This window comes from Lutra lutra, chromosome 5, assembly GCF_902655055.1.
Source record: "Lutra lutra chromosome 5, mLutLut1.2, whole genome shotgun sequence".
In the NCBI taxonomy this organism is placed as follows: domain Eukaryota; kingdom Metazoa; phylum Chordata; class Mammalia; order Carnivora; family Mustelidae; genus Lutra; species Lutra lutra.
The window spans coordinates 26888556-27465271 of NC_062282.1; the positions used below are offsets into that span (position 1 = coordinate 26888556).

General features: G+C 42.7%; 6 protein-coding genes and 1 pseudogene across 10 annotated transcripts; 2 read left to right on the plus strand and 5 right to left on the minus strand.

Annotated features, from left to right (window-relative positions):
* Positions 1-74670: 74670 nt before the first annotated feature.
* Positions 74671-100328, plus strand: TARS1 (threonyl-tRNA synthetase 1). The gene is made up of 19 exons (XM_047730705.1): positions 74671-74842; positions 79369-79449; positions 81214-81404; positions 84960-85083; positions 86654-86775; positions 87264-87381; positions 87636-87700; positions 87793-87871; positions 88538-88684; positions 89807-89905; positions 91015-91181; positions 92109-92271; positions 92363-92500; positions 93181-93258; positions 93440-93540; positions 93629-93733; positions 95333-95405; positions 98465-98579; positions 99791-100328. The coding sequence occupies exons 1-19, from the start codon at positions 74786-74788 to the stop codon at positions 99937-99939; spliced, it is 2172 nt and encodes a 723-aa protein (XP_047586661.1). The 5' UTR covers positions 74671-74785; the 3' UTR covers positions 99940-100328.
* Positions 100329-132654: 32326 nt separating this feature from the next.
* Positions 132655-419797, minus strand: ADAMTS12 (ADAM metallopeptidase with thrombospondin type 1 motif 12). 3 transcript variants are annotated; one of them, XM_047730727.1, is made up of 24 exons: positions 419362-419797; positions 411791-412155; positions 307288-307438; positions 259930-260126; positions 259128-259211; positions 248515-248639; positions 244754-244903; positions 234939-235082; positions 234125-234269; positions 227667-227759; positions 226083-226228; positions 221220-221389; positions 209040-209173; positions 202036-202156; positions 192287-192531; positions 190399-190537; positions 184723-184849; positions 177503-177713; positions 167746-168870; positions 161363-161515; positions 151891-152067; positions 148486-148629; positions 141965-142118; positions 132655-133917 (listed from the first exon to the last, which is right to left on the minus strand). In XM_047730727.1, exons 1-24 carry the CDS (start codon positions 419486-419488, stop codon positions 133739-133741), a joined length of 4806 nt encoding a protein of 1601 aa, XP_047586683.1. In that variant the 5' UTR covers positions 419489-419797; the 3' UTR covers positions 132655-133738. The 3 variants fall into 3 exon arrangements, 2 of the variants coding, with proteins under 2 accessions (XP_047586683.1, XP_047586685.1); XM_047730729.1 differs by lacking the exon at positions 411791-412155; XR_007127574.1 differs by lacking the exons at positions 132655-133917; positions 141965-142118; positions 148486-148629; ... (4 more) ...; positions 184723-184849; positions 190399-190537 and having other exon boundaries at positions 192394-192531; positions 209033-209173.
* On the minus strand, positions 234321-234490 carry LOC125101373 (uncharacterized; annotated as a pseudogene).
* Positions 419798-429784: 9987 nt separating the features above from the next.
* Positions 429785-432266, plus strand: RXFP3 (relaxin family peptide receptor 3). Its single transcript, XM_047729730.1, has one exon. The coding sequence runs from the start codon at positions 430077-430079 to the stop codon at positions 431454-431456; it is 1380 nt and encodes a 459-aa protein (XP_047585686.1). The 5' UTR covers positions 429785-430076; the 3' UTR covers positions 431457-432266.
* Positions 432267-434696: 2430 nt separating this feature from the next.
* Positions 434697-465935, minus strand: SLC45A2 (solute carrier family 45 member 2). Its single transcript, XM_047729728.1, has 7 exons — positions 464936-465935; positions 462903-463079; positions 447036-447361; positions 441527-441670; positions 440736-440859; positions 435365-435579; positions 434697-434946 (listed from the first exon to the last, which is right to left on the minus strand). Exons 1-7 carry the CDS (start codon positions 465462-465464, stop codon positions 434725-434727), a joined length of 1737 nt encoding a protein of 578 aa, XP_047585684.1. The 5' UTR covers positions 465465-465935; the 3' UTR covers positions 434697-434724.
* A 5617-nt stretch (positions 465936-471552) lies between these two features.
* AMACR (alpha-methylacyl-CoA racemase) lies at positions 471553-488978 on the minus strand. Its single transcript, XM_047729731.1, is given in 7 exon segments — positions 471553-472348; positions 472351-472520; positions 472523-472678; positions 482675-482861; positions 485111-485271; positions 486378-486521; positions 488643-488978. Coding segments are annotated over 7 exon segments (1146 nt in total). The 5' UTR covers positions 488890-488978; the 3' UTR covers positions 471553-472267.
* Positions 488979-491754: 2776 nt separating this feature from the next.
* C1QTNF3 (C1q and TNF related 3) lies at positions 491755-515192 on the minus strand. Of its 3 annotated transcripts, none has more exons than XM_047729734.1 (6): positions 515024-515192; positions 508716-508827; positions 505112-505266; positions 501653-501782; positions 497144-497243; positions 491755-493631 (listed from the first exon to the last, which is right to left on the minus strand). In XM_047729734.1, exons 1-6 carry the CDS (start codon positions 515105-515107, stop codon positions 493472-493474), a joined length of 741 nt encoding a protein of 246 aa, XP_047585690.1. In that variant the 5' UTR covers positions 515108-515192; the 3' UTR covers positions 491755-493471. The 3 variants fall into 3 exon arrangements, with proteins under 3 accessions (XP_047585690.1, XP_047585689.1, XP_047585688.1); XM_047729733.1 differs by having other exon boundaries at positions 514844-515192; XM_047729732.1 differs by having other exon boundaries at positions 514805-515192.
* Between the last annotated feature and the right edge of the window lie 61524 nt (positions 515193-576716).

Genomic DNA, 576716 nt, shown 5'->3' on the forward strand with positions numbered 1-576716 from the left:
GGCAGAGGCATAACCCACTGAGCCACCTAGGTGCCCCAAGATTTTATTAATTCTAATCAGCCAACATAATATTGTGTTCCCACATGAACTTGCTAAGGCAAGAAAACACTTAAACTTTCTTCAACAAACCCAGACCAAGACAACCTCTCTTTCTTCTTAACTTCTATAATATTGACCATACCTCAGCAGCCATTTGGCACATATAAAGGCCACCATCTCTACCCCACTCCCCTGTACAAAGATAGCACAAGACACATCAGTGAGACAGCCACCTCCAAAGTTTCAGAAAGGGAAAGTAGAGCACATGTCTCCTCTACTCTTGAATACCTGAGAAGAGAGAAGTGTTACCAGCCTCAACCCCACTGGGATGCTGAAAGCACAGCAAAGTCTACTGTGCTATGTCTAATTTTCCTCTTTCTGACTCCATTCTTCTGTCAATTCAAAAGATCTTTTACCCAGGGTGGAAACAGGCTGAAAACCTGTTTATTCTGTTGGCATCTCCTTCTTGAATAGTCTCTATCTTGCTCCATATGGAACCTTTTGAAGTTAGAAGCTATAAATTTGGCATGTGCTGTTTACAACACCACAGTAATAAGTGACCAAGCTGTAACTGCCAAATGGGGTATGACTGACAGCTAAACTAGGAGGATGAAAAAGAGCCCATTATTTAAACTCCACGTTCCATCATACCACAGATGATTGTATATTCATTGTCAACTGCAATGTCTTGAACACAGTAAATGCCAATGAAAGGCCAGTGATTCATGATTGATGAAAATATTTTGACATACTTTATATTAAAGTTCATAGTAGAGAGTTGTGATATCAATCTTCCCCAATAAAACACAGCTAACATCAGAAGTACATGGTAAGTTTCTACAGCAAGGAAAACAGTCCTTTAAAGACTTGTATTTTATTTGAATGATGAATACATATCCCAGTTTGACTTTTATGATAACCAGAAATATCAGCCCAAAGTAGATATTCTCGGAGTAAGCTAGCTGAGATGTGCCTATATCCTATTTCCAAAATGAAATCTCCATGTAGCCATCCCTTATGCCGAAATAATCAGGCCTCCTAGGATCTGAAAGGTGAATTGTCTCTCTCTATTAGTGCCATATCAAGATAAGCAATATCTTGATACCTTTAGCATATCAATTTCCAAAGTTCTAATCGTACATTCCTATTCCCCATAATCTAACAGAGACACTGAACCATATGTGTAACTATTTGATCAGCTCTTCATATGGGCAGAAAAATATTCACCAGCCCCCAAAAGATACAAATCAGCTTATCCTTTATAAATACAAAAATGATTGGAAACAACAGTGCTTTGATGGTTAGCCAAAGGAAAATACCTATCAAAGAACAATCTATTTCTATAGAACCTGGGTCAACCTTCTAAATCTAAATGCAGTTCAGCAATATAAAATTTCTTGTCTGCATCCATAGAAACTGGCATTCATCACTCACCAAAAGCCAATAGATAACATGTGGTAAACAGTTGAAAGAAACCGATGATTTCTTACCAGTCACATGGTAGACACTCAAAAAACTTTGTGTGAAGGGACTATTTTACTTTTAGCTCTTTCTCCACGAAGTGATATATGTTATAGATGATTTTTTTTCCTTTAAGTTAAATAAGACCCATGAAGCAGAAAATAAAGATTTCTGCAGAAAGAGAAAAAAAAGTGCTGTTAATTTGCATATATTTTCAGATATAATCATTTGCAGCATGGGCTAAGGCTCAGAATTGATATGAAGCATCCAAATTTATTATGCTTTATCATCTTGGGTGATTACTTTGTTCTAGCAGGACCCTTTTAGTGGCTACAGACAAGAAGAGCAAAAAAAAAAAAGCATACCAATCTTTGTCATTTTTACCTTTAAATCTAAAAATATGCATAATAAATGAGGGATTTTTATGGGCAAAATACCACCAATATTCTAACTAAATGACTTAGAGTGATAAACAGGACACATTTCTTCATTTCTAGATAGAAAAAAAAATTTCTCTCACATATGCATTACTACTTTTCAGATGTATTAAGATGCTATTGTAGGTAATAAAATAATAAAATATTCACTAAAAAGCTTTACTACAGTCACGAAAACTGTTTTCCACTATGGATTTTCTTAAATAACATAGAGTAAAAGTGAAACCAATATTATGTATGTGTTTCTGCATGTGTCCAGCAGGGAAGGGAGTGACATGACCTTTTTGACATTCAAAAATGGTTCTTTGGGGTGCCTGCCTGCCTCAGTCGGTAGAGCATATGACTCTTGATCTCAGGGTTGCAAGTTCAAGCTCCACACTGGGTATAGAGATTGCTTAAAAAATAAGATCTTCTTTTAAGAAATGGTCCTTATACTCAAAGAGATTTCAAATCATTGCTATGTGATGTGTGGCATAACTTCTTTGGGTACAACTTCTGTTGTGTAAGATGACATCATAAGCAGCATCGGCTATCTGCAACATGATTAACAACTAGCACATGAATAAGACAGCCAACAGAATATGAAAAGATGAGGTGTCTGGTGGCTCAGTCAGTTAAGTGCGTCTGTCTGCCTTTGGCTCAGGTCATGATCCCAGAATCCTGGGATCAAGCCCCGCACTGGGCTCTCTGCTCAGCAGCAAATCTGCTTCTCCCTCACCCTCTCCCTTTGCCCCTGGTTCTGCTCTCTCTCTCTCTCTCTCTCAGACACTCTTTCTCTAACAAGTAAATAAAATCTTTAAAAAAGAAAAAACAAATATGAAAAGGCTTCAACCTGAGCAAATATCAAAGCATACATTCACATTTAGAAGAGTGCTACCTGCTTTTCTTTTTAAATAGTCCATGGATTATAAGATTGTAAGAATAGACTAGTAAAGGACACTCTGACACAATCTCTTCCCTTGGAGATTCTAAGAGATTTAGTAAGAGAGTGAATGAGAGGCTAAGTTAGGTGGAGCACTGGGCAGTCATGCCTGGTGATTCTGAATGTGCTAGATGGTGTTTTAAAGTCACTTACCGCCAAAGGTCAGTAAAAACACATTAGTCATCTCTTATTCTTAATGGACTATTAGTTTCATACTGAACTCAGAAAATTTATTAAACTATATGTAAATTTCAAGTTAAGATTTTTATGAGCAACTTTTGATTTCTGAAAAAAAAAAAAAAAAAAAAACAAAACGAGTGTTATATTCATTCAAATAGTTCCAGAATGGAGAAAACACTGGCAAAGCAATTTCAAGGGCTTTTTGCCACTGACTATTCAAACCAAGAAGAGCCATCAGGTAACTTCTGAAGAGAAGGTTTGATTTGATGAACTAAAGTTTATTTCAGGGACATGTCATTCTCATGGGAAAGAGTCTGTAGTAATTAAAAAGCACTAACAAAACAAAATGAAAAATGGAATTTCCTTGTTCATATCTTGTATACATATAAGGTCTACAAATGTTGGCATATGGAAAAGGTATTAGACCCAGAAGAAAATGCTCCAGGTTTTCCTACTTGAATCCACGTCTTTCACTCCATCAATCCTTTCCCATTTACAAAAGCCCCAACAAAGCCCATCATGACAACTGCAATAGTTACTGCTACTCTCTAAACTCAGTCTTTTACTCTCATTATGGTGAGGTATGAGCCCAGCCTTCTTTGGTTAGAGGCAGAAGCCATCATGTTAAAAAAAGAGATTAGTACCCACTGGTTAATTTTCTTTCCTGTAGCAACTGGGAACTACATTTTGCTATAAACTGGGCTTAATGGAAATAACACACTGCTACAATAAAGAGATTTAAATAAAACCCTTAAAACACTTATTAAAAGGACATAAAAAGTGAAACATGAGTCATTTCTCTAGCGGTGTCTAGAGAAGAGGTTACCCAAGCCAGCCAACAGAATGTTTGTTATCTTCTATCAGTATAACATCAAAGTAATGGTTAACAACAATATATTCTAAATTCTTTATTCTGAGCAAGAAAAAAATGTTCAGAGAAGTTGGAAGAAACAAGCCTCCCTTATGGTAGTTAGCATGATATTCCTTTGCTAAGAGAGTCATAAGAGAATAAAAGTAATCAGACAATAATAGCTAACATTTATTAACATTTAACATTTATTAAGTGCTTACTCTGCTCCAGGCACTATACTAAACTGGCATGCATTATTTCATTTAATTCTCACACTAATAATATCATGTTGGTACCACTATTATCCAAATTTTACAGATAAAAAAACAGATTCATAGAGAACTTGCTCAAGTTCCTACTGCAAAGAAATAGCTAGCTCTGCCTACTTCCAAATTCAGTGCATCTAAGCATTAACTCAAAACTATTTCTATAGGATTTGCCAGGCATGCCAGTATTTCTTGTCAGTGGTATTACATAAACATAAAAATCATTCTCAGGTCCAGAGACTATAAAATGCATAGCTAAACAGCATATGTAAAATGAGGCTGAGAAAAAACTAAGTACATAATCAACAATCTTTCTTGGGTGCCGCTTACACGACGATAAAAAACCCACAAGTTTTTACAGTTCTTGGCCACATGTCTTTTAGAGACAGACTCTTTTAGCTACAGTCTTTGACTTCATCACTTAACAGTGTCTGGCATGTTGAATGAGTGCATATTCATCCATCTGCTTGCACTGATTTCAAGCCCTGTCCTAAAGATAAACTTGAAAACTATCTGAATGGTATCACTGCATATTACCGTATAGTTTTAGTGGAAAGCCAGGCACCAACAAATCAACCCTTGCACCATATTGCTTCTTTTCTAGATTTCTCATCTAATATACATTACAACATGATAGGGTTGAAATCTTGAAACAGGAAGCATAATCTTTTTTTTCAACTATCCAGTCGCCCTCCTAACGAAAATGGGAAAAACAAAGATGAGTTGCCTTTCTAACTTTTATTTTTCACATTTCTTTGATGTGAAGTTGAGACTTAAATATCCTCAGCCACCCAGGAAGTGAATATCAAGTTTGTTACTGAACTACAGTGTTCTGTGGTTTTGTTGTGTCTATGACAGGGCCATGCTGCAGTTAAAACTTCTGCTATAGCGATGGTTTAGCTTTCTGTGCTTGCATCATAACCAAGGTTTATTATTTTTGGCCTTAGTTGAAAAGAAGGAAAAAAACCTGAGAGCGTATAATCTGCAAAGGTTCATGTTATTTGAAGACTGGAGGCCAGGACACAAGAGTAACTTGATTATGAAAAACAAAGATTAAACAACTTTATTTATTTTTGCACATGTGAACCAAAAAAAATAGGGAAAAGTGCAGAATAACCATGCACTCATTACAAAATGCCTATGCATGTGACAATGAGCAGGACGGAGAGGGAGTGGGGGAAATACTAAAAGTACATGTTGCTACTAATGCAAATAGTGTTTATGACTCTATTCATAAGCCTTTAAAGACAGTTGTTAGCACTGGGCACCAAGTCAGGGCCAGGTAGTAGAATAACTCTAACAGTTAATAAAAAAATACAGTGAGAACAGGTTGTTAATTAATGCTCCTGAGAGTTACTGTATTCACAAAAGATCGTTTCAGCACAGTAATTTTTGGCTACCTTTCAGGAATGAAAATACCACAAAACTAGTCTGAAACAGGAATAAGGGCAATATACCACCTTATAGGTAAGAGACAAACATGGAGTCCTTTCTTGAGAAAGTAGAAGGGCCTTGAAAAAAACAGATTTTTTTTTAAGATTTTATTTATTTATTTATTTATTTTTATTATTATTATTTTTAGATTTTATTTATTTGAGATAGAGTGAGAGTGAGTGAGATAGCACAAGCCAGGGGTGGCGGGAGTGGAGGGGAGGGGTCAGAAGGAGAGTGAGAAGCAGGCTCTCCACTGAGTAGAGAGCCCGATGCAGGGCTTGATCCTAGGACCTTGGGATCATGACCTGAGCTGAAGGCAGACCCTTAATGGACTGAGCCACCAGGTGCCCCAAAACAGATTTCCTAAGAGCGCCCAAAGGCAATGTGAAAATGGAAGAGGTAAAAGAAGAAAGAGAGAAAGAAGAGAAAACAAAACAAAACAACACAACCCTTGTAGTTTTAGGCTGTCACATCCACAAAATGGATGAGAAAATTTTGCTCATTCATAAATGAGAAAAATCATAAACTCTTTCCTGTCTTCTTAGAGACTCTAGAGGTGAAAGAGAGGTCAAGAACCACAATTTTTTACATTTCCTTGAAGTGTATTCATTTCTGTGTGGATTTTGTCAGATATAATCCTAAAACCTCCTAAAATCCAGGGCTATTTACTAAAATGGTAAAAATAGCAAATGTTTCTGATACCATTTAGGATAATAAAATACAGAAATGCTACTCTCTAATGTCTTTAAAAATTCAAAGCAGATCACCTGGCAAGCATCACCTAAGCCCTAAAATGAGCTACTGCCCAGTCAACTGATGAGCACAAATTGAATTCCACCTTCCACCCAACACTGGGCTGAGCACCATAACTAGAGAAGCAGCTAGAAGCATTCATTGTGGTCTCCATCCTCAAAGAGCTTACAACAGGTGGAAATATACAAATAATTCATGCAAAATAATTTGGTATCCAAACAAGACAGTGAATAATTAAGTGCCAAAAGAAGGGTGCAGATTAAGGATTGTGAAATTCCAGAGGAAGCTGATTAAGACCTGGAACTAGGGGAAATTTTGTTGAAATAAAGATAAAAATGATAGTTAGAACTTATTAAATAAGCATTTATTGGATGCCAGGCCCTAATATGAACACATTTGTATCAACTCATTTAATCCTCACAACACTCACAAGGACAGTTATCATATTCCCTACAGGAAGAAACTGAGATATCTAGAGGCTAAGTACTGATCGCATTATTACTCTTGTCATAAGTCATTTAAGTGAGTCTGTTTTGGAATCCCTTCTCTTCTACTCATCAATTTATCCAACCTTGTACCAATGTCACAATGTTGTTATTATAATAACTTTGTTCAAGTTCATACGCCTATAAAACCTCAAAACCAAAACCAGGATTCAGGAGAAGATACCACCTCTCTGAATCAATTTACTATTTAGAATTTGAGGGAAAGAAAAATCTGAAAAGTAAAGGAAAAAGAGAAGGCCTTATAAGCAGACACTGTTTCTTCCAAGAAATCCTAGGACTAATCTGCCCTGCCTCCTTTCACTTCTATACTTGTAACTTCACTTGTAACTTCTGACCAATTTCTTTCTACTTCGGCCATCTGAGGAATACATAATTGTCTGTCAGTTTTACCACTAATGTTAGTTTTCAGAATTTTTCTTAACTGCTAATAAGCTAAAAATCAGGCTTTAATACAAAACAAAACAAAAAAATACAAAACCTTTACTATGTCCTCTCTCTTTTCTTTTTACTTAGACCCTGAAGGGAAAGACCAAGATATTTTAAGATCCCTTGGAGTCCATAAAAAGAAGACTAATCCAGGGCACGTGGGTGGCTCAGTTGGTTGGGCCTCTGCCTTTGGCTCAGGTCATGATTCCAGGGTCCTGGGATAGAGCCCCACGTCAGGCTCTCTGCTCAGCAGGGAGCCTGCTTCCTCCCCTCTCTCTCTGCCTGCTTGTGATCTCTCTCTCTTTCTCTCTCTCTCTGTCAAATAAATAAATAAAATATTTTTTTTTTAAAAAGAAGATTAATCCACTTACACAAAAAAGGTCCTTAAAACTTTTCTAAGAGTACTGAACTTTTGGGATTGAGGTGTGATTGGTGGATAGGGTAGGAATGTGGCCACAGCACTGGGCCTAGTGGCATCTCCTCTGAGTTTCTCACGTTATTATCCTTTGCAGTCACAATCCCTATAGCTTTCAGCTGTGCTCTGAATTAGCACGGAGGTCAGCAGAAGAGCAAAGATCTGAGATGAAAGATCCCAGGAAACAGAACTGGAGAGAAAAAAAGAGGGAAAAACCTCTTCCAATGTCCTAATTCAAAACTAAAAATTTGAAAAATGTAAATTAGTACTTCAAATTATGAGAGAAATTATTTCAAATCTAGAATTCTATAACTGAATATAAGCCTAGGATATATTTCTTGACATACTTTTTTTTTTCAGAATTTTACTTTGTACATACTCTCTCAGGCTACTAGAGGATGTAATTCAGCAAAACCAAAGGGAAATCAGAAAAAAAAAAAAAAAGAACACATGGGATCCAAGAAATAAGAGAATCAACACAGGAAGTCCTGGGAAGACAGTTGTGCAGCAATGCTAGAGGGCAATCAAATCTAGATTAGAACACGTGGATCTAGGAGGAAAAGCTCAACAAACACAGATTCTTAATCTCTTATTGAATTTCTAAGAGTTCACAAATAAATCTGGATGATAAATGAATATATATTGGGATGAATTCAAGACAAGTAGGTAGAAAAATAACCAAACCCCTCCCCGGCCTAAAAAAAGCATGCATTAACTCTGGAGGAAATAAAAAGTTGTGAAATGAAGGAAATAGACACACTATATGATTGACACAGAGACATATGGTTACTTTTAGGTAGATAAAGCTCTATGCCCAATGCAAGAGCTTAAACTTATGACCCCAAGATCAAGAGTCACATGCTGTACTGCCTGAGCCAGCCAGGCACCCCTTCCTTTCTAATTCTGATCCCTTTTATTTTTCTCTTACTTGCCTAATTGCTATAGCTAGGATTTCCATGTAACTATCTTGACTAAGAGTGGGGAGAATGGGCACATTTGTCTTCTTGATCTTAAAGGAAAAGCATTCAACCTTTCCCCCATTGAGTATGTTAGCTGTGGATTTGTCATATATGGCCTTCTGTCATGTCAAAATGCAATTTGTTAAGACTTTTTACCATGAGTAGCTATTGAATATTATCAAATTCTTTCCTTGCATCTAGGATTTGAGATGATTGTATGATTCTTTTCTTTCATTCTATTAAGGTGATATATCATATTGATTAATTTGCATATGTTGAACCATCTTTGCATTCCAGAGATGAATCCCATTTGATCATGGTATATGATCCTTTTAAAGTGCTGCTAGACTTGGTTTGCTAGTATTTTACTGAGAATTTTTACAACTTATTTACCAGCAATATTGGCCTGCAGTCTTCTTTTCTAATAGTGCATTCTTATTTTCACTTCAGAGCAATGCTGGCCTCATAAAATGAGTTTCAGAGTGTTCTTTAAATGGTTGGTAAAATTGACCAGTGAAGTCATCTGGTCCTGGGCTTTTCTTCATTGGGAGATTTTTAAGTACTGATTCAATCTCCTTACTAGTAATTGGTCTCTTCAGATTTTCTATTTCTTCTTGATTCAGTCTTGGTGAGTTGTATATTTCCAGAATTTTTCCATTTCTTCTAGGTTGTCCATTTTTTGGCATACAATTGTTCATAGTAGCCTCTTTTTTTTTTTAAAGATTTTATTTATTTATTTGACAGAGAGAAATCACAAGTAAGCAGAGAGGCAGGCAGAGAGAGAGGAGGAAGCAGGCTCCCTGCTGAGCAGAAAGCCTGATGCGGGGCTCGAACCCAGGACCTGGGATCATGACCTGAGCCGAAGGCAGCGGCTTAACCCACTGAGCCACCCAGGCGCCCCTCATAGTAGCCTCTTATGATCATTTGAATTTTGTGGTATCAGTTGTAATGTCTCCTTTTTCATTTTTAATCTTGTTGAGTCTTTTCTTTTTTTTCTTTGATTAGTCTAGCTAAGCATTTACCAGTTTTGTTTCTTTTCAAAGAACCAAATCTCAGTTTGGTTAATTTTTTCTATTGTTTTTTCTGTTCTCTGTTTCATTTATTTCTGCTCTATTTTTTTTTTCTTTTTAAGCAAGAGAGAGAGCAAGAGCAGGGCAGGAGGGATGTGCAAAGGGAAAGGGAAAGAGACAGAATCTTAAGCAATCTCCACACTCAGTGCAGAGCCCGATGCAAGGCTTGATCTCATAACCCTGAGATCATGACCTGAGCCAAAATCAAAAGTCAGAAGCTTAACCGACTGAACAACCTAGGCACCCCATAATTATTTTCTTTCTTCTGCTAACTTTGGACTCCGTTTTTCTTTTTCTAATTCTTAAGATGTAGAGTTAGATTGGTTGTATGTGATCTTCATTGCTTCATAACATAGGTATTTATTGCTATGATCTTCCCTCTTACAACTGCTTTTGCTTCACATACCACAACTTTTGGTATGTTTCCATTATCATGTGTCTCATAAAAAAAAACTATTTTTATTTCCCCTTTAATTTATTCTTTGATCCACTGGTTGTTCAGAAGAGTGTTATATAATTTCCATGTGTTCATGAATTTTCCAGGTTTCATCTTATTTTTGATTCCTGGTTTCATGCCACTGAAGTCAGAGAAGATACTTGGTATGACTTCAATGTTCTTGAATTTCCTAAGATTTTTTTGAGCTTAAAATAGGGGAGGTGAACCATGAGAGACTATGGACTCTGAAAAACAATCTGAGGGGTTTGAAGCGGCGGGGGGTGGGAGGTTGGGGGAACCAGGTGGTGGGTATTAGAGAGGGCACGGACTGCATGGAGCACTGGGTGTGGTGCAAAAACAAGGAATACTGTTATGCTGAAAATTAAAAAAAAAAAAAGCTAATAAAAAAAAAACCTAAAAAAAAAATATGGTCAATTCTAGAAAAAGTTCCATGTGCAGTTGAGGAGAATGTGTATTCTGACATTGTTGGATAGAATGTTCTCTATGTGTCGGTTAGGTCATCTCATCTATATATCATCACTATTTCATCTATAGAGTTGTTCAAATCCACTACTGATCTTCTGTCTGGATGATCAAGCCATTATTGACAATGGGATATTAAAGTCTCCAGCTATTATTGTATTACTGTTTATTTCTCCTTTTATCTCTACTAGTTTTTGTTTTAATTATTTATGTGTTCCAATGTTGGTTACATAAATATTTACAATTGTTACATGTACTTAATGTGCTGACCCCTTTATCATTATACAATCACCTTCCTTGTGTCTTTTTACCATTTTAACTTAAAGTCTATTTTTTAGCTTTTGGGGTTTTTTGGGTTTGTTTGTTGGTTAGTTATCATTTACTTGAAATGTCTTTTTTAATCCCTGCACTCTCAGTCTGTGTGTTTTTAAGGCTTAAGAGAGTCTCTTGTAAGCAGCATTATTGTTAGATCTTGGTTTTGTTTTTGTTTTTGTTTCCATTCAGCTATTCAGTGTCTTTTAATCGGAGAATTTTATCCATTTTTGTTCAAGCAGTTATTGGTAAGAACTTCCTATTACCATTTGTTCATTGTTCCTAGTTGTTTTGTAGATCCACTGTTCCTTGTTTTATCTCTTTATCTTTTTTTGTGTTTTGATGTCTTTTGGTATCAATATGCTTTAACTTTATCATGTTCTTTTGTGTAATTACTATAGGATTTTCTCTTGTGGTTGCCAAGAGGCTTATATAAAATATCTTAAACTTATAACACCCTATTCTAAACTGATAACTTCAATAGAATTTGTAAACTTTACACTTTTACTTCTCACATTTGAGGTTATTGCTGTTATAATTTCCATATTTTTATATTGTCTAATAAAGATTATTATAGTTATGGTTATTTTTACTGTATTCATTATTTAACTTTTAAACTAGAGGTTGTAAGTGAATTATACACTACTATTACCATATTTCAGAATTTAACCATGACTATAAATTTATCATTACCCATGAGATTTACACTACATTTTATGCTTTTATGATGTCAATTAGTGTTCTTTTTACTTCCACTCGAAAAACTTCCCTTGCATTTCTTGTAATGCAGGTCTGGTGGTAATGAACTCCCTCAACTTTTGTTTGTTCAGGAAAGTCCTTTTCCCTTCTTCATTTCTTTCTTTCTTTCTTTCTTTTTTAAGATTTTATTTATTTGACAGAGAGATAGAGAGAGAGCACAAGTAGGCAGAGCAGCAGGCAGAGGGAGAGGGAGAAGCAGGCTCTACACTGAGCAGGGAGCCCGATGAGGGGCTCAATCCCAGGACCTTGGGATCATGAACTGAGCTGAAGGCAGATGTTTAACCGACTGAGCCACCCAGTTTCATTGGTTATAGAATTCTTGGTTGACAGTTATTCTTTCTTTCAGTATTTTGAAAATGTCATCCCAGTCTCTTCTGCCTAAAAAGTTTCTGTTGAGAAATTTGCTTATAATCTTAAGGTGGGGGGGGGGGGTCCTAGTATATAACATCTCTCTTCTCTTGCTGCTCTTGAAATTCTTTGTCTTTGACTTTTGACAACTTAATTATAATGTGTCTTGGCATAGCCCTATTCATGTCCAACCTAGTTGGAGTCCTTTGGGCCTCATGGATCTAGATACCTATTTCTCTCCCCAGGTTCAGAAAGTTTTCAGCCATTATTGCTTTAAATATACTTTATGCCACATTCTTTCTCTTCTCTTTCTAAAATTCCCATAATGTAAATATTGGGTTGTTTTTTTGTTTGTTTTTCACTGTGTCTTTCTTATAATTGTTGTTGGTTTTCTTCACTCTTTTTCATTCTTTTTTCTTTTTACTCCTCTGGGTAATTTCCAATGTCCTATCCTCCAGGTCACTCATTCTTCTGCATGGTCAAGTCTACTTTTGAAATTCTCTATTGAATATAATTCTATTGTATTTTTCAACTCTAGGATTCTAGGGTTTTCTTGTTTTTGTTTTTGATGGCTACTATTTCCTGTCAAACTTCTTATTTTATTCATGCATTATTTTGCTAATTTCATTTTGTTGTCTGGCTGTGCTTTCCTGTAGTTCACTGAACTTCCTAGAAGGTTCATTCTGAATTCCTTGTCTGACAGTTCATAGATCTCAATTTCTTTAGGGTCAGTTATTGCAGCTTTACTAGATCCTTTGGTGTGTCATATTTACATGATTTTTCATGATCCCTGATTCCTTACATTGTTCTCTACACATTTGAGTAGTCAGATGCTACTTTGGCAGAGACAGTTCCTAAACCAGTCACCTCAGTTTGGGTTTCTGGGTATGTTTACTAGTAATGTACGTAGACAGGAGAAGCCCACTATTATGGTCTACTATTAAGTGAAGTAACTATTCAAGCTCTGAAGAAAGGGATGGGGGATATGCCATGGGCTGAGAACAGTTGAAAAAAACTGCTGGCTTGGGTCCCTACCTACATGAGGCTGTAGGATGAGTCTGACACTTGCCTGGATTCTCTGGTCAGGATTACTAGATGATAGAGATTGACTACTATATTCAGTAGTGGGTGGGGCTGTGAATTAACTTCCCTACCCTAGCAGGGTTTCAGGATGAGACCTGGAGCCTGATAACTTGTTGATGGGGATCTGAATCAAGCCAAAATGTGCACTAAATTCCCTGCTCTGGTGAGACAACTGATTTTGCTCTACAGATGGAGGAAGCCATGAACCGTGCTGTGTGTTCAAGTGCCACTGCGTGTATGGCTGCCACTTCCCATGTGCTGTGATTAGGTTCCCTGGTCAGATAAATAGGCTGTATTCTGTGATGAGCAGGGCTACAGATTTGATTCCCTGCCTGAGTGCAGTCAGAGTAGTAGTTCTACTTCTGGTAAAATTCTTTATTTATCATCTTATCTGAAACTGATCAAACACCAAGTTCCCTGACTGAACAGGGCCACTGGCTTTGTTCTGCAAACCTCTGGCTTTGCTTTCCCACATCTTGGCTCAAGTGCTGCTGGGCCACACAACTTCCAGGAGTTGTCTCCAGCCCTTCTAATGAGATGGGAACAAGAGATGCTCTTCACAGTAGTGGGTCTATGTCTCAGTTCCCTTGTCTGGGTGGGAGGTAGAGAAGCTGCTCCAGGCTACTCCCAATTTCCAAAATAGGTTCTGCCATTGGGAGTAGCTAGGAGCTACCCTCAGCCTTTGCTATGAATTAGTCCCCCTCATATGTGTAGCACAAGACACTCCATGCCTGGTAGTGGTTTTGTTCTACGGATGACCAGCTCTGCTTGCCCACCTCTCAGCTGGAGTGCCACTGGGCCATACTGTTTCCAGTAATTGTTGTCAGTCCTTCTGGTCAGATGGGGGCAGAAGACACTCTCCACAGTGGCTGGGGCTGTGATTCAGCTCCTTTCCTGGGCATGGGCAAACTAGGCTCTAGGATAGGCAAAACTCATTTGAGGATCAGACTCACGTAAATTTGCACCCTGCTTGAGTTCCTTGGTCACAGAGTGCCCCTGAGTGGATTCTGAAGATGAACAAACCACTGCTTGGGATTACTACTTGGGCACTGCAGGAATGAAACTGGTCTGCCAAGATCCATGTGCTGGTTGTTATAACCCACCCTCTTCCATCACACTCAGATTACCAGTAACTGAGTCCTAAAGATTCCCCTGCACTCCTCATGGTGGGAGATCAGAGTAAAGGCTCCTGTAAAGCAACACATAATGCTGAGAGATGGAACGGTGGTGCCCAATGGGTTCTCTTTTCCCACTGAAGGAACCAGATGCTCAACAGAGATCTCTCTGCATAATGCTGCACTGGCCTAGAGGAGGAGCAATGCAGTCAACATGTAGCTATTTCTCTTACCTTTCTAAGGCAATCTGTTGCCATCTGTCATGGTCTCTGTGGTTTAGGGGGTGCTTCAGCCTCACCCCTATGTTCTAGGATTCTCTTAGTGGTATCTTGTTCTTGAACAGTTACCAGTTGTTGTTCTTGTGAGGAGTGCAAAGTCAAGAACAACCTCTGTCACCATCTTGGTGACATCACTCTGACCAAAACCCAAATGCATTTTTTAAAATCTTTATTTTTTTAAATTCCAGTATAATTAACATAGAGTGTTATATTAATTTCAGGTGTACAATACAGTGATTCAACAATTCTATGCATTGCTTAGTGCTCATCACAGTAAGTGTACTCTTAATCCCCTTCATCAATTTCACCCATCTCCTACCATGCCCCCTGACAAGCACCACTTTGTACTCTATATTTAAGAGTATGTGTTTTTGTTTGTCTCTTTATTTCTTTGTTGATTTGTTTCTTAAATTCCACATCTGAGTCAAATCATATGGCATTTGTCTTTCTCTGACTGACTTGTTTCACTTAGCATTATACCCTCTAAAGACATATCCATGTTACTGCAAATAGCAAGGTTTCATTCTTTTTTGTGGATAAATAATACTCCAGTGCACACATATAGATAGTAGATAGATAGATAGATAGATAGATAGATAGATAGATAGATATACCACATCTTCTTTATTCATTTATCTATGAACAGACCCTTGGGTTGCTTCCATATCTATCTGGCTATTGCAAATAATGCTGCAATAAAGACAGGGGTGCATATAACTTTACAAATTTGTGTTTTTGTCTTCTAGGGGTAAATAATAGTGGAATTACTGAATCAAATGGTAATTCTATTTTTAATTGTTTGAGGAACCTCCATATTCCTTTCCACCATAGATTTCCCAGTTTGCATTCCCACTAACAGTGCATGAGGGTTCCTTTTTCTCCATATCCTCACCAACACTTGCTTATTCTAGTCATTCTGACAGATGTAAGGTGATACCTCATTGTGGTTTTGATTTGAATTTCCCTGATGATGAGTGATGTTGAACATCTTCTCATATGCCTGTTGCCTATCTGTATGTCTTCTTTGGAAAAATGTCTGTTCATGTCTTCTATTTCTTTAATTGTATTTTTTTTTTTTTTGGTGTTGAGTTGTAAATGTTCTTTATATATTTTGGATATTAGCCCCTTAGCAGATGTATCATTTGCAAATATCTTTTTCCCATTCCGTGGACTGTCTTTTTGTTTCATTGATGGTTTTCTTCAGGGTACAAAAGGTTTTTATTTTGATGCAGTCCCAACAGCAAAACCCAAACTTTTTTTTTTTTTTTAAGATTTTATTTATTTATTTGACAGAGAGAGATCACATGTAGACAGAGAGGCAGGCAGAAAGAGGAAGGGAAGCAGGCTCCCTGCTGAGCAGAGAGCCCGATGCAGGACTCGATCCCAGGACCCTGAGATCATGACCTGAGCCGAAGGCAGCGGCTTAACCCACTGAGCCACCCAGGCGCCCTGCAAAACCCAAACTTTTAAAACAAGCAATTAAAGCATTACAACTCTGAATATTTAGCCCCTCTAAAAAATTTCAAATAATAATATATTAAAAAAAGAACAGATTACCACAGTAACAGATGACAATAGCAAGTAAAACTTTCATAAAATTACTAACTAGAAATCAAACTGCCCATGTTATTTCTTAGTTTATACCAGTGATTCTTAATGTTTTATGGGATGTGGATTTATTAAGGAATCTGATGAACATTATGAACTAACCTCTACCCTCAAGAAAACACACACACAAAATTTTACAGGAATTTTACAGAAAACAGTAACACTGAGTTGTGAGCAATATTAAAACAAATAAATAAATTAAGATCTAGAAGTCTACCATTCATTTGATTAAGTTTGCAACTTAAAATGGGAATGCCCCATGGGAACAATTTAATAAAATGGCACTTAGAACCCCAAGAAAGGACACAATATCAATAAGTTATGTGAGTAAAATATAGTATACATAATTTTTTTAAATAATAAAGAACAATCCCTTCTAACTGGAATCAATTGATAATTATCTATTGGCATTTACTATATATGCAACTGGAGTGGGCATATCAGGTATACAAAAAAGTATAAGACTTGGTCATAACTCTTTAGATAGGGATTGCTGACTATCCCCCAATATCTTTTATTCTCTTCTACCTTAGTGAAGAGCCTTCAATTTTTGCCTGGCTTTAAGACAACGAGAATAAACACTGTTTGCCAGCCTCCTTTGAAGTCAAGTTCTAAGTTTTGGCCAACTGGATATAAGTCCAAGTGAACTGCTCTACTTTTGAGAAATGTCCTTAAAGGGAAGGAGCTTTTCCCTTCCTTGCCCTACCTCCTCCTGTTGCTACAATGTGGAAATCATGGATAGGGTTTTTGCCTTCATCTTAGACTGCATCATAACCTAAAATGGAAGACTCACTTGTCAGAGAAGCAAAATAGAAGGAACATCATGGAAAATCATGCCATACCCCCATTCAATTTATTCACAAGAGAGAAATAGTTTTTTTCTTGTTCAAGCAACTATTATTTTGGGTGTTTATCACTTGCACCCAAACCTAATCTTCCTTCAAAAAGCTTATAATGTCATTGAGTACAAAAATTATTCTATGTGAAACTATGTGAGTAAAACAGCACAGCCAATGTCAAATTAAAAACCAGTTCAGCTCCACCTGGATCAAAGTTTTCAGTTAAAATGGGATGTATTTTCCCATAAGACTAATTTAATAAAATGATGCTTAAGAGATTTAACATAGTTCACAAAAAGCAATAGCATAATGTGGTAAAAAACTGCTTAAATTTTTTAAACAGTAAAATAAGTAAATAAATAATATATTTGAGCTTACAGAATCTGTGGAAGAGTATTCAAAGAGGAACAACACAAGGCTTCCCAATAAACTACAATATTAAAACTGGGAGAGGGCGCCTGGGTGGCTCAGTGGGTTAAGCCGCTGCCTTCGGCTCAGGTCGTGATCTCGGGGTCCTGGGATCGAGTCCCGCATCGGGCTCTCTGCTCAGCCAAGAGCCTGCTTCCCTCTCTCTCTCTCTCTCTGTCTGCCTCTCTGCCTACTTGTGATCTCTGTCAAATAAATAAATAAAATATAAAAAAAAAAAAAACTGGGAGAAAAATAGTGAAAGATAATAAAATAAATATAAAAATTCATCATTAATGCTGGTGCATTTGGAATCATGTAATAAGCTTTTAAAAATACTGATTCCTGGAACCTACCCCAGACTAAATCAGAACCTGGGGGTTAGGGGTAAGGCCCAGTATCAATAGTTTACAAAGCTCCTACTAATTCTAATTCCATAGCTGGAAACCACTGCTAGAGAAAATTAAAAGGCCTGTGACATATCTAAGTGGTACTTTAAGGGCTTCAGCAAGTGATGCTATAATTTTTTTTTTTAATTTTGTCCAAGGTTTTACTGAAAAATAACTTGCCTTCAGGTGTTTTGTTGTTTTGGAATTGGGTTGGTTTTTTTTGTTGTTATTTTTTGTTGTTGTTGTTGTTTTTGACCCAGCTATTATCACACATCACCTCTTACTCAAAATTAAGTTCATTTGGGGTTATTTTTTTTTAATGTTTTATTTATTTATTTGACAGAGATCACAAGTAGGCAGAGAGGCAGGCAGAGAGAGATGGGGAGGCAGGCTCCCCGCCGAGCAGAGAGCCCGATGCGGGGCTCGATCCCAGGACCCTGGGATCATGACCCAAGCTGAAGGCAGAGGCCTAACCCACCGAGCCACCCAGGCGCCCCAAGTTCATTTGGGGTTATAAATGGACTAAACACTCTCTACTCTCAGTCTGAATATAACAATTTCTCAACAATTTCCTTAACCTAGTTCTATGGCTCCTATCTCTCTCAAGGTTTCTATCTCCAACTCTTTCCATGTTTCTCTCTCTACAGCCTTCAGGTTCTCCCCTCCTTCGAACTCCAGAAAAGATACGTCCCCTCATTCCTTCCATTGTCCAATCTCATGGGAAGGGCAAAGTCCATAAGGTTGGGGGTAGTCAGTTAACAGGTCAAAGCCAAAGATTGAGACCCAGAGAGCAGAAAAGCATCATCAACCAGCATTAGTGAGAACACAGTGGGGGTCTCCAGATACAAAGAGAGTTTGCCTGCTGAGAAAGATACGGTTAAAAAATATTTCTGAGGCAATCAGAGAAATTTGAATATTGACTGGGTGTTAAGTGATAAAAGGAATTTTCATTAATTCTGTTATTGATGACATTGTAATTATTAAAAAAAATCCTTATCAATTGGACATACTTAATGAACTATTTATATATGTATCACATAATATATGGAGATTTGCTTCAAAATACCCTGGCTAAAATTAAACAGGAGTGAGGAAGATAGGTGAAACAAAACTGACAAATGCTGATAATTGTTCAAGTTGGATAACTGATATGTGGATCCCATTATACTATTTTGACTGCTTTTATGTTTGAAACATTTGAAATTTCCCCTAATAAGGAAACTGGATTGAATACATGGTTCCGACTATAGCATTCATGGGGAAAATAATGAAAAAAAAGACTATGTAGAAAATGTTAGAAACTGCTCTCTTTATCTGGCACAGAGAATGTGTCAATCAGAAAATTACAGGAGACAGAGAGAAGTGGTATGGAAAGGTGAAAGATTTCATTGAGGAGGTAAAACTGGAACCAAAATTTAAGAAATCATAATTTAACACAATTAAAAACAAGGTAAGTAGCCTTTTGATTCTGAGAGGGATTTTCTTTAATAAAGATAAGAATGACACCAAACCCCAGATTGTAATGATTTAGGAGACCAAAATTAATTATTTTTTTGTGGAAAATATTAATAAAGGTATTAAAAGGGGCACCTGGGTGACTCAGTCTGTTAAGCGTCTGCCTTCGGCTTGGGTCATGATCTCAGGGTCCTATGATCAAGTCTCAAGTTGGGCTCCTTGCTTGGCTTCTTCTCTCTCTCTCTCTGTCTGAGTCTGTTTCTCTCTCTCTCTCTGTCTCTCTCCCTCTGCCCCTCTCCTCCAGCTCATGTTCTCTATCTCTCTCTCTCAAACAAATTAAATCTTTAAAAAAAAAATAAAGGCATTAAAAATAATAATAAAACAACTAGTGGCAATTGAGTGCTTACCACTTGCCCAGCAGTATGCAAAGCACTTTATATAAGTTTCTCATTTAAACCTCATAGCCAAAGTAGGCTATTTTTATTATCCAACCTCTGCTCTTTTAATATTTGAAGAAACTGAGCTCAGAGAGGTAATATGAGATTGCCCAACGTTACGTGCTAGTAAAGTCAGAGCTGGGACTTTAATCCTGGTCTGCTTGAATCCAAATCCCAGGTCTTTAATCATCTTGTTATTCTATTCCCTCATGTCATTGTAAATTTCTATCTATATAAGGAAATATAAGGGACATTTGGGGCTATGATTCCCGGCATTAGTAATTCACTATTGTTGCCTGGAGTGTTTGAGTAACAATCTAATAAAGAAATGTGGAGAATCCCTCAGGGAAAGGGTTACAACAAGGCAAGTACACCACATAAGAACAGAAGTACCACACCTCTGCCAAGTGCTCCCCTAAGAGGGAAAAAAGAGAAAAGAGAATCATACCTCTTTTATACATTCAGAAATGATAAAAAAAAAAAAACAAAAGGACCAGCTAGAGAAAAATTGAGAAGTATATATGCCAGGGTCACATCCTGCTCTTGGAATCAATTTGTACCCTAATAGCAACCCATCTATCTTTCCAATTATAGGTTCCCAGATTGTTCTGTGCTCTTCTCCATGAAACATTTCTCTCAGGCAACAAACTCCTATCTCGATATATCTATTGGGATGGAATAGGATAGCTGTCTAGCCTCCCCCAGATACTTATGTTTTAAGCCTCCAGCACCCCTTGTGGCACTCAAAACAATATGGAGCAGGAGGAAAGCATGTGTACTGGAAAGCCAAAAAACTATTTATTTCCTGGCCCCTGAAATGTGCATAGTGTGAATGACAGATTCCTCATGTTACGGTGTTCGGAACTGAGTACACATGAAAAACAGCACCCATCTGGGAGCTGGAGGACCTGTGCTTGTATTTCCCACTTCGGCTACTTGAGTATCTCTAGCAAGTCACTTCACCTCTCTCGGCTTCAGATTCCTTATTTGTAATGAGGGGGCGATAATAAAGAATTCTGTAACTTATTTCTCATTGCAGAATCCTTTTATCAAAAAATATCTTTCAGGGAAACTAGCAATATATGACAGACAAAATGTGAAACTACTCTGAGTGAAAGTCAAGGGGACACTTTCCCATGCCCCACTGAAATACATCATATTAAGGTGTTTTGCATTTTAAACATTCCATGATTATAAGTAAACTCCTTGTAGCCTGAGGAGAAAGCAGCGTCCCTTTGAGCAGCTGCACCAGAGAATCCTCTGGCCCCCAGATGGCTGCCCTCCTTTATCAGTGAGCCTCTTCCTAAAGCAAATAAGCAAAGAAAAAAATCCCACAGAAACAGAGTCCGACGTGAGGACTCAGGGAGCCAAAAGAATGCTCAACTCCATCCAGGCAAACTAAAACACATTCCAAGGAAGAGATAAGGTTTATGAAAAGGAAACTAACACAATCACTTAAAAGAATTTCAACATTAAACCTCTCAGGCCAGGCTGCCAGGCCACACGGAGGCTACAAAACTTCCAAGGTCAGCCCTAAAAAAAAAAGACTTCACAGGGACCCATGCCTTGATTTTCCTCTTTTGTTTCTCACTGCCCTGGGGTCAACTTCTTTCAGGTCCCCATGTGTGGGAAGTGGCAGTACATTGTACACAGCATACATTTCTTCTGGCACTGAGTCCTACAGGAACTCAGCATTTGGGGGAAAAGGATTCTAGGAAGAGTGACTACAGATTAATAAATCTGAACTTTTACACATATCAGAACAAAGTAGTCAACTCAATAGGGTCACCTGGTGAAAAACACAACACCCTGTTTTCTAATTTTAAACAGATTTCAGATAAATATGAATTTCAGATAAATAACAAACTTTTTAGTATAAGTATACCCCAAATATATTGCATTCTTAAAATGAAAGTATTGTTATTTACCTAAAATTCAAATAGAACTCAGCATCCCATATTTTTATTTGCTAAATCTAGCAATCTTAACCCTCAAGATGAAAACATATTCCAGCTATATTTCCAATATCCTGATCATTTTTTAAAAATCATATTTGGAAATGGCCTTTACACGATGAGGAACATTCCTTCCCCAACCCTCTATGGAGTTAAAGCCTCAGCCTTGAAGAGTGGATTAAATTTCTGAAAACTACCAAATGTTATTCTCAATTGTGTGAGTGAATGAGGAACAATCAACCAAGGGTACTCCACTTGGGGCCAAAACATGAGATGTGATTCTATGTTAATGAAACGTGTTGTCTTATGAAACCCACTACTCTTACTAAATCTCTACTGCCTATAGACTAAATTCTCAGTTTTGCAATATTGCATTCAAGGTACCCAGCCAAATCTACCTCTCCAGCTTCTGTCTTCACCCACTAGGACCACATAGGCTACCTGTTAATGGATCCTTCCATATTACTTCACATGTTATTGCCTTTATCAAGAAAGCCCTTTCTGGCCCTACCTACCTGATTGACACATGTCTTTCAAGACTCAGCCCAAATGTTACTTTTCCAAAGACACCTTAAATCTTTTCTGAAATATGTGGAAGGAAAGATGAATGGACAGATATATAGATGAACCAATAAAACTTCTTTATAAAGTTTTCTTACCTCTATTCTCAACTCTCAAGCACAAGTTAAAAACATAGGCTTTGGAGTTAGGCAGACCTGAAATCAAATCCCAATTGTGTTATTGAGTAGATAGATGATGGGGGCGGAGGGGGTTAACATCAATAAATTACAATCACCTTACCTATAAAACTGGGATAATACAGTTCATCCCACAAAGTGTTATGCGGATAATTAAATGAGATAGAATAAGAAAAAGCACCTGACATGGTGCTTAGCTCAGAATAAACAATTTCTAAATTGTAGTTATTTTCTTATTAGTATTACTGCTTTGTGTTCTTTTATAGAGTTCTCTATGGTAGAACTCAAACCACTTTACTGCATTTAACAATTTACATAGCTCTGGGACAAGGATCACTTTTTTTTTTTTTTTTTTTTTTAAGTATCAGCTCCTACCACACAGTTCCTAGCCATGTAAAAGAACAAGAGAACAGAAATGGAGGAATCTAATATTTATTGAATGTAACTATATATATATATATATAATGTACAAGACACTGTGCAGGACATTGTCAACATACTACTTAACCTCGGTACAAGATTTACAAAGTAGATAAAGTTATATCTGTTTAGGAGATGAAGAAACTAAATCCGAAATGTTCAGTGATTTACTAAGGATTCAAAGGTAGGTAATGACAGGAGCAGGATTTCCCTCCAAGCCTATCTGACGGTATGCCTGCCTGAACATACAACCCACACCACAGAGATCATTAGTTTCTTGACTTTCCCATTTCCAGTTCTTCTCAAGGTCGGAATGAGTAAAGTTTGTGGAAATCAGTGGAAAGTTTTGCTTAGAGGAGGTAAACTAGGGATTATGATAAGGAGCAGCGGGAAGCACAAAGGGAAAGATTTGTCAGGCATTTATAGTAAGACAAGGGGAAGGTTATCTTGTGCCAATTATCTCAATTTCTTTATTCTTCTTTCAAAACTGTTTCACATATGATTTAATAAGTCTTTAACTCATTATTTTTCAGTTATTATCTAAGAACATCAAATAGAAATAAATCATTCTAACTTTAAAACAAATCAAACATTATAGATAACAAAGTCCTCTTTGCCCACCTCTCCAATCCTGGGCCCATCCCTACTTCCTCCAAGCTAAAAGATACTAGGTTAGGTATGTTCTCTTTCAGACATTGACAAATGCATTTACATACAAAAATGTGTAGCCACATAAAATATATATTGCTTCAGGTTTAATTAATGAATAAGTTATTTTCACTGTCTACACAAACAAAAAAATAAAACCCTGATTTACCCAACTCCTACTCTATGTAGGCATTCTCTAACTCCAAAATGGGTCTTTCCATTATTTCAGATATTTCTGATAAAGAGATGAAGTAAATTTACTATTTAGTATTGGTATGGTCTACTCAAAACCGGATTCTAAGAGAGACATTATAAAAGAAGACCAAAATAAAGACTACTCCCAGAATTAAGAACTGACCTTTTTTTTTTCTTTAAGGATTTTGGGGTGGGGGGAGTTGTTTTTGTTTTTGTTTTTTACAGAGAGACAGGGGTGAGGAGTTGGTCACCAGTAGAGAAAGGGAGGAAACAGAATCTTAAGCAGGCTTCCCTCCCAGTGCAGAGCTCAATCCCACAATCCTGAGATCATGACCCGAGATCATGGCCTGAGCCAAAATTAAGACCTGTTAACTTAACTGAGCCAAAATCAAGAGTCATCACTTATCTGACGAAGCCACCAAGGCACCCCGGCCACATTTTTTAAAAAGTGAAATTTAAGCCAAATTTTTGCAGAATATTTAAAGTGTCTTTATGGATGGAGCCCTGTGGACCATAGTTTGAAAACACTTAACTTGATATTCTCTAGGCCTTTTCTAGGACTGTATTTCTATGATCAATAAAGTGTGTGCATATCGAAGCTAGACTCTGAAGAGGAAGGACTTGGTTCTTTGAAGGCCTACTCCAAATGTCAGAAATCATAGACCCGTGGGCCCCAGCCAGGTTGGAGCCAGTTGTGACCTTTAAGAGTCCCTCCCTGCAATGCAAACAGTCCCATGTTGTTTCCCCTTCCTGTACCCCCCCCCCAAAAAAAGGAAACATAGACATATCTTTAAGTGTCAATTTCCTTGTTGAGACCATATTATAATGGAAGGGTTTTGCTGAGAGCTATAAATAGTAATTTCCTTCAGTAGTGATATACTCTCTATTTCTGGTAAGAGCAAGGAAATCCAAGCTTCTTCCTGGCAACACTATACGACTTACATAAGAAAGTGAGTTACAGAAGCAGGATGGTCATATATAAGGTAAGAGAGTGGGTGAGGACCTAGGAAATGGATGAAGCAGGGGTGATTTTACTTTATTCTCCTGACACTCCATCACCCCATTTCTGCATATGAGGAAAAAGTAGAAAGGTATATCCATGGTCTCCCCCACCTTCAGAAAAAAAATACCTAAAGCTCCCCTCTTCAGGGCAGGAAGGATCTGAGATTAAAAGAGACTTAAAAGACATATAACCAAATAAAGTGAGCAGACCATTTTTTGGCTATAATTGGGGGAAAAAAAACAACAAAAACAAAAAACCAAGAAAGAAACGTTAAGCCAATCAGAGAAATCTGAACATGGACTTGGTATTAAATAACAAATATTCAGGGATTATTCTTCATTTTGTTAGGTGTGACAGGGCATTGCAGTCAAAATCTGTTCTTTTTTTTAGATGCATCCTGGAGTATTTAAGGGTGAAGTGTCATGCTGTCTACTTGTGAGGATACATTTTGAAATTTTTCTTGATAGTTTCAAAGAAGAGAGGTAAAGAGTATGGCATAACACTTACCATTGTTGAAACTAGGTGATGAGTTAATGGAGGTTTGCTGAACTCCTTATTTTTGTATATGTTTGGAAATTTCCATAATAAAAATTTTATTTTGAAACTTCTGAAATGTGACCCACTCCTTTACCTAACCACACACCCATTGCTCTTCATTTTCTCACCCACCCACTATATTGATTTATTACTCTAATGACTGGCAGCAGAGTTTAGTGGTTAAGTTGTAGGCTCTAGAACTACACTGTCTAGATCCTTGCCTGGGTCCTAGCATTGCCTACTTGGCCTTATGAAAGTTCATTAACCTCTACATCATCTCATCTGTAAAATGGGAGATGATAAAATTTGCTTTTTGGGCTGTTATGAAGATAAATGTGTTAATAAATGTATTTAGAATAGTGGCTGGTATATAATAAACACTCAATAAATCTTAGTCATTATCATTATTAAGTAACTTCTGAGAGTTAGGAAGGTACACAACAATTCTTTGTTTAAAAAAGAAAAACTTAGGGTCAAAATGTTTTTAAAAAAGAAAAAAAAAAACCTGCCTAAGGACACAAAGCTGGATAAAGGCAAAGCAGATTAGAGTTCAGCTTTCCTAGAATCCAGGTCAATGTCCTTATAATTTACTCACTCTAATACATACTTAACATTGAACTGAATCAGGATTTGCCATGCTCTCTGCTTAGTACTAAGTAAAAGATTAGATCTTTTCTTTTAATTCATATACCATCTCGTTGGAAAATAGTAATAATACTAGATTTTTTACAGTGTCTTTCACTTTTCAAAGTGCTCCTAACAAGCTCAAGGGCAGGAGAACTAATATCTAGTGACAGAAATTAGAGTAATGGTAGCTCTGGATGGGATAAAAAAGGGGCATTAGCGAACTGCCTAGGGTAATAGAAATAGCCAATATCCTGATTGGAGTGGAGTTAACTGTTAACTGGAGTGAAGTTAACTGGAGTTAACAGATACATAACAGCTCATCAAATTGTACACTTAAGACATATGCATTTCACTGTATATAAACAAATTTTACTGTAAGTTCTTAAAAATCCCTCACATAGGGGCACCTGGGTGGCTCAGTCGTTAAGCGTCTGCCTTCGGCTCAGGTCATGATCCCGGGGTTCTGGGATCGAGCCCCACATCGGGCTCCCGGCTTGGTGGGAAGCCTGCTTCTCCCTCTCTCACTCCCCCTGCTTGTGTTCCCTCTCTCGCTGTGTCTCTCTGTCAAATAAATAAATATTAAAAAAAAAAAAAATCCCTCACATACTTGTATTTTCCTGGCTTCTCAGCACTGTTAACTACAGCAAATAGATATTTCTTGAAAGCTGAGAAATGTGGAAGTTTTGAAAGGGCATGTTTAAGGACATACAGCAAAGCTAAAGCTAGAAGAAGCTCTCAATTCCTGGTCCAATATGACTTCAAATTCAAAAAGGAACTCAGACAACACAAGGTATTAGTATAAGTGGGAAAAGAGAGAAGAGGATGAAAGAATTGCTAGCCTTGTTTGGAAAAAATATGGAGAAGACAAGGATCAACACAGGACAGATTCATTAGGGAAGGCTCTATGGGTAAGATGGGGCTGCTCTGAGTCTGTCACAAATGTTCTAGTGCCATCTGCCCCTCTGTGTCACAGTGTCTCAGGCTCTTTGAGAGCAGAAATCATACTGCATGCAGTGGACTCCAGGCATGGATACTAAACCTCAGCTTATTCTCTGGGCGCTCTAATTCCCCATCATAACTCCTTTCCAGTGAACTCCCAGGACACTCTTCAATCCCCTCAAGATAAACACTGAGCCAAATGTCTTTACTTTTCCTAATGGCAAAGCCTTAACACCCAGAGTAGTAGAACAAAGCCCCAGACATTCTGTGGGATACAGTGAGTGTTTAGTGGTTAAAATATAAGTCCATTGTCCCTTATTCTTCCCTCCAGATTTTATCAACATGGAAAATAATGCCCTTCACGCAATGGCAAAGGAAAGTACAATGTGGACTCGAATCTGTTCTTCAGTGTTTATATGTGAGCCATTTGGCACCAAATAAGCAAACAGGGGTTCACTCAAGTGGGGGGAAAGTTGTCACTTTCACACAATGCATCCGAGCTAAGTGGTATGATGTAACTATTGTCTTAAAGTAGAACTACCCACTAAGTAGTTCTGCTCCTGCTGTCATTGGCTTCGATAGCCTGTGGTTTAACTGCACACAGCTGAAAGACTCAGGAGTTCACTGCTGTATACAGTCCTCATGATCTACAATGCGTTAGCCTTTAGAACTAGAAGTTTCCTTGAAGATCCAAGGATGTCGGCGGGAGGTGGGGTGCAAAAGGGGCAAGGGTGAGGAGTGGTCCAGTTACACAGAGCTGCCAGGTCTTGTGACCTGAAACTTCCTTGTGGATTTTAACTTGCAAAGATACTTGATTATTCCCAAGTCCTCTTAGTCTCTAATTACTCCGTCCTTGGTGGCTTTGCTTGCCTAATGACAAGAGTTCTGAGGGACGAAATTGGGTATATTCAGGGCGGTATGGCTGCTACCTTCTGCTGTCCTGCCAGGTTCTGAAAAGATCAGAAGAATAGTTGAAGTCTTGAGAGATGATATAATACAGGGCCTGGGAATTCCACTTTTAGAACAGGTGAATGATTTTTGGGAGAAGAGGACAAATTGGAGGGAGAGGTACGTTTACAGGAGCACATGGGTGAAAAATACATAACTTACAGTGTGAAAGCTTTGAAGTGTGTGAAATTTTTTGAAGAAAATGTAAATTTTTGAGAATCCTTAATCTGCCAGAACTGGAGACCTATTTTCAGAGGTCTTTGTCTTAAACAAAAACAGACCCCTAATAACGGCTGGAGGCCATTTGCCATCCTTATGTCTTATGAAGCAAGATATATGAAGCAAGAACAGAAGAAAGAAAACAACCTTTGGCTATCTTACTCTATTTGATGAGGAAAATCTGTTAGAAGACGTCTGTTTGGTTACTGTTTACTGAGCCTTAAACGACCAACTTTATATTTAGAACCTTATTTTTTTAAGGTACTAACTAGCTTGATTACAGGGCCATAAAGTTAGATTGGAAGTTCTATATTGTACTATAGTGATAAATGCAATAGGAGAAATAAATAATATGTCAGAGTGATACTAGTTGTCATTGTTAATAACTTTAGGTGGCAGTTGATAAATTATTTTTTTTAAAAAGTCAATTCATGAATCTGGGAGTAGATCTGAATATGAATATGAAGTTGTGTCAACTGTTTGAGCAACTGAATTCCCTTTTTACATATTGATGAATGTTTAACCTTTTATTTTCATTTAATATGAACCTCATTTACTGTATATAAGAATTGAGACTAAGAAATATTTTGGTTTTGTCAATCAATGTTTTTGTATACTGGTTTTTTTTAGAGTGATATTTTCATTAGCAAAAACATTTCTTAAACACTAACTCCCTTTCCAATTAACCAATTTGTAAGTGAAGTACAGCTCCTTTTAGTTATGTTGGACATAGTTAACTCCTGAAGTTTTATCTTCTTGTACATCACATTATTGGTTGTCTTTAATTGTATGACTCAATATCACATATTTTTAATTGTTTAATAAGGGGTAATTCCCATGTGGGAAATAAATAGTTTTTTATATAAGTAAAAAAAAAAAAAAGTTCTGAGGGAGAGACTATCATGGTGCTAGCTATAATCCTCACTCTACAAACAAGAAAACCAAGCTACCAAAGTAGGTAGTGGCAGAGCAATAATTTGACTTTATGTCTAACTATGAACCTGATGCACTTTTCATTTATCCACACTTAAGTCACTGAATTACCATGATAGGAAAACTTTCGTAGCTTCAATTACTTATATAACTTTAACTTCAGTGATTCCTTTCTCTTATATTAAACTTTTCAAGCTACCCTTTAGTGCTGTCTTAGAAATTCCTCTAGACAAGCAAGAGATGGAATTATCCCAAGGACCAATGGCTGGATATTTTTCATTTGTTCTGCCAGATCCATTTTCCACTCAGCTAACTTTATGCCCTGGGAAATAACCTTCATGCACTACATCATTTAGTTTCCAACTCTCTGGCTTTCAGCTGCGTTTACCCACTGAGAGCACAAAATGGAAGTTAAGAGAGAAGACAGTGATAATGATATTTTCCTTAATTCTGACATCACTGGACATGATAGAGGTCCTTCAGGTTGGATGGGTTTATCTACCACAGTCACAGTTCCTATCCTGTGGCTTTCTTCTAGACCCACACCTATTCTCTTTGGAACGAAACTTCTCCCTTCACTTGTCCATTCAGTTTAGGGGTACAGACTTCTCCCCACTGTTGCTAGCCCCAAGATGCTTCATCATCCCTTGTTACTTTCCCTTAAACCTATTTCACTTAGGGGCACCTGGGTGGCTCAGTGGGTTAAGCCTCTGCCTTCAGCTCAGGTCATGATCTCAGGGTCCTGGGATCGAGCCCTGCATCGGGCTCTCTGCTCAGCAAGGAGCCTGCTTCCTCAACCCCCCCTGCCTGCCTCTCTGCCTACTTATGATCTCTCTCTGTCAAATAAACAAATAAAAATCTAAAAAAAAAAAAAAGTCTATTTCACTTAAATAAATAGTTCCAAAATTAAATTTTCCTTAATTGCTCCATTTGAGGATCTCATGTATTTCTGCAGGTTTTCAAATTGATATAATGTGAGTTCTAGAATATTTGTAATGCTCTGGACCAACCAAAAAAATACAAAGTGCCTTTTCATGCATACATTTATGCATTCATTCCACAAATATTTATTGAGCACCTACTGTGTCCCAGGCACTGGATTTACAATGGTGACAAATGTAGTCACTGCTCTTCTACTTAATATATAGTAGATAGATTAAACAGATAATCACACACAAACTAGTAGAACACTATAATTGTGCCATGTACCATGGCCCAATGAGGGCTAGTGAGAGGAGTCAATCTGGTAGGGAGATCAATAAAGGCTTTCGTAAAAAAGTAAAACTTGAGCAAAAGACAAATAGGTATTTATTGGGCATAGAATAAAAGAAAGATCATTCCAGGCAAAAGCTAATGGCTGATAATAGCTGGTGTCACAGGAACAGAGAAAGCAGGAGATGCCTGAGAAAAGATAAAGCTGAACAGGCTTTATAGGCCATATTGAAAAATTGCCTTTATCTTCTAGTTACAGTGTGAAGATTATATTAGAAGGCCAAAGTAGATTGAGCATAGACCAGGTAGACAAGGTGAGAAGTAATCTAAATGGTGGTGGGGAAAATGGAGAAAATAGATTAATTTTATATGTAGATATAGAGAGAGAGATTAAAAAATAGATTTGCTCTTCCCTGGGAGATTTTGTGCCTGGTTCCTTATATACATTAATATAACTGTCTTAGGGCAATGACTGCTCAAGAAATGGAAAAATTCTACCTTCTCATTGTGAAATAGGAGTCAAGAAAGATTATTGTAGGTATAAGAAAAAGGATGAAACTCAGTAATGCAGTTATATACACAGGATCAGGTCATAAAAACTGTTCCCATTTTGACTTCCGGTCTTCCTGTCTTGACCTCTAACAATTCTCACTCCTTAGAAATTCAGTAAGAAGGAGAGCCTGATTTCTAGAGAGAGCTGAGAAGTCCAAAGAGAGGAAGCTACCATCTTGGCTCTCCCACTTACTGTGTTAACTGTGCAAGTTAATTTCTCTGATCTTCACATTCCTCTTCTGTAAAATTAAAATGATAAATATTTTGTAAGATTGTTATGAGGATTAAATTAGGTAATGGATGTGTACACATATGCTGTTCACTACTTCAAGTAACAGAAAATTGATTTGAATAGGACTTAAAGCAAACTTACCTAATGTATTGGAAAGTCTTAGGTATAACAGATTTCAAGGTTTATTAACTCAGCAGGTTAATCAATTTCTTTCTTTCTCCTTTGTCACCCTGGATGTGTTGTTGACTCTTGCACTGGCCCTCATGATATAAGTTAGAAGTATCACACTTGGGGGTGCCTGGATGGCTCAGTTGGTTAAGCATCTGCCTTCACCCTACTTATGCTCATTCTCTCTCTCTCTCTCTCTCAAATAAATAAATAAATAAGATCTTGAAAAAAAAAAAGAAGTATCCCATTTAAAGAGAAAGACATCTAAAACAGAAAGGAATATCTTTTTCACTATTCCCTACTTGAATGTGAAAAACATTAACCCAACAACAATAGACTTATATCTTATTAACTAGAACTCAAAGTAAAATACACAAAGGCAGGAATATTTGTCTGTTTTGTTTACTGATGTATCCCCAACATTCAAAACAGTGGTTAGGCGTTGAAAACCATTTATTGTCTGAATGGATTACATGCCTAATTTTAATCTAACCACTAGTAAGTGAAGTGGGATTACCATGTACCGGCACTTTTTCTGTAAAAAGCAAAATAAAAACAATTTTAGCTGTTTGGGGCTACATAGAACCTCTATAGCATATTCTTCTTTTTTTAACCCTATAAAAATATAAAAAATATTCTTAGCTCATAAGTCTTCCAAAAACAAACCAAGGAATGGATGGCCCATGGGCCATAGTTTGCTGCCCCTTGGCTTAGATTAATCATGTGGAGTGCAATGGAGGGACAGTTAAGCACCATGACTAGTAGAATATGTACAGCATTCAGCAGAATCCACCACATGTAAAAAGCACTCAATAAATATTAACTACCATTGTTTCTGATGATGTATTGTTTTCCTTGTTCTTGTTTTTCTAGGATAGCTAGACTCCAAAGACCTCTGTTCTGTGATAAACCTGCCATAGGTTGTGGATTGCCTCTGACTCTGGACCGAACCATGTGAGCCCGTGCACAGAAAAACATACCAAACAAAAAGAAGTAAAAGTAGAGAAAACAATAAGCTCAGGGTCAAAAACCAAGATTCACAAAATTAGAGAATGTGAGAAGTATAGTGTGGTGGAGAAAATTAATTGTACTCTCAAATATTAGAAAACTCAACTCCTGAATTTCTTTACTGTCTCAGAATCTTGAATAGGCTAATAGGTAATCAGTCTCACCAAGGTGAAAACATTCTATGCTATTTTCAGTACAACAGAATTATTTCTTCAGAGATCATTGGTATGACATTTTAAAGCACACTGCCTTTGAGGTTTATAGTTGGTACATCATCTTCATTGTTTTATACTATCTTCAGCAGCAGCCCACTGAATCTGGTGATTAATATCATTGGTGATATTAAAAATATTTAACAACCAGTATAGCTTGGGATCATAGCCCTGGAATGAGGTAGGTCCTTAATGCCCCCCTGCTGAGCACCATACCAATGCTTTTGTAACTAAATCATGAGGAGGTGGGTTGGAATTTTAAAGGAGGGAGTCAGTTAGAGTAGCTATTCATCAAACAGTACAGAAGGATTTCAGTATTTTAATAAGCAGTGTGGCTATACTAGGGTCTACCAGATGATTTTGAGCACTACATGCTTTTGCCAAACATAGAAGGGAAGGAAGAAGGAAATGGCTTTTCTAGGACTATAAACCAGTAAATGGCAAAGCTTGGATTCAAAATTAGTCTTCAATAATATACATCCTCTACTATTTGTTTTTCTGTTATCCACTTTCTTTACTTGTATGTTCTCTTTTACATCCTGTGAATTATCCTAGTTAATGACTCAGATCACAGAAAAGAACATCATATTTGGAGACAGAAGACTTATGTTTGGATCCTACTTCTGCTAATTATTAGTTGTGAGACCTTGGGCAATTCACCTGATCCTACAAAGACTGAGTTTCTTCACTGGGGAAACCACAGTAATTATGTTTGCATTGCAAGCAGCTGCAGAAAATCTTTTAAAATATTAAGTACTGTCCAGATGTCAGCCACTCACATTATGCACAAATTGGCAGTTTTCATCTTAAAAACCTGAATGTTAGAACTGGAATTCTTTTTCCAGATGAGAAAACTCAGACTTCTGAGAGATTAAATTACTTGCCCAAGGTCACACAACTAGTGATGATAGAGCCAGGAATGATTTCAAAGCTCTTGACTCCTAATTCGTGGCTTTAGCTTTTGGCAGCCTCCAAACTCACATCACAGGCTGCCTTCAAAGATGGAAATGTGAATGATCCTAACTTACAGTCAGAGCTATGTTGGCAGGCCTTTGTCATCAGCTCCTTCCAAGTCTGTAGGAAGAAGGCCTGTTTCTGGCCCAGCATGCATCTTCTATAATTCAGGGTGTTTCTAGCCAATTGCTAGGTCACTCCGGCAGCTGCGAGACTGGAATAGTAAAATTATGGTGTTAATGACAATATTTCTACTACAGATATGCAAGCAAATCATAGCATTGATGGGGACAGTTGCCTATCCAAGAGGGTATGACTTTCAAGCCCTCATCTGCCACAGGCCAAAGGGATCATGATTCGTAGTATGACAACTGAGAAGGAAGAGTTATTCTCAGCTTAGGAAGATTTAGCCTATGTTGCCTCAAAAAGATAACCCTCACTGATAAAAAACACAAAGTCAAATGATATGGATATCCCCAACCCCAGAACTCTAGGCAAAGTGAGTAAAGCAATGTGGTTTTGTAAAACCTGGTTTTGGAGTCAGATAATTTTTGGATTCGGAATCCAAGTCTTCCACTTACTACTAGGTCTGACAGTCATTTGTGCAGCCCCCCAGATTTCTTGCTCTGCCTTCCAGGCCTATGGTAGGGTTACACTTCCTAGCTTGCCTGTGATTAGGTGGAGTCCTATAACCAATTTTGGCAAATACAGTGTGAGAAAAAGGGATGTATGTCACTTCTAGGCCAAGCTTTTATTGCTGGAGTGACACTCTCTAGAGAGTCTTTTCCTCTGGTCCAGCAATATTTGTGAGGGTTGCTGTTCTGTAGCCTGGATACCTAACAACAATGAGGAGGGCCCTTCCGCTGACTCACTGTGAACACATGACACAAACAAAAAATAAAGCTTTGTGGGGAGCCTGGGTGGCTCAGTGGGTCAAAGCCTCTGCCTTCAGCTCAGGTCATGATCCCAAGGTCCTGGGATGGAGCCCTGCATCAGGCTCTCTGCTTGGCAGGGAAACTTCCCCCCCCTCTCTGCCTGCTTCTCTGCCTACTTGTGATCTCTGTTTGTCAAATAAATAAATAAAATCTTTTAAAAAAATAAAATAAACCTTTGTGTTTTAAGTCATTAAGATGTGGAGGTTATTTACTACGGCTGCATAATCTAGCCTGTCCAAATTTCATACATTAGCTATACGATTTATAGTAAGTTACTTAGCTACTCTGAGCGTGAGTTTCTGATATTTACTATTAAGGAGGCACATCTCTTTAGGATTGTGAGGATTACCAATAGTTTATGTAAAGCACCTCGCAGCTCCTAGCACATATTTGGTCCTCAAGCAATGTTATCTATTACTACTATAAAACAGTCAGGAGGGTGCCTGTGTGGCTCAGTCATGAAGTGTCTGCCTTTGGCTCAGGTCATGATCCCAGGGTCCCCCAGGGTCCTGGTGTTGGGTCCATGGTCAAAGGAACAAGACTGATAGAAAGCGAAGGTCAAGCAAAGCTTTATTTCGAGCCAAGCATCAAGAATCAAACCGACTGGCTGGGGCCATCTCTTACAAAGAGGTGACCCCTCTCTCCCTTACAGACTAGCTTTTAAGGGCAAAGGCCATGTGGTTGGGCCTGGACATGCACAGGTGGCCAATGAGATTGTAACACACAGAGAAAGCTGCACAATCATGCTAGGTCACACGCAAGTGACCAACTGAATTACAACTTACCCTATAATAGATATTTGAACTAGCCTATCACCTCGGTCAGAATTGGCGCCCAAAGGGCAGGGCCCATACTCCTTGGTAGCTAAGGAGACAGTATGCACCCCCACTGATTGGATACTTCCACCTGGCCTCACCCACCCTTGTATCTGGGTTTTGTTACCTGGGACTGGTTTCCCGGACTTGCTTTTAAGTAAGTTCCCTGAGGAGGCGGCAGGGTCAGTTGAAGTTTTACTGCATAAACAGCAAAATCACTGTTTAACCCGATGGAATCACTCTGGCTAAATAGGCCCTTACACTGGGATCAAGTCCTACATGGGCTCCAGCCCTACATGGGGCTCCCTGATCAGCAGGAAGCCTGCTTCTCCCTCTCCCACTCCCCCTGCTTGTGTTCCCTCTCTAGCTGTCTCCCCTCCCTCTCTCTCTGTCAAATAAATAAATCTTTAAAAATGAATAAATAAATAAATAAAACTGTCAGGGAGAAAAGCAGGTGGAAGCAGGATATCCTTAAGCAAACCCACAGCTCTACTTACCCAATCACCTGGACATAGGGCTGCAGCAGGCAGGAGGGCCTGATTGAAGGAGGCCCCTGAATGCCTCCAGTCACTTGTTCATGCTTTCATTTTGTAAACATATAGTGAGTACCTACTATGTGACAGACACCGTTTAGGCACTGGAAATATAAGACAAAGTCCCAGCACTCATGGTCTTTACCTATGCCACCTAATGCATTTGAATGGCTGTTTTTCGGATTACCTAATTGTACCCTCAGAGGAAACAAAGAGCACAGAATTTGATCCTTTGCATTTTAGGGATTTTTAATTCCTGTAATTGCCTATCAGTTCTCCCTGCCCTTTTGCAAACAGGCAAGGACATTACTATTGTATATATACTCACAGGTGAAGAAATTAAGGCTGGGAAAAATTATTTGGCTTTTATTAGCATCAGTGGCAGTGCCAGAAGTTAAGAAGTTGAATTGACCAAATATTGATTGGCTTTGAGAGTGAGTTTGTATTCACACAGATGTCATCATAATCACCGATGGACCCTGGGCTTCTTCAGTTGGCAAACCCATCATTCACGGCAACAAATCTGACACCTTTTCCTAAGCAGTGTGTGAAAGTCTGAGGTGCTCTCACTTCTATGTGTTAGACACACAGACACTCTGCGTGAACTGAACCATGAGGGCTCAGAAACGGGGCTTGCGGCATCTCCAGAGTGAAAAAACGACGACTCCTCTCCAGCAGCACTGACTCCAACTCACCAACGGGGCTTGGCTGCCACCACTTCACGTCCCATCTCCCTGGAAGCCTGTGGGGACAGGAGCTGTTGCTCTAAAGCAATTCGTTGTCACTAACCTGGCCAGACCTCCGTAGCGCCACACCTTTCGGTCAAACGGCCGCCATTTTGTCTGTCCCGCACCGGTTCCAAGCCACTTGCGTCCCACCCAGCCCAGCAAACGCCTCTCAGTCTCTCAGGCATCCAGCTCCCCCCTCCTCTACTACGCGCACGGTAATTTCCCCTTCCTCACTGCTCCCAGTTCCTCCCCGGCTACCCTTTGCTATCGCTTGTGAGGACAGCACCAGCCTTAACCACCCCTGGTTTTGCACGTTACCTATAATAGTAATCTTCAAACTTCTTATTCACTCCCGAAAGGTTGAAACTTAAGTACCGAGTCACACATTTTTACTTCTGTCTTTTAAAATTTCTCATCATAAATTTAAATAATTTCAAAGGGTGATATTTTCAGTGCATTGTAACATTTAAAAACAAAATAATTGCATCTCTTTATAAATCTGTCCAGTGAAATCCAAATGCCACAATGATTTGTTACCCATCCATTCGAAAATAAGTAAATGAACACTATTTTAACAACTGTTTTACACTGTACCTTTTTTTTTTTTTTCAATGAGAGCAAGGGGGAGGGGTGATGGGGAGTGGGTAGAGGAGAGCAGAGTAGAGGTAGAAAGAGAACCTTAGGCAGGCTCCATGCCAGACCTGAGATCATGACCTGAACAGAAACCAAGGGTGGTTGCTTAACCCACTGAGTCACCCAGGTGCCCACACTGTTGCTTTTTTCATCATCAAAGAGAATGCCCTCATGGAATTTTTCAGAGAAATATATCTCTATGCTTTATTGATCATCCTGTCCTAGTTCTCTACAACAAAAATATGTATGTTACTCAAATATGTATTTATGTTTTTAATTTCCTATATCCATAATTCTCTTATGTTTACAATTTCCTCTAGATTGAGTTAGCCATTAAAATTATTACTAGAACATGACTGTTCCAAAAAACACAAATATATTATAAAATTTTATAATTATTGAATTAAAAAGTAACATTTTACTAGTCATATTTTTAATAATATATAAACATGATATATGTTACATATTATATAGTCTACATATGTACATTACAAAATATATGTTATGTATTTTACAAAATACCTCATAGGAAATGTAGAGCTGAAGTTGCAACAGGAAGGCCATCAGAGAAATGACAGTCTTTTACGAGGTGAAGAGGTGCAGAAGGCAGTGGCAACCTCCTTGATTTCTACAAAGACTCTTCATTCCATATGGGAGAAAGCCCCAATTCCAGCCAGGGATTTGACAACCTCCCAAATGGAGCCTAAACTTCTCTTTCTAGATTTTTTTATTGCACTTTCCTTTACTAAATGCTCTCCTTTTCTGCCAACACATGTTTTTCTCATTTCTGTTTTTTTGCTTTATGTGAGAACCTCTCCCCAGACAATGCAGCATTCAGACTCAGTAAGATTCAGAAATGAGGGGAGGTATGTATTTCTTTGGTCGAGTGGTGGAAAGGTGATTGTAAAAGTTGCGAAAGAGAACTAGAATGACATCCAACTCAGGCTGATCAATTTTAGGGAAAAGTAAATGCAGAGTTTTAGGATTTAGAAACATATTCCCTAACTCTCTCTCATCCCACTCAACCCCTCCCAGGAGTTTCTATGCACCCAAGGGGGACAAGTAATCCACTTTGTTGACAGCTGATCTACATAGAATGCAGATATTTGGATTTCAAATGGCTCAACTGATAGGCATTTCCTGGCTAACAAAGTACAAATAAACAGGCATAAAAAGAGAAATAAGCCCTTATTGAGGCCAGACTTTTGAATCAGGCGCTGGGGTAGGTGCTTTCACAGACACTGATTTCAATCCTTGCATTAACTCTGACAGAAAAATGGAACGTATACGAGCTTCTTCCACAACACTGACATGCAAATATTATCACATGCTTTTAATTTTTTATTTCAAATCAGATTTGGCTTAGCCCCACCTGAGATAGCTAAAAATCAGCCACCACTTAATTTCCTTTTTCCTTTCCATAGCGATTTTTGATTTTCAAACAAAAATTCTGGATGGTGATGGACTTGTTAGAAGGGAATGCCCAACACACAAAGAAATTTAATTCCCTTAGGAATTAGGCTGCACAAAACTGAATATAAGGCATGTGGAATGTGCCAAAGAAAGGGAAAATTACTTTTTGAACCTTCCATCTTTCTATAACATTGAAACCAAACAAGATGGCAGCTAACATCTGAGTAAAAACTTCTAGTGGCGTAGTTACAATCATCCACATTTTAGAGGTGAGGTGAGAAAACTGAAATTCAAGGAGTTTAAGCAATTTGCCTAAGGCAGGCAGCCAGCAAAGGCTATTGATTTAGAATGGCCTTGCTCCAGTGTGAACTATCCCACTAATTAGATATGGGAAAGTTTGCTTTCCCCCCCTCATTCCACTGCAGCTGTCACACAGGAGTTTGGAAGGCAAGACAGGCCTTCTAAGTGGGTCTGTGTGGATATAGAACACAGAAGTGGGACACTGGAACCTTGGGGAGGTTTACTGCACAAAGACAAGACATAAATGAAATGCTTGTGTGCCAAGCACCCTCCACTTTTCTTGCTTCCTCCATGGCATCTGTGCTTTTGGTTGGCAGTAAAGTCACTTGATCCTACTAGGGTCATTCCATGGGAAAACTTAAAGCCAAGTGACAATCCATTCATTTCCTTTCTGATTCTGTCAGTGTTCATACCGTACAAACAACAAATGAACCACTACCAGGTACGCAGAGTCCCCACAGTCTGGCTCTGTGGTGTTCTTTGATCAGTCTCTCCTCCTCAAACCCCTAGTGAAAGATCTCTTGCCTTTCTACTCTTCACCTGAGTTTAGGGTGGATTCCTCAGACAATAATCCAGGTTCAATGTTGAGCTAATACTGATTGTCTTCTAAACAGCCCCCTCACCATGGTCAGAGGGAAATATTCTACAGCCACAGAATTCAATCAATTTTAAGACTTTCAATACATCATCCCTGAGAGAAAATCTCATCAGTTACCTCCTTTCTACTATTTCAATTCAAATGTATTTTTTTTTTTAAGAATTTCACAAGTAGGCAGAGAGACAGTCAGAGAGAGAGAGAGAGAGGAGGAAGCAGGCTCCCTGCCTAGCAGAGAGCCCGACGCAGGACTCGATCCCAGGACCCTGAGATCACGACCTGAGCCGAAGGCAGAGGCTTAACCCACTGAGCCACCCAGGCGCCCAATTCAAATGTATTTTTAAACTATATCTATCTGCTTGATGCCATAGGGTATATAAAAATAAAATGCTTGCAATAAAGCTGAGGATCTAAAATGTTTAAGAGGAAGCAACTTCAGTTTCTTAGTAGCAGAGATGGAGTTTTCACTGTAATCCTGTGTGTTGGCAGAAAAGGAGAGCATTTGGTAAGGGAAATTGTAATTTTAAAAAATCTAGAAAGGGAAGTTTAAGCCCTGGCTAAAGAGTTAGCCCTTTCTCCTATATATACTAAAGAGTCTTTGTAGAAAGCAGAGAGGTAGCTCCTGCCTCTGTTCCTTGTGAAAAACTGTCCTAACTCTGAGGGCCTTCCTAGTACAACTTCAGCCCTACATTTCCAATGAGGCATTTGGTAAAATATATAACAAGAAAACTCTGTCACTAAGACTAGGAGGCTGATTGGGTGTGTGTGTGTGTGTGTGTGTGTGTGTGTGTGTGTGTGTCTTTACCTGGGAAGGAAGCTTTGGACTTACTGCAAAAAAAAAAAAAAAAAAAAAAATCAGAAAATCCATATGCACAAACTGCACTATCTGTAAAATACATAAATAACATCTCACACATACAAGTATGACTACTTTCAAAATATACGTGATATAAATACTGTTGGGATTAATAAAATATAAATTAATCTAAATACATAGACTAACTTTGGAATAACTGCTATTATATACTTCCTCAGTCTGATACAGCTAATATTATGTAAGGTTTGGTTAGTACTTTGTTATTAAAAAGGAGTCTTCATCCTCTGGAATCTTGCTAATCACTGTGCCAAGGAAAATTCTTCAACCTGGAATCTGAAAAGTCATCATTACCCCAGAATATGAAAACACACATTGTAGGGAAACAAACTCCTCCTCTGAGATTGTCAGTGGGAGAATCTTCACAAGAAGATGTTGCCAGACCTATCAGCTGCAAATCTTGTAGCCCAGGATTCATTGTCTACTTAAGGAAGGTATGTAATTGAGTAGTATTGTAATAGCATTATATGGTGACAGATGGCAGATGACAGATGGATTTATAATAAGCATAACATAACATGTAGAGTTGTCAGATTACTATTTGTAAACTGAAGTTAACATTGTGTATCAACTATGCTACAATACAAAGAAAGAACAATTTGGCAACGATTCGATAATTATTTCACTTATTAATGGGAGACAGAGAAGTAAGAGGAGCATAAGCTCCATCACTATGGCAGGTTGATTGCATTAATAGCCCTGATTTTTCACCTGTCAGACCCTTAAAGGTGTGGTCATGTGACTTGTTTTGCCCAACAGTATACTGAAGACCACTTAGACGTTTTTGCTTAATGCTCTTGCCCTCCGGTATGCCACGAGATGGACATGCCTAGGCTAGAATGCTAAAAGATGAGCAAGAAGTGGAACAAAGAAAACTCTAAGTCATCCCAGCCAAGGTCATTTTCAACTAACCAATGACCAGCCAAACCCCAGGCATGTGAGCAAGCCTAGCCAAGATCAACAGAGACACACGGCCAACCCAGAGCTGGCCACAAGAGTGAGACCAGCTACAAGAAGCTAAATCCAGGGGCGCCTGGGTGGCTCCGTGGGTTGGGGCCTCTGCCTTCGGCTCGGGTCATGGTCTCAGGGTCCTGGGATAGGGCCCCACATCGGGCTCTCTGCTCGGCGGGGGGCCTGCTTCCCCCGCCCCTGCCTGCCTCTTTGTGTACTTGTGATCTCTCTCTCTCTCTCTCTGTGTCAAATAAATAAATAAAATCTTTAAAAAAAAAAAAGAAGCTAAATCCATATTAGATTAGCGGACCCCCACAGACTCACATGCAAAACAAAGGTTTACTATTACATGTCATTGAAGCTTTGAGGTTGTTTACTATGCAGCATTATGGTGACAATAGATAACTGAAACTACCACTTACCAGTTCTGTAACCTTCAGCTATAAAGTGAAGGTATAAAGGTACGGCATGAGCATTAATTGAGACAATATGCATGAAATTCATATAAGCATATTCATATATTGGCATATAGCCTGTACTCTAAAAGTTTAGTGGTATACTGGGAACAAGAAAGTAAAAGTGAGAATGAATGAGAGAAGGGATGTGGGAAGAGATACTGAGTTCCTGCTCACCACCTGACCTCAGGAGGTATTACTGGGTTTTGGCACAGATGGCATAACATTGCCAAGATCAATTTTAAGCATTTAAATAAAACTTTGCTGAAGTTCTCAGATCACAAAAGGGAATTAGAGCAAAATGAAGCAAAATAACGTCTTCCAGAATATCTTTAGCTGTGCCTTCCAAAATATCTTCTATGGGAGTGCTGCCTGGTATGCATGCTCTGCCTCCAGACAGAAGTAAGAATCTTTCCTCACCACTCAGTAAAGCCCCTGAACCCATATCTAAGGCCAGACTCATTGTGGCACCTGGGTGGCTCAGCTGGTTAAGCATCTGACCTTGGTCCAGGTCATGATTGTGGGGTCCTAGGATCAAGCCCCACATCAGGCTCCCCACTCAGCTGGAGTCTGTTTCTCCCTCTTCATGTCCTTCTCTCCTTCTCTTGCTTGTATTCCCTCTCTCTCTTTCTCTCTCTCTCAAATAAATAAAATCTTTAAAAACAAACGACAAAAAGTCTAGACTTAGAAGGAGGTAGACTTAAAAGAAGCAGATGTGGGGCGCCTGGGTGGCTCAGTGGGTTAAGCCGCTGCCTTCGGCTCAGGTCATGATCTCAGGGTCCTGGGATCGAGCCCCGCATTGGGCTCTCTGTTCAGCAGGGAGCCTGCTTCCTCCTCTCTCTCTCTGCCTGCCTCTCTGCCTGCTTGTGATCTCTCTGTCAAATAAATAAATAAATAAATAAATAAATCTTTGAAAAAAAAAAAAAAAAAAAAAAAGAAGCAGATGTTTTCTCCCTAAGCGTTGCCTCCACAAAATTAGGAGAATCAGTGTCCTGTCAGAAGCATGGTCCCTTCCACAGAGGATGTACTCTCTGAGTACATCCCCCCACCCCATAGAGGGGATCCCATTACTTAGTCATGATAGAGTAGCCTTAACAAAAAAAAACCATGTCAGAACACAATACAATAGTTTATATACCTATCCAAGGTGTGTGAACAGGCCAGGCACATTGGGGAGATGAGATCACAGTTAAAAGACAAAGCAATCCTCACAGAGCATTTGTCCGTCACATCTTCTACCTGCAATGGCAGGTCCCCTCTCTCCCTACTATCTTCAGTGTTCCAATTTCAGCTCATGCTTCAAAGCCATCGCATCTGGCATCTTCTCTGAAGTTTTCTCTGATCATCATTCCAGTTCAAACTCCTGCAGGCATTTGCCATAGAGCATCACATAGAAGAGTGGGGAAAATATAACTCTGACGGTCAGAATCCTAGCTATGCCACTCATCAGCAGTAGAATCTTGGGCAAGTTGTTTAATCTATCTAAGCCTCAGTCTCCTTATCTAAAAATAGAGAATGTAATAGCACCTGCTTTGAATAATGATAAAGTACTTAGTACAGCCTGGCATATGGTAGGTGTTCAAGAAATGTTAGATATTATTATTGTTATTGTTGAAATAATTATTTTGCAGTATGTGATGATATACTAGCAGAATATTTGCCACATAGCAGTGAAATACTTTATTATTATTAGTGATCACTTTATATTCTATATTTTGTACTTGTCCTTAAGAGATTCTTAATTCACACTAAGAACTTCTTTTGTAGTGAGTCACCCATTTATCCCCCTAGTGAGATTCTAAGTTCCTGAAGATACATTGTTCTGAAACATCTTATATGTGGAGGGTGGAGAAATTTGAGGTATTCAGAGTTTTAGTGATATTTGCTCTCTGGTCAGGAATTGCTAACCTCCCTACTAATGAAAGAAATACTACCCTTGAGTGCAAGTCCAGCTGTGCTGCTCTTCAGGCTAACTGTAGGGAGGATGCACAGTCTCTTTAGCCCTTAGCAACCAGGAAGAATTAAATTAATGTATCAGATCTCCAGCATTCCCTAGGCAGGCCAGACAGATAGACAGCCTAGAGAGGAATTGTATTTAAATTAAAATGGTGACTGGAAAAACAAGCTCTTTCTGCAGTGTTAATAAGTATGGCAAACCCCAGACAGCCTGGGTGCCTAGGTCCTGATCAGAATTTTGATTTAGGATTTCTTTTTCCCAGTGAGTCATAATCGTCATGGTCCTAACACCTGTCACCAGAAAAAGGCAAAATCAGTGTAATCACCAAAGCAGTTGCCTCAGGAATACATTCTTTTAGCAATTGGGTTGGAAGAAGTTCAAGAATGCAAGTAATGAGTTGATTTCAAATGTGAAGTGGCCAGAGTTGGCCTAAGTGCTGAGCTTTCTGAATTTAAGGGAGAAAGGAAAGGAGAGACACGTTATTTTATTAATAACAACAGCAGGAAATCAAGTTATTCAAGACTTGTCTAGTAATGCGTAAAATAATCTCTGATACCAACACTTCTAGTCCAGAAACTATGAAAAAAATTATTGGATTCCCCAACTAAGCAATTAGTGCTGGGGCTGGCCAGAAAAAAAGATGAGAATTGACAGCCAAAAGAATAATTATCTGGCATTACACCCAGATAATTTTAAAAATAAAATAAAACCAGATGAAAAAATGACAAAGAAGGGGAAGGGTCTTTAGATGGTAGGGTAAAGGTTACAGTAGACAGCATACTGCTGATAATATTATTTTCCTGTTGTCCATGTTATTAAATTCCTTAAAGGTCATAGAGTCCATCTAGATGAAATGAAAACCATAAACCAACGTAGTCATCTTGCTCCTAAACCATCAACTTTGAAATCCTGTTGTTGATCGTCCAATTTCCTTGAAATCATTTTAGCAAATCAAACTATAATAAAATCTGACTCCAGTTTTGATGTTTAATTTTTAACAACTTTTAAGCCTTACCTTTCCCTCTTCCCCTTGTATCCCACAACTGAGCAAGCCATAGGCCCAGATATTTTTCCCCTTGGCACCAGCAGAATATTCAAGCCATGCAAATAATGGCCAGAGGTTAACAGTTATCCTGGCCCCACCCCCAAATCCCAAGGTCACTTGCCTCTTCTGCCACACAAGCTTGAGTATCTGCCCTATTCTCCCTCAGGAAGAAAAAGAAAGAAGAAAACTTAAAACTTAAATCTTTATTTAAATATAGCACAACTTGGGGGCACCTGGGTGGCTCAGTGGATTAAGCCTCTGCCTTCAGCTCAGGTCATGATCCTGGGATCTAGCCCCCACATCGGGCTCTCTCCTCAGCAGGGAGCCCACTTCCCCCTCTCTCTCTGCCTGCCTCTCTGCCTACTTGTGATCTCTCTGTCTGTCAAATAAATAAATAAAAATTTTTAAAAAATTAATAATAAAATAAATAAATATAGCTCAACTTGGGCCACCTGGGGGCTCAGTTGTTAAGCATCTGCCTTTGGCTCTGGTCATGATCCCAGGGTTCTGGGATGGAGCCCACATAGGGCCCCCTGCTCAGTGGGGAGCCTGCTTCTCCCTCTCCCACTCTCCCTGCTTGTATTCCCTCTCTCACTGTCTTTCTCTGTCAAATAAATAAAATCTTTAAATAAATAAATAAATATAACACAACTTATAGGAAATCCTAAGAAATCTACCTAAGAGAAACCGTAACTAATATGTGAATTTAGCAAGTCTGCAGTTTATATGATCAATACTTTAAAAATCAATTGTATTTGTAACAAGTAGCAACAATTGGAAATGGAAATTTTTTAAATTATTCTTTAGGATAACATTAGACCTAACATTTTTAGGTATAAACTTAATAAATATATGCATGACCTGTACACAGAAAACTGTAAACCATAGCTAAAAAATATTAAAAGACACAAATAAATGGAGAGATATACTACGCTTATGGATCAGAATACTCAATATTATTAAGATGTCAATCTCTCCAAATTAATTTATAGATTCAATGAAATTCCAATCAAAAATCCTTACCTTTTAGAAACTGACCAGCTGATCCACAAATGTATATAGAAATACAAAGGAACTAAAATAGCCAAAATAATTTTGAAAAAAAGAATAAAGTTAATTTTAGGATTACTACAATGCTTCAGTAAGCAAGAAAGAATGGTATTGCATGAAGTTAAACATACAGATCAAAGGAACAGAATTAAAATTCTACAAATAAACCCTCATATAGGTAGCCAATTGATTTTCAACAAATGTTCCAAGGCAATTCAGTAAGGGAAAGGAAATCATTTTAACAAATGGTGCTGAAATAACTGAATACCCATATGCAAAAAAGAAAACTCTTTATGTTCTCTGACATGCAAAAATTAACTTGAAATGGATTGCAGAATCAAACATAGTTTTAACAAAAGCTAAAAACTACAAAATTTCCAAAAGAGATCAAGGAGAAAATCTTAGTAACCTTTGGTTAGGCAAATTTTTTTAAATTGGATACAAAAAGCATAAAATATTTAAAAATAGAAAGATTGGATTTTGTTAAAATGAAAAACGTTTGCCCTTCCAAAGACATTGTTAAGAAAATGAAAAGGCAAGGCACCAACTATTATATGAGCAGATATTTGCAAAACATATATCTCTAATGAAGGTCTTTTACTCAAATTATATTTTTAAAAATGCTTACAACTCATTAGGAAGAAAACAAGGACAAAAGGAACAAAGATTTTGCACAGACACTTTACCAAAGGAGATATATGAATGGCAAAAAATTCTCAACATCATTAGTCATCAGGGAAATGCAATTAAAATAATAATTGAGGGGTGCCTGGGTGGCTCAGTCAGTTAAGCATCTGACTCTTGGTTTGAGCTCAAGTTATGATCTCATGAGTCCTGAGTTTCAGTCCTGCAAGGACAGGCTCTGCACTCAACGGGGAAAATCTGCTTGAAAGATTCTCTCCCTTTGCCCCTCCCTGCCCCACATTCTCTGTCTCTGTCTGTCTCTCTCTCTCTCTATCTCTGTCTCTCTCTGCCTCTCTCTTTAAAATGAACAAATAAATCTTTAAAAATATAAATAAAACCATAATTGACTATACTATTCATACTCTAGAACTCCTAAAATCAAAAAGACTGATTGGAAGGGTTGGAAAGAAGGTAGGACAACTGAAATGCTCACAAATTTCGATTTCTTATAATGTTAAGCATACAAGTGACCCAGCACTAAGATTTTAAATATTTACTGAAGAAAAGTGAAAATATATGCTTACACGAAGACTTGTGCTCATATATTCATAGCAGCTTTACTCATAAAAGCTGAAAAGTGGAAGAAAATAATCACCAAATAATAAATGGAATACATATTTTGGGAGGTACTCATACAATAGAATATTACTCAAAAAGAAAATGACTACCAATAAACACACATTATGAATGAATCTCTAAAGGATTACGCTAAGTAACAGAAGTCAGACCAAAAAAAAAAAAAAAAAGAAGAAAGAAAGAAAGAAAGAGAGAAAGAAAAGAAAACTCTACATACTTGCATACTGCATGACCTCATTTACGTGAAATTCTAGAAACGGTGGAAGTATAGTGAAAGAAAGCAAGTCAGTGCTTAACGGATCCAGGGAATGGGGAGAGGAGATGGATTGCAAGTGACACAGGGAACTTTTTGTGGTGATAGAAAGGTCCTATATCATGGTTATGATGGTTGTTACACAACAGATTTGTCAGATTTCATCAAATTGTATATTTCATCACATGAATTCTATTCTAAAAATCTGTTCTAAGGAGGAATCTTTGATATGTGGAAAAAATAAGCTAAAGAGTATTTATTGCATTTTTTTTAAACAATGGAATAATGTCCAGCTGGGAATAACGTCCAATTGCAAGAAATTTAATAAAATAAATTATGGTATATCTACAAGATAGATTGCTATGAAATTACTTAAAAATGATGGTGTTGATATATGGGTACAGAGAGATATATGGGTACTTTTAGGTAGATAAAGTAGAATGCTTATAGTCCATTTTATTATCAATTTATGTGACTGTTTCATGTATATGTGAGCATGTGAATATGTATATATAATTATTTTTAGATTTCTATATATCATTAGAAGGTTATGCACCATCATTTTAACTGGTGGTTTCATTTTACTTATCCTTATTTCCCAAGTATCTGATAATAAACATGTATTTCTCCTTAAGTAAGAGAAAAAACAAGTTCCTATTTAAAAAAAATACATATCTGCTTTTAAGAGGTTTACAGCCTAGATAATAAAAAAGAAACATGTAAATACCAAAATACCTGATAGAATGAAATAAGTACCCATGGAAGGTGAGAGAGAATTGACTGGGTCAAGTATAGTTTCATACCAAAACTCGAACCACTGTACTCTCCAACATCCAGACCATGACCATGTTTTTTTTTTATCTGAGACACTGAACCCACTTTCATTACTCATGATCATTTTCCCTCAGAAGATCCATGATCCCTTACTGCCACTTTACCCCTCATCCCAGTGTATCAGACAAGTAAGTATATTGATATTTGAACTTCAGTTGTGGATTAAATTCAATTTTCCTTCCACAACCAGTCAAAAATATACCTGGATACCTGCAGGTCAAGGACAATCTCCTGAGGTCCTCTGGAAATTCCATGATAGAAGACAAAATGTTGAGGGGAAAGAGCACCACTAAAAGGCATTATATCCTCAGTGCATGAGACACAAAAGATGCTTAGCACTATTTGCTAATTGTTTACTGGATATACTGAGAATAAAAGCATTAGTTCAAGCTTGTTTTGGCTAGTTATTGCCCTAACTTAATCTGGGAGGACTTCCTGAAAGAGCTGGAATTCTCTGGTTTAAAAGCAACATCTGCACACTGCTTCCACCCTTGTTATTCTTATATTTGGAGTAATTCCAAGACAAAAATGTTTTCTGTTAGTCACTAGGATGCTTTCCATCTCACCAGCTGGGATATTTATACATTAAACTTATTTCCAATGTTTTCTAACAGACTTTCCTAGTAGCGCTGAGGAGGGCTGAGCAAGTCAAGCAATGAGTAGTTTGGTCTAAATTCTCCAACTCTTTCTCAATATTCTGGATTCACTAAAACCCCAAACATATTCCTACCTGGCAATTTTGTATGTTACTTTTCAAACACTGTGGATTTTCAACAAAACTGAATCCCTGTTGCAAATCTGTTTGTGTACTATTCCATCCATACTCAACTTTGCCAGAACCATCTAGTGTTTCTAATTAGAAGCCTCCAAAATCTTGTGTCTAAGGAAAGGATAGCAGGGAATCCTAATTTACACTTGAACAAACTAAGAGTTTAAAATCCAAGTGTGAATAGAGACTGTAGTACAATAAAATCCCAATGATAAATTTTAATTTATGGTGTAAAAAAATGAATATAGACCTAGGAGTAGGATATTGAGTCCAAAATCTGCCTTTATGGACTGTTTGATTAAGGCAGGTCACTTAAACTTTCTGAGAAACCTCAGTTTCCCCCATATTGTCTAAGAGAGCTGGTTTCTTTTATTTGGGTCTCCAAGTTCCTTTCAGCTCTAGTATTCTATGATTTTATAATGTTCCCTTACAGATGCTCAGGGGAGGCAGTCATTTGGCAAGATGCTTCCCCAATCCTTGCCTTGTGTCATTGTTTGTCAGTGTGTGCAACAGCAATAAATAACCCATTGGTTGCAAGAAAACTATGTGTTGGATCAAGCTGATATGTCTGCTCTCTGCCTTTTGAAGAGGAGGACAGAGGAGGCTTTAATGTCAGAATGGGGCCACATTTTGACCTCGAGACCCTTCAATTCGATGGCCTCCATTGCCAAATACATGAAATGACTATTTACAATTAAAGAAGCATTCTGCCACAGTTTTTTATTTTTTAAAAGATAAAACAAAGTATAATCCCAAAGGTTAAATCTCTTACCTGGAAAAGAAAGAAAAAGGTTGGTTGGGGGGACCTGGAACCTTCTCTTTATATACTGTTCCTGTTCAGTGGCAGGTAAGGGACAAGGTAAGTGATGTAGGCAGTCTGCATGCTAATAGGAAGTTAATCCAGATTTCTGGTTTATAATGAAGAAAACAGACATGAAACAGATATGTGCAACCCCAATATCTTGAGGCCTTTCTCTGCTCAACTCTGGTCTCCAGATCAACGTTTTCCTTGGGCTGAGACTTTATAGTGGCCCATGGGATTGGTGATGTACAAAATGCAGCACAATTCCTGTCACATGTCCTCTTCCCCAGTTGTGCTGTACAGATATCCAAAGGCCTGCCTTCTTCCACATTCAGTCAGTTCTTTCAGAGTAGAATGACATTTTCTGGAATGTGTCCTTTGGAACTCTAATCCTGACAAATAAAGTGACACATGTATTAAGAGGTTTGAGATGTGCTGCACAATCTTCTCTTGAGGCTCACTTGTAATATCACAGGCTCTAAGAATTTCCACACAAAAGAAATGGTGCTTTTGTTATTGGCCAGAAATGGCAAAGATTAGCGAGCACTTTATTTTTCTATAGATTGTCCATCTTTCCAGATCCCAAATTTCCTCTCTGGCTTATGTGCAGCCTCCCCCTACCACTCCCAGCAGTTGCAAATAATCCTCTGAACTAGATCTTCATTTGCATCTGTCTCATAAACTTTTTAATTTGTTTTTTATTTTATAGATATACATAGATATCTCTTACCTCTCCTGATTGCCTGTACACTGCTGGAGAATAGAGTCTTCATTCTTCAATCTTTATCTACCATAGAAGATCTTGTACATGTGGTCAACCTATACATACTTGGTTGGATGGATTAATCAATCTAGGAAATAGCATCTTCTAGGTATTTGCACCTTCAACTGGTAAATAACAATGGAATCTACACAAGTTCTCAAATAGTCAAAAAATATTATACTCAAAGTTAAAGTTGGAAAATGAAAATATTAACACTAAGGTCATAAACACCAAATGTCTCTTCTTTCTTTCTCTCTTCACTAATTCAATTACAGAAAAACTGGATATTATCACTCTTGCATCTTCAGATCTGGAAATGTGCTTCATAGTCATACAATTTAGGTACCATAAATTGATGTCAGAGGGAAATGTTGACTTCAGGGAATTCATTACAAAAAGATTATATTATTATTTGTAAATAACATTATGTAGGCCTAATATTCAGAGAACTACAGTGTTAAAGGCTTTGATATCACATCTTACTTGTTAGAATGGTGATTGTTCTAGTTAATTTTACATTCTAATTATTTAAAAATTACCAAATAAGAGATCCACATAAATGATCAATTACAAATCAATTTTAATTTTATAAAATGTACCTAATATTAAAACCAAACCAACAGAATTAGATAAATTTTTGGAGGATGTGAGTATTGATCTCTAGGGACAAATATGAATAAGATATAATCTCTACCCTTAATAGGTGTGTCATATAGTAGGGTATCTCAGCCTTGGCACTATTAACATTTTGGACCAAATAATTCTTCTTATAAGAGGCTGTTGTATATGTTGTAGAATATGTAATGGCATCCTGTGCCTCTTCCCATTAAATGCCAGCAGTACTTCTCTAATTTTGAGAATATAAAATGTCTGGTCATTGCTACATATATCTCCTAAGAAACAAAACTGCAGCAGGGGATAACTTTGTCATGCAGGAAGACATACTTAAAGTAGTATAGGGTTTCAGAGTCAACTCTGACCACCAATTCTCATTTTACAATCCTATTAGATAAAGGCAATGTAGAAAACCTTGGGCTAGAGACCAAATCCAAAACATGACAATAAACGTTTGATATTAGTTCCTCTATCTATAGAAGAATAGAATAAAAATTAAAACATTTGTACTTTCTGGGGGTTTGAGTGCACCACTAATCATTCATTTATTGAGTTCTTTGCATACAGCCGCCAGCTAAGGATAATGAAGATAGAAGGGTCTGATATGGTTCTATGTGCAATTAAGATCTATTGAACAACAGAAGTAACAGAAACTAAACAAATGGCATCTTAGACATGACCTACCTATTCCTCTGTTTTTTATATGAGAAAACTAAGATCTGGAAAAGTCGGGAAGGTGATATGACTTAAGGACATCTACCTAGTAAGTGCACTGGGCTAAAACATAAATGTCCTGATTCCAAGTCAATAACTTTGACCAATACAAAATATTAGCTAGCTGCTAAATAATGTAAGACAAATTACAAATTTGGGAGGTGATCAGAGTGAAAGGAAACTGAGTAAGGGTTGGAATAGTCAGAGAAGGCAACAAAGAAGAGGAGGGACTCAAGGCAGGCCTTGAAGTTCACAGGTGGCTTCAAGAAAGGGTTTGGGAGGGCTATGGTTGTTTTCCCATGGCTTTGGTGCCAAGTTGGGAATGACATGAGAGGAGACAGAGGCAGGAAAGCATTTGATATGAGCCAGGAACTGAGTTCATGTAGGGAAAGAATAAAAATAAGATTTGGGATGGTTTTCAAAATCATTCTGAGAAATCCCAGATTACCTTCTTTTCTGGATATTGTCCCCACTTTTGTTATTCAATCTTCAAGTGCAAAATACCTTACTGGCTCACAGAGGGTCTTGAGAACAGCTTTGCTAGGGGTGAAAGGTAACCCTAAGTTTTCAGACACCCTTGAAGCTGCCAGCTCCCAACCCATCATTCTTATGACTCAATTTATGAATTCAAAAAATTCTCACACATCAAAGTGCTAGGAACAAAAACAATTCTTGTGTTTCTAAAACTGAAAATTTCATCACTTCTTTCCCTTTAGTATTTGATCTTGAATATTTAATAGACTTGATTCCTTTTGTCTTGCACAAGCTAAATTTTCTGTGTGTATCAAGGGATGAGTCTGGCATCAGTGAATGGATTAAGTGAATCATAAGAAAAGTGAATTTGGTTGTATGGTTCAAAAAACTGAATTAAATAAATAAAAAACCCAAAACATGAAAATTTCATTAAAACCTGGAAAAACTCCACTGACAAGGGTTCTTCAGGAAAGAGCTGATGGAAGTCAACTTAGTAATATTGTGAGATTTTCAGAATAATTGCCTGGGAAAAAAAAGAAAGAGAGAAGCCATACTTCATCATATCAGTCTATTAAGAATGGAGGTGATCCAATGTGTGTGTGTGTATATATGTCTGGAGAGAGAGAATGAAATTGTGGGATGGAAGACTGGCCTAGAATGCAGAAGGAAAAAATGAAGAAAAATGTAGATGCTCTAGCTGAGGTTAAAAAAAAAAAATGCAGAGAGGCAAGTACAACTCTAATACAATACTTAATACCACTATCACAAAGTGATAGCCAAGGTAAATAAGACAGAATTGTCTCTCAGGCATTTCTCAGGCAAAACACACCCCTAAAGCATTGAGTTGATTTTGTCTACTGTTCAAGCCTTCTGAACAGATTTGCTGAGTACCAAATATGTAATTCCTTTTCTCTCTTATAATCAAACTTCACTTGTACAAAAATGTTTAGAGATGTAGGACACCAACTGGAGGAGACAGCATGGCGTCTATTTCAGATGTTAACCCCAACCCTGTCTCTGAGGCCAGTGAAGAGGGGGCTGCAGGTAGAAGCCAAAGGAAACATTTTCAAAGGGACTCCGTGAGCCATGGGGACCTGATGTTTTAGGTGACAAAGTATGGCACAAAGCTAGGAAGCAGGGCCTTCTCCACACCTCTGTGTGACGCAATTTTTCAGAACAGTGAGAACTTTAGGAAGAGCATGAGGAACTCCACGCTGAATAGGACGACACTTACTCAGAAAGAGTACCAGCAGCGGGGGCTCCGTCGGGACGTATCCCTCAGGGAGGCTTTTCATGTATTGAACACCTCAATAAAAGTTGATTGAACACATCTCTGTGCCAGTCATTCTTCTAGATTCTGAGGATTCCACAGTGAGCAAGAAGCAAGGCTAGAAAAATGTAATAAAAAAAAAAAATAGGACAGCACAAGAGAAACTATTTATATGCTCTTTGGGGACACTACACAGACTCCCAGAAATAACTGTGGTAAAGTGGAGCTAGATGGCTGTAGTTGGAGGCTGGACCTATGCAGATGAGGACAGACTATAGTTAAATTTTGGTTAATATTCTTACTGCAATCCCATGGACATATATGCACACTGTTGTATACATGTATGTAAAAGGGCTGGAAGAAAATATCAAAATGGTACCAGTGCTTATTGTGAGCAATAGAATTATGAATATTTTTATATAATTTCATATAATATTTCATATTTTCAGATGTTACAAGGTGAGTAGATGTTATTATTCCAAACAGAAAAAAATTTGATTAGGGAGGAGGTGGCATTAGTTCATTGTTACTTCACTTTGGGTAGTATAATTTTCTCGGGGAAACTGATTGTGCTGTTTATTTAGAAGAAAGATATTTCATGATAAACTTACCAAAACAATGGATTAAGATGAAATGTGTTTCTTAACAGCATTATAGAAAGAGGAGCTGACAAATTATCTGCTAATGGTTTGTAATTAAATGTCTAATCTTAATGCATCTTTTACTCATTCCAGCAAAGTAGATTTTACCAAAAATTTAAAAAAATGTGGGTAATTATCTCTCTCTAGCATGAAAATTATCTCTCTCTAGCTCATGAAAATGAGCTCTGTAACTTCCTAGAGATCAATTCTACATCAATAAGTAGATAATTGAACTCTCCAGACAGTTCAAGAATTAAAATATCACATCTTTGTCCTGATGTCTCTATAAAGAGATGCAATGGTTAACATGTGTTCTACATCCTGTTTTCATAAATGTGTACTTTCTACTTCATTTGTAAGGAGTTCCCCTTGAAACATTAGTCTTCAAAAGTTTAATGTTATGTCTAATGAAACCATGCACCTTAATGTTATACATATTAATCGCTCCTCCTAGAGAGCTATAATTCAAGCTAGTATTTGACTCAGCTGGTATTCCTTTGTTAGAAAAAAAAAAAAGCAACAAGAAATTTTATCTAGTTTCTCCCCTTCAGACTTAATAGCAATTAAAAAAATGGAAGATTAATTTTCCTAAAAACAATGTGTTTTATGCCAACATGAGCAACATGACTTTGCCAGAGTTGGAGAAATGAGTAAGATACAGAGATACATAGCAAGCCTGGAAAAGGCAGGTTTGGTTGGGGCATAAAAATGAGGGATCAGCATCAGGACCACAAAATGTAGAAATTCCTAGAAGTAAGAGACTCTGGAAAGATAGATGATGGCTTTGATATACCGTGTTGTCCCCAGATGGGTCACTTATTACTGCTTGATGATGATTTAGTGGCAACTATGCACCTTGCATCGCTACTACCACAAAATAAATTATAAACACTGATTTGGTTGCATGAGACCTTTAACAGAATTCATCTAAGACCTTCGAAGAATTTCCAGGGAGGTTTACTGTCCATAAAACATTCATAACTCCATTCAATCCAAACACCAAGGCAAGCTCATGGGGCTTCAGAAGCCAGAATGGCTTCATCGTAAAGGATGGTTCAGGTATCCCAGCCAGGACACACATGTATGTATATGTACTTTGTCCTGAAAGTCCAGACTTTAGGGTCTGTTTGTGCTCTTCTAGACCTCATTGGTTAAGAGGTAACCTTTGAAATGAAGTTCACCCTGCTTAGGTCAGGTTCATTGGGAATCTTTGAAGCATTACAGACCTTCTTTTAAGTTCATGTTCCCTTCAGAGGAGATAAGATCTCCTGGGAAATCTAAAAGAAGAGTTGTGAAGGGCATCACAGATCACAGTCAATCTATAGAAAATCCTGACAGCTAGTTCTTTCTACCACACTGAAGTGCAGGAACTCTCCAGTCAATACTCTACTGTTTTCTTATTTAGTCTCAGCCTGCCCTGGGAGCCAGACAGAGCCAGTTGGAAGACAGGAGACTGGGGGAGCTCTCCCCTGCCTGATGGAGATAAACCAAGTTGGATTCTCAATTTACTTCTAAGCCTTGCCAAATGAGCTATTCTGCCTGAGTAACAATCCAACAAACTTATTGTGAAAATGCATACACATTTCCACATTACAAATGCCGTACAGCTAAAAATGCAAGCCCTTCAGTGATTGTCAAATCACACAAGAGGATGGGAATGGCATTCATGTTGAATTATAATTCACCATCTCTATGGTACTTGCCAAGGCTTTCTCATTGCTTCCATTTTTTCTTCTCTTATGGAAGAAAAACAGATAAAATATGCTTTGAGTTTTTCCCAATTAAAAAGAAAAACACAGACCTAATAGTACATCGTAATCATTCTTCTCTTGCTTTCAAGGGAGAAAAACAAGTATAAAAAATATTAAATACATGAGTAGAGAAGGAGAATCCCTCCCCTTGAAGCTAAAATGTGGATGAAACAAGTATAGTCACATATCAGAAAAAATGAAAAAAAAGTTTTGACCCACATTACCAAGAAAAATTCCAAGAATCATTTGGAAAATATGTTTTGAGGTAAATTAATCTGACGCTATTTTTTTAAAAATTTTTAAACTTTTTTATTAACATAATCTGACGCTATTTTGTGGCACTCACTGGTTGGAGTTACTAAGATTTGGGTCATATTTCCTAGTCTACACTACAGGCTCTTCCATTATGGAAACTCTCTTAGGTAGGAAGGTAAGTCCGTCTAAAGAAAAGAGTAAGGATGAGGCAAGTGGACCTGATCCCAAAACTTAGCTCTGCCCTTTACTAGCATTGTGTCCTTGGGCAAGTGAATTAACGTCTCTGAGTTTTGGCTTCTTCACTGATAATTTGATGCCAATAACAGTACCCACCTCATTCAGTGTATTACTGTGTATAAAGCGGTTAACACTTGCCTGGCACAGAAGTCTGCAAGCATCACTTAAACCAGGAGTTGGCAGACTATGGCCTGCAAGCCTCCAGTTTTTGTAGATGAAGTTTGATAGAACATAGCCACACCCATTCATTTACATAGTGTCAATGGCTGCTTTCTAGCTGTAAGGACAGAGGTTGAGATCATGTGGTTTGTAAAGCCTATAATATTTGCTACCTGGCCCTTTTCAGAACAAAAGCTCCAATCCCTGCAAAACTATAAAAAAAAAAAATGATGATACCTTGCTTTTCTTTTTATTTCTTTCTTACTTTTTTAATGTAGAAAGACAGTGACTTTCAGAGAAGTATAGCAGCTTAGTGAAAATCACCCAGCAAGGTGGTTGCAAGACTTCTCATCCCCCTTTCCACCCCACACTCCTTACTGCACTTGCAGAACCGCAGATGAAGTTATTAGCATCAGGTCTCATAATACATCTGCTATTTTTTCAACTGACTGGCTTTCCAATGTAAAGTTCACTTCCTGAAACCAACTATTATTATTTATGGCTTTGAATGTGATTAACAGTTGTGCCTAGCTTAGTTCACCCCAAGAACCCTACCCCAAAATAGTCTGGATACGAATTTGGCTCAGATATCCCCACTGCGCTTACTATCTGGGCTCAGTTGGCTTTGAAGTTAGTGAGAGCACAAAACATCCCCAGAGGGGAGGTGTGCCTGACTAGAGCCCTCATCTCTAAAAGTAAGTTTTCAACAAAAGCCCCAGGGTCATCCAAGTCATCACTGAGACAGTGGGTTAAAAACTGAGAAGTACAAATAGGCAGTTAAAAATTAAGGTTTTCCAAAAGTTGGGTATTCATCCTTTCTGATGGGGGCATAATACTCCATTGTATATATGGACCATATCTTCCTTATCCATTCTTCCATTGAAGGGCATCTTGGTTCTTTCCACAGTTTGGCAACTGCTGCTGCTATGAACATTGGGGTACAGATGGCCCTTCTTTTTACTACATCTCTATCATTGGGGTAAATACCCAGTAGTGCAATTGCAGGGTCTTAGGGTAGCTCTATTTTTAATTTCTTAAGGAATCTCCACACTGTTTTCCAAAGTGGCTGCACCAACTTGCATTCCCACCAACAGTGTAAGAGGGTTCCCCTTTCTCCACATCCTCTCCAACACTTGTTGTTTCTGTCTTCTTGATTTTGGCCATTCTAACTGGTGTAAGGTGGTATCTCAGTGTGGACAGGACTGGAGGAGATTATGCTGAGTGAAATAAGTCAAGCAGAGAGAGTCAATTATCATATGGTTTCACTTACTTGTAGAGCATAAGGAATAACATGGAGGACATTGGGAGAAGGAGAGGAGAAGTGAGTTGAGGGAAATTGGAGGGGGAGACAAACCATGAGAGACTGGACTCTGAGAAACAAACTGAGCGTTTTGGAGGGGAGGGGCTGGGGGGTTGGGTGAGCCTGGTGGTGGGTATTAAGGAGGGCACGTATTGCATGGAGCACTGGGTGTGGTGCATAAACAATGAATTTTGGAACACACACACACACATACACACTTGAATTAAATTTAAAAAAAATTGAAGTTTTCCAGAGAGATGGTTCAACTGAAAAAGCATTTTACTTCCATAACATCCTGGCTCACTAAAAAGAGACCTTTTTTTAAAAAATAAAAATTTTATTTATTTATTTGACAGAGAGAGAGAGATCACAAGTAGGCAGGGAGGAAGGCAGAGAGAGGTGGGAGTAGGGGAAGCAGGCTCCCTGCTGAACAGAGAGCCCGATATGGGGCTTGATCCCAGGACCCTGGGATCATGAACTGAGCTGAAGGCAGAGGCTTAACCCACTGAGCCACCCAGGTTCCCCAAGAGATATTTTTATAAAGTGAATTTGATGTGCAGCTCTGTTCTGTTCACTTCTACCCCCAGAAGTTCCTTGCTATAAAATAAAAAGTAGAATTTGAACTAAAATTTTAAAATGGGAAAAAATATGCAAGTGATGTAAGAAAAAAGGCAATTGAAGCAGGATTTCTGTGGATTCATCCCTAAGGTTGAAGAAAGACAGCATCAGAACACACATGAATCGTTCCTCCAGGCCTTCATGTTGTCTGCCCTTCTACTGTGTGACCTTTACAAAATGACTTTGTTAAAAACAAGACATTTTTTAAAAATAGAATTATTTTTCTCATACACATGTTGACTTGGTTATTTGCAGAGATAAAATGTCCTTCTGTGATCTCAAAGTGAACTTTTGAAGTATAGTCAAAGTCAAACAAAATGAGAGAACAGACTGAATTCAAAAATTGCGCTTTAGGATTTGGAGTTGATGAAAAATAGCAACTAGATTTGAGCAATTGGAGGGTTGTACTGTTATTTAGATTCTTCAACATTTTATTCAATGTAAGATAATTTATTTTCATCTTTCCTAAATGGCTCTGGGATTGAGAGCAAGTCTCAGATGTGAGGCAGAATTTTATAGCCAAGTTGCAAAAGCCTGACAAAGTTTATTGTGGGAATGCTGATACAACCTTAACACAACAACAGGACTGGCACCACTATGATGTAACCAAAAGATTCAGGAAATAAATTCTTTGACAGTAAAAGACAAGAGGATATTAAAATATCACACTGAAATAGAGCACATTTCCTGGTTACTTACTGGATTCTGACATCATAACCATTTTGCATGACATGGGGTGACTTGAGAGAATATAGGAAATTCAATCAGCACATGCTTGAGAGAAGTGGACACATGTAATAGCCAACTTGTCTTGCCTCTTCATGAAAACAACTGGAATCTTCCTACAACAAGCAACTTTCATTTCTTAAGTATAAAATCATTAGGAGAATTTTTTTTTTAAAAGGGAGAAAAATACTGAAGTCTGACCAAAGAAAGTAGGAAAAACAGCAGATCACCCCAGCTGTCCAACCCAGGGCAGATATAAACTAAATCAAATAGCTTAAATGTGAGTCCTGGTGTGGTATTCCTTCAGGATGGAATGGAACAGAGAAAAATGAAAATACAGGAGCTGGTCCCTTAGATTTACAAAACTCCACTCCAGTTGGAGGGCCATAGTTTTACATGTGTTCATGAACAGATGGGTCATGTCTTGGTACTTGTATTGGTACAGAGTGTCCCCATTTTCCTATCCCTGGCAGAATCTCTCTGATCACTTTTTATGTTTTGAAAAGTAGATCAGACCTGCTACTTCACCACCAATAGAGAAGCTAACCCATGGCCTTCTGTTTTGTTCTTCTGTCTTTTTAAATTTTGAGTTCCTCGGCTTTTCTTGGGAGGGTGTATGCATTCACTTCTCCTTACTGTCATCATCTTGATAGCTTATAATTAATTATACAGCAGTTTCCACTTTCTATACTCTTTCAAACACCCATAACATCCCTCTGCAATAGTATTATTATTCCCAGTTTACTAAGGAAATGAAGCCAATATTAACAAACTTATTATTTATATACATGGTCCATTTCCATCCCCATCTTGAGGAAAGGATTTATTGTGACTTCACATTTATAAGCATTATATAAATGACTTTCCCATATAAGCAAAACTTCTTCTTTTTGGACACCAAACTTTATTTTAACCATTTTGCAGGAAATCCTTCTCAAAAGGCTTAAACGTCACAAAGGATAGGAAAAACTGGACAGCTACATGCAAAAGAATTAAACTACCATTTTCTTACCCCATACACAAAACTAACTCAAAATGGATTTAAGGCCTAAATGTGAGACCTGAAACCATAAACTTCTAGAAGAAAACATAGGCAAATATCTTTGGCATTAGCCATAGCAACATTTTTCTAGATCTATCTCCTCTGGCAAGGGAAACAAAAGCAAAAATAAACTATTAGGACTACACCAAAATAAAAGACCTTTTGCACAGCAAAGGAAACCATCAACAAAATGAAAAGACAACCTATTGAATGGGAGGAGATGTTTGCAAATGATACATCTGATAAGGGGTTAATATCCAAAATATATAAAGAACTCATAACTCAACACTAAACAAACAAAACCCAAAAAACCACTTTAAAAAGGGCAGAGGACCTGAATAGACATTTTTCCAAAGAAGACATCCAGATGACCAGCAGCTGCATGAAAAGATGTTCAACAGGGGCACCTGGGTCGTTCAGTGGGTTAAGCATCAGCCTTTGCTCAGGTCATTATTCCCGAGGTCCTGGGATGGAGCCCTGGCGGTGCCACCAGGCTCCCTGCTCTGTGGGGAGTCTGCTTTTCCCTTTGCTCCTCCCCCACTCCTGTTGCTCCTCTCTCACTTACTCTCTCTCTCAAATAAATAAATGAGATCTTAAAAAAAAAAAGACACACAACTTCACTAACTATCAGGGAAATACAAATCAAAATCACAATGAGATATCACCTTAAACCTGTCAGAATGCTAGGAAGAAAGAAAGAAAGAGAGAAGGAAGGAAGAAAGAAAGAAAAGGAAGGAAAGAAGGAAGGAAGGAAGGAAGGAAGAACGAATGAACGAACAATGTTGGCAAGGATGTGGAGAAAAAAGAACCCTCCTGTACTGTTGATGGGAATATATAATGGTGCAGCCACTGTGGAAAACTTTACCAATATTCCTCAAAAAATTAAACACAGAAATATCATATGATCTAGTAATTCCTCTAGTAGCTATTTACTCCCCAAAAAACTAAAACACTAATTTGAAAAAAATATATGCACCCCTGTGTTTATTACAACATTATTTATAATAGCCAAGATATAGAAGCAACCCAAGTGTCCATCAGTGGACGGATGGATAAAGAAGATGTGGTATACATATAAAATGGATTATTACTCAGCCATAAAAAAATGAGATCTTGCCATTTAAGACAACGTGGATGAACCTAGAGGGTGTTATGCTAAGCAAAATAAGTCAGAAGGGAAATCACCATATGATTTCACTTATATGTAGAATTTTAAAAGTGAAACAAAGTAGAAACTGACCCACAAATGCAGAGAACAAACTGGTGGTTGCCAGAGGGGAGGAGGGGGGATGGGCAACGCAGGTACGGAGAGCGGAAGATACAGATCTCCAGTTAGGGAATGAATAAGCCAGGGCAATGAAAGGTACGGCATAGGGAATATAGTCAGTGGTATTGTAATAGCGTTACATAGTGACAGATGCTAGCTATGCTTATGGGGAGCACAGCATAGCTTGTAGAGTCCTCAAATCACTATTTATACACCTGAATTTAATGTAACAGTGTGTCAACTATATTTCAATTTTTTAAAAAGAGCTCATATGTCACCAAGGATAACAATGTAATTAACAAGTCAGGAAATGACAGATGCTGGCGAGGATGCGGAGAAAGGGGAACCCTCCTACACTGTTGGTGGGAATGCAAGCTGGTGCAACCACTCTGGAAAACAGCATGGAGGTTCCTCAAAATGTTGAAAATTGCACTGCTGGGTATTTACCCTAAAGATACAAACGTAGTGATCCGAAGGGGCACGTGCACCCGAATGTTTATAGCAGCAATGTCTACAATAGCCAAACTATGGAAAGAACCTAGATGTCCATCTACAGACGAATGGATAAAGAAGATGTGGTATATATACACAATGGAATACTATGCAGCCATCAAAAGAAATGAAATCTTGCCATTTGCGACGACGTGGATGGAACTAGAGGGTATCATGCTTAGCGAAATAAGTCAATCGGAGAAAGACAACTATCATATGATCTCCCTGATATGAGGGAGAGGAGATGCAACATGGGGGGTTGAGGGGGTAGGAGAAGAGTAAGTAATTTAGCCTTTTCTTAAAGACCCAAGGTTGTCATTTGTATAGATCTTGTCATTTTATAATGATATATATATATATATATATATATATATATATAAAATACACTTTTGTGGCGTTTTTTGGAGTCCAACAATTTGTCCCCTTACAATCAGGCTATCTGCTGTGACTTCTTATTTTAGTGGGCCTACCTCTCACAGTTTCATTTCCGTTCCAAATCGTCCAGAGTCCTCTAAGCCAAGAATTAGATTACTGTGTTTATTAAGAATTGCATGTTTAGGTAAGGTTCAAAGGATGATATAGAAGTTAGCATTAATGGGTTTGATGCAGAGACCATAAAAAAACTGTTTCACTTTTCAAAGAAAGCCCTTTTCAACTTACTTTCCATTCAGGACCATATTAAGAAAGGAAAATCTGAGGTTGCTAAAGTCTAAACTTTAGCCAGGGGTTTGTGAATTTTGTGAATTTTGATTTCCATTTTTCACTCACACCTACTCAATTTCTTACATTCTCCTGTGAATTATATGCAAGCAGGTCTCAAGGCAGAAGAGTAATCTCTGAATAATGTTACTTTTTTTGGTCCAGTGTTATTGGTATAATCTTAAATCACAGACCCTTGAACAGTCTACCCAAGATACCCAAATTACTCAGAAATTAATTTGTTCAGGAAGAAAGCAGAACAAAAAAATATTATCAAAGTTGAGAACTGATGCAAAACATCATTTCCAAGCATTATTCAATTTAGAAAGAGGAAAGTCCACTGGACTAGACGTCAAGAAATCCGGTTTTAATGCTAACTAGCTACATGAATTCAGCTAAGTCATTTTATCTATCTAATCCAAATAGTCTGTTTTTGTTTTTAATTAATGGACATGATTGAACAGATAATGATTCTTAAGGTCCCACTCAGCTCCTAGATATCCTGGCATTTAAAATATGGTCTGACTAGCACAAAATCTGTGAGAGGGTGACATCTAGTGGCTTCTCAGTTTATATACATCCTGACTAACAATACGAACTAAGTCACCACCAATTCTTACAATCTTATACATTAAAATATTTAGAATTTTAAAACACAAAGGAATCGAGACAATAATCTAATTCAACCCACTCCCTTTACACTCATAAGAACTGAGAACCAAAGCAGTCATATCCTTGCTTAAGGACACACAGCTAGATGTTACCCAAAGTTTACTGAGTCTAAATCTGGTGTGTGTGGTTTTTACATTTTTATGTTCCCCACAAAAGCCAAAAAAAAGGCGAGATATAATATCACAAAAGACCAAGGAGGATTTTATTCCTTTGTGCAAGATCATTATCTGTTCATGGTTATCATATTGTTTTGTAATGTTTGTTTACATGTTTAACTAACCCCATTAGTCATGAGGTTTATGAGGCTAGGGAACCTCAGGTATCACTCATTTCTGCAGCCCCAGCACTCAGTCTCAAATCTATCTATCTATTATCTATTATCTAATCTATCTATCTATTATCTTTCATCAATCTACCTATCTATCATTCAAGGTTTAAGAACATATTGTCAATATATCCTTTTTAAATTTCAGTGAGGTGTGTGCAATTCTATAAGATAAGATTATAACTGTGTATTTTTAATGTAACTGTGTATTTTATGTGTAGCCAAAAATAAGACAAATTTATTGAACAATTTTTTCCCAACTTTCTGTTGGAAAACTACCTATCTCCATTCTGCATCACTTGGGTGGGGCCGACCTAGTCTTTCTCAGTGCCAAAAGTTCATGATGAAGGGCAGGCCTGTCCCTGTTTGTCTTCCCCTTAGCCAAAGTGACCCATTTGGGGACTTTTCTGCTGAAGGCACTGGGAAAAATGCCACCTTTTTGTCTGGAGTCATCTATATCATCTTGAGTAAAGATGATATAGACTTGGAATAGCCAGTGGGCATTTTTCCAGCTCTTCTAAAAATGTAGCTAGCACATGAAGGAAAGAAGAGAAAGAGACAGTGGCCTGGCATTATCAAAGGCCCTGAATCTGGCCACTGATTTTCTTTTTGCTTCAACTCTCTTGAATGGATTTCTGTCCCCTTGAAGACAAGTGCTGATAATACTAAGATATATGACTTTATGAACAATTTTTTGAGGACAAGTCTTTCAAATCCAGTAGCCAACTCTTTCCATGAAAAACAAGGCAACAGGATCTACTCAGTGTGAAACTAGAAAAGCATATCCTAGATATGAAATATGAATTATCTCTTCCTTTTCCTCCAGATGCCTAGAATGCATTATGATTCCATAACAGAATATTTACTGATAGTCTCTATGTTGAGATATTTTATTTCTTTAAGCATATTGTGAACTCCCAAAAGGTACAAATCACAGAATATCTTGGAACAAAGAAGCACTCAGTAAATATTTCTTAATGAGTATATAAGGTCTAAATCGTGTTTAGCTATTCAGTTATATGTAATACCCTCAGAAAACATTTTATGAGAATTATTTCAAATGAAGACAAAAGAAATTCCTAATCTAATTAAAGAAAACTTGCAATAAGGGAGAGACTTATTATGTAATTTGCAGAATTGTCTCCTAAGTGGCTGGTTTCATGTGGCAGTGGCTGCTAGTTTCCCACTAAAATCTGTTCTTCTCAACCATGACAGAAATTAAGCTAAGTACATGACTATCTAGGTAGAGACTATATTCCCCAGCCTACCCAGCAGCTATGCAACTAAGACCAGACCAGTGGGATATGAATAGAAGTGATGATGTGCCACTTCTGGGTCTGGGCCTTAACAAATTTGGCTTGAGCAATTTCATTATCTTTTTTCCTTTTTTTCTTTTTTTGGGGGGAGGGTGGTACATTGCAATACAGAAGTCCCAGTAACTCAAGTGCAACCATAAAGATGAGTCAGTAAACTACAGACCACAGACCAGCCACCTGCTTTTCTGTAAATAAGGTATTATTGGAACACAGCTAGCCCATTTGTTTACATAGTGTCTATAGCTGCTTTTGCGCTACAGTGACAGTGCTGAGTAGTTAGCTGCAATAAAGACTATATTGGCCTGCAAGCCTACAATATTTACTATGTGGCTCTTTCAGAAAAAGTTGCCATACATAAGGTATCACTATTGCTAGGGAAAGCATGGTTGTACTATCAAGGTCCTTTTGGTTCTGGGAAGGATGAACCAGCAGAACACTCCACTTAACCCTTGAAGCTGAGAAGAGCTCAGCTGACTATATTCCTCAAACTAGCCTAGTGGCTCAGATTGCAATCCCAATATCAACCCTGCCAAGTCAGTTTTTGGGAAGATAATTAAGGATTATCCAAAAAGTCGATGGGAAGATGTAATAGTTAATTTTCTGTATCAACTTGACTAGGCCGCAGGTTGCCCAGATACTGGTAAAACATTTTTGGGGGTATGTCTGTGAGCATGTTTCTAGGTAAGATAAACATTTGAATGAGTAGACTGAGTAAAGCAGATTACACCTCCCCAATGTGGGTGGATCTCATCTAATCAATTGAAGGCCTGAATAGAACAAAAATGTTGAGTTAGAGGGAACTCCTCTTGCCTGATTATTTGAGCTGGGACATCAGCCTTTTCCTGCCTTCCAACTCCAACTGAAAAATCAGCTCCTCTTGGGTCTCAAGCCTGCTGGCTTTCAGAGTTGAACTTATACCAGTGCTCTCCTGGATTTCCAGCTTGCTATCTGCATATGTTGGGATTTCTCAGCCTCCATAATTACATTACCAATTCCTTATAATAAATCAATCTCTCAATCCCTCTCTTTTTCTCTACATACACACCACACACACACACACACACACACACACACACACAAACATGCACATTCTATTGGCTCTGTTTCTCTGGAGAACCCTAATATAGGATATTTCAAATGCATATGTTAATCACCCATATATTCCTATGCAAAACAGGAACTGAAAATATATTTTTATTCATGATCACAAGTCATCATAACTGCATCAGTAGGTAATAAATGTTAGGGGAAAATATGGATGTATGAAGAATGTGTGTGTGTGTGGTATATGTGCAGATTTGTTTGAAAGAAAAATGATCTGGTCATGTAATTCAGTTAGAAAACCAGGTAGTCCTTTCCCAACAAACACTCAAAGTCCACAATTTTCAGAAGGACCTCCAAGTTACTGCCCTAATACAACGTTTTCCCTTTGGATTTGATAATGTCCAAAGACTGCATCGATGGACTTCATCCTTCTATGCTAGTGTTTTTAGTTGGGTGTGATTTGCTCCCACAGAACATCTGGTAATGACTGGAGGCATTTTGGTTAGCACAACTAGAAGAAGGGTCTTACTAGCATCTTGTCTGTTGGTGCCAGGGATACAGCTCAGCATCCTACAATGCATAAGATAGCCCCCCCACAAAAAAGGATTATTGAGCCCAAAATGTCAATATTGCTGAAGTTGAGAAAACCCTACCTAAGGCAAAAGATTGTGCTTTTTCAGGGAAAGAACATATCAAAGTCAAGCAGTCATTTATTTAGTGAAAATGAATTCAGAGCCTTTCCTGGAAACTGGTTTTCATAGAGAGAATTGGGTGTAGAAGAATGTGAGGTTCCTGAGTAACTTCAGGGAATGGCAGAGGTACCCCACAAAGAAATGAGAGGGGAGAAACACCGAAGTTAGATTGCACAAATTTACAAACTTATGACTTACTTTGGAGGAAAGCATGCCCTTTGGAAATGGGTCCAGAACCTCCAAAAAGCTGTTCAAATGTATTCTTAGGAGGTAGGGTCATATGGTAACTATGAGTTTGTTAAGCTTTTATCCTGGGCGTTGAGAGATGGCAAGATGTAGATGGATCTGAAGGGTGAGTACATGACTGAGAGAGCAAAGGCCAGGACACAGAAAAACAGTATGTCTGTTTTCTCCTGGGGTACACCTATTTCACTGGAAGCTGTGAGGGCAGAGAAGAAAGATAAACTGGGAAGTGATTAGGATCCAAGCTGTGAGGATCTTTTAGTGATAGGACAAAAACAACTATTGTTCTAAGCAATGAAAGACCGTTATTATAAAGTTCTCAGCAAAGAAGAGATAGGACAAAAGTGAATATCCGTTGAGGGGGATTTTCGGTATAGTTTCCAAAGAACCTAGAATAATCCTGAGAAGGTAATTAGCCAGAACATTCATTTCCCCAAACATAATTAACTTTTATAGACCTTTAGAGTTTGCAAAGTACTCTCATACATCTACTTTTATTTTACTCTCCCAACAAGTTCCAGAATCATGTGTTAAACCCGTTTTACAGCTGAAGAACACAAATATATCACCCACGATCCAAACAGGAAACAGATGGCAAACCTGAATTAGAGTAATTTGAAGTATTTACTTACAGTGTGTTATAAAGGGATACTGGACATGTAGGGAACCTGAGGCCAGTAATATTAGAAATCTGTAACCACTCCTAGGCCAGGAGGAGCAAGGAAAGCCAGCTGTACTGGAACCTACAAGGAAAGAGTGTTGTGTAGAAAGGATTGCCATGAGATGAACAGTGACCTTTGGCAGTGACACATCAGCAGGCCAAAGCTACCTCCTCTCAAGGAAATGCCAGGGGAACAAATACCATGATTTTGTTCTCTGCTTTCCCATCTCCTTTTAAGGGTACCGTTGGCTGGAAGCAACTAGAAGGTAATGGTCCAGGAATATGTTGATGCAGGCCATACTCCCCATCCACACCTTCTCAAGTCTTTCCTCCTCATGAAAAGTTCATGTCCTTAACATAAAAGACACATGAAGTCCCTTAAGATTGTGTGTCATCGTCAATAATATTCCCTCATGATACCTAAAGTGTTAGCTCCCTCTGGTGTTCTTCATGTGCGATGGAAGGAAAAGTTGAGGGAGGGAAGAAAAGAAAGAAGTGACGTAAAACATAACTGCTACAATCTATACTTCTTCCTGATCATGGGGGCGAAGTTGGTAATAACAGCACCAGGACCAGCTTGGCGGATGTACATTCCACGTGGCCACATGGAGCCCTAAACTTAGAAGTGACCTGTACTTAGTCAATACTCTCCTGTTGATATACGGAAGTTCTTGATAATATTTGAACAAGGGGCCCCACATATTTATTTTGCCCTGGTTTCTGCAAATTATGTAGCCAATCCTACAGAGCTTCCTTTTTGTAGCATCTATTCAAGCTACCCTTGCCTTTGTCAGACTTTGCAGACAGGGTTGTTTACCTAGTGGATGACTCAAACCTTCCTTCCTTGTCTTTACTGGATTTTCCAATAAGCAGAATATTAGGTAAGGCAGTACTAAAAAAGTGGCTCATTGACATTCGGGGTTCCTGACAAAATCCTCCTTTATGTAGCAGAAACCCATTTGCCCTCACGAATCGGGATCAACCATTCTGATCAGAACAGCAACCTCCAATTCTGCCAGTGGGTACCGCAGGCTGTAGAGCCCCAAAAGGCCAGGGGGCAGTCCCAACTAATTCGTCTGAATCATGACTGTACCTCCTTAGGGACTGGGACCTTCAAAATGAACTAGCCCAAAATTGTAAGAACTAGAAGCAGAAAGTCTTCAGATGAGGAGTGCCTGGGTGGCTCAGTGGGTTAAAACCTCTGCCTTCGGCTCAGGTCATGATCCCAGGGTCCTGGAATTGAGCCCTGCATCAGGCTCTCTTCTTGGCTCTTCTCTGCTCAGCAGGGAGCCTGCTTCCTTTCCTCTCTCTCTGCCTCCCTCTCTGCCTACTTGTGATCTCTGTCTGCCAAATGAATAAATAAAATCTTAAAAAAAAAATTCTTCAGTTGAGTTATTAAGAGTTAATAATGAGAAAGATCTCTCCTTGAATTCTGGACCTCAAATTAAAAGCCCCGTAATACTGGTAAAAGTTTAGGGCATATACCCAATGGTATACTGGTAAATGTTTAACAACCAGCTCTCTGGGAAAACAATAAGCCCTGATTTGTAGGATTTGCCAGTTTCTGAGGTATAAATATTCCCACCATGGCTGATTTCAAGCTACTAATATCTGAACTCTGAGTTAGGAACAGATATGCAGGATAAAGTATTTTACTAGACTGATAAAATAGATAAAAATGAGCTCAAGAATATAAATGATACTTCATGTAGTAAAATAATTAGCAAGTGGTAAGTTTTGAGTATTTATTACCTCTTAAAATAGGATTTATTTAATTATAAGTTTATATAATAACTATAAATTAAGTATATAAGCAATATATAAAATGTATATATGAGTATATGTGGCAAAAATATAAAGTTATTTCAGAATAAAAGCTTCTATTCTTTTTATCCTGAAATAACTTTATATTTACAGGAGAACTGCAAAGACAGCACAGAGTTCCCATATGCCCTTCACCCAGCCGCTTCTAATGTTATCATCTTCCATGACTGTGGTACATTTATGAAAGCTAAGAAATTAACACTAGTGCAATATACAAACTACATTACAGACTTCATTTGAATTTCACCAGTTTTTCCACTGATGTCCTTTCCCTGTACCAGAATCCAATAATCCAATCCAGGATACCACACTGCATTTAATATAATTTAACTTGTAACCATGATTATACTTAACAACTGACTTGCAAAATTTCTGAATGGGTTTTCAGCTGTTTGTATTGTGATCAGGAGCTGATTTTTTTCAGTAGTTTTAGTTTCCTTTAATCGCAGCAAGCCAGGCACCTGTCCTTACAAGCAGATTGTATGGACTGCCAAGAATGGCTGTGTCAGTGTTTCCTTGCACTGAACACTGGGCTTGGGTATTCTGTTAGGTATTGTTAAAGCAAACGAACAAACAATATTTGTTCTTTCACAGTATTTTTCAGCCAAAGTGCAGAACGACAAAGTACAAAGGTGACTAATATGCAAGGGCTATGGCGTAGTCTTTTTTTTTTTTTTAAGATTTTATTTTATTTATTTGACAGACAGAGATCACCAGCAGGCAGAGAGGCAGGCAGAGAGAGAGGAAGGGAAGCAGGCTCCCTGCGGAGCCGAGAGCCCAATGCAGGGCTCGACCCTGGAATTATGACCTAAGCTGAAGGCAGAGAACCCACCGAGCCACCCAGGCGTCCCTGGAGTAGTCTTATAATAGTGCTTGTACTAGTACTAGTTTTAGTATTTTAGTACTAGGTTTAGGTATCCAGAGCTAGATCACCTGCCCAAATCCATGCCTGTTTGCATGACTCTGGAACCATATTTAAAGGTAAAGGGAAAAGGCTGAAGAGATTAACGTTTTTTACTTTTGTGGTTTGTCCAGAGGTTTCACAAGCCACGTGGTCTTAAGTAGGTTCTTGAGAGTTAAGAAAATTAAAAAAAAAAAAAAAGGTAGGTGTTATTGGAAACAACAACAAAAGAACATGGGTCTTTATTATAAAGAGAATATGCTCTTCTGGGGGACTGAAGTAGAGAAAAAATTAAATTATTGTAAACCCAGCAGTGAAGAAAGTAATTAAATTTTTAAAAAGATAAAAGAAAGCAGGCTGATTATGCTGGAGGAAGACAGAGATTCCCTTAAAAAAATTACTATGTTAGAAGGAAAAAAGGAGAAATGGTATCTTTAAGAAAAAGATAAGTACATATAAAATGGAGTGACTTCGAAATGTAGTAGAGGAGTAAGGTGTTCTTCAAAAAGGTAATAGAAAGCAGGGATATTTTCTGCATTATTAGATCAAACAAACTCAGAGATCCACTGAAATCAAACAGAGGATGGAAAGCAAGGTCTCTAAACGAACTAGAATAACTCACTCATAAGAAACCAGGATTCAAATACCACAGAGAATGCCCTCTTCAAGTGATAGATAGACTCTCTATTTTGGAACGACCTATCAAACGTTGACACTCTCATGTGAAGTGCCCTAAAGACATTGGATAGACTTGAAAGGGAAACCAGAAACATTGGTGTAAAGTACTCAAAGAATTAGCAGGTGAGTTTCAACTTGGCAGTTACTATACCTGTGTCCTGAGTAAACACCAACTTCTAAAATTGCATCAGCATTATCTTCTCTGCTATTATTTATACAGATGTAATTTGTATGGTGTGAATGTGCATGGCGATTGGTATCATTTCTAATGACATTCACAATTTTAATCATGTTTTTTAGATTAATTGTAAAGAAATCAGAAGAAAAAAAATCCACATCAGCAAGAACCACATATCTAATAGCTCCAAATATTTTACACTAAAACATAAACCAAGATTTATTTGGAAAGCATTACATCACTCCAAGTGTGATTGGTGGATAATTTTATCATAAGGTATATACCTTATAAATGTAGTGTCACATTTCCTAAAGTGCATTCTTGAAACAACTATTTCTGTTAGATACTGTCAGAAGTTTCAGCATCCCTGACTCCCCTTCCAACAGAAAGCTCCCCCCAAACCTTTTTAAATGAAATAGCACTCAAATTGTTTATAGTGAAAATATTGCCAAATGAATCACAAACACATTTTGCCTTAGAGATATTACTCATAGCACCCATCATGCTCAGCCTCCCCTCTAAAGGGGCCCACACTCCATAATGAGGAAATCATCTGATCCCCGCAGCATACACCATATGACGAGCCCCTCAGCCACTGCTGAGTAGGCCAGGGGAGGCACCTGACCTGAAGGGACAACCAACCAATCCATAAGCTAGCCTGTGATCTATGATTATACAGCTTGGTAATTAGACAGCTACCTTCATTCTCCTCTTTGGAAATTTGAACCATGACATCTAAAGTAAATTGGTCGGCTGCTAATAGGAGGAGAAGCAATAGACAAGAGTAATGGAGTCATGTTAATAGTGAAGTTCTAGAGTTCAAATCACACCTTCTTGTTACTATAAAGGACCTTGGATTTTGACTAACCATCAAGCTACAGTCCCTGCAGCCTCCCATGAGGCCTAATTGTTCAGTTTTCCCTGCAGTGCCTGTGGCCTGGCTAGACAGATGAGATCCCTGTTTCCAATTCTACTTCATGTAGTCTTTTTTTTTTTTTTAAGATTTATTCATTTTAGAAAACGAGAGCATGAGAGAGACCACGAGTTGGGGGGAGGAGTAGAGGTAGAGAGTCTTTAAGCAGACTCCCCACCGAGCACGGAGCTGGAAGTGGAGCCCCCTCTCAAACCCCATGAGTTCATGACCTGAGCCGAAACCGAGAATGGGACACTCAACTGACTGGGTCACCCAGGCTGCCCCGACTTCATGAATAAATTCCTCATTTGTCAAAAATCACCAGACTCTCTATTTCTTACAACAAAAAGAGCACCCCTTCCCATTCTCCCTGTATTCAGATTCATACTTACCTGGCCATGTCCCAGCTGTGTGTTTTTCTGAGATGTACTAATATCAAAGCAGAACTTTCCATGCATATCTTCCATTGCTGCATACTATATTTCCTTTTTCTAAAAAAAAAAAAAAGTTTTTCCATGAATGAATACAAGATTATTATAAAGTTGAATCTCCTCTGATTCATATTTTTAAAAAGTTGATTATGTGTCATCTTCTATTATTTGTAACATTATTTGTTGTAGAGTTCATAAATGATTGTTCCACTTCTCAAGGCAGAGCTGTGGAGTCACTGCCCTAAAATGTACGTAGGTTAGAGGGCATCAGTTATAACATGATGTCAATCAACAGTTTTCTTGTGAGTAAATAGACAAAAGTAGAAAAACAGCTTGTTGTCCTCTGGATCTGGGATCTGTTGGAAGCTCTCATAATCTTTGCTTAACCCTAAATGCACATATGAAGGGGGAAAAAATTTCTTCCTAACACTAGAGGGCACTGTGCCTTTGGCATATCTCCCTGAGAGGTTTCCACACTAGCTGCTGATTTTGACAGCTTCGCCTGCCATTATCAGAGCACATTGAAACTTCGTAGAAGATTTTTGCTTTTTCTTTTTTGCCATCCGTAGACCAATACTGGTTCTGCGGTTGAATGAGAATAAGGGGTTAAGAGAAGCTGCTACAGGCCAAGTTGCATAGCAGTAGGAGTCTGCAATTTTTAGTCTATACTGTTCGTCTAGAAAACTCAGTAATCTCAATCTTTCTGGTCCTTGTTATCCTTATTAAAAAGTAGCATATTATTCAGGTACGTATATACTATGAACATAATTAAAATATTTTTTACATTGGGAAGTAAAACTAGATCTTGTTAACTCTCATTGTAATTCAAATATAAGTCAGATTGGTCTACTTGAGTCTATTAAAATTGTACAAAACTCCTGGAACTTCTTAAGGTGACCACCCGCCAAGTAGTACCAATAATCTACTCTTACTATAAGCCTTCGAGATATAGTAATTTAGGGAGTTTGGCTTCTTTCTTTGACAATACAAATTAAGAAGCAATTTTTCAAATAAGGTTTATCTCAAAACTTATTAACACCCTCAACATTTATTGAGCAACTTTGTGCCAGGTTTACATCTGCTAGATGCTGGCAAAAGATACACACGTTGCGCTTTCCTTAAGTTTTCGAAGTAGGAGACAGTAATTTTTTAAATTGTGAAATTGATCCGATGGTGCTACTCAGAGCTACCTGAAGCTCTCTGCAGATGTAACAGACTTGGTCCCTTCAGAAAGGGGGGTCAAGAAATGGCTCCCCTAACGAAATGACTCTTGAGATCTGACAGATAAGTAGGGGCTCAAGACGCAAAAAGTGGGGGGGGGGGGGCAGACAGAGATGAGAGGATGGGGAGAACAATCTAGGCACCGAAAAAAAACAAAACAAAACTGTGGGAGAACACATAAGGAAAATAGTTCCATTTCAGTGTACAGTGAAGGGGCGAGAGAACTGGGCAATCAGGGCCTTCAAAGCCGTGACTGTATTTATTCTAAGAGTAAACGAAAGCCACTTAAGAGTTTTGAGCAGAATGCTGCCGTGATCACATTTGTATTTGAAAAGACTATCCTGGTGCCGTGTGAAAAACGGAATGCCAGGTTAGAAAGCTGTTGTTCTTTGTGGAGGGGTGACTCTGAAGATGGCGGGTTGTCGAGGGCTGATGTTTAAAGTAAAATCCATACAACTCAGCGATGAAGTATATAAACTGTGAATGAGTTCAGTGCACTTCCGATTTCAAGTTAGTAATTGTTTTTGAATTGGCTAGTAAAATAAAAAATAGGCCCATTCGATTCCAAACACTGAGACTTCTGCGTGAGAACCCTGGGGTCAGAGTGTTTATTTCCTTAAGTCAAATTCTCATTGTATTTTCATGGCCCTTTGGAAATGCTCTCTGACGCGTTACAGATTAGCCGAAGCACGTATTAAGGAATATCAGAGGAAAGGCGCTCATCCCTGGATCATCAAAGCTTGGGTCTCGGGAAACCTGAACTGCTATTAGGAGAGCTCCATTCGCCGCTACAGAGGTCGCTGCGAAGGCCCCACAACTCGGCAGTCATTTCAGGTCAGGCAGGGCAGAAGCCGTAGGAAACTCTGGGCTCTGTCCCGGGATTCTTCGAAGCCAACAAGGACTGAGGCTTGAACCCAGCCCCTCCCACTCGCTATGGTGGCCGGAAAGGTCCTTGACTAATAGGCAGAGTACGCGTGGAAGAAGGCGCAAGCTGATTGAGGACTTCTAGGCTCAGGGAAGGGTTAAAACCTGCACCCGCGGATCCCTTTCCCAGACCTCCGCTCTCTGTTTTCCTACAGGGCTGTCACCCAACAAGCTTTTCCATTGGTTTAGAGGCAGAAGGACCCGCCTTCCCCCGTTGTCGATTGGCTGCCTGTTCTCCCAACGGATTGGGAGGCGGGGCTTGGACGCTTTCCGATTGCGTCAGCTGGTCCTTTCCGCGCCACGTGGCGCAAGCGCAGTGGTCTCGGGTCCCCAGCCCGCCTGTGACTGGCCTCAGCTCTCCTCTCTTCCAGAGCGTTACTTTTGTGTTCCGTCCTCCCTTCGTGGCTTGTTGATGTCGGAAGAGAAGGACAGGAGCCCTTCAGGGAAGATGGGAGGCGAGGAGAAGCCGGTGAGCGAACTGAGGGGGACCCCGAGGCAGGCTGGGGCTCTGCTTGGTGTCCACCGCGCCCAACCAGGCGGGAAGGAGGAAGCGGCCCGGGCCGAGTGGGTCGGAGGGACCCGAGGGGGACAGCGGAGCTCCTGGAGGAGTCAGAGCCTCTTTCGGGGAGAGATTGTCCATTTATAAAGTAGGGCGGGGCCTTGCAGGTCATCTCTAGGTCCATTCTCTTTTTGCAGATGAAGAAACTGAGATCCTGAGTGAGGGACTAGCTTAGAGCCAGACATCTAATTAGAAGCCGAGACAGAATTAGAATCTAGGACACGGGACTCCCAGAGTAATGCTTTTTACTCACCTTAGACGGGAAGAACACTGCAGAACCTTGTTTAATCCTAAAACCTCGTAGGGGTTCCCTTCACTTTAAGAAAGGGAAAACTGAGTCCCCGAGATCTGACCCAACTTACCCAGTTTGGGTGGTTTATAGTAAGTGGTAGAGGCCGGGTGTCTTAGAGAGGTTACACACTTCCCCTGCGTGGTGCTGTAGACATGCCTTACCACATTCATACCTGCTGATCATTTCAGCCTTGCGCTTTCACTTTGGTCTCATCTGCTTCTTAGGAACAACTCCCAGGTCACTTTCACACCACTAGAATGGTTGTTTTGTTTTGTTTTTTAAGTGATCAGCAAATGTCAGGTATTCATTCTGCCAGGCACTGCTGGAAGATGAAAGCAAGCAGGTGAAAAGGACCTAGTGCCCGATATCAAAGACTTCACAGCCTGGTGTGTGAGGCAGGAAAAAAATCATTGTGCAGTGTGATCAGCCGTGCGGGATTACAGAAAGAGAGAGCACCTAACTCTGCTTGGGCACAGCTCGTTTGAGTTCACTTGGGAAGTACGAGTCTTAAGTGCACCAGGTAAACCAGGCATGGCAACGCTTCCCAGGTAAAGGTAGCAAGGGCAGTAAAAACGGACACCCAGGAAGTGTCCTTAAGCTGCTTGCAAGGGATCAGCCTGTAGAGGGAGCCACAGCTCTTAGAAGGATTTCAGGAGATAGACGCTTGAAATTGTATCCTACAGGTGAAAGTTTTTAAATAGGAAAATGATAAGTGTGGATTGTAGTTTTAATTAACGATCATTAAGGCATTGGGATGCAAGGTGTGTTGGAAAGAGGTGAGGCCACAAGCCTAGTCCCAAGTGAGAAGTGGTGATGTCTCAAGCTAAAACAGCCTCAGCCCTAACTCTGAAAGGATAAATCGCATAGAAGCAACAATTTTCTCATCAGTAAAATAAAGATGTCCTCTAACTCAGGAATAGAATGTGGAAATTGCAGATGTGCATATTCTAAACTGCATAAATGAAATTTAAGGTGATAAATGGTGCCTATCCATAGAGTTTTCTCAATTTATATTTTTTACTTAAAAATGGTATCTTTATTGTTTTGTAACTTGTTTACTTTTTTTGCTTAATAGTCTATAGTCAACAACTTTCTATGTCCACAAATATTATTTTATGCCATTCTTAATTGGAGTTGATGTAGAGCTAACAGATAACATGATTTCTCTGCAATACTTAGTATTGAATGCTCACTGGGGGTCTGGTACTATATTATGCATTACATGCATTAACTCAGCATTTTCAATCCTTATCATAACTATGAATTGGGTTCTGTTATCCTCATTATACAGATGTGGAAACAGGCAAAGAACAAGTAAGTACCTTGCTCAAACCCAATATTCAGTAACCAATACTTACAGCTCTGGTGCCGTCTTACCTCCTGTCCCCTGCCTAGTAATGAGTCAGGGACAGATACTGAATCAAACTATTGGACTTCAGGACATACCCGAAGACCTGTCCCAGTCTCTGGGTTTGGATTTAATTACACCACAGTCTGTATAGGTACTTTTCCTTCAACTCCTAAATATCCCTGAGGAAGGTAATTCTGTAGCTTCCCTTCACAGTTCCAACTTTTGGATTGAAAATTTAGATTACTTGTACATAAATGCATGATGCATAAACTCAGATTTTTTTCCTGTTTTTGTTGGAAATAGAGAACAGTTGCCCAACGTCTTCCTTATTGTTGTAGTAAAGATGGACTGGAGCTCAGGGTTCTAGAGTAACCTGTTTTAAAGTCCTGGCTCTACTACTTACTAACTGTATACAAATAAGCAAAATACTTTATTCTCCTTGGGCCCATATTCTCATTTGTAAAAAAAGAGGTATTTAGACCACAAAAAACCTTTCTGTTAATTTTCTCCTTTTCCAGTACTCCTGTTCATTTGACAAATATCCATATGACTAAAACCAAAAACATACAATCAGAAAAGTAGAAGTATCTCATTATTTTTCCATTTTAAACCTGCACACCTGTGGTTCAATTTCATCCCTCTTCCTAGAAATACTTGACTAGTTGCATCATTTCTACAGTAGAGCAAAGGCATATAGAAAGTCTTATAACTTTATTGGTTAGTACTTATTGATTAGAATAGGTGTAAATTACATTCATTATTTATCTACTGACTATAAATGAACCTGAAAAGTTTGTGAAATCCAGAATCCCAGAGCGGGAAAAGTTTTAGCTCAGCTTGAAATTAGAAGTCATATTTTTTAATTTAGTTTATTTTTTAAATTATACAATTAATACATTTCAAAATGTCCAACTGTTAAATGGGTAAATAAACAGTGGAATATTTTTTGGCAATAAAAAAGAGTGACGTACTGATGTGTGTAACATGAGTGATCTTGAAATCATGCTGAGTGAAAGAAATCAGTCAAAAAGACCACATTTTATATGGTTCCATTTATATGAAGTGCCGGGAATAGGCAAATATATAGAAACAGTGGATTAGTGGTTGCCAGGGACTGGGGAGAAGAGAAAATGGAGTGGCTGCTAATGGGGACAGTGTTTCCTTTTGGGGTGATGAAAATGTTTTAAAACTGAACGTGGTGATAGTTGAATGAATACATTAAAAACCATTGAATTGTATACTTTATATGGATGAATTGTATGGTGTAGGAAAGTATCTCAATAAAACTGTCAGGAAATAAAATCAAAGACCACAAAAATACAGAAAACTATAGTAAAGCCCCCCCCCCTTCTTATTCCCAGTTCTACCCTCAAAACTCCTTCACTGCTGATGATCATTTTCCTCCTTAGAGTGGACCTCTGTCAGCATCTGGATGCGTATCTTTCCTGTGACTTAATGTGTGAATCTAGAAAAATCATCTAGCTTTTTCGGATTTAATTGTATGTGTAAAATAGGAACGATAATAATGTCAATCTCACAGGGTTGCTGAGTACTAGATGCAGATTGTTTGTGGGGAAACTTTGTACATTGTAAAACTTTGTAGTCCAATTTGCTTTAGGATGTTTCTGTCTGAGCACTGAAGTAAGGTGTTCATTTCTGTGAAGATACTTTTCACAGTATCCTATAATGCATGTCAGGGTTTCTTGACCTTGTGGACTGGATAATTCTGTGTTTGGGGAGGCTGACCTGTGCATTGTGGGATGTTTAATAACATCCTTTTCCTCTACCCACTGTATGACAGTTGCACCCCCCAGTTGTGACAACCAGTGTCAACTGACAATGCCAGGTAGCCACTAGGGGGCAAAATTTCTTCTGGTTGACAACCACCAGTATAGACCAACTCTACACTCTGTTGCCTTTTTACACAGGATTTACTGCTTTAAAACTTTCTATGACTTCACATACTTCTAATTATTCCTTACGGAAACCCCATAACCCCATAACCCAAGTGTTTGCTTCTATCTAAGCCCTTGTCTGTCTTAACTGACATGATTTCCCAAAACAGTCTGTTTTAGTTAGCCTGGTTTTGTCATTCTCTCTCTCTCTTTCTCTCATTTTTTTTTTCATTCTCTCTCTCAACATTTCCATCAATTTATTTCCTCCATTCTCAAAATCCAGCCTGTTAAAATATTTATCCATTAAATTCAGATGTCCTAAATTACTTAACATCTAATCATAATGCTGCGGCTGTGCTCTTTCCTCCTCTGGGAGTTTCTCACATGTGTGTGCCTCAGTTTCCCTGGAGAGATTAAGTTTGCACATTGTAGGGATTGGGTCTTATGTGTGCTTCTTTCTTAGGGTTTAACAAAATCCTATGAGCACAGTCTCTCAGTAATACTTGTAGAGTGGTTGGATATATATTAGATTCCATTTTGTTTTTCCTGCAAATACTATTACTGAATAAATTGCATGCCTTTTTGTGGCCATATACTGAGTATATGTCTAGGCAAACCTGAAGTGAGAATCACAGGACAAGCAAAATAAACAAAATTTGAGGACTTGACTATTATCAAGTAACTCCTTTCTACTTTTTTAAGACGTGCTTATTGTAAGTTGTCAATTTGTCTTTGTCAATGGTGAAATTTTTTAATCTTTTGAAATCACATTACTCATCCCCCCCCTTTTTTTAAAATACATGCTCAAATAATATCCTCAGAACTTTTCTGAGTGCAGCATGAAGGGGTGTCAGATTAGAGTAGGATATAAAATCTTATTTCCTCTTTGCTTATGCAGGTAGGTGCCGGGGAGGAGAAGCGAAAGGATGGAGGCAAGAAGAAGAACAAAGAAGGATCTGGAGACGGAGGTCGAGCAGAGGTGAGTGTTTCAGAGCCCTGTTGTCAAAGATTGACAGGTGACAGGTCTCACACTTAATCTGTCTAAGATTGTAGATGGTTTACATGGCAGTAGGTGGAAAACTCTGGGAAAAGAATTAGGAAAGGAAAGTCTGAGCGAGGGAAAAGATTCGCAGCTATTTATTATTGAAAAAGGAAAAGAATATTGAAGTAGGATTGAAAGATAATCTGGGGGATTAGATATAAAAATCAGAGAAAAAAAAGCTGGAAAGAAGGGGATTGGTAATTACTCAGTTGCCAGCTTGGATGCCAGCTGTCTGATTATTTCATTTCATAAGATACTGAGAGGTAGAGACTCGATGTTTAAGTTTACACTGAATGCAACAGATACCAAAGAGGACCCAATTTCTTGACCCGTCACACTGTTTCCAAAAGGACTTGCCACTAGGGTTTGGTTTTGAGCCAGATAGATCTCCTTGAGGCCTTGCCATTGTAAAGAAAATGTTTATAGTTCCTCCAGCTCTCACTGAGTGTAGGTGGCATTTCAAAAGTCAGCCTAGAATCAACCTGGTTTCTGGGTGTTCTGCTTATGAGGCAGTTAAGCTCGTCTTCCCACTTTATTTTTGAAGTTGAACTGCTGTGAACCATGTTTCAGTTTTTGCTTTAGTCATTGCATTTTATTAGAGACTCCTTAGAAAACCACCAGGATGTGGAAGCACAAAGGAGCAGGCGTTCTAGAAGTGTCCTGTAGGACAGTAAACCGGCTTTACAGAGCTGCTCTTACTAATGCCGCGTCACTCAAGCTGAAGGGTCAGTTGGTAGGTGATCAAGAACTAAGTGTTGCTTGGAGCCCCACCCAGCCATTTCTCTTAGGTTTTGTTCATTATAGTCCGCTGTAATTGTGGGGGAAGTTGTTGGTTGTGAATTTTAAAATTTGCAAGCAAATAGAAAAATACATATGTTTCCTCATCTGTTTTTCATGTTTTCAGTACAGTGGTATGTGTTAATTCCATCACAGCTTGAGAATTAGCCTGCAAAGAGGAAACAAAAGGTGCAATTAAAGGACCCTTCTGAAGAGAATATGTTGAGTACAAAATGGCCATATGTGTCTTAAATGATCTGTCTGGAAAAAAGTTCATAGTGAGCGGTTCAAGACCTTTCCTCCTCCTCCTCTGTGCGCCCATCACTTATGTACTGTACCCATCTTACCTCCCTTCCAGGGGCAAGGTACAGGTGTTATTCTTCTCTTTGAATTCGGAGAGAATTTTCTTGAATGGGAGCCCTTAAGTCAAATAAATTTATAGTTGGTTAGTTAAGAATTGTAAGTGAACTTATAGTCTGACCAGCTACACAGACTGTTCCTTGAACAAGATTGAAACAAAATGGAAAAGCCATTTTATTTCTAGTATTATTTATAACTATATGTGTCATTTAGATAGAAAAACCCTTCAGAGGACGTCTTAAAAGGAAAAAAATCACCTTACGCAAATAGCAAAGGGTAATAATTGTCCATTTAAGATACTGACAGCCCCGTGTCTATTGTTATTTATATTTTTTGTTTTTTAAAAAATTCTTATAGTAAAAATTATAAGGAAACAGCTTTTAATTCCTTTTCTTACCTTAATTTTAGGATAAGATTTAGCTGTGCTTCATGAGTCGGGCAATCCATTTACCATGTTGCATTAGTAATCATAATTTTTGTATTGTCTGTTTTTATTCTTTCTTTTTTCTAAAGAGGTAAGCAAGTATTTACTAGTCATTTATTTCCTCATTTCTTGTCTTGCAGTTGAGTCCTTGGCCTGAATATATTAACACACGTCTTGAGATGTATAATAAACTAAAAGCAGAACACGATTCCATTCTGGCTGAGAAGGCAGAAAAAGATAGCAAGCCAATTACAGTCACTCTGCCTGATGGTAAACAGGTCAATGCAGAATCCTGGAAAACTACACCATATCAAATTGCTTGTGGAATTAGGTAAAAGTTACACCTGTCTTGACCTGTTGTTTGTAACTAAACTCTTTTTTTTATTATCTTGCTACGTTTTATCTTCATAATATTTTTATGTTACTGTTTATGTTTTTAATGTTTAATTTATATTATTTGGGATTTTAAAAAATCAAAATGCGTGGAGCTCTATACTCAGGATTCAAAGTTAAGGGGCGCCTGGGTGGCTCAGTCTGTTAAGCGTCTGCCTTCGGCTCAGGTCATGATCACAGGGTCCTGGGATCGAGCCCTGCGTGGGGCTCCCTGCTTGGCAGGGAGCCTGCTTGTCCTTATCCCTCTGCCTACCACTCCCCCTGCTTGTGTGGACCTGTGCGCTCTCTCTGTCTTTCTCTCTCTGCCAAATAAATAAATAAAATCTTTTTTTAAAAAGTTACTTTAAAAAAAAGATTCAAAGTTAATTTTTGAGAGAGTCCACTTTGGTTCTTATGTAACAAAGGATTTTATATTATTAATTCTTCTCCTTCATAAATATCACAAAACCCAAGTAGACAGTGTTTCACCTATTTTGACTTAAATATCTCTTTTGAAGTTAAAAACGAAGGTAGAACATCTCACATGGGGCAGTTAAGAAGCTGATATATGATACATGAAAATAATGTACTATTTTTATAAATCCAAAGAAACATGTCTGATCTTAAAACTTGTATTGGGTTGGGAAGAAATAACAGAATTAGATGCAAATTTTATAGTACAGTTCAAGCTTTCTAACTCTGATATGATTGGGATGAATCATTGTTTATAGGAAATGATACAGATGGGAAAGCATGAATTAGATGCACCTACCTCATACCAGATGTGGGCAAACTGTGGTCATAGCCTACTTTTGTACAGCCCAGGAGCAGGCATGGTTCTTAAATGGTTTGAAAAAAACAAGAAAACTAAGATGTGAGAGACACCATGTGTGGCCCAGTCTGAGATATTTAGCTCTTTACAGAAAAAGTTCGCCAACTTCTTTCTTGAACATTCTAAATTTAAAACATATAATATATATTCACTATATCCTTCACCCTATATATGTAATTATTTCTATTTTTACTAATTCATTATATGTTGATTTCAACCACCTGCCATCACCACGTAATTGTTAAAAATGGTTTATTATCATTAGTTTCGTACTGTTGAACCTAAGGCCTAAAAGAACAAGTAGAGAAAGAGGTTTGGGAACCAACCTAGCCGATTAGTGGTAAGCCCATGATCATGATGCAGCTTAGAAGTGAGCCTAGAAGCGTGGAAGCAGTTAGACTATGAGCCATGAATCTTTATTGTGCCATGGACACTAAGTAGTACTTTTTACAAAGAAAATGGACTGTTTCTGTTAATTTGACCATTGCTTCTATCTAAAGTACGAAGAAAATTGTAATATTAAGTAGATTTCCATGTGAGATCATAAATAACTGGATAGACCTCTAAATATAAGTTCAGCCTTTCATTTTAGAGGTAACTAACAGCCTGAATTACACGGCTGTTCCTCCCTTGTTGAAGATTGTAGCGGTGTAATTCAGGCTCCTATTAGTCCAGGAACTTTTTCTCTACATTCTGCAATGTTGTCCTCCAGATTACATTGTAATTTTATCAAGTAACCAATTAGAAAATATTTTTTTTGAGAGCTGCAAAATTTTACATAAGGCAGACTGATCTGCAAATGAGGGTGTGTTATGACATTTTTACAAAAGTCCAGAATAAATTCTTGGCTGTTGTGTGCAGAATTGTAGCATGAGTAACAGACTGTTGAAAGGTTTGGATAATCAGTTGTGAATGCAAAAGGGAAGAAAGAAGGCATGCTCCATTTGCTTCAAAAGGTTTTTCTTTGAAGTTTTGTTTGTTTAAAATCTGAAAGTTTAAATACTTTATTCTTTCTTTGGAAAATTGAAAAAGATGATCTAATATGTTCTGTGCATATCTACATTTTCAAAGTAACTGCTGTTAACATCTCAAGGCACCATTTTGGGCCCTGAGATAAAAGCCATTTTCTCCCAAAGAATACAGAGACTATTAGTCACCTTTTGGTCAATTCTTTAATCTTCTGAAAACTTTTACACTGATATGATAAGATACATTTCTCTCTGCCAGATCTGTGTATGTATTATGAAATGTATATATGGTTTTCATTTTACTGGCTTTATATGAGTTCAGAAAGAAAGAAAACATTGGACGTAATCTGTGGGAAATTCAGTGAATTTGAAAATGGGGTAGGAATTTATAGTTTGCCTTCTCAAGGGGGGAGGTTGGATGTGCTTAGTTGTACTTATACAGAGTAAGGAGGGAACCATCCGGCTCTACAAGGCTTGTCAACTGAAGCTTTCAGGTGGTAGGTTTATTTAAGACTAACATTACAAAGACAGCAAACTTCTCCTTCACTGTGTGGAGTGTTGTCTGCTTGTGTCTAGGCTATGACAGACTATCATTTCTCTAGCTGCCCATTCAGACCTATCATCTGATTAATCTTACTCAATTCTCTAGCTACGCAGCTTCCTGAACCTTTCTTTTTTTTTTTTTTTTAAAGATTTTATTTATTTATTTGACAGACAGAGATCACAAGTAGGCAGAGAGGCAGGCAGAGAGAGGAGGAAGCAGACTCCCCACCGAGCAGAGAGCCCGATGCGGAGCTCGATCCCAGAACCCCGGGATCATGACCTGAGTTGAAGGCAGAGGCTTTAACCCGCTGAGCCACCCAGGCACCCCTTCCTGAACCTTTCTTAACTCACATCTTCCTCATCTAGAGTGCTGTCTCCTCTCCTTTTCTTCCTGTGCAGGCCCCAATCCTTCAGCCCCTTATTACTTAATTCTCAAAGCTTGTCCACACTAATCTGATTTCTGCTGCATTCCAGTCCTCAGAATTCCTGTGGTTCTTACACTTGGTGTGGTCTGATTGTGTGGTCTTAATCATTTGGTGATAATGTATAATGTGTACTCTGTGCTATGTGTGTGTAGATGACTTTTTAAATCCGTATTATAAACAAGTTTTATTGAATAGTCCTGTATTTTACCTATATGCTTGCTAGAAATCATACCCTCTTAGGCATTTACAGAATTTATTCTACCTTACAGAAAAGAGCTATTACAGATTTCAAGCAGGAGGAAGAGGAGAAGAGTTACTCAATAGCCCCTCTTTTTCTTTTTTGGAATCTAAATAGCTTGGTTTTGTGGAAAACTTTATTTGGAGAGATGAAAAGATTAATCAAACCACTGAAAATTGTTTGTTAATCACAGTTGTGTCTGCTTAAATAAGAGGCATTAAATGTAAAGTAATAGTGTTCTGGATTTGGGGGATCCTCTAGTTATACTTGGGTACATTTTGGGAGTTTGTTGTTTTTTTCCATTTTATTTCAGAAAGCTATAATACATATATGTAATATATGTAGTGTTAATATAGAATATATATAGTGCTTATTTTCCTGTTCTTATTCTCACATTAAGTGTTTCACTATAGAAGATTCTTTCTTACATTCTTTTGTGTGTGTGTGTGTATATATATATATAGATATATATGTATGTATATATATGCTTGTGTGTATATTTTTTAAGTCAAGGCCTGGCTGACAACACTGTGATCGCTAAAGTGAATCAGGTTGTCTGGGACCTAGACCGTCCTCTTGAGGAAGATTGTACCTTGGAGCTTCTCAAATTTGAGGATGAGGAAGCTCAGGCGGTAAGTTTTTATTTAGTAGTCACTGAATTGCAAGATAAAGGTTCACATATCCAGTCTCTTCCTGCTCCCACTGTCAGTGGGTTTAGAGTTTACTGGTATCTTATTATCATATTTGAAATCTTCATTATATCTTTCATTTAGGAAAGCAGCATGAAAGAGCATGCCTTGTGTATTTAAGAAGTGAACTTGAATAAATTTATTTTCATTACTGGATACTTCAGTGAGAAAAATGTTCTGGGATTTTTATTAAATTTTTATTAAAAATTGGCAAAGCAAATAAAAATTCCTTTACCCTGTCAGTCAACACTTAAGCAATATGTATAGATCTTACAAATAAAATTGAACACATCTTTAAACTACTGTCCCTATTGAATAATTAATTTCCATATTTTCCTCAAATGCAGATCTGCTTGAAAGCACTATAAAAATCAGCCTGCACTTGATGGCAAAGTTTTCTTCTTATTTCTCTGTGATGGTATACCTTATAAAGGAAAATAAAATATTTTGTTTTATTATGACAGCTTACTTAAATATGTGTTGTGGTGGTTTTCAGATGTATTCTGCGTTCCTTAAGTTTTTTATGAAAATTTAAAGAATCATTTCAGTACCTTCCAAATCTTAAAAATATAGCTTTGGATATATTCTGACTCATCTGACCACCTTAAAAAACCAAGTACAAATGACCCCTAAACAATATGAGTTTGAACTGATCTGCAGGTTTACTAATACACAGATTATTTTTCTATAAATAAATGTAAGTATTGTTTGATAAAATAGATGTATTTTCCATATGATTTGCTTAATAACTTTTTTTCTCCAGCTTACTTTATTGTAACAATACGGTATATAACGTGTATATACCCTGCAAAATATGTGTCAATTGACTATGTTATCACTAAGGCTTCGGGTCAGTAGTAGGCTGTTAGTAGTTAGGTTTCTGGAGAGTCATGAGTTATACTAAGGTTTTTGACTGCATGGAAGGTCAGCATCCCTAACCCCTACATTGTTCAAGGGTCAGCATTGCTGCTGTCAGATTTCAGTATCCATATTGTTTGTCCGTGTGTTTTATAAATGAGTTGTGGGGACAAGTTACAGCACCTTCGTTGTTTGTAGCCAATAAGGAAAAAGAGTGTTATTCTTAAAATGTCCCACATCTCAGTAAGAGCCACAGCATAACATGTGGGAGGTAGGATATAGGCTCATTGTCTCAAAAGACCCTGAGTCATTACCATCAATAAGACAGTCACTTTGTGAGTGGCAATTGTTTTCAGGGACCAGAGTCCATCCCTTTTAATTAATGATGCTAATTTGAATTTAATTTAATTAGTTTGGAAACAACTAAACCAGATGATCTCTAAGGTACAAATGCAACTTAGTAATTAAAACTCTCTTAAATTATTTGGCTCTGCATAGAATCACACCAAAGTTTATACATTTATAAATTTAGATTTTTTTCATGTCTTAGGTTTATTTGTAGTAAATTTTATATATCTCTTTTTTAAGGCAGGCATATTAATTTACAGCATACATGCTCAAACTTAGACAATCCCATTTTTCTTTGCGTTTTCAGGTATATTGGCATTCAAGTGCTCACATAATGGGTGAAGCCATGGAAAGAGTCTATGGTGGATGTTTATGTTATGGCCCACCAATAGAAAATGGATTCTATTACGACATGTACCTTGAAGAAGGGTAAGTTATGTAACTGAATAAAAAATAAGTTCAGAATTACTCAGAGTCCATACATTATTTTTAAAGAGCTCTCAATAAGGAAGGAATGATAATAAGCTTACTGCTTAATAGTCACCAAGTGTTTCCACTACCAAAACTTGAAGTGTTGTAGTAACTTATGAAGTACTAGTAACTTACAAGAGCTCTGTTGTAGATCAGTGGAGGTAGAGCCCTAAGGGAGGTTGGGAAATAAAATGAGGCCGATCATAGCGGTGGTGGAGGGAGGGTTCACTAGTGAGAACAGTCTCCATGATGACCAAGGTAGAAGCCACTGAAAATATAAAATACAAAAATAATAATAATACCTGGTTTAAAATTCTAATATATGATGCAAGGGTCTATTTTTTTATATTAAAACTCTTCACGTTTTTTTAAAGAAATATTTCACCAAGCTACTAGGTGAGTAGAATAGAGTGGAAAGAGATTAATTATACTTCCTCTTCCTTCAGGGGTGTGTCCAGCAATGATTTCTCTTCTTTGGAGGCTTTATGTAAAAAAATCATTAAAGAAAAGCAAGCTTTTGAAAGACTGGAAGTAAAGAAAGAAACTTTACTGGAAATGTTTAAGGTAAATTGAGCTGTAACATATGGCCTCCCCTTCTGTATTCCTCTGTAATGTTACTTGAAGTTGTCACACTTGGGTTTAGTATATTAAGTTGAAACATGTTCTTTAGAAAAATCTTAAGTGTTTTTAAAACATGAAGTATTGACATATTTGTTTTCCTGCAGTGCTTCGATAAGATGTATTTTGAGTTATATTTCAGCTATAGTATTTAGAGATAAAAATTGAGGGTTTTTAAACAAACAATTTTCCTATTTTAGTACAATAAGTTCAAGTGCCGGATACTGAATGAAAAAGTGACTACTCCAACTACCACAGTCTATAGGTGAGAATGTCAAATGTCATTAAATGTAACTAAAAGGTATATATGTCTTTTTAAGTCTTTCTTTTTAAAATTTCCCTTCTTTTTATCTCTAGGTGTGGCCCTTTAATAGACCTCTGTCGGGGTCCTCATGTCAGACATACTGGCAAAATTAAGACTTTGAAAATACACAAAGTAAGCAATGTAACTTTAGAGACTGTATGAATGTATTTGTCTAGTATAGGTTATGCGTTTCAACTTCTCTTGGTTTCTCTTTCTGCCTGATTTTCCGTTGCAAACTTAGGGATGGATTTTTTCCTCATCCTATTAATTGCTCAATGTCACTGGTCTTTTTTAACTGAAAAGTCTGAAATGGTGACTAACTCACCATTCATCACCGGAGCACATGGGGATGGAGCTTTAGGGAATTCCCAAAACTCACACGGTCATGGTTCTAAGAGCTTTGAAACTCACCATTAGTATGTGCTTTTGCCCTTTGTCTGAAGTAATGATTACTTTACTTGTGCTTTTTAACCAAACTTGTCCTGCCTGTTTTTGTCAGTTCATAAATATTTTGAGTGATTATTCAGTTGCACTTTGAATTATAAAACTAAACTGGGTCATTTCAAGATTTTTTGTTGTTGTTGGTTTACTTTACATTTTTGCTTAATCATATTGTGGCTTGCATCTCATGTTCGTGGGATTGTGCTTTGAGTGGGTAGTTGAGAGGGAGGTTTTTTCTTACCATAACGACTGCTATGAATTTGACTCAGAGACCAGTATAAGAAATAACTTCTAGTTCAAAGTAAGTGAGATATTAACAAATTTGAATATTGTTTCATGGTTAATCTTTGTTTTCAGAATTCCTCCACATATTGGGAAGGCAAAGCAGATATGGAGACTCTCCAGAGAATTTATGGCATTTCATTCCCAGATCCTAAAATGTTGAAAGAATGGGAGAAGTTCCAAGAGGAAGCTAAAAACCGAGATCATAGGAAAATTGGGAGGGTATGTTAAAAGAGAATAATCGTGTTTCTAGACTGAATTTTCTTTATTTTTATCTGTAACTCAGTTGTATTAAGTACTAGGAATTTCCTCTTAAAAAGATGCTGTGGCTTTCTAGTAGTTACTCTGCTGTACTCTGTATAATCCATAGATTACTTACTGATTATCTTATTGTTATCTTACTGTTTACTGTCCACATTATCTTTCTATGATGTACTCAGTACCACCCAAAGACTCATTTTAACTACTACTTTTATTGAGAACAAATGCTGATGACCTAGCTCACAATAAAAGAAGCATAGCAGTGTTTCATAGAGCTGAGAGAGAGATAACCTTGGACATTCCTGGTCTCACTGACTTATTTTAAAGACATGGAAACTGAATTCCCCTGAAATTAATCTACTTGTTGCCCAAGGTGACATAGCAAGTCACCAGGGGATACTGTGGTGTCATTTTCTTTATCCCTCTACCCCTTAAAGTTTTCTAAACTAGAAGTTAGGTTTGATAAAAACATGACATTTCTAAAATTGTATTCACTCTGTGCCATGTCCTACCCTGCTTTCTTGGTGGCCTAAAATAAATTCCAGTGGTAAGGAAGTACCAACAATTGGTGGGGCCCCTCCCTGAGAATTCTGGGTATTTGTTGGGGGAGTGGTCGCCAAGAAGGCTGGAGGTTATGCTGCTTTCACCAAGACCCAGAAGTCAGGCAACTTCATCAGCATCTTCTCTTTGATTATCGCTGTCATTTTCCTGGTCTCCTTCCTGCTGCTCTTACTTTGAAAAAAGAAACAATATTCACATCCCAGAGCTTTGAGGAATTAAAACTACGAGAGCTCCCACTGTGGATAATTGAAAAGAACTAAGACCCCTGCTCCAGGTCATTCTTGGGTAAACTTGACTGGATTCAGGAATGTAACAGGCAGAGAATGTACTTCATGCTAAGTTGCAAATCAACTGCGATTCTATGCTATTGAATTGCACCAGAAATGTTACGTTTTCTTTGATTTGGGAACGGCACACATTAGAATTGGAGATATCATGGTCATATTCTGAACTCAGGAACACTGAAGTTTATGTTGATGTTATGTGCATATAGAAACGTTCTTTTGCTTTTCTTTTACTCAGGACCAAGAACTATATTTCTTTCATGAACTCAGCCCTGGAAGCTGCTTTTTTCTGCCGAAGGGAGCATACATTTATAATACACTTATTGAATTCATCAGGGTAAACCATATTCATTATTTTCTTCTATAAATTTAGGATATAAGTTGATGAATTAAATAAGGTCTTCTGAAAGGAAAAGATAATCTTTTATTTGAGAAGAAACATTTAAAAGAATAAAAATACAAGTGTGAATTTCCATAAAATGTTTTAAAAATCCTTCCTCCTGGGGCACCTGGGTGGCTGTCTGTTAAGCGTCTGGACTCTTGATCTCAGCTCAGGTCTTAATCCTCAGGGTCATGAATTCGAGCCCCACATTGGGAGCCTACTTAAAAAACAAAACAAAACACAAAATTCCTTCCTCCTAATACATGACTTTGTCCTTATACATGTGTATGTATTCAACAGAGAAACTGGTGAACTTTAAGTGGGAACTCTGTGTGCTCTTTGACAATTTATATTTTCCTCAAAAAAACAAGTTAGTCATTACATTGCTTTTTTTACTCTTTACAAAATACGAAGTCTTTCAGGCTTATTCAGGTTTGTAGGGAATAATACCACTGCCGTCTTCATACTCAAACCTGATTTACCACACACGGCACGGGCTATTCTTGCTTCAGCTTTTTTAAGTAAAACAATACATACGGTGTAAAGGAAAAACTCCCTTTTAGGACCCCTTTTATTCATTTCCCTCCTTTACTAGAAGAAGCTACTATTTAAAGTTAGCATATATTCCTGCTATTTTATATCTACCCATATGTATGTACCCTAAATTATTTATGTGTTTGTGAAGTTCAGATTTACATACATGAAGTCTCATCGTGTATCAGTCTTCATAATGCAAAAAATCATAATATTTTTAAAATCCTGCTTATTTTCACTTGCTATTTTATTCTTTAACTACCCACACTAGGCCCATTCCTTATTGGTGGACACTGATGTGATCACTCATATTACTGAGTATACAGTAGTAGCGTTGTTTTGATAGGCCTCCTTATGTATGTGTGCAGGGGTTTCCTCTTTGGTATATACCTCCAAGTGGAATTACTGGATTGTAACATGTGTGCTTCTTGAATTTCCCTAGATAGCATAAAACTGCTTTTTAAATTTTACTCCCACCAGAAGTATGACGTTCTCTGTTCCCTGCATGTGTATCGTGTGTTTTCTAACAGAGTGAATATAGGAAACGGGGATTCCAGGAGGTGGTCACCCCAAACATCTACAACAGCCGACTGTGGATGACGTCGGGCCACTGGCAGCACTACAGTGACAACATGTTCTCCTTTGAGGTGGAGAAGGAGCTGTTTGCCCTGAAACCCATGAACTGTCCAGGACACTGGTATTTCGCAGCTTTGAGTTTCTAGCAAAGATTTTCCTTTACTGCAGTTGGTCCTGGATTACTCTCCTTCCTTTGAAAATATTTTTGTTTAAAACAAATAATGCAATCAGAAGAATATTTAAATGCAACATTATTATGATATTATAACATCTTTCATGCACAGTTAGATCCTCAGATATGTAGATATTCAAGAACGGCGGTGGGGTGATAGCGCGAACAGGCTGTGGATAAAATAGGGAGACTGAATGTGGGCGCAGCGAATTCTCTGGATGTTGTTTGATTTTTTTCTTTTTCTTAAACGTCTTCTTTTAAAACCTTGCTAATGAATCGCCTCCTTGGGAGATCTGCCTTGCTTTGCAGTTATTTTACTTTCTATCCTTGAAAGTTAGCTGAAGAGTGACTTCAGGGGAAGACTAGGGAGAGCTGTGGCTCTGGTCGCTCGGTGTCTGCAGCTCCCAGCAGGAAGGCCTGGGAGCTGAGGGCCAAGAGGACTGTGCATAAGGGAACTGGGTTGTAAATCAGGGAGCCAACTCGGTTTGTTCTTAGTTTCCCCAGATTCTCTAAAGTTGCTGAAACACCTTCAGACAGACAGAACTGAAGCAGTTTTGAGAGTGACAAGAAAGCAGTCTTCAGTTTCCAGTGTATTAAATGATTAGTAGGGAGCCAAGGTTTTTTTTTTTTAATACGAGCATTAAAAGCAGTCCTCAATTAATGGAACTATTGAGCACAAGGATTTGACTCCAGACCCATGGGAATCGGTTTTTATCTTCTGTTAATTGTGGATGGTTGTATTATAATGTATTTGCTGTTTTACTCATGCAAGTACTTACATTCTGGTATGAACTCCAGAATTTGAGAAATGTTGCTTGTATGTTTCATGCTTGTGAAATTAAATATCAGTGGGCTTTAATTTTCTTTTTTCTTCAGCCTTATGTTTGATCATCGGCCGAGATCCTGGCGGGAGTTGCCCCTGCGGATAGCAGATTTTGGGGTACTTCACAGGAATGAGTTGTCAGGAGCGCTTACAGGACTTACACGGGTACGAAGATTCCAGCAAGATGATGCTCACATATTCTGTGCCATGGAGCAGGTATTGTGAAATTCTGTGGGATAAAATAATTGAAAGAATTGTGAATAAAGTCAAGGAAAGTTACCACTTGTCTTTTCTTTTTTAATTTAAGATTGAGGATGAAATAAAGGGTTGTTTGGATTTTCTACGTATGGTATATAGTGTATTTGGATTTTCTTTTAAACTGAACCTGTCTACCCGTCCAGAAAAATTCCTTGGAGATGTTGAAGTATGGAATCAAGCTGAGAAAGTAAGTTTTGTTTTTCAGCATACTTGAATACTATTTGACGGAAATGAACTTGTTCCAAGAAACCCAAGCCTCTTTAAATGGCTGAAAGCAAGAGAAAGTTGAAATGGTTCCTAGGCTTGAGCAAGCTGGTTTTTTAATGTATGATTTTAGATTATAAATAGTTGATATTTTTTCAGTCAACAAGCTATAGTTTACAGAAGGGGGGAATTGGAGGAAGGTGGTCCAAAGATTAAAAACTTCAGTCATGAGAACAGCAGGTACCAGGGACATGATATGCATCGTGATGCCTGTAGCGAACACTGCTGTGTGGTACACAGGAAGGGTGGTCAGAGAGTAAATCCTGGGAGTTCTCGTCATGGGGAGATGTGTTCTTTTTTCTTCTCTTTTCTTTTTACTGTGTCTGTATGAGAAGATGGATGTTTACTGAATCTAACATGGTAAGCATTGTACAGTATATGTAAATCAAACCATTGTGGTGTACTTCTTGAATCTATACAGTGATGTGTGTCAGTTACTTCTCAGAAAAGGGGATTTGTATGTGAGTGTGGTCCGGTGGACGAAATTCTAACACCGAGCACAGGGACTCATGAAAGTAATTACTGTAGTTTTAGTCTTAGATCAGGCTGGAGGAAGGGAAGTTGTAGATGAACAAAATAAAAATCATTTTTCTTTATCCTTAGCAACTTGAAAACAGTCTGAATGAATTTGGTGAGAAGTGGGAGTTAAATCCTGGAGATGGAGCTTTTTATGGTCCAAAGGTCAGTATGAAAGTATATTTGAGTAATGTGATTTTTATTTTGGGGTGAAGAAGACCTACTTTAAGTTAAGAAAGAAAGAAAGAGAGAAAGCGAGAAAGAAAGCAGGCCAGTCCTGTTATAACTACTGAATTCAGCTTTAATATAGACAGCAACTTAAAATAACCCAATCTTTACTGTTTAGATTGATATACAGATTAAAGATGCGATTGGTCGGTACCACCAGTGTGCAACAATCCAGTTGGATTTTCAGTTGCCCATCAGATTTAATCTCACTTTTGTAAGGTGAGTTTCTGGTGTCCGCTCTGAGTATTCATCTTTAGGGGAATATAAAGGGATATGTAAAGTAAAACAAATTTTTTTTCCTATGTAGCCATGATGGTGATGATAAGAAAAGGCCAGTGATTGTCCATAGAGCCATCTTGGGGTCAGTGGAAAGAATGATTGCAATCCTCACTGAAAACTTTGGCGGCAAATGGTAATTCTTGTCATTGTTTTTGTCCAGACAATGTAAATTGACTAGAAGAAAAGTCTGCTGTACAGTTTAGTTATGCAGTAAAAAAGGAAAATGATCTGATTGGTCCCTTCTATTTAATGACAAGTGTTCACTAAGGAATCATAATCTAAACCATAATTTTTGCTTTAAGAATAATTATTAGTGATTTTATTTATTTCAGAACTTGATTTGTTTGAATGTTATATAATACTTTCTAATTAGGAGTTACTATACACTAAGAAGTGCATTTGGTGTTTTGGGATTAGTATGGTTTTGATGTTTTTGTCTGAGTAAACAAGAGTGGCTTTGGGCTCACCTCCCTGAGTATTGTTGATCATAATAAGCAAACAACTATTTTGACATCCTTTAGAAGCCAATTACTATTTTAATTGAAAGTACAGACTCCAAACTGATCAACACTTTTTGTCTTGTTTCTACAACATTATGCTTTTGCTGGCAGGAAATGAGCCCATGACTTTCATTTTATTTTTAAGCAGTTTTGTCTGGGCCCACAATTTGTAAAGGCAGTTGAAAGCCACACAAGGTTATAAATTACCCATTATGTAGAGTCTGCCATATTGATTGTATCGATGCAAAACTTTTGTAAAATGTAAATCTGTTTTATCTTACATGTTGTAGTCATTTCAATTTTATTTCTGATTTGGTTCGTTCAGTCTTTAAGGAGAGTTTGTCATAATTGTCAGTGAAATGAGATCATCTCTTTTTAGTTCTGTTTCACAAAACCAAATCGAATATAGAAAACATTCTCTCCATGGTTTCTAGAGAATAGGACGATCCTCAGCTGGTTGCTCCAGCCTGTTCTGGTAGAATTTAGTGCCTTATCCCTGCTGTAATAAAACAACTGAAACTAGAGGAGTAATGAAGAGAAACACTAGACCTAATGTCTGCAGCACAGAGAGGATTTGACACCTGAAATACTCCACAGGTAGAATTACAAATGCTCAGTTTTTTAAGAAGAAGTGAAAACATAGGAGAACATAGGGTTGTCAGGCTTGCAAGACTCCCAGACATAGACAGGGTGCTACAGGTGGCAGTCTGCCTTCCAAAAAAAAAAAAAAAAGTGAAAACACTCATTTTTATCAAATACCATCACCAGTTATTATCATTTACAATTTCCTGAATCCTGCGGCATGGATCTTGAATGACTGAAGGCACAGTCTGGTCCAAGTGCCCCGTGAAGAGTAGTTACTAAGAGAATGTTGAACAGTGACTCACTAAATGAACTTCTTTGTTAGCCCCGCTGGCCCCTGGTGCATGATGTTCTGTTTCCCTGAGAAACAGAACAGGTCGAAATATGAGGCGTAGTCCCTGCCCTCGATGTGCTTTGCCATCTGCCTAGTAAATCAAACCTTAGTTATGGATTTTCTTGCTTTAAGGTTCCCTCTCTGCCCCTCAATCTCCCTTTAATCTTTATTGGATATAAGGGGCAGGGGGGGAGTGTTTTGAATGTGGCTCTTGCATATTTCAGGAAAAGATACTGAAAAGTAAACTAAGAAATGTGCCGTCCTTTTTTAGGAAAGGGTTCCAATCCACATTAAATATTTTTAATTTCTTCTGAAGGCCCTTCTGGCTGTCTCCTCGTCAGGTAATGGTAGTTCCAGTGGGACCAACATGTGATGAATATGCCCAAAAGGTAATCCTTAAATACAGCTTTTCTTTCAATTTGCTGTCTGTCACTTGGCTTTTTAAATCTCATTACGATATACATATCCTTGGTACATCAAGCCACTTGTGGTATAAAGAAATGTTACTGTTTCTGAATAGATTACATTACCTCTTTTATACTTTTCCTGCATGGTTCATGATCGGAAGACGTAACTTGGATAGTGTTTTATATACTATTGTATATTTAGTGTTTAGTGAGGAAATAGTGAATGCCATATATTTCATATATGCAGTATGATATGTAATTTCAGATGCATAATGCAATTTAAGTTGCCCTTTGACTCAGAAAATAATTTTTCTTCATATTTGTAATGCATATTTCTTCAATTATTTGTAAATTTTTTTTAGGTTAATGGTGTGCCAGACCCATGTTTTGCCTTACCCACCAAAAAAAACGATCTTACTAATAGATTCGTAAATATCCATTCATACTTCACATCTTAAAGACTAAACAGTCTTTTCTGTTATAGGGACAATTCCATACCAAGGAATTTCAAATCATTAGAAGTTGTGTTATAAAAAAGCATTGTTTTATAATTGCAAGCTAAAGGTAATAAATTGACTGGTTAAAACAGATCTAAATATCAGAGAACAATATCGTAACCTCACAACCATCATGTTTCTGCGTCATCAGAAAAAATTACACCCAGGTCTTAACTGTCTTTAAAAAAAATTCATGAACATTAGACTACCTGAAAAGCAAACCATTCAGACATACTATATTTCTGTTACTGCAACAATAGTTTTAGTTGTAAACGATAAAAATCAGTTATGTCCAATAATAGTTTTAGCTATAAATGATAAAAATCAGTTATGTCCCGTGGTTAATTGATTATACTTTCTCTTATTTGCATTATGAAAGCTCACATGATAGGAGAAAGGTCTATAATTAAATAACTCATTTCTCAAGTGTTGCCAGTACTGACTTCTCCCATTCCATTGGTGGTGGGGGTGGCATTTGGAATTATGCAAACGTGGGGTTTTTGGTTATGTTGAGTGGACAGGGTTGAGGGAGCACTACTGCTGTTACTTAATGACTAGAAACCAGAGATACTAAACAGCCTGTGATTATCATTCCACTTCCCCGAGTAGTGCAGCTCGGGGAAGTGCATGTAAGGGCCCAGGTTAAGAAACTAAAACACTGGTGTTTTATTCTTTAAAATAGCTTACAGTTGAAAATATAGTCCTGTCCTGGCACTCTTAATAAACTGTGTAAGGATCCTTCTGAAATTTGTGTACTTAACAAAAATCCCTATTGGTTAATGATCATGTAGACATAACAGCCTAGTAATGAAGTAAAACTGGTTTATTCAAATCTTGTGTCCTGTTAGTGGTAATTGGTTATCAGGTAGATGGAAATTTTAATATAGTTTAATTTAATTTACAAATAGTAAAATTTAACATAGTGTTGAGTTTTTGTAGAAAGGAAAAATACTGAAAACATTGTTTACTATTTAATGTACAAAAACTTAAGACGGTTAAGCGGAACTGGTATTTTTTAGGGGAGAAAGAAAGGGCATGGAATAATAATCTCTAATGTAAATAGCCAACTTTAGATTCCTGGAAGCTTATTTCAGGAAATTCCAATTTGATCTTTTCCTGTGGCTCCTTAAGAAGGAACCTTAGGAAGGTTTCTTTTTGGGGCGCCTGGGTGGCTCAGTCAGTTAAACATCCAACTCTTTTTTTTTTTTTTTTTTTTTAAAGATTTTATTTATTTATTTGACAGAGAGAAATCACATGTAAGCAGAGAGGCAGGCAGAGAGAGAGGAGGAAGCAGGCTCCCTGCTGAGCAGAAAGCCCGATGTGGGGCTCGAACCCAGGACCTGGGATCATGACCTGAGCCGAAGGCAGCGGCTTAACCCACTGAACCACCCAGGCGCCCCAGCATCCAACTCTTGATTTTGGCTCAGGTCATGATCTCTGGTTCATCATATCGAGCCCCATGTCTAAGATTCTGTCTCTCCTTTTCCCTCTGTCCCTCCAACCCCCACCCCCACTTGCACACTCTCTTAAGAAAAAAAAAACAAAAAAACAAAAAAAAAAACTTTGTTTTAATCAAAAAGGAAGTACCTGGGGCGCCTGGGTGGCTCAGTGGGTTAAGCCTCTGCCTTCAGCTCAGGTCATGGTCTCAGGGTCCTGGGATTGAGCCCCACATCGGGCTTTCTGCTCAGTAGGGAGCCTGCTCACCACCACCCCCACCCTGCCACCTGCCTCTCTGCCTACTTGTGATCTCTCTCTCTCTGTCAAATAAATAAATAAAATCTTTAAAAAAAAAAAAAAAAGAAGTACTGTTCAGAAAGAAAAAAAACTGCTTTTTAGTATTTCTCAAACTTGTTCTTTTTTATTTTACATAAATTATTCTTGTAGAGTTCTATTTTTTTTTTTCCTTGTAGAGTTTTTTTTAGCTTAGGTCATATATACAAGGTTATTATTAAAGAAACAGTGTTAAAAGACAATTTATATGGCGATTTGTATTCCACTTTCTAGAAACAAAAGAAACTATTAAGATGATTTGGGCCTCTTGTTTGTGCTATCAACAATTTCTTTTAAAGTGTTGCACACACAAATGACAGCAACGACAGCAACGACTGAATTCCTCTTCCCACCTTGCTGCCTATTTGAGGGATTAGAGATACTACATTCTGTGTTAGACTGGATATCCATCATTATGTATTAATATAGAGACTAATAAGCAATTTATTTCTTGGTAATCATTAAGTGAATCTATGTTTGCAAAGGGATTTTTTTTTCTTTTGTAAAGAGAGCTGATTAAAGTTAGCTGATTGCCTGAGTTCTGATTTTTATGGATTTTCTAAAACAATTACCTCTCAAGAGCAAAATATATCATTTTATTTTTTGAAAATGTAGTCCTAAGTCACAAATTAATAATATATGCTTCAATGTATCTACTAGCACTCCTTTTTAAATATTTGCATGACTGTCCAAATCATACATTAAATAAAATCATTCAAGATCAAAATATAATTCTTATTTTAAATCTGAAGAATTCTGTATCTGTTTAAATAGGTACGGCAACAATTCCATGATGCTAAATTCATGGTGGACATTGATCTGGATCCAGGCTGTACGTTAAATAAGAAGATCAGAAACGCACAGTTAGCACAATATAACTTCATCCTAGGTAAGAAAGGAAACTTACCAAAGAAAACCTGCCAAACCTTAGGAAGACACTGAAATCTTGAGACTTAAGAGAATTGTGGTTGATAGTTTAATTCCCTCTAATCCAGATTCTTACACTATGAAGTTTTTTCATTTGTTATAACAAAGGGAAATTTTGGTGTAAAAAAGAATACTCTTTAAAAGTTTTTATAAAAATCTTCTTTCCTTTATCTCCTGTTTCTTTATATGGTAAGTTTTTATTAAGTTGGCTGGATTAAGTTACTCAGTAAGTATAGTGGTTTGAAACGTTGTAAAGTGATCTATTTTTTATTTATTTTTTTTTTTATTTTTTTTTTTTTAAAGATTTTATTTATTTATTTGACAGAGAGAGATCACAAGCAGGCAGAGAGGCAGGTAGAGAGAGAGGAGGAAGCAGGCTCCCTGCCGAGCAGAGAGCCCGATGCGGGCCCTGATCCCAGGACCCTGAGATCATGACCTGAGCCGAAGGCAGCGGCTTAACCCACTGAGCCACCCAGGCGCCCAAGTGATCTATTTTTTAAATGAAAAGATTCTTAAATTGGTCACCTAACTATCCATGGTCACCTGAACATTTTATTTTATTTTTTTCTTAAATAGATTTTATTTTTTAGAACACTTTAAGTTCATAGCAAAATTGAGTAGAAAGGACAAAGTTACCTGTGTACCTCTTGCCCAAAACCGACACAGCCCACCTCACTACCAACATCCTGCACCAAACTGGTATACTTCTTACAAAGTCCGCGGTTCACATAGGTGCTCGCTGTTAGTTTTGTCCATTCTATGGGTTTGGCCAAATATATAATGAGGTGTCCACCATTGTGGTTTCGCTGTCCCCCCCAGGTCCTCTGTGCTCCACATACAAAACACTCTCTTCCTAACCACAGATGACCCCTGAGGGTTTTTTGTTTTGTTTTGTTTTTTGTTTGTTTGTTTTACTAATTCCATGGTTTTGCCTTTTCCAGAATGTCATGTAGTTGGAATCATACAGTATGTAGCCTTTCTAGACTGGCTTCTTTCAGTGAGTGATCGGCATTTAAGTAAAATTCCTACGTGTCTTTTCATGGCTTGATAGCTCATTTGAACATTTTAAAAAATCAAAAGCTACATGGTGGCTTTTAGGTCCTAGGATCATTTCTGTTCAAATGTTCGAGAAGAATCCTTCCACCTAATAAAGCTTTATGTCTTTTGTTTTAGTTATCGGGGAAAAAGAGAAAGCCAGCGGCACCGTTAATATCCGTACAAGAGATAATAAGGTCCACGGAGAGCGTACGATTGCTGAGACCATCGAGCGGCTACAGCAGCTCAAGCGGTCCCGCAGCAAACAGGCAGAAGAAGAATTTTAATGAAGAACTTGACCCAGATTGGCTCAGTGGGAAAGGATGAACAGTGTTTCTGAAATATTAATTTTATACTCTAGAAAACATCAATTTATACCAGATTTGGAGTAGTTCAGTGGAGTCTGCATGGGTGACAGCAGGATCAACCTATTTTGTGACCTAGACAGGTTTTAGATAACGTGTATTTGAAGGAGATAATTAAAAGACATTAAATGATTTTATTTGTTAAATAAACACTGGAGCACTGGAAATAAAACATGAGGAATGCTTTAATGTAACGTGGGACAATGTTTTTTATAAATTTAATGAAGTTGAAAAACAAAAATTTTCAGATTTGATTAAAGTAAAAGACCAGAATTGGATTATGTTGTAAAAATAAAAACTTGAATTCATGTGAGTTTCAATGCTCTGTCCTTTGCATATATATATATACACCTGCCTGGAACAAATTGTGTGATTCAGTGTTTAATGTTTTCTAATATGATGTCTGTTGGGTGGGACTGCTCTTCTCAGAGTGGGGGATGGACTGGGTGCCTGCTTCTCCGGCCTAGGAGGCACCTTTTAGGAGTGTCACTTCTTTTCAGATGTCAACAGTTAAAACCAAATATGGATCTAATATAAAGTAGATTTGCACAAGGTTTTAAGATGAAGATGAGTTTTCAAAGAAATACAGGGGGCTGGGATACTGCTCTTCACCAAAGCACCTGGTTGTACAAATTCCCTATCCTCTCATAAGGAATAATTTTTGAATTTTCTATCAGTAAGTGATGATTGGGAGAGCGCCACAAAATAAGGAGTTCCTTGTGTGAACATATATTAATTCCTCTTTAATACTGTCATCTGGAAAAGGCAACAGCATGTCAGTTCTCTAATAACCCCAATAGCTTGTTTGGTAGGGTCACTTCAAAATGAAGTCACTTTGCATAGATTAATCCTCACTTTATTAAAGGAGATAAGACCTCTAATCAAAGGGATTTTTTAAAGAACTTTATAATTAAGCCTTGCTAGTAAACGTCTTAAGACTTAGCTTTTGACAGGTTTGTAATGAACTTTTTTATGTATCCTGAGAAAAACTAATTATATATTTGAAACAGAACTTTGCTTTCCTAAGTCATGACACCAAAATTTCTGATTCATTTGAAAATTGTATTTGATTTTTGTTTCTTTATAGTTCATATTATCTTAATTTGAATTTTTCTTCAGTATGAAAAAATTCATATCATAGAATCATTTTAAATGGCTTCCATAATAGTCCAAAACCAACTTTGGTTTAACTAGATTTCTTTCGGTACTTATTTTACACAGAGCAACAAATGGGTTATATAGTGGTTTCTTGAAATGTTTAGAGAAGCTTTATAAACCTCTCAGAACTTAAGATATAAAAGTATAATAAACTCATAGGTTAGTAGGACTGAGAAGCAAAGACTCCTCTTTGTAACTGACACCTTAGTCTCAGTCCTCTGTTCTAGTGGAAACATTAAGGCACAACCGTCTAAGAGCTCTTGGAACTGGGGGCTTATCCCATCAAAGCTCTTAAGTCTAGTTCTTCCATTGTGTTTTGGTTTGGGGTTTTTTGGGGTTTGTTTTTGTTCTGGAGTGCAGAGACGGTTCTATTCACTGTTTTATCCACCTGTTCTATTCTGGTATTTGACTTGAAGAATTGAAAGAGCTGAATTGCTGAACTTTGATCAGACATCTCGTCTATAGTTTTATGATCTCGGTAATCAAATATGCAGGAATAATTTTAGAGCAGTGACAGCACAGTTGAAACCAGCATGCAACTAAATCTGTAAAAACCCAATTTTGTGAAGTAAAATAGGTTCCAAAATCAAAATACGTTGCAAAATGTGTAAAACGGGTGCACCCCAACCAAAATCTGCGAAGACAGATTAAGTCAGGAGTCCTGAGGCAGGGTGGGGAGGTAAAGGGTAAAGGACCTAGAGCAGGGGCTGAGTTCTTATGAACCCTCTGCTGCTCCATGAGTCACCTGGCCTCACTTCACCTTTACTACAGCGAGGGACATAAAAGGCTTATGAAGAAACCAGCCTCTTAACCTTTTGACCCTCACCTATTCCCACTACCCCGGACAACCACTTTTAGCCATGATGGTGTATGCCCTGTTCCTGTTTCTAAAGTCGGCTGCTCTCTGGGTTCATCCCTTTCAGAAACCCTCTACTGACTTCAGTTTCAAAAGATGAGGATTTTTGTTCATACCCCTTCATCTTCTCACTCCATCCTTCCAATATCTCATCTTTTTGTTAAATCCATATTAGGTGTTATTTTTTACTATGTTTATAAATGCTATTGCTCTCATAAGCCAGAGTTTTCATGATCATTTTCTGGTGCAATTTTTTGTTTTATTGGCATTAATAATTACCTCTTTCAAAATATTTGTTTTAAGATTTTATTTATTTGACAGAGATCACAGAAGGCAGAGAGGCAGGCAGAGAGGGGGGTAGGCAGGTTCCCTGCTGAGCAGAGAGCCTGATGCGGGGGTTTGCTCCCAGGACCCCGAGATCATGACCTGAGCCGAAGGCAGAGGCTCAACCCACTGAGCTACCCAGGCGCCCCCAAAATATTTTCTTCGAATATCTGACTTGATCAGCTCTGTTTTATTCCTTTCACTCCAGTTTTCCCAAAAGTCCAATTTTTTTCCAGCTTTCTTGAGATATTATTGACATATAGGTGAGTTTAAGGAATATAATGCAATGATTCGACACACATATATATTGCAAAATGATTATCACAATAAGGTTAGTTAACACCTTCATCCCTTCACATAATTACGATCTAGAAGTCAAACTGGACAGATAATTCACTGGTTCCATTTATCTTGTGAAACAAACCCCCTCTAGATTCTTGTCTCCTGATCCAGTGCAGACTCATGGCAGTCCTCCTTGTGTCAGCCCCCATCTCTCTAGCATGTTCGGTCCTCTTCCTTGGATTCCATATTTTCCTTTTTCTGGGCTAACTACTTTCTATTGGCGGACAGGATTTTCCAGTTGCTTTTCTAAGAAAGATGCATAAGATTTTTGACTGAAAACAAATTTTTCTCTCAGAATTGAGAAAACCTTGTCCCATTTTCTTCTGCCATTTTGTGTTTCTACGAGGAATCCATTCTTATTCCCATTCCTTTGTATGTTCCCTGTCATTTTCTCTTAAAGGTTTAGATTTTTTTATTGAGCCTTATTGTTCTGAAATTTCATGGTGATGCTGTAGGTCTTTTGACTTCCAGTATAGTGAGCAGCCTTTCGTCCTGGAGAATTGTATCCTTCCATTCTGAGAAATGCTTTTTGTGTTGCCTTTGATGGTTTTCTCTACTATTTTCTGTTCTTAATGGAGCCTCTATTATTTAGGGGTTTGTTTGGTTTTAGTTTTCAAGAGTTCCTTCTTGTTCTTATGTTATTCCGTGTCTTACAGCATCCTATTCTTGTTCCTTGAAATCAATTTCTTTTCTTAGGGCATTTGTTAAAATTACATACAAGTTGTGTTTAGCACACTGTATTATCTCCACTGTCTTCTAAGTTTATATGTTAATGTTCTGGTCTCTTGTCAAATTGTAAGTATACCTAATTGCCAGAGATTCTTTTTGAACAGTGAAGCGCTAAAATATATATTAAAAGTGCATACGTGTGTGTGTGTGTGTGTGTGTGTGTGTGTGTGTGTGTGTGTGTTACAGAAGGTGGGTATAGGCTAGAGAACTCAAGGAGTTAATATCTGGTGGGCAAATTATTTTCTCATTCTGTTCTCTTCTTAGTGGAACTTCTATTATTTAAATGATCTACTTTCTTTTTTTTTCTTTTTTGTTAAAGATTTTATTTATTTATTTATTTGACAGAGAGAGAGAGAGAGAACAAAAACAGGGGGAGCCGGAGAGGGAGAAGCAGGCTTCCTGCTGAGCAGGGAGCCCGATGTGGGGCTCGATCCCAGGACCCCTGGGTCCTGGTCCTTGGATCATGACCTGAGCTGAAGGCAGACACCCAACGACTGAGCCACCCCTAGATGATCTGCTTTCTAAGAGTTCCTTAACCTTACTTTCCCCATTCATTCTACCGATTTTTTTAAAAAATACTTTGTCACTTTTTAAGCTGTCAAAGTTCTTCTTTGTTCTTATCCTGTTTTCTCATATTATAGCATCCCATAGGGGACATTAAGTTTCTTTAGAGAATTTTCTTCCAATTTTCCTAAGAGGTAAGTCTGTGGTTTTTTTGGTGTTGCATTTGGGAAGGGGGCTAGGGAAAGGAAGTCTAACAGCCAGTATGTAGACTTTCACTTACACTCCTAAGGCCAGAATAGTACCTCATCATAGCCCTCCCCTGACTCTGCTGTCCCTTCAGTCTCTCTGGTTCTCTAAAGAACAAATCCCACAGTCTTCTGGGAGGATAGGATGGAACAATCACGTGAGCTCGCAAGTAAAGAGGCAGACAGGTGTCTAACTGCTCTCTATTTACTTTCAAATAATGCTTTTAAATTTAGTTGCCTTTTCCCCCTGGTACCTGATCCTTTAATTCATGAATCCTTCTTGGTTCCTCAGGGCAAATAGCCTTGCTATTCTGAACCTTTTCTAGTGCTTAAACTTGACCTTCCTTTTCCCTGCTGCATCACTTTCCAAAGCCCCATTTACTTTCCATCTGCAGATGTTGTGGTTTTGGTTACAGATGTCTCCTCCTGGGGCAGCCTGTTAATTGCCTGTCCAACTTCTTACTTTCTGAACTCAGATCTTGTTGAGGAAGTCACTGTGCCCTCCTTAAGATGCTCAGCTTCCCAGAGATTTGTTTTTCCCCTGGGAGTATTCATGACATAGATCTGACCAATGAGATAAGAATGGTAGCCTTGGGTGGGAGTTCTTGGAAAGCCTGTTAAAAAGGACTTTTTTTTTTTTTTTTTTTTTTTGCCCTTTCACTACCCTTCTTGTCAATTCTTCTTCCTCTTTCTGCTTGGAAGGCAATTCGGCAGCAATCATGCACCCACAAGGTGACCATGAGAATGAAAGCCACGTGCTCATCACAAAGAATGGAATGATCGGAGGACCACAGCTCAATGGTGATGTTGTGGATATGCTAAACCTGCCCAGACTGTCAAACTCTGGATTTCTTCTATTAAAGAAATAAACACACATTTGATTAAATACCTATGGTCACAATACTGGTTCAGTATAGCCAAAGCAAACCCCAACTCATACACTTCCTTTCCTCAAAAACGGACATGTGTTTTGGTCTTTGTTTCAAGGTCATTATTTGAACTAACAGGACTGGAAGTCCTTTGTCTGCTTTAGGATCTCGCAAGAGTTTAGCCTTCCAGTTCCTTCTATTTTCCCCCCGCCCCAGGCCACCTTTTGCTTTTCTTCCTCACCAAGCCTTGATGTCATGGCTGATGACTTGAATTCCTTTTTCACTAACACTCTCAACTTTCAAGCATTGTTGCTCAGTTTGACCCATTGAACAAATACTCAACCTTTCTCCATTCCTACAGCCAAATGACTGGGCACTATTAGGAAAAAGTATAGAATTGTAAGAATTGGTGCCACTTTCAGTTCATGATCTCCAACTCAGATGCGCAATAATTTATCCTCATGAGTAGTTTCTTTATCCAGTCCCACAGTAACTATCACTAGTTTCTTCAAATTTGCTACATCTCTCTCAACTTACACCTATCTAAAAGCCTATGGAAATCATGTGACTTTATGTTTTCAAATGTCACTTCACACTTCATCTACCCCCTCACTCTCAGTTGACTACTGGCTCTCCTCCTACTTCACAGAATCTAGAAAACTCTATCAGTGCTTCCCTCCTTACCTCCAGTGAATGAGATCTTCTTCCTTCTTCTTTTAAGGCCAATCATTCTACTGGAGCTCTTGGTCCCGTGGGAGAAAATGTGGTCTAGAGGCAAAGGTATTGGCTTTGTAGCCAGACATTTGAGTTAATATCTGAACTCTGGTACTTACCAGTTAGGCAAGTTCATTTAATTTCTCTGAGCCTCTTTTATTATTTATAAAATGTAGATAATGCCCCTTTCATGAAATTGTTGTAGTCAGTAAGTTTTTTATGTAGTGTAAGAAAATAATGTTCTCATTTTCTCTAGTACTTTCCTACCATAGTTATCCCTGCTCTATCACCAACTTCTCCTCTAATTGTCTTCTACCTCTTAACCCCAAAGTACCATCTTTTCTGTTCTGCTGTAGTGTGTTATCTATTCTGACTTCAACTCCCTCCGCAACATTGAAGGGGTGCTTGCTGGAGACCAGAGATAGTCTGTGCTGCATTTGACCACTCTCTCTGGAGATATCCATGTGTTCAGGGGGGAAAATAACCCATTGGGATCCAACCATGGAAATGGGGTTTCATTAGGCAGTGATCAATGAGAAGATCCTTGTCTTCTTAAAGTTTATAGTCTAGCAGGAGAGGAAGAAATCAAATACTTACAGTCCTGATTTATATTGTGAAGGAGGAAGCATTGGGACAATGGAACCACCCATCGTCTGCAGAGGCATGGAAGGCAGATCAAGAACAAAGGGCTAAATTTGAAAGCAGGAGTGTGGAGAATGAGAGCAAGGGACATGCAAAAGATGCAAGAGATGCAAAAGCTATCAGGAAGTAAGTGACCGGCTTGGGAGGAGGTTGGAGAGAGAGAGAAGTAGTGGGGATAGGGGCCCGGGATTCTGTGGAATTGATTTAGATTTGCGATGGTTTGCTTAAAGTGACATTTATATAATGACTTTGAAACTATTATAAAGTTCTGTGCTTTCTCTAGGCTCTTAAAATATCAATCAGGGAGACTTAAGCAAGCCAATTTCTTCATGGCATGACTTCTCAAAGTGCATTAAAAATCCCCAGTGATGCTGGAACTCCTTTTATCAAAAGTGACTCTCCCCCAGCCACTAGTGTAAGGAATTCACTCTGGGAAATCCTCATCGAGGAATCTGTGGTCCTGAAAAAACGAGGCTATTTTAATTCCAGGCAGCAGAGGACAACCTTGCCCTCCTTATCCAGATTGATACAGGCTTCAGATAAGGTTAAAGTAAAATCAGCTAAAATCGCCTTAGAGCTAGTTCAAACTTCAAGGGGAGGTTCTTCTGTTTCCTCCATGGTTACCCCCAAGTTCATCTGCATTACTGTGGAAAATCAGCCATGAGAACTGTTGGAATAAGCTGTCTACTCAGGTATCAGAACAAACTCAGATGGAGACATCTTTCTGAGTGGTCCACTTACTGGAGAAGGGTACTGGAACCAAACAGCATCATTTGATTACACTTACATCTTAAAGTGGGACCTTTCTCTGGTCATTCTCAACTGCCCCTCATTATAACCATACAAGATTGTTTCACATTTGTATGTATTTATTATAAATTAAATGTAAGGTCATTTAGAAAAACTAGAAAACATGAATAAAGAATAAGACTCATGATTTCACAGCATAGATAATTACCATTATACTTTCCTGTATATCCATCCACACTTACCCATCCACATTTAGACTTATAAATAGGGTTATATATTATCAGTTTAACCACCTGATTTTCATTTTTGATTTATATCCTAAACATCATTTTCATGTCTACAGGGGGATCAATAAATGACTCTAATACATGAATTTAATAAAATTCCTACACTTGACCATTTAGCCTTCCAGACTTCTAAAATTATATATAGGAATTTTGAACCAACTTTTAATGCAATCTTCTGACTCATTTTTGTTGAAGTTAAAAAAACCTTTTTTTTTCATTATTTCCTATTCATATGCTACATTAACTACGGTTATGTTTCTCTCCATACCTCTCTCCAAGTTCATACAGTAATGTACAACCACCTATGCACTTACATAGGTTTTTTTAAATAAACAAAAAAATAAAATTATAGGATGTACATCTCGCTTTTCTTGCCTAACAGTGTACAGTGGCAAAACTTTCAGGTCTGTTGGTAGAGATCCAATTTATCCCTTAAAAAATCTGTACACAATCCTATTGTTAGACATAATCACTTACCTAACAGAGAAAGACAACTTTGCCGATCTGAAGAATAAAAAATGCTAACTCATTACTCAATGATTTCGTTTCTCCTAGTACTAGGATCTAAACTAAACCTATTGAATGAGAGATACATGCATTACTTCCAATTTGAAGACAAGAGATGGCAGAACCATGACTGTGCCTGGAGTTCGATGAAGTGTAAAATGAATTTGCCGTCAGGCAGAGTCACAGTCATAGTGATGCCCACTGTGTCCGTCCCAGCTGGCTGAGACGTCTAACTTCCCATCCTGCCAGCTTTGCCTCGGGCGGCTCCTTCCCCATGTCCTAACATGACCGGAAAGGGAGCAGTGCAGGCAAAGAGGCCCAGCAGATTTCTCAACTGTGGCCAGAAAATACGAAATGACACAAAACTTTATGATACATAGAGTTACTATTATAATAAGTGATTGGAAGGAAACACCTTTTTTTTTTACAGCATTATTCCCCAAAGAGGGTCAGTAAAGCTCTTTTGCTAAGAGACCTTGAAGGAACATTTTATCACGTTCATTTTAGTTAGATCAAGGATGTCACGCGATCAGTAGCTGGGGATTAGATACATGGGGAAGGAACTGGTGAGGGAGAGATACAAGAATATAAGGGTTTAAGGGTTTGAGAAAGAATCTCCCTTTCTCCCTCTCCTGGCCGTGAAACCAGTTGAGAAAGAGAGAGAAGGAAAGAGAGGGAAATTCTAACAGCTGGAGAGCCCATCATTACCTTTCTCACTGATAAACTGTTCCGAGTACACAGCCCCATGTCTGCCATTGAAGGAAATCTCTCCATCCAGTCCAGGCAAAGTTGCAAAACCCTCTTCTGATAAAACATGAGGCAGAGCATTTTCTGGACTAGAGGGCTCACAGCAGGAGGAAGGGGGACAGGACTAACAGGAGGCGGCTCTTCCTCCTACTCACCCACCAGCTAATGTGCCCCCTTGGTTGGGGAGTGGGAAATAAGGAGAGGCGAAGAGAGGAACCAGGGGATGGAGCCTAAACAGAAGGAGGGAATCAACATTCTATCAACAGCTGTGGCTCAGACTCTTACTCAGAGATGCTCCAGCCACCAAGAATGCCCAGGTAGGTTACAAAATGTCCATGCGGGTGTTTAGGCTACGAAAGTCAAAGCCTCAGACCATGTGAGACTCTAAATTTTTTTTTTTCTGTAGCCACTACTTTCAACAATACCTGCTGTTTAGAACCCTACCTGTTCACCACCAACTGCATAGGCAGAGGCCCAAGGGCTTTGTTTATGCAATCTGGAATGAATAGCAATACACCAGCAATTTTCAGCGGCTGCTCATCCATTTACAGAAAAAACAAAAAACAAAAACAAACAAACAAACAAACAAAAAACAGGGCTTCTGTGCTAAAATCTCCATCTGGGGCTGTCCCGGGCAGCTGGATGTGGGTAGGTGTGGCTGCCAGAGCCACAGGCTGGGGGTCTGGGATCCAAACTCCAGATCCGCGTAACTAGAAGGGGTTGCAACCCTCCTTCCTGTGGGCTTCAGTTCCATTTCCTACACAGAAGGAGGGGTTTGAATATGGTGGCAATCTTTCCCCCTTTACACAGATTCATTTTAGATATACGAAAGGAATCCTTGTTACTAATGATGCTTTTATGTTTGAAAGAAACTTGGGAAAGTGGATGTGATGACATTTCAGATAGAGAATAAATATTTCTCGATGACAGGATGGACAATTACTGTTCTCCACCAGGACTCTCAGCAGGAAACAACAGAACCCCCGCCAGCTTGTTCAAGTATTCAAGGATACTACTAAGCGGTACACAAAGCCTGCTCTAAGGAGGGAGTCTGACCTCACGTCTCCACGAGCAAGCGCTGCCTCGTAAAGCAGGGTGTCCCTCCCCATAATCCTCTTGCTCTCCTTTGCCAGTGGATTCTCATGGTGCTGCCTCCTTTCCCGTGAAAATTTTGCTCCTTGTGCTCTTGTTTCAAGGAGGGTTCATGGAGGGCTTCCACCATGAGGAGATAACACGCAGAAGGGCGGAAACTGTGCCGTGGTCATAGGAACAGAATTTAAAAAGTATTGAGTGACAAAAAAAACCACGACAAATGCACATGTCCACTGTTGCCAGTCCGCCCCACAGGCAGAAATCCTGGGCACAGAAATGTAATGCATCGCGATGCATTCGATTTGCATGTGTGCCCACATGTCAGGGAACCAGCGAACCAGCCTATATTAACTTGCAAACAGAGTTCTTATAATAAATACTTTCTTTAAAAAATAAATTCAGTTCTGGCAAGTGGAAATCATTACTGTGTTCATGGCTCTGAAAAATGACACATTACATTAAATTTGCTATTGATGATTGATTCAGTACACAGCTAGATGGAAAGGTTGAATACGCTGTCTTAAGGTGAATTTTTTTTAACCCTTCAATACATTTCACAATCACCCAGAGTCCTTGTTAAAACCCTAGGCTCATCCCTGAACGACTAAGTCAATATCTGAGAGGAAAGTCTGGAATATATTCGTTTAACAAGCTCCTTTGGCAATTTCTCCCATGCACCAAAGCTTGAGAATCTCTGCTTTGTGAGGCAAATATAGAGACCGTCGGGGAATAGTAATTAATACATTTAAAGTTAATTAATTAATAGATACAGCTGGGCATTGTTTATATTGTATTATTTCTTCTAGTCTTTGTTGACTTGGAGTAAAGTCTGCTACTTGTAGACCACAAGTTCTGGAGTGAAAATGTCTTACTTTTGTCAGTACATTTGAATTTTAATTGTCTAGTGTTTCCTGGCGGTCGTTAGCCCACATTTTCCTAAGTCCGTGGTCACAAACAGGGCACCACTGCTTCGTGAGGCCATTGGGTGGTCGTCTTCGATAGCAGAGCGAGTAATAGGGCTCTTTCCCCTCGCCCCAAACTGGGCTCTGAGGATTCCAAGTTTCCCACTAGTTAAACTTTTGAAGCCAGTGTTCCCCAGACTGAGGGCACATCAAAAAAATCTAGACGGTTTGTGCTCTGGGTCGGTCCCCAGGATGTGTGTGGTGTCTGCGCGCTGGGCCCTCACCCCCGTGCACACGGCTGCCGGAGCCACCCTTCCCGCTGCTTGGAGGGTCCAAGCATCCCAACTGTCTTTGTCCTTCCGCCATAATCACCAGGAGGGTCGATGAATTGTGTAAGAAGGCTTCTAATGGGTGTTTCTCAAGCTCATGAAGAATACAGACAAATGACGGGGAGGAGATCAGGGTGTTGCACTGAGCTGTCCCAGAATCCTGGAGCTGTACTCCTGCGTTGGAGGGACCCGCAGTGACGATGAAGTCCGATGAAGTCCTGTCTCCCAGCGCCTCGCTGGTCACCATCGTTTCTCACTGGTGGCCGTGCGTGCTGAGAGCAGCGAGACCAGCCCCTCCCACAGGGGTCTTTTAAGAGTTTACCTCTTCTGCTTATTCCTTATAACTCGGTGAGGAGGGTGTTACTATTCTCAGACCCGTTTAAAGAAACTGAAGGTCAGGGATCGGGCGGGAGACAAACCATAAGATACTCTTAATTTCACAAAACAAACTGAGGGTTGCTGCGGGGAGGGGGTAGGGAGATGGTGGTGGGGTTATGGACATTGGGGAGGGTATGTGCTATGGTGAGTGCTGTGAAGTGTGTAAACCTGGCAATTCATAGACCTGTACCCCTGGGGCTAATAATACATTATATGTTTATAAAAAAAAAAGAAAGAAACTGAAGGTCAAAGGGGTTGGCTTGCTGGAGAACATGGCCTGAAAGCCATTACCAATTCCCAGTGAGTGTCAAGGGAAAATTAAAGTCAACCTTAAAGTGGGTTTAGTAAAGTCTTATGCGTCGTCTTACTGAGGACAATAGCCCCAGAGACAGTCTTCCAGACTGCTGGAGAACAGCTCAGAGCTCATCAGTTTACAGGGAATTATACGTGAAAAACACATGAGGTTTATGCGCTTGCAAGCAGTTCTTCAAAGTATAACTCTGTGTCATGAGGTTTTTCTTCGGATGGAAAAGACGAAGGCTTGCTGATTGGTACATGCACCCATGAAAGACCCTTACCTCATCTTAATACATTATATTTCTTTCGTTTCTGATCTTTCAGAAATATTTCCTGCATGCCTCTGCTTCAAAGGTTTTCTGGTTCTTCCTGGTTTTGTTTTCTCCTTGAGGTCACTAGGGATGTCGCAGGAAGCCAACGGCAGTCACCTGCTGCACATGACAGTGGGTGGAACTCGTGCTTGGTTCTTAGGGAGCCTCGAACATCGCTCTGAGCTCTGGTGGTGGGTAGCAAAGCTCAGGGGAGAGCAACGGAGCTGTCAGTCAGGCCAGGGGTGGAGTTGTGGCATGGGACTGACACCCAACCCCTCATAACAAGGCACTTTCAGGTGTAAGAGGCGACCTGGGGTGAGGGAGCAGGAGGCCTGGCCTTTGGCACTGGAGGGGCTCAGGGAATAACCTGCCTTTCCGAATGGCACATTGCAGGACTTGAACCCCCTCCAAGAAGTGTTTTTCCCTGTGGGCTTACACAGAGCCTTTTCAGCCTCTAATTGTGATCTGCCAGGGATGCCATCTCAAGACCCTGCAAACACCCTTTCCCTCAGCACACAAGGAGACCCAGGAAGGTGCCCGGCCTGGAAGAGGTGGGCACGCACCCAGATGCCCAGCCATGAGCTTGTCTCCACGTAGTGTTAGGGCTAGAGCTGCAGGTGGCCATGAAACGGCAAAACTCGTGAATGAGAGTAAGAAAAGAAGTTGTAGCTGGGATCTCTGGAGTGCCTAAACCTCAAGCTAGGAGAGAACCAATTCCACGTATGCCAAGGCTGAAGCAGAAAGACCACAAAACCCTACAGAGAACATCTCAGTGAGTCTTCTCTTTCTCTCTCCCTTCCTTTCCTGGAAAACTTAACCCAAATACCATTAGGGGGATTGAGCCAAATAGGCACCTATTACAGGGGGCGAGGGGCAGAATTAGCACAGGGTGTCAGGGCCTAAATGGAGTCAGGAGAACATCTGTGTGGGCGAGCAGCAGGGCAGGGGCAGAGACCCCACTCCCCTGGGAGTCTGGACGGGGTGAAGAAAGAGGGCATTCCGGTAGGGGAGGTGGCAGTGGCCAGAACCAGAGGTGTGAACACAAGTGAGGTGAAGAGGGGTCTGTGGAGGGTGCGGGGGGGTGATGGGAGAAAATGAAGTTAGTAAATCCATGGAGGAGGATGGGAGCCGGGTTTCTCACAGTCCAAGAAGGGAGAAAACTCACAGAAGTCCTATGATACTCATTTGGAATTGGAGATATTAGCATGGATTCATGATATTCAGTAGATAGAACTAGGTATAAAAGTAAATATAGATATAAAAGTTTGTGTACACACACACACACACACACACACACACTCAGATACCACCTTAAAAACGTGATCAAGATGAACATTACTAGTGACGGGATGATTTGAATTTTTGAGCTGGCTGATAGGTTTCAGTGAGAACATAGCTCCGCTTCTGACATATTCCTGCCCAAAACTCTAACCCGAGTTTCATCATTAAAACAGCAGACCAGCCTGAACTCAGGGACAGTCTATAAAACACCAGGCCTGTAATCTTCAAACCCGCCAAGACTATAGAAGTCAAGGAAAGACGGAGGCGCAGTTCTGGAGAGAAGGAGAATACGATAACTAATGCAATGTGTCATTCTGGGTTTACCCTTTTTCTATAAAGGACATTATTGGAGCAACTGGTGAAACTTGAGTGGTGTCTGAGGATTGGAGGCTGGTTCGGTTCTGTGTAGATGTCTTGACTTTGATGGTAGTTTTGTGGTTGGAGAATGTCCTTATTTATAGGAAATACCTTGAAGTATTCCGGGGTCATGGGGCAGTGGGTCAGCAACTGATTCTCAAATGGGTTTAGGGAAAAAAGTTCTTTGTACTATTCTTGAAATGTTTCTGGAAGTTTAAAATCATTTTCAAAAAAATCTATTAAAAGATTTATAGATTTCCTTAAAATTGCTTTCAGGATTCAAGAAGTTACTTGGCCCACCCAGGTGGTTCAGTTGGTTAGGTGCCCGACTCTTGCTTTCAGCTCAGGTCATGACTCTGGGTCCTTGGATCGGGCTCCTCATCAGGCTCTGTACTCGGTGGGGAGTCTGCTTGGGATTCTCTTTCTCTCTCTCCCTCTGCCCCTCCATCCCCTACTCTCCCTCTGTCTAAGGAAGGAAGGAAGGAAGGAAGGAATCTTAATTGTGGATAACTTCTTTTAAAACTGTTCAGGTGGAGCCTGAGTCGCTCAGTGGGTTAAGCATCTGCCTTTGACTCAGGTCATGATTCCAGCGTCCTGGGATCGAGTCCTACATCAAGCTCCTTGCTCAGCGGGGAGCCTCCTTCTTGCTCTGCCTGCTGCCTCCCCTGCTTGTGCTCTCTCTCACTCCGACAATTAAATACATGAAATCTTAAAAAAATAAAATAAAGCTGTTCAGGAATTAGTTGGGCTTTCTGAAATGCTTTTATTTTATAGCTATGACTGTTACACTTTTCTTTCCAATATTTAGATATATAGCATATAATGCTAATCTGTGTTTGGCTTTTGAAAAGGTTAAAAATCTGACAATAAAACAAAGAGATAGGAAATAAGATCTTTCACTGAAGACAATGCTTGCTTTTCCTCTTACCTCCCATTAAGGTCTAGGCAGAGAGACGTGCTTCTGCCAGGAAAAGCCTCGTTAGTCCCAAGAAGCAGCCCTGCCCACCTGTCCCACTGTCTGCCCAGCTTTCATAGGCACTTTCCTCGAAGGGTCATGCTCCGCAGTCTTTGAAATACACCTACATGCTCCATGGTGGGTCACGGCACTTAACTTCCCTTGTCCTCACTTTTGGCTAATGGGTTGGGAAGCACGGTCTCATGCTTGCTCAGATGACGGAAGACACTTGCTGCTGTCTGCTGGGGTTCAGATCTCACTGGTGCTTGGAGGGAAAGAGTCAGAAGTGGATCACTGAGCACGGGAATCCTAGGTCTCTTTGTTCATTCTCTGCTTTCCCCTGATGTCCTTGTAGCAAGATAGAAATATTCAACTTCTGTCGCAACTCAGAGAGGCAGGGAAAAGGAGACTGTTTTCTCCTGAGCCCTCTTGTGTGCGATACTAGGTGAAAATCAAATACAACTTCACTCCAATCTAAGTGGGGTTCAGTTTCTTTTTTTCTTTTAAGCTTATGTTTTTTAGTAATCTCTACACCCAATGTGGGGCTCAAACTCAGGACTCTGAGATCAATTGTCATATGCTCTCTCACTGAGCCAGCCAGGCACGTCTTCCGTTTCTGGTAAGAGTGCTCAGTCTGGGGGGGCAGGGCTGGATGGCTCAGTCTGTTAAGCATCTGCAATTGGCTCAGGTCACGATCCTGGCGTCCTGGGATTGAGCCCCATGTCAAGTTTCCTGCTCAGAGGGGGAGCCTGCTTCTCCTTCTCCCTCTGCTCTCTCTCTCAAATAAATAATAAAATCTTAAAAAAAAAAAAAAAAAAAGAATGTTCAGTTCCTCAAATAGCATCTCTTCCTTTGTCTCTCTCCCTAAGATTATGTCTGATATTGAAGGATATAACTTACTTGTTCTTGTGGCTTTGGGGAGAAGTTGAGGTCCTACGGGGAACTCAAGACCCTTGGATCTCTTTTCTGGATGTTTTTTTGCCACCAAGCTACTAGGTACCTTGCTGGTCCCCTGCACCAACATCTGGGTGGTATTAGCTCGGGGTCATTACTATTCTTTGTGCAATGAGCCCAGAAGTGCTTTCTAGTCAATCTGATTTCACCTCAGTTACTGCTGGCTCCAACCAAGCTGAGATACCCATGGTCTCCAGCTTCTGCTTCTTGTCCTGCAGGACTTTCTGCTGGGCTCCCTTGTCCCAGTTAAGGCAATACCTGGCGATTTCCCCCAGGCAGACCTCCAGGTCCCAAGCATAGTGCCTCGGGTGGACCCGGGCCATGGACCTGGGGCCCAGGGTAAACTGCCGAACCTCTCTCTGCCTGCAGTTCTTCATCTATAAAATGGAACTCATGAGAGTTAATGTTGAAATAGAACATCACTATTTGTCTTTACACTGCGACGTGCCTGGTGGTTTCTTCAGAGCTCCTGTGTTTCTCAAACCAGGGACTGCTCTCTTCCTTTAATTTCCAGTTTGCCATAGATTAGTGTTTTGCAGAATACATAAAAACAAATTAGTGGAAAATGACATAGGAAGAAAGAGAAAAAACTGTAAAACTTGTGCATACTGTTCGTTGAAAGGCTATGTATGATTAATGTAGAGAATTATTATTATACTAGAAACTTGTTATTTCACAAATACAACTTTGCAAACAGTTATGAGTGAAATAACAAGTCCTTACACTAAGGTTCTTTATGCATACCTTGGATAAATACAATACACATCCATATTTAAAGTGTAATGTGACAAATGAGGGTTCTTTTGCCTTTTTAAACCCACTGATCCAATGAGATTTGCTTGACAAGTTTCAAAACGACTTCCACTATACTTCATATTGATCTGGTTGCAGACCAGGACCAAGCAATCTGTGGACTGTATTGCCTCATAACATATACTCTGAGTCGCATTTTGTACATGTTTCTACAGGCATGAACCGATTTAATTCTCACAATAACTCCATGAGGACGATATTATTATTATTACCCAACAAGTGAAAGCAACTGATAAGTGTCAGATCTTTGGGACCCAGGTTTTGAGACTCCAAGGCCATAGCATGTTGTGGAGGGAAGGAGAGATATGCCCAGGTTTTCCTTATCTTGGAGACCCCAGGTGCAGTGAGCTACTGATCAGCAGGCTGTAGAAAGGGCATGGGATGGATTTAAAGTGAGTTGGGGTGTCATGGAGGAATGGGTAAAATGGATGAAATGGATAATATCAAATGATTTTAGTAAAAAATAAATAACAGGTATGGGTAAAACCAAAGAACCTATGGTAGGGTCCCAGCCCCTAGTCCTGGGGGTGAAGGGAGGGCTGAGACCAGAGAGGCCCCTGTTGCTCAGTGTTGGATATGTTTCAGAAGATAAAGACTAAAACATGCAAAGGATCACCATTTGTTCTGTGAACCAAGTAGCTGATATGGATAGTCGATTGCAGCTAGCAGAACAGTGGTGCTAACTACCCACATGTCGTTGAAAGTGATGCTTAACCCAGTTCTCTGTCCTGCTGCCTATACCATTTAGAAGCGAGGTTTGGCTCCTAATGAATATTTCGAGAATGTTCTAGAAAGTTGCCCTTTCACAGTAATATTTTCATGAAAAGGGAATAAAATGTTCCTAACATTTTATCTTATTCTTTTTTTAATGATTTTTTTTTTAAAAAGTTTTTTTTAAAATTTATTTAAGAGAGAGAGTGAGAGACAGCATGAGAGGGGAGAAGGTCAGACTCCCCATGGACCTGGGAGCCTGATGCAGGACTCCATCCTGGGACTCTGGGATCGTGACCTGAGCCGAAGGCAGTCACTTAACCAACTGAGTCACCCAGGTACCCCATTTTATCTTATTCTTGGGACTTAAATAAGACCTTAGGGATTTGGGAACATCTTTTCTATGATAAATCAGATAAATAGGTGAAAGGGTATATTTCCTGAATTGTCTTACCGTAAAGGAGTCTTGTTTAGAAACAGGTGATACTATACAAGTTGTTCCTGCCAAATGCAGGGAAATGGAAAGAAACCAAGATAAGAGTAAGGTAGAGGAGTGTGTGTGTGTGGGTGTGTGGGGGCACATGCACATGCATGCACATTTCCTGACTTTGGATGGCAGCTCTCTGACTTCCTCAGTGATGTCCTCTCTAATCCAGCAGGGCTGCAGAGAGAGACAGAGGTGACTGTGGGCTAGCAGTAAGTAATGGCACTGTCTCAGCCAAAGTGGCCTCTCAGCGTATTAGGTGTAGACTTGCAGGTGAGGTTTGAGAACTGGGCTACAGGTGTCCATTGGAAGTACTGCATCTATAATTTTTCCTCCTCTGGTCCCTGGATGGGCCTTTCTCTAGGACCTAGCACAGCACCCAGGTCTGGAGCTCCTTTTGGTGGCTTTTTGTCCACATCCCCAACTACAGAGAAAAAGAGAATACAAGAGTTTAGCCCAAAACACAGTGTGATCACATTATTCATTTAAAACTCCCTTTAAATAACCTCCTTCTGTCCTTAGACTGAAGTAGAAAGTCCTTCACAAGATGGCAAGGTCCTTTCTAACCACGATGGTAGGTGAAATAATGGCCTGGCAAAGCTGTCTGTGTCCTGTGTGGGGAGGTTGGGCTCATGGCACAGGGGAATTCAGACTGCAGAGGACATTAAGGCTGTTCATCCACTGACACTAACACAGGGAGAGGATCCTCGATTATCTACGTGGGTCCAACAGGATCACAAGGGTCCCTGAAAGTCAAAGAAGGAGTCCAAAGAAGACCCAGAGGGACGCCATGTGAGCAGAACCTGACCAGCTGGTGCCGGCTGTGAAGACAGGAAGGGAACCATGAGCCAAGGATGCTGGAGGCCTGGCGGAGCTGGAAGAGGCAAGGAAGTAGGTTCCTCAGCACCTCGACTGTAACCCCATGAGCCCACAGTTGGACTTTCGACATACAGAAGTGTAAGATAAGAAACGTGTGATGTTTTAAGCCATCAGTTGGTGGTTGTTTGTTGGAGGACTCAAGCTCAGCTTCCAAGCAGGGAAGTCAGCAGCGTCTTTCTCTTTTCTCTCTCTGTTGTGTAGCTCGGGCTTCAGTTTCAGCTCTGTCATGCACGGTTACAAGAGAGAGACATCCTACGGTGTGTTCTTCCTTATACCAGCTGGGAGAGTTATCCTGAGAATTACTCGACAACGTAATTCGATTACGTAAAACGATTCTTTCCAGAACATCTCTGTCATACGCAGCAGACGCTGTAGACTAGAGGCCATTGTCCCCACTTAGATGGACTCACTGTACTGTACTACCTTAGGAATGACACGTCCTGGATGGGCATCCTGGCTTGAAATGCCTCATGTTGACTGTGGAACCGGGGACAAACTCAAGAATGTTTTTATGTTTTGTTTTTGCTCTCTCTCTCTCTCTTTTTTTTTTTAACACTCCAGAGACACAGCCTGGGTTCCTCAGGCCAGAGGAGTCTGTGGGTCTGAGGCCGTGGGAGTGCAGGCTGAGGACGTGACATCATAGCCCAGGCCCAAGGACAGCAGACAGAGTGTGGCTGTTCCTGCTGGAAGGTAGCCAGGCCAAAGCACCTAAGGGAAGTGTTAGGGCTCGTGGGCAAAACAGGTCCGCCAGATAACTGGGCTCCCCCCTTCCCTCCACCTAGCAGACGTGGTTTGGGCGAGTGTTTAGAACTTTAGAACTAGATTTTGAGTTGGAAATCTGAGGCACCAGGGAGGGGAACCTGCATGTCCTGAGCTCCTAGGGAGCTTGGCCAGGTCAGCGTCCATAGTGGACTTGAGATCAGCCCTGGGTCTGGACCGGCTTCTCAGGGGGCAGGACTGGCTCAGGGGTGGTTTGTGTAGCTGCTCTGTCACAAGGGAAGAGGACCGTGGGATGCTGGATGGAAAGCCAGGGTGGGCTGAGGATGTAGCTTGTTCCATAATCTCTAAGCTGAAGACATTTGGTATGTGGCTCTCCAGCTGGCCTCTCACTCCAGGCCCCACAGATACGAGAGGCAAGGCTAAAGCAAACACCTGTCAGGGCTCAGAACAGGCAGGGCAGGTGCCAACATTGGCCTGGTGGAAAAACCCTGGGCAGCTGTGGAGAAACTTGCACGGGCTCTCTCTGCGACCGGGACTGCAACAGACTGGGTCTGGGGCAGACAGGAGGAGGGTTCAGATCCCTGTGAGGGCCAGGAGGAAGTACCCATCCAGTCCCCTCTGAGAGGGCCCAGCATACTCTTGGTTTCCTGCCACGGTGGGCAAATAGGGCAGGACACTGTCTCTGTGGCTCAGTGTCTTGGTCACCCCACTCCTCAGCTGGTCACCTGGGGGCACTCCCCATCATGCCACTAAACTTTCCATCCCAGACAGGCAGCTTTCATGTCACAGAGCATGACCCCCCATGTCTTCTTACCTCTGCCTCCTTCCTCTCCTCCAGCCCTTAGGTTTGCTGCCTCCTCCTGCAAATTCCAACTTCTTGACCACACATCTCTCCAATGAATCCATGAACGAAAGAAGAGATGATTTTAACAAAAGCGATTAAATTCTTCCTCTGTGGCAGGCACTGCGCTGGATACGGAAATTCTCAGAACATACTGCTTCTGTCACTTGCTGAGTGAGATCACGGAAAGCAGAGGTTCAGAGGTCACAGTGGGCAGTCAGCTAGCTACTCAGGCCGAGCCTCAAAAGCTAGCATTTTGGGGGGGGGGGGCGGGGTGGCTCAATGCTAGTCTAAGTTCTGACTTGCAGCTTGGCAGCTTTGGAAACTGAATTTTATCTGAGGAATTGACTTATATCAGCCAAGCTCACAGAAAACTGATGTATAAACCAGAATGTCAATTTATCATATTACTTTATCAGTGGATGGTGATAGTGTTATAGGGTGGTGAATGACTTTCCTGTTTGGAAAGTGGTAGAAAAGCACTTGAAAATTTTTTTGCCTCCTGTAGGCGCTCAAGAGCAACTGACCGCTTTTCCCATATTTTCTCCTTAAACAGATCAGTTGTGTCCATTGTGCCTCAGCTGGCTTCCACAAGCTGGTGTAACTAGACGAGATTTACAATGTCAGCTCTTACTGCTTTGACTGGGAGTGGGGGGGGGGGGGGAGAATGACCACACACTTTGTTAGTGTTCCAGGAACTCACACCAAAGGTTAGATACCAGTGAGCCTTTCCCCATTAGAACTGAACAAGTGAAAGTAGGACATCTCATACATCTTCTTTCAACCATTTTTTCCTTGAATCACTGGTGCCTGCTATTCCTTCTTTGCAAGAAAAGGTTAGCAGAAGCCAAGACAAATGAATATGGAGCAAATGCTTAATAACAGATGATCCTTCGTCTTCATTCAGACACACGTGTGTATGATTTTTATAGCACATGTTGCAAAATGTGCATGGAATTGATTAACGTTCCGAAGCCCATTAAATAAGTATAAGTCAATGGAGGGGTGGTTTGGCTAGATCACAGCTCAAATGTTGGAGTGAAGTATTAATATCTCATGATATTGCTCTAAGAGGCATCACTGCCAGTGTCTTGTCTCCCTGGTCACCTCTGATGCTGCAAAGCCAGGGGCAACTTCTACGCATGGTGGCTTCCATTCATCTGGTGATTTAACTAGTAATGGGAACAAAGTCTTCATCAGTGCTGCTGTGCAACCTGTTCCCTATTCCACCCACCCTAAACTAACGGCCTGCTAGAGAGAATTTTTGTTTTGTTGTTGCCGGCCCAGTTTCTCTCCTGTGCTGACCCTCTAAGGAATGAACTGCCATTGGCACACCTGTTCCCGAGTTACAGGCTGCCAGTTGAACAGAGTGGTTACGTAGACTCTGGCCTAGAGAAGACAGACAAGTAGGGAAGGAGTGGGGCTTCCTGATAATTGTGGGAAGAATTAGGGTTTGAGAAAATGAGCCTCTCTAAATGTGGGACAACTAGAAGGGAGAAGAAAAAAGTTAGAGAAATACAAGTGTAGGTTTTGAAATGCATTCCTTCATGTTCTTCAGGAGAGGCTGGCAAAGTCTGGAAATACTTGCCACTTGCTTTTGGTTGTTAAGACTATTTCTTTCAGTGAGACACCGTTCTCAGATTGGGCTACTCAGATGAAACTTCTCCCTGTCAGTCATTTATCCAAACTCTGATAGCTGGTTATTCTGATTCCCTATGCACTAACTGTTCTCCTTTGTGGTGAGTTTTGGTTTATTCACTTTTACTGTATTTTGCTTCTGAATTTTTCTTTTTTTAAAATATGTATTTATTTATTTGAGAGAGACAGAGAGAGCAGAGGGAAAGAATCTCAAGCATTGGGCATGGAGTCTCACATGGGGCTCTAATCCAGGACCGTGAGATCACGACCTGAGCTGAAATCAGGAGTGAGATACTTAACAGACTGAGCCAGCCAGGCGCCCCTGAATTTTTTTTTTAAATGTTTGGGTTAGTGTTCTGCTGGAAGGCAAACTCCTTTAGGGTGGAGACTCGTCTTAATACTTCTTTGAATTGACCTAATTTAAAGCACAGTGTTCATTGCCCAATGGGCAGTCAATAAAATACTTAGTGAACAAGTGAATGCTGTCATAATGCTAACAGTAGGTTTCTACTCTTTTACCTACACAGCTTTTCATGGCAGGAGGACCAATGTGATTCGTCAAAGACCCTGGTCAAGATCGTGCCAAACGAGACAGGGCCCAGAGCCTTATCTACCAAGTGACCCACTGAGGAACCCCGGAAGTTCCTTCTTTCTTTACTTGGCTAGAGTGGATATTTTCTTCTACTTCCAACCTCAGAGGGCATGTACGATAGCCCAGCAAAGGCATCTTGGGGGAAGCTGGCTTTTGGAACTGTGTCATGAAAATGTATTAGGAATACTGTGGTACAGATGAATAGTCAGCAAGATTTCAGCTTGGCGAGCATCTTGGAAAAAAAAAATTCCCTACAGTGGAGCCCACAGCCCTACCACCTTCACTTCTGATCTCCCTGCTACCGGTAATCTGACATTTAATTTTAATGGACAACAATTTATTTTAATCTGACAACAATTTTCATTTAAAGTAACCCTATTGTCCCTGGGTGGTTACTCCCTAAGTAAGAAGAAGAGCAGAAACGTTTGTCAGCTTGCAACTTCCTTCCTCGTATTCTGAAGTTCAGATGCCCTTCTGATGGATTCAGAGGCCCATGTGTTCAAACACACATGAAGGAGTGTTTTCTTCATGTTTTGCCCTTTGGTAGATCATAAGGGCAATTAAGGGCAATTGGCTTCCCAGCAATATATAACTAATCCATTCCTCAATCCACAAGGGTCAAGGAGAGCTAATTGAATCTCATGCTTTATTAGCTTATTTGTTGTCTGAAATCAAAAACAGATGCAAAGACCATCAGCCCAACACCAACTGCCATTGTGTGCAGCCATAGATTGAAGCTGGTTCCCCAAGGCTCCGCCCATTGGACTCCATTCACAATTATTTCCACAGAATTGGAGAAAGGTGTCCCTGTTTATTAGCTGATGGGCGCCACCACTGTCCTCCACTCTAATTTCTCCTCACAAGGGGCTTGCTTTCCTGTTGAGACTCAGCATCGATTCCAAGTGGGATATACCAGCTTTGCGTGTTGGCCTGGTCGGTTGGCGCAGCTTTTCTATTCCCGAATAGAGCCACCAGGGGGGCAGCGCACGCCTGACTAAGCCCAGGTTTGTGCCAGAGGAAGTCAAGGAAGACCTGGGATGGACCATGGAAATGCAGGTCTGAGAAGAGGCCAACACTGGAAGAAGTCTGGCAGAGGGAGGCTATTAGGAGGCCAGGAGAACTCCCCTTGTCCGGGAGATGGCTAGAATCAGTCTCCAGAGATGCAGTGTGAAGAGGCTGTGTGGGAGTAGGGATGTGAGCTCCTTAGGCTGGCTGCCGGGACGTGGGAGACTGGAGGACACCCAAGGCTGGGCTTGCTGTCCCCAAATGCCTCCTCATTATGGCTAATAATGTTTCACTCCCTGGATTCCAGGGAGTTGTTGTTCTTGTTCCTGTGTATATTGATTGTGTCTGTGTTTAATATTTCGGGTCTGGAGGCTACAAATACGCCTCAGCACCCTCGTAGCCAGGCCTGGTCGTGCCTGGCTTCTGGTGACCTCAGTTTACTGCAGTGGGGCTTCACATATGTCATCATCCTTCTCTGTTCCATACATGCTGTTCTAACGTTTCTCCTGACAGACCAGGACCAGGCAAAGTGACCTAATTCTAAGGAAGCCTGATGAAGGGTGAGCATTAAATTTGTGATCAGAAGACTCTTGAGGGGCTCAGAGATCAGGCAGAACATCTGCGGAACTAGAGGTCAGAATCCAGGGAGTGTCCTGAGAAACAGGCATGACTGACCAGCAGGAGGAAAGGTGTTGGACAGTGAGCAACCTCTTCCCATCCCTGTGACATCGAGCCATGACCCTGGGTTCTGTCCCAACCAAGGCCAGACTGTGAGAGCGGAAAGATCTTTGTCTGCAGAAGAATTGAGTAAGCATTGGAGGTTCAGATGGGAACTGTGGAACACTAGATTTGACAAGGGTGTGGCACAGACAAAGCCATTGTCCACCATCTTTCTTTTCTACGGAAATGTCAGCTGCTGCCCTTGTGATCATATTCAGCTTTCATCTCCCAGTATACCCCCAGTTATCTTGTTTGGGTTCCCCCAGAGCCTGAGACAAGGACTTGGATGAAAATAGCTTATTTGGGGGAGTGAGTTCAGGAAACAGAAATAAGGGGGCTGGGAAGGAGAAAGTCAACCTCAGAGTGTGCTAAAGAGGTTGCTTCTATGGGCAATAATGCCAGCACCTCCTGCAAAGCGTACAGGATCCCCACATTCGTGCACCTAAAGGATGGGGTCCTTTGACCACAATGTCCACTCCCACTGGTTGAGAGTTGCCCCCAGCAGTCTTAACCCCTCTACCTTTCAGAGCTGCCTGTATAGAGGAGTTGTGTGGCACGGGCGTGAAGTGAGATGACTCCGGGCTCACACAGAACTGCAATGGGCCTTAGGAATGTGACCAGAGGTGTCTGCTATGTTAATCAAGCAAGGCTAGGTTAAAGCACTGGTTCTCAATGTGTGATGTCCAAGACTACCTTCTGGAAACCTATTAGAAATGCAAATTCTTGGTCCTGAGTCAGAAATTCTGGGTACAGAGCCCAACAATATTTCACATAGCCCTTTCTCGTCAAACCCTCCCCTGACTCATCCAGCCCCTAGAGGCAACTGCTGTTCTGATTTTTTCACTACGTATTGGTTTTGCCTCTTTTTAAATTTTATCTTAAAAAGATTATATAGTCTTCTTTTGGGTAAAGCTTCTTGTACTCAGCATATGTCCTGAGGTTCTGCATCTTGTTGCGTGTCTCTAGAGCTCATTCTTTTTTATTGCCAAGTAATAGTCCATGATACACATACATCGCAGTTGGCTTACTGTTCTTGCTGCTGATGGATACTGGAATGGTTTCCAGTGTTTTGACTATTTTGAATAAAGCTGTATCAGCACTTCAGATGGTAGCATAGTTCTTGCAAGGTAATGATAATTAATAACTGTTAGGATAAATAACGATAAAGTGTGAATAATTGATACCCTATGATGCTTTACCCTAACTCTCACGATTATGGAATGCCATGACCTGTGGAGGCCATTCTAACCCAATGTTCTCTCAGACTTTAGCCTGCCCGGCACAGCCTTCTCACACCTCAGCACCTGACAGACTTCAGCACTCTACTCAGAGGCCATTTTAACCAGTGAAATCAACAACAAAAAGCACTAAACTGTGAAAAATGTGGCACTAAATAGACTGAGAAGAACACTCATGTACTGTATGAGAGCGGAAACAAGAATGCAGAGTATGGCCTTGTTCAACCTCAGCTGGGAGCTTGTGTGCAGGTGACGCAAATTTTTTGCAGCTCTGTATGTACCAGGAGAGCATTGCTAGTACTTGTTCGGGAGTTACGACTACATTTTAACAAACAGGCCAATTTGCAATGATGGAATCTGTGACTGGTGGGGTTCTATTGCATACAGAACTTAAACTTGGTGCATGGGGTGGTTTCTAGTCAAAGCCCTAGTGATTTGGCTCTTGCTACAATGACAGAGGTGGCCCCATGTCCTGCCCCCTCGAATGTAGGAAGGGACCTCACTGTCGTGAGCTCAACTCCAGTTTGTGCAGAAGGGACTGGTGTTTTCATGGGAGAGGGAGCGAGAGGGGAGGGGGATTGGGCTGAGTAAGGAAATGAAAAATTACTAAAATTGGGTTAGAAGGTTGGTCAGTGTCAATGTGATTAGGTCACCTGTGATAAGGTGGGGCTTCTATCCTCCCACGGAGACTGGGAAATGGGTGCCCTAATCTTCCCGAGGATTATATTTCAAAGGAATGGCTCTCAGTCCTTGAGAAAGAGACTCCTGGGGTGTAGGAAGTACAAATACATCTCCAAGGGGTGGAGAGAGGATTTATAGTAAGTTTTTAATAAATATTCTAGGAAAAGGGAGGATGGGGGCCTACCCTCAGAGTTGGCTGGAACAAGTGCTAAATTTTTTCCGCACTGTTAAGCTTTTCCAGACGGAGACTCATCTGGGGTGGGGAGAGGGGGGACGGTGGGCTGTCCCAGGGACAAGGCCTCATGCTGCTAGAATCCATGCTAATATTTGGTCAAGTCTCTTAGTGCAGGGGTTTGGATGGAGTCATTCGTGCAAGCTTTTGCAGTGCTCAGCATCCCGGAGCAGACATGTTATCCCTCTGTGTGCCTGTGTGCTGAGCCTCTGACCTTTGGCATGTGGGAGCACAGTAAAGTGGTGGTTGTTTTCACACCACCAAGTTTGGGGGATGTTTGGGATGCAGCAATAGTAACCGGAACGTTGCAGCTCCTCTCCTCTGCCAGGAGCAGCCCGGGCCTTCTGCCTCTCCCCAGTGTAAATGAACCAGTCGGATCCAGAGCCTTGGATGGATTGCTCAGTCCATCCTCAGAGTCGTGGTGTGAAGAACACTCAGCAGCCCGCCGCTATGGGCTGACCCGGAAAGAGCACCGTTGTTTTACTTGGGATCCTGCCCATGATTGGCTCCAGGGCAGTGTAGGGTGATGGGCTGAGGGTTGGAGAGGAAAAAGCCCGTCAGCTGCCACCAAAGCTTTATTGACTGCCAGGAAAATTGGACTAGCAGGTAAAGAGCCTTGGTTGGGGGGGGCGGGTATTGTAGTGAGAAACTGTGTAGCAGGGGACGGACAGAGGGGCGATGTTCTGTGGGATTTTCATGGTGGCCAGAATGTAAGAAATCATCCTGTTACAGACTGTCGGAGCAGATTTGACTCAGAAAGCACTGGATTGGGCCTTGCACCTTCCCACCAAAGAGCCCCAAGGCAGGAGAGAGGCCAGGAGCTGGACTGCAGTGCCCCCACACAGGAGGAAGTGCCCTTGGAGTTTCCCGTTTTATTTTAAGGATTTATACTTCATATGCTACCATATGTATTTTATTTTATAAAATGCTTCCCTGCTCCCAACTTTGCATCACATCGATAGTTCAGAAGCATCATGCTTTTCCTGTGGTTTCAACAGCCCTCCGACACCCAGACTTAGGCCAACAGCCTTGTTGTACAGGAAGAGCTAGCCACGCAACCATTCCTTCCACTTTCCCAGGCATCCTCTCCGTGTCAGGCATGGCATTAAGAACTGGGGGGATAATGATGAATAAGAAGTGACTCTGCCATCAGGGAGCTGATCATACATTGGGAGACAGAAATGTAAGGGAACGATTGCCCAAGACTTGCCCAAAGTCTACAACCTGGTGGTAGAACAGAGATTTACATCCTGTTCTGCTCCTAGTGTAGTCTGTTTGCTTCCCACCACATTGCCTCCCCTTCAGACACTGGGAAGACCCCAGAAAGAGCATGGGCATCAGGTGTTAGTAAAGTGGAAACACTGGGCTCCTTAGTTTCAGCCCTTGGGTCCTGTGTGAGAGGGTAGTTCACAGGACACCCAAATATGTTCCCAAATACCATTCCTAAAAACGGCTTGAACACTTCAAGTGCCTATAATTAATTGTTGATTACTAGCTATAATGATTAGTTTAGCTCTCTGTGTTGTTTCTGAATGGATCACCAAGTTCAGCTTCCAGAATAATCTTTCACCTCTCAGTTGCTAAAAGACTTTCATGTGTCATCCCAGCTCCTTCACTTGGCATCAACACATTTTTATTGAACACATACTATGTGCTAGACGGTGAGCTAAGTTCCAGGAACCAAAATAAAAATATTCTCCTCCTCTTCAAATGGCTACATCTGGAGGAGAGGAGCATGTTCATAAAAGAATTGTTAAGCAGGTCCCTGGTGGTCTGGAATTAAGAATATAATTAGTGATGGTTTAAGAGTTAGTTTTCACCTGGATCTCTTCCTACATACCCTGTAAATTCCTGATAGTTCAGGAACAACAAGAGAATCCCTCCTGTGGACTATTTCTCCTAATGACTTTCTCCCACACTTCAGTGGTTTCTTATTGGCATTTAGGCAAGAGACGTCCTTTCCCCTATCGCCATCAGCTGGCTGATGCCTGAGCCCAGCTCCAGCTGGGCTGCTTTAGGAATCCCTTGATATGACCTTGACCCCAGGCACCATAGACCATCATTGCAGAGGCTGCAGGCACCACCACTGAGGATCCCCTGTCTGGGCAATGACCCACAAAGCTGGAAATGGAGGTGTTCCAGTCTGTACCAGTAAAGGATGGAGCCTGGCCTTGTCTTGGGAAGGCACGGGCAATGTTTGGTTGGAGAATGAGCATAGTCGCAGGACTACTCTCTCATTAACCTCTCTCTGGTCTTGTTTTTTACTATGCCTGCCACGTCTTATCTTTGTGATCTTTAAAAAAAAAGTCATATCCTCACTTATGATTTATGGAAAAGGAACATCTTTAGATATTGCCTTCTCTGTTCCCCTCACCCCCACATCTCTTACCTTCATGCTGCTCTTACCTCTCTTCCATAGAAACAAGAGGACTCAGTGTTGGTGGTATTGGGACATCCTTTTGGGACTTTTGTGATTCCCTTGTCCAGAGATCCTCCCAGTCGAAGAGGGAATGCTGACATTGGTGAACATTTAATGGCCATGGATACTTTTAACGGGTTAATGGGTTGACTGATCCATCTCTCCCTCTCTATCTCTCTGACCCCATCCTTCTTGAGCCTGAAACTTGGAGGTATAGAGAAGAATAGGAAAACACTTTTCTATCTGCATCCAAAGCACGGTCTCCAGGCCAGCCTCACCTTTAGTAAAGTAATTCACTAGTAATTCAGTAATACTTCAGTAATTTAGTAATACTTTAGTAAAGTATTTCGATATGACTTATGTCTGTTCAGTTTGGGTAGAATACTCAGTTGGAGGAGGAGGATTATTCCAAATCCTCAAGATGTCATTTTTCTATTTTATTTGCTTTTGGTTTATTGTCCCTGGCTCTAGGTTTGGACACCTGAGCCCCCAGGGGATGATTCAAGACTCTTCTGGAGCGATGGTCACTACTCTTTCTCTCCTGCAACATTGAGATGCTTTTTCGAGCAGATGTGCTTTGAATCCTGAAAAACATGTTTTCTTCTTCAGAGGTTTCCTGACCCACCTCATCAGTACTTTCATGAGTTCTGAATTTTAGGGCGAGCTCAGTTTCACTCAACCCAGAAATGCTGGTGAGCTCAGTTTCACTCAACCCAGAAATGCTGCTACTCAGTCCAGGGTGATAATTGTTTAAGTGTGGTTTTTCAACTTCAAACTATTGACATTTTGAACCAGATAATTCTGTTGGGGGTGGGGCTGCCACATATAATGTTTAGCAGTAATCTTGGCCTCTCCTCACTAGATTCCTCTAGCACACTCTCCCCAACCTCCTACCCCGCAAGCTGTCAAAATTAAAAATGTTTCCAGACATTGTCCAATGTTTCCTAGGGACAAAAATTACTCCTGATTAAGAACTGCTGTTCTAGAGAAAAATAGGGTGAGGGAGCAGACAAGTGTTTCGGGCTTTCTGGTGGGGTTAGTGTAGGTCTCGGGGGGTGGGCAGCATTTGAGCTGAGTTTTGTAGGATAGGAGTTACCTAGTCATCACAGAAATGAGTTTTTAAGGTACAAACAAGGAGGTGTTCATGGCCCTCTGTGAGGTCTTCTTGACCAAAAAATGACTCCTACCACTCCTGTGTATGCCTCTGAACATCCTAGGAACGGCCCGCAGCTGCTTGACTCTTGCCAGGCTCATTGTCACTTGTTCCAACTGAGTAAATTGCATGTCCTCATGGCCAAATTCGACCTTTGCTGACCATACTTGCTATGCTATTTACCATTTTGGGAAAAGGATTGGATTTCCAGAGCAAGATTCTCTAGAGGTGGGTTACTTTCTCTTATTAAGCGTTAGGCCTACAGGTTGGATAGATTGAGGAAGTAGGTTCTGCTGGGAGCTGCAAGTCTGATTACACTGAACCTGGTGCTGAGAATTCTGTGCATCAGTTCAGATCATCTTATGATGGATCATGTCTGTTGTATAATCATTCATGAGAAGAGACTTGCGTTCCACCTCACCTGGGATGTGACTCATCCGGGGACATAATGAGCTCGGGGTGGAAGAGGTAGGAATCCGCATGGAGTGTGGGAGGAAGAAATTGGCATCCTCCTCCTCCAGTTGCTGAATCCCACGTTAACACTGGTGGGTGGTGGGAGTCTCACGGCAGGAGTAAATGAATCACATGGAAACATCAATGAGTTTAGCCATTTATTAATGCCACTCAATGGCAGGCTATGATTACAATCAGGTTTTAAGTACTGAGGTCCCCACCAAGGGACCCCCCCTAAGGTGGGCCTGGCAAAGCAGCACAGCACAGAGATGCAGGGAGAGCAGATAGGTTGGGCCATACACATCATACAAGCACTTTGGAGGACAGTCAGAGAACTGAGCTCTGCCAATGATGTGGGTTTTTTTTTTAATATGACATAATTTAAAATACTACTACTAATAACAATAATATCTGAATTAGCCATACAACAAAACAGGAGTAGCATCAAACATGTTGGCTAAGTTATAGCACCAGGCAGTTCATGTCATGTGGTTTCTCCCCTGAAAGTGAATCGTTGTCACTGAGCACCAGATACTATCCCCTGGTTTCATCTGAAAGTCAGAGGGAGAAGAGCTGAGACCTGCAGTCTCTGGGGTAGCAATGTGTAGCTCTGAGTTTGAAGGATTTAAGCCAATTGATTGGGAAATGATGGTCTGAAACAATGCAAATCTCCCAAACTGGTTTCAGAAACTTGATGGAAGTTATCCAGAACATTCGCTAAACATCTGAAAGCACCACATTGGATTGCTTGCAACCGAGGAAAGCCATCATACAACAAGTCATTCCCACAACGAGGCAACTGTAGTATCCACAGAATGATTTCCCTTTCTAGAAAAGTATTCATTAGTCCCTTGAAATAAAATAACCCACAACTTTTCAGAGAACAGCGAACTCTACCAGGTGAAAGGCAGTGTAAACCAACCTGGGCTCAAGAACCTTGCTGTATCAAAGCACCAGACCCTGTGGTCGCCTCTTGGGTTCATGGCAGATGGGTGTCCAGTGTGTTTTGCTACACCTCTCACTTGCTTGTTCAAGGTGGGAAGAAGAGAGGACGTGTATTAAGTAAACCAATGATGTTGCTTTCGTGTTGTCCCCCATGAGCACTGAAGAAATGGTAAAGTCACTATCTAGGTTCTTGTCTTCAGAGTCTCCCCTCTCTGATTACAAGCATAGGGACCTGTCCGAACCCTGAGGATCCAAAGCTGAGTAACTGTCAAGGAAATGACTTGTCAGATGACTCTAACAGCAAGGCTATTTCTAGCCTGGAGTCCAGAATGACGGAGGCCACACAACGATCCCACAGCGTAGCCTCCACACAGGAAGGGAATGTGTGGGATGCATGATGAGGGGCTAATTTCTTGTCTTTGAGAAACTGGAGAAAGGCCTAGAATGGAGATTCTGGGCAGAACCTCCTCACACATCTATCATCTTCACCATGTGGGTCATAAATAACATGGTCCATTTTGTATATTGGGAAATATGGCCTAGTTGAGTTTGCTGAGAATCACTAGGGATCTGGGTTTGTTCCTGAGTTTTGAAAGGCTGGTCATATCCAGGTCTCCAATGACATGCATACGCCTCTGATAGCTAGTACAGTACCAGTGAAATAACTCAGGCCCGGGGCTGACACTCAGCGCCCCCCGAAAGCCCATACTCCACTCTAGGAACAGTCTTTGCAAACTGTGTCTTTAGAAAAAATTTCAGGTTCTCCCCCACCACTCACATCACTAACCATTTAAGCCTCTCCTCTCTAAAACCGTCATGTCATCAGAGACTGTCATCAGCCAGCAGTGTTTGCCTTTAAAGACAGAGAATACAAGAACCTCATCATTGGGAAATAAACTCCCTCGCTTCAGGTAAACATGGCTGTTTCTGTCCTGTTTCTCTTCTCTCTTAAGTTCCATCCCAACCTCAGTATTTTATTTTCCACAGGAGTTTACCAGAATAATACACATTAATGGCTTGAAAAAAAAAAAAGCACATCATATTAACAATGTTAAGTTTCTAGTGTCCAAGCAATATAACTGGCATTGGCTGGCAATACCGTTACATGTTTGACAGACGTGGATGGACTTGTCCACTTGTACATCCATCTGTGTGTTTCTATCAGTTCTGCCCCCTTCTAGATATTAGCACCGGTTTTCAATAGCACCATCCTGGTGAATGGATAGGTAATCCACGGGAGCCAGGGGACTCTGTGCTCCACGGGGAACAGTAAATGCAGTCTACCTGTGTATGAGCCTCAGCCAAGCTGCTTGTGACCTGAAGGCCCCATCCCCACCCCCCATCATCACTCTCTGGGTTCAGTTCCTGTAAATGCCTCCCTTGACAAACCAGGAAAGTTGCCTTGCATTTGAGACCACAGTTGCCTAATCAGTGGTGAGAACATCCAGAACAAGCATTTTCACTTTCATTTCACTTTTTTGGACTCTTCTGACTTGCCTGCTCCCCCTAAGGGACAGACCTTCAAAAGTTAACTACTGGGTATACTGGGGTCCTATTTAACCTCACTTGGAGCTATGGGTTTGTTTGTTTTTTCTCAAGACTGAAGTTTGTATTAAGTTCTTGTACTTAATACAGTTTACCTGGTTCTCTGAAATATTTTGATCTTGAGCCCCGTTTTCTGTCCTGGGGTCGGCAGGAGTGTCTTGGAACCATGGACTTGACTATGGCAGCTGTTGTGTGTGAACCCCCAGTAAGAGAAAGACAGTTGGACCTCTGAGTTGATGACTGAGGCAGGGAACATGCTGGAGAGGAAAGTCAGATGGGAAGACTCCTCTGCTCTTCCCCAAAGGCAAGGTATTTGACAGGAAAGTGGTAAGTATAAAGGTCTGTGTTTCTTTTCTTACACTGGCAAGAAATTAATTTCTGTTCATTTCCTTTTTAAGAATTTCCATAGAAATTATCCTTGAGTCAGAATGTCTTCCCTATAATTAAGCTAAATCCCTTACCTTTATTAAAGTCTATAGTTTCTGACCATTTCTTTTTTCCTCTTCTTCTCATGTCTCCAGGCCAGCATGGGAGTCTTAACAGCCCAGATGACGAGTCTACAGGGACTGAATGATACAGCCAGCACCTTCTCTCCCTTGCCCCCAGTTGTGTACTGACTAAAGAAAGTTGCCTTCGCCTGGATGAATTAAAGGAATATTCCTGAAAGCTCTTCCATTACATATTAAACAGCATCTTCCCCAAGTAGGGAGGAAAAAAAGAAGGATTTCACCAAGGTAATTATCAAGGACTGTTTCCTGGATGCATGTGGTTCTATTTCCAGATACTCCTGAGGCAGTCTGGGAAAAACCTGGGGTCTTTGTTTTTACTTTTAAGGGGAAAAAGACATCAGTCACTGACTTACCTAATTTGGCACCTTTCCCAAGAACCCGTCCAGGAGATGCCTGAACTTCCTGGATATCTCACTGGCCTATCAGGGAGTAGCAAGCCTGTCATCCATGCCTTCCGCAAAGCCATTCTGTGGTGAATAAAACACAGTGGATTTTGTTTTGAACCAAAGTTGAACCCGAAAAACTTCAATGAAGTGGTCCCTGGGGCTAGAACGCGGGAGAATCAATCAGCAGGCGGCTGTGGTCTGTGGTGGGGGGTGGCTTGCTTCTGGACTTAGAATGCTTTGGGGTTTTTGAACGACTGTGGCTTTCTTGGCCTTCGGGTGTGGACGACGTGTGTCTGGGAACATGTGAGGCAGCACTGAGCCCTCACGGTGGGTACAGAACATTTCTTCATGGTTTTCAGTGTCTGGCAGAAACTTGTTGATAAGTTGTCCTTGGTACAAAGTAAATCTGTGGAAGGAGAGAAAAATAAGAAAAACAACATAAAAAAAGAAAGATTATCCTTTGTAAGTGAATGAGCACAACTTCTATGAATGGAAGATGTTACAGGTCTACCCAGAAAGGCTTCGTAGTAATTCATAGTAATTGACACCCCCTGAATGGTGATTATGGAACAGACAAGGTACAAAGTGTTTGTGTTAAACTGAATTATCAGTCACAGTGCTTCACTCCTGTGCAACACAGCTCCATATACATTCCCACCCTTGCCATGGTGGCCTGGTGGGGGGTGAACACTTCACGGCTTGACTTTGGCTTCAGTCCAATACTTGCTTTGGACAATGTGGTATCAGTAGGGATGATCCCTATGGGGCCTTGGGAAGTGCAATGTGGTGAACCCATCCTGATGAACTTCTGCTGTTCCCAGGAGAAGGACCTGGTTCGTGCAGCTAGTGGACCGCGGAGGATGGGAGACACAGGGAGCAAACCTAGACAGAACCTTCAGCTTGCAGCCAAGGCCAACCAAGGCCAAGCTAGGTTAGCCGAAACTTAGCTGACCCACAGATGCTGAGCTAACCACCCATGATTGTAATTTTAAGGCCCTGGGTTTAGAGGTGTTTGGCTCTGCAGTATTTTCATGCGATCATTGAATGCAATGTTTCACAAGCACTGCTTTCCGTAATCTCCCCAGCAGGGCCATCAGGCCAACAGGAGTCTTTCCATTATTACAAATGAGCACGGTGAACCCTACAGAAGTTAAGGTCCTGCACAATGTTCCCCAGCTGGTAAGGGGCATAGCCAGAGCTAAACAGAGACAATGTTGACTCTAGAGCTTACGCTTTTCTCAGTCATATCATTCAAAGCACCAGATGATAACCCAGCTAGCTGACTAGCCAGTGGATTCTGAGCAGAGGATACAGATGTATGAAATGTGATCACTGCCCTCCAGAAATGGACCGTGTAGGTGAAAGAACAAAAACATATGTAGATAATTCCCACAACAAGCATCCAGTGAGCTACCTAAAGTGTAATCCTTGTTCTACTCTGACAGGTCTAAGCAAATAAGTCCCTAATTGTTTTTTCTCGCCCTTGGCCCTGATTTCTTTATCCCACGAGGCGGGGACTTTCTCAGGGACCACCAGCACACATATTCTGGGAGCAGTACTCAGACTGGACTAGTCCACGGACTCTTGAGCTGGAAGAAACTCACTAAGGCCCCGAAGAGCAGATTTTCCTTCTCTAAAGTGAAATTGTTTCAAAGTTTGCCTGAGTGCCTCTCCGAGCTCTGGTTGCCTTGCTTTTTCTTTTTTACAGAAGAGATTTGAATAGTTTTGAAGAAAAACTTTTTTCACAAATTAAAGTAATATCCTCTTTATCCAAAAACCATGAAGGTATTTTTTCCTCTTTATGGTTTTTTTTTGTGGTTTTTTTTTTTTTTTTTTTCACTCTCAGGTCATGAAGGCAAAAAAAAAAAAAAAAAGAGCTTTTAATTTCCTCGGACCTCATCATTCCCTTGACACCACCTTGTTTTTCTGTGAAGAAACAAAAACGTATTTGATTAGCTGTCAGAGTCCTATTTTGTTTGCAGGTTCGAACAGCAGTTGGGATTTGGTAACACACAGTGTTTGTAGAACCCAAAAGATTTTCACTATGGATTCTTTTATTCTTCAGGCCTCTTCTTTAAGCCTATTATGAAATCCAATTGCTCCTAAAATCCACAGGGAAGTTTCTTAGGTCCTCTGCTTCAGAAGGCGTACATGTTTCAGCCAATGATTCCTACCGTGACTTCTAGGCCAGGTATTGTGTGGGTTGCTGTTCAGAGTGATGTGAGAATTCCTTTCTAGGCTGCTGGCTTTGGAGCAGGACCAGCATGGGTGCCTGGTGGCACAGACCTGCTCCAATTTCTTAACCAACATCTCCTGAAGCCCTTGTGGGTGGTGGCTGGAGGAGAGTCAGGCGGCATAGCTTTCTGCCCCACAACTCCCTGACATGAGTATGGGAGTGCTCTGGGGCTACTTTAGGAGAGGAAGAAGACAGAGGCAGTGTCAAAGATCAGCCTGCCTTCCATCTCTTCATGAAGCTTCTTTTGGCCATGCTGGCCCACATGGATCCCTGCTATTTCAGTCTCCAAACTTGCATTATTATGTAATATTTGTTCAAACATGGTACTACAATCTATCTTGAACTGTTCTGTAAATGGTGGTATGAGCCTTTTCTGCTAGGCTCTAGTGTGATCTCTGGAGGCTGTCTACCATTCTAAAAAAGGCTTCTAGAGGTTCCCAAAGTTCTTACCTGTTGTGGGCTGAACCGCATCCTCCAAAGTTTAAGTGTCCCCCAAAGTGGCAGTGGCATATGTGAATGTGACCTTATGTGGAAATGTTTTTCTTTTTCTTTTTTTAAAGATTTTATTTATTTGACAGAGAGAGAGACAGTGAGAGAGGGAACACAAGCAGGGGGAGTGGGAGGGAGAAGTGGGCTTCCCACTGAGCAAGAAGTCTGATGTGGGGCTCAATCCCAGGAACCTGGGATCATGATTTGAGCTGAAGACAGATGCTTAACAACTGAGCCGCCTAGGGGCCCCACATGGAAACAGTTCTTTGAAGGTGTAATAATGATGTAAAATAAGATGAGTTCAGAATAGCGTGGGCCCTTAATCCTTAATAATGACTAGTGTCCTTATAAGAAGAGGAGGAGAGACCGGTACACACAGTGAAGAGAAAGCCACAGGAATACCCTGACCATCAGAGGGAAGCTGGCCCTGTGCAGACAGAGCGAGAGACTGAAGTGACCCCAACTACACGCCAAGGAAAGCCAGGGACCTGCCAGCAACGAAGAGAGGCCTAAGACAGAGAGCACGGCCCTATCCGAGACTTTGATTTCGAGAAGTGTGAGAACACATTTTTGTTGCTTTCAGCTTTGTAGCTCTTGGTAGCCGGGTACAGTAGCCCCAAGACAGTAATGCGCCTCTCCCCGTGACAATAATCATAACTGAAATACAACAGATTGTGCACTCACCCCACAGCAGGCCACATAATTCCTCTGTACTATTTCATTTGATCTACCTAGAAACGTACTTATAGGTATGGCTCTTCTTTTAAAAACTGAGGGTTCTGAAAAGGCTTAGTAACTGGCCCCATACTGCATAGCTGGTATGGAGTGTGACCGGGATCCGAATGTTGCTTCAGGGAAGGTTCCCAGGGTGCCACTAAGGGAATGAAGCTCTTGTACTGGCGATGGGGGATGGGGTGGGAAGGGGGCCACATGGACAGATCTTCCTTGAACACAGCCTCTTCCCTGGCTCCACACAGGCCCCCAGCTGTCAGGTTAGGTGACATGTCTGTGCGGGACAGACGGAGGCTCAACCATGCCTTGTGTTCTTGCCTGATCTTGCCTGAACCATGACAGAAGGAAGCCTGCTTTTCAATGGTCCTCAGAATCCTGGGAGCATGCTGGGTCCTGGGGTCCTCCTGCTCGAGAATGGGGCACTCGAAGGAAGAACGGATGTGGTGGCCTAAATGGGGAGCCTATGTTCCAGGCCCATGTTTAGCAGCTCATTTAGACAATGACGTGAGCCCAACATCGTGGCATGGCTTGACTGCACAGTTCTCTTTCTTATTATAAAACAATGAAGGCTTGTTGTGTTCATCAGCACACTGGATTCCAGCCGAAGCACACACAATGCTTATAATTAGGGGCAACTTGGAGAGGAGATCCCAATTTGGCTCTGCCGGTTCAACAGAAACCAAGCTTGGAAATTTAAAGGGACAGTTAAAAGCTTGTTTCTTTGTTGTCAGCTGTGTCTAGGCTGAAAGGATAATATTTGGCCCACAAAAGAAAGTTGAAAAACAATTTCAATATTGCTGACAAATACAGTTTCTGTAAGAGTTTGGGTTCCTTGAGGCCAGGAGCTGTATTTTACTTATTTCTGTTGCCTCAGTTTTTAAGCACTTGTCTAGGACATATCTTGTGATCCTTTATATTTGCTGAATAAATGAAACCATGAAATCCTATTCATCTGAAAGAATATTCCAGAATAGAAAGTTTGCCGACTCAAATGTTCATTTGTACCAACTCGGGGTCTATGTACTGTCCTTATTACTTTCCTTATTCTTTTTCTTGCCTTCTCTACCCCTCATTCCTTAAATTTAAAGCAAAACAAAAAAACAACAACCAACCTAGGAATAGTGGTGTGTGTATGAGTTTTGCTTTTGTTTTTTTAATCATTATGAATGTAATGCCTAGAATATACCTGATAGTAAATATTTCTGGATAAATTAAAAAATACCTTAACCTACTTAGGGTTTTACTATGTAGTCTCTACTATGGAAATGGTAGTTCTGATTTAGAATTTAAATCATTAACAACTTAGGTGGCATCTAAAGGAAATAAAATGGCCTGGAAGAAAGCAAACTTTATGTGGAATTCATATCTGATCTTGTAAGACGGACACAGGGCATATGTGTATTGTGCTGGCTGGCTGGCTGACAAGATTCCAGGCACTAAATGACTTATTTTCAAAGCATTTTAGAGGACATGAGGGTAAGGGTGGGTGGTGGGTTTTTAAAATCAAGGAATTTCTTGATGCTACTCTTCATGTTGTTTCTATATGAGTAAGCATGGCTCGACCTTCAAGAAAAGCTCATAATTAACTTTTGTTGCCCTGATAATTGTTGATGAGTGGAATTCATTGCTATTTATATCTGTTGCCAGCCAGCTGTTAGTCGTCATCTTCTCAGTGTGAGATTTCAAGAGAAGTCATACCAAGTATGCATTTGACCTGGTTCTGATTATTGAAGATTGCACTGTCCAGCAATCAAACAGTTAAAGACCATCTACTTAGGGTGCCTGGGTGGCTCAGTTGGTTGGGTGACTGCCTTCTGCTCAGGCTATGAACTTGGGAGTCCCAGGATCGAGTCCCTCATCAGGCTCTCTGCTTGGCAGGGAGTCTGCTTCTCTCTCTGACCCTCCCCCTTCTCATGCTCTTTCTCATTCTCTCTCAAATAAATAAATAAAATATTTTTTAAAAAAGACCATCTATGTAGAATTTAAAAATAAGAGCCCATAACACTGGATGTGGTCAACGAGGACTATATTGTGGCTTCAATTATGTAAAAATCAACACAACACTGATGGGTTCTATAACCTTAACATTTTAAAAACATGGTACAATAGAAGGTTATGAGATGACATGAAAGGAAGAGGGTCTCAAATTTGCCCTCTGTGGTGAGGCCTGAGATCCTGTGCATCTAACAAGCTCCCAGGTGAGGCCAAGGCAGCCAGTCCACAGACTACATTTTGAGTAGTAAGAATCTGGAAAGCTAAAAGTTAGTTACCTCTGAAAATAAGCCCTAGCAGCTTTTCTTAAGAGTTTCAAGTAAGGTCCATGATAGCCATTCTCAAATGTAATTTGGTCAGAAAGTAACTGCACATGATAATCACTTCTACAGCATTTTCTCCCTCAGTGTATTACATTCAGAATTTCCAGCTCAAAACTCCCTTGTGGTCTTCCCATCTGTGTAGGAAACCAATCACAAGGCACTCCTACCTAAATGATTCATGGGCCTACCAACAAACACATCCCAAACGGAACTCATTTCCTTTCTTCATTCCCAAACCCACTGTGGGCATAGGACGCCCAGAGAATGGTAGCCTCCTCTATTCAGTGGCCCACGTTGGAAATCTGGGCTCATCCTCCCTCTTCTTCCTCCAGGAACAGAGTCCTGCCACATCTCTCTGTCCATTGGCTCTTGAATCCACTTCCTTCTTTCCACCTGCACGTCTACTACCCCAGCTTATATCACATCTATCTCTGGCTTGGGGGACAGCTGCATCTACAGAGTAGTCTTCCTTGTCTACCTTCCAATGGCAGCCAACATGAAGTTCTCATCTCCACACCCTTGTCTAGAATATTCCAGTGCTCCTTTGCCCCTTCTGCCCTGAAGATAAAGTCCAAACTCATTGGCATGCTTCCTAAGCTCCAGCTTTCCCCTCCAGCCCTACCTTTTCTAACTTCCCTTGATCTTCAGGGAGCTTGAGTTAGGCTTCTGCACCATGACCTTGTATTCTTCCTCATTACTGAAGAAACCGAAAGCCTTTCCAGGAACCTCCTGCCTGACCTGTCTACTCATCCTTTACTTCCTCCACAGGCCTTCCCTGCTCTCCCCAGTTTGCAGTCAATGCCTTTCCAGGAACTCTTGTAACATCATTACTTCCCTTCTCAGAGTTGCTGGGTTGCGCTTTGTTTCTTGATTGACATTATGTTTACATGGAGTTGGTCAGGGTCTAGCAAATATGTGCTGAGGAAGAGCACGATTTGTCAACAAGCAACCTCTAGGGAAAATCTTCTCGGGTACGAACTCTAATGGTGGTCTCTGTGGAATACCAGCCCCCTCAGTCCTTGGAAGGAGACGAGGAATAGATTAACAGACCACAGCCTTCACTACCTCTCATCCTGAAGAATCTTCAGAACACGACTACCACTGGGGACCACCAACATGATGGTTTTCAAGAGTTTTTCTCTTAGCTGCTGCTGTCTAGTAGTCAGCTCTTGAACAAGGGGCAGAGTAAATTCAGCCTGACCCTCTAAATCCCGATCTCAGGACTACATCTATAAGAGGCATTCTCTACTTTGTAACGGATGTAACTATCAAAAAAATCCTCTCTCCCTACCTAAAACCTTCTCTCTAGGTTTTTAATTTAATTAAAAAAAACCCTCACATATCAGTGAAGCCTCAGACACCAATGGAATAGATATTAGAATTCATGCTCGGACCTATTCAGAAAACTGTTAGTCTATTGAAATGAAGTAAGGTGCCCGAGGGAGGTAATTGAACTGGTTTGTTGATGGAATTTTTTTCTTTTCAAACCCACTCAATACCTGCTATTTAAAATCTTTACAATACCTCTAGAAGGCCTATGTTATTATTCTCCTTAGAGCCAAAAAGAAACAGGCTCAGAGCATTACATAACTTGCCAAGGTCACAGAGATAGAAAGGGGCTGCTATGGGACCCACACCCATTGCTGTCTGATTCCAACACTGGATTCCTTCCACCCCTGAGAGGCCTGTGAAGAGAAGGCGACCTCGTCTGAGACTCCGGCTCTGCCATCAGCCCTCCATGTGCTCACGAACAGGCCTCTTAACCTTTCCAGGTTGGAGTTCAACACACTTAACATGACAAAGGTGACCACAGGTACATTCAACCTGGGAAGCTTTCTGAAGTGGAGGTTGGATATAGCAGACAACACGATGCTCCCCTGCCTCAGGTCTCCCTCCTCAGATTTGTTGGTCCACTTTCAGTGTCACCCCCTCACCCCCTTCCCCAGTGCCAGCATCCCTGTTCTTCAGCTGCTAATACCCAGAGACACTGGCTCTTTTGGAGGAGTGCCTGCAGTGTCTGCTGGAGCTCATTTGTCTCTCCATGTGGAGAGCTTTTAACCTGTGAATTCCCTTCCCCTGGGGTGGCCCTTGGCCGGTGGCTGAAAAGTGTGGGAGTGTGAAAGTCCAGCTCTGGGACCTCAGGAGCAGATGCACAACTTGCCCCCCGGAGCTCTCCTGTGGGACCAGGCTGAAGCAGCAGCCTGGCTGTGATTTCTCCCTCTTCTGTCCTGCTGCCCCTATTCCCCTCACGGTCTCCCTTGGGAGCTTTTCCAAAATGGATCCCTTGCACCGAATCTGCACCTCAGAGCTGTTTCTGTGGCACCTGAGCTAAGCCGTTAGTGCAGCATTGACAGAAAGGGCCGCTCGGCCCCTGGCCAGTTTCCTGAGAAGGACGGGCGTATCTCTCAGACATTTCTGACAAAGCAGAAGAGATTCTCATCTGTGTAGGATGACATCAGTCTGAGTGCTCTCTGAGGCAGGAAAATATAGGAGATAATCCCTAAAGGAGTTAGAGTCAAACCTCACCAAATTGATAGCTTGCTTTGAGTGGAGCTGGCTGGCCTCTTCAGCATGAAGATTCCTGGCGCCAAAGGGGACTAAAACCATCCACAATGAATTCACACGGGACACCTTATTTATGAAAAGCTCTCGCCCCGCCTGGCAGTCATTCATTCACCCACCATCACTCTTCTTGCAGGCCTCTTGGCTGCATTTTCGGAATTCTGGAGGTTTGGGCTCGTGATCACACAGGCATCGGTCTTCAGTCATATTGTCCTCTGAGGAGACACAATGGATGGTCCTCTTCTGAAAGCCACCCCCACAGGAAGCGGTGCACTGAAAGAGAGGGGCGCACGGAGAGTCACAAGTCTTCCCCACGGCACGACGGGATCTCTAACGCCACTGTGCTCAAGCAGGGGAAAGTCTCCATGACCAGGCATCGTCTTGAAGGAGTCAGGGAATAAAGCACTAGTCATCTGGAAATGTGAATTGAGGAGGAGTCTACACTACTGACTGTGGACTGAATTCGGCTTAATTTACTATGGGGTTCCCTGAAGAATGTGGACAAAGGTGGAACAGCAGGAAAAAACAGAACAAAATTTCGTGTCTAGGTCCTGGTGCCTCAGAAATCCAGCTTCTCTGCACTCGTTTTGATTTGGGGCTGGGAATCAGATGTGAGGAAAGAGAAATGAGAGAGGAAAACCATGGAGGGATGGAGAAAGAACGTGGAATGGGCCCAGCTCGATCTTGTTGTGGCCTCAAGCCACACAGGCAAGAGGGCACCACAGGGTTGTGAAGCAGCTGCCCACAAGCCGAAGGGAGTTCTCTGGACTGCATAAGTGGCCTGTGATTCCTGGGGCTGTGAGAATCTTTGTCTGTACTTAACACATATACTCTTGAAAAAAAAAAAAAAAAAGTCTTTTTATTGTGTATATCTGTAGAACATAAAATCCACTCTTTTAACTGTTTTTAAGTATAGCGTCCAGTGCCTTAAAAGCGCATTTTCACTGTTGTGCAATCATCACCTCTATCCATCTCTAGAACTTTCTCATCTTTCCAAATTGAAACACTGTTTCCATTAAATAAGAACTCCTCCATCTCCCAGCCCCAGCCTTAGCCCCTGGCAACCACCATTCTATTTTTTGTATCTATGAATTTGACCTTTGTAGATACCTCATCTAAGTGGGATCATATGATATTTGTTCTTTGGTCCTTGCTGATTTCAATTAGTGTAAAGTCTCCAAGATTCCTGTACATTATAGCAAGCGCCAGAATTTAAGGTGGAATGATATTCCATTGTCTGTTTATACCACACTTTGTTTATCCATTCATCTATCGATGGATACTTGAGTTGCTTCCACATTTTGGCTATTGTGGACCCCAGATACTCTAATGATTAACATCTATTTCACATTTTATTACTTTTAGCCTTTTCTTTCTTATATAATCAAAACCTCCCAGAGGGCAGAAACCAGTAAGAAACAACTACTGAGTTGATCCCGAGGAAATAGAAGTGTGCAACAGAGGCCAGTGGGAAGAACAAGGGAAGTTAATCAGCCAGAATCTGGCAAAGAGTCCTGGACCAGGATTCCAGAGATGGGCTTTTCCACTTACTTTACATTGTCCTGGATCATTTACTCAACTTCTCACTTTCTTTCTCTGTAAAATAATGCTGTTAGATAAAGTAAATGACTTCCTTTCCTGTTCTCTTCTCCTAAGGGTCTGATGGAACCAGGCTGGGCTGGTTCTGGGTGCTGAAGTGCTCTAGGCCATCTTGGGCCGGACAGATGAAGATGAAAAACTAATTTCAAGCCAAGCACAAAATAAGCAGATAGGTCTCCGTCCATGCATTTATTACTCAAAGAAAATGACTTGTGAGTAAAGAAGATGCATGAATTTATGTTGTACTTTATTGGAGGATTAAGCAGGAACCATGGTGGCTAATTTGGGTTTTGTTAATGGTAGTAATGCTGTGAGTTTGGGGTTTTAGAGAGAAGCTACACCTCTCTCCATGCTCAGTTCCGCTTCTTTGGAACCAGCAACAATAGGGAATCTTGGTACAGAACTGAGCATCCCAAAATAAGGATGGGGCTAACGCTGATTAGCTGTAACTCCATGCCTGTGGATGCCTATTCAATTAGAGCCCCGGGTTTCTCTTCAGCTTAAACTGGCCTGTTTGGAAATGTTGATTCCCAGGGTTCAGCAGGTGACTAGCAAAGATTCACCTGTGAGAAGCTATAAATCTCTGGTTCGCTACCACTCAGCCAACATGGATGGCATGGAGAACTATGAAGAGGAGGAACCACTAGATGTCTTAAAACTAATGCAAGCATCTTCACTGAATAATTTTCTTGCACTTACTACTAATACAGGGTAGGCCCAGTTCTAAGTGCACAGGAGATATCCTTGAGTTCAGTCATGGTAACAACCATGGAAAGTCAGATTTGTTTTCTGCTTCTGCTGATGTAGAAACAGGTCCTCCTCTCTCCTGACTTTCCTTTGTCTTGTAGCATTTAATGGGCATGGAGACCTATGTCTTCCAAATCTGAAAATATTCTTCTACTAATTCTTTGACCACCTCATTTCTATCTTATCTCCATTCTCCCTTTTTGGAATATTATTTCGATATTGTATCTCCTGGTCTGATCTTCTACTTTTCTTATCTTTCATCATATTTTCTTTCTATCTTTGTTCTCCTTTTCTTGAGAGATTTCTCCACATTATTTTCCCAATCCTTCTATTTACTTTTTTTTAACTTTTGCTACTCTAAAAAATTTTAAGTTTTTCTTATATTCTCTGAATACTCTTTTTATATAGCTGTACTAGGAAGCTAGGTCATGGATGTCATCTCTTGTTTCTCTGAAAAGATATAGTTTGTTGGGGGGAGAGAGGAGTTTGATGTTTCTTTCAAGGTCTCTGTTCCTTGGGGTTTCTTTTGTTCTGTTTTTTATTTTGTCCTTGGTGTGATAGATTTTTTTCAATGTCCAGTAATCCTAGGCTATTGACTTACGATGAGGTACCTGTGAGCTGACTGGAAGTTTCATGGGTGGCAGCACTTACTGAAAGGTAGCTTTATATAAGGCGATTGGGAAGAGATCTGTGTTGTATGGGTTTTTTTTCTCTCGAGGCTAACTCTGTCCCCTGCCTTTGTGGAGCTCTATCAAGGAAAGGAGGACAGTATATACTGTGTATATTTTCACTTAATCAATGGTGAGAGAAGTTCTTTTGTCCTCACCAATCATGACTGATTCCAAGGTCTCTCTTGGTTTACTTCTCCAGCAAGAAGACTTCTATGCTGTGGTCAGGAAAGATCTTAAGAGCCAAATGTCTCTCTTTACAAACTTTCAACCAACTCTCATCCCCCAACCCCCAATCCCCTCCCATGTCCCCCCCGCAACAGCTGCCTCAGAGAAAATCTCTACTATGTACAGTTCTTGGCTTTCTCTACCATGCTAAGTCAACTTTAAGTTTGGCTATCTGCTTCTAGCTTCCAAAATTTTATTGACTCCTGCGATATTGTGCCTGTTCTCTTGTCTTTGTGGATTTGTGGCACTTTTAATTTTCACCTCTTCTATTTAATGCAGTTTGGGGAACAGAGGCAAATGTATATGTTCAACTCATCTATATGTGTTACTTGCACTCTTACAATTTGTCTTTTTCACTTAATTATAGGTGCTGGAGGTCAAGAGCAATCCCAAAGCCTGGCTTGGTAGGTGTTGGCCACCCTTCAAGTCCCCTCATCTTTGACATGCACAAGTGATGACTTTCTGACCTATGGCTCTTCCAGGGAAACTTTAACTCATGTCCACTTCCAGGAGGCAGTTACCTCTAACTCGCTCTAAAGAAATTTTCAACTTCTGTTGTTAGAAAGTTTTACAACTCAGAAATACGGGTCTACCTCATTCTTAAAAGGGCTGAACTATAACAAATTAATAGACTGACCAGTTCTATCAGAGGATATTACGTTATTTTTAGGAATTGCTATTACAAACACTATGGCAATGAACATCTTTATTGTCACCTAGGATTACGTTTGATGGTATATTTGTGGGGAAAATTGTCACAGGTAGAACTGTTGGGTGAGTCTATGTATTTTAAGTTTTTCCATGATTTTAATGCTTTCTGCTCTAACTCCAGAAGATGATTATAATTGAAAAAATGTGCTGGAAATTGAAGAACAACAACTATACAAAACCTCATTTTACAACCTGGATGCTACCTAAGTGCCAAAATGAGAAGCAGACTGCATTCTTATAGGCAAAAGGGGCTGTTTTTGACAATTTCATCTTCTCAGTGAGTTCCCTAAGAGCAGGATATGCTTCACACATCATTACTGTAACATTTGCTGGGCTATCATTATCTTTCCTGCCAGAAAGGATATTGGTCAGCTTTCCTTTACAATGAACAATGAGGTACTAGAGCCTCAGGGAATTGACAGACTTACAAACGTCCATCTGTAGTTGTTAATCTTCTGTGGGATTTTGTGTTCCTGAAGGGGGCCCAAATTTTTAACATGTTCATGATAGTTCATGTTACATCAATTATCTTCTAAGGATCACATGTGATTTGGTTAGTGATCCTTATATTGTTATCCATGGTTCCAGGATATATATTTTTTTAATATTTTATTTATTTATTTGAGAGAGAGAGAGAGGGAGCACTACTCAGGGGATGGTCTGATGGAGAAGCAAACTCTCTGCTGAGGGGGGAGCCTGACGTAGGGCTCAATCCTGGGACTCTGGGATCATGACCTGAGCCAAAGGCAGAGGCTTAACAAACTGAGCCCTCCAGGCACTTCCCAGGGTATTTTTGAGGAGCCTAATCCTGCAACATGCATTTATTCATTAGGTATTATCTTCTCATGTTCTGAAATCAATGACGGATAAAGAAACTCGGTTTTGGAGTAACTGAATTTCTAGTGAAAAGGGAAATGAAGTCATTTTCCAAGGGAGATACTGTGAGATGCCCAAATATAAAGTGATTAAATTACATTTACATGAAAAAATTACAATTGCACGTGACACCAGTGTCTCTTTTGGTCATTCATCAGGAATCAGCATTAGATGCCAGTAGAAATAGGGAATTCACAGAAAGTGTGAATGTGCCCTGGCTATCTAATGAATTGGCTGGCATCATTCTTCTTTGCCTCCTGGGCATTTTTTCAAGCTACAAAAATAATAAACAGTGTATTTTTAAAATATTTTTGCAGGGTAAATGATTCATGTGCAATGTCCTGTTAGCAATAATGAATCATCTTGTTTTTCCTGGATTTGAGTGGGTGATATCCAGACACCAGCACAACCTTGAGTTGGATGTACCAGCAGAAGCCTTTTCCAAGATCACATGCCAGCATGTGAACTTTCAGTCATGGGCGTGCGGGAGCAACCACACCGCTCTGAACAATGCGGATCAATAAGGATATAGCAACTGCAAAATATCCGGGGGCATTATGTGCAGCAAAATACTACACTGGCCTGTGTCAGAATAATACACAAAATACAAGGCACTTTAAAAATATTAATGGTTGAGGGATTTGTATATCAGATCCTCTTGGCTCCCCATCTCCCAGCTGTTGGCCTTTGATCCGTACTCACTGAGGTGGTAACCGGCTTCATGAAAGCACAGCCCAACCCATTGGCCTGCACCTCCCATGTCCATGCTGTGTGCCTCTCACCTCCCGACTCTGGGCTTTTCTTGTTGAGACATGAGACACGGTAGGGTCTTCCCATTGCCCACACGTGAATAACCCAGGACAACAGGGGATATTAGTCATCTGAGAGGACACTTTTTACCAACAATCCCGAGAGATAGGAGCCACTAGGGTCATCTCCTCCCTTCCTGCCCCCAGTCAAACTACCCTAAGAGGCAGTAGTTCACACAGGTTTTAGAAGACCTTCTTTTAAGAGCACCCAGTTATCCCTGAACCCGAACAGCAGTCACTTAGGACAAGAGGTCAGTCTGGTAATGTACCACCTCATATTCAATTCCCCTCCTTTCCTGTCTCCTTCCCCTTTCCTATCACCCCCACTTCCTTGACATGGTATCAGATTTGGCCTTAAGACTGTATTTTCTAGAGAATCCAGGATATGACCCATCAGACTGATGGCAGAAACTGTCTATGGTAGAATTTTCTTTGTTTTCAGTGTCACGGATACAGTTATTTATATAACAACTAAACTTTGTGACAACAATAAATCTTTCCCCTATTTGCAGTTTAATTTTTTGTTTGTCTCTCCATCCAACAGGCCGGCTATCTGGCAAGCTGATCTGTGGTTTGACAAGATCTGAAACTCACAAAATCAGGCTAAGCCTCAAGCTGCAGGGCACATCCACTCTTGATTGCTTCAGGACAAGCCCCAGGATCCAAGGTGCTGGACCCAAAACCGTCCTTCCTTAGGCTTTGTGCCTCTGGGATAATATTGGTATTTGATCTGTTGTCTTCTGGTGGTATTTGAACTTTTCTCTCCTGAGTTCACGACATAAACATTGGCCACACATCAGCTAAGGATGAACTTCTAGCAGATTTAGAGGTATTAATGGCAGAGGAGTACCAGAACTAAAATGTACAGAAACCCTCTATAAACCAGTGGAGATGCTGAACATTGACAATGAATATATCCTACCTTTGAAATCAAAACAAAACAATGTTATTATTTTTTTTAAAAGACTGAAATAAATAGAAGGGAATGTAATTGACTCTTACCAGGTCCCAGTTCCCAGCGACCCAGTGACAACAAGGGTGGCTGTTGCAGGGGGCAGTGGGCGTGGGCCTTTTCTTCCAGTCACAGAGACCTCCCGGGCAAGTTACTGCTCTCTTCTGAACTCCGCCTCCACAGGACCTGGAACACTGATGTAGAAAAGGCACAAGTTTAGATAAAAATCACAGAGTGACCTTTTCAGTGATAAGGGAAGACCTTTTTATTATCATTTTTGTTGTCTACAGTGCCAATAAGAATATTAGTGTCTATTTGGAATCTGTGCAGGTTCCTTACAATGACTACATAACAGTGATGAATCAAAAATTAAAGAGAAAGAAGGAAATTAATAAAGGACATTCTGAGGATATGAAGAGGAGAAAAAATAATCAGAAGATGCCACATAGTTCAATGTAACACAGAACTGGAGGTCACACAGAAGGAATTCTTGGTAAAAACCTAAATGAGTGGTCCTTCCAGAATGGACATTATGTTATCTTCATTCTGCCTTCTGGAACAAGTATCTGGAAACCAAATTGTAAAATGTAGATGTCTTTATTATGATTAGCTCCAAAAGTGCAAACAGGTAGCACACATTTGCAGTACAGTTTTGTTCATCTCCTCTTGAAATGGGATTTTTTCCTCCTTTCCCACTACAAAATGCTTTAGAATTAAATTGGTCCATGGCTTTGAATAGGGGCCTGGATAGGTTTGCCCTGGGGTCTGATCCACCAACTGTCATGCTTGCAAAAGCAAATTTGAGATGACAAGCTGGATTCCTAAAGGGAGACAACTCCAAAACATGTCAGATTTTTGCCCACTAATATAATTACATAAGATCCATTGTCTCACTTTCCTAAGGCTTCTAGGAGGAAATTACATTATCCACCAAGAAGCTTTGAAAAGTACTTTGAAAAATCTTAATTATGGTATGGTAACAACAACAGCAACCACAAAGCGATTTACAGCTAGCAACATCTTGCCCATTACATTCAGGCACGACGTGAGTGGGTATTCTAGAACACCGGATCATCATATGCAATCAATGCTTTCTGCTCAATAAAAGAACTGATCTATTACATTCACGATAGTCCAACTTCAAGGGTCAACATGGTTTTTTCCCATTTATTCTGTAGGAGGAGAGAAGAGAAGGGATCCCCCATTTCAGATGGGGGAGGTGGGGAGGGTTGGGGACCAAACCTTCCATGTGTTCTGGAAAGGAATGTAGTAAATAAACCACAAGTGTAGGATGCAGAGTTAGCATCGAAGCTTACAGAAGAATGTCCCCCCTCCCCAAAGCCACTTCCCGTCTACATGCCAAGCAGCCATGTTGCCTCCTGAGGCTCTGGGTCAATACCTGTGATTTCTGGGGCAGCAGCCACCACTGTCCCTTCTTTCTCCTTACTGGCTCAGTTCTAGAATCTGTGCAGGTTCCTCACAACCTGCGCATGTGCATATACCTACATGTGTGCATATATTCAGAGTCATCTGGCCATGTCATGTACTAGAAAGGAGGTGAATAAAGTATACACCAGGGCTTCTCCAAGTGTGGTCTCCGGACCAGCAACTGTAGCATCTTCTGGGTACTTGCTAGAAATGCAAAATTGAGGCCCCACTCCAGACCTCCAAATTGGACACTCTGGGGGTGGGGTCCACCCATCTGTGTGTTGACAAACCCTCCAGGTGATTCTGAAGTGTGCTAAAGTGTGAGAAGCTCTCCGGCAGAGACATCCCCATAGAAGAAAGGCTTCTTCTGTGCTGGTCGTCTGGGCCGGCTGACATGTCCAAGGGGGCCTACAGTATTCTCAGGATGGCTGACTGTGAATGTGTACAGACAAAGCAGCCTCAGCGGTAGTCAGGGTAAAGCACAAGGGTGCCCAGACCTTCAAAGGCTCCAGAGCAACACTCAAAATGATTTTTGCATTTTCCATCTCTCTCAGAGGGAAGTCTTTCAATTGTGTGGCTGGCTTGAATGAGAGTACTAATTCAGAAAGGAGGGTGGCGGGAGCCCTTGAGGGAATAGCTCCTGACTGGGGCTTCCAGGATACATCTTCTTCATAACCAGAGGGCAGATCTGATTTCTCATCTTTAAAAACCTGCAGATGCACTCCTCTCACAAGGCCCCTCTGCAAATCCCTGGATTCTGAAAGCTGTCACCAGGCTCATCATATGAGGAGAACTTGGAGGTCCAGAGCATGAGAGGAACAGGCATTTTATATGCTCCAGAACTAAGCCGGTAAGAAGGAGAAAGAAGGGACAGCGGTGGCTGCTGCCCCGGAAATCACAGGTATTGGCCCAGAGCCTCAGGAATCAACATGGTTGCTTGACATGTAGACTGGAAGTGACTCTGGGGTGGGGTGGGGGACATTATTCTGTAAGCTTTGACGCTAACTCTGTGTCTCTCACTTGTGGCTCACCACTTTCCTTTCCAGAACCCATGGAAGGTTTGGTCTCCAACCCCCCGCTCCGCCCCCCATCTCCAGCAAATTGTCACTGGTTCACTCCTTCTCCTCAGTTTACTCTTTGTTCAATGCTTACTGGGCGGATTTCTGTGATAGAAAGAACACAGGTACTGGAGTCTGCCTTGTGCCGAAACTAATAACCCACCATTTATTTTCTAGTTGTGTGAACTCATGTAAATTTCTTAATCTCTGAGTCTCAATTTCTTCACCTGCACCATGGAAGTAATAAAGCCTACCATTCAGGTTGCTGTGAGTGTTACACCACGTATCACAGGCAAAACGCCTAGCCCACAGACATACTCCAAATATGCTGGGTTCCTTTTTTCTCTTCTTCTTACCATGCATGGATAAGGCTGGGAGCTGTCTGGAGCTGTCGTGGTATTTATCTACTAGCAAACGAATCATCATACTTCACGGAAGAGCAGTCACTTCACTTTCGTGTGCTGAAGTAGGACAAAGACCCAGAGGAACCTGGGCCCTCACAAAGCAGAGGGCACACACAGGCACAAATACACTTCCTTTTATTTGTGTGAACAGTGATCTGGGCATTGAACTGAGAGGTGGAACCCTAAAATACACTGTGTGTGGGAAGGAGCTGGCCATGACCCCCAGCTCAACCCCAGAGGCCTAGCAGAGGCATGGGAGGCTCTGCCCTCAGGGGCTCTCATCAGAGTGGTCTGTGAGCATCTCCTTGACACGGACCCCAGTTCTGTCCAGTATATCCACTGTGAGACTGGGTTGTGCTAAAACGCTGAATTGTCACAGCTGAAACCACACAATGTAGTCTTCAAGTTGACCTGTTCGGCCTCCTGTGTGGACAGTGTGGGGCCACTGACTGGAGGCTGGTCATTGTCACAAGACACATGCGGCCTCCCCTGACTTCTAGACTCGAAAGGTAACACAGAGACTGACGCTGGCCGGGGCTTGGAATGACGTATGTGGAGGCCGTACCTGGTTCCAGGGCTCCACCTGCCACTCTTCACAGGGCTCCACGTTGCAGCTCACGCTCAGTGGGGGACGAATGCCGGCCAGGAACTGGCAGTGAAACAGCCTCAGGCTGCGGCGGTCCAGGCTGTCCACACACTGAATCTCCCGGATCTGGAAGCCCCCGCTGCAGTTTCTGGAGCACTGCATGGAGGAGACAAGGGGGTTACGCAAGTCCCTGATGTCAGGCTTCCATTCCCCTGAATTCCAGGGGGCTTCTGCAGAGAACCATGAAGTTCCAGGCTTCCAGGTATGAAGAAGGGGCAAATCTAGCTCAAGTGACCTGCTTCCCTCACAGGCCTTGGAGAGGAAGTCACCCAAGCAGCTCCCAAACATGGGGCCACCCGTCTTAGAAAACACAGGCAGGGACTTATAGGAACTGAGTGGCAAGTTCTGTTCTGTCACTCACTTGTCATGAGCTGTTGGGCAAGTCTCAGAAACATTCTGAGCCTCAGGCGCCATACTTGGAAACCGGGATATAACTGTGTCTCCCAGGGCTGTGGTGAAGATCATGGACCCTGGGGTCGGGTGTGTACTGGCTCAGCGTCTGCCTCAGTGGGTGGCCCGACTCTCTCTGGTGTGGAGTCATCCTGGGTAAATGAGGCTGCCCAGGAGGGGACGACTCTGCCAAGCCATACCCACATCTCCCTCAGAATCCTGCCAAAAACCTGTTTGCTCTGTGACTCTGAAGGCAGGATGGGTCACCCTTGGTCATGTGAAAGGCCTGAATGAGGGAAATGACTGGAGTAACTGCCCAGTGGTTTTGCTCACAGGAGTGACCTTGTCTCTACTGCCATCCTTCCTCCCACAGCTGATACCCCCTGCCTTCTTCACTGAGCATTTGTTCGGCACAGGTTCACGGAAAGCCATCATGAGGCCCTCCTCACTGCCCCCCCCCCATAGGCCCACACCTTGCATGGCAGCCCCCATGGCCTGCTGTGTCTCAGGAAAGAGCACGGTTCACTGGCACGCTGCTGACTCTTTAACGTCATGGTAACACTGGCGCACTAGTGTCCCATCCCCTAAACCACAGCTGACACGGCCTCTTCAGAAGCAGACCTACTCCCTGACCTCTTGGATTCTGGAAGCTACTACATCCTCCACCTGCGTTATACTTGATCAGAACTCAAGCTTCCAAGACATGGTCTCTGGTGTCTTCAGAATATTAGTGTCTACTGATCCCTTCCATTCATCTTGCCCCCATCTTCTGGTCTCTCCTAGTCCTGTCTTTGCCTGGCCTGTCTTGTCACAGCCCACACTCAGTTGGGGACCCGAGGTAGGAGGGATGGAAACAGACCCCTGTGCTCCTCAGCGCTTTTCCCCCAGACTCTCTGTGGGTTAAGAGTACCTCCCTGGGGGCACCTGGGTGGCTCAGTGGGTTAAGCCTCTGCCTTCAGCTCAGGTCATGATCTCAAAGTCCTGGGATCGAGCCCCACATCAGGCTCTCTGCCCAGCAGGGAGCCTGCTTCCCCCTCGCTCTCTGTCTGCCTGTCTGCCTACTTGTGATCTCTCTCTCTCTGTCAAATAAATAAATAAAATCTTTATATAAAAAAAAAAAGAGTATATCCCTGTTGTCCTTATGTCCCAAATGTTCCTCCCTCTACCCTTCACATTATCTGCTACTGCTCTTCCTTTTAGGCCTCAGTTGAAATGTCCTCTCCTCAGAGAGGCTTCCTGGAAAGCCTTTATCCAAAGGAGACTCTCCCTCTTCTTATGTCTCTCAGCTCCTTATCTGTTTCTATCACAAGAACTTGAAATGTGGAACAATTTTTACTCACTCTGTGTGTCCTTTTTCTTACACTCTCACTGCCATGAAATTGGAACCCTATCTGCTCTGGTTACCACTGCGTCCTGAGCACCCGGCATGGGGCCAGGCATCGCACAGATGGTCCACACAGGCTTGCTGAACACATGCACGGATTTGGAGAAATGGGTAAACCGGGAGTTTCCAGGAGGCTAAAGAGACATGTGGTTGCTGTGGGGATGAAAAGTGTCTTTACCCTTCCCGTCCTCCCAGCTATGATCTCATTAGCAGTCTTGGCTGAGAGAATGTACCAGCAAGAAAGTGTGTCTGTTGCTCTAGGTACATTTGGCCCCTCTCTACATAGTGAATAATTATGCTCTTTCTGGCTATGGTGGAATAACCCTAATTGCAGGGTTTGGGATGGTGAAAGAAAAGTCCTCAAAACTTTCAGTACGGTTTTCCCTTCTGCCACCTGCACATTGTACCAAGTCACCTGACTTCAACCTTGGGCTGTCACATAGAAAGATGCTGGCCCATGTGACAAGGGACAGACTGATGCTCTAATGCTTCCATAAATCAAATGTTTAGCTTCTTAGAAATAATCAACACTTGCCAAATAATAACCCCCCCACACACAAATAAAATAAAATAAAAACTGTATTTTCTTGGTGCCTGGGTGGCTCAGACAGTTAAACATCTGCCTTCAGCTCAGGTCATGATCCCGGGGTCCTGGGATGGAGTCTCCTGGGATCGAGTCTCCTGCTGAGCAGGGAGAGCCTGCTTCTCCCTCTCCCTCTGCCCCTCCCCATCACTCATGAGCTTTCTCTCTCTCTCTTAAATAAATTAATATATTTTTTTTTAAAAACCCTCACTTTCCTGCCATGTAATAAGTACACAAAGGAAAAAGTAACTGCCAGTTTGAAATCAGCCACAGAACAAATGAGGAAACATGTTAATAATTTCCACACAAAGCAGCCCTTTTTTGACAAAACAGATTTCTGGGAAAGAACATGTAGTAAAGCAACAGGGATCTTTATTAGGACAGGGGAATTTTATAAGAGTTAAGTATGAAATGGGATTTTATTTTCCTTTTTTAATTTGCTGTTGCAATCTGTTATTCCAAAATTTAATTTTCAAATTAGCATTTCCCTTTTGTTATTCACAGTCAATGGGAAATGAACTTTATTAATATGCTGAAGTAAGTAACAAGGGAAGACCCTCACTAAATCTATGACTTTCATTCCATTTTCAAAACGGCTTCTTGTTCAGTTAGCAACAGAGAAGGGGCAGGATATTAAACCACTCCATTCCTAAAGCTGTTTTGCCATGTATGATGAATGCCAATTATTATGTTCATTTTCTTCTTGCCCTAGAGGAAGGCCATTTGGATTCATGGTTTCCTAACCTGGCGCCTGTGGACCAGACTGAGCACAAGAGTCAGACTAATGAAAACAAAACCTGGCCAGTGCCCTCCTTGGATCAAATGGTCCCATTTTCCGATTAGCACCTCAGCTCAACAGTGCGATCTGCAGACCAGATCAAGTTAGCGTGAAAAATACCCTTAGCTTACAGGGGCCACTGGCAGAGACAGAATGAAATCACGATTCTCCCTTGTGTTGCTATTTTTTTTTTTTAATTTTTTATTTATTTTCAGCGTAACAGTATTCATTGTTTTTTCACACACCCAGTGCTCCATGCAATCCGTGCCCTCTCTAATACCCACCACTTGGTTCCCCAACCTCCCACCCCCCGCCCCTTCAAAACCCTCAGATTGTTTTTCAGAGTCCATGGTCTCTCATGGTTCACCTACCCTTCCAATTTCCCTCAACTCCCTTCTTCTCTCCATCTCCCCTTGTCCTCCATGTTATTTGTTATGCTCCGCAAATAAGTGAAACCGTATGATAATTGACTCTCTCTGCTTGACTTATTTCACTCAGCATAATCTCTTCCAGTCCCGTCCATGTTGATACAAAAGTTGGGTATTCATCCTTTCTGATGGAGGCATAATACTCCATAGTGTATATGGACCACATCTTCCTTATCCATTCGTCTGTTGAAGGGCATCTTGGTTCTTTCCACAGTTTGGTGACCGTGGCCATTGCTGCTATAAACATTGGGGTACAGGTGGCCCTTCTTTTCACTACATTTGTATCTTTGGGGTAAATACCCAGTAGTGCAATTGCAGGGTCATAGGGAAGCTCTATTTTTAATTTCTTGAGGAATCTCCACACTGTTCTCCAAAGTGGCTGCACCAACTTGCATTCCCACCAACAGTGTAAGGGGCTTTCCCTTTCTCCACATCCTCTCCAACACATGTTGTTTCCTGTCCTGCTAATTTTGGCCATTCTAACTGTTGTAAGGTGGTATCTCAATGTAGTTTTAATTTGAATCTCCCTGATGGCTAGTGTTGTTTTTGATGTGTGAAGTCATCATGATACTCGTTCTGTGCTGGACTCACACAGAGTGCTCAGTCAGGAACCGTGAGATGCTGGAGCACAGGGCTGGGAGGTCGGAAGACTGCACTCAGGTGTGACCCTGACAGCAAGGGGCTACCTTAGTGTGGGTTAACCACTTCTCGTCTCTCAGCCTCTGTTTCTCCACTGGTGTGGAAAGGAGGATAGACGAGATGATTAGACTATCCCAACATTCTGGAGTGGTGTGAAGTATGGGGTCACTGCATTTGTATTCTGTTCTGATTTCAGAATACTTACTTGCTTTCCAAGTTGAACTAAATACTAAATTGGGATACCAAAAAAAAAAAAAATTCATTCCTGTTCCTTTCCTTATGCTGAACAGTTTCCTAAGACCCTTAAGATTAAATAGTTCATTCCAAAAATTCTAAGTGGAACAGCACCAAAATTCATCCTTCCTTCCATCTCTTCTCCCATGCCACCCCCATGTCTCTTCCAGTTATTGGGCATTTCTATGTTTCAGGCTCTATATTCCAATCCAACAGGAGGGGAGAGTGACATAAATGAGATGGAGGAATAAAGGCTCTATTTAATATAAATATCACATCATGAGTTGCTCACGATCTAGTGAGGGCACAATGGAGGAGGTGGGCAATTTCACCTGAAGAGGTCAGGAAAGGTCTAAATAAAGGAGCTGAAGTTGGAGCTGAAGCATATAGGATAAGTAGGCGCTCACTCAGCTGGCAAAAGAGGGTGGGGAACAATCAAATGGAGAGAATGGTATGTAAGGAGGCAGATTGCTATGAAACAAGGCTCACTTGGGATCGGCAAGCTGATCAGAATGCTAGGGCAAAGAGCCAGGATGGACAGAGATGGGCAGGGCCATCACGGAGAGCCCCATAGGGGTCTTGGGGTGGTCTTAGGCTCATGCTTCCTGTGCTCCTAAATGTTTCTAACTCATTCTCATTCCTCTATTTTTTAGGGATCCCTTAATCTAAAACCTTTGGCGGGGCTAAGAGAATGGAACGGCTCAGACATATAACAAATTATATCAAGACTAAAATAAAGGCAGCAATTCTTAGTATATAATGATCTTCCTGCTACTCAGTTTTTGCTTTCTGGGGACAGAGAATCCCTTATAACATGCAAGTCTAAGTTTTGACTTTTGCACATTGGACTGTAATATACATTCCTGTGAACATGATATATATCAAAGTTGGGGGTGGTCTGTATTTAGCAAGAAAGGGGCTCTTTCCCTACCAAATTTATTTCTAAAAATTCAGATCTAAAAAAATGTAGCAATGCCATTGACAATCTGTAAACTCTAATAAACACAAAGGCAAGAAGAAGAATGAGACAGGAATACTAGTGATAAAAAAATACATTAGCAAATATTTGAAACCCACAGCCACAGGGCACCTGGGTGGCTCAGTGGGTTAAAGCTGCTGCCTTCAGCTCAGGCCATGATCCTAGGGTCCTGGGATGGAGCCCTGCATCAGGCTCTCTGCTCAGCAGGGAGCCTGCTTCCTCCTCTCTCTCTGCCTGCTTCTCTGCTTGTGATCTCTGTCTGTCAAATAAATAAATGAAATCTTAAAAAAAAAAAAAATGAAACCCACGGCCATAAGGAAAGGCTCCCACTTTCTCTCATTTTCCAGCAAAAGCCAAAGGCTGCAAAAATAAAATGGCAACACTGCCGAGAAGGGAAAACAGAACATTCCAAGAAAAAAAATGTAAAAACGTTTCTGATTCATTTCAGAAATAATCAAGATCTGTTACAACTTAACTATGAAAAGGGAAGTGCTTGTTCTCAGAAAGCAAAGAAAAGGCCTGTCAAACCACCAGTTTACAAAACTTCAGAAGGGGCAGGCATCAAGATGTTCCACCAGGCAGTGAGTGGGGCGGTGGGTGATGCATCGCTTTGGGGTCAAACCCAATGGAAGCTTTTCAAACCCATTTTGTCACTTCCTAAATTTCCTGCACGATGACACTCTCTTTTGTTTCCTCCTACAAATTTTAATGCCCTGAAATTGGCATGCGTCTTACAACTGATGTACATATTTATTGTGTAGTGTTCCCCTTCTTTCTGAAAAGCTGTCATTAAATAGATGACGTGTCCCCCTGTTGATGGTTTCTTAAAACCGGGAGTGTTTGGTAACAGCTGTGTGATCAAGCGTTAGTGATTTAAACATCCCGAGCTTTCAGTTTCCTCGGTGGGAATTATAAAGAAAGTCCTGTGCTGGATGAAAATGGACTTGATTATCTAAAGCAGCTCTTGTGTAATGCTGGGCACATGATAGTATCCGGAGAGTGCTGGGGCCCAGGCTAGGTCAAGTTCTCCAAAGTTCACACACACTTTGAGCACCTTGTCTGCTTCATCCAGGGGAGTAAACACCTGCTCCAGCCAGTCCTTCTGTTGACAGAACTTTCTCTGCTGTCACCTGTCTATAAGCTTTCTGGCCCAAGTCCAGGAAGCCAGAGGTTAGGAAGCACCTAAGGGCCAGTCCTAACTTCCATCTGGAGCTCAAAGTTGGCCCAGGATTTCCCCTGAATAGTCTTCTGCCATTTACAAAGTTGTTTCACAAACGCTCTCTTTTCTGACCCTTGTAACAACTCTATGAGGTAAGTGGAGGCAATGGCATCCACTTTATTCCTCAGAGGTGAGAGAAGCACAGTTTCTAAGGTGAATACACTAGTCTCACATGCTGGTCATGACAGAGCGGGGCTGCCAACCCACACGGGTCTCGTCCACTGCCCAGCACCACTTTCAGGATGCAATTCTGCAGAACGGTCTTTCCAAGCATGCCTCTTGGAGAAACCCGAGAACTACGACTTGAACTTTGCTTCAGACAGACTGATGCATGAAGGGGAAGCAAGCCATGCTGAAAGACCACTTCTAGACATGTAAAGGCAGAGGGCTGAACATAGACTCCTACTCTGCTCCACACCCGGGGGAAGCCTGTCCCCAGCAGCTGTACCGGGCTTCATCAGGGAGCTGCACAGTGCTGGAGACAGAAGTCCATAAAACCACAACTCACACAGCCATCACAAAGCAAGGGGGGACTGCTGGTGAGTGACCCCGAGGCATCAGGGGCACAGTTCTATGAGAATTCAGTGTCTGTGGATGGGGGGATGGTGGAGACTTGGGGGATAATGCCAAAGATTCAAGGTAAAATTGGAATTCTTCCCTCTGAGAAAGCATCTGTGAAAAGGCAAACCATCAACAGGGCAGAATCTAAACCATCTGGACAATTAAAGGCAAAAAATGTACCTACGTTCCCTCTCTAGGTTTTGGAGATTTGCCTCTGAAAGAGTTTCAAAGTCCCAATAGAACAGTGAAATGAAGAAGCCCTCGAGTCTTTCCTAGTACATGATTTGGAATTCAGACCTCCATATGAACTGGTTAATAATGTGGTAGTTAAGAAGGAATTATACTTACTCCTCAAAATTTAAGATAAAATCTAAATCAACATGCCTGGGAAAAATGGAAGTCAGGTGTGTAAGACCCATAATAACAGAAACAAAGAAGTCAGGGCAATAGGCTGTCAGTAGTTAAGCCACGCTTGACAAGGTTTATCTAGTATCCGAGATCTCTCTCTCTAGTATCTCTTGAGTGGGAGGAATGGGGTAACTTGGAGGACCAATCCTGCATGTGGTAGTTATCACATTCTGGCAGGCTTGGTGATAATGAGAGAGCTCCCAGGAAAACACTAGAACCAACCGCACTGCAGGGGGTGTACATAGCCCCGCAGCCCTCCCGGCCATGACAGGGCACACCCAGGGACAGACAAGGGAGGTATGCGCTGGCAGAGCAGGGCTTTCCTCGGGAGATCTGAGCCCAGAGAAGGGCTTCTGGATCTCTCATTCAGGGTTTTTCACAAGCTAGAATTCCTGGTACTTTTCACTGGAGTGCCTTTTTGAAAGTGTGAGCAATTTCGCACATCTGTCCTTTCTTCAAGCCATGCAATTTCTGAGGGAAGGACTGTTCCCAGTAATAGCAAAGCGGGGCATTAGGACTGCTCAACATTTGGCCAGGTCAGGGATATAAAATGTCTTTTGGGATTGTGTTGGATGTGGAAGAGAAACTTTAGCAAAGCCTTTGGTCTTTGTTGGATCTTGAGTTTGTTATGAGTTAGAGGATAAAGAAGAAAGAACCAGCATGCCTTCTTGGAAGGAAAATGACATGAAAGCAGAAGAAAGGGAGGGTGGCAGGTATCAAAGGGATGTGTGGTAATCTTTGAAGGAGTAACCCTACTCTCCCTTTCTTCTCCAAAATTGGAGCCTCACTTTGCAAGAAGGGGCCTAAAGGAGATAAATGATGCTGCACACTCTAGTCTTCCAGATAAGTCCTCCAGAACCAGAGATGTCCTGCGAGACACCTGGTGGTCCTGCTTGTCTGGGAACAGGAGCTCAATACTGGATGATGGTGTTAACATTTACAAGGCTCACCAGCCTCTCCAGACTTCTGGGTAGCTCTTTCTTTCCCCTTCTGTGTCTCAGCTGTGTGGAGAAACTGGCTCCCCAGAGAGAAGATGGGGCCCATAGGACATGCTAGCATGGGGTGTGCTTGGCAAACAGAAGGTACGCGCCCAGCTCACACCTCTTCCCCTCCTCCGGCCGATCAGCTGTCAGCCCCACCACTGACAGGTGTCTCAGAGCCCGGGCATATCCTCCTGTGCCTGGCTCAGCCCCAGCCCGGGCTGGGCCTGGTTAATGCCCCAAAGCACCAAGGCCATAGAATCCCAAAGCCTGACGGTCTTTCACAAGGGACCATACAGACAGCACAGCAAAATGAGTAACCACAGCCAGATCAGCAGAGACAGTAAAACCACTCTTCAAAAAGATCTGTATGGGAAACACACTTTGAAAGACCGTTTTTTCTTTATGTCTCAGCTTTCTTCTCCTTTAGGGTCTCACAATGAAAGAGCACACTTGCTTTGTGAGCAGCTGCTGAGTCATGACGTCATGATACGTGGGATGCTGTCTAACTCTCATTAGAAGGCTACATGTGAGTCCTTGAGAAACAATGTGGCATACTGGACAAGCAATCCATGACACTAATTTAAGGTTTTATTCCAGTTTATCTGAGAAGGCAAAAGACAGGCAGGTGAAAACATGTGGGTTACTCAGAACTCTGTGCGTGTTCAAAGACTGTTGTGCAACTTCAAGGGGGCCTGTGGGGATGCCCAGGATTTACTCCTCCAAGTCCTATCAGAGAAAAGGGCAGAAGGGAGGAGACACACACCTAGGCTGTCCCTTCCAGAACACTGTGGGGCTGGTCACTCACCTTGCTCCAGTTCCCCACTCTCCAGCTGGCACAGGGACGGAGGTGGCACCTCTTAGCAGGGTCGGGCTTCTGGACAGCGGCACAGTCAGAGTCCCTCCCGGTGCTGCATTCCACGCTTCGCCAGTAGGCCCCCAGCCCACAGCTGGTGGAACACTGCGGCGGGGAGGGGGACAGAGAGGACAGAGGCTGAGGGTGTCTTTCTCAGACATGCCCCACCACACCCTGCAGTCAGGAGTTTTGTCTTGGAGGCTCACCTAGGTGCAGAACTTTTTACAAAAATACCGGTGCTGGGGGCCCGTCCTAGACAAATTAATGTGAATCACCCTGGGTAGGGTCTCGGCATCAGTGCAAAAAGAAATGCCCTGGCGTGGGGGGTGCTGGGTGGCCCAGTCCGTTAAATGTCTTCCTTCCACTCAGGTCATGATCCCAGCACCCTGGGATCGAGTCCCACATTGGGCTCCCTGCTTGTTGGGGAGCTTGCTTCTCCCTCAGCCTGCCACTCCCCCTGCTTGTGCTCGCTCTCTTTCTCTATCAAATAAATAAATAAAATCCTAAAAAATAAAAAAAAGAAAAGAAATGCCCCAGGTGATTCTAATAAAATAGGCTGGATGAGAATCCCTGATCAGCACAGGAGAAGAAAAGCTGATTGGAGGGGGAATTTGCTTCTCTTTAAAAATCATCCCAGCGGGACTGTCTAGGGGCTGCGGGCAGACTGCCCCCCACATATCACCCCGAGGATGTCCGTTCACAGAGGGTGTCCGATCTACCCAGCAGCCTAGTCGAACACCTCGGTGACCTTATGTCACTTCCTCTCTCCATGACAAATCCGTGGGTAGACAGGTATTGTCATGGTGCCCAAAAAGCCCCATGAAGCTCGAAGAGCTGGCTTGACGGAGGAGTGAGCCTAGGGCTCCCCACCTCCAAATTGCTGTACACCGTCTGTGAGAGCAGTTCCTCTGGGATGTCAGTGCGTGCATCACCTGGGCTCCTTGCTGAAGGTAGGCACTGAGTCAGCAGGGCTGGGTGGAGCTGGAGATTCTGCATCTCCAACCAGCTCCCAGGTGCTGCTGACACCGTGGGTCCTCAGATCGGGCTTGGGGGTCACAAAGATGTTACAGCCCGGTGCTTTTCACCACTTGCCTTCTGGTAATGTATGTACAGACTTTTCCTCAAATGATGTTGTTATTTATTCGTAATTCTTGAATACCTTAAGTTTAGCCTGGGGTCACCTTGAAAGCTATACCCCCCCTTTCCTTTATTCTGTGTGCTTATTCTTCAGTATACCTGACTTTTCTTGCATCCCTTCTCCCCTGTCCACTCTCAGAACAGGGGTGGGGCTCTCTGTACACGTGTAAAACACAGCTCTGGGCTTATTTAAAAAAAAAAAAAGTGTAGAAGTTCCATTTAGGACATCTTTGAAAGCTCCTTTTGATGAGCTGTAAATAAAAACCAGCCTTACTTTTCTCTTGCTGCTATTTCATCCTCCATATAATCTCGTGTGTCGCATTGGGCAGACTCTCTTGTTGGACGTATGTGTGACACGACACAGGCTCTGGGTAGACGACTCTACCACAGAATCACAGAGAGGGAAGAGGAGAACACAGCCTAGGGCATCATTTTTCCAACCGGCTCATTTATGGATGTAAGGTCTCCTCCAGCTTTAAGTTCTTTAGGATTTGGTACACACCTAAGTCCCTAACATCTTTGTTGTGCTGCATCACGCAGGTGTGTGATAGAGCCTGGACCACTGTCATGAGATGATGGCCCTGGTGGCCCACATGGGACTCTCTCTCTGCAACGGGACTTGGCAGCTCTTCTCATCAAGCAGTGGGATATAACCCCCCAGCTCTTGAATCGAGGAAGCTCTTGTGACTTTCTTTGGCCAATAAAAACCACCATATGACATACCAGTTCTCAAGAGGACATGCTAATTTCAGTTCTCTGTCTTGGATCTGTCTCTGCCATGAGAATGAAACCAGGCTCGCCTCCTGGAGGATGAGAGCTCATGTGAAACAGAACTGGTGACCCCACTGAGGCCACCTGAGACCAGCCCTCCTACAGCCCACCCTCGGGTGAAGCTGAGATTCCTGAGCTCAGGCCCAATCATCAGAACCTCCCAGCTGACCCACAGACTCATGAACACAACTCTGGGGTTTTGTGGTGATTTGTCACCTGGCATTATTGTAGTAATAGACACTGATACAACTATATAACAGGTACCTTTCCTACAATTTCTCTCGCCTTCTGAGACTCGGGGTACAATGAGAGCTCTGCAGTTAGCCAGTCGTGTGATCTGCTGCAGTTTCCTAACCCCCAGCCTGTAAAACTGGTGATAACATTAGGACCACAGACATTCATGCCCATGGTCAGGACCCTACAAATGTTACCTGTTAAACATAACACAGCTGCGAGGTCAAAATTGTTTAAGTCCACTTTCTGGATATCTGGGGCACAGAGATAGAAGCCACATTCAAGGCCACGTCACTGTTGTTAATTTCATATATGACAGAGAGAAAAATACATTTGCCCAAACCCAGGAAAGGGCCTAGAGAGACGGAATTCCCAGGGTAGTGAAAATGTGGTAAATCTCAAGTGATGTCTAGGATTCTTTGAACCATAATTGTGTGGCAAATAAATGCGTGTTGTCTCTGGGGCTCTGACATTAGTCCTGCCCATTTCTGATCCCAGGAACAGACACTGAATTCCTTTTTCACAGTTTCTACGGAGGCAGCCAACAACAGTGCAAAGCGAAAGCTGACGTGGGAAAATCGTGGAACACGGTAAAAGGGGGATGGGGCTCCATCAATGGTCACTTGTATTAGTTTCAAACTGGGAGTAGGGGAGTAGAAAAGAAAGGAGGACTGTGAGGAGGCAAGGGACTTCACTTTGTCCTGGAAACCTCCATCCTTGTTACAGCTAGTGGCCGTGTGGCCACTGATGTCCTAGGTCAAGGAGCAGGTTTCGGGATGTTCAGAGCTGGAACTAACAAGGAGGACTGCATTAGAATCATGTGAAAACTGCCATGAATGGTTCTGGAAAATCATTGTGTTGCATCGGTTTACACAACTGCACCGCTGACAAGTAACTGCCTGGCCCGGGGGATCTGACCGGACGATGGGGTGATTCAGTGGGACGTGATTTTCTGACCACGGAAGTGCCACACCACTCACACTGCAGAGTGGCTAGGTTTTCTGCTCTGTGAACAGATTCCAGAGCAAACACTGGCTGGGGGCTCCCTACGTGCCCCATACGCTCCCGAGTACCTTACACATAGTTAGTCCTCTTCCCCGCTAACGATCTTTGAGTTGGGCATTGTCACTATCCTCGTTACACAGAAGGGGAACCTGAGCATGTGAGGACATGGACAGTGAGTGGCCACGCCCGGATTCCAGCCCAGAAAGTCTGGTTTCAAACTATATGCCTGTTGACAGTGTTAACTGGGTTTTTATAACCATTCTTTAATTTTTAATGTCACCATCTGAGGAATGTGTTGTGTACAATGGGGAGCCCTTCCACTCAGGGCAGAAAGTGGGAGGACACGGTGAGAGCAATTTCGGATCAAATGATAAGGAACTTTAGAAATTACTGCCAATCTTAAGGATCAGGAGGGCCTTTTTGGAAGAAGCAGCTCAAAGTTTGGTCCTGAAGAAAGGGGGGAGGAATTTACAAGGGTAGAGGAAGAGGGGAAGGAAATTCAAGGCAGAGGGAAAAACAGAAACAGACTGAGCGGGCAGGAGGCTTAGAGGGGAACTGAACGGTTTTGATCTGCTGAAGCTGAAGATGGGGAGGCAGCGCGGAGTCAGTGAGGCTCAGAATGCTGGATTTTGTAATGCTGTAGAGACTGCTGGACTGTTGGAGTTGATTTATCAGAAGAACGAGGAGACAGGAAAGATCTGTGAGCAGGAGTTTGGAATGATTAGCAAATTCCTGCAGAAGATTGACTCGGCAGGCTTACGTCTCTTGTGATGATGTGTGGGAAGCACTGCTGAGGGAGAGACTGGGGGTGCGCAGACCAGCAAGGGGCCGGGAACAGTAACTGACGTTTGGGGCACTACTGGCATTCTGGACGGGGCATTCCTTCCTTATAAGAGACCTCCCTGAATGTCACAGGGTTTTACCATCTTTGGGTTTCAGATATTCACTGTGGGTAGTGGCCCCCTCCATCCATCACTGCAACAAACAGAAGCATCTCATCTTCTCCACGTGCCTCCTGCCATTAGATTAGAAACACCTGGCCCTGGAACTAACAGGAAATAAAGAGGAGATGACAGAGATGCTTAGGTGACACTGACTTGGAAAACTGTCTGGGTTTTTATAGGGGTTGGGGAATACTGATCTCAATGGGGGTAATTGAGAGGCCATCCTAAAAGAAATAGCTTCAGAAATGGACGGAATAGGGACACCTGGGTGGCTCAGTGGGTTAAGCCTCTGCCTTCTTCTCACGTCATGATCCCAGGGTCCTAGCATTGAGTCTCACATCAGGCTTGTAGCTCAGCAGGGAGCCTGCTTCTCCCTCTGCCTGCCACTCTCCCTGCTTGTGTGCACGCTCTCTCTAACAAATAAATAAAATCTTAAAAAAAAAAAAATGAGGTGGACAGAATAAAAAAGCCACAGGGAAAACCAAAGTTTTCATCCTGAGTCCTCATCCTCTCCGACAATTCTGTGTGTTAAAATATTTTGTCGGGCCGCCTGCGTGGCTCAGTTGTTAAGCATCTGCCTTCAGTTCAGGTCATGATCCCAGGGTCCTGGGATCGAGCCCCGCATCGGGCTCTCTGGTTGGTGGGAAGCCTGCTTCTCCCTCTCCCACTGACCTTGCTTGTCTTCACTCTCTTGCTATGTCTCTCTCTGTCAAATAAATAAAATATTTTTTAAAAATTTAAAAAAAATGGTCTCAAAAGATGTATAAAAGGGGCAGGCACCAAACCCTACCACAAAGAGAATTTCTGCCAAATGTTGAACTCTGTTCTTGTAATATCCTTTTGGAGCTCTGAAAAACTGCAGTGTGGACCAATACCCTTTTTCTAGCCAAACTACCTGGAATTAACAGCTCTCAGTTGCTTCACCACAGTTGCCAAATTTTTGGTGAGCTATGATGTATTCAGTAAGACAGTTTACTTCTGTCAAAGACAAATGATGACATTTGTGACAAGTCAAGTATAGATTGATTTATTATAATTAAAACATATCAGTTAAGTTCTGGCCTCCATGATTATTTGAGTTAATATATACTTTTATTTTGGTTTAATTTACAGGTACACCTCACTTTACTCAGAAATAATGTATTTTTTTTTTAACCAATGGAATAGAGTGGAATTAGAAGGTTCATCTTCCAATTGACAGCTGTGTCCTTAGACAAGTCACTTTATTTTCTCTATTGCAAATTGGCATAAATGAGACCTTACCTGCTCCTCAGGATTGTCAAAAGGAGAAAATAAGAGCTAGATATGAAAGTGGTTTGGAAATTAACATGCTTTACAAATTAAATGTACAGCGGTTATATTAGCAGCAAATACTTCATTTCTCTTTGGCCAGGGAGAGGAGCCATGAGTTGTGATAAAAATGCTGACTAATTTAAACATGCGATTATTTACCACAAAGTCCTCTTTTGAGTTGTCAAATTATTTTAACAAGCTCATAGCCTGTGCATTCAAAATTCAAATGGGCAAAAATGATTTTGGTGCTTCAAAGGACATTAATTAGTTCTAGAAATGGAAAAACAAGTATCCAGCCAAAATGCTTAAGCTTGAAAACAGGGGCCAACATTCTGTCGTCATATTTATTTTCTTCTTCTTCCATATTCTAATTCTTTTAACGAGCCAAAATGATTTGGTTTTCATGCAAGCAAACAGACCAACAAGAAAAGTAATCCCTTGATAACACTGAACTAGAGAACGCTTTTAAGGAATTTTACCTTCAATTCCCACCCCAATTAGGATTACCTAACAGATCTGGAGTCCCAGCATCAGCTTTCTGAGTGAAATGCCACCTGAGGTCCATTAAGGCGCTCCTCAGGTGTTCGCACCTGGGGGCGTGTTGCTCTTGGTCTACACCTGCACTGCCACAAAGCGGCTTCTGAAATGTGGACTGAGTTCTCTGCTCTTAACACGGCTAGCTTGCCCAGTCCTCCTGACTTAGTGCAGAGTTCTTTTCACTTCATCTCACTACATTTGTCCTCCTTCCCTGGAGAGTTTTTCTTCCCTCTCTCATTTTCGGAATTAGGGAGAAGGGAGGGAGAGAGGAAGGGCATGGATCCAATGGCTTCACATTTTCTTCTACATCGGGCTGTATCTTAAACAAGCCCATTGTGAAATCTGCACCAGAATGCCACAATCCTAGCTATTTCCCTACAGAGTCGGGCAGGGGGTGAGAAATGGAACTCCTACCTCACTCCAGTTTCCAGCAATCCAGTATGCTGGGCTCCCGCCTGTCGAGAGCTCCCTGTAGTCAGAAGCATTGAGCAAAAACCCCTCGGCAATCAGACTTGTTGCGTCTTCCTTGGTCAGGACTGGTCCGGAACCCTGCGTTAGATTCATGCTGCCTGGAAGTTCTGGAGGGTTATGGTGGACTGAATGTTCCGATGGTGCTGGCTGGTGGTCTCCTCCCAGAGGGAATGGAGTGTTTGCTGGCTTTTCAGTGATCATCACCTCTGCACCAGGTGTACCATTTTTGAGAGTAGCAGGCCTGTGGCTGGGCAGCAGACCTTCCATCACCGTGCTGAAGGGTGGCCACAAGGACGCCCCCCTGAGATAAGGTGTTGGTGGAGGTCCAAGGGGGATCTCTGTACTTCTCACCACTGAAGTATCCTTTCCAGCTACTCTGATTTTGGTCCATGTTACAGAGTTGTTGTCGTTTTTGATCTCAGACTGTTCACTGTCTTCCCCTGAGCCACTGTGTATCTCTATCCCTGGTTCTTTGGTCAAGGTATCGTAAAATGGTGTCACCTGCCACGTCACAGTCTTACCGGAAGATGGCAAATCAGAACCACTCATGGTTGTGGTGAAAAAGTCTCCCTCTGAGGTAGGACCAGGGTCTGAATTGGGAACATTCCCTTCATTTGGCTGGCTACTCAAAGACCAGGAAGTGGGGATGGGCTGGGAAGTACTTCCGGTGGAAAGGACATAATGGGAACCCGGTTCAGTTTGGTGTGAACTAGTCTGCCACCATTTGGCATCCATGTCTCCTTGTCCAGAGACTGTGGTCGGACTGGGGCTGCTGACAGCCCCAGCACTGGTGCTCATAGACTCAGGCACCGTGGACGTGCTCAGCATTCTGGGACTGGATGGAGTTGGAGGGATGGGCTGCGGGGGGTCTGGCTCAGATGTTGGGAGATTTCGCCCACTGGGAATTGGGCCTTTGTGGGGTTTCAGAACTCTTCGGCTCGATGGGCACTGCTGGAGGCCACAAAGAGCTCGGCTGTTGGGCTTCCTTGTCACATCGCAAGGCTCGTCATGGTTCTTGGCACACGTGACACTGCGGATCCGCACCCCCCCGCCGCAGGAGACAGAACACTGGAAAAGAGAGAAGGCTGTCAGATTAGTGGGAAAGATGCACCGGTTCTCAGGCTCAGGTTTACAGTGGGTGAGAACAGCCCTGATGAAACAGCTGTGCGGCCCGACTCATTTTCTTCCACTTTTACATTTGGTCTCTGAGCTCCTTTAGTTCTCCACGGAAATATGTGTCTCCTGGAGACCAGGTGGGGCTCGGGACCAACTGTTTACTCTTCACAAACTAAACATACAAACGTGACAGGGTAAAACTGAAGTCTGCCAGGATTCTGAAGGCGGGACAGTGAATTCACAGAAAATACGATGATACATGCGAGTCACCTGCTCTTTTTTTTTTTTTAAATTTATTTATTTGAGAGAGAGAGAGAGCATGAAAGAAGAGAGGTCAGCAGCAGAAGACGACTCCCTGCTGAGCAGGGAGCCTGATGGGGACTGGATCCTGGGACTCCAGGATCATGACCTGAGCTGAAGGCAGTACCGCTTAACCAAATGAGCCACCCAGGCGTCCCTCACCCGCTCTTTTTAAGAAATGGTAAAATTATCTTTCCTTGGGTTGTGATGCTGTTAAATTAACATAAACTGTTTACATATTTTCTGGAATCTATTAACAAACCTTCCCCTTTCATTAAGAAAACACCCAATGTAACTAAGAGAGTCTCACCCAGGCACACGGGCTACATTTCCACTTGACTCTGTCACGTGGAATCAGAGTAAGAGGTAGACAACCATCACACTCACACATGTACACAACATGTACACAGATCCAGGACTTATCCTGTGTAAGTAATCGAAGTAGAGAGAGAGCCTTTCCAAAGAGTGACTCCCACGGTATGGTGCCAATGTGAGGGGCCACGGCTGGTACCCGTACCCCGTGTCCCCTCCACGTTCAGTAGGGCACACCAAGCCACACGCAACTGGAGAAACTTTGGAGGAATCCTAACAGGAAAGTCTTTCCTCAGGACTCTTGGTAAAGAATCTTTATTTCCTCAGTCAGTCTCAGCCGCCGCAAACCACATACGTACTTGCTACATCACACTAAATTTCTAGGTGTTTGGAATAATCTCTACTTTCACCAGATAGTTCCATGTTTGCCTTTTCTTTCCAATTTTAAGTCGGCCAGCAAATATACTGCCATTGAATATGAACCACCCAGGGGCCTTCACAGGCTGTTTCACATGTGTCCGTCTTATATTCCTGACCTCAAAGTGGGTTTTTTTAGAGCATGGGGACTGCGTGATCCTTGGCAGATTTCAGCGGGTTCACAGCCACGAGGCTGTGTGATACTGACGACCGCCCTGTGAGATTTTCAAGGCAGGAATTAGGATTTCACGTTCCACAGGAGAACCTGAGACTCAGGGACTTGCTTGAAAGGTTGCCAGTCAGTGGCAGAGTAAGAGTCAGATCTGTTTCAAAGCCTCCATGGAGTCTAGCGCAGCATACCAGACAGGTACCCGTCCACTGATTTCATCTCTTGAATACAAACTCATTCTGAAAAGCTACTCAAAGGCAGGAACTATTTCTTATTCAGAACTGAATTCCAGATTAGTTCTTGGGACACATCGATCACTTAAAATATGTTAAGTGACTATTTCCTGTGGGGGGCGGGGGAGGCGGAATCAGGAATGGGAAAATTCTTCTGTGAGCTCAGGCATTTTTTAGCCTAAATTTCTTGCCTTCTCAAGTCCTATTTTCAGTTTCCTCTTTGTGGGAAAATAATATAGATACATGGAAATCCCCCTTTATTTTGTTCTAGTCAAGCATCATTTCCCCCTGATGTCTGCTAGCTCTGTGCAATCAGCTCCTTTGAAAAGCAGGACGTGCTTGTCAGCACAGGAGACCAGGCAGCCAGTGCTCAGCTGCGGATTTGGGGCTCACCCCACTGCGGAGTCTGGCAAGGGCAGGCCGGGGCCAGTTACTTTCCTGGTTTACTACAGTATTTCTGCCTTCTTCCGTGTGAAGGTGCTTTAAAGCTCTATCTGCTTCGACCTCCTCACTGCTTCTCCATTTGTTACATTCTAATCCAAACCCCTTGAGCTTTCAAATCTCCACCTTGGAAAATGATCTGGCCAATCAAACACTTTTCACGTGGTTCTGAACACATTTCTGCGCTGCTTGCCTTTGGCAGACTGGGTTTTGAGAGCTGATCCTTGAGAGAGGTCCCAGACGATGCCAATAGTCTTCGAGTGGCAGGTGTACCTCCCTTTGGATATTTTCTTTCCAAGAAACGTCAAAGTAGACAGCTACGTGGCGGGAAGCTCTCTGGCTTTTCTTTTCTTTCTCTTCATTCCTTTATTTTTTTTCTTTTGGTTTGTCTTGACTTGAAATGCTTATAAAGCACAGAGACACACAGCTGTCTGTGGGAAGCTAGGAGGTGAGCAGCTGCCTGGGTGAAGTACTTGTCGACATGTATCTAGAAGATATTGTGGCTACCCACACATCTCACTGGTTTATTGCTAGACTTTTTTAAGATTTAGATTTCCTAGGGTTAACAGATGGACAGATACATATTTTTTAGAATTTATAAATTACAAGTATTAAATAACCTTATTTACTACTGTGTAAATTTGTTCAATGTAAAAGAATAAAACAGGAGTGCATAAAAGCTAACTGGTTGTTTAGTTCAATACATTAAGTTTTTTAAAACTGAAGATTATTCTAGAACAGAGATCCAAAGTGGCAGCCTCAGGACCAAATTTGACCCACAGACATTAATTCTTTGGCCTGTTCAATCTTTTTTGTCTCTTTCTTTCTTTTTTTAAAAAAACGGTGGCAGGGAGAGGTGGAGGGGGAAGGAGAGAGAGAATTCCAAGTAGGCTCCATGCCCAGCACGGAGCCTGATGCGGGACTTGACCTCATGACCCTGAGATCATGATCTGAGCTAAAATCAAGAGTTGGATGCTTCAGCGACTGAGCTACCCAGGCACCCTGGCTTGCTCAATCTTAAACAAGCAAACAGATGAAATACAAACATTGAATTAGTAGCCAACACCTAAAAATTAGCAGATTGCATATTAAAATTCCAGATTTTTAGCTTCTCTCAAAAAAGCAGACGGTCTCCAACTACAGGCAGCTTTTCCAAATGGCGACTCACAACGTCCTTCACAGATCCCGGGGTCTGGGGAGCAGTTCTTATGTTCCCAGGCACACCTACCTTTTGTCCCCACCTGCTTTCCTCACCCACAGACCCAGAGGCTTCCAGGTAGCCCAGGGACGCCACTCTTTAGGCCTGGGGCATATCGTGCCCAGCAGGACAGTGTTAACCGTCTACCAAGTATAGTGGCCTAAAAAGGAAGTTGCCTTTTCTCATAGTCACGTGGGAACGCACAGCACTGTTTTGTACTCAGCCCCATGCTCCTTCCAAGACATCTTCCAGCTGTGATTATCTCCCTGGGAGCTGTCAAGCCCCCTGGATGAGATAAACACTGGGCACGCCGCCACCCGCAGAGCTCATCTCTCATCTCTACTGGTGGTTTCGGGACTCTCAAAGCCAGTATCTGCTGTGAAGACTTTGTGTCCTTACCTTGTCCGTACCTGCTGGCACGGGGCCAGCAGCTCATCAGTCTGTTACTGTCCTCCCTGGGGGTCATCGTGCTCTCACCTGTCACCTGTGGGGAGCCCACTGAGACAGAGGTCTGCTGCTTAAATGAGTCAAGCCACCCACCTAAGGCACCCTGTTGGGGAGGGGAGCTCACAAAGGACTGGGAGCTGCGGTGCTAACAGTTTATTCAAAAATACAGTCGGGGCTCATCACAGAGTTCCAGCTAAAGGGACGGGGAGAGAACTAGCTAGTGCTTTGGCATAAAGACATTTATTGTACAGTCTCGGGAATTTATAAATGAATGGTTGGATCTCATGCTAAAACCAGCTTTGAAAGTAAGCTGAAACACATAGGTGGCTATTATGGGTTGAACTGTGTTCCCCCCAAAGAGATATACTGGACTTCTAACCCCTGCCTAGCCGTTCCCCCGATACCTCAGAATGGAGACTTATATGGAGATGGTGCCTTTACAGAGGTAATCAAGTTAAAATGAGGTCCCCAGGTGGGTCCTTATCCAATACGACCACTGGGGAAATTCAGATACGGAGACACATAAATAGGGACAAAACCACTGAAGATGAAAACAGAGATCAGGATGTCAACATCTATAAGCCAAGGAAACCAAAGGCCACCAGAAGCTAGAAGGCATGGAACAGATTGTCCCTCACAGCCTCGAGAAGGAACCAATTCGGCCAGTACCTCAATCTTGGACTTCTGGCCTCCAGAGCTGTGAGACAATAAGTTTCTGTTGTCTAAACCACCCCATTTGTGGTTCTCTGTCATGAGAGCCCTAGCAAACTAATATAGTAACCTAACTTAAAAAAATACCAGACAGGAAGAGAATCAGCATGGTCCCCAACTGGTTTTCTGTGAATAGTTGAGTCAGAAGAGGTCACCTCTGTGTGTTTTCCAGGAAACCTGGCAAAACACAGGCTGCTGACATCTGAGAAGAACTGAGATGTTGGCACTTCCAGACATCCCTGCCACAAGAGGAGGTGGTCGAGGCTCTAATATCAGGCATCCAACACCACAAAAGTGCCTTGGACCTTAACTCATACTGGGGAGTACCACAGGTAAGCGACTCAGAGACATCTCCTCACCTTCCTGCTCCATCCTCCTTCAGTCTACAGGCATATCTGTGAGTCGCCACCCAAGAGTATTAATACCTATGGGAGTATTTAATACTAATACCAGTAAGTATCCAGTAAGTATCTGCCATTAATATGTAATTCAATATTGACTTATGATTTTGCTGTGTCCTTTATTTTTATACATACATTTGCCTCTTTGTTATGTGTCAAACATTTGTAGACCCTGGACCCAAGTCTTATACTTCTGCTGCTCCGTGTAGAAAATGGCCCTGAGCTTGAGGCAAGGGTCTAGATGAAAATGCAGAGGGGCAGAGACCAAATCTCTCCGGGTATCTGGGTGCCAGCGACTGAATAAGGCTTAGAGAATCAGGGTAGTGTAGAAGACAGACACTTGTCTTCTTGGCTTGAGAAGGAAGTTACCATTTAGCTAACACTCACTATTTGCGGACACCACGCAAAGAGCTTCTGTGGATTACCTTTAGCCTCACATTAACCCTGTCTTTATAAATGAGAAAAGGCTTGGGGGGTATGGTTAACACTAGCTCAGGCCCCACTATTTGGGATTGCCAGGGCTAGAAAACCTAGGAAAATTCCTCTCCCACTAAATCTATTAGCCTAACTATCAGGACTAACAGGGGAATTTACGAACAATATCAACCTTACGGAGTTATCTTTAGTGTTAGATGAGACAAACTGTATAATGTGAAAAACACTCAACAAATGATAGATGATGTTGTTATTCCAACCTATTTATTCTACTAGGAAATGAGTGCATCTACATCTTGCTATGTCCCAGGCACTGTTCTAGTAAGAAGTTTGGAACTATTAACTCACTCCCCATAGCTTCTCTCTTTTTTTTTTTTTAATTTGACAGAGAGAGAGAGAGAGAGAGAGAGATCACAAGTAGGCAGAGAGGCAGGCAGAGAGAGGAGGAAGCAGGCTCACTGCTGAGCAGAGAGCCCGATGCGGAGCTCGATCCCAGAACTCTGAGATCATGACCTGAGCCGAAGGCAGAGGCTTAACCCACTGAGGCACCCAGGTGCCCCTCCCCATAGCTTCTCTTAAGTCTAAGTACTGCTGTTAGTCCTGTCTCATGGATGGAGAAAACAAGCCACAGAAAACTAAAAAGAACCACAAAAAGATAAAGTCACACATCTAGTTAAGTGGCAGAGCCAGGATTTGAACCCAGGGACCCATTCCCCAAAACCATGCATGCCCTTTGCCCCCAGACAAGGCATGTCACTGAAGCAGTATACCTAACAAAAATGGGGGCCTCAGAAATTCTGATACTCTCTTTACAACAGATTGAGGCCCCTTCTTTACCCTCCAAGCCTAGAAAGTAGGCTGGGTGGAAACAGGGCAAGATTCTTGGTGAAATCTGAGATTGGGGGTAGGAGAGAGGGAGGGGCTGGTCACAGCGGCAGAAAAGCCCCCAGCTCTTGCTAAGTTCTAGCTCTCGCTGGGTCAGGGATGAGCATGGAGCCTGGCACAGCTGAGCTCACCCTTCTCCCATTGCTTGGCTTGGCAGAGGTGTCCTGGCAGGGAAGGGAAGTCGGCCCAGGGAGGAAGACTCTGCAGGAGCCTCACAGTTCTTAGATCTTTTAGCCCAGTTACCTCCTTGCTTCCAACACCCAGAGTGACCCAGACAGCCCAATGCAGACCAAATCATGAGGTATCACTTGGCGCATTATACCCTACATCAGTTAATGCCAATCTTAAGACAAGATCCGGATCATAAATACTATGATAGTAAGAAGACAGCCCTGCATCATCTCTCTCAAAAATGTATCTGTGGGGCGCCTGGGTGGCTCAGTGGGTTAAAGCCTCTGCCTTCAGCTCAGGTCATGATCTCGGGGTTCTGGGATTGAGCCCCGCATCGGGCTCTCTGCTCAGCAGGGAGCCTGCTTCCTCCTCTTTCTCTGCCTGCCTCTCTGCCTACTTGTGATCTTTGTCTGTCAAATAAATAGATAAAATCTAAAAAAAGAAAAAAGAAAATGTATCTGGCCCTAGTTAGAATGTCAAAGACATTTTCCTCATAGTCCAGGAAAGCTCACTAGGGGGCTCAGATGGACAGACATTAATGAGATAGCAGAGGGAAGAAAGGGAGATCTATTGGATGAGTATTTCGATGTTGATTTAACTAAAAACACCTCTCATGACAGCATCCCGGGGCTCAGCCTTTTGGCTCAACTCCATCCAGTGGAAGCCAGAAACTGAACCCCATGTCTGTTCATGGTACGCTACGCAACGGCCTGGATTTGGGACCACAGACCCAAGGACTTATCACATCCTGCCAACTTTTTGGTCCCTTGTTCTCCAGTTAAGGCATGTCACTTTGTTCCCCATACACAAGAGCACAATAAGAAGAACTTCTCAGCCAAATATGTAATTGTAGTCCTTTAAAAAAGCACGAAGAATCTGGCGGTTAGTAAATTCTACTTGACAAGAATTATGGACCGCTTCAGAAGAAGCCCAGACATTCCTGGTAAACAGATGTAATGGACCAGTCCCGATATCTCATCCAGGCTGATTTTGACAACACTGGGATTTACAGCAGTCCAGGCTGGCAGGGGCCTAACAGGCCAGGCCAGCCATAGGCTCTCACGGTCCCCTCCCAGGATCAGCTCCGTTGCTGATATGTGCACAGATTCATAGTACACTATTAGTTTGTAGGTATGTTTTCTTTGCATTTATTCATCTCTCTTTCTCTTCTTCCTTTTTTTCTTTCATTCATTTGTTTTTTGGTCCCATCTGTCCTATTTGGCAGAGAGTTCTTACAACACAAGAACCATACTTGCCATTTTCTTTTTCTTTTCACCTCGATGCCCAAGAGAGTATTCTGCAGCAGATTTAGAAGCTAAATAAACCCAAACTGTGACTGTGAGCTAATGAAATAAAGTTCTGGAAATAAGGTCATCACAGCGGCTGTATGCACATGAGTGTTTTCTGCTCTCAAACAACTTCAGAAATCGCACCTTTGCTCATACGAACATTCAGATTCTTCTTCACAGAATACTTCAGAGTACCTTTGTTAGTACAGAGAGTACTTCCTTCATTCTCCTGAATCAAGTATTTTCTATTTATTTGACGGTGAGTCCTAAGAGGAGTTCCTGCGACATTCTGGTCAGTGACTGCATTATTACCAAAAAGGACAGGGCTTTCCGAGGGAGCTCTGCAGAAGTCAGCAACCACCCATAAAGTCTGGACTGTTAGTTTAAAAAATCATGTATTTTTGTCATTCCTGAGGTCACTGAACTGCAGTGTGCACAGGGAAACAGAGCAAGGCCCTGGAGACTCCAGGACCTTTGGAGAAAAAAGGTCTCCACTTCTACTCCAGACTCTGGGAGCAACAGGCATGACAGGACCAGGTTCCATGGTGACCTAAAGAAAAATGAAGCCTGGGAGCTTTTCGTGACTTTCTAGCCCACTGATTTCTAAGTATACTTAGAGGATTTGATCAGATTAATTTTGGCAAAATGGAACAACACTGATTTGGAATTTATGCGGCAAATCACAGTATGTGCTCTAAACCTCGGTCAGGTCTGGCCTTGCCCCATGCTGAACAGACAGATGATTTGAGGGGCTTCTTCAAGTCTGTGGTACACCGCCTATCCCTCTATAATTAGAGCAACACTCCTCCAGTTTTAACTATCACAGTTTCAGGGAAACAGAAATGTAAGCGTTTAACAAACTAGCTCTTGGGGTGGGTGGGAGAGTCCCGATTTGCAACCAGTGGCTTAACAACGGGACTACAAAACCCCTGAAGATGTGCCAGTTAGCTGTTGTGAGCCTGTGCAAATGGGATCCAGCTCACCCCTGGCAGGTATCTGACTCCTGGACAAGAGAGAAGCAAATCCCGTAAGAAGAGAAAATAAACCAGATCAGATACAAGGCCCTGGGGAAATGCAGGGAACAGGCCAGAGGTGGCAGACACCGGCCACTGCTCAAGTTTCTCTAGAGCTGCTCTGGACTGGTTAATGAAGAGGCGGGGGGTGATGACACTCACCTCACTCCAGTTGCCTACCGTCCAGTCTGACGGACATAAGATGTCTCTGTTGCAGGAAATGAGGGTCTTGGGCTTCAGGAGGTGCTGGCAGTCTTTAGTCGGGAGAGCCTGCTCATCAGAGCCCGTGGTCTGGACACACAGCACTGTCCGCTTCTTCTCTCCGTGGGGCCCACACGTGGCTGAGCATGCTTCCCACTCCCCGGCCCACCACCTGCAGACACACAAGGACACCAAAAGCATTTAGACATATTCAGTCCAGCCTCTGGAAAGAGGAAGTGGGAGTGGAAATGCAGGTCACAGAGCTGGTGGGGATGGGTGGGGGGGTCCTTGGAGACATTCCAGCCAGCTAGAGGAGGAGACAGGGCCACAGCTGGCTCATCCAATCATGGCTCGAGTCCAGCAGAGCCCCTTGCAGGAGGAGATGCTACCTAAGAATGCCTCCGAATGGGGGAAAAAAAGCCCTCTCCTTTTGCAGTCAAAAACACTGAGGTCCAGTTTTCTATAGTAACATGTCAAGCAAGTTTAAGCCTTACTTTCCTCATCTGTTAAATGGGTACAACAATACAGAGTTTCTATGAGTGCTGCAGATGAAACAAAATACCAGACTTATACATAGTGCTCAGTACAGAGCCTGACAGGTAACAGAACCAGATCACCTGTAATTTACATGTTGTTATTTTGACGGTTGCTAGCGAGTAAAAGAATCTCATAGAATTTAGGTCCCCTGGCTCCTCACTGAATGTTTTTCTGTTCTGCTGTGAAGCCGGTAAAGAAACATCAGTGATTTTCAGTTACTCAGGAGACGGTCAATCAGAGGCACTGCCTTCATTCTCCCCATCACCGTCAGTGTACCTACTACTAGTAGCATTCGTATCAAAGGTCCCTTTGATAAGAAAGCAGGAGAAAAAGAAGAAACAAAATAATTTCTTACTTGTCAGCCATTCTTGACAAGTCAAAGTGCTGACACGGTTTGCTAAGTGAATACTCTGGATTCACTGTGGACAAACAGGAACGTGAGCTCCTTCTCTACCCCCTTATCCTGGATGACGTACTCCCGATTCTTTTTTTTTTTTTTTAAGATTTTTTATTTATTTATTTGACAGAGAGAAATCACAAGTAGATGGAGAGGCAGGCAGAGACAGAGAGAGAGGGAAGCAGGCTCCTGGCCGAGCAGAGAGCCCGATGCGGGACTCGATCCCAGGACCCTGAGATCATGACCTGAGCCGTAGGCAGTGGCTTAACCCACTGAGCCACCCAGGTGCCCCCGTACTCCCGATTCTAAGAGGCAGACTGTGTGGCTACACAGAAAGTGGCAGGGAGCCCTCTCTGTTTCCCCTTCTCCATCACTGTATAAATCTTCTCCAGCACAGAAGAGAGAACAAGTGTACTGATCCAGTGTGGTCTGGGTTCACCGCTGTTGCAACATATGGCCCACTTCTTTGGCTCTCCGTGCGGAATGCTTCTGTTTTTCATGGGACAATAGTATAGCACATGAAGTTGTTCATTCCTGAATTTGGGGAGGACTTCTGTCCTTGAGATAGTATGGAATTTTGAAGGAGACAAAAGTTTGTACTATGATTTACATTTAGTAAGTACTGGATTTGTCTGGGTAAAACTTGTTTTGAGTCTCACACTTTTAATCTCAGGTTAAAAATATTTTTTAAAAAAGTTATTCCTTGATTCTGTTATATTCTTTTTAAGTTATTTTAAAGTTATAAAGATTACTTATTTATTCTTCAGTGTTGAACATCTATAATTAAGTAATTAAGATGAGTTATTCATTTACTTAGTAAGTAATAACAACACATATGGTTACTCCCTTAGGCCCTGGTGTTTATCATCTGGCTATCTTGTGTGGGTAAAAAGCTGATTTTGGAACCACATGATGTGAGAGCAACAGAACACCCACTTCGGTAATTATGAATCTAGTCACTTCACTCTACTGCTGACATGTCCAGGGAAAGCCAGACACGTTACTAAATATAACATGTCATTCTGGAGGGCTTTAATAATCTGAGTGGACCAAAAAAGCATAATTTATTGAATTACTTGCTATCAGGCTTCCAGCTCTGTCATCACAAAGTGATAATGAACCTCCTTTTTTTCTTATTCTAGAATTTCCTCCACAGTCTCCTGGGCTGTGTTTGTCACTAGTTTAAAGTGAAAACAGACCCCCCCCCCCGCCCAATTTAAATATCAGCAAAGGTCTTCCAAGCCCAGGGCTCAGGAACTACTGTCAAGTTGTTTCCTGTCGTCCATCTCATTTTCTGATGTCTGCCATAATGCCAGATTTCTAGGAGATGTATAACAGAATACTGTTTTTATATTTATAGGACACAGGACAGAAGGCTGTTGAAATGCCCTGAGGGATTGGGGAGAAGGGCAACGTACTGCAAAGAACTCAGCAGGACAAAAGCCCAGCCCGTTCACTCACCCCAACAAGACAACTGCTCTGGCTTAGTTAGCACAGAATTAGCAATAACCTTACTGGATCTGTTCTGGTTTTGCTATTGATCTTTATCTTACCAAAATGCTGATGACACTCCCCCACACAACTGGGTAACTGATCTCGTATTGGTTTGCACTGTTCTTGAGACCCCCTATGGGAGTCAGTCTCAACATCCCAATGACAATGTATGAGTCCTATGGGGGCACGTGGGTGGCTCAGTCGGTTAAGCAGTTGATTTCAGCTCAGGTCATGATCTAGAGGTCCTGGAATGGAGCCCCATGTCTGGCTCCCTGCTCAGCGGGGAGTCTGCTTCTCCCTCTGCCATGGCCTCTCCCACCACCCCACCCCCAATCGTGCTCTCTTTCTCAAATAAGTAAATAAAATCTTTAAAAAAAAAAAGTCCTACAGACTGCAGACTGTGGATCTATCAACAATTGTCACCATAACAACACAGTGGGAGGCTTTAAGAAGCAAAAAATGCTACCAGTTGACAATGATTTAAAAAGATTTGTTCAATTGCTTAGGCTTCCCTCTCTGTAAGGATAATCTTCAAGTTGTTTGGAGGGAATTGCAGGAAATTGTTTCCAATATAAGAGCAGAAGTCGGGGAGCAGAATGGGCTATCTTCATCCCCTGAAGCTCCACAATGAGGAATGGCAGAAACCGCAGCTGCGAAACTGACACTCAGCTTGACGAGAGCATCTGGGCATACCTGTGCTGGCCAGGACTGTCCCTTGCCCACCTGCGGCCATGGCCACAGCCCTTCCTTTCTGACTGCCAGGGCTTCAGTGCTGATGGTGGGAGAGGCGGCTGAGTCAGGGGTCCATTTGAGAATTTTGCTCCGAATAAACAACCTGCATCCATCCTTCAGCTTAGGCAGCCTCCCGGGGTGAATGTATCACTTGCCTTGTTCCTACAATGCTGCTTTTAGAACGAAGAGATGAGGACATGTCTACTAACTATAAAGCCCCGAGGAGGGCAAGGACCATGGGGACAGTGGCCAGGAGGCATGGCTTTGGATGAGGGATCCTCAGGCCTGGCTGCTGGTCCCTCAACAGCTTGCCTCGCCCATGAAGATGCATCTGATTGCCTGCCTGGCGGCCAGCTTCCTCAGGAAGCGACCGACGAGGTGCGCCAATCCGTAAATTCCTTGGCCACGCCTTCCAGGAAGCCTCTAGGCGATGGTTTTCCCAGCTCTGCAAAGTCTATCACTGGGTGGGGGCATCTCTCCTCTTCCTTTGAGTTAAGCTGCCTGCATTAGTTTCCTAGGACTGCCGTGACAAATTACCATAAAACTGGGGGCTTAAAATGAAAATCTGGTTTCCTACAGTTCTAGAAGCCAAATCTGGTTTCTTAGAGTCCTAAAGTCAGCGGGATAAAATCAAGTTGCTAGTGGGGCTACGCTTCCCGCCGCCCCTGGGCTCTACAGAAGATCTGTTCTTTGCCTCTTTCAGTTTGTGGGGGTGCCGGTGGTCCTTGGCCAGGGGGACCATCCTGTCAGTGTCTAAGGCTAGTGTCTTCAAATCTATCTGTTCTCTCTTCTTATCACCGTGTGTGTGTGTGTGTGTGTGTGTGTGTGTGTGTGTGTGTGTGAAATTTCCCTCTGCCTCTTTCTTCTAAGGACCCTTGCAATGACATTTGGGGCCAAGTGGATAATTGCTGATAATATCCCCATTTCAAGACCTTTTAATTTAGCAACACCTGTGAAGACCCTTCTTTGGAATGAGGTCACATTTGCAGGCTGCGGGGACCCAGAGGGAGACGTCCTTCCAGCCTGTCCCATGACCGCACTGAGGGTCAGCTTCAAGTCCACAGAGCTCAGTGGCTATCATGTAAGAACTCCTTCATCAAGGCTCCTCTTCCATGTCCATGGGCTTCCCCCTCAGCTCAGCTCCTCCCCAAGAGTCCTTCAACCTCTGGACTCTTGCCCCAACCTCCTTCTCCCTCTCGCACCGGTAGCCCTTACTATAAAGTTACCTCCAACTAGAAATTCTTACAGCTGGAGTGTGGACACAGCTAAGATAATCCCACTTATGGAAAGTGGATTCTGAAAAGAGTGAGGCCAAGTTTTCAGCCACAGGGGAATAAGAAAATGTCAGCAACAGATTGGTGTCTGTTCTAAAACCAGAGCTGGTATCAGAATCTTCTTTGACAGTGTCGCTTTTACGTACAGAGCCCACGTCCCTGGAGCTCTACCTTGGCCTCAGCAGGTTAGTGTCTGCATCGAGAACTTCCCACCACACCTGGCACAGAGTTTGCTTTGCTTCAGACACAGCCTGGATGGGGGAGAGGGGGTATGGGGTATGTAACGGAGATGACGGGCTTAGAGCCGGACAGCCCTGGGTTCGAACCTCTGCTGTCTACTAGTTGCATGGTCCTGAGTAAGGTAAAGAAAATTTCTTTCTCCGTGAAACTGACATAATAATAATTATTTTTCTGAGTAGTTGAGAACAATAAAGAGAAGATATAAGGTATCTCTAAAACATCGTCATAAGTGAAGGCAGTGCTGAAAAACCCCACTGTTTCCACAGCGCCTTGGTGGCCCAGTCGGTACGCGTCTGACTCTCGATTTGGGCTCAGGTCACGATCTCAGGGTCGTGAGATAGAGCCTTGCATTGGGCTCTGGGCTGAGCCGGGAGCCTGCTTAAGATTCTCTCTCTCCTTCTCCCTCTTTCTGCCCCTCTACTGCTCTCTCTTTAAAAGAAACAAAACCCAAAAACCCACTGTTTTTTTCTACTCTACTTTCACATTACTTCTGTTTCAACTAATATGTGGGTTTTGCACACCAAGCAATTCTGACCCTCACTGTCTGGGGTTAGTGCAGACCGGGCAGGTCAAGGGCTCAGCCTCATGACACTGCCTTCATCGCCCGCTCTTCACGTCCAGGAGGTCACCTGTGACCTGTGCTTCTCACCAGCTGGCTATGAATCAGGGGTTCCCACAATCCCTGCCAAGGGCTTGATAATTTGCTAGAGTGGCTCACAGAACTCAAGAAAACCTTTTACTTACTAGAAAACTGGTTTATTATAAAAGGATACAACTCAGGACCAGCCAGATGGAAGAAACACAGAGGGCAGGGTCCAAGGGGAAAACTGGCAGAGCTTCCAGACCCTCTTGGGGGCATAGTACCGCCCCCCAGCACTCCCATGTATCTGGCCAGCAGGATGCTGTCCATTCCCCTCCAGTTAGGGCTTGTTTATGTTTTCGGTTTTTTTTTAATGGAGGCTTTACTGCACAGGCATGTTGGATGAAATCATTGGCCACTAGTGATTAACTCAACCTCCAGCCCCTGGCCATCCCCGGAGGTGGCGGGGGCGGGGATCTGCCAAGTTCAAACCCTCTAGTCACAGGTTCCCCAGGTGGCCAACTCTCTCACCCTGAGGCTGTGGTGGGGGGGGGGGTGAGCGGGGAGGGCAGCCACCTGGGCACTTGGTTCGCATATAACAAGACACAGCACTTGGGCAGTTCCAAAGGTTTTAAGAGCTCTGTGAGAAACCAGGGACGGAGATGGAATATCCAGCCTTCACCGACTCACAGTGTCTCAGCACTCAGTAAATGGTAATGGTTACATGCTTATAATCACCACTGTGCCCCTCGTGGGAAATAACAGAAGCCTAATAAATATTTGCTGGCAACAGTCAGGCCGAGGGAGAGTATGTAATACGATAAAAATGAGAATCTGAAAGCCAGGGACAAAATTAGAGTCTGGAAAGAAACAGCTGTGGTTTTAAGAGGGCATCTGAGGGTATCTAAGAGGGTTTTGAAAAGGGAGGCGAGGATCCCAGGCATGTGCGTCCCAGGAGCGCAAGAGGAATTTACTGGTAGAGGGTTGTTAACCTTGAGGGAGACGGAGTATGAGGCAGCATGCGAGCCCCACAGAGCAGCGGGCTAGCTACCTTCCAGGATCCCGGATCTAGAACCAATATGGCGCAGGGAACGCACAGCTCTAGAATGCTGGGTCTCTACCAAGGGTGCTTCTGTCCTCTACAAGACACTTGGCAATGTCGGAACCTATCACTGGTGGTGACAACCCGGAGGGAGGGGGGGTAGTTGTTACTAACATCTAAGCAGATACAGGCCAGGGGTGCAGCTGAATGCCCTCCCACGCACAGGACAGCCCCCCAACCAAGACTTACCAGCTCCGGATGTCCACAGTGCTGACGCCGGGAAAGCCTGCCCAGGAAGGCCACTCTTGCAGGCTGCCTTCCATGCAGATGGGCATGTGATCTGACAGGGGATGCTATCGAAGCCCCACATGGTGCTCTTGGGAAAGCTACACTGTTAGCTCAAGAACTTTTGGGGGACCCACATAGTATTCTCTTCAACAATGCTCTGAGACAGTCTTAACCAAATAAGTAGACACAGAGCACACCAGCTTTGTAAGGAATCTTGCTCAATGGGGAGAAGACGTTCTCACACACAGCTTGCCTAGGGCTTCAACAGCAAAGCCACAGGAACCTGAAGAGTTTTCCTATACTTATTCTAAGCACAGAGCCTCACAAGCCTTTACTATTAAATCAGATATCATGCTTTGTTTTTTGGGTTTTTGTTTTTGTTTTAGAGAGAGGGAAAGCACAAGTGGGGCAGGACAGAGGGAGAAAGAGAATCTTAAGCAAGCTCCATACCCACTGCAGAGCTGAACTTGGGGCTTGATCTCACGACTCTGAGATCATGACCTGAGCCAGGTGCTCAACCAAAGGAGCCACCCAGATGCCCCAATCAGACATCATTCTAGGCAGACACAGAGAGTCCTAATTCTTCTCAGTGCTTACCTGGGTGGACAATCCTTTTCATAGCACTTCTTCTGTCTCCCATTGGGCTGGGTTTCTGGGTCACAAAATGTAGCTTTCACCATCCCGTGGCCCTTCTTTACGCAATGGGCAGTCTGGCGGCGAACACCTGGGGGTCGGGCAGAAGGGTTCACACATATTAAATCCTGAGCCCACATGCTTAGGGTCAAGCGAAGTCCTGTGGTCATGTCAAGTGATCATGCTTATGGCTGATAGGAAAGCTGTCTGTAAGGTGTCTGGTTTTTAAAGTGTGCATGCAGAATGAGGTCTCTAACCCATCCACATGGCAGCTGGCTGTGGGTGGAAGAGGTTGTGCTTGAGAACGACTATAGATAATATAGGTAGAGTGATACATAATCTAATATATAGATTATAACCTAGCTGTGGAGAACAAGACAAGTGCATATATGCCAAATAAAAAATAAAGTGAGATTTAAATAACGAAAGCAGATATTATCACCAGGTGTTAGAACACGATTGTTCCTAGTATAATAAAGGAACGGAGATGGTAAGGAGCTTCTTTTGGAGAGATGGGCAACCTTTCAACTACTCAGTCTTTCTCAACTGATAGACTGTGTTATGCTTCTTTCATCATATAAATAAAAAGCTGTCAACAGCTGGACACGACATATAAAAGGAACTCTCATGGCACATGGAAGGAGTCTCTGGAAAGACAAGAGCACCTGTAGAGACATTTAGACAATGTGAGCAGAATGTAGGCTGACGTGGTTAAAGCCAGAGACACTGGTGTGTACCCACCACGGTAGAGCAGAGAAGAGAGAGACTTAGATACTTAGGAATTACATGAAAACTTTGGGTAGTTTGGCAAATTCTTAATGTCAAAACCTAAAATGAAAATGTCAGGTGACTCTCAGAGGTTGGAAACGTCATCCCAAAAGGCTTGTTTCTTCCCATGAGTAGCAAAGATAAGTGCCATGTTCAATGCTCCTGACTCCAGAAGTAGCAGGAGGTCGCAATTTATTATGTAAAATCCCTCTTGCTACGTTAACAGTATCCCATGGGACAGTGTGCTGGACCAGCAGCGAGCTGAACAGATGGACTGGCCAGGCAGATTATCATCACATGCAGAGGGCAAAGTTAATCCTGGTGTGTCAGTTTCTCCTTGGAATTAATGGTGTATATCACTATATATTACTTGTAATTTATCTGATAAATACTACATATTTATGTATATGATAAACTATATAAACCTCATTCCACAGCATATGCTTAAATCCATCTCAATAAACATCTCTATTATTTTTATGACGTCCTAAATATTAAAAAAATCTTGCAGGTACCGTTAGAGATCAATATCTTCACTGGGTTAACCCTACCTGACAATTATAGCAGATGAAGCCAGATGGACTCGTACCGAAATGAATGCTATTTTTAAATCGTCAAGGAAGTATCAGACTCTGATTTTCTGAAGAAGTGAGCTGTCTTCTCAGCATCACTGTATGGTCACACATCAGTGTCAGAGTGGAATGTGTGTCCCTATTTGTGATTCTCATGCTTTTTTTTTTTTTTTAAAGATTTTATTTATTTATTTGACAGAGTGTGAGACAGTATAAGCAGGGGGAGCTGCAGAGGGAGAGGGAGAAGCTGACTTCCCACTGAGCAGGGAGCCTGATGCAGGGCTCCATCCCAGGACCCTGGGATCATGACCTGAGCCAAAGGCAGAGGCTTAACCAACTGAGCCACCCAGGTGCCCTGTGATTCTCATGCTCTTCAGGGATATGTGCACCTATCTCAAATGTACATGGTTATTTTGAGCTTTCATGATATTGAGGAAAGGTGGTCATTATACCATTACAAAAATGTGTATAACTGCAAAACAGTGGAACATATAAATAACTGTGTATCTGCACAATGGGACATTTTGCAGCTATTCAAGTGAATGTACTAGAGCCACTTTCAATAGTATGGATTTAATCTCAAAAGCACAGTACTGAGTAAAACCAGCAAGACGATGACTGATATACAGAGTATGATACTATTTATAGAAAGTGTAAATGCCTGAGAAACAATATTTTTTAATGTATATGGCTATTCACGCGTATAATAAAAGTATTTAACAACATGTGTGGAAATAATATGTGCTGGTTTCATGACCCTAGTTAGCTCCGGGGGAAGAGGAAAGGGAGTGGAGTCAGGGAAGTTGGTCTTCACGTATATCTGTGCAATTTCTTTTCTTTAAACAGGAAGATTGAAATAAGCATGAGTAATGGTAAGAGCCAAGAAAGCTGAGTGGCTGGTATGCAGGAGTTTGTTGTTACGACTCCATTTTCCCAGGACATTCGTCATGCTTCTCAGTGACAAAGTGTAAAACTAAAATAATACAATAACAATACAAACAAAACAAAACAAAGTGATTGCTACTACCCGTTTGTAACTCTTTTGCTAGGGGAATCAATATGGTAGTAAGTTTCTTCATATTACCACAATATTTACACTCTTTGAACCTAGACATTTCAATGACAGATTAACACTAATGAAATCATTGTTTACAGGGAATTGGCTAAAGACATTTTGCTTCGTCTTGCCAGGGAAATATAAAAATGATCCATAACAATGATAGCTGTGAAGACCAAGTAGTGCTAGGAAAGGTTACCCACGTCATGACGTTCAGTGAAGGCGGGTGTGTACATATGTAAATACATCCACGTGCACACAACTAGAAACGTCCATGACTTGAAAAAAGGATACTGAAAGGCAACAAAGCAAAGCACAAACAGGCATGTGTCAAGGGGGTGACTTTTTCTATTTTTAATTTTCCAGTAAAGTATTTAACTTAAAGACGTTGAAAGTTTTCATTCAAAGAAAATAAAACTTTGTTGACTGATTTAGTGTTTCACACAGTCTTCCTCTCTATATTTAGCGATGTGTGTCCTAGGGGAATGTTAGCCTTTCGCCCTCTGTGTCTGATAGCATGAGAGTAGAAATGTTGTCTTTCTTCTCCATCACAGTAAGAGAGCTCACCGTCACTCAAACGGGCAGTGGGACCCAGATTGGGGTGAGCGCGTGGACATTGACGGCTCCCTGATAGTTTACATTAAGGTTTACCAACCAGGATGACATTCGTCCAAGCAGGCCAAGGGTCTGGCTGTGCCAACACTAAATGCCTGATTCACACCTGGTCAGGACATCAGGACATTTCATTTCCTAGCTAAGAGCAGCCTGCTTTCCAGTGACCGCACACATCAGCCATTTGTGTTGTATTCCTATGCTCTGAAATGCTGCATGTAGTGCAAAAAATTCATCACATGGAACATAAAGGGGGGATGTTCTCCTGTTTGTGGAGGGACCCCTGCCCAATCTGGACTGGCTCAGTTTTCAAACCTCCTTGGTGTCCCGGCACAAATGATTTAAGCCTACATCTAACCCTATACTTTACGGAAAGAAGAGATAAATGGGAATGAGATCTGGAAAAAGCATTAGTGAATCCAGTCCTCATGCCCTCATTTTCCTTGCAACTGCTCCTCAGGGAACTAGTTTTCACCAACTGATCTTCTGCTTACATTCCTTGAGCTCCTGGGCTAGCCCAGCCCCCGTCATGCAGTGGGGTGGGACATCTGGAAAGAAATGCTCACAGCAGCCCTGGGCTAACACCACTAACACAAACCCCACCAGTGACACCAATCCCACGGCCGGCTGCTGCCACACATCCCACCTTGGGCCCTAATGGTCTCCAGAGGTTTCGGATTTTTGAAACATCACACGTTTTGAAATGAACATGATCCCCCAGATTTCTGGAGGCAAACCCTTGGTTTCTGTACTGAAGGAGACAGAGAAAGAAGCTGGTGATAAAAACATTGTTTATTAGGTTGATGGTGGTGACTCAGTGTCTGTTGCCGGACCTCTTTCCAGGACTGCTTCCTGGGGCAGGGAGAGAGCAGGGGGATGACAGGTGTGGAGACACAGGACGTGAGTGAGAAGCCCATGGGGGAGTAGATTGGGTTCTTCTGAACTATTCACTCCTTCACTTTCACTGCCTTGGCTCCATTGCTGACTCAGGCCCAACTTTCTAGGCAGTAGTGACAGACTTGAGTCGGGAAGTTCCAGAACAGACTTGGACACGATCCAAAAGGAGAGACCAAGGCAGAGGCCTTCTCACCTGGTACTACAATTAAAGCCCCTCAAATGAGTAAAGAGCCCCACATACCTGACAGGCCTGGACCCTTCCCTCCCAGGCCTCAGAGAATTGCATCTAGCCTGCAGCAGAGAGAGCCGCACAGATGTCCCTGCGCTTGTCCACAGTTCCTGCCTTCTCTCTGCAGTTGCTGTAGCCAGAGGACTAAGGCCAACCAACAAAAGATGAACAGAAATCATCTGTGTCACCACCAGGCCAAAGCCCCTAATAAGAGCCAGTCTGGGACATCTGGGTGGCTCAGTTGGTTAAACATCCGCCTTCGGCCCAGGTCATGATCCTGGGGTCCTAGGATCGAGTCCCGCATCAGGCTCCCTGCTCAGTGGGGAGCCTGCTTCTCCCTCTCCCTCTGCCCCTCCTCCTGCTCATGCTCCCTCTCTCTCTTTCTCTCACAAATAGATAAATACAATCTTAAAAAAAAAAAAAAAGCCAGTCTGCCTCTTCCAATTCTTTCTTCTCCTGCAGGGCACACTGGCAACCACTCCTTTCAGATGTCTTAGCTCCGAGATGAAGCTGGGCCACCCAACCTGCACCAGACTTAGAATGGGTTAGAAATAAATCCACATTGTGTTGAATTCCTGAGATTTTGATTTCTTTGTTCTGGCAGCAGAAATCAGTCCATCCTGGGCTCCTGGGTGGCTCAGTTGGTTAAGCATCTGACTCTTGATTCCGCTCAGGTTGTGATCTCAGGGTGGTGAGATCAAGCCCCACCTTGTCTGTGCTCAATGGGGATCCTGCTTAAGATTCTCTCTCTCCCTCTCCCTCTGCCTGCCCCCCCCATAAATAAATAAATCTTTAAAAACAAAAACAAAAACAAAAAGAACTTATTCCATCCTGACATACTTAACAGCAAGGAATCTCTCCAATGCTTAATTTTATAAGAAAGCTACTCTCCTTATAGATACAAATACTTGGTAAACTGGAAGCAGAAAAAAGAGCAGTGGATGGGAGTCAGGAGAGCTTCTTACGGTTCAGGTTTGGCCATGTTTATAGGTCGCCTCTGGGTGGGGTGTTTGACTTTTGCAGAAATCAGGTCCTCGTCCAGGCTTTTCAATCTTTCTGTTTTGCTTTTTAGAACATACGTAATCCTGTGTTGTATATTTGAAAGTTGCTAAGACAGCAGATCTTAAACGTCCTCACCACACACAAAAAAGATAACTATGTGCGATGGTGGGCGTGGGACATTATCATGATAAACATTTCATAATATACACGTGTACCAAATCGTCCAGTGGTAAACCTTAAACTTACACAGTATCAGTGTTGCTTACAGCTCAATAAAGCTGAAAACAAGAGAAAACAAGACACATAACACTTTTTTCAAACAGAACCTTCCATGAAGGACAGTATAAAGGGAAAACTGCCTCTGTCCTTAGACCATGACCAGCATATTTGTTCCCACAGAGGCCCCTGGGCCATGTTTGTGGAACCCTACAGACCTCTGGGCACCCCTGGATGGCCCTTTGTAAAGAGGACAAGGACTTCCAGACACAGCAGCTGTCACCCACCTGTCCCACATGTCACACTGCACTCAGTCCAATGGCCATACTGCCAGAAGTACACCAGTTTTCCCACATCGTTGTCAAGGCCATCTTTCCGGATTGTGTACTCATACTTGATGCCGGGATTAGTCACCTGAAACAGAAGCTGAAAGGCAAAGGGGGGGGTGACATTCCTGTCATGACTTGATACTACAAAATGCAGTTTAGTGACAACACCACAGAATGCCCATCCTCTTAAAGTAGTGACGAAGGCATGCATTGGAGCAAATGCCAGTACATGAACATATCACCACCTCCCCCTCTACACCCATCGACACGTCTCTCTGTATCTATATCTATCTACGTCCATGTCTACATCTACCTATACCTCATCTCCACTTGATTATTTCTTGGCTGAATTCCCAGGGAGGTCTACTCTTAAACTGCTCGAGGGAATGGGGTGGCGCTTTTCCAACAACAGACTGGTGGGTCAACTTGCGCCCTCGTGAACTTACTAAATTGGTGATTACAGGTAAGTTACTTAATCTTTTTGTGCCTTAGTTTCCCCATTAACAAAGTGAGGATGATAACAGCATGACTGAAAGGGGTGTTGTGAGAGTTAAGTAAGTAAATAAATGTACAGTGATTCGCTATGAATAAAATAGTGCTCGTCAGGGAGCTAGTATTCTATAAACACTGACGCTCATCATTGTTGTTGCTGTTGTCTTATGACGCTCTTCTCCAGCTTTCAGGCTGGTTAGTTCCTTTAAAGCATATAGTTCTGGGGGTAAAAATGGTCATGGGCTTTAGCCAAGTCATACCACACTTGGGGTCTTCCCTCACTTCCCTCTCCCATAGGCAATCAACTTATCACGTTTATTTATTTCTTTTTAAAGCTTTTATTTATTTACTTATTTCAGAGAGAGAAAGAAATGAGCAAGCATGTGAGCCAGGCAAGGAGCAGAAGGAGAGGGAAAGAATCCCAGGCAGACTCCACGCTAAGCACAGAGCCCAATGTGGGACCCATCTCACGTCTCTGAGATCACAACCTGAGCAGAAGCCAAGGGTCAAACATTCAACTGACTGAGCCACGCAGGTGCCCCTTACCACACGTCTAAAATGGCTTCATCTTAAACTTACAGGTGATGGATTGGATGCTCCTTGGGATCAGGATTCCTGTATAGAAATCTTCACCACGCCTGTGGGTAAGATTCTGGTTTCTAGACATTTATGACTCATAGCTGTCAAGCCTTCATCTCTGGCTTTTGTGAATGCTCTGATCTCTGCCTCTGGAAACACCTCTCTCTTACTTCTGAATATGGTTAGATCTGATTCTCTCTTGGACCACTGGTCATCCCCAACCCTCCTTGTTTCTCCTGCTATGTCTCCTCTTTGTCTACAGCTCCTTGCCAACATGAAAGATGAATCACCCATGTCTTTAAGGTGCACATATTACCTTATGACCCCATTCTCCTCTAAGAGCTTCACAAAATCAAACCTCCTGCCTACAAACAACCACATGATAACATATGAAAAAACCATGTCAGTCCAACACCACTGCTGGAAAGCTACCTGGAAACTCATGCCAGATGGACATCAACTGGCAGCACCTTTTTTACACCCGAGAAACAATCACCCTCCAATAAACAGCCTATTTCAATCATACTGGAAGCCAAACTCCAAACTCCCAACTGATGACTTTCGGGGCCCCAGCACTTCATTTTCAGGGTTTCAGCAATTTCTAGGCAATAAAGGATTAACAGCACAAAGTAATGTCTTGCTTTCCTCCCTGCTCCTGGTTAAAGGAAGTTTTATAAGTTCTTAATTAGTGTCTTATAGCAAACACCTTGGAAAAGAAAATCAGAAAGACCCTAAGTGATATACCTATGAGCAGTTTCCTTTGCTTCCACATTACCTGGATCCACACCGACTCATTGGTAGGACCCGTGGCCATCAGCTTCTCCAGGTCTCCTTTCCTGTCGTATTGGAACGTGGTCCCCGCCAGCTTGTAGTTCCCATTCCACTGGATAATGAACCCTCCATTGAGGTAATATTTTTGGGGGTCTTCACTCCTGATGGCCAAAAAGTTTCCAGCTCCCTCAAGTTCCATTACCCGTATGTCCCTTGCTCCTTTTGGAATCAGTCCGATGTCAACATAACCTAAGGAGAAAAGACACAGTAATGAAAGCGGCACACTGGCTTAGCTGAACACTACTATTTCTGACCCATCATTCATCTCCATTGTTGAGCGTACTTGCATTCCTCCTGGGTGGTCACTGGAATGCGCAGATGCACTAGACACGGGGAATTTTAAAGAGCTTGGCTGGGAGCCGAATTCCCAGGAGTTCTGTGACTCGGTGTACACACGGTTTTGGGAGAAGAGGTGAAATAAAGGCAGACCTGACTCTAAAGGGTTTGTGGTTGATCCAGCATTGACTTTTCTGTGATTTTAAGTTGATAGTTCAAAAATATACAGCCTAACTAGCTTCCCATTAGCATTTCTACTTCCCCCATTTGTTGCGGCTATCAGATGAATCTTCTTGAACCCTGTATTGGCTATGCCCTTCTGCTCATGCATTCCCCACTGCCTGCAAATTAAAGATAGACTCTTAGAAATAATCTAATCATAGCTTAAATTCATTAAGAGAATCCCTGAGGGAATCTTGGATCATCTGCCACCTGGTGCTCTTGAATATAGCTACTGATGAGAAACTCCGCTCTGACCACAGCTTTTTGTATTGCTGGACAATTCTATTCATTAAACAGGTTTTTTTCTTATTTTTTATGTTTTGCTGAAATATGAACTTACATTCTACTTTCCTGACAAAGCACACAGGGTATCCATTTAAAGATGATGATCAAGTCGAGCTATTGTCCTACCCTCATTTACTGGATGTCACAGCAGGAGACATACTGGGGACAAAAGGAATGAATGCTCTCTTCCCTTTGGCAGACTCTGTGCTAAGCACTTCCGGCATTTATCCTATTTGTGCTTCTTAAGAACCATCACCTCATCAGTGCGATGGAATGGAAAAAAACACGGACTTTGGGGATGGCATGTGAACGTGCCAGGGCAAGGGGGTCAGAACATGTGAGCCCCAGTTTCTGCATCACCTTCAGCGAGCTCTATGGTGTTCACTGACTCATTTAACTTCTTTGAATGTCCCCTGCACCATGGAGGGGCTCCAGTGAGATGTCTAACATCCCTCACAACTCCTATATTCAATTATTTTTCTTTTCTAAGTGGAACATTCTTTGCTCTTTTAACCTTTCCATATAAATGTTGGCTTTAAGACCCTGATCATCCTGGTCATTTTGCACTGGAGACACACTAGGTTTTTCAGCCACAAGCAAACCTTCGTCTCTTGTCACCTGAAAGTGACTTGACTATTTCCTCTCCCTCAGACACTACAGTAACGGGGGGTGCTGGGAGCTCAGATCCTAAGGCTGGCCGGCAGGTACGATCGGCTCAGAAGTCAGGCGCCACATCCTCTGCTCTGTTTCTCAAACTGGCAGCTCCCATCCAGCAAGACCAAAATGCAGGTTTCGTAGTATTTGATTAAATTCCATGTGGCCCTCGCAATACTTGCCTGAGATGGCTGATTAAAACTACAAGTTTTTAAAATAATTTTATTTATTTATTTGAGAGAGAGAGAGAGAGAGAGAGAGAATGTGAGCAGGGAGGGGCAGAGGGAGAGGGAGAAAGAATCTGAAGCAGATTCTGAGCTGAGCGTGGAGCCCGATGCAAGACTCAATCTCACAACCCTGAGATCATGACCTGAGCTGAAACCAAGAGTCGGATGCTCAGCAAACTGTGCCACCCAAGTGCCCTAAAACTACAAATTTATTGAGCTCAGGGAAACTATTTGCACATGTCAGGAGGCTAATCCAATTTTCCGAAATGCTTTGGAGTGTTGTGACCTGCAACCGCTTTCTGACTTGGGATGTCCCCTGCCTTCTCATAGCAGAACTCATGCAAGAAGATCGGCTGGCATCACCTTTGTTTACAAACAGCAAAACAACCCCCCTCCCCCCCAAAAAACAATGAGAACTAAATGGAAAAAAATCCAAAGACTTTTGTTTTTTATCTCTCACTTAAGAGAGAAAATCCAAAATGAGAAATGTTTATCGTGGCAGATTCTCCCAAATTCGAAGTGGAGGTACATCAGATTAGATTAAAGATTTCAGTGAATCTAAGTGTTGCTTCTGAACAGTTTACAGACGGAAAATGTAAACTGAGGCAGATTTAGCCGTGACTAAAAGTAATGCACATTTGTAATACGTATTTATAATAGAATATCTAGGGGGAAGCAAAAAGATAAAATTATAGCAATTTGGAGTTAAAAAGAACCATGATGTACCACCAGACTCCTTTGCACATAATAAAAAACCCCACACTTGAGAAGAGTATAAGATGAAAAATAAAAATTTCAATTTTCCTTCCTTCCTGGTCCTATGTTCCAAAGACAATTACAGTTAATAGTTTATTGGATTGTTTTCTAAAATTTTTGCTTGTGTACATAAGGCACATATACATAATTTTTTAAACCAGTGGGATCGTGTTACATGAACTATTCCAAGGTACTGCTATTTGGATTTAATATACCTTACATATCTTTCCATATTTTTGGAGCATTTCAACAACTGCAAAAATAACATAAACCCATTTATTTAACCAATCTGCTATTAATGGGCATTTAATTGGAAACAAATGGCCACAAAGATTTTGCTTACTAAATGAGAAAACTGAGTTCCCAAGAGAGGAAGGTATCTACGCTACATCACATACCTAGGTGGAAAGTACATATACATATATCTAAGGTTTGCTAACCAATTCTTAAAATAGCGTTTTTAATAAAAAAATGTGGTTGGTAGAAAGAGATTTTAAAAATCCCCCTGAGTATCTTACCCTCAACAGTCTTCTTTATAGAAATGAGACTCCTATTAAAAAGTAAGGGTAGAAAGATGGGATACCTGGGTGGCTCATTGGGTTAAGACTCTGCCTTTGGCTCAGTTCATGGGCTCAGGGTCCTGGGGTCGAGCCCCACATCAGGCTCTCTGCTCAATGGTGAGCCTGCTTCCTCCTCTCTCTCTGCCTGCCTCTCTGCCTACTTGTGATCTCTCTCACTCTCTTTCAAATAAATGAATAAAATCTTAAAAAGATAAAAGTAAGGGTAGAAAGTTACTGAGACATTTATTCTGTGTCAAAAGAACGCTTTTCAGGGTTAGTAAGATTATATCCAATATGTTAAGAATGGTGCATTTTTCATTCAGAAAATCACTTCTTTCCCACTTTCCCTAGGAAACATTAGTCATTTGCACCAGCACAGGGGCAATACTGGGAAAACTGGGGCAAGTATGAAAATGTTAATCTTGACCTAAAAGAAGGAGTCTGGGCCCATGGAGACTCATGTGGAGAAAACATCCCATCACTGAGCCCCTTGAGTTGAAAGAATACTCAGGGCCTCCGGGGCCGGGGTAGAAGATTGGCCTCGCTTCAGAATTATCGTAAGAACTGGAATAGATTATTGGGGCTAAAGTGCATCCTATCCAGCTGTCCTTTCTAATTCACAAAAAAGGATTTGCCCAATAGCATATTTGGTTTCCAGTCACTTCTAATAAAAATGTGTTCACAAAGAGGTCATACTATTTACCCCAGACATCTTTTTAAAAAAGATTGATGCTGTCAGATCAGAGTGAACAAAACAATCCTCACTGCAGGGCCAAATCTCATGGTTTAATGTGAGGAGGCTCCTGGGAAAGGCCCATCTCTCCCCTGATGCTTGTCTTGACAGCAAAGACATGTCAATATCAAGTTCAGGTACGACACTACATTTGACCCCCTCCCAAATCAGAATGAGGAAGAACTACATACACATAAATGTGCCCAGTAGATCTTTTGAGAAGTCCAAGGGCCTTGTCCTAGATTGTGAGTTTTAGCTTCAATTATTTCAAAAAGCAAGTTGTAGGGGCACCGAAACCTTGGCACATACAATGAGCAACCACAACCCACCTGCTAGAGGCTGGAGGAAAGGAAACCTAGGAGAGGGAACAGATGTTGACAGGGACTTCCTGACCCTAGATGCTTCTGGGACAAAGGATGGCAGCCCTGAGGTCTCTTGATAGGAAAACTGTCCAGTAGAGTGCCTATGCCTCCCCTTCCCTTCCTGTTCCTTCCAGCCTAGGCTTTCCTAGAAAACCTGATCTAAGACAGTTTCCACGTGAGGTGATATTCCGGTTTCAAGGAAGCCACATCCCCTCTTCTTGTGATGCATTACCTTCTACCTCAGACTTCTTCTGAAATGTTTTCTTATGAGATTCTCATCCAATCTCTGTGGACTCATCTCCTAGCCCTCGGCTTCCCTGTCCCAGGCAGTTGTGTATGTTGTTGGCAAACCAGTCATCTATGACACTGACCTCCTCGTGTCATTCACCCATCTAAAATCACAGAGTGGGCCTTATTCTCTCTTAAGCCAACAGCAAACTTGAAACTGTTGTCAATTCCTAACTCTAGGTGAACCAAATCCAGCCAAGAAGATCAGAGGCAGAGACTAGGAAGTTACAGTTGGAAGAACAAAGGACGTAAACACACAGGCTTGGGAAGTGGGTGGGTATCTGGGTGGTCAGGTTGGAGCAGAATCCTAGGCAGTTGCTTTTCTCACACATTCCAGGAATCTCCTAAAGATGTGGATACTGGCAGCAGCACATTCTGCTTATGGTTGAATAAAGGGTATAGGAATCGAGGCTGGCAGTTTGGGCTGTGAGTTAAGTGATATAATCACCTATATTAGGGTTCCAGGGCACTCAGAGAATGGGAGCCCTTGTTCCCAGCAACAGAGGAAAGTAGCCAGTATGAGCAAGACCAGGACCTGGTTTAGTGATCACTGGGTCTAGCATTAGTCAAGTCTGGAGACACCAAGCAAGGCCAGAGGAGTCCAGAGTAGTAGTTTTAAGAAGTTGGTGAATTAGTTCAAGAGGCTAAAAACTGTCAGGTTTTAACATTTTAGACCAAGAGAGGTGAGTCATACAGAATCAAGGAAATTAGGCAATGGCGGGGGAGGGAACAAGGCTGAGGAACTGGACAACAATGGGTCAGTGTTCTAGGCCAAAAAGTGGGCTACAAGAGTTTGGGATGAAGGTCAAGGTATGGGTAACAAGCCCAGGGTGACTTTAAAAGAACACAGCTTACTGCTCTACCAACTTCCTTCTGAACAAGGCTCCTCATTTAAATTCTGCCTAAGGGTCACATGGCAGAATGGGGCCCAGGCCTGTTACCTTACCTGGTTGGAGTAAGGCAGGGAAGGCAGTGGAGGGAGTCCTTGTCTTATTTGTCATTCTATCCTCCATCCCAAGCACATAATAAGTACTCCATGTTTCTCAAATAATAGAGTGAATGGCTAAACGAATAAGTGATGATATCTATAAGTAGTTCACTGTATTCTGGACCTAAGTTCTTTAATTCCAGACACTTCTCCTCATGGTAACCATGGCACTATCCCAAGATGGCAATTCTTTTTTCTTTCTCCAAGAGAGGAAATGGAAGCTATCCTGGAGAGTCTGCAAGGAAGTAGGCCTTATGTTCCCCACGTGTGACACTAACTGAAAGGGGCGATGCTGTCATGTGGTGACCTGCACTGAGTCTACTGAATGAGGTCCTCTTCACAGGGTAGACAGGGACTGAGTAGTTGGGATAGCCCAAGGAGGCCATGGATAAAGACAGCTCTGGGAGACTCTGCCCAACCTCAACTTTTAGATATCAATAAACAAACGATCAGCCTTAGGGCTAAGGGTAGGAGGAAGATACAAAATATAAGACAGGGTTGAAAGGGGCCTCAGAAATGGAGGTCCAAAGGGGTGACTTCCCCATGGCCATTGGTAATCTGGATCAGCACCTGGTCTCTTGTCTCCCAGACTATTTTAATTCCACATCATTCATCATCCTCTCTGTTTCTTAGGAGCACTCACAAAAAAACCAAAACAGCAACAACAACATAGGGTCAAGAAAAAAGGTCTTGGCTAGTATTTCATACTTCCATCATCAAAGGCAGGAGCAGTCAGAGAGGAAGAGAATCTGGGTCTAACCACTACATGCATCTCTAATGCAGACTTACCACCTATACTCTTGTCTTCAACCCCTCTGTTAAAAGAAACTACAAGCCCAAGTCAACGGAAGGAAGGAGAACCCAAGCAGACACACGCAAGGTTTAAAAGAGTTTTAGATTCTTCTAGGTGACTGACTACATGACTACATGTTCCCATTATTTCCTAGTCACAGAAATGATCATGCCTCAAGTATTAATTGTATCTGTTGCCCAAGTTCATTGTTTTTCTGGTGTTGTCTGATGGTTGCCAACTTCTGGGCTTTCTCTCAAGGTCATGGCCATGATAACAAGGCTCTGGAGATCTGACGTGTAAGTACTGGGATAACAAAGCCATCTCTAACCAAGCCCCCATGTAACTGACCGCAAAATCATACTTGCTCTGGAAGAATCCTCCATCAGGGCTCACCACATGTCACAGATTCCCGAAGGCATATGCGGTGCCCTGACCAGGGAGACAAAGTGACAGTGTGAGCCATCTAAGCCAATCACCACCACCCACCAAAGAAACCATGGTTCTTCTTTTTTATTTATTTATTTTTTTAAAGAAACCACAGTTCTGGGTGGAGACACAAGGAAAAAAGAATACTTCAGAATATGTGTAAGAAGGGGAAAACTAAGCTTTATGTCTTTGGGCTACAATCAGCAAGTGACCAAAACCCAGTATTACAACATTGGGTTTACAATAATTATGATTATAATATTATGCCAGTTCATGTTAAAAAAGTAAAAAAAAAAAACCAAAAAAAAACCCAAAAAAAACAACCCCAGAACTATAATACTACAACAGTAGGACAACACAGAGGAAAAAATATCCAATATCCCATCAACATAGGTGTCATACAATTAATGACTGGTCTCCTTTATTGTCAAAGGGATATGGAAGCAACCATCAGAAAACCTTTTTCCATTTGACTTTATATGAGCGCTTACTGAATACCTCCTACAGACAGAAATCATGTTCGCTGACTTGGGGTGGGGCAGGGTGGTGACAAAAACCTAAAAGACAATTCAGCCCTCGGTTTAAAAGTGCACCAGAGAGAAAGAACACAATGTAAGAAGGAAGGCCACGGGTAAATACACACAGAAAACAACTAACTATGCCTTGGGTGTCTTCAGAAAGAGGATGTTAAGTCCCCTCTTTCGACTTTGGCCTTCGGGTTAATCAATCTGCCCAGAGCCATCTCACTCCATTTCCTGGAGTTTTGCATTACTTCTGGGTTTCATTCTCACCATGGAGTGGTGGCAGTCAGGGTCTTTGTTTTTTAAGGTTTTTTGTTTTTTTGGGTTTGGGGTTTTTTTGTTTGTTTTTGTTTTTCTTCTTCAGCCAGGGTCTATGTAATGTACCTGGCTTCATCAGGCACGCAGCAAAGGTGGGATCTTCCCAGCGGGTGAAAGGAACACAGATGCTCCTGCTGGGGGTTAATAGAGTCCAGAGTGAGATCTGGCTGGATTTCCTCACAGTGCTGGAGGCAGCATGGCTAGAGAGGCTTGAGGCTCTCTCAGGACACACAGGGTCTGAAGTTGACACCCCTCCCTGGGTACCAAGGGCCATCAGAAGCTCTCTGGGAAGCAAATGGGAGAAGGAGAACTGAAAACCAAAGGCACAAGGGAGCCCAGTGCTGGGCATGTGGACAGAAGCACAAGGTCTCTAAGGCAGTGGTGGGGGTGGAAGGGTGGCTCAAGATGCTTCTGGGCTTTTCCCTCCCAAGAAACCAGAGTAGAGTCAAGAATCCAGAACTAAAGCCCAGTTTCCTAAAGGCTTAGTTAATTAAAAGGTTAAGTGATGAAGATTCAAGAATGAAAAATTCTTTTCAAAGGAGTTACCATAATGTTAGGAGCATAGGGTATCTGAGGTCAGAGATGAACCCCCCCTTCCCCATTAACAAATACTACGGAGATCAAAGGTAGAAATGTGATTTTAAGGATGACTTTATAATCCAAGTAAATGAGGTCACGTTTAAATAACAAAATATTTACATATCAACTTTATAAATAAGATGGAATAAATATTAGCTATCAAAGGATGCTTGAGGAAACACTGGGTTATCATTCACATTCTAGGTAAGTAACACAAAGGGATACGTTTCATGCATACTAAGCCATCGAATAGGTAGACACAAAATACAATCCTTCAGTGATAATTAAGCATTTCACTTTACAGTTTAACCTTATCAATTCAATAGTCAAAGATCAAAAAATAGGGACAAAATTAAACAAATTCAGGTCATCCACTGTGATGTGTCCCAGGGACCAACAGGGCACCTAATCAATGAACACAATACTCGAGGACATACTTAGTAGCTTTGTCCTGGGTGGCAAGCATGACTAAAAGAAAGGCACTGCTTTGTTGGGACTGAGGAAAAGGGTGGCCCACTGTATCTGGGAGTCCCCGTCACTCCCGCCTTGGGTAACACTCCAGTGTAGACGAGGCTCCTCTCCTTGGGCCCTATCTGGGGAGTGCACAGTGGACTCCCTACTCCCAGCACCTGCATTTCTTTGGAATACGGAGAATTAACAACCTAACTGCCCCTCCCCGAAGCAGCCTCAAGCAGAGACCAGAGGGAGCTGGCATATCTGGTCTCAGCTCCTTCACCCCTTGGGTGGGAAAATTCCAATGTATGATGTCTACACTGGCTCCTGTATGATGGTCACTGGCTTCATGATGCACCCTTCCTTGGCTCTCCTCCTTCCCCATTTCACTTTTTGGATGTCCTACTGGTGTTTTCCAGGATCCCCCAACCCGCAAATAAGCTCCTGGTTCCTGAATTCTTGTTTTAGGGTATTTCTCGGGGAGCCTAAACTGTGATACTCTGAGTTATCTTCATCATCTCCGGGCCTCACTTGTCTTCCTCCCAAGACCCATCTGGCTACCAATCACTGCTGATGCCAAGGGACCAGCAGTTTTACCTGAAGACAAATATGCAGGGGTCACAGAAGATTCGGGGTGGGGAGTTATTTGTTCCAGAGGATTATTAGTAGCCCAGAGTTGCACAAAGAAGAAACCTTGCAGAAGGTCATCATGGGAAAGGAACAGCAGAGCATGGGTCAGGAGGGGACATCAGGTGGCAGTCGCCAGCTGGGGCACAATAGGGAGGGAGGGGTTGGGATGCCCTTACTGGGAGAGATGGGGAAGTAGAATGAGCCCAAGCCCCCTTGCCTTGCCTCTCCTTTGTCCCCGAAGGTTCACCCTGAGCCTTCTGCCTTGAAGCCCACCACCAGCTTCTCTGCCCTCTCCCTTAGAGCCCACCCTCTGTCGGTGCCCTTTGGGGCCAGCTTTTGATCTCTGTGTCCCCCAGTTCGAGGTCCATGCCTATGCCACTGGCTTTCAGTCCTGGATGACACTCATTCCCTTTCCCAGGGACAGCCCCCGTGCAGTGGGAGACTTTCTGTAAGTGCCGAGAGATCAGCCCCATCCCTAAAACTGTCCAGGAGCCCTTATCCCCTTGTCATGAAGGGTACATCCCTGAGGAGTTCTTCAAAAGTTACAATCTGCTTTAAAACACAACCATCCATCTTGCCCTCCATTCTCAGCTCCCTGCCACACCGAATATTTGTTTGTTACCAGATCCTTCTTTCTGTTTAAACATCTTCTTTACAGTCTGGCAGGCAGAGCCGTCCCCGAGGCACACACCGCAGCGATCCTCTGTGGCGTTGGAGCCGATCTCATAGTCACAGCCGACCATCTGTGGGGAAGAGAGGCTGCAGGTGACTGACACGGCGGGGGACACCACACCTCCCTTCTCCTTTTCCCCTTCGCTCTTGATGAGATCTGGGCTGGGGACAGATACAGAGACAAATGGTTCCTGTCCCTGGGGGCAGCCAGAGGAGGAAACACAGCGTCCACTGATAGTAAAGGAAACACCCCACTTGTTTAGAGGGGAAAGACAGACACACTGAGTGGGTTCCCAGTTTCTCCTGAGTCCCAGGCAGAACTGATCACAGTTCCAAACAGTTAACATGGAGAATGTCTTGGAATCAGAGTTGCTGGAACAGTAAATCCCCTTCTGATGTGCAAACCTCCTGTCCCTTCGTCTTCAGTGAGTTCCTGGGGATGATGCGAGTTCCTCTGCCTATAATACAGTGGTGGTTCAATCCCTCTACGGGCCTCACTAGGGCGCTCTCTGCTTCCTGTCCGAGCACAGCCGGCGACCCAGCAGCCACCGAGGAGTGAGCTCAATTCTGAGACTCCTTCAGTCCCATAAGGGATGACATCTCTGACCTGCAGACCATCATCAGATGCTTTGGAGCCCCCTAAGACCCCTTGGCACTTCACATGTACCTGAACCCCAGCCACCGTGAGCTTTCTCCTAGGAGCCGAGACTGACTTCACCCTGCTCTGGACCTGATCCCCTCCCAGGGCTCTGCCCATTTGCCCTTCTCCGTCACCTTCTTTCCCTTGCCATGAGCTCTTCTCCTCAGCCAAATCTTTCCTGCCTGAAAATCCCCAGGCTGGAAAAGGGGGGCAGTTAAGCTGGGGGTGTTCAGTAGCATCAGATACCAAAAAATCATGACACATAGACAGAAAGTCATGAAACATGCGAGCCTCTGCTGGAGGTCTTGGTTGCTTGCTCTCTGGCAACAGAGAGAGGGAACCTGGACCATATCCTACTAGTCAGACATCTCCTTGCGAAGAATTGTGCCTAGGCAGTTTTTTTTTTTTTCCTCCTTCAAACATAATTTCCTTCCTTGTTTTATTTTTTATATTTCTAAGTTTGTGTTTTCATTCCAGGAGAATTTCAGGTGTACACCATAGTGACTGGGCACCTCCACAGGGCAGCTGGTACCCATCACATTTCCTTTCTCGTTTTAGCGCCAATTCCAATCCGCTGAAAGGAAGAACAGTTTGAATTTTTAAATACACCCTCCCTTCACCAGCCGAACAGAGAATTAATGGCCAGTGACAGGAAATACCTCAATTCCTCAAACTAACTCTCTCTTCAGCTCCGAGGATTGTGCTACGTGACCCAGTTGGGAAAAATAAAGTGCTAAGGGATCAAAAAATTACTCATGCTAATCACAAGAGAGAGAAACTGTTGGGATGTGTACTCAGTGGTCACGAGTAAAATGTCAGCTCTTCACATGTGCTGTGTTTTCAGCAGGCTGGAGCATATGCTGATGAGCTGATCTGTACAGATCGTATACCCAGAGACCTTCATTCCTTCACCGATTTGGGATGAGCCAGGATATCAACCCTGAGACACAGGAACAGTAAAGTGTCTTTTCAAATCTCTACCAAAAGAGGATAGATACAAATGGGAAGAATAACATTAAGAAAGCCAGGAAAACAAACACGCTGGGCTCATCTCTCTTCTTCAGCAGCATCTGCCCGCATACTTGGGGATGGAGGTGGGGGCTGGGGGAGGGAGACCCCACAGAGAACGTCCCACAGTGTAGTCAAGGGGTTCTTGCAGAGACTGGAGACCCCACAGAGAATGTCCCATAGTGTAGTCAAGGGGTTCTTGCAGAGACTTCACTCCAACTGCTTCTCCCGTCATCGGCCTCCAGCCCAAGCAACACTGAGTTCAGTGTCTACCACGAGGCCTGGGAAGACATGAGCCAGTCATCCTTGCTGCACATAAAACATAAGGGCTCCCAGGGAAAAACGAATAGATGTCACTCAGCTTTTCGCATCCTATGCTCTGGCAAGAGGCCCATGACAGTATCGTCTTTCCACCTTCAGCAGAATCAGAGGTGGCTTTCCTGTTGCCACTGAATGTGGACAATGACTCCAGCTAGGATTTCCTCTGATGGGACTCCTCGTGTGCCCAACTGCCACTCCAGTGAGTAACATCAAAGGAGAAATCCTTTAACTTTCCCATTATATAATTTCTTTCTTTAACAAACAGCTATATTGGGGCACCTCAGTTGGTTAAGTTGGTTAAGCATCTGCCTTTGGCCCAGGTCATGATCCCGGGGGTCCTGGGGTCAAACCCCAGGTCCAGCTCTCTGCTCCGCGAGGGAACCTGCTTCTCCTTCTCCCTCTGCCTCCTCCTCACCCTGTTTGTGCTCTCTCTCTCTCTCTGTGTCAAATAAATAAATAAAATCTTTAAGAAAGAATACCTAAGGAACTCTTGTGAGTCCCAGTTTCATCTTTAAAAAAAATAAATAAAAATTAAAATTTAAAAATAAAGAACAGCTTGATTGAGGCATAGCAGATATAGAAAATACGGTACCAATTTAACATAAACAAGTTGATGAGTCTGGATTCACACAAGTAACTTTGAAACCAGCATCTGGCCAAGGTTACAGGCATATCCCACCCCCCAAATGTTTCCTTGTGACTCTTTCTGTGTGTGTGTGTGCTAAGAACTTCGAACAGGGGATCTACACTCTCAAACAATGTCTAGGTGCACAATACAGCGTGTTAACCGTTGGCACCACAGCCATGGGGATGCACAGGCCTTTGTGTCTTGCCTGACTGAAACTTTGTACCCACTGAACAATAACTCCCTGTGTTTCCCTCCCCTCAGCCCTTGGCAATCCCTGCTTTATTCTTAGCTTTTATGAGCCTGACTATTCTAGATTCTCGGGTAAATAGAATCCTGTGGAGTTCATTCTTCTGTGAGGGGCTTGTTCACTTAGCGTAACGTCCTCCAGGCTCAGCCCTGTTGTCACAAATGGCAGGATTTCCCTTTTCTCAAAAGCTGGGATGGAACAAAATTCTGTAGTATGGATACAACACGGTACAGACAACATTTTCTTTGTCCTTTCATCTGCTGATGGACGTTTGGGTTGTTTTAATTTCTTGGCTGTTGCAAATAATGCTGCAGTGAACGTGGGAGAACAGATATTTCTTCATTATCCTGATTTCAATTCTTTTGGATACACACCCAGAAATCCCACGTCTGGGTCTTCTGGTAGGTTCTATCTTTAATTTTTTGCGGGAACCTCCATATTGTTTTCTATAATGGCTGCACGATTGTGCGTTCCCACCAACAGTGAGTAGGGTCGCCCTTTCTCCACATCTTCAGCAACACCTATCTTTTGGTTTTTTGAAGACAGCCATCCCAACAGGTGTGAGTGGTATCTTATTGTGGATTTGATTAGTATTTCTGTGATGTTTAATACTGTTAAGCACCTTTCCACATACCATTTCTATGCTTTCTCTGGAGAAATCCCTATTCAGGTCCTCAGCTTGTTCTTTTAACCAGGTTATTTGTTTTCCTGCTCTTGAGTTGTTGGAGTTTCTTACACATTCTAAATATTAGCCCCTTGTCATATATTTGGTTTTCAAATATTTTCTTTCACTCTGTAGATTGACTTTTTACTCTGATGGTTATGTCCTCTCTGTCAGAAGTGTATCATCCATTCTTAACCCTGTCACTTGGCCTGAAGAGCACACTCTCTTGAATATTAGAGAATTCAGGTTCCAGGCTTTCATCCAGGCCCCTGGCTCTGTTAGTGAACACATACTATGTATTCTTAGCAATTCTCATCTTTTTCCTATGAGTTAACACTGTTTTACTTTGTAAATTCTCAAAGGACTGAGAAGAACTAAAACACCAACTGGGGCCAAGACCCACTCCACCTGAAATGTCGTCCCCGCTCTTCACAGCCCCTTGGCAGAGGTCGACAAGGGAAGTCTGCCTGGTTCTGAGTTGTGGCCTGTTCTTAGCTGGTGAAACTCCAGGTATAATGACGGGCAGAGTTACACTCACCTGAAAAGAACAGGTGAATGATACTGCCACTTGACAAAAAGGGATAGTAGCAATAATGCTGTCCTCGCTCTAACTTTGGGAGTTAGGATCTGGCATTCTGGAGGGAGCTGTGCCCCAGACAAACTGATATGAGGATGTTCAGCAAATCACTGAAATGGCCAAAACAGCCCAGAGAGAGCAAAGCAGGTTCGGGACAGTTTCTGAGAGAAACCAGAGAAGGGGGTGCACTTAGGACAGGGAGCAAGACTACCAGGCAAGGTGGAGGACTCCGTGGGGATTCACACAGTTAAATTTCTGTTCTAAGATGTATACAGTAGGTTGAGCATAAGAGCAAAAAAGGGTTGATTGGGTCTAGGATCCTGGGCTGAGAGACGGACAGAAGGCTAAGAGAAGTCTGGGGACAGCCGGTGTGAAAAATCAGGACATCTGGGCTGCTCGGGAAGAAGCTGAAGCCAGAGCCATGGGGACTGGGAGAAAAGGGGAGACAGAAGAACCTGGAATCAAGAGCTGGTTTTCAGGAGAAAGGAGTGGGGGTGGGCAGGCGTGGGACTACCTGCCCACAGGTTTGCAAGCTTACGCCATGCCATGCTTATGATCAAAAACAGGAGATAGCCTGAAAAGTCTAAGTTTAAATTCATATCTTTGATAAACAAACTTAAGAGTTTAATACAACTCTTTTAAAAAATGGGGAAGGGCATCAATAGACAGTCACCTCCTAGAACAAATTCTGTTCTGATCAAGGCCTGGTGACTCTCCTGACAACAGAATCTGCAAATCTAATGAGCCAAAATGATGGCAAATATCATCATTTCAAAATGGACTGTTGAGTATATGAATAAAAGCAAATTCAACGAATGTTTATGTGAAGGGAAGCAAACACATTTTCATATAAAGAAGGTCAATTAGATACTACCTTTTTTTTTTTCCTGATGACGTATCTTTTTATTTCAATATCTGATCAATGCCCTTTGAAAAAACTGTAGTAAATGAGTAAGACAACTAACAAAGCTGAAAGTAACCACAGCCTGGATCCTTGGAAGGTAAATTGAATTTAGGCTATTAAGGCAAATTTGACTTGACATAATGTTGAAGCTTAAAAACTTGCTCAGCGTGGTAAAGAGAGAAAGTGGGTAATTAAAGCTTCTAAAAAGCCCCAACTCGTTTCCAAAAAGAGAAAGTCAAACTGAGGGACTGCAGCTTTTTCTATTCAGCTCATTTAATTGGCCTCAAGAAAGGCACCCAAGATCCCTTAGGTTTTGTTCAAAACACGGTGTTCTCTGTCATCTGCTAAAGATACCATCGCTGTGCTTGTAAAGGTGTTCAGGTCTAACAAATCATTTTAGCATCACATTCATTTCGCAGTGATTAAGGTCCTCAGCCCTAGTTGCATATGGCAATTCCCTGGGAAGTCTTCACAATGTCAGTGTCCAGGCCCCGAATCCCAGAGGTTCTGAATCAACAGGTTTGAGATTGAGTCTGGACATCACCAGTCTTTAAAAGCTCTTTGGGTGATTCTAATAGGCAGCCAGGCCTGAGAATCTACTGTTCTAGATAGCGATGCTGCTGTTTTGGCCTGACTTAGCTAGATAAACCTCTTCCCACTCTGGAGAACAGATCTAACTTAAATACATATTAATTACTTTTGGCTCTTTATAACTACAGAGCTAATTGGTAAGGAGTCTGAACGAGAATTTCGTCTGAGTTCTTAGAAATGTAGAGTGTGATGAGGACTAGCTTTTAACTCACTCATTCCCAGGAATCATCACGTTGCCTCCTATATTTTGGTCACTACTGGAATAAGTCAATAGGCAACTTCAAGGTGATAAACATATCTTTTCAGGGTGCTGACCCTTATGGGCAGGAGCCTTCTTCCGTGGCAGGAATTTAATCCAGTGGGAAAAAAATTATAGTAAACACTTTTTGAAGGAACTAAAATGCATTAGAAACTTATTGTGTGCCAAGGACTCTGTTATGTTAGGGGCTTAACATACACATCTTTATTTAACCTATTTGACACTAACTAGGAAGATACATTAACATCCTAATTTTAAGAAAAAGAAACTGAGTCTCAGCAAAATGTCTTGAGTTATACGGTGGGTTCACAATGGCATCAAGTTCACATTCTAGAGCCTGAGACCTAACCACTGTACTTTCCTAAGAGCTAATTAGAACTTTCTAATTAACTTTTCCTTCATTGATTAAAAACACCTTTTCTTTAAACTGACATTTATGCCTGGGTGTTGGATCACAAAACTTGTTCATCAAGTCCTTGCAAACTAAACTGCGAGCACCAGAGAAGAGTTCTTCAATGGGCTGCACACATAAAAGCACTGACAAATCAGGTCTCTCTCATTTCCAAAAAGGCAGAGTTGATTAATGGAGTCAGTGTGGAAAAGTTAAACAGAAATCGCAAGATCTGGTTGAAAAGTTCCTATCATGTCATCTCTCTTCTTACAGTAGATCATGCTGGTAATCAAGGGAGAATTACATGTAAAAATGCTTTGCACAAAACACTACGCAAACTACCGTTAATTTCAGCTTTTCCTCAAGTTTAAGTACTCTGCTGGCAAGTAACCAATGAATAATTTAATACCACAAAAATAATCAGGGTCAACTCTTCCTAATAATTCTTCCTTTAAGTTGCTGCTTCTTCAACTTGACCTGTTCTATGCCTAAAATGATATCACAGAGCACGTCAGTAAGTCAAGAAAGACCACAGCAGGAGTGAAAGTTTTCAATTCCAAACTGTTGACTCTGATCAACACTGTCAAGTCTAGTCTCGCAGATCACATATTAAAAAAAGGACCATATGTCAAAGTCATATAAGAAAGCTTAGAACATCTGACTCCCTGAATTAATAAAAACCATGATTTAATGAAGTTGTAGATTAAGGAAACATACCCAATACCTTACATATGCCATTAATACAGACATTTCTGCTGTTGCCACCTTCAAAGCAAGGGGTACCATCAATGACAGCATCCAGCATTTTCTCGGAAAACTGGCCATCTATGGGTCGGCAGTATAGCTCACAAGGATGTGCTGGAGTGAAAAAGAGACAAATCCTTGCAAATTAGCTTTTTTAGCTCAGCACCCTTCCTACAGGATTCTTTTATACCCACTACCCCCCACGAATCGCTTATCTGGAGATTCCCATCTTTCACTCTCCCGTGACATATGTTGAAATGTAGGCTTTTTCTCTTTCTCCAGTTAAAGGGTTTTACAATGAATTAAATTGGGGAGATTGCTTTAAAATGCTATGCTCTTTGTTATAAACAATGCAACCTTTCAATCAAACATGGAACTGTGCTTATAAAATGAAGGTGTGGAGCCTCTGGGGCTAACCTAGAAAAGAAGTAATGGTAACCAGTGCTGCCAGACTCCAGACAAGCATGGCACCCACCCACCATCTGCTGCAAAGAAGCAGACCTCTAGGGAAGAGGCAGGCCCCTCCCACAGGGCCAGCTCTCTATAGCAACTGCCACCACGATCATGATCCCACCTCCAACGAGTATTTTCCTTTATTCTCCTCAAGTTCAACAAGTCCCTGGACACATATTTACAAACACAGAGAAATAGAAACCCTGATTTTTTGCTGAAGCTAAAGCCAACGAGCTTACCGTAATGGTTTATCCCACCATGCTATCTCCTACCATGAATACATTCTAGGGTTCAATTTTCTATTCCTTTGTGAATGAGGATAGGGTGATTTCCAGCACAGGAACTATTCTAAAGATTTACTTAATAGAATTAGAGTACCAGAAAAGATAGATAACTTTGAAAACATAAATTGCCTTAAAAATTTTAATAGGTTGTAGCAACATGGATGGGACTGGAAGAGATTATGCTGAGTGAAATAAGTCAAGCAGAGAGAGTCAATTATTATATGGTTTCACTTATTTGTGGAGCATAACAAATAACATGGAGGACAGGGGAGTTAGAGAGGAGAAGGGAGTTGGGGGAAATTGGAAGGGGAGGTGAACCATGAGAGACTATGGACTCTGAAAAACAATCTGAGGGGTTTGAAGCGGTGGGGGGTGGGAGGTTGGGGGAACCAGGTGGTGGGTATTAGAGACGGCACAGATTGCATGGAGCACTGGGTGTGGTGCAAAAAAAAAGTTATTTTCAAGCACCAAAAATAATATGCTCATATATTTGTTTATTTTTTATCATCTTTTTAAATAAACATATAATGTATTATTTAAAAAAAAATTTAACAGGTAAGAGCACCTGAGAGTCTCCATGGGTTAAAGCCTCTGCCTTTGGCTCAGGTCATGGTCTCAGGGTCAGGGTCCTGGGATCGAGCCCCGCATCGGGCTCTCTGCTCAGTGGGGAGTCTGCTTCCCCCTCCCTCTCTGCCTACTTGTGATCTCTCTCTGTCAAATGAATAAATAAAATCTTTTTAAAAAATTTAATAGGTAATACATGTATATGATAAGAAGAATTCAAATAATAATTTTCTTGTAAATGCTACATCTAATTTTTTTTAATTGAAAAACTTGAGAGGGGAGACTGGGTGGCTCAGTGGGTTAAAGCCTCTGCCCTCAGCCCAGGTCATGATCTCAGGGTCCTGGGATCGAGTGCCGCATCAGGCTCTCTGCTCAGCAGGGAGCCTGCTTCCTCCCTTCTCTCTCTCTGCCTGCCTCTCTGCCTACTTGTGATCTGTCTGTTAAATAAATAAATAAATAAATCTTTAAAAAACAACAACAACAACAACTTGAGAATGTCTTCTTCAGAAAGGTCCTTCTTGGGAGGAATCTCGTTTGGATCTGTTTATTGGGATTGAACTTGAGTTTCTGGCAGATGTGACCGGGTGAGGGTTCAATGAGACCAGCCTTCGGCCATGTGCCAAGGACCCACCCCGTGTGGATGCTGATACAAATACCCAGCTAACACAAAGCCTAGGTATGGTTCCTCAAGAGTACGATGATCCATTTGGTAAAGAAATAAAGGCATAAAACACAAGTATAACTAAGAGCAGAAGCTCGAGACAAACTTGAGACAGAGGTCAAGAACACCTTTTAAAGCTCAAAGGAGAAAGATAAAAGCAAAGAAAGAATACCGACTGATGTTATATAAAGAGCAATGGATAAGTTGTCTGAGAAAATGACAAAATCAAAATGAGTTGGAGAGATCACAGCACAAAGCACCAATGGAAAAGGGCCACAGGCCGGGGTGGGGGGAAAGGGGCAGGGACAAAACAAGACCTGGGATGACTGTGAACCTTTATTCCTGGCAGTGTGATTAGCTCTGTCGCTGCCTGAACTGGAGCAGAAGTACTTAGAGGGAGCCACCGAGGCTCAGCTCTGCTCTCTTGGAGATGGGCTCATCCATCCAGGTGGGCTGAGTCCGGAGATTCATTTCATGAAACCCTGGGCTATTAACTGGAAGGACAGAGGCAGGGAAAGCACTGTTAAATGAGAATTTGATTCGAGCTTTAGAATTTGGATTTGAGATATTGTGTTTGGACACATAAAGCAAAAAGAGAAAGCCGCTCTGAGTAATTCTGGAGCTTTTCTAAAGGAGTTATCTGTTCCAGCCTGCTGGGAAGGGCTGGGCCTCCAAGCGCCTAGGGTGCAAACTTAAGAAGGCTCACTCTCAGGGGTTGTAGAAATGGGTCCTCCTAGCAACTAAGTCCCCATCCAACGGCAGGCGTCGTACTGAACTCCAGAATGGTGAAGTTCCAGCGTTTGCCTTAGTTTTACTCCCTCTGGGCTTGTGCTGTTTGACTCACTCCCTGAAGGAAAAAACCATCCAGAGACTTTTGCTACTCTTGTTTATATGGTGAGTTAAGAGGAATTTTGCTTAATAAAAAAAAAGCCAACATAGCATTTGCACAGTCTCGCAGATCTTGCTGTGCTTCATAGCAGTTTCCTCTCATGTTAATTATCGCAACCACCCTGTGGTGTTAGTTCTTTTCTTAGCACCATTTCATAGATGAGACACTGAAAAATGAAGATTCCCGAGATCTCACAGTGTGAGTAGCAGAGCCAAATCTGGTGCCTTAGCTTAGAGCCCACTCTACTAAGCCCTAAGCGACAGGCACAGCATTTCCTTTAATAGAAGCTCTCTAACATCCACTCTGTATGTTACTAGGCAATGCATTTTTTACAGATCGTGTTGGTAGAATTCCAGTGGGACTCCATTTTAATATTCTCTCACAGGGCTTAAATATAGTGAGAACCACCAGCCTGTGGAGTCACAGATTTCTACAGACAGTGTATATAAAAGCTTCAGCTCATGAAAACCCAGTATTTCCTTGAGAAAGCAACTTAAGCTTTCTGTGACTCAGTTTCTTCATCTGAAAAACAGGGATAATAATTCCCACCTTGCAATGCAACTGGTGAGGGTTAAGACGGAGATCGAATGTGGAGCACTCGGCATGGGGTCTGGTCTACAGTAAGTGCTTGACACACAGCAGTCATGATCTCGGTTTTCACGTCTTTACCATGAACTCTCTGAATTCTAAAGGTCTCACAGTTGCTCCCCCATGCCATGCTTCTATTATGCCAGTCTTCTCCAAAGATACCTGTCTTGTAATGCTGATTCAGTTCTCCTTCCCACCCAGAAAAATCTTTCCTGAAAGACCCTCTTTGCCTTTAGATTATTCCGTTATGCTACTTCTAATCAGTTCTACAGTAAAGCTGGACTTTGTTTTACTATTTCTTAAACAATTTGTCTTGTCAGTTTATCATACAAAATTCTAGATCTTGGTAGGTCAGCAAGTGGTTCTGTGACTTTCCTTTACTGCCCCTCTGGACCGGGTTTGAAGCTGTTCTGCTCATACAGTTACCGCTAAGGTCCTTACTGCTCTACACTTCTGAGACCATGGACTGGACAAGCTCCTCGACCAAGCGGCGATGTCTGCAAGGGCCCTTTGGTCCTCTGTGCATTATTAACCGGCCATGGCTGGCCTGCTCAGTGTGTGAAGGAGAGGACAGAACATATGCCTGTTGAGGACCCCAGCACATGGAGGAGGTGAGAATAAGAACAGTCTGGGGGATTCTGCTTCACACGGCTTGGGCATCAGACCCCCAGCGATTCGGGTCTCAGCTCTGACTCCTACATCTCACCCAAGGCCTCCTCGGTCTCTAGTCTACTTGTCGGAGGGGCTTGTCGGAGAAGAGTATTAAAACCTCTCATGAGGCATCTGGCATAGAGCGGTGGTTTAAATATGGCAGTTACTACCATCAACATTTCCCAAGGAATACTAACAGGACCTTACTCCAGAAAAGGCTCTTAACGCACATTCACTAATTAACAGACATGACAGATGTCAACACTGTTAGGGAGAAAATTTTGGACCAAGTGGCAAAGAGACCATCTCAATCCTGAGAGATAATCTTCAACTCAGTCATAAAAATGAACCTTGACCTTAGTGATAGAAGTCAAGGTTGTTCGTTGCAGCAATTAAATGTTTATCCAGAGAGAGAAGGACAGATCCATGAAGGTGCACTTCCATTATGTCGTTTCGTATACTCACAGAGTCACTAAGCAGTCACTAGGGGGAATGAAGTAAGCCACAATGTCATGACATTCTGCTAATGAGCACAGCAAGTGGCAGGATTGGCCAGGCAGGATTTCTTCTGTGTCCCAGCTAAAACCTGCTGTTAACAACGGTGGCCTCTAAGGAATGAGTGAAGCAAGGCGGGATGAGAATTTATTTTATTTCACTCTATAACATACATGTGCATGTTTCTTAAGGAAACATACATTTCTTTTAAAAATAATGTCTTGGCCATCCAACAAGAACACTGGAAAGGTCTCCTTTCTTCTGTGATAAAACACATCTCCAAGAAGAGAGGCCCTCGTTTCAGGACTTCTTTTCATTTTGCTCATGTAATATGGGACTACTACGACCCAAGGTTAGACAGGCTAACTCTAGTCTACTTCATGGAAGAAACACACATTTCTACTGAATCTAAGCATAGTGGTCCATGGAGTCTTAAGAATAATCCAGTAAATAATCTTTGGGCAATAACAGCGCACAGACCTCCTGCTCCCACTCTTCCAGAACTCGCACACCTGTGACTCACAGGGGTGCCTAAGGCCAGAAAGAACCCTGTGCTTGAGAGCAGCAGCACCTTTGTGAATGGAAGGTGGAGGGTCATTTCAGCACTTTATAAGCCTGACCCTGAAGTCCCACTTCCCTGTCCTCTCCTCTGGCCTTTCTCTTCTATGGTGCTTCGGGTACATCATTGGGTTGCCCTAGAACATAGGCCTCTGTAGAAGGAGACAGGAGTAGCAACAGATGCTCTGAGTTCTCCACCATCATTATAGTATCATCAGAGTCTGTCCCAACCGCTTGGATTCCATAACATCCACAGAATTGAGTATTTTCACTGTCTCAGATTTATTCATCTGCCCTGACACTTCCCTTTGGATCACAAGATTTTCTTTTTCTCTACCTTTCAAGAGCTTTCAAACCCATTTATAATTCAGCTAAGGGAAGACTTTCAGGCTCATTTACTGGTGAACTCTCAGCCTCACTATGTCTAATTAATCCTCTCAAAGGAAGTGTAAGGAACTAAATGAACCTAATGAATCAAAGGTCGCATTTTCACTTCTGGTGAAACAGGATGCCTCAAGAGTTTTGGATAATGATTTTCAGAAGTGGTCATTAGAAGCCAAAGATAAAACTTGGTAAGAAGGATAAAAGTATTTCTTAGGTCAAGGAAAACTTTTGATGTATTTCATATTTTGTAAGTAGATTGCTAGTAGAGTTTCACCATTTAAACAAAAATCCAGTTTCTACACTCCATTTTTAGGCAGGGCTTCCCCAGTATGAACCCCAAAGCTGCTGGCCAAGACGTCACACTTGGTTGAATGCTCTACATCACTGTCTTGAAGCTCTTAAAATTTTTTTTTTTTTGAAAGAGAGAGAGTAGGAGCAGAGAGCAGAGGGAGAGGGAGAGAGAGAATCCCAAGCGGGCTCCATGCCCAGTGCCGAGCCTGACATGGGGCTGGATCTCACAACCCTGAGATCTTGAACTGAGCTAAAATCAAGAGTCGGACGCCTAACCCACTGAGCTACTCAGGCAGCCCTTGAAGGTCTTAATTTTATATTTGAACTTGTGTTTTCTAAGTGAGGTCTCATAGGACAATGAAGAGCCTGCATGAGCAGAACACATGGGTGATATGCACGTCTGCTGTTTCTTGCCAGATTTTAAGAAATACTAAACCTTAAGCAAAAGACACAACTTAAGATGTTTTATTCTTGTAACAAGTAATATTTAATGTAACAAAGAAACTCAGTTTAATAACAAGGCTCAGATCAGCTTGAAGGAAAAAACATATAAAGTTCTTACCAAAAACTCAACCAAAAATCAAATAATTGCTTAGACTCTAACTTTGGCAGGTCTAAACTGGTATATTCTTTTACTTTCTGATATGGAAATATTATAATCCCTAAATATATCAAAATATATATTAGTTAAACAGAAGAAGGCATTAAAATTAATACATTCTACAGTAACTGTGGAGCTATAAAAACAAGAACAGAGGTAATTTTTTCCAATAAATTAAACCTATTTCACTGATGTTTTAGGTGAGACTAAATGGAGTAATATTTTCCATTTGTTATATATTTTTATGTTCTGTCTTTTGATGAATATGTTTAAGAAATGTGATACTACCTTCAGAATTACAACTTAAATTATTTAAGAACAATTTTGTCATAATGCTTACATGTTTAGAAAAACCTGATTTTCAAGGATTCAAGATGGATCAGTTTAACAAAGCTGATATTTGTCACAATTTGTCACAATGCCAGTTGTTGGGGCTCTTCTCTCAGGACCAGAGTTCCTTGGCTGTGAGATCATCTGTTCCTAAAAATAGGAACATCATCTTAGGTAAAATTCAAAATGCAATGCGTGGATGTTAAGGACAGAGCCTTAGCCTAGTCTGTTTTCCTGGTTAGCACTGAGACTGCAGTCAGGCCTGGGCTAATTCCTCCTGGCTCTACGCTATAGTCTGCATTTAGGCAAGCCACTTAAATTCTCTTCATCTGAGAGCATGTCCAGAAAAACTGGGACAAACCCCTACATTTCCTCCTATTATTTTCTTGTGGAAAGAAAATCAGGAAAACACATATAACATGCTGGGTGGAGGGTCTGGCCCAGAGCAAAGCCTGACCTAAGTCTAATACAAGCTCTTCCCATTATCAGTTAGGAGTTAGTTTCACTGAAAGTAGCAGAAATTGTTGTTTCCTGGTCTGAAACAGACGGGATTTTATTTACCCCCCAAAGACAGGAGATCCACAGGCAGGAGCTTAAAGTCATCCTCCCTCCAGTCTTCCTGCTCAGCCACTCGACATGGGGTGTCCACTTTCTGGATGCACTGTGACTGCTCTACTCCCCGCAGGGTGAATAGCAGGAAGGTGACGGGGTGAGGATAGCTCCGTTAGTACCCGTTACAAACCCTTGCAGAGGCACCTGCACAGCTCAGTTGGTGAAGCGTCTGACTTTTGATTTTGGCTCAGGTCATGATCTCAGGGTCCTGAGAGGGAGCCCTGCGTCAGGCTCTGTGAGTACACTGGGCATGGAGTCTGCTTAAGATTCTCTCTCTCCCTTTGCGCTCCCCCCTCCCTCCAGAACAAAAACAAAACCAAAAACCCTCCCAAGCCTTACCCTGAAGGGCCTCCATCTTTACGTCTTTGGTCAGATTTGGATCTCCCAGGAATATGAGTTTGTGAGTCTTTTCATCTTCTTTTATTGTAGAGGAAAGTGAGGGCAAAGAGGGTTGGGACTGGCTTTGGGTTGTCTGCCAACAGCATCCATACTATTCCATCATCTCCTAATGATGGAAATGAAAGCCATAGATTCCTAATCTGTCAAATGAGAGGCTCTAGCCAGAAGATCTCCTAAGCTGTTCCTCATGCTTACATTCTCTTTAAAGGCTGTTCCTATCAAAAGCCCAAGTATTATTGCAATAAGCTCTGTGCACACCTCCCAGGCCGGGTGTGGGACTGAGCCCTCCCGCTTGTGGGACCCTCGACTGTCATCCTGGTGTAAGAAAGCTTCCTTATCCAAGGACTCTCACTCCTTCCCTAGGCAGACCACATCCAGTGACGGGTCCAGCTGGGGCATGAAGGACTGGCTCTCTCACCTCAGCCCGGCAACTCTGAAAGTCTCTGCCAGGTGCAGAGCTCCCCGTGGGGAGGGGTATGGCCTTTGCTGTGCGTGCCCTGCAGGCCAGTTTCTCCCCTGCATACTCACTCTGGCTTCCCTCTCCTTTTCTCCCACAGCTGCTGAACCTCCTGCCTGCTAGTGATGGTTTCCGAGTCCGTTTCCTGGGGAACCCTAACTGCAACGATTCCGGAAAGATGTTCCTGAAGGATCCTATTCCAGGAGGAGCAGATGGGGCCTGACTTCACATCAGAACCCTCCACCTTTGCTGGAAGCCTCACTGGCATAGAGCATTACTAGGGCTTAAATATCTGGAAGCAACAAGTTAAAAATTAGCCTAAATGAATTTGGGCTAAATTGGGTATTCTGAGAAAGATGAAAATCTAAAAAGAAAGAGAGATTCCAGGAAAGTGACAACACTGATAGCAGGCTCTGGTCATTTCCTAATAGAAGATGTAGGATAAACATTTCTATTAACACAGGCTAATAAAATCCCTGAGAATCTGTATAAATTCATTTAAATGTATATCATCTATCTCTCAGCTTCTTAGTCAGACTTATGCTTTAATTCCAGCTCTAATGTTTAAAATCCTATAACCTTGAATAAGTTATTTTCACCTCTGAGACTAAGCTTCTTTATCTGCAAGGCTGGGGAGGGGGTAAATGAGAAAACATAGAGTGAAACATAGAGTCACATGCTTATATAAATACTGGTCAGAAAATGCAGCTGATCAGGGCAGCTCTTCATGCTGGTGCCTACATGAAAGTGATCAAGGGGAGTGTGGATAGTTTTTTTTTGTCAGGAGTGCTGGAAAAGAAAATGTCTATCTTGGAAAGGAAGTTGATCTAGATTGATCTAGTAGTTTTCAAATCTTTTAAGCAGAATAATTACTTTTCTTTTTTCAAACAAGAACTTGCAACTAATGTAAAGTCAGGATTTTATGAAGCAAAATTTTGTAAGGTCAAGGATATAGTGGTTAAAAATAAGTCAGTGGGATCTAAAGAAATCATTAAGAGGAACAGAACATTTTGAAATCAAGCTTATGGATGGCAGTTACAGACTTACGTTGGCTGCAGCGTCTAATTATTTCCTTTGAGTTTTTTTGTTGCACAATATTGAAAAATCTCAACTTACAGGCAAACAGTTGCAAATAACAGTTTAGAGCAACTGAGCCTGCAATCTCAGGATATTTCTCAATTAAATTGTGTTGATGGGAGACTTTCATTCTAAGTTCTTCAAAAAGCCAAATTAATTTGACTATGTAAGTTAGTGCACCAGTGGTCTTTGGTATATTAAAGCTTGAAACATAATATTTTTGAGTGTAAGCATTGTTCTTCATTGCACTTTGATTTTTTTGACTTATTATGTTCAATTAGCCAGCATACACTACATCATTAGTTTTGATGTAGCGTCCAATGATTCATTAGTTGTGTCTAACACCCAGTGCTCAGCACATCACATGCACTTTTAAAGACTAGTTTAAAATTTTTTTAAAAAATGAAATTAGGGGCTCCTGGATGGTTAAGTGGGTTAAGCCTCTGCCTTCAGCTCAGGTCATGATCTCAGTGTCCTGAGACCGAGCCCTGAGTCAGGCTCTCTGCTCAGCAGGAAACCTGCTTCCCCTCTCTCTCTGCCTGCCTCTCTGCCTACTTGTGATCTCTGTCAAATAAATAAATAAAATCTTTTAAAACAATTAAATCAGAATCAAGCATTTTTGGAAGCCCTGGGGTTCCATGGAAAACTATAAAATTTGGTGGCGTTTCTATGCTTATTCCAAATTGCTTAAATCTATGATTCTTCTTCTGTCATTAGCTAGTTAGCCCATCTGCCCAAAGTCATTCACCAAGACACTTATCACTGTCCCCCACATGGGTTGAAAACCCTGCTGTGCATTTACTTTATCCTCTGGTGACTTCTGATGGTGAGGCTGGGAGGGTAAAGTGTTCAATGCCTGGCCCAGAAGAAATGCTCCATGCATGGTGGTGACATGAATGACTTACTTCTGGTCACCAACTAAACAAATAACAACTCTGTAGGGTAGAGTTTAGTGAGGGAAATAAATCAGTGCATTTGGTCAAGGTGGTAGCTACCTGGATTAGCAGCTAAGTCGCTGTGCTTCAGGAATGGTCCCAGAGCCTGCAGGACACCACCAGGATGGGGGAGGGAGGCTTCCAGCCCGAGTGGATAGTGAGTTCAGCAGATGGCCCTCAGCTGTGGTTTACACAGCCCCCCCCCCCCTGTGGTTTACACAGCATCAGTATCAGTGACAGATGCAAAATGATCCCTCCAAAGTGAGTGAAACTTATGTCCACTTTGATGACTTGTTTCTTTGGTACCTATTGTTCTGCTATGTGATAGGCATATGACAGATGCTTTGTAAATAAATGAAAAGCCAAGGCAAATCACATCTTCTTAGTCTAAGTCCAGCTACTGGAGCTGTCAGAGTTCAGCTCAAACCCCACTATGCATCAGGCAAGGAGGGGACCCCAAACTAAGCCCATGTCTCAACCCTGGGCCAGCTATGCTATTTTAGTTCTGGAAGGTTGCTCATTTGGGGTCTATAGTACTACTATCCCAAAGAGCTCCAACAAAATAGAGAATGTTCAAAATATAAATACAGATAGTTCTGTTTGGATGTACCTTTCATCATTAGTTGTGTGTGTGTGTTTGTATGTGTGTGTGAGAGCTCCTGTGCACACACGTGCATGTGTGTGTGTACATGTGTGTGTGTCCACATGACTATATACATGAGTTCTGCTATATTCAAGTGCCTGGATAAGGAAGCTGTAAAGTTGAATTAATAACCAAATGACTCACACCTGTAGAGCAAGAATGATGCCCAACAGTGTGGGGGCAAGGAGTAAATGTGGCCCATGACAACTAAACCCCATCGGGGTATTCCAGAGACCCCAAAACGACAAAGCACTATTGAGTCTTTCTTTCAAAAGCAATTGGATATATCATTTTTTAAATAGTCCAAATATGTAATTTTCATTCACATGATTCCTCTTGTGTTCTATCAAACTGAAATTACAGAAACTTAAAAAAAATCATCAAAAATTTTGTTTATTCTTTACTCCCTTGACTCAAATCTCCTTAGCTCAGGAAAATTTTCCCTCTTTCATTCTCTTCTTGAATAATAACACATTGCATGGATATTTTTGGATGCTAATCTGTACCTAATGGTTAATGAGTCTTCTTCAGTTTCAGGAGGGAAGATGTAACTGGTACTTACACAGGGGAAGCATTGTCAAAGCTTCTGGTTCATTCTGCAGCTCGGCTGTGTTCCCATCCCCTGATGAGCATCCTTTAGATGCTTGATTTTACTTTTTACACTTCTTATACTCTCCTGTACATACAAAATATTGATTTCTGGCCCAGAACTGGCTTGCATTTATTTCTGATGAATAATGATGAAGGAATGATGAAGGCATTCCTACCACCCTGGTTTTCTTGTGTTTTTCTCCTGTCAGCTGGAATGACTGATTCTATTTTGAATGCTTTCCCTTTTCCTTCTTCCAGTAGAAAGACCTCTCATGTTTAACAATCATCAACACTTCTTAGCAGTCTTCTGTGAAATGACTCCAAACCTACAACGACCTTCTCTGAATTTCCGCCAAAATTATAATCAGTTCACACACTCATCAAGGAGCACTTTCATCAGCAATCTAGTACCACACTCCTGCTTGCCCCACTGATGGCTTAGGGGCACCTCCCAGGTTCTGAAGTGAGCCGCCATGTTTGTTTGATAAGTATCTCTTTTATTTCCCACAGAACCCAGCACCAGATGGATATACTCAGCCTTCAACATGTACTGATCAACCTAACCAGGCCAGCATTTCCACTCTTTAAATATAAAACTCCTCCTGGTGTAATTCTCTCTCTGTGGAACTTTGCAGGGCATCCCAGATGCTCTGACATAGAAATGTTCCTACTGTCCTATACTGTCACAGCTCCTTACCTGGATTAGAAACTGGAAACCAGTGGTAGAGCTCATTCTTGTAGGGAACGGTGTCAAACTCACTGCACTGCATCTGCCGGAAGGTGGGCACGTCTGGGCGACAGGGGTGGACGTTGCACAAACGATAGCGTTTCCTCTCCCCGGTGCAGTACTTCCCGCCAAACTTGGGTCTACGCAAGAAACAGACAAGCTGTTCATTTGTTTCCTTAGAGGCTACCATTTTTCCTTTAACATCCCTTGGCATCTGGTCATGTCTGGTCTTGGCCAAACCATGCCCTGCTCTACCCTCAAAACTAACATTTTACCGAAATTCTTCCAATTTGATACATTTTTTGACTGTTGTTGTTGCCCAGGACCATTCAGTTCCAGGTCTGTAGTTGCCTAATTTGAAACAGTGAGTGTATCTTTTCTACTTGTATATGCCCCCAGCCTCCCAAACTCAAAATATACACTGAGAAGGGATGCATCATTCTCCCTCCAAAATCTGTTCCTCTAATTCCTGTTTAGCAAGTTAAAAGTGGTCAGATTGCAGAAGCCTCCAACCCCTGCCTTCCTTTGACCCCACCGTCCAGTCCATCAGCTGCCCAATATTCAATCATGTCTTTGTGTTTGTTTTCTCCTCTTTATTCCCACAATCACGGAACTAGTCTAATCCTTATCTCTCTTCCTGTCTCCCCTCTGCCCATCTTTGCCCTCGTTCAACCTACTGTACACATCTGGTTAATTTTTATGACTATTTTAATTACTTTAGTTTCTTGTTTAAAAACCTTTCGTGGCACCCAATGACCACAGAACCAAGTCCAGCCTCTTTAGCTTAACATTCAAGGCCCTCATGATCCTGACTTAATTCATCCTAACAACCACTTCTCACCCTCCCCTTCATTTCCATACTTTTCCAGTGACACAAGTTGACTTATTTACTATTTCTCTTCCATGCCCCTGGATAGACCTCCCCTATCTTAAATCTCTGTTTACCTGCTACCAAAGCTTTCAGGACCGAATAATGCTATACCTCCATCATAAACTCTTCCTGGATTTCTGCCAGAAGTAAACTCTTTCTCCTTTCACTGATGCCTGATTGTATCTACTGTATGCATTTACTCTACTTATCACTCCAAAACACAGTTCACTGATGATCTAATCCAAGCTCTATGTCATCTGTAATCTCTAAGTCATATTTTGAGTACAGAAGGCTCTTAATAAACATTCAGTGAAAAGATAAGTTCACCTTGTTTTAGAATAATCTTTCTCCACCCTTTTTTTTTCCTTTGCAATACACACAAGGGCAATAACAACCCTCCCATGAGGATCAATTATTCACTCAAAAAGGATCAATTATTCACTCAAAAAGAAGAAATACAGCAGACTGCTGTCACAGAAGAAGAGGAATTCTCTGTCCTTTAAGAAAGCTCCAGGCAGGGCACCTAGGTGGCTCAGTTGGTTAAGTGACTGCTTCAACTCAGGTCATGATCCTAGAGTCCCAGGATCAAGTCCCATATCGGGGTCTCTGATTAATGGGAAGTCTGCTTCTCCCTCTGACCCTCCCCTTTCTCATGCTCTCTCTCTCTCACTCTTTCTGTCTCAAATAAATAAATAAAATCTTTCTAAAAAATTAAAAAAAAAAGAAAGTTACAGGCAATCTATGTATGTCTTCTTGTCTCCACCTCACTGTGTCTGAAATTGGAAATTGTGTCTCCTTTTGCAGTGCAGCAGAATGGGGTCAAATAGCTTGGGGTTTGAACTCTGCTTTACTTTGTATTATTAATTAGATGATTTTGAACAAGTTATCTTATTTCTCTAGACCACAACTTTTTTTTCTCATTTGTGAAATGAGCATAATAGCTCTTATCTCACAAGATGGGAGGACTAAACGAGACAATGCACATAAAGATTTAGTAGAGTAGCTAATACAGGGTAAGAGCTCAGTAAATGATATCATTGTTGGATTATTGTAAGTAGTAATCAACAAGTATTTATACAATGTGTTCAACATCATTTCTAGGGAGGACAGAGTCCAAAAAAAAGGTCAACCCATGCCCTGTGTCTCCTAGAAGCTTATAATCTTGAGGAGGAAAAAAAAATCATCTGTGTAATAAATAGGAGAAAATTTAAGAGCAATTATGTATCCCTGACTGTAAGTACAGTGAGAGTTTGAGGAAGGGAGCAAACAGTGGAAGTCAGGCTGATTGGAAAGAACTCACAGAAGAGCTCTCCTGGAGAACAGCCTTAGAGGACGGATGGAAGTGGCTTCTCCGTGCTAAGACAGAAAGCATGCCAAGTGAGCAGCCTCGATGAAATCACATTCTAAAGGCACGGGGAAGTAGGATATCTTCCCAAAGTGCCCAACTGATAGTCAGAGAGCCAAGATTTAAGCCCTTATCTGCTTTAGTCCATAGCCAGAGTCCTAATCGACTGTTACACTGCCTGACCATGTGGTCTAGGGGAACAGAGACTTCAAACCCTGGCAGTGTTATTCATTTCTGGTCGCAGTTGTCTTCTCATGAGGTTCTGCTGTACTTTGCTCTCCTTGAGCACCCATGAGATTTCCTATACCTCCCTCCCAACCTTTCATTATGTGGCTTGAGTAGCCTTCTATTCCTTGAACATAAAAGAGCTTTGACCAAACCAGTTCACCTTCACTGACTCCATGTAGAAGGTAGTAAGAATTGTCCAATGTATCTGAGGTTAGATCTGTTTCCCATTCGTAATGACAGAGTGACACTTTATGACTTGGCTGCTCTCCAATCCATTTTCATCCAACAAACATTTCTGAAAGTCCTTTACAACATCTGCTGGCTTCTCACTAGACACTGATCAACATCAAGAGCAGAGTCTCAATGTCAGCTGACCACGCACTGGCCTGAATCCATAACCTGAGTCACACAACTGAATCTGAGGCTATGTTTCCATTGTCATTGTTCTCAACAAACTTAAGCAAACCAGCTACTGAGCTCAGACAGGGTCACTCACCTGAGGAAACTCTATGACACACTGTGGTCTCTAAGATGGGCGTTAGAACCATTTTTCCCATGAGGCCAAGTTAGAGATTCATCCTACAGTTCCTCAACAAAGTCGCTTTCTGACCACCACAGATCACTGACCACCCTCCTGAGAGGCTGTAGACAGTAGCGGCAGAATACAGAACACGGACAACAGGTCTCAGAGCAAACTGCCTACATTTCCTGATCTCTAAAATGGAAATCATATTTCTTATCACATTGAAATAACTCACAAAACGAAGATTTTCTGCAAAAATAAGAAATCCCTGGCTTCTAATTTTTGAAGTCACTGAAATCTTGTATTTAAACAAGAGCAACTTTTATTAAAGAGTAAAATTTAAAAACAATTTCATCCAAATTCCTCAAAGGTACACTTTTATGGGTGGTAAATGAGAAAAAAGATCATAATAACTACTGTAACACCTACCATTTATTGACAGTTTAATGTAGTAGGTTTTGTATTCAACTCTTCATATATATTAACTTAATTCTTAGGAGAAATTTATTATATATCTTTATTAAATACTCAGTGTATGTATACATACACACACATATATATACATAGAGTAATATATTTACTAATAAAAAGGAAAAGTGACATTTGGATACTGAGGAGACTATAATCACATTCACCATTTGCCTTTTTAAAAAAGGGACTCTTACTCTTCAGTGCAGATTAATGAAAATCTAGGCCAAAGGAGCTTAACATATTTTCTACTTTCCAGAGGCATCACATGTACACTTCTTAAAAATTTCCCAAGTGTACCAGGCAATAATGAAGTTAAGAATGCCATATATATTGGGGGGGGGCACCTGGGTGGCTCAGTCAGTTAAACATCTGCCTTCAGCTCAGATCATGGTCCCAGGGTCCTTGGATCAAGCCCCACATCAGGCTCTCTACTCTATAGGGAGTCTGCCGCTCCCTCTCCATCTGTCTCCCTTTCTCTCAAATAAATACATAAAATCTTTTTTTTAAATGTCACATATATTTGGAAAACAAGGGAATTTAAATTTAATTCACATAATAGTATCATTATGCAAATTTAAAATAATGAAAGACTTTAGCACCTTAATTAAAAAATTGAAAACTACTTTGTGTAATAACTTCTCTGGAACCTTTAATATGGTTAATATTAAAGCTTAAGGTTCATAAAATCCTTATCTAAAATTTTCAAAATAATTATGCTCAAAAATGTACTATTTATTAGTTAACTTAAGGGAAGAAAATTATTTTCATAAAATTAAGCATTCAATATGATTGAAAGAAAGCTACAGTCTTATTAGCAAAATTGAGTATAAGTAATCTTTCACTGACAGAGTGATGTTATCTAGAAGGATTTCCCTGCATAGTCTCCTAAGACCTTTCACATGGATTATACTCTTTTTTTTTAATAAACTGCAGTTTCTTTTTTTTTTTTTTTAAGATTTTATTTATTTATTTATTTGACAGACAGAGATCGCTAGCAGGCAGAGAGGCAGGTAGAGGAGGAAGCAGGCTCCTTGCCAAGCAGAGAGCCCGATGCGGGGCTCAATCCCAGGACCCTGAGATCATGACCTGAGCCGAAGGCAGAGGCTTTAACCCACTGAGCCACCCAGGAGCCCCAACAAATGGATTATACTCTCGAAAATTTACTTATTTCTCCAAATGATGGAATGAGCGTATTTATCCAAGTTCTAGTAACCATCCAGTGCGACACCAACATTAAACAAAACAGAACCACGTTTTGAAGAATCTTCTGGTTCTCTTTAGTTTTAGGAACCCACTGAACTTCTCCTAGGAGGATTAGGCTCACTGGCATCACGTTAGCCAAGACTGGTCTCCGGCGCTCGTGGAAGGAAGGGAAATAGTTTTGGCCAAACTTACTCAGGATTGTTGCAGAGCCTTTCTGCACTCTGGGCCCCAGCTCCACAGGTCCTGGAGCAGTGGGACCAGGGCGACCAGCGGCCCCAGCCACCAGGGATGCTCTCTGGTTTCTTCCCCACTGTGATGCACTTGCCAGCCATACACCACTGGAGAGGTAAGAGGCAGGAGACACATACATCATGAAAGTTCCCATAGCAAGCTGAGCCAAGAACCCTAGAAATCTAAACCCAATTCTCCCAGAGCAAGCAGGCTTCCGATGGTCACACAGCATATGGAGAACAAAGAAGGGCTTACAAAAAATGTCCCCCAAGAGTCTTGGGTTTTCCAATGAGACAATGTTAGGAACCAAAGGGAACTTTCTGCTGCCTTGTTGCAGTCAGCCAATTGGGGAATGTTCCTCTAAGTGCGGTTGGCAGATGGCATGGCAGAAGGTAAATCCACACACTGCTTCCTTCACTGGGAAAGTCCTGATCTGACACACCTGTCGGCTCAGTCTGCTTAGCAACACAGTTGTTTTATAATGTCATTGATTTACTTTTGGCTGCAAGCTCCTTACCTTGCTGTAGACCATAAACAAACATTTTGCAGACTGACACTGAGATAACATTTCTCCGTAGCCTCGGTAGGTATCTAATGTCAGCAGCAGACACCGCATCCTCTTGCAAAAAGTCACCCATGGCCGAAAAACACTAGTTGAAGTTCTAATAATGAGAACAATTTTTGCTTCCCTGTAACTCTATCCATTGTTTCTAGTTCTAGCTGTGACTCAGAAAAAAAAGGTGTCCTCTGTCTTCAAGGCAATCCTTCCACAGCTGTCAGCTTAGGAAGGTGAACATAAAAAAAAAAAAGAAAGAAAAGAAAATACAACTTGGTTGTTTGAGGGTTTGGGCATGCTTTCTCTGCTGGTGTCCTTTCCCTCATTATTTCTGGTCACTGTGCATTCTGACCAAGTTCTAGAATCTCGGTGATGGACCCAGCCACTCTCAGGCTGCATAAAGATGCCCAGGAAATGTCTGAATCTTAGGCTCAAAACAAACACAGCTGGTCTAGCTGAGCAGCACACGTGACCCTGCTCTCAAGCGGTCTGCAGGAATTCCATCCTCTGAATTCTTGGAGGTCTGGCTTTCCTCCTCAGTTAAATGGGCAGGATGTCAAGAAATGTAATCAGATCAGATGATGAGAATGAAGAGAACAAGTGGCTCAAGTCCAGCATCTTTGGAAGGCAGAAGCCACTGGCTTGCCTTTTCAGTTTTTAACAGGGAGTGGGGAAGAAGTCAAAATGAAGGGTGATAGTAAGCTCAGCAGATGTTATCAACCGTAAATTCTGCAGACGTTCATCCAGCAAAGTTGGGATGGATGTTTTGCAAGTGAGGTGTAGAACTGGGCCTCAGCCCTCTCTCCTTCACAGTTTCCAGGGAAGGCTCAAAAGGCATCATGGAAATAGAATCCTTTTCCCTGGCTAGTCTGACTGTGTGACCTCCATTCACCCAGACAGCTGCTCTCCAGGGCCCTCTCCCCGTTCTTCCCAAGAACCCTGTGCCCACCGCCCTCCCACCACCTTCCTTCCTCAGCCCGACACATCACCTTCTTCTCACCACACCGTGTCCCATCTGCGGCAGCGTCCAGCTTAGAGCGACAAAAGCCTTTCACTGAACACCAGAGGGTCTGGCAGACATTCTGGAAAACAAATGTGAAACTCTACTCTTTGGATTTTCAAAATTTGTACAAAAGCATTCTATAGTGATGGTGAAAGACGCACTTGGTCACCCACAGACTCACAATAATGCTGTTGTTACTAGTGAGCAAGAGTGATAAAAAGTGATCATTAGTGGGGCATCTGGGGGCTCAGTCAGTGAAGCGTCTGCCTTAGGCTTAGGTCATGATCCTAGTGTGCTAGGATTGAGGCCCATGTTGGGCTCCCTGTTCCATGGGGAGCCTGGTTCTCCCTCTCCCTCTGACCCTCCTCCACGTTTGTGCTCTCTTTTTCTGTCAAGTAAGTAAATAAAATCTCTAAAAAAAAAAAAAAGTAATTATTCAAGAACTCTTGATTCAAACTTAATTTGGGCTTTGTCATCACTCCTACACAGTGGTATGGTCTATAAGCAATAAGAAAACAGGAGATAAAACATATTTCCTAGCAGTTGAGGCCAGTTTCTAAATGGGTGACATGGTGTCACCTCAGGCAGGGTAACTGGGGACAGTAGCTATCAAAGGCCAATACAAACCATGCACAAAGGACTCTGATTACAAACAGTTGGGTGGTTATAACTTGAGCCTGTTCACTGAAGGAAATGGAAACTATTGCACTTAGCCAGCCCAAGCTTATTTACTTATGACCCAAAGTAGCCCCCTTGCTTTATCTGCCAGGGAGTGAAATGGGTTTTCCCTATTGTTTCTCTTCTTACAGTAAGAACAAGGGAAGGTTGACAAGAGCCTTACAGATCACCAGAAATGGCTCCACTGCTCCCATCCACCTTTTAATCTTTCTTCTATTCACCCATCAATCACCATTCCCTCTATTTAACTATGTTCTAGATTCAATGTTTTCTAAAATAAGATTTCACATTTTTACACAGTTTAGAAAATTCTCAGTCTTGATCTCTCTAAATTTTGCCTCTCCCTGATTACCACTATTCTCTCCTTCCCAGACTTCTAAACTGTTGATGAGCCTTGCCATTCTGTCCTTCACATCTCAACTTCACTTTTATATTTTCTCTCACTTTTCTTGTATATAAAAGTTGAAAAAGTCTGGATTTCTATCAGGAAAAGACCAGCCTCTCCATCATACAGCTCTGAGAAATACTCAAGAGAGATAGAAAGTAATTTTCTCAGCTCTAAATTCCAGCTGACTGATTTTCTTTTCAACTGTGTCAAATCTGCTGTTTAACCCAAACACCGAATTTAAAATCAATGACCATATTTTTCATTTCTAGAGGCTGTAACTGTATTTCATATCTACCTTACAAATATCTTCTGGTGTATTTTTCCTTTTTCTCAAATGTAACTCCTCTTTCATGTATTCATTTTATTATCCTTACCTAAAATATTCATTTATCCAAAGTCATTTGGATTTATTATCTTTCTTATTTATTATCTTTCTTATTTATCTTTCTTCACTTAGCTATAGATTGTCTTAAATTTTGAATTAGAAGCTAAATGATGAATTCACCTAATCAAAAGCTTTATCTATTAGAGATTTTTGTGCATTTTAGCTGAGCATTTGTTTTTCTAAGGCAGGTTTTTAATCTTTCTTTCTACCAGGCATCCCATTGCTTTACCAGGTCAGAAATATGTTTATTTGAAATTTTTTTGGCATAGAGTTTCTCTGTTTCAGGATTTCTTTTCCTTTAGTACCTGCAGTTGTTGGTCACACCACTTCAAACAATAAAAAGGCAGACCAGACGAAGTGTGGTGGGCAGCAAAGCCATATATTGGGGATAAACGCTCCCAAAGAGGGAGGGGACCCAAGAAGGTTGCCATTTTGGCATTTAAGTCTAGAGGTTTTTTTAAGATTGTTGGCTGGCTGTCTTCATCTGATTAACCCTCCATGCACCTGTCATCTAATCAGGTTTTTGTCCACACGCTTATCTACCTCTCAGGGAGCTGTTCACATGGGAAGGGGTAGAGGACTCCTTTCAGGGTGGTGGAGAATAACAGGATGGGGTCTTTTTCCTTTTAATAGTAGTTTCCTGGGGGATAGGAGTGGGCCTTGCCCCTGCCTGCCCTTCTTCTGACTAACCTCCATTACAACCATATGAGAGTATAAATTTGAACTCAAAATCAGTATTGACTGTGGTCAAGTATTTTCTAGGGAGAAAGTTATCCACCAGCACCCCTCCACCTCAAAACCCAAACTGAGGTAAAAGATGCTTCTCTGCCATCTACCTTTGTTGCCAATGTGCTCTTCTAGCCACCCCCACCCCCACTGAAACACAGCTCCTCAAGTCCCCTGGCTTCATGTAAGGGTCTCACTTCCAACTCCCTGCCTTGCTTCAGGGGTGCAGGTCATCATCTGTTGCCACTGGATGTTAAATTAAAATCAAGGCCCTCTGGTTTTCTCCCCATCTGCCTCAATGTGCTTATCACTCCCTTCTTTAGTTTTCTCCCCCTGAAGATGTTTTTTAACCTTTCTTATAAGTTCATTATGTATTTATAAAGATGATGTAGGTTTTTTGAGTTGTAAACTCTTTCAAGATAAAAAAAAGGTTTTAACAAAGAAAGTTGATATTGTGTTCTCTGGTAGTTTAAGTTTTTTGTTTTTTGCTTTTTTCTTTACTGAAAAGGATTAGGTTATCTTGGCTGAAATATGCAGGAGTCTGAAGTCTTCATTCATTTACCTCAAGTCTTCCTTCCATTATCTATTTATCTATGGGCAGACCCTGCTGACTGTGGGGAATAAAAGTTCCTTCATAGAGCTCACATAAAGTAGGGGAGGGCACAGAGAAGTAGAAAGCAACTCTAATATCATCTAATAAAGTCTTTGTCCTGGGGCACCTGGGTGGCTCAGAGGGTTAAGCCTCTGCCTTTGGCTCAGGTCATGATCTCAGGGTCCTGGGATTGAGCCTTGCATCAGGCCCTCTGCTCAGTGGGAAGCCTGCTTCCCTCTCTCTCTCTGCCTGCTGCTCTGCCTACTTTGTGATCTCTCTCTCTCTCTCTCTCTCTGTCAAATAAATAAATAAATAAATAAAGTCTTTGTCCAAGAAAACACAGGATAGAATGTGAAATGATGTCCAAGCTGAGCTCCAAAGAAGAGCAGAAGGGATGATGCAAAGGAACCAGCACATACAGAGCCCTGGAGGTGGTGGGGGACCCCCAGAACTTTTAGGGGTTGAGACTGTTCAGTATACGGATAAGCACAGAGCATGAACCAGTAACTGACCAGAGAGAGCCAGGGTGGTGTGTTTGCAGTAAACCGCAGGATTCCCTGGAAAATCCTTACCTTTGTACACATCTAAAATTGTGGATATAAATATTTTAAATGCATTCCTGAGTTGGCAAGAAAATAAGAGAAATCCTCAGAGGCTAAAAATGTTGCAAAAATTTTGGAGATCTAAACGTACAAACCTGGTCACTTAGACTTTTGTTTTAACAGTCACCTGAGTAGTAGAGACAATAACCTGGGCCTGCGTTGCCTGGGAAGTTGGACTGGAGACCTCACAAAGACCATAATCCCAAAAGACTAGCCCTTGTGTGAAAGGGTAAACTAGCCTTGTGTGAACCCAGGGACATAGATGGGACATGTGTCTGTTTTGATTTTAACTCTAAAAGTCGTGGTAAATGTTACCCCCGAGAGTTTGTACCCACATTGGCCCTCACACAACACTTGCAGTCAAACAACATCCAACCAATAATTTATTTTAGCTGAGTCCAAATTCTCTGTGGATGAATTTGCCAGCCATCTAAGCCTTAAAGAATAACCTGATAGGAAGTTTCATGACAAAGTGCTCACAATTAAAAACAAAAATCAAGACAAGGAAATAATCTCTAATAAGAGAGACCTAGGAAAAATTCCAAATAGGAGAAATAGTTCCACAAAGACTTTGGACACTGGAATTATACAACATAAATTATAAATGTCTCAAATATGATTAAAAAATAAAAGATCATTTTGAATGAGAAACTAGAAACCGTACATCAGAGAAAATTTAGAAAAATAGACTGTCATAAGTAAAAAAAAAATACTGTAAATGAGGTTAAAAAGTCAACAGATGGCTTACACAGAGGAGTAGATGTATCTGAAGAGAGACCTACACAAAATGCAGATAAATTACACAAAATGCAGAAATATAAAGGGCCAAAAAATATGAAGGCAAGGTCCCAAGATATGAAAGATTAGTAATAAAGACCAACATAGATGTGATTAGAATTCTGGGTTACAAACTGAGGATTTCAGAAGGCAGTGGGGTGGTGGGGTGGATGAGTCTGGTGATGGATATTGAGGGCACATATTGCACGGAGCACTGGGTATTGTACGCAAACAGTGAATCATGGAACACTACATCAAAAACTAATGATGTACTGTATAGTGACTAACATAACATAATAGGAAAGAAAAGAATAAAAAAAGAAAAGAAAGAATAGGAAGAAAAGAAAAGAATGGAAGGAAGAAAGAGAAAGAAAGAATGAATTCTGGATTACAGAATGGAGGATTAAAACAATATTTTAAGAGATAAGACCAGACAACAAGAGATGGGATGAATCCTGAGGCCTCTTTTAAGCCATTTTAGAGAATTTAAACTTTATCATCAGGAATACGGAGACTGAAATATTTTCATCAGAGAGGAACGAAATCCAATTTCCAGTTATAAAGGTCACTTTGGCTGCATTTTGGGAGACGGATCAGAGTTGAGAGAAGCAGTCAAATTCCAGGAAAGGAGAGCAGTGGGAGAACTACTGCAGTCACTTGGAGGAGTTAGATTTTTGAGATATTCAGGAGGTAGAATTGGCATAACTTGGGAACCAGTGAGGGGTGAGGGCTTTTTGCATCAACTTTACCTTCTCTATTAAGTCTTGTTCACTGTGTTTAAGCACAGTTACTTCCTCCTCGAAAGGTCTTTCTACATGTCTTTTTTTTTTTTAAATTTAATTTAGTTTTTCAGTGTTCCTAGATTCATTGTTTATGCACCACATCCAGTGTTCCATGCAATACGTGCCCTCCATAATATGCACCACCAGGCTCTCCCAACTCCCCACCCCCTCTCCTCTCCAAAACTCTGTTTCTCAGAATCCACAGTCTCTCATCTTTTGTCTCCCCCTCCAATTTACTCCAATTCACTCTTCCTTTCCTTCTCCTTATGTCCTCCATGTTATTCCTTATGCTCCACAAGTAAGTGGAACCATATAATTGACTCGCTCTGCTTGACTTATTTCACTCAGCATAATCTTTCTGTGTATTTATCTCACTATATTGAAATTATTCAGTCTGCCTCCTCCACAAGACCACAAGCTCCTCAAAGTCAGAGAACTTATCCTATTAATTACTGAGGGCTTCTCTTTTTCATCTCACTCAGTACCCAGCACCGAATCAGGGCGGGGTTCAAGCCTTGCCTCGCCCACGTCTATGTGTTAACACTGGCACCTTCACTCTGAAAGGGATGCATTCAGAAGATTGCCCAGTTTCAGATCACAAAGGAATGCCACACAAAGGAGTTGGGATTTATCCTGTGGTCAGTGGACCCTAAGATCAGAGCAGAGCTGTGGTTAGATCTGCATTGTTTTGAAATAACCTAAGCAACAATTTGAATGGGGAGGTGATTAGGTAGGAGGTAATTACAGTTGCCAGGAAAGAAAATGGAAGACTGAATCAAGACAGTAACAGTGGGATTGAAGATCACAGGGCAGAACCATAAACTCTTTAAGAGGCTAAATGTCAGGGCTTGACTTAACATTTGGATATTGAGGGGTGCCTGGGTGGCTCAGTCGGTTAGGCATTGGACTCTTGATTCCCGCTCAGACTGTGATCTCAGGGTGGTGGAATTGAGCCCCACATTGGGCTCCATGCTCAGCACAGAGTCTGCTTCTCTCTCCCTCTCTACTCCTCCCTGCTGCCCCCCCCCAACAGCCACTCTCTCTCTCTCTCTCTCAATCTCAAATAATAAATAGACAAAATCTTTAAAAAACACACATTTGGATATTAAAAATTAAGGAGGAGAATGAATTGGGATGAATCTTATTCCTCCCTTGGGATCTGAGGGTTCTCTACAACCAGATGGGAAATTCAGGAAAGGGAGCGACTCTAGGTTGCTATGGAGTCTACAGGAGTGAATCACTGTGATTCCTGAAAATCACTATAAAATGTTCTTCACCAGCACCCACTTGCAAAGGTTTGCTGTCTCCAAAGAATACCAAGAGGCAGGACCAAGGAATGTAAATGATTCCGACTTCATATATACTGCCTTACAAACGTCATACCATGAATAGGTTTCCATTTCTGTGTCGGGCTCTTTGGACTACCAGCTATTTCCCTGGGCCTTTCTTTAGCACGCTGGAGATCTCAAGCCCAGCGCCCACCCACCAGAGGCACCAAGATACCCAACACTTACTTCTACTTCCTGGCAGAAGGTGGCATTGGGGCCATATTGCAGCTGGCATTGATGGTGAACATCATAGATCACTCCAGGGGCAATGACTTTGGACTTCAAGCCTTTCTTTTGGGGGATGTCATCGAGACAAAACCCCCATCCCCGGCTGAAAACAAATTATCAAAAAGGAGAACAGTTGCTTATGATTTCCTTCGTCTTAGTCTTTTATTCAACAGAAACTTCTATCCCTGTGGTTTACCCTTTGTCCTTCAAGACAACTTTATTTCCACAAGGCACAGAACTCTCTTAGCAATAATTAGCAATAATCAGCAATAATCGCGCCTCGGATAAACCTCATTGGCTATGATACTGCCACTGCGCAAAGCTAGGCACAGAACTCTCTAGGCCCAAGATGGGAATGGCCTAACAGGAAATCAAAGCATACCCCACACTTTACTTCAGTCGTGAGCCAGGAAATACAAGCGGGAGAGCAAAATAAAATCATCAAAGGGGTTTCAGTGACCACTCGTAACATATGCCAGCTGTTCCTGCCAGTGTGGGGGACTTACACACTCAGATCTTAAAGTGCTTGCCCCGCCCACTGCAAGCAGGGCAAGCAGGGGGATGGGAAATTCACTGGGCTATGCTTGGAAGACAGAACCCACCTACAACTTGGGGGCAGAAAGCAAAAGCAAAATCCCCCCCTTTTGATGCCACCCTGATGCAATGATCTGGGAGAGGAACGGAGACTTTTCCAGGCCTCGGGTGAAACTCCAGGGGACTTCCGGTTTAAAGAGCACCAGGTCAGGCTGCCCCGAAACATGCTGCCACTTACTCCAGGAAGCGGGTGATGTACTCCTTGCTGCACTTGGACCAGGTCAGTGGGCTGGGATTGTACTGGAGCTGGCGGGACATGAGGTACGGGTGCCTGCCCACGGGCTCACAGTCATTCTCTTTCCCGTCATGCTGGATGCCAAAGCTGCAAGAAGGCAGAAGGCGCAGGAGTATTAGGAAGGCGGGTATGAAACAGGGCGACAACCCCAGTCCCTCCACCGAGAGCCACTTTGTACCAAATGCACCTGTTTACAAAGTGGGACTCCACCTGGACAGGGACAGCTGACTTTGAACTAAAAGGCACAGGAGATGCTTTCAGCTTCTACAACCAGGGGAACCATGTGGCTAATTCAAAAACCCGTGTTTGGCTGAGAGCTTCCAGTTCAGCTTTCCAGGAGTCTGGAGTAAGGATGGCAAATCCCGCCTCAAGCGGTCTTCCTCTTGCTTTAGCAGCTGAAGCACAAAACACCCAAACCTTCCTTCTCCCCTTTTCATTATCCTGTATGGAAGGGCACGAAAGGGAGAGCCTAGGAGAGACTTTGTCCGAGGCCACAAACTTTGAGTGACTGATTTTCTTTTGAGTATTGTCATGGGAGTCCTCCAGGATGTGAGATGTTAGGGAGGCCTCCCAGGTGGGGTCGGAGAAGGGGGTTCACAGAAAGATCATCTGGAAGGTGCCAGCTTTCCACTTCGTGATCTGGGAGTTCCTCCCCTGGAAAACGCAGAGGTCATCACGGCGTTGGGAGTCAGATCCGAATGGAAGAGTCTGAAAACTACTTAGCAAGGGCCTGGCATAGAATCAGGACTCAGGGACTCATGGAAGTCCTTTACTGCTGCCTTGATCCTTGTGGAGCTTCTCAAACATTGCACAGCTCGTGAGAAGTAAAACCAGGTCTTCCGCAGCATGTGCTGCTCCGTCAGTGTCCTTACCCACGTCCTGCTCCTCTGCTCCCGGCCTCCCGCTGCCATGGCTGAGCAGGTACAACAGCCCTGAATGCCCCGACAGAGCTCATTGGCCACGTGAAGGGGCGCCGGGGAAGGAAGCGGACCCAGAGTCTGTTTATAAGCTGAGTCCTCAGGATTGCCCCAAGACACCTGCAGAGGCTCCCCAAGAACTCTCTTCACTGGCGCACTTGCAACACGGCGAGGTTGGCTCAAATTTCCAAATCTGAACAGAGGGGAAGGGTGACCTCTGACTCCACTAGTGAAATTCAACCCCCCTGACAGGCAAGCTCACATGTGACTTTAATACAATCTCCCGATCCACATTAGCAACTCTCACAGAGAATGGTCTGGGGGAGATTTAGAGGTTTCTTGTATTTTGCTTAATGTGTTATGATGTTACCGACTTCCTTATGGACTTTGATCACATTCCAGAAAAATACAAAATTCACAAAGGAATCAGGGAATTAATCTACAGAACTGTTCTCACTCAGCCACTAATGAGACTCAGTGAAAGCTTTTATTGCAAAGCAGGTCTTCCCTACGCTCGCTCAAATCTATTCTTACCCCGCTCATGTGGGCCACAAGCTCACCTGCCCAATAATCAGTAAAACACTGAACTGTAAGCATGGTTTGAAAATATGCACGTATAGTGGTTTTTCTAGCATCAGATAGTCTAACTCCAGAACCACACAGCCATACCCTATACACTGGTTGGATTCAAACCTATGTTCAAAACATATCAGTTCCCTTAAAGCTCTTTTTGTTCTATCGAAAGGTTTTATTTCCTTTTTAAAGGATTAATTTATTTGAGCGAAAGCATACACACATGCAGAGGGGCGGCAGAGAGAGAGAGGGAGAGAGAGAATCTCAAGCAGACTCCCCACTGAGCACAGAGTCCAGTCTCACCACCCTGAGATCATGACCTGAGCCTAAATCAGGAGTCAGAAACTTAACCGACTGAGCCACCCAGGGGCCCCTGTTCTACCTCAAGTTTTTAATTCACTAAAGGATTTCCCCCTCCAGCTTTGTCACCTCTCTGTGCCCCCATGTTATGAGAAAAAAGCAGTGCCACTAACAAGTGTCCCTCTGGACTGTGTCTACTATGTCTAGATGTGTGGGGCACACCTGCCACATGAGCACAGTGGGCCAGTGATAAATGAAGGCCAAGGAAAGCACATGGGGTCATAGAATGTTTCCAGGAAGCGTCTTTCCAGCAGATGGTATGGACGCTGAAAAGCAGCTGGGAGTACGGAGCCCTCCCAAGTCTCCCACAACTTGCTGGGCTGTTGGATTCACCTGCTTCACCTCCTGTTAGATGAGTTTGCCGAATTACAGCTGTGAAATAGTAAGTTCATTGGCTGCGTTTCAGGGTTTCATTTGATGGCTATTCCTTGCCTTTTCTTCTTCTTCTTCTTTTTTTTTTTTATCTGAGTATAGGGGACACAATGGTATATTGGTTTCGGATGTACAACTTAGTGATTTGACAAGTTTATATATTAGGCTCGGTTCACTGTAAGTTTAGCTACTATCTGTCCAGTTACATCATTATTACAACATCCTGGACTGTATTCCTTATGTTTCTACCTTTTATTCCTGTGACTTGTGATTCATTTCATGGTGCAGAAGACAAAAACCATGATAAGCGTGATTGTGTGCTTTCCAAGCTGATTGAGGAAGTACCGATTTCCTGTATGTAACACGCAAAGGTCTCTAATGAAATCCAGAAGCAGGAGAGAAATACTGGGTGAATATTGGCTTTTAGGTGTGTATCTATATATTGTGATATTTTCATTACTTAAAAGAAAAGGATGCTAGGTCTCAGATAAGTTTTTAAATTTCCTCCTGGAATTCTACCTTCGTTTTTGGTAACATACCTAAGGAACCTAAGGAAGGTAGTAAGAGGACTCAGGTATAAATGACTGATATAATCCGGGGTCCTCATATACAGATTTTCAAAAAGTTTTCTCTCAAAAGGGAAATTATTCACATAAGGCCACAGCACAAGTTAGTTAATTTTACTTTCTATTTTGCATCACACATAATTGGTAATGAAACAAAGCATGTTTCCAAGAAACAATGGGGTATCTATGTTATTAAACTATAATGAGTGTCTTTGGGGATACTGGTTTATCACAGTTTTCATTTTTGTTTTTGAGCTGCCACAGGCCATTTCATTGAACTTTCCAGTTTCTCAGTTTGGTCCACAGATAATTAGAACTATATAACTAGAGAAAGAACTAAATACCTCAGAAGTATCACTGGCCAGAAGCAAAAGTTTCTTAGGAAGCTCTTAAAGTCTTCTCTGGTTTGGTTTTGTGTTTTACTAAAGCATTCTTTTTCCATCATTCAAACTCAAGCTTATGTGTTCTATACTTTTACCAGTGACCCTAAACTTTTTTTGCCAATTAAAAGACAGCATTTTAATGCAAATCAAAAGCACTGTGAGAGATCACCTCAGTCCAGTCAGAATGGCTAAAATTAAAAAAAAAAAATAACAAGTGTTGATGAGAATGTAGGGAAAAAGGAAGCCTCATGCAATGTTGGTGGGAACGTAAATCAGTACAGCCACTGTGGAAAACAGTATGGCGGTTCTTCAAAAACAGAAATACCACATGATCCAGTAATTCCACTACTGGGTATTTACCCAAAGGAAATGAAAACACCAATTCAAAAAGATATATGCCCCCCATGTTTACTGGAACATTATTTACCATAGCCAAGATATGGAAGCAACCTAAGTGTCCATCTATAGATGAATGGATGAAGAAGACATGGTGTGTGTATACATAGGAGGGACTGTTACTCAGGCATACAAAAGAATGAGATCTTAACATCTGCAACAACATGGATGGGCCTAGAGAACATTATGCTAAATGAAGTAAGTCAGACAAATACTGTATATTTCACTTATATGTGGGATCTAAAAAAGCAAATGAATAAACAAAAAGCAGAATCAGACGTGTAAATTCGGAGAACAAACTGGTGGTTGCCAGAAGAGAAGGGGTTGGGGGATGGGCAAAATGGGCAAAGGAGAGCAGCAGATACAGGCTTCCAGTGACGGAATGAGTAAGTCAGGAGAATAAATAGTACAACGCAGGGAATACAGCCAATGATAGTGTAGTAGGGTTGTGTGGTGACAGATACACTACATTTGTGCTGAGCAGAGCATAAAGTATAGAGAAGCTGAATCACTATATCATATACCTGGAAAATGTAACATTGTGTGTCAACTATACTCAAATGAAAAAATTTTAATTAAATAATAAATGACATTGTTTTATTTAGGTCATCTGTACATGGCCCAATGTCTTTTTTTTTTAATTAAACTTTTCATTTTGAGATAATTTTAAGTTCAGCAGCAGTTTTAAGAAATACAAATGAAGAGGTCCTCTGTACCCATCCCGCACTTTCCCCCCAATGATAACACACTGTAAAACCATAATCCACTAACACAACGAGGTACTGATGTTGATACCGTCAAGACACAGAACGATACCGTCAAGACACAGAGAGATACCGCAAGGATCTCTCCTGTTGCACTTACAGCCACACTCTCTTCCTTCCCACCCCCGTTCTGTCCTGAAGCCCTGGCAGCCACTAAAACCTTCTCCATTTCTATAATTTTGACATGTCAGTCATACATCACACAGTATGTAACTATGGGGATTGGCTTTCTTTCATGGAGTGTAACTCTTTGAAGATTCATCAGGTCACTACATGTATCACTGGTTCTTTCCTTTTAGGGCGTCTGTCCCAGTTTAGTAACCATTCACTCTGTTGGGTCAACACCACCGTTGGATGGTTTCCAATTCTGGGCTATTAAGGTTAAGCTTCTATAACCATTCATGTACAGTTTTTTTGTGCGACTGTAAGTCTTCATTTCTCCAGGATAAATGCTCAAGAGTACTGGATCATATGGTAGTCTCCTGTTTAAAACACTGACAACCTATAGTTCTCTATAGTGCCTAAACCATCTTACTTTCTAATCAGTAATGCATGAACGATCCAGTTCCTCTGCGACCTTTGCCAGCATTTGGTGTCACCACTCTATTTTTAGTCATTCTGATTGGTGTGTAGTGATATCTCATCATGGTCTTAATTTGCATTTCTCTGATAGCTAATGATGTTGAATATACTTTCAAGTGCTTATTTGCCATATATCCTTTTTGGTGAAATTTGGTAAAATGGTCTTTTGCCCATTTTCTAATTACTATTTGTCTTATTACTAGTGAGTTTTGATAGCTGCTTATGTATTTTATTATTTTATTTTTTATTTTTTTTTAAGATTTTATTTATTTATTTGACAGAGAGAGATCACAAGTAGATGGAGAGGCAGGCAGAGAGAGAGAGGGAAGCAGGATCTCCGCTGAGCAGAGAACCCAATGCAGGACTCGATCCCAGGACCCTGAGATCATGACCTGAGCCGAAGGCAGCGGCTTAACCCACTGAGCCACCCAGGCGCCTGCTGCTTATGTATTTTAGATGCTGGTCCTACTGATACATGGTGTATTCTTTTCCTAGCACTGCCATAAAAATTACTGTAAGCTGAGGGGCTTAAAAATAACAGGAACTTCGTCTCTCACAGTTATGGAGGATAGAAGTCTGAAATCAACAGGTCAGCAGTACTATGAACACTTCAAAGGCTCCAGGGGAGAATCTGCGCTTGCCTCTTCCAGCTCCTGCTCAGTGCAGGCTTCCTTGACTTCTGGGATCAAGACTTGAACTTCTGCCTCTGACTGTGCATGGTCTTCTTCTCTTTGATCTCTCTGTGTCCAAATCTCCCTTTCTAGTTACTGGGTTTAGGGCAAGCCTGAAACTAGTCTGATTACATCTCAAAATTTTTAACCAATAACATCTGCAAAGACCTTATTTCTAAAACAGGTTACATTTTGAAATTCCAAGTAGCCTTGGATTAGTGAAGAACACTGTTCAAGTCATTACAGGATTTGCAAGTATTTTCTCCTAGGCTGTGGCTTGTCTTTTCATCCTCTTAAAAGAGTCAGAAGTTTGTTGTTGTTTTTTTAATTTGAAGAGTCCAATTTTTAATGTTTCCATTTATGGAATGCATGTTTGATGTCAAGTTTAGAAACTCTTTGCCTAGCCCTGGATACTGAAAATTTTCTCCTCTTTAAGTCCTGAAAGTTTTTTAGTTGTACATTTTACATTTAAGTTTGTGTTCTACTTCAAGATAATTTTTGCAGATGGTGTGATACTTAAGTAGAGGTTCTTTTTATATTTTTTAAAATTTTGCCTATGGATGTTCAATTGCTTCAGGACCCTTTCTTGAACAGGCCACCTTTCCTCCATTGAACTGCTTTTATACCTTTGTCAAGAAATCAGTTATATTTGTTTTGCACTATTTTTGACTTCTCTGGTTGATTCCATTGATGTTTGTGTCTCTCCCTCTGCCCAAACCACACAATCTTAGTTACTGAAGTTGTATAATAATTTTTGAAATCTTGTAGACTGATTCCTCCCATTTTGTTATTCTTTTTCAAACTGTTTTGAAAACTTATTCTAGTTCCTTTGCCTTTCCACATACATTTTAGAATAATTTTCTATATTTAAAAAAAAATCTTGCTGCTGTTTTGGTAGAAATATCATTAAACATATATATTTATTTCAGGAGAATTCCATCTTTATCATGTTGAGTTTTCCAAATCATAAACAGAGTATGTGTCTCCATTTATTTAGATCTCTCATTCTTTCCTTGGTGTTATGTAGTTTTCAGCATACAAGTCCTGTACGTGTTTTGTAAGATTTAAAAGTATATAATCATGTATGTAAAAATTTCATACTTTTGAGTGACCATGAAGGTTACTACATTTTTAATTTCAGTATCTACCTATTCATGATCAGTATATAAAAATGTGATTTTTTATGACTGTATTGTACCCTGTGAACTTATTTTTCTAGTCTGTGTGTTTACATAGATTCTTTGGGGTTTTCTACAGATACAATTATATTATCTGCAAATAAAGCTAGTTATATATCTTCCCAACCTGTTGTCTTTTTTTTCTTGTCTTATTGCACTGGCTAAAACTGTACTCTTTTTTCTATCTGTTCTTCAGGCTTGATCATTTACATTGTCCTATTTTCAAGTTCGTTGGTGTTTATTCTGCCTACTCAAGCCTGCCAATGATTCCCTCTAGTTAATTTTTTATTACACTGATTGTACTTTTTGTTTTTTAGCTCCAAAATTTCATCTTGGTTTTCTTTTTAGATTTTCTATCTCTTTACTGATATTCTAATTTTGTTCATACATCATTTTCTTGGTTTTATCCACATCTTCCTTAGTTTTCTGAGCATCTTTAAGGCACTTGTTTTAAAATCTTTGTGTAATAAATCTGCCATCAGGAACAATTTCTATTGATTTATTTTTCCTTTGAATGGGCCGTACTTTCCTGGTTCTTTGCATGTTTTGGGATTTTTGTGTGTGGGGGAAAGTGGAGATTTGAATCTATTAATGTGGAAACTCTAAAAATCATGTTCTTCTTCCTTAGGGTTTGCTGTTTTTATTATTGTTATTATTACTATTATCATTATTATTTTTTTAAAAGATTTTATTTATTTATTTAACAGACAGAGATCACAAGTAGGCAGAGAAAGAGGAGGAAGCAGGCTCCCTGCTGAGCAGAGAGCCCGATGCGGAGCTCGATTCCAGAACCCTGGATCATGACCTGAGCCGAAGGGAGAGGTTTTAACCCACTGAGCCACCCAGGCACCCCAATCATTATTATCATTATTATTATTAACCATCATAGTTATAGGTTGTGTTTATGCCAAGGAGCAAACTGAGGTAAAAATTTAAGGTTTTCTCAGGTCTTTTCTGAATCTATCTGGGCATATGTGGTTACTTTCTAATTTTCCCCATATATGCAATTACTTTCAAAAGTCCTATTCTTTATTGTCTGGCTCCCAAAAGGGAAAAAGAAAGATGAATAGGGGAAGAAAAGGGTGCTGGTCCTTTAAGTCCTCCAGAAGACACTCCAGTTAAAGGCGGGGCGTGGAGGCTTGCAACAACATGGAGACATACAACAACAATGGCTGCCCACAACTTTGTTTTTACCTCTGTGAATCAGAAGCAGCCATGAGCAATCACAGCACAGATCCTTGACATGTAGAGGACAAATATCAAAATATTAAATCAATTCAGGTAGTGACCCAGTTCTATTCTGTTAGATAATCTACCACTTCTGATAACCAGTAAACATCTACAACTCTGTTTCCGAGAATTCAGGGAAATAGTGCTCAAGTAATGTTACTAAGAGGTTTTCACATTTATTGGAGAATTTCTAAAATCTGAAAGGATCATACTTGCCCTTGGCTTTATGGCCTTGGGTTTGTAGTCTTCCTCACAAAAATCATAGGTCCATGTCCAGATAATCATGCCAATGATTGTGTCAAAAATTGGAGCAAATCTGATTTTGTAGAATCTGCTTAGCTTATTTCTGAGGCCTTTTATACAGCCAGATTAAGTTGAACATTTAAGAAATTCATTCTTTGAACAGAAGTAATGAGCATTTGAGAGCACCTTTTATCAAGCAAGTCTTCTCAATTTTTCTTTATCTTGAGTATACCACTCTGGGAAGACCTTGAGCAGTCATTTCTCAGTTTGACCTCATTATATTCATTAGCATTACTTAGCCAGCAGATGCGACTGACACCAAAGACTTGACTGGAGGCTGCAGGGAATATATCCCTTCACGTATCAGGACGGAGGATGTCTATATGTTTCCACATGAGAATAGTTTTCATTTTGTCAAGTTTTATTATCAGCATGCCAACTACTACAGCCTAGTCTTTTCAACATCTAGCCTTCTGTCTCCAATCATTAATTACCTGTATAAGCAAGTCACTTAACCTCTCTGTCTTTAAATTTATGATGACTAAGGATACTAAAACATAACACATTTATCTCCCAAGGATTTTTGGTAATAATCTAAAAAATGACAATACCTAAGAAATGTCCTTGTTCAAACTACTCGCTTCACAGATGAGAGAGCAGGTGAGCAGAGGTGTTCGGAATTATCTAAGGTAATAATATTGGCTGATGGAAAGCCAGAGTAAGCACTCATTTTTCCCAACTCCCAAGCCGACACTCTAGTTTTGTCCTGCAGGTAAAAGTATTTTTGAAAACTTCCAGTATTACATGAGAAAAAAGATGAGAAAGCCCAAACCAGAGGCCAGGCCTAAAATATCCAAAATCCTCATTCTCTCTTCACTCAAAACATTCTGCAATCTGCCTTCTATGAATTCACCTAATCAAATTCACACATTATTGAGACAAATGTACATCCTGCTCACCGACGTTTGCTTGATGGTCTTTTCCAGTTGATGGCAGTTTTAAATCTCTGCTTTATTCAATGTGTTCCTTTAATGCATATGAGTAAAATGGGGTTAACAATAGTAGCTGTTTCATAAGGTTCTTGAGAGGATTCAATAACATAACACAAAGCATTTGACATAAAGTAAAGGTGAAAAATGTTAATGTTTGTAACTTTTCAGTGATATTAATATTATTACTATTTCATAAGAACTAAACAGGGATTGTTATTTCTGAATTAATCAAGTGAGTTAAAGCTTTTGTCCTTGTCTGTGCTCCACCCATTCTAATTTTAGAGAACTGTAATAGCCTCTTTGGTTCTGTGATGTAGAAAGGCACGAGTGGGCAGGGAATAAAAGACACAGAAATCTTTGAAGCACATGATGGTACCCACTTTACAGGTGAGGAAGCAGAAGTTTGGAGAGTGAGTCTCAAGACGCAACACAGCCCAACTCCCAATGACCCATTTAAGGGAAAGCCCCCTTCTCTCTACCGACATGGTACATGAACATGGCAAGGAGATCTCTGTTTCCTTGGCCCTTTACCTGTGTCCAAGTTCATGGGCAATTGTGAAAGCCAGAGGGAGTCCAGAGTCTTCATTGATGTTACAGCTCCTGTGAGGCTGGCACATTCCAGACAGGTGGGACAGACCCAAGGTCTCACAGGGGCGATTGACACCAGCACAGATGTCTTTTCTGAAAGCAGAGAACAAAGATGCATAAGCTCCCAAAGAAACATCTGAAAAAACCCTTCTGGAAAAAATCTGGGTATTAACTCACATTCAGTATAGTCTGGGAAGCATGATGAAAATTGTTTTTAAAAGTCCATACAAATATAGTGGGCGCAATTCTGCATTCACAAGATTACTCTGATTTCACTTCTTAATTTCTAAATCTCATTAACACCTTAAAAATGTAGGAAAATATGACAAATGTTTTATTTTGAGTTGCTTCTGCCCTTAATCCCAAGAGGCCAAATTACATTGTTTGGACCAAAAGAGAAGGATTTGATGGAAAATTTAAGATTATTTGAACTTTTATACAAAGGAAGGACAACCAGCAGTAGCTGAAGGTTTTCAAATATGAAACCCTTTGTTGTCTTTCTGAGATCTGTGCTCAAAATTCCCCTGAGAACTTCTGCTTATTCATGAAAAAAGGCAATTGGTCTTATCAATCTATCTGGAGCTCAAATCAGTTGTCTCTGCAGCCCCACTATCCTAACAACATGGCATATGGGAAGGAATGCCCATACAAATAAAAACTCCTTGTATCTCAAAAAAATACCGGTTATAGTCTTTAAATGTAAAAATGTGCTCCCATATGTTTGTGCACATTATTTCAGTCAAGGACAAGAGTTAAGTAGTCTTTTGGTTTTCTTCAATTCAAGAAGAGCTCTTTGCCGAGAATAATTAGCACAAATGCTAACAAGGCTCTGAACTTGTTAGTTACAGATCTTCAACTCACTGGGCTAGTGTGGGTACCATTTCTGGCAACAAATAGTCTGTTTTTTTTTGTTTCCAATGGGCCATGGAAAAGATGGATACTCTGAAAACTCCTATGAGTCCTCAGTTCCCCAGGAGACAACGGCTGATACAATGGGTTAGGACAGAGAGACAGCTCCCATCTCAGGGCACGCCAGCAGATCTGATCTCCACTCTCATAGCAATAGTTGTTGGGTGGTTTTGTGTTGGAGAGCTAGATTGAATGATACAGCCCAATCATTCTAACTAATTGCTGGGTCTGTGGGAGGATCGAGAAAACATTGTTCCACCCCTACAGCAAGATGTACTAGTCACTATTTCACTTTTTTCAAAAAGTCTAGGCCTGCATGGAGCTGCTGGGAAAAGATGGAGTCTATTGCTAACTCCCTGGCTTTCTCATTGTGATAAGACAGTTAGGTCCATTAAATAATTGTTCACTGTGTGCCTACTAAGTATCTAGCACTAAAGAGGAAACAAGGGGCATAATACTAGAAATGTAGGAATAGGAGTCTTCCAGGCCAGGAGCTTATGCTCCCCAAAGCACATAAGCTCTACCTCCCCCGCCACATACTGGGAGTAGTATAAGAGAAAAGATGGCTTGGCATACATCTTTTGGTATACTAGTCCCACTTCATGAGGTATGTTCAAGCCAAAATATGTTCAAGCAAATGTACCTTCTCCTCAATGCAACGCTATAGAGAACCCCCGTTGAAGTGGACCTCAGCCCGGTTCTCTGGAGGCAAGTCTCACACCTGCCTCCCTGGTGCTGCCTGTTTCTTCAGAACAGAGGTTCCCAGAAGGGGGTGCTTTGGCTCGCCCACCGACTCCTATAGGACATTAGGCAGTGTCTGGAGACAGTTTTGGTTGCCTCACTCAGAAGCGGGTGCTACTGGCATCTCATGGACAGGGGCCAGAGATGATGTCAAATATACTTCCATGCGTGGGACAGCCCTTCACAACAAAGAATTTACCAACCCAAAATGTTAGTGATGCCAAGAGTGAGAAATCCCGTTTTCGAATCTGAAATACTCTCCACTGTTTAGGAGCTGGTGAAGTTCAATATACATTGAAACCAGGCTTTTGTTCCAAAGAAGAAACATGATCATAATAAGAGAAAAATGGCCATAATAAGAGAGGAGATCCTTCATATCCTTATGGGTAATAGTTTAACTATTAGGGTACAACTGCCTGGATTCATGTCCCAGCTGTTCCTGTTAACAGCAATGAGATTTGGGGCAAGTGACATAACCAAACCTCAGTTTCCCGCTCTGTAAAATGGCAATGGCTAGTAGGAGTCAATGACCAGGGTTGCTGTGGAGATTAAATGGAATGCTGATTATTCTAAGAGATGTAGCACAGTGCTACATCAAACACTCCACAAATGCTAATCATCCTCAACTCACTCATTTCTTCATGCGAGAAGGAGAGAAAAAATAATTTCTACTTTAAGGGCAAGAAAAGAGGTGGAGCTGACCCAGCTTCCAATGGTGGTCCCAGATCCAGGATTCTTCTCTACAGAGAGGTCCTGCCTGGACTGAAGTCTTTCCATGGCTTCTCGCCCAGGTCCTCCATGTTTTCTGCCTGCTTGCTGGCTTCCCAGGGCCCCTGTGCTTACCTTCCCAACCCACATTAACCTACCCCCCAGGTGACCGACTGATGTCACAGGTCCCAATATGAACCTCTGGAAATTGTTTGCATTCAACCAATGTTTTGATACTTTCACTCAAAAGGGCGCTTCTGATGATTGGAGTGAAGGCTGCTTATCAACCTCTGCAGGCATCCCATGCACTGGGAGAGATGACAGGCCCAAGTGTTCGGGGGCAGCCTGTCCTCCCCAGGGAGAACATATACAAGGGCCTTCCCGTGCATGAGGTTCTTGGTGGCTGACAGGCCAGGCCGAGCACCCTCCCCCATGACACGTGCCTGGATTTCTTGGTGTCTCTGAATCTGCAGAGGGGTTCCCCCCAGGAGAACGTACCTCCCCATGAATGGAAGACCTTCATATGTCTAGATTAAAATAGTGTCTACTACACAGCAGGTATTCAACAAACATTTATTGAATCAATGAGTACAAATAGCCTTCAAGAGCCTGGGGTGATCGGAAGAGTTTCTTAGCCTTTCACAGCTAAGAATCCTAGAAGACTGATGGTTCTTCTTCGCACCAGAGGGGCTATGTGTGATCAGAACAAAATACCATCTTCATGGGGGTAAAGGGAGACATGTGTAGGCAAACAGTTCCGCCTATTCAGGCGAGGGAGACCTGATGCCTATATTCTGCCTTTAGCATCAGTCAGGGGTGGGTTACCAGAAGGACTGGTTTCTGTAGAGACAGTTGTATGTTTCTAAACCAGAGGGAAAGTTTTTAAAAATAAAACAAAGGATCAAAAACCCCATGCTGAACTTACAGGAGTCTTTAATGAGGATCTGCAAACAATCTTCCTGATTGCTTACGGAGCTGCATGAAAAAGTGCCCCCGAACACTTGGGCCTGTCATCTCTCCCAGTGCATGGGATGCCTGCAGAGGTTGATAAGCAGCCTTCACTCCAATCATGCAATTTTAAAGATGAAATCATCTTCAGGATAGGAAAAAGGCCTGCATTTTGCCAGCAGATGTAGTTTATTAAAAAGGAGAGTTTCCTGCACTGTTTGCCAACTGCCCCCTCGCTGGTATGGGTCTTGGGAGTCATGTGGATCACAGGACTGCCTTTAAAAATGACAGAGCAGCGAATAGTAGGAGACACGCATAAATTTGAAAACCAGGTAACTCTCCCACCCACCAGCCCCCCTGCTTTGCAGACCCTGGCCTCTGTGTAATCCCTGGGGTACCTGGTGAGGAGGACAGCCACATCATGATGGGCAGGGTTGAGGTCACTCTTCGGATTGATGCTCTTCTGCCACTTACAAAAGCTGGACAGTGTCTTCTCCGCATGGTGGGTGATTTTCAATCCTTGCTGGAGAAAGAAGAGGAAGAAACAGGCACAGCTGAGTTTCCTATGCTCAGGGCTCATCACACAAGTCCTTGGAAGCAGCCGAGTGGGCCAAGCTCTGGGTGGGAGCCTCAGACATCTTTTTGGCATGAGTTTGGCAAGGGCCAACTTCCTCCCTGCTCTCAACACCATTACCCTCATGACTTTTATTAAAAGAACATGAAGGACAGAAGTGCGGGACAGAAGTTATCACTAGAACAAGTAGCCCTTTTGTAAGACTTAGATACCAATCCATGAATGTTCATTTAAAGAAAAGGGAATGTTTACGAACTTCCACTCTCCCCAGTACCTGAGCCAAATTCAGGGTCTGCAAGGACACCTCTTCTTAATCCTGAGGAAAGCAGAGTCCTTTTCCAGATGTTGCAGCAGGAACTCTGCCTCCAGTTTTCCCATCATTACTAAGAGCCCATTTCCCTGAAGGGCCCTAGGTTTTATGCATCCAATCTTCTCACTTCAACAGTGAGGAAATCCAGGCCAGAGAAGGGCACCACCTTTAGCCAAGCTGCACAGCAGCCGTTGGCAGAGTTGGGCTTTCATTCCAGGTTTGCAGCTACGAGTCCAGGACGAGTGGCTTCCAAACTGTTGAAAACTTCTCTAAACTTACTGCTTGAATAACTGGAATGATTTATCAGTTAGCCAATGGATGACTCTGACTTTTTTCTATCCCCCGAGGTCACACTCCCACCTTGGGGAGGAGACAAACGCAGAAAGAAACCCTCCACTTCTGAGACCCCCAGCTCCTCATCCTCCTCCTGCCCTCTGACCACTTCTCAGGCCCCTCTACAGGCTCTTCTTCTTTTGCCTTCCTTGGGCTCACGGCTTAGTTCACTCCTGATCACAGTCAGGTTGGGGGAGATCATCTGTATGCCCCTGACTCTCCAATCTAGATTTCACCCCAAACCTCTCCTAGAGGGCAAACTCATGCACTCAAATCTCTTGATGGGCACCTTCTAGATGGCACCAGAGGACCCCCCAACTCAGCATCCCCAGAGTCCTCCCCCCACAATATTTACCTGCTCTTCTTCCTGCTTCCTCTCAGCTGAAACACCATGAGCTTAACAGCCTCATCTAGAAACCCCAACGTCCTCCTGTTAGTCTTCTCTCCCTCTGCATCCGGAGTCCCCATCTGTCCTCATGTGCTGCTAAGTCTACCTCGCCTCCTTCTTTACTCCTAGCTGCCTGAGCTGACACTCTCTTCATTTCATGCCTGGTCTTTGCTCATCATCTCATAACTCTTCTCCTTTCTTCCTTGTTCTTAAATCCATTCTCCAGGCTGGTGCCAGACCGATCTGGTCAAAACCAAAGTCTGCCCATATTATGACCCAGGACTCAAGACCTCTTGGAGTGTGACCTCCAGGAGGCTCTCCCTTCATCTGCAGCCTCACAGCATATGTTCTGGCAACATTCAAACAGTTGATATCCCCCCACCCCCGCCATGCCATATACCATGCTCTTTCTACCTTTCTTTATATATATATATATATATATATATATATATATATATATATATATATGTGTGTGTGTGTGTGTGTGTATGTATATATATATATATATATTTTTTAAGAGAGAGAGAGAGAAAGAGTGGGGAGAAGGGAAGAAGGGGAGGAAAAGAGGAAGGAAGAGAATCTCAAGCAGACTCCCTGCTGCACACAGAGCCCGATGTGGGGCTCCATCTCATGACCCTGGGATCGTGACCTAAGCTGAAACCAAGAGTCAAACCCTTAATCGATGAGTCACGCAGGCGCCCCTTTACCTTGCTTTCTTCAAGCCGCTTCTCTACCTAGAATGCCTTTCTCCCCTCTCTTACCCTTTCAACCTACCCAGCATCAGTCCTTTGAGACTCAATCTGAGCATTTCCAGGAAGCCTTCCCTGACCTCATTCTGGATTATGTTCGCACCCGTTCATCTCGTGCCCTGCTGGCTCACAGCACTTGCTGCCTGGGGTTAGAATGGTCAGACCGTGTGCCTGTTTTCCTCCTCAGTTCTTTCAGCACAAGGACTGAGGCTTATTTCCCTACTCGCCTCAGCCCTGCACAAGCCTGACACACAGCAGGTGTACACCCCACCCCGGGGCCACACACCACCCCCGCCAGGAATGGAGAAAAAGTGAAGAAGACGCCCACTGTGCTGGACAAAAGTGCAGCACCCACAGGGACAAGGCTTCGTGGTGAGTCAGTGAAGAGGCAAGATCTCCTGTGGCTTAGGGAGGCGGAAGGTAAGGGGTCAGAAGTATAAGAACAGAACAACGAACATCTGTCATAATAATCCTGGTGCCTGTGATAGGAACTGCTGGGCGACAGGTCCACAAGGCTCTCTCGTGTTTCTTCAAGTCATCTGAGCAAAGACACCGACAGCTTTTGTCTCTTTCCAAGGATGTTGTGTAGAAACAGACTTGGAGTACTCAGTCAGTGTTCCCCTCCAGGGAAGAGGGCAGATTTCTTCACTGTCCAGGATAATGGCTCCCACTAGGGCACAAGCTGACAGGCTTGCTCCCAGGCACCTCTGAAGGGGTGATGTTTCCTTGGGTTGGAACTCCTCAGCCGAGATGAAGCCCACTATGTGCCCAGCATCCACCTGGGCTGCCCGTGTCTCCACAGCAAGGGGACAAGAGGGGCAGCTGCAGACATGAAGCTCGAGCTTGTACTGTGTTGTGCTGTGCTGTGTCGTATTGTGAGGAGGAAAGTCCTCCATCCCTACCTGGAAGGCTCACACCATCTCCCAGCATCATATCCACGGAAGCATGGCTGGAGAGCTGGTGAGCCTCGCTCTAATCTAAGACCCTATATAACTCTTTATAACTCTTGACAGCAATAAGGATGAGAAGGGAGAACAGGGACCCAGGAGTCAGGGTCCCTGACTGAGGTTGAACTGTCTCCACACGGGCTGGGTCTGCGAGGTTGTCGAGATAACAAGCAGTGGGACCACTGGCGGAGGGTGGGAAGGAGAGGAGAAGGAGTGGAAATGTGGAAGGCAGCCACAGGGAGGATTCTTCCCCCATTCCATCACGCCTTTAAGAGCAATTCTGGAATAGCCTGGGGGTTAGTCACTGAAGAGAGGAATGAAATGTTAGGGCCTGAAGGCTCCTCTCAAAATTTTGCTGGCTTCCTCCCTAGTGCTTTTGTCAATTTTTGCTTTTTTTTTTTTTTTTTTTTTTTTACAAAGCTAGTGCACACTAGCTTTGTAATGATCAAATGATCAATGATCAAAGTCGTTGATCATTTGTGGCTGGGTACCTCGAACCTGTGTAGAACTTCCACCTGCAATATGTGGCATTTAACGCATTTTCAGTGACAAGGTCATCAGGATACCTTAATACTTTTCTACTAAATGTCATGATTCTGCAGGCAGGTTTTAAGTGAGTACAATTTTTCTCTGCCCCCTTGGCCTCTTAATCTCCAAGTGTTGTAAAAGCTAAGTCCAGGAAACACTTACCCTTTTAGTTTCTTGAATGCCCTTGAACACAGAAGCCTCAAGAGGCATTAATGAGCTCTGCCTCAATACCACATGCCCTGAGCATGTCCCTGTTGCAAAAGAACTGTAGGGGGGTCATGCTGGCTCGCCAAATTTGGAGAGACTTGGACTACACGTGTTTCGTGAAGCACCCGCGTAATTATTTGAGCTTATCAAGACAAACCCCCAACCACACTGATTTTGCCCCTGAAAAATAGCTTTCCCTTTTTGTTCTTTCACTGTTGGTTTTTTTTTTTTTTTCTCATCTCATTTTCTTAAGTGAGTCCAATTCACTCCCCACTTCCCCTTCCCTACTCATTTGGGTACGTGACACCGAAGGACAAATGATGGCAAGAAGATGTCAAGGAAATCAGCAACAGCTCACAGAAACAGCCCCAAATGGGAGAGAAGAAATGATTTTGCAAAATGTGGCTTTTACTATAAATTGTTCTCTCTGGGTAAGCTCCCTTTATAAAGAAAAAAAAAAATCTTGTATCAATTTCCTTGGGAATTGCCAGGAGCAACTTGGGATTCAATACATAAGGTGATTACTCTCTGCCAGCCAGGCTTAGGTTCCTCAGAAAAAAAGAGATGACGCAGAGAAGGGAAAACAGTACAAAGCTTTACATGAAAACTAAGGAATAACTCCTCTATCAGTGGAAAGGATTCTTTTTTTTTCTTTAAAGATTTTATTTACTCACTTGAGAGAGCGTGCGAGTACACAAGCAGTGGGAAGATGGAGAGGAAGAGGGAGAAGCAGGCTCCCAGGACACTGGGATCATGACCTGAGCCAAAGGCAGATGCTTAACCGACTGAGCCACCCACGTACCCTATCAGAGGGAAAGATTCTTGATTTAAAAAAGTGATGAGTGAGTTGGGGGAAATCAGAGGGGGAAACAAACCATGAGAGACTGTGGACTCTGAGAAACAAACTGAGGGTTTTGGAGGGGAGGGGGTTGGGGGGTTGGGTGAGCCTGGTGGTGGGTATTAAGGAGGACACATTTTGCATGGAGCACTGGGTGTGATGCATAAACAAAGAATCTTGGAACACTGAAAAGAAATAAAATAAAATAAAATAAAAAAAGATAAAGAAAAAAAATAACAATGCAGAAACTGAAAAAAAAAAGTGATGAGTATACAAATTCTCTGCCAGTATTTTTGACATTGATCCTGAAAGAGCTACGATTTTATAGGTCATTAGCGATCTAAAAATTCTCGAGGAGGGGGCAGGGGAAATCACCACCCTGAATTCCCAAAACTAACAGACTTTTTAACTCGAGTCTCACAAAAGGGAACCCAACCTTAAATCACTGCAAGACCAAGAGGAAAATTCATTCTCTGTGAAAACAGTCACCAACTCCCTGCCTATCAGCCCACCGGCTGCTAATCAAGCCAGCCTGCTGCCCTCAGGCTCTGTCCCAGATGGCATATCCGGCCTCACCCCAGTTCACTCCCATCCCTGTTTTCTCTCTAGCCTGTTCTTAAAAGAAGTCTCAAACTTCAGATCCTAATCTTGTCCTTCCAATTTTCTGTTTTCCTCCAACAATTCTGCACAATTCGGTGAAATGAGTGTACCAGCAACAAGTTTACGGGGTTGTGGTAGGACCTCAGAGGTGATGATGGGAAGTAATGTTTACCCACTGGTTTCTGGGAGCCAGATACTACGCTCACTAATGCGGGAATTCACATGTCTGGTTCTCACAGCAACCCTAGGAAGTAGATATGATTCTCCCCATTTTACAAAACAAAGAATGGAGGTTATATAACCTACCAAAGCTCCTACAGCTCGCAAGGGGAGGGACTAATGATAAATCGGAAACTCTCCCTGAAGTCAACTGCTCTCAGGAACTGGAAGGAGGGGAGTAATCCTATCCTTAACTCTGGCGCAAAAGGGGAACAGGGAGGCCATTGAATGAATTGGTCTAAAGCACAAAGGGCTTGAGGCCAAGTCTGTGTCCAAGTCTTTGAGGGAGAATGAAAAGTTCAAAGGATAGGATTAGGGTCCTAACAGGAAAATGAGCACTCGATTCAGGGCTGGAGGGAGGCAGGACAGGAATGAGAGCACACTGCCTCCCATCTGAAGCTACTCTTTGATTTCACGGCCCACAATGTCTCAGTATGCCTGACAGGTCTTTCCAGCACATGGTTTTGGGTACCTCAGTTTCCCCTGGTCTGAAATATGACCACCTAGTCTTTGAGGAAGTCTCTAGGATGCTCCAAATTGAGTATTATGTCTGATTATCCTGGCTTATTCTCAAAGTGTGATGACAATCCAGAGTGGTTTTTCCATAACCGTGACTGACAAACAAAAACTGTACTTTATTAACCAAAAATTCTCTTGAACCCACTGTAGGAAATGAAGTCCAAAATGATGTCTGCTGTCAGATGTGATTAGAATAAGAAAGACAGGAGTTGTAAGAAGGCATAATGGAGGAGGCCTGCCTCAGCATTGCCCACCTCATATCACTTTCCACAGAGCCCTAGAACCATCTCTCTAATACCTTTCTCTCCACATTATCCCTCAGTTTGGAACCACCCAGAGGCTCCCCTAGAATGAGAACCACATCCCCTTATATGGACTCTATCCCTTTACAAGACTTTTCATGAATGTGGCCATGGCTGACCCTCATCTTCGCCCGCTGACTGCTGACTTCACGTACTCACTTTCCCTTATGTATTATGTACCCATAGGACTAGGTGGTGAGCAACACCAAACCCAGCCTCGGCCTTCAGCCCTACATACTAATGAAAGGAGGCTATCAAACCAACCGTTGTGAAATTACAAGTGTGATATGTGCTATGGAGGAGAATTTCACAATCATATAATTGTGAAATTATATGATAGAATCTTGCTGGGCAGGAAGGGCAGGGAAGGCTTCCCCAGTGAACTGACTCTGGAGCTGCTATCTGAAGGATTAAGGTGTCAACTCAGCGAAGACAGTCCGGGCAACAAGACCATGGCAGGAGACACCATGAGGAGAAGACTACTGTTCTATCCCAAAGGCAAGAGGGGCGTGGTAAGGATGAGAGAGGGAATTAGAAAAGCACTAATTCTTTTAGTGATTTTCTAAAAGCACTTTAATCCAGGGATGGGGATTGGAGAATGGGTGCCAGGAAGAGGGTATATGACTGGATTACCATTTGGTTGCAATGAGAAAATGAGATTGAAAGGAATCCAAGTAGACCAAAGTAAACAAAACTGTAGCCCAAGAAAGAGAGGACTCCATCTTGAATTTAAGTGATAGAAATGCAGATGGTCAGACAAAATTGGCAATACCTACTGATGGACTGGATATGAGGGGTGGGAGAGGGAGGTGTCATGGATATTTCTGGATCTCTGGCTTCCACAACTGGAACGATGATGATGCCAGCAGAGAGATGCAGTGTGCAACAAGACCAGGTGTGCATGGAGCGGGGTAGATTGGGACCCACAGTCTTCTCTCCTGCCTCCTACATAGTCCACTGTCTCCTCTGCGCACAGCCAGGTGTACTCAGCCCCCCTTTTGGAGGTTCATTATCAGTGATGTGTACAGTGATAAATGTCCTCACATGTAAGATGCTAGTTTACATGCTCAAAAGGCACCACGCAGGTCCCTCTACTTGTAATATTCTTCCTCACAAGTTAATTCTTTCTCATCCTCTAAAACCCACCTTAGCCTTCCCTAGACTGGATGCGCTTTTTTTTTTTTTTTTTTTTTATACTCATGACAACTCAGTTTGAAATTTTCTATTTTGTGCTTTTGGGCATCAGAGTTGAAGCATCTCAAAATCAGGAAATGAGACTTATACTTGTATTTGTATCCTCAGAGGCCAACATAGTGTTTGACATACAGTTAATATACCACAATTCTCTTTTGAATTACAGATGGAGAAAAACGGTGTATGAGGCAATGATGTCACTTCTTCAGAGTGATCTTCTGGATGATTGTAAAGTGAGACTAGAATCAGGTCCCCTTGATCAAAGGAGGAGTCCCTCCCAATACTTCACACTGTACTTTCTGCCTCTGGCTGCTACCCTGATGTCAGTTAGGGCTGGAATCACAGTTGCTCGTTGTGGTTGGGGCTACTCGTTAGTCAAAGACGTGAAGAATAGCTTGAGTCATGATCTGGGAATCAAGAAAATGAGAACTGCAAATTGTAGCTCTTTGATGAGACAGCAATTCTCTTGTCCAATTATGGACCTTGTATCACATGGAGAGTCTATGTGAGCTTGGATGAGGAAGATATTTGGCAAGCAAAAGGAAGACAGTCATGGTTTTCATTTTTTTAGCAAATCTTTTTGTGCCTCTGTTCTTGCAAAATGAGAACAGGAAGAAGAAAAACAATATTACTGTGAGGGAGTCAGAGAGGTAGCTGCCAATCAAGTTCTTTCAAGGGATTCTGTTGAGATTGCTTCTAGGCAACAAACCTGAACAATGGAAACATACCTAAGGTAAAAGAACCTACAGCAACACCCCATCCCTCTAATGCAGACAGGCCCAGTAGGCGACCCATAAGCCCCAGCTGACCAATAGGTAACTGAACACAGACAAGGTTACCAAAAAAGGAAAATTTCTTATGTTCCCATTCCTCCTCAGCTTCCTCCTTGACTACAACCCCCCACACTGTCTCGTGTTGGACAGCCTCTCCCTTGCTGTCCTTCCTGCTGCTCCTTGACAGAGGATTCTGTACACTTCCATCTTTTTTGTTCTGTCCCAAGTGGATTCTTCCACGGCCCATGCTGCTGGCCTTCATCCAACTGGGCCGCCCAACATTTGGTGGCCCCCCCCCATCTGATCAGGAGACTTCCACAGTCTCCAAGTGGCATTGTTCCCTGGGGAGGGAGAGATGTGGAGTTCTCAGGGGCCTGATCAATGGAAGGCGCACTTTGACATCTGACTAGCACTACCACAGGGACTGCAGAGGGGAAAGGTTTTTTCCTTGGCTATTTTTTTTTTGTCTGAAAACCCTAAACTTCTACACATTCTGCAGTGAAGCATGCATATAGGAGAGACTATTACACAATAGTGGATATTTGTCTTCCAAAGTATCAAAGTATAACTTTTACAAAGCTAAAAAATATAATTCTCATAAAAAATATACAGTGAACATGGTAGGGATGTATTTAACTGATTAATAAGAAGATAGACAAGATGTCCAAGCTGGTTTAAAGGCAGATACAGGAAAGTGATGCCACTTTAGCGGGTGAAACTATAAAGAAAAAATGCTGGAATCAGATTGCTAAATTAGATACAAAATTAGTCAACAGGCCAATAAAACTACAACCTTCAGAGTTATCTTCTCTATTAGACACGAATTATTTTTACCTCTTCTAGACAAAAACCATTTGTACCCTGTCAGTTTTCTGCATGTTCATACCTAACTTTATTGTGTCTAGGACCTACTCAATAGCACATAATAATCAGGCAAAATTGCATTCCCGTAGAGTCAGACAGGTCATGTTAGACATTGAAAAGATACATAGCTTTTGTCTGGCTTGGTTTCTAAGTCTTAGAAAAATTTTCATAACAAAAGGTTCACAGGAAGGAAAATAATACACCTGTCAGTATTCCAAGATACCCAAGGTATGCCTTCAGTGATTCAGGAAGTGGGGCATAGAAAGGGAAAGAAAAAGGAAAATGGATCCAGACTCTGGATATTATTGTTTTTCAGTCTTCTGAGGATGAAGGGCCAGAAAACAGTAAATCCTGCCTGGAGCCTTCTGACCTCAGGTTTTTTGAGGAGGCAGACTTGAATGAGGCCATTCTTCACATGTTTCACTGCTGGGTAAGGTCAGTAGATTGCAAAGGCATTTCACCAGGTTGGAGGTTGGAGGTTCATGCCTTCATTGAATGCCACTTCATTTATTCATGTCCCAGGCACCGTGTTAGGTGCTGGGGATATAGCCAAGAATAAAGAAGGAATTTACATTGCGATGGTGGCTAAGACAGCCAAGAGAAGAGTAAACAAATACACAGAAGAGCAATGAACTGTGCAAGAAGTACAAATAAAGGAAGAAAACTTTATTCTGTGATGGAGAACAGCAAGTGGGGTTGGCTTTGAGTCAGATGGTCACTGAGACTTCTCTGGAGAAGCAGCATTTGAACAGAGGTCTGACAGGTGCCAGAGAACAGGCCAGCCATCAGCAGAGCCAAGGGACAGGTGTTTTGGGCATTGGGAACCATAAGTGCCTAAGCCATGAGGCTGAAGAGGGCCGTGTATGTTCCAGAACTTCTTGAAGGTAGCATTGCAGACCCTGCCGTTGAATGTGGAAGATAAGGAAAGGAGGATTTGAGAATGACTCCTAGGCCTGTACATGGTTACTGAGGTGGGTCACAGGGAGGGTTGGAGCCTGGGTGGTGGCAGAATTGAGATGATCTGGACAGGCTGCAATCAAGAATGCTGCTGTGGGCTGAGTTTGCAAGTTTGGGTGGGCTCTGACACACCCAGGGTGACATGGCAAGGAGGCAACAGGATGGGAGTCTGGAGTGAAAGTAAGGACGAGGTCTGGGTTTGAGGTAACAACCGAGTCTCACCATGTAGAAGACATGTGGGTCTCTGAGAACAGATGCCATTTCCAAGGGTAATCTTGGAGAGACAGAGAGACAAGACAGCCCAGAGTTGAGGGGTACATATTAATATGCAAGAGGCAACTAAACAGGATAAAGGGTTCAACATGTCCATGTCCCTTTTAACTTGTACTGAAACCACACAACCATTTCATGATTTAGTCTTATTCATTGTGGACATTCTAAGCCACTGCTGTAAATCTGATTTATGTGTTACTAGTCTAAACGACTGCCAGGAGAGTCCAATGATGTCTCTCTCAGAAATGTTTTCCATCTCCCACTTGACAGCACAAAACTCCCAAGAAAATAATATAGAAATATCACTGCCCTTCTCAATGGGCTTCTAAACAGCTTCCTGGTGTCCCCTTTCTTGTCCATCAAGAGCTGTCCTGAAAAAAGGAGGTAGGGAGTATAAGGATATAGGTCAGAAGAGTGGAGAGAAACTTCCCCTTACCTCTTCTTCTTCAAGTAGAATGAGCCGAACCACAACAATGTGAATGGCATTGCCGATGCTTGGGTTATGGAACAACCCAGTGACCTAGAGTCAGAAAGGGAAAACCATTAGCTCACATGAATAAATAAATGATAAATGCCAGAGGAGGGGGAAAACAGCATTGTGATACACTTCAAATAATGTCGCCTTAGAGGTCAGGAATTCTGGGGGGAGTACGACGAAGATTGAGAGATACCCCTGGCCCCATCCACATTGTGATATTGAAAGGCAACCTTTTTAAGGTGACAGAGCTGCTTTTTTTCCTTGACCCAGGTTCTTTCTCTCTTTTATTATCAGTTCTGGAGGAAAATACCTTTCCCCATCTTGACAGGACTAATACTCTCTCTGGGAAGGCAGAAACATCAAGAATGCAAAAGGGAGGTCGGAAATCAGGGGTCATTAACTTCACTCCAATTTTAACTAACTTGAGGAAATCACATTCTAATTCTTTGCCTGAGTTTACTTATCTGTGCACCCACATAAAGTGGTGAGATAAACTCAAACTAAAAGGATTGAGTCACTTGAGAAATACCTAGCAGAAAATGGGTGATAAATTCCAAATTTCCCTAGGATACACTTTTTTTTTTCTTTAGGATACACTTTTTTAAGAGACAGGACAAATAGGTCCTGAATTCCCAGCCTTCCTCACTTAGGCAGGGAATAGGTTCAGATATATATGGAAAGAATGAAACAGGTCTCTCTTATTTTTGGAGGGTGACACCTGTCCCCCGGCTGAGTCTCCCTACCCCACAGTCTGACTTACCATGTTCATGATGGTGAGGATGTAGGACTCGACACTGTCGCTCCCATGATACTCAATCATCTTCGTGTCAGCCACGACCAGCGTCTCCACCCAGCGCTCTTTGCTGATGGACCGCCGAGACAGGCTTCTCCTGGGCCACTGGCTCCTCTCCCACTCCTCTCGCTGTCGCTCCAGCTTCTGGGAGGTGGCAAGACCATCTAAACATTAAATAGGAGACAGTGGGCTAACACTGTGTATCTCACACATACTACCCACCTATGTTTTAAAGATGCAAGGCCGTAAGTTTAATTTATGTTCAACAATGTAGGAACGCAGTGTTCTCATATACACGTCTGAAATGGAGGAAGGGATTGAGTTGAATGATTAGGACCAAGATAATGGAAATCTGTACCTTATAGAGAGGTTCACAGTACTTCTTTGAAATAATTATTACCTATTTCATTAAACAGGTCCCTCACTATCAAAAAGGTGTTATGATAAAAATTGGAAACGTTTTCTTCTCCTCCTCCTCTAAATTATTCAGTGCCTACTATGCACAAAGCAATACAAGGTTTTAAAACACCAAGTTGTTTATCCTCACGAGCATTTGAGGGATGTACTTCTATCTCTGTTTGGCACATGGGAAAATTTATGTTCAAAATGCCTGGTTCAATAATTTCCCCAGAGTCACACAGCCCATAAGGTCCAGAAGATCCAAGGTTTTCTATGCCCTAAAATCATGCATTTTTCATGTACTCTACATTGTAGTCTCCCACCGAGGAAATGTGCATACAACTGGAGAACGTGTAAGCTGGAGAAGCAGCTGCATGTCCTTCAAGAAGGCAAAAGGTAGCGTGGATACACGGGTCTGCTCTGTAACCCTTTCTGCTTGCTCACTTTCACCGTCTGTGTGAGGTCAGAACACACGGAGTAGTAGTTACAAAAAAAAAAAAAGAAGAAGAAGAAGAAGAAAGAAAAGAGAGAGACATAATCATAAGATCCTCTTAGATTGATGGATCCTTATCATCTGAAGAAGCTTCAGCAGTCATTTAATCTGAGTTCCTTCCTGAGCCAGGAATCCCCTAAAAGCTGTATTTCCTAAGTGATGCAGCCTGGAACATTAGGTATTAATGAGAGCTCTGAAACTACAAGTCCTAAGATCAAGAGAGTTTGGAAAGAGTATACTGAATTCCCTGCTTACACTGCAGTATAGCTAGTTATTTATAAGCTGGCGGAATTCTAGATTCAACATGAAAATGTAACTGTGAAGGAATAAACTCTTTCTAAACACCTTCAGAAGTGGAGAACTCACCACCGAGGACCTAGAGGCTATGTAAGACGCCTTTCACGATGCCTTGGGTGAAGGATGAAAGCCCTCAGTTATTCACCATTTCCTTATTTAAGGTAAGGAAAGGCTGTCATTGGAGTCCTACCAATGTCTCAGCTTGCTGGGACTCATTATTCTGCTTGGTTGATTATTAAATTTTTGGGTTTTTTCCATCGTCTTTTGCCCCTAGCTGCCTCTTCCATGCTGGTCTTCATTGGGAGAAATGCATTAGCACATTTCTGTCGGAGGATGAAGAAGGGAAAGAAAGCGTGTGGGATTTATAACTGCTGAGTGACACAGATGACTGAGACACAGATCCAGGTCTCCCCTGTAAAGAAAGGCTTCCTCCTCAGAGGGATGCAGTCCAGACCAGCAGGATGACCCAGGCTGGAGATTAAATAAAACATAGAGGGGCACCTGGGTGGCTCAGTGGGTTAAGCCGCTGCCTTCAGCTCAGGTCATGATCTCAGGGTCCTGGGATCGAGCCCCGCATCGGGCTCTCTGCTCAGCAGGGAGCCTGCTTCCTCCTCTCTCTCTGCCTGCCTCTCTGCCTGCTTGTGATCTCTCTCTGTCAAATAAATAAATAAAATCTTAAAAAAAAAAGAAACATAGAGCTTTGAGCTAAGAGAATTAAGTAGTAAATCCATTTATTTGCTACATTTGAGAATAGTTAAAATCCTGCCTTTGGTTCACGACAATGGTAATATCATCGTGACCTCTACTAGAAAAAAGCAAATTGCAATCTCTCTTTTTGGCACTTGTCACAAAAGCAAAGTGGTCCATGACTGCAGCAGATATAATGTCCCCTGGGATTATAATTCATGTTTCCTGAGTTCTCCCTCCCTTGAATTACTTTGTCAAGAGTGTGATATCTGAGAGGGCTAAGGAAAAATGCTGTATTTAGTGCTTTCAGTGACTTTAGACTATTTAGGAACAGATACTTTTTTTTTTAAGATTTTTATTTATTTATTTGACAGAGAGAGAGATCACAAGTAGGCAGAGAGAGAGGGGAAGCAGGCTCTCCGCCGAGACTTGATCCCAGGACGCTGAGATCGTGACCTGAGCCGAAGGCAGTGGCTTAACCCACTGAGCCACCCAGGTGCCCCTAGGAAACAGATTCTTACAACGCATAGGGAGACTCTACACTCTGCAACATTTCCTATTTTACAAAAAACATTTTTGTAAGTTGAATACACTATTTTGTAAATATAGTAGGGCTGTAACTCAACACTCAGCACTGAGCCTGGTGTCTACTGAATGAGTATATGGATTTCTTCACTTAATATCTATTTGTGGGGCTAAAGGGTCATATAGGGCATTAAATAAAACAAAGAGAAGTATTCAGATTCTAGTGAGTCTAATCTAATCTTCACCATTCATTCATTCCAACTTCTATATTTTTCTCAACATATCTACCCACCTCCAACCCCTAATCCCCAAACCAGAATGTCAACAGCAATTGTGCACACATCAAAATCCAGCAAGTTTTGTTTGCCGAAGGAAATGTTATTCTGGAGGAAGGTGCTCTCTTGCCTCCAACAGATGAGGGAAGCCACAAAGTAATAAGGCCTTCCCATTTCAGCTCTCAGATTTCTCAGAAGTTCAGAACAGAAAATGTAATTTGGGGTAATTTTTTTCTTTTATCTGCTTTATTGTGTTTTCTATGTTACTTTTATAGTTAGAAAAATAAACTTTAAAAAATGTGATGAAGGCCCTTCACTTTTACTTTCCTCGCAATTTATAATTTAACAGCAGCATTTTTCTGAGTCTTTTCACCAGTTCTCTCATTAATATATGTCCTTTCAACCAGGTAGCCAAAAGTTATTCTCCCATCTATAATGCTGTATTTCTGTAATGCTGTATGCTGTATGCTGTAATGCTCCCATCTATAAAACCATCTATAATGCTTCCCTAGCAACAGCAATCACACAGTAAACGACATAATTAGTAAGAAAGATCTCACACAATGCGTCTATTCATTCATTTTCTGGCTCTTCAAAGGAAGACAAAGAGACCAGGATGGGGGAAGATAGAAAATTATGGAGGAAAAAAAGGAATTACTCCTTCTATGTAAGCAGCCAGCCATTCTTCTATGAAGGTATGTGGTGGCAAAGAGCTTCCAAAACAGGAAACAGCATTTCCATCACGGAACTAGAGATGCATGAAGTACAAAGGGAGACACTGAACTCAGCCAGACAGACACATTTCCTGGGATGCTGGAAAGAACATTACCATCCAGGGAAGCCCAGGACAATTCGTAGCCTACCAGCCACACGTGGTACTAGTGCACCTGAAATGTACTGTATGTGTCAAGTATACCCTGCATTTCTTTTTCTTTTTTATTTAAGTTCAAGTTAGCTAACATACAGAGTATTATTAGTTTCAGAGGTAGAATTTAGGGATTCATCAGTTGCATACAACACCCAGTGCCCTCCTTAATGCCCATCACCCAGTTCCCCATCCCCCCATCCCCCACCCCTCAGGTCTCTGATAATTTGCCTCTTTCTCTGATTTTATCTTATTTTATTTTTCCTTCCCTTCCCCTATGGTCATCAGCTTTGTTTCTTAAATTCCACATATGAGTGAAATCATATGGTACATGTCTTTCTCTGACTTATTTCACTTAGCATAATACTCTCTACTTCCATCCACATCATTGCAAATGGCAAGACTTCATTCTTTTTGATGACTGAGTAATATCCATTATATATATATATATATATATATATATATATACACACACACACACATATACATACACATACACACACACACACACACACACACACACACACATATATATATATATGTATATATATATATACCACTTCTTTTTTATCCATTCATCTTTTGATGGACATCTGGGCTCTTTCCATATTTGGCTACTATGGACATTGCTGCTTTAAACATTGAGGTGCACGTGCCCCTTTGGATCACTATTTTTATATCTTTTGGGTAAATACCCAGTAGTGTGATTGCTGGGTCATAGGGTAGCTCTATTTTTAACTTTTTGAGGAACCTCCATGCTGTTTTCCAGAGTGGCCGCACCAGCTTGCATTCCCACCAATAGTATAAGAGGGTTCCCCTTTTTCTACATCCTCTCCAACACCTGTTGTTTCTTGTATTGTTCATTTTAGCCATTCTGACTGGTGTGAGGCAGTATCTCACTGTAGTTTTGATTCAACACACTCTAGATTTCAAAGAATTAGTATAAAAAACATAAAGTATCACGTTAACAATTTACATTGATTATGTGTTGAAATAAATATTCTGATATCTTGGGTTAAGAAAATTATTAAAATTAACTTTACCTGTTTCTTTTATTATTATTATTATTCTTGGCTGCTACAAAATTGAGAATTATATGTATTGTACATTGGATTTTTATTGCATAGAATTGGTTTAGAGCTCTAGATACTTGGTTATTAATCCAGGGTCTCCTAATTATTTGTTTAAAGTCTGCCTCACAGAATTGCTGTAAGGAAAAAGTACCTTACGATGTGGGGGGAGCACCAAGCACATACCTGCCACAGGCCAGAGTGGTAACCAGTGTTATTTTGTTTTCCTTCAGCTTATTTGCAACTAAAGATATGATGCTTATTAATAGGTGAAAACCTTAGTTCCTCTTGTTTTCAGTTATGCTTATGTAATTTCACGACTGGGGAGAGCCATGATTTTAACCGGCCTGGCTGTCTCATCCCTGCCCTCACCTTACAAAATATCTTGGCTCCTCACACACTAGAGCAAAACAACAAGGAAGCATCATTCAGAAGCAAGTAATTTTACATAAGACTTTTTCCAATTTTTTAAAGGAGAGAGAGAGGACCAGATAGTACTAACACTTAGATTTATTCTAAAAAGTGACTTCCTGGGGCACCTGAGTGGCACAGTCAGCTCAGGTGGCGATCTCTAGGGTCGTGAGATCAAGCCCCACATCAGGCTCTGAACTCAGCACAGTCTATTTGAGTTTCTTGAGTGCTCTCTCTCTCTCTCTCTTCCTCTGCCCCCCACTTGTGCTCCCTCCCTCTTTAAAATAAACAAATAAATCTTGGCAAAGAAATAAAAAGTGACTTCCTGTCCTTGGAGAGATGAGCAGATAAACAAAATGCGGTGATACACCTACATAGGATGGAATGTTATTCAGCATCCTGACACCTGCTACATCAATGAAACTTGAGGACGTTATGCTAAGCGGAATAACCAGGCACCAGGGGACAAAGACTGTATGATTACACGTACCTGAGGCACCTGGAGTAGTCAGATTCACACAGATAACAGGATGGCAGTTGCCAAGGGTTGCCGGGTCGGGGGGGGGGGGGGCAGGTAGGAGGAGCTATTGCTTGACTGGCAGAGAGTTTCAGCTCAGAAAGACGACAGTTCCAGAGATGGACAGGGAGGGCTGGGGCCGCACAACAAAGCGAATGCACGTGAGGCCCCTGAAATGCACCCTTTGATAATGAAAATGGTACATTTCATTTTATATCAATTTTACCACAATTTAAAAAAAATTTTAAAATGGGTAACTTTCATGGTAGATGGTGGATGTTGAAGCAAACACAGACCAACTCAACATCTCACACTTTCTGTCACCACGTCAGCCAGCCCCAGAGTGACCTTTAGGTCCCTAAGGAGACTCACTCACCAATCACTGTTTCACAATCACTGAAGTGTGCTTATTCAGGCGTTAACATTTCAACAAGCAGAGCTGTCAAAGTAAGACATTTCTAAGTAAACTCACATTTTAGTTGGTCAGAAATCCCATTCTCCAGCACATTACAGTGAAACGCAGTCTGGCAGTAACATAGGTTAAAAGTTTTCCCTGAACCTTTCCAGGACTCTTGACTGCAGCCAGGCTGTTCCTGCCCCTTGTGACTTTGTCCCCCTGTTCTAGGCTACAGTCATCTATCAACGCAAGAGAAGCTGGTCTTGGCTAAACCTTTATGCCTCTGCTCACTTCTGCCCTCTTGAGGCTGTTTTCTAGGCAGCTCTTTCTGGCTTGATACTGTCAACCTGACATGTCCTCATAGATCCTCTTGCTTTGTTGGACTATCTTTCAAGCACATGATTTTCCCTCTCTAATCCTCCACCTAACTCCTTATTTGCCCAGGAAGGTGACTCTGTCGTGCATCTATCAAACGCAACTCCTCTCTCAGATGTTGCTTTGGCCTCCCAGCTTTACAAAGAGAAACTCTAGAATTTTCTCTTCTCAAAGATGGGGTAGTAAATTCAATATGTATACAGATATTCCTTGACATGCAATGGGGTGATGTCCCCATAAACCCACTGTAAGTTGCAAATATCATTTAGTCTAAAATATATTTGCTACACCTAGCCTACTAAACATCATGGCTTAGCCTAACCTACCTTAAACATGCTCAGAGCACTTATGCAAACCTACAGTTGGGCCAAATCATCTAACACAAAGTCTATTCTAGAATAAAGCATTGACTAGCTCATGTAATTTTACTGAATAATGTACTTAAAGTGAAGAACAGCGTAGTTGTATGGGGACAGAAGGTTGTAGGTGTATCCCTTGTTTCCCTCATGACGGTGTGGCTGACTGGGAGCTTTGCCTCCCTAATGTCCCCCATATTGAGACAAATAGAGAGAGAGGCAGAGAATCTTAGCCCAGGAAAAGATCAAAACTCAATACTTGAAGTACGGTTTCTAGTGAATGCACACTGCATTCACACTATCATAAAGTCAAAAAACTGTAAGCTGAACCATGGTAAGTCAGGAATGGCGCATCCTTCACTGTGATATTTCATCAGGCACAAGATATCGTGCGTGTATTCAAAACCTATCAGGCCTCCACTAGCCTCTCTGGGGAAAGATAAAGTAGAAACTATAGTTCTTGAGCTCAAGATGTTCTCTCATTTACTGGAGAAGGAAAAAAACCATCAGCCAGAAACAGAGAATCATATAAACAATAAATGATTAAAAGCTTATCAGAGTGCAGATAAGCCTTTGGAGGGAGAAAGAGACCAAGGAAAGCTGGATTCGATAAGCAGCTGTATTTTCCAGTCCCCGGACAGGCCCTGAGATTACAGATATGAATAAAATCAACTTTTCTTCCACTGAGGTGCTCTCTGTCTGGTGAGCAGATGGAACAGACGTCCTTCTGGAGGGAGAAGGTAGATTTTTCAGGGTGGGTAGAATGTAACTAGACGGAGGCGAGAGGAGAGCAGATGGGGTGATCAGGATGAACAAAGGTGCAGAGAGAATGAAGCTTTTCAAAAATTCACAATGGCCTGGAGAATTCCAAACTGCCTAATCTTAAATTATTTTAATTTGCCAAGTGATTAGGGGACATTAGCTCCCCTTCATGGCATGTGTTGCTTATTAAAATGAGGTTGTATTTCTAAACCAATACACAGGCTGGCAGGGTGAACTCAGAGAGCCTGTAAAAATGTTACAGATGGAAGCAAAATGTTAATTTTGCTGCAAAGACTCCAAAGGTGAAACTTTCCCATGTCTGCAGCTGAGTGGCAAGTCACCATGATTCCCAGCATATGAATATGAAAACTGAGTGATGCCAACTAGGCAAGCTTAAAGAATTTCAGAGGAATGAGTGAAACTTATTCTTCCCAATAAGAACATGTACCTTACACCATCATAGCTGCCTCTCTTGACAACCAAGCAGTAGAACAGCAGCTATTACTAACCCTGTTTTCCAGATACACCAATTTCATTTAAAAAGCCTTAAATTAGGAGGCATAAACACACAGATCAAGGGAGCAGAATAGAGAAACCAAAGGTAGACCCACATGAAGATACCTAAGTGACTTCCGGCAAAGGTGCAAAGCAATTTAATGGAGGAGACACTGGAAAAATTAGACATCCATAGGCAAAACAAACAAACGAAAACCTTGACCTAAGCTTCCCTTCTTATATAAAAATTTAAAATGCATGAACATAATAAAAACATATGAGTACATGGATTTAATCATAAAATGTAAAACTATAAAATTATTTTTAAAAATAGGAGGAAATCTTTGAGATCTAAGATAAGCATAGTGTTCTTAGACCATCCATAAAGGACAAACTAATGAATTAAACCTCATCAAAATTAAAACTTGTGTTCTGGAAAAGACAATGTGAAATACAGAGCTTCACTTTGGGGTGACAAAAATGTTCCAAAGTTGACTGTGGTGATAGCAGAACCACTCTGTGCATATACGAAAAGCCAATGAATTGTACACTTTTAAATGGGTCAATTCTATGTATTTGAATTATGTCTCAACAAAACTGTCTTAAAAAAATGTGAAGAGGATGGGAAAACAAGCTACAGATTGGCAAGAAATATATGCAAACACACATGTAACAAAAGTCTAGTATCAAGAATATATACAGAATTCTCAAAACTCAATGGTAACCAAAAAAATCAAATTAAAAATGAGCAAAAGATAGAAACAAACATTTCACTGAAAAAAATATACAGATGTCAAAAAAGCACATGAAAAGATGTCCAACATTACTTATTAGGGAAATGAAAGTTAATGAGCTATCACTACAAGGAGATATCACTGCGTATCTATCAAGAATGCTAAACTTAAAAATAGTGACAGTATCATTATTGTGATATCGGATATGGAGCAAATGGGTCACTTATCCACAGCTGGTGAGAGTGTAAAATGGTACAGCCATGCAACAGAACTACCCAGGCAGTTATCGCATGACCAGCAACTGTACTCTTGGGCAATTACCCTAGAGAAATGAGAACTTACATTCACCCAAAAACCAGTAAACAATGTTTAGTGCAACTTTCTTTCTAAGAACCAATAACTAGACACAGTCCAGCTGTCCTTTCGTAGGTGAATGGTTAAGCCAATTACGGTGCATACGTATCATAGAACACTACAGGGCACTAAAAGGGGCAAACCACTGAAACACACAACAAAGTAGAGGGATGTCTGGGGAATGTTGCTGAGTGAAAACAGCCAGTCCCAGAAGGCTATATACTGTATCCTTCAATGTACAGGACATTTCAAAATGAAAACATTTTAGAAAATATTTGGTGGTTGCCCAAGGTTAAGAATGAAGAATGGGGAGCATCAGGGCAAAGAGCAACATAAGGGATTCTCGGGGGGAAGGAACTATTCAGTATCCCAGCTATGTCAGCAGATACATGAAACCACAGGTGTAGCAAAACTGTGTCGTTTCACAATGCACCCCAATCCATACACATGAGTACAAGGATGTTAGGGAAATCTAAGTAAGATCACTGGGTAATGTCCGTGTCAATGGCCTGCTTGTGATATTGTACTATTGTTTGGTAAGATGTTACCATTGGGATAAAGTGGGTGGAGGGTAGGTAGGATCTCTTTCTATGGTATCTTACATCTGTATGTGAATCTACAATTATTTCATCAAAATAAAAGAAATTCTTTGTCTGAGCTCACACAGCAGTTGCAAAAGCAAAAACTAAACTTAAATCTCCCAATTCTTAGTCCTAGTCGATGACTCACCACCACTCCCTCTTGCTGGGGGTAGGGTAGGGAAAGGGAAATTGTCCATAGCAATAACAGCATGCATGATATAATTCCAGGAATGGAGATTAGAGAGGTATGCATAAGTAAATACAAACAAGTAAGACAAAGTAAATCAGATACAGTGAGCCTGCAAAAAGGTCCAGCTGGGCTGTCACTTGCTAGGGGAATTTCTCCAGATTTTGCTTCCCAACATCCAACCACCCTTAGAACCTTCATCCTTTTCTGGTTTCCCTCGAGGGGCAAAACCCCTGGTTGCTTGGTTACTCCTTTTATTAAGTGTGACCCAGTGAGCTGCGTCTACATGCATTATGGACCAAACAAGCCAGTGTCTACTTCTTTCCTTTGAGCTTCCCTTGAAACTCAAAAGGGAGTGGTAACCACCCCACCTGTCCCAGCACATTCCCTGGGAGCAGGTCTGAGTCAAGAAGTTACCCGAATATGGACGTCTAGAATTACTGAGGCGCTCTCCTCATATTTTGTATGTTCAAAATATAAAGTAAGATTAAACAAAATTAAAGAGCATATCCAGGCCATGGCAAAAGGTGCTTTGAGACTGCCATATAAAGTGGGAGCAAATCCACAGACTTGGCCTTCCAGTAACCATACTCAGAGTTGGCAATCGGGACAAGGACTCCTGTCTTGCAGGTCCTTTACCAACTGGAGACTTAATTTCTGGGGATAAAATTTGAAGATACACACTACCCAACCATAGGCACAACACCTTTCCCGTAGTCTGTCTGAAGCCATTTGAAATGAAGATGGGAAAACTCCCAAAGCCACAAAGCCCCAAACGTCTCTGTCATTTTTCTTTTTCAGGTTCCCTGTCACTGTCAACGTAAAGCATAGTGACAGCCACCAACAGCAAGCTTAAAAGAGTTTTTGTAGTTCATGCGCCAGATCCAGTGGATTTTCTGGGTACACACAGATGGCTAAGAACAGATTAAAGTCTCCCATAACCTATTCCACAGAAGAAGTGTCATTAATGCTACACTAAATGACTTTGTTCACAGAAACGTAACAAGCACAAAGTTCCATCTGAGATATACCTAGGACTTCATTATCCCCTCAGGCACTCTGAGTAATAAGGGCACTGATATCAATAATTTATATAAAGTAGCTTCCAGCACTGGTCCTAGAGGCAGCCTAGCTTCCCTACAGGATACTCTCTTTTGCTACAGTGTTATATGGCCTTGATGGTGATGGAGTCTGTGAAGACCTATACGTGCCTTCTCAATCATCAAAGAAATCCTTGTTCCCATCTGAGCTCCCCTATTGAATACTTTTATCATCTTCTGTGATTTTAAATGCTGAAGACACAGGGGGACATAGGTGAGAGTGTAAGTCAAACAGAGGGTGAAGTTTGCCTGAACCTTTCAGCGGCTAATGTTCTGGACAAAAGAGAGCTTCGAGTGAACTCACCCTATACAAAAACTGTTCTGGAAGTACCAAGTGGCAAATGGCGCTGAGTCTATTTTTTACCTCAGTCCCCCCAAACCTTCCTAGGTAAGAGCTGTTTTCTTTTATGAACCAACTATACTTTTCTACTGAAATCAGAGTTTCCCAAGGACCTTCTCATAGTATTCCTGAGATCTAGAAAAGTTGGGGGTTTTGGTGTTGAGTCACTACAACCAATAAGCTGAAATCTCTAGGTTTTCAATGATGTTGGCAAAGGACTTGAGTTTTCCATCTGTAAAGACCAACAACACCATCTACTTCACGGTTGTGTCCTCCACAGACCTTGGAATATAATAGTTTGGAAAGACGTAAATGGAAACTCTCTCCTCAAAACCATGAACTTCCCTCCTTCTGACACCACCTCATCTCTCTTTTCTCCTGCCTCCCTAATTCTCCAGCCTGTCCCCTCATGGAGCCCCTCCTTCTCAGCACTCCATCCCCACCAGCCTCACTCTGATTCTCGAATGTGTCCTGCTCTGTTAGGGCTTCCACATTTGGATGCTGTTTGTTCTGCCTGTCACTCTCTTTCCTTCCTCCTTCATCTCCCTCTCAGTCCTCCTTCAGATCTCAGCTCAAAAGTCCCTTCCTCATAGGCCTTTACCCAACCTCCCTACCTAGAATAAATCTTCCACAGACGCAGGGCTCTCATCCCATGACATACTCCCTCTCCAAGTACTGATCACACTTGCAATTTCAGATTTATCTGAGTGTTTATACATTAACAGCAATCTCCATCACTAGACTAGAAGTGCTTTGAAGGCAGAAACCACATTTAAAGGCAGGGACTTTATCCCCAACTCAGGACCCAGATAATGTCCTTCACATCCAAATCCCAGCCCAGTAAGTACCTCACTTGCCCTACTCAGATTATTGCCTGAACCATCCTCCACTTCTAGACTCACCCCACCTTTCCCATCCAAATTAACATGGAACTTTCCAAGGCACATTATTACTGATTCCTGCCAGGGGTGACAACCATTAGTAACCTGGCCCCATTGTTAGATATCATACAATTTGTACAGCCGACTTGCTGTTTGTGCTTTCTTTCCAATTATTATTTTGAAACACATGTGACATACTTTGGATCAGTCACACAAGTGGCTCAGGAAATTCTCAATTAAAGCCCTTGCAGAGTTGCAGCTGGGATGGCCAGGCCTCAGGGACCCAGGGTCCAGGCTACACAAACAGAGTCTGGAGCCCTTCCAAACACACAGCATGGCCTGAACACCACAGCCCCTCACCACTCTCGGAGAGAACGGACCAGGTCAACAGACACACAAGGGAACACTGTGCTACAGAGGCGAAATGGCAAACCCCTCAGGTGACAATCATGACGGCCTCCCCCCGTGCCCGGCCACTCTCCTCGCTGACCATGTCTATACGGCGATGACTGCTGTGCTAATTATCCTTGAAACCCAGGTATGATTACTACTCCCTACAGAGAACGAATGGAGCCTGGAGAGACGGAGGTCCCCAAGCATACAGGCAGAGCAGAGGTCTGTATCTTAATCTTCCTCCTGAGGTCAGAATGATGTTTAGGTGCAGGATCTCAAGGCCAAATCAGCACTGCTGCCTAGGAGCTCCGAATTGACTGTGAGTTACCTCCCTCGGCCTTACTTTCCTCATCTAGGAAAGGAATATACCAGAATTTATCTGATGGAATTATTACGAGCATTAAATGAGCTGATGCAGAAAACACCTCTAACAGTAGCAGACACACTGTAACAAATTTAATAAATGTTAACTATTACTGTTAAGAATTAATTCGATAAAAAAAATTGGCTACAAAAATCTAGTCATCGTCAATTAATAGCAAAAGTAGCCTCGGGGCTTTGGATGATAAGAGCATGTCTTAACGTATCGCTCAGATGCATGTACGAAGCCAGAGTTAAGCTGTCCAGTGCTCTTCAAAGGTAGGCCTCAAATACGGACAAAGGTGAAGGGGATGGAAAAGAACTGCATGCAGGAGGAAAAGCGGTTGCGAAAATGAAGTCACGGAACCCCCATCTTTGGAGTAGATCTGCCTCTTGCCGGTGTGGGACGAGTCTGCAGCTCAAAAGGGCATGGATTCAGCGGAGTATGAAGGGGAGTGAAATTTGCCATGGGTCTTAGGGATGCCAGAGGTGAGGAAAAGGGTCTGTGAGGCTTAACGAGGTAAAGGACAGACAGAGAGCCAAGTCCAAGATCAGTGAAGCAGACACGCTATGACTACTCATGTAATAAACCGGCAAAGACAAACTAGTTTGGCCTCTCGACTGAAACCCCATTCCTCTTGAACCTACTGGGAGCTCCACTTGTACAGAGAGACGGATCCAAATGAGATAAACTCATCTCCTCCTGAGGCTCACTGGGGCTTTGGCTCCCCCAACCCAACATCTGGTCTGGGGACTGCGGAGTCGCCTGTGGACCACTGGCTGGATCGTGGCCTGGACCCAACAGCAGTTCAGGTCACAGCAGAACACAGGGGTCTGGCTAGACTTCATGTAGCTTGGCCTCATTTTAAAATAAATTTGGAACTTGGTAGAGATCCCCATCTTGATTTTGAACAAATACTAGTCAAATACCCTAAATTCCACACTGGATTTGTACAGGGGGAAGGTCTGTAATCTGAGGCCTTACAGCCCTGAATTGATGTTTCTGAAACTAAGGAGATGCTTCCCACGCAGATCTTAGAGTTTGATTCATAGCATAAAACGCAACAAAGGGAAAAGTCAGTATTATAAAAAGGGCCAATCAGGGAGCTGCACTTAGCACACATTGTCTTACAAGATGTAGATGGCTGTGGGGGTGCCTGGGTGGCTCAGTGGATTAAAGCCTCTGCCTTCGGCTCAGGTCAGGATCCCAGGGTCCTGGGATCGAGCCCCACATCCGGCTCTCTGCTCAGCGGGGAGCCTGCTTTCTCCTCTCTCTCTCTCTGCCTGCCTTGCTGCCTACTTGTGATCTCTGTCAAATAAATAAATAAAATCTTTAAAAAAAAAAAAGATGTAGATGGCTGTGTCCGTCGGCTCATTGCTGAGAAGCCGAGCTCTAGGGAAGCCAGCAGAACAGAGTCAGCAGAAGCCCGCAACATACAAAATAATGTCCTTATCAGTTCTTACAAGAGCTTTTCGAAAGCACAGATTTAAAGCCAGAACATCCTTCTGATTCATTCTGAAGCACTTTTGATCTTCAAAACTACGAAAGGGCATCACAAACTGGCAGCTGAGAATGGACCCAGAATGGGTCTTTAATTCATATCTATACACACCCAGCTTTATTTCACAAAGGGGTTAATGTGGCTCCTGAAGGCAGACACTCTTTAGTTATCACCCAGTTAACTTAAGTCAGACAATAGCCACAAAAAAAAAAAAAAAAAAAGAATAAGTGGGAAAGGTAAAATGAGTGAAAAATAATGTGAAAAATAATTAGTTAACACTAATTAACAAATTGGTTATTATCTTCTATCTTTTTGGCTTTGGTTGGTCTACAAACTTAGCTATAGTTCCAGCTGTCACTAAAAATAAAAGAGAAACATGATTAGTTATTCAAGTCGGACAAATGCTGATATGACAAAAATCCACTGGTCAAGAGAAGCAAAACTAATTATGAGACCTGAAAAACAACAACAACAACAACAACAAAGTTAAGGCCTAGTTGCTCTGGTTACTATCATTCAGGGTGAGAGCCTGAAAGATCTACCTTGACATTGATCTCCTTTGCCAGGTGGCAGTGGGGTTGACTTGGTTGGACACCTGTCCTTAAGGCAGAGACCAGATTGTGAGCTTGATTGTGATACTACTTATTTGTATCTGAATGTCTGATAAAGTAATGGTCCATAGCTATTTCTGGGGAAAGACCTTTATAAAATGTAGCTATCTATTCTAGTCTCATAGTCTGTTGACTTGTGAGAGTTGTTTTTTTTTTTAACTCCAGACAGCAGTGGGTTGGTGGGTGGGTGGGTCTGATATGTATGTGTGTCTATATCTGCATTTGTGACCCAGTTGTGGAGCTGAAGCCACAAGCTACTGGCATGTGTATATAAAAGGGAGAGTGGTAGATTGTGTTATTTGTGTTTAAGAACTTTGCTCATGTCTGAAGGGGCTCATCTGTAACAGATGGTTCTTAAATATGACCTCCCAGTTTTCACTCTGAAATAGAAATTAGTAACTTCAGTTAAAAATTATAAATGAATATTTGAGATACACCAAGAAAAACAGTGCCCAACAAATGTGAGTATAAAAATGTGTGGGTGGCTGGGTGGGTACAAAATCATCAGATGTGTTTTTCTTTATCAATGAAAAAAGAAAGTAACTCAGTATCACAGTGAAACATCTGACTATACTAGATTGGTGGGGGGGGAACACGGGGGGTGGGGGAGAAGATTGGCAAATGCCAAAACCTGGGTGGGAACAGGATACAGAGGGTTCGAAGAAAAAGGAGCTTTATGTGCCTTTGTTTATAAAACCTACAAACTGAAGGCTGCAAAGAAACCTGTTACAAATGTTGACAGAGCTGGCTCAATTTTCATTAAAAAAAATGCTCACATGTTCTTTGCTATCAAATATGATATTAATCCAAAATTAGAGTGTGGTTTTCTTTTCATTAAAATGACAAATTGGCCCTGGAGTATTCAGTCTGCTTTTAGCAAGGGGAGTTCTTTATCTTCTACATCATTTGTCCAGATAACAGAGATTTTGCTTCTCCCTAGAATACTTTCTGTGTTGGGCGCTGACTCTGTAGGCACTTGATTTTAAAAAACAAAGAACAGGGCTCCTGGACGGCTCAGTGGATTAAGCCTCTGCCTTCGGCTCAGGTCATGGTCCCAGGGTCCTGGGATTGAGCCCCACATCAGGTTCTCTGCTCAGTGAGGAGCCTGCTTCTCCCTCTCCCTCTGTCTGCCCCTTCCCCCTGCTCGTGTACTTTCCCCCAAATAAGTAAATAAATCTTAAAAAAAAAAAAAAAACAAAGAACAGAGGGCTGAAAGGCCTGAAGTTCCTTAGGTCGTTCTTGACGTACTTATTGCTGAATATTGGATCACTGTTTTGGTAAACAGGTTATGAGGCAAAGCCCTTCACCACTGCTTGGCAGTTAGGCTTCTGTTTGAATAAGAACCTGCCCTCCTCTGACATCTCTTTTTCATGCTGCCCTTTCAAATTAAGACCCTAAATTCAGAAAAAAAAAAAAAGAAAGAAAGAAAGAAAGAAAAATGTCCTTGCCAAAGTGTTTTTAAGAGTCAAATCATCTTTGGCACTTGTTACATGACAAAAATGCCAACAACCCACTTTTTACCTTGACACCAATGCCATAACGCTCTTGTGGCAAGACCGTTGTACGCAGAGCTTTGTTAAAAATCTGTCTTTTCCTCTTGCGGAGGTATAATAGAACACACCGATTCCTGAACTCGGGCCACACCTGGAGCGTCATACCTGAGTTAAATCTCATTTCATCCAGTACGACAAGCGCACTATTAAGCAACAAAGGCTGGGTTTCATATTAGAACTAACACCTACAAAACCATTCCTGGAGGGGCGCCTGGGTGGCTCAGTCGGTTAGGTGTATGCCTTCAGCTCAGGTCACGATCTCAGGGTCCTGGGATCGAGCCCCACATCGGGCCCCATGCTCAGTGGGGAGTCTGCTTCTCCCTCTCTGCTCTCTCTCTCTCTCTCTCAAATAAATAAAATTTAAAAACACCACCATCGGCAACTGGCATGTATCTGTTCTGTGGCGTACTGGGTCCCAGGCTCACGGGCAGTAAGGAGGCTCAGCACTTTCAGCAGCCTATGGACTGTTGGGGGCGTGGCATGAGAAGAGAAGATTTCATGTGCAGTTGTAGGCACTGCAGATACAACCTGGATGGAGGTGAAGTTCTTCATTTTGTTTCTCTAGCTTTGGAATAAATAAGCTTCTGAGGGGAATTAAAAGAAACATGTGGGGTGGTGATCTCCGGAATAATAGAGGTTAACTGAGATGCAATCCTAGATTTTTTATGAAGTTTCCAGGCCAAAGCCACTGATTTCTCTGGCTTCTGCAGCTGCTTCGCTCCTCATGGTTGTACACATGCTGGCTGAACTGGTGGGGGGGTGGGGGGGAGGGTGTGTGGTTGTGGTATGTATGCAGCTTCTCTGTAAATGAAGACGGCACAGGACAAAACCACGATGAGACCAGCTTTCTCTTGTGATCAAAGACAATCTTAGGAGACTGTATAAGACCACACAGGGGACTAGTAAGAAAAAAATATCCAAATGTTGGAAGAAAAGGGAGATGATAACCGGCGATGGTTGTTATCATGCAGGAAGTTGTCTAACGAGCCCACCCAAGGTTCATCGGACTCTCCAGGTTCAGGGATGTGACTTTGTTTGACTTCCTATTTACTACTGATAAGGACCCAGGCATTTACAACTCTGTAAAGATAGATGTTAATTTGCAGAAAAATTACAAACTACAAATGCTTTTTGCCCAGTAGATAAGCTAACCCGGAGGTTATGGTTTTATTGGCCTATGGAGGAAACAAACCAGTTGTTTATCTAAATCAGGAATTTGATTGAGTTTTCTTCTTTATTGAAGTGTTCTTTTTGTTTTCCCTTTACTGGCTGCTTATAGGTTAGTTTTCCATGTTCTACGAATCGGCTTTGTCACCTGGTGGTCCTCTCATTCCTGTGCCAGTTAAAACTTGGCACACATTCACCAGAATTTGGATCAGAACTATGTTTGTTTTATTCATTGAAAATTATATTTTGATAGGAACCAAGAAACACAATTTAGCCACAAACAAAATAAACGTAAAATAACTTGAGTAATTTACTAGCCAGGATGAATCATGACAGTGACCATTAACCTCTTAAACTCCATCCCTCCGAAATTACCCCCAGAACTTCCTCCTCCAACCCAAGCCCAAGGGTTTCAGATTCTCTCCTCCACTTTCTCTGTCCTCCTAACTCTCCAGTATAAATGTCTCACCAACACTAGTCTAGCAAAACTAAGCCCTACTCAGAAGATAGTCACTGAGCTTGCCCAACAGAATCCTTATTTTTCTGGTTTAGGAAGGGGAAAATCTAGGGGCATGCACACAATTCATGGCTTCTCTCTCCTTGCTGAAGGCTTGTCAGGTGAGCCATGAAGAGAAAGAAAGAAGCATCCATGTTACACCAGCTGCAGCGTCCATCAAATAGGTGAAAAACTGAGGCTCGCGCAGGCAATATTTTTAAACAGATAAAATAAAATTTGCACCCCTCCCTTGCTACTTTCTTTTAGTACTATTTTGCCTATTTTTTCAGACAGAAAAGCCCAGTTGTATCAAGTAAACTGCCTTGCTGTGCATCCAAAGTTTGGTGGGTCTTACTCAGAGGGACTCTTCATCTTCTTGTTCAATGGAATAGTTAAGTGAGTTGAAGAAAGGGAAACAATGAACTAATAATGGTCCCAAACTAATAGCAATAGTCCTGCACAGAGATCCTATCCAAAGTGCCTTGCATATGTTAAGTATCTACACAACCCCCCCCCAGAGGTAAATACAACTATTACCCCCATTTAGAGATGACCTAAGTCCTTTACCAGATGTCACAGAGACAGTAAGGGGCAGAGCAGGGATTCAAACACAGGCAGTTTGGCTCCCTCCTCCCTCATGGGGCAGCCTGGACCAAGGGAAAGACCATGGTCACTGTGAAAAGCGTAATGGTCCCAATCTTGATATCGTCATCATTATACAGGTATTCCTCAACTTACCCAATTTATCAATGTAGTAAGTCATTATGAAATCAAAATTATACATAACTCCAAATCCCCAAATGGGAGTTTAACAATTCTCGCAGTCCACTTGGGTGTTCGTTCTTAGGTAGGAAGGTAGATGGGCTGAGCAGGTGGATGAAGGAGGTGGGTAGGTAAGTAAGCTGTGAAAATAGGCAAAATAGGAGCCATAAAGAAGAGATAGATGGATGCTGCAGAAATGCAAAGGAGGGCAGTAAAAGGAGGCTCTCAAGGGAAGCCAAGGGGAATTTGTTTTTGTGACACGTTTTAGGGGAGGTGATAAGAAAAACATATATTCTCATATAGTCCGGACCAAGTGAAAAGTGAGGCGACCCTCTGGACCACAATTTGGCAGTATCTCTAACATCCTTAAATATACTTACTCTCTGACCTAGCAATTCCATTTCTAGAAATCTAGCTACAAAATATTTGCGTATGTGATTAGCTCACTCTTCTAACCAGGGAGTGAGAAGCCCGGCGGCGCGGCTGTGTGAGGAGAATGGGGTAACTTCGGTGGCTTCGCAGCACTATCAGCTTCTGGGTCTGAAGCAGGTCCCTCATGCAAAACGACATCTAAAAGCCCTTCATGCCAAACATCCTACCCACAGGACAAACGCTCCTTAATACCCAGCCACTGGCTTTGGTCACCCTTACATGCTGGAATTAAGTTAACTTATAAGTAACAGGCACCATGAAAAGCAGCTATTTTACTAGTTCTCTCAAAAGCAGAGAAGTTACTATGTAAGATGAAGGCTATTTTTTTTTGTCTTTTGCCCAAAACCCAACAAAAAGGGGGAAAAAATCCTGTTAAACAATTATAGAAAAATACAAGTTAAAGAGAAATATTGGGTGAGGGCACGAAAAGTCAAACACTCGTTTATATCTCATTTAACTTTAAAAATGTCACTTATTGGTGTTTTATATGGTTTTACCCCCCCAAAATTTATCTAATTTTATCCATCTGTATCCACAACCTCAAGTCCAAAATCTTTATTAAAAATGTCTGCCAAACATTCCACAAGAAAATACACTGCTTGTAAAAACATCCAAACAAATACGCACAGTAGAAGTTATCCAGAGACTTCTAAAATTGTGAGCAACTCTTATGCAATTGGATGGTGGGATTAAAATGAATTCTTTAGTGAGAATGAAAGAGATTTCTGCTACCAATGTATCAAGCTTCTTAAACAGGTTCTTAATACTCCCCTCATTCCCCAAAATATGATTGCCAATTCCAGAAAGTAGTTTTCTCTTCCAACTCCAGTCTAAGTATTTTTCCTGGATTCAGGAATAGGCATTCCCAGTCCTCCCACCCTTCCTGTCATAAACAGGTCATGGAGATTTAGTCTTCTGACAGCAACCATGAATAAAAAGATGTTCGGCAGGATCATCAACAGTCTAAGGAAAACCAGAACCAAGGATCTGATCTGTGCTTCTATCATGAGGGACTTGATGATTGAAGGAAATGTGTCATCAGCCAGACAGCGAGCAGCTGAGGTAAGCAGGACCAATCCCAGCCCTACTTTGAAAAGAAGCTACACCTGCCTATTTGAAGCAGAATTGCATGTTCCCTGTTATACGTGCTTAGTCTGTGTGCAGGCTGTCATCCTAGCCTAGAATCTAGGGAAACGAAAGCTGAGTGGAGAGTAAATGGAACCCCCATCACCAAACTGGGACAACCCATCTGGTGAAACTGTAGGATCAAAGAAAGTTGACTGTAGGCATACTGTACAACCCAGCAATGCCTATGTGTGTGTATCACACACACACACACACACACCCCAAATGTGCACCACAGCATTCACCTGATGGGCCTCTCTCCAGCAGAGAATCATCTCCAACCACAGGAAATTTTATGGATGAATCTCACCAGTGTGATGCTGAGGGAGAAAAGCCAGGTACAAAGGAGTGTATACTGAGTTATTGCATTTTACAAAGTACCAAATGGGCAAAAGGGATCCATTCTGGTAGAAATCAGGGGAGAGCAAAGGCACAGGAAGGCTTCTAGAGGGCTGGTCAAGTTCTGGTCTTGATCTGGATGTTAGTTATGTGGGTGTGTTCAGTTTGCGAAAACTATAAACTGTGCACTTAAATTTGATAACTTTTTTAAGTTAAATAGATGAAAGAGTTAAAAAACAAAACAAAAAAACAGATCCAGTCCATCAGTTGGAATAGTGTTCAGATCAGGAGATGGGGTGGATCATGAAGGGATCCTTGTCTTTTCCTTTCCAGACAGTTCCGGCATGGCTGGAGCAAAGGGTTCATGACTTCCCAGGACAGAAGGGGTTCCTTTTCCCCAAATCTGGCTTTCCACCTGCAAAATGCTAAGTATTGGTAATTTAAAAGGCTTCACAGGCTTGAAGACTGGTAGTGACAAAAAAGTGGCCAGGACAGAGGTGCTGCTGAGACAGCAAACACTCAACCCAGCCATTCCTCAATGCCAGAGTAAATATTTTAATTCCGCATCCTGAGCTGGATTTATCTTAGCAATCCTGGGTCTATCACCGCCTCCCCCTTCACCACCTGCATGTTCCTTTGTTTGTTTTCAAGCAGAAAGCCTTGGCTGAGGGAGAAGCTCAGCAGCTCCGCCTGCCACCCCTGGACACAAGACTGCCCCTCCTGCGACAGTCCTCTCAGCCTCCGACTGCCTGGGCCAGGGGCTGTGGTCTCTGCTCATAGCAATCTGAGGCGGAGATTTCTCTACATAAACAAGCCACAGGATCAGTGTGTAAAAACTTCTTTTCATTCTGATGGCAGGATGACAAGATTTCCCCCTCATCCGGGCTTCAGTAGGACTTTCCTCCTCATAACTGGAGATAAAAGGACTCCGTGGGTCAGAGTATTGCCCGGGCAAGAGTGTAAGAGTGTAGTTAGACCAATGTGGCAACTGGGAAGATATGTTTTTATATTTCAACCTAAGGATATGGCCCACCATAATCATTTACTATTAGAATGCAGCAAAACAGCGTATAGACCTCTCACCAGACAAATAACAAAACCAATGTCACCACCGACCCTGTACTGTGTTGTGTGTTTACTAATAACAATGATGACAGCAGTTACACTGTTCATGGGGCACCTGGGTGGCTCAGTGGGTTAAGCCTCTGCCTTCGGCTCAGGTCATGATCTCAGGATCCTGGGATCGAGCCCCATATCGGGCTCTCTGCTCAGCAGGGATCCTGCTTCCCCCTCTCTCTCTGCCTGCCTCCCTGCCTGCTTGTGATCTCGGCCTGTCAAATAAATAAAATCTTCAAAAAAAAAAAAAAGAGAGACAGCAGTTACACTATTCTTATGACTGTTCCAAGGGCTCTAGACATATTGTCAAATTGTAATGCTCGGAAACACCAGGTGTGATAGAAATCACTGCTCTCCCTACTGCACAGATGAAGAATGAGCTAGGCAAAGGGATTAAGTACTCTGTGTAAAGGCTCAGAGTTCGGTAGGTGGGCCACTGGGTTTAAACCTAAGCAACCTCACTGTGTCCCCTGAGGCGGCTGGATCTTCTTGGCTTTTTCTCTTAGACCAAGTATCAAAATACGTTTGATTCCTTTCTGTGCATTTTAGCTACTGTGGGTAGGAGGACTGGCTAGAAGGATGGGGAGAGTCTAGAGAGACAACTACTCTACTAACTGGCTAGAGGGGTCAAGAGGAATTTGCTGAGAATGATCTGGAAGCAAGCGAGTGAAGGGCAGGTGATGAAGGCATCTCTAGGTCAGAACCGTAGTCCGGGGAGTGACGAGCAAGGTGTGATGGAAGCAGAACAGCAAACTGGCCTCCCCGGAGGCAGGGCACCCGAGGGAGCTGAGGACAAGTGTCCAACACACAGCAGAAGTGAGAGGAGAGGGAGAGCAGATCTTGTGCGCATGAGACAAGTCCGCGAGAGCAGTGCCAAGGAGGACGCTCCCACAGCCACGGATGGCTCAGGCTCTCCAGTCATGTACACTTGGGTCATCTAAGTCCCTGCTCGGTCCCTGCCCCGCTCAGCATGTGCAGACGGCCCCTCCCCTTACCCCTGTCATCTGTCATCGGAATCTCAAGTTTGTACATAGGCTTTGGAAGACAAACTCAATTCATCCCTATAGTCACTGTCTGTAAACTACTCTCAGATCCTCCCTTTTGCGTCAATCCCATCTGTGTCTGGTTGCTAATATGTGATCTGTGCTTTTCATCTTATTTTCGCACGAAGATCTTATTGGTCTTCCTTTCAACGTCCTACACCTGAACTCCTTGCACCCCTGTTCTTACCCCTTTGCTTCCGCAGCGCACAGAGCTGTCCCACCTCCCAGTGATCTGGCTTTGGCCCTCTCATCTGACCCACCTCTCTGTCCCTAACAGGAGAAGAGAGCGACAAGAGCACTAATCTTAAATCAGATCTGGACTCAAGTGCTGTCCACAGCAACCTACGTGACAGTGGCCAAGCGGCTCCTCCTTGCTGCTCTTGAATTTTCTCCTCTGGAACCTGGGGGATAAAAGCAGCACAAGATGGAGCATGTGTGCTCCCCCAAATCCTGGGTGAGGTAGAGGAAGTCAGTGCTCACCAAGCGTTCTGAGTGATCCCCTATGCTTCCAAGCCTCCCTTGCAGTCAGGTTGGGCCACGGCCTATGCACAGTCCCCACTGAGGGGACATGGAGTGTCAGCTGCTGGTCAGGGTCAGGGTGCCACCTCTTCCCCTCTCTTTCTTCCTCCACAGCACACTGGAGACCCCGTGCTCTGGGTGGTAATGATGGAAGGCTCAGGAAAGCTGCCTGACCCCTGTTGGTATCATTTATGATCATCCCAGGGGCATGGCAAATGGTGACACTGGAGTGAGCTGTGTGTCCTTGACCCTGACCCTCTTCTCTTCTATGAACCAGTGTGACTGAGGCCAGCTGCATCACCTTGCTGGGCCTCAATATTCTTTTCTAAATGGAGATTTTTAAAATATAGTTCTGGATTTTTAACCACTCTCAAAACATAAAGCCCTTTCTTTCAAAGGAATATGATGTAGAGACCCAAAGTGGAAAATAAGAAGATGTGGAGATGCCCTAAGTTGACTGAGAGGTGAGGGGAAGGGTGAGCATCCCACACAGTCACCAGCTCCCCATGGTCCCTGGGATCTGAGGCCAGTATAATTCCCTTTGTTTCTTTATGCTAAATGATGCTGGAAACACACATACTTTTTTGTTCTTACTGAAACAGTTTAGAGACCAAGCAAGAATATACAAGCTATTGGGACGCCTGGGTGGCTCAGTTGGTTGAACGACTGCCTTCGGCTCAGGTCGTGATCCCAGAGTCCCGGGATCGAGTCCCGCATCGGGCTCCCAGCTCCATGGGGAGTCTGCTTCTCCCTCTGACCTTCTCCTCGCTTATGCTCTCTCTCACTGTCTCTCTCTCAAATAAATAAATAAAATCTTAAAAAAAAAAAAAAGAATATACAAGCTACATGTTCTGGAAACCTGACGTTCCTTTTCTCTGGAGGGTAAAGAATCTCAACAGCCTACGTATGAACCAGCAGCTCGTGTATCAACGTCCACTTCGTGACACTCGCCCTGCTGAGCCCACCCATCCAAAGCTGTCATGTCGTAAGCCCTCCCAATCCCAACCATTTCTTCCCTTACAGGACCTGCTTTGACATCCCCCCACCCCAGGCCTGAAAACCCCATCAATGCCCCGCCCTGACTTCCCCACGGAGGGACCCCGCCAGGCCCTCCCTACTGCGGCACGTCTAACCAAACCAGCTAAGAGAGGGAAGTGTTTCTGGTGGTCTTTGAGGGCCAGACAATTGGCACCCTTGAAACGGCTCTCCCTATGGCTCTGCAGAAACACCAGCTTTTATAAACTACTGAGTTAAATGATCTCAAAAGCCCCCCCAGCTTTAGCATGCTGCTTCGGGCTCCAAACCTGATCTCCTCCCAGGGTGCCCTCCAGGCTTGTCTGGCTCTCCAGACATAGTTTCTCTTTATCTGATTCTGTGAGACCAAACATTAGGGGAAGGCATCCAGCACAAGAGCCAGCCCTTCCTTCCCTGCCTTATCATCTCGTCAGCCCTAAAAAGCAAGATTTTGCATTACCCATTCTTACGATATCAAATTCCCTTGCCGTCCCAGAGCTCAAAACTCTCCGATATATTTAAAACTCTTGTGTATATAAACTTCCCAAATTAGAGGAGGGAGGATAGGGGGCTGAGGTCAAGCATCTGAAAGTAGATCTCATGGACCAAAACACAGAGTCAGAGGCTGGGCACTCTTCAGGGCCCAAGGAAATAGGCACAGGAAGGTCAAGTGTGCCTGACCTTGCCAGCTAGGTCAGTGAGGAGGCCCCCCACCTTGTGAAGTTCTAGTCACAGCTGTGACTCAGCTTGAAGATGCCTTGGGGATGTCTCTTCTCACAGTGCACTCCCAGGACCAGCAACAGCAATATCCCCTGGGAACTTGTTAGAAATGCACATTCTTAGGCTCCACTCAAGCCCTACTGAACCAGAAACTCAAGAGAGCCACCCAGAAATCTGTGTTTTCACAACAAGGGGTTCTGCTGTGCAGTGGTTCGAGAACCACTGCTATCTCAGAAAATATATCCCTAACGCCTTCGTCTGTACCTGAGGAAGCAAAATAGAGGCCCAGAGAGGCTGATTCACTTGGCCCAGGTCATACAGCTCATGAGTGCCAGGGCCAGGCCGAGAAGCCAGTCCTGCTCTAGGTCACTTACTCCCTGGCCTGAGCAATAACCCCAGAAGACTCGGTGTCCATGGTGGTCACTGAAAAGGACTGTAAGGGGCTCAAGGCAGCAATCCGGTCAGAAGAAGGAGTGTCTGGGGGAGTAACGTGGAAGCTCTTGCAACGTGGAAGTACTTGGCGGGTATACTGATCTCTCCCCCACCGTACGCTTGTGTGAGGAGGTCTGGGCAGAGGGCTGCAGATGTGGGCTCCTGAAACAGTTCAGTGGCTGAGCTCCAAGTCTCTGGTCAGGTGATCTCCGAGCTATCACCAATATGTCTTCAGTTCAGTGCTAAAAATAATCCTTACGCTTTTTTGGTGTTCTCCACTTCCTACTCTGGAGCCACACGAATTCACCCTTTGGAAAGGTCCAGAAATCTGCTTATCGAGACGGTACTTCCTTGACTTCATCCTCAGCCAAGCTATCTGTGCTTAAGACCCTCATGCATTTTGTTCCCAGAACACACGTTTTCCTGGATGTTGAGTGGCTGGCCCCTTCTCCTTCCCTTCTCCCTAAGATCCTTGCAGACCCTCCTATCATTTTCTTGGTCCTCTGTTGCCTTATGCTGCCAATTCCATTTCTGGTATCTACTGGTTTGCATTTATTTTTATTTTTAGGATTTTATCTGTTTCTTTATCAGTCTTCCTATGAAACGGACTCCCTGACGTCCTGCTGCCTGTTGTGTTCACTCTCTACCCTCAGCATCTAGAATTCAGGCACTCCATCAGATGTATCTACAGATTCGGTGAAAGCACAAAGACTGGATCCCTTCATATCTTCTAAAGAAAACAGCAAACAAATTTAGCAGAAATTGGCTCAAACACCTGGTGTGTCATGAAATGCTCAGGTCTTGGACATCCCGTCCCCCTCCTGGGGCAGCCCTGAGAACCAGCCTCTTCCCCCAGGAGGAGGCCCCGTCTCTTTGTTTGCTGCCAGAGACCCTGGGACCAGAGGAAGTTACTCCACTTGGGATGTTTACTGAAATAATACATTTCAGCTGAAAATCCACATGCTAGAGAGAAGAGAGAGGGAGGAGCAGAGCCAAAGCACTGACGATGAAAAGGCCCCAAGGAGGACAGCCTGGGAACAGAGCCAGCTTACCCAGGCACTGCCTGCTTGGGATGGGATGCTCCCACCCCAGGACCTCGGTGACATGACCAGCCGTGGGCTGCCAGGTAGACAGAGTGAGTCTCTGGTGCCCACACCCTCCAATCCTTTCCTCTTCCCTCCCCAAAGCTGTGACCATTAGATTCACAGCCCTCTGTCTGGTGGCCCTCAGAGATTCTCAGTACGCAGTCCGATCACCAGCATTGGTGGGATCCGCTGTCCCCGGAACCTCTCTGATAAAGCCATTTGCTCTTTTTTTTTTTTTAAATTTTTATTTATTTATTTGACAGAGAGAGAGAGAGAGATCACAAGTAGGCAGAGAAGCAAGCAGAGAGAGAGGGGGAAGCAGGCTCCCCGCTGAGCAGGGAGCCCGATGTGGGGCTTGATCCCAGGACTCTGAGATCATGACCTGAGCCAAAGGCAGAGGCTTAACCCACTGAGCCACCCAGGTGCCCCAGCCATTTGCTCTTTAAGGCTGACTTCTCCTCACTGAAGGTAGGGCAGTGTCCACACTAACAAGGGTTCTCCCCATTACAGGTTCTTCCACAAACCCCAGGTGGGGAAAATCCACCTACCCGTGGAGAGCTCAGATGGCCTGCAGTGGAGGAAAGTCCAGTTAGAACAGGGATCAAGAGAAAGCATTTCTGGGATCAAATGACTATCCAAGAGTATCAGGTACGGCGGAACAAGTCATTTAACCTCTCGGTTGGGATTACGTCATTTATAAAGTATCCCATTACAAAGTAACACACATCGTGTGTGTACATGTGCACATGCATGTGTATACATGGACATGCGTGTGCACATATATGTATGGGTGCATAGGAAGACTGAGGCCCATGAAATATGACCCATGAATATCAGCCCCAGGTGTTGAAGGGTATACTGATAGTTCATATCTTTATATCCATATGAAATTTCCAAATGTTATATTGTGCAGACATAACTTACACAATCCGGAAAGCAGTTTAAGAGGAAAATAAGTTCGAGCCCACGGGTACGTTAGTAGTTACAAGATCCAATGGGATAATGCTTGAAAGTACTCTGAACTATCCGAGACGTTGCGCAAATGAACATCTGGGATTTTGGCAACTGGCAGGTCAGGCAGATTCTGCTTGTTAGCCGGTGGCAGAGTCTCCCCACATTTCCCTCCGAATGAAAAGAAGAGATGCTGGCACTGGTGAGATCCTTAACACCTAGTTTCTGGCAGCAGAGCAAAAGGGGTGTGTGTATTTTATAAATCACTAGTACAGAATGTGTAGCTTTTCAAATAGTACTTATTAAATACCCAACAGCTTAAAAATAATGAAGAGGGCCCTATGCAAAAAGTTCAATTCTGTAACTTGAAGCAAAAGTCAGAAAGTAGAAGGCTCCTCTCCTGCACCTTGGTGCTCGTAACCATGTCCTTCACCGTCCACCCAGGGTTATAAGGAAGGCCCTCCTAGCACAGGGTCAATCGAAATCTTTTCGAATGAAATGGGATTATACACAGTTTATGCCAAGAGTTGCAAAAAAAGCATTATCCGTGACATTCTGGAAGTATTAATATTGCACAAGGCCACAAGATGGCGATAGTATGCTGGTAAGTCTGTTAGTGTGTGTGTGTGTGTGTGTGTGTGTGTGTGTGTGTGTGTGTTGGGGTGTGTGTTGGGGTGTGTGTTGGGGTGTGTGTTGGTGTGTGTGTGTCTGTCTGTCTGTCTGTCTGTCTGTCTGTCTGGGTCCCGTATGAGTTAATCCTTTTTGGATGGGGTGGGTGGACAGAAGGGTGGGAGGGAGGAATGACCACAGAATCCCTTTCCTCCAGCTGCTCCCCTGTGCCTCCTGACCTTATACTAGCTCCTAAAATACAACTTGAATGCACATTTTTATTTCTCGTATAAAATTTTGATTATCTTAATCTCTAAGGGGCAGGATTAAAAATCTATAATCTTATTATTTTTCAGTAAGAGGAAAGTATATGAAAATCAGTCCGTGGTCTCCCAGAGGCCGATTCCCACCACTGATCTGCAGGAAGCAAGTGTCAAAAGACAGAAAGGTCCCTCTTCTACCTCATTCTACAGCAGGTCTGTTTCTTCATGAGCCTCCGCCTCATACAGTGTTTTCCACTGTGGTACGATACCGTTAGGTCCATCAATGCATTTGAACAAATTCCTAACTGTGGCCATGAAAGACAGGCAATTCTTTGCATGGCCCTTTCACTTGGCTCACTTAGGATAAGCTAATTATTTTGCTGAGGCTCTTTGGCAATGGTGGCCCTGCCTCAGCTGAGGCTGTGGAAGGGCAGAGCACAACGGTAAGTGGTGAAGGATCCAACAGGTCTGGACACGAATCCCAGTGGCAGCTCCACCCACATTTGCCACTTGGACGAGCTCCCACCTGCCTTGCTTTCTCACCCCTAAACAGGGACATTAAAAATGGCCTCAGCATCACTGTGAGAATGAGACATATGATACTGGCAGAGTATTTTGCTCAATATCGTACATGTAATAAATGGCAACTTATTTTTAATCACTTATTATGAATTACAGATTCATTTCCCTTCTGCCTGTGATCCCTCTTCCCCCTACAGTATAGCGCATACTGAAGACAATAGACATGCATACTGAACTCCTGCTGTCTGGTCACGCGTTCCTAAGCTTCACCCAGAAGCTCTGGTGATAGGGAGAAGGTGTTCTGTCCCAGCAGAGGCTGTCTAGGGGAAAGATGCCAGAAGTCTGCAGATGGCTTCTGACTCTGACCTAGAAATGGTAAGACTGTATCTTTTTAAATTGTGTGTGATGAGGAATTATTCCAAGTATACCAGATTTATAGGATACCTAGGATTTTACAACTACCCACACTTACTGTCTGTATCAGAGAATGTGCTCTTTAGTAGAGATGTCAAAGAGGTAATATTGCATGTTCCAACTCTAACCTGCTGGTAGTGGCTCAAGGGGCAGCTGCATTGAAAAATCCTCCCCAGGCTGGCTCCTGGCCGAGCCAGCTACGGTGCTGTGATAGATTAGTGATGTCTGCCTGGACACAAGGCAGATTCACGGTTGGTCAGAAGAACCACTGTGAGCCGGAGTTTCCTGAGAATCGTCATGGAGGCCATCTCCTATACCATCATCCCACACCGCAGCCAAGAAGTCTCATCGCTGAGACACAGCGGCTTCCAGGCCCCACAACAGAGGCCAGCACTCACTGAGCCCTTCATCCTCTCTGACTCACACAGAAATGTAACCGAGTAAGGACCATGTGCATTTTACAGATGAAAACAAGGAGGCTGAGCGAGGTCACAGAGCTGCTCCCTGACAAGATTCACCCCTAGATCCATGTGACATTGAAGCCTGGATTCTCCAACCACCACCATCAACACACACACGCACACACATACAGAGCTCTTAGCATCAGGATGCCTCTGGAAGATGGCCAAGCACTCAGGGCCCGGCCCTGAGCAGTGGCTAAGCCGTCAGAGGGAACAGAGAGGCTCCAGTCCCTGCCTCTCTCTCCTCCACCCCATAACCAAGGGATGTGCTTTCTGATGTTCCTGCTGCCAACTGGAGACCAAGCCCCTCGGCCTCTCCCATGGGTACCCATTTCTGTCACTGCTGGTGCTCCCCTTAGGCAAAGAGGGACTCCTCGGGCACTGCCTGAGCTGTTCAAAGCGCCCCCGGGTCAGAGGGGAGAACACAGATCTGCAGAGCTCATCCTCAGGACTCCCAGCGGAGGCGAGGCACAGGGCTCTGCCGGAAACAGAACATCCGCGAGAACCCTCAGCTGCCAGAAGAACAGTTTGAGACACAGTCACCACCGATTTCTAAGTAACAATTACAAACTTTTAAAAAATTTTAACGACAGCAGCTTACGGGTCTCACACGTTCAATTTCATGTCCTAAAACACATGCAGCTTTTCCCATTCCTTACAACAACCCTATGCCCTGAGCGTGGTTTTTATGAGCCCAATTTCCTGGTAGTGATTCACGAATAAATGATGTGTGCTCATGTTCAGGGTTAGTGAGGGTCTGGGATGCTTGATGTTCCGAAGGTTGAAAATCCCCAGAAGCCTGACGGGAAAGGCACTGGTGCCAAAAGCCAAAATCAGGGAAAACAGGTGGGTAGGGCACTGCCTTGGGAAAAAGACCAGCAGAGCACCTAGTCAGAGCTGCAGAGATGCCCAGTGGTCTGGCTGGAAGGGGACTCGTGGTTCACCCCAACAGGGTTTGTAGCCTTTAGCCCCCAATGTCTAGACCAGCATGTCTGATTTCCATCAGGGCACAGCTGCTACAAGGTACCCTGATGATTTCTGCTAAATTCTCAGGTGTCTGGTGGGTTCTCTTTGTTTTTAACTGACCTGAGACCTAATAAAATGGGTTTTAATAACAATAATAAATTTGAAATAACAACTGATAGGCATTAAGAATTTAATATGTTATATGTGTTTTAGCTTTTTTAATCCCCACCCCCAAACCCTTACTGATGAAAAACCCCAGGCACAGAGAGTTAAGTAATTTGCCCCAGGTCTTCTTTTTGTAATGGATAAATGACAAACTTGTGATGAAGGGCCACACTAACAGTCTATATTAGTGGTTCCCAAAGCTGTAGCCTGGATCAGAATCTTCCAGAGGGCCAGTTCGGACTCACATGCTGGGCCCCACTCCCAGAGTTTCTGAGGATCTGAATTTCTAACAAGTTCCCAGGTGATGTTGATGCTGCTGGTCTGGCAACCACACTTCTGAGAACCAGTGGTCTAGACAGGGGGTCAGCAAATTTGATGAAAGGGCCACAGCAGCAAATATTTTATGTTTTGTGGATCAAGAGGCAAAATCAAGGCTATTAAATAGGTGCTCATATAACCATTGTAAATGTAACCATTTAAAAATATAAAATCCATTCTTAGCTCTCAGGCCCTAATAAAACAGATGGCAGGCAAATATGCTGTGTGGTCGAGACTCTAATTTCTGGTGTTGGTCCCCCCTTCCCCCACACCTCACACAGTTTTCCTGTTTCTCTTGAGGTCCCAGCTGCCTAATGGCCAAGTCAGAAAAGTAGACCTTGACTTCTTTCGAGACATGTCTCCAAAGGTAAAGGAAACAAAAGCGAAAATGAACTTTTGGGACTTCATCAAGATCAAAAGCTTCTGCACAGCAAAGGAAACAACGGTCCACAAGACAAAGAGGCAAACCACAAAATGGAAGAAGATATTCGCAAATGACAATACAGACAAAGAACTGATACCCAAGATCCATAAAGAACTCCTCAAACTCAACACTCAAAAAACAGATAATCACATCAAAAAATGGGCAGAAGACATGAACAGACACTTCTCCAAAGAAGACATACAAATGGCTAACAGACACATGAAAAAATGTTCATCATCATTAGCCATCAGGGAGATTCAAATCAAAACCACATTGAGATACCACCTTACACCAGTTAAAATGACAAAAATTAACAAGACAGTAAACAACAAATGTTGAAGAGGATGCGGAGAAAGGGTAACCCTCTTACACTCTTACTGTTGGTGGGAATGCAAGTTAGTGTAGCCATTTTGGAAAACAGTGTGGAGATTCCTCAATAAATTAAAAATAGAGCTACCCTATGACCCTGCAATTGTACTACTGGGTATTTACCCCCAAAGATACAAATGTAGCAAAAAGAAGGGCCATCTGTACCCCAATGTTCATAGAAGCAATGGCCATAATCACCAAACTGTGGAAAGAGCCAAGATGCCCTTGGATGATGAATGGATAAAGAAGATGTGGTCTATATATACAATGGAGTATTATGCCTCCATCAGTAAGGATGAATACCCAACTTTTCTATCAACATGGATGGGACTGGAGATTATGCTAAGTGAAACAAGTCAAGCAGAGAGTCAATTACCATATGGTTTCACTTACTTGTGGACCATAAGGAATAACATGGAGGACATGGGGAGATGGAGAGAAGTGAGCTGGGGGAAATCGGAGGGGGAGACAAACCATGAGAGACTGTGGACTCTGAGAAACAAACTGAGGGTTTTGGAGGAGAGGAGGGTGGGAGGTTGGATCAGCCTGATGGTGGATATTATGGAGGGCACGTATTGCATGGAGTACTGGGTGTGGTGCATAAACAATGAATCCTGGAACACTGAAAAAATAAAATTAAATTAAAAAAAAAAAAAAAGAAAAGTGCACCTCAGCTTCAGCTGTTGAGTGTTTGACCAACATCCAGCACAGGCCAGAGAAGAGCAGTGACCGTGGGAGCAACATCATTAAGGGGAAAACTTCCTCTTCAGCTGGCCCTAAGCCTCAGACACTTATGGGCATCCTGGTCACCATGGATTTGGAATGTCCCATGTGGATGTCTGGAAACTGATCATTTGTTTGATTTTTCTAGGAACAGATGACATTGAAAATTCTCTATTTAGTGTCATTTTCTTTGGAAGTAGAGGATTCTCATAGCTTTTCGAAAACAGTACAATGATAAGAAAGACATCCACATTAGTGTCATCGGCTTTAAAAGTACATAATTCTTTGCATATTTTAGATAGCCCCAAAGTGAAAGATCTGGTCCTAAGGTTATTCTGTATTTATAAGGAGTTATCGGTCACAGGGTTTCATGTTCTGAATTATGTTCAGGGGGGGTTCCAATTTTTCAAGCATCCACTTTTGTCCCCAGTGATTTAAAAACAGGGCAAGAAAGCACAAGCCTCCTGCAGAGACCAACCTCTTCATTTGCCCCTAGGCTGTTCACAAAATGAGTGGTGTGCTGGAGATATTCCAGTCACAACGCTCAACCACTGTTGGGATTTCAATGATGACCCTGAGTGGTCCATGCACTCCCACAGCTCTCGGAGATGCATCAGGAATTCCCTGACTCATTCCAGTTATAGAAGACATGACTCAGAACCGGTCTCTACGCTGGGTCTGCTGGGAACAGCAATGTAAGCATTACTGCTTCTCATGGCATGCCTGGAGAGTTCTGCAAAATGCATAAATCCAGCTTTCAAGGTCTCCAGCAGGGTCTAAATAGGCTGGCGGCATGTTCCCCATAGTGCAGTCCATATGAAGATTTAAATGCGTTTTCACTGTGACAGCATCCTACACTGCGCTCCACGGCACAGAACTAAAAAGCTGACACCACACCCCACGCCAATGTGTGCCCCTCTACCTCCTGAAAAAAAAAAAAAAAAAAAAAAAAACAAAAAACACCCAAGATGGAGGCAACAACAGAGAAGGAGAGTATTAGTCACTGCATTCAAGCACCCATACTTTCTTTGCGATTAGTGAGAACCCAGCAGAGCTGGTTCTCAGTGTTTTGCAATCTGTCAAACATGGACTCCCGATGCTGGGAAGTGGGGAGCTGCAGTGGAAAGCTCCCTGGGGGATCAGAGGAACGGGCCTCTCCAGACGGTTCCACAGGGTGGTGACTACAAAATCCTGTCCATTCCTCTTGCCCAAGGGTCTATGATCCCTTATTCAAAACCCTTGGGGCCAGATGGGCTGGAATTCAAAATGTTGCCATTATAAACATAATCTGGAAAACAAAATGGCGGTTAGTTGGGGAGAGACAGAAGAGAGTAGCCGTTTAATGGGTGTAGAGTTTCCGTTTTACAAGATGAAGCATTCCAGACACTGGTTGCAGAGCACTGTGAGTATAAGTAACACTACTGGACCGTACACTCGGAAAAGGCCAAGACGGTATATTTTATGTTACATGTATTTTGCTGCAATTAAAAAATAATAACTTGGGTCACACACTCTGTATTAGTGGAATAACCCTATAGGGTCTAGGGGAGCACCCTGAAACAAAACACATGGATTCTTCCACAACAAACTGTACACCTAGTTTCACTAAGATTAATGCAAATTATAAGCAGCCTCATACCAATGTGGGTTGCATTGTGTCACCAAATGAAGTCGCTAACCATTAAACTACTTTTGGTTTTCCAGGGTCTCTGGAATTTGGACTAGTCACTCAGGAACTGTGAGCTTGTAGTTCTCACTGATTCCACCCTACCCCATCTTGGTATGAAATTTTTATTATCCACAATTTACACATGACAAAATAGAAATAAGAAGTCACAGAATAGGAAGAGTCCCCTGCCCAAGTCCCCTGCCAGCTAGTTGGGATTTTTTTTTTTTTAAGATTTTATTTATTTGACAGAGATCACAAGTAGACAGAGAGGCAGGCAGAGAGAGGAGGAAGCAGACTCCCCGCTGAGCAGAGAGCCCGATGCGGAGCTCGATCCCAGGACCCTGGGATCATGACCTGAGCCAAAGGCAGAGGCTTTATTTAACCCACTGAGCCACCCAGGCGCCCCCCTAGTTGGAATTTAATCGGCCTAATGCTACTGCTGAGCCTTCACCTTGACCCCTGGTTACCCCGGGCACAGATATGATCGACAAGTCACAGAATCCTAAAGAAGTCCCCTGAAATGTGAAGACAGAATCCCAGAGATCTCAGCCCAGTGTTGGTGCTAGTGGAAGGTGTGTGAGATGGAGCCTTCTGGGGGTTTCGATAATGGCCTTTCCCCCGGGACGGCCATGACTGTTCTCACAAGCCCCTGATTCATGTCATCCTCTGAGCCAGAATCACGAGCAGGAAAAACCACTGTTCTGTCCCCAGAGACAGTCCCTCAATTTTTTTTTTCATTACTGAAGTACAGAATATCCCCAATCAGTTGGCTTTTGTCCCCCCTTCCCCTCGACACTAATAGTCTGCCTTCAACTGGGACTACCACCAGAAACAGAAGGTGTGCAAATGAAAGTGTCTGATTCTCTCAGCCAGGCACATCTGCGTATTCCGTGGGGAAACAGCCCCATTGGGATCTGAAGCCTGACAGGACTGGCCAGATAAAAGGCCTTGGGCTCCCCTCCTCTTGGGTGTCTGAGGTCGGGGGCTCTATCTCTGGAGAGGAGCGGCTCTTAGCTGCCAATACTCTATGGATCTGTCTTCATACCAGACCCGCGTCCACAGCTGCCAGTCTCCCGCACACCGTCCGCAGCGCCCTGGGGAAGCCACTCTGAGTCAGGTGTCCTGTCAGGGCCCTGGCTGGCGGGGGGAGAACAGAGCCATCAGCAGGAACTTGGCACTCACGGATGCCCCCAGGAGAAACCTCTGGTGTCCCGGAGGAGCTGGTGGAGAGGGCTGACTTGGGCTAAAGGTCTCCTGAGGGGATGGAAGGGGCAGAGGGGGTTTCCTAGAACTCAGGCCCTCCTTCCCCTCCTGTGGAAACAGCGGCAGGATTCCCTCAGAAGCACAGGGCCGCAGTGCTGGGACTGGCTCTATTCTTAGCACAGGCTCTCAGCAAGGGGAAGCATTTTTCTGCGGGCGTGGACGCTCCCTCAGCTAAATTAAACAAAGAACTCCTCTGTTGACTAGGAGAATGCACTGGAATTTCAACTTGGTCTATTTAATGGGAATGGAAAGAACTTCCATAAAATCCTGAGTCATCGCAGCTGAGCAAGCTGTCTGCCTCCTGGAGCCAACAGTGTGCAACATGTGTGTTTAAACACACACCTACACACCACCCATCCACCCACATGTACACACATGTACACATCCCACACACACACACCACACATAAACACACACCTATACCACACATACACCATATATACTACACAAATACACAGCATACATACATACACACTTACACACCACACACACACCACACAAGTACACACATGTATACACATACTACACACACACACACACACACACACACACACACACACACCCCTCAGGTTAAATTTAGCTAAAACATGAAGTCCTGAACCTAGAATAACGATCCCACTGTTTCTGACATCACTTAAATATATGTGGAGTCTTTTTAATCAACCATCACATTTCAAGAGAAGTGTGTATGTGTGTATGTGTGGGTGTGTGTGTGAGAGAGAGAGAGAAAGAGAGAGAGAGACACAGAAGCTGGATAAGTAGGCTCTCTAATCTTACTACAACATCACATTCTCCCCTCTCTCCAAGACGTTAAGGATCTTGGGCCTGAATTCAGTTTCTGGACTGCCCCTTCCTCATGCTGACACGCCAGACGCATCCACTAAATCAGGGCCTTCAGCTTCAGAGCCCAGAAACAGCAGCCCCCACGGGCCTCCCTCAGCAGCAGCCTGTGCTCCAAAGCTTTAGGCTTGGCAGGTTGGGATGGGGCAAGTGTGTAAAGAAGGCAGAAGGCCCAGAAGGAGAGTGGCCCTTAGCAGACCTGCCCTGCAGACACTGGAGAAATGGGTCACTCTCACCAGTGTGAGACCCCAGTGTATACAAACCCACTTGATGGATTTTTTAAAAATGTTTTCTTATTATTTTTTTTCCTCTTTTTTAAATTATTTTTTAAATTAACATATAATGTATTATTTGTTTCAGGGGTACAGGTCTGTGATTCATCAGTCTTACACAACACACAGTTCTCACCACAACACATACACAGTGTATGTGTGTATGTGTGTGTGTGTGTGTGTGTGTGTGTGTGTGTGTGTGTGTACGCCACATCTTCCTTATCCATTCATCTGTTGATGGACATTTAGGCTATTTCCATAGTTTAGCAATTGTGGACACTGCTGCTATGAACATTGGGGTGCAGATGCCCTTTCAGATCACTACATTTGTATTTTTAGGGAAAATACCCAGGAGTGCAACTGCTAAGTTGTAGGGTAGCTCTATTTTCAACTTTTTGAGGAACCTCCATACTGTTTTCCAGAGTGGTCACACCAGCTTGCATTCCCACAAACAATGTTGGAGGGTTCCCCTTTCTCCACATCCTCTCCAACACCTGTCATTTCCTGACTTGTGAATTTTAGCCATTCTGACTGGTATGAGGTGAAATCTCATTGAGGTTTTGATTTGTATTTCCCTGATGATGAGTGATGTGGAGCACTTTCTCATGTGTCTGCTGGCCATCTGGATGTCTTCTTTGCAGAAATGTCTGTTCATGTCTTCTGCCCATTTCTTGATTGGATTATTTGTTCTTTGGGTGTTGAGTTTGATAAGTTCTTTATATATTTTGGATACTAGCCCTTTATCTGATATGTCATTTCAAATATCTTTTCCCATTATATTGGCTGTCTTTTGGTTTCATTGACTGTTTCCTTTGCTGTACAAATTCTGATCTTGATGAGTCCCCAAAATGAATGAAGTTCATTTTTGCTCTTGCTTCTCTTGTCTTTGACAATGTTTGTAGGAAGAATATGCTAAGGCTGAGGTAGAAGAAGGAGCTGCCTGTGTTCTCCTCAAGGATTTTGATGGATTCCTGTCTCACATTGAGGTCTTTCATCCATTTTGAGTCTATTTTTGTGTGTGGTATAAGGAAATGGTCCAGTTTTCATTCTTCTGCATGTGGCTGTCCAATTTCCCAACACCATTTGTTGAAGAGACTGTCTTTTTTCCATGAGACATTCTTTCCTGCTTTGTCAAAGATTAGTTGACCATAGCGTTGAGGGTCCAATTCTGGGCTCTCTATTCTGTTCCACTGTTTTTGTGCCAGGACCATACTGTCTTGATGATTAGAGCTCTGTAACAGAGCTTGAAGTCCAGAATTGTGATGCTGCCAACTTTATTTTTCTTTTTCAACGTTCCTCTGGCTATTTGGGGTATTTTCTTGTTCTGTACAAATTTTAGGATTATTTGTTCCATTTCTTTGAAAAAAATTGATGGTATTTTGATAGGGATTGCATTAAACGTGTAGATTGTTTTAGGTAGCATAGACATTTTCACAATATTTGTTCTTCCAATCCATGAGCACGGAACATTTTTCCATTTCTTTGTGTCTTCCTCAATTTCTTTCATGAGTACTTTATAGTTTTCTGAGTACAGATTCTTTGCCTCTTTGGTTAGGTTTATTCCTATGTATCTTATGGTTTTGGGTACAATTGTAAATGGGATTGGATCCTTAATTTTTCTTTCTTCTGTCTTGCTGTTGGTATATAGAAATGCAACTGATTTCTGTGCATTAATTTTATATCCTGACACTTTACTAAATTCCTGTGTGAGTTCTAGCAGTTTTATGATGGAGTCTTTTGAGTTTTCCATATAAAGTATCATATCCTCTGCAGCAGTCTTGGGCATAACATTAATATGTGTCAGATTCACTTTAATTTTTTGCCAGCAAGGCAACTGTAAACCGAGGGCCATGATTTGTATAGTGCAACACAAAAAGAAAATATAGGGCCCTGGGCAGGGGCAGAGAAGTCAGTCTTTCCTTTATAGCCCAGTCTTTCCTTTATAGTGACCTCAAGCTACCTGGGGAGATGACCCCATGGCATTACAAACACCACATCAGGAGAAGTTCAGTACCTGAATGGGAAGTGGATAAGCGTTCCCTTTCCGGTCATCTACCAAATGCCAGCTTAGGATGGCTTCTCTTCTATACACTCTTATGGCATTTGTCACAATGCTCATGTGTACTATTTTTACAATTTTTGTTAAATTCTCCTCCTCCAAACTTGTAAGTCCATGAGGGCAGGGTCCAACCTGCCATGTTCAGAGCTGTGTCACTTAGTATCCGGCCCATAGAAAATAGCAAATTAATATATCCTGAAGGGAGAAAGGTCAACCAATGACACACACACTCATGTAAATTAAATTCTGGAACTTTCTAAGCTTTGGCTTATTGGCCCAGAAAATACCCTAGGGATCCACTTTTCTGCCTTTGGAGGAGAGGATTTGAAGCTTAAAATGCACTCATAATTTCCTCAAATATTTGATTTCAAATCTAACAAGTAAACTTCCTTCCCCATAGAGAAAATTTCATGGTTATTTATGAGACTTCCAGCTGCTACACAGAAATGGGGCTATGTGGGGGTGGGAATGTTTGTTTTCCCAAACACTGACATTAATCAAGCTGTGGGACAAATACATGGTTAACATTAGCTGCTTCCCAGGGAACACATTTGCCTTCCCTCAGTGACTCAGAGCACTCTTGGTATGCTTGGACCCCCCAGCCCTGGTGAGGTTAAATGTCCGCTCACACCTGCAGGACCCTTTTGGAAGTATACATCATTCACGCATTCAGTGGACAAACATTTATCAACAAACTATGAGGATCAGACACTGGGCTCAATATTTAGGATACAAGTATCCTTGGTACAAAGATGAGTCTAGTGGTGGAAACGGACTACAAGTTCAACAGGATTATCATGAATGAAGCTATGATTCATTCGTTTACTCACTCATTCACTCAACATTTACTAGGTGCTTACTATGGCAGGCTCTGTGCAGGGCAGTGGAGATACATCAGAGAACAAAAGTGAAGTAGTGTGTGCCTTCAGGGTGCCTACATTCTAGTTGGGGGAAGAAAGACAATAACAAATACATAGGTGAGTGACATCAAGTGGTGACAAATGCTCTGAAAATAGAGAAAGCAGGATAAAGAGTTTACATGGTGACGGAAAGACTCCTATGTTAGATGGTGATCAGAAAATCTTCTCTGATTGTGTGAATCTGAGCAGTGACCTGAGCAATGGAAGAGAATAAGCCATGAAGAAATGGCGGGGACAAGGGAGAAAGGGTGCGTGTTCCAGTAGAGGGAACAGTAAGTGCATAAGCCCGGAGGTGAGCCCATCTGAAGGAACATATACGAGGCAGGGAAGGAGAGGGAGGTGGGGAGGCAGGAAGGTAGAAGACTCCAGGGACCACATCAAAATGCAGGGTGACATTTTGGGACTCATCAGTCCTCCTAGAGCCAACCATGTAGTGGGAGAAGACTCACAAGGAAGCAGCTGTTGAAACAAGACTGAAAGGATACCTGAAATCTGCCTCCTGGAGCAGCTGAGAATTGTCCTCCCAACTCTCCACAGGAAGCTGAAAATCGGTGTGTGTCGCAGGTTCAGAGGCCTGCGCTTGGGATGCTAATGACCACTCAGCCCTCTTATCTTCCAAGGCACTTGCTCTTCTGTGCCTCTCCCTGGAGAGCACCCCTCTCCTGCCTGCCTTTGGCTCCCATGCCTCTCTGTCTCTGTATTCCTGCCTCGGTCTGTGATCTGTTCGCCCCTGCATCCCCAGTTCCTAGAACAGTGCCTGGTGGAGCTTGCTGAGGGGATGAACGTCACTTGCTTTCTCTTACCCATCCACCCTCTTTTTTTTCTAAAATCAAAATCTGAAGTAGTCACTTTCAGCTACAACCTTGGGCCAAGAGTCCCAACCACAGCCACGTTTTGTCTTATGCAAACTTCTCTTCAATGTGCAGGCATCAGTGTGTCTACTCAATTCCTTCAGGCAAGTCTGGGTATTCTCAGAGGTTAAATGTGATCCATATAGCTAAATGCAAGTTCGTTTTAAGCTGCCAAATGCATCAGAGACGGGCCAGAAACTCAGTACTTCCAAGTTCATCCTTTCTGATTCCTTCCCTGGTTGGGAACTCTCTAAGATCTTGGAGACAAGCTTGTGAATGAGCAGACATGATTCTCAGCCCCGTTAAGCTTCCAGTGCAGAGAAGGACACAGACAGATTTTCATCATATGATAGAGCCTGATGTAGGGGAAGGAGCTGGTGTTAAGAGTCAGAGGAGAGGGGTACCGGGGTGACTCAGTGGGTTAAAGCCTCATCTTCCACTCAGGTCATGATCTCAGGGTCCTGGGATGGAGCCCCACACCTGGCTCTCTGCTCAGCAGGGAGCCTGCTTCCCTTCCTCTCTCTCTGCCTGCCTCTCTGCCTACTTGTGATCTCTGTCAGATGAATAAATAAAATCTTTAAAAAAAAAAAAAAAAGTCAGAGGAGAGACATTCTAATGCAGATTGAGCCAAGAAGGTTTTCTAAAGGAAGCCATGCATAAGTCCTAAAAAACAAAACAAAACAAAAAAAAGAAATAAGAAACAAAAAAAAACAGAAGTAATTCAGTAAAGCTTCTGGGGAAAACAGGTTTCAGGCAGAAGGAACCTAAACACAAGGGCTAAGGAAAAGCAAGGCTTTTTTGAGGAATAAAAACTAGTTCAGAAAGGCAAATGCTATGTTTGGAATGATAAGTTCCAAATAGATATGATATGTTCGGAAAGTGGGAGCCTATGGCCCTGAAATGATGATGGAACAAGGCAAAGAACAGTCAAGTAGTGAGGAAATGCAAGGCGGGGAGTACGTGGTGAGGCCTGGCTCATGAGGAAAGGCTTCTCACCGGATCCAGGAGTCTCTCAGAGCTCCAAGTTACTGCAGCACGGAGACAACGGGTGCTTTGAGTTCCTATGGTCTTGGTCTTAGATTTTACTAAGCAAACAAAAGAAACGGGTTGCCAATTTCTCTTTCTGCACATTTACCCATTATGTATTTCCCCAAATTCTCCCCAACAGTCCTCTCATCCCTCTCATGGGTAAAAGCTTGAACCGCTTCACCCATCTTCCCACCAGTTCTGAAAGCCGATAATCAAAATCAACAGGCCATCTCACTAAGAGAAAAGGACAGAATAACAATTAAAATGTTAACCACCTCACAGCAAAGTCAGGTATGGATCACTGTGGAGTGGCTATAATCATAAGGCAATCAGGTAATCTAGAATTTCACAACAAGTCTCAGGCAGGCTCTATTCAGAAAGTTTGCTGTTGGGGCGCCTGGGTAGCTCAGTGGGTTAAGCATCTATCTTCGGCTCAGGTCATAATCTCAGGGTTCTGGGATCGAGTCCCACATGGGGCTCTCTGCTCAGCGGGGAGCCTGCTTCCCCCTCCCCCTCTCCCTGCCTGCCTGTCTGCCTCCTTGTGATCTCTCTCTGTCAGATAAATAAATAAAGTCTTTAAAAAAAAAAAAAGAAAGTTTGCTGTTAGCCAAAACAACAAACAAACAACTTGTGTGCTTTAGAACCAGTATAGAGTGTAGCAGTGATTTAGAATTAACTAAGTGGATTTCCATAAAATCAGAACCATTCACCCTGCACATACTACATTGATTAGTAACCTAATATGCTAATTATTCTTTTTTTTTTAATTTAAATTTTATTTTTTTTTAAACATATATTTTTATCCCCAGGGGTACAGGTCTGTGGATCGCCAGGTTTACACATTTCACTGATATGCTAATTATTCTAATGAGCTATTGTTAATGTTATAAAATTTATAACATTTGTTAGTATTTGTTAATGTCTCTGCATGCCATTTAAAAGGCAACTCACAAATTTCCAAATGACTTCCATAAGAAATCTTACTCAAGACTGATTTATCCGTGTTAAGCCCCGAATAAGCATCAAAAAAGGGAAGAAATCTTCAGAGTCCAAAAATAGAAAAAAGAAAAACAAATATAAGTAAGCAGAAATTTGGTGAGAAAAGCAAAAGATGGACCGTGCTGATCTTTTCTAGGTGTCCCCTTGGCTAGGCTGCTGTCCCCAGTACTCCATCAAACACTGATCTGGGTGTTGCTGTGAAAAGGTGTCTCACAGATGTAAATTAAAGTCCTTTATCTGTTGACTTTAGTAAAGCCAAAGTAAAGAGAATTATTCTCGATAATCTGTAGGCCTGATTTAATCAAGTAAAAGACCTTAAGAATAGAGCTGAGACATCCTAGGAAAACTCTGACTTGGACAGCTGCTTTAGACCAGGCCTGACACCTGCAGCCTGCCTTTCCGGATGGCCTGCCCTGGATTTGGGGTTTGCTAGCCAGCCCCCACTACTGTGGTAACCAATTTCTTGCAACAAATTTCCTCATATAGATCTCCTACTGGTTCTGCTTCTCTAGCTGAACCCTGATTGATACACACGGCTAGTTGCAGACATGAGATATCTGCGGCTCGCTTTTGCTCTGGAGGAAAAAAAGACAAGCTGAAAAGTCAGATCAGAGACTAAGTGAAAAAGTGAACCAGAAAATGAAGAAACGAGTAAGCAAACCTAAAGCTGGTTCTCTGGGCTTCCACTCTAGGTAGAACTATTCATGGAGAATCTATAGCCACAAGCCATAGATCTGAGGCTCAACTCCCTAACAAAGAGGTTGAAGTTCAACATTAAGCACAGAACGGTAGCACTTCATGTCCACTAGAGCGGCCAAATTTAAAAGTGAGGACAGCCAAGTATTGGACAGAATATGAAACAGTGGGAACTCTCACTCACTGCACTTGAACATCAACTTTGGAAAATAAGTGGCATCATCCAGTCAAGCCAGATGTATATATCCTAGGAGATATGCATTCCACTACTTGGTATATATGTGGGAAAACCCTATGGACTTGAATCCTAAGAAACATTTTCAAGAACGGTCTTTACAACATAATATATAATAGCTCCAAACTGGAAGCACTACAGATCTACTCACAGGAGGTTGGACAAGTGGAAAAGTCACATAATGGAATACAATTACAGCAGGGAAAATGAATGAATTACAGCTACTTGTCCTTGGACAAACATAAGGCAGAGTGACAAAAAGCCCAATACATGCCTTAAGATTTCATCTCCCTTCATGGTCTTATCGTATACTGATAAAATGTGGACCAGATCCCTACTTACCTATGTCCTATATCAAGGCTGTCAGCTCTGAAGACCAAGAATTTTATCATATTCACATATGAACCCATAAAACCTAGGAGAGCACCAGCCATAAAGAATATACCCAATAGATAATTGCTAGATGAATAAATTTTGAACTCAAAAATGCATGTCAGGAACCATATCCCATGTTCCTAGCCTAGAGTCCTAATGTACGAAATCTCAAACTCTGATCTTACCTGCCTAGACCCCTTTCTGCCATAGACAACCCTGTAGCCAGTTAGCATCTGATCTGACTGGTGTTAATTCCCCCTCCCTAGCTTCCTAAAACCGTTGTTCCCCTTGATACTTCCATCTAATAGCCACTCAAGTCCCAGTCTATGTTCTTGACAAAAAAAACCTGAGATAAAGGAAATTGTCAATGTCAATAAAATGAATTTCTTGAGAGTTTAATCAAATGAACTTTCAGACCATAATGATAAGGGACCCACTGTGAAACTCCTGGACACCTTTCTATATGGGAGATCAACATAAGTAAAGGGACACATTTTAGAGGAAAGTAATTGACACATTTTCCTTCCTGAACAACTAGAGCTTTCTTAAAGGACATCTTTTTTCAATACCAAAGGTGTTCCAGCTTTAAACATAACAAAGACAGAACATTTTACACAAGAAATAGGATCTTTCTTGATGTAATCACAGTAATTCAACTTTGAAACACCAACTGACCTAAGTATAAAATGCACCTTAATGCTGGCTAATGACATGGACACTGTCAGTTAATTCCATTGTTTCTGCAGGGTAACATGGTCTAATAACACAATTACCTTGTTTAGCAAGACCAAGTCCATTTCAATATACCAAGATTTGTAAAATCCAAAGGTCACGTATATTTTAAGAATATTCACAAGCACATTAGATTATTCTTGAATCTATCATTTAGGTATTAAATCATGTTTATTGTCCATGGAATAGAGATGGTCACAAACAACAGACACTTGTCAACTTCTAGAAAATGCACACTTCTTTTTTCTTTCTATCAATGTTATATAGAGGAGAGGCTAGTATACTCTAGTCTTCTCTATTTGGCTATGAATCACTCTTCATTTCATTCCGGTGATTTACTAAACTTCTCCTTTGCACATTACACTACAATACATACTATTTGGGGAGGGAATTCCTACCTTAATGGGGCTTTCAAGACAGCTGATAAAATAATATTTATATATTCAAAGAAGACATAAAGATAACCATGAGGGAGTATAAAGCCCAAGATATAATAGAACCTTGACATCTAAGCTTCACCATATTCTGAACACCTCCCACCTTCATGGTTTTGAAAGTTCACTCCCTTCTCTGAGTCACACTTGCTTCTTTGGTGAAAAAAAAAAATGGGCTGCATTATGGCACCTTAAGTGTCCTTCCAATAGAGCTATCTATCCAATTCTGATATAGTGAAGATTTAAGCAAGTTTAAGACAGGATTTTTTAGAAGATATGTGTAGAGAAATTCACAATGCAAAGACTGTTCCAAATGGAATTAATCAGAGAAGGTTCCAAAGTAATGGTAAATGTTAGGGTTGGTGGAGAATGAATAAAGAAATGGTATGACAAGCACTAAGGCTGAGGTATGGTATGTGACCTAATGGGGACATGACATTTGTAAACCCTACTTCTTTCCTACCCATCTCTTTTGCCTTTATGATGAAATATATGCCATTCTCAGTTCATTATTAATCAAGTCTACCTCAAAGAGAAGGTGTTCAAGTTGAGTACATGAGGAATAACCTAATTCATTCCATAGCACAACTGTGGCTAGGGAAGCAATTCTCTGGCCAAGTTCACTCACTGCCCTAGTAACTTGCTCTGCCATACTGATGACCCAGTGATCTCAAAAAGAGTGAATCACACAAAGTGTTATCCCATCATCCAATGTGTAACAGGAATTGGGAAATTCTTCAAGTGATTAGATCAGAGCCCTAAAATTTCACATAGAGACTAAGTTATCTGGATTGGTAACTTAATCAATCAGACCACCCAGAAGAAGAATCTCTTCTCTTCTCTTAGCTTTTGCTATAAGGAGAATTAGACAGTCTGTTATCTAATTCAGGATGAAATTGGAACAGCTTTCTAAAGTTAAGGAATGTAATCAGCTGTCCATTTTTGTGTACAGGAAACATTACAGACTCAAAATTTCTTCTTGTTTACATACTCTGCTAAGATCACAGAAGAAACTCCCAGGAAAGTTACCATCTATCCCAGGGTCTGGGTGAAGTCTATAAAGAAATGACTTGTACCCTTGTTCTCTCCTTCTCCTGCTTGCAAAATTCTGAATCCTCTCAAATCTTTATTAGAATCCATCTAGATTAGCAAATCTATTTTCCCACTGAGGTCCATGAAACTCAAATCCTTAAGACATAGAAATAATATTATGGATTCCTTTTGTTAACTGTCCCCCAGCCTATTATTTTTTTCCTCTGAAGAAAGGAGAAACTGTACCATATTTAAGAAAATATCTCAATTTCCAGTGGTCCTTTATGCATAGATTATTATAGCATATGAATCAAAGAGAATATGGGAATTGCAAGGAAACAACTTGGGTCAATTCACCTCTGAAAACTACCTGAAACTATTTGGTACAAGGCAGACCTCTCTGCGATTCAGTTCGGATCACTCTTGAGCCGAGGGGCAGGGAACATATGTCAGTGAACTACAAACAAAAGGCAGCCAAAAGAAGCTTTGCTGAATTCATCACCTGATAAAGTGTTGATAATTCTTTCAGTTTCTCTTCACACATCAGCATCAGCATCATCACACATTGAAATCTGCCTTCCATGTGCAGATATGACAAGCAGTTTGGTAATAGTCCACACTAAAGTATTATAACTTTGCTAATAGTGAAACTCATTGTCTTTAGTTTAGACTATCATCCTCTAAGGAATTCACAGAGTTTAAAAAACAAACAATTCATCACGATGAATATCATGTGAATATCATCAATTAATGTGGTAAAGATGTGGGTGATGCCTTTTCCCCTTCCCATTAAGAACATGAAGAGACTGGCATATAGAAATTATTCCTACAGGGGCACATACTCTGTGGCAACAGAAAGGGGGAAGAGATAACAGATGTAGGTAAGAACACGTCATGTTGTAGCAGAACAATAATGGAACAAAACAGAATGTACAACGAGGTGAGGAGATTCAAGTCACAATACCCTTTAATCCACAGGTTGGTTCCTCCTTCTCTGGAGGTCTCTGCCTCGGCTTCCTGTAAATGATGTGTGGGTGGTACTCTCCTTCAGCCAGTGGATGCTTTTTGACAGGCTCAATGAAGAAGTCTCCATGGGGTAGATGGAAAAACCCAGTCTGTAAATATACATAATACAAAGGTCTACTTGAATCCATTCCGTATCTATGCAGAGAAAATTAGTAAAGTGCAAAGTACCTAGATCGTGATAATCCCTTAAAACCCATAGTACCAGTGCTTTCAGAATCTGCCATCTTATCTCACAGAAAAGCTACACATAAATAAGTTAACGAGATGTCTTTGTAGTCACAGTTATTCAGTGTTTGGGGGTCACGGATTCCACTGAGACTCCAATGAAAAAAGGGTACCTATACACATGTATCCAAAACATGGCATGCAATGTTGCAAGTTCATTGCCCTGCCCTTAAAACCCACTGCTGTGAATCTTAAATTAAAAACCAATGCTTCCCAGTTGCCCTATTATGGAGTTGGTATCTATAAGCCATATTCCATGGACAACTTTGGGGAACATTTACCTGTATGGGGGTAGTCCAGCTACACGTTCACCCAACTGCTTGAAGTGTTTTTGCCACAGTGCTCTCATGGAAACAAAGAAACAAAGAAATCTGGGACTAGGCTTCCAGGAGTCCACAGTGCGTTGTCCTCTATCAGTTTCCAGGGGGCATTCTCATTCACAGATATGGGAATCAGTGAAGGGCTAGAAAAAGTCCATTGATGAATCACTCTTTCTGGAGGTCAGGTCTAGAAATGCTATTGCTACAACTCTCTGTTCTCTTCAAGAAAATTTCTTAAGGCCCATTTGAGATGTTTAGAGAACTCCTTTGCCAATGATCTCCTTGGCAGGACTTAAGGCTCAGGATCTGAATTTTGTATTAACGAAAAAAAGAAATAGCCCTAGAAGACCTGCTGATCAGGAGCTCAGACAATGGACTTCAACAAGATTCAATCCTAGCTCCCCCAGTTATGAGCACTGTGACCTTGGGCAAGTGAAAAATGGGGGTAATCAAGGCTTGTTATGAAAACCAAATGAGTTAATAATACATGCGAAGCTCTTAGAAAAGGCTCATAGTCTTAATTACCATTAGTTTCTTTCTAAATTTTATGTCATGTCGTTGTATTAGAGTCAAGATAGCCATTCAGTGAATAATACATTTGCAAAAGCAAATCTGGAAACACCAGGGGCTCAGGGAAACTGTGAAGGCTTCCAAGTTCAAGCCCCCTCACCACACCAGGGTGACCACACCAGCAAGCCAGGGCTGCCCTGCTCTGCAGATTGAGTCCGAAGACTAGATGAGCAGCCCCCACACTCAAAAGGTAAGAGGGGCTCCATGAAAGGAGACCGCTCTCTCTGGACAGTCCCTGACTCCAATGTCTTTCCAAAATGTTTGCTTCATCAGACCAGTAACATAACCAGATCTTAACATAAATCTCACAACTGGCTTCCTGTTTTGATTACTGATGTTGAAATACCTTTAATAACACAGGGAACAGGGGGAAAAGGCAGGAGGGGGCACACTTACTGGAGGTTGTAAGAACAGCTGTGTGACTTGGAGGAGGTCATCCAACCTCAGAGGAGTGATGCCTACTACTTCCCAGGGCTGCTTGAGGAATCAAAGGAGCTAAGGCTTATAAAAGTGCCATGCAAAGTACTTGACAAACATAGGGTGGTAATGTTTTCTCCGAGGAATCCCATGGGACACAAAGAGCTGACAAGATCCAGACTGTAATAAAATAGCTGTGAACAGCCTTGCACGGTGCTGGGATTTGGTTCAGTTTCTGCTCTGAGACAAAGAGCAGGGACATGAGGAGAATGTAAGCCTGTGGCTGAAAAAGCTCATTTGTTCCATAGAAACAAGGAGAACTCAAAGACTCCTCAGGGAAGCCTGGTGAGGGTATCCCTTTGTGCAACTGCTATCAACCCAATACGGATGAAGAAAAAACATTCACCGACAAGAATTTATTGGCATTTCTTTCAACTCAAATTTTGGACCCAGGTGGTACAGAAGAAACAGACAGGGCTCTGGCTGAAGACATAATAACTATTTATGGTCAACCTGAATGAGAATGCCTCAAAGCCAAACAAGCATTTTCCTACAGGCTTACTTTCATCTGCTTTCCTCCACGAGGCCAGCCTGGCACCTAGAAATCACCTAAATGTCCAGTCTAAATATTTCTCAGAAGCTGGACGGTGACACCTTGGGGAGCGGGCTGACTCTCCAGCGGGAGGGGAAGCAGGACACCCGCTCACACGCATGGACCCCATGTGGGTGTCACACAGAAGGAGAGGGAATGAAGAGACAGCCACTGGTCTGGAGGAGAGTGAAGGGAGAAGATTTCCTGGCAGAGCTCTACACCTCTTCTCTGCCTCAAAATAGAGACACAGAGCTTTTGACAGCGAGTATCCAGGTGGCCGTAGTTTATTGGTCTTTTCTCACCTAACCAGAGCCAGGTCATGCTGGAAGAACTCATCTATGGTTTGCCTTCCAAATGAGGGACCAGCTCTCTGCTTTCCTGATGCGAACTGTCCCCGAGAATCACCATCTCCTATTACCAGGTTTGGAAGAGGCACTCTTCATTCCAATCTTCTCTATAACCTGCTTACCTTTCTGACATCTTTGAAGAACAGGGGATGGACTAAAAAAAATAAAATAAATAAATAAAAGTATCCAATTCATCAGGAGCTTGTACTCTGTTCCCAGACGTGCCAGGGCAGAATGAACCCCAGGCAGAAGCTCAAGAAGGGCAAATCTGCCCTTTCTCTCTATGGTCATCTACTCCTCTGTGTCAGGCTCCAGTACTCCCAGCACTGTGCTGACTCCCTTTCAGAAAGAAACTCCTGTCCTTACTTTAACTAAGTTATAAATATCTGTGAATGCTTCCTGAGGCCATCTTTGAAGAACTGTTTTAGTTTTTTTAAAGATTTTTTTTTTATTTGACAGAGAGTGAGAGAGAGAGAAAGAGGGAGCACAAGTAGGCAGAGCAGCAGGCAGAGAGAGAGGGAGAAGCAGGCTCTCTCCTGAGCAGGGAGCCTGATACAGGACTCGATCCCAGGACCTTGGGATCATGACCTGAGCTGAAGGCAGCTGCTTAACCGACTGAGCCACCCAGGAACCCCAAGAATTGTTTTAAATAAACTTTATTTTGAAGATTCATAAGCATACAAAAGGATATACAAATCATAACTGTAAAGTCCCATAAATCTTCCATAGGTGAACATCTAAATAGAGAAACAGAACATTCGCAGCAGCTGAGAAGTTCCCCATCCCCCTCCCAGTGGATACCATCCCCACCCCCACAAAGGTAACCATTATTCTGATTTCTAACACTAATATATTAACTTGAAGTCCATCTTTAATTTTTATAGGAAGCATTATTTGACACACACACACAAAATGTCTAATAGTTCATTTCAAGTGTTAGGGATGGATGGAAAAGATTTTAAGGCAGGTGGATTTCTTTCTTTTTTTTTTAAGATTTTATTTATTTATTTGACAGACAGTAGTCGCAATTAGGCAGAGAGACAGGCAGAGAGAGAGGAAGGGAAGCAGGCTCCCTGCCGAGCAGAGAGCCCAATGCGGGGCTCAATCCCAGGACCCTGAGATCATGACCTGAGCTCAAGGTAAAGGCTTAATGCACTGAGCCACCCAGGGGCCCCGACAGGTGGATTTCTTAAAGTCCATTAAATCAGACTCTTCAGATTGCTTTCTACTCGTCAGACAAGCCCAACTAGGTAAGCATGAGACAAAGAGCTGAGCCACCTTGGTGTGAGGCAGTGACATTGAACCTCTACTGCTCTCTGCTAAGGAAAGTGGGGGAAGGACTTTCACAGACCCCTCAGAACCAACTTATTTTCCCCAGTCTCGGATTAAGAATAGTCACCTACAACCTCTTCTCCACCTCCCATCAAAGTTATCTTGATGTAACTGACATTATACTTCCATCAGTGTGATGATTTGGGGTCCAATGGGAAACTGGCAGTGTCTAATAAGGAACTTGTGAATAGTGTTCTACAATCACACAGCCTAGAGACCCTGAAGAGTCATCTAACCTATGCTGACATGCCTTCCAGTTTTACCACAAATAACACCTAGCAGACTGAAGGGTACCAACAATAGTATTGGAAAAGGCATAAGAAAGAATTACTAAATCAGTTCCAACACTCAGAGCCCTGGGTTATGCAGCTCAAGGGGCTGCTGTTCACATAAGAAAAAGCTGTGAGTGGCACCCCCTGGAGTTGTACAATGGAACAGTGCTGCCAAAACTCATCAGCCTGTCCTGGAAAGAAATTCCTTTTCATTTGAAAATTTCCAAAGTTACCAGATCAACTTTTCCTTCTCATAGTGACAAAGACAACATGAGCAACATATTGGTTTGGGATAGAGATAGCCAAGGTACTCAGTCACAGTGCATGAATCACTGGAAAAGATACTACCTGTTGCTCATTACAATACACAGGAAAGAGGGTAAAATACACCCCCCCACAATCATCCTTATTATCAATCTGTATCTATCACTTGGCCAGACCTATGCTAAGAACTCTAAGAGGGGTATATCAACCTCAAGGTTTATAATGCAGCCAGGAAGACAAGATTTGATATTCAGAACCCCTGAGCAATGTGTATATCTGGGGGGGGGGGGGGGAGGGGTGGGGCGCACCTCCCTAAGTGCTACAGATTCCAGTGCTATGGTTTAGGGAAGATTAAGACCAGTGAGGGTGAGTGCTCCTGGAGGGCAGACACAGAAGACTACGCTTCTTTGGTCTCCAAAACACTTGGCATAGTCCTAAAGCCAGGCCAGCCTCCCAGAATCAACTTTTTCTGCTGGTCTGTAGCATTTTATCATTCAATATGTAACCAGGACCCTAAACCAGGACCAGAGATTAAGACATGATAGAAGCCTCAGAATATAGATGGAAGAACACTAGAAAGATTCCCCCAGGAATACCACACCCCCTGATGTGATCCCAGGAGCTCCCTGACTGGCCCACATTAAGCCAATGGGGAGAGTGATGGGTAATCTCATAGATTCATGAAGATTTTCCATATTAGACTTAGTGCTAGTAATTCATAGGGTGTAGGAGGTAAAGCTCAAGCCAAGAAGACATCCTCTGGTGCCTCCACCCAGTAGTTAACCATATGTAGGGCAGATACTGTAATAGTACAGACCTGGTCCCTATCTTCTAGACCAGTGCTGCCCAATAAAACTTCCTGTGATGATGGAGACATTTTACATCTGCACCATCCGATTTCATAGCCACAAGCCACATGTTGTTATTGAGCATTTAAGATGTGGCTAATGTAACAGCAGAACCGAAGTTTTAATTTCACTTAATTTTATTTTTAAAAATGTTTGAGTATAGTCGAGAGGTATACAACATAGGGAGTCAAGAAGTCTATACGATATGCTATGCTTACTATAAGTATGGTCATCATCTAAGCCTATTACAATATCCGTGACCATATTCCCTAGGCTGTGCCTTTTATTCCCGTGAGTTATTCATTTCATAACTGGAAGCATGTATCTCCCGCTCCCCTTCACCATTATTCCCATTCCCCCAGCCCCAGCCCCTCTGGCAATCATCAGTTCTGTCCTCTGTATTCAAAGGTCTGATTCTGCTTTTTGTTTGTCTTATTGTTTTATTCATTTGTTTTGTTGTCAGTTTCTACAGATGAGTGAAATCACACGGCATTTCTCTTCCTCAGTCCAGCTTATTTCACTTAGCAGCATATCCTCTAGGTCCATCCATGTTGTCACAAATGGCAAGATCTCATCCTTTTTTATAGCTGAGTAATATTCTCTGTGTGTGAGTGTGTATGTGTGTGTGTGTGCACGCATGCGCACACACACACACACACATCTTCTTTATCCATTCCTCTATCAATAGACATTTAGATTGCTTGCATATCTTAGCTACCATGCTACCATTAATAATGCTGTAATAAACAGAGGAGTACATCTATCATTTTTGAATTTGTGTTTTCATTCTTTTGGGTAAATACCCAATAGTAGAATTATAGAGAATATATGCAGAACCATAGAACAAAGCTGGAGGTAACACAATTCCAGATTTTAAGACATGTTACAAAGATGGATTAATCAAAACAGTATGGTACCAGCACACAAATGAACACCTAAATCAATGGAATAGAATAGAATGCCCAGAAACAAACTCTTGCTCATATGGTAAATCAATCTATGACAAAGGAGGCAAGAATATACAGTGGGGAAAGACAGAATCTTCAATAAATGGTGTTAGGAAAACTGGGAGACCACATGCAAAAGAATGAAACTGGTGTAAGGTGGTATCTCAGTGTGGTTTTGATTTGAATCTCCCTGATGGCTAGTGATGATGAACATTTTTTCATGTGTCTGATAGCCATTTGTATGTCTTCATTGGAGAAGTGTCTGTTCATATCTTCTGCCCATTTTTTGATATGATTGTCTGTTTTGTGTGTGTTGAGTTTCAGGAGTTCTTTATAGATCCTGGATATCAACCTTTTGTCTGTACTGTCATTTGCAAATATCTTCTCCCATTCCATGGGTTGCCTCTTTGTTTTGTTGACTGTTTCCTTTGCTGTGCAGAAGTTTTTGATCTTGATGAAGTCCCAAAAATTTATCTTTGTTTTTGTTTTCTTTGCCTTTGGAGACATATCTTGAAAGAAGTTGCTGTGGCTGATATCGAAGAGGTTACTGCCTATGTTCTCCTCTAGGATTCTGATGGATTCCTATCTCACGTTGAGGTCTTTTATCCATTTTGAGTTTATCTTTGTGTACGGTGTAAGAGAATGGTGGAGGAAACAACATGTGTTGGAGGGGATGTGGAGAAAGGGGAACCCTCTTACACTGTTGGTGGGAATGCAAGTTGGTGCAGCCACGTTGGAAAACAGTGTGGAGATTCCTCAAGAAATTAAAAATAGAGCTTCCCTATGACCCTGCAATTGCACTACTGGGTATTCACCCCAAAGATACAGATGTAGTGAAAAGAAGGGCCATCTGTACCCCAATGTTTATAGCAGCAATGGCCACGGTCGCCAAACTGTGGAAAGAACCAAGATGCCCTTCAATGGACGAATGGATAAGGAAGATGTGGTCCATATACACTATGGAGTATTATGCCCCCATCAGAAAGGATGAATATCCAACTATTGTAGCAACATGGATGGGACTGGAAGAGATTATGCTGAGTGAAATAAGTCAAGCAGAGAGAGTCAATTATCATATGGTTTCACTTATTTGTGGAGCATAACAAATAGCATGGAGGACATGGGGAGATGGAGAGGAGAAGAGAGTTGAGGGAAATTGGAAGGGGAGGTGAACCATGAGAGACTATGGACTCTGAAAAACAATCTGAGGGTTTTGAAGGGGCGGGGGGTGGGAGGCTGGGGGAACCAGGTGGTGGGTATTAGAGAGGGCACAGATTGCATGGAGCACTGGGTGTGGTGCAAAAACAATGAATACTGTTACGCTGAAAAAAAAAAAAAAGAATGAAACTGAACCACTTTCTGATACCACACACAAAAATAAACTCAAAAGGGATTAAAGACCTAAATGTGATACCTGAAACCATGAAAATCCTAGAAGAGAACACAAGCAATAATTTCTTTGACATCAGCTATAGCAAAATTTTTCTAGCTATGTCTCCTCAGATAAGGAAAACAAAAGGAAAAGTAAACTATTGGAACTACTTCAAAATAAAAAGCTTCTGCGCAGTGAAGGAAACCATCAACAAAACAAAAGGCCTTAGGATCAGGTCATGACCTCCAGGTCCTGGGATCAAGTACCACATTGGGCTTTGTTTAAGCAGGGAGTCTGGTTCTCCCTCTGCTCCTCCCCCTGCTTGTGCTCTATCTCTCTCTCTCTGACAAATAAATAAATAAAATCATAAAAAATAAAAAAATAAAAATTGACCTTAAAAAAATGATATACTCATTAAGGGTTTAGTATCCAAAATATATAAAAAAAAAACTTCTACAGCTCAACGCTAAAAAAATATGATTACAAAATGCGGAGAGAACCTGAAGACACATTTTTTTCTTTTTTTTTTTTAAGATTTTATTCATTTATTTGACAGAGATCACAAGTAGCAGAGAGGCAGGCAGAGAGAAAGAGAGAGAGGAGGAAGCAGGCTCCCCGACAGGCAGAGAGCCCATTGTGGGGCTTGATCCCAGGACCCTGAGTTCATGACCTGAGCTGAAAGCAGAGACTTTAACCCACTGAGCTACCCAGGCGCCCCCTGAAGACACATTTTTCCAAAGACATACAGATGGCAACAGACACACAAGAAGATGCTCAACAAGACTCATCATCAGGGAAATGCAAATCAAAACCACAGTGAGGTAATATTATCTTAAACCCATCAGAATGGCTACTATCAAAAAGATAAGAAATAGCAAGTGTTGGTGGAGGTGGAGAAAAAGGAATCCTCGTGCACTGTGGGTGGGAATGAAAACTGATGCAGCCACACTAGAAAACAGTATGGAGGTTCCTCAAAAAAATTAAAAATAGAAATACCCTATTACCCAATTTCATTTAACTTTAATTATTAACCTGAATTAAAAGAGCCACAGGTCCTCAATGGCTACACTGGACCGCGTATTTCTAGAGACCTGCTGATGACAGAAAGAGAGCCATAGCACAGGCATCACACAGTGACAAGAACTGTAATCAAGGCAAATTTGAAGACCTGCCATAAAAGAAAAAAAAACTGCAAAAGTGACATTTCACTGTAACAGTCTGTTTTTTAAAATCAAGTCAACCAGGAGCCAGCTTGGGAACACCGATTTACTGATACAGACTTCAGAGAAATTAGAGAGATAAGTAGCTATAAACAATCCAACATTTGCCAGAATTAAAATGAAACATTTGGAAGGACAAGGGCTACATGAGGGGCCTGCCATTGCCGAGACCAAAATGGAAGGGCCAGAATTGTGATTGTATAGATGGGAAGCCAGGTTCCACTTCTAGAAGGCGTTGTCTCCCTGAGAGCCCTGAAATGTCAACCTACATGTCCTCATACCCTTGCCATGCTCTTCAGAGAAGCCCACCACAACCCTTACACACATGAGACCACATCCCACTCTCTGGCTGGCACATCAGAGTTTAGATAGTAGAAAATAGTAGAAAAACAAGAAAACAAAACAAAAACAAAAAAACTGATGGAATGAATGAATTCCAAAAAATTTATAAGCTCAAGAAGTTATGAGAGGGTTTACTAGAAATAGCTTGAGCTGTGTGATCTTGGTCAAATGAGTCAACACAGTGAGTCACAGTTTTCTCATCTGTAAAATGGGGCATCACTTATCTTAATTTGCAGGGTAGTAACTCTCAGAGCCATTGTAGGTAAAATGCCTAGCAGAAGGTTTTACCACATTTCTTGGCACTTAATAAATGCACAGTAGCTCACGTGATCAGAGCATCACCCACTGTGAACGCAATACAAAGGGTGGTGACAAAATTTAAGTCTCCCAAGTCCATCTGCTCGACTCATCTCTTAGCTACACGTCACTTAACTTCTCCGGGCCTCAATTCCTTCACCTGAAAAATACAAATAGTGATAGTAACTTGCTACCTAACTTATTAAAGTTGTCATGTGTATTAAATGAGCCAGCGTAAGGCACGTAGATGAACATTAGCGCCTAATAAGTGTCTCATAAGAGTATGCTATTAGCTATTGTGATCGTCTAAGGAAACATTTCCTCCCAATGCCTGATGTGATGGTGAACTTCATGGGCCACCTCGACTGGCCATGGAATGTCCTGTTCAATATGACTTCTGTGTGTCTGTGAGGGTGTTTCCATATGACCTTAGCATTTGAAGTCATTGGGACACTGTAAAGGAGAACACCATCCCTAGCATGGACATCCTCCTGGAGAGTCAGATCTGGGATTTATACACAGATTGGGATCTGTATCCCATCAGCTCCCCTGCTTCTCAGGCCTTCAGACTCAGATTAAAGTATTCCATGCTTCGCTTGGTTCTCCCCCTTGCAGATGGCAGATCGTGGGTGTTCTCAGCTTCCATAAACATGCTAGCCAATTTCTGACAATAAACCTCCTGTATATACATATATGCTCCACTAACTAGGGGAGAATCAGTGACAACCGGGTGTACACTGAGTGGTCTGGAAAAATTTGAGCGGAGACAGAATTAACTGGTTTCTCTTTCTTCCTTTAATAATCTGAGTGCTCCAAGTGAAGGTGGAGGCCTTCTGATCAAACCTCCACACATCACAGGCATCTCCTCAGCCTGGAGGGCCAATTTTCTCGGCTTCTCTCAGGCAGAATCAAGCTTAACTCCCCAGCTGGGATTTCCTCAAATGAATGAAGGCTGAAATCTTCAATAAACTTAATTTCAAGTCGCTAGGTCAACCATGAATGCCAAGTCCTGGCCTCCTTGTTCCCTGAAAACAGAACCAGCAGCACAGTCTTTCTGCCTCTAATGGGAAAAGCCAGACTTTGGAGACAAGGCTGAGTTGCCAGTCAATTCCAGCACTAACAAGCACCGTAGCTTTGCACTAGTAATTCGGTCTCTCTGGGCCTGTTTCCTCATCTGTTGCATGGTGACGACAGTATGTTCTTTGCTGAGGAGCTCTGGTAAGAACTGAATAGGACAATACATAAAATTACTCCAGACAGAGCCGGGCCTTCAGTAAATGTTTCCATCCCTTATGGATTTTTTCAAGGTGATGGTATTTGGACTCTTCTCTGAATTAAATCATTTCTTCATCTTACAGCATGGCGAGCATTGTTGTTTATCTCTAAAAGTACTCAGGTTTTGATAAACTATCTAGCTGGTCTCCTGCTACCTGACATCATCTCAGCCTGCTACTCCTCCGCCATCTTGACTCCTCCTCTCTGAAAGGACTCAGGTTTTGGTTCCAAAAGAAAACTTTCTGCTCACGTAAGGATAGAAAAGCTGTCTCTCAATTCATTGTTCTCACCAGATAACACTTGGAACTAAGTATTCCATTCTAATTCCCAAGAGCTGTTCACATAGATTCACTGACTTTTGTTCTTATTAGGGAAGAAAGACTAAGTCCCTGACAGTAGAACAGCCACTCAGCCCACTAAAGTGGATCTTTAGAAATAAGAACACAATGACCAAAGAGAACAAGGCATCGTATGGTCCGCTTATTTCTAATTTTAATGTGCAAAGGAATCATGGAAAGCTTACTAAAAAGGCATGTGCCCAGGAGCCTTGCGCAAAGATTCTCATCAGTACATCTATTGTGTACCTAGGAATCTGCATGTTAGCAAGTACTCTGGGGTTTTTGATACAGATAATCCACGTGTCCTACTTTGGAAAACATGACACTATTCCTTTAGATGGTGCTTGGTTATTTCTATCCTCTTCTCCCATCAACACTAAAGATATGGAGAGTTACTAGCAATGACCCTAATTAAACACTTAGTTCATCTCCACCAAAAGAAGTTTCAGCTATAACAACTGTTGACTACAGCTTATGGAGAAAGTTTCCCTGAATCTCAGGTTCACAGAAAATGCCCATAACATCTTAACAGATCAGGGCACTACAAGATGCCAAAAAAGTGTAAAACATTCTAGGAAGTAGATTCTCTAACTGAGTAAATGTTCTGGGTTTGAAATGTGGAATCATTTGACATTAAGAAGATGGGACATCTGGGACACTGGGGAGGGTATGTGCTATGGTGAGTGCTGTGAGTTGTGTAAGACTAATGAATCACAGACCTATACCCCTGAAACAAATAATACATTATATGTTAATTAAAATAAAAGAAGATACGGCATCTAAAAGAGCTAGCTTGACACAAATGCTGAGGAACCCCACCAAACCTATTATTCCTGAAAATTAAAAAAGGAATTTCATTACTTCTCAAATCATGCATTCTTAGATAAGCTAACAAAATCAAGGAGCGTCAGCTAAGATACACTGTAGCAACCAAAAACTCATCAGAACTTCTCTCTCCCACAGTCTTCAGGGACAGGGAGGGAGCCTCCTGGATGACAGTGTCTTACCAAATGGTCTTTCCAGTCCTGAGCAAAAGGAGGAATTGTCAGAGACTTAAGTCATTTCTGACTACTTCTCCTTCTCTCAATAATCTTCTATCAGAAAAATATTGTTCCTGAGAATTTCTCTATGGCTTTGCCATTGTGGGGGAGCAGCTCTATGTAGCAAGCCATGTTTGTCATCACCAGAAAACTGGAAGTCCAACTAAAAGAAGGGGGGGCGGTAAGTGGCAGCACATCGGAAGCCCAGGAAACATGTTATTAGGAAGAACAATGGGAGAGAAGCAGCTCTGCAGAAGTGAAAGCACTTTCTCCCACGGGGAGAAGAAAACCATTATGGCGGACTGAGCCAAGATACAGCACTATTTTTTCATGATGCCCCAGCAGGTCATCATTCTCAGTCCAGAAACCATCCTTCACTGTAAGGACACAAAGCCCTCACTGGGCTGTGGAGTAGGGCCCTGGCTCTGCTTCTCCCAGCACGATGGGCAACAATTCCTGGTTGGGAGTGCTCCCGCATGGGCAGGAAAGAGCACAGCAGCCAGCCAAGACTGTTGCTGTGGCTGCCAAAGTGATTCTGGCCTGAAACACAACATTCCAGGGATTTTTACCAGTGATTTCTGGCCAAAGGTAAATGTCTTCTCTAGTGGCCTAATGATGGGAGAAAGTAAACCAAAAGGAAATTTGACAGATGTCAGCTTCCCTAAGTGCCACAGCAGAAAAAGGGTAAAAACAAAAACAAAAACTGAAAGGAAAAGGAAAAGGAGGTCTAGTATGAGATATTAAAGACATGAATGTGAACACTGATGCTTATAACCTCATTACATCTCTAGAATGAACAAGATTAAAAAAAAAAAAAAAAAAAAAAAAAAAAAAAAGATGTGCCTTCCCAAGGGCTCTTTCTTTAAAAAATAGGTCTGTACTCACTGTCTTTACTTTCCAAACTCCCCTGAAGTCCCAACTATCGCAGAACAAATGTTAGTTATTTGTAATTCCCTACTGTCCTGTCAGAACAGGCCTGGGTAACTAGTATTTTTGGCCAAAAACAAACAAAATCTTCCTCAGCAGAACAAACTTTCCTATGCTTGAAGACAACATTGAAGTGGTAAGGAGAAGGTAAAGAGAAGCTCAGAGAGCCCTAAATGACTATGTTTAAGAAAGAAGAAAGAAGTTGAAAGTCCCGGAGATAAGCCAGGTATAGACAAAGCAGCCCCTGGAGATGCAGAGGCCGGAAGGGAAAGGATCTACAGAGGAACTGAGACACACCAGCCAGCAGTCAAAGTGAAAGCTTTGCAAAAAGAAAGTGCAGATTTTTACCTGAAGCACAATAGGAAATTACAGTATAAACTCCATTACCATTTTGCCTGTGAAATTCTCAGTAAAATAAATATTTTTTCTATTACTTTGATGGGACTAGAAGAGCTGTATTCTTCTCCACAGATGGCCTGGGCAGAAAAAGAGAGGAGAGTCACTGAGTCAATACATAGAGGGAACCTCTTTTTCTCTTTCAGCAGAGGTGAGAATGCCCCCTTATGGCAAGTAGGGAGGACAGCTGGGAAACTGCTCTCAGGTTTGGGAGAAGACACCATCACTTTATGGAGCCCAGCTGAATGCTCAGCTGACACCGGGCCACTGAAAACCCAGTCAAAGGAAATGACAAATTAGGCAAATGCAGGAGAAGTTGTGGTCAGAGAAGGGAATATTAACATTTGAGCATTCAGATGTGATGAAGTTAAAGATCTTGAAATGGGGAGATTGTTGACCCAATATAATGACAAAGGTCCTTACAAGAGGGAAGTGAGAGGGTCAGAGTGAGTAGCAGAAGAAGGGGTGACTGAAGCAGAGACTGGAGGGGGGGCGGGCACAGGCCAAGGAGCACAGGGGCTTCTAGAAACTGAAAATGGCAAGAGAACAGATTGTTCTATGAAGTCTCCAGAAGGAATGTAGCCCTAATGATGCTCAATTTTTGACCTCAGATCTCCACTCCAGAACTATAAGAGAATAAATCTGTGTTGTTTTAAGCTACTATGATTGTGGTGATTTCTTACAGGAGTCCCAGGAATCTCATATATCTGAGCAGTGGTCACCAAAGTTAACCCAGTCGCAGAAGTCTAGGGAAAGGAAATCAAGAAGGTTAAGGGTCCATGAGGTTAAGGTGTTGGCCTTGACACAATAGAAAATACATTTCACATCAAGACTCTAGTACATTACCAAACCAACGTTTCAGCGAATAACGCTTCCCTCCTTTCCTATGTAGGAGGCATTCTGATATTTTGTTTAGTTTAAATTCTGGTTCCAACACATGAAGTCAATTTCATATCCATGTAATGGATTACAATCTGCAGATTCAAAAACATTGATATGGTGCTTGGACTTTATTGCTTGATCTGGATCTGAGTTCTTATCCTCAGTCTGTGCTCTCTTCCTGCGTGACCTTGGTCAAATTGGTTGATTGAGGAGTCTCAGGCTCTTTGCATGAGCAATGGGGAGTGCCTACTTGATAATGGCATTATGATGAATAAAGGAACTGTTATCAAGAAACACCTATCACACACAAAAAAAAAAAGAAAGAAAAAAAAGAAAGAAACACCTGTCACAGTGGCTGGCACACAGTATTAATTCAGAAATAATAATGGCTTTCTCTAATATCAGGGAAGCTTATCATCATAAGACCCTTCAAGGGTTCAATTTTGCAGATGATGGTGGGACTACATCCTCAACTCCACACATTCACACCTCAAGTGCCCTTCTACCAACACATGACAATTTCTCAAGGTATCCACTGTTGCTAAACTATTTTAATCATGATAAATTCCTTCCCTTTGTGGAGTTAAAAATCTTTCTCCCTATCACTTCCACTCATTGTCTTAGTTCTGTCTTCTGGAGTTATACCAGAATACGTCTAGTATCTTTGGCACACAATATTTACTTAGTATATTGGACAACATTTATGAGGCACCACTAAGATTTCTCTTCAGGATAAATATTTCCATTTCCTTCAACCCTTTTTTATTTCCTATTAGGCTCAACCACCAGCACTCTGGTTAATCTCTCTGAAGCCACACTACAGCTTGTCCATATTTCTCTTAAAAATGACACCAGAATTGAGTGCTGGGAGTCTAGCACTCCAATGCCATCAACCTCAGAGAAATAAAATAGTGGGAAAAGTATAGTTTTTTCCTCCACCAGAATCAAATACTGCAGGGAGCAAATCAGTAAGGCAAAAATCTGGTCTAATAAGGACTTACTTCTTGTACTAGGGATTAACAAAAAGATTGTTTTCTCCATGGTATTTCATGGGGTTCAGGCAATGAGGTCTAGGATTGAGAAAAATACATCGTGACAACACTGAAGGCAGAAAGTCTCAGGGACCACTGAGGTTTAATGATTATTTTTTTCTTAATTATTTAATGATTATTTTTTTCTTAAACAGGCCCTGAACGGGCCAGACATTCCTACGTTAGAGTTTGAATTCCCCACTATTTGGACCATTCCCTCAGCACCCTAATGGAAATGGCCCCTTAACAATTTATGGTGGTGCTGTTTGGGGTATGAACACACACACCAAACTCTGCAAACAGTCCCAGTCTCTACAAAATAAGTAGACAGTACCTGCCTCGATATCACATTTCAGGGGAGAAGTTGATTTCCGAGTACATGTGAATGATGTTTCTTTTCCCAATGTTTCATTTCAAAAAATTTCTGAAGTACAGAGAATTTAAGGAATAGTATAATAAACACCCATATGCCACCAACCTAGATTCGACAAATATTAGTATATTTCCACCTCTGAATTGAACATGCTGCCCTATTTGAAGATAATCTGCAGACACTGTGGGAGTCCCGCATTAAATACTTCAGCATGCTTGTCCTAAGAAGCAGACATTCTCATAGATAACCTCAGTTCCATTACCTCACCTAAGAAAATTAGTAATAATTCCACAACACAACCTAATTTTCATTCCATGTTCAAATTTCCTGTATTTTCCCCAACATTTCTTGTAGAGTTATTGTTTGTTTGTTTGTAACTGGAATCTAATGATGTTTAATACAATGCATTTAGTTGTTATATAATAAATTGTTTTAAAAAATTAATTCATATTACCTCAAGGACATAGTTTAATTAAGTGGAATATTTCTTAAAAGCCTGTTATGAAGAGCAGTAATCTCTTGCTCCACCTCACCCAATTCTCAGAAGTAATGACTTGTGGCTTTTTTAACCCTATTCTTCTGGAAGCTATCTCCATATTTTTAAATAACACGCTGGATTTTTTGTTTGTTTATTTTAATCAGGTTTAGACCTCATCTGAAGTACTGTGTTAAATATTCCTGAACACTGTAATAAGTGGGATCCTGTTTTCCTATAAGGAACATTTGAACCAAATAAATTATAGCTAAAAAATCACAGTATGCTATAAACCAGTATTTTAAGCATTTTATGTTTTTATATATTTATACATTTTTATACTACATATATATTTATATATCTATGTAAGTATTTTATTGATATTTGACTTGCCAAGATACTAGTTTTTACTGTATTTAAATGATGAAGTCAAAACCGTACTGTGCTAGCTATATTATTTTCGGTACTTGAACAAGCAATATGGAATTACTGGACAGAACACATTTATCTTTGCTTTGCAGGGCTTATGGCTTAATATCATTAATCTAATTTTAAAAGTTTTTAATGCCTGTACCTTTTATTTTATAGCATACTGTGAGTTTAAGTTGTAATTGATTTGGTTCAAGTGTTCCTTATAGGAAAACAAGATCCCACTTATTACAGTGTTCAGGAATACTTACCAACATGACAAACTATCCAATTTGGAGGTTTGGGGTTTTTTTTTAAAGGTTTATTTATTTATTTGAGAGAGAGAAAATGGGGGGCCAGGGGTGGGAGGGAGAGAGAATCTTCAAGCAGACTTCCCAGTGAGCAGGGAGTCCAACTCAAGGCTCGATCTCATGACCCTGAGATTATGACTGAATCAAAATCAAGTGTCAGACACTCAACCAACTGAGCCACATAGGTGCCCCTACCCAAAATGTTGTATACTAATATGTGCACTATTAAAAGGAGACAACTAGAAAACAAAATCATATATATGTGGTAGGCAAAATAAAGCCCCAAAGATAACCATGTCCTAATTCCCAGAAATTGTGAAAAAGTGAGATAACATGGCAAAGAGAAATAAAGAATGCCACCAGAATTAAGGTTGCTAATCAGAGATGGGAGATTTGCCTGGATCATTGTGGGGAGGGGTGCTGTCATCCACAGGATTCTTATAAATGGAAGATGGAACTAGCGAGACCTAGAGAGATGGCAGTGTGAAAAAGACTTGGCCCAACCTTGCTGGGTTTGACAATGGAGAAATAAGAATGTAAGCCTGTAAGCCATGAAAGGGACTTCTAGAGCTAGAAAAAGCAAGGAAAGGGTTTATCCTCAAGTCTGCAGAAGGAAGGCAGCCCTGCTGACACCTTGCTTTGGCTCGCTAAGACCCATGTCCAACCACCCACCTCCAGAACTGTGAGATAATAAATCTGTATTGTTTGAAACCACACAACTTTTGGTAATTTGTTAACACAGCAAAAGAAAATTCACACACTATGCTTACATACATCGAGTGTAGAAGGTGAGACGGTACCAGCTAGAATTGGAGTGCTAGCTCTAAATCAAAGAAGATGACCTAAATTTAGATGAAAGTTAGTATCCAGCCCTAGGGTTGATGGAAAGGGCAAATTTTGTTCCCTGGAAATTGTAGCTACTTGGTTCAGGCTAAAGAGTTTGAAAGAACTTTTTAAAAAAGAGGTCACGGTGTTCACCTTAAGTCAGTTACAGTGGTAGGAGCTCATCTCAGCCCCGGGAGTTTCTGCCAGATCAACACAAAGAAAATCTCAAGTTTCTTAGGGTTGAAATACAGTATTCTTCCCACTGAGAAGAAAAATTAGAAACAGAAGGCGCTGAGATATGTGGTTGTCTTTCTGGATGTCTTAACAGAGGGTCTGGGACTCTGAGGTACAAGGCACAGAGTAAAATGGAATAACATAAGGCAATCGGAAGAGGCGGAGTCTTACCCTGGAATGTGACCTTAAACTTTATGCAGTCACTGAATCTCTTGGACCTAAGGCTTTTCAGATGAAAAATGAAAATTATAATACTTGCCCTGTCTTCTTCCCATAGTGAAAGGCAAATAAAACTATATACACGAATCTGCAACTAATACATGTACACATTCCTCTATCATTTTCAGCTGAAAAATCCCAATGACTTATTTTGCTGCAAATCATAATTCTACTTCGTGAATAATTTCCTTTCAAATTAACTCATGCCTGGGATGGTAGATGACTATTTTCTTTTAATAATGTGACAGTCCATCAGAAAACGTCTCATCCGTGGAAAGCATGAGCTCATGGTTTAAAACACATTTTCATTCCAAAGGTTCCAAAGAGACCTTCCCAGAACAGTCTGTGTGACCTCAACAGCATTAAGGAGGAAATGGTCTTATGCACTGGAACGAAGCTGTTTCCAATAATGAACTGAATATAAGAAAATATGAAATCTATAGGGAACAAGAGATCCCATTCGGATCAAGTTTCAACCTTTCCGGAGTCCCCTGGGAAACTGCAGGGACATTGCTGAATCCTTTCTCATTATTTGTAACTTGTACACTGTTGTACGTGGTTGGGGGAAGGGGAGTCTTCAACTGTCTCTGACTCAGCTTCTCCCAGGACATATGAGGAACTCCAAAGAATCCAGCTCTCACTGATTTTATTTCCCCAGCTTTATCTGGGATTTTGGAGGAGCAATATAAAAATATTTTAAAAGGTGCTTCTCAAATCTGACTGAAATACATTCAGAAAAACTCAGGCATTTAAGCAGAGAGTCCACTTTGAATCACTGAAATCGGGTTTTGTTTTTTCAGGGTCCCTGCTTTCTCATCCCCTTCCTCCAGACACACGTATATTTCTCATGTCATCTTCTAGAAAGTACTTCCTCACCATGCAAACAAAAATATAAATAGGGCCCACCCTAACCCTCCCCATCCACCTTCATCCTTTATTTTTCTTTATAGCACTTATTTCATACTATATATTGGCATTTATTTACCAGTGTAATCTCGTCTAGTGTCACTCTCCACACTACTGTGTTAGTTCCATGAGGGGAGGAGCTTTTGTCTATTTCATTCAATGCTGTATCACCACCATTACTTAGCATCTGGCCCAACACCTGGTAGGTGCTCAACATGTCTCTGTTCAGTGACAAATGTTGAATAACGGATGCTTAAAGTCCATAATTAGATCATTATTCCTTTGGCTTAAAGTGAATAAAGAATTTGTTTCCTGAAATTAATTAAAATAACTTTGGAAGAAGTATCTTAAAAAGTTTTCAATCTGTCTGAATGAGCTGATCTCAGTCCTTGGGAGGTGATCCTGATAAATCACAGGAAACCAAGATCAGAGCCTCAGCGATTAAGTGGAGAAGTATTCTCCAAGACACTGAGTCCCATTCTGCATGATATTTTCCCCTTTTTTATTTTCTTGTATATCCTAAACCTCCTAAAGTAATTAGTTTTTATTACTAAAATTTTAAACTAAAGAATTAATATCCATCCAGCAAAAATGGGTACAGAGGAGGTTTCTAGTTTCCCAATATGCATATAAGGAACTAGGTAGTCACCATTCCATTCTAACAAGCAAAAACCTCAACAGACTGAAAAATCAACTCTTCTTAGATGCATAAAAGAGAGGAGTACACAGGGCAAACTGCTACTCCCAGGACTGGGGAGACAGACTGGTCATTACAAGAGCAGCAGCCTACCAAAACAGACTCACTAGAGGAAACCACCATGGAAGCCAGAACTGGAAAAACCTGAACTATAATTTTCACACAGTCCTGGAGGCTCAGCATAGACACAACTCTGAGAATTAACACTAAGGGAACTCATTTATAAGGGGCCCCTACAAAATGGTGAAACTTGGCCAAATCCACACAATAAATATCAGGAAAAAAAAAATCCCACCATTCTTCTGGCAGAAGGAGAGCAGAAGGAGCCATTGTGAAATACTCCAGAACACTGTGTTCTTCACAAAGCCTGCCTTCAGAAGAAACCAGTTAACCAGAGCCTAACTTGCTCAGGTATTATCAGAGTCTGACTCACCTTAGGGAAAGGAAATACCCAACTTTAAATAGCTCTAGCCTTCTACATGGAAAAAAGGAAATACCCAACTCCAGTCCACTCAAACCCACCTTGTCCCATCTAAAGAGGAGGAAAAACCTGAGAACCACCTCTAAGTTCACGGCCCAGAAACGAGACTCACTAAAACACTGACACCTAATCCTAGGACTACAAAACACTTCCCCTTCCCCTAAACCTCACCACCACATTACAAAAAGTCTATTTATAGCAGTTTCTTTTATTTGGTATGTCACCTATCAAGAAAAATTATCCCCCAAAATGGCAACTATGTGAGAAGATGGATGTTAATTAGCTTGACTATAGTAATCATTTCACTATGTATATCAAAACAGCATGTATAAACATATAGAAATTTTCTTTAAAAAATGACAAAGCAGGGGAGCCTGGGTGGCTCAGTGGGTTAAGCCTTTGCCTTCAGCTCCGGTCATGATCTCAGGGTCCTGGGATCGAGTTCCGCATCAGGCTCTCTGCTCAGAAGGGAGCCTGCTTCCCTCTCTTTCTGCCTGCCTCTCTGCCTACTTGTGATCTCTCTCTGTCAGATAAATAAATAAAATTTAAAAAAAATGACAAAGCATACCAAAAGGCAAAAAATACAATTTGAAGAGACAGAGCAAGCATCAGAACCAGACATGGCAGGGATGTTGAAATTATCAGACCAGGAATTTAGAACAAATATGATTAATGTGCTAAGAGCTCTATTAGATAATATAGACAGCATGCAAGAACATATGGGAAATGTAAGCTGAGAGTTGGAAATCCTAAGAATGAACCAAAAAATATGCTAGAGATCAAAACCACTATAACAGCAATAAAGAATGCCTTTGATGGGCTTATTAGCAGATTGGTCAGACCTGAGAAAAGAATCTTTGAGCTTGAGAATATACCAATAGAAACCTCTAAAACTGAAAATCAAAGAAAACAAAGGCTGAAAAAAAAAAAAGAAGAAGAAGAACAGATAATTCAAGAACTGTCGGGGCAACTATAAAAGGTGTAACTTACCCATAATGGAAATACCAGAAGAAGAAGAAAGAAAGACAAGAAGAAATACTTGAAATAAAAAATGACTGAGAATTTCCCCCAAATTAATGCCAGAAACCAAACCACAGGTCCAGGGAGCTCAGATAACACCATGTAGGATAAATGCCAAAAATACTATACCTCAGCATACCAGCAAAAACAAAAAACCTGATAAAAATATCTATTAAAAACCATACAACTGGGGTGCCTGGGTGGCTCAGTGGGTTAAAGCCTCTGCCTTTGGCTCAGGTCATGATCTCAGGGTCCTGAGATTGAGCCTGGCATCGGGCTCTCTGCTCAGCGGGGAGCCCGCTTCCCCCCCGGCCCCCGCCCTCTGCCTGCCTCTCTGCCTACTTGTGATCTCTCTCTCTCTGTCAAATAAATAAATAAAATAAAATAAAATAAAAAACTAACATCATACTTAATAATGAGAAACTTGAAACTTTCCCACTAAGATCAAGTACAAGGCAGGTATGTATGTCCTATCTTACCACTGCTTTTCAACATTGTACAGGAAGTTCTAACTAATGCAAAAAGGCCCCCCCCCCCAAAAAAAAAAAGTAAAGAAAGATCACAAGGGAGGGAGGAAGAAGTAAAAGGTACACAGACTGAGAAGGAAGCCATATTATTGTCTTTGTTTACAGAGAACATTGTTGTGTACATAGAAAATACAAAAGAGGGACTCCTGAGTGGCTCAGTCAGTTAAGCGTCTGCTTTCAGCTCAGGTCATGATCCCAGAGTCCTGGAATCAAGTCCCGCATCAGGCTCCTCCTTGCTGAATGTGGAACCTTTTTCTCCCTCTGTCTGCCACTCCCTCTGCTTGTGCACTCTCTCCCTCACTCTGATAGATAAACAAATAAAATCTTGGGAAAATAAAAAAAGAAAATACAAAGGAATGAACAAAAAAACCTCCTGGAACTAATAAAGTTTATAGCAAAGTTGTAGGATACAGGTTAATACACAAAAGTTAATCACTTTCTTATATACCAGCAGTGAACAAATGAAATTTGAAATTGAAAACACAATACCATTTGTATTAGCACCCCCAAAATGAAATATTTAGGTATAAACCAAAAGAAAAATATGTAAAAATCTATATGGGAAAAATTATAAAACTCTGATGAAGGAAATCAAAGAACTAAATAATTGAAGAGATGGTCCATGTTCACAGATAGGAAGACTCAGTATTGTCAAGATGTCTGTTCTTCCAAACTTGACCTATATATTCAATGCAATCCCAATCAAAATCCCAGCAAATTATTTTGTGGATATCAACAAATCAATTCTATACTTTACAAGGAGAGGCAAAAAACAAACAAACAAGAATAATAATCAATATAATATTGGAGAAGAACAAAGAGGACTAACACTACCCAACTTGAAGATTTTATTATAAAACTGGTTGGCTCAATCAGCAAAACATCTACCTGTTGCTCAGGTCATGATTCCAGGGTCCTGGGATCGAGCCCCATGTCAGGCTCCGTGCTCAGCAGCGACTGTGCTTCTCCCTCTCCCTCTGCTCCTATCCCTACTTGGCACTCTTTCTCTTTCTCCCTCACTTGCTTTCTCTCAAATAAACAAATAAAATCTTGTTTAAAAAATAAAATCAAATATTTTTTTTAAAGCTACAGTAATCAAGACAGTACAGTATTGGCCAGAGAATGAACAGATTAACAGAACAATACAGAGAGTCCCGAAACAAACCCACATAAGTACAGTCTACTGATTCTTGACAAAAGAGCAAAGGTAATAAAACAGAGCAAAGATAGTCTTTCCAACAAATAGTGATGGAACAATTGGCATCCAAATGCAAAAAAAAAAAAAAAAAGAGAGAGAATTAATCTAGATACAGACATTACACATTTCACAAAATTTAACTCAAAATGCATCACTGACCTATATATAAAACACAAAAGTATAAAATTCCTAGAAGATAACATCGAAGAAAACCTAGATCACCTTGGGTATGACCATGACTTTTAAGATATAATATAAAGGCATGATCCAGGAAATAAACAATTGATTATTTGGACGTCATTAAAATTAAAAATTTATGTTCTGCAAAAGACAACATCAAGAAAATGAGAAGACAAGCCACTGACTGAAGAAAATATTCACAGGAGATACATCCGGTAAAGGACTGTTGCTCAAAATATAACAAGAACTCTTAAATTCAACAATAAGGAAACAAACAATCTGATTAAAAATGGGCCAAAGACCTTAACACACATCTCATCAAAAAAGATACACAGATGACAAATAAAAATATGAAAAGATGCACCACACCACATATCATTAGGGAAATGCATATTTAAAGAACAAGAAGTTACCACTGTACACCTATCAGAATAGTCCAAGTCTAGAACACTGCCAGCATCAAATGCTGCTGAGTGAGAATGTGGAGCAGCAGGAACTCTCACTCATTGCTGGTGGGAATGCAAAACGGTACAGCCACTTTGGAAGGCAATTTGGTGGTTTCTTACAAAACTAGCCATACTCTTACCATACAATCCAGCATTCGAGCTCCTTGGTATTTACCCAAAGGAGTTGAAAACTTACATCCACACAAAACCTGCACTACAGCAGCTTTATTCATAATTGCCAAAACTTGGAAGCAAACAAAGCGTCCCTCAGTGGATGAAGAGATGGATTAGCTGTGGTCCATCCAGACACTGGAATATTATTCAGCACTAAAAAGAAGTCAGCTATCAAGCCATGAAAGACTTAAATGCATATTACTAAGTGAAGGAAGCCAGTCTGAAAAGGCTGCGTACTGTATGATTCCAATGATCTGGTTTTCTGGAAAAGCAAAACCATGCAGACAGCAATAAAACCAATGGATCCCAGGGACTGGTCGTGGGGAAGGGGCAAATAAGCAGAGCACAAGGGTCTTTAGAGCACTGAAAATTAGTATAATAATATACTAATGGACACACATCATCATACATTTGTCTGAACCCTCTTGTTCAAGACCAAGAGTGAACCTTAATGTCACCATGGACTTTGGGTGAATGTGATGTGTTAATACTGGCTCATCAGTTGTAATAAACGTACCACTCCAGCAGGGACTGTCAATAATGGGGGAGAGGCTGCGTACACATACGTGCAGGGAACATATGGGAAATCTCTATACTTTTTCTTAATTGTGCTGTGAACCCAAAACTTCCCTTAAAAGGTAAAATCTTAAAAAATAAAGTTTGTTTAATATTATAGAGTTTTAATTTTTGCAAGATGAAAGGAGTTCTGCTAGATCTATAATGTTAATATATTTAATTCCACAGAACTGTACATGTAGAGATGATTAAAACAGTAAATTTCATATTATGTGTATTTTACCATGATATAAACAAAAACTGCAAAAAAAAAGAGAAAAAAATACCCATGTCCTTAAAATGATAACACTGTCAAGGAAAATTATGGTGCCAACTAGACCCTTTGGGGTTCCTTTCAATAAATAAATTCTATGTAATTTTAATTTTAGATTCGTAGCAGCCTTTTTCTTGCACGGAGCTGTTATAATTCAACTACACCAGAGACGGCAAAAAAACATGCTCCACAACGCTGTCACCTGCCTCACCTATGTGGCCCTATACTGTGCTCAGCAGACACTGCTATTCCTTTCTAGCACACGCTCATCTTCTACCCATCACAGATCCTCTCAACAAGCTCTCGAGGCGTACTTGACCCATTAGTAAAACTTGACATTGTGAAATGAAACTTATTTGCTATTGTGATCTAGATATAACTTTTCCTAAGATGTTCTATTACTCATTTAGGAAATATATGGGATATCAGGACATTGAACAAAAATCATGGCAGAATATATATGTATTTTATACATATACATATATAGAAAATACATATACAGGAAAAATATATGTATTTTAGGAAAAGAGATGGAGACAGGTCCCATTTGTGACCGCACATGTACATAGTAAAGTAAATATGTGAATGGAAATTGAGAACCTTTTTCTCCAGGGTTCTTGGAAAGAAGCCAGTAGGCTATGCTTCACCCCCCGTGCACAATGAGAGTTCTGTCTTAAAGACAGGTCTGCCTTACTCTTCAGAGCTGAGCTAGTATGCACTGGATAAATTCGATTTATGTTGAGCTCCTACTATTTGAAGTCCATTAAGCACCACCACATGTGATATACATATGAATAAGGCTTGTATTTTGCCTTCTAGATACAGGCATGAATAAGAAATACCAAAGCAAGAGATACCACACTGTGGAGGTATAAAGAAAAAGAAATTAATTCCATCTGGGAAGTTTCATAAAGGGGATGTTTATGATCTGAGCCTTCTAGGAGTAATACTTCATAGCTTGGGAGTAGAATCTTTTAGACAGCTGAAAGACTCTGTGCAAAGGCCAGACAGGAAAGGTATAAGGGATAGCCAGGATCCCAGAAAATGTGAGCTGTTCTTGATTGAAGCCTCTGTTCCAATTCTTCTTTGTCCTTTTTCTTGCTCATCTCTTTGTTCAATCATGTCTCAGGCTCCAGGGCCTGTCTATTCTTGAATTGAGCCTCAACACAGTCACTCTTCGGCCAGCTTCTTAATAATCAGTTTACTCGATGCTAAGGAAAGGTCATGTTCTTGACCTTTGCATCTACTCCAGGTATATATGTGTGTCAACTACACAGCCTACATCATGGCTTGTCACAGCTACACCATTGTGGCCATCAGTGTGATAAACTAGGGTCTGTTTTTCTATGTGAATTCTTAGTAACTGGACTCACAATTCCCCCAACTCCCTTTAGTAGCATAAACCTAACTACATGCACAAAACTGTGAAGAATAAAGATCCTATCTATGTCTTCTTGGTCTACCCTACACCTTGTATCCCGTTTAACCCCAAGCAGGTCCTGATGATGGTGAATGCCTTCTTTCCAGGAGCCTAGCACAGAACCACACACATGGAGCTACTAAAAAAATAGCTTTTGAAGGATATTGATGATGACTGATTTTTTTTTTTTAAGAAGCCTATAACCTTCAATCCTTTATGCTGAAGGGGACAAAAGGGGCTGAGCTGGCCCTGCATCCAGAGAAACACTGTAAAGAAGTCGCTGACCATCAAGCACTGGCCCAGGAAAGCAGCTGGCTGGGTCTCCTCTGCATCCGCCATATTGGATTTTTCACTTCACCCCAACAAGGCTGGAGATCACCACTTTCATGCACCCAATCAAGAAGCATGTGTTAGGTGCTTCCTATGCACCAGCCTCTCCTTCAAAACCCTGAAAATACAGCAGTGAACGAACTAGATGCTCCAGCCCTTAGGGAACTCACACTCCACGGAGGAAACTCAGAGAACTAAACAAGCAATGAAAACCTTTTGTAATAAAAGTTCTAACAAGGAAAGTGTAGGATTCTGTAAAAACACACAAGAACCTAGGAGTTCCAGGAAAGACTCCCCAGAGGAAATGACACTTAAGCTAATTTGGCACCAAGTAACACGTTTTGGGGTTGCTTGTATGGAGATGAACTGAGCTTGTTTTTTCTAAGCATGGTTGTACACATTGTAAGAAATTATCAAAAATTTTGAAATAAGGCAAAAGGATGGCAGCATTTCCCTTTGACTTCATACCAGCACACTATCAGGCCCACTAAAAGGCTGTCATTCTCCAGAGGAATGTGCTCTTATTTAACAGTTTACTATTTTTTTAAGATTTTGTTTTTTTTATTTTTAAGTAATCTTTACACCCAATATGACCCAAACTCATGACCTTGAGATCAAGACTCACATGCTCCACCAAACTGAGCCAGCCCAGCGTCCCAAGGTGCTCTTTACCTTCAATGAGAGTCCAGACTCTCTGACGTTAGGGTTAACTTGCACAAGACTGAAAAGTTGAAAATGATGTTGTCCAGTAGAAACGCAAAGGGTTACCGTCCAGGAGAGAATCTAAGCCTGACGGTTAGTTGGTATGGCCCTGAACGACAGGAACCCATTCTGCATGGGGCCTGGCCTTCTTATCCCAGCACACTTACTTCCTGTGACTTGTGTTCTGCTTTTACCAGCGTTACTAGGCTCCTGGTTCCTCCTAATGAGTTAAACTTTCGTGTGTGTGTATGTGTGTGTGTGTGTGTGTGTGTGTGTATGAAAATTATGTTTTTAACTCTTTGAAAGTCATCAAGAAGAGAAAAGAGAGGAATGCTGTAAAAATACAGATTCTAAGTCTCCAGCTCAACTGAATCAGAATCTCTGGGGGACAGGGCCTGAGAATCTGCCCTTTTCCCAGCTCCCCAGGTGACAGATGCTGAGAAGTCAGTGTGATGTTGTTTGGGAACCACTGGAGGAAAAGCACCCAGAATGTCCCCATGCCCAGAGAAGTCATCCTTGGCACAAGCCTAAATCCCATCAACAGAACCTCTCCTCTCTATCTCAGGGCTTTGAGCCCCTGAAGATATAAACCCCTCTTAAAGATGAATAATTAAATCTTTCATTAGCCATTTGTACTTTGGGGTTGTGGAGGGACAGGGCTGCAAATGGAGGAATATGAGAGAATAGGATTTCCAAGGTGGATAAAGAGCCCAAGGAGAAAAAGGAATAAAAGCTCCAAGTGGGAGGGGTGCCTGGGTGGCTCAGTGGGTTAAAGCCTCTGCCTTCGGCTCAGGTCACGATACCAGGGTCCTGGGATCGAGCCCCACACCGGGCTCTCTGCTCAGCAGGGAGCCTATTTCCGCCTCTCTCTCTCTCTCTGCCTGCCTCTCAGCCTACTTGTGATCTCTGTCTGTCAAATAAATAAAATCTTTTTTAAAAAAAGCTCCTACTGGGGTGGGGTGGGGAGGCTCGTGAGCACCAACAGGGACAACAGCATCATTACCATCACTACTTGGTTTACAGTCCTGGACAGAACATGACCACTTTTAAAAATAACAAACTTGAGGGGCACCTGGGTGGCTCAGTGGGTTAAGCCTCTTGCCTTAGGCTTGGGTCATGATCCCAGGGTCCTGGGATCGAGGCCCACATCGGGCTCTCTGCTCAGTTGGGAGCCTGCTTCCCCTTCTCTCTCTCTGCCTGCCTCTCTGCCTACTTGTGATCTCTCTGTGTCAAATAAATAAGTAAAATCTTTAAAAAATAATAAGAAGAATAATAATAAATTTGAAAGTATATACTCCTGGCTGCCAAACATATGCAAGTTACTTTCTAGAAAAAGATACACACAAAAGGTTTAAGACAGAGGTCGCAAATTAAATCCATGAGGAAGGGTAAAATTCAAGTACCTGCACCATGGAGGCCGAAATGGAGCCTCATTGCAATTAAAAATTAAATCTGCCCTGAGCTTTACAGTCAGCCAGTTTTGAAGGAGATCAGATGTCTTATGTGATTCTCGTTCCCCAAAAGGACATTTGAAGTAACAAAATGTTCCTTCTGACACTAGAAATCGGACCCACTCAGGCTGGGTACAGGGAGATGCTTAAGAGGTATTGGTTCAATGACAGGCTTACAGACAAAAACCACAAGAAATTGTCACATGGCCGCTTTCTTTCTTCCAGCTCTCAATAAAAACTCAGGGTGTCTCATTAAGGTGAGGTTTTGACAGGAATTGGAAAAGCTGAGAGAAGAGTAAGCTAAGGTGATTCACGTAGATTGATGAGAAAAGAAAAAGACTGGAGACTTTCCTATGTAAAGATCTTCTATAAGCATCTGAATTTTCATTTATACTACCAAATATGAATTCTTCATCAGTATTCAGGATGTCATCAGGCTAATGGTGTACTCAAAATGTTTTCTAGGGGTGCCTGGGTGGCTCAATCAGTTAAGTGTCTGCTTTTGGCTCAGGTCATCATCTCAAGGTCCTGGGATCGAGCCCCATATCAGACTCCACACTCAGTAGGGAGTCTGCTTGTCCCTCTGCTCTCTGCCCCTGTTCATGCTCCTTCACTCTCTCTCTCTCTCAAATAAATAAATACATAGTCTTTAAAAATTGTTTTCTAAAATCGCATTGCTTCAAAAGGTGAAGAGCTAACTTCATCCCACTGGGTCAGACATCTTTTGCTGCCCAGCTGACTTCTGTGTTCTTGAAGCTCTCTTCTGAGCTGAGTCTAATAAACGTGGATATGGTCTTTCCCCTTCCCATTGCCAGCAGCGTTTCAGGAGCTACTGGAAGTCACACAACAGAAGTAACGTCAGAGAATCTCAGTGGCAGGACAGCAGAAGTTTCCAGGTAAAACTCTGAAGTTTCCAGGTAAAAACTGACAAACACCCTCTTCCCTTTTCTTCTTTTTTACTTTCCCCAAGAATACTGTGGTGGCTGGTACAGAATATGTGCTGAGATAATCCATGAGGAACACCAAGTAGTTTTCCAGGGTTACATCGACAACGCAGCCGTGGACACAGATGTTTAGCCTCTCAGACTTTATGCTCTGAGATTACAAGATGGACAGTCTTGATTCATACATGCAACTGATAAAATTCTTTTAAAATCTGAATTAGTAGTTAAAAATTTCCCACAAAGCAAAGTTTAGACTCAACGTCTTCACTGGTAAATTCTATTAAGTATTTAAGGAAGAAATAATACCAATCCTATGCAAACCCTTTCAGAAAGCAGAATAGAAGGTAAAACCTCCAACCTTTTCTGAAGCCAGTATTACCAGGACATTAAAGTTCACAAACACAATCAAGGAGAATAGAATAATTACAAGTCAATTTTTAAATATATGGGCAATATTTATACCTTGAAATCTATAAAACATCACTGAGATTAATTAAATAATTTCTAAATAGTTGAAGAGACATACCATGTTCAAGGACTAAAAACAGTTTTGAGAAATTCTTCCCAGAATGACCTATGGATTCAACACAATCCCTATCAAAATTCTGGATGCCTTTTTTTTGGGGGGGGGGGGTAGAAAATAATCAGATGATCCTAAAATTTATATTGAAATGAAAAGTACCTAGAATAGCCAAAATAACTTTTATAAAGAAGAACAAGTTTGGAAATTCACTACCTAATTCCAAAGCTCACTGTAAAGCTACCATAATCAAGACAGCATGGTGTTAGAGAAGATAAGTACATCAATGGAAGAGAACGGAGAGCTCAGAAATTAACCCTTACTCTTAAGTCAATTAATTTTTCATGAAGTAGCTAAGGCAGTTTAATGGGGACAGGACAGGCAAAATGGGAAAGGAAATGGCAGTGAGACAAGTGGATATCCACATGGAAATGAATGAAGATGGTACTTACCTTATGCCATATACAAAAATTAACTCAAAATGGATCATAAGCCTAAATGCAAAGACTAAAACTATATGAGGAGAAAATCACTATGATCTTGGATAAGGCAAAAAAAAATATGATTACATATGATACCAAAAGTACACCACCTGAGAAAAAAAATTAGTAAACTGAACTCAACAAAACTAAATTTTGGTTTTCCTCCTCAAAAGATCTTTTAGAAAGAGAAAATATTTGCAAAACACGTATCTGAAAAAGACTTGTATTCAGTACATTCTTACAGCTCAGTAAGAAGACAGACCAATTAGAAATGGGCAAAATATTTAAATGAACACTTAAATATAAAGATATAACTTGGAGCCCTGCTTGGTGTGGTCGCTTAAGCATCTCACCTTTGGTTTCAGCTCAGGTCATGATCTTGAGATGAGCCCCGAGTCAGGCTCCACGCTCTGCACAGAGACCACTAAGATTTCTCTGCTCGCTTTCTCTCTCTCTCAAATAAATACATAAATCTTAAAAAAAAAAAAAAAAGATATGCCTTGCCCCTAAGGTTACAAAAAGATGTTCGACACTATTAATTATTAGGGGAATGCAAATTAAAACCCTAATTACATAACATTACATACCTATTTGAAGAATGGTTATGATCTAAAAGACTGGCAATGCCAAGTGTTGGCTAAGATTTGGAGAAATGACAGCTCTCATGTATTGCTGGTGGGAATGTAAAATAGCGTAGTTATTTTGGAAACAAGATGTTTCAAAACAGTGTGGCAGTTTTTCAAAAGACTACACATATACTCTTCATATAACCAAACAATTCCACTTCCAGGTGTCTACCCAAGAGACGTGCAAGCACGCTGTCACACAGGACTCGGAGGCAGCATTCACAGCAGCCTCATTTAAAATAGCCGAAAGCTGGACACAGTCCAAACGTGCACCGGCTGGTGAATGGATAACCAAAGTCTATCAATACAACAGTCACTGTTCGGCAACAAAAAGAATGAGTCACCTATATAGGCAACAACAGGGATGAACCCCAAAGGTGTTATGCTAAGTGAAAGACGCCAGACACAAAAGACTACATCCTGCATGATTCCATTACATGAAATTTCTTTAAAATGCAAAGCTTGAGAGGCAGAGAATGTTGTCTGCCTGGGGCTGGTCTGGGAATGGGAACTGCCTGCAAATAGGCATGAGTGAACTTTTTGGGAGTGACAGAAATATTTTAAAAATGTATTGTGGTGATGAGTCCACAATTGCTGTTTACTCAAAAATCCCTGCACTGTACAATTAACAGTGGGTGAAATGTGATAACATGCAGATGTTACCTTGATAAAGCTATTGAAAAACATTTCCTTAAAAAAAAAAAAAAAAAAAGTCCATTCTTCTGGGTTCATGGTTCTCCAGTGAGGATGGGTGATGGGGAAGGGGAGCAAGACAGGAGGCTGCATATTACCCCCGACGAAGGTTTTTTTAAACACACGTATTTGTTCCTCTGTGCAGTGTAATACCAGACATCAAAGAATATCGTCATCCATTATGGGGAGACTTACACAGTTTGCAAGCGATTCTGACGATTCCAGGTGATTCTGATACACATTAGCTGACACACATATACTCCTGAGAGTCTCCTCTTGATCAGACTAGGTCCCAGGAGTCCATGTTTTCAATAAGCAAAATGGCTGATTCTTGTGATGAGAGGAGTTTAAGACACACGGCCCATGGTCTCCAATGCCAGAAACCTTCCGCCCGGTGGCAGGGCACAGTGGGATCAACAGACTCTGGGAAGACCCATTTCCTGACCCTCTTTCATTCATATCTATGCTGTCCACCTCCAGTGCTAGATCTGAGAACAGAAAGCACCTGTCCGATCCTAATGAATTAAACCAACAACTACAATTCCTGATCCTTCCACCTTTGTGGGGATTCCGGTTCACTGAAAGTGATCCCTCTGAGCTCAGTACCAAAAAGGCCGACAATTTCATTATGATTATAACTAATCACATCCATTACACATGTTAGCCATGAAATAATTCACTAAATTTATGCCTTGGTGTGGTTCTCTATGGATGAAACGTGCTTTAGGCCTTTCCAATTCGGTGATTATAAGATTATACTTCCCCTTTTAAAAGTAATGTCTTTTTCTCTGAAACAACTTGTCATTCCTTAGTCAGGTGGAGTCTCCCATCCTTGGAAGAACATAGGAAACATTTAAAAATTACCATTTGCAGGGGCACCTGGGTGGCTCAATGGGTTAAGGCCTCTGCCTTTAGCTCAGATCGTGATCCCAGGGTTCTAGGATCGAGCCCCATGTCGGGCTCTCTGCTCAGCGGGGAGCCTGCTTCTCCCTCTCTCTCTCTCTGCCTGCCTCTCTGCCTACTTGTGATCTCTGCCTGTCAAAAAAAAAAAACTAAAAAAAAAAAAATTACCATTTGCAGTCACCTCTTACTGTTTTATTTTGCTGCCAAGTTTACAAAAAAAAAAAAAAAAAAAACAAAACAGGTGGCTACAGGAAAAGGCTAAAAGTTCCTATTTTTTAGAAAAAGGATAGATTTATAGGGAGGGAACACGGGGTCTTCAATAAAATTAAGATGACCATCTATGGAAGTGTCCCCAGCAGCTCTATGCATTTCAGCAAGGTTTCTAAACCTATCTAGCCAATTGCCTGAAACTCCTACCATCACTAGCATTTGTGAACAAAACATGACGCATTCCCATGAAGGTTCGTTCATAGCAAGAACACATTTCTTAAGAGAAAAACTATGGGTATCTGAGTGACCCACATATTTGAGAGGGTACAGCAGTGACATCTGTCATCAGAACCAGCCCAAAGTCTTCAAGAATTGAATGGCATCAAATCCACAGGCTCCCCTGGACTGTGACCCATCTTTCAGGAGGCCTATCTCCTGGTTTCCATCCAAGCTGCCCATAATCTCGACCCTTCCACGTCCCTGTCCTTGGGGGACCCTCAGACACGACTGCTCCTAGGAATCATTACTGCATCATTGTGTGGGGTTACAGAAGAGTCTCCCCTATATAGAAGAGAGTGACTTTTCTCTAAGATATTTAAAGGCACGGGAAAGCAGGGCAGGAAAAAGAGCTCTTTTCTCCTGACTCTTCTGTAGGAATTAAACAGACACTAAATGCCTACCACGTGCAAGGGAGTGTTTCTGTACCAAACAGCTGAAGATGAAGGACCTCCCAGCCTCCCTCAACGAGAGGGGAAAGGTGACGCTGAGTCACCCTGAATCAAGATGATCTCATAAGGATGCCAAGTAATTCCAGAACCGATGGGCACCCCTGTCCCTGCCTTGATCACCAGCTAATGGTTGTGGAGCACACCCAGAACTCCGCACTGCAGTCTGTTCTGGAAAAGATGCCTGCTTACAAGTGGCTCTCCCTGCCACCGTGATTCCTACCACTTAACAGAATTAGCGGACCTCATAATAATGTGCACCCGGCTGGAACAAACAAGCACCTCTGGGAAAGGTCTGGAGATCTCTCTCTCTCTCTCAATCTAGCCAATAAATAAGTACACATCCAAGGTAATAAATGTTATTAGATTTGACAATGACTCACTGAAATGGTATGAAAATGTACCCACAAGGGAGGAAGAGGGTGGGAAAGACTGAAAGGAAGGGAGGGAGGAAGGGAGGGAAGGGAGGAAGGAAGGAAGAGGGGGACTATAAAATACAGCCAGCAGAGGTGCACACGAAACGCAAACGTCCTTCTCTACTTGACAGTTCATGGGGTTTCATTTTCCATGGCATCCAGATGATTTGGGGAGAGGGAAGAGTGGGGCACGATTCAGAGAAAAACCCGAAGCAGGTGTACCAGGCAGCTATTCTGAATTTCTCCATTTGTGAGAGGATCCTTCCATTATAGCCTTGAAGGAAGGGAAAGGCTATTTAAGAGAGGCATGTGTCTCTCGCCATAAACAAACCAAAACAAGAAAGCCCCCGTTAACTGCAGAACTCTTCATAATTTCCAAAGCACCTCTGCACACATCCTCCTCCATTCCCCAGGAACCCTGGGAGAGAGACAGGACAGGTGTCACCCCTGTCCCTCCTACAGATGCACCAACCCAGTTTTCTCCAAATCCTCTGTTTCCACAGCGCTCTGCAGGACATCCTTCACTCCTGAGAGCCTGGAAAGTCCTGTCTCTCAAAGAGTGAAATCCCAGCTCACTGAAAATGTGATTCAGGGCCCAGAAATATCTCTCTCTCTCTCTCTCTCACACACACACACACACACACACACACTCAGGATCACACAGATCCTGTAAACAGAAGCATGGTTTTGCTCTATAAGTAAACAATCAGGGTCTATGGGAATGTGGGGGGTATAAAAGGTTGTGGACATTGTGAGTTCCCTCCAGGACAGAAGGGCCACACATGCTGAGCAAGGGGACAGCCTGATAGTGTTGGTGTCTTGGGCACAGGGCCTCAGATCCCCAGAGAACCAGATGCTGACCCATTGTGGGCGTGGGGAAATGTGGACACAGACCTATCTGTTAACTCAGCAGCAGATGGCACGGCCACACTCTGTCCCCCAGGCTGAGACCAGGCCATACCACGAGGGGAGTGAGGGACAGAATAGCCTCTGTCACTCAGTGTCCCTGTCTGCCAACCAGCTCGCTCTCACCATCTCACCTTTATTCTACCAGAAAAAGCCACAGGAGGTTTCTGTGGCTGCCCCCACTGGCCTCTCACGCAGGAAAGAAGAAACTAGTAATGGCGTCCACTGAGGAGGGAGACTGCTGGTGGCCAAGAGCAGCACATCAGCCTCGCTCTCAGTGAGTCTGAAAAGAAATGGTGAGCATGTTAGCAATCAGGCTCCTGACATCCTGTCACTGGCATTTCAGAACTACGGTTTGCTTTTCCTTTATTTTGAAATTACTTCATGTTCCTCAGCAAAGGGAACAGTTGACAAAACCAAAAGACAACCAGTATAATGGGTGAGGATATTTGCAAATGACATATCAGATAAAGGGATAGTATCCAAAATCTATGAAGAACTTATCAAACACCCAAAGAACAAATAATCCAATCAAAAAATGGGCAGAAGACATGAACAGACATTTCTGCAAAAAAGACATCCAGATGGCCAAGAGACACATGAAAAAGTGCTCCACATCACTCATCGTCAGGGAAATACAAATCAAGACCACAATGAGATACCACCTCACACCAGTCAGAATGGCTAAAATTAACAAGTCAGGAAACAATAGATGCTGGTGAGGATGTGGAGAAAGGGGAACCCTCCTATACTGTTGGCAGGAATGCAAGCTGGTGCAGCCATTGTGGAAAACAACATGGAGTTTCCTCAAAAAGTTGAAAATAGATCTACCCTATGACCCAGCAATCACACTACTGGGTAATTTACCCCAAAGATACAAATACAGTGATCCAAAGGGGCATCCACACCCCAATGTTTATAGCAGCAATGTCCACAGTAGCCAAACTATGGAAAGAACCTAGATGTCCATCAACAGATGAATGAATAAAGAAGATGTGGTGTATATATACAATGGAATACTATGCAGCCATCAAAAACCTGAAATCTTGCCATTTGCAAGGACATGGATGGAACTAGAGGGTATTACACTAAGCCAATAAGTCAATCAGAGAAAGACAATTATCATATGATCTTAAGGATATGTGGAATTTAAGAAACAAGGCAGAAGATCACAGGGGAAGGGAGGGAAAAATGAAACAAAATGAAACCAGAGAGGGAGAAAAACCATAAGTGACTCTTAATCATAGGAAACAAACTGAGGGTTACTGGAGTGAAGGGGGTAGGGGTATGGGGTAACTAAGTGATGGACACTGGGAAGGGTATGTGTTGTAATGAGCACCAGGCCTTATATAAGACTGATGAATCACACACCTGTACCCTGAAACAAATGATACATCATATCCTAATTAATTGAATTTAAAAATTAAATGGGTCAGTCAAGATGGCGAAGAAGTAGCAGGCTGAGACTACTTCGGGTAGCAGGAGATCAGCTAAATAGCTTATCTAAAGATTGCAAACACCTACAAATCCAACGGGAGATTGAAGAGAAGAAGAACAGCAATTACAGAAACAGAAAATCAACCACTTTCTGCAAGGTAGGACTGGCGGAAAAGTGAATCCAAAGGGACAGGAAGATAGACCGCGGGGGGAGGGGCCGGCTCCCGGCGAGCGGCAGAGCAACGGAGCAAAATCAGGACTTTTAAAAGTCTGTTCCGCTGAGGGACATCGCTCCAGAGGCTTAACTGGGGTGAAGCCCAGGCGGGGTCAGCGCGGCCTCAGCTTCCGCAGGGTCGCAGAAGGATGGGGGTGTCTGAGTGTCGCAGAGCTTACCAGTATTAGAACGGGGAAGCCGGCTGCAGAGACAGAGCCGAGGAGTGACTCTCAGCTCGGGGTCGCCTTGAACCGGTCGCAGGCTCGGTCAGCTCGGAGCGCGGCCCGAGGCCAGGGTGGCGGGAGTCGTTGGGCGTGTTCTCTGAGGGTGCACTGAGGAGTGGGGCCCCGGGCTCTTGGCTCCTCCGGGCCAGAGACCGGGAGGCCGCCATCTTTATTCCCGTCCTCCGGACTCTACCGAAAGCGCTCAGGGAACAAAAGCTCCCGAAAGCAAACCCAGCAAACAGGAGCGGATTACTCAGCGCGGCCCCGGGTAAGGGCGGTGCAACACCGCCTGGGGCAAAGACGCTTGAGAATCACTACAACAGGCCCCTCCCCCAGAAGATCAATGGGAAACCCAGCCAGGACCAAGTTCACCTACCAAGGAGAGGGGCGGAATTCCAGAGGAGAAGAAAACAAAGCACGGAACTCATGGCTATCTCCCCATGATTTTTTAGCCTTGCAGTTAATTTAATTTTTTTTCTCTTTTTCAATTTTTTTTTCTTTTTCTCTTCTTCTGCTAAATTTTTTTAACTTTTACCGTTTTCTTTTTTTAACGTTTTTTAAATAGTTTATCTAATATATATATATTTTTTCCTCTTTTTATATTTTTTCTTTATCGGCTTTCTTTTTTTTAATAGTTTCTTTTTTTTTTTCTTTTTTTTTCTTTTTTTTTTTTTTTTCTTTCTTTCTTTCTGAACCCCTTTTTATCCCCTTTCTCCCCCATCACAATTCGGGATCTCTTCTGATTTGGTTAAAGCATATTTTCCTGGGGTTGTTGCCACCCTTTTAGTATTTTACTTGCTCCTTCATAAACTCCTATCTGGACAAAATGACAAGGCGGAAAAATTCACAACAAAAAAAAGAACAAGAGGCAGTACCAAAGGCTAGGGACCTAATCAATACAGACATTGGTAATATGTCAGATATAGAGTTCAGAATGACGATTCTCAAGGTTCTAGCCGGGCTTGAAAAAGGCATGGAAGATATTAAAGCAACCCTCTCGGGAGATATAAAAGCCCTTTCTGGAGAAATAAAAGAACTAAAATCTAACCAAGTTGAAATCAAAAAAGCTATTAATGAGGTGCAATCAAAAATGGAGGCTCTCACTGCTAGGATAAATGAGGCAGAAGAAAGAATTAGCGATATAGAAGACCAAATGACAGAGAATAAAGAAGCTGAGCAAAAGAGGGACAAACAGCTACCGGACCACGAGGGGAGAATTCGAGAGATAAGTGACACCATAAGACAAAACAACATTAGAATAATTGGGATTCCAGAAGAAGAGGAAACAGAGAGGGGAGCAGAAGGTATATTGGAGAGAATCATTGGAGAGAATTTCCCCAATATGGCAAAGAGAACAAGCATCAAAATTCAGGAGGTTCAGAGAACCCCCCTCAAAATCAATAAGAATAGGTCCACACCCCGTCACCTAATAGTAAAATTTACAAGTCTTAGTGACAAAGAAAAGATCCTGAAGGCAGCCCGGGAAAAGAAGTCTGTAACATACAATGGTAAAAATATTAGATTGGCAGCAGACTTATCCACAGAGACCTGGCAGGCCAGAAAAAGCTGGCATGATATATTCAGAGTACTAAATGAGAAAAACATGCAGCCAAGAATACTATATCCAGCTAGGCTATCATTGAAAATAGAAGGAGAGATTAAAAGCTTCCAGGACAAACAAAAACTGAAAGAATTTGCAAATACCAAACCAGCTCTACAGGAAATATTGAAAGGGGTCCTCTAAGCAAAGAGAGACCCTAAAAGTAGTAGATCAGAAAGAAACAGAGACAATATACAATAACAGTCACCTTACAGGCAATACGATGGCACTAAATTCATATCTCTCAATACTTACCCTGAATGTTAATGGGCTAAATGCCCCAATCAAAAGACACAGGGTATCAGAATAGATAAAAAAACAAAACCCATCTATATGTTGCCTACAAGAAACTCATCTTAAACCCGAAGACACCTCCAGGTTTAAAGTGAGGGGGTGGAAAAGAATTTACCATGCTAATGGACATCAGAAGAAAGCAGGAGTGGCAATCCTTATATCAGATCAATTAGATTTTAAGCCAAAGACTATAATAAGAGATGAGGAAGGACACTATATCATACTCAAAGGAACTGTCCAACAAGAAGATCTAACAATTTTAAATATCTATGCCCCTAACGTGGGAGCAGCCAACTATATAAACCAATTAATAACAAAATCAAAGAAACACATCGACAAGAATACAATAATAGTAGGGGATTTTAACACTTCCCTCACTGAAATGGACAGATCATCCAAGCAAAAGATCAACAAGGAAATCAAGGCCTTAAATGACACACTGGACCAGATGGACATCACAGATGTATTCAGAACATTTCATCCCAAAGCAACAGAATACACATTCTTCTCTAGTGCACATGGAACATTCTCCAGAATAGATCACATTCTTGGTCCTAAATCAAGTCTCAACCGGTATCAAAAGATTGGGATCATTCCCTGCATATTTTCAGACCACAATGCTCTAAAGCTAGAACTCAATCACAAGAGGAAATTTGGAAAGAACCCAAATACATGGAGACTAAACAGCATCCTTCTAAAGAATGAATGGGTCAACCAGGAAATTAAAGAAGAATTGAAAAAATTTATGGAAACAAATGATAATGAAAACACAACGGTTCAGAATCTGTGGGACACAACAAAGGCAGTCCTGAGAGGAAAATATATAGCGGTACAAGCCTTTCTCAAGAAACAAGAAAGGTCTCAGGTACACGACCTAACCCTACACCTAAAGGAGCTGGAGAAAGAACAAGAAAGAAACCCTAAACCCAGCAGGAGAAGAGAAATCATAAAGATCAGAGCAGAAATCAATGAAATAGAAACCAAAAAAACAATAGAACAAATCAACGAAACTAGGAGCTGGTTCTTTGAAAGAATTAATAAGATAGATAAACCCCTGGCCAGACTTATCAAAAAGAAAAGAGAAAGGACCCAAATCAATAAAATCATGAATGAAAGAGGAGAGATCACAACGAACACCAAAGAAATACAGACAATTATAAGAACATACTATGAGCAACTCTACGCCAACAAATTTGACAATCTGGAAGAAATGGATGCATTCCTAGAGACATATAAACTACCACAACTGAACCAGGAAGAAATAGAAAGCCTGAACAGACCCATAACCAGTAAGGAGATTGAAACAGTCATCAAAAATCTCCAAACAAACAAAAGCCCAGGGCCAGACGGCTTCCCGGGGGAATTCTACCAAACATTTAAAGAAGAACTAATTCCTATTCTCCTGAAACTGTTCCAAAAAATAGAAATAGAAGGAAAACTTCCAAACTCATTTTATGAGGCCAGCATCACCTTGATCCCAAAACCAGACAAGGATCCCAACAAAAAAGAGAACTACAGACCAATATCCTTGATGAACACAGATGCAAAAATTCTCGCCAAAATACTAGCCAATAGGATTCAACAGTACATTAAAAGGGTTATTCACCACGACCAAGTGGGATTTATTCCAGGGCTGCAAGGTTGGTTCAACATCCGCAAATCAATCAATGTGATACAACACATTAATAAAAGAAAGAACAAGAACCATATGATACTCTCTATAGATGCTGAAAAAGCATTTGACAAAGTACAGCATCCCTTCCTGATCAAAACTCTTCAAAGTGTAGGGATAGACGGCACATACCTCAATATTATCAAAGCCATCTATGAAAAACCCACCGCAAATATCATTCTCAATGGAGAAAATCTGAAAGCTTTTCCGCTAAGGTCAGGAACACGGCAGGGATGTCCGTTATCACCACTGCTATTCAACATAGTACTAGAAGTTCTAGCCTCAGCAATCAGACAACAAAAGGAAATTAAAGGCATCCAAATCGGCAAAGAAGAAGTCAAACTATCACTCTTTGCAGATGATATGATACTATATGTGGAAAACCCAAAAGACTCCACTCCAAAACTGCTAGAACTTGTACAGGAATTCAGTAAAGTGTCAGGATATAAAATCAATGCACAGAAATCAGTTGCATTTCTCTACACCAACAACAAGACAGAAGAAAGAGAAATTAAAGAGTCCATCCCATTTACAATTGCACCCAAAACTATAAGATACCTAGGAATAAACCTAACCAAAGAGACTAAGAATCTATACTCAGAAAACTATAAAGTACTCATGAAAGAAATTGAGGAAGACACAAAGAAATGGAAAAATGTTCCATGCTCCTGGATTGGAAGAATAAATATTGTGAAAATGTCTATGCTACCTAAAGCAATCTACACATTTAATGCAATTCCTATCAAAGTACCATCCATTTTTTTCAAAGAAATGGAACAAATCATCCTAAAATTTATATGGAACCAGAAAAGACCTCGAATAGCCAAAGGAATATTGAAAAAGAAAGCCAAAGTTGGTGGCATCACAATTCCGGACTTCAAGCTCTATTACAAAGCTGTCATCATCAAGACAGCATGGTACTGGCACAAAAACAGACACATAGATCAATGGAACAGAATAGAGAGCCCAGAAATGGACCCTCAACTCTATGGTCAACTCATCTTCGACAAAGCAGGAAAGAATGTCCAGTGGAAAAAAGACAGCCTCTTCAATAAATGGTGTTGGGAAAATTGGACAGCCACATGCAGAAAAATGAAATTGGATCATTTCCTTACACCACACATGAAAATAGACTCAAAATGGATGAAGGATCTCAATGTGAGAAAGGAATCCATCAAAATCCTCGAGGAGAACACAGGCAGCAACCTCTTCGACCTCAGCCACAGCAACATCTTCCTAGGAACATCACCAAAGGCAAGGGAAGCAAGGGCAAAAATGAACTTTTGGGATTTTATCAAGATCAAAAGCTTTTGCACAGCAAAGGAAACAGTGAACAAAACCAAAAGACAACTGACAGAATGGGAGAAGATATTTGCAAATGACATATCAGATAAAGGGCTAGTGTCCAAAATCTATAAAGAACTTAGCAAACTCAACACCCAAAGAACAAATAATCCAATCAAAAAATGGGCAGAGGACATGAACAGACATTTCTGCAAAGAAGACATCCAGATGGCCAACAGACACATGAAAAAGTGCTCCATATCACTCGGCATCAGGGAAATACAAATCAAAACCACCATGAGATATCACCTCACACCAGTCAGAATGGCTAAAATTAACAAGTCAGGAAATGACAGATGCTGGCGAGGATGCGGAGAAAGGGGAACCCTCCTACACTGTTGGTGGGAATGCAAGCTGGTGCAACCACTCTGGAAAACAGCATGGAGGTTCCTCAAAATGTTGAAAATAGAACTACCCTATGACCCTGCAATTGCACTGCTGGGTATTTACCCTAAAGATACAAACGTAGTGATCCGAAGGGGCACGTGCACCCGAATGTTTATAGCAGCAATGTCTACAATAGCCAAACTATGGAAAGAACCTAGATGTCCATCTACAGACGAATCGATAAAGAAGATGTGGTATATATACACAATGGAATACTATGCAGCCATCAAAAGAAATGAAATCTTGCCATTTGCGACGACGTGGATGGAACTAGAGGGTATCATGCTTAGCGAAATAAGTCAATCGGAGAAAGACAACTATCATATGATCTCCCTGATATGAGGGAGAGGAGATGCAACATGGGGGGTTGAGGGGGTAGGAGAAGAGTAAATGAAACAAGATGGGATTGGGAGGGAGACAAACCATAAGTGACTCTTAATCTCACAAAACAAACTGAGGGTTGATGGGGGGAGGGGGTTGGGAAAGGGGGTGGGGTTATGGATATTGGGGAGGGTATGTGCTATGGTGAGTGTTGTGAAGTGTGTAAACCTGGCGATTCGCAGACCTGTACCCCTAGGGATAAAAATATATGTTTATAAAGCTGTAAAAAAAAAAAAAAAGAAAAAAGAAAGGATGAATACCCAAGTTTTGTAGCAACATGGACGGGACTGGAAGAGATTATGCTGAGTGAAATAAGTCAAACAGAGAGAGTCAATTATCATATGGTTTCACTTATTTGTGGAGCATAACAAATAGCATGGAGGACAAGGGGAGATGGAGAGGAGAAGGGAGTTGAGGGAAATTGGAAGGGGAGGTGAACCATGAGAGACTATGGACTCTGAAAAACGATCTGAGAATTTTGAAGGGGTGGGGGGTGGGAGGTTGGGGGCACCAGGTGGTGGGTATTGTAGAGGGCACGGATTGCATGGAGCACTGGGTGTGGTGCAAAAATAATGAATATTGTTATGCTGAAAAAAATAAAAATTAAAAATTAAATGGGAAAAAATGAAATTACTTGGTGTTCCTGAGGAAGTGACTAACTCTGGGGCAAGTGCATTCTCCTGCAGCATTCCTGACCCAGCTCTCAGCACAGGAACACTAGGCTGCCTGTGCAGCCTCCTCCCTCTGACTGGCCACCTTAGCCAGCCTCGTGCCTCCTCTCCAGCTCCCAGTAGGTCCGTGCTGGTCGCTGCAGTATTTTCAAGCAAATCTCAGCACCACATCATTTCACACCAAAACTACACTATGAATCTTTTAAAACTGTGGCCATTTAATGGACGAATGGATAAGGAAGATGTGGTCCATATACACTATGGAGTATTATGCCTCCATCAGAAAGGATGAATACCCAACTTTTGTAGCAACATGGATGGGACTGGAAGAGATTATGCTGAGTGAAATAAGTCAAGCAGAAAGAGTCAATTATCATATGGTTTCACTTATTTGTGGAGCATAACAAATAGCATGGAGGACAAGGGGAGTTAGAGAGGAGAAGGGAGTTGGGGGAAATTGGAAGGGGAGGTGAACCATGAGAGACTATGGACTCTGAAAAACAATCTGAGGGGCTTGAAGGGGTGGGAGGTTGGGGGAACCAGGTGGTGGGTATTAGAGAGGGCACGCATTGCATGGAGCCCTGGGTGTGGTGCAAAAATAATGAATACTGTTATGCTGAAAATAAAAAAATAAGAAAAAAGAATCAATTAGAGGAAAAAAATTTAAAAAATAAAATTAAAAAAAATAAAAACAAACAAAAAAAAAACTGTGGCCATTTTCAAGAGTAATTATTATGCCTTTATCACACCTAACAGGGTAAAAAAATAATCCCTCGATTTTTGACAAAATGGCAATTTTTTGACAAAATGGCGTGGAGAAGTTCCACACTCAGCATCTGGTCGTTTTGCCTCTCGCTTCTGTTTTATTCTGGAACAAGCCCACCCACCTTTCCCCCCTGCCATTGGTGGGTGCAGAAACCAGGTCTGTTGTCCTGGAAAATGTCCCACATTCCGAATCTGTTTGCTTCCCTGCGGCTTTCTTTATCCCTGCTCTCTGTAAACTGGTAAACTAGAAGCTTGATTTGATTCAGGTGTGTGGCATGCCTGTGTGTGCATACGTATGTGCAAGTGTGTATATGTATAAACATATGTATACACATGGATCTGGATAAAATCAAGTTTCTAGCTCCATATACAGAATATATATTGATATATATATATATATACATATCTATGGATAAGCGGTAGATATCAGCTACCTCTCTATATATACGCATACGTTCATATGAAAGAATTATTCCTAGAGACAGGAATACTTCATAGGTTGGGCTATGTTCTTTCTTTAAGGATTTTATTTATTTATCTGAGAGAGAGAGAAATTGTACACAAGTGGAGGGAGGTGCAGAGGGAGATGCATACTCCCCGCTGAGCAAGGAGTCCCGATATGGGACTCAATCCCAGGACCCTGGGATCATGACCTGAGCAGGAGGCAGATGCTTCATTGACTAAGCCACCCAGGTCCCCCATAGGCTGTGCTGCGTTCTTCCTGCTGCGTCATACATGAGGGAGGCCTGACATCTGGCTCTGCTTCAAGTAGCGATATTAACATTTATTAGAGGGTTACCTGGTGATTTCAATCCCTCCACTATAAAGTGTGGGGTCAGCTTCTCAGGATGATAGCACGCCATGCCCAGATCAGAAAGTATGTCAGGAGACAGAGGCCAGTGGCTCTGGCTTAAGCTCTGTCCCTGATGTCCTGCCCCACATGCTCACAGCATCTGATGCGTATGGCAGCATGGCTGACACAGGGTCTCTGGTTTCCTGCACAAATTAGCTTTCTACAAGTTGGTTGTAGAAATACTGGGTTGAAATAACCCACAGGAGTGATCAGGAGTTTTAAAATCTTAAACTACACAAAGAAAGGGGTCTGGTCAGCATAGACCACTGAAAAGTTTGGGATCCAAAAGCTAATCCTGATGTCTACAACTCAGCTTATTATTATATATATGATATTTTCAAACTGGACCCTTTTCTAAATGAATCTCAAAGTCTGGTACTCTTAGCAAGATAATACCAACAATAATAACTTATTACATGATCCTGGGTTCTACTATAGAGGGAGCAAATACAAGCTTGACCTCTAAGACTGGTGGAGAAAAAAAACACCTACAAAAACTGACCAATTATGGAGTGCTACATTATTCATCATCGGTAATGTTCATATGCAATGAGATCAGCAACGTAAGTCTCTTGGGGCAGGATGGGTAGGGATGAAATCCAGAAGGAGCCTTGAAGGAAGGACAGAATTTTAAAAGTGGGAAAGGAGAATAGGAAACAAAAGAATCAACTGGACTGAAGGCCCAGAGAAAGAAATGGCAGAGAAGAATAAGTATTTGGGGTGGGATTGAAGGAGAAGGGACAGTCACAGGAGTGAAAGATTTGTGTGGGAAAAGGTTACTATGTAATCAGCCTTAGTTAGCTTCAATAAACTCAATACACATAGTCAGAGGGAAGAGTTGACCAGATGACCCTTCAGCCAAGCACAGTGGTTCTCTAGCCCAATGTACAATGCACTTGCTTTCCCTCCGAGCATGCCTCTAACTTCAGGAGCCACGGCCAATGGTCTGGCAGGCAGTGGAGGAACCCACAAACCTGAGCATCATCCTCAGAGTCGACAAGGGGTCGGTGGGAGAAATGTCAGACCCCAGAGCTGGAGGGAAGAACAAGGAGATAGGGCATCTTCCAACTCTACAAATGGCATCTTGAGCTGTCACCTGTAGGAAAGTCAGCTCTCCAAATAGCCCCACTTGCAACTTGAAATATTCTTAAAAGGACAGCCATCCTTTTCCTCCCAGCAACGCCATTATTTACATCTCTTTTAGTAATTACAAAGTTCTAAACATTCGGAAAAGACACTTGAAAGGTGTGGTACTTTCAAGCAGCTGTCAAAAAAACAGACTTTCATGTAGAGCAAAGTCTGGGTCTTATCTGGGAACTCTGAGTGCACAGCTCAGGAAAGTTGGGAAGAATGTTCTCCATGTTTATGCTCCTAAGGCAGGCACCATATGCCCAGACTCCTAAAGCTCCTCACTGCTACTTCTGGTGGAGAGGTGGGGAGCTAAGATGGTGGCAGGGGGTTCCCGGGGAATGCACAATGTCCTCCCGCCGGGTCAATAAGAGCCCTTCAGGGGCGCCTGGGTGGCTCAGTCATTAGGTGTCTGCCTTCGGCTCAGGTCATTATCCCAGGGTCCTGGGATCAAGCCCTGCATTGGGCTCTCTACTCAGAGAGAGAGAGCTTCTTCCTCTCTCTTTCTGCTTCCTCCTCTCTCTCTCTCTGCCTACCCCTCTGCCTACTTGTGATCTCTGTCAAATAAATAAATAAATAAAATCTTAAAAAAAAAAAGGGCCCTTCAGCCCAAATGTGGAGGGCTCTAAAATTTGCCACCCTTTCCCCCACTGATCAAGGTGAAGGCTGAAGAGAATGAAGGAACCCAGAACCTTAGGCCGACTGCCTCCATAACAATGCAATGTTGGAGTTCGCAGAGGAACAACAACAACCAAGCCCAGGAAAAACACCTAGAAACTTCACTTGGAGAACCTCCCTCTAGACTAGAGTCCCGCTTATACCTCTGTTAGGACAAACAGAACCTTTCTGGGCACATGGAGAACCTCCAGGATTCACAGCTTACTCTCCGTGGCTGATGCAAGAGAAAAACTTACAAGTGCCCAAAGGCGTAGTAACAATGACATCGCCTACAGCATTACTGGTAACACCTAAGTGACCCATCAGTGAGGACATCAATGGGACAACAGACTACGGTGCATACGGGGCATATGCTACATGCTAGCTGCACAGGACATTCCAGTAAGACAAGGCAGCCACGTCCGTTTCACTCACTTCTGCACCCAGCACATAGCCTGGCAGAGCGCAGACACTGGATTCATGAAAAAGTGAATGGAATGCACACACTACTGCACCAACTTCAGAAGAAACAAGACTTTAATAGACATGGAAAGATGTCAAGGTATGTTGCCCCATGAAAAGCACGAAATTCTTGAGCAGTAGGGCTCCATTTTTATATTAGGGATGCATATGCATTTCTTTATTTTTCATCTTAAAATTATGTGTGTTCATGTAGATAAAGACTATTTATATGCACCTGTAGGACCTATAATGGTGTTGCTCACTGCTATCCAGTACTCCTCTCTTTCCAGGCACATAGAAAGCTGAATTTCCCAGCCCTCTTGGTGCTCAGTGGGGTCACAGGTCTAGTTACGGCCAAGGAGCTGTGAGTATAAGTGACATATGTCACTTGCAGGACACAACATTACATACCAGTATGTGCCTCAGGAGCAATCTACCCTCTCCCAAGTTTTCTTGAAAGTATTTGTTGAGATCAAGCTTCTGGCAACTTGGAGCAGCTCCCCTAGTCAATATCATATAATATGGGATTGAGAAATAAACTTCTGTTGTGTTCCCCTGGGTTTGGGGTTGTTTGTTAGCCCAACATAATCTAACCTATTTCTGACAACTACAAAACACACACACACAGGCTGTACATGCAGGTGTACAAATATGTGTATTTATGAATACATACACGCAAATATCAGCATGTGTAAGAAATCTGTAAAAAGAAACAATCAGATAAGGTGGGATGAAAGTGGAATTAAGAAGGGGGCTTTCAGTATGTATTTTATGTCATTCTCTATTTTAAAAATTGTTTTACACTGAACATGACTGCTTTTGTAATTAGTAATTCTGACTGCTACCTGCTCTTGACCTGTCCATGAGTAAGGCTAAATCAGCCAAAAGGAGACCTCAAGCTCTTGCAGTTTCTGAGGCCTTCACACCTCCTGGCATCAGGTGGTGTACGATCCCTGGGAATCATTCAACTGAGTGGGTTAAAAGGGAAGGACACTCTCTCATTGAAACAATCTAGGCAAACGTGAGATATGAGAAGCCTGTCTTTCCTTTGGTTAGCTGTCTCTTCTGTACCCTTCCTCTTCTCTGTTCTCTCTTTTCTTACCAGTCTATCATCCCTACTTCTAAGGCACCCAAGTATACTAGGCTTCTCCTCCAGCCCCCTCAAAGTCACCAACAGCATCTTGCTCTATGCTACCGATTCTCAATCTTGGCTGTACTTGGGAGGCACCTGGGGGGTCTTAAAACCTCCCAGCGTCCAAGCTACATCTCAACCAGATGAACCCAAATTCCTGGTGGTGGGACAGAGAAGCACTGTAGTTTCCATTGCTTCCCAAGGGCTTGTAACATGCAACCAAGGTTGCAAGATTACCAAGGCTTAGAGAAGGGAGCTGACAGGGAACCACTACTCCAAACTGGTAACAGCATGAGCAGTTTTGTGACCCCTCCAAGTAGGAAGTAAACGTGTCTGAACAGAGATCAAGTCCTTAAGTCAAAAGACTGAAGCTCAATGGGATAACACAAAACAGAACCCCCCGCCCCATCCCAGCCCCAAAGCCTCCAGAAATCAAAGTCTGTCTCTCTCATCTCTCCTTAAAAATAGAGAAGGGGAAAATGGGAAGAACTTCAAGAGCAACTGTTATTTCATAATACTTATCTGACCATAAAGAGGCATCCCAGTGAGCCAAACTTTGCCTGCTACAAACTGGAATCCCTTTTATTTTACATCATTAAGCCGGTCAGTTCCAACTTGGTGACTGCTAATATCACGAGCGCTACTTGCCATTTCAATTCTGTGACAAAGCTGTGGCACAAAGGGCAAGTCCAAAAGCCAACCCACAGACTGAATCTCATTTATCTCACATTATCATTTCCCTTAAAAGGCCAAAACCAGAGAGTGGGCGGAATGGGCAAAGCAGGTTAAAAGGTACAAACTTCCAGTTATAAAACAAATAAGTCATAAGGCTGTAACATCCAGCATGGTGCTACATGTTAGTAACCAGCATGGTTACAGTTAGTAACAACATACTGCATATCTGAAAGTTGCTAAAAGAAACGATCTGAAAAGTCCTCATCACAAGAAAAACAATCTTGTAACTATGCATGGTGACAGATATTAAGTAGACTTATTCTGGTGATCAGTACACAATAACATACAAATCTCCAATCATTATGTTGTACACCTGAAGCTAATACAATGTTAGCTGTCGATCATGTTGCAATAAAAATAAATGTGTAAACAAACAAATAAATAAATATCAAAATTATACGATTTCAAATCAGTACTTTTGGACTACTGAAGGCCAGAAATTTCTTCAAGGCAGGTTCCTTCTTTCCAACTGAAACAGGATCAGATCGGGTCCAAGATGAAGGACAAAACACTCACAGAAGGCAGGGTTGAAAAAAGCTATGAAGTCTTCTATAAAGGTACCTCTAAAGTCAAGCAAGAGAAGGTAGCATCCTGCCAATAAGAGTGTAAACAAGCAATCCTTTAGCTCATATGATATCAGCAACTTTAAATACTTAGCTTTCCACAATCCCAGTACTAGTTGTTAGACAGGGAGAACCTACTAGCCTGCACTGCTATACTCTAATGATGGTCAGTGGTCTGTGATCTTCCTGGCCACACCCGTTGAGGAAGACTCCCGCCCTATAAAACTCAAGGCAAAGACATTCCTGTTGTAATCTATTTAAATGCTAGCTCCTGGAAATTCACACACCTGTTAGGTGTAGCCCCTAATGCCTCACACCTGTTAGAAAAGACTATTATTAAAAAGACAAGAGATAACAAGTTTTGCAGGGGATATGGAGAAAATGGAAACCTTGTGTACTTTTAGTAGGAATGTAAGTTGGTGCAGCCACTATGGAAAACAGCATAAAGGGTCCTCAAGACACAAAACACAGAAATACCATATGATCCAGCAATCCCATTTCTGGTTATAATCCAGAAAGTCATTATCTCAAAAACTTAACTGCACCTCTATGTTCCTTGAAGAATTATTCACAATTGCTGAAGTACAAGATGATCTATGTGTCCACTGATCGACAAGTGTAACATAAAATGTAGACACATATACATAAATATATATATGTGTGTGTGTGTGTGTATACATACACACACACACACACACACACACACACACACACACACACCTACCCACACATACAATGGAATATCAGTCAGTTTTTAAGAAAGAAGGAAATCTTGACATTTGTAATGACATAGATGAACCTGAAAGGCATTATGCTACATGAAATAAGCCAGACCCCACCCTCCCCCCCCCCAAAATACTGCATGTTATCACTTATATGAGGAATCTAAAAATAAAGTTACACAGTAGAAAAGTGGTTGTCGGGGCTGGGAGGTAACCACTTTTCTACTGTTTAACTTTTCTATTGAACACAGAACCAAACCACTATCTCCCAGCAAAGCTCAGCTGGGCTAAGCAGAGAACTGGATTCTAAGCACAGGCAGGTAGCATCTGTCACACAAAAGGAGCCCCCCCGCATGGGGTCACCATGGGGATGGTGTTCATCATCAAAGATGCCTCGCTGGCACCAATGCTATGATAACGGCGCCAAGCAAACCCCAGCTCTGATGGCCACCTGGGTCCCCATTCTCCACATCTTTTCCTATTACTCGTCACGAATGTCCTTGCTGAGTGCTCTGCTTCAAGTTCAGAGAAGATCTTAGGCAACCTCCTCTGGTGGCATGTGAATGTATCATCCAGGAGTAGCTTACAGAAAACCATCTAGTGTTTCCTTTTTAAGATACTGCATCTCTAAATCCTTCTCTGTTCTTCTCTGTCTAAACCAAAAACTGCCCCCCAAATATCCATTATTTTTGTCCAGAGCCTGTGGTAGATTAGCTCGTTCTACCTCCCTACCTAAGGAATACAGTTGTCCGCTCCCTGACTTTGGGCCTGTCCACACAACATCTTTTAGTGAAAAGGATGTTAGTACAACTGAATGTGGGAACCAAGTTTGCCCAGTGGCACTCACCATCCTCATCTCTGTCACAGCTCTGGGAAGAGCTTCCACCAACACCTGCCAGCCTCAGAAGGACAGTTCCTGGAGCAGACCTGAGCTCAAACCTGCATGGAGAGCCCAGGCCAGCCCACTCCAAGCTGGCCTGTAGATGTACAGGCAAGACGAAATGACTGCTGAGACTTCGCTTTCCACCTCAGACTAAGAGATCCTGGGAAAATAACAGCACTCTAGAAACCATTTCAAGAAAATGTAGCTCCTAAGTGAAAAGAAGAATGCTTTGTCTGAAAGGCAGTATCGGCCTAAGGCATTTGAGTGGGGAGACGAAGCATCAGAACCACTTGGAACCTGCAGATGACCCCATCAGACCTGCTCATCTCCCCAACTTCGGCGAGATTTACCAGCCTAGGAGTGGGGGTTTGGGGAGGGCCAGACACTGAACTCCAGGGAGTCATACAAAGTATGGGATAGGGAATACAGAAATATCTGGAAGCCAATGCGAACTGGCATAGCCAAGATGAAGTCCCCATTCATTATATGTACTTTTTTCCCACAAACACACAAACAGTGTCTGACTAGTGCCAGGTAGTCACAAGAGCAGTTCGATGAAGGCTGTAATTTTTTTAAAAGATTTTATTTATTTATTTGACAGAGAGAGACACACAGGGAGGACACACAAGCATGAGGAGTGAGAGAGGGAGAAGCAGGCTTCCCACCAAGCAGGGACCCGACATGGGGCTCGGTCCCAGTACCCTGGGATCCTGACCTGAGCCAAAGGCAGATGCTTAATGACTGAGCCACCCAGGTGCCCCTGAAGGCTGTAATTTACTGTAAAATAGCAGTCTAGTCAGTATGGTATTACACATGCACTAAAGTTTAAATTCTAAGACTGGCCAGACTAACAGTGTGCCTGATGCACAGCCCAAGAGTAGTCATCCAACGTTGAAATAAAAAGAGGCGTGCTCCCCAAGCGGCTCCCCCAAATCCTACCATTTGCATCAACATCAACAGTCTACACCTTGCTACTTAGCACAGTTTATATAAAAATACACTAATGAAAGCCGTGTTTTGTTAATTACATACTGAATATCAGAAATGTGTTCTCACTGGAGAAATGGAAGATGTTCAAGGTATATAAACCGATAAGACAGCTGAGAACACTCTCCATTCCTATATGAACAAAGTATAAGAATCCAGCAAGGCTAGAAACCTGTACAGGGCATCCCAGCCTGAACCCTCTGTCAGAGCCATATCTAACCACTGACTGCACAGCACAGGAGAGTAGCTATGTCTGTCTCAAATAAGCTGTTCCATACCAGGGGCCAGAGCACCAAGAGGAGAGACAGGAGGGTTTCACCCAGCTTACAGAATGGATCTGCACAATGTTCTGTGCCTGCCTTCTTAACGAATGCTTGTCCCACAAACGTCTTTATGTGCGATGGAAGAAAGAGGTTAGGAGGTTTATGCCACGAAAGAAAAAAAGCCTTTTTCTAATTTGGCAAAATAACTTTGTAAAAAATAGAAATTGTAGAACACTTAAAAATAAATTATATATCATCATGTTCAATTGGAAGCCACTGCAGCCTAAGGAATAAGTATTTGATGCTAAATGTCTAGTATTAGATGCTAAGGATTTCCTACAAACACAGAGGTCGTACACACCTTAAAGGAGTGTTGGATCAAATGAGATAATGCATTATAATTATTAGAGTACTGAGTACTTACAGCAGATTTGGAACATAGGAAGAAACACTGTGCCATTTTCAGAAGGTGTTGGCGCTCTCTGTCCCCTCCCCTCCAATACCCAGAAGTCACTGAAGAACCTAGAAATGTCTTCGGTCTACACACGGGAAGTACCGACGCTGGGGACTGTGAAGAGCGATTTTTAAGGTGGAATCAGTGGAACATGCAGACTCACTGGCTGCGGGGGTCACAGCAGAGAAGGTCAGGAGGGGTAACGGGATTCTGGCTTTGTGCCACCGGGTGATACTGGTGCCCTTTAGTGAGACAGGGATGCCGGCACAAAAAGGACTAGAAAGGAAAATAAGTATAGTGTTGGACAAGCCGAGCTTCATGACATCCACATGGAGATGGTCCGTAAGCATTTAGAGTTCAAGACAAAGACGCAAGGGAAAAAGCCAAAGTGCACCAGCTGTCTCGTGCAGGTGAAATGGGGGAAGACGAGATCCACAGCGGGACACAGAGATGAAAGTTAGGAATGAAGCTCTGAGAAGAGCAAACCCAGTAAGAAGGAGAGAGAGGAGGTGATCTGAGTAATGATGAAGCCAATTAGGGAAGTGAGAATTCAGGAGAAAGGCAGGGGAAGAGCCAGGTGACAAGAGCACTTGGTGGGGAGTTCCAGCTGGAGTTAAGCACCGGACTGTGTCCACCGAATCCAACGGTCTCGCAGGCGCTGGGGACCTTGATAAGAGCCGCTCTGATACGCACACGGGTGTGGAAGGCAGAGGGCAGCTGGCTGATGGGGGCTGGTGTTGGAGAGGGGGTAGCAGACATCTCTGTTCACTCAGAAAGTGTCACTATGAAAGAGGGAGGAGTGGGTTGTTTCCTCCAGTGATTAAGGCTCAGTGAAACTGAGTAAAGGACAAGCGGGGCTAGGTAGGAAGAGATAGTTAGGGGCCTCCGGCATCAGGCTCGCAGAAATCCCAAAAATGCGGAGGTGTAAGGAAACCAGAGATAAGGGACCAAACCAGACCACCCCTCCCAGCTGTCAGAGGTGGGGTCTTTTCTAACAGTCACTTGTGACCAAAAAAGAATTACCAGACCTTCAAAAGGAAGTAAGCTTTTAAAGTTGTTATCACCAGTCCTTACTCAGTGGTGCTATCCGTAGACATGATAAAGATTCAATAAAAGACCAACCCTAAAAGCCCTCATGGGCAACCCTGTCCAGACCTCTTTCACTCCTGAAAGCTGCTTTATTTTCTGTTCCCCTCCTTAGCAGAAACTCTTCCCGCTTTACTCACTCTCCTTTGTCCATGGGATTCATTCTTGGACTCAGCGAGACAAAAACCTCGCACTCCCCACTTCCAAATGCCCATGGTTGTGGAGACAAAGGGAGCTACAGAGAGAGCAAGGTGAGGTGCAGGGCAGAAAGGTGACGGCTGGTTCTACAATGTTCCCAAAGAGTCAGGATGACAGGATCCAGAGCTTAAGAGGAGAAGCATGAACTTTAGGCAGGAGGAAGGACACCTCTTCTTGTAGAACCCGAAGAAATTAGAAAAATGTATATGTCGGGGCACCTGGGTGACTCAGTGGGTTAAGCCTCTGCCTTCGGCTCAGGTCATGATCTCAGGGTCATTGGATCAAGCCCCACATCGGGCTCTCTGCTCAGTGGGGAGCCTGCTTCCTCCTCTCTCTCTGCCTGCCTCTCTGCCTACTTGTGATCTCTCTGTGTCAAATAAATAAAATCTTAAAAAAAAAAAAAAGAAAGAAAAAGAAAAGAAAAAGAAAAATGTACATGTCTTCACGGACCCAAGTGTTGTTCTCTGCGATGGCTTGCAGGACCACCAAAAAGCCAGGTCTGGGAAAAGCGATTTCCATGAACAGAGATGTTTTCGGCATGGGGGAAGTCTCTGTCAGTAGGGGTTCTCCCACTGGACGAAGCTATAGACTCCCTGAGAAGCTTTTAAAAATCCTGACCTCAGGTGATACCACTTACCAATTAAATCAGTATCTCTGAGGTGGAGTTCAAGGTTCAGTGATTAGGAAACAACGACCCAAGAGATCCTACCTGCAGTCAAGTTTCAGAACCAGGTATCTAGAAAGAGGATATAATTTAATATTTACCTTTAAGAATTAGCTACATATGGGGGCAACTGGGTGGCTCAGTGGATTAAGCCTCTGCCTTCGGCTCGGGTCATGGTCTCAGGGTCCTGGGATCCAGCCCCACATCAGGCTCTCTGCTCAGTGGGGAGCCTGCTTCCCCCCCTCTCTCTGCCTGCTGTTCTGCCTACTTGTGATCTCTCTCTCTCTCTGTCAAATAAATAAATAAAATCTTTAAAAGAAGATTTTTTAAAAAGAATGCTGCTAAAAAAAAAAAAAAGGAATTAGCTACATATGATTAGAACCAAAAAGAACTTTAGAGAGCCTTTGGTTTGAAGTCACAACAGCTAGGACTTCTAGTACTATGTTGAATAGCAGTGGTGACAGTGGACAGCCCTGCCATGTTCCTGACCTTAGGGGAGAAGCTCTCTGTTTTTCCCCATTGAGAATGATATCTGCTGTGGGTTCTTCATAGGTGGCTTTTATGACATTGAGGTATGTTCCCTCTATCCCTACATTGTAAAGAGTTTTGATCAACAAAGGATGCTGTACTTTGTCAAATGCTTTTTTCAGCATCTATTGAGAATATCATATAGTTCTTGTTCTTTCTTCTATTAATATATTATCACATTGATAGATTTGCAGATATTGAACCAACCTTGCAGCCTAGGGTTAAATCCTACCTGGTCGAGGTGAATAATTCTTTTAATGTACTGTTGGATTCTATTGGCTAGTATTTTGGTAAGAATTTTTACAACCATGTTCATCAGGGATATTGGTCTAGAATTCTTTTTGGTGGGGTCTTTGGTTTGGGGATCAAGGCAATACTGGCCTCATAAAATGTGTTTGGAAGTTTTCCTTCCATTTCTATTTTTTGGAACAGTTTCAGGAGAATAGGTATTATTTTTTTGAACAGTTTCAGGAGAATAGGTATTAATTCTTTAAATGTTTGGTAGAATTCCCCTGTGAAGCTGTCTGGCCCTGGGCTCTTGTTTGTTGGGAGATTTTTGATGACTGCTTCAATCTCCTCACTGGTTATGGGTCTGTTCAGGTTTTCTATTTCTTCCTGGTTCAGTTTTGGTAGTTTATGTGTCTTTAGGAATGCATCCATTTCTTCCCGATTGTAAAATTTGCTGGTGTATAAACTGCTCATAATATGTTCTTATAATTGTTTGTATTTCTTTGGTGTTGGTTGTGATCTATCCTCTTTCGTTCATGAGTTTATTAATTTTGGTCCTTTCTCTTTTCTCTTCTATAAGTCTGGCCAGGGGTTTAATCAATCTTACTAATTCTTTCAAAGAACCAGCTCCTAGTTTTGTTGATCTGTTCTACTGTTCTTTCAGTTTCTAATCCATTGATTTCCACCATTTGCAAAGTGGATGGAACTAGAGGGTATTATGCTAAGTGAAATAAGTCAATCAGAGAAAGACAATTATTGTATGATCTCATTGATATGAGGAGTTTGAGAAATAAGACAGAGGATCATGGGGAAGAGGGGGAGAAATGAAACAAGATGAGACCAGGGAGGGAGACAAACCATAAGAGACTCTTAATCTCAGGAAACAACCTGAGGGTCACTGGAGGGGAGGGAGTGGGAAGGATGCGGTTGCTGGGTGATAGACATTGGGGAGGGTATGTGTTACAGTGTATGCTGTGAATTGTGTAAGGCTGATGATGAATCACAGACTTATAGCCCTGAAATAAATAATACATTATATGTTAGTTAAAAAATAATAAAATTTAAAAAAAATAAAGCACAGCAGCAAATTTATCAAGGAAAAATAATAGAAAATATCCAGGTGTACTGCACTTACAAAGGGCAAGCATCATTCTGATAAACATTCATTTCCTTGCATAGATGCCTATGAATGAATGGGGTCAAGAGAAATGTACCTCTTATTGTGGGCCAGCTTCAAAACAGTCTGAAAACCAGTGACCTAAATAAACTCCTTTTGCAGATGACAAAATTGAGGATTAGAGAGATTCAAAGTCTCCTTGAAAGTCAGACACAGACACACACACACTAGCGAATTCCAGACTAGAACTTAGAGTTCCTGACGACTTGCAGAGCACAGGTGACCTTCTGTCTCCTGTGCGTGCTAGCTCCCTCGCTCAGCACGCTGTCGTAAACTCCCCAAGGGCAAGGATTCTGGCTTCCACTCTTTAGGTTTACCGACATTCGCAGCTTTGAAAATATTGTAGGCCTAGCACTGAGGGAGTACATAAGAAGTGGAAGACGTTTCAATCCTTAAGAAGATGAAATTTAACTGGGAAGCTCAGGCTGGAGGCACCAAAGAACATGATATAACAGAAAATGCTTAAGTGTGGGTTGCTATGAGGGCTTGGAGCAGCACAAGATCCTCACCACACAAATCTCTCCTCCTGAAACCCCTCCCCAAGCATCCTTCGTTTTCATCTCTAGAGAACACTACCAGAGAAATAGAACACTCATCTTGTAGCAGAAAAAAATGTTTTAAAATAGGTTTGTAAAAATAAAAATCCACTCATGAATTCCATGTCCCTTAAATAGGATTGGTGTGGTGGGTTCCTCTTAAGACAATCATCGCCTTAAAAATTCCAAGTGCCTATAACCAAATATTGAGCATGTTTTAATCAGGCAGTAACTGTTACTTCTCATTTTCCCTTCAGCTTGCAGGGTGATGAAAACCAAATGTTCCAATCATGGTATATTCACTAGCGAACTTTTTTTGGCTCATTACATCCTCTGGTCCCCACATAGGCTATTTATCTTTTATGTTTATGCTGTGGGTCTTACTAAGTTGTGACCTATCTCAAATCTATTTAGAAGGAAAGCTGAAGAATGAGAGCGGGTTCTCATGTGAATCCTACAGCGTATCTGAGAGCCCGGAAAGGTCTGCAGGCACCAGCAACACAAGGAGCATAACCTCATCATCCAGAAACTTTGCCCTGAAATAGGGCTCTGGTCACTAAAGGATCTGTCTTCCTCCAGCTCCACTTTTGGCCTCTGGACACAGAGTAAAGCCAGGACTGTCCTTACTTGACTCCACAACAGCCTCTGGGGACAGCGGGGGTGAGTTATCTCTTAGCCAGGCTCTGTCATTTTGATGTCCATACACCCAACACACATGTCTTGCTTCATAAGTAAATTAAATCCCCGTCACTCTCTCTGCTCTCTGGCCCACCTCTTCCCTGGGCTTTCTCCAGGGCCCCCTCTGCCATTTAGTTATAGCTGTTTGCCCCTAGGGGTGACCGGGGATGGCAGAAAGAACAGTGGCCTTGAAGTCAGCTCTGGATCTTGGCCCTGCCTCTTCCTAGCCCCTGACCTTGTTCTCCCAGACTTCGTTGCCTCATCTGTGAAAACAACAAAAGGCTAGGGGCTAACTGTACACGTTCTGTCAACTCCCAGGGTAAAACCCAACTCAAACACGGGATATAAAAACACTCTGCAATCAGGACCACCAAAACTAGAGCTTCCCAAACTTCAAGCTACTTCAAAATTCCTCAGGGAGTTTGTGGAGAGGGGGGAAGACAAATGACGTGCATAATAAATAAGGAAAATATATAGTTTGTTAAAAGTAGTAAGTACAATGGTGAAATTCAAAGCAGGGCAGGAGAGTGCAAGTAAAGAGTGATTTTAGTTTTAGTTTTGGGAGGGGGGTTAAATTTTTTACTTAAATTCAATTTAATTAACATATAATGATGTATTATTTGTTTCAGAGGTGGAGTTCAGTGATTCATCGGTTGCATATAATACCCAGTGCGCATCACATCACCCAGCTATCCCATCCCCCCACCTCCCCTCCAGCAACCCTCAGTTTTTTCCTATAGTTAAGAGTCTCTTACGGTTTGCCTCCCCCTCTGTTTTCCTCTTATTTATTTTTTTTAAAGATTTATTTATCACAAGTAGGCAGAGAGGCAGGCAGAGAGAAAGGAGGAAGCAGGCTCCCTGCCGAGAAGAGAGCCCCACGCAGGGCTCAATCCCAAGACCCTGAGATCATGACCTGAGCCAAAGGCAGAGGTTTAACCCACTGAGCCACCAGGCGCCCCTCTTATTTTATTTTTTCCGGAAGGGTGATTTTAAATAGGGAGGTCAGAGTAAGTCTTGTTGAGAAGGTGACATCTGAGAAAAGACTTAAAAGAGGTAATGACCATGGAGCTGGGATAGGTGGGGGAGGAGTGATCAAGAAGGGCAAAGACCCTGTGGGGAGGGCAGTATGTGCAGGTTGTGTCCAAGGAACAGCAAGGAGACCGGAATGGCTGGAGGTGAAAGGAAGCAAGAAAATCAGAGAAGAGTTGAGGTCCTATTGCTCCAGACCCTGTAAGCTGCATTAAGGCCTTTGGCTTTGACTCTGAGTGAGGAGAAGTGCTGAGAACAGCCTGTACAAGGGTGATGGTGGAAGCGGACTAGTTAGGAGGCTTTGGCAATAACCGGGGAGCACACAATGTGTCCTGGATCAGGACGATTCCAGAGGAGGAAGAGGAGGGTGGGTGGAAGCCAGATGTATGCTGAAGGCTCTCCCACCAGATAGGCAGATGAATCTGATGGGTGAAAGGAAGAGTGAAGTCAGAGACAACTCAAAGGACAGGGAGGCCACCAGGTCAGATGGGAAGACTGTGAGTCATGCAGGTTTGGGGAGCAGGTGAGAAGTTCCAGTTCTGACAAGTTAGTTTCTCTGGCTCACAGAAACCTGCAGAAAGATGCACGCATCTTAACTTCGGACACAAGGAACACACCTAGGTAATCACGACCAGGATCAAGAGATGGACTATTTTTGGCAACAGGGAAGGCCTTCTTCATGTCCCCCCTAGTCACCACTCACCCCCAAAGATAACTTATTCTGACATCCATCACCACAGATTGGTTTTGCCTGCTTTTAAACTCCATATAAATGGCATCACACAGTATGAACTCTTGTGCCTATTTTTTCTCCTTTGATATTAACTGGTGAGAAGCATCTACACGTAAAGCATAACAAGGGCTCATATCGTTTTCACTGCTGTATGTTATTCCATCGTTTGAATATACTACAATTCATACAGCCACTCACTGTTGACGGATATTAGCTTTGTTTCACTGGTGATATAATTTGCCATTACATAGCAGAATCAATTACTTTTGGAGGCTTGCATCTCTACTTGCAGCCTCAGGATCCTGGGGAGATTAACACAGAGGTAAGGGAAGTTCTGGGGGGCTCATGGCAACAAGCTTAGCTGGGGCATCAATGTTGAAGATCTTGCACAATGAGGGAGTCAGACCAAATGGAGGAGACAAGAAGGGCTGATCCTGAAAGGTAGGAAAGACAAGATTTACTGAGATCCATAAATGTTTCTAGGACAAGTCCCAGTTCTAATTTCCTCTGAGTATCCAGAAAGGATTCATCTAAATTGTTATGATATTACCAAAGACCACTCTTTCTTCTCTTTCCTTTTATAGTTGCTGTGGACCAGTCAGTACTCCCCACTTTATAGACCAACAGGGCATCAAGAGACAAGCAGCCAGGACCCTCTCAAAGATACTCCTGAACTCTGTCTGCAGACTCCTCGGCACGTTGTCATCCCGTAAGTAATAAGTAGTGTGATACTCTAGTAAGACCATGAGCGCCCCGGGCGGAGTTCCGGTCTGGTTCTACCACTTGTCACTTTGAGCAAGTCAGTGGACCTCCCTGGTTTCAATATTCTCAAGTGAAAAGCAGACTGAGAACTGCCTCTAGGGTCTACTCCCATCTTCTGACTCTGTTTCCCTCATCTTCAGGATTGCATCATTCCACATTCCTCCAGGGACCTGTTATCCAACATACCCAATCAAAAAAAAAAAAAAAAAAGACTATGAAACGCTTATGTGCTCAGTGCAGTGCTAAGACACAATAAAGCAATGTGGATGACAGGCGAGTGGGAGGATTCCAACAAGAACACAAACCCAGCAGAAATGCTAGGCTGGGGGGAAACCCAGGGCTTCCTGGGAGCACTTTGGGTGAAGCTGAGGAAATGGAGAGCAGATGAGGAATGAGTGAGTAGGATTCTTCTGGATCTGATTTACCTTAGCTGCCTCCTTGTTCATCTCTGCCTCAGCTACCTATACCTCTAGGGATCTTTGTCAATAGCGAAACCTACCCCCACGGAACATTGTCTAATGCCCAAGTCTTTCAGACATGAGATAGGGTTTCTGAGCAACATAAACCTACTTTTCCTAAGTGTCTGTGTGGTTTTCAGAGCTCCCTTCTCATGGTTATGAGTCAAAAATGAGAAACAAACAGCCACTAAGTCGACAAGCTGATCACAGTATGTGCCGTGTTAGCCAACTCAAGCTGTGCTCTTTAAAAATGCTCGATTTCTACAGAAAACAGCTGCTTAGAGGACAAAAGGAAGGATACAATTCTGCCATTTCAAAAAGGAGATGGGATCATAAATTCATGCAGCCACAATGAAAAACAGCACAGATTTTAATTTTGCAAAAATTAAAAATAGAACTACCATATGATCCAGCAACTCCATATCTGGGTATTTATTCAAAGGAAACAAACCCACTATCTCAAAAAGATATCTGCACCCCCATATTCATTGCAGCATTATTTATAACAGTCAAGATATGGGAACAACCTAAGTGTCCACCGGTGGATGGATGGATAAAGAAGTTGTGGCATATGCAGAACAGAATATTATCCAGCCATAAAAAGGAGGGAAATCTGTCATTTGTGAGAACATGGATGGACTTCGAGGGAATTATGCTAAATAAAATAAATTAACAGAAGAAGACAAATACTGTATAATCTCACTTAGATATGGAATACTTTTTTTTAAAAAAAATCACAGATCCAGGGACCAGACTGGTGGTTACCAGAGTGGAGGTGTAGAGAGTGGGCAAAAAGAGTGAAGATGGTCAGAAGATACAAACATTAAAGAGAAAAAAAAAAAAGGAAGGAAGGAAGGAAAGGAAAGAAAGAAAGAAGGAAGGGAGGAAGGAAGGAAAAGAAAGAAAGGAGGGAGGGAGGAAGCTTGTCACAATGCCAGTTTGAAACATGTAGAACTCAGGAGGGAACCCGGACTACAAAGCACAATGTCAAATAAATAAGTAAAAAGCAAAACAAACAAAAAAACCTAATCTGAAACCTGTAAGTGACAACGAGTTCATGTCTTACAGGAGGCACTAACTTGAACTTCTCTGGAAACTGCCCTGCACCAGAACCAGAAGAATCAGGTTTGGTTATTCATTCATTCACACCTGCGAGCTATCATTTTGTCAGGAAAGGTTGATGACCCTGCAGGGTGGTATGCCCCTCACCTAGCCCAGTGCCCCTCTCTAAGCCCTGAGTACTCAAGCTAGAGCTCCTTGCTTTTCCCACTGCAGATCCTAATAGGAGTTCCTCCACTTTTTCTGATGGAATACAGTCAACTTTACAAAAACAGAAAAATTTAGGGGGTGCCTGGGTGGCTCAGTCAGTTAAGCATCTGCCTTGGGCTCAGGTCATGATATCCGGGTCCTGGGATGGAGCCCCACATCAGGCTCTCTGCTCAGCAGGGAGTTGCTTCTCCCTCTCTCTCTCCCTCTGTGATCTCCCTCTCTCACTAATAACTAAATTTAAAAATGTTAAAAATTTAACAAACCTCCACACACTTACCACCCACTTCCAACACTTACCGATTTGTAGACAATCATGTCCCAAATTACTCTGTGGGAAACCAGACATCAGTCAAGTTCATCAATAAATATTTTAGTATACATCTCCAAATATACAGATTCTTTTAAAAAAATATATGCTATTACCACTCCTAAACAAATGAGCCATAATTCTTTAATTTTATCAAAATATCCCATGTTTAGCTATCCCTCATTGTCTCATTAACTTTTTAAATGTGACTTTTTTCTCCTCCCTTTTTTTAAATTTAACATGACATTATGAAAATCATTCCATGGTATGATACACATTTTTAAAAAGCTATTTAATATAATAAAGCATGAGGCTTTCCCATATGAAAAGAAAGCTGCATTAACCAGATAAGGATTTATTTGTCCATAAATGCTTCTCTAAGAGACCTAAAGGGGTCCTCCACCAGGCGGCAAGGGCTCATCCCACAATGGGGTCATCAGTGATGTCATTCCTACCCTTGACCTAGATAGGAAGGGCAGAAGGGCAGAAAAGAGAAAGGAAGACCAGAGAGAGACGCTCTCAAGAATCATATAAAGCTAAAAGTTGACCCCTTGGAAAGGGAAAAAGGAGCATTCACCATTCTCTGGCTGCCGTCTTGTATTTGTGATTATCTAACAGGAATTTCACAAATCCTTTCTGTTGGTAGGCTCATGCAGGCCCCTCAAGATACTGTTCACATAGTCAGATGACATTTATTTAAGCATCTCTGGCACTGACTGTGACCTTGGGGAGATCACTGAATTTTTCCAGGTCTCAGTTGTATCACTGGTAAATTTTGACACTAAGTTTTATACTCAAATATTCCTTTAAACTCTAACATTGTTTCCTTTAAAAAAAATGAAATAAAGTAACTGAAATCACCAGAATTGTGATATTTAGAGCAAAAAATGTATCAGGGCTTCACTCTTTACAGAGGGAGTTCAGTCTTTGAACTCAAGAGCAGATTTTTTTTTTAAGATTCTATTTATTTATTTGACAGAGAGAGAGAGCAAGAGAGGGAACACAAGCAGGGGGAGCAGGAGATGGAAAAGCAGACTCCCTGCTGACCAGGGAGCCCAACGCAGGATTCAATCCCAAGACCCTGGGATCATGACCTGAGCAAAGGCAGACACTTAATGACTGAGCCACCCAGGTGCCCGGATCAAGAGCAGATTTAAATTAAGCACAGAGCAGCCTGCTAACAACAATCCAGTTGTCATCATGTTGGAATACTGAAGGAACCCCATGAATTTTTTAATTCTAAGAAAGATGTGTGGCATGTCCGGGATCTCCTGGAGAAGAATTTGCACAAAGCTGTAAAAATAGGGTTGCCTGGGTAGCTCAGTCAGTCAAGCCTCTGACTTTGGCTCAGGTCATGATCTCAGGGTCCTGGGATGAGCCCCATGTCAAGCCCCATGACAACCCCATGTCAAGCCCCACATCAGGCTCCACGATCAGCAGGAAGTCTGCTTCTCCCTCGCCCTTTGTCCCTCCCCTGACTAGTGCTCATTCTTTCTTTCTCTCTTGCTCTCAAATAAATTAATAAAATATTTTTTAAAGTATGTTTGGTAGATCACACATCGCATCTACACAAGATGTTAAGATAAATGCAAAGTAGTTCATGGGCTAAGGACATGGTTCTGCAGTCAGTAGAACTGAGGCCAGTTTCAGCTGAGACAGGAAATCTGTTTGATTATGGGGTTGGGCTTTTTATTACTAAATGATAACTTGTTATTGCTAAAGTATAAAAAGAGTTTGGAAAATAGAGATTAGGAAAATATTACCAGGTGATTAGTAACGCCAGTAACAGCCACTGATGACATTCTCATAGCTTTACTAATATCTGTAATCTTTATTTTTTATAGTAGTTTTGTTAAAGATTTTATTTATTTGACAGAGAGAGAGACAGAGAGAGAACACAAATAGGCAGAGTGGCAGGGAGAGGGAGAAGCAGGCTCCCTGATGAGCAAGGAGCCTGATGTGAGGCTTGATCCCAGGACCCCAGGATCATGACCTAAGCTGAAGGCAGATGCCCAGCTGACTGAGCCACCCAGGTGCCCCAGTAATATCTATAATCTTTATAATTTAAAATTGTGACTCGTGTTCTTTTCACATTTAACAACACTATGAATTCTCTTCTTTATCATCAAATAACCTTCCAAAATATTGAGAATGGCTACACAAATTTTCATTATATGAAGATATTCTGATTGAACATTTCCAGATTGTTGGGTGGGCATTCAGTTTGTTTCCAATTTATGTTTTTCATTATTATGGCCAATGCTTCTGTAAACATCCTGGTATCCGAATGCCAGAGAGCATACTGGAAGTAAAATTCTAGAAATGGAATCTTTAGGTCATACATCATGCAAATTTTTGTTTTGATCTGTATCAACACACTGCCCTCTGAACATACTTGTGCCCCAATCCATCCCAACCAGCAGAATGTGAGCGTGCCCCCACCCTTACCACAGTCAGTACTTGCTAACTCTCATGTAATTAAAAGCTGATAGGCAACAAATGTATTTTTCTGAGCATTAAAAAAAAGAAAGAAAAAGAAAAAGAAAGACTCATTCCTGTGGCTCAGCTACTCTAAGCTATACTTTTTTCAAATCCATCGAAGTTCTCCCTTCCTTTCTCTAGCTCTGAACTTGTTCTGCAGATCCCTATTACCCACCTTCACTCCTTCAATCTCTTCACTGAAGAGTTTTCAATAAAATAATGGATCTCTGCCAAGCAAGTCATCGATGACTAAATTCCGGCTCTACAGTTGAAATTGCTGAATTTTAGATTTGCTACAACTGTTTACTTTCTGTCTAGACTGAAATAGTAAAACTTATTATTCCAAGTGTATCTGATGAAGATTTAGGAGCCCTCAAGTCATGTCCCATTTTGTTTCTACAGATGTTTCTTCATGACACTGCTTACAAAGAATAACTATTATATTTTTTCATCTCTTATCCCCTCTCTATTCTTGGAATCTCTACTATTTATCATCATGGAAAATTCCACTTCCACAACTATAGACCTACCATTTCCGTCCTTCACAGCATGTCTTAAACCTTGATTACTTTGATTTTAATGCCTGGAAAGTGAAAAGCCACATGAAGCTCGGTATGGTCTCTGAGCCCGCTCTCCAAGTGCCAAAGCTCTTCCTGGGGGCATCCAACTGCCTGTGTGAATAGCCAGAACACAGACGCACTGGGAGGCAGATGTGAGCACTAGCTTTGGTTGTGTGATCACACTTACTCTTTCTCTGGGCCTCAGTTTCCCTTATCTGAAAATGAGGGAATTGTGTTACATTCTCTGGGAGAATAATACAAAGCCCTCCTTCAGAATGCCCATAACATTTGTTGTCCTATCTCTTCTACCACTTCCTTATATTTGATCTCCCCAGGTAGCAAGCACACAGCTGCCTTCAGGGGCCGAACTGGTAGCAGAAGTGGGTGAAGCAAGTGGGTTTTTATTCTTTGGAAATTGGCATGTGCTTTATTCTCCGACACGCAGACAGCCTTCACTTTAAAGGGTTATGGTTTCTCCCATTTTCCCGATACATTTAACACCATGGATTTATCTTTTGTTTCTCTCTTGTATATAGTTATTCATGGGAAAAACAGTATCGCTCAACAATGAGAAAACAAAAGCACATAAACAATGATAACGGACGACGGCTCCATGGCAGCCTTGTGTCAATGAGACGCTGGGAGTGGTGAGGGTTGCCATGAACTTGATAGGACCCACCAATCCTGGTGGGAGGAAGACTCGGCCCAGAGTGACTCTGGCCCCACCAGCATGCAGGTCTATGGTTGTAAGATCTGCTTTTTGAGGAACAGGATCTTCACATTTTTAGGTAAAAACTCCTGATATTTTAGCTGCCAGCTACAGTTTATGTATATATTTCGGAAGCTGAATAAACTATGTCTGTGTACAGTCAGTGTGGGATCTACCCTGTTGAAAAAAAATGAGACACAACCATCTGATGAGACAAAGGTCTCATTTTGGAATCAAAAAGTAAGGGTGAATGGGGGAAGAAAGGGAGAAGCATGAAGGAAAGCAACCTCCAAGGTTTGAAATCATTAAAGATTCTGGAGCATATCCTGGTCATGAGCCACTTCACCCACCGAAGAGGCTCCTTCCTTCTCAATACTAACAGATAATAATACCAAGAACTAAGATATACTGAGAACATTCCAGATTCTGTGCGAGGGCTTCACAGAGTTCATGGCATCAAAATCGAAAGATCCCACAACTTCAAGGGTCTCTCCCAGGATTCAAACCCAAGACCATGCTATTAACCTCTACGCTCTACCCTACAAAGCCACTGGCTTGAGGAACTGCAAAGAAAATGAAAAGAGAAAGAATGAAAGAAAGAGAGAAAGAAAGAAAGAGAAAGAAAGAAAGAAAGAAAGAAAGAAAGAAAGAAAGAAAGAAAGAAAGAGAAAATGAACTGCGCACTTGTAGCAGCGTCCCCGAAAAAGGCTATGAGCCTCACGTGCCCTTGAAGTAGTCTCCCTTCTACTACACAAGACCATCTGTCAGTTCATCTTAGCAGAGAAAGCTGCCCCCAAGTTTACATTTTGGCAAGCTTCAATGGGGCAATTTAGTCAATACAAAAATTTTAAAATGAACAATAATAATATAAACATGCCTGAAAACGTCAATTCTCCCACTCTAAGTCACTCAGTCTTTATCCAGAGCAGAGGGAGAGCAGGAAAGGGCCCTGCTTTTTGCCCAAGAAGAGGAGCTAGTCAGCTAACGTCTGTAAAATTCAACAAGGAAGCCACTAGACCAAGGCGGGCCAAATGCCCTAGCAGCCTCCATGACTAAATCAAAGTCTAAGCCTCTACATGCCTCACGGTTACAAAATCGAAACCTCAGGACAACCAAACAAACAGCCAACGAGGCTGTAAGCTGTAGCCTATCAAATATTTTATTTGCTTCCACACCTTTCCCTGGTTCCTGTTGGCCAGACACTCCTAAACCCTTCTGGTTTGGCACTGCTTGATTCCAATCAACTTTTGCTCAAATAAACTCTTCCAAATTTTAATATGCCTCAGAGTACCTTTTCACACCCTGAAGAATGGCTGTCCAGGGGCAGGCCATCAGTTCGGGAATACAAATGAGGAAGAAATGCCCTGGAATGGGATTTGTGGCTGAACCTGTCTAGCTATTCACTAATCCCATTTCTTCTTTCCGGGCACACAAGACCACCTCGCTTCCCAGCATCCCTTGCTCCATAAAGTTATGCAGTCACAGTTCGGATGGCACCTCATGGCCTCGAAAAACTCCTAGGAGAACCACAGCTCACACCTTGATCGCTTTCAGCAGCAGTCGGGGAGTGAGAGGCTCCAACACTACAGAACCACAGGATGAAGGAGTCTGGATTCCTGAGTCACCCCTGGAAGGGGAGCCATTTCTTGGAGCAGAGCCATCCAGAAGAACCATCCAGAAGAGATGCTGACCCAGACTGGACTATGATGCGAATGAGAAACAAAATTTCTCGTGGTTGGCCACTAAGATTTGGGAGTTATGTGTTAAAACAGCTAGCAAGCGTATCCTAATAAGAGTTCCCAAAAAAACCAGAGTCCTTTCCTCTATGCTTAACCAAGTGTCCAGTTTGCACAACCAATTCTGCCCTTCAAATAGTCGAAGAGCTTACTATTAAGGTAATTCCCAGAGATCACCCCACAAAACCTACTGAAAATCTCCTTAGCTCTGTGAAAAGTCAAGTCATCTAACTGCAACTCTAGAGAAGACCTCTTGGCTCAATGTGAGAACAGAGATTCTTAAAAAAAAAAAAAAAAAAAAAAAAAAAAAAAAAACAGCCGATAGCCAGGAGTCTAGTGATACCCATGGATGAGTTCAGAGAAACTGAACTGGACAAACCATTTCACTGGACAGGAGTCTTAACCAGTGGTCAAACTTTCAGCTGATAGACAAACACAGCAATGAATGTGGCAGAAGCTCCCGCCAAGAGAAAAATCTGTACACCCAAGATTTGTGTTTCAAATACCACACAAAACCAAAGGGAGTACTCTGCTTTTTTTAAGCATCCAAATCTCTTCCCTCCAGAGTAGTATGAAATTATCTGACCAATATGTCGGGCTTGAAGATTTTCATGTAATCAGAGTGGCTTTTGTTTTTATAAAGAAAGATCAGATGATTTCCAATGGATAATTCTAAAATGTACAGGTTCTGTTCAGCAAATTGTGACTGAGGTAGAAGCAATAATTGATTACATGAAAGTTCTCTGGAAATGGGAAAGAAAGCTAGACCTAAATGCAAGCAGTTCTTCCCTGGTAGTCCTTCCTTGACTCTTCCCAGGAGAAACCACAGGCAGCATTCTGTCCCACAGGTCCTATATCAGGTAACCCGAAGAGTGAGTCCAAACTATCATCAGGCCTAGAGGGTGTGGCGGAGCCGGATCATCTCTGTAAATTGGATTTAGAAACCACACATGAACATATCCTTCCCTTGCCACAGCTGAACGAGTTGGACAAATCATTCAACTCACTTCTTGAACTGCAGGTGGCGGGTGGGGGCCGGAGGGTAGGTATTTAAAAAAAAAAGCTCTCTCTTAAAAAGAAGATGAAATACATGGTATTTTCACCTGTATATTCCTAGATTATTTGTTGGTGATAAGAGTAAGAGACATTTCTATGGGAAGTCAATAGATAAATTGGTTTTTCTACCTCCTCTCTTCTAAAAGTTTATATTCAATTTATACCTCTTGATAAGATCCATGATAGTGCATTTAGGGGGAAAAAAAGTTTTTCTCCCAGAGGCATGGATCCGAAACTTTTTTTTAAAGGCCATCTACTCAGTGGGAACAGAAGATTCACAGTTCACCTAAGTCATCTATTTTCATCAAATTCTAATGGAAAAAAAATAGTGGGTACAGTACTAGCAAATCTCTGGAAGATTACCAGCAAAGGTTAGAGCAACAGGATGTGGGTAATTCAGTTTGCATCTCAATATATACATCCCTAGACATGCGCATATATGCATATATATGATTTATAGTCTGTTTGAAAAGCTATGTCAACTACAGAGAACCGATGGTCACCGGAAGGCAGGTGGGTGGGGGATGGGTCAAACAGGTGATGGGGGTGAAGGAGAGCACTTGTTATGATGACCAGAGGTGATGTACAGAAGTGCTGAATGACTACACTGTACACCTAAAACTAATATTACACTAACTCATATTAACTAATATTACCTAAATTAATATTAACTAACTGGAATCTAAATAAAAACTTAAAAAAAATTTTTTTTGACCCAAATGGGTACCACTACACAGTATTTGGTAAACCTAAGTGACAAATTAAATTAAGAATAGTAAGTATAATTTGTAACTAAAAACCAAGAATAATAACAAATAAAAACACAGCTAAATACCACCCTGATGGTAGACCAGGAAGAAGCTTCTGGCCAAAACCTGCACAGCAGCAGCCACCCACACGTTTGGATAGCAGTGGGCCTTCTGCTAGGCATTACCGGGCAACTGGGCTTGCTAGTAAAATACCAAATTAGAGCCCATAATAAGCTCCAGTAATGCACTAATTTTAGTTTATGAATAATAAAATGTGAAAACCCTTAACAACTCACATAACTGATTGTCATTAAATAGCTCTTAGTCATCCATGGAAATTAAGGTCTTTGGAACAGGGCATGCATCATTCCCCTGGTAAAGAACTGGCCCTTTTCTCAACCCTTCGGGAGGCCCTAAAATCCACACACGTTCTTCTGCACGACTGTTGGCAATATCAACACTGAGCCACTGTTCTGTGTCCAGGGCTTTGCATTCTGTTACTTACAAATATTAACTTGTGAATTCTTAGGAGCTATGAAACAACAGAGAACAGTTAAAAATGAAAACTGGATTCTGGCACCAGGTCCTCAGAACACTCGGTTTCAAAGAAAAGTCACCTAGATGTATAAACATAACACAGTTTCGAAAAAGAGCTGCATTGATTGAAGCCATGGTGCGAGGCCTAGAAAAATACAACATCACACATACATAGCTATGTAGATGTTCCTCAAAACCTGGGGAAATTAACTGGAAACAGGAAGTCCAAAGTCTGAATGCTAGAAGGCTTTTTCTTTGATTCTCGCATGCATTTTTTATTCTCCTCTACTATTCTAGAAAGGCACAAAAGTAATTAGCAGCAAGAGCTGTTAGGTATCCAAACCCCTGATACCCCTCCTAGAATAAATGAAGATAAACAGATAGGTTTCTCAAGGCACTCTGGCTGAATAAAGTCTTATCCCCACCTCATATTTTTTCTCTATGCATTTCCAAAGGGACAACTCTGCAGAAAAAGAGATGGACAGATGTTAAGCTTGCTCAGTAACTCTTGAGAGCAGACTCCAAGGGAAACCTTGACATCTCCGGCACCATCTTTCTTCTGCATGATCAGAAGGCTGCACTTCTGATACCAAGGCTATCAAGCAGAGGATAATGCACACCAAGGCTGGGCAACAGAATGCCAGAAAAAAGAGCCCCAAGCTAGAAGGACCCAGAGAATGTAACCAAAAATCTATTTTTCAAAGCCATTAATGAACAACATCAACCCGATCTTGGGGTAATGTGCCCACTATCCTTGGCAGGCTGTTGGAAACAGATGAGGCAGCCTGACCAAGTTCCTCACAGGAATATGGTAGTGTTGTGGGGTCTGGAACAGTGACTTCAGCTCAACAAGCCTAAGGTGACTTCCTGCATAGCAAGAATGCATGTGACTCATTACATTCATGGCAATATTGGGTTCCTCACGGTGTCTTCTATGATATGTTTACTCCCAGGTCAAGTCAAGATTGAAGACGAGGATGTCTTGGCAGGCTAGGAACACTAACTGAAGAAACTATGAACAAATAAACATGAAACTCTTTCCTAGAGATCAGGGACTGTGACAGGGAAAATATCTGATTCTGTCAGTGTGGTAGGCACACTTCCAAGAAGGCCCCAGTCCCTGCTGTGAAAACAGCTTCTCCAAGTTATTCAATGGAACACTGCTCTAGGTGCTGCTGTGAAGGGATTTCACTGACATAGTTAAGATCCCAAGTCAACTGGTCTTAAAACACAGAGATTATGATAGTGGCAGTGATCTAATCACACAAGCCCTTGAAAAGCGGGGTTTTCTCTGTCTCCCCACTGGAAAAGAATTAGAGGTTGGAAACATGAGAGAATTTGTTGTGTCACTGCTGACTTGAAGATGGGGGCTAGGGCATGTAGCAAGGAATGCAGGTAGCTCCTAGAAGCTGGCAGTCTCCCTGGAAGCTTTCTTAGAATGAGAAAGAAAACAGACTTCAGTCCTAAAACCACAAGGAACTCAGCTTAGAGACAGATTTTTCCCCAGAGCCTCCAGACAAAAACTCGGGCAACCTATCACTTTGATTTCAGTCACACACTACCCTCGGCAGAGAACCCAGCCATGCTGTGGCAGATTTCTCTCCTGCAGAACTGTGAGCTAATAAACCAGTGTTGTTGAAAGGCGCTAAATTTGTCATAATCTGATTTAGCGATAGAAAACAAGTATCTCAGCACGTTTCCTTTCTCATTCCCCTTTACCCATAAAAAATACCTGCTGTTTGTAACCTTGAGTTTGTATAGGTCCTGGAAAATATATACTTTTGTTTTGTGTATGTAGTTTGGTTGACATCAATGGCATTGTGCCATACCTGCCATGCTGTTTGGGTGTTTTGGTGTTTTTTTGTTTTTTGGGTTTTTCTACTTTTGGGGGTTTTTTTATTCAGGTCCACCTTGTCAAGATCTATCCATTTGCCATGGGTATATCTAGGATTCCCTTCTAATTACTGCAACATATGCCATAATACGTATCCACTATGTTTTTATTAATGCATTTTTCTAAGTTGGTCTTCAATTCCCTGCTACCAACCTATGCTGTGATAAGCATCTCTCACAGAAATTTCCTCAGAATCCTAAGAATCCCTGTAGAGTGTACACTCACCAATAGGATAGATAGGTCACAGAATATGTTAATACTTACTTTAACCATATGCTATCAGATCATTCTCTCAAACTGGTCAGAACCAGCTCCTCCCCTAGCAGTGCACAGGATCCTGTTTTCTAGCTCTTCCAAGATATGTTACTGACTTCCTAATCTTTGCCAGTCTCCTGAGTATAAAGTGTTACCTAGTTATTTCGATTTGCATTTGACTCAATGACTCTGAGTGTTGCTTCATGTAATTATTAGCCACTTGGATTTCCCCATCTGTGAACTGCCTGCTCCTATACTTTGCCAATTTTTCTACTATGTTTCCCACCTTCTCCTAGATTTGATTTGATTCTAGATATTGACCTCTAGACAGTCCTCACATCTGTTGGATACCAGACTCTTCCGGTATCTTCCAATGTAATATTTTTTCAGTAAATGCAGAAATCCATAATTTTGTATAACCACATTCATCAATGCTTGCTTTGTAATTTATACTTTATTGGAATCTTTATTAAGAAATAGGTCTCACCACTAACTCACTAACATATTATCCAGTATTGTCTTTACTTGGTTGCATATTTTTACCTTTCCTGTCTCAGTCCTTAATCCACCAAGGGTCCAGATTTGTATGACGACGTAGTTTTACTTTTCTCCATATTGTAAGCCAATTTTCCTAACACCATCTGCTCAACAATCCACCCTGTATAGAAGTAACTTGAGAAATATGGATATGTGTTGGGCTGGGAAGCCAAAGTGATCCCACCATTCTCTGCAGGAGGGCAAGATGTAGTCACTGAAGACGTTGGTGGCAGGAAGAGGTAAGGGGAAAGATCTGTCTCAGTAGATACTGTTCTGAACAGCCTCTTTGGCCCAGGTGTTTTAATTTCCAATCTTTGATTTATCTGCTTTCTTTGAAAACCAGAGTTCCTTTCCACTTGGGAGGGTGGCAGAGAAAAGGTCATGCTGGCATACATGTGAGCCCTGGGGACATCAGCAGTTGGCATTAACCACACTGAGCTGGATGTATTCTAGTCCAACACATGCTCATCCTACCTTAAAATCTTTTTCATCGCAAAACTGATAGGGTCCAATGAGATAAACAAATGCTACAGTTTGTTAGACCAATGACGGAAGAAGAACCCATGACATGCTCATGAGCTGTGCCTCCCCAAGCTGGCACACCCTGAGCACAGCATGAGGGAGGACTCTTGGTCCTGCTGTAGGACTTGGTCTCAGACATGTGGAACCTTGACATATCATTAGCAAGACCTTCCCTAGGTAGCAACTTCTGTTATATACTTTAAATTCACTGCTTATTTTAACGCTTTGAGGGAAAGTTTTCCACTCCTCTTCTCTTCTCATTCAGCCAGGACCCTCCCTCCCCACCTTTCCAAAGCAGTACAAAACTAACTTTCTGCTATACTCACTCCCCTCTGCTTCTCCTTCAGTCTCGAAGTTCAGAAGTGATTTCCCAGGAACTGCATGGAAGGAGAATCTGATCTCTGACCTCCAGAATGCCCCTGCCTTCTTTAACCCCCATGGGTCTTAGTAATTAATTCCTCCCGGGGCCTCTCTGTTTCCTTGAACTCACTCCCTGGAAACAATTCCACTATGCAGCTGTGAGCGGTCCACGGAACTAAGCAACTATGATAAGTACAAAGCCTCCCTTAAGAGGGCCCTTTCCAGTACCGCTCTAATGTCAACCAGCTTTCCTCAGTTCTTAAAGAATTCAGCCTCCCTTTACTGAGGAATCCATTTGGCACCAGAGATGGAAAGTCCCTACACTCACAGGAAGGGTGTTAGAATATGGAGCCCCAGGCTCCTCAGCAGCAGCTCCTTCCTCAGCAAATTCCCCAGGACCTTCTCTGTCATCCTGTACCTCTGACTCAAAATGGTTAACGTCCTGAAACCTGATGTACGAAAGAAGGTAGGTAAGATCCCAGAATGGAAAGAGGCTTGGGTCATTGAGTATGAATCAAAATCAGGAAGAAGATAAGGCAGCCATTCCTGGCCAGCCCATAGGAATGGGGTTCTGATGGATCAGAGGAGAAGGAGTGGAAACAAGTGTGGGGTGAAGATCAAGGATCTATGAGCAAGGCAGACTGGAGTGAAATGGCCCAACCAAGGCTCCTGAGAGCCACAGTTGTGGCTCTGACTCCCTTGGAGGGCCGAAGGCGGGAGTGACTTAAAGGGATGGGTGGCAAGGGAGCCAGGGCAACTGGAGCAACGTGACAAATGTGATCTGTGGCACAATCTGGCCTAAGGTCAACACAACTACATGATTATATTCATTTAAAAAAGAGATGATAATCAGCAAACGGTCTGCCCACTAAGAAAGCAGCTGGATAACAAAGAACAAAATGAAAGTCTGGGGTATGGAGGGGCCTAACAACTGTAAAGCCACCTATTAAAGAAATCTACCTTTTCTTCAGCTTCTTCAAAAAAAGCTCATACTATAACTGTTGGCAGTTGCTGATTTGATGCCTCTGATTCCTGGTTTCATTCCATTTTCGAAATGATTTCCATTGTGTCCATGCTACACACTCTTACCTTATGAAGTACATACACACAGATACACACCACTCAGGACACACCCATTAACACAGTGCAAAAAAACCTAACCGCACTAATAGGAAAAAATAAATAATACTATGTTAGAGTCACTCTTTTAGCACACAACATACATGAACTCATTGAGTCCCATAAAGTAGCAACTATTTCTATCCCCATAGATTGGGCTCTGTAGTAACTGAGTATCTTCTCCAAGATCATACAATGAGACAGGGACAGAGCTGGAATCCCAATTTGTGCACCCTGGCTCCAGAACCCATCACTAAAACCACTGTGCCACCCCCACCTCCTAAATGATGGGGACGTATCTACCCAACAAAAATAAACAGTGACCTTAAGTTGAGCTTTCCTGTGAATGAGCTGAGCTAATTCCTGTGAATTAGCCCAGAAAGCAGTACAACAGCTAAAGACAAATATTTTGCTTTGACACTGCCTTTTAAGTAACTAATTGCAAGAGGCACATGGTTGGGTCCAACCAAAGGGCCCCAGTTCCATCGTCTGGTTGGTCCCCAGCCTGGGTAACTTCTCACTCCTCGAATCACGCGGGAGATAGCACTCCAAAGCCAAGAGCTTGCCTCCATGCCATTTACTGTGCTGCTTAATCAGTAACAGAATGGCAGCTGCAAATGAAGCTGACCCCATCATTATCTCCTTTTTATTCTGGACACTCATCACAATTACTACCCAACCTGCTTCCCCAGGAAACAAACTATATTGCCATGGCAAATGATTAGCTCCCCAAGAGTAAAAGTCCAGGTGGCAGAGAATGACAAAAGCCCTGTCCCACAGCCAAGGCCACTGTAGGAGCCAGAAGTAGCAGGTCCTCTCAAGCACCTCCCAACACCCAGTGTGAGTCCTGCCAGAAATGAAAGAACAAGGGGTGCTCCCCATTAAGAGACAGGGGTTTATAGAATCCCTGGGATTAGCTGGTACCAAGCACCATTCCTTTCCTCCAGATGAATGTAACACTTACCAAGGGCTGCATATTCATAGTTCAGGTGATCCCCAAGACCTTCATTTGGGACTTTTGCTGAAATTATCTAGAAAGGTCCAAATAGAAGATGGGGGAACAGTATCTGCAATTTGCTTTCTAAAGGAAAAATCCTGGATTCTGTGGGTTGAAGACCTTAAATAAGATCTTTTATTCGTTTCTGAGATGTGTGCTCCTGACTCATTGTGGAGCGTTATCAAAATCTAGAAACTTACCATGCCTCAGTTTCCTCATGTGCACTATTTGACAGGTTCCTACATGACCATGAGCTTTGCAAAGACAGTGACCTGCTAATGAACATCTGGTGATGGAAGAAGAAAAACCTTTTGGCCTGGGCACTGTACATCTATTTAAAATCATAATACGAAAGCCAAAATAATCAGTGTAGTTGGAATTTTCTCAAGCACAAAATATAACCTTTCCAGTTTAAACAGAATTCCACTCAACTTCTGTCCAGACAACTGGGTTATACACTAAAACCCCCTCAACACACCTAATGTGTCCAATTTCCACCACTCTTATAACACAGGCTCAGAACGAAAGTTTCCACTCAGCACTGGAGGGTGGTAGTGTTCTCCCTTGGTATGTTTTGATTCAGAGACAATGATACATTTGAAATGATGGTTTACAAAAGGGCTGGATTTCCCCTTCTTTAAACATAACCCATACTTTGCCTCCATTTATATCAACATAAATAGAAGGTTCACTCCTTCTAACTCTCACACAATCACCAGAGACAACCATGGGAGGCAGAGACCAGACAGAAAAACTGGCCTGACATCAAAAATTTAAGGGAATGGGGTGCCTGGGTGCTCAGTGGGTTAAGCCTCTGCCTTCAGTTCAGGTCATAATCTCAGGGTCCTGGAATCGAGCCCCACATCAGGCTCTCTGCTCAGCAGAGAGCCTGCTTCCCCCCCTCTCTCTGCCTGCCTCTCTGCCTACTTGTGATCTCTGTCAAATAAATAAATAAATAAAATCTTAAAAAAACATTTAAGGGAAGTACAAACTTCCAGTTATAAAATAAAATACAGAACTCTTAGGTACAGCTTTGGAGAACTATAGTTAATCATACTGCATTGGATATTTGAAATTTGGTAAGAGACTAGATCTTAAAAGTTCTCATCACAAAAAGAAAAAAGAAATATTTGTATCTACGTGTGGTGATGGATGTTAATTAGATTTATTGTAGTGATCATTTTGCAATATATACAAATATCAAATCATTATGCTGTACACCTGAAACTAATGGATTGATATACGTAAATTGTATCTCCACTTTTTAAAAAGTGAAAGGAAAAAGGTCACTTGATATTTCTTCATCTTTTGGTCAACCTTTTCTTCTTCCTTTTTTAAAAAGTCAGTCACTAGTGTACTCTTATTGTTTTTTCCTAATAATTTTTTTCATTTTGTTTTTTCTCATCATATTGATAAGTGTACTCTTTAATCCCCTCCCACCTCTCCTCTGTAACCATCAGTTTGTTCTCTACAGCTAAGAGTCTGTTCCTTGGCGTCTCTCTCTCTCTCTTTCTCTTTTTCCTTTGCTCATTTGTTTTGTTTTCTAAATTCCACACATGAGTGAAATCACATGGTTTTTGTCTATCTCTGACTTATTGGCATAATACTCTCTAGCTCCATCCATATCATTGTAAATGGCATGATTTCATTCTTTTTGATGGCTGAGTAATATTCCATTGTAGATCTATACCACATCTTCTATACCCATTCATCAGTTGACAGACACCAGGGCCGCTTCCACAGTCTGGCTGTTGTACCTAGAGCCCTCTTATCAGCTTATTCAGGAACAAACTGACTTCTCTCTAATCCTAGATCTTTCAGAAGCCCGATAGCTATGAATAAAAGTAAAAGATCTAAGTCACTGCCCCCCTAATTTTATAAAAACACACAGAAGTTAGCATGAGATGATGAAGGTGAACAACTAGATGGGGGTGTGATGGGGAGAAGAGAAAATAAAATTTCTGTTCACAGAAACTTTGTTCCATTAAGTTCCAAGTGCGCCTCAGGCCGCACAGCACCACTTGCATTTTTACTCTGAAGGCGGCTACACAAATTGGCTTCACTGGGCTTCAGCTCAACATATGTGGTGGGATGAGGACTGAATTTAATTTTTCTCTTGGTAATTTTTATGAGTGTTTCAAATGTTCCACAATAAGATGTGTTGCTTTTATATTTAGAAAAAATAATAAAGGTTATTTTTAAAACAAGTTCTTAGCATTCTTAAGAAATACAGAAAGGCCTTCCTGCAATGCTACATACTTCACAACGAGCTAAGTGCCAGGTATGTGTCAGCGAATGACTTACTCCTCACTCAGGAACCCCTGTCTATAAACTTTTGGCTTACATTATAGGGACCAGGGCCCTGCCCTTGTCCATAAAACCGCACTGGAGGAGTCAGAAGGGTCAAGCCCATCTTCCAAAGTCAGATTAACCCCGTTAATCAGCCCCTCACACACACAGATTTCACCCAAGTTTCCTGGGCAGACAGGAATTTAGGACAGATGTCACCAGTGCTCTAGAGGATTAGGACACTGTGTTCTGACCTTGCATACACACAGGCTGCTTTGGCCAAGAATGCTTCTTTCAAATGCTTGCTTGAAAATACATATTTAGGTCACAAGTCAAAGGCTTGCAATTCTCACTGATCACAGGAAGACTAGTGATTCCAACTCCCCTGACATCCTTGGGAGCAGTTCAGTCCCAAGTGGCACCCAGGAGGAAGTGGGGGGGCAAGAAAAAAGTAGAGAAAATCACCTACCCTGTGACAACACCTGGCAGAGAACTGGCAATGGAAGCAAGGATTAGGCACTGTCTCCTCAGAACTCCCGTAACCTGTGAGAGGGGTTGCGCCCTTTTCATTTACTATCCCTCTAATTCTCAGCACAACCTCTGAAGTCCATCCTGTTTCTCACAAATGAGGAAGCTAAGACTCAGAGAAGTTACTCAGCCAAGGCTGCCCAGTGAGTATGTGGCGAAGCCAGGACTGAACCCAGACCCATCTCCGGAGCCCCCGTTCCCAAGCACTCAGCTCCATACCTCCACAAAGGCAGGACAATGGCTTACTATATCCCCAGCAGGGTCCCCTGGCAGGATTCACTGAATAAGGAAAGAAGACCATACAACTTGCCCCCCCAAATTACCTTCATTATAAGAGAATTGCCATTGACTAATAAGGCCTGGTCAAGCATTATCCTCAGTCCTTATGCTACCTTTGCAAAATCAGAACTACAATCCCCATTTTAGAGTTGTGGTAACAGGGCCTTAAAGCCATGAGGACTGGAAAATATAGAGCAGGAGAAGAACTCCCCCACCCCGCACCTGCAAAGCATTTATAATCAAACTGAGGGTGTCATCCATGCATGATATATCTAGCTCAGCGGTTTATGCAGAGACCAAATGAGACATGCATGCTGCAGCTCAGTACACTGGTAAACTTTCCTGGTTTTATGTTTTCTGGGAGGTCTACACCCTCAGTGCAGTACATTTTCCCAAAGCATTCGCCCAGATGGGAAAGCTGAAGGAATGTGAGCACTGAATCCTGAAACCGTGCATCCATGCCCGCTGTGATCTGGTCGGGTCGGAGGAGAAGAGTGTACATGAGCTGCAAGGAGACTCCTCCAGCTAGAGGAGCAGGTGGAGACAATTTGGAATGTCTTCAATGCAGCCCTACAAATCGTCCCTCCCCTAAACCTTGACGTTCTCAATGGGTGACTCGCTCCCTCTGTTCGTGCCAGCCTTCTCCAAAAATCTTCCTTCAACATGCAAACACCCAGACAGAGTGGCATGTTACATTTCTGGGAGGAGAGGATAGTCAGCTGGACAACCTAGGAGGCTAGAAACAACTCCATTCGACAAACTTTATTTCATAGTCACCAGATATTAAGGACATAACGCACAGTAAGAGTGAACAAGACGAAGGATCTTCTGCCGTTGGGTGAACTTTCATTCTAGGGGAGGCCACGTGGGTTTAAGGCAAAGAAGAAGCACAAATTAAAGCACTGTGGGGGGAGGGAGGATGGGGACACAGAATGGAAAATGATAAAGTGGGGCAGACACTGACTTCGAGAGCTCAGCTGACTCTCAGAGGATGTCATAAGTAAGCAAAGACCCCAAGGACACAAGGAACCAGATGCCAGTAACGAATGTTCTAGCCGAAAACAGCAGCACTTGCACAGGTGAGAAAGAAAGAGCTCAAGGCATCCAAAAACATCAAAAGGAGGTTAGGGTAGCTGAGTATTGAGGACCAGCTGATGCACTGGGGAGAGAGAGGTCATGTCCCGCCCCTACAGCAGTCTAGGTTTTAGCCTACGAACAATAGGTAACCACTGGATGGGCTTAAGTGTGTCAGACAAGACCCAACTTATGTTCTTAAAAGGTGACTCGAGCTGTTCCGTATAGAATGAATCATACAGCAGTAAGAAAAACAGCAATGAGAGCACATAAGAGATGGGGGGCTTGGACTAGACTGGCAGAGTGGACATGGAGGAAAGAGAAGGACTTGAACTACACTTTGGAGACAGAATCAGCAGGACTATGGATGGACCTAGATGTGGCAATAGGCAGGAGGAGGGGAGAACACATGTCCCCAGCATTAGGACAAAAATATATTGTAAGAAACTCATCCTGAAAGCTCTGCTCACTACACCCACATGAACAAACAAATTCTTCCAATGAAGGACCAATGGGTACACCAGGAAACTTTTGAAAAGCATCCATTTCTTGTAAGAATCTGACCCTGTAGGGCAGGGAATGCCTTTGTTTCCAGCTGAATGGAATGCCTGGGCTTGGGAATAGCTCTTCCTATGACCTCCTGTCCCTCCAGCATCTGCCATGGCTTTCCTGCTTGATACTTCTTGGAGGGTAGGGTTATTCTGTAAAAGAAAGTTTAAAAGAATGTGCAGAACAGGATAATAATGCAACCAAGGAGACAGGTCAATGGCAGTGAATATCTGGATTTAATAACAGCCTTACTCAGTCAACACTTCCTACAATCAGAACACTGCTGAGAATTAATTATTGAAAGAAACCTCACTTGTAAATTTTTACCAGGGAAACAGATTTCCTATAGATGAGGGCCTGCCTTTCAGAAAACTTAGTTTTAAGAAATTTAGAAGTTGTGGAGTTCCTGAGTGGCTCAGTCAATTCAACATCCAGCTCTGGATCTCAGCTCAGGTCTTGATCCCAGGGTTGTGAGTTCAAGCCCCGTGTTGGGCTTCACGCTGGGCATAGAATGTATTTAAGAAAAATGTAAAAGTTGTATATAATATGAATACATTATGAAAACTAGAACTAAGAACATTAAAATGTCACAATAAAATTAGATCAGTATTTGTGGTTATGCCTAACATCTCTCCCATTTTTTTTTAAAGTAAGGACTATCTTAAGGAACTACATTGCATTGTGATTACCCTCCATAACATCATCACAGAAAGGCTTACAGAGACCTTCCCCCAATGCCTCATGTGGACTTATGTGGGTGTGTAGACTTCCAGGATGAGCAAAGACCATACAAATTTAGAAAATATGAAGCAACAAGGTCATCTTTCAAGAGTGTAAAGAACCAAAGATGTTCCATCACAAGAACCACATCAATTACAATTTCTTAGATCCCAACAGCTGAACTCATTGCAGTCAAAATATACAAAAGAAAAAATTAAAAATAGAAATGACAGTATTAGAAGAAAAGATGAGAAAAGATAAGGGAAGCTAGAGGCAGACAAAGAGAATTGTAGGACATAAAAGTACTAGAGAAACAGAAGTAATAGGGGTGAGGGGAGACCCAGAAAGAACCAGTGTGGGAAAGATGGAGAGAGAGAAAGGGATTAGGGAGGGGATGAAGAGACAGAGCGTAGGAGGGGGAAAAAAAAAAATAGAGGGAAGAGCTCACCACAGGATACAGTTGGTCATTTCCTAAAAGAAAATGTGCTTTGAGGTTAGACAATTGACTAAAACACTTGGAAATGATAGCATGGTCATCATAATTTCCTCTTCTGACTGAAAAACAACTGGTCTCAGAATGTTCCAGCTCTGAAATTAATCTGAGATGCTATTTCAGCTCTCAGTTAAACCTCCCTGGATGGCAGGTTCCTCATCATTTACCAAATGCAGAACCGTGAGCAACTCACTTAACTTCCCTGTGCCTTAGTTTCTTCTTCTGAAGAGTGGACATCACAACAGGACCACCTCATAAAACTGGGTTGAAGGTTAAATAAAATCCAAAAGTAAAGCACCTAATATAATGCCTGGCACACACCTGAAAGCTCAATGTAGTAATAGCCCTGGCATAGTACCAACGGTAGGCTCTCTTCCCAAGGTCCCTAGAGCACAACAGGCTAACTACAGCCTTGGTCTTCCATCACTTGATGGGTGTGGCCACCCAGCCACTGGTAGAAGTGGCCACCAAGGCCAACCAGCAAGGGTAGGAACAATCTTCAGCCTGCAGACTCGGCCTCTGCTCAGTTTCTGATCTAGCCAGGTTGTCAGCCTCAGGCTCCCAGCTACCAAGGCCCATGGTCTAATGCAGAGGTTCATGAGCCTAGAACCTTCCAGGTCTGCTAAGTTGAGCTGCCTCCATGACCAGTCCTGTGGTGTTCACCTGGTCTTCGTGGCTAACCTTCAGTACCATCTCTTGGTTCATACACTAGCCCTGGATTTTCACCCTGAACTCCAGACTACCCAGCCAAGGGATGCTACCCACAGCCCTTAGCAGTTCTGGCCAGGGTTCCAAGACTCCTGATACTGCTAGAGTTGCCTTCACGTCTTGTTCCCCAATCTCACATTTCTCTTCCTCTCTGCCCACTTCAAGTCCATCCTTGTATCTGCGAAAGGGATCCAGCCCCATAGCCAGGCTGTACTGTAAGCCCTTATTCTGAAAACCACCTACCTGCTCCTGGATATCCTGGCACCCAAGCTTGGCCCCGCATCCTGGCATCCAAGCTTGGCCCCGCGAGCACGCAGCAATACAGAGCCTATGAGAAGCAGCAGCGGCCAGCCTCGCGGGCACCATGAGCCGGGCACACACACCCACGGGAGGCATGTCCACAGGCTGGAGCGGAACACCCAGGGGCTTTAATGCTTTCCAAAGTGGCTCACCCACAATCGCCTCACCTACCAGCCCAAGCAGTTCACTGTCCTGGAGATCCTAGTGAAGGAGATGCAGTGGGCAGTGCCCGTGGCTGGGGACAGCCCCGAGGTGGACACGTGTTTCCCGGGGGTGGAGGATCCGCTGGGAAGAAAGGCGTGCAGCCACCCACTTGGAACAGCCAGGAGCAGCAGCTGGCGGCGTATTAAAGAGCATGACTGAGGGATTTCTTCCTCCAAAGGGTCTTCAGGAAAGCAGCAGCCACAAGTGCAGAGAACGTGGCCACCAGGACAGACCAGGCAGAGTAGCACAGGGAGCTGCAGTGGGCAGGTGTGACATCCAGTTTGCTTTCCAGGAAGGGGCCTCCAACACCATGCTGTGTGGCTTGTGCATCAGGGACCTGCACTAGCCCGAGCCCCAGATCCACGCCAGATACCCCAACCATGCCACAGGTAGCAGAACCACGCCTGACACTGCAGAACCATGCCCGATGCTCCGGAGCCACAGCAGACATTCCCGAACCAGGCCTGATGCTCCGGAACCAGTTCTGACACTCCGGAACCAGGCCTGATGCTCTAGAACTACGCCTGCCACTCGGGAACCATCCTGATGCTCTGGGGCCACAGCAGACGCTCCAGACCCAGGCCTGCAGCTCCGGAACCATGCCTGATGCTCCTGAACCAGGCCTCCCACTCCAGAACGATGCCAGACACTCTGGAACCACACCTTACACTCTGGAACCATGCCTGCCGCTCCAGAACCACACCAGATGCCCTGGATCCACCCCAGATGCCCCGGAGTCCACGTTCAGATACAAACACCCCCATCAATGCTGGTTGCCGCAGAACCACGCCGGAAGCACTCATCCACACTGGATGCCCCTGATCCACGGCAGATACCCAAGACCTAACCTGGACACCCCAGGACCACTCCAGATCCTCCAGATCCACATCAGACACCCTGGAGCCACCCCATAAGTCCTCAAACCACGACAGACACTCCAGGATCCATGCTGAACACCCCAGATTCATGGAGTACACTCTGGGGTTCAGGCCCGAGGCTTCAGATCCACATGGGACACCCCTGATCCACATCGGAACCCCACATCTGTGCACACCCCGGGGCTTCCACTGGATGCCGTGGCCTTGCTTTCTCTCTGCTAGAAGCTGTACAGAAGTGCAGAAGCCCTCAAAAAGTCTTCATGAAAGTCACACCTTTCCAAAAACTTCCTATCCATGACAGTCTTCTTACTGTGCCCTGGGTCTTTGACATTCTTATTTCCTCAGGGTCCTTGTTTGAATAACTCTCCTCTCTCTGTGCGATTAACCTCTGGTTCCCCATGGCTCTTCTCAAGTTGTTCCCAACTTCAAAAAAGAAAAAGTCAGTTCATACGTAATCTTGTTTCTCCTTATTCATTGACCTGTAACTATCTTTCCTTCAGAAAAAACTGACCACATTTTGAACTTCATTTCCTTCTCTGTCCTCTTCCATGTAATAGGTTATGGTTTCTGCCCACCCCACACCACTGTTCATCATGATTGCCAGGATATGGCAGACCCTAACACCTGTTTTCCTCTTACACCACCCCCTTTCTGACTCCATGATCTCTAACCCCTACATACCTGAATGTATGGTATTAACAACACCCATGCATCAGATAAGACTCTCTTTCCTCCTTAACTATGTCTCAGCACCACCTTCTCAGTCTCCAGAACACAAAGATTATGATTTTAAGTTGCTGGGACATCTACATATATAAGCCCAACAGGTAACTGGAAATGTTTACCTACGACTTAGGAGATAGAAAATACTTGGTAATCCTATGTACAAAAGTGAAATGTGTTCTCCTGGTGCCTTTTCAATCATGCCTCTGCTCCTTTTGCTGATTCATGACTTTCTTTCCAATGCTTACATAAATTTAAAAGATGCTTTACTTAGAAATGGATTTCAAATTATACAGCCGAATCAATGGTAAAACAGCATGGACTTGGGGGCTGATTTCTCTGTAAATAAACTTAAGGAGCTGTGCCTATCCACAAAGGGAGGGTTAACAAAAGTGTAAGTCAGTCTCTTAAAAGCCTTTTAGAGCAAAAGGAATTCAAAACAGAAGTCATCCGCACTACAACCCTTAAACAGATCTTTTTACACTGAAACTAGCATAAAGTTGACTTAATATCTACAATGTTCCATAAAGAACTATTGAGAACACTCCACAGGCAGCTGGAAAAACACAGGGAAATAAGAAGCGGGCCTGCTGCGAAGGACTAGGGCAGCCTCTGAGCTAAGCCCTCTGATGGTTAGGGCAGAGGCCCTGCAGGTAACTCAGACAAGGACAGAAGACTCCAGGACAGCAGCAAAGTGGGCATTACGTCCAAAGCTAGGGTAGCAGGTATGAACACAAAGGCCGGAAGCAAAAGCAAGGACAGCTGCCAAAGGCAGAGCCAGACTCGGTGGGCACAGAGGAACTACCAAGGCTGGGCTGAGAATCTGTCATCAGCCCTGGTGGAATCACAGAATACCTGACCTGGAAAGGCATTTGGTGATCCCCAGACACACGTGGTCAAATTACGGACAAGGTGTCCTTGCCCCTCCCTACTCTCCTCTCTTCCTCAACAATTCAGTTCTAAAGCCCTTAAGTAGTCAGGAGGCAGAAGGCATCTGTATGGGGTTGGAGTAGGGAGGTCGGGGTCCAGGGATCACTGAGGTAGACCAGAGCAGCACATCAGCACCTGAATAGAGTGAAAAGATCTCTGCAGGGGGGGGATGTGGGACGCAGGGGAACAGACCTCAGAATGCAAACAAGGCGAAAGCAATGCTGGGTTTCCATGCTAACTTCTGAGCCCTCACAACCCCACAGGGCAACAGCCTAGCTAGAGAATCAGAGCCCGTGGCCCGGCATGAGGGCCAGACTCTAAGCGAGATGAGGAGAGCAGTCACGTGAGGCTTCTGCAGGGGTGAACAAGAAGCCCATTTGAGGTGAGAAGGGCATCCACCCAAGAGAGGAGCAGCTGCAGGGCGCACGGGGCACAGACCAGGGGTGTGATCCAGTGAGAAAATACACCAAGAGTAACAGGAGCCAGTGGTAGTTGTCAGAGAAGCTATTTCGACAAATTTGGCAAGAGAGAAAACCAGAATGAATCCTGTGGTATTGATCTGGAATTGAAGGTATTGGTATAAATTCATGAGTTCCTACATAGGTACAGAGACTATAGACTGTAGGTGGACTTGTGTGTCTTGATTACGTGTAGGTACTCACGTCTATGCGTTCCACAGAGCCCGGAGCGGCAACACCCAGTAACGAGGAGCACATCTAGTGCCCAGATCTTCACTTAAATACCACTCTTCTGGCGGGGGAGTGGTCATCGCAGAGGGAAAGTTCCCTGAAGAAGTGACTGATTCAGGGCACCTGCTGGTTCAGTGGGTTAAGCCTCTGCCTCTGGCTCAGGTCATAGTCTCAGGGTCCTGGGATCAAGCCCTACATCTGCTCTCTGCTCAGCAGGGAGCCTACTTCCTCCTCTCTCTCTGCCTGCCTTTCTGTCTAATTGTGACCTCTCTCTCTGTCAAATAAATAAATTAAAAAAAAAAAAGAAGTGACTGATTCTAGGGCTGGGAAGGTACAAGGTGAACTTAGAACATCTTACTGTACTGAAAACAACAGAGTGCTCAGACAAGGATGAGACAAGTCAGAAGGACACAGAAACCAGATGGAAGGGCCCCCACTGCCCAAACTGAGGTCACTGAGCATTGCAGTAAATAATGGCACATCACATTAAATGATAATGTATTAGTATGGACATACTACCATAAATAAGGGAATGAGTAAATTGAAAACCTGTGAGATAGAGAGTGCTCACTGCCCACAGCACCTTCTTGCTGTTCCTCCAAGAGGCTCTCTTTGCCCTTCTTGCTCCAGGGCCCAGAAGCGTGTTCCAGAAATTCTCTCTTCCAGTCTTTTCTCTTGTTTGTCCTCCAAGCTCAGATCAAAAACTATCCTCTCAAAAAAGCCTCCCAAATCCCAGACACCACTGGGTCCTTCTTTTATAGGGTCCTATAGCATTCACAGTGCTTGCCAACACCCCAGTTCTATGTCTGTGGTTAGCCGTCTAAGAGTTCATTCCAACAGTGTGGCACAATGACCACGTCTGATATTGTGGACGCTTAGTAAAGGCAGCCGTCAGGTGCTGGGATTTCTCTTCCTGTGTAAGCTCTTGCTGGGGAATATTACCAAGGTGGACATTAACAAAACACACGGAGGACCTATGGGGAGTCATTCATTGCACCTAGCTGTCAAAACTAACTCCCTGAATGAAGTCATGGGAGGCCTTGGAGCGCAGATCTTCTGGCTCTGTGCTCAGAGATTTGTCCTATCATGCCACCAGGCTCCACCTCTGGTCTGGAAATTCCAGGTGACAGTCATAATTTCTGTTCTCCACATAGACACTAAAATTTTTAAGGTCTACACTAAAAATTTCCTTCCAATTTAAGACTCAGTAATTAATTAGAAAGAAGAGATTATTATATATCCTCAATCTATATTATCATGTAATAGTGATCTATTATCTAGATTATTAATGATCTATATTATTCAGCCTCAGAAAGGAAAATACAAATGGCCAACAGGTCTATGAAAAGATATTCAACATCAGCAGTCATCAAGGAAATGCAAATCAAAACCAAAATGAGCTATCACTTCATACCTGTTGGGATAGCTATGATTTAAAAAATTAAAAGCTAGGAATTGCTGGGGAGGATGTGTAGAAATTGGAACCCTCATACTCTGTTAGGGAATATAAATATTAGTGCAACCGCTTTGGAAAATAATATGGAGATTCCGAAAAAAAAAAAATTAAGTATAGAACTATCATGTCATCCAGCAATCCCACTTCTAGGAATATATCTGAAAGAATTGAAATCAGAATCTCAAAGAGATATCTGTACTCCCATGTCGATTGCAACATTACTCATAAAACCTGAAAGATGAAAATAACCCAAAGTCCATCAATAGATGAATGGATAAAGAAAATGTGGTATACCGTGGAATATTACACAGCCTTTAAAAAGGAGGAAATTCCACTATCATGACAACAGGGATGGGGCTGGAAGACATTATGCTCAGTGACGTGATTCCATCATAAAACGAAGGCTGTATAAAAGAAGCATCAAAAATAGTCAAAGGCATAAAGTGGAGACTAGAAGGGTGGTTATCGGAGGGTGGGGGAGAAGGATATGGGGAACTGTTCAATGGGTATAAAAGTCACCGTTGTACAAGGGGAGTGAGTGGCAGAGATCTGCTATACATGAGAGCCTATAGTTAACAATAAGGTGTTGTATACTGAAAAATGTCAGAGGAAGAACCTCATGTCAAGTGTTCTTACCACAAAAAAAGAAAAGGAAAAGAAAGAAAGAAAAAGAGACACAAGGAAACTTTTGGACATGATGGGTATGTTTATTACCTGGGTTGTGTTAACAGTAAAATAAGTACATACATAACTCCAAACGTACTACTCTGGATATATTAATTTTGTGTCATTTTTCTGCATACCAAGTATACCTCAGTAAAACCGTGGCGGGTGGGGGGAGAAGCACGTGCCACAACATGGTTGAACCCTGAAGATATTATGCTAATTGAAAGAAGCCAGTCACAAAAGAACAAATACAGTATGAGTCCATTTCTTTGAGGTCCCTAGAGTAGTCACATTTATGGAGACATAAAGTAAAACGGGGGTTGCCAGGAGCTGAGGGGAAGACTTGGATGGGGAGTTGTAGTTTAATGGGTACGGGATTTGGGAAGCTGAGAAAGTTCTGGGGTTGTGCAAGAATGCAAATGTCCTTCATGCCGTTGAACTTCAGACATTAAAGTGGTTAGTTTCTGTTATGTGTATTTTACTATACACAAAAATAGTCTAGAATAATACCTCTTGAAGGCTAGGCAGAGTAGTTCTGGGAAGTCCCTGGGAGGCAGAGGTAGGTGACAGTCACAAGCTGCTTCATAAGTCTTTTTGTATTTTTTAAATGTTGCAGCTCATGAATGTATTACCTGCTTAAAAAAAAACAAAACAAAACATTATAACTGGAGAGGAAAATCTGGAGCCTTCTCCTGGAGTGATTTGTACTCTAGATTATTTTTTCTTCCTCTGGATCAGTAATAAAAGGTGAAGACGGGCAGAAGGAGAGTAAAAACTTTAAGTGCCCAAGCTTAAGGTAGAAAAATGTATTTGAGGAAAAAGAAATAATTGAAAATGTGAACTTTCTTGTCCAAAAGACTAAATGATGAATAATAAAGTATATGTTAATCCCAGGGCACTGCAAATAAATGGGAATAAATAATTTGAATTTGAATAAATAACTTGAATTAAATAAATGGGAATAAATACTTGAACATTAGAAAAGCCATTTTCTAGAGAACTGAATCTTCTAGTTATTCTACGATTGTAACAGTAACATGAAAAATAATAGTAGCAATAATAGTAATGGCTACAGTTTCTCAAACCTTTGCTCCGTGAAAGACAGTGTTACATAATTAATATTTCATTTAATCCTTACAGGCAACCAATAAAAAAGGTGTTATTAGATTAGCCACATATTACAATCTCAAAGATCGTTTGCCCCAATTTACAGAGCTAAAGACCAAAATCTATCTAACTCAAGAGTCTGCCAGGCTCTAAACACTAGACGCCTCTCATTGAAGTGATCTTAGGAAATTTCCAGGGAAAATTATCACCGGGAAAGTTCTCACATCAGCATCCTCCTTCTGCCAGCCATCCAATTCCACAGCACAGAAAATGTCAGTACCCACCCCTGGCACCCCCCAGCCTAGAACACAATTTCTCACTCTCACATTTTTGACTTTAATTTTTCAGATTTAATTGTCAAGGAGAGGCTTTCAGCTGCCCATGAATCATCACCTTCCTTTCACAGACCAGAAACCTAGGACCCCAGGTGTGAAGGGATGTGCCTTAGTGCTTCTGCGAGCCAGGAATGTCAGACACAAAGCACAGGTCCCTCAACTCCAGGTCCGATGTTTTTGATTAATAAAAGCCTAAATCTCAGGGGACTGGCCTAGAGATTAGAGTAAAAAGGAAGAAAAGCCTGCTTACCAAACTTGCATCTCTCTATTAAAACAGTTTAATGTAAATAGAATTAACTAATGAAAGAGCAAATCCTTTCCAGAGAAAGGATGTAAAGCATTTATCACTGGATCTCAAAATCCTTTCCTGGTCATTTGCCAGGGCTACTGCCATCACAACCTTCCAGAGAAAAAAGAAAACTCACCCCGAAGGGAAACTGGATGGTTGTCCCTCAGTCATCATCCAAGCTCAGATGTACCCTCCGGTCCAATGTAATTTCAAATTAATGAGGGTCAAGGTTGTTTTTACACACTTAACTATACCTGTAACTATAAATTAACTGTACTTAACTAACTTAATTATAACTGTAACTATAACTATAACTGTGATTTCAGCCATTTCTCCTGCAACATAGCTTTAGATAAAAACCTCTTTCGGTGGACTTATTCTGCATTAGGTTGTGCCCTCCTCTCATACCTAACACACACACACACACACACACACACCCAGAGTCTGCTTCTCTACTTCCAATAAACTCCATCTTATCCGGAAGCTCTGCTAGAACAGCCTATTTCCATTGTTCTTTCTCTATCAAGCTACACAGAGATTGGAAAGGAGATAAGAAAATTTTTTTAAGTTAATGTATTTATTTATTTTTAAGTGATCTCTACACCTAACATGGGACTCAAACTCATGACTCCAAGATCAAGAGTTGCATGGTCTTCCAACTAAGCCAGCCTGGTGACCCAAGATTAAAAATATAATTGGGGCATCTGGATGTCTCAGTCAATTAACCATTTGACTCTCCATTTTGGCTCAGGTCATGATCTCAGGGTCCTGAGATCCAGCCCTGCATTGGGCTTCACTCTGGGCATGGAGCCTGTTTAAGATTTTCTCTCTCCCTCTGTACAACCCCCCTCTGGCTCATTCTAGTGTGTATTTTCTCTCTCTCAAAAAAAAAAAAAAAAAAGAAATATAATTTAATAAATGATATACAAGAGGTATAACTTAATGTGATTAATTTAATTAATATATACTATTATATATAACTGATGTAAATTACTTGAAGAATTTATAAGTAATATATAACATATAATATAAAACATATATTATAAAATATGTAGCATATAAAGTTATATAAGTTAAATATACCTGTTTTGGAAGTTAAAACTTATATAAGTTAAATAAGCCTCGATTTAGCTAACTGCTCAACTTCATGTGTTCCAGTTACAGATCTGCTAAAAAAACAAAAGATAGGAAAAATACCTAAAACACAGCAAGAGTAAGAAAAAGGAAGGAAAGCCAAAGAGAAAGCCGAGAAAACCCGCAACTTGTGGGGGAGGGGGAGGATCAGTCATCAGAGCTAAGCTGAGAATGTTGGAGAATCAGAAAGAGAAAAATTCAGTTGCAAACTTAAGAAAAAAGAAAGAACAAAACAAAAACTAAAACTTGCAGGAAGAAAGGAAGCCTGCTTGGAATAAAGCTGTGATAGCTGATGACCCAGTCAGACTCTGGAAGCTGTGCATTTTTACAGTGTGTGACTCATTCCTTAAAGCCAAAGCAGAATCAAGTGAGGAAAAAACTGCCAGAGAAAAACATATCAGCAGGGTGGCAGTGGTGCGGGGAGGGTGGCTTTGTGACGAGGGAAATCGGTAACACCAAAACGTACCATTTAGTATGAAATCGTATCATTCTGACAAATCTTTCTCAGAATAACTTATTGCCCTCCTAGTTTCACTGCTGAAATTTCACTGCTGAAACCTGAAGGAATGTGTAAGTGGAAATGAGGCTGAGTTAGAGACAGTGGGTCTGGTATGAAAGTCATTCTGTGTAATGTATTGTATTGTACCGTATTGTATTTTGAGACAGAGAGAGAGAGAGGGAAAATCTCAAGCAGAAAATCCCCACCCAGTGTGGAGCCTAAAGTAGGGCTCCATCTCACGACCCTGAGATCATGACCCGAGCCAAAATTAAGAGTGGGATGCTTAACTGACTAAGCCACAGAGGCCCGCCAAAATCACTGTTAAAATGAGTGCCTGAAATGTCTCAAGGAGAAAAATAAGCAAATCCAAAACATACACCCTTAGGAAATCTCAGATCATTTTTTTTTTTTAATGTGATTGTTTAGAGGAATATTTTCAGTGTTTGACCATCTTAAAAGCAAACAACTGAGTATAGTCAATGAAGAAGGCAGACAGGACAACCGAAAAATGGTTTATGGGGCCCATCTTCCCTCAAATCCTCACGTATTTAGTCAAGGATACAGAACTTCATGGACGTAAGCAGAGGCTGTGTCCCCCGACCCTGTTTTCTATGGGGAGCACTGTCATAAGTGGCCCTCTCTGCAAGAACATCCTCCCAGAACTGAGGGGAAAGCCTCATTCTTGCTTTGCCATTGCCCTTTTATTCCTAGACTTTCCTGAACATCCTGGAAAACTCCACACTTACAATCTCTTAAGGGAATATTTATAAACATCAAGGTTTCCTCGTTGTTGACCCAAACTTAGCATCAGCAAGACTCCATCCTCTTGGGAGCAGGAATGAAAGTCTAAACAGTATCAGTTGTAAGGGTCTCTCCTAGTCTTTGGAAGGCCAGGAAAGCCTATCTGTTCTCAACAGCTTAGATGAAGACCCCAAAACAAAAGATAATTGTTTTGCATACTCATCAGGGAAGAGATTAAACAACTTGAGAACAACGGGAAGTTGTCCTGGTAAGAGCTCTCCATGCCAGGGCCAAGGGTTCTAACATAACAAAATGCCATGGAGGAGAGAAGAGAAGCAAAGGATGACAGAGAGCACCCCTGGCCAGCATAGCTCTTCTTATTTGGCTCCCAAGTTCTCATGTATCTTTTCAGTCTTTTTTTTTTTTTTGAATCACATTATCTATACTCCTCTTCCAACCTTCTATCCATCAACATCCACTAGGACAGTAGCATCCCCCCTACTGCTCTGAAGCTTCATGAGACATTCAGGCCAACAATTTGCCACAAGGTTGCAATATGTAGAAAGGTGAACTCAACCAGAATTAGTGTCTCTGGGTGCAGTGGACCAATGCCTGTCAAATGGTAATGCACATACAAATTACCCGAGGATCTTGTTAAAATACAGGTTCTGATTCAGGAAATCATGGTAGGGCCTGAGAATCTGCATTAGTAACAAGCTCCTAAGTGATGTTCATGCCAGTGGTCCAAGGGCCACACATTTCACAGCAGGGACCCAATCCACTCAAATAACAGACCCCAAAAGGCAAAAGGTCTCAACGAAGATCACACGGTTAGTTAACTAACAGAGCTAGGATTGAGCCCAGGACCTCTGACTCCCAAATCCAGTGGGATTTCTCTGTATGAAAAATATGCCAAGTCTCCACAGACCTGGTTCCGTGTCCCTCTGACATAGGTTGTCTGATAAAAAATAAATCAGTTAGGTCACACTGAAAGATCATCTCCGACAACCAAGCGAAACACTTTTTTCAGTTATAAAACCTAAAACCCAGGCCTCCTGTTTTCTCATTTTTCAAAGCTCTTATTAATATCTGTTAGTCAAAGGAGACATTTGTGAAAGGAACTAGAGCTTTCTGAAAGCTAATATTTAAGCTCCCTGGACCTATGATTCATACTCCATCAAAAAAGAAGAGGAATGTTAATACAGGAACATCAAGTGGGAAACTCTGGACATTTTGTCTTCAGTCTCTGTAATGAAAACAGAAATGAGATTCAAAATAAAGTCTTCAACTATCATATGATCTCCCTGATATGAGGGAGAGGAGATGCAACATGGGGGGTTAAGGGGGTAGGAGAAGAGTAAATGAAACAAGATGGGATTGGGAGGGAGACAAACCATAAATGACTCTTAATCTCACAAAACAAACTGAGGGTTGCTGGGGGGAGGGGGGTTTGGGGGGGGGTGGGATTATGGACATTGGGGAGGGTATGTGCTATGGTGAGTGTTGTAAAGTGAGTAAACCTGGCGATTCACAGACCTGTACCCCTGGGGATAAAAATATATTATATGTTTATAAAAAATAAAATTAAAAAAAAAATAAAGTCTTCAGAGAAGAGAGACAGAGGAGGAGGGAGTAACATCTCTAGCTGAATTTGTGTGAACCCATAAGCCATAATTAACCAGTAACAACAGAGCACCTGGCCTCTCAGCTCCCGTAAGATGAAGGTCATTCCTGCTCCCGACCTGTGCTTGGTCCACAGAGAAGGCCCTTAACTCAAAACCCAGTAAAAGAAAGAAAATAATGTTGCTTCTTGAAATTCAGGTTCTTCGGTTCTCTCACTTCCTGTCCGTCATGCTGGGAACTCACAAGATGAACTGAAAAGGAAGCAGAAAGACGAAAAAGAAGAGGGGCGGGGGAAAACTCATGTTTCTGAGCCTCTAACACAAAGCACTGATGGTGAGGAGAGGACTCCCCCGCCAGCCAGAGGACCTGTTCCCAAGTCTCACGTCAGAGTAAGCATGGGTCTGACCGGGCAACCCCCAAAGGTCAGGGGTCACAAGGAATTCCTCAGCCTGGGAGCAGGGTTAGAGGATTTCTTTCCTTCCCTCCTGCCGAGGAACAACAAACCCTGACCCAGAGGCATCCCACAACTCAAAACGACTGTTTTCTGCAAACAAGCCACAGAGTTCCAGATCAGGAAGCAAGGCAAGAAGCCATGCTGGGGAAGTTTTCCCACACAGCTCTGCCAGTGCATTTCATTCCTTGGCTACATCACCCCTTCAGCCAGAGTTCAAGAACAAGAGGGCAGAAATGGTTACAGTCTTTGATCGTATGGAAAAAGAACACGCAGACCTTTCCATCTGGGTCAAGAACTAACCCACACTAAGGGACTCATGTGGTATGAAGCCCACCCCTCTGTCAATGGAGGCACCATCATTGAGCTTAGGGGTTTACATGTCACTCATGTCACTGACAGCATTTGCACAGCAAAACACAGAGAACACTTAATTCTTGCATTTATGGAAATTAGAACCTAATGAAGTTTCCAGAGTTACAATGCTATAACAGCATGTGGTAGCAAAAACTGAGGTCTTGGTAGTGAGAGGCTGGAAGACCACTCCAAGGCTTCATAGTGGCCCACATCCTAGAATTAAATCTCTTTTTTGAGCACATCTTCCATTTGTTCTGGTGACATAAATCAAAATTCTCTTCACCTCAATGTAAAGCTGACTAATCAAGGAAACAGGGATGCCTTCAAACATGGGTATTGGGTGGAAATGTGTTTCTCTGACATGTCGGTAGGATCTGAGCATTTATGTAACTGTCTCTTCTTGAGAAAACCTCCTCCCTCGTTCCAGCTCAAGCAGTTGTTCACTGGAGAGCCGAAGCCAAGAACCCAATAGTCTCGGGAAATAGACACAGACTTGTTCTTCACCTTGAATTGAAGAAGATGTTGGGAAAAACTTTTGGTCAAGACTTTCGGGAGGTCAATGGAAAAGGATTCCCTGGGGTGCCTGGGTGGCTCAGTCAGTTAAGCACCTGCCTTTGGCTCAGGTCATGATCCCAGGGCCCTGGGATGGACCCCTACATCGGGCTCCCTATTCAGTGGGGAACCTGACTCTCCCCTTCACTCTGTCTGCCACTCCCTTGCTTGTGTGCACTCTCTCTGTCAAATGAATAAATAAAATATTCAGAAAAAAACAAAAAAGGAAAAGGATCTGCTCTTAATGCCCATACAAAGCCCAACTCTCCATACTGCTATATGAAACTGAGCACCTCAGTTTCTCAGTGACTGTCACCTGGGGGCCACAGAGCCAGACCAAATCCTGTGGGTAAGAGGCTCCGGGGTTATTCTAATAGCACACACTTGGGCAAATTGCAAGAAGGTGTGCAAGAGAGACAGATGAAATTATGAAATGAAAGGTGTCCCTTTCAGACAGATGAATTTTAAAAGGCACCTGTCTAAGTTGACAAACAACAAAAAGATCCTCCACTTTGGGCAAAGGGATTATAAAAACCTTCTTTTCCTCCTGAAGCTAGGATTTGGTTCCATTAGCAGCATAAGAGCTGGATTTCAGCCCTCACTGGTCCCTGTGATGGGGTACTTTTGTGGGGTTGGCAAAGCACAAACCACCCTGGGGGGCCCAGCCACTTTCGGTTGGGGATTCCCCTGAAGCGAGTATCTATTCCTTACAAGAAACACCTGGAAAGAAGAAGTAGAAACTAAGATGGGCCTGAGTCTGGGGTGGAGATATTCTCCTCCCTTCTCAGAAGCCTTGTGATTGGGCCCAGGACTCAGGAGACAATTATGCTTCTGGGTACCCCTCAGCAGGGGGATTAACAGTGGGGCGACCCTTGCTACAGATCAAAAGCCCAGCACTTGGTTAGAGACCCTCTTGGAGCTCAGCCTAGACCCAGCACAGCTAAAGCGAAGAGAAGTTTCAGGTCATTATTTGTATTGTCCTTCCTTCCTTTTAATGCAAACTTTCTAAAAGAGTCTTACTAAAAATTACACTTTGAAGAAGAAGAAAAGGCCTGACCCAAGCCCAGAATAGAATAGCAGAGTTGACAGCAGTGTCCCCTTCCCAAACTCAACATGATGGTGGCAGTCCCAGCATTCTTAGAGCGATGAACCCAGGAGGGCCACAAAGCAGAGTGACATCACACCACCATCACAAGGACCCAGTGCCCTGGGAACCCACCCAAAGTGACTCAGGGACCATTTCAGCAGACTGTGTTCTAGAAGTCAATAGATGGCTTTCCAGCCCTGGTTTGGGTCGTTGAGAAACCATAATCTCACTGTGAAGCCACAGCCAGGGAGGGTCTGCAGAAACATGGGGCAGGAGAAGGCTAACGGCTGAAATAAATACGTCCATCCCTTCAACCACGATCTACTGAAGGTTTACTACGGAACACAGCTAAACACACATGAACAAGACAGGGTGAGGGAAAGAAGAGTTAGGCAAAAAGGAGAAGAAAATATGAGGTATTGTCGGTTCTTTTTTAAAATAAAACAGGCAATGCGATGAAACTCTGGAGGCATCTCTGTAGACTGAACGGCCAGGGAAGATCATGAGCGGGGATCTGAGAGACAAGAAGGGGCGTCCCCATGGAAGTCTGAGGGAAGAGCATTCTAGACAGAGTGAACATGAACGCAAAGGCGATGAGGCCGGAGTATGCTTGATACATCTGAACAACAGAAAGAAGGTCAGTGTGACTGCAGAGCCAGGCAGGAGGCCAAGGGGATGGGGCAGGAGGGCAGCAAGGTAGGCCAGGAGCAGATCAGAGGGACCCTGGCAGCCAGGACAAGACATTTGGATTTTATCCTGCTGTGGTGGGAAATAAACAGAGGTTTTAAGCAGCAGAGTGCACCGCTCTATACATGTGTTCAAAAGTCCAGTGTACCGCTGTGAGAAATGACTTGCAGGGGATTAACACAGGAAGTGGGGGACCACTTGGGAGGTCAATGCTGTGGTCCAGGAGAGACAGGATGGTGACTAGAACTAGGGGAGAGTTTCTCCACCTAGAAACGATTGATATTTTATACCATATAATCCTTTGCTGTGGAGGGCCGTTCTGTGCACTGTAGAAAGTTTCCAACATCTCTCACTAGAATCCAGAAGCAATCTCCCCCTTCCCAGGTATGACAACCAAAAATATCTCTAGACATCCCCAAATGTCCCCTCTAGGGCAAAACTACTCTTGCTGAGAACGAGTGGACTACGGTGTTAGCTGTGAAGTGACACAAGTAGTAGATTCTGCATACACTGGGATGGAAGAGCTGACAGGATTTGACAGGAATAAATACAGAGTGTGAGAGAAGTAGATGAGTCAATGATAATTCCATGAGTTTTGGCCTGGGTAACTAGAAGAACAGAGTTGACAAATACAGCGATAGGGAAGATGGCAGGAGGAGGGAATAGAGAGTATTGCTTGGGGATGCCTGGGTGGCTCAGTCAGTTAAATGTCTGCCTTCAACTCAGGTCATGATCTCAGGGTCCTGGGATGGAGCCCTGCATTGGGCTCCCACCTCAGTAGGGAGCCTGCTTCTTCTTCTCCCTCTGCCTGCCACTTTGAGGGCTTGTGCTCGTTCTCTCCCTCTCTCTGTCAAATAAATAAATCAAATCCTAAGGGGAAAAAAAAAAAATCGCTTCTCGGCCTTTTGGCTAAGATCAAGTGAAGGGAAAAAAAAAGAATATTTCTTTTAACATGTCAAATTTAAGATTCATATTAGGCATACATATAAGATGGCCAAAAGCTGGAGTTATAAGGAAATATCAAATAAATAAATAAATTTAGTAGTTATTCACATAAGTATACAGAGATAGAGAAAGATGATACGATGACAGATAGATGAGTGATAGACAGGTAGACACAAAAGGCAAACATAACTGTACAAATAGATGATTAGGTAGACGATAGATAATAATGATAGATGATGAATGAACAGATGGACAGACAGAGAAGTTGATAGCATTTGGGGCTGGTCAGGATCACCTAATAAGAGGGTCAAGTGAGAGAAGAGGGAGCCACAGACCAAAGCCCTGGGACACTCTATTAATTAAAAAATGCAGAAAGGAGCAAAGGAGGTTGAGACGGAACTCTCAGAGTGGTGGGTAGGAGTAAAACCATAATAATGTGGTGTCACTTAAGCCAAGAGAAAAAAATACTTAAAAATAGGAATTGTGTCACATGGTGCTGAAACACAAGTCCAAGGAAATCAGAAAGGCACCGATGGGCAACATGACCTTCACTGTTGACTTGACAAGAACAGTTTTAATGAGGCGTCCCAACACTGTCAGTGAAGAGATTCAACTCCTCCTACTCAGCCAACAAGAGTACGCCAACAAGAGACAAAAGGTCAGGATATTTTTCTCAAGTATTTGAAGCTGTTATCTACAGCGTGTGAGATAAGCAGGGCTGACTAATGGGATTATCCATTTTTTTCAGGCAGGAATAGTTTGCAAGGGGCCTATGAGGGTTAAGGCAGTCACAGAAATGAAGGCTCTTGCCACAGCTTTCGAGACAAGCTGCACACTTAAAAACCTTTCAAAAGGGAAAAGGGCACTGGAATTCTTCAGACTGAAAAGAAATAGTAAATCATACTAACGAGCCATAGAAACTTGGGTTCCATCAGAGCAGACTCTTCTCCAAATCTACTTTGAATGGATGAGCTAAGTCTCCCCGGGAATAAAATGCCGTCATCCCACCAGCTGCCATCTTTGAGCAGCAGGGGAGACAGTGAGGCTCCGCGCAGAAGAAATTATTATCGTTCTACCAGACTAATTTAGAATCAGAAAACTCTCCAAAATAGAATACTTCAAGAATAAATATGAGTGAACAAACCAAGGGAACAAATTTGCAAAAAAAGTTTTCACTAAGTTTTCCCCAAATAAATTCTCTGATCCGGAAAAGTGAATTAGGAAAAAAAAAAAAAAAAAATACAAGGCAATTACTGATTGCACTTAACAGCCTCATTCTCTAATCACACGAACTACCTGACAGGTGGTATGGGCCTGCCCTTGGTAAGGACAGCCCACTTAATGGCTGGGAGATTTCCTGGTGAGAAATGCCATCAGAGTGAGATTTAGAAGGGAGGGCCCATGGAGCTGCAAAATTCTCACCTTGGGAAGGAGGGACAACCTAGTATTTTGGACGTTTTCAGTCCCACCAGTCAACCTGGATAAGTTTCATGAGAAGAATTGGAAGAGACCTACTGTGTTCATGGATTGGACTAAACATAACACATGTTAATTCCCCAAATCTATATATATATATAGGCTTAATGTAATTCCTACCGAAATCTCAGTAAATTTTTGTGGTCCGATTATTCTAAAATGTACAGGGAAAGGCAAAGGAACAAGAATTACTAAAGCAGGTTTGAAAAAATGTAACATGGTAGGAATCAATCTACTTGATTTCCAGACTAATTATATAGCTACTACAGTAATAAAGATTCTACTGGTGGAATAGAACATAAAACTCAGAAATAGACTCACAAAAATAAGCCTCAGAAAGCCTTCCCAAATGCCACTTCTGTCCTTAGGTTTGGGGGGTGGGGGGCTTAAAACTGAATATATCCTAAGCTCAAATCCTGTGGATTTGAGTATAGTGTCATGTTTGGATGAAAGGAAAATAAATATCACAGAAGTCAAATTCCCAGATAAGTGATCAGGAGAAATCAGACACAAGTCCAATCACTATCCTTTTGATGAGGGACACTGGGTCTTTTTTTTTTTTTTAAGATTTTATTTATTTATTTGATAGATCGCAGTAGGCAGAGAGGCAGGCAGAAAGAGAGAAGGGAGGAAGCAGGCTCCCAGCTGAGCAGAGAGCCCAATGCAGGGCTCGATTCCAGGACCCTGAGACCATGACCCGAGCCAAAGGCTGAGGCTTTAACCCACTGAGCCACCCAGGAGCACTGGGCCTTAATCACAAATGAACTTGAAGCTGGCCAGCTTGTATGCTCACAGAAAGGGAAAAAAAAGTCATTTGGATTTTAGTGCCTATTTTATAACTGTCCATTAACTGCTCAATTATGGGTGAAGGGCTCCAAGGCAATGCAAGTGGACTGGCTCTTCTGGCAAAAAAATCATTCAGCAGTTTGAATCTAAAATTTTCCATCATCTTGGCTACCACATTAGTCCATTAGTTCATATTTGCTTCTTTGTGCCCGTGTACTCAGTATGAATCTGGAATCTGAAAATGAAAACGCCCAGATGGTTGTCTTCATGGCTCCCTGGGGCCATGTGAAATTGAAAAGATCCCAATATTCTGTTTCTGAGCCTGGAATAATGCTAAACAGTGTGCAACCTCCCTTACAAAACACAGGGTGAAAAGAGGGGCCAACTGAGAACTGCGGTTCTCAACCCTGGCTGCACACTAGCATTACTGGGGAGAGCTGCTACTGTAGAGTCATATTAGCTAATGCTGTTAATTAATCCCCACTCACGCCAATCCATTGGCCAGCAACACTGACCGCGTGTTAGAGTTTCCTAGGGAGCTTTAAAGAATTACAGATGTCTGAGCTCCCCTCTCAGACCCATCAAATCAGAACATCGGGGAGGACAGGTGGGCAATGGGTACTTTTGAAAAGCCCCCCAGCATCATTTACCGAAGAGACTGGGTTTTTTCCACTGTATATTTTTTCTTGTTTTGTCAAACAGTATTTGACCATGGAGTTGCGGGTCCATATCTGGGCTCTCTCCTCGTTCCACTGGTCTGTGTGTCTGTTTTTGTACCAGTACCATGCTGTCTTGGTGATCACAGCTTTGTAGTAAAGCTTGAAATCAAGCAACGTGATGCCCCCAGCATTGTTTCTCTTTTTCAACATTTCCTTGGCGATTCTGGGTCTCTTCTGGTTCCATACAAATTTTAGGATTGTTTGTGCCAGCACTTTGAAAAATGCTGTTGGTATTTTGATCGGGATGGCGTTGAAAGTATAGATTGCTCTGGGCAGCGTACACAATTTAACAATGTTTATTCTTCCAATCCATGAGCATGAAATGTTTTTCCATCTTTTTCTGTCTTCTTCAATTTCTTTCACGAGTGTTCTGTAGTTCCTCAAGTATAGATCATTTACCTCTTTGGTTGGGTTTATTCCAAGGTATCTTACGGGTTTTGGCGCTATTGTAAATGGAATCGATTCTTTAATTTCCCTTTCTACGGTTTCATTGTTAGTGTATAAGAAAGCAACTGATTTCTGTGCATTGATTTTGTCTTCTGCCACATTACTGAATTGCTGTATGAGTGCTAGAAATTTGGTGGTTGAGTCTTTTGGGTTTTCCACATAAAGTATCAGGTCATCTGTGAAGAAAGAGAGTTTGACTTCTTCTTTGCTAATTTGAATACCTTTTATTTCTTTTTGTTGTATGATTGCTTCAACAAAGCAGGAAAAAATATCCAGTGGGAAAAAGACAGTTTCTTCAATAAATGGTGCTGGGAAAATGGGACAGTTAAATACAGAAGAATGAAACTCAACCGTTCTCTTACACCATACACAAAGATAAACTCAAAATGGATGAAAGACCTCAATGTGAGACAGAAATCCATCAAAATCTTAGAGGAGAACGTAGGCTGTAACCTCTTAAACATCGGCCATAGCAACTTCTTTCAAGACATGTCTCCAAAGGCAAAGGATACAAAAGCGAAAATGAACTTTTGGGACTTCATCAAGATCAAAAGCTTCTGCACAGCAAAGGAAACAGTCAACAAAATAAAGAGGCAACCCACGGAATGGGAGAAGATATTTGCAAATGACACTACAGACAAAGGGCTGATAGTCAAGATCTATAAAGATCTCCTCAAACTCAACACACACAAAACGGATAATCATGTCAAAAAATGGGCAGAAGACATGAATAGACACTTCTCCAATGAAGACATACAAACGGCTAACAGACACATGAAAAAATGTTCATCATCACTAGCCATCAGGGAGATTCAAATCAAAACCACATTGAGATACCACCTTACACCAGTTAGAATGGCAAAGATTAAAAAGTCAGGAAATAGCAAATGTTGGAGAGAACATGGAGAAAGGGGAACCCTCTTAAACTGTTGGTGGGAATGCAAGTTGGTGCAGCCACTTTGGAAAACAGTGTGGAGATTCCTCAAAAAAATTAAAAATAGAGCTACCCTATGACTCTGCAATTGCACTACTGGGTATTTACCCCAAAGACACAGATGTAGTGAACAGAAGGGCCACATGCACCCCAGTGTTCATAGCAGCAATGTCCACAATAGCCAAACTGTGAAAAGTGCCGAGATGCCCTTCAACAGATGAATGGATAAAGAAGATGTGGTCCATATATACAATGGAATATTACTCAGCCATCAGAAAGAATGAGTACCCAACTTTTGCATCAACATGGACGGGACTGGAAGAGATTATGCTGAGTAAAATAAGTCAAGCCGAGAAAGTCAATTATCATATAGTTTCACTTACTTGTGGAACATAAGGAACAGCATGGAGAACATTAGGAGAAGGAAGGGAAAAATGAAGGGGGGGAATCAGAGGAGGAGACAAACCATGAGACTGTGGACTCCAAGAAACAAACTGAGGGTTTTGGAGAGGAGGGGGTAGTGGGGTGGGTTAGCCCAGTGGTGGGTATTGAGGAGGGCACATACTGCATGGAGCACTGAGTGTTATACGTAAACAATGAATCCTAGAAAACTACATCAAAAACTAATGACGTACTGTATGGTGACTAACATAACATAATAAAAATTTTTTTAAATTTTTAAAAAAAACTCCCCGTGGATCCTAATATTCAAACAGGGTTATGAGTGACTATTGTAGTCCGGTGCCTGTTAGACTTCAGTGAGCACCAGAATCTCCTGGAGGACTCATTAAAACAAAGGCTTCAAATAGGCAGATAACAGAGACAGAAAGTAGATTCATGGTTCCCCAAAACTAGGGAAGATGAGGGGATCAGAGTGCAACTGGTAGAAAGACTCGGGCTCAAATGAACTGTGCAGTAAATTTATTCAACATCTCCAAGCTTCATCATCTACTCAATATAACCAAGATGGGGGGCTAGAGAGCAGAAGAGAAGAACATATTGAAACTACCTCATATGCCACACATTTTAGTACCTGGTATGTTGGAAACATAAAAAATTGATAATAGCAGCCAACACCCATTGAGTGCGTATTGTTTATAAGCACTCTTCTAAGGTGTTTATATATATTAATTCATTTAATTTCCACAATATTCTACAGGGATCAGCAAATTTTTTTTCTATAAAAGCCAGATAGCAATTTTGGGGCCTCATGGGCCATACAGTCCTGATCCCAACTACTCATCTGCTGTTGTAGTCCGAAAGCAACCTTAGACAATGTAAACATGTGGGCTTATCTGTGTTCCAATAAAACTTTATTTATAAAAACAAGAGGTATACAGATTTGGTCTGCGGACCGTAAGCCAAGCCCTAGTATAGGAGATGGGTACTGTCACTATCTCCATCTCATAGATAAGAAAACGAAGGCATGAAGGGATAAACTGACCACCTAAGTTTCTGTATGAAGTCTGATGACGAAGTCCACACAGTCAACTATAGACCGCAAAAGCTGCTGACAACACCGTCATCACCAGTGAGCCTCTCACTCAGTCCAAATCCAGGTTTTCCAAATTCAAAAGGGGCTGGCCAGCCAGTCAGGCACAACACCCTCAGAAAGGCCTCAGAGGCTGAAGACCCAGCTCCACTCCTCCCTTGCTCCCATGCGATCCCTGGTTGAAGTTCTCCCTGCTCTGAGTCCTCAGCGCCTTTCCTCTCCATATCTCCCAGATCTGTCAACTTTTTCTTTTATGCATTTCTTCCCCAACCCATTTGGTGGCCAGGACCACGCACATCACAAGTGTTCAGTTTGCACGCACTGGAGGTGTGTGTGAACCCATGGGTACTGGGTGGGTAAGCCGAGAGGACAGGAGCCTGGGGGCAGAGAAGGGAGGGAGGGACCCAGGCACTCACCAGTCCCTGGCAGGCACTGAGGGCGGCGGTCCCGATCCTGACACCCTGTTGCAGCACTGTGCCCCTGAGATGGCAGGGGGGTGCTGAGGAAGCCACCATCTTCACGTGGGAAAGGTTCCCGTACCTCCTCTCCAGGATATAGCTTTTGGAAAGAAATCCCTGATTGACCGACAAGTTAAAGAACAGGTCCTTCTCCTCGTGTGAAATTCTGTAGTACACCCGGTCCTCTGAGCCATCCACATCTCTCTTCCTCCTGCTGTTGCTGGTGACAGGATGGTGCAAGCCATAGGACAGAAAGTGCCCCCTGGCATCTACTCGGACTGGGGCCACCACGTGGTATTCGGGCAGGGCCTTGAGAAAATGCTCTGAAAGAAGAGAAGACAAAGAATGAGACGGCGAGCACTCTCGGCGGAGTCAACAGCAAGATCAACGCTCCGCCACTTGGAACTTAGCGTGTTGAGGGCAAAATACCGCCACTGGCCTGAAGTCTGCAGGTCCCATCTACTGCACAAACACTGCCAACAGTAAATTCCCGGAACAACTCAAATCCACTCAGGGCCCCTCCTTGAGGACACGTGGCAGTCTGAGCCAACACCCAGGCACAACTCTGGAGGGCAGATGTTTTCCCAGAGTCAAATTAAGATGAATTCATTCATGAGGCGTCCTGTTAGCAAAGGGGCAAGGTCAGCGTAAGGAATGTTTCAAGCCTCAAGAGTTCTTGAATACAAATCACAGAGCTCCACTGTTTATTTGAAGGAGCTTAAATGCCTCGGGAACTTCCCATTAACTTGGGTCCGAGGAAAAATAAAAACAGCTAACTGGTCGGTCGTATACATGCCAACAAACTTCACACCAGTCACGGCGTTCGCGTTCCGTGCCACGAAACAGGTCCTTAAAAAAACAAACTCGGATTTTCTTTCTGTGTTTACAAAGTATACAAAATAAAATGGCAAGATGAAAACTACCGCTTGAAAAACGCAAGACAGGAACCCTTGTCCTTTCCACACGCGAGAACATACACACGCCTTTTGGCTTGCTCACGCTTAAATTCCCACCCCTTCCTCCTCAGCCTGATGTTTGAGAAGAACAAGGAATCTAACAGGAGAGAATCATCACTCAGGATTACAGACTACTTCAGGCAAACCATGAGCCACTTAGTAAAATAACCAACACTTGCATTAAGGGGGAAAAAAAAAAGCAGGCAGGGAGGAAGCAAGAGAGAGAGAGGAGAAAACAAGTGCCACCTCCCGCCTCCCAGCTATATTCCGCCTTCCAGCTTCTGCTGTTTTGCCTGTTACTTCCCGCTATCCTGTCTGTTGCACTGATAGCCCATCTATGCTCGATTAGGTTTGAATGTCCCAACTCCAACCCCCCTTCTTTCTCCTAATGTTCCTGGCTGAAGTTCTCTCAGGTCCTTACTTTCCGTACCTCCCAGAATACCTCATTTTACCGTGCTTTTTGTTAATGAGACTTTATTCCCGAAGCCTCTGGGGGCCAGAATCTTGCACGTCACAGGTGCCTGGCGCGTAATGTGTCAATCAGTGAGCACATTTGTAGCTGGTTAATTAAAAGAACCGGACTTAATGGGGGTACATTTATAAAACATCCTCTTTTCCCAGATAACTGCCTTCCAACACACTTCGTGAAATCGTTCGTTTCTGCCTTGGATGAAATTTGGGGCCGAGCACAGAGTTTTCACTCTTAGGTACTAACGAACAGTCTCAGTTTTTTAAGCGCAAAAAAAAAATCCAGAACTATTGCTTCTGATTGCAGCAGTTCGGAGCAAGAGATCACACAGCAACATGGATAAATCTTTAAAAACAATGTTGAGTGAAAAAGAAGAAACAAAACAAGTTAAAACAGAGCCACTGACATCAATGGAAAATACATGCACACCAAAACAATAATACAAAGTCAGCCAGAACATATGTAAATGAAAAATACATATGGAACCCATTAAAATGATTTTCCATGAGAAGGAATGGGTGTAGGGATAAAAGTGCAGAGAAAAAAAATAAAAGAAAAGGGTTTTGCCTGAATCAGTGACACTAACTTGCCATGAACTCGGAGTCAAATGGACTAGGTCTCCATACTGCCTACTCCCCAAGGAATATCTATATATTTAGTATCAGAGTTTCACTGACCTTCCAAGTTCAGAGCTCAGGAGAGGAAAGGGGAGGATGGGTCAGAACAGGGTGGATACAATTGGCTTCCCTGGTATTCTTCTCAGGTTACTCTTTTATTCTACTACTCACAGTGATGTCTCTGGCTTCTCCAGGGTGAGCAGTGGATGGAAGTTACGGGCAGAAAAGCCTTACTCAAGTGGATAGCCATCACCTTGCAGTGGGCCCAGCTCTGCGTGGTCATTGCCCAGATGCTCTCAGGGAACGCTCCTCTGTGCCTTACAGGGCCTGTCTCTGTAGTTGCATCTCAAAGAATTAAACACGATTTTTCAAAGTATAAAATGAAAGCTAAAGCTTGCCTAAGCCCCAGCACCTACTCCTCAAAGAACAAAAAAGCAAACAAATTTAGACCTCTTGACCCAGTTGCTTCTCATCTAGTGGGTTTGGAAGAGAAGCAGCGTAAGTTGGCTCTACAATAACACGACGATAACAACCACAGTCACCATTTAACAAGCACTTTCGAGGAGCCAGGGACCATCAGTCCCTTCTCACTCAGTCATCTCAACCTGTGCCACAGATCAGGGAATTCCCATTTCATAGATAAAGACACCGAGCCTAAGAGAGGCCCCAGAGCCAACAGGCAGCATCCCTTATACTGAAATCCCATGCTTCCTATTTCAAAACGATCTTCCTAGCCACTGCCCTTCACGTACAGAAGCTGCTGCACTTGGCAGAGAGTGTAACAGATCAGAAGCTACACCACTGCCCTAGGGAGATAATCTGACAAGAAGAGGGTGGCTTAACTTCTTTAAGAGGCTTTTGCTCAGCAATAAAGAGAGATAACAATAGCCTGTTTAGCAGGTAGAGTAACAAGAGGTTAAGACTAGTTTTGCCTCTTAATTTGATTACAAACAAAGCAGCAAGCCGTGTCAGCCCATAGGTGTGGACAGAAATAGGAGGCCACAGGAGTCTGACTTAAGTCATCATCCGTAGCCCACCTGCTGTTGCCTATACAAAGGCGTCACAATATGAGTTTCTACCTCCCAGGTGGCTGTGAGAATCCCATGTACTTATAAATGTAATAGAGGTCGAACAGTGCTTGACCAAGAGCACTCAGTGGCTATGACAGAAACTTGGCCATCAAGGATCACTGCACCATAAAGAGATAACCTCCAAGCAGAGACAGGGGAGAAGCCCACGCTCACCTTGGCTTCCTCTCAGTGCGTATTTAGTTTGGAAGATGAGGTAGCTATAACCTTGGTCAACAGAAAGCTGAGCTCAGAGGGGATATGACAGGAATGGAGAAAGCACAAATCGGGAAATAATTGTTACAATTTCTGTGGTCAAGCCCAGCATTTAGAGTATACTAACCTGGTTTTGTCTAATCCGTACTGTTCTCTGGGACAGATATTAGTAACCATGTCCCTCAGCTTAGCCCTCATTCCCATCCTGGTAAAAAGACAACGAAGAGGGGTGAGGATTCATTCTGGGGTGATCTGACCCTGGAGCCCACCCTTCTAACTGCTGCCCTTGCTGCTTCTCAAGGATCTACTGCTGAGAACCAGACATCAAGATGGTGCGTCGACAAGGCTGTGGGTGGGGGGAACTGAGGCACACTGTAATCCCATCACAGTCTGCCCCTTTATGGAAATACATTATCAGCCCTGAATACCTTGATTTGCCTTCTTTAAAATTAGCCTCCAAACCCTCAGTCACAAACACTAACGATACCTCATGGGAAACTTTGAGTGAAGCCTGCTGGCACAAGTGCTTTTTTTTTTTTTTAAGATTTTATTTATTTATTTGACAGAGATCACAAGCAGGCAGAGAGAGAGGAGGAGGGAAGCAGGCTCCCAGCTGAGCAGAGAGCCGGATGCGGGGCTCGATCCCAGACTCTGAGACCATGACCCAAGCCTAAGGCAGAGGCTTTAACCCACTGAGCCACCCAGGCGCCCCAGCACAAGTGCTTTTGAAAATTCACAACACCAGGTGATCTTTTACCCTCTGCTTAGGAAGAAAGGAAAGAGCTGAGAGAATATTTTACCTGCCAGATTTTATAGTTTAGGTTAAATCTATATTTAACTCTTGATATGGCGTATTTCTCTCTTAGAGAGCAGTAAATTTCTAAGACTCTTCACTAAAAAGGGCAATGAAATTCTCTAAGAGTCAGAAGTTCATTTTCAGAATTCTCTTCCATGGGATGTTGCAACTTTTCAAATACATTTTTATCGTAGAAAACTACACGTGTCAGGATGTGGAGTATCGTATCGGTCCCCCATGTTGTACGACAGGCCCCAGGATTTCAGATTGGCTCACCAACCCTACGACCACTAACCTCCAGACCATCATTGCTTAGGATAACAGATGCAAATAAAATACCAAAACTGTGAAGTGTCTCCTTACATAAAGAAAATAAATGAGATCATTTCCATCCTTTTTTTTTCCCCCCAATAGCAGAAATACATGATTAGACCATTTGTCTTGAAGTGCACTCGAAACTTCTGTCTGGAAACACTCCCTCTGTTCTTGCAGAAACCTGAGCAGCCGAAAGCACATCTCTACCCTGGGATGAAATGCCGGCACTGTTGATTTCCGATCTGGGGATCACGGAGATCATGGAAATAGCCGGTGACTTGCAGACAGTACAAGGAATAAGGAACCCCGGGGGCTATATCATGGCTGTGGCAGAAAGGCAGTATGTTGTGCACAAGACTGATGTTTCCTATTGTTCTGATACTTGGTTGGGAACCAGGAAAGCTTGGGGAAGTCCCTGCATGTTTTGGTATCATAGGCGAGCGCTGTGGAAAGAATACTGGCAGGAGTGTCAAATCTGCCTTTTCTGGTCCGAGAAAAGATTGAATGTACCTCTGTGTTCTTCCCAGGGCTAAAAGCCTGCCTCTGCTCTCTGCCCCATAGAACTAGAAAGAATGTTAAGGATTATGCAGGATCAGAATGTTTCCAACCATGGGACCTTGTGCACTCCCCTCCACCCCTGGGCTGAAGTAGCACTTCCTAGGTGCTCCCTGAATTCATGCTGACTAACAGACTCACCTCCCAGGCCCCTCACCACCTCCAGAAAAATAAGGATGGCAGAGATGATATCTGAAGTCTTTTGCGAGTTTAAACATGCAGCATTTGGGTGCAATTAAAAAATGTCAGAGTAGAAATGGAAATCTAGGGACATTGGTTCTTTGTGAAATGATGGGCTGGCCATTTGGGGCAAAATTCAGGTCATCTTAGTCCCAAGAAGCCCTAGAATTTTCTCGTCCCTTCTCTCCATCTCTCTGTCTCTCTCTCAGTTGTTTTCTTTCTCTCTCCACTCAGTTCTAAAGGAAGCCTGCTCAGAAATTTCTCTGTTGGACCAAAGGTGGATTACTTGTAAATCCACTGGTAAGTTTATTAAGAACAAATATTGTGGAGAAAAGACTTTTAGGAATGAAAATTCTTTTTAAAACCTAAATAGCTGGGCATCGCTGATAAACTCGGAGCACTCTACAGCTCTTTGTCAATATCAAATAATTTCAGCACTGTAACCCCAGCGGTGACCAAGCAAAAGAACCATCTCTCACCTCCCAGAAAGGAGAGAGCAAGGCCCAGGGGAGTCTGCTCCACACTAAGCTGAATTCACTTACAAAGATGTGGAGCAAGGAGACCTAAAAAGCAACCAACCCACGAGAATGTGTGTCTTTGAACCAGATCATCTCCAAATGCCCTGGGAAGTGCTCACAGGCTCTGTCTGTGCTGTCAGAAGAGAGACTTTTCACAAAGGGGCTGTTTTTCAAAGAAAAACAAACACTGCTATTTTAAACTTGGGGGTGGGAGATGGTATCTGGAACGTTTACACAAGCAAGTGCTGGCTGGCTGACATCTAACCCGGGTGCTCAGCTCCAGCGTCCAAGGAAAGCAAAAGGGACTTGCTCTTGATGGTTCTTGAAGTCACAGTAGATGAGCTCTCAGCGGTGTTGGAACTTTGCAACGTAGGCAGAACCCTGCGTGGAAAGCCTCAACAAAGACAGGCTCGTGATCTCTGCCACCCAAGTGGTCTTGGGAATTAAGAGGGTCAGAATGCTAGGCAAGCTTCTCAACGCCTGAGCACAGTCAGCAAAACACTGGACTTAATGTCTGCTAAAGCAGTGCTGTGGGTGTGTGGGTGTGTCTGTGCATTTGTGTGTCTGTATGTCTGTGTGTGTGTATTGTCCCTACCTTATTATTGCTAAGAGGCCAGCCTCTGGAGCAAGGCTACCTGGGTTCAAAACCCTCACTCTGCCATGAACTGGGCCCATGAACTCATCATGCTTCCCCAGCTTTAAAACAGAGACAGTAACAATGGTCCCTGCACCCCAGAAGGCTGTGGACAGTGGTTGCTGAGCTGACACAGGCAGAGTGCTTCAGCAGTCTTGGTGCATGGAACTTTCTCCAGCCAGGTGGGCCATTGCTGCCGCTCTATCTTCTCCCAGAAGCACATGGAACTCCCCACAAAACACAGGAGTGTCTCTGACCCTCCCAAGTCCAATAAAAAAGCAGAGGCAGTTGGGGCGCCTGGGTGGCTCAGTTGGTTAAAGCCTCGCCTTCGGCTCGGATCATGATTCCAGGGTCCTGGGATCGAGCCCCACATCAGGCTCTCTGCTCGGCGGGGAGCCTGCTTCCTCCTCTCTCTCTCTCTCTCTCTCTCTGCCTGCCTCTCTGCCTACTTGTGATCTCTGTCAAATTAATAAAATCTTAAAAAAAAAAATAAATGAAAAAAAAAAAAAAGCAGAGGCAGCAGTGCCCTCTGCTCCAGCTGTTAGGTTTAAAGAGCAAGTTGTCCTCACACCCCCTCCAGCATTTTCAACCGCACTGTATGCTTCATGACATTCACAAGGAGATGCAGCCAGATGCCATCAGAAGGCAAGTTGGGGAAAGGTGAGCCCCTACAGTGGTCAATTTCCCCCCAAAAGAACTGTTATTTTTAAAACACAGCCCTAAATCTTTCCAGGAAACCAAAACACAGCCAAACTCACTCAGCAGGGGGCCGGAATCACATTTCCCCTCCCCTGTCCAGAGCTGAAACTAACTAGAAACACCCCCAGTGGCCAGTTGGAACTTAAAAAAAAAAAAAAAAAAAAAATCATTTTCTGTATTCAGAACTTGAAAAATAGAGGATTGAAACAGTGCAGCATTCAAAGAGGAGACAAAAGGGGGGGGGGCGTTACCAGTTACCACTTGGGTCTTTTCTGCCTCAGCATAGTGTGTAAGAGACGGGATTCACAACCTTTCCGTAAGAATTAAGGAATCATCACTCAACACTGAATTCTGAGACACCCTATGGTACTGAGCTCCCAGCCCAGATTTCCTTACGACTCAGCCAAACGGTTTTGCAGAGTTCAGCCAGTGGGGGAGGGGGAGCAACCAACTTTCCACGCGTCTCCCCACCACGGTTTTTAAAGGAAATAAAGAAAAGCCACTAACCTTGCCTTCTGTCCGGGAAGTGCACAGGGCCTGGCTGAGCTTGGCTCCCATAGCAAAGGGCCCCAAAGTTAAGGAGGTAGGCTACAACGGAGAGGTTTGCAAGCCAGCTCCTCTGGGCACATGGCATGATTCAGTTGTTGGGGAGAAGAAAAGTCAACAAAGTTTAGCTCTCAGCTCAAGAAATCAAGTCCTCGCCTGTGGCCGAGCAGAAAGATGCAGAGGTGCATGGTCCAGGAGTGGGACGGAGCGGCTGCAAAGCTGCCCAAGATCTCCCTTTGCTTTCTGACGCAAAAAGGGGTTAGTTACCTTTATCCCCCTTCCCTCCTGAAAGGGGAATGATTCAACTGGCAGCGCCTGCTTTCCGCGGGGTGTGGATCGGGTCAGAGCGGGAGGGGGGCAGCCCACCCAAGATCCCCACCCCTCTGCCTTCCGCGCCGCCCGGCCTCGCAGCCAGCTCCGCGCATCTTCCTCCGGCCTCCCACCCCCACGCTCCTCCGGCCCCGCCCAGAGCCCTGCCGAGCCGGCCAAATAGGGGAGACCCGGGAGAGCCACCCTGGGCGGGACTGCGGAAAGAGAGGCCCCCAGGCCAGCCCTTCCTGGCCAAAATACAGGCCGAAAGTGCTGAGCGCAGAGGTGGGGCAATGGGGACCCCACTCCTCCACGCCCCGGCTCAGTGCTGCCCCCTTGGCTGCCTTTCTCCTCCCAGTTCCGAACTTTTCCTAACATCGCTCTATGGAGACCCCTCAGTCTTCTCTGGGACTCTCTTCCAAGGCGAGATAGGATTTGCATTTTAAAAAGAAATGGGCAGTTTCTCTCTTGGCCAAGTCCTGCAGAGGGAAAAGGCCTGAGCTAGTCTTCTGGTTCAACCCTGAACAAGTCTCTTCGTGGCCGCCAAGAGGTGATGAGACCAAATGATTATGAGCCGCGCTGGGTCTGCTGGTCCCCCTGGTGCCTTTCTACTTCTATTGCCCCACCTTTCCTAGCCCACCCCACTCGCCCACAAGCAAACCAAGACAGTGGAGGAAGTAAGCCCAAGAACATGCGAAGGTATTTCTCCAATTCTCCTGCTCAGGCTGCTTGTGGAGGAGGCAACCGTGGGGCTGGAGCTTTCCATTACTGAGAGAACACTGCAAACCAGGGAGCTTTGCCAAGCATCCTGAGAATTGACTGGATAATCCAGCCAAGATTTCACACCTCTGGGCTGAAACAGGCTTCCTTACTCCATTCAGGAAGAATTTGGCCCCATACTGGTCCTCCATGCCTTCCAGCCAATGAGGCGTGCAGGAAGGCCACTCGTTCAACCCTGTGCAGGCCTGGGCAGCCCCAGTAAAGCAGTGATCCAAGGGCAAGGTGGTCCCCTCAGGCTTGGGGTGGGTCGGAATCCTTCGGACTGGATACATACGTGCCACCGTATTTCCAGGGGTATGAACTAGTTTCCTATTACCGGCATTAGACATTCCCATAAAGCTGGCGACTTAAAACAGCATAGATTTAGTATCATACAGCTCTGGAGGTCACAAGTCTGAGAGGGGTCTACCTGGACTAAAATCCAGGTGTGGACAAAGCTGCATTCCTTTCTGGAGGCTGTGGGGAAACGTTTTCGTGCTTTTTTCATCTTCTAAGGGGCTACCCACACTCCTCAGTCCCTTGCCCTCAGCCCCTGATTTCAAAGTCAGCAATGGCCAGTGAGTCTCCTATATGGCATCATCATGACACTATCTCTTTTCCCTCCCTTTTCCCTTTATAAGGACTCTTGTGATGACATTGGGCCCACTCAGATCATCCAGAATAATCTCTTGATCTTACGATTAGGCCATTAGCCCATTAGCGACCTTAACTCCATCGGCAACCTTTAACCCCCCGTCCTGTAACATAGCAAAACAAAACAAAACAAACAAGGAGTTCTGGTTCAAAGTGGTTCTTTGGAGTTCAGAAGAGGTTCGGATTGGGGTTATGCGTTTAGAAGTCAGCGTGGGTATTTGGATAATATTAACAGCCTTGAAATGGAAGGAGAACACCTACTGTGTGAACGTAGCGGGGAAGAAAAAAGACATGAGGCTTGTACTCCGGGTGCTATGGACTAAATATCTGTGTCTCCCCTTGCCCCTACCCCTACACACAAACAAAACTCCTATGTTGAAATCCTAAACCCCAGAGTGATGGCATGGGAAGGTGGGATCTTTGAGAGGTGATTAGGTCATGGGAGTGGAAGCCTTATGAATGGGGTTCGTGCCCTTATAAAAGACAGCCCAGAGAGCTCCCTCACCCTTTCCACTGTGTGAGGACACGCAAGCAGACAGCCGTCTGTGAACCAGGAAGCAGGCTCTCACCAGGCACTGACTCTGCTAGTGCCTTGATCTGGGACTTCTCAGCCCCCACAATCGTGAGGAATGAATTTCTGCTGTTTATAAGTCACCCAGTCTTTGACATCTTTATTATATCAGCCCAAACAGGCTAAGACACTGGGAGTGCTCCACTATTTAGAGTTCCGGGAAATAAAGAGAAATCATTACAGGAAATAAGAGAAAACCAAGTGGAAAGCATTTCAAGGAGGACTAATTCACTAGCTCAGACTGGAATAAGGACAGGGGAGAAGTCCAGGCTTTACGGTCTCTGGGCCCAGAAGAAGAAAAAAATGGAGAAGAAAGGTTGAGTTTGATTGGTTAAGAAACAATAACTCCACCTGCTAGTACATACAGCTCATCAACGTCCTTGGAATCTGACCAATCAGAAATTCTCCCATGGAAAGCAGTGTCAGGAAGGTATGAAAGTACCGAGGAAGGTGCACAATCCTAGTTTACCCCACCTTTAATGTTCTTTTAACCTACTGAGCTCAAAAAGAGCCTATGAGTAGCCTGGGCTGGCATTCTCCTCCTCAGTGGAGAGCTCCTGCCCTGGCCCCAGAGGGACTCCCCAGCTACTCATTGCTGCTTTCCATGAGCCTCTTGGGGTCATTGAGAGCAGATCAGCTCTGCTCCCAAGAAACTTGGAAACGAGTCAATGAGATTAGCTCAGGTGGCAATAAAGATATACCATAATAGTACCCCCAATTTTTTGCCTTATTGAAGTACAACTGACATGCAGTAAACTGCATATGTTTAAAGTATACAATTTTCTGTGTTTGCACATCTACGCAGACACACCTGTGAAATCATGGACACAGTAAGCTTTGACATATATATGTATATGTGCATGTGTGTGTGTGCTAGTGTGCATGAGTCAAACAAGAAATTTCCTCCTGCTCCTTGGAAGTCCCCTCCTCCTGCCCCTCCTTGAATGACCCCACAACCACAGGTAGCCACTCCCCTGCGGACATGGAAATTCATTAGCCATTTCTTGAATTTCACGTAAAGGGACTCATACGGTATAAACTGACTTTTTTCTACCTTCTTTCACTCAGCATCCTTATTTGGGTATTTTGTGTCCCAATCCTCTGCTCCTTTTTATTTCTGCACAGTGTTCCACTGTAGGGATCTGCTGCTGTGGACCTGTTCATTTATCTTGTCACTGATTTATCTGCTGGCCAGGGAAGACTGACGGAGCGAAACTTGGTCAACTGCACCTAGCCTAATCAGGCAGACGCATGCCTTCTACTAATTCCTGTTAAAGATATTGCCCTAAGGGCACCTGGGTGGCTCAGTCATTAAGCTTCTACCTTTGGCTCAGGTCATGATCCCAGGGTCCTAGGATTGAGCCCCGCATTGGACTCCCTGCTCAGCAGGAAGCCTGCTTCTCCCTCTCCCACTCCCCCTGCTTTGTTCCCTCTCTCGATGTGTCTCTCTCTGTCAAATAAATAAATGAAATCTAAAACAAAACAAAAAAGATATTTCCTTGAAACTTACGAAACAAGGCCCCTAAGTCCTCCAACAATCTCATTTCAATGAACAGTATATGTTTCTCCTCCGGATAAAGTGACTTGAAAAGAAGCAGATGAAAACTATGACAAACAGGCTTTGAAGTTAACCCTGGATTAAGATAAAGCTTCTCTTGACGGTTTTGTAGAGTTTCAGCATAGACGGTCCTCTCTGCCAGACAGAGGTGTGGCTTCTCTCTACCCCGACGAGATGGGTATCTGCGGCCCTTTGATCTTCAGAGCACCGAAAGCCAGGCTCTGTGCTCTCGGATACCCTTTCATGGGGCCCAGGGGACAGCTGGCTGAGACCTAGATGCTTCTGTGAACACCTTTCTCTACCGCGGCCACACTCTCCACATGGCGTCCCCCAGGATCGCCTCCTTGGCAACAAGAAGGCCTGTTCTGTTGCTTCACAGTCCGTCTGAGTGTGGCAGATAGCATTGGCTCGCACTGTTAATTGACTGTTTGCTGTCCTGGGAAATCTGCCCCCCCCCACCCCCACCCCCGGCTCCTGAGCAGCCTCCAGGAGCAAAGGGCACTATCCTTCCAGCCACCGTTCCCTGCAGTAAAGCAGTGGCTGCGATCCGATGAACACTGCGATCAGTGAGAGGACTGATGTGTGTGTGGCTATCCTGCTGGAGTCCTTGAAACCCAGTGTGAGAAGATGGGGTACACAGGATATGTTTATTGGATACAGGGGCTAGTACGTAAGGCACAGAGAAGTCTGTGAAAGACTCATAGAACGGATGTTGTCAAGCAATGAATTAGAGAGCAGGCAGAATTTCATACAGTGAAACTCAAGTTTATGAATCTCACAACTCCTTACCATTGATTTTCCCCTTGATTATAAACTATAGATACAAGGACTATGTTTATTTATTACCGCATTTCCCTCAAAGGTAAAAATGATAAACAAATATTTGATCTAAGGGTAGGTGGCTGGAAGACTGGATGGGGAATGTTCTGGAAAGGACGTGCTTTGAGACCCATGGACACGCCTCTCCATTAAAGAGTTGGTTTCCTCTTCTAACTACCACCTGGAGTCAGGAAACAGATTCTGGTTTTAGTATTTAGACTATTCATTTCTCTCTTTTTCCCCAGAAATAAATATTGTCCTTTGTGTTTATGCTGAAAGCCCCCTGAGTAACTGCACCTAGGGCTGCTCTGGTCTTCTCTTGAGACCTCCTCTACCCACTCTCTCTGAATCAGCAGCTAGAAGGTTAATCCCTGGCGTAGCAGGGGCTGTCCGGATACTCTGCTCTTATCTTCCATATTCCCATGTTGCTTCTTTGGAATTAAAGAATCTTGTCTTCCTCTAGGATTTTGAGTTGGAAGCTTAGATTATTGAGGTGTAACCTCTTTTCTTTTTAAAAAGATACACTTGTAGCTATAAATTTCCCTCTAAGCACTGTTTCGATTGCATCTCAAAATTTGATGCGATGTTTTAATATGATTTACTTCAAAATATTCTATATTTTATAACATTTTACATTTTAGTTCTTTAATCAGGGTTATTTAAAATGTGTGGCTTCATTTGAAACATTCGAGGACTTGCAGTAATCATCCTTTTGTTGAATCTAGTTTAAGTCCACTGTGCTCAAAATACACATGTTCTGTATGATTTCAGTCCTTCGAAATTTGTTGAAACTTGATTTAGTCCCATGAAGTAGCCTATCTTGGTGAATGTTTTATGTGTATTTGAAGAAACTGGGTATTTTCTGGATGTTGAGAATAGAGTGTAGAACTTACCCTTAGGGTGTGCCTCTTTTGGGGTCTGAACTGAAAGCCTAGACTGTTTACTTAGTCCCCTCCACTTTACTAGACTTGAATGTCAGTCTTTATTGTCCCAGCACTGCATAGCTCTGGAGATAGCTACTCAGTTAAGTGGGCCTTCAACTCCTGTTTCCTGCTGGGTGTTGTGATAACCTGTCCTATGGTGGTGGTCAGCTTTCAAGATGCCTCCTAGTAATCATATTCCTGTATAATTCCCCTCTTCTTGAGTGAGGGCTGGACTTTTTTTTTTTTTAAGATTTTATTTATTTACTTGACAGGGAGAAGGAGCACAAGTGGAGGGAGTGGGAGAGGAAGAAGTAGGCTCCCCACTGAGTAGGGAGCCCAATGCTTCCAGAACCCAGGGATCATGACCTGAGCCTAAGGCAGATGCTGATTGAGCCACCCAGGTACCCCTGGACTTATTGACTGGCCTCTGAAGAACAGAATAGGGAAGAAGTTGTGGGAGTGTCACTTTTACTAGATTATAAAACACTATAGCTTTTATGCCAATTCCTCTCTCTCTCTTCTCTCTCTCATCACTCACCCTGCTGGAAACCAGCTGCCATATTATGAAGCAACCGTGTGGAGAACCCTACAGAGTGAAGATCAAGGACTGCCAACAACTTTTTGAATGGACTTAAAGGCAACCCTCCCCCCCCACCACCACTACATCTATTAAGTAAACCCGCAGCCCCAGATGATAGCTTGCCTGCCACCTTGTGATAGACCTGGAGCCAATGACGCTACACTGACCTACACAAATGGTGAGAGGATATGTGTTGTTTTAAGCCGTAAAGTTTTAACATAAATTATTATTCGTGAAGAGATGAAATGGAGAGAATATGGAATGAGAGAAATGGAAAAATAGAAAGAAGTAGATAGATTCAGAAATTTGGGGGGAGTTGTTTTGTTCTTACTCTTGAGAACATCCAACAAGACCTTCTAGATCAAGTTAAATTGGTGTAAGGGAAAATGAGAGATAAAGAATTACTCTTGGACTTTTGGTTCAAACAGTTATATGAATAGTAATGCCTTTGACTAAGACTGAGAAATCTGAAGGAAATCAGCAACCATGTAGAAGTGGCAAGTAACAGCTGGATATGCAGCTCTGGGAATTAAAGGCTAGAAATCAGATTTGGGATGATAGTAGTACCAACCTCACTGGTTTTCAGTACTAGGTGAGAAAATGCTGATAAAGCCCTTTGCACAGTGCACACAGTTGTTACCTGCAGTGGGTACAATTGCTTCCCCTCAAAGGATGTGCTTAAGTCCTAGTCCCTGGTACCTGTGGATGTGGCCTTGTTTGGAAATATAAATATACATTCTTTGCAGATATAATTCGTTAGGATGAGGTCACATGGATTAGAGTAGACCCTAATTCAATGACTAGTATCCTTATAGAGAGAAAACAGAGACACAAAGATATACAATGAAAGGAGAATGCCATTTAAAGACAAAGACAGAGATGATAGTGATATAGTTACAAACCAAGGAAACAACATAGACCCACCAGAAGTTAGGCAAGGAATGTTTTCTCTCTGAGTCTCCAAGGAACCCACTCTGCCTACACCTTGATTTCTGACTTCTAATCTTGAGGATTTTGAGATAATATATTTCTGTCATTTTAAACCACTGTTTTGCTGTTATTTGTTACAGCAACCCTAGAAAAATAATACAGTGTCCAAATAAATGTGGAGTATGAGTAGTTAATCATGGTTTCTATTATTATCATTCATGTTGTGCCATTGTTGTTTTTGTTGTATATCCAAACACCTAACACATTGCTTTGCATTATTAGGAACTCAATTCATAATTATGGTAAAATAAAAATCTGTGATATCTGCAGGCTGAAAAGAAGTAATGCACAGTGAGGGGTAACTACACATATTCCAAAAGAATGTTGAAATAATAGGTTTTATCTGAAAATCCACTTTGCTTTATAGAATCCCAGAATTACGATTCTGTGTCTCCTCTCTAACCTGACTCCTGTAGTTTCCTGTCTCCTCATTTAGATTGAGCTTAAGTTCTTCCATTTTGCTACAGTCTACCCAGAACAAACAATCCACATGATAACAGGTTCCCCCAAACTCACACCCTAACTCTTACTTACCTATTTGTTATATTTTACATTATTTGGATTATGATCTTATATGCCTAAATGATATTTGACCACAACTAATGTTTCTCTCCTTCAATTTTTTAAATGATGTTTGAGAAAAGCATGGCTCATGCTTTTAAGTAAATGGTCTAAAATATCTTTAGTTCATATTGGAAAATTTCATTTCATATTTGAAAGTGGATTTTTGCTTCCATAAAAAAGGCAGAGTTAAGTGATACCACAAATTCTCGAACATGATCTCTGGTTCATTTTCAGAGAGCAGATTTGAAAATGAAGAACATTCTAGGCTCAGAAGCATCTGACAGCATTCTCGGAGAGTAGCACTTGGGACCAGCCAAGGCCTGGTGTACCTCAAGGCCTGGTGTGCCTCAAGAGCACATGCCCCCTCAAGTCCCACAATGAAGAAAATGTCATGGTTGGGCCCTAAAATGTGATTTTAGGAAAACTTGCCAAGACCTCCTTCTTTTCCTTTGCTTCCAGTCCTAGTGTGTGATAAAGTTTGGGGAACTTAATTTTTTTTTACATGGAAAATCAGAAAAGAAATAAGTCCAGATGTTCCCAAACTTGGGAAAAAATTAGTATCATCTGGATGAAGGCTTTTAAAATGTAGAGTCTTGAGCCCTTTTCAAATCTACTGAGAATCAGTCTTTGGGTCAACGTGGGGCTGAGGGGAGAGTTGTAATTTATATTTTTAGCAAGTTGCCTACCTCACTCTGACGTCACCTGCTTAGTACCAAGTCTCAGAATATTTGAAATTATAATTCCTTTCATTTACAGACATGAAAACCAAGGCAAAGGGCTGTCAGGGTATGCCCTAGTCTTCCTTGTTTTTCAACAGGACCTTGAAATTTTTTTTTTCTACTTTTTTTTAAAGAAAGGAGAGATAAAAATTTGATGGAGAAAGAATGGTAAAACATGAAATCAAAAGTGAGCTCGAAGGTGAGACTAGTAAAAAATACAGAGATAAGAGGTGTCCCCAAAGGCACCCCGTGGATTGGGAGCAATAGTCCCAGCAGCGCTGAGCTTCTCTAGATTAGAACTGTTTGAAAGGGGGTTTGGTTTTAGTTCATTCCTTCACTGAAGTCCTGACGCCCTCTAGCGGACAAGTGGATAAATCCAGAGTCTGTAGTGAAGCGTGTTCTGGGCTTGGAACTGGGTCCTCGCTTTGGAATCCAGCCAGACTGTTTCGGTTTCCCCTGAAATGTTTTGGGTATCACATTTCTTTTTTAACTAGTAGCTTAATCTCTCCTCTGCTTTAAAGTCACATCCTCTTGAGATCTGTAAGTAAAGTTGTGGATTCTGCAGGAGAGAGGAGAGCCATGCTTAAGATTTTTTTAATCTCAGTTTCATGGGGGATAGCGAAGAAAACATTTCAAATTTCTTAAGTTCACCCTTAAAAAGTGCAATTTACACTAGAGCAGTTGAACTGGCATTTAAACAAACTGCGTCTGAGAAGTAATTCAAATGGCTTACACCGGTTCCCCTTGCCCAAAGTAACTTAGAAGATTCCTTAGCATTTACTTCCATTGGTCTGAAAAACACCTGCTAAAGAGTTCTGGTCATAACAGTTGTCAGAGTAAGGGGCTGGTAGTCCAAAAATAGCCTTATGGAATCCTCTATTCCAATTCATCAAGGTAAAGAGAGTCATGTGGATAAACAATTTGTGGAAGAGCTTTGGGCTCAGAGCTGGTCAGGTGGTACCTAATGTCTATGAAGTCTACTCACCAATGATATATTCTCTGCTTAGCCTCAGTTCTAAGAATATACCAAAGGCAGAGGGCAACACGTGAACCCAGAGTTTTGCTATACGAGGATGCTTTGAAAATCCCAACAGCCACAGGCACCAAGTAGAAAGAGAAGTGTAGCTTGTGTTCTTGTGTATCCGGTTAAAGCCCATCATCTGACTTAAGGTCTGGGCTTGAAAAGAGGTTACTCATTGCTTTCAAAAATAGAAATGGGCAACAGAGCGTGAAGTTTTAGAAACCCCTTTCATCGAATGGGATAATTTCAAAGATAAAGTGGGAGTAAGGGAGAAAGAAAAAATTTCTAATACCTGTTTACGTTTGGGAATAAGAAAGAAAAAGGGATCGCAAATCAAAGCCGACTTTCTCCAGCAACGTGGGAAAATAAAGGGTTACAACTATCTCCTGAAACTTTGAAGTGGAAAGGGGGAATCAGCTGGTGGGCTCTGCCAGCTACCCTCCTCTTCCTCCTCCCCGAGGCGGGAGTGGCGAAGTTCAGCACCTCGGAAAGCGCCCCCCTCATGCCCGCGCGGGGGTTACGCATGCTCCATGGGAGCCCGCAGCCGGAGCTTTGGGGGTGCAAATATAACTCGGTTGGCGACCGCTGACAACTCACTGGGAGCTGACAACAGCGGAGAGATGAAGGCGCGAGCCAGCGAGGTCGACATCGAAAGACCTCCAGGGGATCAGAGCAAGGTAGACGGAATTCTCCTATCTCTCTCTTTCTTCTCAAGGGACAGAAACCTCGTCCAAGCAGCAGCAGAGAAACCGACAAAGGTTTGAAAGAGAAGGAGGGAGCCCCCTGTAGCGGTCCGGAGCGGCAGGGTGGGTATAAGCTAGTGCCCAAAAAAGGCAGTGGGGGGAACGTCTGGATTGTACAGCAAGGATCGGAGACTCCGACCTTGGCCAGAGAACCCTTGGATGCCCACAGCTCGCCTCAGGAGCAGCGTTGCTCAGTTCTAGATCTCCCCTCCAGAACAAACGCCAAGCACAACTCTGGCCCCCAAGGCTGTGTACTCCGCGCGGGGAGAGCCTTTGGCACCCAGTTCCCGGGGGCTATCTACAGATGCGGCTTTGAAAGCTCCCACGCACGCCCTGCGCCCTCGCCGGGACAGAACCCCTAGCGAGTTGGACTCGCTTTGGTCTTCACTTCTGCCCTCCGCCCTCCCCGAACATGACCTAGAGGCACCTGCGCTTGGAGGCAGTCGCCGCAGCCACGACAGTCACCATGAATAAGGAGGCTGGCGGAGAGGAGCTCGCAGAACTCTTCGGTCTGATCCCGTCCCTTCTACAGGCGGCCAACAACAGCGGCAACAAGTCGTCGCTGCAGCTCCAGGACTTGTGGTGGGAGCTGGGGCTGGAGTTTACTGACGGCGCGGCGCCCGGGCATCCCCCGGGCACCGGCGGGGCAGAAAGTGCGGACACCGAGTCCCGGGTGCGGATCCTCATCAGCGCGGTGTACTGGGTGGTTTGCGCGTTGGGGCTGACTGGCAACCTGCTGGTGCTCTACCTGATGAAGAGTAAGCAGGGATGGCGCAAGTCCTCCATCAACCTCTTTGTGACCAACCTGGCGCTGACAGACTTTCAATTCGTACTCACCCTGCCCTTCTGGGCGGTGGAAAACGCTCTCGACTTCAAATGGCCCTTCGGCAAGGCCATGTGTAAGATCGTATCCATAGTGACATCCATGAACATGTACGCCAGCGTCTTCTTCCTCACCTCCATGAGCGTGGCGCGCTACCACTCGGTGGCGTCCGCTCTTAAGAGCCACCAGACCCGAGGGCATGGCCGGGGCGAATGCTGCGGCCAAAGCCTGGGGGACAGCTGCTGCTTCTCAGCCAAAGCACTGTGCGTATTGATCTGGGCCTCCGCCGCGCTGGCCTCGTTGCCCAACGCGGTCTTCTCCACCACCATCAAGGTGATGGGCGAGGAGCTGTGCCTGGTGCGCTTCCCAGACAAGTTGCTGGGCAGAGACAGACAGTTCTGGCTGGGCCTCTACCACTTGCAGAAGGTGCTGCTAGGCTTCGTGCTTCCGTTGTGCATCACCAGCCTGTGCTATCTTCTGCTGGTGCGCTTCATCTCCGACCGCCGTGTGGCTGGGACCGAAGGAGGAGCCTCAGCCGCCCGGGGCGGCCTGGCCGCAGCCAGCACCCGGAGACGGTCGAAGGTCACCAAATCTGTGACCATCGTGGTCCTATCCTTCTTCCTGTGTTGGTTGCCCAATCAGGCTCTCACCACCTGGAGCATCCTCATCAAGTTCAACGCCGTGCCCTTCAGCCAAGAGTATTTCCTGTGCCAGGTATACGCGTTCCCGGTGAGCGTGTGCCTGGCTCACTCCAACAGCTGTCTCAACCCCATCCTCTACTGCCTGGTGCGCCGCGAGTTCCGCAAAGCGCTCAAGAGTCTACTGTGGCGCATCGCGTCCCCTTCTCTGACCAGCATGCGCCCTTTCACGGCCACCACCAAGCCAGAGCCCGAGGAGCAGGGACTGCAGGCCCTGGCACCTCTCCACCGGACCGCGGAGCCTGACCTGGTCTACTACCCGCCTGGCGTGGTGGTCTACAGCGGGGGGCGCTACGACCTGCTGCCCAGCAGCTCCGCCTACTGACTGGGGGGCGGGGACGCAGTCACTGCAAAGTGGCCTTCCCCGGGTCGGGAAAGAAGAAAGCGGATAAGCGATGCTGGGGGCCCATCGGATGAGAGGTAGGAGGGACCAAGACAGGGAAAAGCCTAGAGGAAATGTGAAATGGCGGGGGAGGGGACGCCGTCTGCGGAGAGGGAAGGCTTCAAACCAGCTGGAGAGAGGACGCTGGCAAAGGTCAGACTCACAAGAACAAGCCGCCAGCCTGCGTCCCCTTCTCCCCACATAGACTTCTTCCTCCCCTTAAGCTCTCAACACTGGGCTGGGTGAGGGCGCCCGGAAGCGGAGAAAGGAATCAGGAATGAAGAGAAATTGGGCGCAAGGAAGTGGGGCTCAGCCAGAGATGCGCCGACAACTGAGCGCATTTACTCCAGCGACTTTTATGAAGCTCTTGAAGGGGTCTTCAAAGTGCATCCAACCGGGGGAGCCGCGCACCAAACCTTTCCTTTGCGCCTTGCGCGCGAGACGGCCACAGCGCCATCTGACTTGCAGCATGGTTGCGCAGGGGACCAGTTTGGGAATAAGAAACTTTTTCGGAGTCGCCAGAAAGTACTGACAATCCCGATCCGCCCTCTAGAGAAAGGCACCGCGAGAGGGGTACCTCCCATGGAGCCATTGTATAGTTAATCATCCTCGACAGAGCCGGTGGGTGCGCGGGAGCCGGACCGCGACTCTGTGCTTAGGTGTCACCGAGGCAAAATACTTGTCTCCAACGCGCACTAGAGATTCGCGGGGGAGTGGCGTCACTGCGGGAAGAAGCCCTTGCAGAGAGGTGAGAGGGGCTGAATAGAGACTTCATCGAACCACGGCCTTTATAGGGAAAGTGGAGCTGACGTGCTCACTTGGTGACCGAGCAGGAAGTGAGTGCGACAGGCGCTGGCAGCGGGGACGTCCGGGTTCCCGGAGAGCGGAGCGGGTCTCCTGGAAACGCAGCGCGCTCCAGTGTGCGCGGTGCAGGCGAGCTGTGCCCTGGAGCAACTTGACAAGGTCTGAGTAGACCGGTCGGCGGGTGGGGACTTTTCTGCAGCACTCCCCTCCCCGCCCCCACTCTTCGCAAATCCGGCATTTGATAGAGGCTCGGGACCAATCAGTAGAGGGATGGCTCCGCCAGGGTTTTTGTAGGCTTAGACAGAAACTAAGATTATGACTTCCATCTACCACAAAGACAAATAAATAAATAAATAAATAAACAAACAAACTAGGAAATGGCCACATTTATTTTATGTTTTTGAGTGCCAGTTGTGTGCCAAGCCCTGTACTGGCTGCTGAGATGACATATACAAGGTAGACACATTAATGATTTTAACATCTAGAAGGAAACACAAGTCATGTCCACAAGGCAACTAAGTCACTGAACGAAGAGCTGAATGTCATAACAATGGCTACGAGAAAGTGAGTCCATGGGGATGGAAAGCTTAGCTCTGCTGGGGGTTCAGAGACTTCTTCACCAAAACAGTACTTGAGATGGACCTAGAAATATGGGTACAATTTAGATGGGCAGGAATGGCGATTTAGACCGGCAGCAGGGACATAGAGAGGACATTTGAAACTGAAGAAAAGCAATGATTAAAGGTTGGAGATTGGCCTGTCAACTGCATGGGGGGAGGGAGCAGGAAATAAAGCAGTTTGGCTTCCTTTTCTTCTACAGAATTTCCTGGGATTTCTGTTCAGAATTTAGATGTCCCTGTATTTGTTTTGTTTGTCTGAGAATAGAACATTTTTGTCCCAGACAGAACATGTCATTGGTAACCTCAGAACAAATACTTGAGTTCCCAAAAGTGGTTAAAGACTTTTAAAATTTACTTCTATCCTCTCATTCAAACCTCAGTGGAGTTGAGTTAAAAGAGCAGAGTGTTTATTTGAATATTTGAGTGAGTGTGCATGCATATGTAAAAGGGGGATGGGGTGGGTAGATAAGATGCCCCAGGGTGGGTGCTCTGGCTCCTTTCTTCATGCCAGCAGCCCATCCAGTGCTCTAGCTGAAAAGATCTTCACTCGTAATAAAGATCATACCCTGTGTTTGGCCAGAGATGACAACTCTTAACTTCTTGGGGTCCAGGTAAGAGGGTCCTCTGCTGCAGGTCACCCTCCTAGCTCACCCATTCATTGATTTCAAAATATTCAATCACCAGAACAGTCTTTGGAGAAATGATCAGGAAATAAACATTGAAGTCTGCAAATAATTCCATTTTAAAACCTTACAGAGGTCAAAGACAGGTGGGTAAAGCAAGAGGGGTAGCTTGGTGCTGTCTCTTTTAATAAATGTAGGGTACCAAGTCATGTGGGGTCCTCTGGGCAACGGCACATTATCATCCCACACTATGGGGAAGGGAGCAGGGATTGATTGTCCCTGACCATTCCTCTAACTCAGTCATGACCTTGCAGCTCTAGGATAGTTAATGTGAAGGAGATGGAGGAGGGAAGACTGGAAGACAGACTGGTTTTGAGGGTTGATTATCTCGTGTAATTTATTGAATACTGTATTGAAAGTGAAAAAAATCAACGTAGCCCTATGGGGACAGAATGGTTGTCAATGTACCAGATGTTCACCTTTGTGATCGTGAGGCTGACTGGGAGCTATGGCTGCCACTGCCTGGCATCAAGAGAGAGGGTCATACGGCATATCACCTAGGAAAGATCAAAATTCAAAATTCGAAGTATGGGTTTCTACTGAATGCGCATTGCTGTCCAACTATCATAAAGTAAAAAAAAAATTTTTTTTTGTTAAGTCCAACTATTGTTAAGTCAGGGACTATCTGTCTGTATGAGTGAATTAAATATGAATAAATTAATATCATAAAATAAATCATCAGCAATATTTTGAGTATTGGTGAATTAACGAAAAATACGACCCTCTGACAAAATACGGACCTCTAATTAGAAAAAACACAACACATGATAGAATAAACCCAATTGTCGTGTGTAGAACTAGTCTGCTTCTCAAGTTTGGTCAAGGCCAGAAATACCCTGAGATGGAGGCGCTCTCTCCCACACTCAGCTTTTGCCCCAGTGAATGGAGGCCGATCCCAGTCTTTTCTAAGATGAATAATGCCTGAAATCTGGAAACTGTTGTGCAGAGAGCTGGCAGAAAGTGAGGTGTGGGCAGACCACTGACGCTGAAGTCATAACACAGGGCATCCAACCGGCAGACCCCAAAACTGTAGAGCCAAAGAAAGAGATTGATTTCCTGCCATGGACTTCCCAGTGTCTGAGGGTAGGGACAATGTTTATTGACCTAGTCCACGTATTTAACAAAGAGAGCCACAAAACAGCAGCCGATCAGCGACACTGCAGAGGCCGTGATTACCACGATGACGCTCCCAGCCTTGTTGACCAGGAAGCCCAGGCCACCTCCGACTAGGATCTGAGCCAGCTGCACCATGCAGGTGAGGACAGCGCAATCCAGGCCCTGCCCTCTCCCATCGCTGTCCAGGCTCCATCCTGGGGCCTGCTGTCTCTGCAAGGGAAATGCAGGAACACACTTACTCTACATGAACCATCCTTCAGGGCAGCCATTGGGATGGGGGGCCCAGAAATATTGCAGCTGCAGGGGATGCTGGGGCAATTGTCAGAATCCCCAGGTTCCCCTTTCCTCTTCTCTGTGGAGGTGGGGTGGTTTCTCAGCATTCCTGAGCCCCCTTTTCCTAATCAGATAACAGAGGGCAATGGTACCTGTTCTGCTGCTCTCCGGGGGCACAGGGCTTCCAAGTAAGGAGTAGGGTGCAGGCTGGGAAGTTGGTCATGCTTTGGCCAGACCATCATTACATTTGGCTGGGCATTTTAGAGTTGCAGTTTCAAGATCCTTATTCTCCGGCTGGGCCCTCCACTTTCCTCCCACATCCCCCCTGGCCTTCCGGTGAGGTTCATAGACATACCTTCTCATCCTGCTCCTCACGGTGGTACTTGGCAATGAGGCTGAAGGGCACAGTGTACAGAGTGCTGGACATCACACCAAACAAGGTACACATAGTCAGGGTGGAGTAGACGTTCGGGAAAAGTCCAATCAATCCTGTCCCCAGGCCAAATAGAAAATACCCCAGGAAGTAAAGACCTTTTAACCCTACGTAGGATCCCAAAGGTCTCTGAAGGTCTGTGGGGAGAAGAAAGAAAGAAATTACGGTGAGCAGTTCCTCATAATATTTTGTAATTTCAGAGAATCTTTTCTTTTCAAATTCACTTTTTTTCTAAGGAGCTTTCCTTTGATACTGAATATGGAACAAAAGAACCTCCTTATCTGTGCTTAAAGACAGCTGGCTTTGGAATCAGTTTTAAATCCTGTGCACACAGAGGGCTGGAAATTGCCTCCCGAGGTTGATTTTCTCTTTCCACAAGTAAGGACCAGGCAGCTGAATAGCGCCAGGATGCAAAGAGATGGTGGGAAAGGCCACCTTGGCTATGGGACTGTGGGCGTGACAGGGGTGCCAGATGTGGGAGGAGAGTGGGTCCTTCTGATTCAGAGTTTGGCCTAATAGGACACAAACAACAATCCAGGCCTACCTTGGCCCCATGGCCCAAAGTTAGGTTGGAGGAAACTGAAAGCACCAGATTTTAAGAATGATGCAAGTTATCTCGTTCCCTGACCACCCCCCCACTCCCCCACACACCCACTCCCACCCCACCCCCCCACCCCCGCCCCGCATTTGAATGTCATCTGCATGCCTAAGAAGGAAGCCAAAGAATGCTCTCTGTCTATGGACAGGCAGGTTGCCTGACTTGCCAACACTTCCCCATTGGGGAGGGGCCCTTTCTGTACCCAGTGCCACCCCATTGTAGGCTCCCTCCCCATCAGTCCATTCCCTTCACTTGTCTAAACCTCAACTTCCTCATCCAAAAGAAACCTAAAAAGACAAAGGAACAAACAAATGGGACTAGTAAAACCCTTCTTTGTGGTTGTTGTCAGGATCAAGTGAGATCCAAAGCTTGCGACATCGCTGAGCCCAGCGACATCACTGAGCCCAGCACCCAGCACACATAGACCATCCGGTTAATGATTAATGGTGGGTATTGTTATTTCAACAAATACAGGCATGCAAGATGGTTATCTCTTAAGGAGGTTCCCCTCCCAGCAAGTAAATTTGGCTTGCTCCTAAAAGTACTGTAGTAGAGTTCATTCCTAAAAATTGAAAATTTTTTGCTTTAAAATGTTTCATTCTGTGTTCCACCATGGTAGGAAAATTCCCTAAAAAACCCTCCAGTCTCTCTGTTTTAAGTGGCTGTTTCTTTCTTTTTTTTTTTTTTAAAGATTTTATTTATTCATTTGAGAGAGAGACAGTGAGAGAGAGCATGAGCAAGGAGAAGGTCAGAGGGAGAAGCAGACTCCCCATGGAGCTGGGAGCCCGATGCGGGACTGATCCCGGGACTCCGGGATCACGACCTGAGCCGAAGGCAGTCGTCCAACCAACTGAACCACCCAGCCGTCCCTAAGTGGCTGTTTCTCATCCATAGGCTCCCTATCTTTCTCCTGGCCATCCTACTGGAACATATGAACCCAGGGGATGACTGACAAAGACCTGGAGTGTGTCTATTCAAGAATGAAATTCTCCCTCTCTAACCAAATAACTGTTGGACTCGCATCACAAAGACAGGAAACCTAATCTGTATTACACTTGATTCAATTATGAAACTAAACACTGTTTCAGATCATCCCATGGAAGTCAGAGCTTGACAAGTGGACACCATTGCTTCCTCTACTAAGTTCATATCATCCCTAGAGGGCTGTTGTCAAGGTGGAGAGAAAAAGCCATCTAGAGCTAGGTCAGTTTTTGTTTGCTTAATGATTACATTTATACAAAAAATGTAATCTAGATGTCTCAATACCCAAAAGACATCATCAGTATTCACTGGAGAAATGCTCTCATCCAGTATGTTGGCCAGCCAAGAGGAGGGCAAAGAAGCATAAAGAGCTATTGGGAAAAATAAGCAACTTCAGAACAAAGACTGGAAGCCAAGCAAAGAATCTTTTATCCATAAGGAGAAATCAGTCAGTGTAAGCGTAAAGCTGACTTGCCTTCCACTGGGTCTAATACCGAGTCACGGTATGTCCTCACAGTGTGTCTCTCGTTACAACTGGCGGTAAATGACGTATTTAAGCATCGGCTGTGAGTAGGAGTGTTGGATATGAAAAATTGGCTACATTCCAGTACTTAATACTGCTATTTTCATGGATCTAAGTATGCCCGCTATGCAAAAGGAACTTGAAAATACCATCCCTCACCCTCCACCCCAGCAGCCAGATTGCCCTGCCAAACTCCATCTGGATAGAAATTCTAGATCTGCATCTGATGTTATGTGATGAGTCCAAGATAGCGGGTGCGCTCTGGAACTGAAGGACCTGATTGATTTTGCTCAGGGTGGGCTGGAGTGCAGGGGGAGAGAACTTGAAAGATTTAACAGACAAGGTCCACTGGACCTGAGTCTAAAAGCACAATTAGCAGTTGTCTAGATGTGGAATTAGAGAGAGCATCTGGAGAAGGAGAAACCAAAAGCAGTAGGAAATACACAGAGCTGAGAAAGTCTGTGTAATGAGACCTCAGGGGCAGTGAATCTGAATGGGGAGTGAGAGGTCAAAGTGTGACGGGGACCCAAACTGAGAATCTTGGAACACCAGGTTCAGGACTTCGACTTTGGTCACTGAGAGTCCCTGAAGATCCTTAAGGGCTGGCTGGCAATTTATAAATAAAGTTTAGTTCTAATTCAAGTGAAAGGGATCCCATAGATTGATACATTAATATAACTTTGGGAAACTATTCAAATAATAATTTATTGTACACAGGGCTTTTAACTCGAAAGGGCCTAAAAATAACATGCATTTTAATCTTCAAATGCCATGCAATTCATACAGGAACTAAGACTAGACTAAGGGAATGTCCCTAATAGGGATTCTTTGAGAAAAAAAGTATTGACACAGGGGCGCCTGGGTGGCTCAGTAGGATAAGCCTCTGCCTTTGGCTTAGGTCATGTTCGCAGGGTCCTGGAATGGAGCCCCGCATCCGGCTCTCTGCTCAGCAGGGAGCCTGCTTTCCCCTCTCTGTGTCTGCCTGCCTCTGCTTACTTGTGCTCTGTCATATAATTAAATAAAATCTTAAAAAAAAAAAAAAGCATTGACACAAAACTAAAATGCGTATTACTTGTGGAAAATTGGGCTCCTCTTACAAGAACAAGGGTGGTAGTAAATAGTCTCTCCACATCTTGAAAGCACAAAAGGACTGAGAGGAATGATGAGACCCTTTTAGTCTATTACTCTCTGATTCTATTTTAAGTACTTGAAACCCTCCTCCTGTGATTTTCTTCGTTCATGCCCCCTGGGAGTGGGAGGTAAGGAGTGGGGAGGGGAAATATAAGTTATAAGCCACTATTATTTTGTTATTATAAATTTTAAAATAATAAAGTTTACTGTTTCATGATTACTGGGCTCATGAATTCCTTACATGTTTTTCCCAATTGCACTTTTCTCAATTGTGCTATATTTTGAAGAGATTTTTTGACCCTGAAGCAGGTTTCCTGCTGTGCTGTGGCTAGTTGGAAGTCAGACAAGGGGACACTATAAGCATTCCCTCTCTTGCCCCCACCCAAGAAGCACACTTCAATGGCAGAATGAATGCCCCTGAAAATGGTAACAGGGATCACGCTCCAATACTTACCCCTCTCCCACATGGGCCATAACCCTGCTGTTCCTTGGGCCTGCCCAAAGCTTAGAGCTCTGTGTTGGGGGCCAGCTATCTCCCCACAACTAGGAGGAGTTTCCATTATTATTAGAAGTCCAATTTCCATCCCAAAGCGGGGACCTGATTACATTTTATAGGCTAGATTATTTCACTTAATTCAATGCATACAGATCTTGGAGATGTCCATATACATTGGCAAGCACCAAATGAGACTAAGGTTATATAGTACATTAGTTTGGGATTGTTTTTTTAAAGATTTTTTTTTTTTATTTGTCAGAAAGAGAGAGAGAGAGCGAGCACAGGCAGACAGAGTGGCAGGCAGAGGCAGAGGGAGAAGCAGGCTCCCCACAGAACAAGGAGCCCGATGTGGGACTCGATCCCAGGACGCTGGGATCATGACCTGAGCCGAAGGCAGCTGCTTAACCAACTGAACCACCCAGGCATCCCAGTTTGGGATTGTTTAAAACCAATCACAGGGGTGCCTGGGTGGCTCAGTCTGTTGAGCGACAGACTCTTGATTTCAGCTCTGGTCATCTGAGGGGTCTTGGAGTTGAGCTCTGCATCAGGGTCTGTGTTCAGCTTGGAGTCCGCTTATCTCTCTTCCTCTGCTCCTTCCCCAATGCTCTCTCTCTCTCTCTCTCAAATAAATTAGATAAATAAAATCTTTTTTAAAAACACAATAAATAAATAAATAAATAAAACCAATCACAGGAATCTCTTTGTGTGCAGTGTCTTTACAAATGAAATGTGGCTAAGTGGGGGTTAATGGACTCAGTCCCCATGGAAAGCTGGTACCTGGGAAAGAAAGTTGTCATCCTTAGTCCTGGAACAGTGCTCCTGTGACATACCTTCCTCCCCACCTGAGCTAAGGTCATTTTGCATGTTAGTTCTGTCACCTAGCATATTAACCATCCCTCTTATGTTCTGTCATCTACAGATCTAATAAGCTATATTTGTGTATATGTGAAACTCCACCAGTGACCTTACTCCAATAGAACACAGACCTGATGCTAATCAGTACTCAGTGCTGGGACCCTAGCCCTTGTGTATCTCACAGTTCGCCATCTGGTTTCCAAGATTTCCTTTTATTTTCCAGGGAACTTTGATCAAGAACCCATGAACTCCAAGGAAAAAGTAATCAATGAGGAAAGTAACATAGACTTCAGTATGGAAAGAGAATACATCTTGTGGTCCTTTCTAAGGGAAGAGTTTTTTCTGATCTCCATATAATTATCAAGAATCTGGTATTGTATTTTATTATTTTATTTTATTTTATTTTATTTCATAGATTTATTTATTGGAAAGAGAGAGAGCAAGCATGAGTGTGAGGGCCAGAGGGAGAAGGAGGGAAATCCCAAGCAGACCCCACACTGAAGAAGGAGACTGACATGGGGTTCAATCTCACGACCCTAGGATTATGACCTATGCCAAACCAAGAGTCAGATGCCTAACTGCCTATGCCACCCAGGGAACCCAAGGATCTGGTATTTTAAAAAGCAGAAAATAAATATAAAAATATAAAATCCAAAATTCTGCTAGACCAGAGCCCTCTAGAAGATACTTTCAGGAGGAAGAGACTTACAAGAATAAAGTGAGGAAAACACGGCATTGATGCACAAGCCCCAACATCCAACCTCGACCCCTCTTTCGTAGATGAGAAACTCTGTGGAGTTGTGTGCACTGTAGGGATCCCCGTGGTACACAATCTGAAAGAGAGATTTGGGAACATTGAGATAAAAATGCACTGTGGTAGGGACTCCCTTTTATGTGCTCTGTTTCTCCGTCCCTGTACAGCTTCCCAGGACACAGAGCTCACTCTCCCATGACCATATCACCCCTCTCTTCCTCTTACACTTCTACTCAAGGACCTTCAGGAAGTCCTAATGCCATCAAGTCTAAGCACCATTTCCCCGGATCATTAACACCCTTCCTTCCGCCTAACACCTGGCTCCTGCCTGACTTAGGCAACCCTGCCACCCTTCTTCGGGTACAGCCAGCAGGCTTCTGACTCATCTCCACACGTGCCATTCCTATTCCTGCTTAGAATGTTTTCTCCCTCTTCTCTGTCTAGCTCATATTCACCTTTCAAGGCCTGGGTCATACTGAACCTCCTTTGTTGAGCCTGCCATGACAGCTGCAGCTCACACTGATTCTTCCCTGTCTGCTGTATTTGATCAAGTGCTGGTCCCATAGAGATGTCTTGGGTGCAGTAAATTGTCTCCAGCTCCTGTCTGTAAGACAGCTCTTTGAAGGTACTCTTTCTTATACTCTCACTGTGCCCATCCTAGGAGTGAGCCGAGAAGAAACTCGACAGGTGCTGAACAAGGGAGTGATGTGCAAGTCAGTGAGTCTTTGCACAAACATGTTTATTACCTGGCCCATGAAATCTGTGAAGAAGAGCATGTTAGATAGGAAGGCAGTCCATCCAATGAAGTGGCTGATGCAAAGGCAGTGGTACTGGGGAGGCATGTTCACCAGCGCCCTCAGCAGTGACTTCATGGTCATCGCTTTCCTAGACTGGAATAAAACATGAAACTGGTGTGAACTTCAGGGCAGACGTGCAGCCAGCTGTGTGAGCCAGAGCACACAGCCGTGTTTCACATCTGTCAGTCGATTACCCCGACAGAATCACACTTTCTGGGCACAGCACCAAGATTTCCATAGAGAGGTCTTATAGGAGGTGTTCTGTTAAGTATGTGTGGATACTGAGCAATTTCAGGCCCTGAATAAAGCTTTGGAGACTTAAGGGCAAAGGGACTGCAAATGGAACTTGCTTTGGGCCAAGGTGGAACAAATATCTAACATCCTGTCTTTGAATGACAAAACCACTACATAAGGACAGAGCTCACAGATCTAAGCTTGCCCTTGGATGATTATAATTCTTAGATTTCTTGAGTCTGAAAGTGTGTTAGACTGAATTCTAAGATGGCCCCATGAACTCTGTCCCCTGGTGTTACCCCATAATTATGTTATGTTACATGGAAGAGGGATTTTGCAGATATAATTAAGGTTACTAATTTCTTGACTTTGAGTTAATCAAAAGGGAGATTAGCTGGGTACTCTAACCGGATCACATGAGTCCTTTAAAAAGTAGAGAATTTTCTGTAGGTGAGAGCAGAAGAGGAAGTTAGAGAATTTCAAAGCACAAGGGTTACTCGCTTTAAAGGTGGAAGAGACCCAATGGAAGGGACCTTAGAGTAAACTTCAGGAGATGAAAGTGACTCCTGGCCATCAGCCAGCAAAAAAAAAAGGAGCATCTCAGTCCTACAACCACAAGGAGCTGGGTTCTACTTGAATGAGCTCAGAAGCCCATTCTTCCCCAGTTGAGCCTCCAGATGAGAATGCACTTCCATTCACAACTTGATTTCAGTCTTGTGACACCCTAAGCAGAGAACCCGGTTGAGCCCACCCAGAACTCTGACCTATAGGACTGTGACATAATAAATATGCTTTTAAGCTCCTTGAGGTAATTTTCTAGGTAATTTGCTAGGTAGCAACAGAAAACTAATACAAAGAGCCAAGCAGCTCCCTGCTCTTGCTCAGGTCCCTCTTTCCAGTTTATTTTTTTCTGGTTCCTGCCATGAGCCAGCACATGTAAATGATCCCTATATGGAGTCAGAGGCGAAGACAATATAAAATACACACACACACATATACACACACAATGAATACACATATCCACATTCTTTAATTTAGACTTAAATTGTGTTGAAACCAAAGGCTACACTGTTTTTGTTCTTGTTTTTGTTTTTTGCCTCAGAAACCTTGAGAAAATGAGAAATCTTGAACTATTGACACAACTGTTTTGAAATAAAAAGAATAAAAGAGCTTTTGGCATCTTGTTTTATAACAGAAGAAAGAAACGTTGGGAATATTAAGACACTGAGACTATAAACTTCAATCATGGTGGGGGATTAGGTCTTTCTTGTCAGATCTTTATTTATTCTGAGTCTTGACATAATGAAATTGAGTCCTGGCTAGTTTATTTATAAGGTGGTCTCCTGGGAATTTCTATTTTAACTATAACAACATATTGTTTTATAACTCTTAACTTTATATAACAATGCCTTTCCCTTCAATATTTATTGTGGAAAAATACATTTACTTATTGTAGATTTGTTACATAAATTGATTTTTTAATTTGTCAATTTTTTTTAGTATTTAACCTACTGGCGTAGTCTGCCTATAGGTTAAATAAATAAATGATCTTACACAGTCTTTCCCACTCATATCCATGGGGAATACCTTCCAAGACCCCCACTGGATGCCTGAAACAGCCTATAGTATAAAACCCTAGATAGACTATGTTTTTTTGTATGTATACATACTAATGATAAGGTTTAATTTATAAATTAGACACAGTCAGAGATTAACAACAATAACTAATAGCAAAATAGAACAATTACAACAATATACTATAATAAAAGTTGTGAGTGTGATCTCTCCCTCCTAAAATACATCATTGTATTGTACCAACTGTTCTTAATCTTCTTCCTGTGATGACATGAGATGATAGAAGGCTTTTTTTTTTTTTAAGATTTTTTATTTATTTATTTGACAGAGAGAAATCACAAGTAGGCAGAGAAGCAGGCAGAGAGAGAGGAGGAAGCAGGCTCCCTGCTGAGCAGAAAGCCCGATGTGGGGCTCGAACCCAGGACCTGGGATCATGACCTGAGCTGAAGGCAGCGGCTTAACCCACTGAGCCACCCAGGCGCCCCCTTTTTTTTTTTTTTAAAGATTTTTTATTTATTTATTTGACAGAGAGAAATCACAAGTAGGCAGAGAAGCAGGCAGAGAGAGAGGAGGAAAGAGATGATAGAAGGCTTTTATGGAATGAGATGAAATGAGGTGGATGACATACCATTAGGCTATTATTACTGACCTTTTTTTTTAAGATTTTATTTATTTGACAGAGGGAGAGAGAGAAAGAGATCAACAGTAAGGCTGAGCAGCAGGCAGAGAGAGGGGGGAAGCAAGCTCCCCACTGAGCAGAGAGCCCGATGCGGGGCTCGATCCCATGACCCTGAGATCATGACCTGAGCCAAAGGCAGAGGCTTAACCCACTGAGCCACCCAGGCATCCCCACTATTGACCTTCTGATGATAAATCAAAAGGGTCATCTGCTTCCAGATGGCGGTTGACCACAGGCAACTGAAATTTGGAAAGTGAAGCTTCAGATAACTGGGGACAACCGTACCTAGTCAGTATTTAAAAAGCATAGACATTCCTTTGGAATTAGGAAAAATAACTTTTTGAACGTAAAATATAGTAACTGTCAAAATAAATGTTGACTGAAAAAGAAACTCAATGCAGGATTGTTACTTTTTATTTGACCATAGGAAGAAGCTAAGGATAGAGAACCAAAAACAGGGGTTCCTGGCTGGTGCAGTTGGTAAAGCACACAACTCTTGTTCTCAGGGTTGTAGGTTTAAGCCTTGTGCTGGGTGTAAAGAAATAAAATCTTTAAACAGCAATAGCTTAAGTTTCATGCCTTTCTTTCTTTTCATTCCAGAAATGCAAAATTCTAAAAAGTGAATGTGGCCAGCAAGTATTCATCCTCTTTCCAAATCCTAATTTATGCTCTGCCTTAGACATAATTTTCATCCTACTTTCATTGTTAATCTAACTTTCCCTTTCATCCAAAAACAAATATGAGCTTTCAAATTGTGTCTAGTGTTTCTGCAAAAGCTGGGATTGTAAATATTCAAACACTTTGGGCATTTCCACTCAGAAGGAACATTCAGAAGGCATCTTATTCTGGGACTCATCAGTTCCCTTGGAGAAGCCCTCTCCATGGCCTAGGGCCCTTGGGAGTTGCTCTACTGCATGTATCCTGTACCTTTGTCAACTGGAGGTTGAGTGGTGGTGGGTTTATATGTGAAAAATGCACAGAGCCAAGAGCGGGGAGGAGAACTTCATGAGAGTGCACTCAAAAGGAGACCACTGAAAGGTTGAAGTAAGCAATGATAGCATGGAGGAACTGCAGATGAATTTTATAGGATCTAGTCTGAATCCTGAAATAATTCAGGCTTCCTCTTGCCATTGAAAAAAAGTTAGTCCTAGTTCTCCAACTGCATCACCATCATCATTTTGGGAAGTGTTATATTCCACCTTGGAATGTAAGTAATGGTATAAATGGCTTATTATGCCCCCTGTTAGGGCTGTAAGTCTTTGAGCATAGGGAGCAGATTAGTCAATTTTATGATCCCTAAATACCTAGTAATGCTCTGTACATACTTGGTACCCAAAGTAGTGTGTTGACTAAATAATGACTATAATGTTTTCATAGTCATATAAAGCTTAAAAAGCACTTTACATGCTTTATCTTAGTTGAACAACCCAATAATCCTGGAAATAGGCCAACCCATCAAGAGACGTTGAACTCACAGAGACTCACTGAGCTTGTATGAAAGTTCTGTTGGAGCACAGATTAAGTCTATTCCCTGTTGGTGTGTGAGGGGCTCAGCATTCTGCTTGGCTCATAATAGGCACTTGTAGCTAACACCTTACTATGTGGTAGGAACCAACCTAAGTAAGTTTTGCATGGCTTATGTCATAGAATCAGCACAAAACGCTTGTAGGTAAATAGAATAACTTTCTCATTTTACAGAAATGTAAACGCTCAAGGTCTTGCATTCCAGAAGTGGTAGAGGCAGGATTTGAACACCTATGCTCTTAATATTTTAATTTTTTTTTTAAGAGAGTGCCTGCAAGAATGGGGGTGGGGCAGAGGGAGAGGGAGAGAGAGACTCTTAAGCAGGAGCCATGCTCAGTGCAGAGCCTGATGCCAATGAGGGGCTTGATCTCACCAACCTGAGATCATGAACTAAGCCCAAACCAAGAATTGGACACTTAACTGACTGGGCCACCGAGGTGACCATACCCTCTTAATCTTTAGGCTCTTTACAGTAAGTGCCTGGTAGTTGTTGAATGAATAACACAGGCCAGTCAGCTAGAGGAATCAAGATTTAAACCTAGGTCTTCTACAACCTCTTTGCCAGTCAGGGCATCCTTTGTGCTTATATAGCTAACGTAGTGCCATTAAACTCAGCTCGAAAGAGGAAGCAGCTGTACATCAGTCTTGTCCAACAGAACTTTCTACGGTGATGAAAATGTCCTATATCTGCACTGTCCTGGACTGTAGTTCCTAGCCCCAAGGGGTTCTTAAGCATTTGAAATGTGGCTAACACAACTAAGGACCTGACATTTTAATTTATTCCATTTTAATTAATTTAAACTTAAATAGCTGTATGGGTCAAGAAGCCAATGTATTGGTCAGCATAGTTCTAGCCTCTTCTCTCTGACAATTTCCCCTTAATCTAGTTCCATTTCTCTGTAATTTAGTAGATTTTTTTTTTAATTTTTAAACTAATTAATTCACTGACCAGTTCACTGAAAATGGCCTAAAAGAAATATTTAATCAACTCATGAAATACAAATTCAACATGCCCAACCCAGTTACCAACCCAGGGATGCATTCATTTGGAGGGACAAATTTATAGTCTCAATCTAAGAAGTCAAGCTATTTCCTGAGGCCTAAAGATGGTTCCAGGCTTCTCTCATGGTCTAACATTTTGGAACTGGCTTTATCATCTTCCCTACCTTGATGCACTGAAAAGAGTCAGAGGAAGACCAGAGGAAAAAGCACACATTTTTAAAGTTTTGATTCAAAGGGATAAGAGCTATAGGGGATTGGAGGATTCGGTTAGACTTCGCATCAAACTTTTCACATCAAATAAGCAAACAACACAAAGAATGGTTAAAAAAGAAGAAGAAGGAGGAGGAGGAGGAGGAGGAGGAGGAGGGGAGAAAGAGGAGGAGGAGGAGGAGCTAGACCAAGGATATTTTTCCTGAGTAAAGAAAAAAAGAATTTGTCTCTTACCTGTCCAGCAGAATTTTTGGTTTTGTCTCCCTGCAATGCCAGTTCTGGGTTTACAGAACCATTTTTTACTTTCTCAATAGACCCATACTGGTACATTTTGTCTGATGACAATGCAAAGTCCTGGGGGGCTTGCTGTGGGGATATGTCCCTTGTAACATCTCTAAGTGGGGCTTCAGGGATACTGCAGAGATGAATAATAAAACACAGAGTGAGCACCAAGGCGGAGAAGAAGAACATGACCTGGAATTCTGTGCCCAGTGCTCTTCCTGTCTCCAGATGAGCCCAGTCGATGCCACCCAAAAGGTAACCCAGGGCACCTCCAAAACCTAGAAAGCAAGAAAAAGCTGTGTTAGCATAGTTAGCAAACCATCTTCTCTTTCCATGGTGTCTGGCGACCCCCCCCCCGCCCTTCGGTGGGAAAGCTCCCTGAGGACAGCAGAGGCACCTGGTTATGATAGAGTTAACACAGCAGGAGGCCAAGACATCTGCAACCACAAAATGTGGGTTCAAGATCAGTTCTGGCATGTGCTTGCTGTGCCCTTGGCCTTCCTCACTCATAACGTGGGGGTAATGATAGAAGAGCCACACTTGGTTGTGATTCAGAGGGCTGTTCTGGGACTTGTGGTGCCGCAGGATCTTTATCAGACAATGACTCTCTTTATCTCATCATGGAGATGCCCAGGGTGTTCCAGGTCTTGGGCTGAGCTGAGCAATCAACCAATAAAGATGTACTAAATTCCCAGCACTATTTGAGGGTCTATCTAAATCAGGACTGATTGGAAAATGGACTAGTGCCAGACACAACCATTGCCACCATCAGAAACCCTGTGGCCTTTCTAAACTGCACACTCTAAACTGCTCCAGAACTAAAAGTCCTGCCCTTAAAGAGCCCTAGGGAAAACCAACCTCTGACTGCAGTAAAATTATTTGTATTGGCATTTATCTGTTAATAAGCTTCCTAGTGTGGCGCAGGTTTGCCAAGATCAAACATCTTTGTTTGAATTCTTTCTCTATTTGAAATTCTTTCCTCTATTTGAAAATAAAGGAACTTTTTTTCCAGTGGATAACAAAAGGCGAAATATGAATTTAAAAAATCTTATTGTCTTCTCATAGGATGGGATTTTGACTTGAAGTCTTTCCATTGCTCATTTTACCTGCTTTTGCTAAAGACAGTGTGATTTAAGGAACAGTGAGGAAGGACTTCCCCAAATCAATCCTGCCCTCTAATGGTCTAATATTTGAAATCCTATTAGTAGTGATTCATTCTTTCTGGATTTTGAAACACAAGAGCCCCTGACCCAGGCAAGACACTGTATTACCCAGCGCCAAAGTAGTTAAGTGCTCTTCAGATGGTGGCAAGTGTCAGTGGTTCTAAAAAACGTGAGGTGGGGGGCACTTCTGGGGGTGGGAGGGTGCCAGGGGAAGTAAGGAGATGGATGCCAGACACACCGCCTACCTGTGTCACAAACTTATGTAGGGCCGATCACCCTGTTAACCTTTCCACTTCAACTGCCCATCATGCCTTCCCAAACACAGAGAGCCACCTGGACAGAAAAGCTTTGTTTTTGTCTTTATTTTTCTTATGCCAGTGAAGTCTCCATCTTATTTCCCAGATAAAGATAGTACCCTCACAAGCCAGGGAATCAAGGAAGAAAAGGGAACTTAAGGGATTCTCTAATTCTAACCCTAAATACCCAACATAAACCTTGACCCCAGGAACACAAATGTCAATGTCAAATACCATGACTCCTAATTTATCTTGAATGGTGGAAGAATGGGCGATTCTGGTCACGCTACATTCTGGTTAGTTGCAATTTACACAGAGGATATTTACAGGCGACCAACTATTTAACTGTTAACCAATGGATTTCAAAAATAAAGCATCGTTGTCCTGCCCTAAGTGCCAAGGCATTATAAGACAGAACTATGGGAGACAGTGGCAGACTGGGTGCAATGAGGTCAAAAATACATGTCTTCTGCCAACAGGAATATATGGTCTAACTATGGATGATGGTCATATCCATAAACAGATAAGACACGTGTGGGTCCCAGGCTGTGAGAGGAAGGAGGGGCCACTGAGCCAGCCACTCCCGGCTGTGATTTGGAGGGCCTCTCTGGGACTTGTGGTGCCTCACAGTCATTATCAGACAATGATTCTCTTTATCTCGTGGTGGAGACGCCCAGGGTATCAGAGGTCCTGGGCTGAGCAGAGCAATCAACCAATTAAAATGTCCTAAATTCCCAGCACTATTTGAGGGTCTATCTAAATCAGGATTTCCCAATTTCAGCACCCCGGACCTTGGGGGCTGAAGGATTCTTGGTTGTGAAGGGCTGTTCTGTGCACTACAGGGTGGCCCACCCAGGGGCCCCTAAACAGCTACTTTAAAAAAAAAAAACAACTGGGGGCCTGGGTGGCTCAGTGGGTTAAGCCTCTGCCTTCAGCTCAGGTCATGATTCCAGGATCCTGGGATCAAGCCCCACATCGAGCTCTCTGCTCAGTGGGGAGCATGTCCCCCCCACTCTTTCTGCCTGCCCCTCTTCCTACTTGTGATCTTTCTCTCTGTCAAATAAATAAATAAAATCTTTAAAGGAAAAAAAACTGTAATAAATGACGCTAGAGGAGCACCTGGGTGGCTCAGTTGGTTACGTGTCTGCTTTTGGCTCAGGTCATGATCTCAGGATCCTGGGATCGAGCCCCACATTGGGCTCCATGCTCAGTGGAAAGTCTGCTTCTCCCTCTCCCTCTGCCCCTCCCCCTGTTCCTGTTCTCTCTCTCTCTGAAATAAAGAAAATCTTAAAAAAATAAAAGAAAATGATGCTAAAAACTATGACCTGGGTACTCAGAGTATAGAGGAGTTCTGAAGAATTTAGTTGTTTCTGGCACCTAGTTAATAGTACCAAAATGATGTTGATTATTAATAGTTATTATAGGATTCCTCTTGATTAGCAATGAAGTTCATAAGAGTTCAGTATATCAAAGATATTAGAGGTAGAAGGCTGTTCTGAACTCGTCTGGTTGAATTCGATCTGAAAGCCAATGGTTTACAGTGGTTAAGTGACAGGGGACAGCATGGAAAGAAGGGATTTGGAATTTTCCCTGATTTCAACCGCCCCCCCCCCCACCACCGTGTGCTTTCTGGGGGTGGTTGAAACTCCCTCGCATGAGTTGTGTGACTGCTAACACGACAATGCACATACCTCGTCGGCACAGATGGTGGCAGAACCAGGACCCAAACCGAGGGCCCTCTAGACTTGTTCCAGAAACCCTGACTCCAAAGTCTTCCCCAGAAGTGGGAGAGTACTATTGCATCAGGGGGACAATCTGCCCAGTGATTAGAATCCAGGGAGGGATCTTTCTGGGGGATGAGCTGGGCCTACCACTGACCAAGCAGGGCAAGTGGGAAGTAGAATGGAAGGAAAATGTATCCCAAACCTGGAAAGTGCCTGATTTAACAACGGTAAGTGCCTGATTTAAAAAAAAAATCAGTCTAGAGCAGTGCTTCTTAAACCTTAATGTGCGCGTGGATCATATGGACATCTTCTTAAAATGCAGAGTGCCTTGGTCTGTTTAGGTTTATGCAACAAGAATGCCATAAGCCGGGTGGCTTCTAAACAACAAAGAGTTATTTCTCCCAGTTGTGTTGGCTGGGTAGTGGCGACTGCGGAGTCAGCAGACAGGGTACCCGGTGAGGCGCGCTAATCCCACTCAGGAGGCCTCGTGACCTAACCACCTGCTACAGGCGCCACCTCCTGACCCCATCACATTGCGGCTTAGGGGGCTCACGTATACATTTTGAGGGCAAACACTGAATTTATAGCACAGATTCTGGTTTTAAAGATTCAGGGTATGGTCTTTCCAAGCTCCCCAGGGATGCCAGTGTGGCCAATCTGAACATCACTCTGCATAAGCGGGTAAGAGAGCAGTTTCTTTCTTTCTTTCTTTCTTTCTTTCTTTCTTTCTTTCTTTCTTTCTTTCTTTCTTTTTTTTTTTTAGTTTTTATTTATTTATTTGTCAGAGAGAGAGAACGAGAGAGCGAGCGAGCGAGCACAAAGCAGGGGGAGCAGCAGGAAGAAAAAGCAGGCTCCCTTCTGAGCAGAGAGCCTGATGCTGGGCTCGATCCCAGGACCCTGAGACCATGACCTAAGCTGAAGGCAGACGCTTAAGGACTGAGCCAGCCAGGCACCCCCAGGGAGCAGGTTCTAATCAACTCTGCTCCACCCTTACCTGACGTTCTCAGGGAATGGGACTTTGTCGTCAGAGGATATTTGACCAGCAGTGCAAAACTGACCAAGTACAATGATGGGCAGTTGTGTAAAATTGAGATTAATTTGCAGACATTATTAGGGTGCTACAATTTGATTATGTTTTTGTAGCCTGATAGAGGAATTACCCCAAAAAACATGACAGGGGAGTTATAGGTTTACTGCCCTGTAGAAAGTTAACCAGATTTATATCTAACCTAACACTTTTTCTTTTGCTAATCACACACACACACACACACACAAAAAAAAAAACCTGCAGGAACGTGGGGAAACCATTCTTTATGTCTTCCCTGTCAGTTCCCTCAATAATTTGTTGAGCAAAATTCAGACACCTGCTTCCAGTAATTTAGAGAATTTCGGATCCTCTCTTTTCTTAGGGAGGGGGGAAAAAACAAAACAGGCAAAACTGTTTCGTTTGTTCCAAAGCTATTGTAGGATGTAGCTAAATGTTACAACAAAACATGTCCTGAAGGAAGAGTGGGCCATTGGGGTAATTACTCCATAGGCACCACATTAAAACTCTGGATAGAAACACCTTCAGATATGACGAAGGCCAGCACAGGGCTGTAAGGATTCACTGAAAGCTTTCCTTTCTGCTGCCTCTGCTTAAGCTAAGGATTTTATCTTCAAAGACAGTCTCCAAGACAAAGCCAAGTCAGCTGCAACAAAGGCCAATACCGACTCCCACATCGGCATCCAGACAACGTTTCTCTCTCTGCCAGCGTCAGTCTCATTGGGGCCTCTGGGATTAATCACCAGGTTATTGGCCAAACCCAAACCGTAAGCTGGAACATCTAGAGGACATCAGCCAATGTCCGATGAGGAGCCTTTATAGTGGTCCAGCTGGCTCCTTCGCAGAACCAGGCCGCGCTGTCACACGCAGACCACAGCCAGCCTCAGAAGAATGAACGGCTTGACAGACAGATGTTACATTTCATAATTAACAACACGCTTGAACAAGGCTCATCCTGGAAGAAGTCCAAGCATATGGAAACAGGGTTCTTTCTCTTTAGCTCACAACTATACTAGGTAAAATGGGCAACTGGGGAGTTTCCGGACCAAGGAATCTAAAAAGTCTGTCTGTGTCGATCTCTGTGTCTACAACGTACCTGGAATTTCCCCTCCACTTCGGACATGTGGCTTAACAATCCACGATCTGACGGCAAAATAGCCCGAGTCAAGAGAGCTAACGGTGTTCGGCCGGCTACTTCACCTCAACAAGAGATCAGACTAAAAATCCCCCAAATTCCTATGGAGCTCATGAGAGAGTGATTCTGACGCTATTCTACGTGCTAAGAAAATAACAACGGAAGTATTCAGTTAGGTGTATGGTTCCTAGCTTCCCCCAACATATACACACCCATCCTGGAGAGTTAACAAATAGGTATTAGCTACTGTGTGTGTGTGTGTGTGTGTGTGTGTGTGTGTGTGTCTGTGTCTGTGTCCTTGGGCCCAGTTATCAATAGAAATTGATGGAGCATCCACTCTCCAATAACTGTGGGAGGCCCTGGGGACACAGCAATGATTAAGACAGACATGACCTGTCCTCTTGGAGGCTGAGAGTAAAGGAAAATCAACCAAGAAGACATATGTACTCTGGTCAAAGACAGGAAACAGGAGTAGTTGGACATTTCTTCAGATTTACAAGGCAACTTTTCTCCCAAGGCATGGGGAGATAATATATTTAAAGTGTTGGCCATTGTTTTCATTGCCCCCACCCCTCCCTGTGGTTTCGTGGTATTTCCTTATGTCTTTGTCCCTCTGGGCTCTTCCTTTACATTCAAGCTGAGCCAAGATTCATCATTGTTATAGGGGAAGGACATGAAAGTAGAAAGCAGGGAAACAAGAATGTGTCTTCTTGCTTTGGAGTTTCAAAAGCCCTTAGGCTCCAAAAGCACAGAAGGAAGATTTGGTAGAAAATGTGTCAAATAAATAAATAAAATCTTAAAAAAAAAATGTGATCCAAGAGCAAGGCATTGTTGATGGGTGCACATGTACTGGTGAATCCCTCAGGCAGTGGTGGTTCTGCCTCCTGCTCTTAGGGCCTAGCTGGTACTGTGGGAGAGGAGAGGGGAACAGAACCACCCCCAAGTAGCTTGCGGGGGATCCCCAAATAGAAGGGACCAATGCCTCGTTTCCTGGGCAGACCCCAAGGAGACAATAAGACCTCGAGGAAGAAATGGTTTGGTGTGGTTAAGGATAGATGAGCTGATGGTGTGTGTCAGGCTCTGTTCTAAGTGCTTGACATCTATTGACTCACACAATCCTCACAACAACACTTGAGGAGGGTACTGCGGTAGATTGCTGTTGTTACTGGCAGTTGTATCCTCAAGTCACCCCAAGCACTGATTTAGTAAGTAGCAAACAACTGTTCTGAGGGGATATATGGGGCTAAGTCACTGTGAACATTTTCATCAACTCATCAACACAGTGCTTTTATGTGTGTTTCATGTTGAAGATATTTAATAGATAATGTTGCTTCATAGCGTTGAGCCCGTGGGCAACAGTGCTGTAAATAATGCCCGAACAAAACTTAACCCCTGTATCTTCATCACACTGTTCTGGTGCTTCTGAGCCCCAGACAGCCCTTCAATGCTGCATTTGGGACCATTTAAAATGCTGAAATCACACACACACACATACACACACACACAAACACACACACACACATACAAAAGACAAATATGCAAATGATTTGGCACAAATACACCATGAAAAGGACACTTGTTTACAATATGAAAGCCAAACAGGAAGTCAGAAATCAGACAGGAAGTCAGAGGTCACCTTGACCAACCTCAACAGGGAATGACTCAAACTGCCCCTCTTCACTCCCGCACTTGTTCACCCAGGACGGCGAATGAGCTACCTGCTTTGCTTTGGATGTGACACAGAAGTTTTGTTGAGTGAATTTGCAAATAGAAACCCATGAATAATCGATCAACTCGATGTTCTCTCTGTCTTACAGATGCAGAAAGCAAGAAGCACAGAGCCCTTTGCAGCTCACGAAGTTCCGCTCACCTTGGTGTGGGGAGGGATGAGCAGAATGGCAGGGAGGGAGCCCTGAAGCCCGCGGTTCTACAGGGGCCTCACAGAGGAGAATAAGGCATAACTAACTCATTTGTGACCCTTTCACCTTGAGCGCGGAAATGCGGTGGGACAGTAGACATCCCGGTAAATGCCAGCTCGAGCAGAAGACCTCCAAACCCAGGAACTCACTGCCCCAAACCCTTGCACTTTAAATCCCCAGAATTTAGAAGCCACCTTGGAGAAAGCGATGTGAGAACATACTTTTTTTTTATTTTTTAAAGATTTTATTATTTTATTTATTTATTTGAGAGAGAGGGAGAGGGAGAAGCAGACTTCCCACTGAGCAAGGAGCCTGACTTGGGACTCGATCCCAGGACCCTGTGATTATGACCTGAGCTGAAGGCAGACACTAAACTGACTGAGCCGTCCAGGCGCCCTGGGAGAACATTCTAAACAGAGACTAAATTTTCACCATCCTGGGACAATGGGGCTCAACACAGGAGCGATTAAGTTAATTTAATTTTGGGGTCTGGGATTCACACCCATTTCAGACATAAAGATTTACCCAACGCTTTGCATTACTGAGCATTAGCTATGCTGTAGGCAAAAAAAAAATTAAAAAAAAAAAAGTGCAGTAAGGCAATGCTGAAATCTTATTGTTCTCCATCATTAATGTCGTTAAAGACATAAATGCAGAGAATTGGAGTAGGGTATTTGCCAGAGGTCAAATGCACTGAATTTGTAATTTGTGTTCCTGTCAAAAGTTGCTAACATGTGCTAGTATGTCTAATGCAATAATGGTTCCCATAAAAGTATTCACTTAATTATCCCCCCAAAGGCAATTTTCTCGATTTGAATATAAGCATTAACTATTGCTACCCTAATTCAGATAAGATTCCTGAAACTTCTCATCCCCTGACAAGGCACATAAAACCTGACTCTTGTTTCTTTTCTTAAGGATTAGAAATGACTGCAAGGTCAGGTAATTAGTTGGCCTGGTTCTGGAGCCATTTGTGATTACCTTGGGTTTTCTTTAACTCTGCAGAATTAACATTTTAGCTCTGGGTTACAACAGCTCAGTTCACTGTAAGGTTAATCGCTGAGCACTTTGCAAAATGCTTTAACTCTTCTAGTGGCGACTGAGTAGCACGAAGCACCTAGGCTAAGAGAGAAAAGGCTCGGGATTGGAAGTCACATACTGGCTAGGACAGCCCTTGTGCGATTCAGCAGGTCCCCTCAGCACCCCAGCCCCTCCTCCAACAGCTGCTGCAGGGACCGGTTGTAAGCCAGCTTTGGCCACCTTGGCTCAGGTGCATCTGGACAGCGCCTTGCCTGAGGGAACCCACACTCAGGCTGGGGTCAGCACTCACACAAGTGAGGTTAACGCCCATGGGACCACCCTTGGCCAGTGGACATGGGAGCCCATAGATTAATCCCCCTTCTTGATCCCTCAAATAGAAAGTTCTGAGACGAACTTCATTAGGCTCCCCAGAGGGCCCTGGAGAGAATGGAGGATGGTCACCTAGAGCAAAGGCCAACTCTACAGTGCTTCTTGTGTTGGTTGGTCTGCTCTGCTCCACCCTTCCCTCACCCCCACACTCCGAAATCCTTTCCCGAATAAACTATGCATACAATCTTTCTCTGGAGCTCAGGTTTTAGGGGAATCTGGACAAAAGTATGAACCATGCCTTTGGTTGGCTGGCTGTCTGGTTGGTTAGTTGGTTGGTAGGTTCGTCGGGTTTTGCCCCTAGTCCAGCCTACTGCTACCCAGCTGTGTGACCTTGGGCTCATCACTTTACCTCTCAGTAACAACAGCTTCCTCAGAGGTACAGTGGGGATGCTAAAATAGAATATTTGCCCCATCAATACTTCTTGAGCACATTCCAGGACTATTCGAAGTCCGGGTGCTAAAGCAACAAATAGGAAAGATAATGTTGCTGCCCTCAGGAAGCTTATATGTTGCTTAGAGAGGCAGAAAATAAGCAACATACAAATAAATAAAATAGTCAGATAATGATTTTAAATACCTCACAGAGGAGGGCCTATGTGACCCCAGAGGGTCACAAAGCGAGACCCAAACCAGGGTGATTTGGTATCTGTGGGAAGAGCTTTCAAGCAGGGGATGAAGCCAAGGAGACGTCCTCTAGCCCGCCTCGGAGATCCTGGGAGAGGTGCGCTGCTTGGCTTGAACAGAATTTGGAGACAAAGCAATCTGGAGACATGAATTGCTTTGCTCTAAGTCACCCATGTTGCCTACAAAACTGGCATTCCTGTGTCCTTGCCTTGTGCTCTGGCCACATCCTTTCCGAGCTAAGTGACTGAGGAGATGTGAAAGTTCACCAGGGACGGAAACTTCAAAGGGAACCCAGCTGACGAGAACACCACTCAGGCGACAGTTACTCATGAGGGAGACAGCGCTCAGACTCTAACACGAAACGCAGCAGCTTTTCCACCCGCGTGCAAGGTTCACTCACAGGAGCCCGTGCCTAAACTTCATTTTTAAGACTCTTTCCTTAGCTTTTAATTAACTCTAATCAGATCATTTGTAACCTGAGCATTTGTATGCATACTTTGGGATATTAAAAAAAACAGAAAAGTTGAAAGAGGTTGTACTCCACAAGTTCCTTGGACATGGGGCAAGTTGCTCTCTGAGTTACCACAAATAAAACTTTGATGGGTTTTAGAAGCCCAGTGGGAACAGAGGAAATGAACTAAATATAGACATTTGGTGTTTGAACCTTTTAAACGATCTCTCGCTCTGGGCACTTGACAGCATCTTAATTAACATTGTGGGGGCGCCTGAGTGGCTCCGTGGGTTAAGCTTCTGCCTTCGGCTCAGGTCATGATCTCAGGGTCCTGGGATTGGGCTCTCTGCTCAGCGGGGAGTCCGTTTCCTCCTTCTTCCTCTGCCCCTCCCCCTGCTTGTCCTCTCTTGCTCTATCAAATACATTCTTAAAACAAAACAAATCAAAACAAACCATTGTGCAAGCATCCCTGTGAGGAAACAAGAGTTCAGAAATACTTCAGTTAAGAAGAGGGGCCGGGATTTGAATCAGGACAACTTTTCCCATCATGTTTCATGCCAGCCACCCACCACAGGATAGAGCCAACTGCTGAAGATAATAAGGTGGTGGGTTCAGCTTAGCAGATATATGCTCAGTTCGAAGAATTCTGACACAATAAGGAATTCTCTACTAGTGAACCTGGGTACCACAGACCCACGTGCCCCTAGAGGTGGAGGCAGGACAAGGGTGGATCCACCAAACCCACCACACGTGTCAGCGATGGTGGGAGGCTTGAGTTAGTTACCTTTAAATGTAAGAGACAGAAGCCAGGGAACAAAAGTGTCCCCGGGGAACACTGGAGTCTCTTTAAAAAAAAAAAAAAAGAAAGAAAGAGAAGTGAGAAATATGCTGGGAAATATTTTGGCAACAAAGCCTTTGACACTTATGTGCAAAGCATTTGGAATTGTTAGGCCTGGACTACAATAGAATAAATAGCTCTGAAATAAATAAGAAGAATTTCCATTTATTCAGATGACAGGATTCCTCGGGTGACCAATGTCTTGTTGAGGCTGAAAATCAAAACGGGCTTGATGAGGGTGCAGAAGGCTAGCGAAGGACAAAGCACAAGCTGACACCCTGGAACAGTCCCTCCCTCCCCCCACTTTCCACCCCAACCTCCACCATGGGATTTGTGTGATATTCTTCCAGGAATCTCCCAACTGTCTTCATGTTAATGCCTTACTAGAGGGGAAAACGACCTGAACTTGAGGATGGCAAAGGCCTCAGGTATCCTGTGGGTCCTCTTTAGCATATGAAAGTTCTTTTGGAAACCTCTCTTTTTCCCTAACCCCAACTCCCAAGTACATAACCAACCATCCCTCACATCCCAGGTACCGCAGCTCTTTCTGTCCATGGGTTCTGTCCTCCCCTCCTGCTTGACTAAAACCACCATTTTGTATCAAAGACGTCTCGAGAATTCTTTCTTGGTTGTCAACTCTGGACCTCACCCCACCAAAACACATCTACATTCCGAAATTACAACAGGCTCTGACCCCGAACGTGCCTTTATCATAAATGCTTGAGTTACACAGAATGCTATAGACGTCTCTTTGTCAAGTTCATGCAAATGAACTGAGGTCTGGCCTATAATATGCAAAGACAGAGCAGTATGATAATGCATTGCTGGTTATTTTTCACTCCATTTTTCAATGTGGTCTTCCATTCAGAGCAGGAACACTATGGTGGGGTCACACATGTTTAACTGGATAGAGTTCAACTATTAACACTTTGAACAGAAGGGGGGACAGAGAGAGAGAGTAACATTTTAAATAATACAGGTGACCCTATCTTCTGTCCCATTCATCGAGCCATGTTCAGCAGTAAACATTAAAGAGGAGATGTTTCTGCAGATATTTTTATATCTACCCATCACCATGCAGGTCTGTGCCCACAAAACAAGGCACACTGTATTTTATGTGTGACCTGAGAGATATTTATGAATAATATAGACTCTATGCTTATCAATAATCCTGCCTAAGTGATAAGGTTTAGAATCTAAGCTTTAAACAAGGTGAGAATTCACTGTACTGTTTTAGAAGGGGAAGATGTTTTATTTTTTTCTAATAGGAGAAAAAAAAGAAAAAGAAAAACTTGCTTTGAACTATCCAAACACCCTCAGGGGTCCCCCCTATAACCAGAGACAGTTGGCTGGGATTCAGAGTTCAGTGTTAAGTCAGAGACAAAATAAGGTACTAAATGAACATACCTGATTGGTCCAATTTGCCATCAACTTGATGGAAAACTGCAGGAAATATAAGCTGGGGTATGAAACCAAGAGTCTCCTTTTATGCAACTAACATTTCTAAGTACCTGCTGTCAACAAGGCAATGGGTTAGATGCTGTGCAAAGTAAACCCTCATGTTTTTATAAATAATGTAGTTTACAAAATCTTGTAAAAGAGAAAGATAAATACACACTGAATTAGAATATACGGGAGGTTGTGAACAATCCTAAAATAAATTTGATCAGGTAACATTGTGAACTGGAGCATCATTTTAAAATACAATTACGTCTCAATTATTCACTAATAGACTGGGCTTTGAAAGTTCTTTCTTGTAAGTCTTGGCCTTTAATTGCTCTCTTTAGGGTAACACTCCATTGTGTTTGTAGTCTATGGGATAGCTGCCGGCTTTGACCCATTCCATAATAATTACCCCTTCCTCCTGGCTAACAGAACTAAAATTTGGTTTAGGGATTTGCCTCTCCCACCTCCCCCCAAAGCCTCACTTTTCCAACCTCCCGGGCCCCTGGGTGCTCATGTGGCCTAATTCTGCCCAGTGAGAAACAAGCAGAAGTCTGTGGGAGTTGCTTTCTTTCTTTTTTCTTGTTTGTTTTAGATTTTTAAAATTTATTTATTTGACAGACAGAGATCACAAGCAGGCAGAGAGGCAGGCAGAGAGAGAGAGAGAGGGAGAAGCAGGCTCCCTGCTGAGCAGAGAGCCCAATGTGGGGCTCGATCCCAAGACCCTGAGACCATGACAAGAGCTGAAGGCAGAGGCTTAACCCACTGAGCCACCCAGGCGCCCCACTTTCTTTAAAAGAGACATATGTTGAGGGGCGCCTAGGTGACTCAATTGGTTAAGGCACTGCCTTCAGCTCAGGTCATGGTCCCAGCATCCTGGGCTCAGATCCCAGGAGTCCCACATCGGGCTCCTTGCTCAGTAGGAAGCCTGCTTTTCTCTCTACCTGCTGCTCCCCTGCTTGTGCTCTCTGACAAATAAAATCTTAAAAGAGAGAGAGAGAAACATGTTGAAGCCCCAATGTGATTACATTTGGAGATTAAGCCTTTAAGGAGGTAATTAAGGTTAAATGAGATCATAAGGTTGGGGCCATAACCCATAGGACGTTTGTTTGTTTGTTTGTTTGTTTGTTTGTTTTAAGATTTTATTTACTTATTTGAGAGAGAGAAAGAGCACACAAGTGGGGGGCAGAGGGAGAGAGAGAAGTGGACTCCCCACGGAGTAGGCAGCCTGACACAGGGCTCAATCCCAGGACCCCAGGATCATGACCTGAGCCAAAGGCAGATGCTTAATCAACTGAACCACCCAGGCGCCCCAGGACTGGCATCTTTGTAAGTGGAGGAAGAGTCACCAGGAACGTATGTACTGAGGAAAGGCCATGTGAGGTCAGAGATGGCCCGGTAAAGACCAAGAAGGGCGGTCTCACCAGAAACCAAGCCTGCAGTCACCTTGATCTTGCACTTCCAGCCTTCAAAGGCGTGAGAACGTAATTTCTATTGTGTAAGCACCTCGTCTGTGGCATTCTGTTTTGGGAGCCTGAGCAGATGTCACAGGGCCAAGGGCAGTGAAATTTAGGGTATGTGTGAGAGGAACTGTAGCCTCCGCCATCTTTTCCTGCTGGACTTATCCATCTTGTCCATACCTCTGTGTTCATCTACTTGATAAACTTCTGCTTTGATCACTGAATGGGTAGAGTCCCTGACCAAATTTTTTGCCTGCAATTTAGAAGAAAGGGGGTCATCTCCCCAGAAAGTGGGTGGAAATTTTCCAAGCAACTTTGATTTCCAAAGGGAGAAAGGGGGAAGGGAATTTGAAGTTCAAACAGAAAAGGGCAGGCTCTTTTGTTTTTTTTTTTTCATTAGTATTTATTTTGAGCACATATGATATGCCAGGCTGGGCTGTGCTGAAGGGGTAAGGGATGCAGTGAGTAAAACAGACCTCTGCCTCTGCCCCAAGGAATATGCTGGAAATTGTTCAGAGCACAGAAAATGTGGAGGGAGTGATGGGAAGTAAAGCTTGAAGAGTAGGATGGGAACATTAGGGGGAGTCTTGAACCCTGTCTAGGAATTTGTTCTTTATCCAGTAGGCAAATGGGGACCACTGCAGGTGAATGAATGGGAGAGTGGCCTGGTCGTAGTTGTCTTTAAGGAATATGAATCTGAAAGCTGTGTGTTGATTCCAATGAAATAGGAAGAGATTAGAGACTGGAGAGACAGTTAAGGGAAAAGTACTAAAGCTCAAACAAGATGTAGTGAAAGTCTGAACCAAGGTAATGTGAAAATTATGCCATGTTTGCTGAGACCGCCATACACTAATATCAACAGAAAACCTTAAGATATTTTCTCAGACTCATTGAAATATTACTATGTGTTAGTCTTTGAAAAGTTCCCCAAATACCGTATTCAATCTTTTAATACTAGGGGCAAAAAAGGAGAGACTGGCCAGGACTAACACTGACATGAGCTGGGGAAAGGGTGGCCACATTGCCCAAAGTACTTTAGAGCAAAAAAACTCTCAATGTGTCAGGTCCAAAAGCCAAAAAATCTGATGTCGATGGGATGATGAAGGAGCATGGGATTTAAGTCAGAAGAATGCAGCTCAGATCTCTATTCTAAGACCCTTAGCTGCAGACAGGCTAGTCAGGGGCCACAGACAGATGGGCTGGACTCCTGCTCCTCCATCTTCCCTAAAGCAAGGAAGAACCACTGTCTTTGCTGGGCAGCCCCCTTCTTCCAAAGGTCACCATTCCAGTGTTGGCGGAAACGACCAGTATTGACCCAACGGCTGCCATGTACAGGCACTGCTCTTGGCTGTGGAAACATAAACTGAGCCAAACTCAAGATCCTGCTTCTCATGGGACCTACCCGGCCATTAATGGAGACAGAACATATCAAAACATAAAATAAATATATTGGCTGGGCCACAAAGATATCAAATAGGATGGACTGATAGAGTACTTCCCTCAACTGGATATGAAAACCCTCCCAGGCCAGGATCATGCTGTAATCTAATGTGTAAACCCCCTCCCCAGGGTCCTAGCATAGTCCCGACTGGTGCTCTATAAATGCATATTGAACATTGCTAGCCTTGTTCTAAATGAATGACCCAACAGCAACCCAAGGAGGCTGACAAGAACTAAAGAGAGCCCCTCACTGTCCTTCTGGCATGGCCTTTCTCAAACCAGGAGGTTGAGGAAATGCCAACTCTTTATATAACTAAGAAATCTCTAGAACATGTGGGTTTCTTTTTCTTCTTCTTCTTTTTTTAAAATTTCCTTGGTTTGTTTCTATTTTTATTTTTAAATTGTGGTTCTTAGCACACTTGCCACAGAATCATCCAGGATAATCATTTAAAATTCAGACTTCTGAACCCCATCTCAAACCCACTGAATCAAAATAATTGGAGGAGAGGCCAGGAAGCTGCATTTTTAACAAGCCCCCAAGTAATGCTGCTGCTACATTACTGATTAAAAAAAAAGAAGAAAAAGAAAAAGTAAAGTGCACAAGGGCCCCTTTTCATTGCAGTTGAAAATGTCTCCACAAATGGTTCTTCAGAAAGCTCTTCTGTAAACTTCCTTTGCAAAACCTCCAGAGCCCAGTCACAAGCTGATTTGTTCAGAGAAACTTACTGAAAGACAGAGCCCGCGTGATGGGAACATTCCATCAACAGATCCATTCATTCAAAAACTGACATGTAGAGACACGAAATGGCTTCCGTGGAAGTGCCTCCCTGTCTGGGGAGCTTAAGGAGAGACTTTCTGGAATATTCCCTACCTGTGAAGAGGGCATGGTAGTGGAGGCCCCTCTCCTTATCCTCCTGGGAGCAGACATCAAATAAGTAGGCTTTAATGGGCCCATCAATGAAGTCAGCAGCAAAATCAAAGACAACTACACCTATCATGGTGATGGTTATGGCCCAAATCCGCTTCCTTCTTGGATCAGCAATCAAAGCTAAAAAGAAAATAAATATACATCACCTAAATCCTGCTTTGGAATGATTTGCATTTTTATTTCCACCAAAATGTCCTGTCATTAAATTTTCTCCCTTTGCTTTCATTTTGCTTTGCTTTTCTAAATAAAAATGGCTTTGTTATTTTTTTTAGGTTATAAAATTATACATGTGAATGCCAGAAAAGGTAGATCTATAGAGACAGGAAGTAGATTGAAGGGTTATTTAGGCCTGGTGGGGAGGAGAGAATGGGGGCGGGTGGCTGCTAATGGCTACTAGTTTTCTTTTTGGGGTCATAAAATACGGTGGAATCAGATAGTGGTGATGGGGGGTATAGCTCAGTGGTAGAGCATTTGACTGCAGATAGTGGTGATGGTTAGACCACCTTGGGATATACTAAAAGGCACCAAGTTGTATGAATTTTATAACATATCTCATTTTTAAAAGTTGTTTAAAAAAATTATACACGCTTATTGTAAACCATTCCAATAATGTAGAGAAGCTGGGGGAAATGGTTCATCCCAGCTCCCACCGATGGTCATCCTTCAGATCTCCCTTTATGTACTTACACACATACAGAAAAAGGTATATTCCTGTGCCCTAAGGCAGTGCCTCTCAAACCGCATCCTTAATCATCACTTGGACAGCTTGGACAGATTACTGGGCTCTGTTTCCCGTGATTCTCTATGATTCTCCCTGAGTCTCTAGTAGAACTGAGTTGGGGCTGGGCATCTGCATCTCTACAGCCCCCGGGGATGCTGATGCCCTAAGTCTGAGGACCATCTTGGAGGAGCACTGACTAATGGGATCAGGCTGGACACACTCATCTATAACCAACTCTCCTCATACCTTTGCATTTCAGTTAATGGAGAACAGCTGCACAGATGCACAGCTGCACAGATACTCTCTCTGTGGACATGCCATGTCTCTCACCTCTCACCCCATCTCCTATTGTCTTCAGTGTCACTTAGGAATAATGTGTAATATATGCACATTTTTTAAGATTACAGTATAACGATAAGTAAAAAATAAGCCTATTCTCCACTTTTTACTTCCGAAATCCTTTAGTAGTCCCCCCTAGAAGCAACTATTCTTATCAGGGGTTTTTGTGAATATTTTACAGAAACAACCTACATTCGTGTGCTGATGCCCTCTTTTAAATATGTACAAATGATAGCTGATTATCCGCCTCATTATCAAATCCATTCTGCTAGCCTGAGACTTCATGGTCTTGAAATGTGTGCTATTTTTAAGTTCAACAATTCTTTTTTCAATGCAACTTTTTATGTACTATCCCCAGTTACTGATTAATTGGTGGCTGATTAATGTCAAGAAAAAGTGTTCACCATCAGGTTTGTTTTTGTCCAGAATTTGCAGTGCAAAAATATCTTCTAGAGCTGACGAGCTGATGCTCTGCCCCATTGAAAGACTCTCCATAAAGCTATGAACAGAATTAGCTCTTACTTAGACACATAGGTAATTTACTATAAGTATTCATGGAGTCATTTGGCAGATGCTTAATTTCACAAAATACTAACTAAAGCAAAACCTCAAAGAACACTGCAATTAATAAACATGTAAAAATATTTCTTTTGAGAAAAGAGATAAAAAATGATTCCTATTTTTAAATCCTCGCAACAATTAAACAACAGCAATGCATACTGATGTCTCTAAAAGTAAGATCTCCCAAGCCATGGAATTTGGGCCATTCCAAGGTGGAAGTACCTTGTAACCTAGGAGAGAATCAGTTCTAATCAATTTCTAAGGAAGCGTCTCATAAAGAAATCGGACTTCTCCTCCCCTTGAGTTGCTTAATGCGCCCGTTGCCCCTGCCTGCCCACCGGTGCGGTGCACTGACCTGTCACCACGGCGTCCCCGTTGAGGTACAGAGCCATGCCCAAGAGCATCATGACACCCAGGGTGAGGATGTAAGGTCTCCGACGGCCCCAGCTGGCCTGGCAGTGGTCGCTGGCTAATCCCACCACGGGCTGCAGCAGGAAGCCTAGGACGGGGCTGAGCAGCCACACCATACTGTACAAACTCTTGGGCAGCCCCACGCTGAGCAGGACTGGGGTCACATAGGCCGCCTCCACCGCGTAGCAGAACTCCCGGCCCAGCATGGCCATGCTATGCATGATGAGGTTGCCTGTGGGTCTCTTGGGTGGCTCCACGGGGTCAAAGGGTTTATCCTTGGCCCGGGACTCACAGGTCTGAATGCCAAGCTGTCCCATGTTGCCACCCATGGCCACAGGGTGAGGAACCTGCCTGCAAGTCCAGCACCTTCTGTGTGGCCCTCTGGCTTCTGGCCCAGGCTGGGTTTGACATGGAGCCCGGCGGAGAGGCCCACAGAAATGGTCGAGCTGGGGGAGGGGCTCAAATTCTTTCATGCCTCTAAGATCACAAGTTATGATGAGAGGGAAGGGGGCGGGGTCAGGCAAGCATGAAGGAGATTAGCTGCTGTGAGCCCGCTGGCTCCTTAGAATGCTTGTCTAAAGGAATCTTTCTTTGTGCTGTTCTCTTTCTCCCTCTCTGTCTCTGTCACATACACACATATACGTACCTTCTATTACAAACAATCACATACATAGCTTTGAGATGATGGAGCTGCATGACGCAGGTGTCAAGTCAAAACAGGAATGCATCACTATCTCCTTCTAAACTTTTTCTAAATACAAATATTCTGTTTCCCTGAACACAAGTTTCTACACATGCATCTCAAGGTTAATTAGACTTAAAACCGTGGGAGCTCGTGTCCTTTCTCCAGTCTCTAGCTGTCTTACAGCACTGTGACATTTCCCTTCATTGCACTTAACACACTTTATAATTAGTTCTGTGTTTATTCTATTTCTCCTGTGTTAGTCTATGATCCCTTTAAGAGCAGTGATCAGGTTTATTTTGGTCATTATGGTATCCCCAGCATCTCGCATGATCTCTGATACCTACTAGGTCCTCAGTAAGTATTTGCTAAGGCAAATATTGAGTGAACAAAGTGTATACACTACATTTTGTAGTATCAGTCAACTACCTGTTTGCTCAGGTCCATTCTGAGCTCCTCCTCACATTCTCTATATCTTTAGAGACCACATTTCCCAGGCTCCCTTGCTCTTTGGCTTCTAGGTAGATTGGGCCAATGGAAGGCATTGGTGGGAAGACTGGAGCAGGAGGGAAATCATGTTATTTTCCTCCTTCTCTTTCTTCTTCCTGAATTCTCCATGGCAGTGGGTGCATCTCCACCGTGGGTCCAGCTTCCCAAAGGCAACCTTACCTCCTTAGTCCTGGTCACACTACCTTTCGCATCAACCCCTGCAGACATAGGAGTGGCCCTAGCTTCCCTGTTGTGGCTCACATCTGGATTGCCTGTCTGTCCCTGGCTTCTCAGCTCTTTCATCATCCGTGTAATTCTCTATATTACATCTGACTGACTGACTGATTGATTGATATTTCACCCATCCCCCACCTGCCCCCTTCTGGCAACCACCAATTTGTTCTCTGTATTTAAGGGTCTGTTTTTTGTTCTTCTTTTTTCTTTGCTTTGTTTCTTAAATTCCATATATGAGTGAAATCATGGCATTTGTCTTTCTCTGATTTTTTCACTTAATCTTATACCCTTTAGGTCCATCCATGTGGTCACATATGGTAAGAGTTCATCTTTTTTTTATGAGTAATAGTCCATTGTATATATATACCACATCTTCTTATCCATTCCTTATCAGTGGACAGTTGGATTGCTTCCTTATCTTGGCTATCATAAATGTTGCTACAAGAATTATAGGGATGCATGTATCATTTCAAATTAGTGTTTTTGTTTTCTTTGGGCAAATACCCAGTAGTGGAATTAACTGGACCATAAGGTAATTTTATTTTTCATTTTTTGAGGAACCTCCATACTGTTTCCCCAGTGGCTACATCAGCTTGCATTCCCAGCAAAAGTGCAGGAGGATTCCTTTTTCTCCACATACTTGCCAATACTTATTTTTTCTTCTGTTTTTGATTTTAGTCATTCTGACAGCCATAAGGTGATTATCTCATTGTGGTTTTGATTTGTATTTCCCTGATGATTAGTGATGTTAAGGATTTTTCATGTGTCTGTTGGCCATCTGTATGTCTTCTTTGGAAAAATGTCTATTCAGGTCCTCTGCCCATTTTTAATTGAATTATTATTATTATTATTATTATTTTGGTGTTGAATTGTATAAATTCTTTACTTATTTTGGGTATTAACCCCTTATCAGATATGTCATTTGCAAATATCTTCTTCCATTCAATTGGTTGTCCTTTTGTTCTGTTGGTGGTTTCCTTTATTGTTGAAAAGCTTTTTATTTTGTTGTAGTTCCAATAGTTTAATTTTGTTTTTGTTTTCCTTGCCAGAGGATACATATCTAGAAAAACGTTTCTACAGCCGATGCCAAAGAAATTACTACCTATGTTTTCTCCTAGGAATTTTATGGTTATAGCTTTCGCACGTAGGTCTTTAATCCATTTTGAGTTTATTTTTGTTTATGGTGTAATAATAAATTTCCTCTGTTTTAAGACTCTGAGTGGGTCATATTTTCTCTGCTGGACCATGAGTTCCAGTGAAAAGTCTCTGGCGCAAGAGGAACACAATCTTAAGAGGAGGACCCTAAAATGGTTCAAGAGCAAGACTAAGAGTCAGAATATTAAAATTTAAATTCTGGTTCTGCCTCTTCTTAGCAGTATCTTCTTGGGCAAATCACTTAAACTGGCAGTTCCCAAACTGTGTGCCTAGATGCCCCAGGACACCACACTGAACTCAAAGGGGAGCCTCAGGGGACGCCTGGGTGGCTCAGTTGGTTGGACGACTGCCTTCGGCTCAGGTCATGATCCTGGAGTCCCGGGATCGAGTCCCGCATCGGGCTCCCAGCTCCACGGGGAGTCTGCTTCTCTCTCTGACCTTCTCCTAGCTCATGCTCTCTCTCACTGTCTCTCTCTCAAATGAATAAATAAAATCTTTGAAAAAAAAAAGGGGGAGCCTCAGGATATTTAAAATTTTGAAGATAGTAAACAGAGTGAAACTCAACATCTGTCAGACACCCCTTGAACTATCAGTGAAATAGTTCACACTTTCAACATAAGATTGCACTCTAATCCTTTCAAAGAAGCCAACAGTATATGAAGACAAATGTGGAACAGAAAATGGGGGTAGTAGTGTCCAGTCTGATTTTGAGGCATGAGAAGCTGTACAATGTCCAACACATATATGAGCCATAAGTGTGTTAAAAATGCTTTCTCTCAATTTATGTGTATTATTTATTTTTACAAACAGCAAATTAGCTGTTAGGGCATAAATACTGAAGTTGTTGGGACCTAACTGTTTATAAACTGAATGGTTAGATATTTCTTTTGACCTAGGGGAACCACGAAAAAGTTATTCAGGCCCAAAGGAAGACGTGAACAAAGAAGGTTTAAGACCATGTGAGCCTTGCATTCTCATCTATACAATGAAATCTGCCCCCATCTACCCCTGTGATTGTTGAACAGAGACTGGGATACGATATATAATGAATGTTTTGGCCTGTCTACCCAACATCCTTTCTCCACTCTTTCTATCCTGATGGGACCTGGATTAGATTTCAGAATCCACCCCTTCCTCACACACCCACATTCTTCCAGCTAGCTGAGTCCAGGGGAGGTCCAGGAGCAGGTTGGTTTTATCTAAGGACAACCCTACCTTCTCTGATAAAGACTGGTGTAGGACCGACCATCAAAAGAGACATAAGACAAGATTTGCTGATGGTTTCTGAGACCATCTCTTCTTCTGGATGTCCTTGTGTATGGTATGAGATCTAGAACTTGTTACCAGGCTGAGGATAAAGTGAACATAAGGAGGTTGGCAAGTTGGCAGAGCCAAAAGAATGTAGGGAAGTAGGGTCTGGGTGACCAGATTCAGACAACTCTAAAATCTTTTTGGATTCGAGGTATATGAGCCAAAACATTTCATATTTTGGATATTGTTACTGCCAGCTAAAGGCATCCTGATGTGACATAGGGAAGAGTATATTGCAAGTTATAAAGTGAAATGTAATTGTAACGGAAGTCAAGAATGTGCTTGGAGGAGTGATGTGAATACAAAGAGGCCTGGATGCAGTCAGTCGTCTTGTTCCATGGGATTTATTTATCACAGTTTGTATCACTTCCTACATTGTAGGATCAAGAGAAAAGTGCAAATCAGTGTATATCAAACTATACATTCAAGAATAAAATTTCTATGTATTCAAGAATATAATCTGTCCTTCATTAGAATTTGCCATCTTCAATTTCCTGCTTCCCCTCCATCCTTCTTACAGCCTCCTACATTCTTCTCACCTGCCCCCTTGCCTATTCCTAAGTCTATACTTTGTCAAAAGATCAACAAAAGAGAAAGTGTAGCAGTTTCTGCACAAGGTCTTAGACTCTTCAGAAGCAAAGTATGGGTCACTAACAAAAGCTATGATTGGGTGCCTGGGTGGCTCAGTTGGTTAAGCAGCTACCTTCAGCTCGGGTCATGATTCTGGAGTCCTGCTTCGGGCTCCCTGCTCAGCGGGGAGTCTGCTTCTCTCTCTGATCCTCCCCCCTTTCATACTCTCATTCTCTCTCTCTCTCAAATAAATAAATAAAATCTTTAAAAAAAACTATTATTAACTTTATTTATATACCTGTATTTTTAAAAAGTTTATACTCTACAAAATATAATTTTTCATTCAAACATTTGATATGAAGTCAATTAATCACAGAAATCAACATTTTGAGCTAACCCATCTGTTTATTTACAGATTTTTGTCAACTAGCTTTTATTCTTCCCCTCATCAGCCCTTCAGCAGATACTTTTTGAGCACCTATTATGATAGTAACAAAGGGGAAAAGACTTGGTTCATATCCATTAGGACAGTGCCACTCAAAGTGTGGGCTTTGAACCAGCAGTATGATAATCAGCTGGAAGCTTGGCAAAATTGCAGATTCATGGGTCTAGCCCTAGACATAGTGCATGAGAATCTCTAGGGGTGGGCCTAGAAACCCATATTTTAATAGTATCTCCAGATGATTATTCTGTGTGCTAAAGCAACTACTCTAGGAGCTTATCACTCATGAAGAGTTATGTAAACTACATTAAAAGCAATGACTATCTTTGGATAAATGTATTAAGTGCAACGGAAACATAGAAAGGGCCCCCCTAAGAATAGAACTAAAAATTACTGAGCACCTAGGATGTTACAGGCACATCGTAGGTCTTGTCTTAGACACCAGAGTGACTGAGTGATATTTGAACCCAAGACATTTCTGACTCCAAATTTCACAACCACTGTATGAAACCACCCTAGGGCTGAGAAACACAGGAAGGTTCACAAAGAAGGCTGTGTTTCAGCCAAGTCTCAGTTTGCTAAATCAGCAACATGGAGGAAAAGGGACTGACTAGGAGTATTGTTAGTGCTGCTTTAACACTACAGAATATGGAAAGGAATGGAAGCAAGAGAGAGTGCCACATAATTAGGAACTTAAGGCAGTGCCTTGTAAAGTGCTGGGGAGCAGGGTGTGCAGGTGGGACTAGACAGCTAGGGAGAAGTCTTGTTATAAATAAAGAGTTGATACGCTATATAAATGGATTTATATTTTGTTATACAGGAAAAAGAGAGGACCATTGAAGAATTTTACAGGACTGAAAGACCAGTTAGGGAGGATAAAGATTACCAGTAGAGTAAACATGATACAAAAATAAATGAAGGCAGTCATACTGGAGGTCAGAAGTCAGGTAGGCAAGCTGAGCAGTAGGCCAAGGCAGAGATGACAGGGGCCTGAATGAAGGCACAAAAGCTTTTGGACAGAAAGGACTGGTCCAGAGCTATGAAGATGGAACTGATAGCACTTCACTGAGATGTACTTTTTTATTAAAGCTTAACGAAGTTTCCACTATGGGCTAGGTGCTGTTCTTGGAACTGGGGATTTAGCAGTGACCAAAACCCACAAAGTCCTCATAAAGCTTTCATTCTAGGGTGCCTTGGTTAAGAGGCAGTTGGTTAAGAGGGCTGGGGCTATTCAGTATAATGTCATTAATGATATATGACATGAAGGAAAACAAAATGGGTGAGGAGAGAGTGAATGATGAAGTGGCTGCCATTCTAGGGAGGGGTCAGGAAAAGGTGCTCCTTAAGGTGACATTTGGGCAGGGGGCCTGAAGGTGAACTGAGGGGTAAGTCATGGGTCTACTGGGGCAGAGGCGGACATGGTGGGCATGGAGGCTGGAGACTGGTAAGAAGAGGAAGAGTCTAGAAGGACTTCCAAATGGATGGTAATTTACTGAGAAAGAGACATGGGTGGGTGATGCTAAGAGGCAGCCACACAGAGGAGCCAGACTCTCAGTATGGTGGTCTAGATGGAGAGTGGGGATTATAAGAAAGAAATCTCAAGAACATTTTCTAAAATTCCAATTCAAAGAGACTGGTTGAATGATTTTCTTATCACATAAAGAGGATCAGACTTTTCTATCTAAGGACTTCATTTTGGTAAATAGTAGAGACAAAGTTATTTCAATGAGCTACAAAATGGTTTTTAAGGGCTATTTAAAGGACTTTCTTAAAAGCTTTTCACAAACTTAAACGCATAATTAAACTTTAGGAGAGAAAAGGCTTTATTTAATAAAAAGCATTATATTTATTCATTTAAGGTACATTGTTAACATTTTTTTTTTAAAGATTTTATTTGAGAACAAGCAAGAGATAATGAGCTGATAGAGAGAGTGCGCGCACATGTGCACGAGCTTGCATGTGAAGGCATGTGTGCCCACAGAGAGAGGAAGAAGCAGGCTCCCTGCTGAGCAGAGAGCCTGATGTGGGCAGGGCTTGACCCCAGGACCTTGAGATCATGACCTGAACCAAAGGCAGATGCTTGACTGAGCCACTCAGGTACCCAATTAACATTTTAATATTAAAATATAATCTATCAAATTGAAAGGCAGAAAAACTGTTACCATTTAATAGTGGTAAACTGAAAACATTCCTAAATCAAAAGCCATGATGTTAACCATTTTCAGAATTCAATCAGTAATCAGTCTTGTTTCTTGATTAGAACAGTTGATCCACTGTTCCTTCATGTTTCCATACTTAGAATTTTATGTATTATTCTATATCGAACATGTAATATTCAAATTCAAATTCATTCAAATTGAATATTCAAATTCAATTCACAGGAGGTCTGGAACTTAGAGATGAGCTCTGGGCTTATTACTTTCAATAATTTTATCTAAGGTAAGCTGATTGATCTCTTCCTGGCTGAACCTCAAATTTCTCGAAGTATCTCTTCAGTATGTTCTCCTACAAAAGGATCCCTTCTGGATGAAGGGACAGCTGGGGTGTCTGACAGCAGCGGTGCAGGGCGGGGACTCACACCCTGCTCCGCATCAGTGAGAAACGAGCCCCGTTCTTTGTTATGATCGTGGTGGGCAACCTCTTCAATGTCAGAACTGGGGTCACACATGCATCTGTGCCGTCGAAGACCTGACACCACTCTGCCTTTGTCTTCTTTGCAAATACATCTGCAAATCTCTTCTTCATTTCTGGCCAATCACTCATGCTCATCTGATGAGGAAGGTCATCAGACTCTAGCCCAAGTCCTGAGATAAAAACACAATTTCTTACATTATTATGCTTTGGGTGGAGTTATTATAATCAGTGAAAAATGCATTTTGACCTTACCATACTGTCCCTAACAGGATGTTCTGTAAGTTTCTCAGCTGGGTCAAGGGAGGAAATTCAAACTCAACTTGAAGCTGGAGACAATGTCTAGAGGTAAGTGGCTAGCAGGACTCCAAAGAGACTTCCCACAGCCAAGATTTTATTATTTATATTTCATCAGAAGTAGTCTATTTGTAAAGGTCTAGTTTCCAGAAATTGTTTTTTTCCCTAAGTTTTTAACAAGAAATTTCCTCATGATGTTATTATCTGTCATACTGAATTCAAATAACCCCACATTTTATATAGTATACCCAAACCCTATGAAAGGTAAAATTTAAACAACTTTACACATGATAATCCCATTTTTTAAGAAACCTAAAGATAAATGGTTAAATTCAAAATTGCAATTTTATATGTAATATTCACCTCTCTTTATTTTGGTCCAATAAAAGAGCTTGTAGTAGGACAGTGATGTTTGACTCATTAATCTTTTAGAACACTGCTGTGAACTAGAAACAAAGGATTTGTAAGGTAACCAAAGACACATGCAACAAACTGTTCCTACAGCAAACATGACAGAAAGTGATCACCCAGCCAGATCATGAGTGGGGCACAAAGACTTGTGTGTCAGGCACGAAGGAGACTTGAAGGACCCATCAAGACATGGTACAGAGAAGATGAAAGCATCCAGCTCGGGATTTAACAGAAAGGATGGCTTCTGGGCCCGTGACCTGATCTGTGCCTCCTTTATAGACTAAAGCACCAGCCCTCCAGATGCACCTGAATTCCAAGGCTGATCAAATTATACCCAAAGGCCCCTTTACTAGGATTTGGTGTGAATATCACTTTTACTCCCTCATGCAAGAGGGTTTTTAAATGTAGATGGTGAGAGTGGAATAATAATGAAAGGCCCTCCTTCTTATGCATGATATTTTGTATAAGTTTAGTCAAATTAATCTAATACTTGTCACTTTCATCATCCTTCCCTTCCCTATCATGTAGAAGAACAATGACTAATTGTAAACTGCTCTGAAGAGGAAAATCCCTCAAGAGGTAAGAAGACATGGATACTGCAGGCAATTCTTAGGGTTCTGAGGTATAAAAGGAAAAAAGGAGAACTCCTATAGTTCTGGACAGTTGTAAAAGTCACCTGTGGGATATACAAATAAATTTTTCTCTGTAGTCACTTGTCCCACTCAAATACCAGCAAAAGTATGGAACCAAAACTGCAGGTTTATCACTGTAATCTACAAAAAAAAAAAAAAAAGTTTCTAAGGATGTCTTTTACTTAGCTTTCTTTTTTCTGACTGCCCCAAACTCTGAGATTAAAAAACAAATGAAATGACCAGTTAGCCAAAAATAGTGATATAGATCATAGCTATTGCTAGAAACATATCTGCATGCTTTTTAAACGTTTGTTTAATCAGAATGTGATCAGAATCCTAACACTAAATAAAATTAGATCCAATATGTTTTCTTTGTAACAGACATTATATTGAGATCAATGGTCTCAAAGATCTGTACACTAGAAAAACACTAGAAATCAAAGACCTCGGCTCCTCCCCCCAACTCTGACACCCCAGCTCCTCCACTGTCTTATTCTTTCTCAGCCCCCAGTTTCCTATCCTGCCCATGACCCTGATCAAGGCCCCAGGATTAGCCACCAATGGTTCAGGATAGGTTGTTTGCTGTGCTCTTGATATTCCTGTATGGAACTCTAAAAACCATTCTACCACATAAGTACAACTGTAGGTTGTGGCTAGTTTTTATAGCATAACCCGCATTAAATTTATCATATTTTAAGCAAAATGTTTCAAGAACTGGTCTGTAGATTCAGACACTATTTAAAACTTGGGACAACTGTTTTAATTTCCAAAAGGCTACCTTACATATATGTGTACACATATACATAACCACAGGCAATTATACAATTGACACATACTATTTTAAGTATGTGTCATAAACTTTACTGCTCTATGACATAATATTTGGCAATATTAAGCAGTCAAAAATCCATGTTGTGATTGTGCAATGTTTTATGTACAAAGATTAATGTTTATTAATAAAAAACAACAAAAAAAGTGTTACAATACAAAACTGCAGAATAATGTAAATGAACTTGAATTAAGACGTGGTTACATTTAGCACAGGCACACACACATCATAGGGCTGCTACATAGAGCATGAGGCAAATTTTTTGTATTGACAAGAAAGGACATCTTTAATATATCGTTGAATAAAACAAGATAGCTACTAACTAAAATTTTACATAATTATATACTGTATATAAATATAATTTATAAATAAATAAAACAATTGTGTTGATATGCACACAGAAAAAGTTCATGAAAGCCACATCCCAAACTTTCCCAAAGTGGAAGGACAAGGGAGAATCTTTACTTCTTAACTGACCAATTCTGTACCACACTTTTTTCTAAAACATGCATTATTTTGAATTATTTTTCATTTTTTAAAAATTGTCATAGCATAAAATTTGTAGTAATTCTGCTTTAGATTTCTGAGGAACTGCCATACAGCTTTCCACAGCAGCTGCACAATTTTCCATTCCCACCACTAAGGCACAGGCCTGCAGTTTCTCCACAAACTTGACAAAACTTCTTGTTGTCTGCTTCCCTTTTAATAATATTCTGAAATTTTAAAATTTTTAAAAATTCTCTATTGCTTACTGATTACACTACAAGAGTCTTGTTATCCCAAAATATCATAAAATTCAGAGTTGTCAGATTTCTTTGCCCCAGAAAGACAGGGTCCTACTACAATAGAATTTGTACCTTCCCAAAACCTTGTATATTTATGTTCAGATACCGAGGAGTTCAACTGATGTATGGTCTCGAAGATCTCAAATATAAGGTAAAATAAATGAGGTACATAATTAATACTACCTAAAAAAATCATTATAGATGTGGCCATTTGTCCAGTTAGACCTGAGAGAGAAGTAATATATATGTGATTAGTAAAGTACTATTTTTGTAAATAAATACTGTAAAAGAAAAAAAATGCTGAGGCATTTTTGCATGGCCTGTGTAGATTAGCCAAAGCTGATTTAACATGCTAAGTCAGCCTGAACCAGAAACCCACCTATCAATTAAGGATCCCTAGTGAACTCTGCAGGGAGAGAGGAGGTTAAGGATACCATAAAAGGCTGTGGATGCAAAGAGAAGAGGCTATAAAAAAAATCAGGGTGGTTATAGAGTTTAGACTTAGAAAATCTAGAACGTGGTCAGAAGATGAAGGGCTGGAACAATTAGCCTGCTAGAAAAACATCTCATTTCATTTTCAATATTTCCAGAAAAACTCATTCATTGTGGTGGAGTATGCATGTTAGAAATGATCATACCAAACACATATGTTTTAAGATAACAACAAGATACACTAAGGAGAGAAGTTAACTTCTGGAATGGCAGTCAGAACCTTCAAAAACCTGTTCTTGCATAAAAGCAGCAAGAACCTTGGCCCAAATGGTCAGAATGAGCCTTTTCATAACTCTGGAAATTAAAAGTTTACAATAATCCAAAGAGCATTTATTCAAGAAAAACAACTGCATCTCAGTAAGATCAGTGAGACTTGCAGTGTTATAACTTGCACAAATTTCATCCCTCTCTCCCCAGCTCAGGGGTAGCCATCAAAACCAACAGGCTTCCAGCCATAGTGCTGTCATGGTAAGAAGTCATGGTAAGAAGAAAATGAGTTGAGAGCTTCCCCAAAATCCCATCCCCAGAGAATTGCTGTTTGTCTAGCAGCTCCCTGAAAGGCTCCATTCTCAGGGTTTGTCTTCAGTCTGACTTAGAGCTCACAATGCCCTATTCCTAGAACATTTCTGACACATGTCAAAAAGATCAGAGGCAGCTGTTTAATATCATAGCTATCTGAGGTGGCATTCCCTGTGGGGACTAAAAAGAAGCTGAGAAACAAAAATGGGGAATAGGATATACATGAGGGGCTTTGAGATGTTCCAACACATTCCTGAGAATTTAGAAAGCACATGTGTAGGGCTGTGAGCATGCCCAGGAAAGATCTGAAAAGGTCCTAGTGTTTCACCTCTGGCGACCCTGAGTCCCCATATAAGCAAAACACGAAGGCACAGAGTACCTCAGAAAAAGATGGGAAATTAATTGGTTCAAAGCATTTAAGGATATCCCTATCCAGTCATTACCTGATCACCAAGCTAACTGAACAGCCTTCAGTAGCTTCACGTACCAAAGAATACAGATTTAGTCCAGGAAAGTCATTAAATAAACAAACAGTGGAAATGACAGACCCAGGACTGGGGAGAGGGGAAGGGAAGGTGAGACCTAATGTCCACAGTTGCCACATTACGTTACTTAAAATATCAAGTTACAACTAAATTTGTGAAGCATCCAAAGAAGAAAGAAAATATGACACATACGCAAGGCAAAAAGCAGTGAACAGAAACTGTTCCTGAAAAAGCCAGATATTGGACTTACTGGAAAAGACTTTAAATCAGCCAGCTTGACAGTTCAGTACCATGCTGAACTGGTGGTCACAGCTTTGTAGTAAAGCTTGAAGTCAGGTAACATGATGCCGCCAGCTTTGTTTTTCTTTTTCAACATTTCCTTAGTGATTCGGGGTCTCTTCTGGTTCCATACAAATTTTAGGATTGTGTGTTCCAGCACATTGAAAAATGCCGGTGGAATTTTGATCAGGATGGCATGGAAAGTATAGACCGCTCTGGGCAGTATAGACATTTTAACAATATTTATTCTTCCAATCCAGGAGCATGGAATGCTTTTCCATCTTTTTGTGTCTTCTTCAATTTCTTTCATGAGTGTTCTGTAGTTTGAGTACAGATCCTTTACTTCTTTGGTTAGGTTTATTCCAAGGTATCTTATGGTTCTTGGTGCTAAGGTAAATAGAATCTGTTCTCTAATTTCCCTTTCTATATTTTCACTGTTAGTGTATAAGAAAGCAACTGATTTCTGTACATTGATTTTGTATCCTGTCACATTACTGAATTGCTGTATGAGTTCTAGTAGTTTGGGGATAGAGTCTTTTGGGTGTTCCATATAAAGTATCATGTCATCTGCGAAGAGAGAGAGTTTGACTTCTTCATTGCCAATTTGGATACCTTTTAATTCTTTCTGTTGTCCGATTGTTGTTGGTAGGACTTTTAGTACTATGTTGAACAACAATGGTGAGAGTGGGCATCCTTGTCATGTTCCTGATCTCAATGGGAAGGCTGTCAGTTTTTCCCCAGTGAGAATGATACTCATTGTGGTGTTTTTAATTTTTAATTTTTCATTAACATATATGTATTATTAGCCCCAGGGGTACAGGTCCATGAATCGCCAGGTTTACACACTTCACAGCACTCACCATAGCACATACCCTCCACAATGTCCGTAACCCAACCACCCTCTCCCTACCCCCTCATTGTGAGTTTTGCATAGATAGATTTTATGAAGTTGAGGAATGTTCCCTCTATCCCTATACTCTGAAGAGTTTTATACAGGAAAGGATGCTGTATTTTGTCAAGTGCTTTTTCTGCATCATTTGAGAGGACCATGTGGTTCTTCTCTCTTATTGATTTGTTCTATCACATTGATTGGTTTGTGAATGTTGAACCATCCTTGTAACCCAGGGATGAATCCCACATGGTCATGGTGGATAATCTTTTTTTTTTAATATTTAATTTATTTATTTGACAGAGAGAGAGAGAGATCACAAGTAGGCAGAGAGGCAGGCAGAGAGAGGAGGGAAGCAGGCTCCCCACTGAGCAGAGAGCCCCATGCGGGGCTCGATCCCAGGACCCTGAGATCATGACCTGAGCTGAAGGCAGAGGGTTAACCCACTGAGCCACCCCGGTGCCCCGGATAATCTTTTAATGTGCTGTGCATCCTATTAGCTGGGATCTGTTGAAATCTTGGCATCCATATTCAGCAGGGATTTTGGTCTGAAATTCTCCTTTTTTGGATAGGGGTCTTTGCCTGGTTTGGGGATCAAGGTAGTGCTGGCTTCACAGAAAGAGTCTGGAAGTTTTCCTTCTGTTTCTATTTTCTGAAACAGCTTCAGGAGAATAGGTATTATTTTACTGTGTATTTACTCCAAAGATACAGATATAGAGAAAAGAAGGGCCATCTGTATCCCAATATTCATAGCAGCAATGGCCACAATCACCAAACTGTGGAAAGAGCCAAGATGCCCTTCACAGACAATGGATAAAGAAGATATGGTCCATATATACAGTGGAAACATTACGCAGCACCATCAGAAAGGATGAATAACCACTTTAGGAAAGGAAAGGAAGAGTGAATTGGGGTAAATCAAAAGGGGGACGAAGCATGAGAGACTGTGGACTCTGAGGGTTTTAGAGGGGAGGAGTGTGGGGAAATGGTGAGCCTGGTGGTGGGTATTAAGGAGGGCACGTACTGCATGGAGCACTGGGTGTGGCACACAAAAAATGAATCTTGGAACACTGAAAAAATAATATAATAATAAATAAATACAAATATGTTCAAATCACTGAAGGAAACCATGTCTGAAAAATTAAAAGAAAGTTTGAGAATGATGTCTAATCAAAGAGAATATCAATAAAGAGGCAGAAATTATTGAAAAATCAACTAAATAGAAATTGGTTAAGCATCTGCCTTCAGCTCAGGTCATGATCCCAGGGTCCAGGGATCGAGCCCCATATTGGCTCACTACTAGCAGGGGAGCCTGCTTCTCCCTCTACCCCTCCCCACTGCTCGTGATCTCTCCCTCTCTCTCTCTCTGACAAATAAATAAAATCTTGAAAAAAAAATTGTGGAATTGAAGAGTACAATAAAATACAAACTTCATGAGAGGGACTCAACAACAGACATGAACTAGCAGGAGAGAGAATCAGTGAGCTCAAAGAGACATGAACTGCTTAGCCAGTCTGAGGAGCAGAAAGAAAAAAGAAAAGAAAAACAAACAGAACTTCGGAGACCTGTAGGACACAATCAGGAAGAGCAGCACATAGAGAAACTGGAGCTTCTTCCACACATGCCTCTGCCCTTGTTTCCTGGACTTTCCTCATAGCCCGGCCCCGAACACCAGTATTCACTCCTGCCTCAAACAAAGAAACGGAGACGGCATCCTGCCCTCAAGCCAGAGGGAGATGACAACAACTCAGCACTTGCTGAAGGGAGAGAAACAAGAGCAAGCACTCAAACATGTTGATGAAATACAAGATAAAACACACTTAATGAACATGGCAGAGAGGAGATTTTGAAAGCAGAACAGGACCATAACAAACCCTGCCAAAGAGGTCAGAACCGACTGCCAAAATCCCAAATTTGGGGGTGAGAACATTTGTCAACCATCCACAAGGGTCTGCACTGCTCGGGGAGGAGGTGTCGCGTTATCTGACAAGAGTTGAAGTGGCAGAATTTGAAGATACTAAATCAGGTTACAGAATAGAATAGTATTTTGATGAAAATCCTTACTTTGAAAATAAAGTTCTCTTCAAAGAATTTCACGCGAATGAGAGTAGTGCTCCACTGTCGAAGTCCACTGAAATCAAATGGAAATCTGGAAAGGATTTGGTGAAATGCTGAAGTCAAACATAGAATAAAGCCAGCAGGAAGGGACAGCCTGAGGAACCAGAGGCCTAGCTTCTTCAGCTGGCTACGGACCATTCTGATGCAGATGAGTTCAGAGAGGTCCTCAGAGATGGTGTTTCGCCAAATCCACGACAGTACTACTTGGTTCCTGATACAGATGATGAAGAAGGGGAAGGGGAAGGAGAAGATGATGATAATGATGATGATGACGAAGAAGGTATGGAAGACACTGATGAGGATGAAGATGAAGAAAATGAAGGAGATAATGAGGGAGAGGAAGGAGAGGCTGATGAAACAGAAGATGACTAATGGAATACTGACGGAGTCTAACCTTCCTTTTTTAATTCTCTCGTCTCTGGGAGCAATTTACAGTCTTTTTCCCGCTCCCTACTCTTGTGCTCATTTGTCCTGTTTTTTTTGAAGTCTCTTTTCTTTCCTTTTATACCATGGTTCTCAACTTATTTTGGGGAGAAATATCTGGAGCAGAATACTTTGGGAAAATAATGTCTATCCCTTTCTGTTCCAAATTTATTTTTATCCCTTTCTGTCTCAACAAAATCTTGATGGAATCAACGCCACTGTGATCTGTGGGAAAAAATAAAAACCTGCTCCCTTAGCTCTGTTGGAAGTTGGAGGGTGCTAGGCCCTTGTGTGGCAGTGCATAGAATTCCAGCTTTTTTTTCTCCTTTCTCTGTATATTGGGACCCTGAACAGCCAAAACGATCTTGAAAAAGAATAAAACTGGAAAACTCACACTTTCTAATTTCAAACTTACTACAAGCTACAGTGATCAACACAGTGTGGTGCTAACATAAGGAGAGACATGTACATCAATGGAACAGAATTGAGAGTCCAAAATAAACCCTTATACTTGTGGTCACCTGATTTTCAACAAGGATGCCAAAACCATTCAATGGAGAAAGAACAATCCTTTTGACAAATAGTGCTGGGAAAACTGGATAGCTATATGCAAAACAATGAAGCTGGACCCTTAGCTCGAAAATTAACTCATCATGTAACAGAGACCTAAATGTGAATGCTGAAACTATAAAAATTTTACAAGATCACATTGGAGTGAGACTACAAAATTGGGAGTTCTCTGAATAACTCCTATGTAATATTTACTAAAGGATAAGTAATATAAATGTGCTAACAAGCTTACATGTTATTAGAACTCAACAGTATCTGTAGCAATTGATTAGAACTCAAAATCTTTTTCAATGAATATACTTTATCATTGTCATTTAGAATTGCCTGTGAATGATGATGACAAAAAGCTAAATGAAGTTTAGTCATTTTCATTATTATATTTAAATTCTCTACAGACAGTGCATGAATACACAAGGTTTACATCAGGTAGACTCCACTGTGCTCTGTCCCTGCTGCTTCCAAGGCCCTGCACCACGGAGGTGGCACTGTCATTCCCACCATTCAGCCCCTCCTGTAGCATTGTTCTGTCCTGAATTATGAATTAAGATCTTCCATTCTTAGTTTAATTTCTGAACAGAAAAGCTTTTATTATCTAGAGAAACCATTCTGTTCTGCATTTCTCCAACTATATTTTAGTCAGTGAAGTTAATATGGTTGATCAGAACATGCTTTCCGATGCTTGCAAAAGACGATTTCAGCTATATGCAAATAACTGTAGGTAGTATTCCATCAGAAAAACTACCAAATGTTAACAACACAACTCCACACTTGAACTTGAAAAGACAGGTGTGCCATGACCAGCTTGTCACACTACTACATTAGAAGTCACACTAAAACTTCTTAGATACTCAGGTATCTGTAAAGAAAACTTTAAATTCAAACATGTTACAAGAACAAAATAACATCAATCCAATTATTTAATTAGGGAAGAAGAGATCTCAAATATTTCCTGCTAACTTGTGGCCACGTGCAAAAAAAGACAAGAATCTGCAAGAAAGGTATACTGCAGAAGCATCAAGTGATAATAACATATTCCGATAAAATCTTATTTACCAAAGTCACCCTGTACTCGTGACCCCTGACACTGGGAAAGACTAGAGGTGACATCTGTCAAGGAGTAAGAACTGGTAGAACCAGCAGGTCAATTCTAAGGAAGAATAAGACGTGGGCACACAAGAGCAGTATAAATACCCAATACTACTGACCATGAAATGTGATAAAAAATTGAACTTCCACAAAATGGACTGTTTTTTAAAACTCTGAGCTGTTTTATAGACTTGCCAAATTACCTATTAATTTAAAACACAAGGGAAATGCCCCATAATATAATGATGGTTACAATGAGGTAAACTGTAAGGTAGCTACATAACAAAGACATAATGAACTTCAAAAGGCTCCAAAATAGAGGGGCGATGGGGGAGGCACATGACAGTTACTTACCTTTGATCAGCAGCTTGTAGAACTGGGGCTCTAACGCTCCAACAGCCATGAAGCCCCCATCTGCCGTCTTGTAAGTTGTGTAGAAAGGTGCTCCACCATCTAGTAAGTTCTGTCCTCGAGGTTTTTCCCACAGTCCTGTTTCTTGAGATTTCCACAGAAAAGAACTCAGGTATGCGGTTCCTTCCACCTTTGAAGAAGAAACAAGATACAATATGAATCCAATACTTAAACTATAAAAGCATGATTAATTCCCACTTAGATTTTTTTAAACATTGGTATAAAAATGTTTCTTGGTAATTAACAAAACTTCGATATTTCATGAAAGTATGTTAGAACAAGTTTATGATACAGGGTTTCTCTACTATTCAGGTCAGAAGATATTTTTCAGAAAAGACTTAGAAGGAACTACTTTTGTTCTCCCCTTCAAATAAAACTGCCAAATGTTGACAATTTTTGATGTCAAGGGAGGGCACATGGAAGTTCATTATATATTCTCCCTTTAATTATATATGTTTAAAACTATCAGGATAAAAAGTTAAAAATAAAGCAAAGAGGTTTTAAAAAATCTATTTTGATCTCAATACCTATAACACATATATGTAGATCCATGAAGAATATCACATTATAAAGGTAAATCATATTACAATTAAATTTAGCTTATTTTAGTTTGACTCCAAGCCCAACAAAACTGTATTTGAGCATTTAATATATTTTAATTTTAACAATCACTAGAAAGTTACAAAATAAACACAACAATATGAATGGCAGATATATGGGGTTTTTGAGTCCAGACAACTAGTTGAGGAATGCCCATTTCCCGCTGAGTCCTGAAGTAACAGTAACAGATTCATGTTCTCAGGTGTAATTGTTACAGGCTGGATGCATGGGGCTATCCAAAGAAAATTACTTCCCTATGCTTATGACTTTGTGATCCTAATGATTCTAGGCCCCCAGGGAGAAGGCCATCAAAGCACCCTTGTCTCAAAGAGTTGGAATGAAGTGGGCCTATGGAATTCCTCACAGTTACTGGCTGTGAAACAAATACAAATGTATCTCTGGATATATCCTGATTTCCTTTTTAACCTGAAATCTCATGCACACCTCAGTTATGGCTCTGACATCTGACATACCAAATAGTGTATTCTGTATAGGTGGCCTAAAGAGGTGCTTCTTTTGAAACAGGGTACACAGATTTTAGAGAGTCCCCATATCTATATATACACATGTACATGTACATATACAGACACACACATAGAATGAGACACCACATATAAAGACACATACGCACACACACATGAATATACATCTACGTAAATCTCACCGGGTCACCCACACCAGAAACAGGGGAGTCAGGACACCTACAGGGCTCAGTTGGTTAAGTGGCCAACTCCTGATTTCAGCTTGGGTCCTGATCTCAGGGTCCTGGGATGGAACCCTGGGGATTCCTGCTCAGTGGGGAGCCTGCTTGAGGATTCTCTCTCCCTCTCCCTCTGCCCCTCCTCTCACTCAAATGCACACACATACACACTCTCTTAATAAATAAATCTCAAAAAGAAAAAAAAAAGAAACAGGGGAGTCAGCCATGACTCCTCCCTCTCCCCTCACTGCTAATGCATCATCAAATCCTGGCAATTTTACATCTCAGAGATAAATAGCCCTTAAACCCAGACCCATTCTATCACCAATGACTTTAGTGCTCCCACTTCTCTCTCAGCAACCACCCAGGAACTGTCTCTCTGCCCCCAGTCTTGTCTTCCTCATCCATCTCCATTCTGCCTCCAAAGACCCGCCCAAATGCAAACCTGTAGGGGTGCTGGACTGGGCTCCTTCCAAGGCACTGCGACAACTTGGACAAGTTCCCATGCTTCGGTTTCCTCCTCTTTAAAATAATGTATTCCAAGCGAAACTGCTGATTTGAAGATGAGGAGAAACTGCATGGAGGAAGTGCTCTGCATAACACAAGGCCCGTGCTCAAGGCAGGGCAGTGAAGAAATGCAAAGCCTTATAATGTCGGAGTCTCCCCAAAAAATGTAGAAGGAAGGTCTAGACTGGCCCATTTTACTTTAGCACCCGTAAGAATCTTCTCTTTCTATCTGCTAAGGGAGCCTTCTGGAGCCCAGTTTCAAATGAAGATTGCTTGAAAAATGTATATGAAGTATAAGAAATAGTGTGGGGAAAATTGCTGAACCCAACATTGGAATCAGATGAGCCATGAAAAGTTCAGAGAATTGATTCCACAAACAGATATCAATGATGACATTCTGACACATGTAAAGGATATGAAGCTATTTTCAAGAAAAGGATGTTCTTGGTAATATGGGTTCCAACTTCGAATCCCACCTCTCTCTTGTCCTATTCAGAAAAGAATCTGAGGCAGCTGCCCATCAGACTTGGGAACAACTGGGAGGTTCATCACCTCCCCTAATTAACACTTACCATGCTTACGTCAATGACCTGACCTTTGCCAGAGCGCGTGCGTTCAAATAGAGCCAACAGGATGCCCAGTGTGCACATGAGGCCACCACCACCAAAGTCAGCCAGTAGATTCAGTGGGGGAAATGGATTCTCACCACTTCTGCCAATTTTTGACAGGACACCTACATCATTAAAAAAAAAAAAAATCAGGGAACAGGACCTATAAATTTAACGTCTCTTTTAAATAAATACATGAACACCTTAAGAGTAATAACCAGTCTCTCTAGCTGCTGACATAGTGAATACTAGTACATAATGCTTTTCCAAATCTAAACTTATTCAGCTTATCTATAAATAGGCTTTCCTCCCCAACAAGGCTCCTTGTTTTGTTTTTCACCTTTTTTTTTTCTTCTCTAAAACTTTATTCCAACTAATGCTTTCAGAATTTCATTACTCAGTTTTTACTCACTGAGTTTCAGGGAAAAAATTATTATCATTAATTACTGTTACCAATTTAGTTCATCAATTATATAACAGGATAATCCACTGCCATTCTTATTAGAAAGAGACACAAGAAAATAAACACAAGAAAAATAAAAGTGACTACATATTAAAATAGCTGGAAAAAACAATTCTATCCTCACTCTTTTCCTCAACCTTTCAATTTGTTCTCACAGGATATTTGAGACTCAAAACTCAAAAACACACACTTTCTTAGGATCCTAGGATTGGGTCATTCTAAGACTCAATCTCATAGGTAAAAATTCTAATAAAGTGATAATACGACCTGAAAACTAGAGGTATTCAGTAAAGTCTAAAATAGTGACTCAGGCAATGATTCTCAATGAAGTTGGAAGGAAGGGGAGTCAGGATGAAACAATATTAGCATTTTCAAACTATAAGACCACCAGGTCTCTTTACTTCCTGGTAGGGGCTTGACTGAGAATTGATTATACAAATGCAGTAAGTAAATGTTACTAGCCAGAGTTTATTATTCCTCAAATGTGTGAAGACAAGGAGAAAGGAGTTGAGAATAACTGTTCCAGAACAAACCAACCCCTCCTTTTTAATTTTAACTAGGTTCCATGGGCAAAGTGGGGCTTGAACTCACAACCCTGAGATCAAGAGTTGCATGTTCCACTGACAGAGCCAGCCAACCCACCCTTTTGAGCGACCATGGTTCCCTTATTGATTTTCATTAGTATTTAAATCTGCACCTTTGAAAATTCTTTGTAATTAGTATAACTGTCCATCTTGACTGGACCAAAAAATTATTTTCTCGATGTACCTGACAAAGCCAAATAGTTGATGTCATGGCCTGCTACTTTAGAGAATCTTCCGGACTGGCCAAATCCACTCAATCTGGCATAGATAAGCTTTGGATTCTCCTTCCGCAGAACCTCTGGGCCTAGCTGGAGTTTCTCCATGACACCTTAAGAGGAAAGTAACAGTGATTTTTTTTTAAAAGAGAATGAAACTGAGCATATAATCCCATCACTATGGCAAACAAGAAACGGCACTCTTCCAAGTCATACTAATAACGTTTGTTGTGGGTTTTAGCATGTTTCCAATAATTAGGGACACAAAGAGTGAGGCCACCATTTCTGGAATGAATGACGTCTGCCCCAGAATAGTTTGTCCCTCCAGCCCTTCCTTCTTTCCCTTCAGGCATATCCAAGTTCCTTCAGTCCCCATAGTATGCTTTTCATTCCTTGAGTCAGTGCCTTTATAGCTCCCCAAATCCTCTGCTTAGTCATTTATTAGAAATGGTCTGTTCTCTTGGAACAGTTACCTTGGAGCTTTATTTGGTCAAAAATACACTTTCGAAAATGGCTATTCCTTTCAGGATCTTTTCTTTTTCTGTACCTTTATCATTGCCCACCACCTTCTACCTCATGCTGTGCTTATGTGTGTAGATATTCAATCACCTTTGGTATCAGCTTAGAAACCTCTGGTAGGATTCATGCCTGATCTGTTTCCTCGGGCCTCTACATATAGTACCTAGCATGGGTACCTTCACAAAAGGCTCAGCAAATATCCATGGAAAGAGTTGCTAAAATAGCATCTAAGAGTTCTTATAAGTACCATATTTGCACAAAATTCAGATAACTGACACTTTAAATCTCCTGGGACTAAAGATAATAAACGTTATACAATAATTTTCTTGTCTTTGTCTTCCTAAAGCTATGTAAATTACCAAAAAACAAAAAACAAAAAACTCTAGTCCTCTGCTTAAATAAACACCAGCCACAATTCTCTCACCCAGCAGCTATGCCTGTATTCCGGGCTCCATTTTCCCCCTAATTCCAAGACCCTGGAATCAACCATGTTGAGCCTCCACCTTTAAACAGGGCATTATTAAATTGTGATACAATCCTAATTATTAAATTATTATAATCCTCCAATCTGCTGTGAGGATAAATGAGTGAACACCTTTAATATGTCTGGTGCCCCACAGGCGTTCAATTCATTCACCAAACATTTTCTGACTTCCTGCTATACACCAGGCAAAGCTTTGGTTTAGTACTTGAGCAAGTTTACCCCAGCAGCTATGCGAGAATGGATGCAAGTGGTGCTAGACCCAGACATCAGCTTTGAAAAGGCTGTTGCAACAGTGTGAAGGAAGCTACAGCAAGTATGGAAAGCCAGAGTGAGAGCAAGGAGGAAGGATGTCTGGATTCCTGATAACTGTAAGCAAATGAGTGAGTATTTGGAGTTACGGATGGAGTGCAGGCTTATGATTCAGTCACCTGGGGGGGCTTGCTGGTTCCATTTACTGAGAGAAATAATATAGAACGAGGAGATGCTATTTTAGGAGGTAAGATAATGGGCTTGTTTTGGGATTTGTGGAAGTTGCCATGCCTGGGAGACAGCCAGTTAAGATGTGCAGAGCTTGTGCAGTCCAGCGGTCTGTGGCTCTCAAAGAATGGGGAGGAGGTACAGTTATGTATTTGTTATATATTTGCTTATAAAAGGGGAAAACAGTCTCGGAATAGATAAGGTGGCTCGGCTCCAGGGGTCAGAGTGTAAACTAAATTGATCTGAAGCCGGAACTTGGGAACGGGAATGCCAGGATTTAACAGTGTTAGCCTGGGTCAGAGGATGGCTTTTAGAGGGTACATCAACCCCCCAAACTGTAGAAAAACGACTATGTACCTATCTGCAGTTTTCCAGGTGGGGAATCTCTGGCTTTCGTTAGATTCTCATAGGATTCGTGACCCTCAAATAATAAAATAATAAAGAAAGGCAAATGCAAAGAGGCGATCAGAAAAATGAGGAATTTGGGAAGGAGCCGGGAATGGGTATAAGGAGAGCAGGGCAACACCGGTATCTAGGATTCCAAGTACAGACGACCATCTCAAGGGGCGAATGGTCAACAACAGCAAACGCGACAGAGAAATCTAGAAAGACTCTGACAGGGACGGGTCCGAGTGGGAACAGGGAAGGAGTGTAACGGGCGCAGCTTGTCTAACGACCCGGCCCGGCTCCTCCCTTCGGCAGGGACCCTCCCGCGTCTGGTCCCAGCGGCGCTGCGGAGGCGCCCGGGCCTCACCGTGGCGGAAGGGCTCCAGCACCACATCCGTCCGGGCGCAAAGGCGCCGCACCACAGCCGCCCCCTGCGGCCGCTTCAGGTCCACTGCCAGGGAGCGCTTGCCCCGGGCCAAGAAGCTCAAGTCCCCGCGGGCACCCAGCCGGTCCACACGCACCACCTGCGCCCCGAAGTCAGCCAGGACCATGCCGCAGTACGGGCCCGGGGCCAGGCCAGCCAGCTCTAGCACCGAAATGCCGTGCAGAGCCATGGCTCCCGTCTCCAAGTGCAGAAGTGTCCGGACTCACATCTTGCCCTGACCGCCGGAAAGGCTTGTCCTCCCGGGGGTCCCTCCCTCTCGCGCTTGCGCGGGGCCCTGTCCTGGAGTCTGCGCACTGGGCGGGTTCCGGCCCCCCCTCCTGGCCGAGTCCAATGGGCGCTTTCCCTTCGCCTTAGCTCCTTGCTTTTGAGGCGTTGCTTGCCCCCTGACTGAGACAGGATTATTTTTTGCCTCCCTCTCTGCCTAGACTCTGTTAAACTGAGGCTTGTTTAAAAATATATATGTTTTTTTATTTTTTATTTTTATTTTTTATTTTTTTGAACAAAATATCTGTACTAATTAACCAGCACCAAAAAGGAAGTGGTTAGGAGCATTCTACCAACAGGAGCTGGAGAGAGGCTTTTATAGAGAAAAGCAAGTAAATGATTGGTTAGCAATAGATTAAAGTCTACTTGGCTGTTTGTGATGGGTTGTCCTTAGGTTCCAATTTCATAACTTTGAGGCCTTTACAGGATTAGGTTTTGGTTTGTTTAGTCGGCTGCCAGCGCACTGGAACCACAGCAGTCTAACGGCCTCCTTGTTTTATTAATATAACACCTCTTTGTCCCTCTCTAGCCCGTGTTCCTACCTCTGTTCAGACATAAGCTTCCTTACCCCCTTCTTTGTTTTATTTTTAGTTTAAAAAACTTAAAGAGAAAATTGCAAAGAATGATAAGACATTCCAGAATGACACAATATTTTTTCATTATTTGCTTCCAGACTACTGTTCCTAAAAAATAAACAGTATACATATAGCTTAGGCTAACAATCAGGATCAGATTCACATGAGTCAGAGATATTACCCAGCATCAAGTTTTACTAATAGGTTCAAAGATACAGGCCATGGAAAGGCTCAGCCAAATCAGAGGTCTGGAAAATCTCACATGGCCCTTCTTTCCTACATTGGACACATACTCTCTGTTACAGATTGAAATATGTCCCTTCAAAATTCATATATTGAAGTCCTACTTCTCAGTACCTCAGAATGTGACCAGGGCTTATAAAGAGGTAACTAAAGTTAAATGAAGTTATATGGGTTGGCCCTAATTAATACGGCTGGTTTCTTTATGAGAAAAGATTAGGACACAGAAAGCAAGGACTGAGGGATGGCCATGTGAGGACATAGCAGAAGGTGGCTATCTGCCAACCAAAGGAAAAGAGCTTCAGATGAAACCAAACTTGCAGATACCTTGATTTTGTACCTTTAGCCTCTAGAACTGAAAGAAAATGGCTTTCTGTTGTTTAAGCTGCCCAGCCTGTAGTACCTTATTATGGAAGCCTGAGCAGACTAATACAACTATTAAGAGGGTTGGGGGCCGGGGCAGTTAGGATGTTTTGTTATAGCCCTAGCAAAATAATATACCCTCTGACCCATGACTATAGTTTAGGTCTCTAATGAGTTTCTCAGGTACCTAACAGACTTCATTTTACATCCCAGGCAGTCACTTAGCTTTGGAACCATGCTTCTTAGGTTTGGGGTTTATTTAGCATAAGTAAAGGGCTATGTGTTTAATGCATCAAATAGATAAGTCCTCTTCCTTCTAGCAGCTATCATTCATCTATTTACCCAAGGTAAATAGGTACAAAAGGTACAACTGACAAGGAGAGTCACCTGCCTTTTTCTTTATCCCTCAAGTCATCCATGTAATAAAGGGAGTAAATAGATCACACGCCAGCTGCTTTTTAACATCTTCCATAGCTAAAGTCTCCTTTACCCTTCCCTCCTACCCAAATTTACATTTCTTTGCTGGTGCTCACTCCACCAATCAAGACACATGCACTCCCATGATTTTGATACATGGTCCACAGTCTGTTATATCTATTGATGCTGTAACTATACTATTTATATACTGTATTTTGTATACATATATCATATTCTGTAGTTTAAATTTACATAAGTGATGTTACATTGCAATCACTCTTCTGAACTTGCTTTTGTAGCCCATCTTATCCTAACTTGTCTCCCCATTTCTACCCCTTTCTCTTAGGTCAGTCAGATTCTTGGCTTTAATCAAATAGCTTACATAATTGCCTGATGTTGCTGAATTCAGGCCACTGGAGTCCCACCCGAGGTCAAAGCATGACAGTCTGGTGGGGACATAGATCTCCACAGTTTCCACTCGCCTCTGCCCTGCTGAGAGATTTATACCAGCCTGATTCTGGGCCATAAGGATAGAGGTACTTACTTGAAGGGTCTCCCACTGATGATTAAGATGGAGCCATTAAATTATAATAATGACTCTGGTGGATTGAAACATATTAAATATACGAAAAATCATAAGTTAATAATAATGCTTTTTAAGAGATCTTATTAATCACTTTGAAGACTTCTAGGACACTAACTCATTATTATAAAAATTGATAAATAAAAGTGAAAAAAAGATTAAGCATCTATCTTGTCTTCCATATAAACAGTATTTCAGAATAACCAAAGAGCTAGTGAAATGCTAGTAAAGTGAAGGAAACTATCAACAAACCAAAAAGGCAGCCTACTGAAGGGGAAGAGATGTTTGAAAATGATATATCCAATAAGGGGTTAATATCCAAAACATATGAAGAACTTACACAACTGAACACCAAAAATAACCACATAATCCAACTAAAAATGGGCAGAGAGGGACACCTGGGTGGCTCAGTTGGTTGAACATCCAACTCTTGGTTTTGGCTCAGGTCATGATCTCATGAGTCATGGGATCAAGCCCCATGTCAAGACTTGAGTTGGGCCCGGGGCTCAGTGTGGAGTCCGGTTGAAACTCACTGTGGTGACTTATAATGTATGACTATTCAACTTTATTAAGAACATTATAAAACAATACATTTAACAAAAGTATGTTTATTTCCATACGATGCTTTTACATTTTTCTCGTCAGTTTTATCTAAAGCTAAGCCAATGTCTTCTTCTAAGGTATTTTATTAATAATGTATGTTCTTTAAACATGGAATCCCTTTGGGCAACATGAAACATTCAATTGTCTATTGGCAATACACTTTTACAAGGTATTTACGATGTTTGGAAATAGTAAACCTCAACACCCATGACTGCACAGCCCCAGAAGCAACTGGAGACATATACAAAATCACAAAAACATTACCAACCAGTCAAGCACATTTTGGCTAATATCCATTCACTTTAAAATAGCATTGTTTGTGTTGGTCAGGAAGAGTTTAAAAATATTTATAGATCAAAAGAATGGGTCAAAGACAGAACTGAACATGGAGTACACTAAGTTAGCTAATAGGGCAGCCCTGATTAATTTCTTCTGCTTCTAGTTATAGGGGGTAATCAGTACAACTAAACCCATAGTTTAAAAGCCTTTGTGGAAATTGAAAATGTAACAGAAAATAAAATAAGGGATAATTGCTTTCTAAGGGAATTGATTAAATGATATGTTTCAGATAGGTATCTCTCTAGTGCATTATAAATATGATTCAACATCAGGATAAACACATATTCCAATGATGCTTTGCTTAAAATAAACAAATTTGGGGTACTATCTCCTGAACTTGTCCCTTTTTAGGGAAGGACAGGCAAAAGTAAAGGAGCACAGCTCCATTTTAAGTATTGCCTAAATATGGTGATCAAAAAAGCCGTATCAATTTTTATCTTTAAAAACGTTAAGAGATTTTATTTTATGTCTTCTAAATGGAATGCCCTTATATTTTTTATCCATTAGTTTGTATATAACTGAGTTTACAGCTCCTCAAATGACATGTCAGTAAATTTCATCGGGGTAATTTCTAAATTGAGAGAGAATAAGAGAATAAGGACATTGTGTATACTGTGTATATGGACATAAGCTCACCTCAGCTGGTTCTCCAGGCCAGGGTCAACAAAGATCTATTGTAACACAAGAAACCCAATGGGAAAAAGCCAATATGATAAATCATATCTGATAAACCCAATTTTGGATCATGAGAAAATTCTATATCCAAAAACATAAGCCATTACAAGTCAAGATTTAATTACAGCAGTATTCTTATTTTTAAAAAAGGAGTCCATTATTTATGGACATTGTGAATACTTTCCTTATCTAAAAGCTATCTGGAATTACTAAAATTATCTATATTTATTCATAAATATTGACCCAGCGGATCAAAGTGTTACTTCCCAGTCTAGGCTTCACAAATGTTTCTGGTAACTTGGTCCTCGCAAGTGCCCTTTTTTCTGACCGACCCCACCCTAGTCACTGCACTCTTGTCTCTGAAATGTTATAAAGAATGATGAACCCCAAACCTCAGGAATTCCTGGAAGTTGCTATTAAATTAAAAACAGAGCAACCAAATTCTTTGCAAAGGACTTCTTTGATGGAAACAATTATTTCCAACCTGTATCAAGAAGGAATTCTTCTTTAGGTGCCTGGGGAAGAGTAAACATGCCAAGTATATTAGTCAAGGTCACTTGAGAAGACTGTTTTGTGGATTCTTCTTCTGAGCTCCTGAGTAGAACCCTTAACCCTAATATCCCTCAGATCACAACAATACCAGCTAAGCCATCATAAGTCTTCCCAAAAGTAGAGCTGGTCTATTCATATATTCACTTGGTTTCAAAGAGGAGGAAGCCTGCAAAGGTAGAGAAGCGCTGGTGGTCCCCATGAAGAGCGCCATTGCCCATTCTCAGCCAAACCTCATCCCCTTTAGCCAGCTTCAGTACTGCATGGTTGCTGGATGTATCTGACTTCCCCTTTGTTTCATAGCTGTAAAGAAAAAAAGGCACCAACTACTTAGCCTTTGCAATGGAAAATCAACTCTTTACCAAAATATGTCCTCCCCTTCTTCTCCAGGCTCTCATGCACTTAGAATTATAGGATTAAGTTCTCCAAATGGCATGTGAACAGACATGTACCACTTCTAGAATCGGACAACACAACTCTCCCAAACCCCTCTTCTTGCTTCTTCCTCATTATGACCATGTGGAATGGTAATGACAATGACCAGAATGACCTGGAAGCCAAGTGTTGTAGCCTGAGTTCTTGAAAACTGTGCAGTAGGAAGCTCTCTCTCACTTGTCCCAACCTGGAACAACCACTCTGGACTGTCCCATGAGAAGAAAAGGGATTTCCATTACATTTAAGCCATTGGGCTAATGTTATAGCAGTTTAGTCTACTCTAACTTCTTTGGGATTTCGTACTAAAGCAGGGTTCTGCTATAACCCAAACTAAAACATGTTTCATTGGCTCAGGATCAGGCAGAAAGTACTGAGGAGACAAAGATTGTGGGCTTGAAAGCTGGAGATCCATGTTGTGCTGTGACAAAACATTTAGGAAAACATCTGATAACAAAGAAAGCAGACCTTATGTCTACCAAGCCTATACCCTAAGCAAGGAAGTGACTGGAAAAGCCAAAATACTGCTCTTAGTAATATGTTTCTGCAAAAGACAAGTTCAGACAAAAACTGGTATGTCTGAAGGACAGGAAGAAGAAAGGGAGGGTCTAGAAAGTTGAGGTCTAACAGGGTTGGAAAAGCCAACCAGAGACATCAGAGATAAAGTTAATGTTGTCTTATTAAGACTTCTCATCCAATCTAATAGACATGGCCTATCACATAACCTGATGGATTACAAATATTGCCTTTCTACCGAAATCTGTTGTTTTAGAAGATCTTGTGGTAACCATCACTAGTTAAGACAGAAGGGAATGAAGACAAGGAATCAAGGAAAGAACAGGCTGAAAAACTAGATGTCAAGAAAAGAATGTTGGATTTGGTTTGCTAACACATGTTACTGACTGGCAGCAAAGGGAACAAAAGCCTGATAAGTTTCTGAGGAAATGGTATTACCCAGAAATCCAAACCTGGCTCACAAGGGACTTGGGGTCTTTGACTAAATACTCTTAGCCTTCTAATTTGCACCAGCAGGAAGTGGGCAGTGAAAGACCCCCAGGGAACACCTACTCACCTTTTGGATGGAGAAAAACAGGGAAGGTCCTCCCAGAGGACAGAATCAGGGGCCAAAGAGAAAAACAGCTGAGAGCCTGACTTGATAAAAAGGATTACTCATTCCTAAGACTTGGGGCTTTGAGCTGGATGCATGAACTGCAGTTTAGGCAGTCTTCCATGGGGGTGGAGATGGGGAGATTTATCTTCTAAATGTAGGAAGAAGAATTCAACAGATACTTGGTAGCCAGAGGAGCAGAGAAGCCTGGCTGTTCACCAGACTCCATCTCCCTTCTTCCGGAGGAGCAGCTCTACATTCCTAGCTGCCCCTGCATAGGCTGAGGGGAGTTAGGGTGGACAACAAAGTAATTGTGTTCTCTGAATAGAATGTGAGATGACGCATAAACATGTTCACAAGCCTGTTGCTCTTTTTGCCTTCTGACTATGGCAATGACAATGACCAGGGAGAATTTGCAAGTCATTTTTACAGGTGGCAGAACTGCTTTCACCGGTCTGCATCTCTCAAAACCCATATGGAGCACCTTCCTCCCAACCCCCATCCCCCCAATCCCTCCTCCACCCTCTCATCCCCATCCTTCCCCGTCCTGGAGCTGGTCAAGCAACATAGAGTTCTGCAGTGTTTGAGCTGCCATATTGAGTCTTTTTTTTATTTTTTAAGGATTTTATTTATTGATTTATGAGAGAGCACAAGCAGTGGGGAGAGGCAGAGAGAGGGGGAGAAGCAGACTCCCCAGCAAGCGGAGAGCCCAATGCAGTGCTCCATCCCAGGACCCTAGGATCATGATCTGAGCCAAAGGCAGCCACCGCTTAATCCACTGAGCCATCCAGGCGCCCCTTGAGTCTCTTTTTTTGCAGTAATTCCACCTTCTTATCTTTTTCTCTTTTGGTTTTTCAAATACATCCCCCACTGGGGGCCAGAGAAGAAATGGCAATCCTACCAAGTCATCAAAAGATAAGATAGCAGCCACAGAATTGTTCGTAAATAACTCACCACCCATTTAGTTATGGGAAAGATGTTGGCTCTCTGCCTCTTTCCTACATCTTAAGCTTATATCAGAACAAGTCGTAATATTTCTTTTTAAGATAATTTTTTAAAGATATATTTATTTATTTACTTACTTACTTATTTGGAGGGGGCACACACCTGCGCACACATGAGAGCGAGTTGGGGGAGGGGCTGAGAGAATCCTCTAAGCAGACTCCCCGACAGTAGGGAGCCCCATGCAGGGCTCCATCTCACCACCCATGAGATCATGACCTGAGCTGAAACCAAGAGTTGGTCACTCAACCAACTGAGCCGTTCAAGCACCCTAAAATAATTTTTTTTTTAAAAGAAGCTCTAGGGCCAGGTTGATAGGATAAATATCAGAGCAGCAGAATAGCCTAAAGACCAGGGCCTATTCCCAATTCTCTACCTGCCAGCTGAGGAAGATAGTAGAGAAGATCATCAATAGGGGTAAACTCTGGCAAAGGGGGTGGGAGAGTAAGAAAATAGAAGAAAAGCCTGAGAAAGAAGAAAAGAATTTATAGGTTAAGAAAAGAACACAAATAGGGGCACCTGGGTGGCTCATTTGGTTAAGCATCTGCCTTTAACTCAGGTCATAATCTCAGGGTCCTGGGATCGAACCCTGCATTGGGCTCTCTGCTCAGTGGGGAGCCTACAGCCTGCTGCTCCCCCTGCTTGTTTTCTCTCTTGCTCTCTGTCAAATAAATAAATAAAATCTTTATGAAAAGAAAGACTCTCTCTCCCTTTCTTTCTACCCTTCCCCTCCTGCTCTCACAAACACATGTGCGCTCGCACTGTCTCTCTCTCTCAAATAAATAAACAAGATGTTTTAAAAAAATATAAATGATTGGGGCACCTGGGTGGCTCAGTGGGTTAAAGCCTCTGCCTTCGGCTCAGGTCATGATCTCAAGGTCCTGGGATCGAGCCCCGCATCAGGCTCTCTGCTCTGCAGGGAGCCTGCTTCCCCCTCTCTCTCTGCCTGCCTCTCTGCCTACTTGTGGATCTCTGTCTGTCAAGTAAGTAAATAAAATCTTAAAAATATATATATGTATATATATAAATGATTAATTATGGGGAGTATTGCTAGTAATCAGCTCAAGGCCTCTCATCAACCTGCTTATTCTCAAGTTCATCAGATTTATTTCTTCCCAAATAGTAATTATAATCTGGCCACATATTGGTATATGGGAGCTCTCAGTGATGACAAGTCAGGCGCTCCTGATTCTTCTACACTCTGTGGTGTTTGCCATCCTTTGAGCAAGCAATGGCGGCATGGTTGACCCTTGTGATAGAGAAGACCACCCACCTGTACATGCTGAACACTGTATTGCCATTGTGCATGAGGTACACATATACTTCTTCAACATCCTCGTGCTTCATCATGCTGAAGGTGAAGAAATACACACCTGAAAAAGGCAGGTATTTATCCGCATTTATATTAACATATTGTACATTGAGGACTGGGAGATACACTGTATGACTTCACATTTTTTTGTTTATATCCTATATGGCACGTAGGCTCTTCCTGGCCTTTTTTTGTAGGACTGTTCCTTTATCTGCTCTCACCTCCTACTTTAAATTAAATAAATTTCTCAGTGTGTGTACCATGCATCCCTAATAAGCACTTACGGTGAGGTACACACTATTCCTAGGTATCAGTTAACTACCACTAGGACTCTTTGGACAAGGTACAGAGCCCTGCATGGATGAACCCATGGCCTCTTCAGCCTAACAAAATGAGCCACGTGTATAGCATTACGGTGGGTGGGTACACTCAGCCCAGAGATGTTAGCCAGAGGTAAGAAGTATTTTAGCAGATAAATATTGATCAGTTCTGAACAAATAGTTTTAGAAACTTATCGTGTTATTCATTGTAAGTAGAAGAAATTATGTACCATAAAGAGAAAGACTCCACAATGACTCAGCAGCATGACCTTACTACTTTTAGTAAGGATAATAAGGATCCTTCTCATTTGTAAAGGATCAATGCATTTTAAAAGATGTGAGTTTTCTTGTAAGACTCTAGGCCACCCAACAGAAAGGAACTTAATAGGAACTGATACACTGTAAAAGGTTAGAATGAATCCAAAAGCACAGAGATGAACAAAAGGGAAAATCTTCTCAACTCCAGATGAGGTGGGAGTTGAGCGTGCATTTTGGAAAGATGAATGAATATATATCATCAAGCTCTTACAGATTTTCCAACCTACATTTTCAAATTAGTGACCTTGTCTTTGTGCATTTGAGTTTACGGCAATGTCTTTCTTGCAGTTCTAGAGGCCGGAAGTCCAAGAGCAGGGTGTCAACACAATCTGGTGAGAGGTTTCCTCCAGGTCACAGACTTCTTATTGTATCCCCATGTGGCAGAAGGGATTAGGGGACTCAGTGGGGCCTCTTTCATAAGAGGACCAATCCCATTCATGAGAATTCTGCCATCATGAGGTTATCATCCCCCAAAGGCCATACCTCCTAATACCATTAACTTGGGCCTTAGGTTTTCAATGTATGAATTTTAGAGGGACTCATTCAGAACATAGCAGCAGGCCTTGTAAGGGGGAAAACCCAGAAATGTCTTTTTAAAAAAAGATAGCATGACACAGTTCTATGCTCTTTTTCAAAGGTGCAATCAAGTAAGATAGAAGCAGTGAGGGTACCATGTTGACACCTGCTTCTGAGTCAAGTTGAACCAAGTGAAGAAGTGTGATCATGCTTCATTTAGTGCCAGTCTTGCATATTCAATATCCTGGGAATAAAGGAACTAGTGTAAAAAATCAGTCATACCCATTCATAAGGCTGGAGATTAGTTCACAGACGAAAAGTAAAGGCAGATCGAAATCACAGGACTCTAAGAAAATAGTTTACGTGTGTTTAGATTTTTACATTTTACAGAATGTATTAGACACACAGTGGGGAGACAAATGATGGTTGTTACCAAGTGATGATCCAAGAGAGTTCTAAACAACTACTAAATCTTTGAGCTTTAATGATAAAGCCCTTGAAAACAATGGAACCATTGGGCTTCTCGAGATGCTTACGTAAACTGCAGCCCAGAGGTGTGTAACAAAATAATTACAGGAAAATTGTCAACCTTCAGAGCAGAAAGTCACATAAGAAGGTTTAAAACTGTTTGAAGTGTGATGAAAGATCACTTGGATCATTTCCTATACCCGTTTACTTCTGAGTTTAGCTGGGTGGAAACCTCAATCAAGCCGTTAAAAGCACTTGTGTCAAATTTAACATGGCGACTGCATCCATCAGAATTTTCCTCTTCTCCTTCTGGATTCCACATAGGGAAATAAGGAGCATTGAACACAAACACCAGATAGAATCCATTTTTCAGAAGATTAGGAGACATAAAAGTCAATAAACTTAAAATACAATACTTGTCTGTCAAATGCAACAGACAGCAGACAGAGAGTCTCAAGAAAGCAACATGGGGGCTGGGCAGGGAGTTTTGAGGAGGCCAAGCTGTGGCTGATCTCCCAGTACTGGAAAAAAGACACTCCCTGATGGAGAAAGGCCACATGCTGAAAAGAAGCTCTTATGAGGGGGGCTAAGATGAAGTCCAAGTGATATTTTGGGGGAAGGTTGCTAGATAAAGTACAAAAAGTGAGGTGAGTGGTCCTAAAATGGCAGATTTCCAAATCTACCACCAAAAACAGGGCAAGAGAAATATAAGTGCCAGGCTTGTCTCAGAAGTCTCCCCAGACCCAGTGCAGTCTGCGGAGGGAGGCAAAGGAAGTGTGGCCACACAGAGAAAACACACAAAAGGGCCACACTTGAAGGACCAGAGTGAGTCTCCTGGTAGCTAGAGAGGGAGCCATGGAGGTACAAGCCAGAAGTATGCTGAAGTCCCCCCTGTCATCCCTCCTCCCCCCAAGAAACTACTATCTGTGGCTGGCCTAAGGAAATCCAACTCTTTCAACTGTCAGTCAGTTTTAGAAAGTAGAAAAGAAGAGCAGAAACTACCCATAGAGGAAGAATACTCACCAAGAAGAAATGTTGTCATGTAGTAGACGAAAACTGTAACTAAATCTGAATTTAAACATCCTGAATTTAAGATATGTTAATAAAGCAAATACTTCTATGAAAGAACATTATTAAACAAAAAGCAGGAACTCCTAGCAGAAATGTTTAGATAAGAGAAGGAACTAAAAACTGGGACTAATAAGCCTAAGGTAAGACATAGAAAAAATAAAGAAAACAACACAGAAATAAGACAGAAGAAATTGGAAGAAGCAAAAAGGAAAATTCATCGTCAGCATATGTAATTAAGGACATGCAGAATGTAAGGACCTATTTAGCCAGAGCAACTCCATCTTGGGATGGAGAAAACAAACAATGTGAAATGGAAATTAAAAAAAAAAAAAAACAGCAAGAAATTCGAGAAAATAACACATACAGAAGACAAACAAAGAAAACTTAAACACAAACCCAACAAAACATATTTGGAGCCCTTCCCAAGTTACCTCCTGCAACTTTGAGAGGCTGTCGATATTCCCTCTCCGTCAGCCATGTCATGTCAGTCTCTATTTCAATGGTCCCATCACTTCCTGGCAGATTCTGACCTCCTCGGCTCTCAAAGACAGTGTGATTACTTTGGGCCCACCTACATAATCCAAAATAATCTCCCCATCTCAAGATCCTGAATTTAATCAGACCTGCGAAGTCCCTTATTTTGCCATATAAGGTACCATTCGCAGCTCCTGGGGATTTTAGGTCTTGGGCCAATTTGGGAGTCATCATTCAGTGCCTACAGCTTCCTTACTTTCAGCCACCACAAGCTGATCATTCTGGGTAGACTTTTCCTGCTGTTCTTTGACTATGTGGCTGTAAGCCTTCTTTTTGCCCTGAAAAGTTTTTTTTTAAAATTATATATATATTTTTTTCTTTTTTTAAAGATCTTATTTATTTATTTGACAGACAGAGATCACAAGTAGGCAGAGAGGCAGGCAGAGAGAGAGGAGGAACCAGGCTCCCCAAGGAGCAGAGAGCCAGATGTGGGGCTTGATCCCAGGACCCTGAGATCATGACCTGAGCCAAAGGCAGAGGCTTTAACCCACTGAGCCACCCAGGCACCCTTTGATTATATTTTTAAATACAAATTTAAACATGGTTTTTCCTTCTTCTTGCTGTACTAAGGTGGGGTGGCACTGAGAACAGTGTGACTTGTGTTAGGAAATCAGGCAATAAGCCAGCACATTGTTGATGGGACATTTTTGAACTAAAATAAGACCATTGAAAAGGTCACTAGATTTTTATTGTCATCATAGTGCAGCAATTCTAAACCCTGTCCATGATAAAATACTCCTCTCCTCTGGGGCTGACCACTCACAAGCACCCTCCGCCCCATCCCCCACACCTTAGGACACCACTGGTTAACTTGTGTGCCTGGGTGGCTCAGTTAGTTAAGCATCTGCCTTCGACTCAGGTCATGATCCCAGGGTCCTGGGATTGAGCCCAGGGCAGGCTCCCTGCTCAGCGGGGAATCTGCTTCTCCCTCTCCTCCCTGCTCTTGCTCTCTCTCTCTCTCTCACAAATAAAATATTTTTTTTAAAAGATAAAAGTGTATTCATCTTTTTGAATTCTAATTCATTTACTTTGAAATCCAACAGAAATCTGTATATGAGCTGATTGTTTTAACCGGAATCAGAATGAATTCTCAACTCTCTTAGTGTCTTCCTTTCTTTGTGTCCTCTTCCTTCATCATTTACCTTCCTCCCTCACTCTCTCACCTTTTCCCTACCTTCCTTCCATCCTTCCTTCTAGATTGCTAGTTGATTAATTCAGTCATTCATTTGTTTTTACATCTCACCTGATACTGGGGCCCCAAATCTACCAGTCATGACATCAAAGAAGTTTCCGATGTTAGTCTCCACGCTGCTGAAGATGATCCCACTATTCTGGTTGCTGAAGTGGGTCGCCAGAGAAGCCATGAATGCAATCTAAGGAAAGTTAATTAACAGGAAATTTATCTTAAAGAAATGAGATTTTTACAAAAGTAAGTTTGGTTCAACATTATTTGTAACAGCTAGATTGGAAATAAACAGAAAAAAATTAAATCATGGTAATTTTTAACATTTTTTATACTATGAAGCCATTAAATGATAGTATATGTCAGCAGTTCTGACTTTGTGTTTCAAGGAGCATTAGACTTCAAAAGGTTTTTTGAAATATTAAAATACTATTATGGGGAAAATATAGATGAAATCTACTTATAGCTATTAAATGTTCATTAGCATATTAAAGGATCTGAGAAGGCCTGTAGCAAAATAACCTTTTAATTTTGTTCACTCTGTATAATTTCTTTCTCTAAAGAACAGTGCTATTATGATGTATGATAAATATACATTTAGTCTTTGTCCCAGTCTTTGGCATAGTGCCCAAAACCATTGAAAATCTTAAGTATTTAGAGAGATCAAGGGGTCTTTTGTTATGTTAATGAGATAACTTTTGGAAAGCCCCTAGGTAACCTAAAGATGGGGCCTATTTGCCATTGGAGCCAACCATGTGATTAGAGATGAGTGATCAGTCCCACCCCACATCCAGGAAGGGTAGAGGGGCAGGAGGTTGAATTCAATTACCAATGGCCTGTGATTTAATCAATCCTGCCTATACAATGAAGCCTCCATAAAAACTTAAAAGGAAGGGGTTCAGAGAGCATCTAGGTTGGTGAACATGGGAAGTGCTGGAGAGTGGTACTTGGTCTCTGAGAGGGTATGGCACTTCAGCACCCTTTTCCCCAAACCTTGCCCTATGCATCTTTTCCATCTGGCTGTTCCTGAATTACACCCTTTTACAACAAACCAGGGATTGAATAAGTAACATGTTTCTCTGAGTTCCTGCTAGCAAATTACTTGAACTCCAGGAGGGTTCATAGCCTCCCCTTCATAGCCGGAATGTCAGAAGCACAGACTTAGAGTCTGAAGTTGGGGGTGGCGGTCTTGTAGGGTTGAGCCTTTAACCTTGGAATCTGAGGCGTTTTCCAAGTAAGTAGTGTCAGAATTGAGTTGAATTGTAAGGACACCTAACCAATGTGGGACCAATGCTTGGTGGTGTGGGAAAAACCCTCACACTGGAATTGTACCATTGTTAGACAGTCACATTTGAAAATAAATGCCAGTCCCCCATCAACATGAGTCATTGTAACTGAGTGTGAGTTAAATCAATAAATTCTTTAGTTTGCTGGGATTACCTGTCTTCAATGAATGGGAGTTTAAAGGAAGGGCTTAGAGGAGAGGGTGAGAGAGGGAATAATTGGAAGTTTGGAAGACTCAGGGGAAAGCAGACTGAGGAAAATCAACACGGAAAGGATTTGGACAGTCAGAAAGACAGCATGAAGGCTGTGGATGCAGAAGGAAGGGGAAAGAAAGGGATGACACCAGAGGAGGGATTTTGAAAAATGGGAATAAAGGGTCCTGGAATCACCCTTCTTTACAGGCTGCCTAAGGCCAGTCATCCCTCCTCTGTAATGCCTCCTTTAAAACATGTGAATGTAGGGGACGCCTGGGTGGCTCAGTCGGTGAAGCATCTGCCTTCAGCTCGGGTCATGATCCTGGGGTGCTGGGATCCAGCCCCTTGTCAGGCTCCCTGCTCAGTGGGGAATCTGCTTCTCCTTCTCTCAGCCCATGCTCTCTCTCTGCCTCTCTGAAACAAATAAAATCTTACAAATAAATAAAATGATTTAAAAAAATAAAACTATGTGAATGCAGTTCTGCCAAATTATTACATTGTAGTTGTTGGGTAAATTAATTGATGGAGCAATTTAATCATTGCCCAGGGTGCACTCCATCAGACTGGGCCCCTGGACCTTGTACAACCATCGCAGGTTTAGAGTTAGAGTTTCTAGCTTTGGGAATGTTTATCACCCTTCTCATCAGACACCTTTAACCTGGCTAGGCAGCATCTGTCTTCTTTTCTTTGTAAATTATTGATGGCCCATTGATGCCAGGTTGCTACGATTATTAAACAACAATCATTTACAAGTGACAAAACCTCAAAAGCAGTTAGAGAAACACAAAAGACCTCTTAAGTTATAACTTTAAAAAATCAAGGCCCAGAAAAATGATGGAATTTATCCAAGGTCAACCAACCACAGGATATGCCCAAATAAAAGGCAAAGTTCTCCCCCAGTCGCTCTTTCAGACAAGAGTCTCTGTATTCTGGTTCTTGAAATGTCTCTCCTGCTGTGGTACATTCTCTCAATTACACACAGCCCCCAGCTGCTGATGATTCGACTTAATAATATTTCAACTTTAGATGCTGCCATAGCAATCCGCATTCAGTAGAAACCACACTTCAGATTTTAAATTTGGATCTTTTCCTGGGCTATCAATACGCAATAGATCCTCTCTTATGATGCTGGGCAGGGGCCCTGAGCCACAGCTCCCTGTCAGCCACAGGATCAGGAGGGTCAACAACGGATATTACACTTAACCACCATTATGCTAACATAAATGCTAGCTTTCAATGGCCATAGGAATCCCTTGGAAAAATCAGTTTTTTAAAAAATCACCCAGAAAATAAAGAGATAACCAAGACTTAGTAATTTTCTTGGTGATCTAACCTTGCATTTTCCAGTTTTAGATGTTATTAGCAACAAGAATTTTGAACATCACTTAAAGGAGAAATAAACAGTAGTCAAATGAGCATGTAAGCTTAGGCTAAAATATTCAATTATAGCCTCATAAATAGATTCAAAACACATCAAACTGAAATAAATATAATCTGGTCTAATCTAAACTAGGATGGGTGACTCAAAAATAAAACATCTCTAGTGATAAAGAAGACACGGAAAAAAATTTAAATGAAAACTGTGCCACAAAATCTTGAGTTGATAGAGAATGATACTTATATATTCATATCCATATATGTGATTTAAATCGGTAAATGTAACAAAATGAATACATAAAATATTCGAGGCATACTCATGCCATTTTTACATTTGAGTTGCCAGAAACCTTTTCATTTAACATCTCTTCTGATAGGGAAAATGGAACATTAGCTGATACCCAGGGCGGCTGTGTATTTGGTCTAAGAAGGGATTTGAATTTCAACTTCTTAAGAACGATTTCAAAATGTTCTTTGAACAACAGTGTGGGCCGTCTGTGAACATCCTGTAACGGGAGTGAGTCAAGCCAGCCTCGGGCATGTGGCCATGCAGGCCAGGAGCCAACAGAGAGAGTGTGAAGAAGCGCTAGGGCCTTCTGCCTCCTGCACTACGAGGGTCCAGGCAGTTTAGAAGTCCAGTGGAGATCTGCCCAAGGTGACATACCTGCAGTTCTGGAGGAATCCCCGGATAGCCCTTTTCTCCCTTGGGGCCATGCTGTCCTCTTTCACCTCGTGGCCCAAGGTCACCTTTGTCTCCTTTCTCACCTTTGGCCCCTTCATGGCCAGTGGCTCCATTATTGCCATTGTTCCCATGGTTTCCTTAAATTACAAGCAGAAGGCATCATGTGGAAAGCCCCCATCACTCACACTGACCACCTACTGTTATACAAATACAGACCCTTTCTTCAAATATGCTCACCCTCAATTGCAAAAGAAGATGACTTGAAACAGTCCTGAACGCAGCCAAGGGGGCAGCACCAAATGAGCTCTCTTACTGGGGACACTGAAGACAGCCTTAGCTATTCAAGTCTCCAAAGACTGTTTTTCCCATAGAGCAAGAGTTGGATGAAAAATTTTGAGGACTGGGGCAGTTCAGTCATTGAGCATCTGCCTTGGGCTCGGGTCCTGATCCCAGGGTCAGCATCGGGCTCCCTGCTCAGTGGGAAGCCTGCTTCTCCCTCTCCTACTCCCCCAGCTTGTGTTCCCTCTCTCACTGTCTCTCTCTCTGTCAAATAAATGAATAAAATCTTAAAAAAAAAGGAAAGAAAAATTTGGGGGACTGATGATCAGAGTATTATTTATAATAGCAGAGATTAGAAACAAACAATACTGGAAGAGCTCAATTAAAAACAAAGGCACATCCCAGTAAATAATGTTATACCATCCCCCCCAAAAAAGCTAAAGAAAAATATTTACTAGTATTTAATATTGTTCACGATACTTTTATATTAAAAGGTTATGAATCATTAGAGGCAGTGTGATAATATGTGTAAGTAGTATTTATATACTATGTGTAAGGGCCTATTTAGCCAGAGTGATTCCATCCGGTTAAACAGTGATTTTGTTGTTTATGCAGTAAAACTTAAACTGACCATGCCCTCCCCGCTCCAGGGGAACGTACTTAAAAGCAAGTCCCGGAAACCAGTAGAATATGGTCGACCAGTCCCTGATAACAGAGCCCGATTGCAAGGATGAGTCGGGCCAGGTGGAGACATCCAATCAGTGGGGTGCACATACTACCTCCCTACCTACCAAGGAGTATGAGCCCTGCCTTTTGGACGCCAATTCTGACCAAGGTGATAGGCTAGTTCAAATAGCTACTATGGGGTGAATTGTAATTCAATTGGCCACCCATGTGTGACCTATCATGACTATGCAACTTTCTCTGTGTGTTACAATCTCATTGGCCACCTGTGTGTTGCCAGGCTCAACCACATGGCCTTTGCTCTATAAAAGTTAGTCTGGGGGCGCCTGGGTGGCTCAGTGGGTTAAGCCGCTGCCTTCGGCTCAGGTCATGATCTCAGGGTCCTGGGATCGAGCCCCGCATCGGGCTCTCTGCTCAGCAGGGAGCCTGCTTCCTCCTCTCTCTCTACCTGCCTCTCTGCCTGCTTGTGATCTCTCTCTGTCAAATAAATAATAAAAATCTTTAAAAAAAATAAATAAAAGTTAGTCTGTAAGGCAGGGAAGGGTAGCCCTCTCTGTAAGAGGTGGCCCCGAATGGTCGATTTGATTCTTGATGCTTGGCTCAAAATAAAGCTTTGCTTGACTTTTGCTTTGTATCAGTCTCGCTCCTTTGATCACGGACCTATCATTGAGGGACCTATCACTATGTAAAAATATTTCCAGTATTTTTTTCCCAAATGGATGAAACATGAGTGGCTTTTGTGTTATGCTATGTACTTTTTTGTCTCTTTGAATTTTTCTATAAAGGACAGGCACCACTTTTATCATGGAAGGAGATGTAAAATCATTGATACAAATTGTAACAATAATTTTGAAAGCAAGGCTTGGATAATGATTTCAACTCTTCACTCTGCCACTAAGAGACAGTTTCTACAGCTCTTCCTTTATTTTATATTTGCTGAATTTCACACCCCTTCGCTGTTAAGACAAATGTGTTTTTTTTTTAAAGACTTCATTCATTCATTTGACAGACAGAGATCACAAGTAGACAGAGAGGCAGGCAGAGAGAGGAAGGGAAGCAGGCTCCCCGCTGAGTAGAGAAGCCAGACTGTGGCTCCATCCCAGGACCCTGGGATCACAACCCGAGCTGAAGGCAGAGGCTTTAACCCACAGAGCCACCCAGGTACACCCCCTTCGCCGTTTATTTTGCATGCCACCTTTGGTCAGGTATTGTACCAGGCTTGCCAACCCTCCAGGTAAATAAATTTGGACTGTATTTACAAGTTAATGGGCAAAAAAAAAAAAAAAGCTATTTTGTTTGGGAACATTTAGCCAAGGCCAGCTTGTTCTGTACCCACAAGAGAGTTTAGCCTCAGAAGATATTAAGAGGCTGAATATTCTCTAACCCCAGTCACTGCACCTGTGGGCAGATGCCCTTAACGTTAAAGGACATGGACTCTGAGACAGTAATCACAACTTAAAGCCTAACAGAATATTTTCTCATTTTAAATTTGGTTTCATATAAGAAGCCACTCAAAATTATATTTAAAAATGAAAACTTGGGGAACCTGGGTGGCTCAGCCAGTTAAGCATCTGTCTTCGGCTCAGGTCATGATCTCAGGGTCCTAGGATTAAAGTCTGCATCTGGCTCCCTGCTCAGCAGGGAGTCTGCTTCTCCATCTCCCCCTTGTTCTCTCTCAAGATCTCTTTCTTTCTCAAATAAATAAATAAAATATTTTTTAAAAATTAAAACTCATATGATAAATGTTAACATCAATGAAGGGGAGAGAAGAGAAAGCAGACTTCTGTCAAACACCCAGAAGAAGTCCTGCCCCCAGGAACTGACCTGGGGAATAGGAAGACAATTAACCCTCAGACGGATTTGGGAGTCCTAAGACAGAGAGGATCTGGGCTACCTTTTCCTTGGCTGACCCCAGACATTAGCCAGTTTTCAGGACCTCCCGTGCCTGGGGCACACTCAGTGGGGTAGGGTGGCTCAGTGGAGTTCCACAGCATTTCCCATGCTGCCACGTGGTGCGGGATCCCAAAAATATTCCCATGAGCCCAAGAGAGGCGTGAAAGTCAACCCAGAGATAGCTGAACACGGACAGACCCTGAGATTAAGGGAAGAAAAACTTAGCTAGACACAAATGCGGACAGAAGACTGTGTGGTTCAGTGAATGGCACTATGGAGATGGCAATAGCCAGCCCAGTAAGCGCTCCTCTTCTCCCCACCTTCACATCATAAGTTCCCTGAAAGTTAGACAGAGTGTGTTGCATGAAGCATATTGTGGAAGAAACACCAAAACAAGAGTATATCCAATAAGAGTCCATAATTCTGTACTCCATGCTGGTTAAGACCCCCCTCCCCACTGCCACCAGTGAATCGGGTGCCCCAAGATGTCTAACACCTGTGGGATCCTGGGAGTGGGATAAATAATAAATACTATTGAGCTTCTGGTACATTGTTGCACCTAATTGGCTCTGTAAACCTAGTCCCCTCCCGAACTCCCTTTTGGATTTTCCACACACACCCTTTGGATCACACACAAGTGAACCCAAATGATTTCGATTCGCCCTGGCTCCGGTTTTGGCACAGGGCCCAGTTAGACTGGCAACAAACAGAGAGTCTCTCTCATCCTTACCTGGGATGCCAGGGGGCCCGGGGGGCCCCGGGGGGCCTTGGTAGCCTCGGAAACTGTACTCTCCATGGCAACACTTGCTGCAGTCTGGGGGCAGCCCTCCGGTTTGTGGAGACTTTAAAAAGATACAGAGAGAAGCTTCAGAGAATGGTACTGGGGAGTCATTAGGACTTGTGAACTTCCCTTGGTCTTGTCTTTTGGGCAAGTTTAACTCCAGACAACCTAGGACAGCATCAGAAAAGCTGGTGTGGACTTGACTGGCGTGCTAGCTCAAGAGAGCAGATGACCAAAAGGACCAGGAAGCCAGAAGGTCAGAAGAAGGGCATGTTCTTTGGAAGGAGTGTGGTGCTGGCAGGAGATGGGGCAGTATTTCTAGAAAGTACTATCCTGAGGCTACTGGTAATGGCCAAGAAGGAAACCTCTTCAGAGCTGGCCCTCTCTATCCCAGCTGCCAGAAGCCTCCCCTGTCTTCTTTGAGTAGGTGACCCTCAAAAAGTAAGAATGATCAACTTCCAAGAGAGTTAAGAATTTCTGTATTCAGGATATGGGTATAAGAGTTCTTAGAAATTTTGAGTCAAAATGCCACCCTTTCAGTCCAAGCACACTTCAATTGCCTTAGGACATGGAGGAAACAAAGTAGTCTTTAGCCCAGTAAATTAGTATTAACTATCTACATCTTGAAACAACTTTAACTCCCCTTTGAGAAATATTTAACTTTAGGTTCTGTTTCATATTTCACTTCAAAATTTTAAATGATTATCACATCGTTCAAACCAATATTCAGCGAGTACTTAATGGATACTAAGTATACTCAAATATGACACTGAGTGGACTGCCTATCTATTTAAAGAAAAATTTCTTTTTTTAAGAAAAGATTTTATTTATTTATTTATTTATTTATTTATTTATTTATTTGACAGAGAGAGAGAGAGAGAGAGAGACAGTGAGAGAGGGAACACAAGCAGGGGGAGTGGGAGAGGGAGAAGCATGCTTCCCACTGAGCAGGGTGCCTGATACAGAGCTCAATCCCAGGACCCTGGGATCATGACCTGAGCAGAAGGCAGATACTTAATGACCGAGCCACCCCAAGCACCACTAAAGAAAAATTTCTAAAATGTGTGCTTATCATCGAGGAACTACAGATCTAATGTAAGAGCTAGATTCGCTGATAAAATTTAGAGTGGCACCAAATTGGTAGCTTGCCTTTTGATTATATCATATAAAATACTAATGGAAACTTTCCTAGACTTGAGTTATAATTCAGTGGTCTTTTGAAAACAGCATATTGTTTCTAAAGGATTCTAAAGAAAGAGAAGGAGAAAAAGGTTGGAGGGATGGGGACAGGATAAGGAGAAAGGAAGGAGGAATCTGAAATTCAGGTTTTCTCTATCATTAGAAATCCAAGCCGAAAAGTGGGTCAAGTCTTTCCCATTGCTGCACATTTAGACTCCACTTTTTTTGTTGTTGTTGCTGTTTAATTAAAAATGGGCTTGGACATTTTCCTCACTCCCTCATTCTTTTTCCCTACAGGCCTCCACCAAGCTCTTCAGGGAAAATGCAGAGTGTCTGTAGTCCCAGCATTCTCTTGCAACAGCTCAGGGCCGGATCTCAAGTGATCAGGTGACCCAGTGTGGAGCTAACTCATGTCTAGTCCTCTGCCCACCAGACCCCTCACTGGACAGATGTGGGAGTCTGTAAAAACCTTTGGTAAAACTGGTGGAGGAATAGAAAAATCAGCCAAAGCGAGTGGTTGGAGACAAGTGACTTCAGACACTTGGAAAGTCAGACACCACAGCACTGCCCCACCTTCCAATTCAAGGATGCAATCTGAGAAGTAAGTATTTCATAGTTTCCTGTTGTGATTTTGCTAATGTGAAATACAGTTTTTTAAGTTCCCAGAAATCCAAGATTCTACCAATAATGGGCTTTAGGGGAGAAAGAGGGAAAATTCCAAATCAGGAGCCATTAAAGAATAGAATTGAGTTCCTGGGATGCTAAGAATTTTAGGAACATGTCTGTTCTGGAACCAGAACTCCCATCTCAGTTCTGTGTGACTTTAGTGATATCACTCCCCACTGCCCCCAGGCATCATTTTTCTTGTCCACTAAATTAGGGCACTAGGTAAAATGGTCAGGAAATTTCTTGCCAGCTTGAAGAGCAAGCAAAGATACTAAGGTCTTTTCTAAATCCTTAAATAATGGTTTAGAAAGATTTCATTTGTGAAGTCTAGTGTCTGAGTGTGAGAAGTTAGCTCCAGGAAAGGGGGCTCTTTGGTACCAGAACTAACTAGCACTGGGGTGGGTGTCCAAGGTACTTGGGAACACTTAGAAAGCAGAGACCTTCCACCCCAGCAGGGAGAATCTTCTGATTCCTACTAGCTGGTCATGTTCTGAGAGCTGGCCTACAACATTTCACATGTTCCTCTGGTCCTTCACAACACAGTCAAATGGAATAATGCTTGTGAGCCTCTGGAGGGACCCTTAAAACAAGCTGGACAGGATGCATTAATTCAGAGGTTGTCATCACACGCTGGGAAGTCACCACATAGACCCTCTTAAGTTTATCAACCCTTATCTCATAATCAGGTCAAATTTGAAAGCCAAAGACAGGAGAATGAGCAGTGTGGGAGGAGGGATGGTCTCTAAGACAAGTCCCATCCATCTTGTGGATGGAGGCCATGGGGCGGCTACTGAGATTTGAGGTCTGCTCTTAGCGAGTGACTTCTCAGAAAGAGGGCCCACAGTTCCTTCTTTAACTGAAGAGAGACGGAAGACAAAGGAGAGGGGAAACGGGAAGAAGGGGAGGAGGGAATCCAGGAGGTGGAGGAGGAGGACCAGAGATTAAAAAGGATGAAACTGCCTAGAAGAGAGAGCCCAGGTCTGCTCAACCCCCATCTCTGCACACTTTGTCCACCATGAACCCCATGGCCAGAGTCCTCTTTCTAGAACACACACCAGCTCACCTCACTGTGTTGTTGTGAACAAACAAACACAACTTTGGCTGCCAAACTAAGGTCTGAGCTCCGTAACCTGCCAACAGAATCTTCCAGGTGGGCCCTGAGATCATCCTGTGTCTTCCTCTCACAGCCTTCAGCTACACCTACTCCTCCTGGGCTCTCTGGTCTCTTTGCTGTCCCGCATATTTTTAAATTTTATTTCTTGCGTGGTTAATCATCCTTTTTGGGTCACCTTTGAGGTTCAAAGCAGCGACCACCAGCACTCTGGCACTGTCTCCCCAACTGCCTTTTGTGTAGAGATTTTGTTGATCACGTGGTGTTCAATTGTCTGTTCATCTGTCCCCACGAGAGCCCTCCAGAGCTGTCTGGAGATGGGCTTGGGCTTATTTATCCCCAACATAAAGCTTGGCACATAGTAGAAGCACAGGAAATCATAGGTGAAACAATAAATGAGAAAAAAGAAGAATTAAAAGAAGAGAGGCAAGGAACGCAAGGAAAAAGGGAACACAGGAAAATCCAAAATGCAGTGAGTTTCCATACCCATTGGCTGATGAGTCGTATTGAAGATATCCAGAATATCAATGATTCTAAATCTTCTCAGTATCTGCTGAAGGGGGTTTGTTTGAAAATACTTCAAGAGCCCGGGAGGGTTTGAAAGCCTCCCCTCACGCCTGGACTCCCCACAGCCACTTCAAGAAAAGAAAGCCAGGAAGTGACTTCTTGCCCCCACATCTGACCCCAGCATGCTGGCTGCCTACGCCTGGAAGGTGGGGTGAAGCAGAAATGTAATTTGGATTCCAGCGGCCTCCTCAGTTTGGTTGCCAAGAAATAACAAATGACAGCCTACATCTGCCTTCTGCGTGTCTGAGAGCTCATACTGCGAAGGCCAGGGAGGGCCCAGCAGAGAGATCCTATCCACTGAAACGGAAAGTCCAGGTCAAAGCTTGGACCAAAACGAAAACATCTGCACCACTAAGAAAATACAAAGTAGCATGAGTCACCCTCCAGTCAAAAGATTATCAGATGAGGGGCGCCTGGCTAGCTCAATCAGAGCGTGTGACTCCTTATTTGGGGTTTGTGAGTTCAAGCCCCACAGTGGGTGTAGAGATTACTTAAAAAAATAATAATAATAAAATGTGGGGGAGGGTGGGGTGCTGGGAAGTGGGCTTGGTTAAGCTTCTGACTCTTGGCTTCAGTTCAGGGTGTGACCTCAGAGTTGGGAGATCTAGCTCCATTCCATTTCACACTCAGCACCAGAGTCTGCTTAAGACTCCCTCCCCCTCTGCTCCTGTGAACTCTCTCTGTCTCTCTCTAAAATAAATAAATCTTTAAAAAAAAAAAAAAAGATTGTCAGATGAAAGGACCATCTCTAAAAGTGGCCTTTGAAAAATAAGTATTTGGAGATTATTTGTTTTGTTGCTCCTTAAAGAAACAACTTTTTCTTTTTCTTTTTCTTTTTAAGATTTATTTGATTTTATTTATTTGAGAAGAGAGAGAAAGAGCATGAGAGGGGAGAGGGCAGAGGGAGAAGCAGGGAGCTTGATGTGGGACTCGATCCCGGAACTCCAGGATCATGACCTGAACTGAAGGCAGTTGCTTAACCAACTGAGCCATCCAGGAGCCCCCTTTTTCTTTTTTTTTTAAGCTTTTACCTATTTAGGGGCGCCTGGGTGGCTTAGTCCTTAAGTGTCTGCCTTCGGCTCAGGTCATGATCCACGGGTCCTGGGATTGAGCCCTACATTGGGTTTCCTGCTCAACTGGAAGCCTGCTTCTCCCTCTCCCACTCCCCCTGCTTTTATTCCCTCTTTCTCTCGGTGTCTCTCTCTCTCTGTCAAATAAATACATAAAGTCTTAAAAAAATTTTTTTCTGTATTTATTTGACAGAGAGAGAGAGAGAGAGCACGCGTGAGCACAAGCAGGGGGAGTGGCATGCAGAGGGAGAGGGAGAGGCAGGTTCTCCACTGAGCAGAGAGTTCTATGTGACAATGCGGGGCTCCATCCCAGGACCTTGGGATCATGACCTGAGCCCAAGGCAGCCGCTGAAGCCCCTGAGCCACCGAGGTGCCCCAAGAAACAATTTTTTCTTGATACAGGCTCACAGAACAATCTGGGCAACTGCACTATGCAGCCGAGTTAGAAATCCCAGCTCAGCCCCGGATCTCCAGCTGATCCTGTGTTGGGTTTCAGTCTGATCCTTTCACTAGTCCCAATCCAAACTTTTCAGTCTGTGAGAGGACAGGTTTAGATTTCACCGGCATGAAGCTTTCCAGGGCCTACTGAAAGCAAAGACTCAATAGATTCTTGTAAAACCTCTTTGTTCAATGCTTCCGTAATTCAAAGTAACTCTTCTTTCCCCCCTCCTCTGATTTCAGCACGCCAGATGCCTAGAAGGCAAGTCAAAATCCGTTTTGTCTGGTTCTTAATGTTTTAAATTAAATTGAGTTTCACCAATTTGCAAATCACTACGCTGAAACCTGACCTCAATCCAATCATCCCCGGAAAGAGTTAAAGATGTTTCCTTGAGGGCTGAGTTCACACCCAAGGAAATAAATCAGGTCCTCTGTGATTATCAGGCTTTAAATCACACAACGAAGTTTTGCTTTTCACACACACGCAGTCTTTTTGGTTCTAACTCTAAGGTTCAGAGGCTGAGCATAGAGGCTTGGTAACCTAGATTACTATAAAACAAATAAACAAGCCTAGCAAGAAATGTCACAGTAAACTAACACATCGAAGTGAAAAACTCAAAGGGCAGCTTCTCCCTGCTGGGAAGGATTAAGAAAATCCCACTCTTAGGATGTGCAAATGGTTAGACCCATCTATCTGCATGGGTCAGCACTTGTTTCCACACCAAGAGAGCAAGAAAGAAATCAAGTCATAGCACAGCAGGGAGCTGGCTGCTCTGCTTTCTTCTCTCCTGGGGGACACCGCCTCCCACATCCTCTGCTGATTTTCTAACACAGACCAGCACGGCCCCCCACCGCACCCCTCCAAGACCCCAGAACAGCCCAGAAAGACCCCCACAAGCAGCACAGCCAACTTCTCGAAAGCATTGATCCTATGAATCACAGCTGAAAAAAGAACAACAAAACTCGTTAGGCTTTCACAGTAATCCTTAGAAGAGAATTCTGAGTACCTGGCCCCAGAATGGGGTGATCTGGGCTAGGTCATCTACCTCGGGGTGCGGTAGCCCATCTGGTCTCAGGGATTTTAGGTCTGTAGAAGTGTTATTATCCACAGTCCCCGTTTTAGGATGGCTCCGCTCTCTCACTTTCTCCCTCCTGGAGCCGCTACGGCCAGTCTGCTGGTGGCTTTGCACTATTCTCGCCACTACTTTATTAGGTCTTCCGCTCACCTCCATGTACTCATCTTGACAGAGGCAAAATGGGAGGAAAAGCAAAGCCAGCAGGTGCCAGGAGACGAGCTGCCTCCCGAGCATGATTCTCAACAGAGCCCCAGAGCCTCCTGGAGACGACGGCGGGGCGTCGCGGTAAATGCCAGGGCTGGAGATGCGAGCCGCAGCCGGCTGGGCGGTTTTATACTTTGGTGTGTAATAAATAAGGCTACAGGCATGCCAGAGGGGAAGCAGCCCTCCTCCCGGGGGCAGGACAGCCCCCATTCATCACTTTCCCACCCGGCAGGAGGCTGGGCTGGTGCGCGAAGCTTGCAGTTGGTGGGGTTCGTAAATGTCACACCTTGGCACGTTTGTGTTCAAGTGTGAAGGAAACATACACAACCGGCTGGGAAACAGAGAGTGTGTGTCTGGAGGTTGGCTTTCGTGATTAGACATGTGCCTTCGCCGTCTGAGATGCTTTTGGAAAAACCCACCCTCAGGCTTGCCAGGAAATTTGGGCTTAACTGCATCTGTTCTGTCTGAAATGTTTGGGGTTGGGGGGAGACTGGTTCACGGCCATCGGGAGAGCTCATGCACTCTCACTGTACAGCTAATGCCTCCTGCCCGCCAGCCGCCGGGGTCCACTCCAAGGAACTCACTCCTCCTTCCAGACGCCAGCGGCAGAAGGCAGTTCGGTGAGTCCAGAGCACTGAGCTGGGTTCAGGTGCAGAGTCTCCGGGTTTAGTAAAAAGCATTTCCTCGTTCTAGGCTATCTTCCCTTTTCCCCTGCGTTTCCAAAAGCCAGGGTTAAATTAAAGTCAATGATTGCCAGATGAAGATACAACATCCTGCTTTGTATTAAAAGAAGGTTGTTTGTCTCTGGCCACTCATCCTTCTGACATATTCTTGATTAAAATGGAAGAAATGGAAAGGGCCAAACCAAATACCCTACTTCAAACAGACCTGCATGGAGAGAAGGATCATTTCCTTTATTTGCTACACTTTTAGTCATTTGGCCAAAGAGCAAATGGATATTCCTAACTTCTTTATGATAATAAATTAAGGGCATTTATGTAGCCTGGCCATGAAAAAATTGCCCTATTTATGTATAATTTCATTTATTACTCATTCATTCACAGAATAAAAAGCCACTGCCCCCAACCCCTGCCCCCAGGAGAACTGCAGAGACCCTGGGACTTAAGGGACGATGAGTGGCAAGTGCCTATTGCTAAGTGGACAAGCGTGGCACTGTAAGAAGGCGAAATCTGGGGGAAGCCAGGCCTGTTGCTGAGGCGACAGAGGGGCTGGAGAGGGGGAAGAGGCAGGAGGGCTGCCCACAGCTGCCTTCCTCACTCAGCAAAGGGGCCTGAGAAACAAAAGCTACTGAGGGAAGTTCCATCACTCTTGCTGGACAGCTGCCTCTAGAGCTCACATCGGCACAGAGAAGGAAGCGGGTCCTGGGGGCAGAGTGAAGACGTGAGAGAGAGATTTGGTAAAACAGAAGCTCTCCAGGTCCCCAGTGTAGGGCCCCTGAGAGTCACCCATATTCAAAAGCGAGCAGTTCCCACCCAGTGGCCCTTGTGAGGCTCCACCATCCCCATTCCGTAAGTCTACCCGTCTGAAATTTCCTCCCTGGAGAATTCTAGGAGACCTGTGATGAGCCCTCCTAGGCAGCTAGCCCTCGGGAGGGTAATGCATTGGTCTGTTATCTGGCCTTCACCTTTACTGAAGGTTTCTCTCCCAGACCTGGAGCTGAGACGGAAACGTGACATCTGGGTCTTGTGGGGGAGCAAGTGGATGGAAGATGGCTGTGAGAGAAAAGGCCCAGAGGGGGCGCCTCGGTGGGGATGCTCCCTCCCCGGAGAGGCCTGGAAATAGTTTTGCAGGGAGCCCACAAAGCAAAAAATGGTTTTGAAATCTAGGTCACCTCATTCAAAGTTCTCTCAAGAGCTGTCCCTGGCAGCCCCCACAACCTGGACCACCCGGGTTAAGAGGCTACAAGGCAACCTCTTCGGTCTTTCATCTGCACTGAGGCTTTCCACTGGTGATTTCAGCCCTTTCAACTATTCTAGTGGTTCTCAATCCTGGCGGCCTAAGAAAATAAACCAGGAAGTTGCTAAATCTATCAGTGCCTGGATCCCATCCCGCACCAATTGAGTCAGAATCTCTAGTGGGGCCTGGGTGCCAAGAGTCTTGAAAAAGCTCCCTGAGATGATTCTAATATGCAGCCTGGGTCAGAGAATCCCTGACCTGTCCTCTCCTTGACTCAACAGGAATAAATAATAATATCTATAATTTGGGGAGCACTCACTGTGTGTCAGACGAGTATTTCTTTGTTTTAGGTCACCGACGTCTCTCAGAAAACCCGTTATTACCATTTTTAGATGAGGAGACGGGGTCTCAGGGAGGTAAAAGGACTCGCCTGGTGTTACACAGTTGGAAAGCTGTCATCAGGACATGTAGCTATCTATCCTCCTGTCTTCCTACAGAAAAGTAGGAGAAGACCAATGACAGGCTGGCTGCAGCGAGGAGACCAGGCCCATAGCCTCCTGCCAGGAGGCTCGCCAGCAAAAATCAGGCTAGAGGCTACGACTGAAATTATGTCATCCAGAAAGATGTCCTAGTCTCCATACTTCTGTGAGATGACTTTATTTGGAAATATAGTCTCTGTAGATGATCGAGTTAAGATGAGGTCACTGGGGCGGGCCTAAGCAGATACCACCATGTTCTTATAGAGGAAAAATTTGGACACAGAGACAGACACACACACGGGGAGAATGTGGTGCGAAGACAGAGGCAGGGGGCAACGCATTGACAAGTCAGGGAACACCAAAGATGGCCAGCGAGCCACAGAAGCTGGGAGAAGGGCACAGAGCAGATTCCCCCACATGGCTCGAAAGGACCCATCTTGGTCTCAGCCTTCTGGACTCCAGAATTAGGAGACAATGGCTTTCTTTGTGTAAACCCCTTGAGTTGGGGCACTCTGTTATGGCGGCCCCAGAAAACAAATACAGAGAACTTGTGGGGAAGATTGGAAAACAACAAGAACAACAACAACAAAAAACAGCCCCCATCATCTTACCCATGAGGCGATGGCTGCCTGAAAAGACTTAGCCAAATGTCCAAGTTGAAGGATGCAGAGTTGTAAGTCTGGCCCCGATTAAGGGCCCTGCCCCTAGGCACGAGCCCCTTTTACTTTTCTCCAGTAATTTCCCATTGGGTTCATTTTAAACTTTGGCTTCTTAATTAATCTTACTTGGGGTTATCCTTTCACACAGGTTCTGGGCATGTCCTTTGTATCCAGTTTTCAAAGCTATGAATTAGAGTGGAGCCATCATTTCTTGCCTGTGAACTGAGGCCTGGAAACATCTAGAACCTGCCGCTGGTGGAAGCCGGAGTCCCCATTCTGCACAGAGGTCTGGGGGCCTCTGGCTGCTAAGATATGCTGGGACTGCCACTATGTCTTGCTGGCTCAGCTGGCGCTGGGGGTCCAGCCAGGAAGTTGGCCCAGCCACTGCTGTGAGCAGCAGGGATATACATGACTACCTGTGAAAACTCAGGCCCATGAAACAGCTCTACAGGCTGGAGGCAAATATTTGTTCAGCTCTACAAAGAAGGCTGTTATGAAATGTGTGGATGACCTGTGGCCTCCCCCAGGGTGCTCCACTGTGGCCTTGGCCAAGAGGAGATCAGCTTTGGTCTGGCCAGGGACAGTCAAGGACTGTGTGGAATTGAACATGTCTTTATATCAGTGCCAACATGAGGGGTAGCTAAAGAAGGCATCTGTTTGCATGACTTTCAGGAGCAGTTGGAGTGTGACCCACCTCCCCCCTACTCCTTCTCTGTGAAAAATACTCTAGTACTCAGCTCAGTGAATTCTGGGATCCTAAAAGCAATGCTCCGTCCCTTGAATTTAAACCAATTCAAGGTTTATTAAAATGCAAATAAAATTAAAATACTCTCTTAGAGGTGGTGGTTTAACTGTATTGGTCATTTATATCTTAATGTTGAAGGCTTTTAGATCATTTTCAGAGAAGTTTTATTTGGCGAAGAATTAAAAGAAAGGAATATAATGTGTTCAAAAAGGGGACATTGTCTCTTAATATTAGCTATTGCCATTTGTGAAGAAACAGGTTCGTGCTTGACACCAGTATGAGGAAGAATAAGAGAGGAGGTTGGTCGACTGGTTAGGGTGCCCTCACTTCATGGAATTACAGTTTTGGGTCTGATCCTCCTTTGGCAAGTGCAGGACACCCGTTGCCAGTGTCCCAGAAATGGATGTGTCCATAGCTGAAATAAGGCTGCCAGAGACTGGTGTTTAAAAACCAGCATTCAAATGTACTCACTTACAATGAAAAATACAGCTTTCTGGTCAATCATATGTGTTATATGCTTACGGAAGAAAAATTCTCTCCACGGAAAACCTGCATAAGAAGCCAATTCTAATCAGAGAGATGCAAGATAAGCAGGAAAGTATGTGTGTGTGTGTGTGTGTGTGCACACACACACGTGTGTGTGGTGTGGAATATTTTGGATAATATTTATGACTCATATTATCAGGCATTAGTTTAGGTCAGGATCCAAACAGAAAAGCAGAAACCATCCCAGGTATTTCAAGAGAGAGAATTTGATAGAAGGAATGGGTTAAACACAGAGATAGAAACTGTAAGAAGCAACATGTCCTGAGGTTAGGAGTATAAAGAGAAGAGGTGGGTGTTGTAGGGCCCCACAGAGCTGGGACTCACATTGCTGAGAAGGGAGGGCTGCCTGAGGTAATCTGGCACCTTTGTCAGGGTGTGGAGTTGATTCTGGGCCTATAGGAAGAAGCTGGTCTGGGACCGACTCCAGCTACCTGAGTGTCGTTATTGGCCAAATGACACAAAAATAACAAGCAAAAGGAAAGAACAAGCATTTTTTGCTCTCTTCCTACCTTTCAGCATCTCCTTCCACTGCCCCCTACTCCTTGATCAAGGAGAAAAGTAATTTGCAGAGTCCTAGCATCATGGGGCTTCTTTGAAGGGCTGGGGTGGAACTGAGAGACAACAGGATAGCTTTCATAACCTAATGCACCAGTCTCTGCTCTAGGACTGTTCCCGCCACAAGAAACAGTTAATCAAATTCCTGGGGTGGCATTTGCGATACATCACCCAGCTGGGTCTGTCTGAATTCTCCTTTTGTAAATTTTATTCAAATCATCTCCATTTCTCCTAACAATTTTTCTTTAGACAGAAGACAATGTAATTTTTTTAATGGATTTTCTTTATTTATTCATGAGAGAGAGAGAGAGGGAGAGAAGGAGAGAGGGAGGGGGAGAATCAGGCTCCCCATGGAGCAGGGGGCCTGATGTAGGGCTGGATCCCAGGACCCTGGGATCATGACCTGAGCTGAAGGCAGACACTTAACCGACTGAGCCACCCGGCACCCGATTTCTTATCCAAAAGCTTTCTTATTTCCTCTGTAGATGTCACCCAGAACATGTGGATTGGATTTAGGGTATGCATAAATGGTTTTGAGTATTTCTCATCAAAGTGACTTGTTGACTGCATATAGGACACTAATAGTGACTTTCCCCTGGACTAGCCCGCCCAAAACCATTTGCTCATTGAGAAAATCAGAAGTTCATTTCTGCCTATGAAGGCCAAAGAAGCTTGATCCAGACCCTGAAGAGGCCTGAGGCAGAAGCTCTCTGACACTCAGGAACTCAGTCTCCCAGTAGGGGCCATGTCACCCTCTTAGTCATTGACCAGGCAAAATGCATTCATGTAATGAAAATGAGACAAGAGTTGTTTTCTCAAAGATCTTGCTGAGCTAAAGCTAGAGCCCAAAATACAAGCTAATCTTCAAAATGGGAGATTGTTGTCATCAAAGGTGCTGTATTAGTTAAGGTTCTCCTGGGAAACAAAAACAATGTGATGCATATATAGAAAGAAAGATCTATGTAGGTGCTTGGGTGGCTCAGTTGGTTGAGCGGCTGACACTTGACTTCAGCTTAGGTCATGATCCCAGGCCCTTAATTTCAGCTCATGTCATGATCTCAGGGTCCTGGGATCGAGCCCTGCATTGGGTCACACTCAGGAGAGAGTCTGCTTGAGGACTCTCTCTCTCTCTCTCTCCCTCTCTCTATGCCCCTCCTCCTGCTCATGCTGACCCTCTCTCTCCAAAATAAATAAACAAATCTTAAAAAAAAAAAAGAAAGAAAGATTTATGTTAAGGAATTTCCTCACAATATTGTGGGGCAGTGGGGTCCGAAATCTAAAGACAAGCCTACAGGTTAGAAGTGCTGGCAAGAGTCAATGTTGAAGTCTTGAGTCTGAAGGCAATGTAGAGGCAGAATTCTTTCTTCTTTGGGGATCTTGGTCTTTTCTCTTAAGTCTTCCAATTGATTGGATGAGATCCACCCATATTATGGAGCTGATCTACTTTACTCAGTCTACTGACTTAAATGGCAATCACATCTAAAAGATACCAACATCTAGACTGGTGTTGAACTAAACAACTGGATACCAGAGTCTAGCTAAGTTGATACATGAAATTAATCATCACAGATGTCATTGTGAAAAGTAAATAGATATCCCAGGAGAGCCGGGTACATTGGGTGGCCACAAAGAATAATCCAATCCTACTTGAAACTCTGAAAGATAATTTCCTCATCCTGAAATATACCAGAGAAGATGGGATAAGCACTTTGGGATTGGCCTATGGAGATCACCTCACTATCTCTACACCCAGTTTCCCCAAGTTCAGACTTCCTTAGGCTTCCATAGATGTCCCCACTCCAGTCAGACAGTTCCTTCCATTGTCCATCAATCCTTGTATGTTCCTCTCTCCTGGTCATTGTCTCCTGCCTGAAAAGTCTTCCCTGATATTAGAGTCTTTCTTCATGAAGTTTTGCCAGGCTTATTCTGGTAACACCACAGTAGGTTCTCTTGTTATAATATATGCCTGAGTCCTCATTTAGCACGTAGCACCATCTCCACGCAGACACTGTTTGTTTGAGGCCATATAACTGTGACAACCTTTCTTCTTTGTAACAGAAACTTGATTTCATTCTTCATTCTGAGGAAGCAAGTCCCCCACAGGAAGTTAATCATGACTGATGTCATCTTTTTGGCAATGTTTATGCTGGACATGGACACTGACATAGTACAGTGTGAAAGAAATCTGCTAGGGTCCCTGGGGGAAGGACCCTCACTCATAAAAAAGGACATACAAAAAAGAAATGTAGCTTTCCTGTCTCTTCTTCCACTTAACACCGCCATGTTTATATGTGAAATATGGTGATACAGCCAACACTGAAGGCATAGTGGTTTAATACAATAATGCTCATTACTAACCTAGAGTACCTGTTTATAAGGGTCAGGGTCTTCTTCTACCTAGTCACTCAGGGACCCAGGCTGACACAGCCTCTACCATCACAGCTCCCATCAGTCTCCAATGTCAGTGTGAGGGGAGAAGAAAAGTGGGATGACCACAGTGGATGTTTTCAAGGGCAAGCTCAGAAATGGCTCACCTCACTCACATCCATTCGCCAGAATCCAGTCTCCTGGCCCCAAGTGAACTACAAAGGAGTCTGGGAAATGTCTAAGAAGAGAACAAGGAATGGGAAACACAGAGCACCACTTCTGTTGTGAGAAGTCATGAAAGGCTTCCTTGAGGAAAGGGTGACAGATATGTGAAGAAGGTAAGCTGCCTCCTAAGGAAACACTGGGGGACACCTAAATGGGGAGGGATTTCTAGCCCTCTAAAGCCCTCAGCTTTTTTTTTTTTTAATAGGGTGTGGGGGGAGGGTCAGGAGCAGGGGAAGGGGGAATCTTAAGCAGGCTCCATACCCAGCATGGAGCCCAATGGGGGGCTTGACCTTATGACCCTGAGCTCATGACCTGAGCCAAAATCAAGAGTCAGAGGCTTAACTAACTGAGTCATCCAGGTGCCCCTCCTGACCCTCCCACCTCAGCTCTTTTATAATTGGTTTATTTGAGCTTAGGCAGGCTTTAACTAATCAGTCCAAACTTAAGAGTTAATTTGGTTTATATTTTCCATTTACCTAGTCTACTAATGAAAGGCATTTAGGGAGTGTTGGCTGTGTGAAAGTTGTAGAATAAGGCTTTCCACAATAATATACATGGCATTGATGTTTCTTTCAGGATCTTGGCTCTAGTTGAAAAGATAAAACAAGGGGTGCCTGGGTGGCTCAGTGGGTTAAGCCGCTGCCTTCGGCTCAGGTCATGATCTCAGGGTCCTGGGATCGAGTCCCGCATCGGGCTCTCTGCTCAACAGGGAGCCTGCTTCCCTCTCTCTCTCTCTCTCTCTCTGCCTGCCTCTCTGTCTACTTGTGATCTCTCTCTGTCAAATAAATAATAAATAAAATCTTTAAAAAAAAAGAGAGAAGATAAAACAAATGTGTAGAAACTATTAAGTAATACAATACAGTATTGTTTATCAGAGGCATAAACAACACAAAGTTTGACTCTCGATTCCTCAACTTTCTGAGTCTAAGCCTGTTTCCTCATTAGTAGAATGAGGCGCATGATGTCTGTCTCACGTGGTACTTGTGGCACTCACTAAGATTATAGCGCAGAGGTAGAAAAAAAGGTGGAGCTGGCAGGAATTATTAGAAAGAGAACATCAGGTTAATATAGACTTTGTTATACTTTCTGCTAGTGCTTGGACAATTTAAAAATAGTATTTGAGTCATTAAACCTAATAAGAGGTTTCAGATCAGTAAAAACAATCATTCTCTTTTCAAGTGCAGGGAGAAATTTTTCCTCCATTGAATTAAGCTACAGGGTGTTGGTGTCCAGTAAATAGTTGGGGAGCCTGGTGTAATTTTAAAAGACATCTTGTTAAGCTCTTTTGTTTCCCAGAGATGCGGTTGAGAGAATGCAGAAAGACATACGAGAGAGTAAAGACCCCAAGGACTAAAGTTCTACAGATTTATGAATAACTCATATATAACTTTTAATCCACCTTGAAAATTAATCATTTGATTTGGCAAATAGTAGGTCAGCTCTGTCTTGCCTGCTTTCATGGTCTGCCACAGCCTGTTCCAGGATCTTCTGGAGGTATTAAAGAGCAAAATGTTTCCACATGAGTAATGCTGATTCCAGACACTCCACCCGAACCACAGAGGGAGTAGATCTAGGGTTGGCATCCCAAATACACTTCTTTATTCCAAGCCTAAAAGTAGGCCATAAAGGAAAGGCATTCTTGGGTTCTGAACCAAGAGTCCACCCAGCCATGTCACCTAATGAGTTTACTCATCTCATTGGTTCCTGTCTGCTGGTGTGACACAGTGCTATCATCTTTCAGAGCCATTTGCCCCATTTGTCTGCAGGCCTTCCCACACATCCTGTCAAATGCTCATGTTCCATGACTGCTTCCTTGGCTGGCCCCTTTAGGATGGATTTTGGTGCAAAATCAGCACGTTTTTATGCATCTAGTTGGGATATGTATCAGTGGTGAGGTCCCATGTTTTGCAAGCAACAAGAGCACCCCAGGATTTTAAGAATAGCAGAACCAGCTGTGGTCCATTTAATCTAATTCCTCCTCCCCAGTATATGTGAGCAAATAATGGCCCATAAAGGAGAAGGGATGTGCCCAAGGTTATGCAGCTAGTTAGAGGTAGGGCCAGGACTAAAACCTAGGTCTGTTGACTTCTAGATGAGTGATCTTCATGTTTTCCAAAGAATGATAAGTTAGAGATCCAATCTAGTGAAATGCTGCTTTTCATCAGGGTCTTTTCAACTGAATTAGGGAATAGACCATCAGGGAAGTCACTGTCACTCTGTAACTTTTAAGGAATGTTATTAGCACATGGGACGATGCAGTAAAAACGATTACAGGTCGTGTTCCTAAATGAGTTGTGAGAATCTGAATTTCCCATCTACTTCACAACCTTCCTGTTTGTCTTCTTGTTGCTTTTTCTATACCTTCATGATGTGTTTCTTATCCCTTTCCTCCCCTGTCTTCTCTTCTCTCTTCTCCTCCTCCTTTTTGATGACCACCATCACTTTTCCCCACCACACACAGACCAAAAAGCATGTGTATCAAGTAGAGATGTGGCTGTGAAAACTAGGAATCATCACGGGATGTGATGGCCAGAAAGGGCTCGCCTTGGAACATGGTGAGGTGCTCACAGAATTGCCTGGAAGCCCAAAGACCAGACTTGGAATACAAAACAGGAAGGACAGTACAGAGGGTCTCACAAAGGAACCTCATTATCTTGTATTAGGAACCATGAGGCTGGAATGGCACTGTCTTGGAGTCAGATCACGCACATTCCTGGACACCCCCAAAACCACCGTGACTAAATCTTAACCGACCCTTTGTTCTTCGTCACTTATTCTAAATTCAAGTCCTGGAGGTGGTATGTGATCTCCTGATTCTAAGCCACAAACCCGGGCCATAGCTGGCAGAGGATAAGGAGAGAAGGAAATCTCTAACTTCAAGTCCTATAGTGGGCAGTTGGGCATTGAGTCCCACTGCTAGTACACACGATGGGGAGTTCTTGCCATAGGGACAGGGTGTAGACACTGGACAGCCAATACAATGACAAAAGTCAATAGGCGCAGATGAGAACTCAAGGCCAAGGTTGACCCCTGAGTGAAACACCGAATTCACCTATGAGGATGGACATATGAGCAGTAGATTTTAAATTAACTGGAGTGTTGTTACGTGTGTGTGCTGCCTACAGGCTCAGGCACGGGAGGGAAGTGGAGATTGTCAGCATAACCAGACCAACATTTCCTGGCTATGGAAGGATTTTCAATTCACAGCAAGGAGCATGAGGCTGCCGATGAATCACTGAGATGGATTTATACCCCTTGGGTGCTGGTTGGTCTGCATCTGTCTTCTAAGCCCATGGAGGCTTTACTAAAAAAACTGAAGCTCTCTAGAGACAGACGCAATGTTCTGGCAGTTATGCCTGTGAAAAGCTCATATTTTCCAATATGCAGTGGGAAATCTGCATACAACTGTCTTCAACACTGGAACACGCAGCAGCTAAGGGACAGCTGCGCAGCCTTGAGATAATAAAGTTCATTGCTCCCTGACATCCACCCCTCAGATTCTGGTCATTCTTGTCCAATGGCTGCAATGCTAGGTAACAAGCTACTCTGGGATGCATCCTATAACTTGGTCATTGTCACAAGAATTTTGGGGAACTCTTTTCTCCAAGTTAGGGGCCACATCCATCAGTTTTACCCTGAAATGCATGATTTTATACTTGTTCCCCCCAAAAATGTAGTTTATCAGAAAAAGGTTCTTTACATTGATTGGAAATTATGTAAAGCCTTGATGAGTCCTAAGCTGTAATTTTATGGTTTCACAACAGACAACACATTGGGAAAGGGGAAAGAGGGGAGACTGAATGGAAACAGAATCAGTGAAATGCTGTTTTAGGTATTCATTCCGAAACATCCTCTTTGGACTTTCTCTTAGAGTTCCTTGTGAATGTATTTACCACATCCACGGTTTTGCCTGTCCTAGAACACACATATTTAGGCCCAATACTTGCCCTGGAGTCCTGGTTCCCCCTTTTCTGTTTTTGACATTATTCTGGATTGTAGAATTTTACTTATTAAGTTGTTTCATGATTTTTATATTCAAATGAGCCAGTCCAGGTAGTTAAGGCATTTTTATGAATTGGGGTATAATGCAGGCCATAAAAATAATAACAAAAAAGGAATATTTAATAAACATAAACAATAACCTACTAATGGCATTAGCAGACTCCAACCACATTTTTAGTTGAATAGGAGCAGAGGCCAGCTGACCAATATAGGCCTTGGGTTTGCTTTTTTCAATTTTTTTTTTTTTTTTTTAATGAGAGAGAGAGAGAGAAGCAGAGGGAGCAATAATGCCAAGTATTGGGCATAAATATGTGTGTTCTGGACAGGCTCCACACCCAGCACAGAGTCCCATGTGGGGCTCGATCTTGTAACCCTGAGATCATGACCTGAGTTGAAACCAAAAGCTAGAGGTTCAACCAACTGAGCCACCCAAACTCCCCTATAAATGTGCTTTCTAATTCTTTTAGCAGCAATCCTTTGTTAGATGACACTTTTTGAGGATTGGGGCAAGTTTCTCTCATCTTTAAAGCAGTGAGGATAGTGGGGAGCCTAAAGCATACATCTGACATTGATCAGCTTTATTCAGGGGTGATGAGACAATCCCATCCCTGAAGTGGCCCAGGGTAGCTCAGATTCTTAGAGGCCACACTTTCTCAAGCAGAGTTAGGTAAATACTGTACTTCCTGTCATAAGCATGGCAGTGCTAGTGGATGTTTGCTGTAAACAGCCTTGGGATGAAGCATCAGCTCTTGGTCTTGGTGGGAGGACAGCCTCCCTCCATTTTTCAACCACCGAGCTCCAGCCTGGACCATCCTAGATGCGAAGAAGGTTGCCCAGGCTTGTTCTCTAAGAGAGCTCAGTCCGCTCAAGAGCGAGGCTGTGAGTTTCCAGACACTCTTATGGATTGAAGAATAGTGTGGGTGAGGGAGACCCTGTGTGGGAAAGTTTCAGTGAGATTTATTTTCCCATCATATTGATTTCCCCTCTGTGAGTATCATATGAAGCTTCTTTTCATTTCAGACCTGATTCCATCCCCCACCCTGTTACCTTTGCCCATCTTCTCTGATGTAGAGACTATATGCTTTTCTCGGATTCTGATTCTGTCACCATCCACTGAAAGTTGCTGATTTGGGATAAAGGGTGAGGGTAGAACAAAGGAGTGGGAGAGAGCGGGGAGCAGGGTGGAAACCTGCTTAACTGCTCTCCTGCTGGATTTTCTGCCAAAGCCGAACGCTTAAGCACACTTTGTTTCCAGGGACCGTTGGGTGGCTACTGAGCACAATTTCAAACACTCCAGGGGTCTCTGGGAAATGTCATTTTCATGAAAAGATGATAGTCGACCCAGGCCAAAGCCAAAGGAAGATGAATGATAGGCAAGAGAGGTTTGGTTTGCTATCTTGAATGTACTGGAGTAAAGAGGAGATGGAAATGTCACCAGGGAGCTAACTCTGAGCTTTCCCCTTTCTCTAGGAGCTGGTCCTGTTCAAAGGATTGGGCAATGTATGTAGGAAGTAGACTTTCAAAGCCCACGGTTGGAATCACAAATGTCCTAACCTCCAGTCTGCCATTCAGCACGAGACACAGTCAACTGCCCATTTCTATCAGCTACTCTAACAGAAGACCTTTAAGGCACACATAGGCATTCTCGCTCACCCTCTTCAGGGTAGATGATGGGCCCAATTCCCTCGGTTTGTTCTGTCCATTATTATGCATTATCATCCTGCATTGCAATATATGTATTTATTGCTCTGAACTCCCAAGTTCATTGAGGTCAGGAACTCCACAGGTATTTTGTTTCCCTGGAATAAAGCCCATCACTATAATTTAGGTTGTAATAGTGACTGTGTATTACTCTTTCAATAAATGAGTAACTATCTTCCTGAGGCAAGTGTCCAGGAAAATGCGTTGAATGTTTGAACAAATGAATGGATAGTCATATCTTCAGCAAGATGGCTGCCAAGGTGCCCAGTGATGGCTCCCCGAAGCCTTCACAACAGAATCAAAGTTCTAGACATTGGAAATACAAGTTGACCAAAACACAGTCCCTCCTTTCCAGGGATTCACAGTCAAGAGACTATGAAAACACAGTCACAGAAAACAACCACATGAAAAGTTAGGGTGAAGATCTGAACTGAGTGCAGGAGAACAGAGGGGAAGCTAGGGATACCGAGCAGGTCTCTTTCTCTTAACTGCCGCACAGTATGCTCAGGCTATTACCACAATTAGCAACACTGACTGGGTGTCCTGAACAACAGAAATTTATTTTTTCACAGCTCTAGAGGCTAGAAGTCTCAGATGCATCAAGGTGTCGGCCAGATTGGTTTCTCCTGAAGACTCTTGCCTTGGCTTGCCAATGGCTGCCTTCTTGTGTGTCCTTACATCATTGTGCGCATCCAAATACCCTCTTGTTATAAAGACACCAGGCAGGTTAGATTGGGGTTCTCGCTAAAGGCCTCATTTAAGCTTAATTACCTCTTTCAAGGCCTTTTCTCCAAATGGTCACACTCTGAGGTACTAGGAGTTAGGGCTTCGATGTATGAATTTGGGGGGATCACAGTTCAGGGATCTCTGGCTCACAAAAACAGTCTGGACCATGTCTCAAGGCCCTCTCATTCCTGCCTCCAGGATGTGCCGAGTCCAGCACAACTACCACAGCCCCTGGGCTCTGGTCCTTCATCTCCCCTGGGCCTTTCAGGCATATTATTACATGATGGAGAGTGGCCACCTTCCTCAGTGTCAGATGGGAGGGTTAATCATGTCATTAAAAAACACCCTTCTATAGATAAGACCGGCATGTAAGATGTGACTATTTCCAACAGCTTGCCCACAGAGGCCTCTGAGGGGAACACTCCCTCATTTCAGTGACATCACTGTCTGGCTCTCTGGGGCTAGCCTTGAGCAGTGTGAGATACTTCTTTCCATTTACCCTGGCCCCTGGCGCCTTCTTCTTCACCCTGCCCCACAGTGGCTGGTGATCCCATGAAACTCCTTCCTCTTTCTGAACAGAGAGGACCACTGTGTTCACAAAGAAGCTGGGCACTGAGGCATTAAAATATTCATGATGGTTACTTTTTTTAAAAGATTTTATTTATTTATTTGACAGAGAGAGAGAGCATGAATAGGGGGAGCAAGTGGAGACTCCCAGCTGAGCAGGGAACCTGACATGGGTCTCTATCCCAGGACATGGGGATCATGACCTGCGCCAAAGGCAGACATTTCACTAACTGAGCCACCCAGGAGACCTGTAGTTATATTTTTAAAGAGGGTAATTTTTTTTTAAAGATTTTTTTTATTTATTTGACAGAGAGAGATCACGAGTAGACAGAGAGGCAGGCAGAGAGAGAGAGGGAAGCAGGCTCCCTGCTGAGCAGAGAGCCCGATGCGGGACTCGATCCCAGGACCCTGAGATCATGACCTGAGCCGAAGGCAGCGGCTTAACCCACTGAGCCACCCAGGCGCCCTAAAGAGGGTAATTTTTAATGCAAAAGAATAAAGGGCTAAGATGAAATTCGATCCATGTACAGCTGGAACATGGTAAATGTTCAACAAATAGTTGCTGAATGAAGGAATGCGTTCTTGTTTGATCTACCGATAGTGACTACAGCTTCTTGACAGGAGTCCCTGCCCCCTGTCTGACCCTGCTGAGGGCTGCAACCATCCGCAGTGCCTGAAGGAGCTACCCTTCTCAAATCTCCTCTCCATCAGGTCTCTTCCCTCCTTCAGGGCCTTCAGGTTCCCTCTCTTCAACTTAGAAATGCCGTCTATGTTGATCTGCAGGACAGTTGCCACCTCAGGGCTCACTTCCTCTGCCTCTCATCTTGTACTCAGGCTAACCTCCCACTCTTCCTATTTTGTGCAGTGCCCATTCCCTCAACCGTTCAGTGCAAAGCACTTGTTGAGCCCCTCCTGTACACCCACCCAGCGCTGTCCTAGGAACTGGGATGTGAGCCCCTCCAGCAAGCTTGCATCTAACACTAACGCTCCCCTGACCACATGGCATGGGAATTTCTCCATCTGTTTCCCTCACCAGACAGATCCCATGCCTCCCTCTTGCTGCACCCACTGCTGCTCCTAGCGATCTCTCTGACCAGTTTGTCCCTTGGAACCACAAAGGCATCCCAATCACCGCAGTGGGAATGGATGACCCCCTCTCCTAGGTCCTTCCACCACTGGGTCTTTCTTCCCAGTCCAACAAGCTTACCCTCTCAGGCTAGTGTGCAAGTGACTGAGCTCTTTGTGCCTTAAAAACCACAAATCGTTAGGGCAAAAGATTCAGAATATTCATTAGCCAATTATCCTGGAAAAGGCTACATTAAAACTAATCCACTTAAAAATGGAAGCAAATTTTCAGAGTAAAAAGTGTACAAAAGACTTAATTCAGATTTTGTCTTGGGGTGCCCGGGTGGCTCAGTCAGTGAAGCGTTTGCCTTCAGCTCAGGTCACGATCTCAGGGTCCTGCGAAGTCCTGCGCGGGAGTTCCTGCTCAGCGGGGAGTCTGCTTCCTGCTCTCTCACTCCCTCTGTGCTCGCTCTCCCTCTCTTCCTTAAATAAATATATAGAATCTTTAAAAAAAAAAAGATTTTATCTTGAAAAATGTAATATAAAATTCTAAAGAAGTTTGTATTATCTTTTGTGGAACTAAATTTATCTTATAACTGTGACTGTGTGCTATCCTTTAAGTAAGCAAATAATTGTTAAGATTGGGGTTTTTACATCTGGTGTGTTACAGTCCAAAAGAGGTGATTTTCACATATTTCATCAAGAGCTTTTCCTAATCTTAAAGAATCAAATAACTCCTTTTTGGTTTTTTGTTTTGTTTTGTTTTGTTTTTAAAGATTTTATTTATTTATTCGACAGAGAGAAATCACAAGTAGGCAGAGAGGTAGGCAGAGAGAGAGAGGAGGAAGCAGGCTCCCCACCAAGGAGAGAGCCCGATGCGGGGCTCGATCCCAGGGCCCTGGAATCATGACCTGAGCCGAAGGCAGAGGCTTTAACCCTCTGAGCCACCCAGGTGCCCCAAATAACTCCCTTTTGAAGTGACTTTATTTTTCCTCTTTGAACCGCAGCTTAGTCTTGCTACCACACATATCTGCTTGTCTGTCATTGGTTTCACGGTGACACGAGAGGCTCCTCATTATCATTTCAGGGACCTCATGAACCTGTGGTAATACTTGCAATGTCACTTAGCAATCAGATTGCCAGGCATCTGCCCTCTGTCGCATCATCGAAATTTCTGGAAGAGACTGAAGAAGAGTTCTGAGAAGATGGGTAGTGACAGAGGCTAGCACAGACAGAGGGGAAAAATGGTGAATTTTACATGCAATCAGTTCACCGGTACCTTTAACTCTTTGTATGGGGGCTTCAATAATGAACATTTAAATGTTTAGAATATAATGCCCTTCCATAGTTTCTTTGCATCTTCCTGGGCATATATGGAGTTTACCAGAGATCTCTTTTGTCAGCCAGCACGTGGGAGGATTCAGAAGGAAAACAAGATAATTTTAGATTTAGATCAATGGCAGACTGTTACTTTCCCCCAAATATCTGTTCTTCTCTATTCCTTAGTAATAGGATCACATACAGGGCATAATGGCTACTTGGAATAGAGATGGCATTTCCCAGGTTCTCTTGCGGTTAGAGGAAGCCCTTGCAACTAACTCTTGGCTGATGAAACATATAGGGTCTTATGTGTGATGTCTCCATTTTTCCTTCTTTCTGCTGATGGGAATGTGCGTATAATAGCTGGACCTCAAGCAGGTATTTTGTACCATGAGGTGGGAGCCATCAGGACAAAGTGAAGTAGTAAAATAAAAAGAGGCAGGGCCCATGACTGTTGTGAAGCTAATGTACCAGCTCTTGAGTACACAATTCTGAGTACACAATTCACTTATGGGAGAGAAATAAACTTCGATCTTGTTTAAGTCCTTTAACTCTTTAAAGGTTAACTTTTCTGTCATGTGGAGTTGTACCTAATTCTGATACAAGATTTGTGCAGCTGCATTATTTCTCTTGGCTCTCAATTCTATATTCCTTTTTTTTTTAAATATTATTTATTTATTTATTTATTTGACAGAGAGAGAGACACACAGTGGGAGAGGGAACACAGCAGGGGGTGGTGGGGGAGGGAGGAACAGGCCTCCTGTGAAGCAGGGAACCCAGTGCGGGGCTAGATCTCAGGACTCTGGGCTCATGACCTGAGCTGAAGGCAGAGACTTAAGGATTAAGCCACCCAGGCATCCCTCAATTCTATATTCTTATGCACTGAGATCGATTATCCATTTTTTTTTAAAGATTTTATTTATTTATTTGACAGAGAGAGATCACAAGTAGACAGAGAGGCAGGCAGAGAGAGAGAGAGAGAGAGAGAGAAGCAGGCTCCCTGCTGAGCAGAGAGCCCGATGCGGGACTCGATCCCAGGACCCTGAGATCATGACCTGAGCCGAAGGCAGCGGCCTAACCCACTGAGCCACCCAGGCGCCCCGATTATCCATTTTTTGTACACAGGAAGAAGTAAGTGGGATCGAAGATGTGGTCTTTTATCTTTCCTCAAACGTTGACCCCAGAATTGAGGAAATTTGGAATATGTGAGATATGTGACCCAGGAAGAACAAAATAAAGAGATTTACTCTAACATTATCCAGTGAAATAAGAATAACCTGAGCCTGAGTGGACATAAAATCAAGCAATTAATATATTTTTTAATTTTTTTATTAACATATAATGTATTATTAGCCCCAGGGGTACAGGTCTGTGAATCAAGCAATTAATAGTTATTAAGCACCTAACTATGTGCATAAATGGTACAAAGCACCGTGGCAGGCAGAAGCCTTCCAAAGATGTCCACACCATAATCCTTGGAACCTGAGAAAATGCTACTTTTCATGGGAAAGGGACTTTGTCGTTGTGATTGGGATTGCAGGCATAGGATAGGGAGGACCTTTCACCTGGTGAGAGGCAGAGGAGATACAGCAGAAGGGGAAACTGGGGAAGTTCCAAGTGTGAAAAGCACTGGACATACCAGTGCGGATTTGAAGGTGGAGAGGAAACGTGCCCAGAACTGCAGGCGGACTTGGAGCTGAGAAAGGCTCCTGGCAGACGCCCAGCAAGGAAAGGGAGTGGTTGGGTAAGCGACGGTGCCACCGTTTAGCAGCATACTACCCATCCACTGAAAATGAGAAACATTTAATCAACATTGAAAGAGCTCACCTTCCAGTAAGTACTAAGAAATGTTCAATCAGTAGAGCACTTATACAGGAAGCATATCTGCGGTGTAAAATTTGTCAAAGTCAAACTAATCCATAGACCTCATTTTCCACATTTGTTCCAAACCTAAACCAAATATGGGTCTTGAGCTGCCATTCACCTTGGAATCGGAAGCAACATTGCCAGTGAAAGGTATATTTGATTAATATATTAATAACTCGATCGTTTCATATATGAAAAATTTCCATTTCAGGAGGCTGCCTTGCCCCATTTTTTCCCCAGGGCTACAACTAAGATCTTGGGTGAACTCTTCTGCCTGAAGGTTACCTAGATCCTTGGTCACATGGGGGTTCTGTGCCCTGCCAAGGGTGGACGAGGCTCCCGGCACTCTGCCAGGCCCTGCTGTTGGGGTAGAACCCGCAGCTATTTCTACCTTCCACAACTGGTTTTCCTCTTTTAGTGTGTGCTGCTGTGCTGCTTCCACGTGTTTCACCCTGGAAACCAGACAGGATTTCTCTGCTTTAGAAGGAAGGAGCAGAGGAAGGAAGGTTGAGTGGATGAGGTTTTTTTTTTTTTCTTTTGAAGATTTTATTTATTTTTTTGAGAGATAGACAGAGTACAAGTTGGTGGGAGGGGCAGAGGGAGAGGGAGAAACAGACCGTTTGCTGAGAAGGGAACCCCATGTGGGGCTCCAACCCAGGACTCTGGGATCATGACCCAAGCCGAAGGCAGATACTTAACTGAGTGAGCCACCCAGGTGTCCCGGACAGTTTGAGCCTACAGGACAATTCTAGGGAAATCTGGCAAGGCTGATGGGGACTCCCATCAGGACTCCATGTGAACCAGAGTCACCCATCCCCAAAGCAGGCCAGCCCAGTGTCCCTGCCGTGCTCAGCTGGCAGATGGGAGCAGCCTGTGGAAAAACCAGTCTCCGTAGGAAACTGATGACAGATTTCTGAGCCCAGCAGCTGGGGTGTTGGTCACATATGAGATAAATAATGAGATCTAAACATTTCCAAAGCATTGCATCATCCAGATTGAAAGAAAGTTCAGCATTTTTTGAGAGAGCCATTTATAGCTAAGACATGGTAAGGAGATGGAAACAGAATACACTCGGTTGCTGGAAATTCTTCATTTGTTCATTGGGTCAGAAAATCATCCCTGTCTTCCAGGCTCCAGCTGAAATTATCCCTGCACTCAAGGAGTTTACACTTTGGCAGGAAGACGGGTATTAATCATCAACAAATGTACAACTGCAAATAATTATATACGCACGTGCATATGCAGACACATTCTTAAGAAAATTGAAGCTGGGCATCAGTCACTTTCTATACATTCTTTTATTGAATTCCTTCAATTGTAGTGGATTTTTATCTCTAAAATTAAGAGTTCTGGCCATGATGACAATCAAATGCCTCTGTAGCTGAGGGAATTATTTAAAATGTCTATGGGTGGCTCAGTGGGTTAAGCCTCTGCCTTCAGCTCAGGTCAAGATCTTAGGGTCCTGGGATCAAGCCCCGCATCAGGCCCTCTGCTCAGCAAGGAGCCTGCTTCCCCCCCCCACCCTCTCTCTGCCCGACTTTCTGCCTACTTGTGATCTCTGTCAAATAAATAAATAAAATCTTTAAAAAAATAAAATAAATAAAATTTTAAAAAATTAAATGTCTATTACACAGCCCAGGTATTGGTTTTCTTTTGTTATCTTCCCTTGGGGTGCTGGTACATGGAGTCCCATGATAGCCATGTAAGGGATCAGAATATGAACCCCACCCTGATCCTTGGCTAGACAGTCCCACTTGCCCATGCTGTGTTTGTAATTATCCCAGTTCTATACTGGGCTCTCTTTCCCCTCATTGTGATAGTCCTGAATAAAATCTCTGTGGAGGTGTTCCCCTCCCCTCTCTCGTGCCTAGAGTGACATGTTGACAGAACCACTGTATTCACCAGTCTAAACACTTATCTAAACTTCTGTCAGACCAGAGACACAATGACAGTGATTTGCATAACAAACTCTACTAAACAACCCTTGTCTTCCATTAGATTCTCCCCTATATTTACCTTCGCACAGTTTCCCCCCTCTAAGAGTTCATACTCTTTTACCTTTGTCTATCACATCTCCACAATTCATTGCTCTTTGGTAAACATGGTATATATATATGCTCCTGAGCCTAATCACTTCTTTGGGTTCTCATTTTTTTTTATATCAAGGACTCCATGTACACATAAAATTATTAATAGCAAATAAAATGTGTATGCCTTTTCTCCAATTACTCTGTCTTTTAAATCAGTTTAATTTCCAAGGCCCCAGGCCCAGAGCCTAAGAGGATAGAAGAAGTTTTGTTTTTCTCCCTTATGATTTAACAAGGGTAAAAATCAACATGGAATGAGGAAGGAAAAGGAACAGGCTAGATCTCTGAAAGGGAGGACCATCTATTGACATCAATATCGCTTGTGAGGAGGATGTGGTTTGAAGTTTGGGTCTGACAATAAAGAGTCAAGAAAGAATTCTTGAGACATTTTCCGAGTTAAAAGGTGCTTTTATTAAAGGACGGAGACAGGACCCGTGGGCAGAAAAAGCTGCATCATAAAAGTGAGGAGTGACCCATTTCACAGGGTTTTATTTATCCTATGGAGGGGAGGGTGATTTTAGGCCTCCAAGAAATTCAATCAATAGTTTCCTGGAGGTCTATTATTAGGATTGTGCTTTTCTTGTAAATCATGAAGACAGTTAAAAACAGATGGAATCTCATGTCGTGTATGATCGCGATATTTATCAGTTGACCATTTATATTTCCTTTTTTTGTTCGTGGGCAGTCATGAGTGCCTGAAGAATGTCACATGAATGCCACCCTTGGGGGGTGGGGCTTGTGGAGTGCCAGTGTGCTTTCTGCCCTCAGCTAGCCTTTTGTTATCTCATCACTGTCATTTGGGGATCTTTTAAATCTGGTCTGTGGGAATAAACAAGATCGATCATCTCTGAGCATTCATGTCCTAGCATAGAAGTATGACAGTCAGGCCCAGGCAAAGGGAAGCTGGATTTGAAGTCGGACAGGTTTTAAGCATTATTTCAGGTGTGTCTAAAAGCATAGCCTGGTATTTAGTAAGTCAGCCTACCGTCATCCATTGGTAACCTCTGGTCTCTAGAACACTTTGGACCCGAGGTGGAGTCATCTGTCATCATCCAAGAGGACTGTCCCATAGTAAGTTGTGAAGTTCCTTCTACCAGGAAGACTGAAGCATCACTGCTCAGAGACACGCCGGCCACCCCTAGGTTACATTCTCAAGTGACATTGAAAAATCGCCCACCAGTCCTGCTTCATTTCCTCCTTTCAGGGTCAGAATTCAACGAGGTGTTTACTAAATGCAGCCCGGAATGGGTGAGTACTGTCTTTAAATCCCCACAGCCATACCATCCAGGTTCATGGAGCAGCCTGTGGCCTTGAAGGTGAGACCCATTCAAAAGCAAATAGGATATAGGGGCTGTGTTTCCTCACTTTAGAGGAATGCAGAGAACACATTTTTTTTAAAATTAAGTACTCTAAACCAGTTGGTGTCACCAGGCACCTCGGGGAGAATAGCGTATGGATGTGGTGCTGTGACATGCATGCATGGGGAGGACAGCCTCCTGCATAGCCCCTAAATCTTGTACCATCCATTATTTTCCATTTGGTGTTTTTTTTTTTTCCTGGTAAAATTGGAGTGTTATAAAGAGATTGACAAGACTTTAAAATACCATGTTTAGGAAACTTATCAGTAAGTGGTTGGTAAACCCGCTTTTGCCTTGGGTTTTGTTTTTAAGGATTTTATATATTTATGACAGAGAGGAAACAAGAGAGGGAACACAAGCAAAGAAGAGCTGGAGAGGGAGAAGCAGGCTTCCCGCTGAGCAGGGAGCCCGATGTGGGGCTCAATCCCAGGACCCTGGGATCATGACCTGAGCTGAAGGCAGACACCCAACGACTGAGCCACCCAGGCACCCCTTGCCTCAAGTTTTAAGGGATATTGCTTTTTATGAGGTGTAGTGGTTGGTCCTGTAAGGCCTCTTTCACTGGCTGGGCTTTAGGAGCCCAGCCCAGGACATCACAATCCCGACCCCGTGGATTTACTTGCTTCCAGATATTAGAAAGCATGCCAGGGTAAGGTATTAATTCCCCAGGTATTAAAGAGAACAGCTGTCCTCTTCCTAAAGAAGGACAAACCTGCTTCTTAGTTTACACATTAAATCTCACTAAGTAATTGAGTGGGACAAGAGAAGAACTAGAAAAACGTGAGTAACCAAATGGTTTCTATACTTACAGGTGAAAGGTATTGCCTGGTGACACATTTTAGTTGCCTCTTCTATGCCAACAACGTTAAGGTTAGAAAGACTAGTAGGGCCTGAGTGCTGAGTAAGAATAGAGCAAGTGGCTCTTGTTTCAGTAAGAAAATCGATAAGTTTACCTCCCACATCCGGGTTACCTGACACTCCGTGCGGACATCAGCGGAGCCAACCAGCCTCAGGGGTCCGTCTTGCCAGATCCCCCAGTTCTGCTCTCAGGCAGGGAAGTGAGCTCCTGTCTCCCTCTCTCTCTGGAGATGAAGTCAGTCTCTCTTCCAGTGTCCTTATTTCTTACAGATAGGACATGGCCCTGGTGGAGAGCATTTGTTTGGTTCTTCTTTGCTCCATTGTCTAATTTGGCCACACTCTTAGCATGGGATCTTACCTGGTCCTTAGTCTAATATTGGCTTTTTGTTGGCCCCTGATTACTCTGGTGTTGTGGAGAATCAGCAATAGGGGCGGCCAATATTAGAGCCTGTAATTTAGCTCTCCAGTCCTTTTCCTGCTGCAAGGCCGTATCTCTTACTGAAGAATCCAGTAGCTGCCTTTGGTAGGCACTCAGTCAGGGTTTGAAGGCCAAAAGCCACTTTGGTCCATTTTCAGCTGAGGTCAGGTGCCAACTGCCTTGTAAAATGCATGTTTAGTATAGTTAGTCCCACAGGTGAGATTGGGTCCAGATTTGAGTATTTACTGATGGCTTCTATCAAGTGACCCTGAAATAGAGCTGGATTCTTGTCAGCTCCTTGCGTGGCTTCCTGAATGTTATCAACGTTTACAGGCTTAGAGAATCCTTTTTTCATTCCTTCTATTAAATCTTTCCTTTCCCTATCTTCTTCGTAATTCCCATGAGGTTCAGTATTGGGAAGAGAAGTTCCCCCTACTAGATAATGATCTCAATCTCTGGCAGCTTTCTCATCGACAAATTCTTGAGCACCTGCCCAGATATGGTTCTCCTACTCAGGGGCACGAGAATGACTTAATATACTACAGATATACATCCTGCCAGGTCAAATCAAACATAACAGAGAATTGTTGGAAGCCCTCAGTAAATTGAGGACGGTTTTCAGGATATTGTTATAGTTGTTTTATCTGAGCCAGGTCTGCCACAGAGAATGGGACATGGATTCTAATTGTGCCCATTTCTCCATTAGCAACCTCAGCAATCCAGATTTAGGTGGAACCCCTGCAAGATAGGCAGTTCCACTCCTGGTATGTCCAGATGGGCTGGGAGCAGAGGGGTCTTGGGGTGCATGAGGAGGAGGGAAGGCAACAGAGCCAGTGTTGTCTTTGCTTGGATTGGCCAGTGATCTCTCCAGTAGCCCAGTTTTATTAGGAGGAATGGTCCTATTTACACAATCACTATACAACATGTCCAGAGGGGTTTATTAACCTGGTTGGTGATTGGACACATTCTGCACGAGGCCCTGATTTAGGGCCATGAAGGTCTGGACATAGGATACCTCAGCCCATTTGCCCTGTTCTTTGCAGAAGAGATCTAACTGATAGATTGTATTGAAGCTTAATGTTATATTAATGGGCCATTTTTCCTTGTCCCCTAAGGAGTACAGAGGCCATGCAATCTTACAGAAAAAGCTCGTTTTTTTTTTCTTTCTTAAAACTTACAATCTGAATTGATTCCAGTGGGTTAAAAAGCAACCCAAGGAAGAAGCCTTGAGACCCCATGTTCCTAGAAAGGTAGAGAAAGGCCATTACCAAAATAAATCTCCCCATCCTACTCCCAGGTGGCATTCCATGCAGGATACATCAGAGGTTCATGGTGTCAGAGTGACCAGAGGTTTCCCTCTAAGAAGTCACTATGAACACCACCTTCCCTTATGCTGGTGTCCCTCCACATCCCCATTGTATCCTAGGCTACAAATGGGTGCTGGTGAATGGACTCAAATGCCATGCCGTGCTGTTATTTTTAACCCATGGAAAATACTAAAAAAAGTTTTACAAGGGCAAATTATCCAGTTCTATAATCTAAGGATTTAAGAGGGGACACTGACAAAAAACAGTAAAGATAGAAATCCACCATCATCTAAACTACATTCTAACACATGTAGTCTTTACAGCTGACTTCCCTAGGAAACGGTCTCCAGTTGGGTTTTAATTCAATCAGATACTGTTTTTCACTAGCTCTGGGCAGAGGTTTCAGGGCCAGAAGTGGCTAGACCAGAGAAGTGGAGGGGATCACATTAGATCAACAAGGAAGAAACGTCACAACGGAGTCTTAAGATGGGCAGCTATGCTAGTCACTTAGCTGGCTGATCTGGCCCAGACAGACAACTTTGTATAATGACAGAAATAAAGAGAGGGCATCAGGTTTCCAAGTCTTATTACCATCCTGTCTAGGGTACTAACTTCTAGTCAAAAGGCAGGCTTTTGGTCCTGGTGTAGCCCCGGGGTACATGGTGTAGCCCTGGGGTAGAGGACTATAGCCTTAGCAATTGACAGGAAAGTGTTCTGAGAAGACCACCATCCTTGAGAGGCCCTTGAAATGAAAGTAAAGGAAGAGAAGAGGAAGTACTCAACCAAGTCTGCACCAACGTTGGGAGTCTAGATGAGAAAACTGAGCCCCATGCTGGTCGCCAAAATTATGTGATTTGAAGTTTGGGTCTGAGAGTAAAGAGTCAAGAAAGAATTCTTGAGACATTTTCAGTGCTAAAAGGCGCTTTTACTTAAAGCATGGGCACAGGACCTGTGGGCAGAAAAAGCTGCATCATAAATGTGAGGAGTGACCCATAATATAGGGGTTTTTTTAATCCTATGAAGGGGAAGGTGATGTTAGGCCTCCAAGAAATTCAATTAATGGGCTCCTGGAGGTCCGGCTGTTATTAAGATTGTGCTTTCTTGTAAATCATTAAGACAGTTAAAAACAGATGGAGTTTTATGTCTTGCAGGACTGCAATCTTTATCATTTGGCCATTTGTTTGTCCTTGCTTTGTTCTTGGGCAGTCATGAGTGCCCATAGAATGTAACATACATCCCACCTTTGGGGGTGTGGTTTGTGGAGTGTCAGTGTGCTTTCTGTCCTCAGCTAGCCTTTTGTTATGTCATCAAGGAGAGAAGGGTTTTCCTGCGTAGAGATAGAATGGTTATTTGCAAACTGAATTCTTTCTTAAAAGTAATATGGGAATTTGAATGTGGGAATTATGGTCCTAAAGCATATGTTGTTGGCATACAAACTTTTTTAAAAGTTTTTTTGAAATTTAATTTTATTTATTTGCAAAGAGTATAAGCAGGGGGAACAGCAGAGAGAGAGAGAAGCAGGTTCCCACTGAGCAGGGAGCCTGACATGGGGCTTGATCCTAGGACCCTGAGATCATGACCTGAGCCAAAGGCAGATGCTTTAACAACTGAGCCACCTAGGGGCCCCTTGGCTTTGAACTTTTGACCCACCTTGTAAAATGGTCTGTTAAGAAATGTACATCCCCAGCATCTGTCTGTTTCTACTTGTTAAGGTGATGGCTATTCTTAGGGTCATCATGGATAACTTTTTGTATAATTTTTTTATTTGTCTGCCCCCCGCCCCGCCATTTGTGTCCTGTGGGTAGGGCCCTGCCTTCTTCATGTCTCAGTGACTTCCATATATTTTTTGCCCAGTGAGCACCACCACTGACTACCACTGCTCCATCACACCAGCATGAGGGCCCCCCAGACTTTATTAGGACAAGAGATGCTCTTATCTAAGCCCCTGTGTTTCAGGCCTTGTTTCTGGAGGGGAGTGCTCACTACAGTTTGTGAGGGAAAGTTCTATACAAACAGGCTTTCTGGCTTTCTGGCTTTCTGACCACAGCTGTGAAGTCAGCTTCCAAATGCGATTCCCAGCTGCTCCTCTGACTTGACCACAGGCCACATGGCAGCTGGCGAACCCAGTAGGGAGCCAAGCCACTCTCCGCAGCTCATCTGTGAATCTTATTCTTCTAGTGTTACAGGAACATCTGCAAGGTTCATTTTATCCCACAGAGCAAGGAAAAGAAAAATGCCACATACTGGCTTGCTTGTTAGGAATGAAAGACTTTCCATTGAGCTGGGCCATTTGTCTCTGAATAGCAATGTAAATGAAATCATTCTGCAGCTGAGGCCCCCACGGCCAGATGCCCAGGCTCAGAGACCAGGCTGTCTGGGGTCTGTCCTGTCTTGGCCCATAGGAGGGTTTAAGGTCAAGCATGCTGGGCAATTGTTGGCTCTTCTGAGACCCCTAAACACAAAAAGTTGGGATTAAAGTAAAGCAGGATTGCTGTGGAATCTAAAGAACTAGACATTGTCAGCACTGTAAAACCCTGGAACAGGTAACAAGCTATGAAGATCATGTCTCTGTGCATCTTCAGGAATAAAAGACCTACTCTGTCCTCCATCAGGAGGCACCACCAGTCCACTAGAAATTCACTGCTATACCACAGACGACTTCTTTTGTTCTCCTCTAGGGGGTTTTCATTTGGGGTTTCCAAATTTTATTATACATGCTCATCCCTGCAGAAAATTATGACAACCATAACAAACCAAGTTTGAGATGTCCAGAAACAGAAACTAGTTGGTGGGAAATTAGCACAATCATCAGATGGGTAAAATTCTAAGTGGAGAAATTTGGTTCTCACTGATGCGTAGGCCAAAGGGAAGGCTCTGTCCTGGTCCATGCTGCATAATGCATCATATATATTTATAAATGCACCTGAATCCTATCCTGCAAAAAGATGGGTTCAAGTCCTAACCCCCTGTACCTGTGAATGTGACCTTCTTTAGAAATGGGGTCTTTGCAGATATAATTAAGATGTCAGTTAAGATGAAGTCACACTTACATACTTTCTCGTATTGAAGTTGGCCCGGCCCTAACCCAATGACCAAGGACCTTTTGAAAAGAAGGAAGTGTGGACACAGACACACCTGGAAGAGGCCATGCGATGGCAGAGGGCGAAATCAGAATAGGGCAGCCACAAGTCAAGGAATGCCATGGCTGATGGCAGTACCAGAAGCTAGGAAGAGGTGAAGAAAGAATTTTACCCAGAGTATCAGACAAAGCTTGGCCTTGCCAACACCTTGACATTGTATTTCAAGCCACCAGGACTGTGAGATAATACATTTCTGTTGTTTTCAGTGCTTTGCTACACTAGCCCTAACCAACTAATAGGGCACCTTACTTTTCCTTTTCCTTTTTTCACAAGGAATCACATGAAATAGAACTGTGTTGCGAGGGCACAGACCTAAGGCAGTACTAGCAGCAGTGAGTGTACAGAATTACATATTCTTGGGATATGGTTTTTGAATATGGGTGACGTTTGGTGGGGTCCAAAGCCAATGGCCAAGAAAGAATTCTTGAGATGTCTTTGGTGCAAAATGGTGGTTTTATTAAAGCATGGGGACAGGACCCATGGGCAGAAAAAGCTACTACTCCCTGCTGCCCCAGATTGTGAGGAGCAACTGCTTATGTACTTTGGGGTGCGGGGGGAAGGTAAGGGAAGCTCCAAAAGGATTTTCAGATGCCGAAGAAGACTCACAAGGATCCTGGAAGCCTGGCTATTGTCAAGCTAAGGTTGTTTTTCCCTCTAGCAAGGCATTTACATCAAGACAGCTGGGAGCTTCCTGGTGAAAGGTTATACTCTGCCTGCCTCAGGTATCTGTCAATGGGCTGCAGGTTATAAGGACATTTAATCTTCTCTACATTTCCCTCTGCCTTTGTTTCCCACATCACTTGCACCCCAATTATCAGTCATAATATGCACACTTAAATCAGTCGTGATGAAATAAACATTGAGTTTCTATTATCTCTACAGAATGTAAAATTATAAAATTACTGTCATATGGAAAAACAATCAAAGAGTACACAGCCAAAAACTAGAAAAAAAGTACTCAGAAGTATGTCAGACAGTTATTTAATAAAAATAAAATGTTAAGATGTCCAGAAAGATGTGCCTGCCTCCTGATCCCCAGAACCCATGAATATTACCTTATTTGGAAAAGGAGTCTTTGGGGTGCCTGGGTGGCTCAGTCGGTTAGGCACCTGCCTTCGGTTCAGGTCATGATCCCAGGGTCCTGGGATCAAGCCCCACATCAGATTCCCTGCTTAGAGGAGAGTCTGCTTCTCTCTCTCCCTCTGCCTCCCCTCTGCTCATGTTCTCTCTCTCGCTCTCTCAAATAAATAAAGTCTTTTAAAAAAAAAAAAAGGAAAAGGGGTCTTTGCAGATGTGATGAAGCTAAAGACCTTGGGATGAGATCATCCTGGATTATCCAGGTGGACCCTACATTCAATGACAAATGTCCTTAGCAGAGACACATAGCGGAGGCAAACAGAAAAGGAGGAGGCAGGGGACCATGGAGGCAAAGTTTGGAGAGATGCAGCTGTAAGCCAAGGAGCACCGTGGCATGCCAACAAAGCTGGGAGAGCATCCAGGAAGGGATTCTCCCCTAGAGCCCCTGAAGGGAGTGTGGCCCTGGGACAACTTCATTTCTTCCCAGAGATGGTCTTCATTCTCCTTGGTCTGTGTCTTTTGTGTTGTTTGTCATAACAGGGAATGGCTGTTAAGGTGGCACGGGGTCTAGGCCCTGTGAGCCTGCTGTTGCAGTGCTTTTGGTGAGTTCACAGTTCCCATCAGATCACCGTCTATTTAGACAAACTTTGCTGTGGGTCCCCTGTGTCAAAACAGGATGAGGTTTTTCCTCTTGTTGTATTCTGTGTCCTAAGAGCTTGGCTTTGACCAGGGAGAACAGTCATTCAGATCTCCACCATCTGAAAGGTGCACTGACCAGGGACGGGGTGGGGGGTGTACCTTGTTGGTCAGTCAAATAGATCAGTACAATCTTTGTCCAGTCATGCCAGCTGTCAGGAGAGTTGGCCGGAAGAAGTCCCACCCCAGAAGGGGCCTTTGTTGTCTTAATCTTCCTTGCTCATTAGTGAGGGAAAGTCCCATTCCAGTAGCTCCTGCCTAATGACAGATGAGCAGATCTGTGGCTGGGCATCTCCATTTGTGGGAGATGGGACACACCACAAACACCACAGCATTCTCACTGCCTGTACAATGAATGTGTTTGCTTTCTTACACTATTCTTGGGAGTAAACTTTGGATTATGAGGCTGCACCATTTATGCCCTCTCCAGGGGCATGTCTTTGGTTTGGCTCCCTCTCTGATTTCTTCCCATTCAGTTTTCCCTCTCTCCCCTTATGGTCCTCTGTGCTGTTTCTTATGTTCCACGTATGAGTTTCAACTCTTACTTTGTGACTTGAATCTTCAGAAAGGCAAAACATGACTCTGAGAATAACTCAGAGACCACTCAGAGGTCTCTCTGTTGTCTCCCAAAGAAACACAGGACATTGGAAAAGAAACTGTCCTGTACTTAAGAAAAAGGAAGGTAAAAAAAAGCAATTCTCCTAAACCCCATAACCCTCAGGAAATTCCTTTTTTCCCTGAGGGACAGTTCCCCCTTAAATAACAGAGTCAGCTTCTTCTCAGCCAGACCCAGATCTACTATAAAACTTAAAATGGAGGAGCAGGAACTGGAGTTCTTCATTGACACTGGTGCAAATTTCTCTCCCACCCACTCAGAGCATTTATCTCTACCTGTCACTTCTGATTCTAAGCAGGCTGTTGAAGGCTGAGGGCAGCCCTTCTTGTTGCCCCTATCCCAGCCCAGCCTCCTAACACTCACCATGCCTTTCTAATTTCCAGTTCTTCATCAGCAAACCTTCTTGGTGGAGATTTGTTGGGTAAATTTAATGCCATTATAAATCACAATGAGAAAGCTCTTTGAGTTCTCTACCATCAGACCAGACCCCAAGTTTCCTGGTTTTTTTTTTTTTAATTGGAAACTCATTCTGATCAAAATTCCTCAGAGGATGAGTCTTTAATAGATGTCCAATCGAGTCTTGGGGCCACACACGCAAAAGAAGCTGAATTGTTAGAGGGCACAGAGCTTATGTGCATTTCTTAGAAAAGAAATAAACATTTTCATCAGTAGCTTGCTACCTTTTCTCCAGAGATGTAGAGCAAGGAATTAACCCTATAATAGACTCTCTTTTGAAACAGGGTGTCCTTGACTTTACTACCTCATCCTGTAATACCCCGATCTTGCCAGTGAAGAAAGAAGGCAAAATCAAGTTAGAGGGAGACCAAATTTGTACAGGACTTGAAGGCCATACACTGTTTTATAATTTCTTGGCTCTTACTGGTCCCAGATCCTGCTGATATTCTCACATCATTCCTGTTGACAAAGCCTGGCTTACAGTAATTGACCTCTGCTCAACTTTCAATGGATTTCATTGTACCCTAAGTCCCAGCTTCTTTTTGCCTTCACATTTAAAGGGAGTTAATGAACTTGGACTCACATATGCCTGAGGATATTATGAATTTCCTTCAATATTTTTCCAAGTGCTTAAACCCAACCTAGATTTATAACCTTTACCCAAGGTTCCACACTGATGCAACATGCTGAGGATCTTTTACTCTGTAATCAGACTAAGCACGGAGCTTATCTAAACTCCCATGTTTTCTCTCTTTTTTCTTTAATTATGTTCAGTTATGGATCATATAGTACATGATTAGTTTTTGCTGTAGTGATCAATAATTCAATAGTTGCATAGAACACCCAGTGCTCATCACAGCACATGCCCTCCTTAGTACCCATCAGCTGACTACCCTATGCCCCGCTCCCCTCCCCTCCAAAACCCTCAGTTTGTTTCCAAGAGTTCATAGTCTACATACAGAAGAATTAAACTGGACCATTCTCTTATACCATACACAAAGATAAACTCAGAATGGATGAAAGACCTCAATGTGAGATAGGAATCCATCAATATCCTAGAGGAGAACATAGACAGTAACCCCTTCAACATCAGCCACAGCAACTTCTTTCAAGACACGTCTCCAAAGGCAAGGGAAACGAAAACAAAAATGAACTTTTGGGGATTTCATCAAGATAAAAATCTTGTGCACAGCAAAGGAAACAGTCCACAAAATTAAGGGCAACCTGTGGAATGGGAGAAGATATTTGTAAATGACACTACAGATAAATGGCTAGTATCCAAGATCTATGAAGAACTCAAAATCAACACCAAAAAAACAAATAATCCAGTCAAGAAATGGGCAGAAGACATGTACAGACATTTCTCCAAAGAAGACATCCAAATGAATAACCAGCACATGAAAAGATGCTCAACATCACTCAGCATCAGGGAGATTCAAATCAAAACCACAATCAGATACCAACTTACACCCATCAGTATGGCTAAAATTAACAAGGCAGGAAATAACAAATTTTGGTGAGGCTGTGGAGAAAGGAGAACCCTCTTATACTGTTGGTGGGAATGCAAGCTCACACAGCCACTTTGGAAAACACTATCAAGGTTTCTCAAAAAGAGAAAAAGAGAAAAAGAGGAAAAAAAAAAAAGAGAGAGAGAGCTACTCTGGGTGTTCTCTAAGAGCTCAACTGCACAAGGGCTACCAAGCCTCCAGATCTAAACTTCAGTGGTTGCAAACAACTGTTGTTTGTTTACGTAAGATTGAATTATCTCAGGGCTTTCAAAAGCTAAGTCCAAAATGCTTTGAATCAATCTTCTTTCCTGTAAAACAAGGAAAGAGTTACATAAGTTTTTAGGGTGGCTGGCTACAACTGCCAGGGGATTCCTAATTTCCCAGTTTTTGTTAAACTTTTATACGCTCTTATCTTAGATATCATCTCTGAGCCTATTTCTCTGACTTCAAGGACACTAACCTCCATTGGAGCCTTAAGATGATCTCTGTCCACACCCCCAGCTCATGGCTTACTTAATTTTTATCTACCCTCTCATTCATACTGCCATGAAAATAAGGGTATTCCAAGGCAGCCTCCTAGATATGGCCTAGAGCCTATTTCTCATGCCAGTTCGATCCTGTAGCTTCATATGCCCCCATACTTATGGGCAAAGCCACAGCCACCACCTTGATCAACAGGTTCCTCCATTCACCTGCGTGTTTCCCATGAGGTGTCTGCCTTCTTCACATTCATAAGACACAGCACCTCTCTGCCTGAACAGACCACTTATGACCCAGCTCTTTTGACTAACCCTTCCATCATCTTACATCCTAACACTTGGCTTCCAGCGACTTGACTAGTTCTCTCTAATGAAGAGAGCCCTCCTCTGTTCCCCATGGTTGCCCTACAGCTATACATATGGTCTCAAAACCACAAGACCATCTCTGGCTCACTTCTGTTTGGTGATGGCTCCTATAAACAAAATTTCCAGGGACAGGTAATTACTCATGATGCCATAGTTTTCCAACATGAAACTCTGAAGGCATATTCTCTGCCCACTGTAAAAATTGTCCACATGGCTGAACTCATGGTTCTTACTAGAGCTTACACATTGGCAGAAGGGAACATTGCTACTATTTACGCAGATATTTACACAATAAGCTTTTGGATACTGCCATGCTATTGGCACAATTTGGAAATCCCACGAATTCTTAACTGCTTAAGGGCACTCCTGTGGCTAATGAGCATGTAACTGCTGACTTATTACAATATATCCACCTTCCTTCTAAAATCGCATTGTTCACTACCTGGCCCCATACTGAAGAAACTGATGCTTCATCTTTAACGAGCAATAGGGCTGACAGGGCTGCCAAGCAGGCTGCCAAACAAACCCTTCATCCCTTCACCACCCAGGGTTTAACCCTACTTTTATCTCTGACTGATATGATTAATTATGAGACAAATGGCCTATAGTCTGAAAAAGACACCTGGAGATAAAAGGGGCCGAACAGTTATCATACGGATTATACATTCGGCCAAAGAGACTTTCTGTAGCCACTTTTCTTCCAACCTTTTGGCTCGTACTTATCTCCCAACAGATGGGACATAAGTACAAACAGAGGATACTTAAGGAACTAAAAGACAATTGGTTTTGCCCAGGTGGCCACAGAACTTCTAACCAAACTCTCCCTGTGTAAGTCTCACCACATCTCTGGAAGAAATCAACATACTCCCAACAAGTTCTCCCAGGCCCACACTACCCTGTGTAGTACTCCAAATGGATTTTACAGATTTTCCCCCACTGTGATGAGTCTTACAGTTTAGTTGTCTGTGTGTTTAGGGGGGAAATGGAATGCGATCTGACCAGATGTGCTGATGCTGCAATAAGGGTGAAGAAATTAGTGCCTGAGATTACTTCTTGTGTGGGCATTCCTTTCTGGATTGAGTCAGACCAGGGAACTCACTATATGGCAGATGTAAACCCGCTGCTTGCCAAAACTATGGGGTACTCATGAAAATGTCATGCCTTATGTCACCCTCTGTCATCAGGGCAAGTGGAATGTAAAAATCTAGACATAAGAGATCTGTCAAGAAACTGGACTTAAGTGGCCGCAAACATTGTCCTTGACCCTAGTTGAGATCCAGAATACTCCAAATAGGAGACATGGATTGACCCCTTTTGAAATGATGTTGGGTCTTCAAAGGCCTACTGGCATCTCTAAATCTTTCACTCAGGGATTAAGTGAATGCTCTGAGGCTATGACTAACTATATGCAAGCACTAACTAGTATACTAACTAGTATACAGGAAGTGCATCATCAGTAGGCCAGTGAGGCATGGCTTCCACCAACTGATGAGGCTTGGCACCCACTTCTACTGGGAGACCAGGTGTTTTAGAAGGATTTTAGAAGAAACTCACCAGGAAGGATGCTATGAGGAACTGCTGACCACCTACACTGCCATCAAAATAAAAGAGAAGTCATCCTGGATTCATGCATGTCACACCAAAATAGGCCCACATCATTGCTCTCCAGACAACTGGGAGATGATCCCTCCTGGTGACCTGAAGATAAAGATTTCCAGGGCCAAGTCCCCGCCCCCAAAAACAGATGGCGCCATGACACTGACAGCTTTTCCCAAGATCGCGAATCAAGAAACTTCTCTTTCACCTACCCCTCTTTTTTATTTTTTAAGACTCCCTGATATTAAGACAAAACCAAAAACACAAAAGCTCAACTTTTTTTTAATCATTTTTAAAATTTATTTTCAGCATAACAGTATTCATTGTTTTTGTACCACACCCAGTGCTCCATGCAATCCGTGCCCTCTCTAATACCTGCCACCTGGTTCCCCCAAACTCCCACCCCCCCACCTCTTCAAACCCTTCAGATTGTTTTTCAGAGTCCATAGTCTCTCATTGTTCTCAACTTTTTTAAAAAATAATTTTTCACATTTTTAAGTCACTGAATAGAAGGCTGACCCAAGATTATTTGTTTCTATCTATCCTGCTTCCCCTCTCTCTGTTTCCACTATGGGTTCTTGTCCAGCCTGTGTCTTGTTCTCATTAACCCTCTCTTTTCCCACAGATCAGGCACAGATCAAACACCTCCTTGTGCCAGCTAACCAAACTCTGGCTTTGTTAACTAACCAGTCTGACTGTCAGCTGTGTCAGTATCTAGATGCAAAAGAACCCAAATGGGTCTCTGTTCCTGGTGCACTGAACACAGGAGATGGACAGACGACAAGGTCTGGTACCCGTGACCAGAAGAAAGTCATTCTTCCTTTTTCCCTGGTGAATCACTTGGACCCTGGAAAACTTCTACAGAAGCTCAAGGACTATCCCTTGTCAGGACTTCTGGGAGATATACCAAGACTATGTTGCAACCAAACCCTGGAGTTTAATGCTAAAAATGGCATCTTCAAACTTGGCAAGGAGATTAGAAATAGAATAGTTTGCCAAATCACTAAATGTGTTCTATAGCAGCCCTTCATAACATGGGGTATTTCAGCCGCCCCCCTTGTTAGATCACCCAGTACCACAGACTATTTGGGTGGACCAAAATTCTGAACTTAACTTGGCTAGGTGACAAAGCTAAGCTTTATAGCAACCAGAACGAAACAACAGGTCTCCTAAATAAGCTATTTTACCACCTGTTTTGCTCTCATAGACTGATGGGACCATGTGAACTATGGAGATGTATGGACCATTATCGATGGCAAGGATCATGGAATGCTCCACACTTGGAAAAATTATAGGTTCCAGGGACACATGGGTGGCTCAGTCAAATAAGCATCTGCCTTCAGCTCAGGTCTTGATCCCAGAGTCCTGGGATTGAGTCCTGTATTGAGCTCCCTGCTCAGTGGGGAGTCTGCTTCTCTCTCTACCTGCTCTGCCTGCAACTCTCCCTGCTTGTACTCCCTCTCTCTCTTGACAAATAAATAAAATCTTAAAAAAAAAAAAGGAAAAAGAAAAGAAACAAAAAGAAAAAAGAAAAAGGTGACGTATAGGTTCCAACCTAACCTTGTCTCTAAACCACACTGGTCTTTTTATTTTATGTGGCAACAAAAGTGTAATAAAGGGCTCTCACCTAAATGATCAAAACCATGGGGACTTGGACACTGACTCCTTCTGTCACCCAGCTCTCCACCGTACATGGCAGCCAAATTACAAACTTGGACTCCTTTGTTCATAAAGTTGTGCCCTATAAACACACCCATTGAGAAATCATAGAAAATGCACTAGTAAATCACAATTCCAAGTTCTTTTTAGCATTAAGGGTCTTATTCCCAAGTCTTGGAGATTATGATTTATAAATGGCAATCCCAAATCTCTCTATGGTAATGGAACAAGAGTTTAATACCACAATTCAAACTTTCAGAATATTCCACGCAGAAGTTAACATCGCTGTGCCCTAGGCACACCGGCCGTCCAGCAATCGGAAGAAGCTTATGCAATCAGTGGTCAAACATGTTGCTTCTACATGAAGCAAATGGGACAAGTAATACCTAACTTAAATTTGTTAAAAGAAAGAATCAGTATTTTTCATCAGGTAAACAAAGCATGGGCATTATGTCAGACCGATCTGTTTCCGGGGTTGGGGAACTAATTGAATGGAATATGGGGAAATGTGAGAACAGAATATTCATCTTCCTTCTAATCTATGTTCTTTTTATCTTTTGCAGATTACCTATCACTCGTTGACAGACTTGATTTCTCCCTCCACAGTCACCAGCTCGGCTTATAGGATATAGAATTTCCAGAGACGTTTCAGAGAAGGGAACTATAAGGATACAGGGTAAGCTGCCCCAAAATGTAGCACGATGGCATACTGATCACTTATCACTGAAGCAACTTGGGAAACAGCTGGAGCAAAGACACTCTGTCACCCTGAAAGCAGGAAACAAATCTTTGATTTGAAAAAGACCCTCCTTATACTAAGAAGTAAAAAGACATCCTTATCACCAAAGACAGATATTTTAACAGTGAGAAAGCTGTAGAAACAAATCTTATGTTTTTTTCTTATCATGTTACCCTAAATTCTTAGACTTCTTTATGAATGAACACTCCCAAACCAAACCCCTATGTTCTTTATCTTGTCAATTCCTCTCAAATACATTGTCTCTTTGTCTAAAATGTAACTGACTACCTGCCTTGGTTATTTCTACCTGCCTTGGTTATTTCTTTGGATCTCAATTTTATCACTAGGTCTCTGTATGCACATAAAACTTTGTGGGTTTTTTTCTCTTGTTAATCTTCCTCATAACAAAGTAATTCCTAAACCAGCTAGAAGAACCATGGGGGTTAAGACAGAAATTGCTCCCTCCCCTACACTTACTTGTTTAGAGTCGATGGGAAATGCAACCTCAGTTGTCTTTTGAGGATATCTTTTCCTTCCTGGGACCATAAAAGATTCCAAAGAGCCTACAGTTGGAAAACAGGAACTCTTAGCCATGAATCCTTCCCTATCACCACTAAAGCATGACCCATTTGAAATCAATACAGTTGGGCGGCTCCGTTTCCTCTGAGCTAAGGGAAGTAGGGATGTTTAGCCTCAGTCTCCAAGACCATTTCTCTTCAGCTTCCTTCTTCTGCTTCCATTCTCAACTCCTGCAGAAATCCCATACGTGTCTCAGCAAGCTGTGTGCTAACAGAGCACAGGCTTCCACTGTTTTTAGAAACCCCTCAAAAGCCAAGTGCCCTCCACAGTCACTGGGAGGTCTATCTTCTCTCCCCTGAGTCCCTTGCTTCTCCTCCACTCCCCCTCATGGGCTAGTCCCTCAAACTGAATCCTGCTTGGCAGTCACTCCCTGATGCCCAGAAGTCTGTCTGTGGATCTAAGACACCAAGACTGAGAAGGGACCCCTGGAGGTCCCTCCCTGACTCCAAAGAAGAAGGCTTGACTACTCTCTTAGGATGGGGGATGGAGAGAAGAACCCCTCTAAGTGTCTTATCTCTTGCAAAACAAACATGGGAACAAAGCAAAACACACAGAAAAAATAAAAATCTCAATCCATAAGCCTGGTGCTTTATTATTACTTTTCAGTTGGATACACTGAGGTTCTTGAGGTGGGATTTGAGCAGCCTGGTGGAGAACAAAGCTTTGCATCAGAGAGGAGAACCCTTGGCCAACCTTTAAGGAACCCAAACTCCCTACTAGGGCTCCGCCCCTCCTGCCACACTGCCAAGGGAGCAGAAGGCTAGCTGAGGACAAAACACAAGCCCACACCCCACAATCTCCCTCCCCTGCTTCTGGGTGGGATACGTGTGACATTCCTCCAGGAAACTTCCAAATATCTTAATGTTAATGCTTTGCTAGAGGGAAAAACATACTTGGCTTGATAGTAACAAGGCCTTCTTCAGTATCCTGATGGTCTTCTTTAGCTTATGAAAGTCCTTTTGGACACCTCCCTTTTTCCTTACCTCCCCCAACCCCCTAGTATATAATCATTTGCTCCTCACAACCCCAGTGCAGCTCTTTCTGCCCAAGGGTCCTGTCCCCAGGCTTTAATAAAACCACCATTTTGCACCAAAGACTTCTCAAGAATTCTTTCTTGGCTGTCGCTCTGGACCCCACCCCACCAAACCTCACCTACACTCCAAAACTCCATCAGCGTGGCCTTGAAACTGAGAACTGAGGTCCACTCTCCCTTCCTTTTCCAGATGAGTGCCCGGTTCCTGTGCAACACAGGGATGATGGAAAACATTGCAGCTACCACTGCAATGGTCTGAGCGTGGTCTGCAAGGATACAAGAAAGGAAATGACATTTGTTGGCAACATCAGCATCTCTGGGACACATTGTCTCCCCCTGACTCCTGCCTGGACATTTTGAGGAAAAACATGTATCAGGGGGAAAAATACACAAATGTGCATTCCTGGAGGAATAGTCATTTGGCAAGCTGTCTGCCTGAGTAAAAATCTCTCCTCTCCAGGGAAGAGGAAAACAGTACCCTGAGGCAGGTCACCAGTAGATTAGTAGATTAATTCTTTTTGCTCATTAAAAATAAATAGATAAAAATTCCTTGGTAAAACAAAAACAAGGAGAGTCTCCCTTCAAAATACCTCTGTTAGTCCCTTTCATCTCGTCATTACTATTTCTGTGGCTTTATTTCAGGGCCTCCGTCCAGATGACTGCCATTATCTCCAAATTAATCCCCCATATTCATCTCTCTCCACTGCAGTCCACGCTGTACACATCCCCCAAAGGCTTTGCCCGCATGTCCACTTGCCAAAGGCCTTCCCTACTCAGGTGGAGGACAATGGGCCAAGCACTTAGACCTCTGACATCATGGCCGATTGAGGGTGTGTGTTCCTGGACAAAACTCACGGGGTTCAGGTGAAAGACCTCTGCTGCAACTTCTGAACCCTGCCTGCTCAACATTATGAGTTAATGGTCCTTTATGAATAGTTTAATCAGGCCTTGGCATAATTGTGCTGCATTGTACTTTTCATATTTTAAGCATTTAATTCATACAAGGTGAGAATCTGAGTTGTGGCATAGTATTTGCAACCCCATTTTGTCATTGCTCTCCATTTCTAACAGACCCATTTTAAATATCTTGAAATAAAAGCCTTAGGACTTCAAAGACGCTCTAGGCAGAGGGACAGATTAAAAAAAAAAAAAAAATCACTGTGCCATCTCTTTGGGGCCTGCCCTGGAGGTGAGCAGCTGGAAGGAAAAGGACTAATCAGAGGAGCAGATGGAGACCCTCCAGGGAGTAGAACCCTTCCCTTAGGAACCCAGGGGGAAACACGACTGGGCCGGGGAGAGGCTCCCATTAACCAGACCCCAAGGGCAGTCTTTTTTTTTTTTTTTTTAAGATTTTATTTATCTATTTGACAGAAAGAGACACAGCGAGAGAGGGGGAGTGGGGAAGGGAGAAGCAGGCAGTCTTCAAGAAGAAAGTCAAGTGGGGAGAATGGGAGACTTTCAGGAAAGCCGAGGGGAAAAGGGCAGTCAGTGTTTGGTCAGTGTATTTATGGACTCTATCCCTGGATTTATGTGATTTCTAAACAAAGAGCTGATTCAGTTAGCGGAGTTAAAAGTCCGTTAAAACAGTGAAACATTATTTAGACCTGCCTTAACTGAACAGCCAGTGGACCGAACTTCTCAACACATTCTGATAGTAAATACATCCGTTAGCATTCAGAGATAATTATAGGCGCTGCTAGAACGCAGGCACAGACGCCCGGCCCTGGCGAGGCCGTGGGGAACCGAAGTCCCTGCCCGTCGGGTCCCTGCAGAAGACGCCGAGTGTGTGCGTGCAGGGGTGAGCGGTGTGCGCGTGCGCGCTGCCTTCGCGTCCCGAGGAGGCACAACCCAACCGCTCTGCTTCCGCGGCTCCCCGAATTCCCTTTACATCCTCGACGTGTGTGCCTGTGCGGTCTTCCAAACACAAGAAGCCCCGCCTTCTCCGTGCCACGAAACAAGGGAAACAAGTCCACCCAAACAGTCCTGTGTTTCTTTGGGCTCAACCAGGACGTTGAACAACCCGGTTCATGGAGCGTGTGTTCCGCGGCTCTCCTGTTGTAAACAAACATCTCCACCACAGCTGAGCAGGAAGCGGGGGGGGGGGGGGGGGGAGAAAAAAAGCATTCCGTCTAGAATCGCTCGAGGAGATGAGTTTTCATAAACTTGGAGTGGGAGGGGACCACCTACCCAACTGGAAGATGGTTTGGTGGCCCTGGGATGCAGCTTCGTGGGCGACAGCGCCCTCTGCTGGTGCCTTTCAGGAAAGCAGGCAGTGTTTTCATTGGAGCGCCTTCTAATAAAGAGCAGTGCGCGAAGGTCCTGGTGGGAAAATGCCAAGTTTGCTCTAAGGCCTTTTTCAGGATGTTAGTCTGTAAGGGGCCCTCTTATTTACCCCATACCTGTGGCAGCTACACCATCATTCAGAGCCTGCCTTCCTTAGTGTGTTATTCTCAGGCTGCTCCGAATTCCCAGCCAGGATGCTTCCCAGTCCTCCTTCCATCCATACGGCTACCCCTCCTCCTGTGGGGCGTCCCTTTCCCTCATCTTCTCAGCACTGGGGTCCATGGCCTTGGGTGCCTGTAAGATCATTGTGCGAAGGGACTAATGAATACAAACAAGACTAAACAGCCTTCCCCTCACTCCATTAACATTCCAAGGGTATTAATGGACACCTTCTTCAGACAATGACCCAATTTTTGTTGTCTGGTCAGAGGCTCTCAGTAGGAAAGACATTCCATGCCTGGAAGACTGGAGGGAGGTATCCTACATGTCAGGAAGACCCTAGGGGGAAACACTTCTAGAAAGTTTCCTCATCAGAACTGTAGGTAGCCATGACTATGATGATGGGGCAGGAGCATTTCAGAAAAACATCTTCCTGAAAGTCAGAGGTTCCTCTCTCAGAACACTTCCACCATGCCATTTCTGGAGGGTTCATAATGCTCTTTGATACATCATCATGATATAATACGTCTTCATGAACAACACAAAGCTGGCTTGACCAAGTTCCGTATCGTTGAGTGCAATCTTTCTCCAACTCAAAACTCAGCTAAACTCCTGCTGAAATTGAGTAAGCGCCCTGCCTGCATTAAGAGACACTGTTCTTCAGACTTCCCTTGAACCTCAAGATTTCTCAGGTCCTGCACTGCTAAGGATCCGTAGCTAACCTTCGTCAATGTACTATGCTGAGCATGTCTCCTTGCTGGGGTCACGGGAAGACCAACGGGAGCCCAGAGGCCACAGCCACCTAAGCATTTTACAGACCATGCCATGGCTCATTTTCCTGGATGGGTCACTTCATAGCTGGCCTTCAGCATCTTCATGTGAAGCCCATACATGGGAGGTGTTTTCCTACTTTTTTGTGACTCGGGGGACCTGAACTCTAATTTAAAATGAATAAATGGAGGAGGCAGGAATAAGAAAATGTTAAAAACTATTTTTTCAGACTTATTAATGTTCATTTTGATGCAGGAGAGCGAGGTTCTTGTCTCACGGACAACGGAGAGTGAGTAAAGTGATTGAAGTTTATTAAGCAAGGGTACAGAAAAAGCTCTCAGGAATGAGAGGGGTCCTGACAGCGTTGCCAGTGAGGGCTTTTAGGGTTGGTCTTTTATTGAAGGCTAACCAGGGAACTCAAATCTTTTGAATATCTCTATTGATAACACCATTGAAGGACTAGCGATCACACCTTCAATGGCTTACTTCCTTTTTAGGGTCTGGTAATTCTTGGTTGGTCACAAGTAGCTGTTGTAACAAGACCCCTCCTCTGACAGCTGGGACAGAATGGTCTGGTTTGCTCCCTTACCTCTGGTTTCCTCTCATATCCCACATTTTTGAATTTTGTGAGCCTGATCCCATGACCCCCTATCTATCTCTCCCTGCCTAGCCCTGCCTGTCCCTTCCTCAACTTGATATTATTTTCCTCCATTTCTCACTGCACCAGCAAATTCTAACCCAGAGTAGCCTGGGCCATGTCATGAGGACCCTAGAATAGAAAGCAACTCCATTAAACTCCATCAGAATTTGTGCTGAGTTGAACCTGCTTCATAATCCCTTACAGCTCTACTCGTCTCATAGCTCTTTCACTGGATAGCAGCAATTCCCCTGAGTAGGAAGTGCTTTAGGTATTATTATTGTAAGGTTTTACAGGCGAGATAAACATGACACCAGGCAAGGTAGGCTCAAGTCAAGATTTATTAAAGGCACCCTCAGGTAACTCCAGAGAGGAGAGTCTGGGAGGTTGTGCTGGGAGGGAGTCGGTAGAGTCTTTTATGGGGCTAAGGCAGGGCAGGGGTTCACATCCATACATGGTAAGGTATTTGGTGATCGGAGGGTATGGGGTAGTCCTGTTGCTCCTGTTTCCTGCATAGGTATCTGGTTACCTATGGAGACGTGACCTGGGCATACATCCTTTTGGCAGGAGAATCAAGGGTTCGGGGGGGGAGGGGGGTGCCTGGAAGATGGAGGCCAGGTGGTCATTTCTATTGTTCCTCCTGCATTCCCGGAGCCGCAGACCCAACAATTATTACTCCCAATTCACAGCCGATGGGAAGGAGCACAAGCGGGATCAAGGGATCTACTTGAAATTGGTAGATAGTGAGGTCACCACGCCACACATCTGGTTCTCTTCCCACAAAACACTGTCATGCCCACCTCATTGAGTAAGGCCAATCTGGGCCAAGTTTGCTTAAGAAGATGGTTGAAGTCCCATCTTTGCTCCAGTGATTTTAGATGCCGGCTGTATCATTCGCCCAATTTTCCTATCTGTTTGGGTCTGTTTCTGGACTTCTGCTCCATTTCACTGGTTTGTCTGTGCATACACTAGTACCGTACAGTTCTGTTTTGTTAAGATTTATTTACTTATTTTAACAAGAAAGAAAGAGAGTATGCATGAGCAGGGGGAGTGGCAGAGGGAGAGGAAGAGAAGTCCTTAAGCAGACTCCCCACCAAGCACGGAGCCCAACATGGGGCTCCACTGGAGGACCCGAGATCACTACCAGAGCCACAATCGAGACTCAGGCGCTCAACTGACCGAGCTACCCAGGCGTCCCCCACCCCCAAGGTTTTAATTATAGAAGCTGTATTAGATGTTTTAATGTCTGATAGACATACACACACACATACACCCCGTACCTTCTGTTTTTCAGTGTTTTCCGGCTTTTCTTGCACTTTTTCCCCCATGTGAAAGTCAGTATCAACTTGTCTGGCCTCATAACAAAAGCCTGCTGGTATTTTTTATTGGGATTGAGATATATTTATAAATATATTTTTAGAGATTATGTCAAATTCTTTCACTGAAGAACAAGGGGTATCTTTCCATTTGTTTAAGGCTAATTTTGTATCTTTCAGGGAATTTTTATTGTTTTATTCATTTAGATTCTGCACAAGTATTTAATGTTTTTGAGGTTATTGTACCTAGGGGCTCTCCTCTAACTGGTTATTATTTGTATACAGGAAGGCTATTTATTCCTTTGAACAAAATTTTAATTTGAGAATAGTCTGATTTACAGAAAACTTACAACAGAACGGAGTTACAACATACCCAGTTCATCCAGTTTCCCCCAAGGTGAATATCTCACAATTACGATGTTATCTTTGTCTAAACTAAAACACCAACATTTTTACACTGCTGTCGGAGTATCACTAGCTTTTCCCACAATGTCCTCTTACCCATTCTGGGATCCCACCCATAATTCTATGGTCCACTTAGCAGTCGTGTTTCCTTAGCCTCCTCTGGTCTGTGACAATTGTTTGACCTTTCCTTATAGTTCATGACCATGACAGTTTGGGGAGTACTAGTTAGGCATGTTGCTGAGTGCTTCTCAATTTGGGATTGTCTAATATTTTTCTTGAAACCAGACTGGTTTGGGGGCAGAATATCCAAGGAGTGACATGCCCTTCAGGGTGACTGGTTTCACACAAGGCAACAGTACAACCTGCTCCATTGTTGGATTCTTTCATTTTTTGCATTGGTGCAAGCACTGATTATTTAATTTCCAGTTATATTAACATCAATCACACAAAAGGAAAAAGAAGTAAAACTTTTTCTCTTCCAATCCTCATGCATCTAAATGCTTTCCTTTCCTTCTCTGGCATATCTTTATCTCTTTTGCTCTGGAAGCCATCTCTTCTGAGGCTCTGGTCCGCTCACTGTCCTAGCCTTTCCTGGTGCCCCCCTCCACACAGTGGCAGGATTTCCCTCCCCCTCCTCCCCACCCCACAGGCACTCCCACAGCATCTCTGCTGAAATTTGGTGTTGTTGCTCTTTTTACGTTTTGGAGTTTGTTGAGAGACCTGTCTCCTAGCGATGTTGCAGGCTAGGGGCACGTGATTTTGTGTTCCATGTTGACTTTAAGGGCTGGAGGAAGGATATGTCGAGACTCTAGAACCAAGCAACCACTATTACTGAAGAACCCATAGAACTCTTCCAGGCATTGTTTTAATGGTTATCTGGTTTCTGTACTCTGAAGCCAGATTCAAAATGGCTCAGTTGAATGAAGGTTTACTTAATAGCCTCGGAAACCGTGCAGGCAGCGTACTTCAGCTGATTTCTGACATGTGAAAAGCCATTTCCAGAGATCAAATGTTGTATTAAACAAGATAGGAATGTATTCCTCTTTCATATGAAGTAAGTCTGGAGAGAAACAGTATAGGGTTGGCATGGCGCTCATTAATTATCAAAGACCCAGGAAACATCTCTCTTGATGTTCTGTCATTTTCACCACAGTCTTCCACCTCTCTGTTCAGGATGGTTCCTTGAGCTTCAGCCATCATGCTCACATTACAGCCACCCAGACACAGGTGCAAATAATGGAACGGAGTCATAGGATGCCACTGGTGGGAAAGCCTGGGAAATTCAATCTGTATTCTTTCTTCTGTGATTTCATCTGATGGCTAAAAATTAGGGGATATCTTTCTAAAGGAGTGGGGAATGGACGTCAGGAAACACCGGAACATAAGCATGGAATTTTTTTTTAAGGATTTTTTATTTATTTGAGAGAGAGAGAGAGAGAGAGAGAGCATGAGAGGGGAGAAAGTCAGAAGGAGAAGCAGACTCCCCATGGAGCTTGGAGCCGGATATGGGATTCGATCCTGGGACTCCAGAATCATGACCTGAGCTGAAAGCAGTCGCCCAACCACCTGAGCCAACCAGGCACCCCATAAGCATGGACTTTTAACAAATGTTTATTCCACAAGCCTACGCTCCTCACTCCCATGAAAGTTGTAGCAATTCTTGCCTGGAAATTGTTGAAACGAGGCTGGGGTATTATTTTATAAATATGACGATTTTATTATATATATTTTTTCTTTACTCTATAAACTTACTAACACATTGATTTAAATTCTTGTAATTTCTAGAGGGGCTGGGAGGCCCTAGAATTATAATACTACTCTATCATTTTATCTCCTCAACTTTAGACCTTTTTAGAATTCCTGTATGTGGAACAGGTAATTTTTCACACCTTCATTTTTTTATGTAGTATCTTTCTGCCATTTTGAATTTCTCCAGAGAAGAGCAAAATACAGAATACTGAGCTTCTCTTAGGTATATGTAAATGCCATTATGCTATATAACCACTAGGGGGCGACCTCGTCCATGTTGCTAGAAATCCTTTGCACCTTGAGCAAGCTGGGCTTCTTGGAGGAGAGTTTAAGGCCAAATCTCTTTTCTGAAATAATGCAATGGGAGTGAATCTCAGTCCCCCAAACTCTAAGGTGTGAGAAAACACTAAATGCCTTTATTTTCTTTAACTCAGCCTATGCACAGCTTCAAGATCCAAGGAAAATTAAATTTCATTCTTGGGGAGGCTCCTTCTCCTGCTCATCCCCAGAAGAGGGCAAAGGACCAAGGTTTGGGGTTCCACCAACACACTGGGGGGCCCTGCTGGCATTAGTCATCTGTCCACACTGAGAATCACTGAGATACCCTTTGTTCCAGTTCCCATGACCCTGTCTGGTCCACAACTGTCTTGTTTGTGCCACATTTGGAATGATGGTGCCTTTGGAAGGATGGGGACCCAAGAATCTGGAGGAGTTTCCCTGATGCCCCACAGGGCCCATCCCTCTGAGTTTCTTTTTTTAGGGTCCGTAATCAAAGGAGTGAGTGATACAAAGCAAAGGTCAAGCAAAGCTTTATTTCACGCCAAGCATCAAGAATCAAACCGACCGGTCAGGGACAACTCTTACAAAGAGGTGACCCCTCCCAGCCTCACAGACTAACTTTTATAGAGGTGGTTGAGCCTGGCTATACACAGGTGGCCAATGAGATTGCAATACACAGAGAAAACTGCACAGTCATGCCACGTCACACACCGGTGGCCAATTGAATTTCAATTTACCCTAGGAGTTATATGCGTGCCCCACTGACTGGATGTCTCTACCTGGCCTGACCCACCCTTGTATCTGGGCTTTGCAAGTAAGTTCCCCTGGGAGGGGCAGGGTCAATCTAAGTTCACTGCATAAACAACAAAATGGCTCCCTCTGGCTAAGTAGGCCCTTACACTTTCACATCCCCAGGACACTGTCAGGACCAGCCCGGCACTTCCTCAGAGGGGCAGGCAACCCTGAATCTGCAAAAGGGCTTCAACAGAATGGTCAGAGAACTGAAGTGCAGGCTTCTTCGCCCATTTAACCAAAACAGCTGATTTAATGAAACCGCTAAAGTAGTATTTACTGAGGGCTTTCCCCCCCCCCCCCCCTGAGGGCTTTCTAATTGCCAAGCCCTGTTCTAAGCTCTTTGTGTGGGTTAATTCCTCTCCTCTCACACGAGGCTCCTCCTCATGGCCCACGGGAGGGAACCAATGCCCAGGCAGTCCCGCGTGTCGCCAGGTTTCCACTGACGACGATGGGTCGCTGTCAGGCCCTCACACTCACCTGCGCAGACTCTGTGATGCGCTGACAAGGGATTGAAAGAGTAACTCGGTCTGGGCACAGGCTCTTTGGAGGAGGTGAGGTTTCCCCAAGCTTAAGCGTGCAGAAGAACTCTGGCAAGCAGACAGAAGGAGGAAAAGCCTTTATGCTGAAGGAACTGTGAAAAGGTAAACTGGGACATGTTAAAAATTTTCGAGTTTATTTGAACAAACCTCGATTGGAATCAGGAAGTGCCAAACCGGAAGTGGTTGGAGGGGCTCGACCAACCAGGGCGAGGTTTTCATAGAGAAGCTGTAGGGGCCGCCTTACCTGAGAAAGTCTCGCTGACTGTTCCCATCCCTTGACCTTAGGTTTCCGCTTCTTAACCTTGAGGCATTTACGGGCTTGATTTTGGGTTTGCTGACCTAGGTTAAGGCATTAGAACCACCTCAGTCTCATGGCGTCCTGGTTTCACTAACAGAACACACCAGTTTGAAGCCAGGACGCAGTGATGGCAAATAGCAAGATTTGTCCCAGTAGCATTTGGTGAGGGGCACAGAAGTGGGGAATCTAGTGGGACAAGTGGCTGGAAAGATTGGGGCCCCAGTTAGGAAGGACTCTAACCCCAGCCAGCAGGGCGTGTTCTGAGCAGGATCACCCTGTCACGCAAGCACATTTGTAAGCCACTTGGAAGTTGGCCCTTTTCTTAATCCTCATAAGAACCCGTGGGCTCTTTCTGCCTGTGCATGAGCGTTGCTCATGGTGACGACTTAGGATCATGGCTGGTGGCTGGAGCCAGTGAGATCAGCAGAAGGTCAGTGCGGTGAGTCACCTGAGAGCAGAGGAAGGATTGGAGTGGAATGAAAAGGTGAAAAACAGATGTGATTTGGGACTTAGAGGGCAAAGCAGTGGGGTTTAAGTGGTGTGGGAGGGTTAAGGAGAAAAGGAAAGGAGCAGACAAGGTGGGCTGGCCCCAGGAACAGTCTGTGGAATGAATAGGGTAGAATGCAAAGTCCAGCTTGTTGCTACTAGAAACACAAATTCTGTTCCTATAGAAACCACTGTAGCCCACTTGGGACTTGATGAGACTCCCACGGGCTACCACCATTTACACCATTCCTGAAAAGCCACATGAAATCATCTGTCAAGGCCCTGTGTGATGCTGGGAAAGGCCAGCTGTATGCTTCTCAGCTCTGGCTGGCCCATTGCTGTCTCTGTGAGGCTGGGGCGGGGCGGGGAGGGGCATGGGAGGCACACAACACCTCTCTTCTCTCAGCCTCTGTGATCCTAGCTTCAGGGTGATTCTAAAGGAAGGAAAGAGGGACCTGGGGGCTGGGGGCGGGGGTCCTTCCCATCACCCTGCCAGAGAGCGCCAACAAAGCCCAACTGACAGGACTCAGCTGGGAAGTACAAAAAGGTTCACAGTACATCAGCTGGTGAAGCTTTCCCTCTGCAGGGGCTTGGAGACCAGACAATAGCCCCGGTTTTGCTGCTGCAGCTGGAAGCCTCTTTCCCAACTTTGCCCTGAGTCAGTGGCTTTGTGCTCCTAACCATTGTCCTTTGGGCTTCTATGGCTTAATTCCAAAACACAGTCTAGGCTGTTTGGCAACATTTTTCCTGCCTCCAATGCAAGAGAATTCATGTTAGATAACTGAGTTCATTTGCCAGCAAGAGGGCAGATACAAAACTCAACTACCTTTACCAGAAAACAAAACAAAACCCAGGATGATTTGCATGAAGAAGTAAAATTTAGGTTCAAGTGCTGGCTTGGCTCCTCGTAGTAGTGAGTGACCAGTGGAGTTCATTCCTGCCCTGAGCCTCAGTTTCCTCTTCTGTAAAATGAGGAGGTTGAATGGGGGCTTTTATAATTATTTGTTAGCAACACCCAATTTTGCCCTCAGAACTCTTATAAAAAGCAGATGTAACAATACGTTATAGATTCATGTGCATAAACAACTTCAAGTGCATGTTGGATCAATACAAAGTAGTCAAACAAGGCTATCTGTGTATTTATTTTGGCTGCCCTGTATCACAAAGATCGTGATTGGTATACGGAAGTGTTTGCAAATCCTAGTCTCTCTCTTTCTCTTCCTTCCTTCCTTCCTTCCTTTCTTGTTTGGTTTTTTTTCCCTCCTTTGCCTTGTTTTGTTTTTTTTCAATAATTGCCTAATCTACTTAGGGAAGTCCTTAATTGGGGTAGAGCAGGTTTTAATCTAAGGTCATCAAAGACAAAACAAACCCCCCAAAACCAGCTAACCAGGCAGCATAAGCTCATGCATTTGAAGAATCAGTAATTTTAAGTATACGTTTCATAGCACTTTTAATCACAAGTAAAATACATTCTAAAAGTGAAATCGGAATAAAACATTTGAACACCTCTTTAAAATTCTCTGGGTTCACAGGGCACGCTGGAATCTACTGGGCCAGATGTCCTTTAAGACATCTCCAAGTCGAGAGTCTGTGATCTCTGCCTCTTCTCCCCAGCCCAGTCCCCACCTCTCCCACTTTGTTCACTCTACAAATATTCTTGAGATCTTCCTGTGAATCTGGCACAGTTACAGGCCTGTGAGCCACTTCAGTAAATTTCCCCAAATACATACACAACCCCTGCATGAGGACTTTACCCTTGCACTTGGGATTATATATTTCATTTGTTGCTTTGAAATGGTTCCAGTTTATGCCACATTAGACACAGACTCGTTCTTTTCTAAGTGACTGAGTTTCTCATTCGGTCAGTTACCAGTTCCTGGGCTGTAGTGGAACAAGCAGATATTCCATCAACCTTTTAGCAGGCAACCGCTGAAGACAAGTAGTCCATTTATCCCCACCCCCACCCCCCACCCCCTGGTTGGCTGGGTAAACTCAGGGACTAGCTCTTTAGTCAGCACGTTTCCCTACTAGACTCAATCTTCCTTCCTGGAGGTTTGGGAAATGTATGGGTTTTCTTCAAGATGCTCTAAATGACATTGTAGGGGTTTGTTGTTGTTGTTGTTGTTGTTGTTCTTTAATGATGCCCCATTCGGAAAAACTCAGAGTCCTCTCAAAATGCCCCAAAGACTGACCAATGGGAGAGTGGCTTTTGTAAACCTGAAGAATAAGGTATCTTCGCAGAAATCTGTCCTATTAAAAGCCTTCTGTCCTAGAAGCCCAATCCAGCTGGAGATAGATTATGGAATTCTCCGGATTCTTAGAGAATGTCAGATGATGTCATTTAGGTTCTGTGATTAAGTGTTGCCTTAACAATGAGGTTATTACCCAAGAACAGGAATGAGAAAGTAGATGAGTCTGAGAGTCCTTGTCTAATAGGACAAGGACTTTTTTACCATGACCTTTTTTACATGAGCACAACATGGGATGTGGAGCTGGTGTGGGACTGTTCTGCCATCATACATGAGTCAGATCTGCTCTTGGGGACAAATCCATCTGACTGGGAAGGGTATGTACATAAGAGAATAGAGTAGAGATGCTTAGAAGCAAATGGGGGGAGGCAAGCAATTTTATAAACTTTCCAAACACTAAGCTACTAAGAGCATCAAAACATGAAGCAGGAAGTGTGAGCTGCTCCAAAATTCATGACATCATTTTCTTACTTATTTATTCTTCATATTTTCCTTCTTATTTTATGCTTTCTGAAGTCTAGAAGGAACACTGCTTTGGAGAGTATGTTAAGTTCTCATCCTTGTCCACTAGGGGGCATGAAAATCCCAGAAACCTCCCTCCAAGAGTCTTCGATTGCTTTGAACAATGATGAGCAAGGTAGGTTGTCTGTCACTGATCAGAGTGACGCTCTAAAAGTAGTAATAACATCCAGGCTGGAATCCTAAACAGTCCTGTCACATGGTTGCGTAAAAAAACGAGGGGACATTTGCACTGGCGGAAAACTGACTCCCAGAGCAGCTCTTCCCATCTTCTGCTTCTGCCCCTCGAGGCCTTGTGGAACAAGTCTGATGGGGCTGCTCCATGACTAGAGGTCAAATATTTGCCTACTGCTGTCATGTTCGCTTGGAGTCTTTTGTCCTCCAGAATAAGCACCATCATTGTTTTAACGTTTCTCATACTGTATTAGTTAGGACTCTTTTCTATTGCAACTTACAGAAATGGCTCTGGTTAGCTTTACCTGAGATGGCCCTCAGGATCAAGGGGAGAATGAAATATATGTGATTTGAAGAAACAGCTGCTGGGAAATGAGGGTGGGGGTCTGTGCCATTCACACAACTCAGATCGGTGACTCTCCTTTCTGTGTCTCTCAGTTCCAAGTGTCATCCTCGTATAGAAGACTCTGAACACCCACCCTTGGGGCCATCAGCCATGGACAGGGAACATGTGTCATGTAACTTAGGCGTGGCTGCTGAGTCCCAACTCAGAGAAGTGAGAGAACACAGGCTCCCGTTCCCTTATTCTGATCGCTCTTCTGAACATGGACCATTGTGACTGTTCCCTTCACAGTGTGGAATCAAGTGCTGAGGCTGGGTCTGGCCATACAGAGCAGAGGATATCGGCCTCCAGTTCTGGACTCCATACTTCTGTTATTACGACCTAAAATGGTAAGCTTTCTTGGATTCACATTACCCTTCACAACTGTTGCTAAGTGATGTGACCTCCATCATGTACTCCAGCCTCTCTCTCTGGTGACATGAATGACAGGTTTTATCCCAGGGATTTTCATTTGACATCTGAGTTACTGTTCCAGCCTGTGAAATTGTTTTGGATTTTGATTGTATTACCTATTGCAGGATAATTATGCCAGTACTATTTTTGGCTATTAACAAAGTTTTGTTTTGTTTAAGAAACAGTTTGGCAGGAGAGTAAGGTGATAGAATCACTGAGCTACCCAGAGAAATTGTAGAAAATGTGGAAGAGACTTAAGAGTATCACTTCTAGGAATTTATTGTATAGAAATTGTCAGAGCTATGAACAGAGAACTGAGTACTTAGATTTTTTCCCTTATTATTTACAATAGCAAAAAAAAATTAGAAATCTATTTACTCTCCAATACTAAGAGCATGTGTAAATTCATGCATAAATTCATATAGTCACTCAATGAAATACTTTTGCCACCAGTAAAAGGCCTCTTTACGGTATAGGAAAATATGTATGTGCCAGGCAATATTTATATGCTTTATATAAATTTATCAGAAACGTAAATGTTCTCAATAGTGCTTTTAAGGTTTCTTTTTAACAGAAAATAAACTGAAAGAAATACACCTAGATGTTAACTGTGTCTTGTTTCTGGGTGATGACACTTTGGTGATGCTCTTTTCTTCTTTACACTTTTCTATATACTTTTTTTCACTTTTACAATGAGCATGGACACAGTGAGAGAGGGACCACAAGCAGAGGGAGTAGGGAGGGAGAAGCAGGCTTCCCGCTGAGCAGGGAGGCCGAGGTGGGGCTTGATCCCAGGACCCTGAGATCATGACCCGATCCGAAGGCAGATGCCCAACAACTCACCCATCCAGGCGCCCCTGGGAAGTCTTTTTAAAAGAAAGTTTATTTCGTGATCATTTTCAGCTCTTGACCATTGATAAGTCCTTTGCATTAATTAGGTCTGAGGATATTTTATTCTTTTACACTGTCAGGAAGCATTTTGTCCCCCTCACCTCTTTTTGACAATGGTGCCATCTGGAATGTAATCATCAAAACATCTGTGGAGCCAACTGGCTGCCTGGAGACCACCGGGGAAGGACTCCTGTGTCTCTGGCCTCCTGTCTATCAAATGGGCACGACCCTCAGCTGGGAAATCCGCAGTGTCAGCTCCTCAGAGTTGGGAGCGCAGCGAGCGCCTGGCATTAAGCTTTGTGCTGCTGAGGCCTTATTTCAGAGGCCTCCATCTTGAATAAACATCCTGCCAGCTACACAACCAGATGACAGGCAGGCCTTCCACCCATGAGGTTCCCTTTTAGAAAGCCCTCGGGGATGGGGGTGGGCACCTGGGTGGCTCAGTTGGTTAAGCCTCTGCCTTTGGCTCATAATCCCAGGATCCTGGGATAGAGCCCCACATTGGGCTCCTTACTCAGTGGGGAGTCTGCTTGTCCTTCTCTCCACTCCCAATCCCCCCCCCACTCATGCTCTCTCAAATAAATAAATAAAATAAAAATAAAATAAAAAGAAAGGAGGGAAGGAAGAAGGGAGGGAGGTAGGGAGGGAGGGAAAAAGGGAAAGAAAGCCCACTCTTGGGTCCTAGATAACTGACCATTTGAGGGACCCTTTTCCTGGCTAGTGCTCTGATTCTGCTCTTATATTTTAAATTTACCAAGAAAGGGGCGCCTGGGTGGCTCAGTGGGTTAAGCCGCTGCCTTCGGCTCAGGTCATGATCTCAGAGTCCTGGGATCGAGCCCCACATCGAGCCCCGCATCGGGCTCTCTGCTCAGCGGGGAGCCTGCTTCCTCCTCTCTCTCTGCCTGCCTCTCTGCCTGCTTGTGATCTCTCTGTCAAATAAATAAAAATAAAATCTTTAAAAAAAAATAAATAAAAAAAATAAATTTACCAAGAAAGACTGAAACCCTAGGCATCTCACCCTTTACCTCAATAAAGGCAGAACCTAAGTATCGGTGCTCTGTCTCTCTGTCTCTCCCCAAAATCTCCCTGTGTGGCCCTGGGCATGCTGTGCGTGGTCCAGGATTTGTGAATAATAAACTTTGTCCTTTCTTTTTTTTCTTTTTTCTTCTTCTTTTTTCTTAAATTTAATTTTATTTCTTTTCAGTGTTCCAAAACTCATTGTTTATGTGCCTCGCCTTGTCTTTTTAAAGTTCCCAGATGATTGCTGTGAGGAGCGTTTTGCAATCGCAGTAAGAACCGTGAGTACCTTCCAGTCTCAACACTGGCTCTGCTCACCTGCGGGGAGCTATGTGGAGCCGCCCCTCCTCCATCCCCAGCCCCCACCCCCGCAGTAGCAGGGGCCGGCACTGCCCCCAGGTGTTCCTAGACCAGAGCAGCATGGTCTGGCAGCTGATAATGCGGAGGACTTATCAAAGGTCAAGTTTATTTAATCCCCTGGCCCTGGTGTCCTCTACCTGGTAATTAAGATGAGCTCAGGGGGGAGGAGCACCCCTGGCAGCCCCACTACCCCATTACTGATTGTGATTCCTTAGCTGTATTGACTCATCTGGGCCATGGCCTCCTCACAGGAAGGAGCCAGGGGCTAGCATTTGTTGCCTTCTGTAGATGAGGAAACTTATTATTTAGGGAGCTTTCCCGGCTTGCCTGACGTGACTCAGTTAGCAAGAGGCAGGGCTGAGAAAGCTGGCTTTTCTGTTTCCATTGCAAGTACTGGGTCTGTGGGACAACAGTCTCCTCAGGGTCTGATTTCAAGCGAGGGAAAGTGTGGCAGGTGAGAGGACACAGCAGCAGGAAGACCATGGCGCACCCAGCTTCTCTACGGAGCCTTCCTTGGGCTTCTTGGAGGCACGCCTGAGAGCGACCTGTTGCCCAGCAGGAGGGTTCACTTTCCTATTCGCAGATGCAAACTTGGTTTGTAGCCCATGTGTGCCTTCCTGGTGGGCCACTGAGGAGAGGGGCAGCAGAGCGGGACTGGCCTTTCTCTGGACCTTGGGGGCAGGGGGAGTGGGGATCTTGGCACAGGCAGGATACAGTGGCCTCCCCTGGGCTCCTGTGAAAGGCACAGAGGAGTCCTGGGGCATCCCCCGCCATTCTTCGAGCAACCCCTCCCAGACCTTCTCCTTGGGTTTCTAAATGACTTTTCATTCCCTTTCTCCGAAAAGAAGAAAAAGTGCCCTTAACTGCACTCCTCTCGGTGTCTGCCCTCTGGGAGCTCTGTGCAGCCTGACAGAATCCCTTGCCAGACTTGTAGGGCAGCCTTCGGTGAGGCAGACCCCGCCCGGCCAGGAGCAGCAGCCAGCGTGTCTGCGCGGGGCCCTGCGATGACTTTTCCCTTCTTCCTTGGCATCTATGCAGTGTGAGAGGGGGACAGGACTGTACCCCCCACAGCTCTCCGAGGCCTGGATCCAGAGGGGAAGCTTGGAGAATCCGAAGGCCTGTGCCCTGAGCCCCACCAGCCCCTTAAATGGGGCAGGCAGATGGGGACAGCGACATCAGTGGAGGGCAACATCAGTGGAGGACTGGTGGATGGCATTCTGCCAGAGTCCTGTCCTTTACCTTCCAGATGTCCCCCCAACCTGGCTGGATGCCCCCACAGAAATAACAGAGTTTATCTGAAGTGCCAACCAAGGCTAAACTCAGAAGTGGTCAGATCTGGGGGACTAATAAGGTTTACTGTTTCAAGATAAGGAAGCGTGAAACCTGATGCAGCCTTAAGTGACTGTCCTGCCTTGAAGGTCATAGCACTTTGCCTAGAAAGGGAGGGAGATGAGCTCCCACCTCTGCAGGAAGAGGAATGTTCCTTTATATTCTGGAGGCACACTTTAAGGAAAATCGGCCATTTCAGGAAAATTGGGTGAAATCAGTTTTAGTTGCAGATTTTTCTGCATCTCCAAAACTGCAGTTTTTCTGCATCTCCAAAAACAAGTATTTCCCATAAAGACGTGCATCACACACTAATTCTCTCTCGAGGAGGATGATCCTTTTCTCTGAGTTTTTGTGCTTTGCAGTTAGTTTGGTGCTCTGATGACTTTGTTTGGTGAATGGATGATCATAGTGAAGATAAACCTCCTCTTTTGAAAATACACTTACGTGGTAAGATAAAAAATTGACAATCCTGCCTTGGTCCCCCATATTCATTTTTAAATTTTTATTATTCTAGTATTTGTAAATGGTAGAGTAACTGCCTCCCCACCCCCTACAAATACAAAATCAAGAGACAGCAACTCCATCGGTGGCGAAACTAGGCACTATTTGTGATCGCCCCTGATCTGAGGTGCCCCATCTGGAGAAAAGCTGTCAAATCCACTGCAATCCAAACAGGAATGCTGGGGGACCCCCAGAGAGATGGTGGACGCCGGAGTCAGCAGAGCCATGTTTGGGGCCTATGAGAAGTTGAGAGAGGATGTACTCAGACTCCCCACGTTTGGAGAAAGTGGTCTGTGGATGAGGTAGGCATTTCCACACACCACCAACGAGGCAGGTGCCTATTGGCCTGAGAGAGAGGCCATCTAAACTGCCCACCCACTCACATAACCTTGGGTCCTAAACTGCACTGTGACCCAGGGAGAATTCTTCCTAGCTCCGTGTGCTGGACATCACTTGCTGGGCAGCACTCCGTCATCCCCCAGCATAGTGGCTTACAACAATGACTGTTCCTTTGCTCAAGGTTCTGGGGTTAGCAGGTTGTGCTGGGTTCAGCTGGCATTCCTTGGTGGTCACCCCCATGAGGCAGAAGTCTTGCTGTTGTTTGGCCAGGGCTGGTCCAAAATGGCCTCCCTCGTGTGTCTGCCAGTTGGAACTAGAAAAAGAAATTCCACTTCCCTCAGACTTTCTCCATGATTTGCAAGGCCAGACGTCAGTAGAGCAATGTCTTCCAAGTTTTAAGAGAAAAAAAAGTGACCTAAAAATAAGACTATGGAAAAATGTTTTTAACCATACAAGAAGTCAGGGACTATAGCTTCCATATGCTCTGTTTGAACGAACCACTCAAAGGTGAATGTCAGCCGACTGCGATGGGCTGAACTGTGTCCCCCTCTGCCACCAATTATTCATATGTTTAAGTCCTAAACCCCAGTGCCTCAGAATGTGACTGTATTTGGAGATAGGTCCTTTAAAGAGGTAATTAAGTTAAAATGAGATCCTAATTCAATGTGACTAGTGTCCTTGTAAGAAGAGAAAATTCGGACACAGATATATACAGAGAGAAGACCATGTGAAGACATGGGGGAAAAGGCCATCTACTAGCTAAGGAGGGAGGCCTCAGAAGGAACTAAGCCTGCACACACCTCGGTCTTGGACTTCCGACCACCAGGACTGTGACAAAATTAATTTCTCTTGTTTAGGACACCCAGTGTGTGGAGCTTTGTTATGGTAGCCCTAGAAAACTAATACACAATAGAAATTACTAAAATTGGGGCATCTGGGTGGCTCAGTGGGTTAAGCCTCTGCCTTTGGCTCAGGTCATGATCTCAGGGTCCTGGGATTGAGCCCCGCATCGGGCTCTCTGCTCAGTGGGAAGCCTGCTTCCCCTCCTTTCTGCCTGCTGCTCTGCCTACTTGTGATCTCTCTCTCTGTCAAATTAATATATAAAATCTTAAAAAAAAAAAAAGAAATGGCTAAAATTAATGAGTAAAAAGAAGTGGAACAAGCCATTTCATGACAGGGCCAAGTTAAACACATATGTGGATAGTATGGTACATGGCAGAATGTAAGTGTGTAAACCTGGCTTCAAGAAACTTGGGTTCTAGTTGTGTTCAGACCTCCAAGTAACTCCTATATTGGTTGGGTTCTCTGGGCTGCACTTTGCTCCCTGGTAATGAATTACTTTCAAGGTAGGATTCAGAGAGTCCAGAAATTCAGAGTGAGAGCCTCAGGGACTACCAAGAGGATAAGGGGGTCTGAGTCTGTGGGGTTTGTGCTCTTCTCCACTCCACAGGCAGCCTCATGAGCTGCTCAGTAAGATCTCACTGGAAGGGATTTTGCTGTGGCTAAAAAAAGCCTAAACACCAATGAACTGGATCATTTCTGAGTTCTCTTCCAAGTCAAAAAGCTATTAGCAGTTTAAGGTTTGTTTCATCCTGTTAGCCTTAAGAAAATGGAAGGGCATGTTGATGACTTATATAGGCTTTGGCTGAAAGTGAGGGTCTGACCACGCACGCTTCCAGCCAAGACCCACTGAGGCGTCAGCGCAGTGAGTCTGGCTCCTCCTTTCTCAGGAGGGCTGCTGTGGGAAATGGATGCTAGTCTGCTGAAAGGGAGGTGCCTGGAGAGCGAATCCCAGGAGCGGCTGTCTGGCTCTGGGGTGGCGTCCAGGGAAGAGCTCAGAGTGACTGCCAGGCCTTGTGGACAGGAAGAGACCATTTGAGACATTTGTGCCAAAGCAAATCTTGGTCATTGTCACTCTCCTCCCTGTTCCTCAGTATGGCTTGGTTCTCACAACCAAGTGGGGCCACAAATTCTCCTTAATGAGTAGACCCAACGGCAAGGCTGACCTGGAATTTTCCCCAAAACCATCCTTAAAGAGCCTCGTGGGAGATGACTTCCCCTGCTTCACTATTTTAGGGGTGGAAGTGTTTTCCGTCCTCAGAAACTCTGGAGTATGGGAGTGTTTTCAAGGTGTGTGGTGTGTGTGGGACAGAGAGAGTGCAGAGCGAGAATTATCTGAGGAGAGACTGACAGAACGTCCCTCTGGGAGCAGTTATTCCCCTTCCGGGAAATTGCAGACAAATTCATAGACCACCATGAGCTTGCAAACAAACTGTTAATAAAGAGGCTTCCAGCTGGACTGGAACAGGACAGGGGAAACCCTGCAGCCATTCAGCAAAAAGAGGCTTAAAAAAAAAGTGGTACCCAGCAGACGGGACGGCCGAAGCTCACGGTGTTTGCTGGGCTGCCCAGAGGCCACAGGGAAGGGTCAGGGCTCCCCAGAGGCTGTGGAGGCCAGTGCAGGGCAGGGCAGGTTCTGGAAGCCAGCCAGGGCGATCAAGGTCCTTTTACTGGGCTTCTGCTGGCTCCTTGGAGACCCAGGTGGACAAGAATTGGTGGGGCAGCCGGTTGCCTGGGTCCCCACAGTGTAACCTGGATGTATTTTTCATATGATTTAAGGGCCTTGGTTGCCTCTGAAAGGGAACACAGTACAGCTGGCCTACAAAGCTGCCAGAGTTTGGGGTCTGGAGAAATCCATTTCAGAGAGTAGGAACAGCCCCCCGTTGTTATAGGGCCAGGGCTCAGACTAGCTAGGGAAGCCGCTGTCGCCTGAGTGGTGGGGTCCTCAAAGGGCCAGGGCCTCATTGGTGCCGCAGCTTTCCAAGTGGGTGGGAGGGGGCGCCTGGGTCCCACCCAGAGTCTCCTTTCCCTTTCCGGGGCTGCCCTGGACCATGCAGTGCTCACAGCATGGGTGGCTGCTCTGTCTGCTGGGAAGCAGGAGGGGGACGGTTCTAGGGGGTGGCCCATGCGGCTCCCGCACTCTGTCAGGGATGGTCTGGTCCCAACAGACAACAGAGGCAGGTTCGGATTTCAACTCCCCACTGAGTCAGGGACTTCTACTGGTCAGTGTTTTCTAGAAACTTGTGCTCTTTCTATGTGCTAGTTTTGGTGACCTGGTTATCCTGCTCCTCCCTTCCCTCATGGAGAACATCACTCAGCTGTTGATTTATGTGTTTATTCATTCGGCAGATACTTAATGCTCACTAGACACAAACCAACGGCAACACCAACAGCAACGATGGTGTGGTCTGGCGTTGGGCCAGCCACCACTGCGAGACCGCACATGTGGCCACTGTCTTCGTGGACTGCACATGTTGGTGGACGAAAGGTACGCTCTTTCTTCTTTTTATTTTACACAGAGTCCCTGCTACGTACAGGCCACTGTTCTAGGCAACTTACAAATATTAACACGTTTAACCCTCCTCACAGTCCCACAAGGTAGGGGATGTTAATATCCCGCATTTTACGGCTGAGGAAATTGAGGCACCAGGATGTTCGAGTAACCTGCTCAGGATCGCACAGCTGGGCAGGGCTCAGATCCAGGCGGTCCAGTCAAGTGCCCGTTGACCTCACACCAGCCTCCCTCCTCAGCAGAGAAATACAAATCGATAGCCTGTACAGGAGTGACGAATGTGCTCCATGCTCTGGAAGAACAGACTGCAGGGGGTGGCGGGAATCGACTTTTCACATCGGTTGCGAGTCCCCATGGACTTCTCTGAAGAGGTGACAGAAAGGAGGAGTCTGTTCCACGCAAGGAAAATTGCAAAGCCCCTTGGGTGAGAAAAGTCTTGGTGAATTCACGGGCCTCAGGAGGAAGAGGCTGCTGTCAGAGGAAGGCGGTGAGCCAGAGAGGGCATGGAGGCAGGTGGAGGCGAGGTTGGAAGTCAGGCAGAGTGGCCAATGTGCAGTTTCGTTAGGGAGCTGTCAAGGTAAGGCAGAAAAAGAAGGACCTGTCTTCACCAAAACAGACGTGGATTCACCCACTGATCTGCGGCTTTAAGCAACATGATCTCAGGCTGTTTGATTTACCTCACTGTGCCCCCGTTCTTTATCTCCGGATTAAAATAAGAATAAGTGTTTTGAAGATTAAAGGAAGTCCTACAGTCAAAGTTTTCTGTATGTATGTAAGATGGGTATTATTATTTTCAATACAATTTTAAAATTCTCACTAAATATGTTCCTTTTCTAGTATTTCCCCTATCAGCTCTTATTACCCTAGGCTTAACATTAAAAAAAAAAAAAAGGCTTCAATTCCTCTTTTTACTTTACCAGCTTTTTTCCTGGCTTTATTGAGATATGATTGATATGTAAAAGTTGTACGTATTTAAGGTGTACAGTGTGATGTTTTGATAAAAGTATACATTGTGGGGTGCCTGGGTGGCTCAGTGGGTTAAAGCCTCTGCCTTCGGCTCAGGTCATGATCCCAGGGTCCTGGAATTGAGCCCCAAATCAGGCTCTCTGCTCAGTGGAGAGCCTGCTTCTCCCTCTCTCTCTCTGCCTGCCTCTCTGCCTACTTGTGATCTCTGTCTGTCAAATAAATAAAATCTTTAAAATATATATATACATTGTGAAAACCATAGTCAGTTTGACTAACATATCCATCCATTTACATCATTATCATTTTCTTTCTTTTGTGTGTGTGTGTGTGTGTGTGTGTGTGTGTGTGATGAGAATACTTAAGATCTATCCTTTTAGCAAATTTAAAGTATGCAATACAGTATTGTTAACTATAGTCACACTGCTCTATGTTAGTCTCTCCAGAACTTACTCATCTTTCATAACTGAACCTTTGTACCCTTTCCCCAGTATCTCCCTATTTCTTCTCCCCCCAGCCTTGGGCAACCACCATTCTACTCCCTGCTTCTATGAGTTTGACTATTTTAGCTCATTGCAGCATTACTCATAATAACCAAAATGTGGAAACAACCTACATGCCCATCGATGGATGAATGGATAAAGAAAATACAATGTGTATATGTACAACAGAATATTATTCAGCCTTTAAAAAGAAGGAAATCTTGCCATTTTACCACAT

Excerpts from the sequence above, each read along its gene's own strand:
- C1QTNF3 (XM_047729732.1), bottom strand. The coding sequence starts at position 515,107 with ATGCTCGGGAGGCAGCTCGTCTCCTGGCACCTGCTGGCTTTGCTTTTC. Across the intron at positions 505,267-508,715 it reads CGGGCCCCCTGGCATCCCAG|GAAACCATGGGAACAATGGC; the intron begins GTAAGGATGAGA and ends TTGTAATTTAAG. Across the intron at positions 497,244-501,652 it reads ATTTGGGGCCCCAGTATCAG|GTGTGTATTTCTTCACCTTC; the intron begins GTGAGATGTAAA and ends TGCCTTTTTCAG.
- TARS1 (XM_047730705.1), top strand. The coding sequence starts at position 74,786 with ATGTCGGAAGAGAAGGACAGGAGCCCTTCAGGGAAGATGGGAGGCGAG. Across the intron at positions 93,259-93,439 it reads GAGCTTTTTATGGTCCAAAG|ATTGATATACAGATTAAAGA; the intron begins GTCAGTATGAAA and ends TTTACTGTTTAG. Across the intron at positions 95,406-98,464 it reads GTGATGAATATGCCCAAAAG|GTACGGCAACAATTCCATGA; the intron begins GTAATCCTTAAA and ends CTGTTTAAATAG.
- ADAMTS12 (XM_047730727.1), bottom strand. The coding sequence starts at position 419,488 with ATGCCATGTGCCCAGAGGAGCTGGCTTGCAAACCTCTCCGTTGTAGCC. Across the intron at positions 412,156-419,361 it reads CTTCCCGGACAGAAGGCAAG|AGCATTTTCTCAAGGCCCTG; the intron begins GTTAGTGGCTTT and ends CTCTTCTTTCAG. Across the intron at positions 234,270-234,938 it reads TACATCACCCGCTTCCTGGA|CCGGGGATGGGGGTTTTGTC; the intron begins GTAAGTGGCAGC and ends ATTTGTTTTCAG.
- RXFP3 (XM_047729730.1), top strand. The coding sequence starts at position 430,077 with ATGAATAAGGAGGCTGGCGGAGAGGAGCTCGCAGAACTCTTCGGTCTG.
- SLC45A2 (XM_047729728.1), bottom strand. The coding sequence starts at position 465,464 with ATGAAAGAATTTGAGCCCCTCCCCCAGCTCGACCATTTCTGTGGGCCT. Across the intron at positions 441,671-447,035 it reads CCAAAAATTCTGCTGGACAG|TCTAGGAAAGCGATGACCAT; the intron begins GTAAGAGACAAA and ends GTTTTATTCCAG. Across the intron at positions 434,947-435,364 it reads GTGAGGAGCAGGATGAGAAG|AGACAGCAGGCCCCAGGATG; the intron begins GTATGTCTATGA and ends TTTCCCTTGCAG.